This window comes from Aythya ferina, assembly GCF_964211825.1.
Source record: "Aythya ferina genome assembly, chromosome: 7".
NCBI classification, from domain to species: Eukaryota; Metazoa; Chordata; class Aves; order Anseriformes; family Anatidae; genus Aythya; species Aythya ferina.
The window spans coordinates 33930737-34430416 of record NC_140302.1 but is presented as its reverse complement, the minus strand read 5'-3'; the positions used below and the strand labels follow the sequence as shown (position 1 = coordinate 34430416).

Genomic DNA, 499680 nt, shown 5'->3' with positions numbered 1-499680 from the left:
TCAGACGGGCTTGTCTCCACCGATTAGCTTAATTAGATTTATTTCCCATCTTCTAAACTTTTGTAGCATCTTATTGCACTTCCATAGATTTACCTCTCAGTAGATTGGGTTTAATTGCTGTGCAGTGTCTCTAAATCTATTTATTATCAAATGTTTCTCTGTGTATTTTAATTTTAGTTACAAACCTGAGGCTCCTATAAACACAGTCTCAGTGATATTTTTTTTCTGGAATAGCTCATGTTTCTCTTGTGTCTGTGTAGTAAGAGACTCTGCTCTGTTCCTTTCACAAATAATTATTTCCCCCTTGATTTTCCAATCTTAAATAACAGTGTCAAGGTATATTATTTTTTAAAGCCTTGATAAGGAGCTATTTTATTATTCTTCAGCTGAGTAGCCAAAGTCACCTGAGACTGCTAGGTGAAACAGAATGAAATAACATAGCGAACCAGAGAGCTTTTGGAGGGACCAAAGCCGTGGGGAGCTGGCAGCACTACCCAAATTCATCCTGTGGCTGCTGTAGGAGATGCTGTGGGTATGTAGTGAGGGTGGTGGCTTCCCACCATGTGTTTAGTGGGGAACCAGGGGAAAAGAAAAAGGGAGGGAGAAAGGAAAGGAGGGATGTAGGGAGGAAGGTTATGTAGATTATTTCAGACAGGTGTCCCGAGCGGCATATTTCTTTGGCATTACAAGAAGGCAGCCACGATCAGTCAGCACAGCACCTCATCCAGATGTGACTTGTGCTCAGTGGTTTGGTCCACAGCAAGAGATCAGGCTTTTTTGCTTTTTTGTTCCTTCTTGTGCCGTAAATTTAAGTGGAAGATTCTTATCACAACTTCATAGCTTGAACATGTAGGACAGCATGGCCAGGTGAAATACGTCTTCACAAGGCTTTGAGTATACTCGCACACAATTAAATCTCTGACCTAACACAGTCCTTTTGTTTTGAAAGCACAGTTTCTCTAAGAACTATGTCATATTTCATTTCATTTCATTTCATCACAGCAACACCCTGTTGAGTGTAAGAAAAAAAAAAAGAAGAAAAAAAAAAAAAAAGGAAAAAGGCAATTTCATTTGCTTCCGCTCTGTATGAAAATGAATTGAACATAAGAAAATTGAGTTTTTGTAATTAAGTTCTATAACATCAGGAGAAACAAATATGTCTGTGAAACATGTGCTGACCCTCAGTGGAAACAGTCAGATGCTTTAGATACCATGTATATACAGGTATAGCTATTTGTGCATCTTCACATGGGCATGCCCACGCACACTTCTTGTGCTTCCCAGCGAGGACTGCCCATTGTAAACATGCCTTCCCTTGTTCCGCTGCAGAACAGCCCCGTGCACGGATCTGGGAGACCATAATCACACGGAGAAGAAGTGCCTTGGTTCCTGCATTGCCACCAGGAGCTGTGTTTGGAGCAAGGTATTTGATGACTTGGAGCCTGCAGCACCACGAGGGTCACCTGCAGGAGACGAGGCTGCCAGAGAGGGAAGAGGGAGCCCAGGCAGGCTCTGTGTTCATTTGTATACAGCTGTGATTGGGTTGCTGTGAGGGAAAACATGTCTTTGGGCTCCTGTTGGTGCTCTGAGTGAGGGGTGTGATCCTGATTCGAGGGCTGGGCAGAATGAGCCAGGTAAAAATAAGAACCGACTTAAGGCTTTGCACACATAGTCTATTGTCCTCAATTTTGTGCATTCCTGAGGATGAGCAAACTCAGCAAGGTTAGGGGTAGAAGCAGAGAAAAAGACTGGAGAATTCACTATAGTGAGACCTCAGCTCAACCTGTGTATGGGTATGTCCCTGCTATTCAGCCAGAGGCTATTCATCAAACTTATGAATAGACATCTTTGAAGTAGGGTTCTTGCTCTTGTTCGTGACACAGGAAGATGACTCTGAGGGCACTGCTCACTCATTTAATTAGCCTACATATGTGTCGGTAAGGATGGGGATACTTTATTTAACAAAACACAGTATTTAACCACTCTCAGAGATCCTCAGTGAGATATTTTTGTCTTGTTAAATGCTTATTCCCCCCTTCCTCCCTGCGAACAGGTTCCTGTAACAATTGAATGCCTCCTCTTCTTCCACCCAGACTTAATTAGCATTTTCGTGTCGTTCTTGCTGAAAAGCCTGAGATGAGAGTGAAGATGTTCAGGTAATTAAGTAATTATGAAGTACCCACCTCTTTCTCTGGCTGCCCGGGGGAAATTTGCCAAGGCGTGACACCGTTCTGCCACCGCCTGCGCCGTCACCTGCTGCGGGCGGGCGGAGGAGCCAGCGCCGTGTGGCACTCTTCTCGCGGTTGTCCCTCGTGTACCTGCTGCTGAAAGCCCCCCCCTCCCAATGGTGCACGCACCTTATTTTCATGTAAATGCGAGGAACCGATTTGCAAAGCAAGAACTAATGAATCATCCTTTCTGCTCCATTAAGATCATTCCCGGTTCCCATCTCCTGGCACGTCTGGAAACGGCGGAGAGAAGGCACGTGCCCGCAGCAGGCAGGAGAGCAGCAGATCAGTCCCATTTCTGGAGACTTTGTAAGAGGTCCCCGTGCAACGGGCTCCCTCCACACACCCCTGTGGGTGAAGCATTGCCCAGTTCATGCTGGGTGTCCATGGAGAAGCCTGGAGAGGAGCCCACAGCTCGCAGGAGGCCACGGGGTGCGGAGCTGGCTGTGCATGGATGGCTCCGTGGCCCTTCGGGAAGGGGCTGCCAAGGATTTGAGGGGCAGCAGGAGCACCCCAGGACCAGGCAGCCTCGGTTGTGCTACCCGTCCATGTGGACTGACAGCCCGCCTGCATTTATGGCATGTTTCATACCTCACTGCAAACACCAAAATTACATGCTTTAGCTGAAAGACAGCCAAAACATCTGAAAGGCTCATTGTTTCCCAAGTAATATTTTCAATACAAATTGAGCTGAATGGTTCTTGAAAACAATTGTGTATTAAACTCCAGCAAACATACACGCTGTTCAGGCCCACACAGGCTAATATAAATGGCAGCGTGACTTGATAAAAGCACAATGAAAGGCTCTATTTTTGTTAGTGTCAGTGACCTTGCGTGGCTGTTGGAGAACTGTTCAATCTCCTGTTCAGGATGTATAAAATTAATATACCTAAGGGGGAGGATGTTATTAGGAGTTAGCTCGGAAATGCTACAGGAAATGCTGCGGATAGATGGCTGAAATTACCCTGTAGACATTGTTCAAACAGATCTGTGTTTAAAATTAAACTTACAAGAAAATCCTTTTACTAGTTAGTCACCAACAAAATAAGTATCTATTGATTGTATCTCCATTTGTTACATCTTAATAAAAGAAAGGGTTTTAAAACTACATAAAAGAACAAGGGGGGAAGAGCGTTAGAAGTGTTATTAACATATTAAAAGATAACCACAATGGATATAATAAAATGCATTATTCACGAGGCATGATAGCAAAACTCAGTGAGAGTGTCTTTGCCCCTGTAAGTTCTTAACATCACTGAAAAGAATTATCTCTCTTCATCTATTTTCTGCTGCATGGCTTTACCTCAAAAGCCATACATTATTCCCCCAATCTATTTCATTGAGCAAGATAATTATCTATGCATGGATGCTTTAGCATGAAAGACATCTCCCAGGAAGTACAACTTTCCCATTTATTTATTTCTTTTAAACAAAAGGGCTAAAATAAAGGTGTGTGGGAGAAGGAAATAAGGATCAGTGTTTAAAACATAGCTAATGACATGCTAATGTGCACAAATGAATATTGAAAGAACTCAAACATTGCTTTGAAATTAATTATACCACTCCTTTTGTCCTGTAGAAATGGGAGATTAAAACCTGTACAGCGATGTTTACTATGTTTAATTTTCAATTGTTTCTTTGATGTAACAGATAGAAAGGTTTGCACCTGCAAAGTAAAAAGGCTGTGAACAGATTGCAAACATTCTGCAAACACTTCATCAAGAATTTTAGTTGTCAGCCTCCCCAAGCACAAGGGAGCCTTGATGATATCTTTGTGTGCCTTTGACTCCTTTTGATTAATAAATGCAAACAAATTTCGCTCAGTAACCTCTGGTTGCAATCTATGCATGACAATTAGGGACAACCTCTGGTGAAGGGATGCACTGAGGGCTGTTCCCCCTTCCTCTCCTACACAATAAATAGTTGATGTTTAATGCTTTTTGACAATTAGAGAATGAAATCTTTTGTACTTGTGCAGTCCTGGCTACCGTTCATTATTCTGTTCCCAGCAATTAAGGATCAGTGTTTGTTATAGTATTACAGTAGTTTGGGTGGATGAGCTGTTGTTGTTTTTTTTTCTGCTTTTCTTTTACTGATGCTACTTCATCCCATTAGGGGAACTTGGAGTGCAGATATTGCTTTATTACTGATCAGTAATGGGAGTCACATCGATATGATGGATTTCAGAGGGAACGATTAGAAACTGGCACAAAACCCAAGTAGAGTGTTGGTTCTTCCTGTGGGTCCACCTCAGAAATAGTACTGAAACCACCCTGACGTGGAAGGGAAGATACCTGGGCAGGTATCAACACCTGTGTGCATTTACACATGTGCTGGGGTGAGGTCCTGAGCACCTCTTGTTCCTGCTCAGCTGTGGGACTGCAGGCACGGGGCTGAGACAGGAGCTTCTCAAATGGGGTGGAGGGTATTAGAAATGAAGGGAGCTGCTTTATAGATGGGAACAGATGCACAGGCAGAGGATGCATAATTTGTTTTTATAAACTATTAGGCCCTAAAGACGTAGTTTAGTGCTTGAAGGGATGCAGGAAATGTAAGGATAAAATAATCTGACAAAACCAAAGTAGATGTTGCAAGGAAAAATGAGATACATCCCAAAACTTTTTGGGTAAAAAGACAAAATAAGAAATGATGACTATATAGTGGGGGTAAGGTAAAAATAATCTATGTATGGCCCCCAAAATCAGTGTCTCTATCTTGTTTTTCATGCATGATGATGGTATGGGACAGGGGCACAGGAGCTGAATAGCTGCAGAAATCAAGCTGTAAAAACTGGTCTGTCCTGAAGTAGAAGCAATACTCCAGTTGCTCGGTGTGCTCAGATGATGAACACGTGTGTCTATCTGGAGACCAGAGCATGCTGTATGTTTGGAGAACAGCACATGCAGTACCTGCACTTGGGATCAGGGCACAAGGGGATGAACACAGCTCCCGGCAGCCAGAGCTTGGCTGTAGGATCTCACCGGTAGGCAAGGCTTTGCATGCTATTTGTAGGGATGCCGTAATTAAAAGCTTTAATTAAATGAATTAAATCATTTGTAAAAGAGGATATAAATGGAAAATAGAATGAAATACATTTTCTTGTCCTTTGGCACCACATGCCATGCTAACCTGATATCTTTCTCTGATAGGGTGACTGATTTTCTTGACAAAGAAAATGCAATAGGTCTCATCTTTATGGACTTCAGCGAAGCATTTGATATAGCACCACATGGGAAATTATCAGTGGGACTGGAGGCAGTGGAGATTAGTAAAAAAACAGAAAGGTTGATAAGGAAGGAGCAACAGGTGGAAATGGAAACAGATAGCACTAAAAGGGAAGGCATCAAGTCAGAAAGAGGTCACCCCCAGAATTCCCCCAAGACTGGTCTTGGCACTACCTTGTTTCATATTTCCATGAATGACCTTGGGGAAGAGGCCCATGCTAACCGAGTTTGCAGATAGCACAATATTGAAATCAGCAGCAGCACAGGAGCTTGCTAGGTTGTATGCAGGGAATTTGGGGCTGGAATAGCAGAAAAGGGAGAGGTTAAATGTGCGTGCTTAGGGACAAACAGTGATAATTTCTTCTGGGTTAGGGAGACGGGTGGAAAAACAAACTGGCCATAGCAGGGAGTCCCTGGGGGGGGGGACCTTGAGCCCCCCACAATGCCAGGAAGGTAGCTGGAGCAGTGCTAGGACGGTATTCCTGTCTGCAGGGGAGCCACAATTACAAGGAGACAATAAAAGAGCCCGGGTCATTTAGGCCAGCAAAATAAATGCTGAGATAGGATATGATTGCTCACTGCTAACTGCCAAGGGAACAAAAACAAGTGAGGGAAAAGGAGCTAACAATGTTGACAGAAAAACAAATGGATATAAAGTGATCATTAATAAGCTTTCTGATCGAAATTGGATTCCCAGCCTTCAGAGACACGACGTGCCTTTCGGCAGGAGAAGCAGAAGGAGAGATGTAGCTGTTTATAAGATGTTGCTTTATCAGATTATTTGGTGTTGTATCCAAGGAGCAGAGACTGAGTTGTCTCATCCCATCCCAACGTCCCTTCTATGCCTTGCTGGTGGTTTCTGACCTCTCTCAAAATCTTCCTCCCCTGGGGAAGCACCTGACCTGCTGTCAGTGCAGGGAAATAAACGGGTGGGCTCCCAGGGGCTCTGCGGCATCGCTCCGAGGTGACTGTCACAGGGCGACTGGTGACAGGACTGTCCTGAAAACATAGGGGTGGTGACAAGACTAGCTATAGTAGGATGTCACGGAGAATACACACCTTCCAGTCTTCATCCTCAGTGCACAAAAATGCTCCCAGACTAATTCTGGGGCTCAGCTGCTGGAGCTGCAGCCGTGCCTGCAACATCCGCAGGCCGGGCAGGTACCACATCCCGCAGCTGCCCTCAAAACCTCTCTCTTTCCCTTCTTGATCCTTTTATTTATTTATTTATTTTTAATGAGAGCATATATTTGGAGGAGTGGTGCCCGTGACATTTGCCAGACGTTGCATGGAAGCGGTAACACATGCTGAGAGCCTTGTATATCTCGCAGATGTTTAAAATAATCCCACCTCCAGGAACTCAGAAGGTTTCCCTACCTTCCAGGTGAAAATAGCTCTATTCCCTAGACCTCAGCAGGGATTAGGGGCTGAAATAAGATTGACATTTTACATGAATTAAATTTTAAGTTACAGAAAGACCAAAAAAAAAAAGGTGGAATAATTCTCTAAAGGTGAAGCATCATCGGTTTGCCCAAATTTCACAATCCTGCAATGGTGAGTCACTGGGAATCAAATGTTTGAAAGCAGCTGTTCTCTAGGCAGAACTGAGGGTTTAACTGAGAAAGGTCTCTAAGGGCATTAAAGGTGCTGAGGTGCTGACCTGAAAGCAGTTTGTCAGCACCAGTCTTGCTGGGACAGACGTCGAGTCCATCCCAAGTCCCTGGTTACTGCTCTGTTGCCTTAAAATAAGAGTCAGTGTATTGGTGTACTTCTTCCTCTCATTTTCTGGTCTGGAATATTTTATATAGCTAGTGACAAGGATTCAAAAATTAATTTAAAAGTTTCCTTCACATTTTAGGTGCCCCTCTAGCTATCGTTGATGTCCTTGGCCTCTGTCTGTGCTATGGCACCTCCCAGGCACTCGTTCAGTGCAGGCTCGTGGGAAGGTGCTGCCAGGGGAGATGCTGCCAGGGGAGATGCTGGTGCTTGGACACCACGAGTCTCAGAGGAGGGATGAGGAGATGGCGCCCAGAAGGATGCTGCAGTGCTCCAAGGGGCTGTGGGACCACCACAGGGGGTTGTTTCCATGCAGTTCTTGTGTACAGTTTATGTGCAGCTTTTAATAATGCCCAGTTTAGTATGGTGGGGGCAGATATATTTATTCTCTGTGTTATTTAATACCCAGGTAACTACTGCTGGGGCATTTAATGAGTTCTTTAAAAAAATCCACTGTGAGCCACACATTCTTGCATACCTCAGGCTTTATTTCACTCACTTAATGGACTCCAGCCTATGCTCTGGTAGTTAAAAATCTTCCATTACTATCACTCCAGCATTTTTACTGCTTTTTTTTATTTGCTCAATCATTTCACAGTCCAGTTGTTCAGTTTTGGTCAGGTGGGCTATAAAATATTCCTGTAACAAGTTCAATCTCTGCAACATCTCCGGCCTCCATCTATAATGACTTTGCACCGTTGCTAGTTTCTCCCAAATCACCGCTTTCAGGAACTAACAAATTTTCCTCTGCAGGCAAACACACATCCCAAACACAAACACCCCATTCCCAGCAGCTCCCAAACAGCAACCCCATTTAGTACACTTGTTTTTTCCATCCCAATTGGAAGGATTTCATTCAAAATAATATGAATTAGAACAAACGGAAAGTTGCAGTGGCTGAGCACTGATTCCTCCACGGGTCCCAAAAGCTCACCTGGTCCTGAGCCTGCCCCACAGGAATAGCATGCACATCCAAGAGGCATTTAAGGAGTAAATTTGGGTGTTTTCTGCAGGTTCCTCTTTGCTCTGGGAGCTCTGACCCTCCAAGCATGCCCTGTTGAGGTTGAGAGTAGGCATTTCTTTTAGCGGAAAGAGATTCCCATGTGTTCACATGCAATATAAGTAATAGGAGGTTTAGAAAGCCCTATACCAGGGAGCCATGTGCCCACGAGGAGGAGGAGTGTGGCACCTTCCTCCAGCAGGCTGCAGCCCTGCTCTTGATGAGGAGGGGAAATGGAGAGATCGAGTCTATAACCCAAGGAGATTTTAAATAAGGAAAGTTATTTCACTCCATGCCTTGCATTCGAATACCTGCATGTTCCCATTGCGAGCCTGTCAGGCTGGCAGCTCCTGTTGGACTGGCTCATTGATTTACTTTGGGTTGTAATTCGATGGAGTGCTTACAATATCTGCGGGTTTTACGCCACAATCTTCCTCTGCCTGCCTCACCTGGCTGCCTCTGATGATCTGTTCTCCATGTACCGTACCACTCAAAGTCTCTTTCCAGTCCTTTACCGCAGGTAAACATCATCTCCGGTCCGTGATGCATTTTATATCTCCCCAGAAAGTAATACCTATAGAAGTCAGCACTTCGGTGATTTATGTAATTAAAATAAGACGAATCAAGTCATTAGAATTCACTAGCGCTGGTACACATGTTCACAAGTACACAACTTGTCTCAAACTGTGCCTGCCCCATCATCCCACGATGACCTTGTTTTATTACTTAAGCTTTTACTCCTTATCAGAAAATTATGAATAGCAGAACAAACTGAAGAGTGGAATTAAAAACAAGAGTGCCTGGTATATTTTTCTGCTTGTATTTACTTTGTCACTTCAGAATGACAGCCTTGAAATTCCTGCATGATCTTCAGCATGTTCTAAAAATGACAGCTACTATAATTCAAATTTACTGCTGTATTTTTTTTACTAGTAATGAAGTTGTAAATGCAGCATTTCTTTCATTACCTATTCATTAAAGATATGACATGAAAACAGAGTTACCATGGAAATGGCTCTGTGAATTCTGAGTACATAATAAGAATTTCATTGTTTACACTACAGCATAGATAACTGATGGGTGTTGTTGTTGCTGGTAAAGTCTTATTTAGCCTCAGGAATGCTTGTAAGGGGAAAAAGGTTATGCAATTGGTCTTCCACTAAGTGCCTGCACACAAGCAAAGCTCTGTAAAATCATCAGTGCAAAAGAGTTTTATGATGAAAAGGACTGAATATGTTTTGAGCTTTAAATCTTTGAGCATCATTTAGAGTTGAATATTTAAGCATTCAAAATAGAGATAGCCTAGTTCGTGTGTTACTAATAGTCTCATTGCAAATCTAATGCATACACATCCCGTATAAATAAATTAGCATACATAAAATTTAGGAGTTTTTACATTTAAACTGAAAACAATAGGTTTCAGTAGCACAAAAGTGTCAGATTTATTAAATAACAATGTCAACAGCTTGCAAAAAGGTAAAGGTGCTGAAGCCTATTTTTTTTTTGTAACAGGGTTTGCAATTTAAAATGAAATAACGAAAATCAGGAGCAATGTCCTCTATGAGTATAACAAGGACTGCACTTCTGTGCTGTACTGCACCTATGAAAAGGATCTGGTTTTATACATAATGGAGTATTTTTAAATAACTGAATGCCACAGTGATACTTTGACAGTTTAAGTCAAAGTCATGGTAAACATCACTTTTTCTAGCAGAAAGGTTTTAATCCAGTCCTGCACATCCATACAAAACACACACAGAAAAGTCTTGTGCCCTGTAAAGGATAAATGAGCCAGGATTGCCATTTATGCCACACAACCCTGAATTCTTGTTTCTCACTGGAAAACCAGTTCATTCCAGGGAGTGAGCCATGAAGGAAGAATAATGGATACTGTGTTATAAAATCGAGTGGTAATGACATCTCCTTTGTGCCTTAAATAAACATTTAAAGGTTCCTTGTTCTAAATAATAACATATATATATATATTCTCATCTGCACAAAGATGGGAAGCCTGAATGTTCCTGGGCATGTCCTAGGTCCTTTGATGTCAGTGAAAAGATTCCTGTTGATAATCAAGGCCCTGAACCAGGGTGTTTGATTTACATCAGCACTCTCCAGTTCCAGAGTCGTTTGCGCTAGGCAGCACTAATCACTCCTAATTGCAGTTGATTGGCAGAATAACATTAATGATGTGCCCAAAGCCTCCTGCGTGCTCATCCTCCTAGGCCCTACGCAGGAGAACTGCATCCTCTGAAACCTGGTGCAGGAAGGTGATGGGTGGAGGGAAGGGCAGGGCACCAATGGGTACGAGCAAGAAATGGGTCCTCCCATTCCCTACCCAGCTTGGACAGCTCATGCTGGCTCTTATTTTAGTAGAATTTGGTAAGTTCAGGGAAAAATTAGAAATGGCAGCTGTCAGACATAATCACTTAAAACAGTAAGACTGTAAAGAGCATCGGATGGGTCACCTAGATGCAAATAACAGCTTGTGGTGTCTCCCATGAGCTTGCCTGCCATAGTGCGATGATGACCATATTAAACCCATCATTATGAATAATCTGGTGCTTCCTGTATTCTGAGGGACAGCCACAAACCACGGTTAATGTGTAGTATGAATAACAATTTTCTGGAAAAGGAGTGGAGTATTATTCCTCAAAGTGTCTGAAACTGCTTTCAGAGGAGAGACTTAGGTGGTGTAGGGCTTGGTTGGTACTGCCACATGTTCTCCAGTTTGCTTGGAGATTGCATTTCATTCCCTTGAGTGAGAAAATATGGTTAAAATAGTGAGATTCTCTCCTGCTCCTGGTAAGAATTCCATTCTTAGAGTTAAAGGTGGAATTCCTTCCACCCTTAACTACTGGAAAGGATACTGCTGTCCACACCATGGTCATGGTGCACACCATGCCTCTCTCTTGCATGTGTCAGCTGTCTTCTGGGGATGTGCTTTGCCTTCAGCTTGTCTTGGCCAAGCTCTGCACCAGCTGATGTGCAGCCAACAGCATGTAGCGTGAGAGGCAGAGGGGTTTTCACATCTTGCTGTTGATTACCGACGAAACGTAACTCAGAGTGTTGGAGCTGCTCAGATTAATGATCCTGATAGTATTTTTACTTTGCAGAGCATCTGTACCATATGTGATCCCGCCAGTGTTTTGCTGGTTGAATCACTGCTGTGACAGAGCAAAGAAAAAGTGTTTAAATCATATCTTCTCTTGGAACCAGCAGGCAGTGTTCTCCTTTTGATAAAATTTCATCAGACACAAAGAGAACAGAAAGATGAAAAGGGAAAGATATTTGAATAATGAATGAACTGCCCATCATATTAAATATAAAGACTTGTACAGTAGGCTACGGTTTAAACATAAATTGGTTGTTCAAGTCTTGTTTTGTTTTAAAATGCAATTTCTTTTATTCTTTTCAAGTATTGTAATCTATTTTTACTGATTGAATACATCAGGTCAAATTCTTCTGGTTTCATAGAAAAACACAAAGACAAAAACATTCTTCAGCCACCTCCTGAGCGGACCAGTGTGCCATAAATCAAAGCCTCGGGAGCTGTGTCATGTCCCAGAGTGGTTACCTGGCTCCTGGAATGGAGTTTTCCTCTGTGTGCTACTACAGGAAAAGAAAAAGCAGGAATTTCCTTGCATTCCCTCCCTAAAATTGATGACTGGGGCTTTTGGTAGCCCTCCCTAGAAACGTCCTCATCGCCAAAAACTTACTGTGAGGCATATAGATGTGAGTGGGGACAAATAAATAACAGAAGTATTTGACATTTTACTATATTTTGTACTTTGCGTTCTCCAGGCTTATTTTCTACACAGCAGGGGCAATTTGCACATAATATCTTTGCTGCTGGACTGCGAACATTTATGCTCTGTACAGTTAAGCAGCTGTTAGAAAGCCCTCAGAAATCGAGTTTTGTAAAAGTACCGACACACTTTTAATTGGAGTGTTGGATGCCACAGGAGCAGCGTGGCATAAGCCTAGGTAGTTAGTGTATCTTATTTTGCAGCTTGCAATGTCCAAGGTGTAGGGATTGACTGGCTTTATTTTTAATGCAAATTATAGCTTATTTCCAACTGTTGAATTGCAGAGACTGAGAGCCTTGCTTGCTCTTTAAAGAGTTATTAGTAATTCAAAGAAATTGATTATCTGAAGAGCAGGCAGATCCTTACAGTCAAGGGATAAACACAATTCTTTGCTGCCAGGATGGTTTGCTTTTTTTAAACATTTATTAAAACTGCGAGAAGCCATGCTGGCTGAAAGTGGAGTTTGCAATTTTCTGAGTGCTTTATGTCTCTTTCAGGAAAATTCATTATAATAACAGAGTAACTGGGCTGACTCTATTTGTGTAAAACAAGAGACTCTCTGGAGATACTAGAGGGGTAACAAAATAAATGTACAATGTCCTAATAGAAATAAAAGTATTGATCTGATGCACATTGCAGCCTAAAGACTATACATTATTGGGGTGTAATGAAATCTTTTCTTTTTTCTTTTTTTTCTTTTTTTTTTTTTTTTTTTTTTGGCTTCAGAGAACTGCTGCTGATCACTAGAGCACTGAATTATTCAGAAATTACATCTTTGGTAATACTCAGCTTCTTTGCTTTTTTTTTTTTTTTGCTTTTTTTTTTTTTTTTCCTTCCTTCTCATCCAAATGTTATTTTCTTGTCTCTAAATATACCATGGAAGCTTGAAATAAAGGCTTCCTCTCCTGCTTTTGTCCTGTTTGACAGAAGCTGAGGTTGTGGTTCATCGATACCATAAATCTGGCATGGAAACTCTAGATATTGGATCCAAAATGCCACAGGCAAATGATGCAAAGTGCTGATTCAATACAAACTGACTCTTATTGTTCAAATTTATTTGAAATTTTTTGATAGATTACAGCATAAGGGCTTTTTTTGCTGAGTCAGGTATTATCTGTACTCCCACTGCTGCAATAAAGTGGGCATAAAAAAGCATAAAAGCAACATGAACTTCATAGCACCTACTTTGGCTCCTTCTGCAGAAACCTGCCTATGTGTGCACTCCTGTTGCAGCCCAGGTGTGTGTGCTGGGAAGCCAGGCTGAGCAGGCTGGGTGCTAAGCAGAACCTGAAACCTGCAATATCACAGAGAAAAGAGGTGGGAGGACTACTGGAGATGCCATATCCAATGCCACAGACAACCTGCCCATGGAGCAGCCATTCTCACATAGCCCTGCGCAGATGATGCTCTCACTTCTGCTCCTAAAAAACCCACTGACGATGGAGTACACCTCCCAGATATTCCAGCAGCACCTCTCTGCTGGCTTCCCTCCTAGTCATGACACTGGGTTTACATATAGCTCTACGCACAGCTTTGCCCACTTTTGTGGTTTGGGCATAGATGAAGGACTGCTTGCAAGTTTCGGAGACAATCAGTCCGTCCTTTGCTGCACATGACGTCTTCCTATCCTTCCAGCCATGCTTTATTAGCACGCCTGTCCTTCGCTGCTATCTCCCTTGAAATCAATCTCTCCAGCACTGATTGGTATGTCAGATTCCCCTCTGCAGTAGTGCTGCTGAACACTTTTATTGTACTGCCCGCAGGCAAAGCGGTCCCACAAAGAACTCTCTAGATTGATCTCAAGGTCGCAGGTCCTAATAGTTTCCTTGGGATGGCTGCACGCTCTCTCACAAATTTACTTTCAACCCGATCTCGCTGTGGAATTAAAGCTCACTCATTTTTAGCACCAGTCCTTCAGCAAAAGATGTTGCAGCAAGACAGACGGTAGCTTGTAAAAGATTTGTCTGCTGGTTTCTCTGGAGCTCAGTTGCTTCCCTGCAGGGGGTAAGTTCTGACATCAGGGAAACTTCTGAAGCCAGGCACCTATCTCAATCTCAAAAAAAAAAAAAAGCAAACAAATTACGTTGTTTTTATCAATGCAGCATAGAAGTAAGCATTTCCTCTACTGAGCTGTCTGTTTGATCCCTCTCACTGCTGCAGGCAGTAATGAATCCTCTGCATTTCCCTTTTCTGCCTAACTACAGGTGGTTTTGGTTCAATTGCGAATAGGTAATCATGGTCGCTAATTGCACCAGGCCCTGTGGGCCTTGTTTAGGAACAACACACAGGCTGCTGCTCCTGTGCCATCAGTGATGGTGAGGAGATGTCCACCCTGCACAAGGCAGCAGTGTGTGCACAGAGGGTGAGGGGGGAATTTGTGGAGTAAAATGTCCCAATTGGGGTCCTGAGGGACTCACAGCAACTCTGGCCAAACTGCAGCCCTTGCAACAAGAGGCAAAAAGTGCAACTTCCTTCCAAAATTGTGCTGTCTGAGATATCAGAATGGCATTTCTATCTCTAGGAGTCAGCCCATCTGTCCACATAAGCTGCTGGTGTGAATGTAGCCTGTCAGTTAATGCTGAACTGCTTCTGTTTGTGGCTTTTGAATATCTTTGGATCAATTCATTTCTGGAGAACATGTCTTTCTTTAGGGAAATTACTAGAGTTTTAAAATGAGAAGCATTTAGACTTCTTACAGGTCCCAGAATGGGTTAAAAGTTCAAGGTGCAGATTTGTCAATGAACTTCATACAGATGAAGTAAAGCCCTGGACTTTTTGTGTGTTCCTTTCCAGTATCCAGTAGTGACATAGCTAACAGGCCCTTAGCTCAAGCAGACCTCATGCACAGAGCAAGCAAGGTCTGGACAGCTGCTTGCATGCCCAAAGAAATTGGTAGCAAATTGGGGTATCCCCTTATTGTGAGCTCTCCTCCCACCCCTCTGCTAATTTGCTGTGATTTGTTTCTCTTCATCGTAGATGCCTTTGCTCAAGCCCACTTGTGGTTATCTTTCAATACACATAGCAATAGGTTGTCCATCTGTTTTATCATACATCTTTGTTATTACTTTTTGTGTGTGTAACTGTCAGATAAAGGAAAATAGGTAACATTTATCTCTGGAGTCCTTTAAGATACTCTTATTGTTTTATTATACATATAGCATTATCTTCTTGTTGTTTAGGGTCATTTTAAGATACAGTGCACTTCACCTTCATGTTCTGCACATTACAGGCTTTTGTGTGTGACCTTTCAACAGTAATAAAGAGAGAGGTTTCGAGAACACATCCACTTCTGCTGCATATTGTTCACCTTGAGTCATGCTCTTCCCATTTATGACACGATAATTTTCATAGCAACCACTTTTCATACAACATAATGCAAATGAATGTTGTACTGCATCGTCCCCATACCACTCGCCCAAAGTTAAGTAGCTGCTGTAATGGAAATGTTGCAATAAGAAGGTGTGAGGTAGAGACAATAGGAAAGGAGAGGGTGCCAGGGTTTGATAGGTGAGAGGTATTGTACACCAAGGTAGAAGAATGACTGATGTAGGACGGCTGGCATGTGGAAAACAAGCAGTGAACAGAGACTTTGAATATTGGATTTTCCTGGTTTGGTGGCCAAGATGCAGGAAACACTATATTACTTTAAGTCATTACAAAACAATTTAATATCAGATTTTTGTCAAAATGGGAACAAAAAGAAAGATATTGTTCAGATCAACCCAAAGTTTTGGTCAAGTTATGGGGAAGAGGTCATATATTTTCCAGATTTAACACAAACGCAGTTTTGAATCCCTTCCCACTGTGCCAGACAGAGTGCCAATCTCTTAGGAAGAGAATTTGTAAAGAAAATACAAAGTCACTGAGGTCAAGAAAGGTACATGTAGGTCAAGGTACTGAATATAGTGTGTAGACTTACATGGCAACCAACACTTCCTTCCAGGCAGGAGAAGGAAAAGGTTCCTTTTTGAGATTGCTCCTGGGAGCACTTACAGACACTAAAGTCCATGAGAAAACTCTTATTACCTTCCACTTCCTTTTGATCTAATTGTTGGAGAATTGCCACAAAATACTAATACCCGCAGTAAGAATTCTCACAGAGAAAGTATACGAGCTATGAGCCCTAATGCAAACCACATCACACACCCCACCGTTAAACTTACATGTAAAGAACCTATGGTAAAAGAAGGCTGGGGCAGAAAAGTTTGCCCAAGGAGACAGATGGTGTCTGGCCTGCAAGCCTGCAAGACCTGCAAGCAGCACTTTATGCTTTTGTGCATACAGTTTGTAAGAAACCATAAACATTTTCCTAAACTTAAGCACCAGCATCCTTTGTCTTTCTGAAGCTCTAGTAACAGTATTCATGTACTTCCACTTCTGAGGTCTGTGCCCTTTGGATGAGGTGTGAGTTTATTTGCTGCTAAGGACATTGAAGAGGAGCAAAAAAGCTCTTCAGACCTGTGTTCCTGTGTTACATATCACTTCAATGCAGGCACTGCTACCGGAGCTGTTTCACATTGGCTTTACAGTTACCATTGCAGCTAGTTCATTTTCCTGTCTTAGGGGTTTGATACATTAAGCTCAAATGCAAACTGCTTTCCGGGGTATACTGCAATTTTGCTTTTTTAGTAGGAAATCAATCTACTCATTTAAAACCATAGATGTTTAAATATGGAATTGCTCAAAAAATTTAGCTTTTCAGGTTCCCTAAATATTAGGAGAAGCCACCAATTGAAATATTTTCTATAATGCAGTGGAATACCCTTTATATTTCCTCTGGAAGTGCCTAAATTGTGAATTCTCTGGAGGCCCTAATCCTTCTCCATCAAAGACAAAGAGAACCTGAGATGATGTAGGCTCCTTAGCTAAGGTACCTCAATAAAGTATCTGCACTTGAGTAGAACGAGACTGTAGTCCCCAGGCAGAGGATGGCTCCAAATAACAGGAAAGTGACTTTTTCCTAGCACATTACTGCGCGTTGGCTAGCCTGGGGTAACTGTCTGTGTAGGCACTCTTGATCTATATCCTTTGCAAGGCAGTGTGTTGCTGTAGGTTAGAGTAAAAGCAACGAGGGCTAAGTTAACTCAAATTATGGTGTATTTTCTGTACACTCAGAGTGCGCACACAGACCAGCTGATGTATGGTAACTTACTCACCTGATGTAATTTGTTGTTTGTGTGCCTGAGCCCTTGTAGTCTACCGTAATGAGGTTTTAAAAAGACGGATGCTTCTTCAGCTCCAAGGTCTCTTGGAAATGTTGTGTATTTATTTCTGATGTCTCTTTTCATAGCAGAGGCTGTGTTTTCCAGAAAGTCATCATCACTGCTCTCTAGGTCTCTGATACACTTGGTTGCATTTGGCCCATGTATAGCAGTCACCCTTTTATTCATGAATGACTTCTTTGATGCGATTTGGGGGAGAAATCCAAATCTTAGGAATCTAAGCATTGTAATGCTTTTATATACGCCAGGCTTTGCATGTTTATTTGACACAGAGTGTACTGCTATCACCAGGCAGATAGCTGTTGGCTGTCCTCACAGTGTGACAGGCCTGCACCTATCATTTTGTCTTGTATGGTTTATCCTTTGGACCTTTGTGATGCCAACCATCAGCCTTGTGTTCACGTATTGTATGTACATCACAATATTTGGCAGCTTCCCTACCCCAGGGTCTGGAAGAGGCACATCCTTCAGGTTTGGGGGTCCGAGGTGGCAACCACCTCAATTGATTTTCTCTACAAATGAACCCATGTAATTCCACATGGAGATACATGAGATGTTGTCATCCAGGACAATTTGCCAACACTGCTGCCACCACTTCATGAGAGCAATCACATCCCCAGAATCTGTTGTGCTGTACCTGGGGCCAGAGGACTCTCCAAGGAAGACAGAGACATCCAAAGACCTCATCCTCATTGTTAACTCAAACCACATTATGATCGAAGGACACCAAAGTTGTGTGAAACGTACTCACTCCTTCAGTATACACATGTAACATCCGTTCATGGATTGAAAGGACAAGATGGCAACCTAGCATATCTAGGAAGAGTTTCCAATACTGAAATGTGTAGTTACAATAAATGGTCTCCCATGATTTATCTAGTAGTGCTTTGTTCTTCACTGTTCTTTAAAACTCAACCTTCTCGCTTCTGCAGTATAAAGGAGGAGTCAAACTGACTACTTAACAGATTGAATACATCGCTTGGGATGTTTCATTCTAAAAACCTGGGTGAGTTTTTTTTTCAAATTATTTACACTTCAGACTGGAAAAATAGCAACATTACTATAGCATTAGATTAAATTTCCCCAGGTTAATGGGCTCTGTGTCAGGAATGAATAATCACAAGTGTGTTGCCAATGGAGAGACCATAAAGGCACGTTCTTTTCACAATATATTCTACTCCATGAATATATTAAAATATTTTCCCTGTATAAAAAGAACGGAAATAGCCTTTTGTTTTCCCCTTTTCACAGCAAATGCTCCTGTCATTCCCAGCACAATGAATTCCTTGAATCTGCACCAGTCAGTTTTTATCCTTCCTTCAAGACCCAGAGGCCACTGGAAAAATCTTTCACATGGCTACACTTTTCTGAATATATTTAACCAGTAAATTATTTGCCTTCTGAACTAGAAGAACCAATACTCATTTATGTTCTAAAAATGGTTTGTTTTACTTATTTTATGAGTTAGGTCTGCTATAGTAGCAAAGCCAAAGGACATTTAATTAAGTTATATTTGCTTTTTCATGATCTTTTAGCTTTAGATTATAAATCACGAATCAATGAGTACTTAATTTCCTCATATAGCATTAAAAGTAATTGCTTCATAAATTCGTTTTAGTAATCCAAATATTTGCACAGAATGCAGCACAAAGAAGTTGTTTCATTGATGAGACTCCTCACTTCCCTTTTCCCTGTTGGAAACAAATGGGGTTTGCTCATTTTGGGTCCAGTTCTTCATGTTACAGAAGGCTCTGAATACCAGTGGTAGTGCTGCTATTAAATATTTATGTCATGCAGATTTTTTTTTTTGCTATTGATTTCCTTGGCACTTGAATTACAGTGAACTTTTCTCTCTAAACTCGTCTGGCAAGCGGAATCTTGTGGGTAGGTCCGTGATCCGGTGCAGAGCCATAGAACAGCCATTAGCTACAGACACTTCTGCTTCTGTTCCAAAATCTAAGCCCAGATGTGAAGATGTGCGTAGATCCTTGTGTATTAGATACCGCATTCTTGGCCTTGAGTTTCCATTTAGCAACATGGAGCAGAGAAATTCTTCCTGCATCACTCACCGTGGCAATGTACCATTTGTGTAGGGAACCAGATGTTCAAGAACTTACTTACAAACCTTCCAATTGTACTTACATATGTGAAGCACATATAATGCATGTATGTATTGGCTCCTGCTAGATTACAATGATTTGTTACCAAGCATTGCTATTTTTCCCAAGTAGAGGATTATTTTACTGAGTTGTGGGCAGCATGCTGGAAGTCATAGTCATTTTTTTTAAAAAAGCACACAAAATGTCATCGTAGTGCAGTGATCTAACCCATATGCAGCTCCATGTGAGCACTTCTTCAATTAAAGGCTTCATTTGAATTGGAAAGCTTCTGATTATGTTTTCTGATGGAAAGAGGAAAAAATTGCCAGCAGCTGTTTTACAGAAAAGGGTTGGCTTTTTCCAAGTTCTGAAAGGCTCGACTGATGCCTAGTGTCACACTTTGAATGCCCCTCAGTTGGGCTTCATGGGGTTTTGCCTTGCTTCTGTAGCTACAAGGGTGGAAGACAGTGAAGTAATGTGCAAAACCATGCAGGACTGGAGCCTGTGAGGAACAGCTGAGCTCCTGCATCATCTGCTTTGCATTGCTCCTATGGCATGGGAAGCGGGAGGGCATCCTAAAAAGCAGCTGAGGAGTGAGGGGCACTCCTGAGACCTGGCCAGCAGCATCCAGCTGGAGCTGATTCAACTCCTTTTGGGATCTGCACAGCCTAAAGGAGCTTCCTCCAGGTGAGTTTCCAACAGTTTATGCAGGTATCCTTGTGAAACCATCAGTCAGGTAAAGTCTCCAGCAGAGAGCAAAGCAATCTGGGCAGAGCGAAGGGGAACGCAGGAGGAGGTTGCAGGGGAGGAGGTAGGTGAGAGCTGACGGGGCCACAATTCCCTTGTGCCTGAAAATGGTTTTGCGAAGGAAGTGTTTTATTTCTTTAACTCAGACGTGGGTGGCAAGGAGGGGTCAGAAAAAGAGGCCTGGGGTTAGAAACAACTGTTATATTGGAAGATCTTCACTGGAGTGCAATGGAATAATCAAGATTTATTTATAAAATATTGCTATTAAATAAACATTACAGAAACTTTCGAATATCAAGCTTATTTATAGCTTTAGGCGTGAAAACCCACATTAGTATGTTGAATTATATGAGTTCACTGCTGCCTGCTAGCTGACAGCACGTCAAATTATTTGCAAATATTTTCTGGAACAGTAACCTTGAAGGATGCCAGCACCATTCAGTGTAACCTTATCACGAGACAGGGACCGAGTGATGAGATGAGGACTGAGGATACAGAGTTTTTAGCAGTGAGCGACCTCTGACTCGCTGCCTAAAAACAGAGTTCACGTGGTACCTCCCTCAGCAGAAAAGCTGCTTTTTTGTCTCTGACATTTGCGCTGATTCTGTGCAGGGGTTTTGGAAGATGGTGTGAGTGATGTCTAGATGAGAAACTGCTCTGGGCAGGAATTTGAGAGTACATTAGTCACATTTAAGTGGGTTTATCTCCTCCAGCCTGCAATACCAAGCTTCTGTGAAAATTATGTAATCATTTTAACAAAGTGTTCTGTAATTGACATGAAAAAGGCAAAGTAAAATAAAAATGAATTTCCCTGTAAGCAGGAAGGTTCATTCATTTTAACTGCAATCTGCAAGAGGGAAAAGGGAAAAAAAAAATCCCAAATGCAGGCTTTTTATGGAAATTGTGGCCTCGTTGAAATTATAAGCTTTCTGCTATTTAAATGAATAATGTTCCCTAACACAGACTATTTTCTCATTTAAAAGTCTGTTGGGGTATAATTTCATCCTTTTACTGTCTGCTGTGTTTTAACTTACAGCAGCCTGACTAAATATTGTATTTTCTACCCATCAAAAATTGTCGGCATAGTTTGTGCAACAAGCATTTGTTGCTCAATTAGGAGGCTCTGACGCTGAAAGACAGCCGTCTCCACCAGCGTGTAAGGCGCTCGTCACGTGCAAAGCAGGTGGCACGAAATGCACATTTTGTTGCCTGGTGATAGCCAACGGCGAGGACGCCTGCTTGGGCACATGAGGAGGAGTGGGAGGGCATACGAGTCGCTGTCCAAGTCCTTGCACATCGCCTCTGGGCGAGATCCAGAGGCCGGCCAAGTGCCACAGTGGCCGTCCTCACCTCCAGGAGGGGAAGGAGGGCGAGTGACCAGCTCTAACCCATGCCAAGCAGAAGAGCCCATCCAAACCCAGGTGGCTTTGACACCCTGAACAGGTTGGAGGGCTCTCTAGGGTGCAGAGCATCTTCCCACCAGCTAGTTCAGTCCAGCAAGAGCAGCAAGCACCTCACATCCTGATCTACATACCCTACATGCTCCCAGATCTTATGCTGTGGCTCCCAAACCTGGTCTAGAAATAATGATATGTGAGTAAATACACACACTCAGCTTTCTTTGCCTTCCAGTTTCCAAGCTGTTTAGTACGCACCTGGGTCACATCTTCATGTTTTTATCCAGAGCCGTGATGACTTGCCACTTACTTTATGGCTGCTGTTAAAACAAATGCTGAGGTTCTCACATACTTACCTGGCTAGGAGTTGGGTCTCTAAAGAGCCTACTAAGAGACTCATGGTAAAACTGTGAGAGCAGGCAACTCACAGCATAAATTACCTGCAATCTTTTGAGGGCATCTTCGTTAAGCAGAAGGACACAGTAGTGAAAGATATTTAATGACAACAAAAAACGTCTTGCATCAAAGATGCAGTTAACCTTGACAAATAAGTGTGAATCCTCTAAGGAGCAATAAAAGTGCTCACCTATTTTATGTCTGTCGGTCTGTCATTTAGATGCTGGTGCTGGTGCATGCTCCATCAATTCTTACAATATTTCCAGTGGCGAGGCCAAGTGGTTTATAAAGTTTTACATGCTGCCTGGGCGTGGATAGAATTACAGCTGTGGCACCTCTCCTGCAGCAGGAGCAGTGTCCCCAGTGGTTGCTGGCAAAGCACGGGGACCCACACAGACACCAGGCTGCCCAGCAAGAACAGCATTACTGAAACACGGTTTAGCAACTGGTACCAGGAGCATCCTCTGCTTATTCCCCATTGGGGAACACCATTGGATCTCTGCCAGTTATTTCTTCTATGAACTCCTTATCCCACCTGCAGCTGAGAGGAACTATCACCCCCTGCCTACAGGGGACTAGGAGAAAGCACACGTAAGTGGCAATAACAGTGGACATCCAGATTGCACCAAGAGGCAGGACTGGGACAGATAATATACAAGAGAATACCAAGAGCAGAGACCCCACATCCATTGCTATTCACCAGGGTGCAGGAAGGGATTTGTGTACACTGATTTCAGCTCCTGCTAGCACAACTGTTTAAAGGTCTCACAAGCCTGCAAGTTTGCTTCCTGGTGTCCCCACTTCTCTGCATTTACAAAAGAAGTGCAGTTCAAACCCTGCTAAAAGCTTTGGGCCAAACCAGGGCTGAACTCAACAGTCTCTGTGGCTGCAAGTCTACTGAAGGAGGCAGCTGGCAGAACCAGCCTAATTACGCTCTTTCAAGCTGCGACTGAATTCATCAAAGCCAAAGCTGCAGTGTCCCTGAAATGTCCTCTTCATTCTTTCCAGCACTGTTAAGCAGCAGAGAGTCTCCTCTCTTCAGGTTTATTTAGCGTGGCCCCAGTGCTGTAGGAGATGTTTCTGATTTACCTACCTATGCCAGCTTAGACCCCAGCCTGGCTAACACAGAGACTCCTCCAGAGCTGGGCGCACAATTCTGCTCTTCTTGCCTCTGAGGTCTGGCCTCTGCTGTGTTGAATGGACACAGAGAGTGACTTTCGTTGTTGGATTAGTTTTTGTCCAATGCATTTTGGCTTGAAACAGCAGTCTAACAGTTCTCGGGCTGCACATCCGTCCTGCTAATGCCCTTTCTGTGACTGATCATCCTCTGGGTGCTCCTGAGATGTGGGGAGAGGTGAGAGGGAGCTTGCCTTCCCGTTGCCGAAACACGCTCTTAGGGGTATTTACTTAGTTTTGGCTTGAAATCTTATTCTTTGCTTGTTGTCACTGCTCCCAGCAGTTTGTTTCACCTCTTATCTTGCTAATACGAAGTTTGAATAAAGCCTCTTAAGAAGCAGCCCGAGTACGTGATAAATAGCAGCCTTAGGAGGCCACAACCAAGTACTTTCAATTCTTGCCTTTTCTATTTTCTATTGTTTGTACTTAAGGATACATTATAGACTTTATGGGCCAAATTCATCCTATTCAAATGAAGTTACCTCAGAGACATGCTTGGCTCTGTTGCTTTAAAAAAACAGATAATCCCAAACAGCAGGATAATTTTATGACCACTAATTACATTTGTTGCTATGCAAGCTAAGATAATGATAAGAGTAATCGTATCTCATGCTTCAGGGCATACGCTCATCACCTGTGGACATCAGGAAGGAATTTTTCTCCCCATGTACAGAACTGTTCAATTAACTAGATGTATTGTGGTGGTTTTGTTTTCTTTCTGTTTTCTTCCTCTGAAGCATCATCTATTAGCTGCAGCCGGAATAGGTATACCAGATTAGATTAACCGGCAGTCTGATCCAATATGGGTATTCCTAAATCCCCATACTGGAAAGTAAAATCAGCTGAAGAAAAAGAATACGCAATCTTTTATAATTTGGAAACAAATTGTTTTTTAAATGTCTGAATAGCCTGCCTGTAACCGAGGTTCAGAATGCAGCAACGTGGAGCTTTCGGCTGCAGGCCACCTAAAAACCGTCACTGAGAGTGTCCCAGTTTGAGCAAACTTGGAGCATCGCTCTTCTTTTTCGAGTCTGCAAGTAGCATCTGCATTCGAGCACCACTGGGTCGTAAGGATTATGTTTGTGGCTACCCGTCACGTTGCATTAGAATAGCCAGCTTCAGCCAGAAAAGCAATTGAAAGGCATTGGAAATCTGCCTCACTGCCCACATCCAGGGAATAAGCTCTCTGATAATCCTAATAGAGAAGATCAAATTTGCCAAGAAAATAGAAGAGATTGTTTGTATTTTGCTTCATTCTCCTCAACTATCTTTCTGCTCCTTACAAGAGTTAATCAACAGCTAATAAACCTCAGCTTCTCTGTGCACAACAGAGTATTGTCTTCCTTGTACTTGTGTTGGGACTGGGATTTATCTGTTATTGACTTCATCCCTTTCCTAGCCTTCCCTTTTGTTTGGTACCCATTCCCCTTTTCTCACTAGTGCTTGCTTTATTTTTATCTCCAGTAAAGCAGGTCTGCCATTTAATTAGTAGATTGGCCTCTACCTGAAGCCAAATGAAATGTAATCTCTCGCCGACCTGCATGCAAGGTGGAAAATCCACGTCTGGAAGGTTTCAACATTTGTCTTTGCTCATTTGGGGACAAAATCAGAAAACTTCTCACTTTGTTCACTTTATTTCAGAGAGAGAATTCTGAAAACAAAATACTTTGGATCTGTCAAAACTTGTTGGATCTATTTATATTTTAAATGTAGAAGTGAACCAATCAAAAGGAAGCCATTTCAAAGCAAAACAGCAGCAGCTCTTCATTATTTCCCCTGGCTTGAGGTGGTGACGGACTTAATAGCACTGTATTCGGACACACCTTTTGATGGTGGATGAGAAGATGAACTCCTCAAAAACCACACCAGATCTGCCCTCTGATGCTACACTAGTGTGCTGTGAATGATGTCCCTCGGGGCTGAGTGACTGGGAAGGAGAGGGCAATAAAACGGCTGCTGGGGAGCTGCCGTGGTGCCACGGTGCCATGGGCTCAGCCCCTGCCCCTACTGAGTGTGGGAGAGATGTCTCTTGCTCGTGAATCGTGAGATATGGCTGGTCTTAATGTCTATATACACTGGTGCTATTAGCTGTTCATAAAGCTATACGGCCCTTTTAAAACATCCAGCTACAGGTATTTAACTCTCTTGATTTGTACAATAAAAATGAGATTGGGAAGGGTGTCAAGCCCTTCCCCAGGAATCAGCTCCACAGATGCAGGATGCTGCGCTCCCTGGTGCTCAGCATCCCTACGCATGGAGCCAGCAGCACCTGAATAAGCCCCCTTGATTCCTTCGGAGAAGAAAGGCATCATATCGTAATCAAACAGCACAGGTCAGCGTAAGCCATGACAGCTTATTTTCCTTGCCGAGCCTGCACTGCACAAACACCTATCTGTCAGCATTCGGCTGGTTTAGTTCCAGGCAAAATGACTTGCTCGCCATCCAATCTGGCGTGCTGGCAGTGCAGGAATGCAAACAGCCAGCCCTTTGTGTTCACCTGGAGTTTTATTCCCTTCATCAATAATTGCTAAAAAGACAAGTGAAATTTTTCATACGTTGATTCTGGAACTATATCACAGCAGTGCTTTTGTTTGATCAATATTGCTAAATGTTTTCCGTAGCTTGGAACAGCATAAAAATTACAGCCTTGCAAATTACACATATGCCTCATCCTAACTTGATTAATTCCAAAAGCTACTTGTGAGACACGCCATATTCACCATATTCCTTGCAGGTTGTTCAAAAAGAGTGGACCAAACTATTCTGTTTCCATCAAAAATAGCGGCAACATCCTCAGTACCACTGGGGACACAGCACTGCAATGTGGTAGCAGTATGGACTTGAAAGTAAAATTCTCCTTAGCTCAGACTTGCCCATTTAAACCCTCCTGCACAAGGAGACCATTTGAACATATTAACTAGGCAGAGCATGGACCTATCAGATCCGCATTATCATAAATCCTGCTGTTCTCAGGGTCTTTGGCATGGGAAGGTGCCATCAGTCCTACCTCTAACTGAAGGCTGCTGAAGCTGAGCGTGGGTGTACACCACATATTGCTGAGGCTGGCTCCAAGGGATGAGTTTCCTATGTCCTGGGTTCTTCTCCAATCTCAGAAACATAGGATCTCCACATAGTTCCCTTACCTTTGTCAATAACTCAGATCCAAAACTCTGTATCTGGCCCAGCTCTAGTTTCTAAGGTTGCACTGCAAGGAGAGAGCATGGAGTTAATTATGGCACACAGAGCAAGAGAAACAATTAGGAAAGTTAGGAAAGAAGAGTGAATATGTGTCTGGAAGAGAGGCAACAGAAGACACCAAAGAAAATGAAATTACCTCTGCAGCAAGAGGCAAGAAATCAGGAGGGACTTCAAGGAAGTGGAAGTTGGTATGAGTAACATGCACAGTCAGGAGATGCTGACTTAAATAAAATAAATAAAGAAAGAATTAAACAAGATTGCAGAAGAGGGATGGAAGGAAAGCAAGGAAGAGAAAAACAGCTCATGGTTTCCAAAGGAAAGAAAAAGAGTGAATTTAGCACTGGAAAGAGGAAATAAAAGAACCAAGTGGGAGAGCCAAAGTGCAGGGGAAGTAGAAGAGTTGGGATTAAGGTGACATTGAAGTTACATGTCTTTAAGTGGGAAGGGTCGTAGAGTTACCAGCTCTGACAAAGAAAGTCTGTTAGGAGGAAGGAAAACAGCTTTGTTCCAGAGAAAACAGATCTGAGATAACAGCAGGACATTTAGCAGGAAAAGAGAGCTGAGGGAGAGAACTGGAGATGAGAGAGAAAAGGAGTAAATTGGGCAACACAGATAATGCCTTGGGATTGCTGGCGTTAAACCCTGACTTCTTGGGAGAGTTCACGTTGAAGCAGTGACTGCATCCTTTTATTTTATTTCATTTTATTTGGTGACCAAGAGCAAAGACAGGATGAGAGAAGAGGTTTGCAATGACAAGAAAAGCTCTTCTGTTCATCAAGTTACACTCTCAGACACCCAGGAGCAGTAAGAGCACTAGACTGTGCGGAAGAGGCAGATCAAACAAAATAAAAAAACAATCTGTTTACATGTGGCAATAAACAAACTTAAAAAATCTTTAAAAAATAAAATAAATCTTAACAGCAGCTGGGAAAATCAGTTCCCCTCTTCTTATACATGGGAAGTGACAGTGCCCGGATTCAGGCACCCTACGGACGCTGGCATGCTAAATGGCAATTGTTGGTGCTGGGTTCCTGCATACACCCACATCTATTACGTTCTGATGTTTAATGTTCACAAACCATTAGATACATGTATATTTATGGTTTGATAATCAGCTGTCATTAACAGATGAGTAAACAACATAATGTTCATATTTAGGAGGAATATGCAAACTAAAGAGAAATTGCCAACTCCTAAGAACATTTATTTTCTCTACACTTAATGGGGGGGAAAGGAGGAGGAAATACTCTGTCTGTAAATTAATTATGGGATATTGGCAATGCCTTCACTACTGTGCAACTGTAATTATCTCATCTCAGTGCGTGGGACTATAGTCACGCGCCCCCAGCTATTCACATCCATGGGAGTTCAGAATATACCCATCAGTGTACATAGCCTCGGTTAAATCAGTTTTACTGTCTCTGGATTCCAGAGAGCAGGGAAATCACGGCTGAGCCAGGGTGGCGAGGCCTTCTGCTCTACTCCTTCTTGTGAATCAAATGCGTTTCAAACTGCAGGAAAGGGTGGCAGCTTTTCCCCATGGGAATTTTCAGTTTAAGGAAAGCTGGTTGATTTGAATTGGGTTTTCATGGAGTTTTGCATGAAACTCCTCTGTTGCCTGACAGATTTCCTGTTATCCATCAGCTGAGAGCAGGAAAGACCACAAAACCATATCCTCAGCCCCTCCACAAATGTCCTTGAGGTGAATATGGTCTGAAGTAAATGTCACTCCCTGGTGATGTCCTTTACAGATACTTTTCATCCAAAGACACAGTATGAAAAATATCATTATCCTATTTTTACAGATGAGGGAAACTGAGGCACAAGGCAGGATGGGATTGACCAAGGTAGGAGACAAAAGAAGCAGGGAATTAGAAGGAAAGGCCAGGTCTGGAAAGAACAAACCTGCAGCGATGAGAAGACACTTCACAGGACATGGCTGAGAGAGCTGGAAGAAATAAAAAAAAAAAAGTGTCCAGCTACAGACGAAGCTGGAACAGAGTCCAGTCTTCTGACTGTCATTTCCTCACTCCCCTACCAGCCGGGCCATGTGCTTACAAAATGGTACATACATTTATAACACATATGGATACTTGACAAATAGCAGATTAGCATTAGCAGTAGTTTCCTGGACAATGTAGCTGACTCTCCCTTAGCTGATTCTTCCCCTGCCTTATAAAATTAGAACATTTTGCAATCCGTTTTATAGATGAAAACAGATCTTGTACAGATGCAACACTTTGGCATGTTACTGCACCCGTGTTTTCAGCGTGGGACAGCAGAGCCTCTCCAGCTGCTAAGCATCAGCCCCTTCAGGAGAACCAAATTCACTAATCTGGTGCTTCCTCCTGCCCATAGCCAGGCTTATTGGGGAGGATTATCCCGTTGTCCAGGGGTAATTTTCTCAAATAAATGGGTCAAAGCCTGTGCTGGCTCTCCTCCTGCAGCCCCGCTGAGTTCAATGGCTTTGCTCAGAGCACAGCCTGGTTCCTTGTTTCCATCTCAGTCCCGGGGCCGCGGCTGAATAACTAGAAGTGGCAGGTGAAGCCGAAGGTTTTGGCTTTGTTTTTCCTAAGGAAGAGACGAGTACAGCAGAACAACATATGGTACGCTGCTTGGCTGAAAATGATTTAGTGGGAAACTATTGCCTCATTTCTGTCTCTGTGCAACCACATACACTAATGTAGTGGTATAACTATTAATCTAATAAACTGCTAATATTTATTATTAATTGAACCGTTTAATCTAACAGTGGATTAGGGGAAGGAAAATGTAGGATTTAATGGCTCTGCTGATTGATATAAATTTTAACAGTGAGGACAGGCTGTATAATATAAATTGTGTTTCTGCTGCTGATAAATACCCTGTAACTAGAAGAAACTGTAGTCAAGCAAAACTTGTACTGACTACCAAGAGGTAATTTTTCGTTGTTGTTTTAGTGAACACTGCAGGACTTAACTCCAAAAGATGAGGTCACTGTTTATCACCAGTGGTTTATTATACTAACTGCAAAGAAAGTGGATGTTAGTGGTGTCTGCTTAACATTAGAGGTCATCTTACATCCGAAATAGGCCACCGAATGGATGGTATAGTGCTGATGTGATAAACTGAAGTGCAGGATAATAAACCATAATTATCGTGCACTTCTAACCAAATCCCCCGTGTTGTCTGCAAATCCATCTTTGCCAGGGCTATCTGCAGCCCACCCACTGTTCAGAGCAGCTCCAAATTCCTAGTCATCTGTAACGAAAAGCAAGCACACACCGAAATCTTGTGGTAGACAAACATCTGCTTAGTGCTAAATCTTGCTTCCCAGGCACTGTTGCACTGGAGTTTAGGAATATTTCTCTTTGGATCAGAGAGGTGTGTCAGCTCTGTTACCTTTCAAGCCTTTGCAGTCAGAAGCAGTTTTCCCACAGGGATATTAATGGAAGAGCCCAAAATTCCTAATGGGACACAATCTTGCTCTAAGCTCTTGGAGGACTTGAGATCTTAGACTTTATCATTGTGACATTTTGGGCTCTAGACAAGCTATTTTTAGAGGTTTCTTTAAAATTTGATCAGTTATAATTTTCCCTTTCATGTGAGCTCTGTAGCTAATACAATAATTCTTGGGAACATGGCAGCACACTTTCTAAGTGGAGGGTAGGTATCATGCTGCTGATTAAAAATACTCATTCAAACATTTGCAATATATATATATATATATTTGTTGTTGTTGTTGTTGCTACACATAGGACATATGGTGATGTGATGAGGCTCACAAGGATCTGAACTTGTGTAAGTTAATGCAGCAGTTCCAGATTTGGTGCTGAGAAAATGTTGATGCCATCTTCCAGGTCTGATAAAATTCAAGTGCATGTTACTATTCTCAGCTCTCCTACCTTACGCCTCTGTGAGGCTCTTTTTTTAGCTGTCTGCTGAAAGTCTGGTTCAGTCTATGCCTTGTAGCTCTGGCAGAGACCAAAGCATGAGGGTCTCCTTCCTCACCCCACAGTGTGCTCTCTGTTTTCTACAGATGAAGGAAACATCTCCTGTGCTTCCGATATGAAAGCAAGGAGATGTAAGAGAAAACTGAAACCTGTCTTCCTCTGCTTGGGAAACCTGTCTTTGTTTTTATCTACTTCTGGTAAGTGAGCTGGGAGAAAATACATTTCTTACCCATGTGGCTTCAGGAGCTAAAGGAAAGAGGGAAATGGAAGAAAAAAAAAGCTGAGGAATGAGTTAAGAAGAAAAGAAAGAATTGGTGGAACAATTAAAACAGGGTGGAAGGACAGGAAGAGAACCTCACAAGGAAAGAGGTGAGTGCATGGTTTGTTTACCTGTTGGGGTATAAGTACCAGGAGTTTTGGCAGGATTCACTTTGTGACCTTGCCTTTGTCAGGAGTTCTGCTGAGCTAGGTGCAGTGTGGGCACGTCACTCACTGACAGAATAGAAAAAGGGAAAGAGCTCAGCAGAAGGACAGACACGCTGCAAAGACAAGGCAGAGAGAGAGCAAGGGAAAGCCCTGATAAAAAATTACTGAGATTTGAATATGGAAATCTGAAAATGGCAAGGCTCAGCAGAGTTTCCTCAGTTGCAAGCAGAAGCTGTCAGGATGCGTTTTCTGGGCGATGTTCAGAAAAAGACAAGGGGGTGCCACGTGATGGTGAAGGGGTCGGTGTTTGGCCAGCACAACTGTGTGAAGATGCTGTGATGACTGCTTTGCATGAGGACTGATCCCATGTCCATCAGATACACAGGTCAGCCCTGCGCATCTCCTCCACCCACAGATACTGCCAAAGGTCTGCCAGCCCCCGTGGACATGCTGGACAAACTCCGGTTTGCCCCACAGCACTCATCCCCAGTTTTCTTCTTCCTTCTCTGGAGGCTGGTTGGTATTTTAAAGGTGTTTCCTTGTTTCTGGTTCTCATTTAGGATGCCAGCTTGCTTCACCATTTGTTTATTCTCATGCCCAGCAACAGAATGGGGCTGTAAAAATTTACTTTCTTGTTTACATCCACTCAGCAATTTTTAAGAAGAAAAGTGGGAAAAAACATAAGCAAAGAATCGATGCTTGCATTTAATAGTTAAGCATAAAAGTCATTCTTAAACAATATTTTTATTTCACTTTTAATGAGAGGCCAGAAATACCACTACTGGGTTTTTAAGGCCCATAAGGTGTTAGTACCCTTGTTATCTCTGATGTTCATGGTCTCTCGAACACCATTTATGCTGGGCATTATTTTTGACAATGCAGAATGGCAAATGCCTGGACTGGGATTCCTTGGAATGAATAAAAGATTTATAGCGGAAATTTTACAAGTAATATCTTGTTATAATACATTTTTGTGCTAACTGCAAGTGACAAGTGATTGCTCAAACTTGTTCCTGCAGCTACCAGGTTTTCCTCTTTAATCCTATATTAGTTCTACAGAAAAAAAATATGAAATACAAGGAGAGCTGTCTTTTCATTTATTTTATCTTGCCTCTATAGGAATATTTTCATGGTAAATTCAATATACTTTGTCCGAAATGTAAATGGAATGTTCAATATATTTTTAACTCAAGCACTGTTTAAACATTAAAATCCTCTTTTGCAAATGCCATTGTGATAGAGGTTCAAGACGTTGGAGGGGCTTAATAACTCACCGAGAGGAAAAGGGGCCAGTTTTGTAGTTAAGACTTGGTTTTAGAGGTCTGATTCCTCGCTCTGCTGCAGGCTTCCCACGGGACCTGGGCTGAGTTGCTCATTTCTGCATGCGTCATTTCCCTGGCTGGGAGCCGGACACTTTGTGCAATGGGTGCTCAGCAGAGCAGTGGGTAGAGTGAAAAAAAAAGAGACATTAAAAATTATTGCTTCTTCCTAGACACAGGTAGGAGAACTGTGTTCTCAGGATTCCTCAGGTGGACGTTACTGCAAGTCATACAGAGAGGATGGTGCTGTCATAAAATAATTTGAAATATTTTTTGTTTGTAACACAATGAAAAGAATGAACAGAAGGGCTGGGAGACGTGTATTAGTTCAGCTATTGTCTATACAAAGTTGGGAGGCAACATTTAGACTATAAATTAAAAATAAATAAATAAATAAGTCCTTCAATGAAAGAGGAAAACCACAATGTGGTCTGTGACTGGTGACGTGTCACTCCAGACTGTGGCATATCCATATTTCCACTGCAAACCAGAAAACGTTGCTGCATGCAAACCATGCAGACAAGCTGCCACAAGGCACCAAAGCGCTGTATTTCACTTTGAGTAAAGGTTAAAACCAAACATTTCCAAGGAATGTACAAGAACCTTCACAAGGGTCAATTTATAGCAAGCTCTATCCAAACTAGATTTTCTTCTCAAGTCCAAGTCTATTTTGGCAGTTTACGTCCTGAAGGATGAATGTCCATCCCCTCCATCCCTTTTTTCACCCTAACATAAACACAGGATGTTATCCTTATTACAAAACTCACACAGGATTTTATTTAGCTCCCGTATGAGAAGAAAAAGGGAGGAAGAGAGGAACTGGCTTGGTTCTGTGGGAGTAAAAACAAGCTGAAGGAGCGCTCAGGGAAAAGATGTAGATTGGCCTAGGGTGCTATAGCTGGGCACTTGGGGAGAGGCCATGGCTCCAGCAAGCCTCTCCGTTCTGTGCTGGAAAAACACTTTCAAATTCAATATCCAGGCAACGTCCAGGTTCTTTGTTGAGATTGCCAAAGGTGCCCATTTGGGTACCGGTGATGGTCTATGTGTGGATGGCTGCTTACCAAAACTGCATCGATAACACCTGCTGTGTCTGTCAGCTTTTACTGCTACCAGATGTAATTGGATTTAAGTGGTGACACAAGAGTATGAGACAATCTGCCTCTTAAAATGCGATCAGTAAAAACTCCTGAGCCTTGGTCCATCCTTTTGTTAATCCTCCTGCCTGTTTCAAGATTCCTGGCTTTCTTTTGGATATCTCACCCTGATTTATTGCCAGGTATTTTTTTCACAGAGCACACACCAGGACAACTCACGTCTCCATTTGCTTGCATTTACTCTCCTTTTTCGTTTTTCTTTTCATACCCTGTACCAAAATTTTCTTCAATCAGAAGTACTTCAAGAGCCATTAGCTTTCCCTTGCTATCCTGAGCATTGAAACAGGGGCTTCTATTTTAACTCTGTGTTCCATACAACTAAAAGCTGGGCTCATTGTTTGTACATATTTCTTGATTCTTGGCCAAAATCAATCTGTGCATGTGCTTATCGTGCTGTGACACTTACTGTTTTTTTAAAGCAGTAGTTTCTGCAACAGCTTGGCTCAGTGTCCTCCGGACAGTATCCATTTGCTGTAGGCAGACCTTTGTCCTGGCTCACAAATGCTTTGAAGCCACCCACATGTGGACCAAGGCCATCCACCACTGGTAGGTCTGTGGCATATTCTTGCCCTCATGCCTCTTGTCTGAGCCCATTCTGCACTTCAGACTCAAACGGTGGCCCAGATTTCTCAGTCCCACGTTGTTCCTTCTCTCTCAATTTTTGGGGACAACAAGAAAGAGCGGGCAAAGCAGTGGGTTGGTAAGGTTCACTTTGCTCACCAAGAAGGCTGCAGAATAGCAGTTCTTCCAAAGCAGCAAATGCCATTGTGTTGTCCTTGATCTGAGTTTCATCCCTTTTGTGAATCTGTGGTTTTGTCAGTATTGCAAACTGGGAAAACCATTATATCTTCACTTTATTCACAGATTAGTTCGATGCATGCAACAAAAGCTGTTATCAGGCTTGTTTGCAGAGAAGCCGCTGTGCCACTGAGCCATGTCCGTGGGCAGCAGCTGCATGACAGCTGTGTTTAGGTCTCAGATAGCTCTGTTTTGGCTTCTCAGAATCATTCAACTAGATATCAACCTGCTTCCTCAGGCAGGTGATTCTGAATACATCACAATAACCTGGTGGTGGATATTTCTCTATTTGTTTGACTTCAGATTGAGGTTGAAAGTGCTGCTGGAAATACACTTTAGCCAAAGATTGTTTGGGTCAATTGTTCCTTCTGGTATTAAAGTTATGAATCATCTTGGCATTAAGGTGTGACCTTTCCTCTTTACACTATTATGTCACCAAAAAGAAGGCAGAAATGGAAATAGGGAGATGATTGCAATAAATTTTTCACCACTGATACAATGTCTCATGTGCACTAGAGTATTGCACTCATAAACCTCATCTCTGTTGGCACAGATCCACATAAAACTTTCTTTCTGCTAACAAAATCCTTCACTTTTTTTTTTTTTTTTTTTTCCAGCACAACTTTCTCAGCATCATAAACCACCTGCTGGAGTGAGCCCTCTGAAGTGACAGTGCAGAGATTTCCATCCAAACTGACCCAGGCGCTCTGAAAAGCTGCACTCCCGCAGTGCAGGGCCCCCACGGGACTGGTCTGTCCAAACACAATGTTTTGATGCTGTTTGTCCAGGGGTGATAGTGAATAAAAACATCTGAAAATCTAAGTGTAGGTGGTGGTGAGGGAATAAATGTCAATTCTTGATCTGTATCTGTCTTGGAAACAGTTAAATTTGCAGAGCAGAATCTCGGCACTGGTTATTTACTACAATTCTAATCTCTCACTAAAAAAAGATTTTCCCCTACAATAAAAACTCTTGAAATTAAATTTGACACATTTGAGTCTGAAATAAACTCTATTTCAAATAAAATTGTATCTTTGGAACAATATACATCAAAATACAGAAGAAAATTGCAGGGAGATTATGATAGGATTAAGCTATTTCCTGCGCAGAGCGATAGCGCTGCAGCCCTGTCAGGAGCACTTCTCCAGGCTAATGCGTTTGTTCCCCATAAAGCACAGCTCACGGAGGATGCTATTCCCTCTTTAACCTGCCAAGTGGAGCGTTGTTAAAAAAAAATGGTGCTGCTAGGAGCTTGGCACTTGATATTTCAGCTTATTTTAGTTTCATTGAGTTCAGGGGTACCCTGGTCTGGGTTCCCCTGGTGGGAGAGCAGCCCGCAGGGATGCCTGTGGGGTTTTGGATGCTCCTTAAGATTTTGGGATAGGGAAAGGTGCCTTAGCCAACTCTGTGATAGCACTTTGCTCAACGGGAAGGGTAAGGATAGCAGAAAGGGAACGTAGCAATCATGTCATGGGTTTGGTGTCAGGTAAAAGCCTCCTCTGTCTTGCCAACCACTTCACCCATTAATCCAGAATATTTTGTAGCACCTCACTGCTGGTGTCAGTCCATCAGCAAAGTGTACATGTAAAACAGAAATGGATACTTTAATTTTTAAAGAATTTTGTAGATTTCCTGTGTTGTACAAACTCTTAGGCACATAGGAAATGGCTGGATTTATAACAAAAATTCTCTTGTCAGTGTTTCCAGACCCCAGCATTATTTCCCTCAACCTTTTTAAAGGAAGATGCAATTTCTTTCTGATGAGAGGGATGCGTCTGCACATTGGGACTGTGCAGAGGTGCCATCCCTAACCAAGGCAGCTGTGCCGGTAAAAGCTGTGGGCATGGCTCTGTCCATGAACATTTGGATACGGGTGGGCAGGCGGTGGCATTGCTGTGGCCGTGCAGGACAAAACTTCCCCGGTGCAGCTACATCTGCACACAGCATGCTCTGCTTGCAGCAGGAGAGCCTTCCTCAGCCAGCCTGGTTTTCAATTATTAATAAGAATTGGACTTTCTTCTCAAAAGTGAAGACTGTGATTCATGTTGAAATGTTGAAATCCTTATTCCGTTTCTGCTCCCAAAATGTCAATATTTTGTGATGTTTTATTTTTTGATAGCATTATACATATGGCACACCATTTCACTGTGATAAAAATCTGAGCATTATATCATTTTTGATAAAAGGGAAAGAACCAAAGCATGCTTACTATAATTTCTACTTAGCTGTTATTAAGAGACTAATTACCGTGAACTTTTGTACCATGATTTTATGTAACTTGTTAAAATAAAGACACACAAGAAAAAATACTGATAATCTGATTCCTGTATTTTGCCCAATCAAAAGAAAAAAAAAAAAAAAACACAGAGAGAGAGATAGAGAGAGAGAGGAAAGAAAGAAAGAAAGAAAATGCAGTAATTAATTTTCCAGGCTAATAAAAGTAAAAGGAAGAAACAATGGGAGACTAGCTCCGTATTTTAAGCCTACATAAGGAATTACTCCCAGTTTAGTTTACTTTTATATCCAGTTTGAAACTATTCCAGGGATAAAGTTGACACATAACAATATTATTAATATCTTGAATTTACATAAACCTTCCACAGGCCATTCCCAGCTCAGCAGACCCAGGTTTCCATCCCACTGACACAGGAGAGCTCCACCTTGTCAACTGTTAAATTATTACAGAAATCAGAATTTCACCAATTCAGACCATGTGCGTGGGATCGCTCCACTGCAGCACAACTCCTGGACCCCTCTGGTAGCACTTGCAGAATTTATTTCCAAAAGCACTGCTCTGGTACATGATTTTGCAGGCGAGTGGTTTTGCTGAAATCAGCTGGCATGGTGGAAGCTGGGCTCAGGATTGAGCCTTGCTAAACGGTGGCATGGCAGTGGAGGCAGTGGAAATATCAGGACGTGGAAACACCACCCCACTGCTTGGGACCAGGAGGGGTCAGCATCCTGCCCAGTCAAGGACTGGTGCTCCTAGATAAGGCAGTATCCACAAGGAACTGCTGCCAGCAGGTCTGAGGACATGGATTAGGGACAAGGGAGGACAGTCAGCCCATGCTGGAGGCCCCGCATGGAGGTTGCCATCAGCTACAACCATCTCTTGGTCTCATTGTGTGTGCTCAGAGCCTTATCTGCACATACCTTGCTATCTGCTGACCATTTTTTGACACGCGGGTGTGCCTTTGCATGCCACTGCAGCACGCATAAGAGGAAGAAGTGTGGCTCAAGAAAAAACAAACTCTTGCTCTTGACGTGTGCCAAAGGCCACCCTACCCAGCCCGCTTATAAATGGGCATCTGACTGCTCGTATGGGGGAATCAGACACGTTTGCCTGTAAAGGCTGGGCTTATCATTCCCTCATTGGCAGTGAAAGCTGCTGTGTCTAAGCCATACTAAGCCCTTCTAAAAGGCCAGTGGGTCTTGTAAACTCTTGCACAACGTGATGGGTGAATAATAAAAACAGGGACCTGGGAGCACTTTATGCTCTTTGATGGATTTTATGTTGTTTTTTAACAATAAAATTGAGGCTTAATTATATTTACCTATGTATTCACACTATGTAATTGGACCAGATAGTCAGATAAAACATTTCTGTCACTGCTCGGTAACTGACAGCCTGGATTCCCATTTGCTGTTGATATACTCAATGTGTTTTGTGTAGTATCTAACACGAAGGAATGAAATCCCTACCCCATGGAATTTACTTTCTGAGCAACAGTAATTCTTGGACTCAATATTTGCTGAATTAATTAAATCCCATTTTAGGTCTGATCAAATAATCTTCCAGTTGCAGTAGATCTGTAGTGAAAATAGTCATGGTGCTTTAGGGTCAAAATCCAACCTTATAAAACTTGTTTGCCTAAAGCTGTCGTTGAAGTAGGTAAGTATTTTAAGAGGCACCTTCAGCCAAAGATTTCAGCAGGTGCAGACAAGACTTTTGCTTTATAGGGCCCATATAGTTCTTGCAGCCATCACAAACTCAGATGTTGTTTTCATCTAGTGACAATTATTTTCTGAGAAAATATATTAAACACTTCTGAAGTAAGATCGTCTTATTCCACATCAGCATCTGAATCACTACAAATATTTGTAAATTAAGTACAGTTTGAGAAAAAAAATAAATCCAAACCTTTTGAAATAAAAGAGCAGGAGGTCAGTCCTGTCCCTGATGGTATTCTTACCTTGTAAATGTTTTCAACTGGTACATTGGAAACACTTCTCACAGGAAAGAGAGACCATCCTGAAAATGCCTCCAGCTATCCCTTGTATTTAGTTCCTTTGTTAGTGGGCATTTACACTGCATACTCTACTCCTAAGCTTTAGGTCTCCCAGTGAAGGAAATGTGTTACACCTGTCAAATAATAATACTTGTCATGGCCCTGCGTACCAAAGGTTCGTGTACCCCAGTATTGTCTCTGTAACACCAGCCAGCAGAGGACATTTGGTGAAGAAAGGCAGCATAAGGGCAAGCACTGTCACAGTCATCCTTCCACTGGAATACACTGCCAGCTTCGAGGGCGTTTGAGGGACTTGCACAGCTCTGCCGTTAGAAATTATAGTCCTAAATCAATTATTTTCATGTCCTACAGGCAAAAAGTCATCTGTTTTCTATTCCATTATTATGTTTCACTAGAGAGAGTAGAGCAGCTAACTAACAGGATCTTGCAGATAGAAGGTGCTATTGAACTGCAGTGCTGTTCAGACCACCTGGTGCATGTTGCAGCCGCAGCTTTGCTCCAGAGAAATGAGCACCGCAGTCTTTGCAAGGCATCAAGTGTTTATTGACTCCATTTTTACAAAGAAATGCAGCACAGCTAGTCATCAGCATGTGCCCCGAGCCTTGCATGCTCTTGTAAGGCTGTGTCATTTCTTGTACCATTCACATCTCAGAGTATTGATGTACTAAAGAGCAGTGTATTAAAAGAGATGACTAACATCTCTCGGATGCTTTCTTTGTGCTGTCCTCCCCTGTGTAAGCAGCGTGGTGTGTTTTATTTGGAAAGGCTTTGTTTCTGTTTCTAGTGTACATGCTGCTGAGCCTTTATGACTGAGGAGGCAAGTTCAGAAGTACATCTTGTACTTTTAGCGGAAGGTGCTCGGATTTGTGATCGCTGTTATTTCCTGTGGGAGCTGGCTGTCAGAATTATCTATCACAGCATTATGTAGTGACTTGCAAAGATACTATACCTGGGACTGTGGATGTTACCAACCATGCTGGCCTTTTAGCAGAAGCAGTTTGGGAGAAGATCATGTTGAAATAGTGCGAATCAGAGCAAGCCCCTTATCTTCATCCATACACTTCTGTGTAATTAGGTGTAACTCCCCATCCATCAGGCTTCACAAATTCCAGGAACAGGTTAGGAATTAGTATCTCAGATTTACATATGGAAATCCAAAGCTGTGGAGAATCCATTATCCAGCATCACATGCGAAATAAAACACTGATTTCCTGACACCCACAAGGTTGTCCTCTCAGCCAATTAAACAGCCCTGGGTTATATGAGCATACTAATGAAGACAGTGACAGAACAGGATGGATAGGAAAGTTGCCAGTTCATGTAGTAGATTCCCATAATATGCAAAGGAGTACCAAGCTCTTTGTGTAACATCAGGAGACTGCACGCAGCAATGAATGAACAGCAGCCAAACCTCACCTTAAAGATGTACATTTACCTAAGTATTAATTGATTAATTGATTACCTAAGGATTAATTGATTAATTGATTAATTGATTAATTAATTTACCTAGTTATTAATTGATCAATTCCAATTTTCAGCTATGTTCCCACTGCACTGATTTGTAGAGATTCATGCTTGCAATGAGCATGAGAAGGCCCAAGAAGATGTTCTCACATGCATGTGCAGAGGAAAGAAGAAACCATTGACTGAGTGTTGTGCCAGCCTCTACGGGGGTGAACTGGCCATGCAGAGAGGAGAGGATTTAGCAGCAAAAAGCAGGATATCAATGTTTTTTTTTAATCCCAACTGAAATATCTGGAGCGATCATCTGTTCATTTAACAGGGCGAGCAGCTGGATGAAAGTGAGACAAACCAGAGGAACGGCGAGGATAAAAACCACTGGTGTTGATAAGGAAAAGCACGGAGCTCAAAGCCAGCTGAGCACTTTCCCATACACCGCCGCACAGCCTGCCCTGTGTCGGGGCTCCTGACAGCAGGAGCAAAGCAGCAGAGGGAAGGAGTGAAAGTATAGCTCCCTGGTCACACATCGTGGTGGTGTTAACACGTTTCCCTAAAGCCCTTGTGCTCTGACTTGGGACTGGAAGGCTGCTTGCTGAAACTGCAGCGTGCCTCCTGTAAGAGGAATTTGCTAACAGAGAGATCTATGCATGTTTGCAGCCTCCTTCCAATTTCTAGTGGAGAGATGTCCACATCCTAAACTCCCCCATAGTCCCCTGGCTGGCACCAAAATGTGCAATGAGGCCGATTTGGGAGCGGGTGCAGGGGCAGAGCTCCTGTCCCAGCCTGCAGCTGGCTGCTCTCGGTGCTGGAGTCACAGCGACGGGGAGGTGGGAGGAAGCATTTATCCTCCTGAATAATTACCTGCATGTAACAACAGACTTCAGTCTCCAGAGCTATCAGTCTGCAGTCTTTCACCAGCATTAAATTAACTGGGGAGGAATCTGCAAGCGCGTCTGGAGAATATATAGGAAAAGTTCAAAAGTTTAGCATGCTGTTGAGCCTGCATGCTCACACTGTTGGGAAGGACAATCTCTTGTTTAGGAACAAGACCTTTGAGAGCCACCTGTTTCAAAGAAGTTTTAAAAAGGAAGCAAAATGATAGCAAAATGATGATGCTCTTTCTGAAAGCCAACTTTTTTTTTTTTTTTTTTTTTTTTTAATTCAACTACTGATGGAGGAATGAACAATGTAAGTGCTAATGCAAAAGTAGTCAGATATCTGCTTTTTATCACTGATGTCCAACATACCACATAGCAAATACTTCAGGTCAGAATTTTTAATAGTTACTAGAGCAGAAAATAGAAAGGAAAGATAGCAAAATTTCATTCTTTGTGTGGTGTATCAGGATAAATTGCTACTTTGGCTGAGTATTAGCTGTATTGCTTTTTTAATAAAATATGAACTCTGTTTCTTTATGGGAGCTCCAGTGACTGGATTTTTCCAAAGCTTCTGCAAGTTCATGTGAAAGACTCTGCTGACAATCAACATGCCCTCCAACAACTGGAGCCCAATAATCCTACACTATTTATGCAAAACTCCACAGAAATGGGTCTTTAGAAATGAATCTGGTGAACTTAATTTTACACCAATTTCCTTATCTATAGAATTATTCAATTTTAATTAAAGATGATGTGGGTATACACTCTAGAAATACAGAAAACACACATCATTATTTTTGTAGATATTCACAGATATGTGGAAAGCCTCATTGTACTTTGTCATGTTAAGGGTTATCCATTCTGGACATCAGAGTACAGACGTTGGAGCACTGGACTTTCACACAAAGTGTTAACAAGGCTAAGGATGCATTGAAGATCCTACAGTCTAGATGACCTGAAGAGGAAATTAGACAGTGGATTTGTGGCTGAGCTGGGAGCAGATGCAAGGTCCTGCCTTCCCTCTCCACGCTGCCTATGTTGGAATGTATCAAGGAGCACCTCGGCCCTTTGGGGCAGAAACCTCTCTTCTGACTTAATTTGTACATGAGCTCTTTGTACATTTTGGGTCCTGCTGGAAAGGAAAGAAGTAACAACTCTTAGAGGTGTGGTTTTGCAATATCAGGAAAAGCCATAAAACTGTTCTTTCATTTTAGCATTACTGTTGATAAATGTATTCTGATGGACTACGTGGTTTCTCATTCATGGAGATATTTAGTACATTCCTTTAATGGTTGGTGATGCACAAATCGGTTTTAATATCAATAATGAACAATTTGGATGGCATTCAGATTCAAGATCTGCCAAAAAAATTTGCTGCACGTCAGGATTTATTGAGTACAATACAATGAGGTTGCCAAAGAGGCTGGAGTTCCTTCAGCAGAAAAGTAAACAGATGGTCCCAGGAAAGTGAGCACATTCTTAAACACTGAATTGCATTTGGACAGAACGGAGTCACATCTGCCAAGGCTTGCTGGCCAGAAGTATGGCGGAAGGGAGCCATCAGAAACTAATGTGACATTCTTCAAGCTCTTTCACTTAATATTGATATTAGTAATCTAATAGGAATGTTCCAGAATTGCCAGGTGTCCTTTTGGTTGGCCAATCTGGGGGAAGGAGACATGATTAACAGTTAGTAACTGGATACGCATATGCACTGCAGTCTGAAGTGTTCACTGCTAAATATATCCTTTTAGGTCATCATCGTCCACCTGGCCTGGAGCTAAAATGGTAGATGCTCCTCAATTCAAATAATCTGCTTCTGATTTCTGCCACCAGAAGCCAAAAGATAATCTTGCAAATGTGCGTGTCCCTCTGAAAGACTGGCTTTGAGTGAAAACACCAGACCTGGGACAGTACAGCACAGTTATTCTGGAGATCTTCTCAGGCTTAGCACAGTCAGGGGCTCAGCGTCAGGGTTCAGGAGACAGAAGGAGTAGGATGTGCCAGGAAGCACATAGATTTTATGAATCTACTTGTGCTTGTGCAGTACTTAGTAATTATAAACTGCAGTGTAAGGGGAAAGACTGCCTTGCTCTTCAGCTGCTTAAAACAGTAGAGTGGGGATTACCCAGGGTAGTGCTGTACGTGACAAAGATTGATCATCTGATTCAAGCAAAGTCTTCAGAGATGCACGATGAGGTTCTAGCTCTTGCTCTAGCTTTGCAAAGCATAAAAACATCACTAAATCTGATCTGTGACTCAACTTCCCATTGTAATACTCACCTCTCAGGGCTCTACAGAACTTAATTCATCAATAATATGAAACGTGTGAGGTCCTTGTATGGTAGGGGCTGTAGGAATGCACGACCTGGGCATCACTGCAAATCCCAGGAAGCAATCACATCCTTGATATGATGGAGGGGGTTGTCTAACAGAGAGCAAGGAGCTCTGTTAGCAGCTGATGAAATACCTAACATGTTAGGTGAGTTACACAAACAGAAACGTGTTAAAGAAATGCACAGGTTCCTCATGAGACAGGCACACCTATGAAGGTAGCATACCAGTAAATGCAGTTGAGCAGAATCTGCTCCTTCGTACACACACCAAACAAGTGCATTTCACCTACTTCCTTCCATGGGGCTGGCTGGTGCGACAGTGGAGCAATGAACCCCCAGCAGAGCCGAGCCACGGCCTCGATGCTCGGGGTGAAACGGTGCTCAGAGAATGCCAGGAGAAGCAGGAGCTGTGGGCTCCATCTCTTCCCCTCCCTCTGCACCTTCCTGGTTGCAGGTCTTTTCTTTGGGTAAAGAAAAACTGATAGTATGAATTTTCTACCTAAAGAGAGAAGGGGAGGGGGCTTGTGTCTCTGCTGAGTGTGAAGTTTTTCCCTGGACAGAGGTTGCCATGAGCTGTGCTTGTCCCAGAGACCTCTGTGTTGTGGCTGCTCTGCCCTCTGCATTATTAGGTAGCACACGCCTTTTCCCTGACTGCCATATATCAATTATTCCTTGGGATCAAAGTGTTTCTTCCTATGGCAATGTGAAGTTCACACTGCCAGGTTCATTATCTAGCTCTTCATGAAGGAGTCCTTCCTGCCTGAACATGTGAATGCATCCTCGGAGCTACCCAGCAGGAGACTCAGTCTCAGCCTCAGTTAACCTCTACCACCACTCTAGGGAGGAACAGCACATTTGTGTTTCAGGCAAGAAACCTCAAAGTGGAAATTCTCACAAACTGGTCTCAGTAAGGCTTTTCCTCTTCTACCTCCAGACTCTGCAGGGACAAATGCAGCATAAACTGATTGAGCAAAAATTCCCACTGCTGTCAGGGGGGCATGGAGGGTGCTCAGCTCCTCTGGGTGGTGCTCAGCATCCTCCCAGAGTGGGACCAAAGCAGTTCCCCTGACAGCATGAAAGGGATGAAATCTTTTGGTCGATCACCTGTGTGCGTAATGGGGAAATGGGTAACATTTTCTAGCCCATGTTTATGCAGGAAGTCAGAAGATACGATCACAACGGTCCCTTCTGGCTGCAGAACCTATGAATATCCCTTTGTGCTTACTGGTGTGTTTCGTGTACACGTAGTGAGCCTATTTCAGCTCTGCTTTACCTCCGCTGATATCAGTGAGTTACACCAAGGATGAATTTGGCCTTGTCACCGTGTTTTGTACTGTAATTCAGTTCCTCTTTGTTTAACACTTTTGGCAGCTTAATATATTATAAGTGCTGTGTACATATAATATGTGTTTCTTTGAGCAAAGAAAAATATGCTAATATGCATATTCCTACTTTGTCTCTTTCTTGTTACCAGTTAATCAATCACACAGAATGTTTGTGACACTTATTAAAGGGAATGAGTAGATAAAAGCACATGACTTTCATTTATGAGACCCTGATAAGTTGGAAATACAAAGGATCTTACCAAAGGGAGTCGGTGTATACTAATGGGTAGAACAAAGGATGGAGAATGAAAAAGATGTTGAATGTGTATCCCAGCTCTATTAACTCCCTTTGTGATCTTGGGTAACTAAGCTCTTCCCCGTACTTTATACATGTGACCAGCTCCAATCTGGAGGCCATGCTGCAGTTGAATATCATTAGGCCAATCATTCTTTTAAATAAAATACTCGTGTGCAGTCAGATTTTAATTGTAATCAGCCAGAAATCCAGATTAAAATCCTGTAGCCTGGATCTGGGAAGATTACGTTTTTAGTCTGCGTTCAGATGCAGCTTCAAAAGAAAAGCAAATCCCAAATGCTGAGAATATTACTGATCTGGATTTCGTTGTTGATAGTGGTGTGGGGTTTTTTTTGTGTGTGTGTGCTTGTTGGTTTTGTTTTTTTTTTCCATTTCCTTGTGTATTTAGATTGAGTGGCAAATCTGCAAATCTTTGTTCTACCTGGCTGCATAGTGTAAACTGAGTAATCCGCTCTTCAGCTGAAAACTCTGAGGCTTTAGGTAAATAAAACCCTGGCAATACCAAGTTGAGGAGCAGAACAGATATTGATCCAACACGTGGTGTTTGTCAGAGCACATTATGTGGTTATTCCTTAGGAGAGCACATCTTCCAGTGAGCAGCAGGGCTGCCCTGGGGGAACTTTCATAGGCTCCTGGGGTTATATTTTGGGCACCTTTCTCCTTATGTATCCCATCCTGGGATGGGGAGAGAAGTGGCAGCCATCTGAGCATCTCCAGACCTTGTGCCCATGGAGCAGGAGCTCTTGGCAATAGGCTTGGCTTTGACAATGGCCCCACTCATGGGGATAGGCAAATTCAGTGCCAGGGGAAGTCAGTGTCTCTCCACAACCCCCAGACAAGGAGCCATGGTCCTGGGGCTTCCCTCAGAGCCTCAGGGGGGAGACTGAGGCTGATAAACCTTTTATGGGCTTGCTCCTGTGCTGCTTTTTCCATCCGTTATTTCCTGTAGGCTGTTACCGAGCTTGGCACCAGCCTTCAAAAGGCAAATATTAAAAATGGCCATAGAGGAAACAGTGCTTGCCTTGGCAAGCTGGCTCACGGTGAGGCATTTGGGGTGGTGAGAAGAGATGAGGCCCCATACAGCAGCACCGAGCTTAGTGCGTGCAGCAGGAGGAGGTCTGGGACGAGGACAGGACAGCTCCTCAGCACCATGTCCTCTCCTCTTCCCCATCTTTAAAGCTGGGGCAGTGGTGCCACCCTGCTTCGTAGCATTCTGGGGCATCTGCAAGTGAAAAGTAAGGTTTTTGCTGTTATTAATGAATCTGTGGATCTATTAATTCAGTGCTGTGGCAGCATAGCAGCATACAGTCCCTTAAATATGGTTCTTAGGTGGCCGTGCGAAGCTTGTGCTGTAGTTATTTTGACTTTCCTGCATATTGCTTTCTAAATTCCTCCCTTTTGGTAAGAACAATTATGCTGTAAAGTTTGGAAACTAAAGAGAAGCCTGCAGTGTAAATACTCAGGAATGACTAATTTTGAGAGTTTTTTACAACAAAGAAGTTCAAAATCCAGTGAAAGACCTGACTGTTAATGAATGAAAAAAGTAATTTGTGCACTACCAGCAGTGCAGGAGGTACTTTTATTAGGTAAAAGCAATGCAAAAGTTTGGCATGGGTTCAGTAATAATAAAAGAGCAACTATAAAGAGTTAATTATCTCTGATCCCTAAAGGAAGTATATCTTTCCTATCATCATTGAGGCCCTTTGTAGTGCAGTGTTGGGAAAAACACAACATTTTGGCTGAAAGCCCAACACCTGGCCTGGGAATAATGTTTTACAGTGGCCAAAGATCATCAGCTTCTACTAGATAGAGTGCTAATAACGTGAAATCGGTGCTGAAGTTACCTCATTAGTAGTGCCAAAAGTAAACTCCATAACAATCTTTTATGGAAAAAAAAAAAAAAAAAAAAAAAAAAGTCAAGAAGCTTGGAGTCATGGTGTTTGTTTTGCTTTGATCTTTAAATAAAAGTGTCAGTGTAGTTTCCTAAATAAAAAAGGGTATGGCTGTTGTTGGCATAAGCCTTCCTTGTCAAGTCCCCCTCTCACTGCAAAATAATAGTAATAATAATAGTAAATAGCACAGACTTTCATCCAGGTATGAAAAGAAGAAAATTAGAAAGAAAAAAAAAAAATAAATGTAAAGCTATTTGGAAAATATTCTCTCTTCTACCATTCACTCTGAATGAATATATATATATATTTTTTTTTCTTTTTTTTCCCCATACAATCAGATATTGGTGAAATATTTTGACTCCCGTGTGGCTTTAATGCTTTTTGGTTAACAGGGGCTGATAGAGAAGGTTCTGTAGTAGACGTGTGTGCATATGTGTGTGCATGCACGCGTGCATAAGGTGGAGAGGTTTAAGAAAGCAAATAGTGCAAAAAAGAATAAATTCCCCCGATGGCTACTGAGCAGGCACACAAACGTGTGTGGAATCCATAAGACGTGTAAGCATTAATAGAAACATACAACTGTGGAACTTTTTCCATGCTGAAGCAAGCTCTCACAGGTTCGGGGTTTCTCTGGCATCCCCAGGCTAGCAGGGCTGACGGGTCTTGGGCAGAGAACAGGAAAGGCACGCAGGGGAAAGCTGCAGGGTCCTTGACAAAGACAGCTGTTTGTTGTTTTTTTTTATTGTTTTCTGGCTGAACCATTACATCTTGCTGGTACTACCTGGAAAGCAGTCAGCCTCTAGACTTCTCCTGAACCTCCCTAAAACTGCACCACCACTGCATGGTCTCATTGCAGCAGAAGAGCAAAGGAAGGTTTTGGCAAGGTGGATGGTTTGAGCCAGGTGCTGAACCAAGGCTCCTCCATTTGCTGGGGTAAAAAGCCAAGAAATCAAGTAATTTATTTAAAAGAAACAAGGGTTGTGGCAAACAATTTCTGTAGTCCTTTGCTTTGCTAGAAAATAAATCTTCCTTTAAAAGCAAATGAATAAAACAAAAAATTTAAACCTCTGGGAAGCATTTGCAAACCTAGAACAAATCCTTGCCCAAACAGTGTGAAATATTTCTGTCTAGCAAGGATTTCTCTCCCCCTCGTTCAGATATTCCAGTCAGAAAGCAAGGCCAGTGTTTATTATGTATGCCATCCAACAAGTCCCTTCTATCCTTTAATAACTGTGTCACAACACCTCTTTCAGATGCTTGATGGTGTAACGCAGAGGTTAATTGGTTATGGAAATGGCTGCTAATGTTAGAAGTAGGAGGGTAATTTCATCCCCGAGCGGGAAGAAGACGCGGCAGCGGCATTTGAGCTGTCGCATCCCCCTGAGGCCGGTCCCCCCGCCTCAGCTCCATCTCCCTGCCCTCGGCTTGCGTGATGCCAGGGCTGGGTGAAGTGTGTGTGAGGGCAAGGAATGGGGCTCGTGTCAGTTTTGCTGCCCCCATGCTTTTTCTGTGCCCCCAGAGCTGCTTTTAAACATCGGACCCATGTCTTAAGGCACGTGCGGTGACCTTCCCTCTGCCCTGCAGTCCCCAGCCCCCAGAGGGGCTCGTGCCCATGCTTCTCCACACTCCCAAATCTCCCATGTGAGCACGTGAGCCACTCCTGTGTCCCAAAGAAATGTAGGTGGCTGTGTCCTTCCTGCCTGGCATTGGTCAAATTCCTATGTTCAGGGGATGGAGGTGCAGCTTGCATGGTGTCTACCATGGACAAATGTTTAGGATCCACTCTGGATGACTTCCAGAGCCAACTTTCTCATAGGCTAAGTCCTGGTAATGGACACAAAGCAGCCCTCACCCCACAGAGAGGCCAAGGCTCAGTCCCTGGTCCAGGCTGAGCCTCTCCAACACAGCGTGCTACGTGTGGTGTGGGCAGCAGGAGGGCTCGGAGGGTCTGCCTGTGGCCCTCTGGACTCATCTGGGTCAAGGCAAGCATTCAGTGGGGTTGCTCCTTGGAGAAACATAGCACTGTAGCTTGCTAATTAGGGCTGGAGCACATATGTATATTCACCTGTGATTTGAATCAGTGCCCAAAGTGCAGCAAGCACCGATATACCGACGTGGTGATGCATTTTGCAAGTTTCCCTCACTCAGTAGCGGTGGACATTTTATTTTGGCGAGGGAAGAGTTAACAGTCCCCGTAGACATACTTATGTTTATAACATAGCCATCAAAAGCTTTTAACCCAGAATAACATTTACACGAAGGCTGCAGAGCTCCATCATGCTGCTAATGCTTGCAAGATTTCCCTAAATACTTTTCCGGCAGCTCTGCTTATGGAGAGAGTCCAGAGGGAACGAGGGGGCTGACGCAGCGGTGACACCGTCCTGGCTGCAGCGGTGACACTGGGCTGATGCGAAGGGACAGTGACAGATCTGCTCATCAGACCTAGCATGTCTCAAGGAAGAGACAGAGAGGCAAGTGCCTGAGATTTTGCCACCAAGGGAAGAGCTCGGGCACGTGCCAGCCTGCCAGGGAAGAAGGACTTGAAGGGCTGTGCTTCATGCACTTCACTTTCCTTTATATCTCCAGTGAAAAAACTGAAGGCTCCAGCCATTTCATCCACCCCTTTCAAACTGAGAGTGTGAACAGGGCTCATCTTCCCTCTGGCTTCCTCGTTCCCCCAGCTCTGTAAGTAATGTGCCACTTAAATGTGTGTGATGCCCTTGACAATGAGTTCCTGCAGTGCTTCGGCTGCACCGCTTCCCAGCATGGCTGTGGAGGAGCAGTGGGTGTCCCCACCATCCCACCAGGCATCCCCAGACCTCCAGTAACAAAGGCACTGGAGCCAACTGGATTTGCACTCACCAAGGATCAGGCCCCCAGCATGCACTCCATGAGTAAATTCCTACCTGGAAGCACCGGCATCTTTAGTCCTGACACCACCGGATCATTACCTACCTGTAGCAGCTTAATTTATGTGCTCCCCAACACCTTTAAGATGCTTTATAACCCTGAAAATCCACTGACAACAAATATTTTTTACTAGCATATGCCAGCAAGAAAACTGTGCTGTGTGGCCATACCAATTAAGACCGAACATTTCATGCATCCACGGTATTTTTTTATTGAGGTACTGTCTATCTTTTTAACTAGGTTTGTTTTTATTGAAGCAAAAACCTGCCCTTTCAGATGAGCCGGCTGGTCTATCAGAGCTGACATTTAGTGGAAAACAAAGCAGAGGCATGAGAAGGTTACGAGAACTGGCACATGCTTTAGCCCAGATTAGCCCGTAACAGAGCTAGACTCGTCTAGTTTTACTTCCAAAAAAATCCTTCTGTCAGGAAATTTTGTCCTGCTTGCAAGCAGAGCGGGAGGCCAGAGCAGCGCTGTTACTCGACAGCTGCAGAAAATGCGGGTTTGGGATTTATTCTGTCACATCCACCCCAGAACTGACAACGCAGGCCAGGGCTGGCTGCACACACAGGCTCGGTGGCTGAATCTGCTGCGGGTTCACATTTTTGCACCAAGGTACTTTGTGCGGGACCTGATGCTGGCCGCCAGGCACTGTCCCCTCTCAGGGACCAAGTGTGGTCCCTGCTGTTGTCCCCGCTGTCCTCTACCTCCACCATCCCGAAGCTGAGCTGCTTTCTTGCTATCTTGCCCAAGCCAGTGCATTTTTACTGGATGATCTCTGATCCCAGGAGGATTCGAGCTCACACGGCTGGTGCGAGCTGAGCACCTCAAGGCTTTCCCTTAGGTCTGGCACCATGAAGCATTGCTGCTTACAGGTGACAGAAAATTTGGCCATGAAGCCACCATCCTCTCCAAGCAGCTGCTGAGCAGTTGGTATTGGCAGGAACCTCCAGCTTTCTTAAACGTGGGCCTGCAGATGTCGGGGATTGAGGCAGAAGGGCCTGGTCTGCTCAGACGGGGAGCACAGGTGCTGATCAGACTGGCCCAGGGATGACTTTTAGAAAATGTGCTTCTATAAACTTAAAGTGCAAGTGTGTTTGTTTTTCATCCAATTGTCATTATTTGCCGGGAAATTTTAGTAGCTGAGATATTTAAGCTAAATGTTTGGAAGAAAGGCTTTCCCTCTGCAGCTCAGTGCCTTTATCTCCCTATTCATAGACCCAACTCAAAATTCTTTACTCTTAACATCATCATCTGTTGTCATAGAAACTATTGCAATACATAAGTACTCTAAATGACTGCAACTTCATTGAATGGCAAGGGATCAAGATGGACTGTGATGGGGGAACACTTTAAACAGGTATATCAATTGACCACAATTGATGGCGAGAAGAAGTATTCAGTCTCTCAACAATGCAGCATGTACAACATTCATTTTTATGCTAACAAAATAATAGAAATGTATTTATTGAACCTTTTGTTTATTCGGTGCACTCTTTGCAATGAGATATGCAAGCTAGGAGGCCCCTTGTTTTCTTCAAACAAAAGTGTGTAGTCCAGTCCTGAAGCAGTTCTGTAGGGATTTCTTGGTGGAATTTCAAAGGGAAAGGTGGGTTTTACAGCCCTTATTTCTTAAGTTTATGTTTATTTACACCTTACTAACAAATAAATAATTCAAAAGGTTGGTTACTCGTGATGGAGAAGGCTAGCACCACGCATTGCCTCTTTAGCAATAATACACAAATATTATCTTCAAACTTGTGGACCTATATTCACCAAAACCTGTTATGTTCTGATGCTGCAGCAGCTTACACACTTCCAGCAAATCTGCAGTCCTTTAAGTCCCATACGTCTCTCTGAAGCATGTACTGTTCCCAAGAAGCAGAACAGAAGGTCAGTTACAAGTTACCGTGTTTTTTTTTTTCCTTGCTATAGCTGCAAAATGCCAGAAGAGCTTCAATTTGAAGCCTGAAGAAACTGTTATTCCTGCATCATCTCAGTGGAATGCAAAGCTCAGACAGGTCCTTAGGATGTGTAAATGTCACAGAGATTCAGTTTTGCAGAGAAGTCATTGACACTCCAGTGACAGCACAGCAGTATTTTGCTTCTGGTTCAGTACAAATTACAGACAACTTGACATTAGAGACCTTAGAATGCAAAAGCAGACTGAAATCCTACATGATCAACTGACTTCCCCTATTTACAAAAACACAGTTTTCATTTATACATCTCTTCAGGGACAAATTGATTAAATGGAAAGGGAATGGGGAGCAGGCCAGGGAAGTTTCTGATTCTCATGGTACTGCGTGCTCCACGCTGAAACCTCTGAAATATGGCTGCGATTCTCCCTCGCAGGATGCTGCATGGAAACATTACTGGCACTTTCTGAGAGCCCTGATGTTTGGCCTTTACTCTCTGAATCCCCCTGCATTAAGCACAGAGGGTCAAAACATTCAAATAAGAAAAGATCTCGGCAGCATTTCCAGTCCTTGTTCGTGTTGTTTATTTCAGATAATTGCCTGAGTTCATGTATGCCGTCTGGTGACTTTGCAGTTATCCTCTTATCTGTATTTTTACACGTGATAAAAGCCTGGTGACCGTTCTGTTGAGATGGTAGAAGGCAGCTTGATTCTGCATTTTAAAGAGGTCGTTTGCTGAAAATAAGACAAGAGAGATCTTTTTTCGTCCAGGAGCTACTACAGGCCAAGGAGAAAAATAATAGTTAGGGCCCTATAGACAAATTAAAGAGATTAATACAGGTTTCTGTGTGCGTGTTGTGCCAAGACATTGTTGAGACTTGGGTGAATGGCAAAAGGACCGCAGCAAAGGCTTTAACTGCCTGAGAAGTGAGGCTGTGATGACTTACTCCCAGCTGAATCTCATGGAAATCAAGAGATTGTTCAAACATCACATTCAACAGCTCAGAAGAAAAGGGGTTAATAAGAAAAAATACGTGCCAGAACAAATAGCATGTGCTCTTGCCCCAAACAGTGGCTCCATGACCTCAATTCCTACTGGCAAATGAAGACCAAATCAAAAATGCAGGACCATTTTAGATTCCCTACAGTTTGCTTTGTTTAGCTCAGGCTGCTCCTGCTTGCTGCCTGCAAACAGAGTGACCCCATACCTTGGTCGGAATAAAACCAAACAGCTCGAGAGGATGCTGTGTGCCTTGAGAGAGGGCACAGCAATTCCTTTCCCTGTCCCTGATCCTTTGCGGGACGGTAGGGGCACCCACCATGGTGGCCAGCCTTTGGGCATGGGATGACTTCGGGTGCTTGGTTCCTGTGTTATGGGGCCACCAGAGTGGGGCAGGAACCCAGGTGGCCCCAAACTCCTGGCTAGTGACACCACTTCATGAGGAAAAGTCGCTGCAAGTCGCGGCGCCAGCCGAGCAAGGCTTTGGGGCCCCAGGCCAATCAGAAGGCAGGGTTTATATTGCCTAATTAATTCAACTGTCATGAAATTAGACTATCATGTACTTTGATATCTGTCTGTTTTCTCAGGTGCAGTTATATTTGAAGAGACCCCACGCCTGTTTAGCTGTGATCCCTTTTGGAAATAATTGGTGCAGTTTTGATTGATAATGTGTATTCCTCTTTAAAAGAAAACACACTATTTTTCATAATCAGAGGCTGAATGCATAATGAGTGCTCTGGTGCTGCCTTTAGCATCAGGTCTGTCAAACTGCACAGTTATTTCCATATTGATGCAAACTAAGATATTACACTCCCTCATTACATTGACATGGCACATCTTTCAACAGTCAGCTTCCAATCATACGTTCCTTGCAAACAAAATTACCTTCATTTTCTCTTTTGCTACAGAAGGAACTAGCAGTGGAAATGTGCCCTAACAAGCTAATCAACTAATTTTTAGAATATGTTTGAACCATTTAATATTCTAAAAGAAAACAAGAAAAAGTTGCTAATGGGTATGCTGGCATAAACAGAAATAAATAGACAACTGGTTGACTGAACATTAGCATACTTAAGTTTTATCGAAGTCACAGTGGAATTCATTTTGCAAGTCAAAAAAGCAAGATCTATTTGTATCCATAAGCCAAACAACCTCATTTACTCTGTACATTCTTGAGCAGATAACCTTGGTTATGAAGGTAGGAGAAAAAGAGGAAACTATCCTTTTATGAGCCAAATACTTCAGGCGATAAATTGATTTTAGTGGGACCAGTGTGTAGGGCTACTGTTAATAGTTGGTGTGATGATAATGGCACTGCTGTGAGGAGAGGGGAGTTACTGGTTGTGGGCTGTCCTTTGGTGTTGGCAGGGACTGAGGGTGGCCCCAGAGCAACATCGAGGGATGGGGAGAGAGGAGAGGCAGCCGTGCATCGCTGGCTCCTACCTCCTGTCCCGAGCAGGAGGCGGGCAACCAACAGCAGTGAGAAGAGCTTCGTTTGGAATGATCCAGTTCAATGAAAGGGGAAGGCTGGAAGAGACCACACCAGAAGAACGTTGACCAGAGAAAGCATGGCCAAGGTGGCAAGCCCCATGCAGGGAAGTTACCTGCAGGGGCTGAGGCCGTGAGCTGCATCACCAGCCAATGGGCAGAACCCTGGAAGCTTTGCAAGGATCCTCCTGTTCTTTCAGGACTCACATAATGTGTTCTTTCTTAACTCTGCAGAGGAGATACAAACCATGTTGGAAGATCATTCTGCCCTGCACTGCAGGGTTTGTTTTCAAAACGAAGCGTGGTTTCATTTCCTAGCAAGATATAACTCTGCATTTGCTATGTTTGTAGTTTTGCTTTGGAAAATTCATGGAAAAGCAAACTATTGTGTTGCTTCTGTATTTAGCCAAACCCTCAACGTCTCCTCTGGGTCAGAGTGGGGAACAATGACAGTCCTTCCCCATGTTGTGTGATTGCAAAGCCCTCAACTGATAAGGGCCCTGGTGGCCACTGAGGCTGCTGTGCCTGCAGCCAGCCCTGGGCAGCACCTTCTCCTTGGGCAAGACGAGAAGCAGCAGAGCCATCCTCAGGTGAAGCAGGGACTCGCCTGGTGCAGCTGTGTCCCGTGTGTGCATAACAGCTCCAGACAGAGCACGGATATGTCTGCGTGACAGCTTGCCTCTTCTGATACATGCACACTGTGCAGAACATGGGGAGCTCGGCATTCAGCCTGGTCTGAACCAAGAACTGGCTTTTGCACCACCAATTATCCCCAGATTTCTTTAAGGCCATGTGGACCTTGAAGCTTCTGAGTTGATCCTGAATATTTAGATGGTAGCATTTCCATGCACAGGTCACCATAAGAAATACACTGGGAGATTCACACATCTGAAACCATAATCTGTTAAAAGAACCTAGACTTTCAAACTGTGTGTCTAACAACGGGGCACTACATTTTGCATTTCTTCTATTTCACATCTGAGACTCTGACCCTAAAGACCAGTAGGTCAGAGCTGCTGCAAAACCTAACGTTGTTCTCAGCTGCATTTCCTTACACACCCAGGGGGAAATACCTTCCAAAGCTGACAGTTGCATGGGAACGCACCAGACTGTTCCCCGACGTGGGATTAAACAACATACTGTGCAGCAAGAGAAACATCTGTTTGTTCTTGAGCTGAGCAGCGACTGTCTCAGATGAGGGTCCGGAAGAGGAGAACTGCTCAAGATGAAAGCTTGCACTTCAGCTGTTTGGAGAAGGAATGCACCCATGCTCCTGCAGAATATTTCCGCTTGATCATAAAAATCAAGGCAGTGGCTATTCCAGCAAATACCCCGGCACCACTGCAGCATGACAGCCAGCAAACAAAACTGGAAACAATTCCGTCATCAAATCACATCAACAAACCTAAAAGGAGGGCTAAGGAACAGATGTCCCAAGATCTGTGAGTGTATCTTATCCATTATGGATGTCTTTTAGTCTAGCAAACAAAAAGGAGTTTCTGAGGATGAAAGGGGCTGTAGGAAATACAAGGATGGAAGAAGCTCTCATATAGTGCTCCAGCTCTGGCAGCCTGCATCCCACCAAGTGGAGCATGCAGATGTGGAAAGGACTGGACCATAAAAGCAGAGGTTGTAGGCAGCAAACTGCAGGAGGGGTCGGGATGCAGCCAGGGATTGGTGTGTGATTTCGGTGTCCTCGTTTCGGTGTCATGCACGCCTCTTAAGAGGTTTTGAACGTGCTCCTCAGTTTGCAGATTTAGATACAGATTTTTTTCCAAAGAAGTGTGATAACTCTCCCTGAAACCTGATTTGATTTTCTCCTTTTGCTATCTTATCTGGCATGGGGGAGGTTTAAGTCATACCAGATTAGGAAGCGTTATCCTCTCTTCTCAGCCAGAGTGTCTCCAGACAGGCAGACTTCCAGCTCTAAGCCTCAGGTTTTCTCTGACTGCAAGTTTAAATTTTGGAGGAACTTTTCACCCAGTCACTGGTTCAAAAGGTAGAGAGTCCTAGGCCTGGTAATTTCTTTACATAAATAACAATTCTGCAAAATATATCAATTATACATAACTAAGTGCACTTTACAAGCTGATTTCTCTTTTTTTTAGGGGGTTGTTTTGAAGAATTTTTGAATTCACTGAGGTTAATTTTCTCTTTACAAATAAGAGAGTAAGTTTCCCATAGAAGCTCACCCCCCGACAGGTACATTGTTCTGCTTCCAGGTCTAGTTATTTACTTGCTGACTGCACCAATGCAGAGCCCGAGAGCAGCTGCACAGATGTAGGACCACACAACTTAACCCTCCTCCTCTTCCCAGCCTGTGCTGTGTGGTGGCAGCTTGCAGATGGAGACTGGGACATGTGGTGGATATGTGCTGGGGCTGCCCTCCCTCCCCGAGGAAGCACTTCCATGAAATTACACCATGTAGAGGTTAAATAAGCAGCGGTGTGAAGGCGAAAGGTTTCGTGCTTGCTGTCCATAAGAGTGGTACCAGCCCCTCTGTGGGCATCTGCAACCTGTCCTTCCAGCCAGGTCATGTTTCCAAGAGCACCAAAAGCACCTGGTGATGCAGCAAGGTGAGCTTGAACTCCTGATAGCTTTCTACACACCGCTTGGAAACCTGTCAGAGCTGAGCCCAGAGCCACAAGGTATCTTCTTTCCTTCCTTCCCACATCTCCCAAGAGCAGCTAGGAGGTCCTGTCCAGAAAAAAAGGCTCTTACTGGGGTAGACTGAAGGAAACCTTTCTCTTATATTAGGTATGCAAAGCTCTGCTCCCGGCCAAAGGTCTAAACCAAGTGTTTGTGCTGCATTAAGAGAGGGTGTTTGATATTTCCCCCATTCACCATCCCTCTGTGCAGAAAATGGGGACAGCAAACGGTGCCAGCTCACAGGGATGAATCAGAATAATTGCATTAAGGGAATGAGGCACTCAGCTCTTATGGGCATGTGGATATCCACAGCAGAAGGAGGAGACCCCAATCATATATTTCCCTCTGCCATGCGAGCCCCTGTTTCTGCTTGCAGTTTCACTGATAATACAGGGAAATGCCACTCGGGCACAGCAGCGTGCCTGTGCAGCACGGATTGCTGGAGAGTGTAACGTAACAGCCAGCCGGCAGCTGATAATCTGCTTGTAAACTCCTGTTTGAAAATAAAGACAATCCCATTTTACAGTAACCAGATGTTTAACAGAATATTAGTATCTACAAGTGCCTTAGGCTGTTGTTTTATAAAGGTCTGAAGAGGGCTTACAAAAATGAGAAATCACAAGCAAGTATGCAGTTCAAAGGCTGCTCCAAGCTGTGAAATTTTGTGCAACGTGGGCTAGATGGCCTTTTGTTTGCGCCTGGTACGTCAGATGGGATTGACTGCAGAGCGTTTCCCTATAACTTACCTAACCAAGTTCCCCCGTGCTCAGATTTTTCCCTGTTCTTTATTATCCATAATTGGATAACTTCTCTCCAATTTTCTCCTTGGAACATTGAAGATAAGGTTTCTGTTTAATCATCCCACTTTAAGTACTTGCAATCAGACAGGATATTGCTGCTTTTAAAATAAGACAATGACATTTAATGACTTTCATTTCTTCCTATACAAAAGATTAATTTATATGCTGGAGTCATCTTTTTCATTGGGAAATTCTCTCTCCTCTTTCTGAAATGATTCAACCTGATTAACAACTTAATTCTTCTTTTATATTTCTGATTTTGTGGCTTTCACTGCAAGCCTTTGCTTGTCATCTTTTTTTTTCCCCAGCCTGATTTAGCTTTTGTTTCTGAATTAGTCTGAAGTCAAGAAGCCAGACAAGCTGGAAGGTGTGTGAGTGCAAACACGCTGCCACGGCTGGCAGGGAGAAGGTGGGAGGCTCAGCGTGTGCTGGGGCTGCTGGAGGCAGAGAGCACCCAGGCAACTGGGAAAAGCCCTGGCCAGGCAGGCAGGGAGAGCAGAGGGCGAATGAGCCAAGAGCTGCGAGGAAAAAAATGATGGCTTAGGGTACGCCTTGCCTGGCTCTTTCAAAACACTAAAACACAGCTTATTTAACACACTGTTTCCAAACTGTCTGCTGGTGCTGCTTAATATGCGTCTGAAGTGCTGTTGGAAAGAAAAGTTTCGTCAGGATGCTGTCTTATGATCACGTCATCTGGGTGCTGCTCCAAGTACGGACGTGGAGCGTCTCTGCAAAGCCTCATGCTGTCTGCATGGTCACTGGTTATTCTACAGGTAATAACACGCATTGCAATCTGACATTTACCTCCAAACAGGTGAATGTTTGCCGTGAGCAAGGTAGGAGCTTATTTTGTTTACTGCTAATATACTTTAAATGTAATGCTATTATCTTTACTCTGCTGGCCATGGTTTTCTCTTTGTGCCATTTTGCTTTACTTAGTTTCTAGCTTTGATCTCTGATATGTACTTGTTACTCAACTTTGTAGTATTTATGTGCTTGTGTATTGTGTTACACATTTTCTTTCAGATCAGTCTGGGGTTATGCCTCTAAGACAGGCCCTCTCCTCCAGTTATCAGATTAGGCTTTCCCAGCATATAGGAAAACACACTGGTGCAATCCCCACTGTAAGCTTTTATCTTCTTTTATTTTATTTTATTTTATTTTTTTTTTTTCTGACAAAGCTCCTACTCCCACCAGATTTATCCTGATTTTTTTCTGGACTCTGAAACCAGTCTTCCTAATGGACCTAATCTATAAATGCAGTGCACAACATCTACAAATGCAATGTTCAAGTGTTGGCATCAGCCACTGTGCCGAACAACTTTCCAACTCCCCTAATGGTTCTTTCTTTTCTTTTCCCTCTGTCTTTGTATGAGACAAATGGGTGAGCCCAGATGCTTTCCGTTGTCCCAGTACAGCCCCTGGATGTGGATGAGTTGTTTTTCCCCTACGTACAGAACAAACGTAACAAGGTTTGTATGGGGTTTGAGCTATAACACCGTGTTTCCATGCTTGGTTTAGCTCCCCAGTCTGTTTTTCTTCCTGTCAAGACATTACCCCGCGTCGCTGTCATTGCTACCAAGTGGCACTTCGTTTGCAGTTAAGTGGCATCCTCGTTTCTGAAGATGGCACTTCGTTTTCTGCTCACGTGCTCGAAGTAACATCACCAGGGGCCTCCTCGTGCGCCCAGCTCCGGGGCTGTGGGCAGCTGGAGCTCATCTCTCGCTGCTCCCCAGTGCCCCAGACATGGTCCTGGGGGTCCTGGGGCAGGTGCACGGCCCCGAGCCCCCTGTTCAGCCTCCCAGGGGAACGTCTTCAGCCCAGCCCCAGGGCTTGCCAAAGGTGGACGTGCAGTGCGGCGTGCTAAGCTAAGCAGATGCTAATGATACTTCCCGTCTGAGGGCTGTGAAGTATTGTAATGATGCTTTAACACAGCTCAGCAATCAAACACTGGAGTGTAATGAAAACAGGGATATGTGTTTACCAGACTATAAAAGCATATATAGAACAGAATGAAAATGATTCTTCACTTAAGGGCGCGCACGTGTAAATACACGTACGTGTCACTTGACTGCTCCGTGCCACTTAAACCCATACACAAACCCCATCGCTGCAGCACGGCCGCCGCAGAGTGACAGCAACACAGCCGATGAGATTGGATCCACTTTCCAGATTAAGAGCCTGATCTTGCAAATAACCCCAGGCTGCCGAAATCCTGCAGCCACGTGGTGCCCTCTGAGCTGATACCCACGTCCTGCTGGGGACGTGATGCCACCTGTCCTGGGGCTCTGCTCTGTACCCCACATCCTATGGGAATGTGGAAGCACCCTGAGCTTGGGCTGCAGAGCCCGAGGAAAACACACCGAGCACCAGAGATGACAGATAACAACAAGCAAGCAGCCCAGGAGGAAAAGAAGCCTGGCTCAGGACATTTAACCCAGAGCATCGCCTCTGCTGTTGAGTTGGTTTGGCTGGCTGCAGAGACGGCTTGGATGCTGCGAGCACTCCGAGCGTAGCTTGTGCATGGTAATTTCCTTCAAGAAAAAAAACGCCATGAAGGGAATGAGAGTTGACATGACAGATTGTATCTGCTGTGCCTGTTGGCCCCAAAGGCAGTCATTTGTGTTTTAAAATTCAGTAATTATGTATGTACACAAATGTTTCTAATGGGCCCCAAACAGTTAGCAGCACAGGCCGCCATCCCTGAGAGCTGCGCAGGAGGCGCGGGAAAGATTCAAATGAAATAAAGTGAGGTCCGTGGTTTCCTGGCATGGAAAGTGAGGTCCACCTGAGTGGAGAGAAAGCTCTGGGAGAGAAACCACAGGACCAGCAACAGCCACGGGTTTCCCGGTCATGACGAAGGCCACCTTGAGATGTCTGAGGGCAATGGAAGGGCAAGCAGGTGCTTTGCAAGTCTGGTTTCATGGCCTGTACACAACAAAAACACTCAAGCCCGTCTTCCAGAAGCATATTTGCTCACATTGGCTGGAAGTTCCCCAACTTTCATGGGTCTGCAGCCTTCTCCTGAATGTGTCCCCCTCTGAAAGGTGCTGAGGGTGCTGGACTGCCAGGCTGCTCCTCTGGCCTGGTGTGACTGCTGGCTGTGCAGGACGCCTGGGCTGGCTCTCATACTGCTTTTCCTTCCCTCTTCAGAGGCCAATTCCTCTCCTACCATCCAGCAGAGACCCTTGACCAGGCAGAAGGGGCCGTGGGGGCAGTGCCTGGTTAATGAAGCACCGCAACACCTTTGTTTCTCTGGCTGCCTGGTGCCCTGTTCTCACTTGTACAATTATTACAAAAATCAGACAGAGTGTTGCCTTGAGATATGATTTTCATAGTGGGATAGATTTTATTATACCAGCCGTACAATACCCACCATTATCATTTTGATTATATGCTCCTCTCATTTGCACTATTGGAACATTATCTGTGGTACATTCATTATTACTTTATAAGAAACTGAAACTACATCCTTAAGATGAATTGTAAGGAAGGATTTCTATTTCCTCAGATAGATACTTTGGCTGAGAACATTAAGTGGCAAACATTATTTGTAAAAGTTTATTTTATTTTATTTACGTAAACTCTAAAAGAAAGAAATAACATAGATATTTCTAACAGACAGAAAAGCCTGCGGCTAGTTGCAACAAATGACTGCAATTTAGAATTCATGTACTATTAAGAAGTTCTGATTAAATTGTAAGTTCCTTCAAAGGAAGGAAGTGGGATAAATGAAAGGCTGGCGTTGGCCCAGTGGGCTTGGATGGGTGCTCAGAGGGCGAGGGCTTAGCGGCAGCTCCCAGTCCCTGCTGCCCCTCGACCCAAGGTCTCTGAAGGTCAGGGATGTGATGGGAGAGGGCAGAAGGTCAGGAAGATATTTGCACTTAATAGTCTCTTGGTGGTGGGTTTTAAGAGGAGCTGTAATCACCTGTACAGCTGAAGAGAGTGCACCACAGAGTGCTACGTGCCCATGGTGAGACCTCCTTGCACTGTGTGCCCACCAGCAGGGACAGCCTTTGCCGTGGGGAGCTCACTCACACCTCCTCTTCATGCTGCCTCCACCCTGCAGGAGGTCTTCTCCTCCTCCTCCAGTACATGGGAAGGAAAACCACCAGCTGCAGAGAGCTCACCCACCTCCCCGTGCAGGTCCATCACTGCTGCCACCACCAGTGGGACTCAGCGCTCGTGCCCAGGGAGCATTGTGCCCAGGGAGCTGTCTCAGCCAGCCCCAGCTGAGGATGGATTGGGCCATTCAAGGAACCCGTGACAATACGAAGCCCACTGAAAATTTAAAAAAAGGTACTCGATGGCTTCACTGGAAGAAATCACACTTTGCTCTGTAGCTAAGGTAACGTTTTCAGGTTGATTGCAAATCATAAATATTTTATGTACTGTAATTACTGGTTCTTAGGTATCATTTTCTAAATTATTATTATTTCTATTAAATGCACAGAAACTTGGGATGGAAGAGCGAGTTAATGCAGTAACACTTCATCACTGAAGATCTGGGTTTGTACAAGGTCATAAGTGGAACTGCCTTTTATTTCTTTCCACCTACTTGTATCTCAGACCACTGCAAAAAGGGGACCCAGTGCTCCCAGACTAAGCGGGACAGACACCGTGGGCTGGGTAAGGCAATGTGGCCAGCTTCTGCCTGCCTAGTGCCCAGCTCTGGCTGATATTTCCAGTCTGCAGAGAACCAAACTCATCTAGGCATGAAGGGCTTTTAAAAATAGCATTAGTCATCAGCTAATAGAAGCTAAAAACAAAAGTACCATAGGCCCATGTGAGTAAGGGCTGGAAGACCTGCTAGGGTTTTATGCTCACCTTTACTCCTCCCAGATGCGTCATCACTGTCTTTGGACAAAATGTGCAACCTTTCTCTTTCATCAGAGCCATCAGCTAAATGGATTCGGTAATTCCTATTTCACGGGGCTGTGCTAAGACGTGGCTAATGCTTGCAAACCACACCAAGATCTCTGATAGGACACATCCTATGAAGCAGATTCATCTGAAAGCTACAAAAAGAGCAGGAGATGCTCAGTCCAGCAGGACAGGGACACATTTCCCCCAAGCTGAGCCTCCAGAGATGCCACCAAGGGACGAGCCACCTGGGAGTCTGGGGATCCTGGCTCCTGAGCTCCAGCAAACCCAGTCCTGACCCTCTAAGAGGCCACTTGTAGGCAGATCCCTAAACCTGAGATTTTTTCCCCATGCACCCCATGCTCACACCACAATATCCCATTACAGGCACTTGGTTAGAGCCTCTGGTGGTGAGTCAAGGGGTGCAGCTGTGGCAGCCCAAGGGGAGTTTGCTGCCTCCAAAGCATTGAATGGCATTATTATGGCAGCCACTCAAAACCTGGGCATTGCAGCAGGCCAAGGACCGTGCTGGTGGTGAGGTGAGTGGATTCAGCCCCAATCCTGGCCAGGAGCTTCTGGCTGGGCGTTGCATTCCCTGCACTTTGCCGGTTTCTGGCTGACCCCTAGTGCTATCCGTGCGCACCTATCCTGCACGGCAATTATTACTTACAAGTTGGTAAACAGAAGGAAAATATTCAAACTAATCTGGAATAAGTCAGATATACTTTTTTTCACCTCTGGGGAGATTTTCAACTATAACAATGTAGCTTTGAGCTTCTGACAGATGCTAATGAATTGTTGTTTACATGTTTGATTTACTGCCTAAACAAAGATAAGACATGCTCTTGAAAACACATTGAATGCACAATCCAAACACATCCATTAAATCTGTCACAATAAACATGACAGCTTTCTTCTAACCTAACAACTGGCATGCCTCATTTACATATTAATGAGAAAACTGGGATCAGTCTGCACAAATTGCTTCTATCTTGCAAAGGGGAAGCACTGACTGACAGTGCAGCTCTCCGTGGTGTAAATACAACAAGTAAATACCTCTGCCATCTTAATGGATTTTATTTTTATTTGCCTGTTTGGTTCCAGTCTTATTGATTAGTTGTCTCTCCTGAGCTGCTGTGACAGACTTTACAACTGCAGGGACAGGCACTGAGAGAGTTCCCAAAGCCTGCTGGGCACCTGAGGTGTCGGCTGGGCTTTGGGGTTGGCAGTCCCAGGGGCACGGGAGCTGGCCAGGCTGAGGGCTGGATCTACCTGGAGCACCTTTCCAGTCATTATTGTCCTTAAAATAGGCTGTGCTGTCCTTAAAATAGGCTGTGCTGTCCTTAAAACAGATCTGGAGGATAAGCCATTCTGCAGGTGGGAAATCAAAGCACAGAGGGGAAACTCCACAAATCCACCTCTTCTCTCCCATTTCTAGATGTGACTCGGGAGCTCAGTCCCTAGAGCTGCTTGGGTTCTCACTTCCATGAAGGATGTGCCAGAGTACATTTACATCCTGCCATTAGCATAACAGTGCCACCTAAATATGACCGAAACCTGAGTTTTAGGCATAAAGGTGACCTATAAATAAGTTTTCTGTGAACCTTGAAAACTCCAAAATCACATGGTGAGGGAATACGTTCCATCTAACATTTATTACGGTATACCCCGCAAACTGCAGAATACTAAAAACCCATATTGTGTATCTCTAACAATCTAAATGTTAGTTATTTGCCCTTGGCTGGATGTCCAGGCTCTCTGTGTGCCAGTGGGGAAAGCCCAAAGCCCACAAGAGCAAACCGTGCCATCAGCAGTGCCAGGCTGGAGAGCACGGCTCTGCACCACCTGGGAAGGAGTCTCGGGAAGCCTCATGCAGCTTTCGGACAGCCAAGGGAGATAAGATGAATTGCACCTTAAATGTCACTGACTTTCAATCAGGTTTACACTCTGAAGTGCTTAAATTACCTTCTAGAATGACACTTAGTTTTCTAAATCACTGAGCTACTTTGGGAAAATTGATTCTGAGCATGTCTCGACACCGCTCTGCTCAGCTGCAGCACTCGAAGCCTCGTGCTGTGCAGGTGTGCTCAAGGAGACCCAGGCCCAGCTTCAGCAGAGGATGGATGCTTAAAGGAACGTAGGGACCCTCGAGACCAGATCTTTATACATTAGCATATCAAGGGATCATACCACTGCTGGACGTTGCACTGAACCCGATTTTTCTGCAGAGCCTTCGCAGCGGAGACACGGGAAGTTGCGTGCTCCAGGTCCAAGGGAATAATGCTGAGATAAAGCAGATGCAACCCTCAAATCCAGCCAAATCCTGACTAGATCAGGAAGAGTGATACAGATTTGGAATCCATTTTTTCAATAGAAGAAGCTTTCAGGCATTCAAATACAGCACTTCTGACCATTATGGGTCCATTATGGAGACGCTGGAGAGCTATTTGCAAAATTTTGATCTGCCTCTAGTTGTACTCTTAAGACATAGCTTGGGCTTTTGATTCAGGGAAGTTTCCTGTTGTAATAGTTTGCTCTAAAAGGCGATATGAATAACACGAGGAACAATCCAAACTGTTCCAAAGGACTCGGGGGAAATTAATGCACTCCTGTGCTTTTGTTTTTGAAGTTTAATTTTTTTTTTTGTCTCGCTGAACTATTTCCTCCCTACAAAATTGTGCATGCTGCTTTATTCTTCCGAGGCCCACACAACCAAAAATTTCAGGAGGCTAATTTTATCCTGAAATGTGTAGTCCTATTTCTAGATTAAAAGGGGTGTGTTCAGCTACTCTTGGAGATAGATTTCTCCTTCTCCTCTCCGAGACTCCATCTGACTCATGTCCCCAAACGTTAGTGGTTTGCCCCTGAAGTAGTCTTTCATCTGTTTATGGCTGAACAGTTTGTGTGCTACTGGGGCATGGTGTAATAACTGAATTTGTATTAAATAATTAACATCAAATGAAACAGATTTTGCTGTAAATGTAATTCCAACCCAGCATTGCAGAACCACACTTCAATGAATTAACGCACCCTGGGAAACCCAGGCAACCTCCCCCAAAATGCAACAAAACCCCCGTCCCGTGGCTTTCTCTGATGGCAAAGATCACTGCCCAGATGTGGAGGCAGATCCCCCAGCCCCATGCAGCGAGAGGCTCTGGGGAAGTCAGCTGGGTGTCTGGTAGAATAAGCTACTGCTCAACCATGCTGAGCACAATTAGTTGCACACAACATACAAGCAATGAGCTGATTTCATTTCGCTGTCAATCAGCAAGGAAAAAGGGCCAGCATAACGCAGATACGAGCTTCCCTTCAATCTGAGAAGAGCTTTTGGGGAAATATTGTAAATGTCATAATACAATATGTTAAATATAGTAGTTAAAATACTGTTCTGCAGCCAAATTTGCTTCTTAGACGCATACATAACTCCCACTGGCAGGAACAGGAATCGTGCAGGGTAGCCCCACATGAAGAAAATCTGTCCCGGGGAGGGAAGATGGGCTGATCAATGTGTGCTGTGTCTGCCCTCTGAGCTGAGGGTCACGAAGGACTGCTGGATATAACCGTATTCAGGACAACTTTGGTGGCTAATGAGAAACAATTCTGGAAGAGATTTCTAATCTCGTGCTCCAGGACACTGGACCAAATCCTGGGTCAAAGCTGGTATTCCTGCTTGTCTGTACTAATGAACCATGGACTAAGTAAGCACAGGAGTGAAGCCAAGAAGACCCCAGTCCTAATCCTGATTTTAACACTGCCTGCTTGTGGTTGCATGCAGATGACTTAAAGCTGCTTATCCCGCACCGTGTAAAACCTTAAACATTATTGTACTGATAAGGGCAGCAGCTGTGGAGAGGCTGAACACAAGGACTGTGCTTCCCATGTTCGCTGGTGGCTCTTCCCCGTCTAAAATTACAACAGCTGCACAGGCAGAGATTTGCTTTAACTAACGGGGCCGCTAACCAGCGAGCACTTACACGGCGAGGCTGTCCCCGTCTCCAGCACCACAAACTGTTCCCAATCAGTCAAAGCCTAACAGATGGATGAGACTGACAAACAGGGCAAAGCTTTGCTGAGGAGGTAGTTAATAAATACAAATAGATAAATATTGGTTTGCGGGTAGGGATGGTTCCAGGTGGTAGCTTACTCTTGGTGATTACAGACAGGCGAGGTTTTTGTAAGGAAGATGAGGACAGCGAGGAAGCATATGTCTGATGGTCCTGTGATGCCAGGATCACCTGGCAGAAGATGGCTTAAATAAAACATTGTGACACCAAATGTGCCATCACCGATACTTTTCAGTCATGATGTCTGCTCCTTATAAATATCCCGATGCATGCTAAGGAAAAAAGATGATATATTCTTCATATTTGATCGTATTTTTCATGTGACCAGCAGGAAGATACATGGAGTAGAAGAGCACAGCAATTAAAGAACATGGAGTAATCAGCATGTGTGGATGTTGAAAGAAGAAAGAGCCCCTCCGCTACAGGAGGTTCGAGTCATTACAGCTCAATGTGGAATACCCAGATGGGAGTCACAAGTGGGTGAGAATCACCAAGAAACTGATCTAGAAGGTGAAGAAAGGCAGAATCCATCCTTTGGGGCCTTTCCTTTGTAAATTTGTATAAATCCTTTAAAATCCATTACTTTTTTTAACATTGGCACATCCAAGGCAAATGAGTTCCACAGTGTAAGTAGGCTTTATGTGAAAAAGTGGTTCCTGTTGTTTGCTTCACCTACTGCTCAAAAGGTTCATTTGGCATTCTCTTATTCTTAAATTGAGCAACACGTAATCATTCCCATTACACCTCCTCCATGCCACTCAGGCTATTACAGATCTTTATTGTATTCCCCCTTCAGTCACCTCATTTTCTGAGCTGAAGGGGATGGAGGAGAACTGCAAGCAGTGTTCGAGAGGAGAGCACCACGACGTTATACAGCGGTGAAACGATGTTGTATGCTTTGGTGGTATTTTGTGGCAGTCTAAGGATACCGATGGAACAAAGTTCAGAGACAGGCAGAATGCCTTTTATTACACCAACTTACATAGCTGGAAAAATTAAATGAGCTTTCAGGCACACATGCCTATAATATTCTTATTGCCTTTTTGGCTGCCTATGAGTTCTGACTGATGTTCCTTCAAACTATCAGCAGTGGCTCTCAGATCTCTCTTCTAAGTGGTAATAGCTGAAGAAGAGCTCATCAGTGAGTACACAGAGTGAAGGCTGCTTTTTTTTTTTCCCTTTGAGCAGATCAGAACTGAATTTGATCTGCCGTTTTACCGCGGAGTCATTGCACATTGTGGGACCCTCCGCAGACAGCTTTGCATTTGACTCTTGCGTCATTTTATATCGCATTTTCACTATTTATCTGTTTTCCAGAGGAGATCTGTAAAAAGGGGTGAATAAAGCGCAGGGGTCAAATTAGTATATGCCCTTCTTCTGAACCAGCGCACAGGTATTGATGGTTCAGCAGCTATTCAGAATGAACAATCACTCCACCAGAAGGGTTCTTACAGAGGCATCGGCAGCTCTGTAAAATTGCAGTTCCTGCGTCCTTTTCTCATGCTGGGTGCCGATCATTAAAGCTTCCAGCTGAGCAGCTGTCAGTTTGGGCTTACCTTGCCTGTAGGATCCCAGTTGGGAAAGCCTTGTTAAACTCTCATATTGCAAAGCAATCAAACGCGTTTGTTTGTTTGTTTGTTTGCGATGATTTATGCTGTGATTAGGCATTTGATATTACATTGGTTAGGGGAAGGTGCAAGCAATCTCTTGAAACAGTGCCAGCACTAAGTCAATATTTCATTAAGACTCATTTATGAGAGAGCAGCCCAAGTCCTACAGTAAGGTCTCTACACTTTTTATAGGCATGCCTTTGAGTGAGACACCTTGGTGTGTTTTTTTTTTTTTAAATATACTTAGGTATATGCAGAGTTTTAACTGTTACAATCCCTAATGAAGGAAGAGTTATAACAATAAAAAGATATCTTTTATGAACAAAATTTATTCTGCTTCCCAGTAAAAATATGCATGCAAATACGTGAGCGTGAAGACATTGCTACTAATATATCTGCATGGGTGTACAGGCAAAGTGGGAAAGTTTGAAAGAAACTGGGCAAGATGAAGCCTGCAGCGTGTGGCAGGGTTTTTACATGCAGTATTTTTGGTGAGGGTGTACATTTCCTCCCCACTTCTCCCTTATGCTCTCTGCTCTTCATGCCATGCGTGGCCAACCCATGCTGTTATTGCCCCACGCTAGCTGGGCTGGGGCAGCACTGAGGTGGTTTGAAACCATCTTTTGCCCCCATAGTTAATTTTCTCAGACCAGGTAGCACCATTGTGCATCCTATGAGTAAGGACAAGGGCACTGTCAGCCAGGTGAGGAGACACCCACAAGACAAGGAGACTGTGCAGGATGGGAGGGGATTGCACGGGGAGGTCAACATGCTCAGTGAGATGCTGCCAAAATATGTATTTCCTTTCTACAAACCTTTTTTGAAGAAAAGCCTTACGCCGGAGACTGTAATTAATAAGGGAACTATTTATACAACGTCACAAAATTTACCCGTCACTTTATAAACACAGATGATCCATGTTCCCTGTCCCAAAGCACTTAGAGCCTAAAAAAGGCAAGAGACAGAGAGTGGTTTGGATGAGGGAGAGCGCAGGGATTATTAATGAGGAGGATGGGGATGGGCTGCAGTGGGGGCTTTGTGAGATGTGGAAGTGCCACAGCGGAAACCTGGGTTTCTCTAAGGCGAGGATGGAAAAAAAGATGAAGATTAAGGCAAAAGTGAAGAACAAAAAGAGTGAAGAAAAAAAAAAAATGAAGAAAGTGAAGAGAAAAGGCGAGGAGTCACCACAGGAAAGGGTGAATGAATGCGCGGTCGAGAGAGGAGAAGTGGGAAGGCAAGGCATCAGAACCGAGAGGAAGCCAGATAAAGGAAAGGAAGTTCAGGCAGCGAGAGTTAAGAACTTTGCCATTGATTTTGGAGACCAAGGAGAAAAATAAGTAAGAATGATAGAGAAACGAGTGGGATTAAGGGGAACTGCTTGAAGATAAGCAAGGCAAGAAGGTAGAAAGCAAAAGACAAAGAAGGGCAGGCGGTACGGGGAAGAATTAATGAAGGAGGTCGGGTAACCGGAGGGGACAGCGATGCAAGCAAGCAACCCGACCTGATTCTGAAGTGGTAATATTTCTCCTCAGGTGGGAAAAAAAGATTGCTTGAAAATAGCAGGGTGATAAAACCAACAGGTTGCAGCTGCCCCCACCCCATCGCCACCTGGTTGAACCCCTTTGCCTTGTCTGGGAGCAGCACCAACCTGGCTGGGGCTGCAGCAAACACAGGGGCAATGCTGCAGCTCCGTGACTCTGCCTGCAATTGGCACCTTAGCCAAGAAATGAAGCATTCAGGCAATTCAAGTATACAGCGGTGTCCAATATTCCCTCTGAAAAAGAAAGCCCATGTATGTCTGAGTTTTGAAGTAGTAAAATGCCACAGTATTTTTAGTCTTTGTTTGATCAAAGGAAAATGAACCAGATAGACAAGTAAAAAATTACCCAGGAGCTGAAGTCACTGCTGATGTCTTTTATTGTGCTATCATACAAATAGGAAGGATGTTCTTTTCATCTGACATAATGAAAAATGTATACCCTTTTCAAACTCCCTGGTATTAATTCTGAAGTTAGCCCAAAAAAAAAAAAAAAAAACCTAGACGTTACCTAGAACTTGACGACTTCTGATTAATTTAATAGGAAAAATCTCTTGATATCGAATACCAGCTACTGTTCAGGAGAAGGTGAAGAGAATATGAATTTTATTTTAAGCCCATCTATTATGTACAAGTAATGATAAGGAGCAATTTTCAGATTTTTTTCATACTAACATTTATTGTTCATAATAGATTAATGGGGTTGGAAATGTTCTTATAAGAGGTGGGGACTGCTCACGCCTGATGATGTGCAGCTCAGAGCTATCCAGCCCTGTCCCAACCACGGTTTAGGGATGTTACTGCATCCACAAAGAATTCCCAAATAAATGGGAACTGGGGTTTGTGGCTAGGCCACTGGGAGGTGTGTGATGGAAATGCTGCTGGGAGTGCTGGGAAACTCTTCCCACTCAGTGCACATCAAGGAGCTTGTGCTTGCTGTATTACAGCCACAAATGCTAGAGGTAATGCATTTACAATTCATATTTGGTAATTAGTTTGGTGGTAGACCACACGTTCTTACTTTTGAATGTGGTCAGATATACGTAATCCACAGGCTGAATGCTTTTGCTGCAGTTTGTAGGTAATTGCATTCATAATTTCATATCCAAGAGAACGATGGAAGTAGCATTGGAAAACTTAATACGACCATCCCATGGTTTAAAAAATGTCATTGTGAGCAAGAGATGGTGAGCAAGTGGCTGTTTCACCATGGAGCCAGACACACTCAAACACTACCAGGACTTTGTAAAAGAGTCTGAAAAAGTTAACAGGATTGATTTTTGTTTGTTTGTTTTCAAAGTCTAATTTAAGGAAAGGCCATCAAATAATAAAATACTATGAGCAGTGAGAAGAAAGTCTCTTGAAAAGAGTGAGCATACTGTATAAAGAAGATTTTGTTTACATGCACTGTAGAAGTGTCCAGCTCATCATCCCTTTAGAGCAATGTTAAACCCTGGATCAGGAAAGGCAACCCCACATCCTAAAGGGCTTTCCTGATGGTGGACACTTTCCTGAGCTGGGGCCATAAGGTTAGCCTTTCATTTACACGTATAGCTCAGAACAGGCTGAATTGGTTCCCTTTGACCTTTTCTTTCCGTGCCCATCCTGCCTGCCTGACCCCAACCCTCAGCCCCGAGCCTGCAGCTTGTTCCAGAAGCACGGGGCTGCAGAGGTGAGAAAATTGGGTCCAGAAAGGCTGGAAACCACCAGCCCAATGGAAATGTGGGCACCAAAATGCCTCCAGATCCTGCAGGCAGCACCGGGGGAAGCAGCCCATGTTGGTCCCAGGGCACCGCCAGTGTGGTGAATGTCCACCAGTGTAAATGGTTGGAAATGTCAAACCCAGAACCTCATTGAAGAGGGGGTTCCTGGTTTTTAAATCTCTCTGGTACCAGTTCAGTTGTGTTTTTTAACCACAAACCAAAGCAGGCTTTGCCCTGGAAATTGCTTTGTGCTCAGAGAAATAGGAATTAGTACATCAGAGCCCAAGATGAAAGGACGCGTTCCCTTTCTTGCAGAGGGGCCTTGCAAGCAAATCAGGTGTTTATTGTTCCATGCACTTTCATGGTAGGAATCCAATCTTTCAATTAGGAAGATGAAGCAATTGATATTCTCAAGTTTGCATTTGGTTTGTCGGCTGGGATATTTAAAATATTTTTCTTCTCTGTACTCGGCATTGCTTAGAGGCAAAAAGAGAAAAATGTGTGCAAGCTGCTATGAAATACTCCTGTACTGAGCCTGGACTTACAGGTTTTGGAAGTTTTTTTGCCCAGCCTGTGAAGTATTAGCCACGTTTTATATGGCTCTATCATGTCTGCACTCTTTTTTTTTTTTTTTTTTTGCATAAGAATAAGATGAAGATCTCCTTGGTGACCATGGCGCCTTTATTAATCCTCCCAGTGCGGTTACTATTCAAATTCAGGCCAGTTTTATGTCCCGACTTTATGTCCTCCCTGCGGGAAGGTGTGCACAGCATTGCTGCCGCTCACAGCTGCCGGGTGAAGAAGTGCTTCCCGACGCCTTTCCACCAGCTGTTCCCCATGGATTCAGTGCTTCCAGAAACAGCTCAGGGCCTCACAGCAAAAAAATGTCATTTTCCTATCCGGGGCTGGAATCAGACCTCCCTGGCTGTAGGACACATGCAGTGCAGGGACGATCTGGCTCAAAACCCCTCCAAAGATTGCACGAGTGTGGTTTGCAGCCAGCCCCGGGCTTTGCCCATGGCTCTAAGGGCAATATCTCTGCTGGCACATGTATTTATGTACACCCCTTGCTCTCTTTCACACTTGAGCTACCCTGTGTGTGCTCTCTTTAGATGAAAGTGGAGGCACGGACCCACGTGTGGCAGGTCACACAGCATGGTGAAGGTTTTCCCATCAGGGTCTCTCTTGGTGTTTCCCACTGTCCTGGCCTAGCCACCCACAGCAGAGATGGGCTAAAGGCCCTCCTGCCTTCCCTGCCCTGCTCCGAGCCCCCAGGGCACGACATTTCCTATCTCAAAGAGGGGAAGGTTTTGTTTTTCTAACACTTTTTTTGCATAGTAATAATCCCCGCCGCTTTGCAGGATACTTGTCGTAAAAGACTTCTGGGATGGATTAAACTCCTTGGCACCTCCTCGGTGATTAATCAATCTCAATAGGCATTTATTGCTTTGTTCACTGCAGCGCAGGAGAGATTATCCCTTAAATATACTTGACTCTTTTGGTACCATTCAATTACACCAAAAAGAGCCCCAACACATATACAATTATTTTGAACTACTTCTCCAGCAAGGAGCAATTGATCTTTGAGAGTCTCTTCCTCTTCTTGTTATGCTGATTAATAGCCTTGGAGTTAGTCCCTGAGAGGAAAACATTTCCAAAAATAGATGACAGTTTCCATCTTCATATTTTAATCCCTCGAGGGCCCTTAACATCCATAACGAAGCCTTGAGGAACTTTCCCATTTCTCCCAATCTTGTTTAACCTCACCAGAGGCAGGGCACGGAGACGCAGATGGCTTCTGCCAAACACAGGGAGCAATTCCCCAAAAAAGCCTGGGGGAGCTGGGGACATGGGACATCCCACAGCTGGAAGCCAGGGGGGTCTCTCCCCCTATCCTGGGACAGCAGAAGGCATTTGTCTGTGTGAGCTTGATTTTTAATGCTGCTGAATTGCTGTGTTTCTCCCATTAGGAAAGAAAGAAATTGAGTGGTGCACAGCAGCTTGCACCGGTGTGACCCATCAGAGGTGCTTCAAGGCACCCTTAGAGGGTTTGTGTGGGGAAAATATCAGTCATTTTGCAAGTTCCCGTTCTCTGCTCCCTATCAGGCTCTCAAAATCTGCTTTTCTACACTACCATTGGTTTGGATTTGGGGGATTTTGGTTCACCCCTGACTCTTTGCTTGCTCCTGAAGCTGGCCACCCAGCACCGCATCACCAACACGAGGGGCCCTAAAAAATGAAGGGGCAGGTATGTGGGAGGAACATTTTCCTCCAGGAGAGGAACTGTGACCACAAAAACTGCCATGTCAGTGGAAAATCCTGGGCAGCTCAGGATAGAAATCCCGGCAGCAGAGCAGTTTGGTGGTGGTGAGGGGAAGAGCAATGGGATGAGTGGGAGAATGCAGCTGGGGTTGCTCAGCTTGTTGCTGCAGACAAGCCCCTGCCATTTCCTACTTTTAACCACGAGCCCCGTATCTAATTGCACATTTATAGCCGCTCTTGTGGCAGGCAGATGAGTCTGTTATTCATTTTGGAATTGCGTATTGTAGTTACTCTTATCCTGGGATATTTTTTTAATAATATCCCATAACAAATGAAAATAGCCAGAAGAAGGAGATGGTTGTAAATCTCAGGCCTTCCCATTAGCTTGGAACAAACAAAATCTACTGTATCAGCAAAGCAATGCTGCAAAACCTGGAGAATTGCCCCACAAGAGGAAACACACGGGCGGATCAGTGCCTCCAAGCAGCCAGGCTTGTTCAGAGAGTCGAGGCCAGAGGATTTGCCTCCGTTACAGCACAGAGGCTGTTTCACCACTTCAGTGAAACACGTAGCAGAGAGCAGTGACCTGCTCCACGCCTGCATGTAAGCACGGTCCTGCATCCTCCCTGCCCCAGCCCTCCCAGGTGGCCCCCACAGCAAAGGGGTTTGGGGCCAGATGAGCTCCCTGAGCTGGGATTTCCTCCAGGAATCATCTCCTTGGGTGCAAACTGTGGCAAACCTGTGGTGCCCGTGGAGCCCTTTGCACTGGCCACCCAAGGTCCCGGGGCAGTGTAGGGCACCTTGTGATCCCTGCATGCAAAGCCCAGGGCTGTGCGAGCGCTGCTGCACATTTTCCCTTTAAAGGAAGAACACGGTATCAGTTTGCAAACAAAATAATGATCTTTTGTTACTTTTCAGGAAATGATTTTTAATATACTTTATTGAAGCGAGGGAAAAACAATTTAATTGTGAGAGCTGCTATGAACCATATTTAACCTCCAAAGTACTAAACGGAGTGTTTTCGGATAAGTTATGGTTTTTAATCTAAGTTAAACCATTATGTACGTAAACACTATGTTTTTGCTATTCTAATAACTGCCAGCTTGGACTTATCAATTCTTTTTTTATCATCTTTTTTGTCTCCCAAGACAGACTGCTCCATTTGAACTTTAAGCAATATTTTATGTTTTATTCTTCTTCATTTCTTTTCTGTAATGTGCAGTGCAATACTGTATTCTTAAATCTGAGTATGATTTCCCTCATCTGTAACTTACTGGCTTTTCTAGGAGTTCTGAAATGTCTGGATAAAATCCCTGCTTTTGAGAAGCGCAAGCAAAGCATTCGTATTTCATCTGTCCTGGATGGCATCCAGTGGTCTGTTATTAGTTCAACACTCTGATTAATATTTTACGTATACTTTACCAGCACTTGAAATGAAGTTTCTTTCCTGCGAAGATTAATTACTGAATGAATGGTATCAAAACCATATTATTCTCATAATTCATTTGCGGAGATAATCTTGGTAAAACATAGCATGCGCAGCAAGTTAATTATGTGACAGCAATGGAGATGGTTTAAGATTTACACCAAATTCCCTCCCCTTGAATAACTGCCCTCAGGCAGCAACAAAACACTGTACAATAACAATTTCATGTGCGGGAGAAACAATAAATATTTGTGAGCAGGAATTCTTGACTTTTTAGCTTATCTGTGCGTAAACATCCCATCTTTTCCCCCTCTTTCCCAACACTTTATTTATCAATCGTGCCCTTCATGCACAGCCCCAGCAATGCTTTACAATCATTAATTAATCAAAGTTTCTCAACAGTAGGTCGGGGCTGAGCGCCCTGGCTGCAGCTGGGGCCGGCCGGGCACGGCGGGGTCGGGACAGCAAAGGAAAGGGCAAGGAGGAGCCCAGCACCCCGGGGAGCGGTGCTGAGCTCAGGAGCCTCACCCAGCGTACGGCTCACGGCCGGGTCATCGCCACACGGAGGATATTAATAACTCCTGTTTGTTCCCACGTCCGGCAATCTTTTGTTATTAAACAGCTACATCAGAATTGCATGCTCTGTGCCCGGCAAACAATAACGCTGAGACACTGTAACGCGGTAATAACTTCAAAAAAACTTTTTTTTTTTCTTTTTTTTTTTCTGGAGTGTTTCCTCCACCTCTCCAGAGGAATGTTTTCCTTCTCACATTAACCACTTTTCAAAACACTTTGCACATGCATGCCAGGTGCAGATATACTGTCTGGTCCCCATCCTGCAGCAGCAGCTACTGGCTATTGCCCAGTAAATGACACAGAGCTCAGGTTTGGCGATACATGATTCAAGGGCACTAATGGAGCTGTTAGTTCTTCATTTTTATTTTTAGTGCTTTTTCTCATTAATTCTCAATATTGTTTGCCAAGGCTTTTAGCAATTGTGACTGCACAGTCCTATAAGCCTTTGGGCAACTGGTGATGTCCTCCAGGCTCCTGAGCAAGGGGCTGCCCCTGGCGATTGCTTGCTCGGAGCTGAAAGGGTTTTTAGTAAGCAAGGGTAATAGGAGGTGTCCCCTAAAAAGTGTTATCAATACAGGAATTCATCTCTGGGACACGACCAGTAAACAGTGATGAAAAGAGACTCTCTTCAGGACTAAATCCATCAGCTTCTAACATCCCCAGCAGGCTGTAGCCCAGTGACAGAGTCGACGGGAAGAGAAATCAGTGCTGCAGTCATATTTCTGCTCTGTAAGGCAAACAGCCCTCGTCTTACGCAGCCTTTTTCCACTGTGAGCCTGCTTATGACGACGGTTTCCACCAACACGGGCCGCGTGCCGGCAGGCTCCCTGCCTCTCGCTTGCAGATAAGGATTGAGCTGGCACCTGGGTGGAATTAAACGCTTCCCCTGCAGCTCCCAGGAGGGCACCCGGGGCCCCGCCAGCAATGCTTGGCCCCAAGTACAGGTTTTGGGGTTTATGAAAGAGAGGATTTGGTCTGGAGGCTGGCTGCATTCCCCAGCAGTGCCAGCCCTGAGCATGTGGGAGCCTCGCAGAATTTTTGGGCCCTGTGCCCTGGCTGGAGGAGCTGTGGGGTCCCCCCTGTGGGTCTCCCTCACCCCGTGAGCCTGTCCCCAGGTGAGCCGCACGTGTCCAGCACACACATGCCCCAGGCACATGATTGCTGCCCCCCAGGCTTCACCGAAGTAAACTCCTTATGTATTGCTCATCACTCCCGTTGTCAGATGTGCTCGCAGGGTAGCGTATTCACATTTTTCCCTGCCTGACCCTCAACATCTCAATTTTCTGTCTGCCTTTGAAATCTTGGCTAATTAGGAGGCTACATGTTCCCTGTGAGACTGGCCTTTTGTGCAGAGTTTGTAATTAGAGTGACTGCGCAGTGCTCTATTAATTGCAAGAATTGTGATTTTTAGATTAATGAGTTAATTGCTAATATCTGCATACGATGTTCCCTCAAGATGTATTACATTACAGTAAATAAACCTTGTGTCTGGAATGGCAGGCATTAAAGGAAACTGCCGTGATTAGTGTGAATACTTTAGATAGCTAAAATAATATTTACTCAAAACACAATGTGTGTAACACTGGATTTTAAAGCCTCTCCTTTCTCTCAGCCCCCCACAATAGATAACATTTCTATTTGCTCAAAAGACTTCAATATCTCATGGAAAGGAGCTGCCAGGATGCTGCTCACAGCACCAGCAGCCCTCCATCCACCTCCCCAACTACACCTCGGGTCTCATTTGTTCTTTATCCCACGTCCTGCACTTTTTTTCCTTCCTTCCCCCGAGTGATGCAGCAGCAACCTGCGGCTGCCTCGCTCCCACCCGTGCCTGCAGAAGCTGCTGGAGGCACTTCCCCGTGCTCAAACCCCCAGGCTGCCCCTGCTTAGCTGCTGCGGAGAAACTCTGCTGGAAATGTAACAGCCAGAGCTAGCCAAGGCCTCGGTAACAGCTGAGTGATTTTCATCAGACAAGGAGCTGCTCGCTGAAAAGTGTAATTTGGGGACAGCTGAAACTATTTGCAAATTCATCATGATTTCAGGAAGTAGTCTCGTGTAGGGAAAAAAAAACTCAAAATGAAAAAGTTTCTGAGGTTTGCAGCTTGATAATTTTTAGATTAAATGTCTCTTTTTGGTTTGGAAATGAAATTTGATTTAGACATTCATCTAAATTAAACAAAAACCTGCTGAGAATGAACACAAATGCTGGTCTGCACAACACAAAACCTTCTGGGCTGGCCCAGAACAGTTCTTTCCTTTGTGTGCTCTTTGTTTATTTGTTTAAACAAAACCTCGGCCCTATCAGAAACAATAACCCTCTATTTTAGTTTAGTCTGTGGCCTGAGTTGTTCACATGCCTCCTGCTCCATAAGGCACAGAAATAGAGGGAGGAGGGGTTAATCCTAGCAGCAAGTTCTGCTCAGCCCAGTATCAGCATCCAATATATTGATGCTTAGAGAAAAATTGTGCCTGGAAATGTGTCCTCATGCTGCTCCGGCCCCAGGTATCAGCAGACCCAGGTGCCACCCATGGTTTTTTGTTTGTTAGTTTGTTTGTTTTTGTTTTTGGTTTTGTTTGTTTGTTTGTTTTTGTTTTGTTTTTGTTTTGTTTTTTCATTGCTGTGAAACACCAGGACTGGATGTGCAAGGAGGAGAAGAGGTGGGGTGCCAGAGCCATCAGTGCTGGGTTGCCGCTGGTGAGGGATCCAACAGGACTGATGCTCAGTAGCTCCCCTGACAAGACTCACTTCTGACGTAGCCCATATAGCTTTGGGCACCTGACTGCTAAAAAAAGTGCTACTGAGAAAGCAGCAGAAAACGGTAACAATCAAAAACTCCTCTTCACACGTCAGAGTATTTTAGATCTTGAGCCTGGTGAACCAATATTTCAGAATGCTTTCCTGAGAAAGAAAAACAAACAAACAAACAAACACCACCAACAAAAACAAACAAACAACAACAACAACAACAACAACAACAACAAAAACACCTTGTTGACCAAAAAGAATGGAGCAGGCATAAAAGAGAACAGCAAGGGAGGAACAGTTGATTGGCACCCAACCTCCCGTAGCTGCTCTCTCCGTTGTGGCAGCCCCTCCGTGTTCCTTGCCCCCCTGCTGAAGTTTTGGCTCACCAGGGGTGGGATGCTGGACATGAGCAGGGGGAGAAGCTTGCTCTTTCTTCCCTAACATTGTGTGCTCACTGAGATTTAGAAGTGTACCATGGCTCCCCCAAAAACCTTTCCAAGGTGCGCATCCAAGGGAGCAGCACCACTTAGCAGAAGGGCGAGCAAGCCGCTGGCTGCTGGGGGCTGGCTCCATTTGCCTGCCACCACTGAGAACAAGGATCAGAAATGTTTCTCACTGAGCCTCCCAGAAACTGTGGCAGAAGAGCATATGCACAAAAATTCAGGGACCGGCAGGCCAGTGGCATCATGTGCTGAAATGTGCCAAAATGAACAGGAACATCCGATCGGCTCCGGGCCGGGGGCTGCGGAGAGCTTCCCGAGACCTGAGGTCCTGGGCGCCAGGATTTCCTGGGGATTCAGCGGCAGAGACTGAAGACATTTCTCTGCCTGCCCTTTTCTGAAGTCTAATCAGGAAATAGGAACAGAAGAGAGCAGATTTCTGTGCCTTTTATCTTTCTCTTTAAAGGACTGGATTCCTGCAGCTTATTTATTGCAGACAAAAAAGTAAAAACACTTACTTAGAAACCAAGGCCCAGTCATCCCTGGAAAGGGCTGGTGCTTTCAAGCCATCTTTCCTAAAGCAGCAAAAATTTGTGTGAGGACACAGTTCAACTGCTGAAAGAAATGCATACACCAGTGCAGCTTGTTCCAATTCGGAAAGTAAAATAAGCAAGATGGTACGGGGCGTGTTTACACCGGTATAATTATATCACAGTAGGACTTTGAGTGTGTAACTGTTTTGGTTTAAAAAAAGAAATTAAAAAAATCCTCTCTCTAGCTGTCGGTAGCTTCCTAATTAGCATAAAAGTAAAGACCTGTGCTCTGGTGGATGGGATGCTGGTGGGACCCAGCTCCTCCATGGTGCACGGTGTGACTGCGCATGAGCCCCTCCTCTCCCTCTGCCCCATTGCTTTTGACTCTGAGGTGCTCTCCCTGAGGGCAACCTAAAGATGAGCCTGGAATTGCTGTCAGGGCCAGATCTGGTCCACCTCACCCAACCTCTTGTCTTCAGAAGGTCAAATGGGCATTTCAGGACAAACTGAGCAACCACAAATACGCTCCTTGCTTCCAATGCCCAGCAGGAGCAGGATGCTCTGACCCCAGACCGTACCTAGATGCTCACATGCAGTCATTGCTATCAGACCTGTGGTCCATGGATGTATTGCAGCCCTGCTTAACTCACGATATAATTTCCCTCTACAGCATTTTGGCGGCAGTATGCCGCACGATTTAATTTTGTACTACAAGAAAAGTCTCTTGGTTTGAAAACCTGCTACCTAATCATGATTCAATACACTCCTGCGTGATAAGAATTAGGAAGTGCTTGCTCCCTGTTCCTTTTCCCACAGCCTTCAGGACTTTATAGACATCTGTCATACCCTCTTTGGCCAGCTCTTTTCCAGCCAGATCTCAGATGATGCCCGAGGCACGGTGGCAATTCAAAGAGCGAGTGACAGCCAGAATCAGGTAGCCGTGGGTGAGGTCCAGCATGGCAATACAGCTCAAATAACATGGCAATACAGCCCAAGGAGTACGAGGAGTACGAGTGTACACGTTGCACTTTATCTGTCCGAAATGGCTATTACTGGTGTCCCATTAAACGTCAAACGGCTTGGGAGCCTCGGCTCATCCTTTTATTTTCTTGAAAAACTCTTTCCTATTGACATTATAATGTTAAATCTCTCAATAACTGGCTTACAAGACAATAACAAATGCAGAACTAGAGCTTGTGTGCTGTAGTATTCCCCATTAAGATATTAAAGCGTGCTGAAAGCATGGGCAATTGAAGTAGGGCGGCATTTATGGAAGGTGAACTTTGAGGAAGAACGGTAGATAAAGGGGAGGGAGCAGGAAGGGCTCCATGTATCTTTATCTAATAACTATTTGTTTAGAAACACCTGGCACATACATCAAATTAGTGCATCCAAATGCCCTTCAAACTTTAAACCAGACAGATTGATTCAAGAACCTTTCATTAAACTTTCCAGGAAAGATTAAACATCAGCCATGTGTTATATCAGCAGCACAATTCTGCTCACGCAGCGATGACATTAAGATGTTTTATAGAAGGGGTATACAAATGTGCACGTGTTCAGCAAGGCTTTTCTCCAGCCTTGTAATTCCTTGCTTAAGAATAAAAAGCGAATAAAATGGAAAAAAAATACCCCAGCAGTTCTGCATAATGATTTCACACACATGCAGGGAGAAGAACAAAACAAAACAAAACAAAACAAAACACTAGCATTATCAAAAGAGAATTTTATTGTATGTTTGCATCCTTTTGCTCATGTTTGCAAAGGGAAATGGATTTGAGAATTTCCTACGAAGCTGAATTCAGCATCTGTAGTAGGGCAGAGGTAATACGTATCCCCTCTTTCTAATCATTGATTCAATTCAAGAGTTCTCAGCATGTAACTCCTTTTCTTTCTTAATGGGAATAAATTTGCCAAGAAGGGATAACACCAACATATTATGAAGCATATCAGCCAGCCCCAAAATTTGTGCAACTTGGTGAAAATAAGTCAAAATCTATATTTAATCTAATGTGAGGGAAATACAATACGGAGAGCATAGCTACTCTCGAAAACCACTGTCACTGTTACGATCAATGCGTGACTGAATTAAATGGTTTTATATATTGTATTGGAGCATCCCGTGCGTTTTGTGGGTCTCACAACAGCCTTGAGGCTGTGGCTGGTGGTGAAGGAGGACGGATGTGCTCGGAGCGTTCCTGGTGTTTAACGGGGGAATCTTGAGCACCCCCAGCAGACCCGGCAAAATGCAACACCGTGGTTCTGAGGGTGAAATCCAGCATGGTAACCCCGGTGGCACCAGACGTTGAAATGGTGATATATTAACACAAGGCCAGACAAATGCTTTGAAGGTGGAGCAAGCCAACAGTGCCATAAAACCAGCCCTGGCATCACTGACCCCGTTGATCCTGCCCACGCGCACAAGCACGTGTCCTCTGCTCCGAATGCAGCACGGCCAGGCTGGGGAACAGATCCAGCAGAAAATAAGCTTTTTTTTTTTTGCTTTTTTTTTTCTTTTCCCCCCCGGGATTAGTGTTCAGCTGGATCCATTCCTCGATCCACTTCACCTTGCAGCTGCACAAATGCTGGTGCTGGCAGAAGGAGCGGCCACGCGGGCCCGGAGGAGGCAACCGCTTCTTGATGCACTCGCAGCAGACCCAGCTCCAGAGCACCCGCTATGTTTTAATAGGGTTGGTTTTGTTTCAAAACTAAAAAAAAATATAATTAAAAAAAAAAATAAATAGAGAAAGAGCCTCTGCACTGACCGCAAGTAACCTGCACCTTCTGAGCTGCATGCTCAAAGCTCGCCATAGCTGCCTTCAGGAGCAATTTTCTTCTGCCAGTGCTGTCTTTCTGATGATGACATATTTATGGTAAATTATACAAAAAGTGATCCGAACCACCTTCTTAATGAACTTACTGCATCAAGTGGTGCTTTTACAGGATTGATACCAAATGCTGGATTTTTGACTTCACACTGGATTAAATCAGAAGTAACGGGGCTCGATGGTGCTTGTATCCCAGCGCCTGTCTGGTGGGAGATCAAAACTATGGGAAAAACAACCCGTCTTCTAGATGTTCAGTTACAGAAGAGTCTACCAGATATGTTTTGGAACAAATTCAGCCTTGGTTTACATCAATTACAGCAATGAAATGGAAGGCACATTTCTCCCGATGCATTTTAAAGTTAAACTAGAGTATACTAATATTAAAAGGGGATTATGCAGTAAAATAAACTAATTCATTTCTCAGGGCTCCGAATGTACGTGCACAAAATTCTTCAAGAAAAATCCCTTAGTGTGTCCACGTTCCTGTTTATTCTACCTATATTACAGACAGTTAAGCCCAAACTATAGGCTTGAGTTTCTAGGTCAACAGAACTGGTAGAAAACAAACATTTGTTTTTTATTACTGCCCATCTGTAAAAGAAAAGTGAGCACCTTCTTACGCATAGCTGATTATTTTAATGAATACCTAATGCAAAATAGCTAGCATATCTGTTCAAAAGCGGCTGTGTTTTAAAAAATGTAAAAAAAAAATAAAAATAATAAGGGGGGGTATTGAAATTGGCGCTGAATACGTGGCATTACTCAACATACACATTTCCTGTCTAATGATCGAGCGTGGTCGCTGGCTCAGAAGGATCCAGGCGAGATTTGTGTCTGCCTGTTCCCACACAGCACTGAGTAACCAAGTCGCACAAACACTTGGAGCAGTAAAATAACTCGTCTATTCTAGTCAACAGATACTCGCTCTAAATCTGCAGAGAGCGATGCGTGTGCTTAAATTTATGCACAGAGTCATCCAGCTGAAGTCAATCTGACTCCTCACTCTCCAAAAAACCTGTGCACGAGCAGCATCTTTGCAGGACCGAGGCCCACATTTGCATCTGCAAAGCTACCCCTTTAAGATAGCCAGATCGTCATTTTATTTTATTTTATTTTTTATTTTATTTGCAAGGTCTTGAGAAGCACGAGCGCGGCAGGAGGTGCTGCACTCAGGCTGACGTGTCAGCAAAGTGTAGAGGGAAAGTGTGATTGTGCTCCCAGCTGATGGAGTGCCTCGCGTGGCATGCGTCCCGCTGCATGGAAGCCAGCATATGGGTCAGGAAGCAATATTTGAACACCACGGCTTTCCTGAAGACGCTGGTGAGAGAAAGCAAGTTATGTGCAAGAGAAACATGCATTCACTTACTAAAAATAATTACAGTTCATCAAATTATTACAGACAGAGGGCATGGGATTTACAGGTGTGGGATAGATGCCTCGCAATCCTGGCACCCCAAGCACAGTTCCCTCTGCCCAAGGGACTGGCAAAAAATGTGCTGTGAAAGCTCATCTGGCTTCACAAAAAATGATGCTGAGAGGGTGTGTTTGCTAGACAGTGAGTACATTGCAGCTACCGATAGGTTAGAAGTAGATAGAAGAGAGAGAGAAGGGGAAACAGGTTGATTTTGCTGTGCTTTGTGAGCATCCCTGATAAAGAACGGTTCGGGACAATTCTCCTGCTGCATGGGTTGTCTGCACCAGCACCCTAAGGACAGGAGCTCCGGTCTTTTCAAGCACAAGAGGGGAATCCTCATAGATGACGGCCTTGCAATGGCAACACCTATTTTGAAAAAGCCCCAAATTCAGGCATAACTTGGGGAAATTTGACCAGAACACGTGGAGGCCGATGCACGAACTCTAAGCGGGTGCTGGACTTCTGCAGGGGCAAGTGAGATGCTCGAGGGGTTTAAGCACCTTCAAGGCTGGGCAGCAGCTGAGTGGAAGTGCTAAAAGCTGAGATGGGAAGTTTGATGCCTGCTGCTTCAGGCCCCCTGCTGAACCTACCACGTCTCCTTCCCTGGTATCTGGTCGGGAAGGTTATTTCATACATTACGAATGCTCGATCACCATCCAAACAGTCTGAAGAAAACTCCACGTGCCCGGTGACCCCAAACTCAACTTGAAGATGTGTTTGGTTTGGAGATTTCCCTTTTACAACCCACAGCCTGATTGCTCCGGGTCACTCACTGGGTTTGTATGATGAACTCAACGTTACTGCTTAGGAGCAATCCCTATTTCTCAGTCCTGCACCGCCACACTTGGCGTGTCTCAACCGACAGATCCAAACTGGGAGAAGCAGAGGCGGTGGCTGGGCTTCAAAAACTCAGCGTGGAGGAGCCAGGCCAGAGCACGATGTGAATCAGCAGCGCTGCCCATGAGATGTAAGAAATCTTACAGAAGATTGAGAATTAGATGAACGCTGTGCTCACACCAGTCCCCGATCTGCGGGGTGCCGCTGCGGTGTCCGCACGGGGTGGGTGCATTTCCCCAGAGCATGGGCTCGCTCAGCACCCAGCTGTGCACCTCCTGCAAGCTGGGATCTGCGAGGTTTCGGCTTCGGAGCAGCGCTGGGCAGCAGGTGCTGGGGGACAAATGATGGACGTGGTGTAACAGCCAGCAAGGACAGAAAACGGGCTTGTGAGAATCGAGATCCGTCGGCTCCTCACCATGTAATTTCGCAGACAAAAACTGAAGCTCGCTTATTAATTTTGATGGACAATTGATCTGGTTCGAGGGTTTTTATTTGACTCGAAAAGGAATGTGCTTTTTCTTTTTTTTTTTTTTTTTTTTTTTTTTTTTCCACAGGCTGATTGAGAAGCATGGAACATATATAATGCAGAAGGCTCGATGATTATACAACAAAAAGATCGGATCACCACCTGCCCACATTCTTGTGATAAGCAGACGAAGAATGTCTGTCAAAACATTAATTCCCCAATCTCGGGGGGTAACGCGGCATACAAATACAAATAAATGCACGTCGGAGCGCGCTCTTGTTATCTCGCATTCAGCCCAGCGCCACGGTGCGATTATCTGATGGTCGTATCAAAACCGGGCGCTCGGCGGGGGAGCGCGGGGCAGCCCCTCCGCTTTTAGGATGCCGGCAGCGAGGGGCTCAGCGCCCCGGTGCCCCTTTTATCCCCCGGCCTCAGCAGCGTTTTCAGGCCGGGAGATGTGCGATAACCGCACCCGCGGTACAAAGGGAGCTGGACGCTGCCGGGGCCGGATCCTGCGGGCGAGCAGAGCCCTGGGGGGGGCGCAGAGCCCTGGGGAGGGGGCGCAGAGCTCGGGGTGGGGGGTGCGGAGCCGAACAAAGGCGGCGGCCGCCGGGAGCAACAGGCTCCGTGCAGCCCCTCCGAGGGTGCTGAGCCCTGCGGGGGCGGTGTGTGCCCGGCTGTGTCTGTGTTTTTTTCCCCCCGCCTCCACCCCCGGAGCCTCCTGGTGCCCCCCCCTCGCCAGCCCCGGCTGTTTGTACTTTGGCTGCTCCGCTAATCCCCCGGGAGAGCCTATTTGTAGTGAAGAGTATCTATAGGGGGCGAGGCCGGTCCATGTGGGTTTGTGTCATTGGTTTGCGAGGAGAGACCCCGCCTATTGCCCAAAAAAAAAAAAAAAAAAAAAAAAAAAGAAAAAAAGAGAAAAAAAAAAAAAAGAAGAAGAAGAAAAAAAAAAAACAGCAGCGAGAGCCCCTACCTCTGCTGCGCTCAGCCGGCGCGGCGAGGGGGAGCGCTCCGCCCAGCGCCGCCCGGGCACTTTCTCGCTTCAAAAAAAAAAAAAAAAAAAGGAAGAAAAAAAAAAAAAAAAGAGGAAAAAAAAAAAAAAAACACACACAGCGCCTCCGACCCTCCCCCCGAGTTGCAATTAGCATCCTCCCCGCTGCTGCTGGGCGCCGCGGCGGGGCTCCGCTGCCCCCGTCCGCTCCCGGCGCGGCGGCGGCGGGCGGAGCAGGAGCGGCTCGGCACGGCTCGGCTCGGCTCGGCACGGAGCGGCACGGCACGGAGCGGGGGGAGGCTTAAGTTTTTGTGCGGGGCGAGCGGCTGGCACTGGAAGGTGGATCTCCGGCAGGCACAGCCCGGCGGTGGCAGGCAGGGATGCGGCGCTGAAGCGGTGCGGGGAGGCCGGCCGGGCCGAGCCGAGCCGAGCCGAGCCGTGCCGGGCGGCCAGCAGCAGGTAAGGGCGGCCCTTTGGGGGGGGGGGCATCCTCCCCTCCATCTCCCTCCGAGCTCCCCGGAGAGCCCGGGGGGGTCCCGGAGCTTCTCCGCGGTCCCCCTTCCTCCGGCACCGTCGCCCCCCGGCCCGGTGGCCCTGCGCCACCCCCGGACCCCGGCGGGGGGCGGCCCCGCAATTTGGGCGGCGAGGGGCCGGGGGCGGCTTTGTTGTGCCGGCCCGCATTGTTCCCCGCGGCCGGGCGGCCCCGCAAAGTTTGGGCGCGGGGAGCGGGGGGAGCCCGGGGCCGACTTTCCCTTTTTATTCTGCCCTCCTGTCATCTCTCGGGCTTTATTTCCTTAGCCTCCGCCGCTCTGCTGTTTGTTATTTTATTATTTTACCCGACCTCGCGGCGTGTGCGCTTTAGCTCTTTATTCCGTTCCAATCATCGTCATCGTTTATTATTATTATTTTTTTTAATATTTTAATTTGTATTATTATTTTTATTTTTTTTTAATTTATTTCCCTTGGCCCCGCGGGCAGCGCAGGGGCCGCGCCTCGCCTCGCTCCTCCCTGCCCGGCCCCGCTCCGTGATGCCCCCGCTGGGACGCGCCGAGCGGGGCCCCCCCGTGGGCAGCGCACCCCCACGCGTGGCGCCCCGTGGGGCCGGGGAGCTGCGAAACGGGGGGAGATGGAGACTGGGGGTGCCTTTGTGACCCCCCCCATCCCTACGGGGGGGTCCCGGAGCGGTCGGGCCGATGGGGAGCGCAGGGGGGCACCCATGGGTGCGGGGTCCCGGCGGCTCATGGGGGGCACCCGCAGCTCCCGCAAAGCGGCCGCCCGGAACGGCCGGAGCCCTAATTGAAGCACTTTCATCATTCACACTTGATTAAGTCGGCCGTGACCAGAGGACAGAAACACCCCCAGCCCGCTGGAGCACGAGGGATGGCATGACATTTTAATCCCGTGTTTTCAAAACCGTCCCCGAAGCAGGGAAAACGCCAGCCGGGGACGGCGAGGTGCAGCGAACTGTTGTTTTCCTACAGATGGTGGCTCACCGACGGGGCTCAAAGCCCACTTAGCGCCGACATCGAGGAGGAAAAGGCACATACTTTTTAGTTTGTTTAAGCCGAGTGAATGAAATAATGATAGACGAGATGCCTGGTGACAAAATGCTTTTGTTCCTGTTTTCATCAGTGCATAAGGGCGCCGACCTGCTTTAGCATTCTTTAAAGGTCTCTTTACCAAGGAAAATTGAAGACGGTCTCATTATAGGAGAGTGTGTTCGGAATACTATGAGGTATTTATGAATTCAAAGGTGATTGTTGAGTCGCAGACATTTCAATTACGCATCCTGTAGTAAAAAAAAAAAAAAAAAAAAAAAAAAAGAAATTATTTGTGGCGATGGGCTCTGTAATCTGCAGCTACGAGGCTGGTCCGTTCGTTCACAGGCTTCAGAGCTGGCCGAGGGAATGGGTTTGTCCGCGGGGCTCGAATCTGAAAGCAGGATTTGTGCCCTTCGCCTCGCAAAACTTTGTGCTGCGGGGGCAGCCTGAAGTCGCTCTGAGAGCAGCGGTTTGCGAAACGTCAGGCATTGTCGGTGTTTTTCTGGGAAATCTGGCATTGTAAATGCTGGGCTGTATTTTTAGAAAGGAGCTTTTATTTTTGGAAGCCTTCGCGGAGCACACCTGTTAGTCATTAGCGGGGAGCGGGGCAGGGGTTTTGCTTTCAGCATCCACGCAGGCGGGCTGGCCGCCGGGCTGCGGGCACGCTCCCTCTGCTCCGCAGCCCTCGCAGCGAAAGAGCCTTCCCCTTTAAAAGTCATAACAAATTATTTCTGACGTAGGAGCGCTGGTTGTTATTGTAGGAGTGTTTGAATTTTCATTTTTTGTTCCGCTGGAAGTTCAGAACGAGACACCTGGGCAATCTGGAGCGTGTTCTCCAGTGCCTTGTGGCACGCCGGCTGCGGGCGATGCTTCGTGGTGGTCGCATGGCCAGGTGTGAGGCAAGCTGTCTGTCTGTCCGGCCCTGTCTGTCCGTCCAGCCCCATCTGTCTGCTGGGAGGCTGGGCTGGGCACGGCCACCCCATCCCATGACGCCCCGTGGAGCCAAGCCGCTTCCCAACAGCCCTTTCCACTCCTAACCTCGTGTTTTGGGGCGAAGCTGCACCTTTTTGCGCTTTTCCTAAAAGGAGAATATTCGAAGGAGTTTCCCCGTGGTGAACAGCAGAGCACAGGCTGACGTCTTTAAGGCTGCCACCTCAACACGGAGCCGTGTCGCCGGGTTCCCCTGTTAATAATCTTCCTATCAGGAAAAACATCAGCCTCTGAGTGCGGTGTCCCAGGGACAGGCTGGGAGCAGCGCGCCCAAACCTTTGTCCGGTCGCGGCCATTTATCGGCCGGGCTGGCTGCGCTCCAGACTGAACTCCTTGAGCTCAGCTGGCTCGTGGCCGCGGAGGGTGTGCTGCAGCGAAAACAGAAAGTGGCCTCTGGGTTTGCCCAGAGTTTTGGAAGAGGTTAGGTTGGCTGCCACGGGAAATGCGGGATTGTTTTCTGGGCGCTGTTTGCCAGCTGTGAGAGCGGAAAGGGGCTTCGTGTTTAAGCAGGAGAAGTGGGAAAGCTCCTCGAAACACAACACTACCGACAATTTGCAAGTGTTTTGTTAAAATCTGCTGCACGCTGTCATGTAAAATCTGATAGGTGTCACATTTACTCCTCACATGAGATCTAGCCAGTACTCCTTCCTCTGCTTCGCGTTCTGGTTGCAGTGAGTCAGAGAAGTGCGGAGCGGAGCTGCCAGCGAGGAGCTCCTCAGCCGGAGAGAGACTGCACCTTCCCTGGGAAATTTGGGGTTTTCAGGGCACAGGGCCCTCGCCCCCATGTTCTGGGCCTGTTTGTGGCTCCTCAGGGTGCTGAAGTCACACGCTTGCCCGAGGGGCACTGGGTGACCCCACAGGGCTGTGCTCGTAGCTCCCAGGTTTCTGGCAGGCCAAGGAGACGTGGTGGGGGCCTTGGTGGTCCCTGAATTGCCATCATCTGGGGGGCACAGCGATGGGGGGCAGCAGTGGTGGTCGGGGGCACGGTGCCCCCCTGCTGCCACTCACAGGGAGCGCGGGGGCTTGGCCAGAGAGGTTTTGGCAGCTCACATTTGGCTCCTCTTCCAGCCGGGAGCTGGATGAGGGGCGCCGTGGGGGTCGGTTCCCACATGCACTTTGTCACCTCCGTGCCCACGGACTCCCGGCCTGCTCCCGGCCCTCCTCCCTTGTTCCCGTCGCTGGTTTTTGTTCCTTCTCCATTGCCAGAGGAAATGAAATAAAGATAAGTTTTAGGTGAAAGGATGAAAAACGGCGTGACCGCGCTTTGCCCTGCGGAGGGCAGGGCTGCTGAGCCGCCGCTTTCTGTCGCGCCTCTTTGCTGCTCGGGCCCAGCCCCATCTTGGTGAGGGGGCCGTGACCTTCGGCATCCTACAGACGGTGCTGGGAAGGCCCCAGATAACGTTTGCTGTGACGTCAGCAGAAGTTTTTGGTGCTAGAGCACGGAATTTGTTGTTACTGACTCAGCTCTACAGCCACCGGCGCTGCCTCGCGAGCGCACGCCCCTTGCTTGCACCCTGCGCACCAACGACTTGAGAGCCAGGAGCTGTTCCCGCAGGATTAAACGCCTGGTTGTTAATTATTTTTGGTTTCTCCTCTCTGAGAAGGTAATTGTGGCGGGACGTCATGTTTGGGAAGTATGGTGAGGAAAAGGGAAAGATTAAGATTTTTCAGAAGTGCTGGCGAGGGGAAAACACCAGTGGTGTTTGGGAAGGCTCATGTGGACCTGCTGGAAAAATTGATTTATTTATTTTTTTTTCTCTGTAGTGATTACTTAGTGCCTGGGTAATATTATTGGTAACTTCTAACTGGGATTATTAAAAAAAAAAAAAAAAAAAGCAAGAGTATCATTTTGTTCTGTAGGGGATGCTGTTGGTCGGGGTGTAAGTGGTGCTGGTGGAGCTGTGCGGGTGATGGATGGGGGCATGGAGCTCCAGCAGCTGTGGGCAGGACTCTGCTTTGTTAGCATCAGCTTTCCTGGGCCCTGTTAGGAGCACAGGGTTGCCAACTTCAGCAATTTTTAGGCGTTTTGTTTTTGTTTTTTTGATTCCAGCCCTTCCAGACAGCCCCACAATGCGGTCACCTCCCCTGGTCCTCCAGCTCCACGGAGGCACCGAGGGGTTGCTGCCTGTGCAGGGTGCTTCTGCCTTCCTCCTCACACCACTTCACACCATGGGGCATGTTGGCTGCGGGGTTTCTCTGAGGGCACTGGTGTGAACCCACGTGCCGTGGTTTTTCACATGAAGACAGCCGCTGTGTAGGTGAGCTGGGGCAATGTTTTCAAACAACCAGCCACTATTTCCTTGCAACGACGCATACCAATTTTTGCTTAAACAGACCCCTGAAGCACAGCGTGGAGGGAGAACGTGTGGATCAGAGACGCGATATATTTACAAGGAGCCAGGTCTTTAGTGAGACCAGGAATAATGCAGGCGGATTCTCTGTAGCTAAATATAACTGGTATGCAATGGGTGCTGTCTGTTATTTTTTGAGAGACCCGTTCGCACTGGAAAAAGAGCACCTGCAGTGCAGGAGAGGTTGGCTCAGGACACCAGGATGCTCCCGGAGAGGCTGGTTTGTGGCTGTGCCTCTGGTCCTGGCTGCTGGCCCTGCACAGTGGCTGCCTGAGGAGCCCCAACGCTGCACAGGGGCTTTAGGGCAGAGCTGTGTGTCTGAGGAGCATGGGATCAGCCCCGAAAGAGGCAGGAGGAGGAGATGGGAATCCCTCGGTTCCCTGTAAAATCCCTGTAAATCCCTCCTTGGAAGCACGCGGGGCCGGTATATATGATAGAGGTGCCTGTAGAGCTCTCATAAAGTGCCTACCTTTTTATTATTTTTATGCTGAGAACCAGGTTCTGGTGGAAGGAATCGGCAATTTGAGAAAAGTTAAAAAAAAAAAATAGGCTAAATATCAGAAGTTACACTTAAAAGTTGGGAGACCTGAGCTTCTCTCTGATTCGTTAAGGATGAAATTATTTTCAGTTGGGAAAAAAAAAAAACACAACACTTTTTGTCAGCTTTCAGACTCTGAAGTTATCTGAAGTTTCATGATCCCACAGCACAAGCTCGTGCGAGTTTTATCATTTGTCAAGGTTAGTGCCTCTTCTCGTACAATAAATGGTTTCATGCAACATTCAAGCCTGGAGTTAAGGGATCCAGAAGTTTCATAGCAGAGTACCTACCCTAACTTCAGCTTTTCCCTTTTGCAATAACAATAACGGCATTTCTCAGATGAAATATCTATCCCACCTATTTTCAGTTCCTGGAAGGAAACAGGACCTTTTTGTATGTCATCATGTTGCTGTAATGTTATTTCTATGTGAGGTCCAGGTCTCTGCCAGCCCAATGGCAGTGGCCAGAAGGGCTGTGGCATGCCATGAGCCCAGCCACATCACAGCGTGGCAGTGTCCTAGGCTCTATCTGGGAAGTAGAGTTGTGATGTTCGGCCGTGTTTTTCCAATCCGTGGTGTCTGAAGAGCAGAAAGCACATGCCCGTGTCCATCTATCTAGACAACAAACGTTGTGAGTATTAGAAAGAAGCAGCATAGACAGTTTCGGGGAGATAAAGTGCACTTTTAGTTTTGCCCAGCCAGAAGTTCAGCGTATTTCTGTAATTTGTGCCTTCTTGGAGGTAGCCCATCTTCAATGAACACCTTGCCTGGCCCATGAGATCCTGCTCATGCTTAGCCCCGAGCAGGGAGCTGGTGGCCAGTGGTGTTGCTGTGGTTGTTTCTGGACAAATTTTGGCTGAGCAATGCATCAGAAGCAAGAACCTGGCCAGGTGGGTCCTCTTCACCTGCTTTCTGGTGGGACAGCAGCCTACACTTGGGTTGCTGGAGCTGCACAGCCCTGGGGAAGCTGGAGGAGGATCAGTGGTGACCAACAGAAACCAAAGCTCATGAAGGGAAGCAAAGGGAAGCTGTTGCCAGTAGCGATGAGACCGACAAGCAGTTTCTCTAAAATATCCGGACTAGGTTACTAGGTGAAGTTAATAGGAAAGACCAGAATATTGCCTTTTACTGGGGGGAGAGATGTTATGTTTAGATCCTGTTACGCCTCTGGTGCACGGGGATGCTGCATCCAGACCTTTGCCTCTGTTCAGGAGCTGGCCCTGAGCTCGGCAGGGCAGAAGCACTTGTTTTTCACTGAGTCTTGAAAGGGGGGAGGATTCCCAGCAGGCTGTGGCCATGCTTATGGTGTATTTGTACATAAAAGGGTAAACAGGATGGGCTGAGTAATGCCAACCTGTCAGCTTGATGTAAGTCCTGGGCAAACGATCCGATTAAGTTTAGGGACAACAGAGCCTCTACAATTAACTTTTTTTTTTTTTTTCTTTTTCATTTAAATAGCTTGCATACGTCATTGATAAAGGTAACCGAGTGAATTTTGTTCAATCAAAATTCTGCAAGAAATTTGTCTTTGGTGCAGCACCATTGCTTTGGCTGGGGATGTGCAAAGGAGCAACTGGCTGAAACCCAGCAGAGCGCCAGCCCTCCAAATACAGTTGTAAAATCAGAAATCATGTCCAAATGTCTATTTCTAGGAGCTTCTCCGAGCATTCGTTTTTGTCCTTCTGCCGCTTAGCATGTTTGTGAGCAGCCCGTGATAAGGCGCAGAATCACTGTTGCTAAAGCTTGAAATGTCACTAAGATTGGGAGAGCGGTAAATAATGAAAAGGAGGGACTGCTGATAAAAGCAATTTGTATTGCTCGGATGCAGGCAGGTAGCAGCTCTCAGATGGCCAACTGTAAATTTCTCTATCTAGGAGCAAACAATACAGGCCGTGCCTCCAGGATGCTGTCTGGAGAAACCGTGTCCTTGTGGGGAGCAGAAGAGGCAGGACGAGAGCTGCTAGCGTGAGAGCACGGCCAAAGGTCTTGTGTGCTCCTTGCTCGGGCTGCCAGCTGGCTCCCGGGCTGGAGGAGGTGGCAATGTCCCTGTCCCTGTCCCCAGCACGCCAGGGACACCAAGGAGGCTCCACGGAGAGCTGCAGGAGTGCCGGGTGAGCAGGGAGTTTCCAGCGGAGTCCAGGAGCTCGATCTGCTTCACTTACGGAGAGCGTTGGAAGGTAAATTGATTAAGGCAATTAGCGTTGTCATGGGGAAAATAAATTGAATAATAAAGAGCTCTTGGGTCTAGCAGGCAGAGTTTTAACAAGATCCAATAGCTGGAGGATGAAGCGAGAGGAGGGCTGGGATTAAGGTCCCCGGTTTACCACTGAAGGTGACTGGTGCTGGGAGAGCCTGCTGAAGGTGCCGGCAGTTTCTCCTCCTTTGGAAATGCTAAATTCAGGAATATCTGTTTATTGAAGTAAATGATGCTCAAGCAGGGATTAATTTAGCGAGTTACCATGCGGTGCGTCGAGCAGGGATTAATTTAGGTAAGTCTCCGTGCCGTGTGTCGGGCTGGAAAATCTCAGTAGTCTCTTCTGACGGCAAAATCTATGAAACCCACAAAAGCCCATCATTTGAACGAGAGCACCCAGGTGTTTATGGATCCCAGGCACCAGTGCTGTAGATTTCCCTTTAAGAGGATGGCTTGTAGAGAGGAGACCACCAGGTACTTAGCACTAGGTGGGAAACGAGCCGGGGCCACATCAGCCCCAGTTATGGCTGATACTTGCATCAGGTGTGGGTGAATTTAAGTGGAGGAAGAAAATGCAGGAGGGTTTCTTACTTTAGTCGTGTGCTTTATCTGCTTGTGCGGAATTTATTCAAACTCCGAATCGCCTCTGGGCAGCCGTGGTACTTCAGAAATAACCCCAGCCCTGGTGGGAGCCTTCAGAGCAGAAGAGCACAAACAAGAATGCAAACAACTGATCAAAACAAGTCAAACCCAGATTTAACATGTAATTGTACGTTGGCTCTGCTGTGGTTTGAGCACAAACAACGTGTTTGCAGGCAGTTTTATGAGAGCGAGCACAAGGAAGCAGCAACTGAAACTAGGTGCAAAGGGTTGCAAGCAGCAATAGGATGCACGGTTATTGCTGTTGAGACACGCTGCAGGCGAGGGTGGGAGAATTTGGGGCTTACCCCACATTTTGTACGTGCTGTGCTGCTCCCCGCGGTGCCCCTTCTCCTCATGCATCATGCTGCTGAGCATTGCTCGTGAAGAATGAAGTGTGTGTTATCGAGGGGAGACTTCAGTTTGATTTTCAAGCAGGAATGTGAGCGTGATGTTTCAACTCTTACTCCACTAGTATTTCTGCAGGGGGTTTTCAGGTGCACCCACTCGAGGTCTCTGTAGGCTGCTTGACCTCTTGGATGGAGCAAAACATGAGCTTGTTGGTGCAAGTAGAGGCCTGGCTGTAAGACAGGCTCACACAGTCGCGCTGCTTGGGCTAATGCTGGGAGTTAAGGACATCTAGACATTTGGCTTGGTATGATTTAGCTTAAACAAACCAACACAGCGTTAATCTCATTACTCAAGTAAATGAAGTAAACCTTTAAGGCACTTAAAACACGCCGGCGTGAGTTGGATGGTGACACCGGCAAGATGCCACGATTGCGGGCGGCTCGGCACAGCACGTGTCCAACAGGCTGTTAGTAATTTCAAGGCATTGAAGTAGCCAAAGAGTTTTCTGTTGTCTTTCCCTTGTATTTGTTCCTTGGTTAGGAGGAGAAGTGACTGAAGAATGTCTTTATAAACTCGAGAGTACCTAGCTGTTTCATACACATCTCTTAATAGAGATTAAACACAAAATAAAGCAGAATGCATCAACAGCGATATTCCCATAAGCAATATTGTAACTTGTATGCAGTGTAATTATATTTTGTACACTTGCCAATTAAGCAGTTATGCTTTAGAGAAAAATTACTTTCAAGAGATGGAAGAAAAGTATCAGAGTAAATCAAATAAAATATACATTTATTTCATGTGTATGCAGCTGAAATTTTAAATTTTCCTGCTGCGTTCAAGTAACTCCTCGGTGGTGTAATGATGCTGCATGTCCTGCAGCTCTTTCTGGGACTGGAAAGGGGCAGATGGGTGAAAAGGCGTGAAAAAATAAATTTCTTTCTGGGATAGCCATGTGCCATGTGAACGGAGAAGCTGGGGCACTCCTCCTGCTGCACAAGGGCCCTACCCAGGAGCTGCCAGCAGTGGGGGAATGCGAAATGTCAGCATTTTGCTGACAAATGGATGCCTGCCTGTAATTTCGGTGGCTGTCCACAGCCAAGCCATGCTGCCTGGCCCCCAGTGACCCACATCCATGCTCTGCATCCCTTCCAGTCAGGCAGATGTGTACAGATGGGTGCCCGCAGCACCTCTTCCTGTGCCCATCCTCCCCAGCACCAGATGCACGTGGATGGCTGCAGTTCTCTTTTCCCCTCAGCAGCAAACCTCGTGGAGGGTGAAATACCTGCTGGCCCTGTGTGCCCTATACGCATGCATTTTGCAAAGAGTTTCTTAACCCCTGACGTCAGGGTAATTGCTGACCTTATTTGCAGTCTCATCGCTGCTGGCAAGTTTGGGGGAGTTGTCCCGGGGTGACAATCAGATATTGTTTAAATCTCCTGCACTTCATTGCCCTGAAAACCGTGTCATGCATGCTGCTAATATACAATGAGTCTATGCAGGGTGTGGCGTGGGTTTTTCCACCACCTCAGCCACCGGTGTGACTGCTGTCCAAGACACGGGGCTTTGGTCGAGCAGAAGTGCCCACCGTGCCCCGTTATCGGTGCCTCCGCGCCCTTCCTCCCCTGCCCACGCCTCGGTGGTGATTTTAATTCGAGAAGAAATAAACAAAGGTATGCTCTGAGTATAAGGAGATGGTTATCACAATGGAGTAATTACATTTTGGTTCTTGATTTGATTTGTTAGCTGGGAGATTAGGCTAAAAGCAGAGAAGGAAATGAATGCATTGTTGACTGCAGGAAGTTATTTATGAGATTTTCCTTATGTTTAAAGGAATTCCCCCTGTGACTTAAGTAGCAGCGCGATTTATGGCCTTTCACGTTGGATAGCTAAATAAATAAATAGAATAAAGACAGGAAGAATAAAAGGAAAGGGTACCAGGTTTGTGAGCACTGTGGAGTGCGGGAAGCGATTGCTTTGCCAGGCCCAAGCAAGCGGATCCTCAGCACTGGGCACGCTGCGCTCAGGACCAGGAGCGCAGTCCCCGTGCGTTCGCGCTAATGATGTGACACACAGGCACTTGCATTGTGCTTTTATACCACCCCATTTTTGCTGTGCCTTCCTGTAGTGTTCCCTCTCGGCGAAGTCCTGTGGGGTACACGGAGCTGGGAGCAGTGCCCACGCTGTTGGACCAGGTCGGGGACACCGGTGGTGGCTGCGCTGATGGTCAGAGGCCTTCAAGGCTTCACCTCACAGCCACAACAACACTGTGGTGGCTTGGCCCCAAACTGCATTTCTTACTGGTCCCTGTTCAGCTCTAGCATCATTTGAACTCGTGTTTTTTCACCTTGTTCCCATACAGAGCTGTACAAAGGTGTGGAGTGTGAAGGCGGTGGGAGAGCAGGAGTGCGCTGTGCGCAGCTGTAGGCCCTTGATTCGGGTCTCATCTCATCCGTGTTTGAACACCCTGGGCTCTTCAGATGATCTTGAAATGAAATTAGCAGTGTGCTTGTGATTGGAGATAAGCAGGCAGGTTTATTGTCAGCATTGGTACCTGGGTTTCTCAGAAGTGTCATGAAGAGAGCAGTCTTCTGTGTTGCGGCCCTCCTGGGGACCTCAGGTGTAAGAGTGTTTGACCAGGCAGCCAAGGACCAGACTCCTTGATCCAACTGAGCTGCCAAAATGCCAAATTTTGGCACAGTTGGACAGAGCAGGCTCACAGAGCACCTGCTACTCAGCCTGGTTCCTCTTCCTTGCACTTCTGGATGCTCAGTTGGTGCGGCAAGGAGACCCCCCTGCTTTGCTCATGGTGCCAGCCAGCCTCCACCCAACTCACCCAAGCTTTCTGATCATCCCTTGGTTGACGTTTTTGTAAGGTGGAAGCTGAGATCCTGCTTACGTGAGATGACGCAAATGGATGAGCAAAGGACCCAGCTCCTCCATGCACGGCTCCAAGCCCTCAGCAAAGCCGGGGGCAGCATGTTCCTTCACTTTAGTTTCTGGACACGCTTAAGATGGATTTTGTACCTTTTCCGAGCTGTGCTGTGCTGGTGTTGACAGTGGCTGGAAAAAATTACAGACCAGAAAGCAGCCCAGTATATCGCCACGCTTATAGCGACGTTTATGGCTGGACTTCATGACGTTGTGGCTGATGATATGGCTGGACTCGGTGATCTTGCAGGTGTTTTCCATCCTAAACGACTCTGTAATGCTACGCTTGCATAAGCCTGTGCAAGTGTAATTTCTGGGTTGGAAGGTGTAAAAATTATTTGGTGTATAGTTCCTCCAGCCTCGCTTCAGAAAGGCAGCAGGGGAGAGGAGGCCCAGGCCACCCACTTCCATAGACAAAACCTGTGAGAGGTTTGGGAGGTACCAGGGACTGACTGAAGTTATTTTAAATGTTAGGAAAGCCTAACTCTTGAGTTTTTCAGCTCTGTAGACTGTGGGACTGGGGTCCACCAGTCAATGACCAAAGCCGAGTGGCCTGTTTGGAGTGCACTTTGTGTATTTGGTGCTGAATGTGTCTAGGTGAGAGCAGTGTGGCGGGTGTCAGCATCTTCTCCAGTGACATGAGTCATACAGAAGATAATAACAGGGGGGAGCGATAGAAGGAGCTCTGATGGGTGTAGCCGTGACTTATTTTGCATCCTTGAGAAACCCATAAGAAGTGATGTGCTTGACTACAGCTATATTAAGCTTCCAGAGCTTTTATTTAAACTACATTTATTACACTGATCATCAGCGTTGTATCAGCAGAACGCGTTGGAAGAGCTCGACCCACAGAAGATCCATAAAGCGAAGAGGAGCTGTTGGCGGAGAGATTACGCCCTGGTATTTATAGTTCCTTCAGACTGAGAGATGATTTTGTCTCCACTCCAGTGCGTGTGGAGTTGTCTTGTAAAGTACCAGCCACCCTTTCCAGCATGTTGTAGTGTGAGAGCCCTGTGTGTGCTGCCGACTGCAGGGAGATGCTGCAGGACTGAGCTGCACCAAGAGGTATGAGGAGCACTGCTTGAAGTGCCTTTGGCAGGATAGCCATGCCTCGAGGTTACTGCGTCAGCCAGGGGGTCTTTGGAAGCTCCCAGAGAAAAGCACTAGACTGTTATCCTGGCTATTTTCAGGCCAGCTTGCTTTGGACTCCTTTTGCGGCGCGCTCAGCACTGAGGGTTGTTTTGTGTCCCCGTTGCCTGGCGCTGACATGCCTTCTGCAGTACTAATACTTCTCTGCTTTTAAATACAGAGCGTAAGCTTTAAGTAAGCCAGCGCTGGTGGCGACCGTGATTTATGTTACGATGGCTGTGCTATAATTTGTGGTGTTATGCACCAGAAAGTTGAGAGCATTAGGATAAAGTCTTTCAATAACGTGCAACAAATTCTCATCATCAAGGAGCAACCGTTGTGTACGTTCTGTTGAGTAATTATAGAGTACAAAGAAGATTTGATATAGGAGTTGTGGCTTAATCTCTTGCACTTCATTACATTTTCCCTGTGGTGGTAGCAAGAAATGGGAGGTATATTTTATTTTCCAATTTGAGTGTGCTTGCTCAGGATGGCCTTGCTCTTAATGTTGCTTCACGGGGGAGAATTTACAGTGGGGATTTCCATTAATGCTAATGAGAGTTATGCCCATGCAGTTCACTGGCCTAGTGACAGGGGAGGAGAAATAATAATTAAATTCTTTGCCATCTAAAAAAATAAAACGACCCTAAAATGTCCAGTATGTCAGTGGGAAGTGACTGAGAACGGGAGATGCTGTAGTTGCTGCGCTTCAACATCAACCAGTAGCTGAGAGGCTTTTTCACTATTCCTCTTCTCTGTTCCTTAAAAAAAAGAGGGAAAGAAAAAAAAAAAAGAGAGAGAGAGAGATGCTTTCTAATTGGGAAGAATAATAAGTAACCTAGGGATAGATGCTGTGATTATAAAACAAAACATACGGGTTGCTAATGTGAAGTTGTCTGAAAGGAGTCGCAGTAGGTTTTTTATGCTTATGATTAATACACTCCTCCATTTAAAGCCATTAGGTATAGTGCTGCACTTGATTTAAGGTAAGTGCAGTTAATATTTTTGGTTATAAATTTCAGGCATGTTGGTAAGAAATCATCAAAAAGCACAGTACTTCGTGTAAAGCAACAAAGTTCATACTAGTTCCCCTGCAGAACAGGAGGCAGGTTCTTTCCTGCAGCTGGATTTTGCTGGTTGTGTGTGGTGGAATTAGAGCGAGGACGGCGTTAATGTGAGCTGTTGTGACACATCTTTTGTAAGGGAGTCTATCGAAAGGGAGTGAGGAAAGGGCTATACTTAATCAGTATAAATGTCAGTAGCATATTTTAATAAATTCTTGATTTTGCTTGGACTGTTTGCAATTGCATATTTAAAAGGAATCTGCCATCCCCTTTCGAAGGTATGTGACATTTAAAAGATCTGTAAAGAAGATTGGTTTGACAGCTTCAAATTACATTTGAAAGAGTTTTTTCCTTTCAAAACAGAAAATGAATACTTCCTATTCTAAATGTCACTGCAAAGGCATAAACATGTTTAATCAAATTATATATTTAATTTATGTAAAATGTAATTTTTTATTCATGCAAGAGACTCACTTGTTACATTTTTCCCATCTCCAAAGCTTAGCAAAGTTGGTGAACTGCAGAATCTCTTGAATAAATCATTGCACAACCGTTTTGCAGCTCCCTTCAGAATTAGCCCTGGGCTGCTGGTTGGATCTCCTTACCACAAGGTATTTGTGCCCTGCACTGAGCTGCCCTTGGGCCGGTAGGATGGTGGTGGAGCAGGAGGTGTAGATGCTGTGGAGGAGCCGGGTGGCAGTGCAGAACAGCTGGGGATGAGTTCCTCGCTTGTCCTCTGCTACGTTGCTGTGAGGAGGGTGAGGGCCGTGCTCCAGCTGCCTGCGAGGATGGGCTGCTTTTTGGGAAGGAAATTTTGCAGTAATCCCAGGTTAGTCCCAAGAGCAAGAGCTGGCCGTAAGCATGTGTCATCTGGTGGTGCCACACTCGTGGGGTAGACGGGTGTCTTGGGGCTTGGGCTTCTTGCTAAGAGAGGAAGCAACAGGAAGGGAATAAACATCCAAAAAGCACCGTTGGGGAATTCAGCTATTTCACCTCGTTTCTATTTCAATGCCTGCAAGCTTTGTGTATTTGCTAAGCAAATACAGATGTGAAGCTCATACTTGTCCCCAAAAAGGCCAGAACTGCCAAGCCATACCTCCCAGGTGTGAGGACGGAGGGGCTTGGTGAACCTGTGAGCATGCCCTGCCCTCTTGTATCTGGATGTTTCAGGATGACCAGGCTTGTGTTGATTAGCTCTGGCAGGTTGCGGAGTATTGTCCAGGTTCTAAAATCCAAGGAGCAGCAAAGAGCACGGTGACGTTGCTGGAAGTTTCCTATCCAGGAGGGAAGTGCTGTCTCAGGATGCCTCAGAAGGCACCGATCCATCATTTATTTGGTAGGTGGAGATACCTCCAGTCTTCCCGAGAAGAGAGGTGTGCACAGCAAGGATGGAGCAAGCAGAGTTGGAATGAATTTTGGAGAGCAAAACTCAGAAACACTGACTGTCCTCAGCTAAATCCATCCTCTACCTGGAAAAAGGGTCAGAAGACCTTCATGTAGGGTAGGTCAGGTTCTGACAATCTCCTAAAACTTCTCCATCCTCTCCATGTTCCCAACGGATATGTTCATATGTATTTATTCATGTAGGAGATGCCCAAGCCAAGCCAATTTAAACAAGGATCATATACATAAAAATAAATAAATAAAATAAAACAGTCCTGGAGACTGCTCCATGTAGGCATGGTGAATGTGGCAGCTCTGGCCACCAGCCCTCCCTTGAAGAAGAGTCATCCTTGGGTAGACCCAAGGCTCTGGAAGAGTTTGGGCCCTTCGGCTTTAGGTTGTTTTTTCCCTTACAAAGAAGAAAGGTTGAGTGAACGAACTAATATTGACAAAGCTGTAATTTAGGCAATTATCCAGCTGACGTGTGTACTGAAAAGGACAGGGAATATTTCTTTCCTGGTTTGCAGTTGCCTTAGAAGGGAGAGGGCGTCTGACTGAAGGCACACAGGAACTCGGGATCACATCGCATTAGGCAGGTGAGGGGTATGCGTTTTCTGAGACCCCAAAGGGGGGGGTCCTGAATCTTTTCTCAGCCTTCCTCAGTCACTGTACATCCAGTGTTGGCCCAATATTGAAATAATACCGGAGATAAGAAAGGTTTTGGTGGTTTTTCTTCCTTCCAGTGTAATATCTCCCATCCCAATCCTGACTTGCCCCTGCCCTAGGACTTGAAAGCACCTTTCTGTAGGCTGATGGACCCATGTGGTGAGGTCAAAATGGGGTCAGAAGGCTTTGTCCTCCATCTCCATCTTTTTGCCATGCTTGACCTGTAACTTGAGCTGGGCGGAACATTCTGGATTAGGTAGGGGTATATTTTATATTTATATTTTATTTTTTTTCTGAAAAGGAAAAAACCTTGAAAATATTCCCAGCCATATTTACAGTACGAGCACAGTAGATTGGTGTAGAGATTCTGAAAGACAGCAAGTAGTAAACAGTACAGATTTTCAATGTATTGCCCCTTTATGGTTTAGGGGAAATGCACAGTCAATAGATTTTTTTTATTATTATCCATTTCAGCATGAAATATGTCGCAGCGTTAAGTTGTATATTTCCGTTGAAATATATGGCAGGAATAAAATTCCAGATAAAAGGTAACTATTTGACATTCTGTATAGTTGTTGTCATGCAGTTAAAATAACACATTGACTACTAACTTGATATGAGACAAAGATGAAGAGGAAGCTGTGTCAGCAGGATTTTCTGAGGAGCCCTGCAATACCGACATCCAGACGTCAGCGCGAGGTCCCCGCACCCTTTGCTCTGAACTGCAAAAGCAGAGGTTGCCCTGAGATATTAACATCCTGAGAACTTCATTCTCTAAGTAAAATAAGCCGCCCTGCTCCTTCCTTCCTAAAGAAAACATACTCGCAGTGCATTTCAGCAAAGCGTAATGTTTAAAATTTGTTTTCACCCCGCATGTGCTCTGCTGCAGAGGGTTTCAATCTAAAATTATAAGTGGAGGCAAACTGCAGTTAGTTAGCTGAGCTAACGAGATTTCAGTAGATTGCAGTTCCACACTGTACACTGGCCAAAACCTTAATGTTGTGGGGTGTAGGACAGTCTCAATTGAGTCAGCCAGAATTATTTTAACTGTTGTATTATATAATTCACCCATTAGTCCTAATTGCTGTCTTTCTTTTAAGCTCGTACTGACTCACTGTCTACTATCCATGGTCTTTTCCGTATCAGGATTGCATTCTACAATTGCCATACTCGATACAGAACAGCCAAGTATGTGCAAAAATACACATTTTTGCTCGTGCCGAATATTTTGCATGCTGTAACAACAAAACTGAAGTCTAGTGCGAACAGTAAATCCAGCCACTGCCATGCAAGAATTTTGCAAGCAACCTGTAGAGTAGGAAATAGCTGAAGGCAGAGCAGACAAAAACGAGCAAAACCAGCACAGGTTTTCATGGCAGTTTGATGCATTTCAGAGCTCAATGGTTCCTCTGGGCTCCACGCCTGACCTGCAGCACACATCTAGAGGAGGCAGAAGTTTTTCCATGGAGACACAGCACCAGACCAGGGCACCTTCCCTGCATGAGCTGCATGGAGCTCGGGGAGGTGAAATCATGAGCTGTGAGCATCTCCTGGAGCCAGCAGCCCATGGAGGCATGGGGGTTGGTTGTGCAGGTCATTTACCATCCAGCAGCCATGGGAAATGTCTTGTAGAGCTGCGCAGGGAGAACACCCACAATGACCTGATCCATCCCACTGACCCGATCCATCCCACTATCCTCGCCTTTTCTCCAAGCCAGGCTTTCTCCTCTCATTACAAAGGTTTATAACGTTATTATTTAACAGCTAGTACTCGGGGAGGAGCTAGGTAGGTCACAGTGCTGTCTCAGCCCGTAGTTGTTGGGGCACAAATTGTGTCTGCTGAGCATGTATGGACGGATCCTCTGCATCACAGCACAACATAGCATTGTGGTGGCAGCTGGGTCTTACTGTTTCTTAAGGGCTTTGAAATTTTGGGGTTATATTTGAATTCCAGCTTGCATGTCAAAATGCGCTCCCAAAGCGCAGAGATGGGTCACAGCTCCCGGAGAAGTTGTTGGGAGGCTCAGCCCAAAAATCCAGCCCAGAGAGCCCCACGTGGTGCTGGAGATGTGAGTTGTTATTAAAAGATCCGGGAGATAACAGCTGTAGCAATCCGACAGCAAAATGGAATGGCTTGACAGTAAATTAGATTTTTAGTCAAATAGGAAAATTGTTCATTTTTCCATCACAACTGACAAATTTGTTTTTTTGCATAGTGTTGTTTTCTTCAGTTTTCATACACGTCTTTTGCTTGCTATTTATAGCTTTACATGTGTGCAACTTGAAACCAGCCAGTTTGAAATGTTCTAATCTCAGATTTTCCATAAACATTCCTTCCTGTACCGAGACCCCTGTGCACCGAGTTTATGAAAACAATCCCCTCCGGGCAAAGATTTTTCTAATTCCCTGAATATAAGGGGAGAAGTTTATAATGAAGTGTTGAAAGGACCTTCAGCGTAGTGTTGCGAGTATGTCTATCTACAACCATGGTAAGGATTAGCTCTCAAGCATTTTGCTGAATAAAAGCTAATTTTGCATTTGTACTTATTGTTTCTGTAACTTATTTTCAAAGCAAATGTGCTTTTGCATATGTAAATAGCTCTGCTGTGACAACACATACTTTTCAAATTTAAAATACCTCTTTTGATATGAAGCATTACTGCAAAATAATTGACTCTGCTCAAATGTCTCCTATTAACCAGGTTTAATGTTTTCTATAAGAGGCCTTATGGAGTGATATTTCAGACGCACACACAATAATATTAAGCTATTAGGCATTTCCCCCATATGTTAATACTTAAAGGGTAGCCTGACAGACACTGATGTTGTTGAAGGGTTCACCTGCAACCTTCGGTGGTGGGTCTGCGAGAGAGCTGGGCTGCTGCCTGCCTGGCTCCGAACCTGCTTTTGGGTCAGCCTGTGGTGAAAGCCACGTGGGCAGAAATCCCGAATTCACCTAAACACAGTCTTTACGCTGCTCCCACCTCCCTGGAGTTAACTTCAGAAGGCTTTGGCTGGATGCTGCTGGAACAGGACCATCGCGTGGTCAGCCCGGTCCCACATCCCTTCAGTCTGCTTTCAACAGCACTTAAAAAATGTTAATTGAAAACAGCGTAAGTGTGCATCTCATCCCAGGCTCCGCTCCTGCACGCCCTGCGTGCTCCAAATCGCTGTTCAGCCTCCTGGGGCTTCTAGTGGTTGGGAAGCTGGAGGAAGATGTTTGCAGAGCACCTTTTGGGTACCGTGGCTCCGGGAACATGCAAAGGTTGGACCAGGGCCCATAGATTGGGAGGGTTAGTCACTGACAGTAGCATGCTCTTTCCTTGTTTTTGGTATTATTTTTTAGCTGGCATTTTTAGGGTTACCTGTCACTCTAAGAAAGAGTCTGATGCGTTTGTCTCTAAACAGCCTGACCCTTGGCACAGGCTGCCTAGAAAATACTTGCCCGGCTTTACCTGTTTAGAAAATAGCTCCTTTGTCTAAGATTAATTTAAGATGGCTTTTAAAAAGTATTTCTCTGATGACAGCTGCTTTTTTAAAAATTCTGTCCTGTATTTTAACTCTGGCTAAACAGCCCTGGGTGGATTTGCAGAGCCGAACTTGTGCCCGGCTGAGGGGCTGCGTTCGCCCCAGCTTTTGGCAGTGAGTGTTCATCTCTTCCGCCCGGCTGCTGCCTCCTGGCTTTCCTTCCTGGCATCCCCGGTAGCCGCCAGGCTGCAGGGGCAGCCCACGGCCCGATACTTGGATGCAAAATGCGAGCTTCAAGTATTTGAAGTCTCCATGGCAAAGGACCCCCTGGAAGGAAAGGTTTGCAGCAGAAGCTCGGAGATCTGTAACTATGGTGCTGCAAACTGCGCAGTGCCGCGGTAATGCCGGGCGAAATACTGTACGCTCCGATTATGTGCTAAGGACAACAGCCTTGCAGCAAGCTGACACTTCCCCCTCGGTGCTCGGCCAGTGCATGATGGGCCACGGTTAGTGCCACGAAGGAAGGCGGGGGAGGAAAATGACAGTAATAGAAATTAGGGATTGGAAGAGGGGGAGAAACGCAGGCTGGCACCGAGGAGGTCGTTTGTGGGATGGCATCTGTGGAAAGCGGACTCGGTGCATGGCCTTTTCTGCCCCATTTCTCCCGTAGTGTCCCGATCCTTTCTGAAGATGTGGATGCAGAGCACACCCTGTGTAACATCCTCATGTTACAAGGATGGAGCCAGGAGAACGGCCGTGGAGCTGGGCACAGCACGGGGCGCACCCCACGCAACACGCGGGAGCGCTCTTAAATGCATCACCTCGTTTCATCCTGCATTTGCAGAGAAAGTGCAGCTTTATTGAACGTTAGGATTGAATTCTTAACTGACTAATCAATTTTAGTAGTAAGTTAAAATGCCTGGTATTAATGGACAACTGCAACCATTAATCAGGGTTACAGTAGATTAACAGTTGTCAGCCTTTATGCTAATAGTACTTACATACCGCGGATTTACGGATTACGTTCCCCACTTCCATATTTTTCTAAACATGTGCAACTTTGCGCTTACTGATTATTTTCTCCATCCCTGTGCTCTTCTTTGGAGGTACAAATGTGGCCGACATGCTCACAGCGGTGACCCGGCATCGTGTATGGCTTTTTTGCACACTCGGTTTCACGTCAAAAGAGATGGAAAGGGTTCGTTTGTTCTACTACTTGACTGTTTAATTTGATCTGGTATGCGACGAAACCAAGACAAATGGAGTGTTTTTAATGAAACTGTTTTAACAATCTCTGGCAGCTCCAGAAATCAGGAAGCATTAGAAAAATACAATTAAAGGAGTTTGGGTGGATGTAAATAAGAAACACACTTCAGGATTCCCCTACCAAATTCATTTTGCTTTCAGTATTTTATCTCAGTAAGTGGTTTTAAGCCAGTGAAGCAAATTTTTTGTGCAGAAACAACCGAAACAGAAACAGGACTTAAACCTTCATGGGTCTTGTGACCATTATTCTTCATCCATTTTATTGGGATATTTTTCAATGTGAAGCAGGGATTTCCTAAAATCTTTTTAGCACACAGTCTTCAATTAGCTGATTACTATAGATTATATGCATACATTGGATACCTCATCAAGCTGTCTAATAGCTGGATCATATTGATTGTCCTTCAATTAATCATGTCCCGTATTTTCATTTATCAAAACCAAAATACACGTAATTAACTCTGAAGTGATATAGCACACTGAAAAGTGATTTTGCTACTGCTGTAGGGATAGCTTGGTAGATTGTACTAATAGGAAATGTAAGTTGAAATTAAATTAATGGTATAGTGTCCATCACAGAATAATAATTAAAAAACTAAAAGTGAACGATGATAGAGGGAATCCTTTGTAATGGCAGATACAGATGTTTGTGTGAGATTTCTTATTTCCATCCTGGGGACTTGCCCTTTGAGTTTTTTAACAATTGCCAAACAGGTCTCTGAGTTGTTGCAAGAAATGCCCCATAGTTCTTGCCAGGTGGGAAAGGAGGACCAGAAGGGTGCAGAATGGGTAAATGAAGATTTCATGTTTACATCGGTGGTCAGTTTATGAGCAGAATATACTAGATGACATTGTTTTGCTTTAAAAGCCACTTTATTAATTCGAATGTAATCTCTCCTTCCCCTGACATTCATGTTGAAATTGGCTCAATGTGCTTAATTCCATGACAGGCTGAATTGTGATAAATAATATACAATATCCCTAAACCAGCTTGCTTCAATTGGCATGATATTTATGAGCAGTGAGTTTCCGAATTGCTCATCGTGGCTGAGACTTCAAGCTGCAATTTTATTCATAAACACAACTGTGTGTAAACGAGGGGAGCACAGAGTATTTGTGTACAGAATCATTCATGCTTCCAACTGAAATGGACATATTCTGTAAATGTAGGCATTTTTGTGATGCATTGACAGTAATTATTAAGGAACTCATATTATTTTAAAATAATTCATTTTTTGGTTAAACCCTACGGCTAGGAATACATTTGTTTCTGGAGCAGAGAAGTTACCTAGGTTATCTCAGGACCTGTCACTGATCCTCTGATAACTCTCAGCACCTCACACATAAAAGTGCTTGAATTGCCTCTTGTTATTTTTTGATAGCCAGGATAAACAGAAATATATTTTTTAAAAATGCTAAACAGAGCTTCCAATATGATTAATTCAAATAATGGGATATGATGATAGAATTAAAACTTATTGTTTTATTTGAGTTGGATTGCTTGATCCTTTGAGAGCAGGAGTTCCTGCTTTGTCAGTAGTGCTGTTTCACCACCACTTCAAATTTCCTGCCTTAGGCACTTTGTTATCAGACATTAATATCTGCAACAGCAACCAATTATCTTGTAATTTTAACAAAGGCGTCAGAAAAGAGAAAGTGCTTGTTGGTTAGATGGTCATAAATACGCAGATCACAAGTAAAGAGCCTTTACTTTTATTATGCAAAATAATGACTATGTAGCTGTTAATGGAATTTACTTTATATGGTGACAATTTATACTTCTGCGTGTCTATGGGAGAGCTTTGCCACCCGGCTGTTTTGACAGCTCTCTATAATAATATAGGAGAGTGATGTGTCTAACGAAGTCTCCGAGAAAAATATCTGGTTTGCATTTCAGAACTTGTCATTCGGTATGTTTAGTGGTAGGAGATAGCATGGGAAAGATGCCTTCCCTCTCAGTCTGCCATCACATCCATTAAACATGCGTGCGGCTGCCGCCCCCGCGGGGCTCACATCGCAGCACGGTCCCGCTCTGGTCCCAGTGAGCATGTTCATGAGAACTTCGTTTTTGGTGGGGCGAATGCTGTGTTTTCCTGGTCTGGGATAACAGGGTGTGTGGGAGCACATGTTGTGTTCCGTACTTTTAGTAATAACACCGTTCTTGCAAGCCTGGCCATTTTGGGTGTCACCTATGAGCTCTGTGGTGTCCCCGCGGCCTGTGGGGGTTTTGAACCTTGGAAGGGAAACATCTGCAGGGCCCCTCAGCAGCTGTGCTTGGGAGAGGGCTGGTGAGATCAGAGAATCACAGAATGATCTAGGTTGGAAGAGACCTCCAAGATCACCGAGTCCAACCTCTGACTTAACACTAACAAGTCCTCCACTAAACCATATCACTGAGATGTTTGGTATAGATACCACAGAAGGTGCTCTGGTAGAACAAACGATCCATACACGTGCATGGAATAATAGCTGTTGGAAATACTGCTAGGTTATGTATATGTACAGAAACAGTGCAGCCAAAACTATAAATGCAGTGCAGTTGGTTGGGATGTCCGCATCCCTGGAGGTGGAGCAGTCAGAAGGGAAGGAGGGCACCTGGTGCCTGCTGGAGGCAGCTCCTGCCCCTTCTCTGACACCACTGAAGAAAGGCAGAGATGTCAGAGGGCTGAAAGCTGAGGGAGGTGACCAGCCCTCCCATCCCATAGCACCACCACACGGTCCTCCTGTGCTGCTGGCCCAGCATGGAGACCTCCGGGTGGTGGTGGTGGAGCACGTGTGGCCTGCCCCGCAGCTCGCCTCGGGGCTTCTCGTTTCCTCCGGGTGCCAGAGCATTTGGATGCACGTTAATTAGTTCCATTAACTCCTCGGCATGTTTGCAGGGACTTGTTTACGGAGAGAGGAGGTTGTTCCTGCTGAGTGGGAGCCTCCTGCCGGCTCTTCCCAGCCTGATGGAGCACATCGGGGTGCTGGCTGCCCCCAGGTCACACCCATCTTTGGGGTGGGGGCACCTCCATTGGGGGCTTCTGCAACAACAGGAGGAATTACCTGACAGCTCAAAGGGCTGTGGCGGGGCTGGAGCAGGCGTCCTGGCACAGAATTTGCCCTGGGTAGCCACAAGCATCTCGCTACATCTTCGTGCTGGGCTCACGGAGCAGAGGGCACGGCAGGGCGGGTGCGGGAGCCCGCTTTTGGCCAGCGGTGCAGCAGAGTTTAAGTGTTAAGTTTCTCTTTGTTGTTTGTTTGTCTCTTTCTTTTTCTAAGCAAGCTTTTCTTCTCAGCTAGTCCTCAGAAGCAGCCCAAGAAATGACATTTATGCATATTTCATAATGTGATTTCTGTAGGCATACGGAGCAAACAAATCAATTTCTCAGCAGCACGCTGTTTAAAAGAAACAGCAACAACCTGTGGGATAAGTTGCAGAAGCTGTTAAAATTAATTATAAATGGCAGAAGATATAACATTTGGGGGAAAAAGTGCTAATGTGTGAAGAATAATAAACATTCAGTAGATGAAAAGGAACTCTCTGTCATCTGATTATTTAAACTTCATATATTTATAAATATCATAACACGTTAAAACAATGTACCGCTTGCTACCAACAGCACATTACCATTTTATTCTGGAAATGGAACAGCCTCGTCTGCCGTCTTATATTAGCTTGCACCTTGCCGCACTCGGAGTTTCGCTGTAGGTTTGTGTCAGTGATTATAAATGGACGAAAGGACTTTTCTGAAAAAACTCAAGCGTTTGTCAGTGGTGAATCACGCTGGTGGGGTTTTACTGGGCTGTGGGCTCCAGATGCTCACTCAGGAGATGTGTTTCTGATGGGCAGGGTGTTGGGGAGTGCATCTCTGTGTTGTGTTTGGGGGTTTGCATGTCCCTAGTGCTGGTCCCTTCCTGCCCTGGCCCCTGCACTCCTTGCTGCTGGCTGTGGGGCACAGGCGGTCTTCTCCTGTGTTTGAGTTTCTTGTAACCTCTTTGTTTCCATTAATTCCGTGTGTCAGGCTTTCTTTTTTTTTCTTTTTTCTTTTTTTTTTTTGTAACTTGCTAAGTACTCTTGGAGAAATGTCTGTGTTTGCAAGGGTGTGTTGAGCCGTAGATAAATATAGGTGGGTCTTCTGTAGGGAAGGCTGCAGCAGATCTCAGGGCGTAGTCACAAGCGATGCGGCCACCAGCTGAGGCCATACCCTGCCGCGACCAGGCAGCGGTCAGCCAGGGCACGAAATGGATGTATTTTATATTTGCCTGGTACGGCGCCAGCCACCAAGTTCTCTTTTCCATCTGGGAGCATTGTGGGTGCTCAGACCTGACCGTGGCAGTAGGAAGCGGTGCCTTTTTGTACCATGACCAAACGCTTTGTACAGTGATGAGAAGGGGCCCTAGGAGATGAACTTTCCTCAGGTTGCCTGTACTATGGAGAAGTTGGATCATCAGCCAGCAAAATATCTTCTGTTTAGAAATAAAGTGCTATTTTTGTCCCAGTTTTCCCAGATCAATGGAGAACACTCAGAAGAGAGGCAGGAAATGTCTCCTGGTTGTGGACTTGGAAGTTTTTAGGTGAGCAGCAGCTCCTGACTGAGCTGTGGGCCTGTGGCAGAATGAGACATCGAGCCTCTCCGGGGCTGGAGGACAAATCCACCCATGCGTGCTCTGCGGACAGAAGCCCTCATTAAGCCAGTTTTGCTGAACTACAGCTTGATTTAGGTGAATTCGGTAGGATTGTGCAGTTGGCTGTGGTGGCACAGGGCTGGGACTCCACCTTGCCCGTCAGCCTCCCCATGGCCTTGGCAGCCTCTCCGTGCGGTTCTTTCACAAGCAAGCATTATTTTCATTTTTTTTCCCCTTCAGAAGGTGCTGACCTGATAATGCAGCGTCAAAACCGCTTTGTCCTCGTCATCCCGCCGCCCGTCCGATGCGATGTGACACCCCGTCTCTAACATATGTCATTCTGCGCTAGCGCGTTCTCACTCTTCCCCTCCTTGCTGGAGGCTGCCTCGTGTCATGGGGAGCGAGCAGCTCCTGTCCGTGGGTCCTGCTGTGTCACCCAGCCCTTCTCAGGTGCCACCACGGGGACACAGCATGCCCCCACCACCCCACAGGACCTCGGTGGGGACGGGACCCAGAGCAAGCACCGGTCAGCCGATCCCCCCCGGGTGTCCCCACCGTGACCTGGTCAGGGGTGGCAAAGCTTTATCCCAGCTCCGAAAAGATGCAGGGGTAAGGGAGCTCTGCTGAGCGGGGCCGTTTGGGCTGAAAGGCTGTTAGATTCAGGTCACTGAGTTTGGGGCGGCCGCGTTTTCTGACAAAGTCTAAAAATGCAGATTTGCAGCAACCTATGTTAATGAATTCCGACTGCTTGAGTTTCGCACTGAATAATGGCCGGAATTATCAGCGATGGTGACTTATGAGATGTGATTGAATATCATCCTTTTTCTCGAGATTAAATTGATAAAATGATGTAATATCACGTTATTTTTATTAGCGTGCTTGGATACAAAAATCTCTGTGGAGCTGAAGATTTCGTTACAATAAAACAGAAGAACTAGAATGACGAAAATACTCAATAAATTTTTAAAATGTAGTATCACATTTTAAATGCAATTTTGTGCATATGGTGAGTGAATGCAATACCTCTTTACCCTCAGGCCGCCCACTTTCATACATTAAAAATATTCTATTTAAATGCAGATTTTGATTTGCTATCTGGCATGGCATTCAAGGAGAACAGACAGGAGAAAAGGAAGCATGTCCATGTCTCTTAATTTAATTACCTGTTTCTTTTGACGTGCAAAGGTGCCAGCAGGAGTTGTTAGGTGTAAGGGCATGCATGTTTAAATAAAATTTTAAAAAGCGTGAGGTCAGTTTTCTAAAATCTGTAAAAGAAAATGTTGGAAAGAGTCTTTTAAGGTCTTACAGATGTAGACATGTTTATATGCAGGGAGATGTGCATATGTATATGTGGAACATGCACGTTGCAAACCACAAATATTTGATACATATATATATATATGTATTTGGTATGTATATATTAATACGCAGAGTGCTTTGGATGGGTCCCAGTTTTACAGAGATTGGTGGCAAATGGCCAGAGCCCAGGTTAGGTGCCGATGGCATCTCCTCCCCATCTGCCCGCAGTGGTGTGGGGTGGTGTGAGGGTAGGCTTCCTGCCATAACCACCTGCTCTGTCCAGGAAGGTTATTTTTTGGCCAAGATCAGTCCAATGATCTAGTCTTGGTGTGGATCTGCCTACTGTGGTGCTGGGAGGGCTGCGAGGGGGTTGGGGTGAGGATGGAGGGATTCACTTGGTGGCATCAGGGTAGATGAGCTGTGGATTTCTGTCATGAAAACCAAAATAGTTTGTTTATACCTACCTTAGAGATTGACTTCAAAGGGCAAAAGTTACAGCAGCAAAATGCTTTGAACAACACTGAAGTGCTTTTGCCATTTGATTTTTCTAAAAACCAGGGAAGTTGCATTCATTTTCAGTACTCTTTATCTTCATCTGTATGTCACCCTAGTTAAAACCTATTTTCAGAACTCAAAGAATATTTGAATTTAAGTGCCCTGGAGCAAATAGGTTGAGTGGTATCAGAGATTATCAGATTTAATTCATTTATTTTAAATGTAAATTGATTTGAAACCACTGGGAGCTGTTAAATTGTGCAGCAGTTGGCCTCCGCACTTGCAGCGTGTTCTCTCTCCTGGTGTCCACCTCCGCGAGTCCCTTCTTCCATCCTTTTGTCAGACTGCTTTGTTCGTCTTTTTGTTGAAGAGAAGTGAGTTTCAGGGATCGGCACATCTCGGTGTGTTGCCATTGAGTGTCATGCCCATCTCTGGGCTGCGCCAGCTCTGCTCCTGGGCTCTGCTCTGCCACCCATCACTTTGGTGCAAAATAAGTATTTTCAGGGACTATGATTCACCATCAACAGTTTACAGTTTCCTGTAAATAAAAATTCAGGACTGTACCAAATAATGCCAAATGCATATTTTTAAGCCTATGTATAAAATTATTTGATCTCTGAGAGCATCGTGTTTGGCAATTTTTCTCTCAGGCACATAGATATTAAAATTATATTATGCACAATATGCGGTAGTAAAATTGAAGTCACAGTGGAAAGCAATATTATATTTTTTTTCCTTTAATTTTAGTCTCAAAGAATGTGTCCTTCTGAAGAAAAGGTTATTTGTCTAATATGCTGGAGAACAGTTTGCAAAATTAGATAAGAGTTATCCCCATAAAATGAGCTGCAAAGAGAAAGAAAAGCCATGGAAACACTTGGGACTCTGAACCCATCTTAGTTTCCCGGTACAAATGCAAACTCTTAATTTCTTGATCATTGTGAGTGTGTAGACAGCTGGTGAGATTTATTACAAGGCAATTGGGGCATGCAAGTACTACTTGGAGCATCTTGAAGCTCCGTAGAAGTTGTTCTAGCTTGCACGTCTCTTCCTCACACTTGCCAAACATGAGCTGTGGGGCAAGCGGTGGGTCCAGGGTCTAGACCACCATTAGCTTGCACACGAGTGGTGATGGAGGTGGGCTGTGCAGTGTGGACATATGCCTTCTGCAGGGTAAAGAAATGACATCTATTTAATAGGGACTTTGGCATTCAAAAATTAATGTGGTTAGAAATAGTTGTAGCCTTAACGTAAATGTTAATAGGTGAGTAGTAAACAGCTGATTTAAAGCATCCAGGAAAGTGTTCGTGACATCACCTTGAGTGCTTAATGTGGGACTCCTCAATTTCAGACTGATCAGTTTGGCTGTATTTTTTTTCTTTTTTTCTCCAAAACATGGAGGGGGAGGAAGAAAAATCAGTGGAATTGGTTTACATATTGCGTTAACTACTCTCACAATAGTGAAAAGCTCTCATCAAGTATGTATCAGATTATTTTATTATGCCAACATTAATATTGGAAGCACACACGTAATCTGGAGTCAGCAGGTTCATACACTACTATCTCATTAAATTTTCAGGCAAAAGCTGCAAAAATTAATTGGAGGCGTGTAATAGTTTAGAATGTGAGCTGGCTTATGGTAATATAAATTACATGAGGAGAAGACAGTTTTATATACTGAGAGAGGGAAAACTGGTTTACTTTAATGAGAAGAGATAGAAATGTGGAGCTATTTTTTCATTACAGATGCACTCTAAACTGTTTGGACTTACTTGATGAATAGAGTTAATTCTCTGCTACAGTTCCAATAATTCATGTTGCACAGTTTAATGACTTCTAGATAAAAACAGGATTGAAATGTTAATTTCTATGAAGAAATTGGAGCACTCTCATACATCAAGCTTTTTTTCTATTAAACTACTAGTTAATTTCACTAAACAAGTCTCTTAGATATTTCATGCTACATAGATTTTTGGTGTTTCTCACCTGCTTTATTTTATTTCATTGCCCATGAGCATTGGCTACAGCAGAGCTCCACTGAGATGTAGAAACATTTCTGTTTCACTTATCCTGCTATTATAATAATTAAAATATATATTTTTTTTCTACAGTATCCACAGAGGTGGTTGGGCCTTTTGGTGTCTTTTCTGGAATCTACAGGTTGATACTAGTGAGTGTTTTAGGTACAGGTGCTCACTGTGCTATTTTCAGATGGGTGTGGAAGAGCTGCGGCTGATACTGCCTCTGCCTTAGCCCCATCAAATTTGCCAAAAACTGCTCAGATCCACTTTGGCTTTGCTGCCTGTGCCAGCAAGATGTAGCTGGTGGTCTTCATGTGCAGAGTACATCTACGGCAGGGACACGGTATGCAGTTGGGTGGTTGGTGATGTCTGTCTGCCTTGCTTGGACCACATCCTAATTCTTTTCAAATGGTATTCTTGTAGATGCTGTCTATGGGTAGAACACCATTGACTCTGATGCTTTGCAGTATTATAGCTGTGGTTTTATATCGTGATATTCTGCAACATCATGTGGGGATGGCTAGACCAGCATCCTATCACCTCACTTGGTATAAACCAGCTTGGTCTTGCCTTTCACATGGGGTTGCAGGGCTCGTGTCTTGCTTGAGGTACCCTGACACTTGGTGCTTCCAGCTTAGCTTCCCTGGGGATTTTTCTTCATTTTTATGTGTTACTGCAGCCAGATCTCTCCTGCGGTGCTCAGCTGACACACTCAACACCTCTTCGTTATTGTTCAGTAGTGCTTTTTCATTGCTTGCTTTAGATTTGCTGGAAACCAAAGCCTCGATCTGCAAAACCACTGACCTGGTCTGAGGTCAAACACTTGTTATCAATATATCGAGGTAACAGCCAAACACTCTTTTTTTTGCTTTTTATTTCTTTGTACTTAGCTCAATGCAAAGCTGTTGGGCTTTTCTTCCTGTGTAGCTTTGGCTATTGAAGAACCCCCTTGAGCTTCAGGGCAGATGCAGGCTGTCACAGAAGGGCCCCGCTGCTCTGGGCTTGTCGCTGCAGGGCCTGTAGCAGCCTTCTCAAGAAACTCTACGTGACGCCATTTCGACATTTCAGCTTGGCTAAAAGTGTGTCCCTGGCTTCACCCCAAGTACCAAAGGACTCGTGCCTTGGGCTGAGCATGGGTGCACGCAGGGCCTCTGGGTCCCTGCTGGTCTCAGTGGGTCAATGCTACCAGTGGTCCTGCTCCCATGTCCCTGCCCACCATTTCCCTTTGGCCCGCAAAAGACCCACCCATGGGCTGACCCACCACCTTCCTGCTCATGGGAGCACCCTCCTCCTTCCAGTGTCTGCTGTGAGAAGCTATCTGCTAAGAACGACCCACATTGTGACTGGAGCTCATCTTTCCCAACGCGGTAACTGTCCCTACAGCAAGGGTGTTAGGAAAAGGTTCTTCACCCACAGGGTGGCTGGGCACTGGGACAGGCTGCCCAAGGACGTGGGCACAGCACCGAGCCCACTGGAGTTCAAGAGGCGTTTGGGCAATGCTCTCAGACGTCTGGTTTGGTTTTTGGGTGGTCCTGTGTGGAGCTAGGAGTTGGACTCGATGATCCTTGTGGGTCACTTCCAACTCAGGATGTTCTGATTCTGTGCTGGATGCCTACCCCAAAGTAGAGATATGGCTGTGTCAATTGCTTTGTGTCACTTGCTTTGGTTATTACTACACTCTGGTTGTTAACATGCGCTTCTTTACAGCAGTTTTTGCCTTTTATATTCAGATGAATCTGTGTACATGAGGAATTTCTCACCTTCCAGTGAGGGGTGAAGACCCTTTTGACGTAGGGTATTGTCAGAGAATAGTATAGTATTGGGAGCCTGGTGAGCACGGTGCAGCTGGCTGCTCTTTTAACACATTTCTGTGTTAAAGTGGCTGTTCTGACAGAGTCATCGTAGGATGGTTTAGCTTGGAAGGGACCTTAAAGACCATATAATTCCAACCCCCCTGCCATGGGGGGGATACCTCCCACCAGACCAGGTTGCTTAAAGCCCCATCCAGCCTGGCCTTGAGCACTTGAAGGGATGGGGAATCCATAACTTTTCTGGGAGCCTGTGCCAGTGTCTCACTGCCCTCAGAGTAAAGAATTCCTTCCTAATGTCTAATCTAACCTTTATCCCTTATACTCTCAATACTCCCCCTGAGAGAGTCCTCCCCCAGCTTTCCTGGAGGCCCCTTTTAGGTACTAGAAGGTCTCTAGAAGGTCTCCCCAGAGCCTTCGCTTCTCTAGGCCAAATTACCCCAGCTCTCTCAGCCTACTTTCATAGCAGAGGTGCTCCAGCCCTCTGATCATCCTCATGACCTCCTCAGGACCCACTCGAACAGGTCCACCTCTTATTATCCCATTGTCTTTTGCTGGCATGACCTGAACACATACTGTGTGCTGAGGACCTCCTTCTTGCTCCTCAAGCCAGGGAGATCCTTGGTTTGTTTTTTTTTACAGTTTTTAGCGATACGGTCATTGATGGCAAATGGCAGGTGCCAGAGCTTTTGACAGTTTTGCCTGAAGGCAGAGGAATTTTCTGCCCAGTGACATCGGATCAGCAAATTCCACGTCTAAAAGCCAAGGCGGCCGCTCTCGAGCCCCTCCGTTGGTGTCAGGGAGCCGGGTGCGTTATCGTACAGTGCCTTGGGTTGTTTATCGTGAAAGGCGCTTTTGTAAATGGACATTGTGCTGTATTGTGTGGCTTCGGTATTTGACATTGGATTAAACAAAGTGTCGCGTGCGCGAGGTGTACGGTACAATTATTTTAACCCATTTTGCTTTCTAGTGTGGAAAATCTGCTTGAAATAGGACTTGCTAAAGTCATTGTACCATATACAAAGGGGTTATTAAAATGCACTCTAGAAATAGAAAATAGGATTAGAAGAGACACTTTGGCTTTGAGGCCTTCTCCAGCCGAATGAAGGCCTCATGGCCAAAATGTCTCCTTTAATCTCATTTTCTGTTTTCTGGTAGGAATTTTATTAACTCTCCTCCCCCCTTCCACTCCCCGTCTCAGTGCCTGTGTGCTGGTAGCACACCAGTTGTCTTCCTTCTCGCAACTGGGGGTCCATAAGGCAAAAGGTTATTTTTCTCTTATGGTAGTGGCAAGACCTTTTATTTGTAGTATAATAATAATTATTATTATTAAAAAACAAAACAAACAAACAAACAAAAAAAAACAGCCACTTTCTAGCAAGGACTTTTGGTTATTTGCATTATTTTTCTCCATCTCTCAAAATTTTTTGCTTTTCTTTCCCAGTGAAGGGTTGTTGTGCTTGTGCTTTCATTTTTACAAAGACACCTGGAAACCCTAATTATTTCATGTGAGATTCTCTGTTTTGTGTCTCCAAAGGTAATTCACCAGTGGACACATGTAACATATATGTCTATACTTATCCATATAGATTGGTCGGAAATGTGAAAACTTTGTGATATTCTAATAGCTTAATGTATAAAACATTCCCTATAATTCATAATTGTAATTTCCTGGATAGTATTAAACTGGTGTCTAATTGCTTCACAGCCACTTTCTACCATTTCAGTTCCTCAGTGAACGTCTTGATGTAAGATGTAAAAACTTGTGCCCCAGATTATGAAAAAGAACCCAAACCTCGTTGTAATTCTTAATTACAGTTAATTACTGTATTTCTTAATTAGAGTCTTAATGTTCAACTATTTAACTTCAATGAAACAAACTGAAGAGAGGCAGTCCACAGAGAACCTGTCTACAAGAAGCAATCATGCCGTTCTCCTGTTTTTATATTTTAAGGGAATTCTGAATGCATTTAATTTCATTTCTGTAACAGGAAAGGACAGAAAGCTTTAGACATAATTACAGTGAGAAAATTCTGGGGGAAAAAAAAATCCTTTTTCACAACAAGTGGAGAGGATCTGCATGGGGTTTGCAGGTCAGCGGAGGAGGAGAGGCGCCCAGAACCGCAAAGCAGGGAAACATTCGCAGATGGTGAACCTGCGACATCTCCTGTAGGTTACTCACCAGGTTGAGTAATAACATTTCGTATTTGGAAAACTTGCCAGCGACCAGATTTGTCATGTGAAAACCTTTCAGATGTTTACAGTTGGAGCCTCGAAATCGTTTTCATCCAAACCAATTGCCCTGCACGCACCTATCGTGAACATCCAGCGGTGACATTTCAGTTTTCTCTAAAGACACGTGCTCAGAAATGTCATTCAGAAGGTGTCAGCGTGGTAAGTCACAGAGCTCCCTGTTCCCTGCAGCGCAGGGACTCACGCTGACCCGGTGATTCAGTCCCAGAAGGATATTTTTTTTTTTCCCAAACAAAAGTAAACATTTTAAAAAAAACACAGGGATGTTGGCTCCAAACCCAACACTCAGGAAGGCTGACTCTCCCTCGAAAGGACACAAGCGGTCAACCTTAAGCCTCGTAACAAAAGGTTAATTTTTCTCCCCTGACGTCTTGCTGACTAAGTCAAACCCCAACCACGGGGCCGCTCACTATGCCGTGCGTTTCCAGCGACTGCTTCAGACATCCGTGATATCAGTTTTGTGTCTCTTGGCAACAGATTGGTTCTGGCACCCCGAGGACAGGGTGAGCTGGCATTCTTGAACTGCCAAGAGACACAAAGCAGATATGCGGGGCTGCTTGATGCCTTTCAGAAAATGCATTAAAATACATTTTTGTGCAATATAACGTCTTCTGAAAAATGACCTTTTTTGCTTTTCTGTTGTTGTTGAGGCAGTCCTCCCCCATGCCCATGTTTTCAGTGCGTTCGCTCCCGCTGCCCTTTGTGGATGGACGCGTCCTGCCTGGACCACTGCTCGCCCAGGGGCGATGCTCCCTTGCAAAGCTGTTTGCATTCCCTTCTCCCTCTGTGCAGAAAAGGAAACCTGCTGGAAGCACGAGATGAAAGCATTTGTTTATTTTTCTGTCCAACCTTAGAAAGAGGTGGCTGTCCAGTGCTTTGCTGATGTGTTTTCCTCAGAAGAGGAAAAAAAAAATGTATATAAAAAGAGATGTTTCTTTATATCCTAGGGCTGATGTCTATTAGATGATCTTGGCAAAGTCTTAAGTGCCTTATGTGCCTAGCCAGGACAAGTGCTGCAGCCATTTAGAATAATTTATAATGCACAGCCCAGCCAAAAATCTGTTGTTATTCAATCAGAGAATTAAATAAGTGTCACCCTACCTAGCTTGGAAATCACCCTGTTTTGTTATCCCAAAATGACACACAGCAATCTGATTGAGGCTTGAGGAGATGGATAAAAGGGGAAAAATGTGAAATTTTGAGATTTTCAAGGCGTTGTGCGTGTACTTGGGGAGATGTGGTGGCAGAGTATCAGGGCACAGGCAGCACGGAGCTGCCCGGTGCAGAGCGTGGCAGGGACAGTCTGTGCTGGTCCCCTGCTAAATCCTGCTTTTGTGCAGGCTGGGAAGAGGGGGTTGCTTTCTGTGCCTTCTATTTGGGTTAAAAGCTGTTAGAAATATGTTTTTGGGGGTAGGTTGGACCCTTCTTCCTTCCTGCTGCTTCTTCCTTTTCTGCTTGATGCTTCTCTTAACTTTCTCTGTTTCTGATGCAAATACTGTTGATTTTTTCCATCTTCCCGAAGTCCCATCTCACTCACCTGCCATTATCTTCCTCCCCCAAACCCCGGCTAGTCCCAGCATTTGCAGGTGTTGGCTGAGTTGAGTTGAGTGTCTTTAGTACAGTAAAATGCAGCTTTAATTTCTACCATCCTCCTTTTGTTATGTTCACAAATCGTGAGGCTTGATCGTCATCTTCCAGCTTTACGTCCTAATTAGAGCACACGGGAAGATCAGAGCAGGCAACTTGCTTGCTCGGCATCTACTGGGGTCTCGATGCACTTGCCACCATGTACTCTCATGTTTTATTCGCCTCCATTAAATTATATGCTGAAGACTATTTTTAAACGTGCGAGTATCCAATGGTAATTTCAAAGAGCCCGATTTTTAAAAACACATACACTTAAATGGTGATGGAACCCATAAAAAAAAATCTATTTAAAATCAATTGTATGCAAGAAGAAGTCAACAAACAAAAGGGCAGAGACAAGTATATCAGCTTTAATTTAGTACTGGATTTCCTTTGACAGGAGCCATTTAGATAGAGGGCAAAAAATTATCTCACTGAAAAAGGCAGTGATTGATCACATGTTGGTAAGTGAATCAAGTCTGCAAAAAACAGAGGCGATTAAGGGACAAAGAGGAATTATCATATTACAACGTTGCTGCCTGTCAAACCTCCGTTGTGTTGTGCATTCATGTGTCACGTCGTGACATTCGATCAGCGCTTAACTCCCTGGACAAAGGGATGGTAGTTAAAAAAATATTTCGACGCCGCTAGGAATTCTGCTGGAAGCCTGAGCCCACGTTTCGACCGCTGGCAGAGGTCCTCATGGCCCCGGGGATGGATGCACGGGACCCAGCTGACAACTTTGCAAGCAGATCTCGCGGCAGCGCGTTTCTGGCTCCCGCTCCTTGTCCCTTTGCTGGCCAAAATTGGGCTGGGCTGGAGGTAGCGGGGAGGAGCAGGAGGTAACGGGAGCTGGAAGCCGCCGATCCCAAGCTGCTTAGCCTCCAGAAAATGGAAAACGGCTTGCTGGGAGGTGGGAATGAAACTGTGGCTGGGAAAAAAAAATGGGAAAATTGGGGAAAGGGGCTCAGAACAAGGTGGAAGAAGGAAATACAAGTGGGGGGAAACAGCAGGGAGAGGTTGTCTGCTCTGCTGGACTTCTGTGGGTTGGCAGCAGCCGTCGGTGAGGCTGGAGGTGCGGGGGAGAAGCTGGCAGTCCTGCCTCGGCACCGCACAGCCTGCACGGCTCGCCGCCAGCTCCCAGCGGCTCCCTGAGGGCACAGCGGTGTCGGGGCCGGGCAGGTGAGGAGGAGCAGGGTGTTGGAGAGGCCGAAGCAAGCAGTCATCCTCCTGGAACCCATGGGAAGGGTCCCCAGGGCAGCTCCCAGATGGCCCCGTCCATCGCCACCCTCGCTGCTCCTCCAGGCACAGCGGTGCTGGGTGCCCCACAGTGTGCTGGTGCAAAGCTCTGTTGGAAAACAACCTCACCCTGCTGCTTTGGGGTCATGATCACGTCTTCTGTTGGGTTTTCTGCTGTCAATACACATGGCCGACAGGCGTCTTGACTGCCAGGGTTGGTGCAATGTTTAACTCGTTGGGGCTTTGGACTGAAAAATGAAAGGTGGGTCATTGTGTGCCTCAGCTGAGGACCAGCTCTTCCTAAGCAAACCCACAGTTAAGGATGGGTCCAAGACAAGGACTTGATAGGAGAAGAGAAGAAAATTCACAAGTCTGTGGGTTTTTTTTAATAGTACATCAGCAATGTGGAGGAGCTAAGGCAGCCTGCACGCGCAACCTGTGGTTTTCAAAGAGCCCCTGTTAAAGCAAATACCGAGGGGTAAAAAAGTTTGCTGTGGATTAGAAACAGAAAACAAATAAAGCATCAGATTTTTTAATGGAAAAAAGTTTAAAAAGATGGACTGCTCTAAGTATCTGCATCATGGCTGCCTGCCTTAATGTTTTCCTTAATAACCTGGGCAGAGATGGAGGGCGAGCGGGCGGCACGGCGAAGAAGGCGGCGGAGCTGCAGTGAAGCAGGCGAGGACCACAGGGGCAGATGAAAGTCAGCACTGACAAATGCAAGGTTACGTGCATGGGAAGGAGCGGCCCGGGCTCCTCGTACACATTGCTGCGCTTTAAATGAACTGTAACCACTTGGGAAAAAGACCTGAGGGTCACTGCGGACAGCTCAATGAAGACATCTGCTCAGTGTGCAGTCGCAGTCACAAAAGATCAAACAGGATGTTAGGCCGTATGAAGAATGGGTGAGAAAATGCCGAAAATGTTATAATGCTCTTATGTGAATGTCCACAGTGTCCTGATCTGGATATTGTGCTAAGTCTGGCATGGGAAACCCCCCGAGCTTTGAGAGGCAGGCGGCTGAAATGGCAAGGCGAATAGAGCAACTTCTGTTTAAGGAGAATTGAAAAGATTGGGAGCGTTTAGAGAGATCATGTGAGTAAGAGGATTCATCGGAGAGGTTTTACAAACTAATGCTTGACATATTTAACCTTTCCCAAAATACGAGAGTAGAGGAAAATCCAATAAAAGCAGAAGCGTGCATTTAGCCCTCCGCAAGGTCGCGTTTGCAGCGCAGCCCTTGCCAAAACACTCAAGCCATCGCCAGTCCTGGCTGGAGCTGACCCCACTGATGCCATCGGACCTGCATTGGGTTATCTGTCTGTTGACGAGCCTGTTTGGGTCCTTTTGACACTTCCTGACAGCATGTACCAAAACCACTTCTTACACCGTTTCAGGAATGTGCTCCGTCACAGCACGTTCTCCTCTGCTACCAGCATCTCGCTGAGGAACTGGAATATTTTTAAGTCGCATTCAATTTGCCTCACTTCTTCTGCAGCATGGGACTCTGCTCAGTCTTGTTTTCACCAAATTCACCTGTAGAAGGGCTTGGGACAGTCCAGCCTTGATGCAAATGGTGGGAATTGTCATTAAGTCCCTGGCTGCGTGTGAGGAGTGTGCCAGGCAGCGCGGGGCGCTTCGGCTGCACCCTGCTTGGAGGGGAGAGCATCGCACACGCATTCCTCATCCTCACACATCTTCTGTTTCGCTCCGAAAGAGTTCTTGAACCGGGAGAGATGATTAATGCATAGAGACCGAGAAGTGTTGTTGGCTTTTTAAAATTTTTAGTTACTTGGAAATACGGGCTGGCTGCCATGCAAGAGGGTACTGTGGGAGTTTATCTGAATACAAAATACTGGAAAGAGTCAAATCGTGCAGGCATTTAATATGTCCGATGTGTTTCAAATAAAGACGCTAAATGGATATATTTAAAACAGCGTTACCTTGGAAAAAATATTTATTTGACAGGGTTGCTGCGAGTTCACTGGTACAATACTGAGCCTGCATAATGCTGTTTAACATGAAGATGGAGAGAAATGCCTGCTGGGTTTGGAGACCTGTATAGCTGCCCCAAATCTGAGCACAGCCACTGCAGAGCTCAGTCCTGCACAGCCTTGGGGAGTGCTTGATCCGCGGTGACTTCTTCTGCAGAGACACCTTTGGTAGCTGTGTTCTGCTTATGCATTTTAAAAATTTGTTTGCTTTTAGTTTTAATAATTGCAGGGATTTAAGAAGACGCTCAGTACAGCGAGGGGGAGATGTGGGCTGAGAGTCGTCGAAGAGAGGGCAGATGTTGATACACTGACTGTATGATTGCATCTGGGCCTTAATCAGTAAAAGATTCCTTTAAGTCATCTAATACATGTGAAACCTGTAGAAACAGAGTTTTCTGGTAGAGTGAAGGGCTTTGCCTGGGGAACTGGTGATGGAGCAAGGGCTTGGGCTGAGAGTTATCCCAGGCGGGTCGTGCCACATGGCCTGGGGATGTCTTCACCTCTTCACCGTGGTCTGGTCTGGTGAGTGCACATCTGGCCAGAAGACTCAGAGAAGCATTCTCATCCCGTTTGGTACTAATTGCTTGTTCGTTAGCCCTCCCCACTGCTCCACACTTGGTGTGCAACAGCTGAGATGTGGAGGGCTCTCGGTGGGTGAGGACTGCCCATGTCCAGCAGGGCCAAGCGAGCATCCTCCAGCAGCTCCACGGCCAGCGCAGGAATTCAGAAATGTTAAAAAAAAAAAAAAAAAAAAAAAAAAAAAGCAAGTTCTCTGAAAAGTCAGGAGCGGCTCCAGCTGAAGCAGCACGCTGCCAGGAAGCAGCTCGGGTGGTGGAGGCTCCTGCCGTCACCGCCGCGCTGCCAGCAGCTAATCCCCTGCGAGAGCACGGGAACAAAACGGTGCCACTCGCACGGCTCCTCCTTGAGCACACTCTAATTAATATTAACCCCGTATCGCTGCATAATTCACAGTATATTTTTCATAGCTTATGTGCTAAGCGCGCCGCTCTGCCAAGGATCATGCACCAAAACCGCGAGCACAGAAGTACAACGCTTGGCCAGCACCGCCAGGTTCGCTCAGAGGTAAACAGAAGCCTGGCACCTCTTCAGCTGACAGCTTTGTTTGCTGCTCCTTCGAAAGCACTGGTTATCCTTGGGAACGGGCTGGCAAGGCTGTGGCCATGCGGGGACCCATGCTGCAGCTCGGCGTACGTGCGCAGAGAGCCAAGCGCCAGAGCCCCAGCCTGAATTTCAGTGCCAAGCCCGGGAGCTGAATGCTGTGCTCGCCTGCTAAAGCAGGTTAATGCCTCGCTGGACTCCGAGGCGTAAATGGCTCGGTCAGTTCAAAACAAACAAAATTCCAGTTTGCGCTGAGCTGGCCCAAAATGAAATGTCTTGGTTTGTTTTTCCTCCCGGAGCTTTGGGCACGTTTCGTGAAGTTTCACGGTTGGCTGGATGTGAGAGAGCTCCAGGTGAGGAGAGGGCAAACGTGTCGATGTCAAGGTGTCTGTCATGGGAAGGTTTGCATCTAGACTCTCTTCTGGTAGGGTTTTGGTGGAGGCTTCATCTTTGTCCTGGATATTTTCTTGTTCCCACCTTACAACCTGTAGTCTGATACAGCCAGGTTTTTGGAAATGAGTAATTTCCAAACATGAGAGCAGCATGCAGCTGAAGGCAGGTCTCTGCTACCATGGGCAGTGATTTTGGCTCACATTTCCAACACTGAGGTTCACTCAGTTCTTGTAGGAAGGATTTGCAAAAGAGGAAATTAAAAAAAAAAAAAATAAAAAATGGCTCTTCTTAACAGCAGCAAAGATGCTATGATGCTTTTTAAGAGCAGGAAGGCACCAAGTCCTCCTTCGTGCTGTTTGTAGTTGCTTTTTGATTCCTTGGTGGTTCCTTTTTCCAGTGATGGGCATAAAGAAATATTGTGCGTGGGGTGCTATCGGATGACAGTGTTGTGTGTGAGCAGACCTTTTGTTGTAGTTGTTTTAAAGGTACCTGTGAAGTGTTGCTGCACTGAGGCATAAAAAGCAGATGTCGAAATGAAGGCTATGGGAATTTAAACTGAAGGCCGGGGAAATTCAGCCTGTGTCATCTTCCTCCAAAACTGGTGAACCACAGTTTTAAGCAGGCCCAGGGTGAAGGCGTTAGAGGTGGTGATCTGTGAGAGCAGGCAGAAGAAAACAACCACAGAAGTGTTTGCATTGAAGGAAAGCCTGCACCGTGACACGTTCAGTGGGAGAGGTAGCTGTAAAATCTCCCCGAAAAGTTTTGGTCAACGTTTGTGTGGTTTGGGAGACCTGGTGCCATCAGCTCCTGTGCTTGCCAGGGGGAGAAAATTCCCACCAGCATCAGCCTGGGAAATGCTTTATATTTAAGTCTTTGAAGTTTTCTAACCACTTTGCACCCTCGTTCTCAACCAGCTATCTTTTTTTGTGAAAGCTCTGGTGTATCGATAACTATTGGGGAAACTCCCTGAGGCTGCTGAGCAGGAATCTGCCTTGATGACAGAGATGCGTCCAATTTTTAAGCAAAACAGCCTGTAAACTGTGCCATCAGCTAACAAGTACGGGATCCCCGCTGTGTAATGTGTGGGATCCTGTAGTATTTTTATTTCCAGGGTGATAACCTCATGGTAGCATGTGGAGCTACAGCTGGGCCGCCAAGGAGCACCCTGCTTTGGGAAGACGAACGGAGAATATGTTCCTCAGGATTGCCATGCCTAATTAGCCTCAAGTTCTGGTATTAGGAGATGTTAATGAGCTGGAGCATATAAACTAACCACAGGAAAAAAACCCTCCTAATGGCTACACCAGCAGCAGAAAGAGTGGTGCTGCTGGGGGAGGCCGAGCACGGCTCGGGGCGGATGGCACAGGCAGGGGGTCACTGTGGCCAGCTGGCCGTGGGGATGTCCATGAGCACTGCCACTCGTCCCAGCAAGGCACCGGAGCTGCAGGCTTGGTGGCTGCAAGGAATTTTGGCTGTTTTCTGGAAAATTATCTACCTAGCACAGGGGTGGGTCTTTTATTTTGGGTGCACGGCTCTGGTAACGAACGGTGTATCCAGCATCGTGTATGAGTTCAGTTATGCACTGCCTGCTCGTGTTCCTGTGCTCTACTCCATTTTCCTTCATTTTTTGCCTTTTTTTCATAGTGAAGATAAATTAAAAGGTATAAGAACAGAGAGAGATCTAATTCATTTGCAATTCTCTGTCTAAATTGAGTGAGGTCAGAGAAGTCCATTCTTCCTACCTCATTTTGGCTCATTTAGCGTCTTTTGTTAGAGGCAGGTGAGCAAGTTGCACTTTCACTCCCTCCTTTCCATGCACCTCCATCACACCCTGTTTTATCACACCAGCGATTATATTCATGAGTTCAAATGAAAGTGCCCTGTTTATGGGCTGCAGCAGTGTGCGAGTTTTATTCTTCACCCTGGAAAAAAAAATCTATTACTTCTTTTGTTTCTTCTCGTCACTTTGAAACTGCGTAAAACAGACATAGAAAAAAAATAAAAAATATATATGTATATATATATTTAAAAGATAATAATAAAAAACTAAGCTTGCCAGGCTCTTAAGTGAATTGATTGTATTGAAGAGTGGAGCTGGAGAGGAGCCAGCACTGAACCCCAATTAGGCAAGGGAAGGGCTGACATGGCCACGGTGAGGATGTGAGGCTGCAGAACAATTCGGAGAGGGAAAAAAATAATTGAGTTGGGGGTAAATGAGAAAGGTTTGATAAAAGGTTGGCTTTCCTTGGGCCAGGTGCAGGGAGGATCGGTGAGGATGATCAGGGAGCGCTGCTGTGGACGAGGGGCTGCCAGGGCTGCTTGCTTAGCTAGGACCAGAAGGCCAGGGACGACGAGGTTGCCTTCCAAAAGTGAATCCGTGCAGATAAACATCGGAGAAGGAGGACAGCTGCTTCAGCTAAAGACTAATATTGGTGTGTGGAAAAGATTGAGACTAAGCCAGCCGTTGATAAATTTAGGCTGGAATTTAAAAGGCAGCTTATATTCAGCGGAGGAGCGAAGCTTCTTGAACTTTGCAGCACAAAGAGCTGGTGAGTGGGGTCCCCTCCACCCACAACACCCTCTGGTCCTGCCTGGCGCTTGCCCTGGGGACCGTGACCTTCCTAAAATTTCTGCTGTAAACTCGGTGTCTTTATTCTGAAACTCTGGATTATCCTTTTGGATGTGGTGGAGCACATCTGCGTGTGTTGCGGCAGCTAGCCTGTAGCCATGCAGCGAGTAGCCAGGGATAAATTGTCTGTGTCATCGCCTGCCAGCGAGGGTGGCAGCTTCTCGCCGCTCCCGACAATCGCTTCTTGCAGCACATGGCCACTCCAGATAGGCTTTAGATCAAAGTTGCTGCCAAAGCCGGAGAGACACACGCGTTTTTTTTCCAGGATGCTGGAGGAGCATCTGGGCGCTTTGCTGGAACGGCAGCGAAATTTCAGCAAGGACGCTGTTGGGAAGGCAAAGCAACATCTCCCCCTTTGGAAGGTGCCACCCAAGCCTGGCTTTGCACCCAGAGCCTGGTCCCACTGGAGATGGCAAGGAGGAGGAGGCCACATCTTAGTGGTACCCCACTGTATGGGGTCCTAGGTCCTCCTGGAGACGTGGTGGGACTCGTCCCTGCGCCCACAAGGCAGGGGAGGAAAGCAGTGGGAGCAGCAGGGCAGCCAGTGGGGCAGAAAATAAACACAGCAATCATCCCAGTTCTGAGTTCCCATCATTTAGCTGAGTTAAAATAGGTATCTAAGGAATCTTAACGGAGAAATGTAAAAAAAAAAAAAAAAAAAAAAAAAAAAGTAATATTACATTTATGAATGTTCCAAAGAATAGGAAGAAAATTAAAAAAAAAAAAAAAAAAAAAAAGCATGGGAGAAAATATTCCAGTATTTTCATTCTTTTAAGGCTATCTGGCATTTTTGCTTGGGGATGAAGGACTTTCTGCATTGGTCTGATGACAGAGTACCCGTAGAGCCCACACGTAATAGTCACAGGCACTGCTCGTTTTCTGCCATCCCATATTCTTGAGCTCTGGAAGCGTAATATCAGCTATTCCCCAGCCTATTTATTGCAACCAGCTTTTTAAGTAATGGGCCAAATAATGATCGCAGATGCTATAATCAACATTTTTGTTAATGATTTACAGCTCCATTTGCAAAATAATTAGTTCTGCAGAGCTCCATGGCACAATGCAAGAGGAACGCTCTCCTCACTTCGTGTGGCCACAAGTTAATTGGAAATACCAAGCCTGGAGGGTGCAAGGCAGTGCGAGGGCGAGCCCTGGGGTCTCAGCCCTGGGATTAACATAGCCTGGTGGGCATGAAAGGAGTTCAAATATCGGCCATGGATGCAGGCTTTGACACGTGGATGCTGGGGAGAACCTGCTTGGTTCCTGATGACAGCCCTGGTGGGTTGTAGCTGCCGCCTGCTGAAGTGGGGCTGTGCCCATTGGTGCTGCTTGGTGCCACTTTCCTCTAGATGCACAGGAGAGCTGCTCCCAGGAATGGTAGAGGAAGGGCAAGAAAGCCAAATATCCTTTTCGTGAAGACGAACAGTTTTTGTGCTCCTCTCTATGCAGTGATAACAGCTCTCAGGGACAGGGACCAGAGGAGAAACCATCCTGGCTTCCTCCAGCAGCACATGCAGAGGTGTCTGGCAGCCCAAACCCCAGATCCATCCTTACTGGGGGGCAGATAAATCCTGAAAGCTTTTAAAACCTGCTTGGAGTCTTGCTATGGAACAAATAGATGTTCCATGTGCTCCATGTCTTCCCCCCATGGCTGGAGCAAAGCGGGTGGCTTTGTTGCTGCTGCACCTCCTGGCCGTGCCGGGCAGGGTTAGGGATGGTCCCTTGCTCTCTTTTCCTATTTGTTTAGATTTTCAGCTCATGAGCAGAAAGATCTTGATTCACGCTTGGCACAACACGGCTCTGATCTCAGCGGCAGATGCCAGATGCTGCCGGAATACAAAGAAATAATGAAAGTAACCCAAAACGTGTGAGTCAGCAATAGGTGTGATGGGGGTGCCGCTTCGCCTTTGCCTTTCTCTCTCTGGCTTTTCGTACTGCCTCCGCGCTGCTTTCAGCTTCTCCTTCCTCCTCTCCCTCTTTTCTCCCTCCAGCCCCATTCCCGTTGTCTTTCTCGCCTTCCTTCTGCCACCTTCGTACCAGGTGATGTGACCACACGGCAGGAGAGCGCTGGCTGGAGGAACTTGGCTGCTCTGGTAACTCGTGACCTCTTTCCATTTGCCTCTGCACAGAAATTCCCTGGTACCCTCGGTACCATTAGTGCCCTCTTGGCAGCTTACGTGTTATTTATGGAAATTCGGAGTGATTCTTCTTCCCAGCTCTAAACACAAAGCCGAGTGCTGGTGTCACTGCAGAAGTGGTAACCGCAGTCAGTGCCTCTTTGAGAAACGCTGAATTGCTGTAGTTCTTTATTGTGAGTGGCTAATTTTATTTCCTCCTACCACTATGTACAGTTTCTATAGTTCTGGAGGTCACTGGAGCTTTGTAAGTGCAGCCAAAAGTGTTTTAAATAGTCATTGTGCAGCACAGCAACGCCATCAATCTCCCGTGCCATTATTCTCCGTAGAAAGTTGGATTTGATATCCATTTTCATATTTAAAGCAAAATTACTGGCAGGCCGCCATATCCTGGAAGGCACAGGGAGCGGTAAGTTGTTCGTAAAGGTTTACGCGAGTTGTAATGGTTTTACCTATTGGTTTGGGATATTTTTCAACAAATCAAGAGCGGCTGGCAACCGAATGGTTTCTGGAGAGGGTCTTTTATCCTTAACCGGTCTTATTTTATTGTTTCATTTCAAAGCCTGTCTGTAGTCGAGCTCTAATAATGATTAGATCTTTTTAATTGGAGTCTCATAAGCTTCAATTACCAGCTTGCCCAGAAATACTTTGGGTTTCTTGGCTTATATGTACGTATATAAAAAGGGGAAGGGAAAAGAAAAAAAAAAAAAGAAAGAAAATAATAGTGGAATGTAAGTCTGCGGCATATTGAATTAATTTCCTGTTCCACTTCTGCATCAGCTAACCAGACAAATAACCAATTTGTTAAGGGCTCTGCTACTTCCTTCAATCACTTGCTCACAAAACACTTTTTACATTTTATTTCCTGGTTCTTCCATTTCAGGCCCTCGGTTCCCCCGCGGCTCCCTCGGTGCCGGTGCCCCCAGCCACGCTCAGCCCCTGCCAGCTCGCGGGGACTGGCACAAGGATGCTGCTGGTGCTGCCTCTGTGTTGCCCACCCTTCCCTTATCAGTGGCAGCAGAAATTACGGCCACCTAAAGCGGGTTCCCAGCTTGCTGGGCTGTTTCAGTCGCATCTGAGAGCGCCGAGATGGGAATATTGCCACGGCACCACGGAGGGGAGCGGGGGAGAGGGGGTGCCAGCATCGGCTGTCTGCGCTGGGTAGCGGGATTAAGCAAGCAGAACAGACAGGGCTTTTAGCATTTTCCTCTCCTGCATGACGAGTTCCTTCGGAGAGCGGTGCGACACGGGCTGACTCGGCACCATGTGGCTTTGTGCTCCACTCGGTGCATTTCGTGGGTTTACGTTTGTATTTAGGAAATCGATGCTGAAGGGAGAACAGCTCTTTGTTGCCTGCTCTGCCAGGGACATCTTTCTGGAGAAACACAGGCAACAGGGAAAAAAAATAAATAATTTTAAAAAAGAAAACAACAACCAACAACTCTGCATTTGTAGGCAAACTGCCCTAACTGCCAAATTGTTCCTCGCTAATACACAGTCCTGGAGGAAAATCTGCAAGGAAAACAAAGATGTGTAACTCGAGACTTCTCGAGCAGAAGTTAGAGAGGGCTCTCTCTCAGTGTGCCCTGATGGGTAGGGGAGGAAGCGCATCCCTTCAATCGCAGTATTGTATGGCGCATAATAAATATTTGATTACTACGGGCTTAATAAACAGCGCGGGGCAGATTCTGCTCTCGGATGCTGTGTGCACATTTGCAACCGTGCCTACCACACGCGTTCATCCCTGAGCATGAGGACAGTCTCTGGTTTGGATGCTGCAAAGTCTGCACACAAAATGTTCGAGCACCGCGAGAGGAAACTCTCCAGGTCGTCGCCGTAGCAGTGTGTTCCTGCAGCAACTTATGGGACTCAGCAGTATTTGGGGTTTCACCATAAAAACACTCCGGCCTAAGGCTGGAATTTGGTAAATAAGATGAATTGGGTTATTTCGTTGCTGCTGATGATGCGGGATCGTGATGATACGTGTGTTTTAAAACACGGAGCAGCCTCAGCTGCCCAGATGAATGGGGGATAGTGCTGCTTTGTAGGCTGAGCTGTAGCATACACAACTGGTTAAATAATCGCTGGTCTTTTAGCAGAATATTCATGAATCGCAGTTATTTATAGATTTCAAGAGTTTTTGCAGATGTTTGCTCTGCAGCATGCATGCATTTCTGTTGGAAACAAAACCCAAGCTAGCAAATTCTGAGCAAAAGGTCAGCGAGGACCCGCGGCTGGGAGCCCGCAGTGCTGTGAATGGGACAGCCTCCCCTGAAGCAGTTTAGTAGATGATTTAGTGGAGGAGAAAAGGAAAAAAAAAAAAAAAAGTTTCACAATGTTTTACTATTGCATTTCTTTTTTTTGTGTGTTTAACGTGCGGGGAAGCCAGAGAGGCAATGGGGAAATGGGGGGGGGGGGGGGGGGAACGTGTGAAAAAATGACAGCAGAAACCTCAGCTTTTTCTGGTCATTATTTTTGAGATCCCTTCCCAGCTCCTGCACTCACCTCTGCTTTCAGGTTTCCCTGCTGCCACCCAGTAAGGACGTTGAAGTTGTCGTGCTGGAGGGAGATGCCAGTAGCACAGGAATAACTAAATGGTTTTGGCTGGAACCAAGAGGGAAAGGTAACAAAACCCTGTTCCCTGCTTTAAACTAAGCTGGAATTGAACCTCATAATCCGTGTTTCATTAGTCCTGATAGTTAAAAATCACAGGCAGACAGATGTGGCAACGCTTCGTGGCTTGGCAAGAAGTTCCTGACCTTGCAGGTTTAAATCTGAGTGGCTCTTCGTGTCCCTTCATCTACTTTCCCTTCCAGGACGTTTTTTGGGCTGTTTGATACAAAACCTCTGGGAGACCTGTGAGTTATGGGATAATAATTCCTTGTCAGGTACCGTGAGAATGGAGCTTATTTTACAAGAATTCCCTTTGATGGAAGTAGGGCCCCTAATTCAAACTTGAGTGTGTTTTAAGAGACATAGGCATGCGTACAATAAAATCCAGGGAGAACAATTTGCATAGAAAAGCCAGGAAACAGCTGGGCTTACAGACAGCTGAGATTTTAGGGTTGGTTTTCTGGGGGAGCAGGGGTAGAGGTGAGCAGCAGAATTTTGAAGCCAGACCGCTTTGGAGGATTTTGTTTAATATTATGTGGGAATAATTTTTAAAAATACAGCTGTGTGGCTGTTCCTGAGACCAGGTAAATGTTAATATCGAGGTGGTTGTTCCTTGTAATTAGCAGCTGGCTGTAATGCTGGGAGCCATTTACTTTCCTGGTCATACACGGACGTATTCGTTCTTACTTTCAATTCTTTCCCATAGATGAAATTCAGCACAATCAATGCCAACAAGATTATTTTGAAAGCAGATTGGATTAAAAATCTGATCCCTTATTGAGCTTCCCATTGGCAGATGAGACTATCCTTACAGAATTAAGATTCGTGTCAGCAACAGATATGCTCGCGTGAGCCTGCTCAGCCTCTCACTGGCCTTTTCGTCCTTAAATAGTGCATGAAGTGCCTGGCCAGGCTGCACTTCATGCACTAACCTTGTTGGTGTTGGTAACTAACACCAGGGCAGGAGAAAAATGTATCTGAGAAGCCAGTGATGTGGTCCAAGAGGATGTGGTCCTGGGTCTCAGCCACAAGACTTGTGACCTGTGCTGCTCCCCAAAAACAGAGGCAAAAACAGCCTCATCCCCTCATTCCACCCCCATCACATGGACACCTGGAAGCATCAAACCCCATTTTTGGAGGAACAACTGCGTGTGTGCCTGCAGGCAGGTTTGGTTCCCTGCGTGTGGCAATGAGTCCTTCCTTCCCCCAGTTTTGGCTACGCTCACGTGGATGCTGCACGTAGGACTGTGGCTTGCAGAGCACACAGCTGACCCCAAAGACCTAAAACCGCTCAGCGCCTTGGACTCTGCAGTTCCAGACGGTTTGGGGTGATAATGTCAAAAAGGTGTATTAGGCTCGTTTGGCATCCTTGCCATTTCACATATCTGTTTTATCAAATAATTCAGCGGGAAGGATCTGGAGAAAATAAGGGAGGACAAGACTCTGGAAATAAGTTGCTGTGCCTCCCATTTTACCCCTTTTGTTGTTTTTATTTAACAGAGGAATCGCTCTTTTTATAGATTTATTGCCCCGGCCTAGCTTAAAAAGGAAGGGGACAGGACAATGAGCAGTGATTTATTTCTTTAATGCATTTTAAATAAGTAGACCCCCAAGAATGAAGCAGTGGTGCATAATTACATTGCACTGGTCACAAAACTCAGGCTGTGCCTGCTGCCAGCTCTTTATTTAACACCTGGTGAGCATAAGTGAACGCGCTGCTGGGGCTGGGAGCTGCAGCTTCCTCCGAGTTGTACGAAATCTGTTCTCTGACGGCAGCTTCTCTCCCAGCAAGGACAGTCAGCTCTTCTCTGTGCCTTCATGTCTGCCTTGGCACTGCGGTTTTGTAGCCTTTTCCACCTGAGCATCGCTGTAAGCAGCTCCTAGAGCTCAGCTCCAGCATCCATCCTGCCCCTGCCCTGCCCTGTGTCCTCCCTCACTGGTACCTGGTGTGCTCAGCCTGCAGAGGAGCCGCTGCCTGGAGGGGCCCGGAGCTCCTTCCCGGACTGAGGTCTCCTCAATTACAGCAAGCAAAATGGATTTGAATATTCCATTTCCCCTACAAGGACCCCCCGCTAATTTCTGTGTTTTTCACAATTGCGTTTTCCTGTTTTTGTTTAGTTTCTTCGTCTTTCTCACCTCCCTGCTGCTGACTAAAGGAGCTGCACAACGGGGGAAAGTGTGACTAACTCGCTGCCTGCACGGGGGAAAGAGTGAGACTGGCTCTGCACATGCTGGTGATAAATGCACAGAGTAAACAGAATGGAAAAGTGGAGAAAAACAGCTTTTTTTCCAACAATCTCTTTTTTTTTTTAGAGCGATGTTAGTCATTTCTTCCAGCAAACATAGGTTAAAACAACTTCCATCATAATAAGATTTACTGCAGAAGCAGCAGTACCAGCTTCAGATTTGGGCTTCCATCTGGGATGGTTTTTACCGTTTCTTGTTGTAAGCTATGAGAAGGGGCGAAAAAGGTTTTCCCTCTTTCTATTCAGTCTCTGCTTTTGTTTGGCAGCGAGTGCTGTAGATGCCATTGTGCTGCTCGTCCCCGGTGCCCAGGTCGCGGGACCACGTTTTCCCTTCACGAAGTGCTTCAGCGGAGCTGCTTTCATATTTTTTCCTCCGAGTATCCCAGCGTGGCTTTGGAGAGCAAAGGGAAATCTGTTTTGTGTGTAAACACAGTCCTGCGATGTTTATTCAATGTCTTTGTTTACTTTGAAAGTTAGTCCCATGCTAATGAATTTATAAAACCTACATTATCCATAAAGCTGTCATTGGAACAAAATTTAGTAATAACTCAGGTAATGTATTTAAGCCACTAGTGAGTTTGCTCTATCCTGGAGTTGATAAATTCTACGGCTTCATTTGGTAGGAATCAGCAATTTTATGTGGCAATTAATTTTAACAGCAATAGGGAGCCAAAGGACTACATTTTTTTACCCTTTCTTTTCTGCGCTTTTATGGGAATATTCCCGTGTTTAACATTCAGGTGGCGGAACTGGGAAGCAATCTGTGCGCGGGTGAAGCGCCGCTCTCCAGGCTGCCCAAATGAGCTGTGCAGTCTGCTGGCTAAACCACGCTGCGGGTTTCGGGTCTGCAAGACATGTCAGAACAAGGTGGGGTGGCCCAGAACGTCTGTCCCGAGGATGTATCTGCATGAACTTGCTGGTTCTTGTTTTCAGCTGGGTGCATCACCACCATCAGGGGTGCCAAAAGCATGAACTCAGAGCAGGGGTTGGGAGATGAGAGCTGCTGAAGCATTTCGGTGCTTGTTTTCCCCTTCTGGTCTCTGATACGAACACTGGAAAGGTCTCAGTTGTACAATAGGCTGCAAATCTCTAGTTGTGTAGGATCCAATCTGGGCACCAAAAATGCCTCCTTCTATGTTAGCTCCTGCTACCAGGTTTGCGTGGTGTTAGCAGGTCACCGTAGCTCATCGTTCACGCGTGTAACCCCGACGGCGTTCCCAGCAGCGTGCAGAAACCAGCGTAGTTCCTCTAAAGCTGAAATTCATCTTGTAGCAATAAAAAATATCAAGGGAGGTAATTTTAAGGAGATTTATTTATGATGTGGTTAAGTAACATCCACGTTCTGGTTTTTGCCCTTCATGAAAAGCGAGCTCAGCCATGGGGAGGATTTTGGCATAAGTGACCTTAGAGACACCGTGGCCCGTGGCCGTCGGTGTGCTTTGGCAATCATCTGTGTTACGACTTTGTCAGTCCCCAAATGAGAGCGATGGCCCCGAAATGAGGTTCGTGGAAGTTATGAGCAAGGTCGTGAGCCTGACGGAAATTTCATTTTGTCCGATATTTATTCTGCTGTTTGGGGTTGCGCAGAGTTACCGGTCTGTAAAATGAGGTCGCAGCCAGGAAAGAAAGTTTGGGAGCTGCTGCTTCAGAGCCGGGGTTGAAATTAATTATTTGTATACCTTGGAGGGTTGCACTGGTTTTTAAACAAGACAGCTGGGTTAGAAAAACAGTCTGAATTCATTGTGAAATACGTTGTGTGATGGCCAGCTTTTGAACCTTGCACTCCCTTGGTGCGCTACCAACCAGAAATTTCAAATTGGCTGCTTAAAATTGGCCGTGTAGCCACCCAGATATTTCATCATGTTATTTCAGAAATCCCAGCGGCTCGATGCCGCAGGGCTGGGGAGAAGCTCATTGTAGTAGCAACATTTGGAAAAGTTGGTCTGGTTTAGCTGTGTAGCTCGCGTTATGGCCACAGATACTCAGGCAGCAGAAACGCTGATGCAGAAAGGAAGGCTGGCCTGGCGAAAATGAGCTCGAGTGCATTTACAAGAAGAAAAAGCCCAGCTGGTGTGGATTTGGATGTGAAAAAAGCAATATCAAAGTGTCAGCTTTGTGGCATCAAAAGAAAATATTCTCTTAATTTTTCTAAGAACAGAATGCCTACAAAATAACACCATTGAAAACTAAAAAGCAGTATACTCCTCAAACACCAACTTGAAATGCCAACGATTCTTAATTTAAAGAAAAAAATCTACAGCAAAATTACTATGTTTTTGTGCACAAAACCTACGGGTTGTCTGGAAAACAAACCCCGATAAAAGACTGGTGCCAGGCATTTGCCTGTGCTTTTCACAGGGATTTCTCCATAGGGCCTCCTTCCCTGATAGCTCTCTCACCACCCGTTGCCTCTTCTCTCTGCTGATAAACTCTCTGATCTCCTCGCCATCCTCTTGGCTGCTCTGGTTTGGTATGTATGGAGGGTTGTTTTTGAAGTGCATGTTTATGTGCAAGCCATGTTCATAAAACTGAGTATGTATTCTTTCGAGTTGTGAAGTGCTGACTCTGGACATTTATTTGTTTTTCTACTTGTTGCTTCCATTTGAAAAAGCCCCGGACAAATATTTAAAGGTGTTCTGCTTAGGCTTGAGTTGCTAATTAATTTCCAAGTCTCTGCATTTCGGGAATATTGAATCGGGAGAGCAGGCGGGGAGCTGCATGGTGGCCCTGTGGGAGGGCGCAGCAGGAGCATCCCTCCCGATGCCTACGCCTGAAGGGTGCCGCGTGGGCAGCCTCCACTGGCTAATGCTGCTCGAGCTGCAAACTCAGCGTTTGGTGGAGAAAGCTCCCTTCACCTCATTCTTAACGTTTGACTTGTGACTTTGTTCTTGTGTGTTCTGGTTCCGAGGAGAAAAAGAAAAACCAAGAGAGGAAAGTGGGGTTTGGGTCCACTTCCTGCGCCGTGAGCAACCGTGCTCTGTGTTAGCTGCTGATAAGGAGGTCTTTAAACCCACAGGTTTTTAAACCCAGCACATGGCTGAACACCAGGGAAGATAGATGCTTTTTTCTGTCCCAGAAACAGCCGTTCCCTGACAAAGCCTGTGCCGTTTCGGAGCAGTCCCTGCCAATGCTGTTTGGCTGCAGGGAGAGATGCCCTCCGCTTAGGTGTGTGCGAATGTCGGGACGTTCATAGAGAACCTGCTACGTTTTGTGTCCCCCATGGAGCAGAACGGGTTCTGGTGGTAGTTTGCATGCTGCTTCAACCACAGTTGTGCCTGCATCTTTTAAAAACACATTCTGCTGTAAATGTACCCAGAGCCCTGTGATACTGCCTTGCCAGAAGCAAATCTCTTCAGCAGTCGCCAAAGCTGGCTGTGGTGCTGACGGCTGGCAGCTCCAGAGACAGCTTACTCCATGGCACGCTCAGCCTGCCACACATGATGGCACTCGTGGTTGCCATCTCTGCACTTGGTTTGAAATGCTGAAGCTTCCTTACTGCTCCCTTCCTCTCTCTCTCCCCTTAATTCCCCAGTTTTGCATAAAAGCTTCGCATTTTTAGGGAACCGAAGCAACGGTTCCTTGGGTGGCACTGTGCGAAGACGCGGGGTGCATGTGTTTATATTCACAAGTCACAGAGCTGCTGCATTCCTGCCGTAGGTCCATGTTCACAGCAATATTTTAAAGCCCACAGCCCGTGAGACCGTTCCTCCCTGCTAGCACTTAAGATGGTGTCTATGAGTGTTGGCAGACACGGCACCGGCCCTACTGCAGGCTGCCCCAGAGCAGTGATTGTATTTGCATGCTTCCTAGCAACTTTGTGTGTTGGTTCAATTACAAAGGCCTCGAAAAACGCACTCCATCTGGTTTTCCAACCCCAGATGCGACCACCCCAAAGAGTGATCTAATTCTTCTGTATTTAGACTTGAAAACTTCTCACCAGTTGGTGGTGCGGGAAATCAAATAAGAGTCCTTAGGAGCAATAAGATCCACATGCTGGCCTAATTGCACATGGAGCTAGACTGCTGCTCTTGCTCTAGCGTATCTGCAGTGCCGCTGTCAAAGGCGTATTGTTAGGCGAGGGGAAAACCCACAAATCTTAATCTGAGTAATAATGTAATGTGGCCCGATAATTAGCTGCTCATGATAGGGGCCCCTTGGTGTCTGGTGTGGTGCGTTGTGTGGCGTGGTGCCTTCTGCAGGAGCAGGCAGCCAGGTCGGCCTGGTCTGGAGACCATGCTTTGTGGAGGGGGACGGTTTCACCATTTGCTTTTCAATATCATCATTTTTTGTCTGCGTTAGCTCATTTGAGAGTGTAGTTTTACAGCATTTTTTAAATTTTGGGGGGAAAAAAGCTACAACTTCCCACCTCTGCATGGTGGGGCCTGGGTGTCCGTGAGGGGCAGAGCAGAAATGAGTGGGGTTATCGTGCAGTAGGACAACGCCACTCAACCTGTGCATATCACCTCCCTCACGTGCCCCACGGTCACTTGGCTGTGACAGTTTGTCTAAGCAGGGCTAGGGCTCGAAGCCGCGTTATTTTGAGCTTCCCATTAGCCGCCAGTAATCCATCCTGCCTGGCTTTCTTCACCACGGGGAGCCTGACAGAGAGCGGCAAGGGAAGGTTTGAAACCACCTCCCTCCACCCTCAAAACTTCAGACCGAGCTTTGAGCACAAGCGAGAGGCGACCAGCCTTAAATATCCCCTCTGTTGACTAGCGCACGCCCTGAATCACACCAGGGCTTGTTTCGGAGCAGGGTTTCCTGTGGGATCCCCCGCGTGCCTCTCAGGAAGCGCGGCCGGGCCGGCGGCCATGGACCTTCTCCTGCAGCCCCTCCATCGAGGCGGTGCCTCACGGCCATGCCCGCGTGCCGCCACATGGCTGCCACGGGGAGGCCGCCCGGCCCCCGGCCAGAGCACAGGAGACGAGGCAGGGCCCCGGGAGACCCGAGCTGTGTCAACAAATTAAGCCGGCGCTATTTTAAGCCGCTCTGTACCTAATGCTTCCTGTTTTTCGGGAGAAACTTCTTGTTTTCTTTGCTTTTATGTTGACGGATTTATTTTAACGGCTTGTTCCTGAAGAAGGGAGTTGTGGGGTTGTTGTTTTTTTGTGTTGTTGTTGTTGTTTTGTTTTGTTTTGTTTTGTTGTGTTTTTTTCCTGGTTCTCTTGAAGCATGCAGGTTGGTGGCCCATGAGAAAGGAAGAGGGTGGCAGGAGGACGTCGGGGCTTGGCAACATGGCCAGGTCGCCAGGGTTATTTTGGGGGTTTTTGGGTGCAGCGAGGGGTCCTACTGGAGGTAGGCAGCCAGTCAGAAGACCACGGCGATGTTTTCGTACTTTCATTAACACTAAGTTAAGCCATGTGTGGTTCTCTTTCGAGGAGCGTTGGCCTAACCAGTAAGGACAAAGTAAATAGCGTTCATTTCCTGCTGACCTTTTAACACGAACAGATGTTTTCTCTTACAAGTACCATAGGCCACTTCAGTCACTGACCTCATCAAGTGGGCTCCTGCCATTTTCATACTCTGCAGTCTCTAAAACTGCCTCTTTAACCCATTTTGCTGAGCCCTGCCTGCAGAAATGGGTCTCCCTCCTTGGTCACAACCCATGTGCCTTTAACATTTTTAACTTTCTTCTCTCTGGATGAACCAATGACTTCCTCCTCGTTTTTGTCCTCCACGGAGGATGGCAGATGTTTCCTCTGATGGGCCCTATCAGGCTGCCCGGGGGAAATGAGTTTCCCTTTAAACTGTTTTCCCTAGCCGTCCTCTCGTGGGTTGGACTTGCAGCCCCACAGCTGGAGCAGTAAGTCTGTCACCCTTATCCTTGTTTATGTTTTTTGATGAGAACGAAAAGGTCTTGGAGTCACCTCAAGGATCAAAAAATGATCAGGTCGCAGTGCCAAAGCTGAGGCTTTCATCGGTGGGATATCCCTTCAGCACTTATTGCACCGTTGTGACCTCCCTGGCATCTGCTGGAGCCTACTCTGCAACCTCCTCTGCAGCCCCATGGATCTTGGTCCTGCCCAAGGAGTCAAAAAGTTCTTTGTCCTGTCGTCCTGTCTTGGAGATCTCCTGGCCTTGCTTTTTTGCCATGCGGTCTTCCCTACTGCATCCCTAGATCTGCTGCTGCAGATGGTGCTGGGTGGAAATCTGTGCAGGACTTGAAGCTGTTTGGGAAGCAAACATGGTAGGAATGAGCGGTGAAGCTTGCTCATTCCTGCCACCTTTTAATTTGCTTTTGGCCAAGGGATGTTCAAGTCTGAGCATGACTTGTGTGTTTCAGAATACCAGAGATACCAAGTTCATCCAGGAGACACCTCAAGGAAGTTTCTCTGCTGGCTGTCCTGGCCAGAGCCTGCTTTCATCAGCCAGTCCTTCATGGAGGGTGTGGGGACAATCTCTGGAGTGAGCTAATGCAGGAGAGAGATGTGGTGGCAGGCTGGTGGACCTGGAATGCATTTGGTTCGGATGTTCATGTGTTGGTGAAGAGCCGCTTTCCAGAGTTGATGTTGCAGTAGTGTCTTGTCTGGTGGCATGAAGCAGGGTGAGGTATCTGGGATGAAAAAAAGCCCAACTTCAGTACCTGGAGACCCATTTATTATGCATGGCACACTGCTTGTGTTCCTGAGTAAGTGGCATTCAGTTCGGAGAGCAAAGCCTTCAGTCTTCTTTCGGCTTCAGGTGGGGAGCACTGGAGATAGGAAAAAATATTAGTGTGATTTTCAGTTATTGAGTTATTCCATCTGGAAAGGGGTGTGTATAAATTTAAAGGTCATGAAATTAGCTTTATAGACTGTTGTTTTTTTTTTTAAAAAAAAAAAAACATGTTGAATGTAGGTTGGTAGAGATTCCCAGAGATAGAGATTTGTTTTTTTGTTATGCATTTAATCTTTATTTTTGTAGTTTCCGTATGTATTTATTTCAGAAGTTTTACTCCATGAGTTGTCATTTCTATCCAGAGCAGTGGGTCTATGCAGGACAAATAAGAAGAAAAGAAAAACTTGTCTGTGGCTCAGGTTCCACTGCTTTTCCTGTTCAATTAAAAAGAGAAGTATTCAGAGCCTTAAAAATTCCCTAGCATTACCCAAACATGACCATCTTTATAGTTTCAAGTTTAGAGAAAATGACTCACAGGCATTTTTAGTAAAGGATTGCTCAAAATAGAGTCAAGTATGATTCATATTAGCAAATCAAGACACAACAGAAGCAAGAAAAAAAGCCTTCAACTTGACACTTGCCCTTCCGGATGGGTGCATTGTTAAGGGGATGGCTGAGATTTCCCCTCTGCCTGTGACGGCTGGCAGCGAGGGGAGCAGCGTGCGGGGCATGTGGCAGCTGTGGATGCTCCTGAGCTGTCAGATGGCTGTTTTTGGGGCAGCTGGGGCATGAGCTGTGCATGGTGAGACCTCCTCCTGCGATGGAGCACATCCTCTGTCAGTCCCAGTTCGGTCTGTCTTGCAGGTTATCTGCTGAAGGCTTCCTGGGCAGATTGGACAAAACGATCCTGTGATTACATCCCTGCCTTAATGGTAGGAATCCTGCCACCTTTATGTATTGATTTTTATCAGTCAGTGTAATTAGGCAATGCCTAATTATTGTGGGCACTTATGAAGATCAACCCTTTGAGTCTGAATTTGAAGACCGTGAAGTCTGTAGTTGGGTGCCTCTCACAAAGACGCCAGGCTTTCACCCACCGATGTTCACACCTTGTGACCAGCACCATGCTGGGCTGCTCTAAATTTTGATGTCAGCGTGGCAAGAGACATGTCCCATCTACAGCAGTGTGCTGCTTGTAGGGGCTTCAAAAGAGGAGCCAGCCTTTTTGTCTCTACCTGAACACAAGGGGCATTCACAAAGCACGCTTGTAATACAACCCCTGTGAGAAGAATTGTTTAACAAATAGCCAGATAATCTAGTTTGCCTTTTCTGCCGTGTTTTACTTTGCCCTGCGCTGGCAGTCGGCCTTTCCCAGGTTTAACCTTGCACAGAAGATTTTATCTCGCAATCCTGCGGAGACGGCTGCCGATGGTGGAAAACATCACGAACCTAGCGAGTGGATTACTGAGCAAAATCGATTTTATTTGGTACTTTCAGAGGCTGAAAGGCAACATAATAGTGTCTGCCTTGCTTCCACACCAGCGAGGGGGAAGCGCCCCAACACGTGCTGGAGACCCTCTGCGAGTCCGAGAGGCACCAGCATATTTTGGAGCACGTTCATCACCGACTTAATTCTGATGGCACCATTTTGGCCGACTGAGCAGGACCTGCCGAAATGCCTTAGGTGCACGTGCTGGTGTGCATGTTGTGGCTGTTTTTACCTACGTGTTGAACATTCCCCGTGAGCAATGAGAGCCGAGACCTTGCCCGTGCTCCTTGCAGCTCCTTTGGTTGATGTATGGTGTTTTCCCTCCTTTTTGTCAAAGTGTCCTCTGCTCCAGAGATAATGCAATTGCTATGCAGTGCCGTGCAAATACTCTTCTGTATTTGTATCTCTTTTCTATTTAATTATACTGTATAAATGTCCTCGGTAAATTTGATAAGTTGGGTGAAGGATATTGATTTTCGAGTCTCTCCCGTGCAGGGCTCCTTGCAGCAGCCGTTCGCCAGGCCTGTTTCCCGAGGAGGTTTTGAAGGTTCAGCAGTTAAGGAGTTGCAGGATAACAAAGGAATTTCTCTCCTCTCCTGGCTGAGCTGCTGATTGCAGGGAAGAGAAAACATTCGTGTTGGGTGGTGGTTTTTTAAGCCTTCAACTCTTGTCATCTGTAAAAGCAGGTGGGAAGGGAGATGGAGGTGCGGAACACGCCTATTGCCTGCATCAATTTGCCTTTTGCAAATAATTCCTGCTGCCAGCTCTGGGAAGGAACGAGAGGGATGCTCTGGTGCGGGACGAGGTGTGGGGGCAGCATTGGGGGTCCCTGGGGTCCCCCCTTTCCCCCGTATCACCCCTGATGGCAGCAGGAGCAGGCGGCAGAGCCGGCGGGCGTGCAGGGAGGCGGGAGGAGGGAATTTGGAGGGTTAAAGCAGGAGGACCAACAGCCTATTTTTAACAGCAGTTTTGAATGTGAAGTGTCACTGGTGTTAAAAAAAGCTCCTGGTAAATAGTGGGGAAGATGCACACGATAGTGGAAAGCCAGCTGCAGCTTTTTGAGCCGGTCGCTGCTGTTTGGGAAGAGGCTGTGAGCACTTGGTTAAGTGTTAATGTTTTAATTTTTCTTTTCTTGGCCTGAGGTCTCCCTACACAAGGGAATTCCTTTAAACCATGCTTAGCTTTCAGCCTTTTAAGATTATTTTTGCTCTTCAAGAGGAAAAGAAGGGAGAAATGTAGATATTTGTGCACGTTCCCATTGCGCTCGCTCTCTTTTCATTCTCTTGGAACATAAAATGTTTTCCTTTCCTTTTTTTTATTTTTTTTTATTTTTTTCCTGAAAATTAGACCCTGATCTTTTCTGGCTAATTCCCATGTATTTCTCACACAGGTTTTTAGCCTTGATCTGTAATGCAGGCCCGTGGCTGTTCTTGATAAAACTTTGCTCCTGCCGGGGCTTGCATTTCCAAACCCCGATTTTCGGTAGCAAATCGCTTTCAGCAAACGGAGCTGCTGTGGTCTCTCTTGGTGGTGATCCGTGGAGCCGTGCATCCGCTGGCAGTGGCCGCTGCTGTCTGTCCTGTCACCGATCCGCCCATGAAAGGGGCCCCGAGTAGGTGTTGCGACAATAAACCCTAACAGCTCTATAGGAGCTGTCACAGTTCATTGCATCAATAATCTGTGTATTAAGGAGTCCCGAGCAGGCCTTGGCACACAATGGACCGTTACGGCTCCAGATGAGCCTGTGTAAATTTAGGTCAATAACCTGAGTGTTGTTAAATCCCAAAATAGCTTGGGTACAGCAAACTGGCGAGGCTTACAAGAAAGATGTGCAGGTTATGCAAACCTGTGGTGGCCGCAGAGGATGCTCTGACTTACGGCTAAAGGTTAGTGGTGGGAGAATTATTTCATTTTATTTATGGCTGTTATCTAAACCTCTCTCTGCTCACTTTGTTCCCTCCTTCCCTCTTCCTTCATCCCTCTGGAAATTAAACTCCCTGAGCGATGCTGCAAGAGCAGCGAAGGTGAGGTGCAGAGGGATGGCTGGGGAGCCCAAACCCCCCCAAAAATGCTTTTTGCCTTCCCCAAAAGCCACCCTCTGGCCTCATCCCTGAGCTATTCCCAATCCAAAACCTGGTCCCTGATGCCCCAGCACCCAGCTGGGCTCTCCTCCTCTGTGCCATCCTGCTCCTGCCTCCGTCCATCCCTTCCCTTAGACATTTTTGTACGTGGGTGGTGGGGAGAGGAATGCCTCCAGCACAGGAAGGAGACGGCTTTGCCTCGCAGGAGCATGCCTGAATGGGGACGTGGCCTTGAACTCTTGAACTCTTTTTTTTTTTTTTTTTGTCTGTGGAGTAAAACTACTGCGTACCTGAAAACAGGACTTAGTCCAATGGAAAGAGGTAGTGAAGAGGGAGCAGATCTCGGACTGCAAGGAGCAGGGTTTTCCACGTTTCCATCCTGAGATTTTCCATTTGAGATTTCACCAGCAGTTGGGCAGCCAAAGATGAATTAGCCGAGCTGTTAGAGGTATTACATCTGCTCCCCCCTCCAGAGACTTGCTAGAACATATTTTCTTCGGTGGTAGTAGTAAGTGTTACAAACAAAACACAGTTTTCCCCTTTGAATATTTCTTTACACAGAGCATCATCTACATAAAAAAAAAAAAAAAAAAAAAAAAAGTATGTTAAGCAACACGAATAGCTTCAGGCTATTTTATTTCATGTTGCTAACTAAGTCAATGCAGATGAGGGCTTTTTATGTAAGAGTGCCTTGTAAATATAAGTGCTCAGATAAGAGCAAATTACAGCTCCGAAGATCTGGAGACAGGAGGGTGTTACTGCCCCTTCCTGCTGCTCCCAGCCCAGGGCAAGCTCTGATGGAAAAGAGCTCGAGATAACCTGTGAGACACTGAGGAACACGGGGAGTTTGTGCTGTGTGGGGCAGTCTGACACCAACCCACAGCAGCTTTCACCCAGCAGTTAAAAACCTAAAACCCCAGGGCAGGAGGTGGGAGCTGCGGTGGGACAGGCTGAGAAGCAGGGGTTATTATTTTATCATTTCTTTCATTTAGGAGCGATGCAGAACCAAGGTCTTGAAGGAGTTGCAAAGACAGATGATCCGGGTTTCAGGATCCTCAAAGGTGTAAATTAGACAGGTGGGACATCACGGGCACCCGGAGTGCTAGAAGTCTTAATATCCCATCTCCTTTGGGTTGTTTTGCCATTGATGCACTCGCTATTACGAACTTGGGAGTATATTGGAAGAATATACTACAAACAGATATTTAACCAAGTTCTCCACCCCAGGGCTTAGCAAACCATGCAAGACAGGAGTGATGGTGCCGTGGGGAGCCCCAAAATACCCAGCCAGCACCCGGCCAGCCCTAGCCGTGCCTCCAGCTGGAGGGCAGCGATGTCGTGGGCTTGGAGCACGCTGGTGGGAGAGACGGGCAGCTTGACGGGGGTGGGAGGATGTGGCTCCCGGCCACGTGGAGGTTTTGGCATGCAGCTTGCACTCAGGAAGTTTGGCCACCCTGATTACAAACATGCGTGTGTTTGGAGATGGATGGCGAGATATTTGCCTCTTTCCTAATTTGATTTGTATTTAGATGGAAGGAGGAAAAACACCCGGGCAGGGAAGTGGGCGGCTTTGTGTGGTTTCCTAGCCAGCAGAAGCTGAAAACGGATTACAGCTCACATTCAGGGGCAGGGTAGTAACTCGAAGGAGCCATCAGAAGGTAAGTGGCCGTGCCCGACCTCCTGGCAGGGAGGAAGTTGAATTTGCCTTTGTTCCGCTCTGCAGACAGATGGGCTCTCCCCTCTAGCTCCAGAGATGGATAGCTGCGTTGAGACACAACTTGATATTTTTTTTCTTAGTTAATCGTTTGCAAACTTAAAACATACACTGCTGCTTGAGAGGGCAAAAAGGATGAAATCTGCTGTGCCGGAGTTAGGGAGGGGGAAGAAGTGAACTGAACAAAACCAAACCTTGGAAGCAACAATAGCTGCGCGCCCAAGTGTTTATATAACCAGGACTTTTTATCATAGCTATTTCATCTTATTTTCCTCTTGTCCTTGCTCGTGCTTGCTCATCTATATACAGCATATGGAAAGGTTGAAAAGTGGCAATTACTAAATGAGAGCAGACAGAAACGGTTCTCCAGCAGCTCCAGATGGGGGTTAGCGATGCTGTTCTCAAGCTGTTTGCCTGCTCTTCACTCCGCAGTATGAAATGCCCTCTAACGGCCAAATAACCACATAACTCACCCAACAGACCCACAAACACTCATTTTTTTTTTTTTTCTAGGGGCTTCTAATCTGGCCGTGCAGATTTTGGCGTGGTGCTGGATTTCTGCTTGAGGAGGGGAGAGCTTTTGGTTGTCCGGATGTAAAACCAGCGAAGGTTCGCCTCGGTCCAGCGTTAGCCTTTGTGATTAGTGGAAATAAATACAAATAATTGAGGAATGCTGGTAGAATGTGGAATGAGGTTTTATTTTTCAGTGTGGCAGAGGCCTTAGGAGACTGTAAGATTATTCCTGTATCGTTTCCTCTTGTTTATTTGAAAAGTTAAAGGTAGTTTCCCAGCCAGTTAACGTGCTGTAGGGCGCGTTATCAGTGTCAGATACTTAGAAAAACAAGATAAGAGAGGTTAAAGGAGGCTCGTGATTAATTAGCAGATGGATTAGGTGCTCTTGAAGCTAAGTGGGTGATTTGGGTCCAGCTCCTGGTTATTTTTTTGCCCACCATCAGGTTCTTGCAAACCATCGGTGCAGGATGAGCAGAGCATCAACCTGCCTCACTCCCAATGGCAGAAAGAGAGATGACATTTATTTTCTTTAAAGCAATTTTCTCGCTGCCTGTTCGGGCTGCCTGTTTGTGTTTCGCCGTAGGAGTGAAAGGAGTGCCACTTCTGGTATTTCCTAGCTGAACTTGAGAAGCCATCGAGGAGCTCCAGAGGGCTGTCGCTGCCTGCCAGGGGAGCAAACCTGGATCTCCCGGGGAGACTTCTCTAGTCTCTAATCCAGTCACTAATGCTGGAAATAAAATAGGAGCTAAAATCCAGGGATCTCAATCCCTTTTCACACTGTGGCTGCTGTGGCAACTCGAATATTGCCATTTCAGCAGGTCTTCCTAGCATCTGCCTTGCCAGCGAGAACCCAACCTGGAGCACAGTTCATAACCTGCAACACAGTCCTTAAAGAAACTTAAAAAAAAAGTCCAGATCCAACCAAAAACCTCTCCCATGCTTTATGCGTTGTCAGGATGGAAAGGAGAGAGGCTGTTACAACCCATGCGTGTATTTTTTCCCTTGAAGGACATGGAGAACCGTGATACATCTAGAGAGTCAAGTAGCTGTGATGGAGTAGAACTGACAAGGGGTACTCGCCGTGACTTCAGGGCTGAAAGGAATGCAGGATCAGCCCCTCTGTGTTGCCTTTGAAGCCTCATTATTTTAGCACAGTCTGTATCTTGTTGCATAATGTTTTAAGATGTGGTCTAAATCGTTATGTAGCGTGTTTAATTTAGCAACAGATGTGCAGGCTCATATGCCGTTATGGTACATTTTGTTCACTCATATAATAGCGAGTTGCTCAAAATTGTTACCAGTTCTTCAGCACAAGACTCCTACAGCCTGTTATTCTCCTTCTCTGCATGGCGAAGAGCAGAAGAGCTCTTTATTTTTCCATCAGCAGGTGCTAACGTGGGAGTGTCTTCGTGCAGCATGCCCAACCTGCCGCACTACCGCTCTCTGCGCCGGGCTGCAGGATCCCCACGAGCGTGTTTTTTACCCAGAGGTTTTTGGGGAAAGGCACCAGGCAGGCAGCAGAGGACAAAACTTCATCTTTTAGGTTTTTTGGGCAGAAAAACAAGCGAGTCACCTAGACGGAAAGCTCTTGCTGCCACCCACGGAGCCATCCAGTCATTCCCACGGAGAGGCCTTAATGCAAAACATCACCGAACGCTCCGCGGCAGCAAAATCATCCTAATAACTAATAAAGGCATCCTAATAACTAATAAAGGCACTGAAGCTAATTAGCAGTCATTTCGTAGCGAGGGACCTGCCGTGGCTATTCTGAGGGTGCTGAGGGTCCACCGGGGGGTGCAGGCTGCTGGGATCCTGGCCGAGATTTGCAGTTCCCGGCCGAGGCTGCTTTCCCACGAGCCAGGAAAACCCTTTTTCCTGGTGTCCTGTTTCCCACGCGGTGTCTGCGGGCGGTTAATGGAGCGGGAGAAGTCTGAACCCTGGCCACACAGAAACTGTGTGATCCCTCCTCCCAAGCGCGAGGGGTTTACATCCCTTGGGCACTAAAATAAAAATGAAAAATGAAAAATTTTTTCGTCTCCCACCTAAGGAAAATCTGTGCTTGTTCTCCTCACCCATATAAATCTTCAATCCCTTTTTGCTTCCCGCTGAGCTATTGTGCACATGTTGTTTTGTTGATGTTTGCTAAAGGAAAGCATCCCAACGGGGGAATTTTGGCACGGGGCGAGTGGCCAGCCCCTGCCCTCCCGTGCGGCTCCCTCCTCCCCGCAGCCCTTCCAGGGCTTTGGAGAGAGCCGGCAACGGGGCTGAGCTGGGCAGCATCCCGCTGAAGGCTGTGCAGGGAAGGAAGGATGACTCAAAGTGTTCCTCCTGCATTGTACTGTCTCCTTTGTCCGCCTCCCTCCCCTGCCATTATCTCTGCATGTCTCCTGCTCGCTTTGCTCCGCGCTTCCTTTCCTGCACCGAACTCGGCTGCTCAGCCCCCGCCGCCCTCCCCGCGCCGGCTGCTGACATCCAACACGAGGACATCCGACCCCATAGGGCTCGCCAGCCCTACAGGGCTCACGACAGCACAAATAAATAGGATTGAGCTTCCGAAAACTGGACCTTAACGTGAGGGAGGCGGGGAGAGCTAGCAGTGGCACCGGCAGATGCTAACTTCACTGCTACGGACTGTTGGCAACCCTGGTGTGCTTCCAGCCACGGCTCCGGGGTCCTCTCCTTCCCCAAGAGCACAGGAAACGTGCTGTGGTGCCATCAGAGTGTTTGGACTGCATTTTCCATGCACCTCGTTTTAAGTAAGGCTTCATAAACCCCATGTGGATGTGTGGAAGGATGACGGGACTCGGCGGGTCGCGGGGCCACGTGTTGTGCCGGGGCAGGGAATCCCCATCTTGTTGGTGCCGTGTGTCGCAGAGGGTGAAAAAAAACACCAAAAAAACACAGACAGAAATTGTGAGCGACAGGTTTCTGACTCCAGCAAGGGCCTGGGAGCAGTAGGAGCTTGGGGGATGCTCACCACGAAGGGTGGTGGGGCTGGGGGAGCTTCGGTCACCTGCTGGGTGCCGGGATGGTTGGATGGCGATGCCGGTGGTGGGCACGTAGAAATAGATGTTGCTCGTGTTTGTGCTGTATGAAGATGACAAAACAGCGGTCCATGAGCTTAGAAGAGAGCCCATAACTCACCTTTCTGGTGCTTTTGTCCAACAGTGCCTTTCATTTTGGAAAATCACCTCTTCTTTCTTTTCGTTTTCCATTGAAATCCGGAAAAATAAGCCCTGCACAGCTCTCTCTTCTCCCACTTTCTGGCTCACGGGCTGTGCTGTTGAACAGGCGGTGTTAAGAAGCTATTTAAATTGTTACTTTGGGATGTGTTTTTTTTTTTTTTTGCCTAAAACATCGCGTTTCAGCACATTCCTTCTTTAAATAAATAAATAACTGACGGGCTATCATCATGTCCAAGGGTTTTCAGGAAAAATTTACATTTTGAAAGACACTGTTGGAGGCTAACACGGACATGCAATTACTGTATGTAAATCGCTTCACTTGTTTCCTAATCTTGCTGAAGATGAAGTGCAGTTTTTGTGCGTGCGCCTCTCTCTCTCAAATTCCCTTATACAATGAGGTTTTCTTGTATTTTAATTGCTGGCCACGATTTTTGTTCTGCCTCGCCTGATTGTGTTTGCCTTATTTTGGGGGACATTTAGCCTCGCGATTGTTTCCAGGCTGGGCTGGATGGAGAAATCACCGAGGGAAGATTGGAGTTGGGTGTGCCGCTAATTGCGTCCTCCCTGCCACGAATGGAGGAGCCGTTCTCTTAATTACAGCTTCGTACCAAGGCTGGGGAGCACCCGCTCGTTTCTGTGCCCTGCACAGCTGCTTTTCTCCATGTCATCCCTCCCTGCCAAGTCCTGCTCACGAGCTCCTGCCACGTTTTTAGTTAAGTCTTCAGAGTTGTGCTTTTCTTGCTGGTTGGCACTGTCAAAGGCACCTGTCACACCAGGATGGAGCGGGTAAAATCACGAGGAAGGGGTTGGTTCATGGGCATTATGTTAAGCCATGCGGGATGCTGCTAATACGAGCGGTAATTTCTGTGATTGTTATGAGTTTCGTTTGTAGAAAGTTTTCCTCCAGGGAGTAATACAGCGAATTGAGATGGCAGGAGGAAAGGACTTTAATGGAAGCATTTGTCCATCAGAAAATGCACTCTGTCAAAATTAAATACACTTTGCATATTGATTTTGTTGGGGGAAAAAGGAGTTGCAGTCACAGCATCATGAACCATGCGAGCATTTTCAGAACAAAGTGCTAACTTTTTTCTCCTGAAGTGACTTTTCATAACCCGGTATTTCTCCCTGAATGTGGGCTGGGATTTAATAGAGCTGAAAAGTCATGTGTCTGCTGTTGAACGCTGCCCATGGAAATGCTGTTAGCTGCTCCTGGGTTAGCTCCGCTAACTGCATAATTTTTGTTGCAAGAAATATTTTGACTGCAGCCAGCTTCTGTCTCTGGAATGGAGGTTTTCTGCTTCTTTTAAAATGTTGCATTAATTATTAATGGGAGTGGGAATCATGCTCTTTAGCATCCCTGTGTTTAAAAAAAAAAAAATCAATTAATTATTGCTATAAATCTCGGAGATTATGCTGCAGTTGTGCTGCTGGGAAATTGGCCATTAACTACCAGGAAATCGCCCATCTTCCCTGAGTCAGAATTCAGTTGTACCAACACAGCCCTCTCCCTTTTATAAATTAACTATCAATGCGATGCATAATTGATAACCATTTGTAATAATAACAATAATCTCCATGAAATTGTCATCTTGGTGCGCGGCGGCTTTGTTACAGCCTTTACCCCTCGCGTGCTCAGCCCGGCCCCTCGCATTTGTTAAGTGAGAGGCTGGAGCTTGCTGGGAAGCTGCTTTTAGGAGCTGTAAGCTGCTGGGGAGGAATAAAATCCTCGGGCAGGACTATGTGAAATGAAGACCCCGATGTATGGTGAGGATGAGCTGTGCGGTGCCGGTGCTGCCCGACCCCAGGGGGAGCAGAAGCCGAGGTCACCGACGTCGCCCAGCGTCAGCTTGTGGACATCAGCCCGGATTTTTCCCATTCCTGGTGGCTTGTTCTTCTGTTTCCTACATTATGTTACATCAACCTGGCTTTTTTTTTTATGTTGAAGTGAAAAATTTGGGGGCAATGCAGTGTCAAGATTCACCTGCTGTGGATGCTTTTGTGGTTTGGGCATGATAGGAGTGGTTTGAGCGAGTGATGCTGGGTTTGTGGCGGCTCCTGGCTCTTCAGAATTATTTTTTTTCACCTCTTTGAGGACTTCTACTTAACTGTAGGCAGAGGAGCCGAGACTTCGCCGCTTGGTGCAGATGGCCACCTTGGAGAGGACATCTTGCTCGTGCCTATTGTCCTTCCCTACTGTCCCATGGAGAGCCTGCAGGGCATTTCTCACAAACGCCACGCACGCCACTATATGGATTGCTTTACTTTATCAGCATTTAAAAGATGTGCACATTAGAAAGTATCAAGGGACAGGCTCTGGTGGCAGCTGGGATGTGTATCGAGGTCTTGCTGCAAATTCAAGTCCAGTGATGACTTTTACAGGGCAAGGTTTAACTAAGACATGGAAGTGGTTTTGTGTGCGTGCGTGCGTGTGAAAGCACTGGAGGAGCAAAAGCTGCTTCCCCGTTTTTATATACTCATAATGTTTCAGTATCTGTGAGCCTACAAAATCGCTTAATGGATTTTGTCTGCTAGGAATAGATTTTTAAGGCAGAAATAAAACTCGGAAGGCCAGACAGCGCTTCGGCAGTTCTCTTGTAGGATGCTGGTGGTTGTTTTTTTTTTTTTTCTGATCGCAGGGAAGATGAAGGGGCTGTGTGCTTGGTTTGCGGTGTGAGAGCTGGTGGGATGCTGAGGCTGGAAGTGCTAAAGTCCCAGCCGTGGATTCAGCAAGGGTGCTGGGCTTTTTGGGGTGGGCGGGTGTCACCTCCCGTGGTGGAAGTCCCACTCACCGGCTCCTCTCATCTCAACAGGACCGACAGTGGCGTTATGCATGCCGACTCCCGTGAGTTTTCCTGAGTTCCTGGGGGACTGCCTTGCTTTTTGAATCAGAAAGTTGCAAAATACCATCAAGAATGGCACTTGTGGATAAACACAAAGTCAAGCGACAGCGACTGGACAGAATTTGTGAAGGTAAGAGGATGCTCCACTGTTCTGTGAAAGCTGACGGACTATTCAGGTAGAATACCTCATTTTTCCTTGTTTTGTACAGCACTTGGAGATAATGAGATCCAGACCCATGACCAGGTTCTCCATCTTCTGTGTTGACATGAAATACGGTCATATTGGTGTTGAAATGTTAGCAAGGGATACGCTGGTTCCTCCTCGCAGTCCTACGGACAGGGCTGCTTAATTACCAGCTCTCCTTTCATCCTGGTTTCTACTGAAATGCTGTAGTCACTCCCAGTTTGAGGCACAGCTTAAATCTGTGCTGCCTTGAGAAAAAGGTCGTGCTCTGTTCAATGTGCTGCTTCCTGGAGATCTCCTCGGGCCAGGACGCGGGTGGCCAGGGCTGCTGCCACTCTCCCTCGCAGTGCTCCAGCATCCCAGGCTGTGGGCACGAGCCCCTGCTGCTGCTTCAGGCTGCTTGTGGGGCTGGGGAGAATGATGCAGGACATTTGGGTAAAGCTCAGCGTCCTCCACCTCGATGCAGCCACCCCTGTCCTTCCCCAGGGCTGTGGCCAGGGAAGGGCAGAGATTCGGATGTCTGAGAGCTGCTGCTTCACTCAGCGGACACATAGGTTGACCATTTCCCTTAATATTGACTATCACAGTAGAAAAAATGAAAATCTGAAGGTAGCCCTTGAAGTATTTCACAAGTTTTGGGGCAAACTGTTTGGGGCAGATTTGCTGTAAATCGTTCTTTATTAATTTCACGTTACAGTAGCACAGCACAGGGGACTCTTACCTTCTATTTATGCCATTTTCCAGCAGAAGAAGTCTGTAGGTAACCTTTGCCTATTGCAGCTCACATAATTTAAGCTGCTTATGATGGAAGTTAAGTGATAGCAAAAAAACTCAGACTTTTTGGTGTAGACTTCAGTCCTTCTCTTATGCAAACTGACACTCAGGGAAGTTTTCCCATCAGTAGCAAAAGCGGAGCAGATTGTTATTTTAGGAAGGATGTCTTCAGTCGTGTCTTTTAAGGAGCTCGGGTTTTTATCTGCTCTTAAGGAGATGAATAGTGGCCTGCAGGGTAACAATTCACTGTGTTACCTGAATGCCAACCAAGTGAAATCGGTTTTGCTCTTGGATGAAATTGCAGAGTTCTCGTGGGAGTTGTACTGCGTCCGCTCTAGCAAAATATGTGGGGTTTGTGGGGTTTCCAGGGAAATGCTGAACAGTAGGACAGGGCGAGTGTTGCACAGATACTTGTTATACATTTCTTACTCTAGCATGCCAAAGCAGAACTCCTTTGCTATTGCTTTACACTTCTCATGAGTTACCCAGCTTCAGAGCCATTGGGTTGATCCTCGTGCTCTCGTGCGCATTCAGAGCCCCTGCAAAAGCTCCGAATATTCCTTGGAAAGTGGCAGCGGTTCTGGGGAACTGGGTGCCAGGCTCAAAGAAAAGCCAATGGGACCAGAGAAACCAGCTCTTCACTTAATCACGGAACACAAAAAAGATGTGGAAGCAGCTCTACCTCTCTGTTTATTAACCTGCACTGGACTGACGTTAGCGGTGCGGCGTCCCTGGGGTAGGAGGTGCAGCCCCACTGATTTTTGGGGGGGAGCTGATTTTTTTTTGGGCAAAGCAAAGGCGAGGAGCTAGGAAGGGGCTTCCAGAGTGTGCTGCTGCGGCATGGGGCTGCATATTTCTCCTTTTGAATGTCATAAACACTCAGGTGTAGTACACTATCTCATCTTCAAAATTTACTTTGAACTCAACTTAAAAGAGTTGTGTCAGCTGAGCCTGGATGTTCAAAAGCTGCCTTCCTGGTTTGATGTTTACTATCAGATCTACTTGCTTAGTGTACAAGAAATTCAAAAGGATCGTACGACAAACCTGCTGACAGAGCTTTAGATGTGATTGAAGTTTAGATTACTTTCCTCTGATATATGGGCTTTTTTTCTTTCTTCCTTGGTCGAAAGATATTCTTTCCTAATCTGTAAATGTGCAGAAGACATAACTTTTTAAAGTATACTTTGTCGTCGCCACCTGTTTTGTGATTTGATTGAAGGGATGGGATTCACGGTTGTAAGACACTTGTGCTGTTTTTATAAGCAACAGATTATGACTGGCTGTAAGCAACAGTGCTAAATCTACCTTAAAAATGCAAAGAACATAGGGTTTTGCAAAATACTAGGCTTATAAGACTGCGGTGTATGGCACTGGCACCTCTGATGACTATTTTTTATTAGAGGCTCCCATTCTTGGATTATAGCACAGTGAAGCACTGAAGAGGGGTGTTCCAGCTGCTGGGAAAACACACGTTGAAAAAACAAGCTTTTCCCTTGGCGTTGTCTGGAAAGGTCCATGGAGAAATTGGTGAAATACGGTGAGAAATTAGGGAGCTATTTCCGTAGACTGATGGGAGAAGCCTTCTAGCAGCGTGCTGTTTGCTGAGAATTGCTTCTGCTCTTCTCTTTAAACAAGTGGACAGGATGCAAACCTACATTTAACTGATGGAAAGCTTGATGTTTTGCAGTACGTAGGTGGGTTTCTGTGCTCTTAAGTCGGTGTGCTGTCCCATCCCTTTTCCTCTACACAACCCCTGGCAGGGCTCTCTAGGAACGGATGCCACTCATCGCAGCGGGGTGGTGGCAGACGAGATACCCTCAGGCTTCCCGCTACGTGTTGCAACCACTGACTTGCTGGGTCTTCATCGTGCTTTACAAGCTGCCACAAACTACCACGGTACTAAAAGAGCGTTTTAGGAAGCTGTAGCGTTCGTATTGCTCTGTTAAATGTGCATCTGGCACAGGAAAAGAATCCGAGCCACACACGGGGGTAGTACTTCTAAAAACACCTGTCTGTAGCCTTTATGTACGGGTTTATGAGTCTTCCAGGAGGAGAGGGAGGTCAGTCTCATTGCATTACTGTGTTTTTTTATATATAGGTATGATATCTTTGTATGACAGAGCTACCTTTCCTGCTGAGGAGGCTGTTTTGAAGGGGTGAGCTCTTTGCATCAACTCACAGACTTCACTACAAGTGAGATAATGGTGCACACTTAAGGGATAAATAAATATTAGGGCAACAGCCTGCAATAAAGCCATTTAGAGTCATCTGTTAAGAATTAAATGAGTTTGTGAGGCCCATCAGAACGAAGTCTTGGCTTGCCCTTTTCTTTCTCTTCTGGTTGTCCCAGAGAGTTTGGGTGCCGATTCTGTAATTGGATCCCTGCGGGTGGAAAGACGTATCCAGTGAATGGCTGGGGCTTTTGGAAACAGCATGTGTGGAGTGGTTTACATAATTCCTGTGTGTGGAATCGTGGCTAATTACGTAGCGAGTCAAAATATGCTTTGGAGGTGGAGCTGCTGGTGCTGTGTTTAGTTAGAGTTGTCCAGCACCCCCTAGTTCAAGTCTGTTCCCATTTGCTTGTAATTTTGCTACATTTTAAATCTGTTTGAGCTGAAATTTTCCATTTCATGATGGGTTTTTACCTCGGGGTGAATTTAAAAAAAAAAAAAAAGAAAAAAGAAAAAAAGTTCCAGCAAAAACTGTTGAGCCATGTCTAAGCGGGAGATGCTGAAGAATGTTGTTTTTGCTGTGCCTGAAACAAAGCAGAGCCCCGAGCCTGCAGCCTGGCAGCCGCAGTACCCTCCTGCTCTGCTTTGGAAAAAAAAAAAAAAAAGGGTCTAAATAATTTTGCATCTGAGTTGCTGCGGTGTCAGGAGTGTGCCTGTTATTGTTCCCGAATTTGGGGCAATTTCTTAGCTTTTGAAGGAATGAAGTTGGCGCGTGACCCCGTTGGCCACTCGTGCTGAGGGCTGCGCTTGCTGTGCAACACCTCCCCGTGCTGCAGGCTGGTGGGCACGAGGTGGGGAGCTCTTCTGGAGGCTCAGGGTGAGTACAGGTGGGAGCAGGGTAAATCAGAGCACAGGGGCAGGACAGAGCCTTTGCCAGGAGGCGAGAGCAGAGCTCACACACCTGGCCCTCAAACAGGCACAGCCAGAAATAAGCTGGCCCCGCTGTTCTCCTTCATGACCACCTTGATTTTGATTTTAATTTATGGTGGTCTCAAGGTGCATGATGCTACAGGTGTGTGTTATTCCTGCCTGTCTGTAAGCCTGGCAGTTTCCTCCTGCTCTTCCTGGGCTCTCCGGGGTCAGCCTTCGCTCTGCATCATCACCGCAGCGACTGCAAACCATCAGCAGCAATAACCCTCAGGGCAGAAACTCACCTGCCTCACATTTTCATTTAGGAATCAACTGCAGGGTGATATTAAGTGTCATTTTTTCTCTGTGACCTGTGGTAGAAGAAGGTGCCCAGCAGTGCCCAGCTCTGATGGCACACGGTGGCACCCCTGGTGTGTGGCATCCATCACTCCTGCAGGGCACTCAAAGCATCACTTCTGCTGCCCAGCCTGCTGCCTGCTCGGCTGTCCTTTATCCTGTGCTTCTGAAAATATGGTTAAAAAAATATAAAGTAATACCAGGAGCTAGACAGGGGGTGAGGAGCAGCCCTCAAACGTTGCTGGTGGTGCTTTTGGGAACAGCCTGGCTGGGAAGCCAGAGGAGGAGCTGCAGTGGCAGCGTGCAAGGTTGTGCTGTCTTTTCCTCATCAGATGTAGACACTTAACAGGGACGAGGCAGTGGTGGTGGCACATCCAGGATGTGTAATGGCATGTCTTGTGTCTGTGTAAATCACAGGTTTCCCAGCCCTGCTGAATTCCTCCCTGATGATCCCAAGCACTGCCCCTGCTCAGCACCTTCGCAACTGCGCTACCCTGCTGTCTGCAGCTCCAGTGCCATGAAATTTTAATGCCTGGCTTTATAGGTTAAAGTTTGCACTGACATTTATGAGTCAGTTAAGCTTTCAACACACGCCCAGAAAGTGGCAGCCCTGAGATGAACAAGAAGCGAAGAGAAAAAATAATTGCAAGGCCAAGCGAGCTCAGACGTTTCCTGATGGAGTTCTCGCTTTGGGATTTGTCATTTTCCAGTGGGAAATAGTGTCCTTACCCATCAGTTTGTGCCACCAGAGCTGTCTGTACCTTGCAAAATAGCAGAGCCGTTCAAAGTGCCACACAAGCCCTTTGTTTTCTTTCAGGTCCTTTGGTCCTTTGGTGTGTCTGGTGGCTGATAAATGCCAGCACGGTCACGTAAGACTTTTCAGAGCTCAATGCACGAGTCCCTTGGCTTTTTGAGTCACTGATTTATATTCTGAGCGGCACCTTAGTGTCCTGTTTGGCTGAGGAGTCTCTGATTCTACCCGTAATCCATATTTGCTGTAGGAATTCCTCAAGTGTTTGCCTTCCAGTCACTATGGTTGCTGCAAGTGGCCTTGACCCTCCCCAGCCACTCATTTATCAGTGGGAGCGAGGCACCAGCCTGCGTACGGGTGGCTCTGGGCTGGCCCCAAGCCCTCGGCTACAACAATTTGTCCCAAAATGTTGATGATGGTTTTATCATCACCGGAGTTACCTTGGTCCTGGTTAATTCATTTCAAAGCTGGACAAGAATTCCGCATTCCACGTCTCTGCCAGCGGTGGAAGTCAGTGCAGACCATATAGAGTAACGCCTGAATAAATATACCACGTAAAGGCAGGTCCTGTGGAAAATGCAAACTTGGATCTATGTCAGGGGTACATTTTGCTTGCTTTTTATTTCGGTTTCTCATGTGTAAAAGTGGGCTTAATATTCACACAGTCAATTATTGCGTGTGGTGCACTTTCTTATCATAAAAAAAAAAAACACAACCCTCCATAAAAGTGCCCCTGAAGAATTGTAATGGTTCTGGCTTTTCAGCACTATTTGAACAGTGTGTGCTTGAGGTTTGGGCTCGCACACCAATAACAACAGAAAACAGAATAGGCTCCCATTCAGCTAGCACAGTCCATTCAGGCTGAAAAATAGAGGAACCTTGCCCGTGGAAGCAGTTTGGGAAAAGTATTTTAAAGCTACCAGGCAGTCAAAATGCAAGGTGTACAAGCAAACTGAATCCTGGCAGCCTTGTTTTCCAGGCCCTAGTGTTCTGTTAGCATGGTAGTGTGTAGGAAATAGCTGGTTATGAGGCACTGCCGTGCACGTAATGCCATGACACGAATTGTTCCAGTGCTCAGCATCCCCGTGTCCGGAGCCCTGCCTGCGTGAGGGGCTCGGCACTGACTGGGCAACTCTGCAGAGCTGCTGCCTCCGCTGCTGGCTCCTTCCTGTAATGCAATGCTGGCCAAAATTAGTATGTTTGATATTTGGGTGGAGGAATTTTCTTCTATTCTTGCAAATTTGAATGCCAAGTAGCATCTGATAATACTTATTTTTGCTGCTTAGAAATAGAATCCTATTATCTCAGGAAATTCTTATCACCACTAGTCATTTGATGAGAAACAATGAGTTAAAGATGATATCAAGTGTGGAAGAAACTGCTTGTCCTGGGTAAAACTGACTTATTTAGAACAAATATAGAGCTTTTTTCTTTTTCTTTTTTTTTTTTTTTTTCCTAGTGGATTTGAGCTTCTTTGTTCCGTGATTACGAAACACAGTACAAGGATTTCCCCCACACAATAAAGCTTTTCATATATTTTTTAAGTTTCCACCTCAAAGCACATAAACCATCAGGCTTTTAAGGAAGGGTTGCTTACCACACTTGGCCTAGACAAAAGGAAAAGTTAGTCTGTCAGATGCTCTGCCATTACTCCCTGTGCTGATTTAATTTCTCTGAAGATCTGTCTGGCTGCTCCCAAGATTCATCTTATTTCACTTATAGAGGCTTCAGAAACCATTTCAAATTCACACGAAAGCTGGATTACACCTCGTTTTACCAATCTGGGCAGTGGCAAGTGTGCCACACTGCACTGTTTTTAATTACCTCTTAGTCATTCACAGGTTTTGTTAAAATTTTAAGATGTTTTTAATATTGGACACGATCCTATGGATGAAGAGAGTTCCAGCAACCTCAGTGGGTTCACAGGCATTATTCAAGCTTACTGACCTTATTCCCTGATTTATTTTCAACCCTTTTGCTGTGCTGAATCAAGAATTCGCTCTGTTTGAAAGCAGAAATTTTCTGCTTTGGGACAGAGGTGTGGTGTATCTCCCATCTACAGGTATGCTGTTGTCCTTGCAGCAGGGAGGCAGAGGTGCTCGAGTAGTTTTCCAGTTCTGTTTAGATTTATTTTTTTTTATATACATTCACTTACGTGCAGTGTATCTCCTGTGACATGCCACAGGGGGATATGCATGACAAGATGTAGGACTTGAGCCAGATATGAAGCCAGCCTGACAAAATCCCCCAGGCATCCGGTAAAGAGTAAGACACATTTAGATAAGGTTACAGAAAGGAAAATAAAAAAAAAAATCATGAATTTGGTATGCAATCGCGTTGTAATAGATATGTGACTCGAGCTATTGCAAGAAGTAGAGCTCCTGTTTCCTGAGACGTGGGTGCTACATGCACAGAGGTAGGAAAAAATACTTCTGTTGTGTTCTCCTTGCATTTAAGCCCACGTTTATGGTAACTTAATACGCATCTAACTCTTAATTCCACCTTGTATTTTTCCATTTTCTCCAGCCTTAAGACAAGGTTCCATATAACAAGCTTTCTAACTTCAAGTCATTAATTAAGAAACAATTACAGCTGATGACTTCTATACCATCAACTTAATTTTTCATCCTCACCACATTTCCCATTTAAATTAACTGGTTTATGGATTAACACGTTGTCATGTCTGGTGTCTTGTTATTATTTTTTTTTTCTCCTTACTCTAAATCCTCCTTCGCATTTAAAGATTACTCAGAAAAATGACAATACCCCCAGAATACGCAAGGAGACAGGGAGCTGAGCATTGTCTGAGCAGCAGCCTCGGGGCAGCCCTGTCGACGTATTCCTGAGCTCCGGCGTTTGGGAACGCGGCCGAAGGCAGGGGGTGGAAGTTGGAAGTTGGCTGCTTCGCCTCTTCCAGATACGTGATGGGAAATGCTCAGTCCTCAAGGACGGATGAGAGTGGGATGGATTTTCCTCCCAAACATGAGCAAAAACTCCTATCTGCCTCCTAAGTTAGAATCCCTCCTGGACTGACAACGTCTGGATCCGGACCAGGTTTTTAGGTTTGATTCCGACTCTGCTGAATATTTACTAGTAAATATTTTGACAGGAGCGGGACATCTGGCTATACTAAAATAAAGCTGCAGAGAAATGCATTACACAACTTTTCTTTTATATTTTTCTGTATCCACGAACAGATGTAAGGGATCTCGGTGCCAAAACAGTGAAGGTTTTCATTATGTGTGTTATATCCGAGAGCTTTCTTCAAAGAGCGAGTTTTCTAGAGTTGGTCGTGCATTTTTGTTGCCTTAAACTTCAATGGTATTGCTAATTTCTTCATGACACTTTTATATAGCTCATTAGCTTAACTCTATTAACTTGTTTTGTCTTTTATTTTAGATAGTCTTCGTAGTGTGTTTTTTTTTTTTTAAACACTCTCTACTGCCATCTAGCACTTCAAAACTTATTGATAAACAGCTTCAGTTCACAAAAAAAAAAGCCTAGAGTTAGAGCTTGGCACCCACTTTTGAGAGAAAATAGTGTCACTGCCTGCTGGTAATAGCAGTTTGGGGATATGAATCAGCCAGTGGACCTAAACAAGGATTGTGGGGTTGGCACCTTTGGCCTTGGGGTCACCCTACCAGGGAGGAGCCGTCCCCAGGGATGGTTGGGGACCATGATAAAATGTACCAGCAAATGGGATCCCTCCCCACCAGATACTTTGGCTATTGCCATACAATAATAAAATACATCAATCTTCTAGAAAAGCAAATAACAAATGGCTTTTAGCCAAAATAACATTCCTTCCTGGTTTTTGTGTGTGTTTTCTTTTGGTTTGTTTTTTTTCTTAAATCTGTGTTGAGTCTGCAAGGGACGTGCATGTTTCAAGCTCTTGGCATCATCAGGGAAAGTAAAGCAGCAAGACACCCTGAACTCCAGCCTGTTTATCTCCTCGAGACCATGTTACAACCTAGTAATTAATTATTTTTTATGCAAAGCCCAGACATGCATGGCAGAGTTCAGAATTATAATATATATTCATTTAACAATGGATTTCTCTACTGCTTTCTGGGACAGATATAATTCCCATGCTTTTCATTACACATGCTATTTAAATCTTGATCCTGAACTCTTATTAAAAATGATGAATTTTGACCTCAAGGTCTAATACCCAGTTTTGGAGACAAGGTGCTTGATGTGATTTCCAGAGGATTATTTTTAAGAGCATTCGTAGATTAGATCTTTGCCAATAGTTGAGGGATGTGCCCAATGAACCTTGTCTGCTGGCTTTTCGACTGCCGTTCAGCATCCAGATTGATTTTTATTCTGTAGCCCTTGACAGTGTGTAGTTTCATGGCACAGGGAGACATCTGATATTTTTATTATCCCTTTGTTGAACCAGGAATGTCACAATACTTTTTTCTGCTGACTTTTACTGGACTCTCCCAATACTTGAAGGCAAAATTGTTTCTCACTGAAGTTTCAAGAGCCTGTAGGGCTCATTCCAAAGGCCGAAAGGATGTTTTTCAGCTGGGCTTCTTGTTTTTAAACATGATTTTTTTTAGATGACTGCTAGCCTCCTGCATTTGTTAGCCACAACTTGATTTTGATCCCTGGCCGCAAATCACCAGGGCTTTGCCGGGGGAGCCGGACAGCATGAGGTGATGAATCCTGTGTGCTCCTTGGGGTGCTTCTGCTCGGACCCTCATTCTGCAGTAAATACGAGGTAAATCCAGGTAGTGTACCCCTCAACAAAAGACGGGTGAAGTGCCTCTGCTTGGAGACTCGTCGGCACATGGCGATGTGAGATGCGGTGCTGGCTGGCAGTGGAAAGGAAGAGGTGGCCTCACTGCTCAAAATTCCCACGTGCTCATTGCCTGCACATCGCTGGCTGCTGTGAGCAGCCCCGTTTGAGTGTAGTCAGTGGGGTTTGCAGCCAAACCCGTTTCTAAACCCCATTTTGCCCGCAGCACGGCGAGGCACGCGGCAGTGCGTTCCTGGGGCGGGTCGCGCATGCGAGCCAGCGGTTACGCTGAGCTTCCATCCAGCCCCAGGGCGAGCTGCACGCGGACGTCAGCTTTTGTTTTGCGCTTCAAAGTCATCAAAATACGGAGTTACATAGGGCAGTGATTGTTTAATAATCGGCTGATCTTAAGAGTGTTTTGTTGTACCGCACCGAGTTGGTATTTGAGAGGGTTTTGTTGAAGTTACAAAGCATCCACGCTTTTGGTTTGGAAATTGGTAAAAGCATGTGGCAGGGCTTCAAGCGCTGAGTGCTTTCAGATGCTGTTCTGTTCCTTTGATTATTGAAAATGATTCCTGCACAATCCTGCTAATTTTCTCTTTTGTACGCCTCCAATTTCAGGAGACTGTTAGAAAGTCCATCTATGCAGAGTGCTTATTGCCGCGGCGAGAGAGATTTTTTGCAGAGCCAGATTTGAGCAAATGCAGTAATTTCCAAGGATTTGGAACATTGTCTTCCTGCATTTCTTCCCGATTTTTTTTTCTTTAACGTTTGCGCGCACGTGTGAGCAACATTTACAGCACACTCATGCTATTCCTTCTCTGCTCCGTAGCAGCCATCACATCCCACCGCGTAGTTGAGCACCAGCTCCGTCCTGCCTCCCAGCACCCTGCAAGGAGCAGACACCCAGAAAAGGCTCCCCAGCCACCAGGGGTCATTAGGTACAATCACACGGGGTCCTGGAAAGCCCAGACACCGAGGCATTTATCCCACCGTTGGCTTTCCGGTGCTCTGTACCTTGTCACCTGAAATCACAGTACAAACACGGATTAATCTTAACGCCGTCTGACTGTGATAGGTGTATATTATCTTATCCCTCTTGATGGAAGGGGAATCTGTGACTAAGAAATTAATCAATTTGCTTGCTGGCAGTGGTAGAACGAAGTATAAAGCCTGGGTATCCTGATACCTGCTCTCTCCATTAACACGAGATGTACTTACCCTCTGGAGGATTCGTCACTACAACAGGTAGGATTCCTTTGCCTTGGAGAGGGAAAGAGCCTTTTTTTAATACTGATTCACCTTACAGTTTTTGCCCACAAAGAGATTTGGCATATTCACTCTGTTGTTTTAAGTTCTGCTTTCTCCCAGAAGAAAACAATATGGGAGAAAACGTCAACATTTTGCTGCATGCAAGAAAAAAAAAAAAAAAATCATGTTTCATGTAAAAAAACAATATTTAAACTTGTAGTTGGAAAGTATTTTAAAATAGTAAAAAGCAAAACTAAGAAAAAGTGTACTGTTTTGTTGCACAGGGTAATCTCTCCAGCAACTTGCTTGCAGAATTTGAAATGAAATGTTTTACATCGATGTGAATTACATTTCACATCCAACCTCCCCCGAGTCAGTGCTGCAGACACCAAAAAATGTTGTTTACAAATTTGTGTTGCAGATTTAGCATCCTGATTTCTTATCACGGTTTTTACATACATAACAGGTTTGCTCCTCGCTGAAAGAAAACTGAGCTTCCTGGCACTGGGGGAGATGAGTGTTTCGGATCCACTGGGAACGGTTTCCCGAGCCATATCTCATTCCCTGCATTTTGACTGTGGTGTCGAAATGCTGGGCCCACCTTTCTGCTCCTCTGTCATTACTTGTTTTCAGAGCACATCTCTGTAGCTGCTGTATCATAGCAAAATTTACCATACATTATACCAACACTAGATTGAAACCCAGCGTATTAAGTCACAACTGTGCATTTTTCACGTGATCTGAAATACCAGAGCACTTAATCTCTTGATCAGCTTTTTTTTTTCTTTTTTTTTTTTTTTTGCTTTCATATGTCTTTTTTTTTATCTCCCTAAATACCTCGAGAATTAAAAAGGAAAATAAATCTTCTGCCTGTCCCTTGGTCCTTCATCTCCCCCTCACGTTGGGAATGCTGGTGCCAGCGCCTTTTCTCCTCTCCCCAGAAGTGCAGATGAGCTCAGTTGGGTTGGGTTGTGCTCCTGCACCTCCGCGTCCTCTCCTGGCGATCGCTGCCTGGCTCTGAATTCAGAAATAGCTGCGGAGTTACTGGCATTTGCACAGGAGCTGCTGCTAAGAATGCGAAAGGAAGAAAAAGAAAAAATCCTGGCTGCCCATCCATAAATATTTCATTCCGGTCATTTTGTACGCGTTTCTTGATTCAGGGGGAGTGCAGCATCCTCCCACAAGGACCCGTACCACATAGCTTGGGGAAAAGCCCAAGTCCCAGTGGGTGTGTGAGCTGCTCCGTGCCCAGGCTGAAGGGAGACCAGGATGGGTCTTCTGCCCCTTCTCAGCCCCATGTGAGCTGAGCCAGGCAGGGCATGGCCACCGGGGTTGGGTTGAGCGAGGTCTCTTCTGCGTGTCCATCAAGGGACCCAAGAGTTTATCAAAGCCTTTGTCTTTTTAAGAGGCAGTAAATACTCAGAGATCCCTTCTGGCTTCCCGTGCAGTTGTTCAGGACCAGCACTTACAGAGTTTAATTGCTCTCTGACATGTTTTTTTCCCATTGTCTACCAGGGCTGAACATGGACTGATTTCTGTGAAAACAATGATGGAAGATGCCCCTGATCTATAGACAAGCGTTTTATTATTTTTGAGTATACATTTTTGGTAGCTTTCTTCTGCTGCTTCAGAACAAACAAATGGCACGGATCTCTCTGTATCCATTTGGGAATACATTTCAGCCTTTACCAAAATGTTGTGGTAATAAAATGTTTTTGTTTGCTAAAATGTTCTCTGCTTTATTTGTAAGCCACAAATGTGTCTTCCCATTTTGACTCTCACAAAAGAAGAAATTTTCCAATGCGCTTTAAGTTCGTTAGTTAATTCAATATGATGCCAATCAGATATTCTCCGAGAATTGCATAAATAATCTTTGGGGGGCCCGTGCTTTGCATGTCTGCATAATATCCAACATAATTTTAAAGACTGTGGTGCTTGGGGATGGAATTGGAGGAGAAAATGTTTGAAGAGGATTTATAATATTTACTGCAATAAAGAAATTTAGGGATTACTCAAAGATCCTGTCAGTATTTGGGTCAGAAATATAGCCCCGAGGTATTAGTATGATAGGCAAGTAGAAGCATTAGGCTGTATTAGTGATTTAGCTATCATAATAGCACAATAGTCTATCATGTGATGGCTAGCGCACTAAACATTTATTGTGGATTAGCAGTGAAAAACGCACAAGCTGTCTTGCAAACAGACCAGAGGTGGCTGTTACCCCTTTTACTGGGTCTGTCCTGGAAGGTGCACGTCTGAGGTGCAGAAATCTATTATCACAGCGGGGAAAGGCAAAATCGTTTCCCTCTAAATTTTTTAATTGGGAAAGGAAAATGTTGCTTCGCTCGCCGTGATTAACAAAATAAGTAATGATTGACCTATTCTTCTAGGAAAAGGAATCTTTGAGCGTAAGCAGCTCATGATAATTTAGATAGGTGTTTTGGGGAGCCATTTTAATCGCTCCTCTGCAAATGGTAACTATATATGGAAATTTTTATTATGTTTCCAAATAATGATTTTCTGTGTTGTGATTCCATCTAAATCCTTTTGCCTACTCTAACTGTAAAAAAAAAAAAAACTTAATCCATATGAATATTGAAAGACTGCTAGAAACAAATTGAGTTTTGTCTGATGTCTCTGAGTGTTTTTCCATCTCATAAACATGTTTTTTTTTTTTTTTTTTGAAGGAAACCAGAGATAATAGGCAAAAGTCTGCTACTCCTTTTTCCTTTGTAGGACTGGAGTTTAGATCCTTTGATCCTCCCCTCCTTTTCCGTGACCTCTGGTAGGGTCTTAAAATTATACATTCCAGATTACACCTCCACAATTTTCTGTCCTGGGATGATGAAAGGATTTGCGTATTATGATAATAATGTAAAGGATCCTTTTGGAGCGCAGTTAGTGTAGCTAATTTCAAACTACAACAAAAAAATGTAATTTCCAAAGCAAATTACAATATTCATAAAGTGTTAAACAGATACCTAACTAATTTCTAATCGCTCTTGTATTCCTCAGTATCTAGCACTGGCCTTTTTTTTTTTTTCGTCCTGCCTGCTTGCTCCCATTTAATTTGTCCTTAGCTGTGTGCAGTGGATTAGCGTTTCATCAGGGTGGATTAAGATTGAGCTGACACTGGAGCTTGCTTTTTTATTTTTGTATGTGTGCGTGGGGCCGTGCGGGTGCGTGCACGTTTCGTTATCTCACTGCTGATTCCTGCCGGCTGCTGGTACGGATGGGAGCAGTGACCTCAGGAGGAAGGCGACAACCAAAACTGATGAAAAACGTGTAAAAAAACAACATGTAAAAAAATATATATATAAATATATATATATATATATAATGATTCCCTGGGGAGAAATTGCTTTGAGGTTGCTGGCTGGGTTGGTGCAGGAGATTTCATCGGGCTGAAATGATGTCACATGGAGCAGGAGCTTTAGCAGTTTTATTTAGCTCCTAATCCCCGGCACTGCTCGGCCAGTTGTCCATGTGAGCGCGCCGTCCCGGGCAGCAGAGGATAAAGCATCTGGGCTGAGCGCGGCGGCCCCCTTCTGCACGGAGAGCCCTTCCTCCCGCCAGCCCGGAGCGAGGCCAGGTTACAGCGCTGCTGTATGCTTTGCCTGCTAAAGTTTCGAAGAATTAATAATTCAGGCGGCGCTCGGAAAGATAAAACCACGAAGGGAGGGCTCACGCCGCCGGGCACGGTCTGGTTTTGATGCTGGCCGGGGAAGCAGTGAGAAGGAAGGCGCCTCCTCTTCTCCATCCATCCCAGCGGGACCAAGCGGTGCGGTGGCGATGCCCATCCCCAGCAAGCACCCCAACATCGGCCGCTCGCAGAGCTGGGACGCCGCCGGCTGGTACGAGGGCGCCTGGGAGGGCGAAAATGCCTTCGAGTACCAGAGGCCGCCGGGCCGCAGGAGCTCCCTGACCTACGTGGGCAGCGAGGGCGGCTGGTACGAGCCCCTGGGCCTCCGTGCCAACGATATCATCTTGCAGGGCGGCGCGGAGCTGAAGCAAGAGGCGTACCCCTACCAGGATGCCGCCTTCGCCCCGGGGCCCCTCAGGAAGGGCTCGGTCCCCGACTTCGCCTACTGCGACCGGCAGGCAGCCATGGCGGGCCGGGGCGCCCAGGATTACTACAGCGACCCCTCCTTGGCGGCTAGATCGCCCAAAGACCCCCGCTGCTACCAGCCGCTGAGCCGGCCACCGGCGGGCTACGGGGTGCCGGGTAGCCGGCTGTCCTGGGACCCGGCCTCAGGTCGCCCACCCGTGCCCCCAGAAGCCGCCCGCCTCTACAGGGACCCCAAAGCACTGGACGGGCAGCGGCTGCGTGGCAGGGACGTCTCCCCGGCGCGGTATGGCGTGGAGACCCCTGGCATGCGGTATGCAGCAGAGCCCCCAGCCTTCCCTGGACGGCCGGCATATGGTGACGGGGCAGAGCGGCCACCTGAGACATCAGGGGGCAGGCAGGCAGCCCCCACCTGCCTGGTGGTGGACCCCAGCAGTGGTTATGGACCAGGACGGGAGGGCACGGGCACCAAGGGACCCTACGACAGCTACGAGGCGGTGGCGGCGGCTCCGTCCCACCCGGTGGTGCCGCCCGCGTTCCCTGGGCAGGAGGGGAAGAGGAGCTTCGACCCCGAGTTCGTGGCGCTGCTGCGTGCGGAGGGCGTCTCGGAGAGCACCTTCGCCGCCCTGCTGCAGCAGGGCTTCGACTCGCCCAACCTGCTCGCCATGATGGAGGAGAACGACATCAAGTCGGTGGCCCCCAACCTGGGGCAGGCCCGCGTGCTGTCCCGCATCGCCCACAACTACAAGGCGGAGATGCAGCTGCAGCGGCAGGAGCGCAGGAGCGGGGCGCTGCGCCCCAGGACCCGCTCCAACAGCTTCAGCCACCGCGGAGAGCTGGCGGGTGACTATGGGGTGCCCCTCACCTCGGGGCCAGCCGCTGATGGCCCTACAGCCCCACAGCCTCCTCTTCAACCACCCTCCCCGAGGGCAGGGGAGATGCACCGGAGGCCGTCCAGCGCCCCGACCCAGCACCTGCTGGAGACCACTACCTACCCGGCCTCCGCTGGTGCTCCTCAAGGGCCACAATTCCTCCCCGGTTCTGGATACAACACCCCCCTGCCTTGCAACGTGCACCCGCGGCCGGCCTCCACCTACAGCGCTCCCGCCGGCACGCCGATGACCACGGCCAACCCGCACGCCAGCCCCAAAACGGCGTACCCGACCACGTACACCGTGCCCATGGAGCTGATGAAGAGGGAGAGGACGGTGGCCTCGCCGGCCCCCAGCCCCCACGGCAGCCCGCAGCTCCTCCGCCGGCCGGGAGCACCCGGGGACGGGCTGGCCCCCACCGGCCCCACGTTCCCCGCTCAGCTCTCCCCGTACCCGAAGCTCAGCCGGCGCACGGGGCCGCCCGTCATCGTCTCCACGATGGCATCACCCGAACCAAGTAATTTCCTAAGGGTCTTTGTCCCTACGGTAGTTTAGAACCACCCTGTTGTTGCTTAAACCCCTAAAAAAAAAAGAAATGCAGGCAAATATATTTGGGTTTTGTGCCAAAATAGTAGGCGCTCTCCTGTTTAGACAAGGAGAGGGGAGTCCTCCTTGTGTAGGGCTACGCAGAGCTAAAGATGCTGGTTCTCCCTCTGCAGTTAAATTCTGAGTATTTTATTTGCTTAGCTAACTTCGGTTAAAAGTGAGCGGTATGTCAGATAATGCTTCCACCGTTAATCTTGGCGTTCCTGTTGTTTGTGGAGAACGGGAGATTAGATACTGCGCTCGCTGAGCAATTAGGACTACAGGGTTTGCTGCAGATTGACTTTTTACCACTGTTATCAGGCACAAATGTGTTCCTCGGAGGAAATGGTTAGCATTGTTTTGACTAAATTCATCAGATAGCTAATGGTGTTATTCGAGAATCGACTTACCTTTGGCCATTACCTAAGTCTTTTTCTTCTTATTATTAATTTGCTGTTTTATCAGGCATATAAAATAAAACCCCTGATTTCCTCCTAGAGATGCCTATAAGGGAAGCGATATAGCTGTTAAAGTAATAGGACCGTGCTTAAAACTAAAAGCCTGTCATTAAGCCCTGGAACAATAAAAATGAGTGGTGGCTCCTCTCCTCCCCTTCCCTTTCCCGAAGCGTTCGCCGCCGAGCTGCGGGGCCGGATGGCCTGGGCAGGCGTAGCTCATCCTCGTGGGCGATGTGCCCGGCTGATAACACCCCAAACCCGGCAGAAACCGCCACAAACACGCTGCTCCGTAAGAGGAAATTCGGAAAATCCGATGGTTTGTGGCTCGCCTTGCTGGAGCAATGCTCAGAGAAGCCCTCAAAATGTTTTTTCCCGGGAGCGAGCCCGCGAGCAAACAAGCCTCGAACAATGTAACCTACGAGCGCAGGCACAAAGCCTCAATAAAAGTATACCATTTATAGGCATAGCAGTGGTGCCAAGCCGGTGATGACATTCCACAGGAATCTAAATAAAGAACGATTTTGTGAGTGGAAATGATAAAGTTGTCAAAATGCAGACGTTTGGCGCACCCCTTTCCCTGGCTCGCCATAATTACGCAGCTAGAAGGTGGGTGCCGTTCCTTTCATGCTTATGCATCCTTTATGCAGCTGGCGCAGCGCGCTGATTTATAAAAAAAAAATTAAAAAAAAAAATATTAGGCAGCACGCTTTGTGTTGACGTGGATCACAGGCAGAAGTGATCCACAGCCAGGCAGTATTTTTAAACAAACAATTTCCCAAAGCCTGAAAATAAATAAAAAAAGGCGGCGTGGCGTAACGTGGGGAGCACGGAGCTGGTTGTGTTTGCGGTCGGTGCCGCCCTGGCACAAGGCACGGCTGGGGAGCAGCCTCCTCGGGTCGGGCAATCAGACCCCTCTGCCGCTTGCCTCGTAGGGAAACGCAAACCTTATTGTCTTAAAAACCTCGATATTGGGCATTTTTCTGGGAAAGAATTGCCGGTGCGCAACAAGAGGAAGCCGGCAGCGTTTCTGTGCTGCCGAGCTCTTTCTCACTACTCCAGCCTCTTTTTTTTTTTTTCCCCCTACAACCAACTCATTTGCATGAGGATGACATTTGTTGCTCCAGTAATTTCATCTGATAATGGCCAGCTTGCAAAGCGGATCTGAAAACATATTCCTTAATTATGTGTTGCTAAGCAACGAGAGGGTTTGGCCATAATCACAGAAAGATTATCTTCTCATTGAAGTCCCTGAAAGGTTTAGCTGAAGTAGGACCTGTAAAATTGTCTTCATTTTTATTTATTTCCCCTTTTTATTTTCCAAATAAGCCCGAGAGGTTTTCTTCCCGTTAAAGTGTATTTTAGAAGTAGAAGCCAAGGTAAGACCCGCTGCAGACGAAGGGCTGTGCTCAGGAGCGGAAGGCGTGGCGGTTTCTAGGTGTTGGAGCTGTGTTGAGGAATTACTCTTTAAGGAACACCACTGCTAAGGAGTGTTCACACTCACACGCGAGGTGATAAACCAGCACTCCAAATACGCCAGCGTGTTTGTAAAACATTGAGCGGATGGCAGGAACTTGACTCAATCCAGGAAAATCGCGTTTACCAGCGGGAGGAGAAAAGATGCATTTTTAGGAGCCAGGCTGTGCCCTTTGCAGTGGATACGTGAGTCACGAGGTGAAAGCAAGCTCAGTGTTAAACTCTGTCTCTAAATGGCTGCAGATATTTTCTGTCGATGTAGGTTGATGTCTGCTCGGTCAGCAGAGGCTTGTAAAATGTCTGTTGTAGTCCACCGATGTTTTGAAGCTTGGTATATGAACAGGAGATTAAAATAGACCATTTTGTGGGATTTTGTTTTTTTTTTGTTTGTTTTTAAAGTCTTGTTGGGCTGTGTATTGTAGTTTTTTTTTTTAAATGAGTGTTTCTAGACACCCAATTTGTGATTTTTTGTGCCGAGGCGCTCAGTGTGGATTCTGCACAGCTGCTGCTTACCTTGGGGCTGGGCAGAGGACGCGGCTCCTGCTGCCCCGAGCATCCGAGTGCAGGGACCGAGGCCTGGGCACAGGCCCCTCGTGCTGGTTTTGGGGAGGTAAGGAGAAAATCAGCCACGGGGACCTAGTGCTGAAATACCTGCTGCTCCTCGTGTCGTCCAGATTTCGTGTGTGGAGCCGTGGGGAATGGCTCCTGGGGGGAGAAACGCCCTCGCAGCCCGCTGCTCCTGCAGTCGTGCCATGCAGGGAGCAATCGCACCAAGTCAGCTCGGGGGCGAGCAGGAAAAGACCCTGCTGCCAAGCCGGAGTGACAAAACCGTGTCAGCCGGCGGGCTGCTGCCAGGGCGGGCTCGTGGCCAGTCTCCTGCTGGAGTAGGTGGTAATGCAGGGCCATAAATCCTGCAGGCCAGCAGCGATGGTGAGTGCAAACTGTTAAATGGTCACTGCTCAGACTGCTTGAGCCACGTCTCCAAAATGTTGCATTTTCCACCTAGTATGTTTGCTAGTGTTCTGACTGTATTACTCAATTTGTATTTTTGTGCCCAATTTTTCAGTCTTAAAGCAGTTAGCTGATGAGAAGTCCTGTACTTTTGTAGCTAGCCTGCACTTCTCCCTCAGGAGGAGCCTGTCCGATTTGTGTTCCTGGTGTTGGAGCTAGGGAGCTCCAGCAAGGAACCATCATTTACTGCAAACGTGTGTCTTGGATGGCTGTTCAACCTCTGGTTTACATAAGTCACAAAGGCAAATGATCATGGAGCAGGGATGCTGCCTGTGTCTGCACAGGGGTGAGGAGCGGGGATGCCCCATCAAGTCAGGGAGTAGCCAAGCCAGGTAAGATTTGGTTAAAATCCTGCCCTTTTCCTGCACAGGGAAAGTCAGGCTGAGGGTGGCCGCCTTCCCTGCAGAAGTAATTCTCCCCGGTGTGAAGGGGACTCATCTCCTGTTTTATCAGCTTAGAGCCCAGCGAGAAATGCCTTTCGCAGTGATTAGCTTAGCTCTGCTTCTACTGTTTAACACTTGACGGTGATTCTTTTATTGGCATTTTCCACCCTGTGACAGACAAAAATTGGGTTAACCACGCATCAGTTGCAGGCTGAAGCTTTCTTTTGGGCAACCCCCAAAGCAGAGAGGGCACAGGCAGGGGCAGGAGTCCTGACAGTTGTTCAAGGGAGGTTAAAAGCGCTAAATTTGCCCGTTCTTTCTAGTAACATGTTGAAATTGTAATAGCTTTTTATGGGCAGAGTATAGCAGCAATATTTCATACACAATGTAAATTCCATGAGCATTTGTTGATGTTGGTTTATTCCCTGCCCAATGTACCGTACAGCGGACAGTTCAGAAATCAGCTGCAGGTTTTCTTCTCTACGTCTTTCATACAGACTGTAGCATGTAATCACAATGTATACATGTAAAGCAGCTCAATTAACAATGCAGGCTGAAACAGCACCAAAGCGAGCTCCATGTACTGAATAAATCTGATTTAATTTGCACATTGACCTGACAGACCATAGCAAGTCCTTGGAGCCATTCCCAGCTAGCGCCTTACTCCAGGTGAAGTGTGTCTGGATGGCGTGCACTGGCAAAACCCCGGGCTAATTGTTTTAACTGGGGTTGTAACTTCCATGTGAAAATATTTAATTGAAGTAAGCAGACGTGTCTTGCTAGTGTCTGCTGTCCTGACAGTCACCGCGTCGTTCGAGAGACATTGATCTGCAGCGTGATACGGGCACTAGGTGGAACTAACTCGCACTGAGTTCGGGACAGCCTTAGAAAGGCTCACACAGACCTGGCTCGGTGTAATGTGCACGCACAGACCCTCACCAGCCTCCTTTTGGCAGAGGAGCCTGCAGAGGTGTGTCGCGTGTGGGTCTTCACATCCAAATTACCAGAGCTGCTCTCGTTAGAAGGGCGAAGAGCTGAAGAACAGTGTGTGAGAGAGGTGCTGGAAGCCACCTTGATAAAACATTGGCTGTCTTGGCCAACCTGCACACACGATTCACTGATTGCAGAAAACGCACTTTTAAAATATTTTTTCCAAAGGCTGAAATGTGCTTTTTGTAATGGTTTTATCAAAAGCGATATAAAAGCGTCAAACTCGTTCCAGGTACAATTCGTTGACTTTGGCTCCGTGGCAATAACAATGAATTTGGCCTGACAGAGGAGAACATGTTGTCAGACACACAAGTGTTGTCATCTTCAATTTACACTTCCCTTTCACCCTGTGCCTGGAGTTCTCTGTCACCGTTAGGACTTTCATACATCCAATCATTCTTGGACTATATTTGCTGGCTTTTTTTTTTTTAGCTTTCTCATAAGTAGTTTCCATAGCTACAAACTTAGTGTTCACAGAGGGAAGAAAAAATTTAAAGGTTTCTGATCATTATTGTATTAAACATTTTTTTTTTATATTCCTTCTGCTTGTCCTCCTCGCAGCATTACGCTGAGGACCAGCTTAATGAAAATGCTGCAGAGCTGAGCTCTCTGATATTTTTAAAAGCGAAAGTGGGTGCAGAGCTGGATCCTTAAAAAGCAGAAGACCAAAATCATTAAGTTGCAGACGTAGGCCATAGATTAGTGAGCTTTATATATAGCATCTGGCAGACGAGCCTTTGACTCCTGCACCTAAATAAAACCTGACGTTAGCAGCGTTCCAGTGGCTTTTGGTAAAGAAAGCTAGTTTATAATCTCTTGCCTGCTGTTCCCAGTGCTTTGTGGAGGTGAAATGCTGCTTGCTGCCCCTTCCCCGTGTTGTTTTCCCAATGCAGCATCAGTTTCACCTCTCGGGTGAAACTGGGCAGCCAAACCTCACGACAGCTGCGTGCATCCCCGGGAAGGGCTTGGAAAGAGGGGTGCCCTGGAAGCGAGGCAGGACCCTCTCCCCTTGCACTGGAGCAGCTTTATCCAACCAAACAGGAGGTTTGTGAGCGGCTCTGCATGGCCAGCACGACCGCCAGGGCTGTGTCCGGGGGCCTTGCCTTCTGCACTCGCAATCCAATTAGCTGCTGCAGAGCAGATGGAGCGGATTAGGGCCCGGCTTGCCTCCCTCCGCCCTCTCCCCCAACACGAGGGGTGTCGAGGCCAACAATCGGCTTAAACGCGGCTCTCATGGCACGTCCAAAGCCCTGCCTGCGTGGGGCTGCTGCACCCCAATTCCCCAGGGTGTCGGGTCCAGGCTGGAAATCCTTGACCCAACCCAAACGTGGGGTGGCCAAGGGAAAATAGGAGGGCAGAGGCAGCCAAGGAGCGGCTGGGAGAAATATGTGACTAAAAGGTCTTCTCACAGCTCCCAAAAGTGCCGTAGTCCCCCCAAAGGAGGGTGGTTTAGGCTCTATAACCTGAGAGATAAGCAGGTTGTTGTCGCTGTTAGAAGGAAACCAGTAGGGCTTACCTGAATGCTTGGAGCTGGTGAAGATCCTCGGTAAATACTGACAGAAACAGCCAAGAACTCATTCTATGCTTTATTTATGTATGCAGATACATACACAAATGAAGATGGGAGGAAAAACTGTCAAAAACATAATCAATATATTAGTCACTACCCATTTGGGTCAGCACTTGTGTGCAGACAGAAGCGTGTGCCAGGCGTGCTTTGGTTTGGTTATCAAGCAGTTTGTTATTTCCAAGGTTGACGTGCTGGCTCGGCGAGTAAATAAACAGAAGGGACTTTGCTCAGACAGCACACGCTATCATCAGTAATAATTCAGGATATGCTTTCAAAGGAAAAAAAGTCAGAGAGAAGAAAATAAAAAGAGGTCCCATTGAAATATTTGGGATGGCGTGGAGGTGGTGCCCAGGGGCTGCAGGACTGTGGGCTGCAGACGCCTGCTGGTGCACCCTTGACATCCTTGCTGGTCTTCTTAAGCCCAGCACCTTTTGCTGACGCTCGTTCTAAGGCTGCAAATCCCTGGGCAGTTTCAAGCTGCCTCCTACACACTGCTCTTGCTGACGGTGTGGATTATCAGCCTGTTCTCGTGACAGTCTGAGCTCTTTTTGGGGTTCCTGGCTATCAGCAACAGAGTGAGAAAAAAAAAGCAGGAATGGAAATGTCACTCAGAGAGCAGCAATGGAGCTTGTTCTAACATTTCCCTATTTTTTTTTTGAGAATTTCTTTCCAGAAAAGCATTTTCCAAAACAGGGCAGGGAGTGAAGTTGTACTTCCATCGGAACAAATGGCAGTTTTGCCATTGATTGCCACAGAAGAAAGATTTTGCCCTCTCCTACAAAAGCAATCAGCTCCACATAAGTTACTTTTATTGCATTTCTTAAAATTAGGTCTACAAAACCAATGGTTTCTTTAAGCAAGAGAAGCTGTAAATTTTGTGCATTGAATGCCCGTGCATTATTAAAAATAATAGGTTATATTTGTCAAATGGATAATGAGTAGGTTTCTTTCTCTGTTTTTCAGTATTTTAATGAGTACAGGAAATGTTTGCTATTTATTTGCTTTCAGATTTTACCGAGGAGCTCTGGAGATAATTGTCAAATTTCCAAGTGCGTATCAATATTTCATGAAGTGCTGCTTTCCCTCTGTACATTACGGAGTTGGGTTATTAGCACGGGCACTGTTATGGGCTGAAGCAGCACATGATAAGGAGTTCCACCTAACCCTGGGAAGTTTGCGACTGAAAATTTCTGCAGCAGGGCCGACGTGTGAAATAAACACCAGCAATATCGAGGGCTGAACGTGGTCCTGGCCGGAGGATTCCTGTCTCCATCTCGATTTCTACGGGTTGCGTGTTGAGTTTGGTGCCAGCGGGTTTGCCCAGCACGATGCCCATGGTTTGGTGGGGTGACACGCAGCCTCCCCCAGCGTTGTGTGGTTCCACAAGCTTAAAACAACTCCTGCAGCGTGGCAGCACGTCCCCAGCTTCCCTCTACCACCTCACCACCTCCTGCAGACACGCACGGCCAGCTCCTGGCCCCGCTTGCCCTGGTGCTCCCACCACCCGCTGGCCCATCCCTTACAGAGATGCTCGCTCCATGCAGGCCGTGCTTTGGAAAAAAAAACCCTCCACCCTTCTTACCACTAGAAAATTAAATGCATTTGAATTATTGAAGCCCGGGGACTGTTCTGCTCACCTTTCATCTCCCTTTGCATGGTCAGCCTGGCTGGGCCGGGTGGTGCTGGCGGTGTGCCGAGAGCTATTGTTCAGGTTGGGCTGCTTGCCACTGGGAGGTGCGCTCGTGGTGCACGTGATAGGATGTTTCCCCCTTCTTGGCTTCTGATATTTCAGTTTTGCATGAAATCCTGCTGTTCCTGTTCTCGTTACGGTCAGGCCGCTTGCCCTGCTTACCACGGTTTGGTTTTTACTCGACCTCAAACCCAGGTGTGCCAGACTGGCCTCTGCTCCTGTGAATGAAGTGCTAAGCCAGCCTGCCCAGTTCACTGCTCTGCTCTCAAGGAAGAAAAAAATAAATAAATTAACTTACAAGGTGAAAATGATTCTTAGATGCGTGCCCACCGTGCTCTGCTCTAGATTGTGCTGTACAAAAATAATGGGTAATCTAATGGGGCTTCTTAACCATTAAGAGCGACGGGGTTGCCGTGCATGCTTCCCCAGAAGTGACAGAAGACATCAGAAGAGGCTTATCTGCCTGGCTATGTTTTGGGTTGATTTTAAGACGAATGACAACGTGAGCTACGATAAACCAAAGCAGGTCGCTCGCGGAAAGCTAACGGCAGCATGAATCATGGTAGCAGCTGAGGAGGAGAAAGAGAAATGGCATTCATACAATATTGGCATGGCAAGAGTGTGTGGAGATGATGAATTTCCCGTGGCTCAATATTACAAAATTCCAGGCTGTAAACAGAGGTATTTGTCAGAGGGAAGGTGGTGCTCAGGGTCACAAGCGGGTGGTGCCTCGTGGAGCAAAAAGCTTCTTCGGAAGGATTTGCAGCTGTGGGAGGTGCAGGAGATGAATCCGGAGCAGATCCGTTTGACCGCCTTGTTGTCCTGAGGCAGTACAAGGAAAAGAGGGAATTTGGGAAGTCTGGGATAAATACGACTTGAGCTTGTGCTTGTTCTGAAGGGCTTTTCTCTCTTGGCAGTCGTTTCGTGTTAGTAGATGGGCTCTGTCCTGGGAACTGCAAAGTTAAAGTCCCACCATGTGCCACCGGTGCAGAGGTGGAGCTGCTCTCCTGTCCTTGGTGTCAGCCCGTGATGCCAGCAGGCAGGAGAGCGGGGTAGGATCAGCAGCGAGGAGACTGGTCTTTCGCAGTCGGGGAGGCAGGCGAGGCGGCGGGGCCATATGGGAAGCAGATCTCACAGAAGGACTGGGAGAGACAACATTGGCTCCGGCGAGGCTCGGTGCTCGGGAGGTTGCTGCTCAGAGCAGCTTGGTGTTACACAGCCGGTTACGGCACGGGAAGCTGCAGAGCCAGAGGAGATGCTCCCCGTCCTCCCCGGGGAACGAGCTGCTTTTGCTGCAGGAAGGAAGAGGCGTCGGGTGCCAGCAAGGAAGAGCGCAGCTGGGACTCCTTCCGAAAAGCCTCTCGTGCTCCTCCCAGAGACCTCAGGCTCCGGAGCAGCAGCTGGACTCGGGAAGATAAGCAGCAGTGCGATTGCTGTCTTGCTCTCCGTAGGTTGTGGTTTGGTCCTGGGCTGCCTGCATCCGATGCCAGGAGTGTGTAATTCCCCGCCGCGATGCCCCTGTAACGGGGAGAGCGCTCTGCATAGCGGGGCAGCTTCCTGGGGAATCTCCGATTTCATTTAATCCCACTCCGGGAAATTATTGGGCACACGACGCTAACATGCCTCTTACCTATTTATTTGTCTAATCTGTTTACAAGGCACCAAGCCAAAGCACCGCGGCGCTGCACACAAAGTCCGTGCTAAGAAATGCTGGACGGCCCCGCCGGGCTGCGAGCACCGCTGAGCACAGGCCAGGCTGGAAACTGCCCTGCAGCAGCACAGGGAGCAGCTCTCCTCCACTGCAAGCACATCTGGAGAAGTGGGGAGAGGAAGGAGGGAGGGAGGAGAGCAGAAGAAAAGGGCAAATACCAGAATTAGCAACAACAAGCCAACCAAAATACTGCAGCTGGACAGATGGTGCCCTAAAGGTAGAGGGTTTCTAAGAAAGTATTCCATGCTTGCGAGCACCACTGCGGGTAACATTCACAAAATGTTTGTGTTTCGAGTTTTTGGTGAGCTCCTCCTCGCAAGTTCATGTATTTACACGCTTTGTTTGTTGGCATCTAGCTCCTAGCCTGAACAGTTTCAGGAAATCTCCGACTCCAGTCCACCCAAAGCCCTCTGCAGCAGGGCTGGCAGACACAACAGGCAGCAGCACGGTGCTTGGTGAGTGAGTCCCAAGGCTTTGGGGTCTGAGCAAGGAGTTTTTCTGTTCGAATTTGGAAAAACAGTCATTTAAAAGCGTTTCTTAAGAAAATTGATTCCCAGATCTGAGATTTAACTCCACATCACGAAGTGTGCTCGGTCGCACAAGGTAGCAGCCCATCCCACCCCTGGAAACCATCCATGGCCCGTGCTTCTCCTTGGCCGGAGCCTTGTGCTGAGGGGAGGGATCGATGTGTTGGTTTTCCTCTACAGCCAAGTGTTTTCTCCTCCTGCTTTCCCTGGGTTGTGTCTCTGCGGACACAGCACAGCCGCCTCCTCCCCGGGAGCGCTGGTTTGGCACCAGCCCTCTGAATTTCCACCACTCGGAGTTTCCCATCTCGTGTCGGGATGTTCCCTGCGCCGGCTGAAGAGACGGGCGCAGTCTGAAGCATCTCCTGTCAGAGCTCATTCTGCTTTCAAGACGGGATCTCACTGTTTGTTCTGCTGATTAAATAAATGAATCCTTCCTGGTTAGCCCTCCTCTGTTGGCTTCATGGTTTGCAAGCCACCAGAGCAGGGCAGAAGGGTATGAGAGCCCCAGTGCCACCGTGCCAGCAGGGCATGGACTTGGCCAAGAGCATGGAGCAGCCCGTGATGGGAAGGGGGATTTCTTGGGATGGAGTGACAGCTTGTCAGGGCTCGGCAGCAGTTCCTTACCTGACACACCGAGGTCAAAAAACGGCAGCTCCTTCAATTTTTTTTACAATGTCTTAAACCACCGGGGGAATGTTTGGAGCCTGTCAGGATGTATTAATGAAGGCCAAGGCCGATTCACGAGCTCGTGCTGCTCTGCTTCAGCAGCAGGATTGTGCCGATGCTCAGCCCGGTAATTTCAGGTGGTTTCGGAGCTGATAGAGCCGGTTTCTGTTTCCCCCGTAGCTTCATGCACTATGGTTTTCACTTGCTCTTTGCCTTGACTGTGTAGCATTGTTTTCCTCCTCCTTACGAGCACGGCCAACTTCCTAATTAACTAAACCTCTGTGCAGCCACTGTGGCTGTTGCGTGGAGCCCTCTGTCCATACCGGTGCCTCCAGCTCCCCAGAAGATTTTGTTCGAGTCCCCTCGTACTGAAGGGAGGTAGGAGCCTGGGCATGGTGAGGGCTCTCCTTTAGCTCCACCACGCAGCACACCCACTGCCCACCAGCCTCAAATCCACCTCCGGCCACGGCAAATACTGCTGAGGTTATTCTTTTATTGGATTCTTACAAAAAAAAATTTAAAAAAAAGCAGTTATGAGAAATAAATAGCACTTTGTGCCGGGCTTTACTGCTCACTGGGCTTCGAGCCTGGAAGGATTTAAAAGTCATCACGCTCTGAGGGAAAGCTGCAGCGAGGAGGAGGAGGTGGAGGTTGCTCCAGCCAGCTGCTGGGGTTTGGGAATCGCTCGCCCTGCCCAGAGAAGAGGCTGGAGACGGAGGAGCAGCCAGCGCTGGCGTGGCTACACCCAGAGAGATTAGGCACAATGGGAAGCTCATTTTGCAGGGGTTTGTCACTTCCTTTACATCGTGACATGAACGTGCCAGTCTTTTTTTTTTTAATTCTTGTTGTTATCTGGCCTTGCTGGGCCTTGTCCTTTGTTCGTGGCACGCTGATAGCCGCGTGTTTGGGATGGGGATGTGGTGCCAGGCGTTGCTGTGCCACACCAGGGTGTGCGAGGAGGAACCCGTGCGCCTCTTCCTGTGCCTGCCAGCAGCTCTGCTCGGACTGGAGTTTGCTGCAAGTCCTGAAGACAAAGCCATGGCAATGCGTCACAGTTCAGTGCCTTCAATACCTCCCCGCGAAGCACATAGGCTTCTTTTCCCGTTTTCGTTCCCGAAGTACACCAAATTCAGAACACATGCGCTGCGTCAGGAGTACGCCGTGCCCTCCAGTGCGTAGGATGAGGCCTGGGTGCTCACCCCGTGGGAGCTCATCACGTCTGCTGCTCCACCAGCACCTTCTGCTATTTGTGTTCCTGGCAGGCTACAAATCACCCGCAGACACCCAGCCCTTCCCAACGGGGCACATCAGCAGCTCTCAGCCCTGTTAGAAAAGCGCCGCTTGCTGCAACACCCCCGGAGCATCCTCACCGTAAACCCAGGAGCAGCGATGGGAGCGTGCAACAAAAATTGCCCGGAGCAGCTCAGGCGGGAGGGCAAAGCCAGCAGGTAACACACGGACATCGTGCAGGGGCTGTGCACCGTGTCCGGGTGCAGGAGGACACCCACAGCCCTGCCGGGTGCGGGGCAGAGAGGCGAGGAGCTGCCCCGTGGTGGATCTGCTTCCCGTCCCAGATCGGCCCCACGTGGAAAGGAGCTCTCTGCTAGCCAAAATAAAGGCGCTGAGCCGTCTGCCAGAGCCGCTTGCAGGATCTTGCCTGCTACAGACAGAAAGAAATACGATTTGGGATAGAGGATACAAGATACATTTGCGAGGCATCTGAGCCTGATGCTACGGCATTCCTTCTTCCAACGCTGTTGTTGCCAATAGCTTCTCTTGCGCTCAGACCAAAACTATTTTGGGTGGAACATTTGCTCCCTACTTTCTAGCAAGCCTGGTCGCAGGAATGAGGAACGGATTCTTTTCACTAGCCACAGCTGGTTTGAATGATCCCCACACTGAACCCATTGACTCCAGGCGCTCCCCATGTGGATGGCAGGGAAGTAGCGACTGGTTTTTTGTTGAATTGCCCAACGGGGACAGAGGCAGCGCAGCAGTCTCGAGTCAGCTGAAGACTTGCATCTGAGCACGTGCCGGGGAGGAGTCCTTCGTGTGCTCTGCACCTAATGCTGGAGCCCCGAAACCCACTGGGGTCAGGTGGCTAGAGCTCAAACACGGCCTGAAGAGGGATCTGCTTCAATGCTCCTCTTTCAAGGTCTGCGTCTTGGAAGGAGCAACAAAACACCTCACTTCAGAGACCTCAGGAACTGATTTCCAGACACTGGCTGAGCTCCGCGTGCTCTTCTGGTAGGTGCTCTCTCCATTGTGAAGGACTTGGAACAAGTGTCTGCGGAAGAACCACCTTCCTTTTTCCATCTGAAGGAAGAAGCCATCAGGGACACAAACGGGCACAGATTTTTTCTTCTCACAGAGAGAGGACAGCAGTTTAAGGAAGATGACCCATTTGGGTTTATAACCAGAGAGGAGTTCAAGAAAACTGGCTGAAAGTAGTGCCACTGCTTGAAAAGGGGCTTGTATTCTTACATATTTCTTAAAAGGATCAGCTGCCCACGTGTTACAGATCTTTTTGCAATATTGAGTTTTTCCTTGTTCTGGCAAAGGTATTAATTAGAGGAATGGCTTACAGCGAGTGCTGTACAGCTTCCTCTTGAGTATTCGTGGAATGAACCATGAAAACACAGACATATTTATTTGTGTGCAGAACTGTTAAATGCTGGTTTAGCTGGGGTTGCTTCACCTCTTTGCCATGCAGTATGCACGCCTCGACTGCAGCCAGGGAGGTGGTTTCACATCAGGGGCAGTGACTGTGTGAGGGGCTTTGGGGCCCCGTAGGATGCAAGCACCACGTTGTCGCTGTAGGGTCTTCTTTTTCAGGGTCCTGGGAAGTTTTTCCAGCCCTCTCATAATGTGTATGATGTAAGGAAGTGTATAATCACGTAGGAAAAGATGTAATGCATCAGCATCTGCCTTGCCAACTGCTTCCTACTGCCAGAAGAGGAACTTTAGCAACTTTCTGAGGCTTTGGTGCAGGACTTTCCCTTTCTTCCCCCTTCCCTGCCATGCTCCTAAGTTAAAAATGAGATCTGGTTAGTTTTGCTATATGCCTTGGTCTTCTGGTGGGTTTGTGTCACAATTTTAAAATTAAAAAAATCAATTATTTTTTTTTTAATTGAGAATAGCCATAGGCTATACAACTACAGCTCTTAGGTTGATAGGTGATGGGCTTTACTGAAGCAGTAAAATACAGAAAACTTAAAAGAAAATGGCTTACTACCGTGATGTTCAGTGTGATTTACAGGTTTATAACTGCAGGCAAATCTGAAATATTTTCACTATCTTCCATATATATTATTAGATAAATCCATAGCCCACGCTTACCTACATCAGCGTTGACTTCTTTTCCGTGATATTGAAGAGACATAAAAATGAAGACATTTTCAGCCCATTATAGCTTAACGGTGTTTCAAGAGCAGTCAGTTCCTGTACAGCTTCGGGTTTTATTCCTTGCTCAATGCACTGAGGATGCCCATAAGAAATGCCTCCAGGCAGCCACGGGAGATGCAGTGCATCCTGTGCATGCACAACAGCACAAAAAACCTTGAACTTTAAGAGTATTTACCAGAACTTCATCTCATTAAAAAAAAAAAAGAAAGAAAATATGGATACGGGAGCTTTATCCCATCATCTCACTCCCCTCCTCTAACAAATATTTTTTTTCTGAGGTCCCCCCGTGTGTCAGAGCCCAGCTGGTGTGTGCAGGGCGCAGCAGCATCCATCCGAGCCGATGGTGCTTCAGTCGCTGCCCTTCTCACTGCAGGTCCTGTGCAGTGCCAGCACCTGACATCTGCAGCAGGATTGGGGAGGAAAGGGCCAGCAATGGGCACACGTGCCACCAGCCACCAAAATCAGGAGGAGCCCCAGTTGAGGGGAGCAGTGGGTACTGACCCGCAAGAGCAGGGGAACAGCTCGTCGCTCTTGGACTCGAAAAATAAGGCTGTGCCAGTGTGTTATCTGGATTAATGAAGATGAAATGTGCTGTATAAACACATCAGAAGCATGATCATGCAGTTATCCCTTGGGCGACTCCGGCTCACAAGGAGAAAAGGTTGATTTGTATTTGTAGATGGTTTTGCTTGCTCTGCCAGTGCTCATTTTTGTTTTACCCTGAAAGCCAGGAAGCGTGCAATTCTTCTGCTCGGAGAGGTAGCAGATTAGCAAAGATTCTTCCAGATTACCACAGTTTAAATAGCTTTCCTTTAAAATATATTTTTCATCTATCGTTACTTGTGATACTATTCTAAACACTGTTGATAAATTAGGGCGGCTGCGAGCTGTGTTACTCGAGGAACTGCACAATATTTGGACGGTGAATGCAGTTTCCATAAACCAGAAGGTGCTGGCATGCGCTGACCGGGCTGAGTATGGGCGAGGTGGGAGATGGCACGAGTACAAGGGGGGATTTGCAAAACACTGTGGGTTTAATCCAGCCTCGGCTGAACGGCCTCGAGTGCACCCTGCGAGCACTAGAGGTGTTTTTCCATGCAGAAGCCCTCGATGGGGACAGGGATCACTTCTGCTGACGAAGCCGTCTCAAAGCATCAGGTGTCTCAAGGTGAAGAGCTGCTTTTGGTACCAAATAGTGGCGGTGTTTAATAGGCATTCCTTGGTCCATGGCCTTAGTTTGAAATGTTAAATAAACAGCCTTAGATAATCGCTAATCAGAGAACTTTTGGGGAGCCAGGGATGAGAAAAAACATCAGGTGACATTTCTCACCTAGAGCGTGTTGCTCGTCCAGGGCTCCAGAACAGCCCGGCTGGAAAGCTGCTTCGGCCTGGGAGACTGACAGGGTTTGCAGGGAGAGATAATTTCTTCAAAAGACGTTTAGATGTAGAGCTTAGGGATATGGTTTAGTGGAGGGCTGTTAGCGTTAGGTTGGAGGTTGGACTCGATGACCTTGAGGTCTCTTCCAACCTAGGAAATTCTGTGATTCTGTGATTTTATTAGGCCAACTCGAACACTTAGACACACATACGTGCTTTTGGGACCACAGACTTTTCTTCAGATCTCCACGGTTGCACGTTACATTACAAATAAAATGTGTTGAAGTTTCAAAAGGTTTAATGGATGTTTGAAAGAACCGAGTTCAAAAGCAGCTCACAAGAGATATCTCATTTGGTTTGAATTGATATGAACGTTTTAAGAAAGATTTAATACCCCCGAATTACGAAACAGTTTTCTGGCTTGAGGCTTCCCAATAAAATCCTGACATCTGTATAGACAAAGACAAATTTTCTACGTGCTGCCGCAAAAGTCTGTTCCTTTGTGCACCTGGGCAGTCTCTGTAAATGTATGAGCATGTTCTCACTTCTTTCTGAACTACTTACAGTGCCCTTCTGCACCTTCAGGATGCTCTCAACATCCAGGAATTGCTGGTGAGCAGCAGGTAGCAAGGCTCTGCAGAGGCACAAAGTCAGGAGATTAAAAAAGGATGGCTCCAAAATAAGGAGAGGAGTTCCCTGCCCCAGCCACCACTTTTTTCCTTCAGTCTAAAAGCTATTGATTAACTGAGTTGGGATCCTAATACTCTAAGATCTGGCAGCTTGTTATTAATCAGTGTATTTTTATTAATCAGTGTACTCTCTGTAACGAGAGACGGGATGCTATTTTTAGCAGCATTTCCAGTGAGAGATTTCGTACGTTCACCCTGACCACGTGAAATTTTCAGCTCGCAGTCTGGTTTTGTGTGGACTTTTTCATTTTTTTTTTCTTTTTGGAGTGATTTTTCCTTTTTTTGATAGCCTTCCATGTCAGCCAGTGCCCCGATTTCAAATTCCCTCAATCCAGCTTAGCCTCAGCTGTATTAATGCACGGCTTGAGGGCAGAACCAGCTAAAAAGGGCTGTATTGTGTGGCATCTCTGAAATCTTTTTTTCAGAGTGGTTGGATAAAGAGATTGAGGTTTCTCGGGGGGAGTTTTATGCTGTTGTTTCTCCCAGCTGGGCGAGCAGCCTCACAGGTGACTGGGAGATAAGATGTCGGGCCCTGGTAGCCCCAATCCCACTGGAAGCTCCTTTAGAGGATGCTTTTTGGGGAGTGCAGCTGCAAGCACGGCATGGGAAGGCAGCAAATCCTCCCTGTGACCCTTCTTTATTTTACTGATGTATCTATGGAGAGAGCTTTACGACAATATTAAAAATATTGTCGTAATACAGAGAAGGGCCAGGAGCTGGGGCTTTTGGGGCAGGGCAGCCTGGCACCCGGGATTTGAGGTTTCCTGAGCTAAGCCATGGGGAGCAGGTAGGTTTTGGGGCTTGGTGCCATGCCCAAACTTCTGCTTGCTGTGTTTCTGTGGTTCTAGGCTGTTGAAAATGTCAACAGGAATTTGACACGTGTCTTTTTTTTTTTTTTTCAGAGTAACTATGATAAAATCCTAAGATACACTTGTAAAGCATTAGCTGTGAAAGTAAATCAACTTTAATAGCATGTAGGTTGTAGTTAAGTCCTTTTGAATGCTGGTATTTAGGTTTTTCCCTCATTTAGTCATGATCCAGCGTTGCGAGGAAGTGAGTGTGTTTATCTTGGGGAAATTAGTGGGATTTGCAGGCATTCAGCACCTCCCAGGACCTTCCAGAGTTACTCCCTGGTCCATGCGTTTGCATTTTGCCATCCCGCTTTGCGCTGAGCCGAATCCTTCTCAAATTCTTCACGGAGAGATGGGAGAGCACCAGAGCTGCAGGGCAGGGAGGGAGCACAAACCAGGATGGGAAAGGAATTAAGAAAAAACAGCAAAGCAAGAAAATAGGAAGGCAAAACCAGGCGTGGAAATGTGCTGCAGGACGGGTGGGAGCACGGCAGTGCTTCACATTCGGCTCCACCGCGAGGTTTGGTCTGATCTTCACTGCAGAGGAGAGGAGGGGATGGGAGAGCAGAGACCAGGAATGGTGGTGGAAGGGGAGAAAGCACAATTGGCAGAAGCATTCCTCTTGCACAGGCCACACGGTGATGGTTTTCGGGCTCCAGAAGGGATGACCTTGCAGCAGGGTCGCCGAACAGACGGCTCGGGCTTGGCTCGCGCGCCTGGCAAAGGCCCAGGAGCTATTTTAATAAGGCCTCGCGGAGGACGAGGCCTTGGCAAGACCCCTGGGTGTTGAAGTCTCTCCTTTGGGAGCCAGCCAGCCTCACTAGGCAGCAGGAGGGCTCCCAGTGGGGTGTCCCGAGCATCCTGCATGGCCTCCTTGGGCACGGAGGCCTCCCGCAGCTCCTATGCAGAAGGCCATCAGGGCCAGGCTGCTAACGAAGGGGCCGAGCCCCTTTCCTCACGAGGACTCCTCCTCCCTTGGCTGAGACGTTTTGATGGAGTTAGGGATTGAAACCAGCCCTCAGCCCCAGGCCAGGGCTCTGGGTGCTCCCCGGGTGGTCCCAGCCCTGCCTCAGACCTCGGCCCATCTGCAGCGTTAGCACGGGGAGCCGAGGCTGCTGCCAGCCCCTTGAGGCACTTGAAAATTGGCCGAAGGATGCTCAGGGGAGGCTCTCGACATCAAGCTGGGGCCTTACTGAAGGCCCCATGTTGCTCTCCCAAAAAAAAAAAGCCTGGGCTAGATCCTAGCTGGGTTGTTTTCCTTCTCTTTTTGCTGCAAACGACCTGAGTCAAGGCATCAGTTTCTTGCTGGTGCGCTGTCCCATGAGGTAAATGAACACCCCGGTTTGTTTTTGTCTCTCTCTTCGTGATAACATAACTTGAACAAATTTTGGGGAATTTTTCCCCAAAACGGGCAGGCTGGGCTATTTTCTGTGCCACGGTGCTTGCTGAAGGCACGGTCCTTTTTTTAAACTGCAGACACCGAATCGTGCTGCAGGCAGCAGATGGGCTGCCCCAGCATTTGGGGGGATTGGGCGTGGAGGTGTTTCACGTCCCCCTCTCTTTCTGTGCACGCGGAGAAGAAATAAGGCCTGGCGTGATCCATCCAACAAGCAGCATCTCCAGTTTTTGGAGTTTTGGAGTTTTTCAGAGCACCCCGAATCCCTCAGGGTGCTCTGAAGCCCAGCAGCCTCCTGTACTCCTCCCTTGCGCCCTGCATTTTGGGGACAGCAGCGGGGCCCTGCCGTGTGCTGGCTGTTGTGGTGGGGACACCCACCTGCATTCACAAAGAAACCCACATTTTATTGGGACAAGTTTGGATCCGGGGAGAAACCTAGAGGAAAGCATCAGCATCGTTCTCCTCTGTTTTATTTTTTATTTAAAAAAAAAAAAAAAAAGAAAGAAAGCTGTCCATTTACTGGAACAAGCTGTTTATTTTTTAATGAGGTAGTTTGTTTCCATTTGGGTAAAAGGGGAAAGACAAAAGGAGAAAAAGGGTAGGGAAGGACCCAACGGGGACCCAAAAGGGACGAGGTGGTCCCTGCGGGGACCCTGCCCCTCACATTTCTCTGAAGCGTTCCTAAACCCCAGCCCAGCGTGGTTTATAGAAGAGCAATTTGATGTCACTTTCTGTACCCACTGCGTGTTTGTGTGGCTGTGCCTGCAGAACACCAAGTGCCTCCAGAGTACTTGCCACTGGGAGCAGCAGTAAATATCTCTTTTCCCCTGACTGCGAGATAAAGGCTGTGTCTTGCTTCGTTTTCTCACGTGTTTGTGATGAGAAGCATTTATTGACTCACTGGGAAGTTCAGGGAAGGAACGAGCATCCTTTCTTTGGGAAGCTCTGCTCCTGCTCCCGACCTAGCCTCCTGTTTCAGGACTGAGCTCGTGGAGGCCGACACATGGACCTGGGGCTGTGCTGGTGGGATCTTCGGGAGGGTTTCCATGGATTTGGGTGGAAAAAATACACCCGGCTGCAGGTGGAGCTCCTTGCTGGTGCATTTCCCCAAGTACTGTGTGTGTCCCAGGTGAAACATGTCAGCCGGTGCCACCAGTGTGCCAGCAGCTGTCTGGTTTGGGTTTGGGGATCTGTGCCTGAAAATTGGGTTGCAGGATCCAAGGTAGCTCACAGAAGGGCCACCTGGATCCCTCCATCAATGCCCTTCCACCCCTCGTTACCCCGTGGATGGCACACGCAGGACAAAAGGATTTGGCCCTTCGCTCTTGGGCGCTGGGTGAGATCCCCACGGGCTCGCCTCCCCCCGTGCTTTGTGCTCCTTTTTTTGCTGCTGCTGAAGGCTACCAGCCTGTTCCCGGAGCCTCGTTCAATGCGCTCAGTGTGGAAAATCATGTTTCATTTTTAAGTTTCAAAAAAATAAAAAATAAAACCCAAACAAACATAAAACGCAGCATGGCACAGATTAAATCCATTCGAGACAACTAGGGGGAAAAAAAAAAAAAAAAAGACGTATGTGCAAGTCAATAGGAGGAGGGGAGTGGAAGGGGGAAAAGAAACTGTGACATATACAAACCCTTTAGTGTGCATAGCATAAGATTTTTTGGCTGGCACTCACATGATTTTATTCAAGGGCTGGGAAAGAACGATGATTAGTTAAAAGCTTCGGCAAAGTCTGGAGGGAGTGCTCTGAAGAGTTGGGAGCCGCACGGAGGTGACTGTAACTCCTCTAGCAATTTCAGACCATTCTTCTGTGGCTCAGGACAAAAGCCTTTTCTTTTCCCTCCGCGTTCAAAGAGACATTTGTCTTGAGATGTTGCAGCTGTGGGCCGTGGGACCGCCTGTTTGAAGATACCCCCTCGTAGACGCAAGGAGAGTCGACGCACTGCAAAGTGGTAGTATTTTCTCGTGTGTGGGTCCCCCCCCTCCTCCTCCCTCCCTCCTCCTCCACTGCCATGTGTGGTTTTTAATAAGAAGAAGAATGTGGAGGCAACATTTTCCAGGCAAGGGGAAATTTCCTGTTTCTTTTCTGCTTGTTTAATAAAGTGTGTAGCTGCCTGTAAAACTGTAGCTGCTTGGTGGTGAATGAGCGGTTCGGCCGATGGCCGGCATCGCTTCTCGATGCACTTTTATATACTGCAAGGGAACGTGTTTAACGCTCGCTTTTCCTTTTTTTTTTTTTTTTTTTATTTCCTTTTTCCTTAATGCTGCGTGGCGTAGGCAACTGAGATTAATAAGAATTAGGCAAATGGCTTCTGCTTTTGTTTCGGTGAGATAGTACCAGCCGGCTCGCGGCCACACAAAGGCTGCCATTTAGCAGGGAGCACTCCCTAATTCTGCTGGCAGGGGTGCCATTGGAATCGGATACAAGTGGGTGGCAAAGGGGAGGAGCGGCAGGAGAGGACAAGCAGGCTTTGTGTATTAAAAATGAAACAAAAGCACTTTATGCGCCGGGCTGCGTGCAACAAGCGGCGCTGCCTGCGAGCCGGGGTGGAGTTTGAGTTCCCAGTGTGACTGCAAAAGCTTTCTTCTCCTTCTCCTTCTCTCTTTTTTTTTTTTGTTTTGTTGTTTTTTTTTCCATGAACCCTTCCTCTTCTCCCTCTCCCTTAAAAAGCTCTCCGCCGAAAACGCTGGCGAGAGTCCACGGGGAGCCAAAAACGCTGGGAAGAGGCGGATCGAGCAACCCTGGCGGCAACTTCGCGGCGACCTCAGGCTTCACAGGCAGCCAGGGGTGGCAGGGAAGCAGCCGAATTTGGGGCCATATGGCCAGGGGAGCGTGTCCCAGCCCCAGGAGGGGCTGAGCAGCCCCATGGACGGGCTCCCAAGGGGTTAACAGCCCCGTTGCCTTATCGCAAGGGAGCGCCCGGCTGCTTAATTACTTTCTGGTCCAGGCATACCTCGTTGTTAATGAAGCGGGCGCAGAGCGGGAGGAGAAGCGGGCAAGTTTCGCCTGGTTTTGCGGGAAGCACACAAGGGAGAAGGCTGTGGGTAGGGCCGGGAGCCCCACATTGGGGGATCCAGGCTGCAAACCTGTCGGTGGTCTTAATTAAAACGTGGTTTTGCCGTGCGTGGTGCGCTCCTTCTCGCAGCCATTCCCTTCCCAAACTTTCCCCGCCGAGCTGGAGCGAGCGGCCCCGGTGAGGAAGAGGAGCGAGGGCAGCCAAGGCACAGATGCTGCTTCAAAAAAGAAAAGCTGTGTGTGTCGGTCCACTTCCAGAGGAGCTCATGCAATGGCAGCAAAAAAAAAAAACTTATTTTGGGGGCTGGCACCACCACAGCACCTTGCCAGAGCACCACCTTGTCCCTTTTTTTTTTGGAATAATCTCAGCATGAGGCGGATAGGTGATGCTCCACGTCCTGGAGATCGCTGCCTTTAGCAGGTGTTGAAGCCAGGGTTATAATTCACCTCCTTGTTAAACAGAGAAAACAATCCACCGGGGCGCAGCGCTTCGCTTCGGGTTGTGTAAGCCCTCTGCGTGTTTTTTATTCTGGCTGATCTGCTTACGGTGAGCTCCTCGCGGTTACCCAAACCATCTCGGCGCTGCACCCTGCCCGCTGACACGGCTGCAGTCCCATCTGGCTGAAAGGCGTGCAAACACGACGCATCGCTCCCAGTGCGTGCTGATGGGGAGCTCGCTGGGGAGGGCGGAGAGAGGGACCCGCTCCAAAAGCGTTCAGGCGTGACGCTGGAAATCTTCCCCCCTGGCTCTGCCGGGTGGGTCTGCTCTTTATTCTTACACTGGTTCGGTACAAGAGGAACGTGGGGCTGTGAAGCTCACCCCTCTGAACCCCTCTGTTCCTACAGGGTTGTTTTTTCCCCTTGTGGCTCCTTCCCACCCCGTGTGGCCCCAGGGCGATGCTCTTGGTGCTGGCACGCTCCGGAGGCTTCTCTTCACCAGCAGCATCCTGGACAAAAAGGCACACTTAACTTTCCCTTAAAAATAAAGATTAATAATAATAATAATAATAATAATAAAGCAGCTCCATGCTGCTCTCATCAGTTCCCTCGCTGTCATGCCCGGGGCACGTGGGGCTGTGCCGGGGCTCAGCAGGAGGCTGCGGTGCTCCACGGGGAGCCGAGCACCCCCAGCCCCTGGCAGCGTCCCCAGAGGAGCCTCCTGCTCCCAGCCTCGTCCTCCCTCAGTCCAACAGCCCCACGTAGCGCCGCAGACAATAGCATTTGTTCTGCAGTGCTCCCTGTGAGACGTCCGACCCGCCCCAGAAACCCCAGCCCCGGACCAGAAACCCTCTTTGGTTAATGACGGGTCTCCGGTTTCGGAAGGAGCAGCGAGGTTGTCTACAGGGGAAACAACTCCGTGGGTTCCCTGCCCAAACAACATCATGAACAATTTTACTGCAACAGGGGGTAAATCGGGACTTTGGTGGTGTGGCATGGAGGGAGAGCAACCTCGCCCCGATGTGCTCAAGTCATTTATTGCTTCTGCTGTGTAGGACGGCATGCCGAGGTACAACGTGGGCTTTTCACCTTTATGCTTACAAAAAGAGAGTTTTTTTCCAGTAGTCTGCAAAGTTCTTGTGTGTTTTGCTAAGGAGGGTGGTGCTGTGTGCGAGGGGTTTCCAATCTCAAGCCCTTGAGGCCAGGTCTGCTCACGCTGTGGCTGCAGAAGTAAAACCCGTTGTGCCCAAAACTACTGCTTTTCCCCAAAACTATGACCACCAAACAGTTGAGCTGTTCCTACAATCCTATCGTAACGAACGGCCTTCCTGAGTGGTAAAAGGAGGCCCAAAAATATCAAAGTGACTTGTCCAAAAATGAACTTGTTAATCCCCGGCTGAGCGGTTAATAGGATACAAAGGTGGGGCTTGCTGCAACCCTCGGTGATTCTCATTCGGTTCCCAGCCTCAACGTGGAGTTGTAAAATGAGGAAAAAAAGCAGCACAGCTGAGCAGACACCTGAATATACATTTGCTCGAGGCAGCAGCCCACGGGGAGGCTTGGTAAGCATTGAGTGGGGTCTGCGCTGGGTTTGTCCCCGTGTGTGGGGCTCCAGCTGCACGTCCCAGAGCATCCCATGGGATACAGGGATGGATGGGGTTGTTGGTGCCCTGCTCTTTTTGTGCTTTTCCACAGAAAAAAAAAAAAAATGGTGTTTTGCTTAGTGGGAGTCTGTTCAGGCTTGTCTTTCTGAGCTGGTCAAAATGGTAAAAAAAATAAAAAAAAAAAAAACAGATCAGGTGTAAAATCTGCGCTCCTTCTGCCTGCAGGTATCCGCCCTCAGATCATGAACGGCCCCATGCACCCCCGGCCCCTGGTGGCACTGCTGGACGGCAGGGACTGCACGGTGGAGATGCCCATCCTGAAGGATCTGGCCACCGTCGCGTTCTGTGACGCACAATCAACTCAGGAGATCCACGAGAAGGTACCGGGGGGCTGCTTGGGGCGGGCGGCGGGGGCCGGGCACGCTCCTCGTCCTGCCCCGTGTGCCTCTCGAGGATAAAACACGCAAGGCTGCACCTCGAGTGGGTCAGCAGCCGGCATCGACACAGGGTGCTGCAGATAAAAACTCAGCCGGGGGTTATTTTAGGAGCAAAAAGTCACCGAATCTCTTAGTGTGGGATTTCTGACCTCACTACCATTAATATTTCTCGTAGTTTTTGAAGCCTGCTCGCTCGGTGCCGCAGCAGCACACGGCGCCCTGCACCTCCCCTGCTGCTGGGGGGCTCAGCTCCTGGAAGCGCTCGTGTCCAAGTTATCTCCGTGCACGTTGAGGTAGCTCCAGGGAGGTCTGAAGTGATCAGAAATCAATTCCAGGAGCTGGGAAAGAAAACCAGAAATAACCTCATTTATTCAGATATTACATATGGGGGAAGGACAGTTCTTTATGAGGCACCCAACGATCGATGAGCAACTCTTGGAGAATTTGGGTGTTGGGTTTCCAGAGGTTTCTGATAGGTAGGAGCCTGGAAAAACATCTGGGTGAGCAACGTGCTTGTTTTCCTCTCCCTGCCTGTCCGGATGGATCATCATTATGTCCAGATGCCCATCCAGTTCATTCCCAAATCCCTAGGGATTTACTGTCTAATAGTCCTGATCCCGGAGGTCCCTGGCTTCCAGGAGCCGCACGTGTCCCCTGCGAGCGTCCTGGTGGCTCCTGACATCTCCCTGCTTTGTTCCAGGTATTAAACGAAGCCGTGGGGGCCATGATGTACCACACCATCACGCTGACCCGAGAGGACCTGGAGAAGTTCAAGGCCCTGCGGGTCATCGTTCGAATAGGCAGCGGCTACGACAACATCGACATCAAAGCGGCGGGGGAGCTCGGTAGGTCTCGGTCCTGCACCCCGGCTCCCTCCCACATCCCCACATCCCTCCCAGTGTTTCAGAGCAGCACCGGTGGCCCCCGGTCCCCCTGGGGGAGCGGTAACCAAAGGGAGGTTCAGGCGGGACCTCCCGAACAGGGTGGATTCGGCCCTGAAATGAAAGGTGCAGCTTAAATATTTTGCGTGTGGAGTGTGTTGTGACAAGAAAACATGATCATGAATTAAACAAAATGCTGCAGTTTTAGAAGGAATCATTTAGAGTCGTATCGTGCTGAAACTGCCCCACGTGAGGCCTCCGTTCCTGCGCTGCCTGTAGCTCCACTTGCCCCTCGGACTCACCGGTATTGACATAGGGGAATTGATTTCACAGAATCACAGAATCACAGAATTTTCTAGGTTGGAAGAGACCTCAAGGTCATCGAGTCCAACCTCCAACCTAACGCTAACAGCCCTCCACTAAACCATATCCCTAAGCTGTACATCTAAGCGTCTTTTGAAGACTTCCAGGGATGGTGACTCCACCACTTCCCTGGGCAGCCTGTTCCAATGCCTCACAACCCTTTCTGTAAAGAAGTTCTTCCTAACATCTAACCTAAAACTCCCCTGGCTCAACTTAAGCCCATTCCCCCTCGTCCTGTCACCAGGCACGTGGGAGAACAGGCCAACCCCCACCTCTCTACAGCCTCCTTTAAGGTATCTGTAAAGAGCAATAAGGTCACCCCTGAGCCTCCTCTTCTCCAGGCTGAACAAGCCCAGCTCCCTCAGCCGCTCCTCGTAGGACTTGTTCTCCAGGCCCCTCACCAGCTTCGTCGCCCTTCTCTGTACCCGCTCAAGCACCTCGATGTCCTTTTTATTAAATTTTGCCTAGCAAGCTTAGTCTCTTGATCTGATCGGGTTCCTTGAGTCATGCTCCTACTGCTGGGAAGGCCTCGTGTGGGACAGGGGCTGCGTGTTAGGTCTTGGCTGCTTCCCATGCCACCTTGTCAAGGATGCCCCAGGAACGGGTAAAATGCAGGGTGCATTGCTGGGGCCACCGACTTACAGACACCTAGTGATAAATACCTGTGATCCTAGCAGCTGTAGCAACCTTTTTTTTGCTCATCCGATCCAAAGGCTCCATCTATCCAGAAGTCCCACGGTAGTGTTTAGGGTATCTTGTATTAAGGGTGATCTCTGGGGAAGTTCGGAATAACAGGCACTGCACGTGAGCCACTCTAGAAGGATAATGGCGATAAGAGTCTCAAATAGGCATTCCTAAAAAAGCAATTCTCAGCGTAGTGAATTATTCTTCTCCGGGAGGAGAACAGTGTCTTCTCGGTGTAATGGTTTCTCCCTGTTTTTAACTCTTATTGTTATTATCCATTATAACGACGTTCCGAGGCTCTGAACATCAAGAAACGAAAAATACAGCGAATAAAATAATGGGATGCTGCGGTACAATCCTTCTTGTTACACGTAGCAAATTGGGTGGCCAAATGATGCGGTTTAGAGCAGGGAATGTAATGACTGCCCACAAATGTAGCGTAAAGTTTAATTGGGATTGCTTTCCGTGAGGTGGCCCTCGAGCTGTGCAGGCGATGGATGACCCGTACCTACCTGCATACTCTGGTGGCTGCTGCTGGGGAGACAGGAGAAACACCCCCAGAACGGGCGTTCGATGCCAGAATTGAACCATTTGCTCTCTTTATCTCTCTTTATCTCCTTTTTGGCTGAAAATGCCCCTTTTGTGGCGGGGGAACAAAAGCCCCCTTATGGAGCGCGGCGCCCGGGGGCGGCCGCGGTGCTGGGCTGGGAGAGCCGTGCAGGCGCGGCCGTCCCCTGGGAGGGACCTCCCAAAAAAACCCCAGCACCACGAGGAGTGTGTGCTCCTGTGCTTCTTGCCGGGAGCCATCAGGTCCTGCCACAGAAGTGTTGGCATCAGGGTCGAGGCCGTGCTGGTGCCGTGGTGGTGACGGTCACCCCAAACCTTTCCATGGCACCTCGCGCCTCCATGGCCACGTTTCACCAATTCGTTTGTGAACCCTGGGGATGTCAGAGGCTTCGAACAGCCGTGGTTACTCAACTATTTTGGCTCTTTCTGGTTGAGCCAGAAAGCCTCGCCACGCCTGGAGCTGGCCCTGCAGTGCCGGCAGGGCGCACCACCACGCCTGAGCGCTCCTCTCCCTCTGCCGCAGCTGGTCCCGAAATAACAGGATGGCTGAACAGCCCTTTTGTGGAACAGGGCTGACTCGTGCCAGCACGATTTAATTCGCTTTGAAGGTGGATAAAACTAACCGAGAATAAGGATTTAGTTTAAAATGTGATTAAAAAGAAAAAAAAAAAAAAACAAGGTGCGGGGCTGCCCCTGAGCCACGGCTGTGCCCCGCGCTGTGTCCCCCTGCAGGCATCGCCGTCTGCAACATCCCCTCGGCCGCCGTGGAGGAGACGGCCGACTCCACCGTGTGCCACGTCCTCAACCTCTACCGGCGCAACACGTGGCTGTACCAGGCGCTGCGGGAGGGCACGCGGGTGCAGAGCGTGGAGCAGATCCGCGAGGTGGCCTCCGGCGCCGCCCGCATCCGGGGGGAGACGCTCGGCCTCATCGGCTTCGGTAGGTGGGCAGGGCGGCTCCACGGTGCTCTAGTGCCCTGGGAAGGGCTGGAATTAAAGTTTTGGAGACCAGGAGCACCGGGGTGGGTTTGGTTAACGCAGGGGGAATGTTTTCTGGTCATATTTGGGGAAGGGCTGTGCCTTGTAAGCCGTGGCTGAGCCCCTGGAGGGGCGTTGGGTGAGGGACCGGTTTGAGTCCCTGTCCCCAGAGCATCTGGGGGGATGTCCCTGTCCCCAGAGCATCATTTTTGGGGTCTCCAGCAGCACTACAACGTGTTGATATGTGGGTTGCCTGCCCCAGCACCGCAGTCGTACTGAACCTGTGCTCCCAGGCCGTGCCGGCTGTCTTAGCCACGTGTACATCCTTCAGCAAGAGGCTGGATGATAAACCACCCCCAAACACTGCCTGAAAAAAAAAAAGAAAGAAAGAACTCTTCTTTTCTTTTTTTTTTGGCTTGTTTTGGTGGACAGAGCACCTCAGCGGGCTGCATTTCTTCCTGCAGTGCCCAAAGCAGGGCCGTGGCAGCCGGGGCTGGCTCAGTGAGCTCTCTCCTTCCCTCGCACACAGGTCGCACTGCCCAGGCGGTTGCAGTCCGAGCCAAGGCGTTTGGCTTCAACGTGATCTTTTACGACCCGTACCTGCAGGATGGCATCGAGAGGTCCCTGGGGGTGCAGCGAGTCTACACGCTCCAGGACCTGCTCTACCAGAGCGACTGCGTCTCCTTGCACTGCAACCTGAACGAACACAACCACCACCTGATCAACGACTTCACGATTAAGCAGGTAACGAAGGCGGGCACAAAACACGCGCTGCTGCTGGGTTTCTGCGCCCCCCCAGCCCGTGGGCTACCCAAAAAACTGCTGGTGTCCCCGTGTCCCGTGGGGTTTATGGGCTGCAGCACGTTCCCTGGCTCCGTGGCTGTGGGATCGGGTGGTGTTTGCTGCCACCAGCCCGCGCTGGCCTTGCCACCAAACCCCTGTGCCCCACAGTGGGGCCCTGCCTGCAGCCCCAGGGGTTTTGCAGGAGCAGGGGATGAGGGCACAGCCCCGGGGTGCCCCCCAGGGCAGGTCCAGGGCACAAAGATCTCACTGCTCTCTCTCCCGGCGCCGCCAGATGCGGCAGGGCGCGTTCCTGGTGAACACGGCGCGTGGGGGGCTGGTGGACGAGAAGGCCTTAACTCAAGCCCTGAAGGAGGGACGGATACGAGGGGCTGCGCTTGACGTGCACGAGTCAGAACCGTTTAGGTAAGGCCCTCGTGGTGCCCCTGCCTGCCTTCCTTCCCTTCCTTCCTTCCCTTCCTTCCTTCCCTTCCTTCCCTGCACCAGCTCCTCTCAGCATCCACGGGCTGTGGGCTGGCACAGTGAGGGATATTTGGGGTTTTGGGGAGCTTGGAACAAGAAGCGAGCTGCTGAGAGCAGAATTACTGCTCCCGTGTCCTTGGGCGTTTTTGCTCGCAGGCTGCAGCTCCCTGCTCAGCGACAGCCAAGAAGGGGTTGGTTGTAAGGGGGTGCAGCTCCTCGGGATGGGGTAGTGCTGGTGGTGCCCTTGTGCCTCCCGAAACAATTTTTAATAAAAAGTGCTCCCCCAAAGAGAGAACCCCAAAAAGTCCATCCCCCTCCGGTGGGTTCCCTCCAGCCCAGCAGCCACAGCACACGCCGGGGTTGGGCCTCAAACCTTTTTTCCGCTCTTAACACCTTTCGTTCTCCTTTTTTATACACCAATTAATTTTTTCTTTCCCTCCCCTGCGCACAGTTTTGCCCAAGGCCCCTTGAAAGATGCTCCGAACCTCATCTGCACCCCGCACACCGCCTGGTACAGCGAGCAGGCGTCGCTAGAGATGAGGGAAGCTGCTGCCACCGAAATCCGGCGCGCGATCACAGGTACCCGGCCCGGGAGGAGCCCGAGGGGCACAGCTGGGTCTTCGCCCTCCTGCAGGCCGTGGGGTCCTGCCCCTGAGTTTCTTCCCAGTGGGAGACTGAGAAAGCAAACTTTACTTTTTTTGCCGCTTGGGCATGTTTCTGTTCCTTTTTTTGTGTGTGTTCTGGGTTTTTGATCAGTGGCACACACGTGCAGCACGGCAAAGGCCGCCACCATGACTGGGAGGAGGAGGACAGCGGTGCAGGAGTTGCTGCCCCTTTCGGTGGCACTAACCCAAAAAGCCCTGAGAAGCTGCTGTCGAAAGATGTGCAGGCCCTGTAAGGCTACATGCCAGCCATAAACCCCAAAGCAGTGAAACCATCTGCGTCCAAACCCTGACAGAACAGAGCTTGCCCCAAGATGATGCTCGCCATACTCCAGCATTTCTCTTGCCCTAAAAATTGTCCCATTATTAATGTGGGTGGCGTAGCTCCACGCCTGGCTGGCCTGGCATTCTTTTCTCCTCCTTCACACCAACAAAGAGAGTGAAATGGAAAAATTGGAGCTTCTTGTAGGGCGACGAAACCAGGACGTTCCTGACCCTTGCTTCCCTTTCGTCCCACTGCAGGGCGCATCCCAGAAAGCCTACGGAACTGCGTCAACAAGGAATTCTTTGTCACGACGGCGCCGTGGTCAGTAATAGATCAGCAAGCAATCCATCCGGAGCTCAATGGTGCCACATACAGGTAAGATGGAGAAAAGGACGGCCCCAGCCTGCCCGGCGCAGGGGTTCCCCTACGGGGGTACATTTTTTTGGGGGGAAACCTTTCCTGATGCTGCTGGTGGTGGGACAGCAGCCCCATGCGTGGCACCTGCACGAGTGCCAGGGCTCCCAGACCAAGCAAGACTTAACCTAACATGCCAAAAAAAACAACTGCAGCTTTGATCAGCTCCTCTGTCCGGGTTTGCTTGTTTAAATTTAAGGAAATCTGTGCCCACCTACGGCCAGGACACCAGAGGTTGCCCCAGCTCTGGGGGAACAAGCACAGCTTCTCCAGAAAAGCGCTCTCAGCTCCGTGTGCTCTTAAAGCACATGGTTTGTGTTCAAACAGCCTTTAAATAACACTGAGACGAGGAAGTTCCCTTTCAGGGATTAGGATTTCAGTTCATTCAGCTCTTCTAGGAAGCGCTGGCTCTGGCCCAGGGGACGTGGGCTCAGCCACACTCGCTGTAGGATCAGGGCTGCATCTTTTAGGGCTTGCAGAACAGAAGAGCAGCAGCACCCTGCAAAAGGATGCGTGGCTGCCCACTGCAAGTGTTTGTTGTACCTGTTGGTTCCTTTCCCTTCAGCTGCCTGGCAGAAATATTTGCCTCCTGGTGCAGTTCACCACACCAAGCTATTGCCGTGCCCATGAGATCACAGCTCGGGTGTGTAATTTTAGGATTAAGCCTGTGGAGTTCAGGGAAACAATGCCACGTGGGCTGGGACAACTCGACGGCATTGAAGTACCCCGGGAATTAGTGGCAATATCCACTGTGCTGGCATCGTCCTCGTCTCCCCTCTATCACTGGGGTATTTGGGGATTGTTACAGGGATCTACAGAAACAAAACCTGTTCCCTCCCCTTTCAGAGCATGAAGTGCATCGGCTCAGCGAGTGATGCCTGCCCTCGAACACGCCAGGGATTTGGTTGCAGCTTGCTCAGGGGTTAAAACCAAACCAAAGCACACACAACCAGCGTTTGGTTGCAGCAAATCCCTACTTTGGGCTTTGACACTACGCCTCCAGCTGTGCTACCCGCGGGTAGCGCCGTGTAGGTGACAGTGCCAGCGTTTATTGCCACGATCGGTGATAGTTTTGCACAAAGGGAAGGATCAGGAAGCTGGGTCATGTGCATGAAATGAGAAATAGCAGCGCTGCCCCTGCCAATGCTGGCAGAAAGGTGGCACCTCTCTGTTCCCCTGACCTCTGTGGCCTCTGCCGGGCTCGCTGGGTCATCGGGGCCGTGACAAACCCTGCCTCTCTGTGTCCCCCCGCCAGGTACCCCCCCGGGATGGTGAGCGTCGCGCCGGGAGGCATCCCAGCGGCCATGGAGGGCATCATTCCCGGCGGCATCCCCGTCACCCACAACCTGCCCACCGTGGCGCACCCCTCGCAAGCTCCGTCGCCGAACCAGCCCACGAAACACGGGGACAACAGGGAACATCCCAACGAGCAATAGCAGCTAATTTAAAACAAAACAAAAACAAAAACAAAAACAAAAAACAAACCACTCAATAAACTTGGGACCAAGAGACATTGGAAAAGAAGTTATACACGGACTGAAAAACAAAACAAAACAAAAAAAGAATTTGATACGGAATTTGTAATGTTGATTTTGGACAGATGCATCATTGATGTTCCAGTGTTAAGGACCCAGCGGTAGCAGTCAAGCCCCGAAGAAGTCACCCGCTTACTGCAGCGCTGAAACCTAGGACATGAGACATTAATGATCGGCTTCTGTTATTGTGTGTTCAGTTTCCTTCATCTGTGCATCAATCACATGAAATAAAAATCGATTTTTTTCTCCCCTCGATTCCTTGGGAAGAGCAGGGCTTCTGCACCTGTCTCCAAACAATTGCAGCGAGCAATCCTTACCGAGTTAACATAGAAATTTAAGAGGAAACCATTATGTGGCTTCAGCCCTTTCCTTACTCTCGCACCCGGTCACCTCTCCTAACAGGAGGCAGCGATACCGGCTCAGGAGCAGAAGAAAAATCAGCTCGGATCCGTTTCGGGGTCCCCCGGGGCCGGCGACGTGTGCCCGAAATTCTCCAGAGAGAATTTGGCTGGGAGGGCCCCAAAATCCCGAAAAAAAAAAAAAAACCAACGGCCAGGCTCTTCTCTGCCCCTACACTGAATAAAGTAGCTGTGCATCCGCCTACGCCCTGCAATGATGCAAGGAAAAAAAAAAAAAACATAAAAAAAAAAAAAACATAAAAAAATATATTAAAAAAAAGAAGAAAGTATTATTACGTTTCACACACTATTTGTACTCAAATATATTTTCTCAGTTTTAAATCTGCAGCTATTTTATCAAGTGGAAAAGTCTTGAGCTGGAAAGGGTTCAAGAATAATGTTGCATTTCCTTATGTCTCAGGAAACACTTTTTATGGTAACTTGTCAGACTGTCTATGAACAAAACCCACTTTTTTAGACATGGATAAAAGTCTTCTTTTCTTCACGTGCTATTTTATACAAGAACACTTCAAAACGTGTTATTAGCTGTGACTGATTTTAACAAATCCTATTAGATTTGTATCAACTAGTTACATGTTATATTCATAGTCTTTTGTGAATCATCGCCTTTTTGTTTTTGCGATGGCCTATTTTGAGCCTTTGTATGGGTACATTCCTGTTTCTGTGACAAGAAAACCTTAAGCTGTCCCAAACAGAAAAAGAAAAAAAAAAAAAGAAGAAAAAAAGAAAAAAAAAAAAGCAATGGCTATCAGATGTTTTGTTTTAGTGTGTTACCGTTCCTGTATTTGTTTATTGTAAAGGTGGACATTTAGCGTTCAGTGCAGTTTTCAATAAAAAGTGATAAAATTTCTATAATTTCTGGAAGGCAAGAGCTCTCGCTGCCGCAGGACGTGCCTGCTGCGTGCCCAAAGCGCTGCCCCGACCGTGGGCAGCGGAAAAGAGGAGGGTTTTAGTGGAAAAGAGGAGGGTGTCCCCGTGCTACACAGGCAGCTACACCTCGCGCTCCTTTTTGTACCTCCTGGAGCTGTGAGGCGGTGACGAAGGGCTGAAGAGCAAAGCTGCAAGGTGCCTGGGTGGCTCCACGTCCACCCCATCCTTCGCAGGGTGCCTGCAGGCAGGCGGGCACAGAAAGGGACTGAGGAAAAAGCTGAAACCAAAAAGGCTCTCGGTTCCAAAACTCTGTATTTTGGTTGTTTTAAATTAAGCTGAAAACTAGTTACCAGCGTCACGCACGTTAAAAAGGAGGTTGCGTGACCGCTCGCAGAGCGCGCCGCTGATTATCAACAAACTGAGGGTGAAACAGGTCGGGTGCAGAGGTCATGGGGAACACCACATGAAGGAAATGTCCAATTGATGTTAAGGTTTGGAATTGTTTTAAAATAATCTGGTGCCTCTGTTCGTTTGTGAACAGCCAGCTCACAGGGGCAAGGATGTTCCTGGGGGCCAGGTCTCGGACCCGGAGCTCCACACGCGGCCACGGCCCCAAAAGTTGAGGGATTTCAAAACCCCAAGGGCTGCAGGGTCTGTCTGTACCCAGCCTCAATGCCAGGGCAGCGTCTGCTGAACGGCCACAAGCTGAGCAGGGGGAGAAGTGAAAGGTGCAGAGGGTCACAGACCAAGGGAAGCTCCCCAGGGATGGCCGGCAACGTTAAGGTACCCCCCCGATGGGTTCACGTGCCCGTTGTGCAAACACCAAGAGGCACCAGGGGAAAGAAAAAAGGGGAAAGTGTCACCACAGTTAGGGCAGGGAGAAGCAAGGTGAGGACCCAGGCTGCAGGTTTCAAGTGGGATGTGATTAGGCAAGGAAAGGGGAGACGAACAGTTGCTGCTGAAGATCTGCGCCCGGTACGCTGCTGAGAGCCACGCTGGAGAAGGGCACGGAGGGAGCCTGGAGGAATGGAAGAGGAGCTTCAAACAAGCAGCCTGAAGGTGACAAACATGCTAAATAAAGACACACACACAAATAAAAAGGTGAAGGGACACTGCTGAGCGAGAGGAGAAAGGGGAAAAGCAGCAAATAAAATGTTTGTGGGTGTTTGGAGACTTCCTGTTAGCGGTGTAACCAGCTGCTGGGGGTATTTGCCATGAGCCGTGCAGCAGAGCTCTGGAAGAACCCAGAATTGTTAAGTTTTAATGTCTTAAAAACCAAAGAGATACAGGGATTGTCACCGAGGAGTTCATAAATAAAACCAGGAAAATGAGCAGGCGTGAAGGAGGCAGTGATGAAACACCAAGTTGTGTGCTGGGCATGGGGAAAGTGACACCGGGAACCAGGGCTGTGTGTGTACTCGCTGCCCAGCTGCAAGGTGACATTTGCAAATTAATCTCCCATTTGTGAACCTCCAAGCATGCAAGTGAAGGAGAGCACCCATTAACGTACACTGACTACCGGGCTAGCACAAAGCCGGGGTTTGCATCTCTTTAATCTACAGGTACATGAGGTTTGGATTACTTTGATTTTGGAAAAAAAAAAAAAAGAAAAAAAAAGAAAAAAAGAAACTTCACCAGATCCGAAGCGAGCTGGGAAGCTCGTTAACCTGAACATACCATGTTACAGCACATCAGAACAGAACAATAATGATTAAGAAAGCCAAGAGCTCTGGAGTACCAGGACTGTCCTCTCATACCAGAACCAGACAGACATCAGAGAGCACGGTGCATGCTTTTGGGGCAGCTGCAACTGCGTGGGGAAGGTCCCCGTGCCACAGAAAGGTGGCGGTGGGGACGCTGGGCCCATGTCCAGCGGCAGGAGGTGAGGGAAGGCGTGCTGTGCAGCGTGGCTCAGGGTACTTTTCACATTAGTTGGTTATTCTCCCCATGTCAGAAGGAAGCCTCGCTTCCCGAAACGGAACATTACTGCAAGAAGTGGAGGGTAATGCTTCGCACACCCCTTGAAGTAGCCTGTATAGGTAGGAGCTTATTCTGTTCACTCAAATGCTGGGCCCTGGGCGAGCTGGGATGTGAGTTATAGCGAGCTTCTTCACCCATGTCCTTCACCCTTCACCCTGGCTCAGGCCACATAAAATCCCATCCCAGCTCACCCAGCGCTCAGCTCCCCTGACAGCAAAGCTTCAGGTCATCAGCTCGACGAGGAATAAAAGGGTTTCGCTTGCAAGTTAAGAAAAAAAGGACGAAATGATACCAGTTTAGGAAGCGAACTCGAAACAGGACTGTATGCTTGTCAGAAAACCTCTTCGGTATCAGCAGCTTGCCTATTTAGTTCAGGTAAACCAGACGGCTATTGCAGCTAAACATGCACTCTTTTACCTGAAAGTTTGCGCATGCACCAACCAGAGGAGCTAAAATGGCCAAAAACGTGAAGACATCTCATAATAAACCTCCATGAAATCTGTGATGGGAAAATTGCGAAGTTAATACAGTACTTCATTATTTCTAGGCTTTTGGTGTCGTCACCAAGTTTCTGTAGGAGTTGTGCACATTTCAACACCAATCTAAGCAGCATTTGGAAGAAAAAAAAAAAAAGCAGCAAGTTCCTCCGGGTTTCCATAGCTCTCAACTACATAAAAATATGTGCTATGGGGCTTCGTTCCAAATTCTAATTAAAACAATTTCAGCTACTGCAAAAAAATTCCTTATTCAACCACCACACCATCAAAAGTGCTTTTCAAGAAAACCTGAATTGCACTGTATATGTAAAAACTGGCATTAACCTTTAGTGTTTAAGTGAGATTTTTAGATAAACTTTATCCATTACAGGTTACATGGCTAAAGTTATCAAATATAATAAAATTTCTACTGGAGAATATACTCTGAACTTACAGTCTTAGGAACTTACATAAGTATGGCCACATCAATCAACATGCAAGAAATTCCCAGGCTTACATACTGAGAAATATATAACAGTGCTTTTAAAAACAACTTTAGCATAGTTTCTTCTTCTCAATCAGATGTGATGACCAAGGAATAACCCTTTAAAAAGATGGTTTTTCATTTGCAGCAATGTTTAAGGTGATGAAAGAGTAAATGATGCGATGAGATATAGTTTGTATCACAGCAAGACAAAAGTTTGGACGATACAAAATTATCAATCAGGGCTGAGTCGTCAAATTTCACACAATTTGGTTTAGTATATGCTCACTGGAAAAAAAAAATCCATATATTTTAGGTCACTTCTCTGAATAAATATTCTTAAGTATATCGAAGGGAATCTATTAACTATTAAAGGAAGAAATAAGACAAAAAAAAAAAAACCTTTTTCAGGAAGCAAATCATTTCACTCAATGAAAAATTTACCTTCTCTTCCAGTTTGTTTCATAGTGTTCAGATTTTATTTTGTGGGCACAGCAGTAACTGAAGCATTAGTAAATAACGAGTGTATTTCTGCTGATGACTTGCTGTGGGTATTTTGTGCAAACAAAAAAAACCTGACCATCTGACCTGGGCACTAGTGAGCTTTCACATCAAAGGGCCTTTCACAGAAGTGTGTCAGAGTATCTAAAGGTGATGCAGAATCCCAAGTTCTACTGGGAGAGGATCTCAGAGGGAAGAGAAATCCATCTAACGTGTGCTTTCGGAAGTGCCCTTATTTGAAAAATTTTCTTTGCAATAATTAAGATGCTGGTATACTTTTCCTATTACGCAACCTCTTACACAACCACATGCGGTACATTTATAGACAGATTTACAATCAGAAAGAAAAAGTGTTTGTTTCTCCTGTCTTGATAATAAAATTAGCTGTTTTGTTTCTTTTTCTTTGTTTTTATACAAACTGTAGTCCAGCCCATTTAGTGCTCTCCACGCAGCAGATGAGCTTCTAGACTCTCCCCATGCTGGTTCGAGAAATCCTTTGCAGCATGTTGCTTCTAGAATTAGGTCGTTCCACCACGAACAGCTACAGCACAGCCCTAACTCCAGGTCAGACGCTACGCGCTGGTGACTTCCCGCCCCCGTCCCACCCTCACTCGTCGTCGTCATCCTCGTCTTCCTCGCCGTCGGAAAGGGATGTGCACGGGCGGATCTGGCGGTAGCGATCCAGCCACTTCTCCACCATCTGGGTGACCAGAGGGTGGTTGCGCCGCCGAGAGCTCTTCTGCATCGCCACCAGGACCCCTCCTTCCGTCACGCAGCAGTCCAGCCACTCCCGCAGCAGCTTCTCCTGCTGCTCCTCGTTACCTATCTTTGGGGGAGAGGAGACAGGTTGAGAACCAGGCCTGGCACACGACCAGCAGCTCTGCAGCAGCCACCTGGGAGGTTCTGAACCACCTCCGTTAGGGAAGCAAGGCTTTTTTTTCCTCCATGTTATCAGTATCAGCATACAACAAACACAACATCTCAGTCTCCACAAGTCAAACCAACGCACGCTGCTTTTCCAACCAGGATTTGAAAGCTCTGGTAACATTCTCCAGCTATTTTTCTGCTGAATTTTCCAAACAGGTATTTGCAACGTGGCTGTCCTACATTTCAATCAGTTGTGAGAAGCTAATTATTTACAGAAGGCACAAAGTATAGGGATGACAAGCCCTACAAGAGCCTTCTGTTTACAAAGCAGCTTTCAGCAGCCTAGCAGTACTTGACACAGAGCACTTCCTCTTGTAAGACATCACTAAAACATAAAAACCTCCCTCCTTAAACTCTGAAGTTGATACTTTCTCTCCTTCCTTTACAAGATGCCCACCTTTTGCAGTGACTTCGTGTTTCCATCCCCTCCCTCATGTAAGCACTTTACTGAGCTGGTTCCCTGTCATTACTGTGGCTATTAAAGAAGAAACGAGTTGTGTTTCATTACAATTAAATAGGTAGCCCGTGCTGTAAATACCTGCCAGTATTTACATTGCATTCATTAAAAAGCATTCAGCTGGCACTAGTGTCAGAATCCTTATTTCTAGGCCCTTTCAAGGTACACTTGCAGAGTGTATTTACATTCAGCTTACAGAACTATCAACAAACATCAAGGATGAGGGAAAATATCTTCCCGAATGAGCCTGGATGATGGGAAGGGAGCAGAACAGCCTATGTTCCCTGCAGTACTTGGGCTGCAAAACCACTGGAGCTGCAGAGCTGGCTGAGGCCACCAGCTGCAGGAACAGCTCTTACCTCCTGAGCAGAAAGGAAGTGAATGTGCAATAGTTTCCTCTCGCTGTCCACCAAGGGCAGAAAGGTAACGGTGACATCGTCGTCAGTGTTGAGGTTAGCACCAGCACCTCGATTGCCATACCCGTCGTTCTCCATGGCAACCAGAGCGGAGAAATGGCCCCTCGTGTAGCCCAGAGCGATGGGACTCTTCCAGCAGAAACTCTGTTCCCACAACAAAGGCAAATACACACCTGCGGGGCAGAGCAAAGGGCAGGACTCAGAGCTACGGGAAGCATCTTCATGCACAGCTTTTGGCTAAACGGATTTTTTTATTATTATTTATTATTATTATTTTATTTTATTTACAGGCTTTAAGAGAAATTGCCGTTTTTCTCCCTACCCTTTTTAGCACTAAAGCCAGCAATTCGCTCGAGGTGCAGCAATAAACCCAGAATAAACCTCATAACAAGCCCAGAGCTCTTTTCTTCTAGGAACGTAAACAATTCTTGGTGTGTACTGCTGCAAGACAACTTGGGCAAAAGCACGCCTCACCTTGTGACAGTTTAAAAATAGCCGTGCACAAACTGAAGTGCACACGTAGCATAGCAACCTCCCGTACTACAGCTGCTGCCAGCAAGTCAGGAGCAGGCACTGCGGCTCAGCAAGGCGCTCCGCTTCTCCTCCTGCATCCACGGACGGGGCAGGGCAGCAGGAAAATGGAAATCTGAGGCAGGGGGAGGCTTTGGAGGCTTGCCACAAGTTTAGAACTCAATTTTGCTTTGCTACAACAAAAGTCAGTATGGGCTACGCCAGTATTTGTCCCTTTCCCCCCGTTCTTTAACCGGGGAGCAAGGGAAATCTAAAAAGAGTTGGAAAGACGCAGAGCTGCACAAGTTTTTATTACAAAAATCTGGATTTGAGGACAAATCCATAGAGCATCTTCTTAGGGTGACCGCTCCTCCCTTTCTTCCCACCAGCTGCAAGGAGCTGTCATCAGGTCCTACCCGGTCCCGCTCAGAAGTGGGACTGATCTGATCATGTCAGGATGTGCATTTATAAGAGGAATTGTGACAAATTGAGTTGGGAGGGTGAAGATTGACAGAAACGCCACAGAAAACGAAGAGCAGGGGCTAACGCCTACCCTGGCAGCCATCCACGCAGGATTTGGTTTCCCAAACCTGAGCTGATGGTTTCGGTCACCTTTTCTCCTCTTTAATTTTAAAAGCTGTACGTTCACGCCACTGAGTGCACGCAGCTAGACCAGGAGAATGCTTCAGGCTGGGTAAACAGATCTTTTGCTGCCAAAGCCTTAATATTTAAAGAAGCATTAACAGTCAGTGGCCACGCAGGTAACGAGTCTGACACTTAGGGGATTCACAGCAGGCTCACAAAACCCTGAGCACGCCTCAAAGCTGCTGAAAAGAGGGCACTTGCTCAGCAGAGCTCATGAGCACAGAAGTTGCCTTGTACCATCCCAGGAGACCCGTCTCAGCAGCTCGTGCTACCCTGCGTGCAAGCGCCACACAGCTACTGGGCTTCAGCTGTGCTGAGCATTTAATTAGCACACATTAACCACAAAAATGTGGTTGGACGGGGAGAGAAGCAACTTCAGGTCACTTGAGACAGGACTCCTGCGTTCACCTGTTGGTGTTGTGTGTCTGGACGGATGGACGCAGCTCGTGGCAGGCACACATCATTAATATTTGTCCCACTGAATTCCTGGAAACGGGCCTAGCACAAGGCTGCCCCGGGCACCCGGTTACCTCCTGGTTCACGGAGCAAGGGAACTGTTTCAGCACGGTTAGGCTGAAGCACACTTCCTTGCCTCGATGCCCAATTACAAAATAAAAACTGTTTTGCAAACCGCTCAGCCTTTAAGTTAAAAAAGCAACAAAAACCCCAAGCGTGCTATCTATATGACTGTTCCTCCCCGGACGATACCTCTATCATCTCAAATCACAGATAACATGCAACTATGGGTACCAAATTTCACGCTCTTCAAAGAATTTCACTTCCCCATTCCTCACGCAGGACACTTGGTCGCCACCCAGAACTTACAAGCCCAACAGCTTCTCAGATCTTCTGAGGACTGCAGTCTCCAGAAAGCCTTCAGTAAGCAGTTATATTTGACTGTAACACCACAGCCCGGAATTCTTCTAATTATTATGGGTTTGCCACCTCTCTCAGCTTACTTTATGCTTAGATAATCAAAAGGGGCTTCTAGGATCTGCCTGATCTGGTACCTCCCACAACAGGCTGGCTGTAGAGCGCGTGAACAGAACCCCTTCCTTGTCAGCCTCTGGGGCATCCATGCCAGTGAGTGGCCACCTCCTTAATTAAGTACTAAAGAAGTTCAGCTTTATCATTTTCCACCTTTTTTTAATCTCTCTACCTTTCCTTGTATACCCCTGCCTCTTGCTTTGAGGGCAGCTCCTTTTCACTGGCTGCTTCACAATTCACCTCCTACCGTGCTGCAGGACGACAAGGCACACCCCTCCATGCTGAAAAAACACCCAAACACATTACTCCTGAGAAATTACACCACTACAAAGAATACAAACACCTTTTGCCTGCCTTCCCCCCAGGTTTAGGAAGTACACCGGAGAGCATCCCTCCAGAAATGCCAAATACAAGGTGAAGTGAACATTTACAGCTGCTGCTGCTACCAGCACCAAGGAGAATTTCAGATGCAGAATTTCAGATTCCAGTTGTTGAGCCTCCCGTGTCTTACAGCAGTACAAACCACACGACTTTTGAGAAGTTCACACAAACCAGAGCACCTTTAATAAATTATAGGCTAAGAGCTTGCTGCGTGGAGGTCAAATGACTTTTTACCCTGTGGTTCAAGACAGCACATCCATCACAGAATGAAAGGCTGAAAGTTTTGTGGGGTTTTTGTTCTTTTTAATAGTAAAAGAAAGCTTACATCAAATAGTACTCCACCCCCTGCCATCTAGTAGCTTGTGTCACTCTCCTTTCTACTGCCTTTATGTTTACAGTTTATAACTAAACATTTTTTAATATTAAATCGGAAAAAATAAAAATAAAGGCTTACCTTGAAAACGGGTATATCCTAATGTTTCTCCTCGGAAACTCTTAAAATATTTTACTCCATAAACTATAATTGGTCTTCTAAGAATATGTGCAAGTACAAAAATGTGTGTCTGCTCCAAACTTGCTCCAGGCTGCACCAAACATAAACAAAGAGAACATCTGAAAAGGAACTTACTCTCTCTACTTTGAAATTTGAAAAACATTCCCCAAATTGAGACAGAATGCTTTAAGAGCGATCTGGTTTGACAAAAATTGGAGTAGAAGACTATTACATGTCAGTTACAGATAAGCAAAGAAACATTTCAGCCTGCAAAATAACTTAATCATCTGCAGTAATTCTTTGTCCCATCTCCCCGATTCAATCTAAGATCTCATCCCGCAGTTAGTAGTGAAGCTCTGCAAAATATTTAGTCTGAAAATAAATTCACTTGTTTGGGGAAAGGTTAGGGTAAATATCTTTTGACGATGGGAAAAGAGCACGTCCAAAACAAATGACAGGAAAAGAGCAACAATAAAAAGCCACGCACATATGCTTTAGAAGAGGAGCTAAGCTATTCCTATAGTTGGAAGCTTATTGAGATGTAATTCTCATTTTGGAGGGGTGGTGTAAATACCAAATTGCCAAATTCTCAATAGTTTAAGCTTACAGACTTACAGGTATGTTCCAGGAGATGCAAGTTGCAAGAGGTAGGCTATTAAGCAGACCAGTAAGATCTGGTCTTGCCTAACAGTAAGATCAAAATAAATTATTTTCAAATGAAGTTTTCCCAACTTGGCTGGAAGAGCCTAGTCAGTAAGAGTTTAAGATCACTGGCTTCAGAGGAATGGTTTTCTTTGTAAAATAAAACCCTTATTCCTGAAGAGCACTCTCAGTTCTTAAAATTTCTTTTCAGACAGATTAAAATATCCTTTCCAATGGCAAGCAACGAAGAAGTTTTCTTACCTGGCTTGCAAGAGAGAGTATGAATGCCCAATCTTCCTGCCACTGTTCCTCACGCAACGAGAAATGTAAACCAAAGCTTTGGGAATACCACGATTCCCATTCTTTCCAGCGTGTATAGAACCTAAAACATGGGGGGAAGGCATAGAATGGTGAAGACAAAAATATGCACTCGTACAAAAATACATGCTGTATGTCTGACAGCAGCACTCAGCCCTTGTAACCCTTTCTCCCAAATCTGTAACAAACAATAAAAAAAGACAGCATACATCAGGAAAATAGGTTTGTGGATAGTTTGTTTTGTTTTTTTAAGATCTTCATGAGATTCCATTTGCTAATCCTCATTTAAGAAATCACTTAGTATCGTCATGCCTACAGCAAACATGCTGTAATAGATGCAGGTTCCTAACAGGCTCCTGGCTAGTTTGATACGTCTTGTAATAGCTTTTTTGAAGTCTTATTTAGCCTTATTTATTTTTGAAGTGTTGACCTATGGCAAACAAACCAAGACGTTCCATCTCATGTAAGACAATTACTCACTGTTCTCACACAAACAATACAGGTATTCTCTTCTTTAACCAGCTCATGTGCCAATTCACTCCACAGTGCCAGCAGATCAACTTCAAAAAGACTATAGTTAATAAGCAGAATCTGTTTTGTGTCAGCTTTTGGAGCAAAGAGGAGGGTAATATTACATGGGAGAGATACAGAGCAGCATGGATTGGAATTAAAGAATTAGATACCAGAAAACACAACTGATCCCATTTATACTAAGTCATAAGGTTTTAATTTCTGTTCTATTAAAAATAAGCACTTTATATGCTACTTCAGTCCCAGTGTTTTCTTTCTTAATCAACTACACAGCAAAATGACAACTGTATTAAAGAGCATACGCTGGCTTTTTAAATTTTAAACTCCATCCAACCACTGTACTACCAAAAGACCCCAGCTTCGCATTAAGAACAGGGGTTTAGCCAAGACTGTGAAGCCAACACAATCATTGTGAGGGTAATATATCCTCACAATAATACACGTACAGGGCATCTTCTGGACTTACCTGGATCTGTTTCTATTCAAATGGGGCCTCAGCCCCAAGCTGGAGCCCCGGGGGCTGCCCCTGGCCTCCAGCAGCACGTCTGTGCTGGGCGGGTGCCGCAGCCCTGGCACAGGCTGCCCAGAGAGGGGCTGGGGGCTCCTCCTGGAGAGCTTCAAACCCACCGGGACCTGGGGCTGGGCACCTTGCTCGGGGGGGGGGGGTTTAGGAACCCAGAAAGGAATTCTGGCTGAAGCCTGATGTATTTTCACCACCCAGTGCCAGTTAATTCTTGAAGAATTTCCATCTAGAGGCAGATGAGTTCCTACCAAGGACACGGCTCTGCAGACGGGTGCTGCTTTTCCTAATGACAAACTAGGACATAGCATTATGCAGGCTGAAGGTGAGCAACTGCATTCCAACAGCTATAAAGGTGTGCAGGAACCAGATGAAGCACACCCCTGTGCTTTCAACATGAATAAATACTGAATTTGGAATAAAATGCAACCTCTACCTAGACTATGAGCTGAAAAGCTTACCCAGACTTACTGCACTGTAAATAACGAGCGTAATGTTTGACACGAGAGTAAGCCAACAACAGCTCACGTTAACATTTTGGAAGATTGGTTTAAAGCTCAGTAGTCTGCTGCACGCTTTTGCATACCATGCTTGTTTTTGTTACCATAAAGCACAAAATCTGACCCGTCATAAATTTCTGTTCTGGCCTTAGAAGAACTGCCTGTGAGGCCAGGCACATTCCTGTGTGGTCAAGATGCACATTCCGCTATAAACAACCGTAAAGCAGTGACAGAGCCATTCGGAGACACGATCTCAAGAGAAGAGCAAAGCACCTCTGCACTGCATCCACCTCTGGATGCTAATTCTGAGTGTTTGGAGAAACAGCAAGTAGCTGGGGGCAGCACTCACAAAAGCTGCTTACATGTATCCCTACAGGTAACCTTCTTTGACTTCCTAAGAAAGGGGACAGGCTCTCTCTCTAGCACGCTGGCTGATAGTTTCTGTCCTTAATGGTAAGAACAAAAAAAAAATTGACCTCCTCTGCCTTACGTTAGCCTTCACCAATATCCTGCCTTAGTGCCATTGCTCACTTGGTGCTGGTGTAGACCAGCTGGGTTCCAACTATGAAGGTTCTCCTTCCAGAGGCAAACCACAGCATTGGAGTAAAGAAGGTTGCCAGTGTAAAACACCACAAGTTAATTAGGAAAGATACATTAATTCTACAGCCAAATGACAGCGCTAGTGAAATGCCAACGCTCTGTGCTTTACTGCCATTATCTGAGCAGCCAGAACAGGAACAAAAAGAGCAGTACTGAATAAAGCTGTAACCGAGCAGATGGAAGGAAAACACTGAAAACTTTATATAGGAATTAAATGCTAACTTCTAACAATCTTCTGCAAACTGTCCACTGACAGCAACAACACACAGCATGTACATGATCTGCATTAAAGTACACGGAAATTCCACTTCTAACTGCTGCTAGCGCACTCCTGACAAGCACACAGCGTGAAATATTTACTTTGTTTTACTTGCTACTTGCTGAAGATCACAAACCGTGACTGATGTCAGGACGCCCAAGTTTCCAGCGGTGTGTATAAAATAAACTAGAACTAGATTATGACGTGAATCACACTGATCCAACACCTTTGATCCACAGAGCCCAGAACAAGTTTGCCTTTTTTTTGTTGTTGGCATACCACAATCAGCTACTGCGCTACGTGGAAAGCTGTCCCAAGCTGGCATAAAAACTCACCAATGTGAGCAGTCGTGTAAACTGTCGTGAAGAGCTTTCCGCAGCACTGAATCTTTGTCGTAAATGCCCCAAGTAGCTTGTAGTACTGAATCCAGCAGGCAGTCCCCTGCAGTCCGATTCCAAAGTGCATATAACCTGCTGTCCAAGCGGGTGCCCAGTTCCAGCGACCAGTTAATGATGGGAGATTCCTCTTCTAGCTCTGCAATATGACAGCGTCTTAAAAATCTCCTTTGCTTTTGAAGTCTCTGAATCCAAACAGCACATTAATGGCATAATCTCACCGATTTACCCATTTACATTAATAAAATTAATTTTCCCTCATACTACAAATGTAGATGAACTGCTGCAGCTAAAAGAACTTCCCTGGGCTATGTGCTCTCAGGAAAAGGAAAAACACATATGCTAGCCTTAAAGAAACATCACATCAATTGCTTGAGGATTGCTACCAAAGAAGAAAACTGTTCAATTTTCTCTAAAAAGCACGTGACTTGAAGCTGTAAAGCTAACAAGCAAGCTAACAACAGAAGGACACACAATGAGATCCAAAGATGCATTATAAATAATTTGTAAGACTCCATTCTCACTCTGCCTCTTATATAGAATGTGAACATTAAAATAATTTCAGGGTGGAGATTAACTTGAAAGCATCAAATCTATATTGAAAACAACTTCAGGCAAAAATGCCTTATTTATACATGTACATTTTATTGAAGAGAAATATTTCTCTACTGCCAAGTAAAGAGAAATTCCAACCGTTCTCAAGAACATTTACCTTTCTGAACATCTCTATCAAGTACTTCATCAAATAACTTCTCTTGGACTGTGGGCGGTAAGTCTTCAATATCTGGAAAAATTGGAAAATAAAAAAGTCACTTAGTGTTACCATAAAAGAGAAATGTTGCCAGTTGATGCTCGGGAGAATTTAACAGCTTTTGCCCTACCATCCCTAATGCCTTTTTGTAAAAACTCATCTTTCAGACCTGTCCTTTGCGATCACAGGCTTCACAGAGCACACTATTTTAAAATGAAGATCTCAGAGTGACCGTCACGCCTCTTACACAGAGAGGATCGTCTCAGCACACGTGGAGTAAGAACAGAATTCTCTGAAGGCAAAAGTGAAGTAGGGAACCACACTGACATGGAAAAAAAAGAGCATTTTCACCCCTACTGTATTTAGGACTGCTTCAATTCAGAGTAGCAGTTTTCCACCTTTTCTGGAAGTCTTCCCCTCTCTGGTCTCACCTGGCGGTACTGTTTGCCAGGGGACTTGGTCTCATACAGAAGACCAGCTTTCAGGCATTGCATGTAGGCATCAGCAAAATAGTTTAGATAACCCCAACGGTCTGCAGGCCACAGCTTGCAGGTTAGAAGGCAGAAAATGAGAAAACTACAGAGCTGGGGCATGGGAAGTGCCAGTGCTAGCAACTGCTCCAAGAGCCTTGCAAACAGAACCTGCAACTATACATCTGCATTAAAGAAAGGTGAAGTTGCATAATGGGAAAAACTTTTGCGATTCCTGTATCTTGTCAAACAATCATCACTATTACACCTGCTCAAATTCCAACACATTTATTTTTATAGGGCAAAACTATGTTACGTATCTGCACACGCACATGGACACGTGTAAGGGACTCTATATTGCATAGAAAAGGTAAGGGTATAAAAATAAGCCAGGCTTGCAACCACTTAGCCACAGGAGGTTCCAGACAGAGTTCTCAGTGCTATTGCTTTATAAAAAGAAGACAGATGAATCTAGTGATCAGTAGAATTTACATCTATGTATTTCTTACCTCTGGTAGTACTTCTATTCAAGGAAAACTGCTAATGAAAATTTAAAAGAAAAATAAAAACTAATAATTATTGGTTTTGTTTGGTTTGTTAATGGGCAAACTGTTGAAAAGCATTCCCTTGATATCAGAGTACCTCCAAGTACTCAAAAAGTGTTACTGCTATAATCAGTACATATCTAAGTGGCAGCTCTGGGCCTTACAGGAAAGGACTGAAACTAACATAGTTATGGGAAAAATCCTATGAGAGCCCAGAAACATCTGAGCTCCCATCTTTACACAGCCTTCCCTTACATGACTCAACTTTTCTTCCATTTCCTCATGTCTGAAGAGGATAACAACTTCAAAAGAATGATGTACAGAAATCAAAATACACATCCAAAACAACTCTCAACTAGCTTACAGGAACAAATCTAACAGCCAAAAAACCCAACCACCCAGCAGCAAGAAGAATTTCACAGCTACCTGCAGGTAACGTAAACGTCACAAGGTCAGTCAGAAAATAGCAAGCGAAGTCTCCCTTCCGCTGATGAAGAGACGCAGCGATTTCGCGACGGATTTGTTCTGTGACCTCTGGACACACCATGGCAGGAATGCACTTCGCTGCATGCTGTGACACCTGGAACACAACAGTTACTGCACTCAGGTTGTTTCTAGTTAGGTGTGAAGACTTGGAGTCATCTCCATCAAGGAAAAGTTTTTTGTGTTTTTTTTTGTTTGTTTGTTTTTAATAAGTGCTGCACTGAAGGTATAAACATTAGTACTCTGAAGGATAAAATACAGTTACTCTCAATGAATTAATGTCTCATTTAGAACGTACCTGATAGCAGAACTGGCTAAAAATCTCTTTAAATCAATGAACTGAATTAACAGATGACTTCTTCCAGTAGAAATAAGAAAGCAAGAAAAGCAACAGATAATAAATATACCTCAAAATTTATACGTGAGCCCTGATTACATTTAACATTACAATTCATTACCATAGCACAGTTTCCTACTGAGAAGCTTCCCAAAAGTTATTAGTGTAAGACACATTTATCTGGATTCCACCTAGAGGCAGAAGGAACTCATACAGTGATACAGGGCAAGTGACATCGGGGTGACACTGGGTATTTAAACAAATCTTTAGAAGATATTTTCTCTAATTAATACCCTAGCAAAGGAAGGCATCACTATGGCTCAAGTAGTGCCAGACATTTTCAGACTCTTAAGTATTTCTAAGAACTGATATTCTTAGAACTTTTTCTGTTTTTGTTTTTCAGCAAATTAACTTTATCCACGCAGAAAACTATGTGAGCTGCACAAAAAGTCCTGGTATTAGTCACGTCATGTAAGTATGTACCCGTCAAGACTTTAGGTCCATTTGTCTTGCTTCATCTGCTCTGTTTAATTACTCAACTCTACACATTCCACCATCCTCGTGCCCTTCTTCTGAGGCAGGCTGCTTTCCTCATGAACACATGCTTCAGAATTGCATTACACATCAAAACAGGGAGGGCAGCAGGCAGAATAAAGGAGGGGCAACAGCAGAATACAATTTTGTCTTTGATCAGGTGAGAAACTAAGTCAGAGAATGAAGAAACCAAGAAACAGAACAATAGCCGTGGGCCTCCTACGAGGGAAAGGTGGACCATGGGCTAAGATCACCAGAAGGAAGGTGCTCCAGAGAAAAAAACAGAAGGAACTGGAACATGCCAGAGCAAGGAGGCAGAGGAACCAACTAGTCTAGGCAACAGTGAAGAGTGGAAAAATGGAGTAATTTTGCAAAGCAAGGTATTTGCTCCCAGGAATCCCAGGGAAGAAAGAAAGGAGCACTTCATTGCCAGGTAGACTTATTCATTAACAAAACTCAGAAAAAATTAAGCTGCCATTGATCTCAGAGCTCTGCCTTCGGGGCATTTCCTCTCCCCCACCCAAGGCACAGGAAGCCACACAATAGCTAGCAGCTTCCACGCCGGTGAGGTCAGGACACGTGCCACGACTGCACCTTTTAATAGGCGAGCTGAGCGTCCTCGAGACCACCAGACCCAGACAGTTTTTAAGTAAAATTGCTTCTCAGGGAGAAACATCCAAGAGCAAAAAGGCGCAAGGCAGCAGCTCACATCCTCGAACAACGGCAGCGTCTATCTGCTGGCACATCACCTTCCAGGTCCCTGGCTGCACACAACGGCCCCGTTACAGCAGGTTCCCGTTTGCTCTGTGCAGCAGCCCATGTAACTCACCTCCGTGAGCAGGATGGCGAGCATGTCCTGCCTCTGGAAGCGGATCGCCAGGTGCACGAGCGTGTACCCCACGTCAAAAGCCGAGGGACGATTCAGCAGGCGTACTTCATCTGCGGTAAGCTGGCGGGCAATGTCTCCTCCTGACGACTTGTAAGCTTCCACAGCAGCCAAATCACCTTCTACCACTCCTGGAGGGGGAGTAAACAATTGGAAATCAATGCGTTGTAGAGAGCAAACAGGCTGCTCTGGATCAAACCCTTATGGAATAGTTTGCTTCTACATAGTCTAATGCAGACCTAACACACAAAAATCAATTGAATATCAAGAAACTTGCAAATGATCTTTTTTTCCCAAAGGGAAATGAGAAAAAAAGTATCTATATTTAAACTTACCTTGCCTTCTAGGCTCTTTCTACTACCCAAAATAGTTGGGAGATATGGCTATCAAGAGGTGCTAAGGACCCTTGTGCCAGGAAGCAGCTAGCAGAACACACTTGCTATCGTTTCATTTCATCAGCAGCACTGACAGAAGGTCGTTCATTCACAGTACAGAGGTGACTTTATTGTATCTTCCCCTGCTCACTTATCTTAAAAACAAACCAACAGATCTAAGAAGTCAAACACTTAATGTGGTTTTTGAAATAAGCCTTTTTTCCCCCCTTCCAAGTATGGTTTAGGATAGCCTTGGAAGAGGACACAGTACAGGTTTCTCTTCAGCTCATGGTAACTTACAGTTACCACTCAGTTCTTCCCTTTGAGAGTAATGATATAAAGAATAATTCAATAGAGAATTAAAGATAAACCACACCCACAGACACACAATGTGGTAGTTTCTAAAGCAAGATAATGAAAAAGCCCCAAGATTTTCTACAGGCCCCAGCAATCTAACTCATGTGCCACACTCATATCAAGACCATTCATGCTGAACGCATTCCTTAGCTGCAATTATCAGGATCCATCATCTACAAGGTGTGGTGGAATCGTCTCTAACAGCATCAACTCCGGTATCAGACTTTATAGTTGAGGGATTTTGAAATTAAGATCTTGTTTTAGATAGCATTATGTTGTTTTCTTGTGGGGCATGAGCTGAAGAAGCAGAACCTTGAAGCCATTTTTAATGAGAAAGAAACAAAACACTTCTAACTCACCGCTAAGAACCCCAATCTGCAGCAGCTCACAAGCAGAAGAGCACAGACCCCAAAAACAATTAGAGGACCACACCAGGGGATATATGGCCAACACAACCGCGTTCCCGTTACGTTTCCACTTCTGGGTGGATGTGAGGCATGCTCAGGGAGAAGGTTTGGGTCTGTCAGTGCACACTGCGTTCATCCCAAGGATGCCACCTGCAGCATTTCACTTCCACACAGATCTCGAAGTCACACAGCTTCTCACGACTGATTTTCTTACCAGGAATTACACCGTGGCTTTGGCTCAAGATCACCAGTTAGCAAACAGCCAAGGAACCACAGGGAAAGAAGAATCCTGATGGAAGAGCAGGCTCTCTGCTGCCTCACGACACCCTTTGTGTTGTTCTACTGAGTTAGGGACAACATCTGGCTAAAGCTTAGCAGTCACTTCGTACCCAAATATTTTGAATACATCTAAATTAAAAGAATCAAACGTCCCACGTGATCCCAAATGGTGACAGATCAGACCCGAAATTCCCAGCAGTTGCAGTGCACCAGGCTGCCAAGTGCACACTGCAGCACAGCACACACTGACAGCCCTCAGACAACGCCCAGGCAATTCGGATTTGTCATTATTCCCCTTAAACCCCCCCGGAGAGCTGCTACAGCAGCTTCCTACCATCAGGCCTCAGCAGGGACTGATGCTGGGAGGCATCAGAGGTTTTGCAATGCCTTCAAGCACTCACTGCAAGCTGCAACAAGGCCCTAAATCCATGACATGTGCTGCACGTGGGACTGCCAGTTCCTGCAGTCTATTCCCCAGCCTTGCAGTACTTGGCATTCCCAGAAGTTCCTTCCATCTCCTAGAATTAATTACTGAAGTTATGTAAGTTTTCATTTGAAGAGCACGTTTCCAAATCTCACTGGTGGGATTTCAGCTAATGACAATACAGATGTGACAAATGGGCAAGCAACACATGCTTTCCAGACCTTATTTTTAAAATTGAGATTGTAGATGTGCTTTAGGGATGGGGCTGGCAACACTGAGAGTTAAATAACAGTGAAGGTGCCCTAAAGGATGCATCAAGCAGCTCCCTTTTACCACAAATTGATGCAAACTTGCTTCTGGATGCACCGTGAGGTGTGCCCTAGCTCTGCTGTAGCAGACTCCCAGCAGATGAACTCAAGGCACACAGAATCAAACCATACTGGGCTTGTTTTGCACACTCTGTCTCCTTATAAGAAGTTTGCAAACCTGCTGCGTGCTGTAATGCCTGGTGCTCATCTGCACCAAAATACTCCGAGTGTCACTACAGCACTGCCTCTTCTGTGGTCACCACAAGCCTCTCCGGCCCAAATCTCTCTCTTCCTACCCAAATATCTCCCCCGTTTGAGCTCCTTCAAACGTGTTTTTGTTGACAAGGGGAGGCACATTCCTGGGGCTTTGATTCCTATCGGATGGATGGATGATAGCCTCCAATTCAATGCTTTATTTCAATACAGCTCAACAAAACGCTATTTACAAGCAACATTTCAGCAGTGTTTACCGCTGCCATAATTCACTACGTTTCCTAAACCACGAGTGCCTGATTAGCTAAACAAGCAGCCTTTGAATCGTGTCCCGACACAGCCCGTGCCAGCTGGATGGCTCCCCGCGGACACCCACTGCATTCCTCGCGCTGGGGAAATGTCAGAGGAAGAGTGGCATTTGCCTCCAGATTGTTCACATTGCATCCCCCGTGCACAGGGCTGCGGCTGGGGCACAGCTCGGATTGTTTACACCAGCTCCAGAGGGATCCTTACACCTCCGGGTACGCTCCTGAGCCACAGCAAGGGGAGTTTTTCCTTTAAGGTGCGTTCCAGAAGCACGTTCCCTTGCACAACCCAAGGTTTTTTCTTCCACCAGTAAAGCCCGAGCTCTTGCAGACAGCTCAGACCTGGAACACACAACCTGTGTCCCCGTAAGACAACAGCCCTTTTTCAAAAACCTTCTTAATCTCCCAGTTTAAAAAATATTAATTACCCACTAACGACTGTTTGCACAAGGCTGCTCCTGCTAGAACCGTTACAGCATCTCCATCAGATAGCAGCTGTTATCTCTGCTCGGGTTTAATAACCCCGTAATTAGGCTAGTTGCAAAAACTACAACTACTGCAGCTAGGACACTATTACATTTATCCTTCAGCAGATGTAAATATTTGCAAGGTTTAGTGCAGCTAAGCAAACCTGGAAACACACGACAGCTTACAAGCTACCTACAAAGCCAAATCCTACTGGCCTTAATTGCACAGTCTCCATGATTTCAAAGCCACCAGGTGTAAAGCTCCCAAAGAAAACACCGTGCAGCAGCCTTGATTTACTTGGCCCTTTCTGGAGCACGCACTCTTGCACAGGCAGCTGAGAGGGACAAAACTGGAACACGGGGGCAGGACGGGGAGCCACCAGCTCCTCCGACAGCCCCCAGGTTTAAATTCACAGGGAAAGACTGAAGGCAAGCAAGGACAGAGAATATTAACCCCCACTTCAACCACGTTTGCTGTCAGTTTCCTTACAGACACCATGGGTCAGGCAGCAATGGGCTGCAGCAGGCTCCTGACCCCAAAAGCTGTAAAACACCACCCCATAAGAGGCACACATGCGTGCACAACAGCGCAGGCACTCTCAGTCTTTGAAGAGGCTGAACAGGATTAACCTGAAATGAAATAAACCAACGTAAAGACAAGGAAAATCCCCACCATACCTGCTTGAATAAATACAGCCTTGCTGCTAAATTAATGGAAAAGCGTGAACAAGGCTTTGGGGTCAGATAAAATACCTGAACAACAACATGAAAACGGGAGCTTTTTGAATCACTGAACCCGTTGCATTTCTTAGCTCCTCAAGCTCTGCAACTTGCATCTACTTAAAAATAGGCCACTTCCAAGAAGGCAGCTACCTCAGCCTGGATGCCAACCAGTGCCTGATGTTCTCCTTTCCATGCAAGCAGCCCCTGCACCTACACGTTACGCACACAGCGTGTCCCCAGCACGTTATCACAAGGCAGAGCAGAGCACACGTGAAGACCTGCTGGAGGAGCTCCCTGTGCCCTCTCCTGCCTGTCAGATGTATCCAACCCCCAGCTGCACTGACGGCCGAGCACTTGCTTGCACAGTTGTACCCTAAACAGAGGCAGCACGGAGAAGTATGAATGAGTTTTAAAGTTAGCTATTGGTTGTTTCCAGGGCAAATGACCATTCTTGATCATTGCTCAGGTATCTTTAGCATAAAACATCACTGAGCCTTTAAAAGAAAGAGTCAAGAGGCCAAAGGAAAAATTCCCTGCTGTGCTGGCCCTGGCTAATCACCTGTGGGTGACTGACTCACGCTCACTTCCCCCAGACACGTCAGGACAGCCTGAAGTGACCCCAGGAAGGAGTCACACACGGCCTTCCCTGCACTTGTTTCCACCCATACGCTTCCCACTCCCTCATTACAGCTCTGACAAACCCCCAGCAGGGTTCAGGGGACGAGGAAACTGCTCTGGGTTTGCTAACCAGCAACCCAAGAACCGCCCCCCACTGAAACAGCCCTCAGTCCAACTTAGCAAGCTTGGTTTGCATCAGCAGCACTGCTTTCCAGGCGCCCTGCACCAAACACACACAGGAGGAGGACAGCAAGGAGCAGCTCGGAGCACCACCTGGGTGGCAGTGCCAGCTGGGAGCAGGGACATCGGGCCCTCCAGGCTGCTCTCTCCTTCCCCACTAGGCTGGCGGATGCTTGGGTAAGACACCTGGCACTGCCTCTGAAAGTATGAGAGAGGGACAGGAAAAAAATAAGAAAGTTGACAAAGGCAAAGCTAAGCAGGCACACGCTGGAATATCAGGAATGTGCACGCAGTCCTTTTAAGGACGCACGGCAAAACAAGATTCATTACAGATTGCTCCAAATATTTGGGGTTTGTTTAGGAAACATACTCCTCGTTGTTTCTCTCAGACACAGAGGAGGAACGCACGCCGCGTTGATTTTGGAGACGCCATCTGCAGCAGAAAGCCTGGCCCACGATGGAAGCCACCTTACTGACCTCAGCTGGGAAAGCAAAGCACTTCTGCAGCAGTTAATAAGCAGAAGCAGAGGAAAATGGAAAAGGAGAAGAAATACAGCTTACCCTCAACCTGTGAGCTACAGTTCAAGCTCAGGAGTGAACCACGCACCCCGAAAACCCCCAGAAGTGCCCTGCAGTACCCACACTCTGCCAGTGCCACTGCGAGGCCAGCCCTGAAGCACCACACCCCAACCTCTACAGGTACTGGGGCTGAGACCATCCTAATACTATTCTGCAACTGTGTTTGCCTAAAAACTGACAAGCTTTCAGCTCAGCTCAAAATTCACAGTAGCTCCCCAGCTGGCTGGCAAACAATAAGTTACTTAGCCACAATAACTCAGTTGATTTGGCTGGTAAGAACATGTGCTTCAGGCCAAACTGTCCAAGCAAGATTCGAGTTGTTTTAAACACATCGGACCAAGACAACAAAACAACCAGCACGACTGTGGCTCGCTGCTCTTCGAATTACTGAGCTGGTACAACCCTCCCACACAGATGTGCTCTGCAAAGCATCCAGAGAGCCCAGCACACAAGATGCTGCGAAGCTTTAAGTGGTCCTTCCTAAGGTAACTCCTGCTGCCAGCAAAATGAAATTCTGAAATTAAGGACTCATTGTTAACAGCTTTGGTTGCCTTTTTTTCCTTTTCTAACTTAAAGTAGAGTAAATTTAAGTTACAGAGAGGAATCCATGAACTCTTTCAGCAGAACAGTCGTGAGATTCAGCGCACACAGCTCCACCTGAACCACAGCTTTCTCACCAAGTTACCAGGACACCTCCAAGATACCTTCAAACTACTTTAATTTGAGGAGAACCAACTCACCAGTGCCTTACAGGATCTGTACAGTTTTAAATTTCACGTGCAAACTGATCAGCACAAGCAACTTTAAACACAGATAGGTTCACATTCTGAAATAGAGGATTACCACCATGGCCACATTAAGTCTGAAAAGGCAAGATATTTTCAGTTAACACTGGAATATCCAAAAAAAAATCACTATTGAAGAAGCAGAGGGGAAAAAAGCCCTGATATGTAATACAACTGCTATTAGAATTCAAGAGAGGTGCTTGGCAGCCACAGGAATGACCTCCACCAATTGATCTCGGGTATTTAGTAACTTGTAAAGTGTCACACAGAATTTCAGTTGCTTCACTTCAGAAGAAAAAGGCTCTGGGTGTCTGCTAACATGTCAGAAGCTTAAGGTACCAGGAAACCTCGCTATTTTCCCCAAATGAAGTGTGTCTGAAGCTACTTACGCAACCAAAAAAAAACCAAAAAGCTATGAAGTGACTTCATGAAACCCTGCGGAACAGCACGAGACATACCAGCAATGCTACAGTTCCAAATGAAGAGTTTTACACTAAAAATAGTGGCGGATTTCAAGTGTTTAATCCGCGGGTATGCTGGGGCAAGAGGTATCTGCTTCTGGGAAGTTACAGCACAAAAGTTAACTCACAAGGTCAATAACTGGAGAAAACCCTGCTCTCACATGTCTCTGCTCTTTAACAGCACTGGGAGAATTATCCAGAATCTCCTTAGGAACGCACTACAACATAAAACAAAATTGCATTTGAATTTTTTGAAGCAGTTGCCTAGAAAAATACTTTCAGAAAGCCTGTAAACATTTACACCACAGTATCTGTATTAACACAACATTATTACTGTCAAGGTCAGTATTACACATGCAGTTTCTTGGAGCTACATATTTTGGTGTTATTTTTAACATCTGACAGAGCATCTTGTACTGTTGTGAGCTCTACACTGTTTACAAATACTCCCAAGCTGCAGCTGCTGCTTCTACTAGCGTAGCTTGCAAAGAGAAGAGTGATTTCAAATACCCAGTAAAGGCTTTTTTCCCTTTTAAATACAATACTGTATGTACTACAGCGTTCTCTAGATTGGTTTTGTAGTTTTCTCTACTTTTGGACTACACAGCAGAACAACAGCATTTTGGTATGAGGATATTTATTCCAACAAAAGGGCAAAACCACCCACACATAGCTGCAAAACATCTAACCCTGCTCAGCTTCTGGATGAACTCTGCACCCTCCATCAGCAGGTGTTGTTTCAGGTTTACTCTTAAAAATTAAAAGGCAGATATTAACAAAACTGTTTCAAAAACCCAATGCCAAGTTTACTCTTAAATCCTCACTCTCCCCAAACACCCAACCGCTAGGCTAACAGCAGAAGGTAGCAATGAACAACTTACCCACGCAAGCGTTTAGAAACAGCCAGTCAGTCTTTTTCATTCTATTTTTTATTTGCTTTAGCTTTTTGAAGTCAACTTCAAGCTCTTCCTTGCTGCCAACAGCTCCAGCCAGTTCGATTCTTTGGAAGTCCATTTTCACGTCGGATTCGCGTTTGGTTGTAGGTGGAGATCTTCTTTGGCTATTCCCACTACTACAGCTCCCCCTCCACCGAGCTCTGTCTTGCTCGTTTATGATTGAAGAAGCCTCGTCGGTGTCTGCCAGTTCTATTGCTTCGATGTTGTTAGGTCTGGGATGATCACACACAACGCATTTCCTGGCCTTCGCCCAGTTTTCGTATGTACAAACAGAACAAGTCCAGTGCTGAGCCCTTGTGTTCAGTTTATTCCTGTCATTATACTCCTCGCACGGGTCAACAGAAAAAGGAACCGGTCTTGAACCAGACCCTGAAGACTGAGGGGACTCCGTGGGACTCCTGGTCCTACGCTGAGACAAGCACTGAGTACATCTGATCGCTCTGGGCCAGTTCAAGTACGTGCACATGTGGCACGACCATTTATTTGCACTTTCCATACTGTACGATGATTTAACCCTCGGTCTTGCACTAGAATCTGGACATATCAAAGGGCTACTCCCTCCTTCGGTGCTTGTAGGGTCCCAGTCTCGACCAATATCACTCGAGCCACTTTTAAATGGATCTTCCGTGATAATTGTTCCACTAGGTCTCTGAGCACGACACATGGTGCATTTGATTGCAGATGGCCAATTTTCGTACGTACAATACTCACAAGCCCATTTAATTCCACGCTCTGTCATCGTGCACTTCTTGAAATGAACTGCGTCAGGCAGAAAGCTAAACGATCAGAATGCATCGTTAGTACCTAATTGCACACGAGCTCGGCTTCCAAAAACAATCTCAAAAGATGAGGTGTAACCCACTTGATGTGGGCTGCACCAAAAAGCATGAAAGTTAAGCCAGGCGAGGGGACAACCTTGATCTTTTTGAGAGTATTAGGACGCTGTGTAGGGGCTGTGAGAAGGGCAAAACTTGAGCTAAATGACTAATGCTCAAGCCACTTAGAAGCCAAATTTGGGATTTCCTACTGTGGGAAAGAAAATTCAGTCCCTCATTTCAGGAATTTGTTAAGTTTGGACAGAGGCTTCCAGAAATATTCAGAAAAGAGATATTAAGCGTGGACATTAATTAGATATTAAAGAGATATTAGTAGTGGAACAGAGGCCAGTAAGGCTGCAGAAACAGGTCACAAGCATTAAACCACTGAAATAAAACTCGATATGAATAAAGCAATACAGGAAAAAATGACACAAAGGCTAAGATGCTCACAGCAAGTCATCACAGGACTGGAAGGAAGAGTACCAGGTAGGCAGTTATACCAGTAAGCAGTTCTTTTGGATCAGCAAGCTGTAGGAGTTTACAAAAAAAGGCACACGCTTGACTTTTTTTAAACACAGGCTTAACCAAGACCAGGCCTTGATTCCACACCACTCACAGCAGATGTGTTGTGAGGTTAAAGGAACACTCACAAGCAAGCTCGAGCTGTGCGTGCTGAGCAGCCAACGCAGTGCTCCCATTCTACAATCCAGATTTCAATCCCATTCCAACTCACTTTTTCTCTAATGAAGAGGAGAGTCCGTCTTCATGCTGGCTCAGACCTTTTCCTCAGATTGCCAAAGACGAAGGATGACACTAAGCAGATAACTATTCCTGTAAACAAAATGAAAACAGACTCATTATAGGTTTCCTCCTGGACCTGAGTAACCAGAAAGTTAATTATTAAATGCCACACCTACTCTGATCACAATTTACGTGTTTAAACTCAGCCATGGCCTGCTAATACTAACATACAGACCGGCTAAAATAAATCAATGTTTGAAAAGAACACAAGCAATCAGTTGAGAACTCAATGCAAGCAACATCAAAGTCACCCCAAAACATCCCTGAGCACTCAGTGGAAACTGAAACTGAGGATGGGAAGGAAAAAATTCTCAATTGCTGCCAGTTGGTATAGAGGTCAAATGGGGTAAAGACTAAGGCAGGCAGATAAAGGATAAGTAGAAAAAAAGTACACGTTCTAGCTCCTCTTATTATAGCATTGTTTCCCGACATACAGCCCTCCTTTATATGTTATTATGGTGCACACAGAGTTGTTCAAAAAAAAAAAAAAAAAAAAAAGCTTGTCTTATCAGCTGACTGACAGCTCTCACGTTCATCACACCCAAACTCTCTGGGTTAATAAAAACACCCAGAATCCAGTACCACAAAACCTTAAGAGAAGCTGCAAATCAGGATCAAATCCTGATCTGGACAGACTAAACCCCAGTTCACACCTTTCTCCCATTAGGAGATGCTTTACAAGTGAGCCCAGTCTTCACGGCGATGCCTTCACCAACACCCTGACCTTAAACGGCCGCTCTGATTGATCAGCCTCAGGCTGCCACGGAAAGCCACACGGGTGCCCTTTTCCCCCAACTATTCTTCTCGCTGCCTCCCTTCTGTGGATCCCAGCAGGCAGCAGTTTTTTCCAGCAGCTCAGCCCTGCTCTGTGCACCAGATCAGGTGGCATCGCGTGGCCAGGAGAGGACAGGCCGAGCCTTTTCTCAACCCATATTTCTGGCGCAGGAAGGCAGATGAGCAGTCAGGAACCCACAGAGCTTTTTCCAGAAAGCTTGGGCGCTACCATGACTTGTTTGAGCTGCCTGCAGAGCACTCCCCTCCCACCCATACATTATAAAACTGTGTCAGGCTAGGGAATGTGCTGCGAAGGCAGCTCGGCTTCCTACTGCTTCCCCTCCGTGACTTGCTCAGAAAAATTCAGGCCCACTCTAAGAGGGGAAAAGAAAAATGAAAAAAAGGAGGAGCAAGGTCATATTGGGGTCCCCATATCTGTACAAGGGTAAGAGTCACGTAACGAGAACACGAGGTCAATGCCTTAAAAGACTTCTCAGAAACTTGTAGGAAAAAGAAATGTGTGTTTCTCTATTCCAGAAAAGAAATTAAGGCTTTGCCAAAGCAGTTCCAAAATGTGAGCGTGCTTAATGACAGATTTACCTAATCCATTTGGTCAAGGGTTTCCCCACCACCACCGTTCGTGGAACACACTTGTTAATGGCTTTAACGTTTCTTAAGTAAGTTTAATGTCTGTATGAGCAACAAAGCTCAGAGACAGGAATGTTTTATGGTTCTAAAGACAGCTGAAGGCGCTTTTCAGAAACGAGTATGAAGCAGCATGCTGTCGGTGCACCTGCACTAGAGCACTTTGAAGAAAAACACAGCACTTCCATGCAGCAGTTTTTTGGGTTTCCATCTGGGTGAGCCCCGGCAGCACGCCCATGCCAAGACCACCAGCGCCATCGGATTTATTCCTGTTACTCATGGCCGGCAGTCACCACGCGGTTCCAACACTGGCACATTTTTTCAGAATGACTTCTTCACCACTCTGTCTTCAAGTAAACTCGCTGCTTTGGATTCTGCACAGAGGAGAAGTCGAATCATGCAGCACCTCCTCTGGCAGAGAAGGAGTGTAACAGTGGCCGAGAGGCGCAGGTGTGTGCCTCGATGTCCAAAAAGCACGAGCAGGCAAGAAATTAAAGCCTGTGGAACTCCGAGCGAGTACCAATTGATCAGTACATAGGAAGCGTGCTAAATGCATTCTGGACAGACTACTGGAATAGTTCAGTACATTAAAGAGGACAACATTAAGTTATTATTAAATCAAATGGCAAACAAAAAACTCACAGCACTGACAGACTGCCTTTTTATTAAATAAGGCCAGTCAGAAAAGGTCACTTTTAAGAAACAATCAGAAAATTTTGCTTTGTTTCAAGAACGCTCCTGTTTTAAGTGTATGGGACAACACAAAGTGGCATGCAGGAACTGAAAAAAAAAATGTCAAGTCTTAAAAACACATTAAGGCAGGATGGACCTGTATCTCCATGACGTAAGTCAACTATTCATGGCATCCAGAAGTAAATTCTCCTCTGGCTCAGACAGGGACCGAAGCAGGACCCCGTGCCACAGAGGACAGAGCCCCTGCCCACCGGCTGGCCCCATGAGCCCTACCTACACCACGGGCTCCTCGCTGGGGGGCTCGTCAGAGCCCAGCGCTGCTGGCAGAAGCCCTGTGTGACCGTACCAACACATCAGTGCTCCCACCTGAGCTCGTTTTGCTCCTGGTGATGACTTCCACAGAAAGCTAGCCTTGCTCTGCACTTACAGGTAAAACGCACCGAGCAGCCCCACGCCAACGGAGCTGCCGTTACACTCCTAAAAGCAAACCTGCGTTTATTTTGGTTTCAGAGCTCCGTGAAGCAACTTGTTTGGGAAACCACACTCACACACACACCACTCCTCTAATCCAACGCTGAATCTAGTAACTCAACAGCTTACGAGTGCAGATGTAACACCTTCCACACATCAACCACAAGAAGGAGCGGGCAGAAGCAGGGCTGCAAGTCTAAGCAAGAGATCAAAGGGCACTTTCGCTGACAGGATTCTTCGTGCGCTCTGAACCGTGGCGTTTAAATGCAGATCTGCTGAGAAAGAGCCTCACTGACAGCTGTCGTTGTTGACTAACAGCTGGATAATGTTGCTGTGAAGTTTGTACATAAATATGTGCTCACAGGGGATGGACAAAGCCCTCAGAAGAACTGCCTGTGATTAACACCGCACAGTCTGACACACTTACACAAACACTCCCCCTTTTACGTCACTGCCTCAAGTTCTTTTTCATTTACCTGTAAAAAAAAAAAAATTGTCATAGTTCCTAGAAAGCTGAAGTTGAGATCTTATCTGTGTATAAATCCGGTTAAAGCTGTCGAGGGCAAACATGCTAAAGCCAAATACCTGGGCCATCATCACACATGGTTATGACAAAACGTGTCGGTCTGAACTCCGACAGCTGTGCCTGGCTTTGTCGTGTACAGCCACAGAGCACACCGAGGGGCACACGACAAATTTGAGCCAGCTGCTCACAAGGGGAAAGGACCCGGTGGTTCTGACTTACAACAGGACATTCACAAACACTGCTGCTCCGCTGCGCACTCCAGCAGGGGAATCTTCTCAAAGCCCGCAGCAACCTGTACCAAAGGCCTCTTCGAACAAAAAAAACTTGCCGATTTTTTTTTAAATGCAGCCAGGAGGAAGGTCTGGAGGATTAAACACAGCTGTACATAAGCTTCAATCAAGAAGACAATTTGTTCCTTTTTCAAACATGTAAATTGAAGCCCAACAGATCACTATATTAGAAAGAAAAAAACCTTTGAACCTGCCTGAGCTTCTATAGCTTAAAGGAAGGAACAATAGGTGCTGTTGTAGTCCCTGCAAAATTACATTAAAAAAAAAAAATGACCTTGTCAACAGGCTAACCAAATGAGATCAGTATTGAAGCTGGAAGCTCAGCAATCAAGGCAATGACTATATATTATACCAAAGAACAAAAGAATTACTGCAAAGTCACAAATGCAGAAGCATTTTCTGTATCAGGCTGGATACGCTCGGAACAAGGACTGCAACAGGTAAGCATGGTTTGTTCTGGCTGTTAGGGCAGCTCTTTAAAAAAAGAAAGGACATTGTCCCAAACAGATCAGCTAAAAGGAAAAAAAAAAAAGCCTTGCACAGAACACGCAGTGGCCAGCCATGGCACAGGCAGCAGGACCTGGCCTGCAGCTCCCCCAGCACGATGCCAGCCACAAAGCACGAGGCAGGGGCTCACAGCACCCTACAGACTGTTCCCATCCTCGTCCCCACGAGGGCACCGCTTTGGGAGCACGCAGGGACAGCCCCGGCTCTCCAAGCACTGGAGCTACTCGGTCGCTCCCAAAGGAGGAAGAACGCCGCTGTCCTCAGAGGCATCAGCGAGGCAAAACGGGCACAAACCTCACTTCTATTGAGCAACACCAAATCCTCGCCACTTAAGTGATGCCATCTGTAAAGCACATCAGTGGTGGGGAAAAAAAGAAAATGCTTGGGTTATAACTGAGTAACTATTTACAATGTAGCATATTAAAACTCATTTTCTTCAGTTTTTATAGACAATGCTGTCACCAAATATTCTGAGCTGCAGACCTGAGCTATGACCTCAGCCTCACCCCTTTTCATCTTCTCCTACAAGCACGCGGTTGCAATGCAGAAGACGTGACCTTATGCAAACAAACCTGCTACCAGAAACGCAGCTCTTTTGACCAAAACAAGTTCTGAAACGCTGTGACTTCATGAAAACGTTTAGGTCTGTTCACCAAGCGAATGCTGACAAGCTTCACTTACAGCTACATCAAAACAAAGGCAGCGTTTGGTCAGATTCATGTCTCATTGCAAAATATCTTAAGCCTACTTTATTAGACATTTACCGTATTCAGAAAAAAATCACTCCAACTTTGCTGTATCTTTTCCGTATTCTAGGCACACTTCCCATCCAACTCTTGCCATTTCAAATAAACCTTGAAGCCCAACTCCCTGTAAGCAAGAGAATTTAGCGTGAGGTGACGCCTCCTCCTGCAAATGCAGTAAGAAGTCAGGCAGCTGGGAAATTACCCATCTGCAGAGGCTGCTGAAACACAGAAGGGGAAAGGGAACTTTAGGTTCAGATGTAAACCCAGCTACACACAGGCTCTTCTGCAGGCACAGGAACGCTGTGCCAGCCCTAACAGATGTGTGACAACGCCACGCACTCGCTCTTCTTACTTTTTTATCGAGGTTTACCCCCAAAGCACTTTGTGCTCCTGGGCTGTGCAGTTAACCCTGCTGTAGGGTTTACAGAGTAAACGTTCCCATTGCATTTGTTACTGAACTCCAATGCGTCAGAGCAGGCATCCCTCTGATAAATTTGTGACTAAATGCTAGGAAAGCACTCACTGCTGAAAACAAGCTCTAAGAGACAGGAGCAGTGCCTCAACTCAGCGCTCTCACGTTCCAGGAGTTACATCTTGCTCTGCTTGGTTTTGGTGGTGGTTTGGGGCAATGCACGCGTGCTTTTCTGGTTTCTTCTTTTTAAATCTCAGTTAACAACCTTTTAAATGAGATGTTGCCACACATTAGGAGGGACTAAATACAACTCTTGCTCAGAAACCAATACCATTTGGTGAAAGGCGAGTAAGCAGCTCAACGGTTACATAACACGCAGCATCTCCCCCGTCACGCTAATCAAAACCAAGCAAGCAGACTCAAAATAATGAGCTCCAACAGAAAACTCATGGAAATCCAGCCATCGGCATTTAAAGCATCCCATCACCACGAACAGGCGGCAGCTGAATATGGACCCAAGATGTACAAATACAACAAATATCCGTGATAAAAAAAAAAGGCAGTCTTAAAAACTGTTGCTTTACAACGCTTGCATCTGACGACGCACAAGCTGAACAAGAGGCTTCTTTCTAAAAAGTGAGGTCGAATACAGAAAGCTGGTTTATCTGTGTTTAGACTATACGCCTAAAACATGAGGCTCGTTTTTTTGTTTAGATCTCAGCCACCCCTGCACAAGATGAGGAAAAGCAGATGTCACTCTCCGAACAACAACACGCTGCGGAGTCAGACATCAAAACTCAAAGACACTTAAACCTGTCCAGCAACCGAGGAATACTCTATTAAAATTTGTACTTCTGACATTCAGTTCTAGTAATTATCCTCTGGACCTCCCTAATAGTGGCTGACCATAAATTAGATCATGGCTAGATGCAGACATTCACCATTTGGCGGAGAAAAACCATCTGCCTCCAAATGAGAGAAGGAAACGCGCTCTCAGCATCGGCCATTGTGTAGCTTCCTCCTAATTAATGGCAAGCCACTCTCACATTCAGCTAGGGACTGTCTTTGGTACACGCATTTGCAATTGGGCTATTTTTTAAGGCTTCAAGTTCTAGCACAAAAAAGCACACAAGCCGCACTCGCTGTTTTATCCAGCTCCTCTTAAGATATTGGCTAGACTGCAAGGTGTCAGAGGAAGACCAAAGAGTTCTAACATCACAGCACGCATCAAACTTTAAAAGGAAGTCAGATGTTGTTATTAAGCATTAGCAATCCTTTTTTTTGCTCAAACAAATCAAGCAAGATATTCAGCTGCTGCAAAATTTCAGAGGCAGAGCCCCAAAGCCCCCTGCTTTCGGGGAGTGGGAGGTGAGGGTGGGAGTAACTCGCTGCCGGAGATAATTCTCAGCAGCCTTCCCCAAGTAAATCCTTCACAGCCCGCAAGGTGACAATTATTTTTATCCCTGCCAAGCTGCAGAGGTCAAAAATAGGTAAACAGCCCAGGGGGCCTTCCCAGTGCTTCAGCGTGATACAAGTCAGCTTCTTGATGAGCACAGGGGAAGGGGAAGCCTCCGTAGCCAAAACCAAAGCCCCCAGGCCCATCTGGCAGCAGGCACCTAAATGACAACCAGATGCTGCTGAGACACCTCTACAAACCAACCCTGATTCCCTCAGCAGTCTGAAATAAAAACTGGAGGCCTGGCATGACAACGAGCCCATCGATACTCCCCAGCCCGTGAAATCACACACGACCCAGACCTGCAGGTGGAAGCTGCTCCAGAAAAACACCCAGGCCCCAGCTCCCTGCACAGACACTCTCCACCCTTGGAAAACAGGGAGAAGAATGGAGATGAGAAATACTTCCAAGCCCGTCCGTCTGGAAGAAGTCAGCATTAACGCACTTACGGTCCTTCTAACCACAAGAGATTCTCTCATGAACCCACAGTCACCCTCACCGGTTTTTGTTTTTTAGAATTATTCACTTATCAGACCTATGAGTCATTTCTCTCCCCAGAACCCAACCGACCACGGCCCAAAAGCTTCACAGTTTTCAAATGAATGCACCTAAAAAAAGTACGTGCAACTTCACAAAGCTACTAGATGACTACTCGATGGCAGCAGTTCTAAGCTACTGAAAACAAAACAGAGCACTCACGCTTATTTTTCTTTCCAGAGTCACGTAAACCATGGCAGGGACACTTTTCACGTTCTAGATCTTGAAAAGAAACTGGCAAAGCACCAACAAGACTTCAAGGTTTCTCAAAATCTCTGAGCTCCCCATTAACTCAGACCTTTCTGTTTCATTGGAAGCCACTCAAGAACAGATGCAAAATCGAACCAAAGAACCAGAGGACAGGATTCCTAAGCCTTAGGATTCGCTGACACAACAATGGCAAGCACAACCCACATAAATGTCACTGCACACTGCCTGCTAGCATCGCAGGGGGAGTTCTGGCCTCTTCACTCCCCGGTGCCGGTTTCAGGAAGCACTGCTCTTCTCGCTCACAACAGGCCCAGCCCTGCAGCCCCCTGAAACGGGAGTTTCACACCCGGTACCCAGTCTGTACCCAGCCCTCGTTTCTTCCAAGGGTTTTCGGCTCAGTTTTGAGTTAAGGCTTAAAGACAGATGTAAATTCTGTGCCTTCCCCAGCATTTGTCTCAGAAGTACCAGCTTTTGTTATCCTTGTCCCAACAAGCAGGGCAGATACGTCAGTTTACACTCAAATAACCAAAGAAAAAAAAAAAAAGCCAGCTTATTTATGCCTGCTGTGTAGAAGAAGAAGCAGAGAGCTGCAAACTTGTCTGTTTTGTAGACAAGATGCTCTGCACACACCAGGAACTCCTCCACTCGTCCCAGCACATTACACTTCCCGTGTTCTTTGATTAAAAATAAATAAAACCTGCAACTGCTTCTTCCTTCTCAAGCCAAGGTCAACCCCTCTTGAAGAGGGTTCTTTAAACTTCACTCATCCCCTACTCCACTCCCTCCAGACCTCTTCCTCTCTGGTCTGCACTGAAACAAGTTTTTGCCAAATGGGATGGTGGCACAGAAAATAAAAAGAAAAAAGGGGGGGGTTGAAAAGTGGTGGGTAGAAAAAAATTGCAGTTTGACTACAGAGCTTCCACCTGCCTGTGCCACAGAAGAAGGAAAAAGGAAATAATTCAAATCATTACACACTAATTGTTGCTCTGAAGTATTTGCTGTTAGACACCGAAGGGGTGAGTCCTATTATTAACCTCGCATTTCAACAAAGTTCCAGAAGAATCAACTTACACACGTACAGAGCCTGTGCTTCAGCAGCTGATGACCCAAACACAAATAAACCCCCCTCAAGTTGACAAGTCTCACAGTCCAGGAAAATACCTGAATTACAAACAGCTTCTATCTTCTGATTAAGATCTGAGACATTTTCTTTTTACGGTATAGCAAATTCCATTCAACTGACACTGCGGAGCTGCAATGACCTGTTCCTGGACTGATGTTACCGAGCTATGCCATCTGACAGGGGAAGCAGTAAGCTCTTCATGAGCTGTGTTTAAAAAAAATAAATAGATCTCTTTCCAACTCTTCCTCATTCCCCTATTCATCTGTAGTACTACTTTAAAAAAAATTAAATTAAGAACTGTGTTACGGTCCAGCCAGCCATTTCCAGCTGCCAAAGTGAAGTTTAGTTCCATTTTAGTAACAGAGACTGGAATTGTAATTCTTACGGTCAAAATGAGGATTACTCACTGACACAAACGTTGACCAGCTCAAACTAACCCAATCTCCACAGAAGATGGCACGTCGTGGTGAGGGATGCACTGATCTCAAGTCCCACATAATCTCATCCCTGACACTGCAAAGGGAAACCTCGCCACCAAAGTCACTGCCACGTGAAGGAGGCAGCACACTGGGGTGCCCAAACACACATTTATTTGACCAAATGCGTTAAAACAGCTTCCCATGCAATCAGCAAAGTATTTTCTACCTCAATTTCTGACTTATTTGTGGATCTACCCTGCAAAGCACACCGAGCACGGATGGTATTTCCCACCCCCCAGGAATTTACACGTTAAATGACGTAGTATTAAAATGACCACACACGAGCCTAAATACAACTAAAAATGCCTTGACCAATTTTAACTAGTCTCCAATTTGAGCCATGCCTCTGCGATGAATCCCACTGATGCTTCTACGCCGCTCAGCATTCCAATTTAATTAATACTTTTAATTATACTTCTGAGAAAATGCTAATGGATACAACTCCACAACAACAGATTACGGCCTCATCAGTCATCTCCATCCGCCTGCCTTCCTTTAAGCAGCCTAAAAAAAATAAAAAATAAAGGCAACAACTTCTTTCTTCTTCAAGAGGAATACACCACAGAGCTCGGGTTTCCCAAATCCTACAACGTGCAATGCATCCAGAGGGAAGTTTCGATGCTCTGACGAGCTGCAGTCAGAGGTGATCTTTACATATGGATGTGTGCTGAGACACCAGTGCGGGACAGGCTTAGGAAGGAGGCAAATAAGAGATTTCCTGAACGCTTCCTGTTGCTTACCTGTGCTCCCCTCCCTAGTTAACCGCTTTGGGAAACAACAATTGCCATCACAGATCTATCCTGCAGTCACCAAGGACAAAAACACCGGATTTTGCTTCTGGTTTTGCTCCTTGAGCGAGACGGATCCCTCCTGAACTCCCGTTAGGGCGTTCTGCTGGCAACAACGCACACTTTGAAGACTGAAAGCCTGGGAGAGGAGGTGAGGGCAGCGCTCAGCACACATTTCCCCCACCCACGCTGCAGATCCCCCCCTGCCCTCACCCCACGCTCACACACAGCCCCCCCAGCGGGGCACACGGAGCCTGCCCCAGCCCCTGGGCCCCCCCCCGGCCATTCCAGGGGAACTTTTCCCCATTGTGAGGCCGGGAAGCTCCGTGTGCCCCCCCCATAACCCCCCAAAATCCCCCCAAAATCCCCCTCAGGGGCTCACCTCAGGGGCCGTGTCCCGGCGCAGGCCGTGGCGGTGGCGGCGGGGCGCTGAGGCGCGGGTAAGGCCCCCCCCCCCCCTCCTTCTCGCTCCCTGAACTTTCTTCAACGAGAGAGGGGAAAAAAACGGCTGGGGCTCAGCAGAAAAGAATAAAATAAAATGAAAATAAAATATTCTGAGGCAACTCGCGCAGCGAGAATAAATTAAATAAAATAAAATCCCGCTCTGAGGCAGCCCGCGCCGCCGCCACAGGCACCCGGGGGGGGGGGGGGGGGGGGGGGCGCCCCCCACCCACTAGAAATCACCAAAAAACAGCCAAATTTTAAATAAAACAGCAAAAAGCCCCCCCGGGGGATGGAAACAGCCCCGGCCTGCGGCTGCACAGCCCCCGGGCCCCCTCCCCGAGCCTCGGGGGGGCTCCGCGGGGCCGGCCCGGCCGCAGCCCCCTCCCCTCCCTCCCTTCCCCTCGCCTCAGCGCCCCTCAGCCTCACCTCGCCCCGCCGCCCCCGCCGCCCCCCCCCCGCTCACGCCATGGTCTCTCCCAGCGCGGCGGGCGGCCGCGGCGGCGGGCGGTGCCACTCCGGGGAGAGGGGGGGGGAAAAGGTGGGAAAAGGACGGAACGAATAAGGGGGGGGTAAAGGGGGGGGGGGGCAGCCCCCGCCGGGCCTCCTCTAATGGCGGCGGCCCGGAGCAAAATAACCCCCCCCTGCGGCCCAGCGCGTCAGCCCGGCCTGCCCGCCGAGCCCCGCGCTCATTGGTGAGCCGCGCCGCGCCGCCCGGCCCCTCCGCCAATCGGCGCGCGGCTCTTTGGGGAGAACGGGTGATGTCATCCCCGCCGCTGGGGCCGCCTCCAGGGCGGGCGGGCAGTGTGGGGGGAAGCCCCGCCCCCCTCCCACAGCCCCGCCCCCCTCCGCAGCCCCCTCATGGCGCCTGAGGGGGAGGTGGGGGGGGGGGGGGGTCCTGGGACATGGCGGCGGCGTCGCCGGTGTTAAAAAAGCCCCACAAAGTCACCAGCCCCTACACCAGTGTCCCCACTGAGCCGTGTCCCCAAGCACCACGTACAACCCCTCCCTGAACACCCCCAGGGACGGTGCCGCCACCACCTCCCTGGGCAACCCGTCCCAACGCCTCGTCCTGAGGAGAAATGGCTCCTCATTACAAACCTGGGGAAGAAAGGGCACCCCGCGACCCATGGCTGCTTCGTCAGGCCCCAAGCCGCCCATTTGTCATATTCCCTCACTTTCTGCTCATATTCCCTCACTTTCTGCTCACTCTCAGTCTTCCTCAGGTCACTATTGTAATGTCTCTGACAGAACAAAACCACCTTACTTGCCCACATCTCAGCTCTTGGGTCTTGCATCACTTGCTACCTAACTGCTTTTCCACCCCAGTTCCTCCTGTATGTTTCACTCTTCCACATACTTTCACCACTTTTATTTCCATGGTTGCGTGCAATGCCCTATTCCCAGCCAAGGCAATCAAGACGACCCCATTACCTAGCTAATCGCTAATCCCTCAGGCTCCGGTTTTCACGGGGAAACCCATCCCTTCTGACCAGTCAGATCCATTCCTTTTTGTTCAACAAAAGTAAAGGAACAAAAAGCAGAGTAAAGGAAAAACACCCACTGTGTTCTAGCAGACCGGCGATGCCTCATGCTAGAGAAAATGTCTTTGTCCAGCAGACAAACATCTACAGCTGGAGTCAGGATGAGTAAAATGTAATTATTTATGGAGACAGAAATAGAAATTTGTCTCCATTTACAATTAAATCAGTTCCCTGTACACATCACAAAACTGTCGGGGGGTGCGGGGTGGGGATAACATGATTCATCTCTCCCAGATTTGTTATTTACTAAAATCTCTTTCTGTCTCCACTGAACAAGTTGGGCCCTGGTCTGCATTTTAGGAAATATACCAACAATTACATATATTTAGCGACAGAAAGGATCGGGACAACTTATTTTCTTTCACACGCCCACATAGAAGATCCAGATGAGCTCGGAGAAGTCATGTAAAAGGAGTGCTTCAGAAATCATGCCATCTCTGGGCTTAAAAATAATTCAGAAAATGTATCCCTTGCTCTCGGCATCTAGGCAAGGCGATGGAAAAGCAGTCATCTCAGGCAACAACAAATGGTGGGGTAAATTGTCAAAGCTGCTCCAGAAGTGCAACAATGGGAAATTTGCAGAAATAGCGGTTATAGATCAGACCGCAAAGAGATGAGAAAATAGAATAAATAGTTTTGGAGAATGTGTCACTTCAGATTCTTCCAGAATATTTCGTGAGGTGTCAGGAAAGCATTGGATGATCATGAAAAGAAACTTTAAACAAAACACAGCGCATTGCAGCACGTTAGGAGCATGTGATATACTTTCACAGCACAGAAAAGACCTCCCATGAACCTAGGCTTGTATCACTTCAAAAACTTCTGTTGCGTGGGTAAGAAAAACTTATGGTCAACTGAAAGATACCCAAGAATTCGAGAGAATTCAAATGATTTTTGTATCTGCATAGTTATTCTGCAGAGCTGAGACACTCCAAGTCATGAAATAGGTGACCCTGTATTATAGGATAGCAAACACACGTGGTAGAATTGGATTTGAAAAAGTTACCAGAATTGTTCATTTCCAAAGTGAATCTTAGTGGTATCTCCAAACCACAGGGCATTTTTAATGTCAGCAGTGTTATTCCTAAGACCAGGTCTCTGGCTTTATCTCAAAAATTGCTGGCATGTTCCAGCAGGTTTTCTTTGCAGGAATTCACCATTTCTTCTAGACTTGAACAATAAAATACAATAGGAATGACTGCTCAGTGGTTTAGAACATTGATATTTACATGCACATTTCATCCAATCACACCTTTCAGGCTTCTGATTTTGAGAAGAATCAAATTCTACATGACTTGATAACCCAGTGCTCAATAGGTTTGGTATCTGACCACCTTTTTCTTTTTGAAATGTCAGAAAGACAATTCTATATTTGCTAGGGGTAGCAGAAATTGTAAGTAGGTACTAATTTCCTATATTCCACCCCAAATTTTAATCTTATTCCGCCAATTTAAGGGCAGATTTTAACTCTCTAGTAGTGAGTTTGGAACATTCATACCAGCTTGACAGCTTAATATGTTATTTTGGGAACTTTGGGGAGTGTTTTTTTTTTAAATATGTTATTTTGGGAGCTTTGCAGAATTGAATCCACTCATACCTTGGAGATTATGCGCCTTCATTAACCAGCTGCATAAGAACAGGAGCTGCCCTCTAGCTCAGAAAAAGCCCTTAGCAAAACTCTATGCCTCCATTCACAAGGAAAAACGTAACTTGTGTATGTATTTCTACCAGGATTTGTTCAAATATCCTTAATCCATGTTGCTGTGATGCCTGCTGCTTTCTCCCCACCTTCCTCAGCTCTCCAATTTCCTTTCTTTCCTCCCAGCTCCTCCGGAACGAGAAGGAGCTGCTTCTTGGCTCTGGCACCACTCAGAAAAGAATTGATAACAGATTTTGGAGCTGCAGCAGCAGCACCGGTGTGGCAGCCAGCCCCCAAAGCAGGAACCCTTTGTGCCTCTGAGGTGTGAGCCTTGCCGGCAGCCAGCTAGGCAGATGGCTTGGAAGTTCCCTTCCTTTCCCGCAAAGAATTTATAAATTTAGGATTTTTCAGAACAACCAAGACTTGCAAATTGTCTTTGCCTCCTATTAAACACCCTGCAGCACGCTGCCTTCCAAGATGCCCCGTTTCTTTTGTCCTGATGCTCGTTGTTAGCAAGGTTCCTTCCCTCAACTCTCCCTGACGTTTCTCTTCTGATTCACCCTGCTCAGAACCCAGCAAATGATAGCAAAAGCTATAATTAGAACCGAAGCACTGAAACATTTCACAGTAGCATTTCTCTCGCTGTTGCATACAATAGCTGGGGGATTCGGTTCAGCAAAATCATGCTTCAGGTAGCCAGAAAGACAAATGCCAAATTATTTTGCACTGGCACGGGTTCTTTTTGTGCTGCAGCAGAATTTTCTCGCTCTGAGTGTAAAGATTACCTCCAGTTAGTGATGGATAAGTGCAGATCTCTCTCTTATGCAATTCTCTTTCCCCCGGTAACTCCTCGCTCCCGGGCAGAGCGCGGGCTCCCATTAGGCAATTCCTGCTGGGCGTCCCTGGGAGCAGGGATGCACATGCTCACCAGATGGTTGTTTCTTCACGAGCTGAACTGTGAGTCTGCAGAACTCCCTGCTCACACCAGCTCCTCGAATCCTCCTCTTGCCGTTGCCTCGTTCAGTGCTTTCAGGCTCTCCGTGATCAAGGAAGACTTGCGACTGATCTGAAACGCTTAGCTAAAGGGTAAGGAATAGAAGTGCAGAAAAAAAAAATAAAAATGAAAAAGCAGCACAGTTTTTGAAGCTAAAAAAGGATATTTTAAGTGGTTGACCGATTTGTTACCGTTTTTCCACGCTCTCTCTGAGTCAGCCCCAGCCTTCACACCCAGTAAATCTCAGGCTTGTGGCTCTTTTTTCTCATTTCAGCTTGAAACACAAAAATATTCAGCTGCAGCTAGATCACTGGATCCCCTACACAGAGGAGGAAAGCATCGGAGAAGGCACGATGTCCTGACCGTTTTTGCTTGCTACAGCTGTTGGGTGCTGTGACAGGTTGCCACTCTCCCCCCAAAAAAAACTTGGAAAGGTAGAAACTAAACAATTACAGCTTTACATCTAGGAGCAACTCTGCAGAAATACGCCAGAAGTGTGTGCTGAGTTGTTAGCTCCTCGGTCGCTCTGACGTGCTTCAGTAGCAGCAAGGAAAAGAGGTTAGGAGTGGGGAGTGCTTGCAATGACAGCTACAGCACGCACCATTTTTTCTTGATTTCCCTGTGGTTCTGCAGGGAGTAGAGGAAGGGGGTGATGGAGTAAATCTCTCGTGCCAGAGCTTCCCTGATGAAGGATATGAGCCATCTGATCACCTGGGCACGGCATGAGGATGCAGTGGAGGGGGGCAAAGGGAAGAGGAGAAAAAGAGGGAGAGAATTAAAATGTGGAGCAGTGTATTAAAAACAAAGAGAAAAGAAAAGGAAAAAGAAAAAAAAAAAAAAAAAAGCTCTTTGAATGAGCTCTTGAAGAAAGTCATCGGGGAAGACAATGAGAAGTAACAATGCAGCTATAAAAGGAAGCAGCAGCCTCAGTCCCTGTAGGGGAATGCAAGACATTTGTGAAGACTTCAGACAAAAATTCATGAGAAAAAAAAAAAAAAAAAGGATTAAAATCCACCGACTAATTGCTGCCTGGAAATGTCAGGCCCAAAGAGGCTGGATTCCCTTGTGCAATGGCCAGCATCTCTCTCATCCCCAAGCACGACACGTGGAACCACTACCAAACACCCAGAACACCACGAAATGCTCCTGCCAGGAGAAGAAAAGCGGTGAGAGGGCTGTGGGGCAAGGCTCTGACACTGCTGACTGGGTCTAGGTTTGGCTGGGAAGTTTAGATGCAAGAACCTGGGCGTTTCTCTGCTCCGGGTGAGCACGCCGCTGTGTAGCAAGCCACTGTCACTGCGTAGCACTAATGCGTTAGCATTAACAGAGCCAAGATGAGCAGTCACCGGCGCTTGGTGAGAATGAAAAGGGGATTTGTTGTGAAAGAAGGCAGCGCAGGAACGCAAAAGGCAACCGGGAACAGCCGCAGCTCACAGAATGCCGTGTATCATGCCAGGCGTAATCACTGCCAGCTAATCAGATTATTTGATGAGACAGAGGGAGCAAAATCCATCTTCAGGTTGACGTAATCCACTGCCAGGCTTGCTGCGGGTTCTGAATATGTTCCTCCTGCAATTCAAAAGCCTTTCCCTTAAATACTCATCGAGGCGTTTCTTTCTTTCCTTCTTTTTAATAAGAAAGAGTCAGATTAAACACATGTCCAAAAATCACCGGGAAACCACACAGGTAAAAGGCTTTGGGGGGGCAGCTAACAGCAGCAGGGTGGTGCCCCACGACCCGTTCAGCACCACACTGAGAGAATATCGGCACCACCAGGGGTAGAGTAATGCTATCAGCGAGGGATTTGTGAGGATGATAACCGGTGGAGATAAGGAATGCACATCTGGAATTAAAATACGGGAAAGATGATTTTCTGGGCAGCCCTGAGTTTTGGAAGAGGACAGATTTTTGTTTTTAATTCAGGCCAAGCCTGGGCCATAAATTCCGATTGCTTTAATACCATCGCCTTATTTCAGAGAGGTGTTCTGCAAAAATCTGTAGCTTCTCCCAGCATTTCTCATCACAAATAGGCAGCTTCAACAGCTGGATAAAAAGTAGCTTGCAACCTTTTCCCGACGGCTAATCTCACAGAAAGCCATTCAGCAGGATACCTCATGGTTGCTACGCCTTATTTACAGACACAAGAAGAGACAAATAAATCAGAGAAAGAGAAAAATAAATCATATTCAAACCAGATTACTTTCCTGGAAGGACAGTTCTCTGATTACTTTTATTCCCCACTTTGAAAGAATTTAGTAATTATACATTGAGCAACTCTTGTTTACTTGTATCAGTCCTCGCAGAAGCTGCTGCGCCTTCCTTTTTTTTTTGTAAGCTATGCTAAAATTATGGGTAGAAACAGAATAAAATAATTGCAGGGGAGCATTGTCTGGGATGGCTGTCTCCCACTGCACAAAGAAACGCTGAAGCAAAGCTGAGACATTTATCGAGCAGCAGGAGCTCATTAGCTTGTTGTCAGTACTCTCTCCCATTGATAGCTCTTATGTGGGTATCTAGCAGGTAAGCAACATTATAAATAGTATTAGCTAACAGTTTTCTTCACGAGTAAAAAATATGGTTGTCGCCTCCCAGATAATCCTTGGTACACTGCGAAACACAGATTTTGGGACTCAATTTTGTGTGTTGCTTCAGTGGTCCTGCTATGTCCCGACTGTCTCTGGGTTTCTCTCCCCTAATCTCTGCAAAAAGTTACAGCTTGGGCAACCCGCACTTGCACGAGACAGACAGCTCTCTAGCTGCCCACCTTCAGAGACGGTTTGTAAATTTACAGGGCTTTAACACAAAAGGAAAATTTTAATTTTAATTATCTGCTGGAGTTGCCTACGGCTGAAATTGCTCCAATATTACAGCAAGTCACATCATGAGGATTTCGTATTAGAGAATTCAGAAGTACGTTTAATGGAGGGGTGAACTGATGCCATAAGCCAGCCAGATCCATGGATAAGCATTTCTACATCTCGTTACTGGCCAAACAAAACAGCAACAGAGAGGGCGAGCCGCTGACTTAAAACTGCCCAATGCAATTCAGGGTAATCAATAAAAACAGTGTAAAAAAAAATGCAAAATGTCGAGCTCCTGCTGAAATAGTTGGAAGCTGGTGGAGATCTCATAAAGATCACGTCCCTTCACTGGAGATTGAACCTTTACAGCCCCTGAAAGCCCTGACTGGAGGCACTCACGTGCTTCTCTTCCCTTCTTGGGCACTGGACTGCCCTTCTTGCAGTGCCAGGGTTTTCCTGTAGTCCCATTTCCCCAAGACTTTCAAACCATTCATCCCTCTGTCAGCTCTTACAGCCAAGGGGCGTGGGCAAAAACCCAAGGCTGGGTGAGAAATTTCAGATTTGATCAGCCTCATTTGGTCAGTATAGAAATACCACATTAAATTGAGTATATTAATAATATTTATTAAATAATTGATGTAGATAGAACCCAGGCTACACGTCAGAAGTAGAAAAAGGCTGTTCGGATGAATGGAGCTGATCACTTGCATCAAATTAGCAAAACTGTTTCTGAAATGGCTCAAAAATCATTTTGGATTAGTGCTTCCCTACCTCTTTATGGAAGAACCAGAAGTTCTGGCACTTCATTTCAGCGCTCCTTCTCTTACCTTGCCTTCCTGGCTCTGCCTTCGCCACCCTCTTGTTCCAGCTGTGCCTCGTGCCTGGGTTTATTTCTCGCCTGGTTCTTCCAGGAGCCTTCATGTCTTCCCCAGGCGCTGGGTGAGGAGCTCACGTGGGGCTGCTCGTCCCTCGGAGCACTCATCTCAAAGCTGCGCCGTCTCCATTTCTTGGCTGCCTTCCTCTCACAGCAGGGAATATTCCAAATAAGGTCTCGCTGGCGTAGCGCTCGAAATCAAAATAGCTTCATTTTATTTAAATTTGATCACAGCACGAGAAAAGGCACTTGGACTTTGACTTCCCTTGTAGAGCTGTTGAGTGCTTCAGCATATGGTCCTGCTGGATCTTCTCAGTTAGGCTGTGTTAAATCACAGCTCCATCAACTTTCGGGATTTCGATGTTTTTTCTTGGAATGGTGACTTTGCTGTCCCAGGCCTTCTGCCTCTAGAGTCAAGCGATTTAGTTAGACTTGGAGGTTTTATTTTCAAAGCTGATTTGTAATCCTCACGGCAGTGGAGAAAAGCGTAAAATGTGAACTAAATAACCTTGGTGTGGTCTGAGGGTTCAGAAAGAAGAAGAGGAAAAAAAGAACCACAAATACTGGTTCTTAAGGCTCAGTCTTTAAAAACACATTTCAGATGGTTTTGAGACCGACAAATCAGTGGGTTTTTGTTTGTTTGTTCTTTAGTTTTTATTATTTTTTTTTAATGTTTTCCATGGCCAGCTCCCCTATGCAGAATACATTTCTTTTCGTGCCAGTGCTGGAGCAACATCCCACCTTGGCGTAGAGGAGCGAGTTGCTGTGCTCTCCCCAGGTCACTCCGGTTGAGGTTCTCACTTCTCATAGTGATCACAGTGATCATGGTTGTCTCCAAAACAAGTTTCTTTCCCTCTTTTCAGCATGGAAAGCCTGTATGAAGTTTAATTTAGTCATTTATTCATTGGGAGATAATGTGGCTAGAGAACATAAAGCCCCGATTTGCTGGGGCTGCATGAAATAAGAGATCCTAGGTTAGAAACACAACTCATTAAAACTCATTAACCTAGAACACCAAGACAAGCTTGGGCTTCTTTTTCTTCCAGCTTAATAGCACTAGAACACTTAATAAAAAATAAAAGAGAGAGAGAAAGAATACCAAAAACGTCCCAGAAAAGGAACAATCATATTTATTAAAAAAACAAATAAAAAATCATCACACCACTTCAGAATTTGATTTTTTTTTCTTTTTTTTTCTTTTTTTTTTTCTTTTTTTTTTTTTTTCTTTTCTTTTTTTTTTTTTTTCCTGTACCTTACCCAGGATCTCTGGGGCTTGCTGTCTGCAGCTCCTCGCTGTCTCCCAGGGTCTCCGGTGTCCAAGCCAGAGACTGGCCCCGAGACGGGCTGTGAAGCGAAGGTCATGCCTCATCCCAGCACCTGGTCAGGACACGGGGTGATGCGCTCCACCGAGCCCAGATCACCTCCCGGAGCTCCTGGCAGCCCGTCGGGGAGCTGCCCGGGGCACTTGTTAGTGTAGCTCAAAAATTTGCTGAAACATTCGTTCAAGCAAAAGGATTTGGTTTCAACAAATTGCCTTTTGCCACAACATCTGCTTTTTTTTTTTTTGAAGCTGCCCACCAAGCAATGTTTCTCGTGCCAAATGAAGTATTCAGCTTACCAGCCAGCAGCCATCTCTCCAAAAGCCATCTACCTGCGAGCTCTTCTGAGATCTCCTTTCTTCTAAACGCAGCCAGGAATCACCCCAAGCAGCTCACCGCACTTGAAACCATCTCAGTAATTTTCTCCACATCTCAACGAGGCTAAACAAGGGACTTCCTAGGCACGCTGATGCCCCGGGGGGCTTTGCACAGCCTTGTTCAGCCTGCATTCACGTTACAAGGCCCTAATTTAGTCCTGATGTTTTGAGATCCACGTGGAAGCTGGTTTGTGCAAGGTCACCCCCAGCAGAGACAGGAAATTTTTTACTCTTACGGTGCGGACCTTGAGTTCTGAAAAATGCTTTCGCCTTTCATCATCGTCTGCATGCAATTTTTTTTCCCGTCTTGCTTACATTAAATGGTCTGTAGCAGAGGCTGTAATTTATGGAGTACTACAGAGCTCTTTCAGGGGTTGCATGTAATGCGAGCACCTTGATTTTAAACGCTATTTTTAAATAAATGGCCTCAAAAACACGGGGTGGTTTTAAAGCTGGCAAGGGAGCGGAGGCTACCTGGTGTGGGTGAGAAACCGAGCTGCCTTTGGTGGCAAATTAAAGCGTTCAGCCGTAAAAATGATGAGTAAGGGAGAGAAAAATGATCAAAGGGCTGAATAGACATCGAGGTAAAACATTTTGATATTCTTAGGCACATCCTCTCTCTCTCTTATTATACGGAGAGTGTTTAAAAGGTGAGACCTGCTCGTGTGTAATCGCCTCCACGAGTTGGTGCCAAATACCCAAGCAGGGAAATGAATGAGGTCTGCCAGGCGATCGCTGCCCTTCCCCGTGGCACACATTTCCTTGGGTGCTCTGTGTTTCTCCATTGCCGTGACAACACTTCCCACACCGGAGGAAATATTGAGCTTGCCTCTCCTTGCAGAGTAGCAATTTCCCCATTTCCATAGCTCCAGTGCTCCTCACCAACCAGCTGCAGCGCCTGCTTCAACTCTGGAGTATTTATTTTGCCTTTTTTTTTTAACAACTGATCCAATTATTTCCAGGGAAAGGCACCTCCCGCTTCTTAAAGCACAGCTGCTCCTCACACATCAAGCCCAGGAAGTATTTGGGATATGAATTGGCAGAAGGTGGGTTTCTGTACCCCGAAATCTTCTGTCCCATCCCGTTAAACAAACGAGGAGCTGGCTCTTGGCTCCTGCTGCAGATCACAAATGTGAGTGGTAGGAAAGCAAACCTCCGCTGCAGCTTTCAGCCCTCTGCATTTGCTGAGATTTGGGTCATGAACGATCTGCTCCTAGTTCGGCAAGTTTCTCAACAACATCCTTTGGAAAAAAAAAAAAAAAAAAAGTGTTTTTTTGTTTGTTTGTTTTTTTCTTGTACCGGGCATCAGTTTCTCTGCATCTTTCTTAGATGAACTGATCTGTGCAAGGTGTATAAAGATGCCTAAAAAACAAATCATCTTCTGACCTTTGCCTGGCCAGGAGAAGCAATATTACCTTTTTCTGCTCACCAGAAAAAGGCAATATTGCTACAAAAAGGAGGTCTCCTACCCCACCTGCTCAGCAAAACCCAGTCTCAGGACCTGGGCTGCACAGCAGGGCATCCCCCTGCTCCCTCTCCCCAAAACTGCTCCAGAGCTGGGTGCAGCAGAGGACGGCTGGAGCAGACGATGCTAGGAGAGCTCTGGCAAGGCTGTTTGCCAGAGTGCTGCCAGGCCCTTACTGTTTAAATTGCTTAATATGTTATGTTAAACAAAGATCAATATCGGAGACGTGGGCTCCTTCCCTGGCTTGGAGAATGAGCTTGGCCAGAGCACCCTGTGCCTGTGCTAGGCACCGACGTCCTCGCACGGGCTCATCCCCTGAAAACAGAGCCTTGTGCCACACCAGTCAGTTTTTTCTGAAGTACAGAAGCACCCTGTAACCATCTGACCTTGATCCTGCACAGAAATGCTCAGATGCTGTGGGCCCGAGCTGCTGTGGAGCTCCCTGCAACCAGCACTGCCCCAGTTCCTCTGAAACGCAGGAATTTGGGGTCAGCAGGCTCTAATTCAGGTATCTGCACGGGCTTCTGCCAGCTCTTTGACGGCAGAGGTTTGAAAGCAAGAAACCCAAAGGAGGTTTTACACCAAAAGCTGTCTCCCTGGAGATGGGGGAGCACTGGGGCTGGCAAGATGCCTCCACTGGCAGCACGTCGGGACTTCTGACACAGGGCGATGCGCTCCCCTTGGTTCCTACAGTGCCTGAGGTCTCATGGCTACGGTATTTTATTAATTTGCATCTTTAATCCAATTCCCCGGGCTCTTTGGGGAGCGATTAAATGAGTTGCAGGCAGACCAAGTTACAAGAAAAGCCAGGGCAGGGGGAGAAATCGGAGCTGTGGCACAGGGACGTCAAAATTCATTAAATAATGCGGGTTAACAACCTGTAATCAGAACCTAAAATAATAAATGCTTGTTCCTAGGAGGAGATTCCCCCTCTCTGCTGTGTGTAGGTGAGGAATCCCGTGGACGCTCTGCATACAGCTATGATCAAAAACTGCTTGCAAAGATCTCTGCTCGGTGTGAAGCTGGGAAATGCAGCTTGCTGGGGGGCTTCCACGAGGCAGCTGCATTTCTGAGTGCCTTCCCTTCTGGGAGAAGAAGAGGCTGGGAAAGAGATAGGCTTTCAGATTTTAGGTAATAAAAACCTTTCCGAGTCACACCACACCAACAGAAATCCGCAGAAATGCTCTGGAAGCTGTGCTTTGATGATGGACTTAAAGCCAGGTTCCCAAGCCGTATTTTCCGAATTTTAGAAGCAGTTTAGACACTGCAATAAGCGGTGGGTGTCAGCGTTTAACCCTTAACCACACAGAAATCCCAGGAAAACCCTGGAGCAGAGTGGAGTTTTAGGGCTTATTCTAGCTGGACATTAATCTTCGCTTTGTATAAATGAGCATTTCCGTAAAAACGATGCAGGTGGGACAGCCTGGGAGAGAGTCGAGGACGAGCAAAGAATTATTTGGGGTTTGTGCACAGGGAGGAACGATGATATCTGCATAAGCAGGCGACAACCTGGTTTGGGGCTCATGGCAGCACCAGCAGTGGTCGCCCAGATGCCACTGCCCGCTCCCCCTTGTCACCATCACCGCAGGGATTTAACTCTGCCCCCCTTCTGCGAGGGATTTTGTCCGGTGTTTCCTAAACCCCTCTGCTGAACGAGAAGCCGGCTGGATTTTGGGTCAGCCCAGGAAAGTCTCCAAGGCTCAGCCACATTTGCCTCGAGCACATCGCGCTGCTGGCGAGCCCCCTCGTCCCTGTCCCCCATGGGGAGGAATCAGACCTTTTCCAAAAACCATTTGCTAGCCGTTTCCCCTTTTAAAACCCTAAAATAATTGTCGGAAGCCTCATACAGCCTTTGGCAGGCCAGCACAGGTCAGCCACAAACAAAAACCTTTCTGGGTTGTGCGGACGGGCAGGGAAACCCTTGCTTGTCACAAACCTCCCTGGGGATTTGTGGTGTCAAGGCAGCGGGGGCACGCGACTCGCGGAAAAGAACTGGATTTGGAAAGAATAAATCAGTATTATTTTTAACAGTGCTATTACAACGTCCCAAAGCTTCTGCTGACCTTCAGTAGCGCTGCTCGGATCCACGCAGCACCTTTTAACCTCAACCCACTTTAAAATATTAATCCTCAGGCATGGCACAAGCATTATTATCTCCTCTCCGTGGCTGTGGGAGGCACGGCAGGGCGCTGGGCTGAGCTGCCCGGAGCCGCAAGGAGCAGGGTGAACACGAGAGCAGGGTTTTGAAGAAAACCTTGCTCCCAGGCTGAATGTGAGACCGTGACCGTGCCAGAAAGTGGGAAGTCAAGCAAACCCATTAAGAGGTTCTTACAGGGATGTCCATCCTATTCCAGAGTGAAATAAGTGTGTTGTGATGTTCTCGTGGTGAGGTTATCTATGCCATTTTTTCTGTTAACTTAAAAAAAAACATAGACCTGCGTTGGGATGCAAAGCAAGCTCTGATTTTACTTGCTTTGCTTTGGAAAAGGAAGGGATGGGGAAGGTTTCCAAGTGGGAGACAACTGCATTAAAATACTGAAGGTGCTCTCCGTGCGTTTTCTCCGAGCGATGGAGAGAGGTTGCCAGGAGCGACGACGAGCGCTTCACCTGCCTGAAGGCCTCCTGCTCCTTCCCTTCCCTGCTGCCACCACCCCAGCCCGCTGCATGGGGCTCAGCGGCTGGCCCCATCTTCTGATGGGAGAGCAGAGGCAGGGATCCGACCCCAAAAGGAGCAGGGACCTCTCCCAAGCCCCGGGGCTCTTCTTCTTTGCCATTACTCCATCATCGACCACACACCATTAATGTCTGGCTTGCAGTGGAACCCATCAACGTGAGCTCTTCCTAAACACTGCTCAATTTTCCTTGAGGTCTTAATGCGAGCCTTAAACATCCCAAAAGGCAGAGCCCAAGGGGATGGTGAATAAGCTGATCTGTTCTTTTGGCATCTCTTATAAAGTTGTGCTCAACTTTACCCCGGTAAATACTTTGACTTTCTGGGCTTTTTGCCTTCCCTCAAAAACAAACCATTTCTTGTTGTTGTTCTGAAGCCATTTCTGAAATGACAACTCTGAAAGACTTGAGTCAGTGTCTTTTGTAACAGCAACTAAAAAAAAACAGAGGAGATGAAATATCTGCAGAGAGCGTTGATGGAGCAAATGGAGCATCAGAACAATAGCAGGTGTCAGTCCAGGGAGGTATTTCTGGAAAAGGGAAAAGCACAGAGTGTTCACAGCAGAATTATATCACATATAATCACATTTTGATTATAATTCCCCCCACAATGACTGTGCAGTTGCAGCTGCGAATTATTCAAGGTATTCAAAAATGATCGTTACCAAAAAAAAAAAAAAAGGGGGGGAAGAAAAAAAAGCTGTCAGGCAGACTGGCACCTTCTGTCACGTCACTGGAGGTGCTGGGCCACCATTAACCACCCCCACGAGATAATCACGGTGTGTTTGTGACCTCTTTTATCTCGTGGCTGGAATTTGTCACTGCTGGACATTCACTTAAAACATTTTATTTATTTATTTATTTATTTATTTATTTATTTTTCTTGATGGTATTTGAGGTTCTGTGTCTTCCCTTTCTCTTTATGGTTGCTGCTGGTCAGCGTGTCAGAGAAGCTCCCCCATTCTTTCCATAGGATTTCTTTTTAAGGTGCTGTTTCAAAGGGAAAAAAACACCAACAACAGGTAAACCTACAAACAGAAGCCAGAGGATTAAAAAGGGGGTTACATAAACAGAGAAGATCCCTGAAGACCTGCTCAGTCTGCCCCTTTTGAGACAGCCTGTGGTGATGGAGGCTTTGAGAAGGGCTCTCCTGGTGGACTCTTGAGACCACCTTTGCTTATCCAAGTCTAAACTGTGTTGCAAAGCCAAGCTTTGGATTATCTCTGCAGTGCAAGTGGAGACAGATGCTCTGAAGACAGGTAAAATCCTAAATGTTATACCCAGAGATCAGTCCCATCTACAGAACTTGCCCATTAATGTAACTACACAGACCCAAAGCCCTACAAACGCGTGGCATCGGCAGCTGGTGCACACCAAAGCCCACCTCCCTGCTCAAGATGTGCCAGAATAAATTCAGCAGCTCTGAGCCCATACTGGGTCACTCGTTAGTCAAAAAAAAAACAAAAAACAAACAAAAAAAAAAAGAGTTAAGCAGGAGGGGCAGCCACCTTCTTGGATGTAAAACCTCCAAGAGCTGCCAGAGAGCCCCGAGCTGGCTGCCAAGCTGCTTTGCTGCCACAACCTCCTACCCTCGAGACCAGTCGATAAAATCGTTGCGATCTGTGAATGGAAACAAATGAAAAACCCTCAAACGGGTCCAATTCTAAACAAACAGACCAAAAAAAAGTACAGTCCATGGTGTTGGAGAAAATTCAGGTTTTGAATACGTGGCTTGTTGGTTAGCAGGAGGCTGTGGGGCCTGCAGCTGAAAGGCTCCCAGGACGCGGTGGGGCAGGCGGATCTTTGTGAATTTTCTCATTTTTCTGCCCAAAACACGCTACAAAACACCATCCCCTCTGACCTGCAGCCAATGCTGCCCTTCTTGGAGGCTCAACTGGGTGACCCCCATCACCAGGATGGGTTGAGAGCAGCAGCAGGGCCTGGAGGCCTCCTCACACACTGGGAAAGCTCCTTGGGGGGGCTTTTGAAATGAAAGCATGCTTCGTTTATGTATTTATTTACTTATTTTATTGATGCAAAAAGATTTTTAATTTTTTGTCCTGGCAAACGCTGTAATCGGCCCCCAGCAAGAGCTGGGAACAAGGCTCTCGGGAGGCCGGGGCCTGCTCTGCTTCCACAGCGTGCGCTCAGGAGTCCTTCAGGAGGCATTTTACAGAAAGGGCTCTCCATTTCTTTCAAATGTCTTGGTTTTGGCATTGCAGAAGCGTCCTTGCCATCAGGAACATCCTCTCCCAGGTGTTTGACAGCCCCACCTTAAGGCCTAAGAAACACCTCACACACGGATGCTTGGTTTTAGGAGCTGGCCTGGGTGGCTCACAGCACAGGAGCAGGGCTGCGAGGTGAAGAAAATAAATTAAAACCGCTTTTTCTTGCACACCAGGTGGGTTTCTGCACCGAGAGACTCAGCCAACAGATCCTCTCCTTCACCTGTGACAAAAACAGGAAAAAAATCCCTGTATGCCCCCCGGCAGCACGTCCTTGAGGAGTGGGGTGCTGACAGGCAAAGGTGGCTCTGGGGGACCTCAGTCCTCACACAGCTCATCTGCGTCCTGCAGAAATATCAGGCACCCTTCGGTTCTCTACAGAATCACGCCAGAAAGAAATTAGTAATAATTATAAGCAGTTTGGAAGAGACTGCACACAAACGAGATTTTTGAGAAGAAAAATGAGAAAAAAGCCATTTCTGCTGCCGCTGAAACCTCGGTGTTTCCCCCAAACACCAGGCATTTCAGTTTTCAGTTGTGCTCCCCAGCATCCTCCTGAGCTCCTCAGCGGTGGATAAGGCCACATCTTTACATCCCTGGAGGCTCAGCCGCCAGCTGCTTTGTGGAAGCGTGTTTTATCCAAAAAAGCAGAGTGTCAGCTGTTAAAGCTGCCTGCCAGAGGGGCGCCCGGCTGCAGCAAAAAGCATCACTGCGGGCAGGAGGCCTCTCTGAACGACACACGGCGTGGTCCTTCCCAGCTGGCTGCGTTTTGTTACCTGGAGCTCACGTCCTTCAATTTGAAATCAAATTACCAAGGTGTTTTAAATGAAAAGGGGATGGAGATTTGCTATTTTTATGGGTAATTTAAAAAAAAATAGGTTGCAAAGCTCTGAGATTTGCTCCTTTCTAAAAGGGGATCAAGGTACCTGCAAAAAATAAAAAATAAAAAAGACTTTCTTAAACAAACAAGGAATAAAGCTTAAGAGAAAAAAATAAACAGATAGGCTTGAATTTGACTTGGCATTAATAAAGCTTAAGAAAGGATTACGTTAAGCTCGAAAAACACACGTGGTGTGGTTTGGCAGCTCATTGGGGTTTTCCCTCAAACTGTGCTGAGGCTGTGCCGGATCCGTTTGCGATGTGAGAGGCCAGCCCAGCATGGGCTGCAGCGTACCTGCGGAATAACCTGCAAGCCTAAAGTTACCCAGTGATTTCTCACAGCAATGCTCACTGAATCGCTAAAAAAATTGCTAAAATCACTAAAAAAAAAAAAAAAAAAAAAAAAAAAAAAAAAAAAAAAAAGCTGCTAAAATGCAGGAGAACCTGCACGCTTCCCAAGCTTTCCAGCACCAAGGCACGGGGCATTTCTAGAGATAGGGTCAACGGGCAGCTTGAATTCGGATACAAGAGCTTACATTCAGGATATTAGTCCAAAATCATCAGCTCAGCAGGATGTGAGCGAACCTTTCCTGATAGCAGCCTGTGCAGGAGCTGTTAAATACAGGAACAGCAGCGCTGGGCTTCATACAGTGGTCGGCATGCCCAGTTTATCTCCCAGGAAAAGGTCTTTTTGTTGGTCTTGGTGGGTTACATCCCCTTAGAGCACCAAAGCCAACAACTCATCTGGGTTGGGGTGGGAAAGTGGGATTTAGGTACAAGTGCCCAGGAAGAGCCACAAAGCCCAGCGGGATGCAGGGGAGCAGCGGAGCAGGCGGGGACCGGCTCCCGTCACCTCGATGAGGCTGAGAAAAAAAGGCAAAAACTTAAAAATAGAAAAAACTGTGAGGTGCTTCCTGGCTTTGGGAATCATTTTTGAGACTTTGGGCATAGCTGAGGTAAAGTTAACCCCAGATTTATGGGAAAAGGTAGCACCTCAGTGAAAGGAAAAAAAAAAAAAAACAAACTCGAAGTTATTTCATCCAAAACCAATTGTACAAGAGCGAAGGCAGTGAAAGGTCTTGCCTATTTGCCCAAATTTGCCAAAAACAATGCATTTTCACCTGCTGTAGCCACCCTGGACCAGGACTGCCCCTGCAGTGCCTGAAGCTGGCACTGTTCCCCCAGGACAAAGACCCCCTCTTGGCTCCCGTGTCCCCAGCGAGGGATCCCCAGGGATTTTTGCTCACAGCGAGGCAACCTCTTCTTCTTTTTTCTCTTCAAATCAGCAACTGCAGGTCAGAAGCCGCTCTGGGATTAGTTATTTACAGGTAAGCAAGGAAGAAGTAAGCAAACACGAGTAAACAAGCAGAGGAAACGCGCAGCCTGTGCTGGGGGAGGTGTGAAGCACGATGCAGGTGAGAACTGTGCAGGGGCTTCGAGGTGACAATGACAACCTGAAGCGAGGCTGCGTTAGGGTCACAGCCTGCTCGAGCTGTAGGCTGGGACCGATGCCCAAACGCTTCGCAATTTACTCATAAAACTCCGTAATTAAGCTTCTGTTTTCTTCCCAAATCAATCCCGCACGCTCGCATAGCTTATAGAGGAATATGCACATGCGAATACACCCACACACACGCATCGTTTGGAAAGGCAAGGCTGAGTGCACGTGATGCAGAAACATGCGAGCACAATAACTGCACACCCTGAGAGAAAGCCAGGGGAGGATTCCCCTGGAAAGAGCTGGAGAGCAGCGCTGCCAGCGCCCCACACCACACACCTACGTGGTACTGCCAATACCTTCAGCACGACGTTGGGCATCCTTTAAAAAGGAAAAGCCATCAGTCTTTGCCCATTTATCCAATTTTGCTGCTACCTGAAGCAGTGACAGCTTCCTGTTAAATTTTTAACTCGGGACACGTCAACTGCAGCAAAACATCCCCGGTGAATGAGCACCTCTGCAATGCACTCAGATACTAGACAGGAACAGCTCAAAACCTGCAGAGTCACAAATATGCCAAAATTAAGGATGCTCACACTTCTTTCTGCCAACGTGTACCACTTTGTCATCAAATACGGGAGGTGAAGGCTTCCATACTTCAATCCCAGCTAATTTCAGAAATATTTGGTGATGCTTTCCACTAAAAGCACGTGCGATCGTCCTAACCTACTGAGGGTTTCTGTACTGAACGTTCCTGTTCAAGCTACACACAATCAGGAAAGAAATTAAGAGATCAATTTGGAAATAAAAGAAATGGTGATTCTAGGTTTCTCACAACAACAAAACAGAAGACATTTCTTTGTGAAAAATAAGCTACAGGACTTCCAACTAAGAAGCAGAGGCAGCAGCTTTCAGTAGCTTTGCTTGGATGCTGTTAGCGAATGGACATCGCAGCTTTCTGTAGTTCTTGGTGATTAAAGCTACTCCCTATGGCCTTCCAGATCACAGCCCAACACCGTTATTTTTAAACAAAATCGTAATAAAAACTGCAAAGTCAGTTCACGTGTATTTATACCAGAGTATCAGTAGAATTAAAAAATAAAATAAAATAAAAAATGTCCCTTTGTTCTTAGAAGCAGCTACAGTAAACTAAATACCTGCAGATACGCACTAGGCAGAGACCCAGCACGATTTCCCACTCATTTCACCTCCAAACACCTACATGTTATATATAAGAACACACAAAACACACATTTTTTGTTATTGAGAGATTCCAAAACTCAGTCTTGGTACCGACGTAGTGACATGAATTTGACAGTGCGACCTCTTCTCCCTTCAGCCAAATCCCCCTCTGCAAACAGACGAACGAGATTGAACAAGCCATCCATTTTAAGCTGCTTTTCTGTATTCTGGTGAATTATTCCATTGACATAGAGCCTGACAAATATTAAAATATAAATTACAGGATTAAATAAGATTTTATTGTCACATTTAACTGCTTTGTCAGAGATGTACATTTTGCAGGTTTCTGTGCAGAATAAAAATAAAACTGTAGTTGCCATCTTGTCAACTCTGATTTTGACACACACACGTCTAGAACACCCGGACTACACCCAGGTGCTTGCAGAGAGCCAGCGATAAAACCAGAACAAGTCCTCTGTTAAATGGATTGCAACACTCCAAGACAAAATGCAACAGTTTAAGGCTAACGAGAGTAATGTAAAATAGTTAAAATAGACCACGAGATGTTTAAAGGTGGAAACACTCGATAGGAGAGAGGCCGTTTTAACACCTCCTTCTTCCAAAGCCATTTTGCTTAATTTAGTACAGGTAAAGAGAGGCTAACGAACAGACCTTTGCCTACGGATACAACACAGACTGAAATCTGAGTCCTTTCCAAATCTGAGACATTTAAGCTTTTATGTTCTTCTGGGTAGAAACCAACGAAGTGGTCATTCACACCTCAAAGCGATAAATGCTGAAGATATCCTCATCTTAAACTGGGTATTTGCTCATGTACAGATCAGGGATAAAAGTCCAATAATACAAACCTTTCAGTGGCACGATTTCACATATTTTGGGCAATGTTAGTATACAAGCAGGAATTAAATAAAAATAAGTGCATCCAAACATGAAATTCTCTAAATATACCACACTTCATGTATCCCAAATGGCAATTTTCGGATGAGAGCTGTAATTCAAATTAAAATAATCATTTACACATTCCAGCCAGAGAAGAGAGGTAATAAACCCAGGGGACCCTCCGAGCAATCTTCTCCTACCCCGTCCCCTATTTATTACATAAAATAACTCGTACAGAAGTGTAAATCCAATACTCAGATGCAAATAAAATGCAAGAAGCAGTTTCTGATGTTCGCAATTTGCAGACTCTAAAGTCCAATCACGGTGGAATTTACTACTTCCGTCAGTCATTGACTCCTGTATGTGCACTTCGCATTCACACTAAAATAACAAACGAGACACTAAATGAGGCTAGTGTGGCATAAAGTCACTGTAAACCCAGCAAAACCAGAATAATATTTCTGACATTCATTTGGATGATTTTACCGGTCGTCCCACCCCCCCCCCCCCACCCCCAAAACCCTTTACAGAAAAAAAGGCAACCATCTTTTTAAGTGATACACACATTCTGCTAGTAAAAAAAAGGTTGAAACAAACCCCTTCTCTGTTAAAAGAGCACGCCGATAGAAGGGAACCACATCTCGTTCAATCAGGCTCCTCAGAATTAGCAACGCTTCTTTGCTCACAAAGGCCAATTTGGCTTACCAGAGAAAGCTGTTTTGAAGGCGGCTGATACATTTTTCCCTTTCAAAAATTAAAATTCAAGGCATGATAGTGCAAGAGGTAAGTTTTGATCTGAGAACATTATCTGTAGACTAACTGTGCTTAGTTACTACAACCCAATTTATTGTCTTAAAGAAAATACGGCAAGGAAAGCTACAAGATTTCTAGAAATTTCATTTTGCCTAAATTTACCAGTACATCCGTGAACCTCATCAGTATTAGTACAACTTGATTATCCTAATGATTTCGTTATAAAACTTGCAAAATGTATCACAAGGTGAATAAACCCTCTAGTGCAAGTCTTCTACACCGTGCGCACAGTAATCCTGTGTAGTTCGTTTCCTCCGGGTTAAATCCCCAAAATCTCTGTAACAATTACGGGAAAAAAAAAAAAAAAAAACACAACAGTGTCACGTCGATTTTGTTTTATTTTTTTTTTCCCCCCTATCAAATCTGAGAAGTTTGAGTGTTCCTGGAGTCGCCGTCGGGATGTGCTGAAGGCCGGGAATCCCTCGTTTGTGAGTACTCGCTGTCAGACGACTCCGTGGGTTCGAGCAAGTTTTCGTAATCACTGTCTTCTGACTCGTCAACATTGTCAGCGACCGCTCTTTGGGACGACGGCATGGACGCTCCATTACCAGAATATTTCAATCCTGTGTTTGTCGAAACGTAACTGGAAGAGCCCACGGCTTGGGGCCGGGGCATGAAGGCGTTGCTTTCCAGGAGGCCGTGACCCACAGTACTTTCCTGGCTGCTCGCGTGGAAGTCGGAGTAGGGCGGGGGAGGATCGGAGACATCCGAATCTTCAAGCGTGCAGCCTTCCACGGCGAACCCAGTGTAGGACATGCGTGGAACAAACATGGGTTCCAGGTTATCTGCTGGCATTTGCCTGCTTAAAATTGCCTGCTGCAGTCCTAGAAAAGGAAGGACAGTCGGTGTATTTAATGCTTCCACAAATTATGTTGCAAACTAAGCTGTGGTTAAACTAAACTCCGTGTCCCCACCAACAGGCAAACCCACCACATCCTCTGATTTATTTAAGTAATGGCAGGCAGACAGCTGCTACCAATAGCCCTGTGCACTAAGGCAGGGTCTCTTTCCCTTTTTTTCTGTGTTATTTTAACAAAGCGCTGCCAAAAGCCATGGATGAGTCTTGCCTGTAAGGATTTCACAGTGCTTCAACGTTTCATAGCAAACAGCGAGTAAAATAAGCAGCACGGGGATTAGAAAAAGCTAAAAACTGTTCAAATAACAATTACGGTGGTTAGCAGCCACGCTGGGAAGGTGCAGGAGGATGAAGCCCCACAGCTCTGCGCTGGAGCTGTACCTGCATTACAACCTAAGCGATGGGATTTAATCAGCACACGCTTATTAAATTACGGCTGCAAGCGTAACAGCATCGGGACAGGAATTCCAAAATGATCCTAACACGAGATGGTTTGCAAAGTAATTTTAGGAAGACGTGCGGAGGAGCGATGGGCTGCACGGACTGCACCAGGAGGAGCAGTTGCATCCTGCAGAAGAGAAACTGAGGTTTACCCTTGATTTATGTAAACTACAAATACCAACGTGCACTGCGTGTGCTCAGCTGTTGAGAACCAGGTAAATACCATTTTAGTACGTACTACAATAGTGAAGACTACAACTGGTAGCCTGTAGCTAATTTTAGACACTCAATGTTGAGAAACATGGAATAAGTAGAGAAACTCCACCAAAAAAAGGGAGTTCTTAGTGGTCTGGATACCAAACTGAAAAGACTGAAATAAATTGGGTAATTAGAAGGGGCTGAGGAAACTGCTTAACCCTTCAAATACACAGAAGAGGGAACCATGGAGAGATAATTAGAAAGGAGCTTTAGTTAGAGCATTGTACGTTAGACGCAAGGAAAAACTTCCTTGCAGTACATGCACTAGGATAAATTTTGGTTTTTGATTGTTTTTAACCAGATATTAGCCTCCAGGTATCTGTAGAATGGACACCAGGACATTTCAGGCTGCCTTGCAGTGACAGACAAAACGCTGCCTGTTCTACACACCACCTGCCACACTTCTAGAAAGAGCAAAAATCAAAGCTGAATAGTTCCCTGAATCAGGCCAACCAGAGCTCTCCTGACTGACTAGACAGGCACATTCCCCTAAGTGTACACCAAACTACACCCCTGAACACTGACAAACCAATTCTGGGGGTCTGTCAAATAAAGTCTCAGCCGAGTTTACTGCTCCAGTGTTAGAGACAAAGCCCATTAACCAAGAAAACAACAACAAGCTTTCACACAACACTACCACAGGAATTTGAATCAAACATTCCCCCTTCCTCCAGCTCTGAGACTGATTAATTGGAACAGCTCACTCACTAAAAACAAGGAAATTCACCCAATATTGAGAAAGGGAGAGAACAGAAGGCTGGCTTCGCTATTTAGCAACTCGCATCTAAAAATATTAGAGATCCAAGCTGCGTGTTTTCTTGTCTCAGCCCTCTCACATGATATTCTGCTCTGGCACACGTTTCCAGTCCAGCCTTCCCATCTCACTCGCAGCACCCAGGGGCTAGCACCGACTGCTCTTCCTCCTCCACCCCCGTCTTCTGCCATATGGGCTGGGATCAGCTCCAGCCGCACTAAATACCCGTCTCTGCTTCTTGCTAGCTCACGTAGTAGCAGTGCTCTGGTTGCTTCATCTCCAGCCAGGCAGGAAGCAAGAGTGACTCAGGACTCCTGCTGCTCACACCTTTCCCATGGTCTATCTGGTGCTCAGCTCTCTACCTTTGGGGTTTGGGGAAGGAAGAACTCAGGGAAGGAGTGTGACAGATTAAATTTTGATGTAAAATAGTGATTTGGTAACTGTACCTCGCTGCCTGGAGGAAAAAAAACATCCAGTCAGAGCAACAGAGTGGCCTGCTGCACGGTTTGGGTTATTAACCAGTGATCTGTCAGCCTCAGCCACAGCTTTACACAACGATACAAAACCAATAAAACACATGTTGTAGCTAAAAGTACAACATTTCAGTCTCTTATCATTTCAAAACATGGAAAGACAGAGGTAAGGTTTGCTAAAATATTTAATTTACTTATGAATTTATTTTTAAATATTATTTCCCATTTGCCTGTTCTCTATCCTCTACTTTCGGTCCTCCCTCACACTCACAAACTAACTCAGATCGGCAATGTCTCCTTGGAAATGTCAAGGCTGTTCCCAAAACCTGTGTACTGCTGACCAAAAAGTGTCCTGAAGCTATACGCAATTTTTAGGGAGGAGGGACAGCGTGGCCACCAGCCCACTACACTCAATAATAGGCCTGAGCCAGAAAATTATGGAGCAGCAAAAAAGATGCAGAACATGCACCTACAACTGGTTTTCCTTACCTATGCATCCTATGAAAACTGGTACTAGTAATACAGAGCCAACTCTAATCAAAATAGGGATTTTAATGGGATTTATTTGCACCATGCAAATTTAAATCCCAACTCAGTACAAAATTTGCTACGCAGGTGTTCAAAACACAGCAGGAGAATAATTTCTGTGGAGTCTCACCGGAAAGAGACGAGCACCATGCCTGTGTTACCTTGAATAAATCAAAGGATTTATTTGAAAGATAAATTCACAAAAACATTGACTGGTCTGGTCTGGAAACACGGTGCTCTGTTTTTATGAAATACTTCAAAAGGAATCTCTCCAGAGTTCAGGTTTGTTTTTTTTTTTTTTTTTTCCATTCCTGGCTTTACTTTTCCTTTCCTACAAGGAATCTTTTCCTGCGTTACTTCCAGAATTAACTTTCCTGTTCTTCCTCTACAGTTCCATCTCTCCCCTTTTTCCCAGCTTGCTAACCCTGGATGACTCCTACAAAACCATTTGCAGGGGACATACTTTCAAAGTTCAGGTACCATTCAACATCAGTCCCTCATGCAACCTTCCCAGTGGCTTTTGTTTTGCTATGAGCTATCAGAAGTGTAACTCAAAACAATTCCACGAAGTGTTCTGTCTTTAGAGCATCTTGTTCTGAAACAACAGAATTAAAAGAAAGTAACTTACTTAGTTTTTGTTCTTTTTCATTTTTTCTTTGTGTGATTTGCCTTTTTAACTTGTTTACATCAGCTTGAAAAGATTCAACAACGCGTTCACTTTTTTCTACATCTATGCAAACTGCCTAGGAGAAAAACATAAGAATTACTAAGATTTTCCAAAAACATAGATGCACAAACACTTCCACAACAACATTAATAAGCTATTGATGGACAAGAAGCCATTAAAAGCACAAAACTAAGAGCAGCAATCAACTACTTCAGAGCATAAAATTCAACCTGGAGCATTTTCTTCACTGGCTGTTGTCAATTTACAGCTGCTGGGTGATAGGAAAAGCATCTCCAAATAATTCATCGTTACCGTAAGGCATTGCATAATAAGATCCAAAGATAGTTACAATTATTTGTTTATTTAATTTTATTTTCAGTTTGAACTCAGAAAGAGTTTACAGTTACTGTGAAGTACACTGTTGTTAGCACAATAAGGATACTGCAGTGGCATGATTTTAAAGCCCAGCATGAAGGTGCGTGCTTTTTATGCTAGGCCAAATGTGAATCAGAGTCTGAAACAGTTGATTCAAAAGAAAATTGCCCCAAGTTATCTCCTGGCTGAATTTTCAACAAAATTTCCCTACACTGGTTAAGGAATGAAGATGAAATCTTGGAAATACTTACGTTCAAGAACAGTTCTGGACAGTGTGGATTTCTTATCTAATTTAAGCATGTTATACTAGATACTGTTTACATCCTCAGCAAATAAGCACTGGTCATTATCATTAAACATGATCAGCTTTGGAGAACACAGCTCTAAAAGCGCCGATGAATCTCAAACAGGAAGTCATCAGCAATTTACTGCTTCTTCCCCAAAAGGTTACTATTAATGATCTCATCTACAGATGGAATTGAGAAATGTTAGCGGCGCTTTCAGTTCTGTATCTAATTTTTAAAGTTCATAGTTTGAAAAAGCCACCACGCACAGAACTAATTGGTGAATAATGCACATAAAGGCATCTCAGCTCCTTTACCAAAGAACTTGTAGCTTCCAGCCCCGTAACATTCAGAAATATTCACTTTAAAGATAAAAGTTCCCCAAGTGAGAAACTCCTGAATAATTTTTCAGCTCTGTAACAACGTACAGGAGGAACATCTACCTGGTAAAATACAACAAAGCCATACTTTTAACAGGTAGAAAGACAACTCCCCGATGAGGTCACTCTTTCCATTTTCCCAGATGCCGATTCAAACACCAGCAAGAACACAAAAGGACGCGTGTGCTTTTGGCAAAAAGGCATTAAAGAGTAATGCCATTAGCTAATGCGATAGACATCTGAAAATAAGGCACGTTCGTGCCCCGTGGAGCCAGCACGAAGGATGCCAGTTACCCACCTTGGCAGGCAGGTTAAGGGGGAAACTTCCACGGAGAAGCAGCAGGGTGAGGGGCTGAGATCACCACTTTGTTCCTTGCCCTACGTGCCAAGCAGCAAGGCTAAGCATGGGCAGAGAAATCACCGCAGGGCAGCCGTAGAGGGAAAGCCTGGCAATAAGCTGTGACTACATCCCCAGCAGCAGTGTGTGCTCCCGAGGCAGCGCAGTGATGCTGCTCTTTGCACAGACACGCTGCGAGCTGACAAGCTCCCATTTAGCAGATCTGACACGCGAGGCCCCCTCGGATGCGTTGCCACGTTTGGAGCAGGATTCACTCCCAGGCTGTAACTACCAGATGGAGCTCTCGGTGCTGCATGCGGCACACCAAGAGACAGGAATCGTTCTGGAGCTCACGCAGGCCCTTAAGCCTGTGCAAATCCCCACAGCCTTCAGGAAAGCTTTCCTTCAAGGCATGCTCTTAAAAACTGCTAACATCTCCCAGAAATCACTCAGCATTAAATCAGTGACTTGCAAAAGGGAAAGAATCAATGATATCCATATCAACCACTTTTACTGCAGCCCCTGTGAATGCACATATTGAATAGAAACTGTCAGGTTCCACTATTAAAGTCAAACATTCTTGCACAGTTCATGAGAAATGGCTTATGAGCATTAAAAAATTCCATCTCCCACACTCCTGGTTTAATCAAAAGACAAACACACGAAGCCACACACACCGAGCAATATTAGGTAGAGGAAGTTACCTGTACTTTTTCCTGAAGTGCATTATAAACCTGATATATAGCCCTGATGTCCTTCATCACTCCGTCTTTGTCAAAAAAATCAGTACTACCAAAAAAAGCAGAAACCATTAGTTAGAGAATACAACACAAGTTTCTACCCCATGCTGTTCCTGAGTTGCTGCTATGCAGTCAATTGCTGTATTTCTAAAACATGTTTTGTTTTACGTTGCTGAAAGTGTACTATACTCTCAAGAATCAAAATAGCAGAATATTTGACACCAAGGATCCTTCTGGAACTACAAAGTCCCGTTTGAATGAGATTAAACTTATGCAGAACTCTTTCAGCTTGTAGAATTTCATTGTCAAGTCACAAGAGCTACTTTGCATTTACAGCATTTAATTAAAATGATCACCATCAAAAAAAACAAAACCAACACAGATACTCCAAATCAGTGTTCTGGTTTTAAAGCAAGCTTGCACAGAGAATTCGCTGAAAAAAAAAAAAAAAAATCAAGTTACAATCCTCCAGCCAGAAGGCCTGCAGCACCGACTGCCCATACAGACTCTGCTTTTCTGAGTCGTGCACCGAGTTCCATTTGTTCTTGTCAAAGATTTGATTCTAAGCAGAAAAAGTGCAGCAGGAACCAACTGTTCATTCTCCTGCTGAACTAGTTTTTTTCCTGCTTGCCATGCATATTCTTACTAGTCTTCGGAAGGGAGAGAAGGTAGAATTTGATAAAACCTTACCCGTGTTCCTTAATAACTTTGGCATAATTCTGAGAAGTATTTGGCACTGAAGAAACTTTGTATTCCTGTTGACTAGTGTTGCCTAGATTAGGAATAGCAAGTGACACCCTTTGATTATACCTGTAGAGAAAATATAGAAAGATTAATAGATTAATTACTTTACAATTACTATACAAGATATTATTTACAATAGTCTTGACACTATTCCATCTCTTTGATGACCACAGCTCTTCTAATTTCCAAGCTTCTGGATTAAGTGCGTTACAAAAGCTGAGAAATATTAGAAGTTGTGTTCAAAATAAACACACAACAGAAAATTCCCCAGAGATGAATCTGTCTTTGTACATCCTACAGCCATTTTTAATTGTGCCTGCAAGCTACCAAAGATACAAGAACGGTGAGGCAACATTCGTCTCTCTTACAAGAAACACGGTACTGTCACCCGATTTTTCTTAAAATATATTTGTCTGAATATTTAAAGATCAAAAAGAACATTCACTCTCCCCAAGATAAATTTACAAATTGCTTGCACAGGGGAAAAAAAAAAAGCTGTCATCACTAACAACCGTAGACTTGATAAACAGAAAAACTTGTTTACTAGTGCCAACTTCAGAATAGTTTATAGAGAATAGCAGTAAGAAGCAGAAAATAGACAAGGATCGATTCACATACAGAGATTGCTTACCTTCGGTTTGGTCTAAAAAGCACGTATTCTAAAGCATGTGTGGAGTTATTTGCAGTGGAAATGAAGCTGAAGAGAAGGAAGACAAGATCAGGCACTCCAAGAATGTGGGTCAGCTGTTTATGAATGATGTGCTCTCTATAGGACATCTGCTGCTGAGTGTTTCTCCTAAATCTGTACCATCCGATAACGTTCTATAATCGAAGTACATCAGAAAAAAATAGATATATTAATTGAGAGATAGAGATTTACCTTCTGATAATACGGCTGACAGAACTATATCATCATATTCATTAGGCAATTCTTCAAATAGCTTTGTTACAACAACATCTGTCTGAATTACTGGGGGTTTAAACCTATTAAATAGTCCCAAAGTGACACATCCTGCTACACACAGCTACTAATTGCTCAGCCTCACTGCGCTACAAACACTTGTGTCCTCAGTGGTATTTAGGATCCTACTTTCATTACAGGTTCTCCTTCAGTTGTTTAGGTTTAGCAATAAACCTTGGAGCATCTTCAAATTATCAGATCTGAGCGGTTTTCAAACAGAGCAGATTTTTTGCCCTAAGTATTTCAACTGCCTGCGCTCTGGTACTGATTTGTAAGACACATTTCCAGCGCTGTGCAAACATATTTGCAAATATTTGTCTGCTCACGAGATGTATGGGACTGATCTGCTGCGTACAGCGATAAAACTGAGCGTTTAATTGTGAGAGATGCATATGCGCAGCAGATAAGACATTCTAATTCAATTATTATTTTGAACACAAGATGTATTAAAATCCTTTATTTAATGTAAACTAAACATTTAAATTAAGACAATAATGACAAAGGACTCATCGCTAACAAGCTGTTTTAGGAAAGCTCCCAAAAAGAGGCACTTTCATGTAATGATGCATTAAGATTGTGTATGTTTGTTGGCAAAGAGCAGATTCTACGCATTAAACAATATGACACCCATATTAAACAACAAAAAAAATAGTAAAAAGCATTGGTTTTAACTTCTTATAGTTAAATCTGTACAATTTCCTAGTCTGGATGTAATAAAATGTGCTTATTTCACTAACAAAATGGAACAGAAGACCGTCACAGTTCCTGGACAGCACTAGTTCCTGTTGTTTTTTGGCATTATGACAATTAATGGCATTAAACCTATCATGCTTTGATCCCAGAACATTTGCAAATTTTCCTTTTTTTTTTTTTTTTTTTTTTTTTTTTTTAATTTTTTATTTCCTGCAAGATTGATCCTAACAAAAAATTCAGCTGGAAACCAGTGTGAGACAGACATTTTTAAATTGCTATTTTTGCCTTGCCTCCGGAAGGAGAATTGAACATGCTCTGCAGTGTTCTGTAGTAGTTACAGGGTTACAGAATTCAGGATCTGAGACTGGAATCTTACTCCATCATCAGCATAAAGATATATTACATCTGTACGTATAGATCCATGCGCACAAAGAACATAGGTACTAAGCATAAAAACAAAAGTACACACAGAAGGGTTAATTCTGAGAGCATTTGGTAGAAGAGAGAGATAAGAAAAACCATTGCAATGATTAGCACTGCACAAATTTAGGATTTGTTTCCCTCCTCAGCAATATCCCTGTCTGTAAGCAAAAGTCCATGATTCAGGCTGGTAAGGTAATCAAAAAATAAAGACTGCAAATTCAGCGATGCCAAATTCACTCTTACTCAGACCACGGTTGTGGAAGTTACACCTGAGTCACCTGTGGAGGACAGAAATCCCCAACGCCTTACACAGCAGTGCAGTTCTGCAAGCAGCTGGCATGACATTGCTTTGCTGCTGCCTTGTAAAAGGAAAAAGAAAAAAAAAAAAAAAAGTATCGTATTTACCATCCCTACCTTGCACTAAGCAGACCTTGTGAGCAAAATTCATGAACTTTGGCTTTCTGCTAGCTCGAGCAAGAAGGTGACTGGTGGAGCCATCCACCGTAAGGAACCACACCTTCAGCTCTGCTCTGCGAAGTGTGAGGTTTGTGACAACTTTTGATGTGATCATTTGATAATTTTAACGCCAGGGCACTGCAAGTATGAAACTGGATGAGCCGCTGAGAAAGCTTTGGTTCTCTTGAGAGAGAACTGGTGAAATTGAATCCACTTCACAGTAGCTGTGCTAACAATGCACACATGATATAAAGCTACGACAATATCTAACGTCTAACTGCTTTCTCACAGCATTTCCAGTTTAAAGCTGGCAGCGCAGTAATTGCCATCCCGAGGCTTTATCAGGACAGCATTTTTTAGCCTTTGGAAATTAACTTTGCGGAACAGATTTTCAGATCAGCTACATATTTTGTTGGTTTCAGCAGCAGCATACACAATCTTCATGCTACACGTTTAGCTCAGAAATTAGACAGAGGACTAATACTGACCCTTCATTTTTGGGTATCTGACCTTAAATGCTTTGGAGTTCTTCAGGGAATTTAGACATTGCCCCCAGTTTAACATAAGTACCACAAATCCACAAACTTGTGTAGAGGATAAGCCTTGGATTAGAACATCAGACCAGATTTGTAAAAGGAAGTATTTCTTCTAGTTAGCTACCTGCTTTTTTTTTTTCAAACCCACTCTAATTTTAGGCTCTTATGACTAGAACAGGAGGAAAAGGTAGAAAACTTACTTTTCTTCGATCTTTAAGAATCCTGTCCAAACTCTCCTCATTAACCTTGCCTGCATAGTCATAAAAGCTTGAACCAAAAAAAGGAAAAGAGAAATGTAGGCACACAGTTTACACACGTACATTATACATAATTTATACTCCCAGTATTTCTCAAACAGCTGCCATTCTGTACGTTGAAAATCAACCCCTGCAGCTTTACCTTTATGGATGTGGGTCAGCGTTCACACCACCCGCTTGGACATCCAACCTGGGTGCCATTTGGAGCAGTCAGGAGCCGAGGGTGGCTACAGAGCTGACAGACAGAGGCAGCTCTCCCAGAGGAGGGAGCAGAGCACCTAAGTAAGATGCCTAAGACCTGCTGGTGTGAATACTCGAACCACTTTTAAGCAACTGGCAATGAAATGGGATGTGCCTGCAGTTATTAGTTTTAAAAAATGGACATAAATGGACTGGGTGATTTGATTTTGACCAGCATTCGGCACAACCCTGCTTTGCTAACAGGAGGTCAACCCGCCAAGGAGGAAAGGAACACAGGGCCACTTCACACGCAGCTACAAATTAATTTCTTGAGCTCCAGTCCTGCAATTAGACTCACGAGGAGACCCCTGAAGCCAAACCAATGATAGCAGGGTCAGCAAGAACACGAAGAAGCATCGTGCTCTTTCCATACGGCTCTACTTACAGGATGGAGCCCCAGACCCTAACGAGTTGATATTTAGAGGACACAATTTAAGGATTCATAAAGCTATCTACACTGATAGGTTTGTAAATCCAAATGGATCACACTTCATGACAGAAGGAAAAGCATTTGAAAATTGATTCCTCCTTGCCTTACCTGCCAAGTCCTTACTCTCTTTCAAGAGCTGGTATCACTAACAGCTAAAGCAGTGCAGAACGCTCTGTTTTAGAGGTCTATGATCTCAGCTCTTGTGTGAGGGGGGAAAAAAACATCCTGACACAGTACTTGGCTGGTAAATGAGGGTGGAAATAGAATTTGGCTTTAAGATGCAAATTAATTTGAGTATTAATACGACAAGTATTTAGAAATCTGAGCTATACCTAACATTTGCATAATCTTTTCCATTCATGCTCGCAGTGTTTGAATTTTTGTTAAGCAGCAGATATCCAATTCTTTCTTTACGACTTGTAAGTAATTTTCTCATGGGACGAGCAACCAGTAGGTCACAGAACGCCTTCGTCTGAGAACTGCACAGCCAGAAATCAATCCCTTTAGAACCCTCACCTCTCATTCAGTTCCTGCTCTTTGGTAAAAAGCACCAGAGCCAAGCCTGTTATGTTCAACACGAGCAATGCCTGCTTACAGGAACACAGGGCAGAGGAGCCACAGGCCCCGTGGTCTGGCTGCATTTGGGTCAGAAGGATAAGGCAGTGCCCCCAAAGCAGCACCTGCTGCAGCTGGAGGAACAGAGAAGCTGGCAGCGTGGTACTGGTAAAGGTCACAGCAACTCTGCGAGGTTTCCCCATGCTCTGCATAAATAAATTCATGCTCTTGTGCAGAAAGCACACAAAGAAATCAACTTCTTCCCCTTCCTCCATCAGCTCGGTTGCTAAAAACCAATTTCTGGCCCGGGGAGAGGCAGTGAACGTGAGCGGTTTTGCTATGGGCTGCACGAACATCCCCAGGAGTCACAAAGCCTCCCAGACACTGGGATATTATCTTGCTGCGTGGAGTCTCCAGCATATAAATCACCGGGATAAGAGTACCCTCTGTAATTATCAGATAGCAAATGACAGACTGCAGCTTTTCTCTCTAATGCAGCTAACGTCAATCACAGTATCGGAGGTACTGCGTCTTCTTAATTGGCTGGAAAGCTCCAAATAAAGACAAGAGGAGATTAATTGGGAATTCCTTCTAAAAAGGATTTCTAGAGAGCAATTTAGAAGCTATCACTGTATAACGAGTGACGACTATAGAGGAAAGCTCCGTGCAATAGACTGAAGCTGCTGAACGGAACATATTAGGCCTATATTTAATTTTAATTCTGGACTACAGAAGATCAGAGGGCAAAAAGAACTGGCAAGCCGAAAGCTTCAGAATTACCTGGTGCAAATCAGTACAACTAAGGACAAAACAACTCGTTAAGCCAGCGAGTTAATAGGGTAAGGGCACACAAGGCGTACTGCGACCCACCAGGCTTCAGCAGAGCTGGCCTAAGCCTACAGTAATTTGGACTGGTTTTGACATTCACCTTAATTATCGGTGATGTGATTTGGGCCAATATCCACCTCCACTGCACGGGGGGGGAAATTAGGAGAGGTAACGAAAGAAGCCTCTAACTGCTACCTCAGCATCCTTTCTAAACAATGATTGTACAGCAAGGCAAGAGATACCAGCGCTGTAAACTCACTCTCATCACCTTGGCTGCTGCAATTTACAGGTTTCTGTAGTGTCACCAGAAAAATAAACAGTGCAGACAGTGCTAGGTACACCTGAGATGCTCATGTGTGTCACCTACTGTGATATTCCCCAGCCAACACAGGAAGACAACAGAAAAACAGAAAAAAGCTTACCTAAAGAGTTTTGAACAAGGCTCGTGGTTATGGATTTCTGCAACAACAAAAAAAAAGAAGAGACGTGTGTCCAGCTGCTCGGGATAAAGAGACATTAGGCACACCTTGCACAACTTTTCCACATCACGGCTATTGATCAAACGAGCATTTCTGTCAGCCCCGCGCTGCCCTTCGTGGCTCAGCACCACCTGATGGCACAGCACCATGCCCAGGACAGCAGCTTCTCCTCCTCATCTTCCACCTCACTGAGGGAAAGACTTCCACAGTAAGGAAGACTTCCACTCGCTCTGATACACACAGATACACCCTAGGCTCAGATATCTAAATTTTAAATTATTTTACGGTTGTAACCTCTTCATAAAGGCATTTCTGTTTTTTTTTCTTTTCTTTTTGAAACACCTTTCCACATTTTACTTGCATTCAAATTCCTTGCTGCTGTAACAAACAGTGCATAAAAAAAAAAGGATGGGGGAAGAAATCACTGGAATTGTATGTATTGGAGTATTTCACCTGGTGAGACAACTAGAATCCGTTACAATAAAAGGGGTGAAACACCGCTCCAAAGTGATTAGCTGCATTTTTGCTTTATATAACAGAATTATAACCTTTTTTAAAGTCACTGCAATTTTTTCATGAGTGAGGTAGTGATAAATGCTAGCGTGCTTATTTAAGCATCAATGGTTGCAACATGTCAGTAGTCACAGAGAAGAGGGAAAAGAGCAAAAATCCAATCCATACCACTCCCGTAACACCAAGCACAACTTTTTGTGCCATTCAGTACTTCTCTAAAGTTCTCCTCCACTCAGACCTGTTGCCAAACCCAGTTTGCTGTTCCCAGTGCTGTACTTTATTGCCCAACTTGTCTGAAACCACATTTGCAGGGCTGAACAGCCCTGAGGGGGCAACACTTCCAGCTGCTCTATCAGAAAGCCACGGAGCGTTCAGGAACAGCTCTGTTTAGACCCTTCCATCCTGCAGAGTGACTCCCCACCTGCTCTTCTGACAGCCACAGCCTGCTCCTCAGCACTCAGCATTCCCAGGAGCAGCAGCCCAGGCACAGCCTCGTTGCAGCAGATTTAGCCACCAGCACAACAGGGCCACTGACATTCCCACTGGCAAGAAGAGTTTGTGGTGCTGCTGTCAGATTTCTAAACAATTCAAACTAAAGCAAGTCAGCAGCAGCCCCACATTTTCATCCTTGCCCACAGGAATCCGTGGAGATGATTTGCTAAACAAGGGCAGTGAATTTAATTATTCCAGCCTAGACCAATTCCTTCCAACAAACACACTGACCACAGCTACTGAGAATATACGCTTGGTTCTCGGTTATTGCTTTGACTTTTAAAAAAACAGGAAGCAACAAGCCCACTGCTCAGAATGCAGGAGGAACCAGCGATCAAAATCTGAGCTTCACACATTGACTTCTTTTACAGAAATACACGCAGTGCGTTTACTACGTACACCCACATAAACAATGCCACTGAGCTCTGAGGCAACAGCCACGTCAAAATGCTAAAACTCATCCGTGACAACTGGGCCACAAACCCATCAGTCTCATTTCAACTTCTGAGCTCTTGGTTCTGCTTGTAAGGCTGACCAATAAATACTGCAGTAAGAGTTTGGTAAATAACACAAATATCCAGAAGATCTCTGGGGAGGGGGTAATTTCCTTTGTCACAAAACAAAAGGAAAAAGCAACAAAAAATAGAACAATATCTGAAGAGAGAGTGATTTCTTAATGTTACAAACACTTGGTTTGTGAAACCAGACAGCTGGAAGTGACGTTGTGGTACCATATTATCATCAGTAACTAGGTCAGATCCCACCGAACAGTCACATCCAGCTTTGTCTGAACGGATTTCAGCTGCTTCCCTTTATCTGATACTTTGAAACCACTACGTACACATAAGAACCCTACCCCCTTATTTTCTGTACTTTATCTCACAGATCAGTGCAGGTCACACAATCAATTTACCACCCATTTTTCTTTAGGAGTGATCAGAACAGGAATCTACCTAAACCTTCCAGATGCTTGCATACACAGCCACCACTACTTAAAAGCAGCAGGTGCCTTCAGATGCAAAATACTCAGGACTTAGCTTCACAGCCCATTAGTTCATTAGAGATCACATTTTGAGAGTCAACTGCAAGATGTTTGGGTGCTAGCTAAGCTTTATAAAGACCCTGGTAAATTATCTACAATCCATTCCACAAAGCACGTGTACATTTGGCTTTTTAAGGAATTCGATGCATTTTAACACCAAATTATATGTACGCATCAAAAAAAAGGCATTCAGGAGCTTCCTAATCTCTAAGTCACTGAGGAGCTGTCACAAGCTTTTAATTCTCTTGTGTATCCAAACACCTGCATCAACCAACAACGTTTAACATCAGGAGCCTGCGTCTTCTGCTACCATCGCTTCTCTTTGCACAACCCATCAGCTCTGCAGCACTCGTGCTTCTTATCAGCGCACAGTTTGCCAAACATTCCTTGGCAGATAACGCCTTGACAGCTTACAGTGCTGCCAGTCAGCCAGCCCAGCTCCCCACGAGCAATCTGCCCCCTTTCAGCACCAGTACATCAAGCAGCGCATTTACCTTAAGTGCATCCCTGTTCGCAGGCAGCCATGCAAACAGGAAATCCAATAAATCGTTTCTCCATTACAAAACTCACCTAACTCAGAAGGAACAAGCTCTTCGTCACGAGAAGAGATGTGCAAGAAGCCCCTCTGCCCAGCAAGCGGCCGCTACCTTTCCTCACACCTCACCCACGAACAAATACTGCAGCAAATGGTTCAGAGCTGATTTGGAAAGACTGGAAAATCTTACAGCGGTCTCACAAGTGAAATAGGAATCCTTACTGAGCTGCTGCATTGCAAAATGAGAAGCTGAGTAGTGCTTCCCAGGGAATTTCTACAAGTTCTGCTACTTACCGATGACTTGTAGGAACTCGGTGTTGCTGATCTGCGAGTCGCTGATGCTGAAGGTCTCCTCTTGCCTCACCTCTCCCAGCAGAAACCCTTCCTGCAATTTCAAGGGGGAGAAAAAAAAAATAAAAAACACTAAAAATGGAAAACAACGCAAACAATACTATATACACTAATTTACTGCAAATTTCTTATTATTAAGTGGGAGATTAAAAGTGAGGTTAGGGTTTGAAATACAGGGCTGAGCTGTGGGTATAACCCGCGATGAGACCTGCCAGGGCTGACTCTCTGCTCGCAGCACCGTAGCTGTGCAATAACAGGATGCTTTTAGCTCCAAAAGCGCTGATTATGCTGGAAGCTTCCCTCAGAAAGACACAAATTACAGAGGGACACGGGCACTGAGGAGGGCAGCGCCCTGCCTGCCCCCCCACAGCACCGTGAGGCCAGGCAGAGCCCCGATGCCCCCCAGCACCCCCCGGGCAGCGCTCGGGGGCCCCTCAGGACCCTCCCTGAGGCGCCGGGGCCGGGCCCTGCGCTCCGCCACCCCAAAGCCCGGCCCCTCCCCACCGCAAGCGGGCCGCAGCCAGCCGGGCCGCGGGGCTGGGGCCTCGGGGTGAGGGCGGCGAGGCCGGGCACCTACGTGGTCGGCGCTGCTGTTGGCGCTGCAGTAGCAGACGGAGCTGAAGGTGTAGCCCGAGATGGAAGCCGCCATCTTGGAGACCCCCCCCTCCCCCTCCGCCTCCTCCTCCGCCGCCGCCGCCGCTCCCACAAGGCACCGCGAGGCGCTCCCCGCCCGCCCCGCTTCCGGCCGCGGCCCCCGCGAGGGGCTGCTGGGAGTTGTAGTTCGCTGCGCGCGCAGCCCGACCCCATAGCGGGGAAAGCTCCAAACTCTACAAACCCACCCCTAACCGTGGCCATACACCGGCCAAGGGCTGCTAAGGTTGTAAAAGCACTGCAAGGTCATCTGGTACAACCATTCCTGGCTAACACTGTCACCCGCTGAGCCGTGTCCCCAAGCACCACGTCCAACCTCCCCTTGAACACCCCCAGGGACGGTGCCGCCACCACCTCCCTGGGCAACCCGTCCCAACGCCTGGCTGCTCGTCCTGAGGAGAAATGGCTCCTCATTGCCAGTCTAAACCTCCCCTGGAACAACTCAGGCCATTCCTTCTGCCCCTATCTCTAGTTACCCGTGAGAAGAGGCCGTCCCCAGCTCCCCACACCTCCCTTTCAAGCAGTAGCAGCGAGCAATGAGGTCTCCCGTCAGCCTTCTCCAGCCCAAACACCCCCAGTGCCCTCAGCTTCTCCCCATAGGACTTGTGCTCCAGACCCTTCCCCAGCTTCGTAGCCCTCCTCTGGACACTCTCCAGATCCTCCATGTCCTTCTTGTAGTGCGGTGCCCAAAGCTGAACCCAGCACTCGAGGTGCAGCCCCACCAGCGCAGAGCACAGGGGGACCATCACCTCCCTGTCCCTCCTGGCCACACCATCCCTGACACAACACTATTTTGCACAGTAGTTACGTGCCTCTGGTAGCTGTTGGCTGTGTGGTGGTACAACACAATAAACAGCACAGGAACCAACCAAGAAGAGCTGTGGTTTTTCACTCCTATCAGTTTGCTTTTTCAGTTTCAGCACTCAGCTTTCTAACGCTTTACGCTCCTGTGGGATTCTTCTGGAAAACCCTACGCTCTTTGTGCTCTGCAAAGGAAAAATGTTTGGCCTCTGATTTGCAAGCGGCTTCCCGCTGGCAGCGTCCTGTGATGTTCGGAGCTTCGCAAATATCTGCTGGTTTCACCCCAGCCCGGATATTTCCCAGCACAGATCATCTGGCAGCAGGGTGGCCTGTGTACAGTCCCTATTAGTATTGGTTGCAAACAGATTGCAGAATTAAGATCTCTTGGAAAAAGACCGATGAAAGGAAACACTGGAAAGATGTGCATGAATCAGATTTCCTTTCCCCATCTAGGACATGTAGCGTTTATATTATCAGCCGTAGCTGTTTATAACTTCAGATTCTCTCCCCTAGCGGACCAAAAGAAACGGAACAAGCCTTCCTCTTACACATTGCCCTAATTTGAGGCAATTGATATGGATTAAAATGATGACACTGGGGCTGCTTGGCGCCGTGCTGCTCCCGAGGACAAACCTACTGACGGGATAAAGTCCCACACGGGTAGGATGATAACACAGGGCAGTGAGGAGCCAGCAGCAGGACGAAAAGCTGCCTTGAAAATGGGAAAAAGAGGCAGAGAACAGCACCGGGCTGGCGATTTTTCGTGCCCGGCTCCTGGTCCTCCGCTCCGCCAGGGCGGCGGCCGCGGCGGCCCGGCCCGGGGGTGGCATGGCGGGTGTGGGGGGGGCGGCCTTCGGGCCCTCGGCACTGGGCACCAAACCGCAGTGAGTCGCGACAGAGCCGCGATATGAGCCGGGATCGGGATAGGAATCGGGATGGGGAAAGGGTCGGGAGCGGGGAGCAGCCGGGGCAGCCCGCGGGGGTGCCCTCCCCGCTGGCAAAGCTTTCAGTTTGGATGTGGAGCGGGCACTTGTGATGCCTCCTTATTTATTTATTTATTTATTTTTCCCCGATTCCTCAGTTTTAATCGCGATTTCTGCTCCTTCCCCGTCTAGCTGGGATGCTGCGTACGAGAGGGAGCTGCGTTTTTTTCAGGACACCGGAGACGCCGGGGAAATTTGGTAAATCACTGACCCCACCGGAGCGAGCCCCGGAGCCCCTCGGGTAATGGGGGTGGCAAAAGGGCACCCCACAATTTGGTGAATATTTCTGGGAGATGGCAAAATGGTGAGAAATTTTAATCTTGAAGCCACCCATTCCCCTCCTGCCGGTTTTGTAGTGTGAATTTATAAGCTGCACTCAGATAACTGGCATTGCACAGAAAGGGAGCTGGGACTGGCCGTGTGTTTTAGCGATAAACGTTCATTTTATCACTGTGCTCAGATTTAAGTCTTCATTTTTTTATATATTTGGAGGGCTTCACCTTCCACAGCTGGGGTTGCTGTGCATTGTGAGGCCATTTGATTCGTTTACACTTAAAGCAAATACGGAATATGAGTTATGTCGCTTGCTGCCTGAGAGCTGCGGTAAGAGGAGCTCTGAGGAACCTTCTGTATGGCTGTGCTGTCGTGCTTACCTGAGCCTTTCTTCCTAACAGGTTTGGAGAAGAAAGCATGGTCCGCGTAATCAGATGGCTGGAAAAACAGAAGGTCCCCCACGACAGCCCCGTGCTTGACATTGGAACCGGGAATGGTGTTTTACTGGTGGAATTGGTTGGTATATTGCAAAGTTTGTGTGCTCGGTACAAAATCAGTGCTCAGAGCACTGCAGTTTAAGTACAGTTCTCACAAATGGCATTAGAAGTCATGGCCAGCTGTAACTTACGTGAAAGACAAAAAAGCAGGCAGCTTAAACTAAGGCCAGTGTCCTGGGTTTTCCATCAGCACAACACTGGTTCCTGTGCACGAGGTCTTACGTTGCCACTTGGTTTAAGAGGACAAGTGGAAATACTTCAGAGCTGTTGAAAGACCTTACAGAATATTCTAGGACAAGAACAAGTCAGAGTTGCAAGTGGCTGCCAGACAGCCTGTGCAACTTAGATATGTAACTCATTGAACCGGTGCCATTGTTGTTGTTTTTTTTTTATAAAAAAAAAAAAGTTTTTAAAAAAAAACAACACCAAACTTCTGTGAGCAAAGGGCTTTCACTGCACAAGTGCAGGTGTCTGCCATGCAACACCAGAAACCCAACCACAGTGCGGTGCTGATAACTTTGCAAGTTTCCAAAGCTTTACAAGCTGCCTTCTGCTATTTACCCAGCTTTTCCAGGAAGCAGCAGAAGCGTGCTTGCAAACACCACCTTCAGGACACCACGAGTCCAGTTCCAGCGTGCGGTGCGGTTGTTTTTGACGCTTGACTGAATGATCCCTTCCTGTCCGTAGGGAGTCAGGCCGTACAGGTTTAGCAGCATTTAAGGCTATTTAGCCTTCAACTTTCCTTCTCTGCCCCGGGAGTGAGTGGAAACTCCCTGCAGTGACTCAAGCTCTTCGCTTCCAAACAGAGGAGCTGTTGTGGAAACTGCTCTTCCACCCCCAAGCCTTCAGCGCAGGCATCTCAGGAAGCTTGGGTCGCTCTTGGAGCTCTGGGGAGGAACGTGGGCAGAAGCCTGAGCAATCTGCTGCTCTTCATCAAATGCAAACAACACGGTCTTTGTGTCTAGCTGAAATTAGCCCTCAATTAGGAACAGCTGGCTAGCGCTGCGCTCACACGGACTGAAGGAGGAAGGACTTAAAGAAAAAAAAAAGGAGTTTTCCGTGCCATTGAGGTATCAGCCTTTGGAGTAAGTAGACAGGCAGCGTTGTGCTTAACACTAGTTAAATTCCATGTAGTGTTCAAAAAGCCAAACCCAAGCCACCCACCTCCTCCCTCTGCTGTTACTGCCTGCAGCTGGCCCTAAGATCCCAGCCCTTCCTGTTGGGTTTGGGTCCAGCCAGGCCAAGCGGCGCACGGGATGCCAGAGCTGCTGGCTCCAGCTGCTCCGAGTGAGGCGTGGAAACGTGTCACTGCCTCCCTCCCACGTGCCCAGCTCCAGCTGATGCCCGGTGTGCGAGCCCATCTGCTTTGCAAAAGGGTTGCTAGGATCTCGTTGCCTGACTCGGACCGCCCGGGTTATCGTTATCTGGTTCAGAGTTAGACTGACAGAAAGTCTCTGTGCTCTTCCACGTGCTTCATAACCTGCCTGAAAACTGCTGATACAGAAAATCGGTGCATGCAAATAATTGCATTCAGATAGACGTTCGCACGAGAAATCAGGAAAAGTAAGTTTTTTGCAGTGGTTTTCTGTACTAATAAAATGTGCTGCATATTTTGGCTCTTGCCGTTTAGGTTATAAACCAAATAATTGCTCAATCTCATATGTTGTGCAAGTGTGAAAGAGGTTTTCTTATTGTGAAGCATCTGGCCTTGGCACATGTTCTCATCGCTGAAAATTCCTCGTTTCTAGGTTACTTTTGGTGCAGATAAGAGCCTGTTCCCCACCAGGGTGTTTCTTTTCACAGCTCTGCTCAGTTTTCCACTTGTTGACATAAACCAGCTTTCAGTCAACAATGCTTTTGATGAGGCATCAGGCAGAACGGAGTTACTGCAGTTTGTTCCCTTGGCTGTTCAGCTCTGGTGGTGATAACAGGAATAAAAATGAGTCATTTTTGTCCCCCTGTCATTAAGAGGAGGAGAGGATGGATTGTATGTGGGGAATATACCTGTTGAACACAACGTTTGCTAGCACACTGATGAAGATTCTCTGCTTCTGCCTAGGCAAAAAGTGGCTACACTAATCTCACCGGGATTGACTACTCACCTTCTGCAATAAAACTTTCAGAAAAAGTGAGGGAGAAGGAAGGGATGTCTAACATCAAATTACAGGTGAGTGTCGAGAGAAGCTTTATTAAGGAGGGAGAAAGCAATTGACCCCAAGGTTAAACAGCCTGCTTGATATTCAAGTGCACTCAGTGTAATAGAATAATAGAAGCCAATAGAATAATGATGTGTTTTGAAATTCATTTGTCTTTTATACCTCATGAGAGAACTCTAACCGAATAAATCTGTACTTCAGAGAAGATTCGTGGTCTATTTGTCGTGTTTGTGACAGTCATCAGGACTAAAAAGACTTCCCTGCTTCCAGCGGGGTGGATAGCCATTTGAGAAGGTCTGTCTTTGAGCTGATACGTCCTGAATTTCAGATTTGAGATAGAAAATTAAATCCTGATGTGGAAGAATGCCTACCAGTAGCTGTGCAGCAGGAAGCTTGAGAGGCCCTGCCTGAGCTGACCTGCAGAGATCCCTTCCAGCCTCAGCCACTCCGTGATCCCCTGGCTGCCCTTTGCACTCTCTGCTGTGCTCTGTGCCCCTCCAGCTCTGTACCTGCAGGCTGTCTCTGTCCTTGTACCTCCGTTGTGATCTCGTTGAGGCAGGCACTGTCTTGCCCTCTGTGTTTGCACAGGGCATAGCCCGCAGTGCTAGGAAGCCAGGGATCAAAGTACAAATGAGGATTTAAAGAAGGAACTTCCAGGTGTGTTAGCTTGAGTTTTAGATGAATAGGTAGAAGTGTGGGCTTTGTAGCAAATAGATTACTACATCTGTAACGCATATAATGTCTGGTGTAGGGAAAAAAAGAAGCTGATATGTAACTGAAAAGCCTTTGAGTTACCCTTCCCTAAGCACACCTATCCTCAGGTTTGAGGCTTTTTATTTTAAAGCATTGGTTTGCATTAAAAATTCAGGAGCTCTTCAGTAGAGATCATTTCACAGTTGCAGACTTCTGGTTTAGGTGGAAGACTTCCTGGCTCCGTCAGCCAAGCTGTCAGGATTTCAGATCTGTATTGACAAGGGGACTTTTGATGCCATAAGCCTCAACCCTGACAACGCGGTCGGGAAGAGGAAGCAGTACGTGAGATCTCTGCGCAACGCGTTGAAGCCAGAGGGCTTTTTCCTCATAACGTCCTGCAACTGGACCAAGGAGGAGCTGTTGGAGGAGTTCAGAGAAGGTAAGCACTTGAACAGATCCGTCTGCCAATTTGTGGTTGTTCAGGGATGCACCAGGTAAATTTTAATGTCTGCTTTAACATATTTACTGAATTAGATGAGGATAAGACAAGGTGGTAGTAAGAAAAACTGGTAAATGCCTTCGCCTATCCTCAATATGTTTTCTTCAATAATTCCAGCTTCTACATTTGCCAATCTGTCCAGGGAGCACAGGTTTTTTATACCCTGGAGAACAAGGATTTCAGCCTAGTTCCATGGGAAAGGACAGAATTCTGTACCCATGTGAATTTCAGTTTATTTTTTTTTCTCTTTTGGCTCTTTATTTAGACAGATCTGGTTCACCCATCCAACTGATTCTGAAATTACCCATATTTAGGGGAACTGGCAAGTCTGTGACTGTGACCTTTTATGGCACCCCCTCAGTCACCTTTCTGATCCTCTCTGAAGTTGTTTTTTTTTTTTAAATTAATTAATTAATTTATTTATTTTTATATGCTGGTTAGCTCCTGGATCTCATGCCTGAGGCTTGAAACTCCAGGACTGTGGATCTAAAACAAACCATCCCTCCTGGGGAGCTAAAATTACTGGCAAGCAACCATCTTTTCTGCCATTAATTTGTGCGATTTGGCCATCTAAGGTTTTTATTACCCATGGAAGGTTTTCAGCTGCGTAGAGCAGCGGTGCAGTGTAACAATACAGTCCTATAAACTCGCAGAGTAACTGCCTTGCAAGTTTTCCAGACAAATAAAGAATGGTTCGCAAAGGGTTATCCAAGAGGAGAATGAAACGACTTCCTTCTTACAAAAGCATTTTAATTTCTGTCTGGCAGGATTTGAAATTCTGGAGGAGCTGCCAACACCCAAGTTCTGCTTTGGAGGAAGAATTGGAAACAGCGTAACAGCATTGGTTTTCCAACGAAAAGAGTGAGGCCATCCATCTCGGGCAAATTAGATTAGCTGAGAAAAGCCTGAACTTTAAAGCAAACCTGACAAAAAACCTCAGACACGTGTGTAAATAAATGTTATTTGAGTACACAGTAAAATACTATGTATGGAACTCTAAGGGGCTATAAAACATTGCCCTAGGAACGTTTCAGCTTTGCATAACTTGCCTGTAAATTCTGTCCTTGCTACAACCTCGCTTGTTTTAGGGAAGCTGTGAGTTTGTGAGAGACAAATAAGGCGTGCCAAATCTGAAGACCAACATAGCCACACGATGTTTGCATTTGGAACATAAAGGTCAGCTAGTGTTTCATTTCAGTATTGGTTCAGTAACCAATAGCAAAGGTATTCCACAAAGTACAGATCTCGTTCCTCTGTTGTGGTGTAATTGGGAACAAACTCTTCAGATGTAGGTGCTGGACCTTTTTTTCTTAGGAAAACATGAATATAACTGTCAAAGAGGGAAACGAATACAGAAGCTGTATCTTGTGCAAAAAGAAGGACCAGCCAGTGCTTTAAATTCAGAATTTTGGAAGTTCTCAGACTCAGCACAGTTCTGTCTCCACCAATTCTTTTCCCATAGAGGCACACCATTGAGTGTTTTTAAAACTCTCTCTTGTAGGAATGTCTGCCTGCTTTGTCAGTTATTTCCACTGATCCCATGAATATATAAAGATGCGATGTTCTAATCTCACTCGCCTGTGACATGTGCCTCTTTCATTATTAATTTGCCATACAAAAATGTCTTAAAAGCCAACAATGGCAGTAGGGGAAGCAAGGACATGCGACCTGGGAGGAGTATAGGGGTGCCGTCGGGGTGTGCAGGGACGGGATCAGGAAAACCATGGCACAGATGGAACTGATCTAGTGGGAGCTGTCCCTGCCCATGACAGGGGGCTGGAATGACGTTGTCTTAAAGGTCCTTTCCAACCCAAACCATTCTAAGTTTCTGTGGTATGATTCTATAATTTTAGTTGTACAAATGCATAAGAATTCAAAGCATAACTATACATTGTTTGTTTGTTTGTTTGTTTTTAACTTGTGCTGTGATCCTTTTTTAATTTATTTGCCTTTATTTCTGTTATTTGGTACTTTCAGAATACTCCTATTGCCTAAAAGAAAGGGAAGTACAAATTCTTTTTGCCTTGATGCACACATATACCTTGTTCTTTCCAGCATCGGGGAGGTCCCATTAGGAGGCTGGTTGTGTCTCACAGACTAGGTCATGTTTGCGTATCAGAGGAATGCTTCTCCTCATTGCCAGCCCAAGCAAGGTTCAGATCTTTAAAGGTCAAGAAATACTTCCAGTACTTCTGGATGGAAAAAAAGAAAAACTTCTAGATAGAAAATAAATTTTTCTAGATAGAAAACAAGGCAAAAAAAAAAAAAAAAGATTTGCACGGTGTAGGTCTTCTCTCCATGATCCACCTGGTGATGTCTCCAAGGTAAGAATCCTAAATTCTACATTGTTTTTCTAACTGGAATACACTGATTGCGTTAGAAGAATGGTCGAAGAGCATTGGGAAGGAAGTTTAGTCCCAGGTAAATAGCTCTTTGCATGTCTGGACAGGCTGGTGTTCCTAACTTGAGTGCCAAAACCGTGTCTTGTCAAGTTACCATTTGGGTAGCTATCTACCCAACAGGACCGCTATGGAAAATGTAAGTGGTAATTCAGGCACAGAATATTTTTGATGAAGTAGCACAAGGGATTCAAAGTGCACTACTGAAACCAACTTCAAGAAAAAAAAGACTGACATTCCTGTAGCAAATTTGGTGTCAGGTGTAGTTAATGCAAGCCAATATTAATCAGCAAGTATTCTATCAGGATGTGTTTGGGGCATCTGTTTTATTCCCATTTGTAATCTTTGGTAACGAAGGCATGGTATGGATTGAAGATGAACTGAAGGTTGTCATGGATTTCCTTTTAATCAATTTAGAGGAATTAACTATAGATCCATACTCTGTGAGTCATGTAGGGTTCAGGGCAAGTATTGCTTTCTTTTCTTTATAGGTTAGATAATTATTAGATTTTGTTCACTAGGTAATATTTTTATGTCACTTTTAAAGATAAAAATTAGCTTCCTAATATAGTTAAGCAGAAATTCTAGCATCAGATACATGGAAATATGTCAACCACTTTCTATTAGTAATTTTAGCCGGGCATTTGAAAGCAATTCATAGTCATGGTAGTAATAAATGGTCATTCAGCATTTTCTCTTGCTATTATAGAGCTGTTTTTCAGTTGTTCTGGACAACTGTTGTATTTCTTTACGTAATTATTTCCACCTAAAGGAATACATTTTCTATCAGGGAAGCTTCTTAGTGGTGGGGAAAGGCTGGGAACCCGTCTCCTCTTCCAGCCCACAATTTGCCTACCTCATTATTTAGCATGAATTATTGAGGGCTTCCACTTTGCAAAGCATTTTCCTCCTGCTCCCAGGCTATGTGTAGGCAGCAAGCCTTCAGGGGTGGCACGTGGTTCCTCTGCGTTACCTTTGGGATTACGGGATCCAGCCGTAAGGAGGAGATACACCAGCTAATGCTAAAATATTATCTAAAATATTATCCTGCTGCCCCAAGGTGTCGCAGGCCTATTGCAGGAGTCCCGTTGGCTTCACATTATTCTTGCTTTAAGGCAGAATTCACGTGCCTGTCTACTGCTGAGGTCTTCACTAAAGTTTTCTAGTATATAGGTATGATCACGTTTATGGTTTTCAGTGAAAAACCTTTCAAAAGAGTCAGAGAAATAAGCAGAGAGTTAGGAGCAGGGAGGCTTTGCCTGTGGTTTGGGGAGTTTTAAGGTGGTTTGTAAGGTGGGTGCCTCCGTGAACGCAGTGAAGTCAGGAGGATGGATTTGAGTACCTAAATCCTAACATTTGGTGCAGCTCTGCCCCTAATTCCTGGCTCCTGCTACCTGCTATTGCCAAGCAAGTGGCTTTTATAGGTTATTTCATGAGGAATTTATTGGGAGAGTCCTTTGCCTTTGTGGGGCTTGTCCTGCTGAGCGGGCTGGGAGCATTTCACCCAAGGAAGAGCAGACTGCTGGATTTTTATGGGTTCTGCCAGGGAAGTGAACTGTCAGGATGAAATATCTGGCAGAGGAGACCGAGTGAAATTAATGAAATAAGCATTGATTCAAGGAGCCAGACCTAGGGGAGCTCTTACACATGGGATCCTGCTAAGGAGTAGGGTAAGTGGGTTCTCAAGACAAAAAGCCTTTGCATTTCCAGCGTCACGGCACTTCCTTGAAGTAAATACTCCTCCCATAATCGTGTTTGTAGAAATTTAACAGTGACAAATGCCAGACGTGGAAACTGCGACACAACTGAACGAAGACAGAGTCGGAAGGAAGGATAACGTTCCCTCTCTCCTTGCCTTCCCTCTCGGTGACCAAGCTGGTATTGGTACTGAATTACGCTCATTTAATGGTCACTGCTCCCTATGGGGTGGAAATGGCCAGCTGCAGAGCTCTGTGGGTTGCTGCAGCACAATTTCCAAGCAGCAGCAGGCAGAGCACTTCAGCAAGTGCAGGAGCCCGGCCTGGAAAGCCAGAGCCAACCAACGCCAGTGGGAGAACAGCACCGAGCCTCGGCACAGCCGCTCAAACAGCCAAGTGCTCGTGGACGATGTTGTATGTCAGGCAGAAGAACCTGGATTTATTTATTTGTGGGAAGAATTGGTGTTTATTGATTCGAAGCGTTGATAGGGTCGTGAGCGGAGACCTCCATGAGCAGCACGGACACGCAGGCACACGCACGCTGTTCCTTGTGTGCACAAGCAACCTGGGGAATACAAGAGGGATTTTTAGGGTTGCTGCAAATCCCCCCACGTGCCCCATGTGGTAGGAACCCCCCTCCGAAGGACAGCGCTGTCTGCATGTATTTAGGGTGCCACTCTCCTTGCTCAGGCTAGAAGATCCCGATCGCCTCACAGAGCCGTGCTTGCTCCGTGGGTACGGGATGCTTGCTAAAAGCCTCCTGCTCGCCAATATTTTAGTTCTCGGACTTCCAAGACGTCTCCTCAGCCCAGGGCATGGCTCCTGCAGGCGGCCTCCACCCAGCTTTAGCAGCAGGAGCCTGATCCAAAAGCCTCTTCGTGTCGCCACCGCTTCGTCCTGCTCCTGATGGGCGATGTGTGTGCCGAGCTGCCAGCCACCTGCATTCAGGGAAGCTTCTCCCTTCTTTTCTGCTTCTTCTGCTTCTTTTCCTTTCCTCTTTGCTGTCTGTGCATCTGCTGCGTGCCGGGCTCCACAGCCAGCGCCAGGCTCCCTCCGCACACCCTGCGTGCCACCAGGGATGGAGGGAGGGCCGATGAGCCAAACCAAGCAAAAAGAAGCCAAAATAAGCCAAAATAAGCCAAATTGAGCCAAATTGAGCCAGGCCAAGCCGTGCAGCAGCCTACCGCTGGCCGCAGCCCTGCGCTGTCCAGCGCCTGGCCCCGAGGAGGAGCAGCACCAGCAGGAGGCAGCCTCGGCCTCCTTTGGGGCCCCGGGGACCGGTGTCGTGCTCTGGGGAGCTCCGAGGAGCTCGGGGGGCTCCGGGGGGCTCGGGGGGGCTGCGGGGAACCGGCCCCGAGCTGTGCCCGCAGCCCCCGGGGGGGGGGACCCGCAGCCGGGCTCCAGCGGCCGGGGGGGACCCCGCAAGGTGCGGGCCGGGCCCGGCTCAGGAAGTGACAAGCGCATTTCCTCCCTCCTCCTCCTCCTCCTCTTCCTCCTCCTCCTCCTCCTCCTCCTCCTCCTCCTCCTCCTCCTCCTCCTCCTCTTCGTCTCCCCGGCAGGAGGGAGCGCGGCTCGCAGCGGCCCCGCCGCCACGGTAAGAGCCGGGCCGGGGGGCGCACAAAGGGAGGAGGAGGGGGGACACATTGGGGGGACATTAGGGGGACATTAGGGGATATTAGGGGACAGGGGGGGATATGGGGGGACATAGGGGGACAGGGGGGACCCTGCCCGTTGCCTCAGTCCCCGGGGAGGGCGGGCACGGCGCTGGGGATGCGCAGGGGGAGCCCCTCGGAAGCCCCCCCATGTGTAGGGCCGGCTTCTCCGGCTCCCCACGCCAGCCTCGGGTAATTAATTCGGGTTGCTGATCAGCCTCATTAACCCCCCCGCCCTCCCCATCATGTATATCCCCTCTGGGGGGGGTGGCAGAACTCCGGGACCCCCTCTCTGCCACCCCAGAGCCGCCCCTGCTTTGGCACCCCCAGACCCCTTGAGCTATTTGGGGTTTGGGGTTGCACATCCTACAGCCCCACAGCCCCGTCCCCATTGCTGGGCAGCCCCAGAGGGGCTCAGCCCTCCGCCAGGAGCCGAGCAGTCCCCCAACACCGGTGACCCCCTAGCCAAAAGGGCTGCGTGGCCCCCAGCGATGGCAGCGTGGATTTTCAGGGCGTAAAAAACCCCCCCGGGCACCTCCCGGGCACCGCAGGCTCCGAGCATCCCCTCTGCGGATCCTCCTTGCCCACCCAGGCCCCGCTCGGTTTCCCCAGCGGGTCTCGGAGGCAGCCAAATGTCCCTGGCGTCACGCACGGTCCCCTCGTCCTGCCCGGGACACACGGAGGAAGACGACGAGGAGAAAAAGCAGCGAGAGGAATCCAGCCGAAGCCGTCAGCCTCGGGACTGCGCCCTTCTCGCCTCCCCGGAGGGCTGGGGAGGTGTCACGCTGCGGTGCCCATTTACCCACTTTTTGCCTTAAATCCCCGCGTCCAAGCTCGGTGCTTGCAGGATCGAGGCAGGGAGGGCGGCTCGGGGAGTGCTGCGTGCGGCCGAGAGCTCGGCGAGCGGCTCTGGCTCCCGCTGGAGGATGATCGGCGAGAGCTCAGCCTGCCCCATCCAAAACTTCTCCTTCACGTGTGGGAGCGGGGTGAATCAGCACCAAGCATAAACCCAGTGCTGCAGGCAGGATCCGGGATTTTATACCTGGAGATCCAGCAGGCTGCCAGGCAGATCCGGCACCGACTTAGGCTGGCTTTCGAGTGCGGATGCATGAATTGATGAATACGTGCGTGTAAATATGCACGCATGCAAATAGGCGAACGTATCCCAGCAGAAAGCCCCAAATCTGCCGCGGTTCATTACGGGCAATTAATTCTTTCGAGTCGCAGAGGCTTGGTTCGCTTGCAGCAGGCGTGTTGGCAGAGCGAGGCGTGCGGCGTTGTGCCCAAAGCCCCGCGTTTCGGCGCAGAAGCCGCGCTGGGGGTGCACGGAGGAGGTGACAGAGGAGGGAGAAGAGGGTTTGCACAGTTTGTTTTGTGGCTGCCGGTCCACTTCTGATTTCCCAAGTGCCAGCTGAGTGGCTTGGGGCTGTTTTATTTGTCTGTCTTGTAATGCTCGCAGCCCTTCGCGCTCACCCGGCCGCTCTTGTGGGGTGCACGGAGTTGCTCCTGCCCCACTCCTTGACCAAGCTGTCTGTGGCTGAGTTAATTACGTTTCTTTTTGCTCCTTTCCCTCCTGAAAGAGTGGAGGAAGAGGAAGCCAGCCTGCCGGCGTGGGGAAGCAGCAGGCAAACAGCTGGGAGGCTGCGCCTGCCGGGGATCCCACGTGCCTGCTGTGATGCTGCGGGTCGGGGCAGCAATCGCTGCTTTTTGGGTGTTTGTGGCACCTCCTCATGCTAAATTTAAAACAACTGGGTGAAGAAAAGGGGGTTTTCTGCCCCGCTGCTGCTCCACAGGGCGTTAAGCAGCTCGTTTGGCAGGGGGCTGATGAGCGGCTGCCTCGTGGGACCCCCTCCCCACCACCCCATTTGGGGGGCTGTGGCGCGGCCACCCTGCTGGCACGGGGAGGGAGGTGAGGCGCTGCCCAAATCCGCCCAGATTCGGGTGATTTCACCCTTTTCCTCCGCCCCCCAGCAAGTCTCTGGGTCCTGAACCTCGCTGGTGTGCCGGGCTGTGCCACGGAGCGCGGTCTCCTTCGGGGAGCCCAAGTTCCCAGGCAGGTGGCGTGGAAAGCCCACCTCGTTCCTGGCCCGGCTGGTGGCTGATGGAGATGCGCAGATCCCGATAGTTTTGGCTGGGAGCGGGGCCACCCGCGGGTCTGGCCACACGTGGCGTGGTGCTGCTGATGCTGGTGGTGTCTGGCGTGAAGGAAAAGGGCTGCCAGAAAGAGTTTGGGGAAACAAAAAACGGTGCTGAAACTGCAATCCCGTGCGTTGGAGGTGGTGTCACGGTGCTGGGGACTGCGACTCTCCAGATTCACTAATCCCTTTGCTCGCCAGGATGCGGCACCGAGGCCGGGCCTCCTCGGGGTGGCATCCCACCGAGCAGGAGGAAGAGGGACGTGAGGAGGGGATCCAGGGGCTGGAGGCTTCAGGGGGAAAAGCCGCAGGGTTTTTTCCCCTTGCCAGCGTGCTCACAGCGCCGCAGATGGCTTGGCACCCAGTGGGAGGGGAGCGGTCATGCCCCGTCCCGCCGCGGAGCTCGAGGAAGGCCGAGCAGGATGCCGTCGGTGCCAGCTGAAATAAAACCAGGTTTGCATTTCCATTTACTGCTGGAGTATTATTATTTTTTTTTTCTCTCGTCTCAGGGCTGAAGAAATCAGGGCTTTTACAGGTGCCAGGCTGCAGCGGGGCTCTTCCCACCCCGCTTTTTTGGGGCAGCTGACCCCAAAAAAGCTGTGCCCACGCTGGCAGCAGCTCGGGGAAGGGGGGCCACGAGCGTGCGTGCGGCGGTGGTGGGGAAATGTTCCCCGCTCTGGCCCTTGGGGAGCCGCTGGAGGAGCCAAAGCTACCCGAGGTGTGGGCTGTACGTGCTGCTGACACCTTACGGGAACGGGGAGCGCGGTAGAGCAACAGATCGGGTGTTGTTCCAGCTCCGTGAGCGTCTCCCGGAGACATTAAAAGCACCGGCTGCAACCTAAGGCCCAGCTCTCCGTGAATGGCTCCGTGGAGACGCTGCCGAGCACGCTCAGGTGCTGCTGGGCTCTGATTGAAACGGGGAAACACCACGAGCGGGCGTTCGCTTCGAGTTCTCCCTCCAAGGGAAGGATTTCTTTGGAGGGAAGGGGAAGCATCCTGCGCTGTTCCCCATCGCCAAACGAAACCGTCCTGCCCACACCTCGGTGCTGAGCGATGCTGGCCTCCCCCTGCTGCCCAGGGGTCCCAAATCTCGGGGGTCCCTGCGCCGTGCGGGGCTCTCCGGCTGTCCCCGTGGCGGTGCCCCCGCTGCCCTGGCTTTGCCGTGCAGGACGTGCCTCTCGTAGGGACCAGGAGCTCTGCAGCCCCGCTCGCCCTGGCCGTGAGCAAGCCTACTCAGAGGTAGGTATCGAGGTGGGCTTTCATCCTGTCTGATACCAGCTATGCTTGGGGAGTGGCTCTGTAAAAATGGCACGGGGGGGACGCCGCTCAGCACCTCTGTCCCAGCCGTGTGGGCTGTACAGGGGCAAACGGCACGGGGAGGGAACAAGAAGGGCTTTTTGTGCCTGTTTACCCGAGCAGCTTGCTGCGAGCGGTAATTAAAAGTAAACCTGGGCTCCGCTGGCTGGCTCAGCACCCCTGGTTGTTAAGGTGAAGCAGCCAAAGCAATCCTCAATTCAGCAATTCCTCGACTTTCGGGAGCGTGGCCAACACTCACAGCGTCTCCCAGCCCGTTGCACATTCTTGTAATAAAGCTCACGATTGGGAAAAGAAAATCCAATGGGAGAGGTGAGCTGGTTCTTTGGGCCTGTGAAGGCTCCTGCTTCAGCTGCCCTTCTGCAGAGGCCACCTCTGTCCAGCCCCCTGGGCTTGCTCAAAATTAGCCCCAACCCCCGAGGAAGGCGTTAGGCAGCGGCTGTGGGTTTGCCCCAAGAGGCCGTGCCATCTTTACAGCCACTTTTGGGGCTAAAAGCATCCTTTAGGGTACATCCAAGTGGCCCACGTGGCGCCGTGCAGGGCTGTGCCAGCTGGGGCCTGTCCCTCTGAAGGCATTTCGCTGGTCCCCTCCCCAAAATTTCCGTGCCACGCAGCACTGAAGAGCCCGCGTGCAGGAGTTGGCCCTTTGGGGTTTTGCATGAGGTCTCGTCCAGTTGCCACCTCTCTCCCCAAGCCCCCCAGCCCCCCATTTTGCAGCTCTCCCCTGCGGGTCGCTGTGGCAGTGAGTAATTCTGCTCTCTTTTTTCCTTCGCAGCCGCCAGGGAGGAGGAGGCGAAGTCGCCGCGACGGCGCTTTGGTGGAGCTGAGATGCTGAGGCCAGGCCCCGCCACCCCGTCCTTCCTCTGCGTTTGTAAGGGAGTCTTTCCCCTGCCACTCCTACCCCGTAAGAGCAGGGGGGCAATAAAACTCGTGGTTCCTTATTCAACGAGATGTTTAATTGTCATTAATCGCTCCTGGTTTTTCGGTGGGATCACACATGGGGCTGCGATCCCAGCTCCGTTTGGGACTTGGGGCTCCCCCCGTCGGGTATTTGGGTTCCTGGCTTTGGGCTCCGGCCGCTCTGTTTTTTTTTATTCACTCAGCAATTCGTTCGTGGCTGTGGGCAGCACCTGGCACGGCTGTGGCTCTTCGTTGTGCGCGCCCGCTCGGGCCAGGGTGGATTTGCTGCTCGTGGTGAGCCCTGGGCTCCGGCGGTGGGCTGCTGATCATAAGCACAGAGATCTTGTGGATCACGGATCCATGAAGATCTACCAAGCTCCTGACACCCTAAACACCACCAATTTCTGCTTCCCCCTCTGGTGATTAGAAACTTGGAGGGCAGGTGAGTCTTTTACCTATTAATTAATGGTGAACGCGCATCGTCGTCTCGTTAATCCTAAAAAAGACAGGTCTGGCTACAGGCAGCCGGCAGAGGAAGGCTGCTCGTGCTCCTGCGTTTGCTGTTTTCTGGTGTTTTGGACACGTGGGTGAGGACTGGGGTCCCTGGAGCTGGTGAAGACCCCATTTAGCCAGGGACACGGGGCAAGGCAGGGGAATGCTGCTGCTTCTTCGCTCCAGGGCTGGGGAACCCGGGGCAGCTTGTTGCTATCCGTGCACAGTCCTCAGGTGGTTTTTGGAGAGCAAAGACTGATTGTCAGGTCCTGAATGGGATCTTTCGCGTTTATTGGATGTTTTCACCTTGTAAATAAAAATATTTACTGGTGATGTGGAGGAGTGAGAAGCTGGACAGGGCATTTTAGGGAAGGGGAGCGAGCTGCCCAGAGCTGAGCCCCTCCAGCCTTGCTGCAGGAGTCAAGGCACTGCCCGAGAGAGGAGATGAGCCCAAACTTGGCTCCGTGGAAATGCCAGGCTACAAGGATTTTTTCTGAATTTGTGACACAATAAATGTGCAAGTTGAAAATGTACCTGCTGGTGTTATTTAACTGTACCTCTGGGTATTATTTAAAGCAGGCTGAGGCAGACTGTGCGATAGGGAGATTCAGCATAACCCCAAAATACCTTAATTGAATGGTGTTCTGGGGACCGAGGACAGTCAGCTCCACCGAGCGAAGAGTTTTTATTATATGGACACCATCCAGTGACTGGGGAAAACAAAACTATTTATAGATTTAAGTCTGCCCTTTAAAATGTACCTGTTGTCCCATGGAAACCTTCTGCAGGGTTGTTGGTTCCGCTCTGTAAAAAGCCCTAAAACATTTTCTGACTGCAGGAAGCCATGTGGGCTCTCCCTAAACTCCTGTAAGTCACCGCCAGACCCGGGGTGTTGCGGAGAGGATTTGCCCGCTGCCTTGTGCTGGCACCCCAGGCTTTGTCTCAGCTGCTTTGTAGAGATAAATTCTTCTGTGTGCAGCGGGAGGGGAGCTGGAGGCTGACTGGTGCGAGTGGGAAGGTGTGAGCATGCCGGAGGTGTGCTCAGAGTCTGGCCTGGAGGGACCAGGTTGGCTTCTTCAGACGTGTGGGTCTAAAAACGTGTTCAATGAAAGCGTAACATGGATGTAAAGTGCAATTAGGTGGATCGCGGGACTCTATATCCTTAAGCAAAACTTAGAAGTGCTGGTTTATTCCTTTCCCACTGTAATTTGTTTCCGAAGACCAGCGTTCAGGTGCTATGATGCTGCCCATAGATCAGAGCTGAGGGAAACCTCGTTCCCTCTCCGCAGCTGCGGAGGTCTCAGAGGCTCCCACTTGGTCCATATTTTTTCTCCATGGCAGAAGCGCCCTTTGCTAACATTTTACAATTTCCCCACACGTGTCCTGCTCATGGATATTCCATGCAGTTGGTTATTTGGGGCTATATTGGGGGAAATCGGTGCCTTTCCCCCCCGGCAGCTCCCAGCCTGTGTCATCCCCATGGCCCTGGCCCAAGTCTAAACTTAACCTTGGCTGAAGGCTGAAGATAGTCCCTTTATCTGATGGCAAACGAGGAAATACATTTCTTAAAATAATTAATGGTCCCTGAAGAGTATCTTTTTATTAGCATCCGTGTGTGCGAAAGCTGCTGCTCTATAAATACGCGGCGGTTTCCTGCTCACAGCACAGCGCTGACAGGGACACCATCCCGAACGGGGTGCCGCCCCTCAGAGCTCCAAAATCCCATTTCAGTGGAAATTTCTGCCTTTTTTTTTTTTAATTATAATTACCATTTATTATCGGGGGGTGCTTAAAAAACCCCGCTGAACAGCGGTCAAAAAAGAGCCTGCGCCTGGAGGCATGTCCTGATGGTGGTGGGGTGGTGGGACTGCTGCTGGGGGATGTTGGTGGGACCACTGCTCGTGGGCTACTGGTGGGCTACTGGTGGGCTACTGGTGGGCTACTGGTGGTGATATTCCTGGTGGAGATGCTGTGGGCCTGGCACCGCCGTGGGAGCTGCTGCCTGGGCTTGCCCCCGCGCCTGGGCGTGCGTAGCCGTCTGCTGCAGCAGCATTAATCATTACCTTGGGGAAAGATAATTATTTGTGGAGAAATCGTAGCCCGTTAACGAGGAGCCGTGCTTAACTGCTTCCCTGCTGCTGGGAGCGCTCGTTTGAGCCCCAATTCCCCTGTGGCCACCTTGCCACCTTGCTCCGAAGCACCTCAAGGCCGGTGCAGGCCCTGCCTCAGGTCCAGCAGCAGAGATGGCCAGAAATGGCCCCAAAAAGCTTGAGGCAGAGGTGGGGATGAGCCTTGGCTGTGGCTCAGCTGCTGGTGCCATCCCTGGGGACAGTCCTGGTGGTCCCAAGGAAGAGGTGGGCCTGCAGAGATGGGGCCATGGGGCACCGTGAAGGTCATAGCGATCTTGCTGTGAAACACCAGAGTTTTGGCAGCGAGTCTACCTCTACCACCAGAGTTGCTTATTCTGTCCCCTGTGCTGCTATTTCCATGTTTCCTTGCTGCCAGGCACCTCTGATGTGTCCTCATCTGTCCCCTGCTATGTGCCAGCCCTGGGAGCCCTTTTTGGAGGGTTTGTGTTCGCTCCCAACCTGCACAGCCCCAAGCCTGGGGGTCTGTTACCCTAGAAGAAGCCAAGGCCATGCCAGGTGCCACCTGGAACGATAAATCCTTGAAACCTGCATGGATTCCCCATCCAGGCCCTGCACTCGGGGTGAACTTTGTCCTCAGGAGCCCAGAGGAGGTGGCTGCTCCCCACCAGCCAGCTGGCCTTGAAATGAGCTGCTCCTAACAGCGGCGCGACCTCCAGTCCAGGCAAACGTGGAAAAAGATGAATTTACAAGCTGTAAAGAGGGGATCCGTATCAGCTTGTAAGGAGGTTTAATGCCCAGCAGCGTGTTCTCAAGTTTTGTCCTTAAACGCGGCGATTTGCTTTTGACTGCGTGGCCCCAGATGAGTGCTTCCTGCTCTTCGGATCACGCAAATGCTGGTTTTGTTTGTTTGCGTTGACTGCAAGGCAACAAAATGGGGAAACAGGATTAGAGGGGCGATTTGGGAAAAAAAACACTGATTCCTCTAATCAGATTTGAGTCGCAAGCTGGCTGCTTCTGCAGGGGGGTCAATGCGGGGAGAGGATGCCGGGAGGCAAGGCAGGGCCCAGTGCTCACAGCCAAGGCTGGGCAGTGCCATGTGAGCACTGCCTGCATTTTACGATATTTAGGAATTGGGCTCCTCGTTGTGCAGCCCCAACTTAGCTTTTACTGCCTAAAGCTGCCAAGGAGCTAAGGGAGGATCAGGGGACACTGTGTGGCCCTCAGGAGGACAGGCAGGGAGCCCTCTCCTTCCTTGCAGGCAGCTCCATGCCTTGTTCCGTCGCCAAAAGGCTCCTCGTGGGCCAGGAACCAGGGAGATATTGGGGTGGCATGGGACATCCGAGGGGTTTCCCAAAGATAACGATGTGGAAATGTTTTTTTTTCTGATGGAAATCTGCTCTTGGTCGCTCTGCAGGCAAGGACTTCTGTGGGATTGCCTCTGGGGCTTTAGTGGGTCCTTGTTCTGCAGCCTCAGCCCCTCCGACACAGGGGCTGCGGGTTCCCTTTTTCAGAAGGGAGAATTAAAGAGGAATTTGTATTTATTTGCTTGTCTGAAATACTCCTGCCCCTCAGGAGTATGTGCTCCGGGCAGCTCCTGCAAGTGCCGTGGCACAGAACAGCTTTGAGCTGATCGGGTGCCGAGGAACGCCAGCAATGCTGAAGAGCCTAAAACAAATACTCCTCGCCCCTCTCCTAACACAGCCTCTTCGCCCCGTGCCTTTGGCCAGGAAGGGTGCTCCAAGCCCTCCTCTAAACCTTCTCCTCTCTCCCTTGTGCCTGCAGGGAGTCACCGGCGTTCGGCTGCAGCCCCCCGCTGCGCTCAGCCCTTTTTGGGGGAAAATGCACTGAAACGGGAGCTTCGCCAGACCACGGCTGACGGCGACCTCTGCCTGGACCCTGATGGACTCCGACACAGGACTGCACTACCATGGTGATGATCTTAACCAAAACCCGGGAAAACAAAGGTGCTGACTCCGTAACATGCAGGACTGAGCTGGTAAGCCTTGCGGAGTGTTCCTTGACAGCTCTGCTGCCGTAGCTTCATGGTGTGCTTTCTTCTCGTGCTGCAGGACCAGATCTTTAGATCTTTATATGTTTTTTTATATGGTTTTATCAGTAGTGCTCCACCAGTTTCTACTGGGCTGCATTAATTTCCAAGGAGCAGGCGAGTGGTAAATGATTGGAGTGCCTTAACTTTTGCATGCGTGCGTCTCAGTAAGCGTGCACTAGGATAAAAAGTAAAAAAATAAAGAAATAAAATCAATGCCGTGAATGACATGAGTTAGAAGTTGCTTTACCCAGAGTGAACAGATGCTCGTCGTTAATAGGAGGATGAGCAAGTGGGGAGCAGGATTAAGGGGGGGATGGCAGAGGTCAGGCTGTGTTATCCCTATGGGATAACACGGAGCCATCCTAGAAAGCAGAGTGCAGGGCTGGCCATGAGTTTTTGCACCTCCAGGAGAAATTGTCGTGGTTGGAACAGAAAATAGACCAAAATGGTTCCTCACAGGGTGCAGAGAGCCCCAGATAAGGATGCTCAGGAACACGGCAGGAAGCAGCTGGCAGGATTAGCCATAAAAGGGCATTTTGAGCCTGAAAACAACGTAAATGCCCAACTTTGCTGGGGATGAAGGTCTGTCTGGCCAGGCTTCCTGGGCAGATAGCTCAGGGTGCTGGGTGGTGGAGGAGGAGGCGACCAAGCCAAGGAGTGAAATTTGGGAAAGAAGGCTGTCGATACATTAGGAAAGTGTCAACGCTTCACTGTTGGCTCCTGCCAGGAAGGCAGCACCTCCTGCGAGGGGGAAGGCTGAGAATCAGCTCTGGCCATGCCCCAGGAAGATTTGGGAGCCTGGGCAAGGGTCCTGTCCCTGCACATCTCCCCAGGGGGCTGCAGCTTGTGCAATAGGGGAGCTGGCTGCAGAAAGGCCGAAAAGTTTCCTCTCCATGTTGCTGGGAGGGCTGCGGAGCTGCACCACCAAACCCTGCCCTCCCTTGCTTGCTGGGTGCCTCCTGCTGCTGTGGCAGGCAGTAGGGCAGCCGGCTGGTCCTGGCAAGACGTTCACAAGAAATCTGAGCTAGCAAAGAAAGCAAGAGTGTTTCCAGTGACTTCCTGGGGCCCCAGAGCTAAATAAAATAAAGCTCTGAGCTGCTGTCAAAAATACTGCTTTTCCTGGGGTTTGTCCCATTTCCATGGTCACTCCACTTTGGCCACTCTTTGGAGAGAGCTGCCCGTCCTCCTTGCCTCCTAATTAATTTTACCTGCCACCTAATAAGATGGTACATTATTATTATTATTATTATTATTATTATTATTATTATTAATTACGTGAGCAGGCAAGGTGTAAGAGATGAATCAGGGGAGAAGGTGTGATTGTGGTGGCCTGACACCAGGTAAAACCCAGCAGTGGCAGCGCAGATGGACGTGGAGCTCGTGCCAGAGCTTTGCTCAGATGAAGTAAAGCCTCGTTCAGAGAGGACGGAGCTGCCAGGACAGGCAGTTTGGAAGCAGAATATGGGTATTTGGGGGGAGAACAAAAGAACAATTAGTATGAAAGTGTGTTTTAGTGGGCATAGCTGAAATGGCATGCGACGCCGGATGACATACTGATTTATTGTATATAGAACTGTCCGTGCCCATTTTTAGAAGTCTGATGTTTTGCCGTACACAGTCAAGAGGAAAATTCTTGGACAAAAGGAGCATAAAAACCCAACTGGGCTTATTTAGTGCCCCTATAGTGGCATTTTTCCCTATTTTTAGTGCACGTGGGCACCATTTGGATGCAGAATCCTCAGGAAAAATGCTGGGGTGAGTCTCAGAAACATGCTATATGTGTTAAAAAAAACACACATAGCTGCTTTGCGTCTAGGTGGGAGACCTTCATGAGCTTAGAGTGGTTCAACCACCACTGCTGCTCCTGTCCTGCCCCGTCCAGAGTTACTGCTGAATTCCCAGTTTAGTTTCTGCACTTTTGGGTCCAGGGGCTGGGGATGTGGCTGCAGCTGTTCCCGTGGGCCAGGACTAGCCCTAGGAGTGATGGTTTGCCAGCTCAGGTCTCCACACCAACTCTCCACGTGAGACATGAACAGTTTTTCTGGTTGTTTCCAGCACACTCCAAAGATGAGTCAAGGACCTACGCTCTTCTCTTGTGGCGTTATGGGTAAGTAGCCGAAATTTCGTTCTGTATTTCCTTCACCTCTGCTCCCGCGTCCTCAGCCATGTGTGGGGAGATGTCCTGACCTTCTGCAGCCCTCCCAAAAATGCATCGTGCCCCCGGGTTGCAGCCCCTTGGTGCCACAAGGTGCAGTGTCACCCGGTGTGGGAACCCCGTAGTGGTGACCATCATGGCCAGGTCACCCTCTTTTTGAGGGGTGCTCTCCTCTCCTCCCGTCCAGGCTGGATGAATTGCTTGTCTCCCGCCCCCCAGTGCTTTGATGTATGTGATTATTTTTAGGATAACTCGTATTGTTGGGATTATAAGCATTTGGGGTCCGAGAATGTGTTTCTCGTGTTTTTGCGTATCCAGCCCATGCCCATGACTCTGCATGACGCAAATAATAAATATGAATTTTATCACTAAAATGTTCTGCTGCTTGGCACGATGTGTCTGATCATGCCTCAGACAATAATGAAAATACCCTTTTTTGCCTTTAACAATAACGTGAGCTGTTGTATATGGTGTTTAACACCTTTTGTGGCAGAGCTCTCTATCATCCGTTATGCTGGAAAGCCTCTGAGATTGGTGGGGGATTGGTGCATTGGCCCACGATCCCGAAAAACCAATGCTGCGGGAGGATGTGCCCCTATATTGTGTCCTTTGGGTTTTGTAACGGGGAGCCAGTCACTAGGCGAAGTCTCAAAACCCAATTAAAATTGTAGGTCAAGTTTGAGCCAAGCTACTTGGTATGAAAGCCAATGCTTCGCAGACAAAGAGGCTGCCCCTTTTCTTCGTGGACACAACTCTCATTAGCGTTAATGGGAGCCGAGCACATGCATTGAGGGGAGAGATTTCCCAAGCTCCCTGATAACTTGAGTCAATTGGAGGAGGAGGAAGGGGGGGGGGAAAGATGGAAAATGTTTTGATTTTTTTTTTTTTTTTCGGATGAAAGTCACAAGCTTCTAAGTCAAGAACGGGTAGAAACAGTCCGTTCCCTTTCTCCTGCCTGTCAGAAATGAGTAAGGGACAAAGAAACCCAATCAGATGGTTTTGTCTTGTGCTGTGGCACTGGCAGGCTCCTCCACGAATATGAAGAGCCTGAGCCTAATTGAAAACCAGCTTGGTGTTAATGGCTTTTACAAAGCCTTTTGCGTCCTCCTAGCGCGGTGCTGGTCTTCCTGGGCTGCCAAATTATCCTGTTTCCAAGGGAACCCAATCTCACCTCCTTGACCACGGCTTACCATGTAATTGTCTTTGTCATGCCCAGTCAAGAGGAGCGAGTCCCTGGCATGTCAGAGCATTGTGTGGTTTGTGCTCCATTTTTCAGGCGTCCTTCCCAAACGCTCTTCTTGATGCCTCCAGACCTGGGCCACGGTCACAAACCAACTCCACGCTGAAACTTGCTCAGTGTTTTTAGTAAATCCCAGGGTCATGACGGCCCCGAAAGGGCAACTGGGTGAATATTTCAGGTCAGGAGGCCAAGAGGGAAAGCAGGGAGGTCTCTTGCCAGAGGGGGTGTCATACACAGGGATTGCTCCCACTGCCAAATTCGGTATTGGTGGCCTCAAACCAAATCTAAAGGAGTCAAAATGTAAATGTCACAAATGTCTTGGTCAATGGGCACTCCAGCAGCATCGCAACGGGCAGCACGAGCCACTCTGCCAAGAACATTGCCTGCAAAAAGCTCTGAAAAACACTTTGAAGGGGACAGGAGTAAACCGAGTCCCAGACTTTTTAGATGTAGGATGTATTGAACACTGAAAGGGTCTGAAAATTGGTTATAGGTTTTATTATTACTCGATACATGAGTAAACATTATTAAAGGCTTGATATGTCAGATGGTACAACGGTAGATCCACTTTTTTTGATTTTTAGGTTTATAAGTAATACTCTGTCAGTGGGATGACAGAAATATTAGTTAAAAGCTTGTTGAATTTATAGTTCTAGGCATTTCATCTTTAATTTTCATCCTAGCAAAGGGCTACATAAATAAACAAAAGCATTTTTCCCCTTCTTCTTGATGGGCCCTTGAAACACCAGGAAGTGTAGGAATTGCCCTGTTCCTGGATGGAGTCTTTTTTCCTTCTCTTTCCTTGCGGTCTCCATCTCATGCCCTCCAGTAAAAGAGTGTGTTAGAGAAAGAAGCGAGCGTTTTAGAAAGTTTGGGTATTACTTTTGGCTTGCCCTGTTGGAAATTTTCCATCTGCGGGTGGACGGCAGTGGCGGCTGCACGCTGTTCTAACAACGCGTTGGCAGTGTTGACCAACTCCTCCTTAGGTGGTGAGTAAGAAGTTTTTTGGCACCTCAGTGGGTAGCAGCTGAGGAGCGGGAACGTTTTTACCGAAACGGTGTTGAGTTTCCCCTCCCATGCACAAGGAGCACACACACGTTGCCTGCTCTCAAGCAGTAGGTTTTGGGGGCTTGCACTTGCTGAAGCCCAGCTCCACGCGTTATTTTTTAATCTGATTTGTGCCAGGGGAAAGCAGGAGGGCCGTCAGGCTCCATGGCGCTGCCACCAGCTAATTGCAACCATCAGATTTGTTCCACCTCGAGGAATCATCGTCTCCTGAACATAAACAAGGGGCAGTGGAAAATACAGGTCCGCCTTTTCCCCGGTGCGCCAGGGCAGGAGACTAAAATTCGACGCGGACCCCACGTCAAAAAGGGAGCTGGATGTGCACCCGCACGAAGAGAAATGTTTGGGTTAGGATCCAAACAGAATTTATCTGCCAAAAAGGAGGGAAAAAAAAAAAAAAGTGATTGAAACCCGTAATTACTTTACAAGTTGCTGTAATAAATTATGTATGAATGTAAATTATTTCACAGGGAAAGAACGTGGAGGAAACTTGAGCAGAAGGATCATGCATTATGTATAAAAAGGAGCTGTAAAAATATTATAGCAGCACATTTGTGCCGTTATGGTTAAAGTTGTGTCAGCATTTTGATTTTACACCCTTCTTCTCTGTGGTTACGAGCGTGGCTGTTAAAATTTACTCCGTGTCATCGGAGGGATGCAGCCCCTCAGCAGGCGTTTCGGCAGCCGCCGGCCATCCTGAAGGTGCAGGGGAAGAAATGCAAACGTTTCCCTGGGCTCCAGGCTTGTTTTGGGGTACCAAGACCCCAAATCAGGTTGGTTGTTTCCAACGAAGTTTCAACAGGACCTCCTTCACCTGCGGTGCTCCTAAATTAAATGCTGGCCCTCGGTCTGGTGGTGCGTGCACAAAGCTCGCCTGGCCCGGGTGGCACGGATGGGTTCAGGTCTCTGGGGTACTTGGAGGGAATGGGATCCCCCTCAGGGCTCCCGGTGCCCAAATCTTTGAGGAAGGGCTGCAGAGGGCACAGGTAGCAGCAGGGCTTGGGGTGTCACGCTGGGGTTGCTGTCAAACTCGCCATCGGTCTGGCCCTTTGGTGGTTGCTTATTGCAGGTGGAGAGGTTCGTTCCTCATCTCTCCTGGCTTCAGGCAGCAATTTCACCTCAAATCCCTTGGGTGAAGTTTTCTGGTTCATCAGCGACTAAACTTTATGAACAGGACAGAGCAGTTCAGTTGGAAGGGACCTACAAAGATCATCCAATTGACCGCTTGAGGACTAACCCAAAGTCAAAGCGTGATATTGAGGGCATTACCCAAACGAACGGGACATCAACCACCTCTCCAGGAAGCTTGTCCCAGTGTTTGACCACCCTCAAGGTAAAGAAATGTTTCCTAAAGCGACCTGCTCTAGACTAATGGGTAGCAGGCTTTGAAAGGTAGCTTCTTTTAAACCCAATAAAGCCATCCTCGTTCAGTTGATGGACATATCCAGCAAGTGACTGAAAGTTTGGAAGCTTTAAGTTAAAATCCAGAAGTCGGAGGCTCAGGCTGTCTCATCTGGGGACAGCGACAGCCAAGAAGGACCCGGATAACCACGAGGAAGAGCTCCACGTGCCACAGCTGCATCGGAGCTTTGTTGCAAACGTTCTCCATCATTTTCCGAGAGGCAAACGAGTGCTTTCCAGCAAAGCAGTTTACTTCTGAACCGGGGAGCTCTCTCGGTGGATTTTATCCTGGAACAAATTGCTGCCTCTGGGTAAACCAAGCTGAGGTTTGTAATTTAAGAAAATTAATACAGGCTTAGCTGCAGCAGTATTAATGGCTCCGCTGCAATTATCGTTATCGGCGTTCTCGGGACGCGAATCTTGGTCTTAAAAAATTGAAGAGGAAAGCAGCCAGGTTTCCTCACGGGGCTTTCCCGGGTCATTTCATCACACCCCCGACCCCTAGACCGCCCTCATTTTGTGTTGGATTTGTGGATTTGTGTTTCCATTGGTGTCAGGGCAGACACTTTGCCTCGAAAATACATTTTGGGGGCTATTGTGGCAGCGGGGGACCAGCACCCCAAGCACCTCCTGGATGGGAGCTGCCCCGCCAGGCACCCGGCTTCCTCCAGCACGTGCTGAGCACAAAGGAAAGAAGCAAATAATAACCCGAAGTCGCTGCTCGGGTTAAGAGCACGCTTACAAGTTTCCTCGTGATTATTTTTTTTAAAGATTTATGGCTGTTTGTGCAGGAGTCACATTGGAAGAGGAAGGTGTCCTGTATCCTCTCATGGAAGCTTACCGAGGCCTGATGTAAGACGTGACGTCTGGGCCCGGGGGTCGTGGCAGCTTGCCATAAAAAATTAGCTTCTATTTCTGGTCCTTTTGTCTGGTGACCTGACCCGAGAAATCTCTCTGCCGGCAGCATAATAAGGGGGGGGGGGGAAATAATACAGATCTAAACATAGATGTGGGTGTGCAGCACGGGTTTCTCGCTTTGCATTGTGCTTGTTGAAATGAGGAGGGATAAAGCTCGGTGGCTGCTCGTGGATGGAGCTGGTTTTGGGGGGGAAAATGGGAAAAGGAGCCAAGAGTGGTGTAGGGACAGCAGCTTAGAGAGGCCCTGGGTGTGACCTCCAGCGCATCTTCCCGACCACCAGGCTGTACCTGCAGCTGCGGGGCGGGCACGGCTTTGAACTCACAGCTCAGCCGTCTTATTGGAAAAAAAAATAGAAAAAAAACTCTAAAAAATGCCTCACAATTTAGATAGGATCACACAAAACTTCGCAGCCAGGGTTAGCCAGCACGGTTTGCCTCTGCCTGCAGCAGCTGCCGCCGAAAGCAGCCCCAGCGGGCTGTCGGGTGATGGCTTTTTTCCATCGCAGCAGCCCTACCGGGGTTTGCCTGTCGAGCATCAACTGCAAGTCCACACAGAGCCCTGCTAGCCCCAGCAGCCCGTGCCAAGGAGCCGGGCCCCGATGGGCCTCCTCTTTCCTCTTTTCTAGGCAGGGAACCGTGTGTGGGAATGAGCTCACCCTGCTGAAATCCTCCTCCTGCACGGTCGTGGCGGGGATCTCCGCCTGCAGCTGCAGCCGGGCTCGCGGTCTCCAAGGGGCTGCCGGCCCCTTGCCGTGCACGTCCCGGCTGTGGAGGGAAGGAGCCGTGGATTTGGGAGGCACGGGTGTCCGGGGGGTTGGCCCAGGGCATCCCCAAATGCACCCGGTGAAATGAAACCCCAAATGAAATGAACGCCCTCGCGAACGCCCCAAGAAAGCAGGTGGCAAAGCTGCAGGTGGGCAAATTGCTGAGTCTGCAAACTGATGGAAAAAGAGGGAGAAAGATGTAAAACATTCAGCGTGGCTGGGAGCAAGACAGCCCGGTGGCTGTAGGGGTGGCTTTTGGCTCCCTGTAGGCTCTGATGTCCTTGGCAGGGGGAAGCAGTGCCCCCGTACCTGTTTTGCCCCAGCATCGCATCACCTTGGGGCTCTTCACTTTGTTTTATTTTTGTGAACCTCCCGGGCAATGGTTGGTTGCAGAGCCTGGGGTGAAAGGGATGCATCCGAGGCACGATTTATCGCAGCGATGTGGCAGTGCCCGTGCTGTTTCGTGCCCGATCTCCCCTTGGTAGCGCAATCTGGATATTGGGTCTCCAATTGGGGCTCCGAGCCGTGATTCTCATTTTGGGCTCTCCCTCTCCATCCCCGCCACAGCAACCGTGCTGCTGGCGGTTCGGGAAGCCATATTCCAAGAGTTAATTAATTAATTTGCACTGGAAAACGCCCCATATGCTACTCTTTGTTTACGGAGTCGCAGAGTTAATTAACGCTAATGCCTGCGCGCTTGTGTGTGTGTATGTGTGCGTGTGTTTTTGTCATTTCTGCCCCAGAAAATGACAGATGGGGAGACCTCGGCAGGACGTGCCCTCTGCAGATCGAGCAGCCGGGCGCCAGCATCTGGGACTGCCTGGCGGACAAGGGCGAGGAGGGCTCGCTGTGGCCGCGGGAGGCCTCCAGCACCTGCTCGGTCACCAACCTGATCAAAGAGCTCAGCCTCAGCGACCCCCACGGCCACCCCTCGGCGCCCCCCAGCAAGCGCCAGTGCCGCTCGCTCTCCTTTTCGGACGAGCTGGCCGGCTGCAGGACGTCGTGGAGACCCTTGGGCTCCAAGGTCTGGACGCCGGTGGAGAAGAGGCGCTGTTACAGCGGGGGCAGCGTCCAGCGCTACTCCAACGCCTCCGCCACCATGCAGAGGAGCTCCAGCTTCAGCCTCCCCTCCCGCTCCCATCCCTTGGCCTCCTCCTGCGACCACCCGGCGCTCGCCGGCCGCCTGGGCTGCCAGGCGAGGAAAACGGGACCCGGCGGGCTGGGAGGCGAGCCGTGGAGCCCCGAGGGCGGCCGGGCGGACATGCAGAGGTCCCTGTCCTGCTCTCACGACCGCTTCTCCTCCTCGGAGCCCGGCCCGCCCTCGGCCAGCAGCACGCCTGCCTCCACGCCGCAGCTGGGTCGCCGCGCCACGGGGCTGTGCCGCAGCCGCTCGCAGCCCTGCGTCCTCAACGACAAGAAGGTGGGCGTCAAGCGGCGCAGGCCCCAGGAGGCGCAGGAGCAGCGGCCGTCGCTCGACCTGGCCAAGATGACCCAGGTAAGGGCGGGCAGGGGGCTGCGGGGAGGGTGAATCCCCTCGGGATGGGGGCTCGGGGCTTTTCGCGTCGGGCTTCCCAACGCAGGGCGTCCCAATGCGCTCGGCTGTGCTGTTTGTGTTAAACCTCCCGGCTGTGCTTCGTCAGGTGAGGCTGAAAAACATCCTGGGGTTTCGTCCCCTCGCCTGACAGCACGATCATCCCATGCTATACGTCCATTTTTCCCCCTCTTGCAAGGCTGGGATGTTTTATGGCGCTTCACGCCTGGCAGCTCGACGGGTGTTGGAGTGAGCTCATTCGCGTCGGAGGAGGCGATGAGCTTTTCCTTCTCCACAAGAGCTTAAAAGATAAAAAGGGCCGGGGAATTACATGTTGGGGTGACTGCAGGGGCAAAACACGAGGCTTGCAGTCATCTTTTGATAAACCCAGCAGTAACATTTAATATGCTAAGCTCATTTTATTAGCTAACAAGCCGGACAGGCAGTAAGAACAGCTTACACTTGCTGTTCCATTTTACTAGCCACCAGCTGCAATCACAAAACTGCCATCACCGAAGGCCTTCCCATCTCCTGGCATCAGTGGAAACGTTCCTAAACTGCTCATTGGTGTCCTTCCCAGCACCGCTTTGCTTCCTGCAGGTCTTTTTCCAGGAGGAGCTGGTGATGATGAGGGTGGTGGGAGGAGGCACGGGGCCGCCGTGCCCAGGGTGCAGCCTGAGGCTGGAGGAGGGATTTTTGGGGTCGTGTTTGGGGCAGGATCCGGGTGCAATGCTGGCCTTTGCAGCAGGCTGGCTTGGAATATTTTGTCCTATCATCGAGTTCTCACCCAGATGAGGTGGAAATGGTGGTGGTAGTTCAGTCTTCTTGCCTTTGTGTCTCCTCTTCCTCCTCCTTATTCTCTCTCTGTGCACAGCCGCTCATTGCTTCATCTGCACGTGCAGGGCAGAACGTCCCACAGGCCTGCGTGAGGGTTTCGTGGTAACCCAAAACCTGCAAAAAGCCCAAATTGCCTGAAAACTCTTTAGGTACTCAAGGTACTCCTTAAGTACTCGAGGTCCTCCAGCCCTTTCGGGCTTAAACCACGATGCTGAAGGAGCTGCAGAGCTGCAGGAGGTGGTGGCTTGCTGCACGTGTGGCCCAGCTGCATCTGCTGGAGTGCTCGGTGGTGCACAGAGGGAAGAGAGAAAAGGAACTGCACTATTTTTATTCGCCTCGCTCTCCGGAGAGTCTGCGCAGCGCTTGGTTGCCATCTCGGGGCGGCGCCTGGGGAGATGAGCAAAAAAAAAGGGGTTCTGCAGATGGTGGAGGAGGGCAAGCCGCAGGATGGGGATTGCTAGGGAAGAAATAAAAAGGAGCAGAAGTCCCTTACCAAACACGTTATTTTTAAAAATTGCCATCCTATTGCAGTTTTCCTGGGTGTAAGTCACAGTCCTGGGTCTTTGTGGTTGCGGTTGTTTGTATAAAGGGGGGGAAAAAGAGGAAAAAAGCAGGGGAAGGAGCCTCCAAAGGCATCCCTTCGCCCTCTCTAAAAGTCATCGTGGCAGAATCGTGACATTTTTCTGCTGAGCTGAAAGCAGAGGGGGCTACGTGTCCCAGCAAGGCGCAGACCTGCTGTGGACTGACAGCCCTAGCGGCCCTGGAAATGCAGTCACGGACCTGCTGCCATGAGCCGAGCCCTTTCGCTTTTAAGGAGTAGGTGGAAGGGTTCCCTCAGGCATTTTAAGGGGTAAAAATAACTGAATGCACAATGAACCCGCGGCACAACCCCAGCCGGGTCATGCCCACGAGTGCTGTGAGCTGCTCCTGGTGACAGGCGCAAGGTGTTGGCTTGGTCTTTGAGGAGAAAAGTGACGCTGGGGTTTCAAAAGAAGTGCGAAACGAGCCAGCAAACCCCAGCCTGGCTGTTGGAGCTGTGAGCCACGCCGGGGTATAGGCTAATCCACGCCTGAAGGAGGACCTGCAAGGATCTGAGGTGCAGATCCTTGGGGCGGGGGAAGAGGCAATTCCCTTCCTGCAGGGACAACCCGGGGAAACGTCCCCAGGATCCTCTGAGGATGCCGTGGGTGATTTCAGGGCTTCCCCTTCCCTCTGGCAGGCGCCCAGCCCAGGCACACACTTACAATTCGGATTTCCCTGCCTTTGACACAGACAAGAGCCCCGAGAAGGACAAAAACCTAATCACTTGTCCATCCAAAAGCAGCTCGGTCCGTGTTCCTTGAAAACCGTAGGCTCGAGGAGGAGGTGTTATTTTCCCTGGCTGCTTTCCTCCACCTCAAAAAAAAAAAAATCCTCGGAGCCGAGGAAGCGACGCCCGAGCAACCTGCATTACTCAGCTCCCCTCCAGCACGAGATCAGCCGCAGCCAGCTGCCGGCGTGCTTCGTGCTGGCTGAGGAGCGATGCCATCAAGGAAGGAAGCCCCACGCCGCGGGTGACCTCCACCACGTCCCCCCCCCCGTGTCAGCAGCAGCAGAAGGGGGTGAAAATAAAGCCGGTGTCTGCTGACGGGCCGGGGTTTTCCTCGTTCCTCAGCTGGGTTGTGAAAAGCTTTTCACGTGCAAGCGCAGGCTGCCTCCACGTGGGAGGACTGGCACGGAGGGACGCAGCAAGATGAGGCAGGTTGGGGTGAGCATTCTTGCCCTTGGTGGGGCCGGTTTTCGGGGTGTGGGGCAGGAGGGAAGCCCTGTGAACGCCAGCTGGTTCCTCGTGGGCAGCGGGAGGCGCTGGGACCAACATGCTGGAGAAAACCACACGGATTTGGTTTCTTGGCTCAAAATTCCCTTGGATAACTTATAATGATGCTCCAGGAATGAGACCGGTTAATTGCAGATGAAGAGCCTAAATGATGGCAGGGGGTCCACGTTTCCTCTCCTCGAGCCTTGGAGGGGGTAGAAGTGGCTTTGAAATATTCATTTCACATACGGGGAAACCGAGTCCCCGGGGGGAGAGGCAGAGCTGGGCGCCCAGCCTGGGTGCTGGTGCTGGCTCAGCACCCGGCCCTGGCAGCCGAGCGGTTAAATTTTTGCTCGTGCTGGTAACCACATGTGTTTATAGGCCATAAACCCGGCACCATAATCAAAATAAAAATAATTTGACCTGAAAGAAATGTTTTCTTCATACCAAGAGGGCTATTTGGGCCAGGCAGGAGGCGTTGAGGCAGAAGGGGAGGGAGCTGCTCCTGGAAGCAATTACATGGCCGCATAACTGGGCTAATTAAGAAAGGGCTCTAAATGTTAAAGTTCTTCTGGGAGGGAGCATACTTGGAAAAACAGTGCCTCTAATTCCTCACAGCCCCCCTTGCCTGTTTTTGCCTCTTATTTCTGCTTTTTCCTTCAAGGGGAGGCAGCCCCACTCCGCTCCGCGTCTCCGTACTGACACGGCCCCGAATCAGAGCAGCCTCAGAAACCAACCCCTGGAAACTACCGTCCTTGGAATAATAACAATTTGGGATCCGAAACGGTCGGGATCGTATTTTTCCACGAACCGTGTGGTTTCTCAAGCATTTCTCCTCATACTGCCGGCTGGGTGCAGTGACAAATCGGGGAGAGGGGCAATGCTGAAGGGTTTTTTTTGGGGTCTGGCCGAATCCCCCAGGGCAGAGGGCAGCAGGAAGGGGCGGTGGGCACGGCGGGGGCTGCAATGGAGACCAAACACATCTATCGTGGCGAGCACCCCGGGATGAAGCCCGAAATCATCCCTGGTCGTGGCAGATAGCCCGGGCTATCTCTCGCCCATTCTGTTTCCTGCCTTGTGAAATGCAGATAGGGCTGTTATGGGGAGATGTTAATTTGTGTTAGCACGTTTCCAAACGCAGCTGACTTTTTTTATAGATATATTTTTTTTTAAAGTGAAGCATTTCTCTGTGTGTTTGTTCAACATCGGCCACGCTCCCTGCAGCAGCCAGCCCCAGGAGAGGTAGCCCTGGCCTGCAAGGGGGAGAGCTCTTGTGTGCAAGGCACCAAGGCACGGAAAAACCCAGCTGTCTGTGTGCTACGTGCCTTAGCACCTCTGGGTGCTAAGCGGGACGTTATAGGAGATATTTCATCTCTTCAGAGCATTTCCAGTGTGAGGAGCCACCTCCGTCACAGCAGAGATCCTCTCCTCACGTTTTCTCCAGCTCCCATTTGCCGCATGGTTTGTTCCTGTGAACACCGAGCAGTCCCTAACAGCTGGCAAAATACTTCTAGGTGCAGCACCTTATTATGTTTATAGGGGACAAAGTGCCATAAAGCAACCAAGGGGATTCAGGTGAGCTGTGCACACCCATCTCCATGTGGTCGGGCATCCCCCTGGTGCTACAACCCCATAAGCAGACCCCGGCGGGGCAGAGGGGCTGTGTAGGTTGGATGGGGCCCTACTGGTGGTGGTAGACACCAGCTTGGAAGGTGACGAGGATGAAATCCTTCAGAAGGAAGGGCTGTTGGAAGGACTTTGTGCCCGAGAGCTGCCTGTTGTGGGGTGGGTGCACACAATGGGGCTGTTCATGGCGCTCGCAGGCTCCGCGGACAGACGGTGCCATTCATGGGGTGGCTTTGCTGTCCTCTGACGGACATGCAGGCATGGAGCATCTCCTGAACTGTGGCCAGGTGCTTCTTGCAATTTTTAGGATTAAAGTGGGCTTCAGCCTGGGCTGGAAGTCCAGAGCGGGGCGTGTAATGTCCCTGCTGGCTGGCGGCAGGCTGCCCCTGCCCTTTTTCCCCCCAAAACTCAAGAGAAAGGGCATGTTTCAGTGAGGATCAGTACGTGAAGGAGCTTGTATGCTCCCAAAGCTGAAATAAAGAGCCCAGCAGCCAGCAATTCTTCGGGCTGGCCTTGCTGCTGCCTCGGGACATGTTTTAAGCTGTAGGGTGGGAGAACCAATCTGTCCTGCACCGTCCTCTCCTTTCTTCCCCATCCACCCTGCTCTTCCCTTGAGGGGTGAAACCCCTCTACACTTCCCCGGGAGGTTTTCTGAGTGAATTTTGGCAGCTTTGTGGCCCGCTGGCAGCGTGGGGCCGGCCGCCTCAGCACCCACTCGAGCCAGCGGCGAGCGTTGCCCAAAGGTAGGACAGGCAAAAAAACTGGAGGCCTTGAATGCCGGCCGTATCCCAGGAAATAGCTGGCTACTGATGTAACTTCGGGGAGAGCTTCCAGCTTCCGAGCCCCAGTGTTTTTTAAATAAACACAAACGGGAGACTGCAAAGGTCGCTTGTGGGAAAAAGGGCTGGAGCCGAGCGCGGGTTCGGGATCAAACGCGAGCGACGCGGCTTGGAGGGGCACAGGGCCTCGGAGGCCGCTACACACGCTGCCGTGGAGTCTTGTCGCCACTGTATTTTTGTCTTTTAGTTTAAAAAGATACATAGTTTTAAAAATAAAAAGTATTGATGAGGTTCATAAGGGTGCTTGTGAGCTTTCCCCTCCCCGTCCCGCTGTCAGGCTGGGTTGGGGCCGTCCACACTGCTGCCCTCGCCTCATGGGCAGCCTCACCCTGAGGTGTTTCTGTGGCTGGTCGGGCGCTTTGCTGCAGATTTCTCCTTTATCTTTGTGCTAAAAACAAACACCTTTATGCTCTAGGTGGGCCTAGTCCAAGGGTTTTAGTGTGAAAGTCAAAGTGCTTGCGGCCTGCTGGCGGCCATTTCGGGCAGGGTGCTGCAAGAGGCCGCTCGCAGGGGGTGATTTATGGCAGCGGGCTTCTGTCTTAGTGGCGTGACGGAGCTTTTCATAGCATGACATGGCATGCGATGACATACATTGTTTTGATTTTACGGTAGAAGTAGTCCCATCTGCTTCAATTATGAATTTGTGACTCACTGAGGAGAACTGACGGAAAACGAGGTCTGCTGTGGAAGCAGAAGTGGGCAGCGTTCGGGGACGTGGGCGCTGCTGCCATGAGGTCGATGTTGTAGCACACACTGGAGCCTCCTGCAGCACCCCGATGGTTTTAGGGCTGTGTCCCACTGCCCCATGCAGCCCGTCCCTGTCCCCGCTGCTGGCTCCATCCCCGCCATGGGGCTGTAGGGTCAGGCGTTGGGCCTTGTGTGCACTCACGTGAGAGGACGGGGCTGGAAACGCAAACAGAGCTTGGCAGTGTCTGTCTGGAACGGACACAGGGTCCGATTGTGTCCCGAAGACGTGCATCTGATGCATCACATGGCTGCTTTAACCCCCGGTGTCCGGGCTCGTGTTGTGTGCAGACCTCAAGAGCAGCTTTTCTACCACACGTTCATCCTTAGGCACAGGTTGCTCCTGAAGCCTCTCAAGTCTTCCTGCAGACCTTTGTGCTCAGGACGGGGTCCGAGACCCCAGCAGCACCTGCAGATGCCGGCTTTGACCTCAGGTACCATTTTCTTACCGAGCCCAACACGTTACATGACCCATCTTGAGCTCCTGCTTGCTGAACTCTTTGCAGCAGAAGCCAGCAGAGAGGTGGTCGCATTAAAAAAAAAGCAACTTTTGGTGAAAGGATTTGCAATAACGAAAGCTCCCGTGCTCAGGGAGGCCACCATCCCTGTTGTCCCCACGAAGGGCCAGGCTGTGCGTGGGGCTGGGAGCTCCAGCTACGCTTATTTTAATCCGTGTCTGTTCTGGCTGCCTTGGCACGCAGGCCAGGCCGTGCGGCACTTCCTCAGCGGCTCCTGCCAGATCCCCGACGCACTGACAGACTCCACGGTGGCAGCCAAAAGCGGCTGTGTGTGCTGCTTGAAAAGAAAAACACCGAAATAAATAAATAAATAAAAAAAAAACAACACACAAAAAAACACAAGCAAAGGATCGCTGGGCTTGCCATCCGCTTCCACGTTTCTGACAACCACGAACTTCGTGGGGCTGCTGCCTGCCTCGCGGATAAATTATTTGCTCAGCTCTTCGAGGGCGTTATTGATGTGCGGCTTTTTATTATGGTGCCAACGACAGCAAATTGCCACATGCTGACTGCGAGCTGTAAATCGCCGCACGTGGTGCTCGGTGTCAAGTCCCAGTGCAGAAAAAGGGCCCCCAGGCGTCACGGGTCCCCTCTGCGGCAAGGTCCCAGCCTGCTCCATCTTCCTGGGAAGATGCTCGAAGGGTTTTCCCCACCACCACGATCCTGAAGTTTTTCAGCAGCTCAGGAAAACCTTGGCCGTGCCATCAATGCGCTGTGCGCCGTGCAGCTGCGGCAGCTCCAGCCGGGGAAAGGACTCTCGGGGCCGTGCCAGGAACAGAAACGAGCCCGTCGTCCTCCTCTTCAGTTTTGCTCCATTTCACTGATTTTTTGGCAAACGCCGCCTCGACGGGACGTGACTGTGCAAAATATAGCCCTGGACAAAGCGCCGTTGACTCATTTGGAACGCGTTCTGCTTTCTCGAGCCATTTTCCACAGCTTCCTTTTCTGCGAGCGAGGGGGCTGGCAGCCCAGGGCAGCTCGCCGGTCGCTCCCGCGTCCGTGTACCCTCACGCAGATGTTTCCTGGCCCTGCGGCCGCAGGATCCCCTTTGGCACATCCTCCTCCCTGGCCCCTCCAACGTGGGCTGTGGGCGCTTCTGCTGGAGCATCCTTGTGTCCTTCGGCACAAGGACACGTGGGGGCACCCCACCTGAGTTAAAGCAGGAGAAGTCGGGTGGGAACGCTCGGCTGGAGCAGGTTTCCACTGTGGTGGGCTCTCAGGGGAACGACAAGTCCCACAGAAAGCTTTTTGTCAGGGAAATTCAAGGAGAGGTTTGGAAGTTTGCTTTTAATTTCCATAATGTCTTGCTTTATAATTAAGGGTACGAAGTGAGACCACTGTAGTACAATAATAGCGCTTCTGTGCTGCACATGGTGCAAATAATATGAAAAGGAATAGGGCTGAAACACTCAAAAAACATGTTTTTACCAAAAGAAATCCATATTATTGACATTTCACCCCAACCTGGGACAAGTTGGACTGGCAGCATCCCTGAACTCCCCCAGAGACGAGCCGCTCCAGCCCCTGCAGCTTTACCAGCCCTGACTTCAGTGAGGATTTTTAGCAGGTTTCCACCACGGAGCCCTTTAGGGGCAAAGCCCTGAGCTGCGGGATCCCTGCTCTGCCCTGCGGGGACGGAGCCGTGGGCATGGCAAGCGGGGCACGAAGGGAATCTGTGCAGCACCCCGAGTGAGCGCGTTTCTCTGCTGGTCGGTGTCGGTGAGGGAAAATATTCGTTCTTGGCAGGAAACGAGGATTTCCTCCAATTATCATCCTGAATGGACACCGAGCTGAGCATGTGGGATGCTGGGCACGGGTGGGACAGAGGAGCCCTGCCGAGCGCCGCCGCTCGCCGATTTCATGCATCTCCCCGCCTGCTTTCTGCCTCCTGGCTTTCGGGGTTGTGCCTCTTCTGCGTTTCCCTGGGGCTGTGCGGCACCAGGGGGATTCCTGCCGAGGGCTCTCGCGGCGCCTTTTTCCTTTTGCATCGATGGAAACCCACAAAAAATCCTCACTACGGTTGGGGCAGCTCCAGAGCTCCGGAGACGAGAGTAAAACTGCGAGTGGAACTGGAGTTTCTATTGTAAAATTAGGATCAGGGCTGTGTAAATATTTCTTTTTGTTAAGGGGTGAGCCCTCCCCTGGCTGGCCGGGTCCCCGGGACTTGTTTGGCAGCACGGGGAGGTGGGTGCCTGCTCCGAGTCACTGCTGGGGACCCGCACATGATTTTGGGGTCAGAAATACCCAAAGGGGGGCCCCGGCTATCCGGGATGGAAATGTTCCTCCTCTTCTTCCCCTTGCCGTGAGCTCAGCAGCACCCTGGAGCTGGAGCCGTGCCCGCCGGCAGCTCAATGCCTCGATAGATACCCACGGAAAAAAAAAAACGTGGATGGGTTTGAGACTCCTGACCCAGCACCCGGGCCTCTTCCCCAACCTATAACCCAGCTCCGGCCCCGCAAGAGGCGTCCAGGGCTCCGTTTGCATTTCGTCTCCCCTATAACAGCCTCCTGTGTTTTCCCTCCTCAGGTATTTCGGCCGTGCCTTCCCCGGCACTTCATCCATCACCCACAGCCCGGGTGTCAGCCCCGCAGCCCCCAGCGCCGCTGTTGGTTTTGGAAGCGGGGCCTGGCAGCGCTCAGCCTCGGGGGGAGGCAAAAAACCCTAAAACCAGCCCCAGGGAGAGATCGGCCTGGGGATAAAGCGTGAGGTGGCCGGGATGGGGACACTCGGCGAGCCCTGTGTGGCTCCCTGCGGGTCCTTCCCAGCTTTTTGCAGAAATTGCAGAGCCCAGCGTGCTGACGGGAGGTGGTGGCGGGCGGGCAGGTAGGGCTTGGGATCGCTGACAGCTCTTAGGGTCGCACCTTCACAGGGAAAATTGCAGCAATGACCTGGCAGGAGTGGAAAAACAAGGATAATAAAATAAAAAGGGGTGGTGCAAAAGCCATCCCCAAGCGTTTCACCGCGGGGCTCGCGGGTGTGCTAATATTTATCCTAGCGCAGGCAGCGGGGTCGCCTTGCTTGAGGGAGACGCGTGTCGGGGAAAAACTCACAGTGGGTTATTTGATGAGGGGAAGGGTTTCACGAAGGAGCGTTCCCGAGGAATTTCTCCAGCTCTCTCGCTCTCGGGGCTGCCAGCATTCAGCCTGCTGGGAGCACTGGCAGAGGGAAGGAAAAAAAGATGGAAACCTGCTCCAAAACCTACGGAAAAGGATGGATGTGGGGGGGTGGAGCAGTTCCTGCAGCTCCTGCCCCCCCAAATCCTGAATAAAACCTGGGGTAGGCAGCTCGGCGGCTCATTTTGGGTGGTCAAAAATGTCTCGGTTGTGTCTTTGGGTGGTTTTTCAGAACCCAGCGGGGTGTCTGGGTCCCTGCGTGTGGTCCTTGGGGTCTGTGGCTGCCCTTTGTGCCCACCTCCCCTCGATGGGGCACGGGGCAGTGCCAGCACCGGGTTGGCAGAGGGAAGAAACCACCTTCGGGAAGCGCCAGGGCTTTATTTGTGAACGGGATTTGCACTCGGGAGCGCGCTGTTGACTTTCAGGAGCCCTGGGCTTTGAAGTGCCCACATCACTTCTGGAAACACGCTCGCAGGTTTCTCTCTAAGTGCCTCGAAAATGCCTCTCGTGGCCTCGGGCCTCCTCCGGCTGCGGTGGCTTGGCCATTGCCCAGCCTGCGGCTCTCTGCGGGAAGCCTCCGGGGAGGCGGCTCGTGCTCAGGGTCTGGAAAAGTCCAAAATTTGGCCAGTCCCTGCCTCATCTTCCGCTACGACCTGTTTCACCGCGGTGCTTCCCTCAGCCTAGGATCCTTTTGGGGTCCCTTCCTGCACCCGTCTCACCCTCCTCTCTCTCTCCCCTTGCTCCCGCAGAACCGCCAGGCCTTCAACAGCCTCAGCACCCCGGCGGAGGACGGCGCCCAGCGGCTCCCCGGCCCCGTGGAGGTGATGCCGGGCAGGACCCCCGCCTGCACCCCGGTGCCGGAGCCGCCCTCGCGGGGCTCGGGGCGCCGGGGGAGCCGGGACGAGCTCTCCTGCGAGGAGTCCGACTGCGGGGCGGCCGAGGACGAGGGCGGAGGGAAGGAGGAGGACACGGAGCCCTGGCGAGGCGGCGGGGCGGGCGCCGAGAGCCCCTTCCAGCTGGGCGGAGAGCTGGACATCGAGCAGATCGAGAACAACTGAAGGGCGAGGGGACGGCCCTCACGCTGAGGGGGCCCTTCAGTTGTGGGGTGGCCGGCGGGGCGCCCCGACGCTCTCCCCCGGGCTCGGCGGCCTCCTGCCGCCAGCCGGAGGGGGTCGAAGCAGCTTTGCCAAAATTTCATCAGGTATTTTAGAGCAACGGCGTGTGTGTGCGTGTGTGCGTGTGTAAATCTTGAAATCCCTTCTAACTACTGTAGCCAGCTATCAGCGAGCGCCCACTGGGCTTTTGGGGTGAGGTGTGGAGATGTGCAGGACACTCGCAGCTCTCTCTGCTGGGCTCTGCGCCGGCTGAAATTTAATGATGGGAAGAGCTGGATTTTTTTTTTTTATTTTTATTATTATTTTTTTAATTTTCCCGACGAGGAGCTCGCGGGCTGCCTCGCCCCCGCCGCCCCAGCAGCCTTCCTGCCGTGCTTTTTTTTCTCACCCCCTGGGACCCTCAGGGGTAGCGCACCCGTGAGGTGTGTCCGTGCCCGGTGCCGTGGGATTACTTGGCGACAGGAGGCTGCCAAAATGCAGAAATTTCAGGTAGCAGCACTGAAAGCTTTCCCTCTCCCTGTGCCTTCTGGAAGCACAGACAAAGTGGCGACCGTGCCGTGTGTGCGACAGACGCTCCTCGGGAAAATCATCTGACAGCTTTAGAAGGACACCAATTTTATTTTTTATTTTTTTTTTTATTTTTTGGGGGATCTTTTTCATTTCGGGGAACCCTCCAGCTCCTTAAAGCGTCGCTGTTAGGACCTCCTGGCTCACTTCGAGCTGTTAGGACATCCTGGCTCTCCCCACCCCACCCCGACCGACACCGTCCTGGCTTCAGGGTGGCCTCAGGCACCTCCTCAGCCAGATCCCTACCAACCAAACCCGAAAATGCCCCAGAGCCGTGGCTGCCCATCGTGTCCAGCACCACACCGTGGCGATCCTGCCTCCCGCGGGACCCGGGGCACGCTCTTGCCTATGCACACCGGGGACTGTAACTCACAAGGGCTCCTTCTCCCCCCCAAGGGCTGCTCCCCGTGCCGTGCTCCCCCCCGGGCGTTGGGAGGGTGACCAAAGGGACCTGCCCAGCCGTGCTCGACGCAGCCGTAGCACCCAGTTTACATGCAGCACAACCCCTTTGCCTTACTAAAGACGCTTCCCCGCTGAGTCGTGGCCTTACCCCGGGCACACGAGCTTGGACGCAGGCTGCAGCTCGCCTCGGTTTGCGGGCTGGGTGTTCCCTTGTCGGTGCTGTATGAGCTCATGTACTCGTTTTCAGTTTAAGAAAGCCTTACTTTTTAAAAAAAAGAAGTTTTTATCTTTTTTTTTTTTTTTTCCCTCTCTCTAGAGGTTAAAAAAAAAAAAAGACATCTGTGGATTTATATATATATAAATAAAATAGCGAAAAGTATCAAATATAATATAGTATGTGCCTCAGATCCAGGGGACGTCCCGCTGATTGTACAGCTGGCAGCTCGGCTGCTCCTCGCCACGCGCTGCAAGCCGGGCGAGAGCCGCTCCGCGCACCAGCTGAAAAGCAGGGCACCCCCCCGGGGGGCTGCTTCGGGTTTTTAAAGGACTTCACCCCTCACACAGATGCTTTGGGAACCCCTGCGGCAAATCCCTGCCGCCTGCCAGAATGTGATTTTTTTTAACTAATATGCAGACACCTGACCTTAGTCTTTGCTAGGTAGCTCACAGGCTCGGTATCGGGAAGATATTTCGGGAAGATATTCGGGGACTCGCGAAGGGCACGGCCCAACCCGCACAGCAGCCGTTTCAGGGCGATGACAAGCTTTAGCAGCAGCAATAAGGTTTGATCAGTGCGATTCCTGCAAAATAAAAAACAACAAAAAAAGAAAACCCACAGGATTTTAACGGGAAAATTCCTAGCACCGGTAACACACGCGGGGAGCTTGCTGGGTGTGTGCAGATGCAGCTCTTTGAGCCTGTTCTGTGAAAGATTACGTCTTAAAAGAAAAAAAAAAAAAGACAAAAAGAAGTGTTTGTAACATAGATTGTAATTTTCCATGTTATAGCATAGCCTATTTGGCCAATGAAGTCGTGTTTCAAGTGCATTGTTTAAGGCTCCTGGCCGCACAGGATAACGGACTGACGTAGGACATTAGAGGATTGTAGCAGTGCTTTGACGGCGTTTATGGTTTTGATGTTCAAGGAATCCGAAAGAAGAGGATGGCCAAAAAAAAAGTAAAAAAAAATAATAAAACGAAGCCTTCTGAAGCTCTGACCTGTAGTAGCAAAGCCTCCCTGTCACTTGCACAAGCGCGGAGGGCTGTGCGTGCCCCCGGGGAGGGGCTGCCGAAGGTGCCCCCGCCGTTGCAGGCTGCCCTCTCCCCGGGCGGGCGAGAAGACTGCTGATTTGTACCCTCTCCATGACTTGATTGCACTAGAGCAGCTCAGTCTCAGGAAATTGCTTGTTACTTTTACTGTGTAAATAAAGCTTCCTGGTTCAATAACCCCCGGCCGGCGTCTCGCCTCTCTCTGTGCTCTGTGCACCAGGGTGGGGGGCTCTCTCGGGGGGTCAGTGCCAGGTATGGATGTCCCTACCCCGAGTTAGACCCCAAAAATGGACGTTTTGTGGTGCTGTGCATCCCAAAACAGGGGATGCAGCAGGGTAAAAGCACGTGGGGAACTCCCCGGGGAAATAGGGCAAGAGCCACCTCCAGCCTTCGTGCGCAATAACTCCCTTTGTAGGGCCGCGCTTCCTTCAGGGAGCAAACCATGTAAAAAGGCTCGGGACAGACGGCAGGATGTTTATCTGCCTAAATTTAATCCAATTGAAGCCACAGGCTTAGCATAACGGAATAAAAAGGAAGAATTACAGGATAAAATGCTCAGTGCCCCATCACAGCCCTGACGTTGGACTGGGCTTTAAGGTGCCCTTCACGTGTGTGTGGACGCACACAGCACTGTAGACTTTGGCTGAACCTCTGCCTGGAGGATGAAAGCTACAAAAACAGCCCGAAGGACTGCGCTAAGGTCATTTTCCCAGATGCAGTTCACTTTATTATAATTAATTCCTAGCCCAATGTCCCCTTCTGTCCCCACGGGGTGCAGTGCGGAGGATGAGCATCTCCAACGCGCCCGGCCGCGGCTCGCAGGCTCCTCCAGAAACACAGAGCAACATTTCGGGGTCCTTCAGCGCCTGGGGCTGTCTCACGCTGCTCAGACGGTCGGAAACACGGCAGGAATTGCCATTCACCTCCTCGCAAACCCCAAAAGCAGGAGCCGAGCGCAGCCAGAGCAGGCTGCCCAAGCGATGTGGATGTGTGCACACGCACGCACAATTACGCACAGAGGTCCCACGGGAGGCCTGAAGCAGGTTAAAATTCCAGCGGCCTCATTCCTTTCCACTCCACAGCACAAAGGCTGAGAACCAAGGGGGTGCAGGGCTGACGGGGGACTTCTGCCCCTAAAAGGGTGACCCGCAAAGGTGGACCAGGCACCCACAGGGGCAGAGGGTGCGAGGAAGCCATCCCAAATCTTGAATTCCTCTCCCCATTTTGAGCCCCTGCCCCTTCTTGCCAGGTGCAAAGCGTGCGGGTGCGAGCAGGCAGGCTGCAAAACTGTCGGGCGAGGGAGAAACAAATCCCCGGGCATCACTGCTCAGTGGCACAGCCCCTCAGGCACGCCGAAACGTGGCCGAGCTGGGGGTGCAGGTGCCCCGTGGGCACACGGTGCTGGTGCAGGATGTGTCTGGAGCTGAGTGTGGGTCAGTGCTGACCAGGATTGGAGCAGGAGAAGGCAGGAAACCTGCGTCCTGCTGAAACCTGCATCTGCAGGTTCCTTTGTCAGGTTCCTCTGAAGGGAAGGAAAAGCCATCAGCCCCGTGTCCCCACCGGTGAGGTGCTGCGTGCCAGCTTGTTCCTAGGAAAGCATTTCAGGTCCCCTAGAAACCCCTCCTGGTGCTGAGCCAACTGAACACAGTACCACCAGGGCTAGCTTCACAGGACTGCGTTTATTACTGACACGAGGACACAATTATTCCATGGTTTGTCACAGCATTACTGAATTCCTGCTCTCTAACCCAGACAGTGGCTATAATCGGGGCAGAAACCCACCTGCCAGCCTGCTGAATGTGCCTGGAGCTCTCCCACAGCAGGGATTTGTGATGCCCGTACCTCTGTGGGAGCGCGCTGGCACCATGTTCATCTCCCCCACCCTCAAGGACATCCTCACCCCGCCTCAGGCACCCCAAAAGGCACAGAGCTGGTGGCAGCGCGATGTGCTCCGTGTCCTCGATCCTATAACTCTGCCACCACGCCGCTGTTACAGCTGGCTGAGGATAACGTCGACCGCCTCGGCCAGGTTGTTCACGTAGGCGTCGGGCTTCACCTGCGGGTGGTTTTCATCACAAGGCCTGCGGAGACAGAAGGGACAAGTGAGAGAGGGCAGACTCCCCGCCTGTTTCTCTGAAATAGGTAAGGAAAAGAAGAATTCACTTCTGACCCAGAAACGTGAGAGGTCTGAACGCAGTTTTAATGAACGGGAAGGCTCAGCTGGGGTTGAATGTTGCAGGATCACCACCTTCCTGTCAGCCTAGTGGTGGTGGTTCCCTCTGTGGCCACAAAAGGGGTCAGACTAACGCTGCCATGCAAATCACAACCCCAAAGCGGAGCAGCTTGAAGCTACATTTGCAGCAATTTCAGATACCAGTGGCTGTGGGCACAGAGGCTCCGTCCCATTTAATGATTTGGCTGGGAGAGGGGCGGACACGGGAGGCAGCAACAGCCCGGGCAGCTCTTCCAGACCTCATGGCCCTCTTCTGGCTCTGGGGCTGAGAAAGCCAGCAGCTGCTGAACAGAAACCATATGCATTTTATATGCTTAATGGCTTTCCTCTGGGAAAGAGAGGAGAGCCCTCGTGTCCAGCTCCTATCTCTCTTGGTTCCTGTAAAGGGCAAAACTTTATTTAGCAAGGGCCGCTTTCTCAGCGAGGAAGACACGTTTCCCATCGGATGCATGGGAGCAGAGAGATGATTATTATTATTATTATTATTTACGATCTGCAGAATTTGTTGAGCACTTGTCTGTACAAGTACCAAGCTATTTCTGCAGTTCCAGCACTAAAGCTCCCCAGGGCTGTTTCCCTTCTGCTCATTTCTCAGCTGCGCTCCTCATTCCTGCCTCCACGAGCTCCTCACAAAGGCAGAGCCTCTCTCGGGAGCCCACGCTGCTCCAGATTTTGCTTGCTGGGAAGTTACAGCTAGGAACAAGAAAAGCCCCTGCTGGCCAGGCTTCTTTGTGTCACCTACAGAGTGGCATCCGACACAGATTTTGGTGCCGGCTGCTGTGAAAGCATTTTATTTAAAAGGTGGAAGGTTATGCCAGGGGTCTTTATTTAATTCCCCAAGTTCTATCTTGTTACGAGTCTAGGGTGCAATATGAGCAGTAATTATGACGATTTTTAATTTTTTTTTTACAACCAAAGAAGAATTTGTATCGCAGAAAGTAAAGCAAGTTATAAAACGCAATGGAGAAAAACCTTAAAATATAAATAGAGTAAAATTCCAGTACATGCACAAGTTTCATGTGCCAATTATTGCTCACTCCCTGATTTAACCAAGAGTCTTTTATGAATACAGAAATTTTGGACATGGTAAAATACTCAATTCTTGGCAATAATCCTCTAATTTGAGTGGGGATCCAAAAAAACAGATAATGAACAAAACTTCTCATTCTACACACTGAAAAATGTTTCTTGCTTATATGTTAAGAGGAAATTTTAAGATGTGCTTGAAAGGAAAGCTTCAAAAAATTGTCGGTGACACTGCACTCTTTGATCTATTAGCAGGGCTTTGCAGTTGGTTTCTGTGCTAACGATGTCGAAATCCACCTGGAGCTCAGCTTCTAAATGCTGGCGAGCGAGGAGACGCGCTGCACGCGCTGGTGTGCTGTGGAAGGGCTGGGTGTGGGTACATGGACCTGAACAGAGCGAGCTGGGAAGTCAGGCTCAGGTGCTACGACACTTCTGACAAGTTCGCTGTGGATTCAGGCCAAGAAACTTGCAGGCATTCCTGGTGTTAGGCACATCGTGGCCACCTTGGAGGGCTGCAGCCAGCCCAGCAGCATCCTGCTCCAGATGTGGGCTGCATTGCCACCCGCTGCACCCCTGTTATTCCTCATACATACCTAATATGTACCTCTATATACCTAAATTGATGCCTGTTCTTCTACGTTACAGCCCCCAAAACAAACTTCCCCGCTCTCCTCCCTCTCCTGAGGCCGAGCCGAGGAGTTGGTCTTTCTCTCAGCGCCGATCCTTGTGGCCACAGCCTTTGTCTTGCAGAGCCCTTTGTAACTCCCAACTGCAACATATAGCCAAGAAACATTGTTTTTTTCCCCAAAAAGGGGAAAAGGGTCAAAAGGACCCTGCAAGCAATAACCCCCAAGCACTAACGCTGAGACACAAGCGGCCAAATGAACCTGGGGCCTGTCAGAAATGGGGCAGCAGAGGGCTGTGATGAGAAACCCCCTGGGCCTGGATGGGCCTTACAGGCCAGGGCCAGGCAGGAACTTCACCAAGAGCAGATCTTGCCCTCCTGCCTTCAGCTTGGTTCCTCGTTCAGTGACAATTTTTTATTTTGCCTTTATGAAAAGCTGCGCTAGGGCAGGCATCGCAACGGCAGGTGGCAAAACTGACGGTGAAGGTTATCGTCGAGCACTGTCCTCTTTCATATTCCAGAAACACAAGAACCTAAAAGAATGATTCATCTGCTAGGGAAATTGAAGAATAAACTCAGATCGAGCTAACTTGGAGATAAACTCCTTCTGGTTTCGTTTTACACGGGACTCCGGTTGCGGAGAAGAACATAAATCAAACTGACAGAAAATTATAATCTCGAGCTGGATATTGAGCTGTCAGCAATCTTGGCCAGCGCACAAACTGCCTTGTGAAAAATCAGCTACAGCCTTGGGAAACCCTCTCCTCGGGGAAGCCTGGGCTCCTCGGGGCGGTTTAGCACCACGGCCTGGGCGCACACACGTGGGACGTTTTGCAGCCCGGGCTGGCCATGACGGCCCCTGCTCTGGCTGTGAAATGAATTTTTGGCAGTGGATTTCTGCACGGCCCCTCTGCGGCCACCCTGCTGGTGGAGGAGACGGTCAGGGAAAGAAGCGGCCTAGCACGGGCACTGCCCGAAATCCGGCGTGGTTCCTCTGGTCAGGGCTGTGTGGTCATCCTATTCTCAAGCCACAGAGAGAAAACCTGTTGTGACAGGGCAGTTTCAGGACTTTGAGGCAGCCTCTTTCCTCTTTTTCCAGAGAAGACCTCTGCTGAGGCCTGGTGAGGAGCTTTCTGTCTCCTCACCATGGTCAGACACCCAACCTGGGGGACCATAGTGCCACCTGCCTGACCAAGCCCTCACGGTACCAGAGGTGCTGCAGGTAGGACACCGTCACCCCCTGCACCCAGAGGTGACAATGTGACAGGGGAGCACTGTCATGGACCAAATCTGTGGGATTTGGGGACACACAATCCGTGTCTGCTCCTCTGAGCACAGAGAAAGGCAGAATACATTCTTACACAGAAAATGAAGCCCAAAATGATCAGTACACTACAACACACGAAAGATCAAAGTATCTTTAGCATGGTGCAACATGGAAAGAGGTCGTGAGACTTGGCAGTTCCTCATGTCCATCCAGGCACTGAACACCCTCCTCTCCCCAGGACCATTTGTCACTGTCAGTGCCGTAGAAGCTCAGCAGCTATCTATAGCCCCATGTGCTCGGAGCCAGATCCTCCGCCCATACTAAACTGGTTAGTTCAGATCAATGCTTCCATGCCAGACATCAAGGGAACAGCAGGAGCAGGCTGCTGCAGAAAGCTGGCTCAGCGATTTTAACTCTTCACTCGGCCACTTGGTATGAAAAGCTCTAGCAGGGTATCAGGGCTATGGGCTAGCAGGTAGAGATGGCTTCCTCCAGGTGAAGCCCAAAACCACCTCCCAGGTCCAAAGAGGCAGTGAAAGATCAGCTCCTGCAAGAAGAAGAAGGTTTGCTGACTGGCTGGGTGACATTTCCACTTGGACAGGTCTGCTCGGACAAGCTAGCTGCCCTGTGCAGGCCCAGCAGCTATCAGGATGGTCTTGAATTGCCCTGACCTGCTCTGTCATCTTCTGTGCCCTGTAGCAGCTGCGGTGGTATAACGGAGATATATAACGGAGATATAACGGAGATATAACGGAGTGCCTGTGATGGATGGAGGGATCTGGCCTGCGTGTCCCTTTGCGAGAGCTCCTAGGAGTCCAGAAAGAGAATGAAGCTCCACAAAGACATGCCAAAGACAGCAGGGATGTGGGGACCGATCCTTTTGGATTACGGTATGGATGACATCGGAGAGGTTTAGCGGATCAAAGTCTCAACAGAGGGGGCTGACATGGACGGTCACGGCCACGGGGGTGGAAGCAGCTACACCGCTCAGATCCACCCTAGACCTGCAGGAACTTGACTTCGGAGACGAGCAGCTGGGAATCGATCAACGCACGATCAGTATCACGGACTAAAATTAGCTTTTGCATAGTTCTTTAAGAATAGGGACGGGTAGGAAAAACAGCAGGCAGGGCCAAAGCAAGGCACAGAAGTTAATTTGAAAGAGACAAATGAGCTCGCATTCCAGCGTACAGAGCTGCAGTCATTTGGCAAACCTGATCTGTAACACTGCATGTCCCACGATCGCTGACCTTTCCAGCAGCACAGCTTTCTGTGAGAGCCAGCAAGAAATCATCCCCCCAAATCTCCCTGTGTTTGTACAAGGGATCTCTTTGTGTCACAACACCGAATTCCTGCTAACTCCCCAATTAAGCAGAGTACGCTCCCGCTGCATAAAATTAGATAAAAAAAAGATTAAAACCATTCCTCCTGACAATGTATTCTTCGGGGGCTCTTACCATGGCTGTAAAATATGTGAGCCAGAGTTTAACAAGATTTTCTTTATGAGGAATGTAAACAGACACTGTTAACCTCTGCTGGTCTCTTTGGACAGATGCAATAACTTCAGCCAGGGCTGCGAGTGAAAGTCTCGCTTTCACTGAACAAGCAATTTAATCAGCTCAGCACCGGACATCCAGATAAATCACAATGACTGACAGCACACCACCGAGCAGCTGATGAATGTCCATACAGCATGTTTCCTGACGCTATGATGAGACAAACCTGCCACAAAGGCACCTGATTAAATGCGTCCAGTACTGGATCAGGTCCTAAAACTTGAGCGAACTCTGTGCCTCGACCCTCGTATCTCATGTCACACCCCAGATGTCTCCCAGAACAGAAAGAGAGGATTTTCTCATTAATAAAAAGCTAATTTTGGAGACCTGCCGCAATGACTTCGAGAAGCAGCTAACACCTTCCTTTTGGGATGACAATTTTCCACGTAGAGGTGGGCACCTTCAACAAAAAGCCCTGACCATAACCCATGGAGCCAAGGAGCTCCAGGAGAGCAAAACCCTGCCAGAGACATCCAGCAACCTCCATCGTTCTTCTCTTGCCTCCCAGAAGAGTGCACAAAGCTAATTGTCTTTAATTGCAACTCGTTTAAATTCAAGCATCCACAAACAGGTAGAAATTACCAGCCAAATTGTTCGCTAACATCTGAGGGAAGTCTGTGGGCTTGCCTCTTAATTGGTCCCTTTTAAGTTCAACTGCTGCAGCTTCAGCCCAACAGAAGGAACCGGCTTAGGTACAGCACTTCAGGCGATGCACCTCGACACTCGGGGAAATACCGAGATGGAGTGGATAGGGAGTTATCTTCCTGCAAAAAATTAAATAAATAAAAAGCTTGGCTAATGCTAGGAAACATGACCCAGGTGTTGTTTTTTATTTTCTGCATGTCCGTGCACTTTGTGGTGGGAACACTCGTACTTCCCCAATGTACACATGCTGAAAACGTAATTCGAAGTGTCGTGGCAATTTGTTTGTTTCTGATCAGCACCATCATTTCTCCCCCTGGGCAGCTGAGGACAGGCAGAGATGCCTGGGTAGAAGATCTGGGGTGGCGCCTGAACACCTTCACCTGAGGGATGCTGAGAAGAAGAGGTAAGAGGAGCAGAGGTGACCAGGACAGTCCACAGAGTGGAGGCTGCCAGCGGGCACTGCACTGAGCTTTGGTCAGCACGACTCTTACCAATATTTCTCTTTAGAGACATGACCCCTATGCACAGCAGTTGTAAATTATCCCCTGAATAACCCCAGTCCCCTGGCACTCCTGTACAATGCACCGCACCAACCAGCCTCGGAGTACACAGCGAGGAAGCGGATGATGGAGGCAGCCGAGTTCCCCCCCCCCCCCACCCCCCCCTATTTATTTGCTCTCTCAGGAAACACAGCACATGTGAACGTGCAAGATTACGAGCTTTGGAGATTAAAAGTTTTGAAAGACTTCGTATGGGCTGGATAGGACATATACAGACAGAGCAATATATATAAAACCACCTTCTCCCACTACTTGAGTGACTCCACAAACCCTCAATGACTGCAGCTCGTGCACCCGTCCCCGGCGGTGACATCTCCGGGGTGCAGTGAATGGAAGCAGAGATTTACTGCTGAGTTTAACTCCGCTGCCTTCACCGGAGCATCTCTGCAGTTGTACAAAGGGGCACCAAAAAGCAGTGAGCTGTGGGATCAGGCACTGCATGGGGGCGCAGCTCGTGCCCCAGTACAAGCACTGCACAGATGTTTGCAATAAAAGCAGGTCTCCCTCTCCCCCTCAAAAGCAAAGGGAAGGTTTGCTGCTTGCTGAGAAAATCGCGGCGCTGCCCCTGCTCTGCCAAACGACACGGCCTAACGGGGTGTTTGCAAGCACCGGGAGACTCGGCTTTGCCTGCTCGGTTTAATTATTGATGACCCGAGCGGCTCTGCCAAGTGACCTTACTCAATTCGGTAGAAAATCATTTTAAACGCCCCCAAGAAAGAATGTGGACACAAACAGCTCCTTGTGCACACACACGAGCAGATGTGAGTCTGAAACGCAACCGGTGCCTCCGCCAGTAAAGGAACCTAATGTCACACGGGGGTGGGAATGAACGATTGCAGGGGCTGAATTGGAGGCTCAGCGTCTTGCTGTGTTAGGTGCTTTTAAAGACCTGCGCCTAGGAGAACATTTCACTGCTTTCCTTTAACACATTGTTCGCACAATCCCTCTTAAAGGTGTAAAACGCTGGCTCCCGCGTTTGCAGAGCATCGCAGAGGGATTAAAGACACCGAACCTGGCAGATCCAGGTACGTGCAAGAGAGGAGCTTTGAGGATTGCAGGAGAAAGAAGTCTCGATTTAAGATCTGGAATTAGGTTTGGAGAAATGCAAGCACTAAATCTAAGTTGTACTGATAATACAACCCTCTGAATGAGACATGCTCGCAGACGAAGCATTAAAGGGCTGCTTCTCACCAAACCAGAATCCGAGCTACCCTCAGGACAGCAGTATTTCTCATCACATGGTGCTCTCTAATTCACAGCCTTCATCTGAAACGAAAACGAAGCCATGAGAACATCCATGCAGCTCCCAGGAACTGCAGACGGCGGGGCCGGCACGCGTGCAGTCGCTCCTCCAAGGCAGCAGCAGCCAAACTGCTCACGTGTGAGGAGCCAGCACCTCACTGCTTCAAAACATGCTGCATGTGAGAAGCCAAAAAAGCACTTAAGCTGGAAAATGAAGGCACGCTCCAGGTCTTTGGCTGCAAAATCACGTAGTGTGGACGAGGCGAGCTGCAGCGAGGAGTGAGCACAACCCTGCCGTGGGCTCTGTCTGACCTCTCTCGTCCCTGCCCACAGATCAAGGGGAAGGCTCAGCACCCTGCATATTTTTGTAGGGTTACATCTTTGGAATAGCGTTTGGCTTCATTGGCCTGTGATGGCTGGGAGAGGAGGCGGTAGCGGTGACCACAGGATGAGCAGGAAGGTGATGGCCCCAAAGGGAGGGCACAGCATGCACCACGCTCAGAGATCGCTGCACAAACCTGCTTCTGAGCACCCCAAAGACACCCCGAGGGATGGAGAGGTGCTTGGGAGCCAGCGGGATCAGGCACTTGGGGCTTACACTTGGGGAAGGAGTATAACATCCAGCCTCACTGTGCTCAGGGATGTCAGAAACACACCTGTCTCTAAACATGTTCCTGCTTTTAACTGATATAGCATAGGGAAATAACTTCTTGAACTAACTGTAAGCATTCAGCCCAAGTTTTGGGTGCTGCTTACACATAGTCCTCTTCCACACACACCTATATAGCCTTATGTATCCCCTCTGAAATGGCTCACAGCATCCTGAGCACGTACAGCCCTCCAAATCAATGTGGGGATGCTTCTCAAAAACTGCTGCCCCTTTTAAAGAGTAAACTTTGCCACAGTTATCCCAATATATTCTGGGTCATGTCCTTACATCACTGTAAATGAGATGTTCATAACCTCCTCTCTGGATGGCTGCATGCTCTCAGTGTCTGCCTACCTTTCCTTCCACTTCCGCAGTGCCGAGGGGATGAGACTCAATCTACCTAGGAAATTTCTTTCCCAATACCTGCAAACCTGTTGATGGATCCATGCAGCACCTCCTGGATTAAGGGCAGTGAACTTCTGGATGAAGGAGCATTGCTTTTTCACCTGCAAGCTCCTGGGAAGGCCAGAAAAAAGGACAAAAAATGTGGTCCTGTGCAGAGCAGCAATGGGAAGCCTGCACAGAACTGCATTTCTCCTGCTGGCCCCAAAGCCAGCCCTACCAGGGGTATGGCAGCAGCTCAGTTTGCACTGCTGGACCTCCCCAGCTTAGCTGATATTTCTCTGGATGGGACCAAACTTGCTGCATTCCTTAAATACTAACCCAATAAAGGACTGTACGCTTTTAAAACAGGAAAAATAAATAAATGAAGAGAACAATGGCTTTGCGACTGCCTCTCCTTCTCAGTATCAGCAGTTCTTGCTTTTTTATCTTAAGCATCTCTGTTGAGACTAGTTTCTTCCCTTTGCATCAGTTTCAAGCGAGGAGTAATCCTCCGGAGAATGAAAGGCCCAAAATACTGGTTTGAGCTGCGGACAAGTTGCTTCTGTAACCCGACCTGGCTTGAAATGAAATTTATTTACATAGCGTGCTCGATACCTTTGAGAAAATCTGCTACTTCAAATACTTCAAAGGCTTGCTTTGTACTGGAGGTGGAACAGCCAAGAGGAGCACACACTCGGCACATATTGCTAAATTCTTGCGAGGCATCTTAGGGTGGAGGTATTTGTCTCTGAAGTAACAAATAAAATACTCGATCCTTTTCAAACGGCACGGAGCGATCAGGGGAGGGCTGATCAATCCTTTGTGCTGCTTTTTCCCAGCCTGCAATTAAGCAGCAGCTTGAAACGGAGGCTGTGTGTGGTATGTGGGCATAAATGTGCACTAAAGACGTGTTTGAAGCAGACCACTCAAGCCCTTGCGTGGAAAGGACTTCAGTAGATCATAGGGAGCGAGACTTCAGCTTCATTAAGTGAAACATTAAAGGAAATGCACCAAACATTAATGCTCGGCAGTGTAAGGGGTTTAATTGCCTGTTGCTTTCCCACCATAAATTATTACCTGCAGCTCACGGAAAGCCTCCTCGCAGACCTGCTCCTGCACCTCGCTCCCATTTCAGGCGCTCACTGGGGTGGAAAGAGAGGGGCAGCTCCAAGTTGTTCACAGAAATGGGCACATTTGGAGAAGGCAGCGAAAATTTCAGACCCTCACCTATTTGGTATGAGCTGGATCAGGAGCTCGTTACGTGTGGGATCCTCTGCAGGCCTTATACCTGAGTTCAGTAACCAGCCGGGAGGGGTGAAAGATGCCCTGCGGTGACCAAACCTTGATGGATCCATCAGCGCTCTTTGTTTGCAGCTGAACAATGCCCACATCCACACACGTTTTCACTTGCCATTTCTTTTTTATTATTATTTGCACCGAGTGACCCCAAACCGCACGTGCAGCTCTGTCCAGGGGCTCTGCGAGGTCGGTGCGAGCCACACGGCCATGTGGGTCTCGAACTCCCCTGTGGGGTGGGTGCACAACGTGCCAGTTCCCCAGCATCGGGGACCACTTCTCGCAGCCCCTCTGTGTGCTCAGCCTCCCTTCGAGGCCAGGGGTACCCAAGGTGGGTGCTGGCACGTGTCCCCGTGTCACTGCGTGCCATTAAATGTCCCGGGGAATCCCTCGGTGGAGCCCCGTAACGCGTGCTTGGCTAACACGCCTTGCCCCAAAGCATGAAGATACCAGAAAATGGAGATTTTCCCATTTCCCACACGGATGGGAAGCCACTGCAAACAGCTGTACCTTTTTTCTCCTTTCCTTAGTACAGGTGTCGGCCCCTGGTTTGCCTTTTCCCACTCGATTAAGGATCCCTCTGGCTCCCTGCTGCTTCTCCCCACAACAGGGCTCGGACACGGTAATCGAATCCCCATCTCCTTTCCCATAAACTGACCAGATCGAGCTCCTTAAGTCTCCTATTTCCTCCAACCTTCAAATCACATCAGTGTCTCCTTTCTACATCCTCTTGGGATTTCCAATATCTTTTAAAAAGCTCTCCCAAGCTCTGCACGTGTCCCAGCACAACCATAGCCGAGGGGAGGTAGCCAAGGGAAGGTGTTTTCCTTCCCATCCCTCAAAGCCCAGCCCTGGCTCCTAACAAAATTCCACCGGCCAGCCTCCTTGCTCTATAAAATCAGATGTAAAATAGTTTTATGGGTCACAGGACTGGGCAAATCCCAAGGAATATCACCAACCCGGCCCAGGCGAGGCTGAAGAACCCCAGTGTGAACAGAGCGTGCCGATTGCCCAGGCGTTTCTCTGCCACTAGACCTGACAAAATATTGATTCAGCTCCCAAAATCGAGGCTAAAATCCACAGGCTGTGCAAATCCTCAAACCCACACACCGAGCAGCTGCCGTCCACACACCCTTCACTTCAATTGCACTTCGAGAGGTCGTTCTCAAACCTCCCCTTACGGAGACGTACAAAATTGAAGTTAAAACAAAGTGAAAACATCGATAACTTCCCTAGACGTGAGAGAAGAGAAAAAGGAGAAAGAAAAAACTGGGAGGATGGAAAACAGGGCAGCATGAGCCAGCCTTAAAATCCTACACAACAAACAAGGGAAACGAATGAAAAACCCGAGGGAACAGCAGGCACGTGGCTTGGGAGAGCGGCTCTGCTGTGCCACCGGCCTCAGCTCTGGTTACACGGAGTGTGGGAGAGGCGGCGAGATTAAAATTACAAAGCACAACGATGGGGAACTGCCAGAGGCAATCCATAAACTCTGACTTTGAAAGGCATCTGCCCAAGTCCTGGCTCCAAGGGCTCCGAGATAATCCTCTGGCTCTGGAGGTCCCCTCCCCAGCCTGTAGGAGCACCGCGATGCTTCGGCGATGAACGCTCCTCCATGCAGTCTCAGCAGTGCCTTTGGCTTCAGCCCGACTATGCTGGGATGGACGGGATGTGCTCAGGCTACTGCTTCCCAGGGCTGAGCAGGAGGAATCTGAAACTGAGATCTTCTACGGTGAAAAAAACAAAACGGGGAGACGGCGACGTTGCACATCCTACCAACAGGCTTTGGTTTTGTCTTCTGCGTAGGACTTAGGAAGACATTTCCATCCAGCCTGTGACTTCTCCCAGTTTCTAAATCTATCTTACCAACATCACTGAAATCTGATTTTAGCTCCTTAGCCTGTGGCTAGTGGCAGCCTGCACCCTACAGCAGTATTTTATGGGTCAGCACAGGGACTCCAGGTGAAGACTTTTTGTGCCTCTGCGTCTAACCCAACAGATAACACCCAGAGAAGGTGCGAGATCTGGAAATCCCAGGGAAACGTATCATGAGGAAGGCTCTGCAAAATGTTTAATTAACATTTGTGCAGAGTAAATTGGGGTAAATCAGGTAGCTCACAGCAGATCATCGCAAGCACCATGGCGAAACGATGTCAATCCCAACGCCACCGAGCATTATTTGCTGACCAAGCCCAGCCTGCAGTCAGCACAAAGCAGCAACTCGGCACTGCCACAGCACAGCCTGGCAGCACTGCTGTTAGCACAGTGCGATGCCTTTTGCAAGGGCAGGCCCCAATTACCCAACCCCTAATTAACTTCCCGGCAGTGATTAGCTTTTTTTTTTTTCATTTCCTGTTCCGTGAAGCCAACGCTCTGCGCCACCCCAAACGCACACACACCTCAGGGCTTGGCCGAACCATCTCTGTGCAAACCAAGCCCCAAATCTGCCCCAAAAATGACATATTCCTTACAGGCTTTGGATAGGAAACCCCTCAGGGTTTGGTGTGCGGAGGGAGCTCCTGTAAAACTGATGGCACGGTGAGAACTGCATCCATCCATGCAAGCAAACACCCCACTGGTGGAGCCTCTTGTAGGGGACCTATGCTTGTAGTCTGTATTTTTATTTTATTTTTTTATGCATGAAGAAAGTAAAAGGCTTGTAGCCGTTTCATAGGAACTGGTGTCTGGGAAGTGGAGCAGGGAACCCGCTTGTGTTTTTCTGCCCAGGGTGCATGTTTTGGGTAAAATCACTAACGTGAAAATTGCGGGTTGTAAGGGGAATGGTGATAGAGACTCAACTACCACGACGGTGCGATCCCCAGGGCATGCCCAGCCGATGCAGGCTCAGGAGAACACGATATTTCTGGGTGGTCACGGCCACAAGTCATTGCACGGCTTGTATTGAGGGTTTGGGGGTTTTCTCGTTGTTTTTGTTGCCTTGGGTGGGTTTTTTTGGTGTGTGCATTTCCCAGCACTGCTCTCCTCAGCAGAAGACCTCACTTCGGGCGATTTCTCCACACACCGGGGACGCCTCGTGCATGGAAAGGCCTTGGCTGATGTCTGTGGGTCCCTTCTGCCTGGTGAGCTGCCACCAGGGACCGCGTGGTGCCCGGGGAGGTCCCCATCTGCAAGCCCAGCACCTCTGCAGAAGTACGAAAGTACGAAATGACAGCAGCTTCCTACAAATTCGGGCACGATAAACATCTCTGTTACAAAGCCTGAGCCTCGCCAGCAGAGCTGACAGCAACAGAGGGCATCAGATAAGGGGAGCTGCCCAACGCAGCAATTAAACACTTGGAGAGGGGCGAGCCCCTGGGCAGCAGTACCCTCCCCATTGCTTCCTATAAAGCCTTCCCACATAAATTAGCCGTCCCCGTGATTTTAATGCTCCGGCGTGCCCTTAACAAAGGAGTCCTTCCAGGGCTCTGCTCCGCAACCAGCTCCGGCTCTGCTGGGGCTGGAGATCTGGCGGGTATTCTGCAAACCCAAATGGCCATTCACGTCACCAGCCCATGTCCCTAATGAAGAGCTGAAAGAATCCGAGCTCGGTCCAAGGCAACGACCAATCCTGCCAGACACAATGTGCCCGGGGAGACGTTTGCAGAACACGCCTGACGCTGCCGAGGGCTTTGTTTCACCCCCTCCGTCCCTCCTGCCCCGAGTATAAAAAGCTGCAATTGGAAAGTCCTGGTCCTCGGAGGGAGCACTGGTTTGTATCAGATGGCGATGATGAGTGCATCACGAAATCGTTTAATAGTTCTCATTAACTGCGTTGCTGGAGAGCAGCCTTGATTTAGGGAGACGGGTATAAACAAGCCGCACTTTGCTTGTAACGCAGCTGGTCAAGGAAATTAATGCTTTGTTTTCCATAACCTTTGTACTCTCCCTTCCTCTGCTACTATGGCAAAGCTCAAGGCGTGTAACTCGATCGTCCTCTGGAAGACAACACACGTCTGAATGCCTCCGGCAGGCTCGGCCCAGCAACGGGAAGGCAGGCTCCCAAAACGGAGCCGCGTCCCAGCCCCCCTAAGGCCACCGTCCCCACACGTGGAGACACTTCCCTGCTTCAAAGCAAAACCCCACACTGTTTGTGCTGGATGTGCTGCTAGAACAGCATATCCTGACCAACGCAGCTCCAGCAGATACCGATATATTTAGCACCGCTGCGTTAAATAAATTCCCACCTTTAAAAGCACGGGGTTCCTTTTTCTTCATGATTTTTTTTCCCCTTCCCTGGGAATAGGACAGAAGCCACTCAGATCAGATTAACATCTGTCTCCAGGTTGGAAGGGAGGAAATACGAGGCAGCTGAGGTGCAGGACAGTGGCCATGGACACTTTTTAATGCGTATGTTAGCCGTGGCACCTCATCCTGAGCAAACACTTCACCAGCAGCACAATGTTTTCTCAAAAGCCCTTCTCCTCGCGGCACAAGGTGCGTGTGCTTCAGCGCAGGGACAGCCCAGCAGCCAGGGCAGGCAGCTGCCAACGGGGCTTGGGATCAAGACGATTTAGCAAGGAAGGCCCATTTCCAGTTCACTTCTGCGCACAGCAAGTGCTTTTGAATCTCGCTCAGAGACCCCTCTGGTTGCTTTTATGGCACGTGTGAGCCTTTTTTCATAAAAACCACTTTCTGGAGACTTTTTAGTATTTCTTTTCTGGCTGAAACCAAGAAACCTCTTACTCAGCCAGTCATTTCTTACACGTACCTAATACGCTAGGCTGTAAAATCCCTGCCTGAAGACAGCATCAGAAATGAGTAGTCAAAACCCTGAGAGAGCAGAGAACAAAACAACATGAAAATCACCTGTAGCCACGGCAGGAAATGGAAACAAGATTAGTCTCTTTTTTTTTTTTGTGTGTGTGTGTGCAAATTTATTAGTAAATATGCAAATTGTTGTGCACAAATTTATTAGTAAATAATCCTTCTGCTATTACGACTTAACTGCTTGAAGAAAAACAGTGCCGCCAGCCACCCCTCGTGCAACACGAAGGCACTGGAGCAAAGGATGGGTGTCCTTTGCCATCCCCGATCTGTGCTTCTCCAAACAGAGCCAGCACAAGCTGGTCCCTGCCGGGAACACAACCCAGGCACCAGCTCTGGGAACGGGCTCACGACCTGCCCCAAACCAGACCTTAACCATCGGGCTTAGTGCAGCCACGCGTTTGGCATCTGAGCCCAAAGTAATTAGAAGCATTTCCTCTGAAGGCAGCACAGGCTGTGGAAGCTGCTGCTGAGTTTGAAACATTTGAAAGCGATTGCTTATGCACGAGGAAATGAGAACTGAGGAAAATTTGGCCCAGGTTGGAGAACTCCATCAATCCTGGCTTAAACAGAGACTAAAAAGTCAGTCTCAGCCTACCATGCACCGCACAGATGTCAGCATCACCCCAAAACCACCCGTACACAGACACGTACATGCACCAGCACTTATTTACTCACGTGCTATATCTGTTTTCGTCAGTATATGAAGAAAATTCATGTTCAAGTACCTTTCTTTGAAATGAGACATCAGAAGACAACTCATTTCGATAGGAAAAAAAAAAAAAGCTGGACTCATTTATAGGGGATGGCTACTCATAACACAAATTTTGGCTGGGCCTGGTGGCAGATGAAGATGAGCCTGACCTAATGACTCTGGCTCTTCTCTGCTAGTTCCTGGCTCTGTAATTCAGGTGCTATTTTTGGTGTTTAGTTATGCACAGACACTGGTGGTCGTTACCTCCAGCACTCCCACCAAGCCACGCTGACCTGGAGGTTGATGCAGCTCCAAATCTCACTTTTCCTGGCACGAAGCAGTATTTCATTCATTATTTTGCCATTGGGGTCTATGAGAACAGCTAGGAAGGACCGGAGGAGATGCAGGACTAACCCCTGCCTCTGGCAGCCTACCTCAGGTAGGTCATTTCACCTTTCTGTCTGCCGGTTTCCCCAGCTCTGAAACAAGTACTTGGCTCCTTTCTGTAAGCACACAAAGAAGGAGGAAGAGACGTCTCAGATAACTGGCACAAAAATGATCTTGACCTTTTTAGCACCGCTGCCAAGAATAAAACCAATAACCCCCCCCGGAGCTGATCTCTACCTCACTGCTGGCCTCGTGCCAGGCTGAGCTTAGAAATTTGGCTCGTGTGCGAGGATGTCCCCTGCACAAAGCTTCCACTGAACCAGGAATCAATGGCAGGGCCACTGCTGCCTTCCTTCTGGCACACCTAATCCCCCTCCAAGTCTCTTTTTCTCACCTAGACATCCTTTGCACCTACTCAAGACGTTTGAAGTATTAGGGCTATGTTGGTGCAAGCTAGGGTCCCAACAAGCAGCCGCCCCCTAAAGAGTTAAAAGGGAGAGTTCTGCTAATACTTAAGCGTTACGAATCTTCTCAGTTAAAATAAATTATTCAGGAGATGTCAGCCTCCCATCAGCACCATCTGAGCCACATTTGTAATAGCTCTGCGCGCTGAGCGCTTGCTGTCATAATATCAGGGACACCGAGCCTGCAAGACGGAGCAGGGGGAAAGGCACGCACACGCTGAGACACGAGAGCCAAAGCTGCTCTCCCCAATGGCTGTGAAACACGTGCTGCCCACGGCAGAGGAGAGATCGGTGGTGTCCACCCTGGTACAGACGAGTAAAACAAGCAGGAATAACACAACAGCTTCGGGAACTGCAGAAACTTCTTCCTTATTTTCTCTCAGATCCGCTACCCTACCTGATGGGTAATTTACCTGCGACTTCCACGGCCTCATTTACTACAAATAAACTCCCCCAAATTTTTCCAGACATAAGTTGGCACGGATATATACTTAGTAATGAAATTTCGACTCTGTCGTATCGAAGAATGGCAACGAGACCAGGAAGCATTTCACTGTGCCCCGAGATGTTAAAGTAACAACCCAGCTGCCCGAGTGCTCATTTATTTGTTCAAATCACACACCAAACGCAGGAAACAAATGTTAAGAAAATGTGTTTATAAGCAACTAGAGGGAAACAAATCTGAGCTGAACTTATAGGAGAACGGTGCATCAGCTTGGTGCCCAACCTGCCCACGGACAACGCCAGTACTCCAGGACATGATGATAAAAGCCTTGCAGGAGTCAAGTCCCCTGGGGAAGGGCAGAAGGGACGCCTGCCAACGGGGCGACTTCTGTGACTCGAGGGTGGGTCCAAAAAGAACAGAGCAAAGCCTCCAAACCGAGTGCAGGAAGCACAGCAAGGCCTGACCGTGCCATCAGAGATGAGGCCTCTCCCTGCCGTGTAAAAAAGGGAACAGCAGCACTCGTGCTACAACCAGACCCCCACCGCTTCTGCAAGGCTTTTGATTTACGCCTCTTTCCCCAGCTGTTGAACAGGCTAACTCCCCTCACCTATGGCACATAGACTTCATCTGCTGCTGCTTTTATAGCTGCAGCACCCGTGTTTCCTAAGCCTGGCTGCGAGGAGGAGCAGCAGGCCCATGGTCAGGGGCAGCACGCTTCATACGGCACCATCGGCATCCTGGGGAGATGCCACCCAGCAGCAGTCACAAAGGATGGGAGAGCAGGCACAAAGGCAGATGTTGTGGGGAAGCACCTACAGGAGAAAATTTGGAGAAATATTTGGAGAAATAAGGGTAACGAGGAAGATGGGAAGCCTGAGCCTGTTTGCCCAAGGACGGTGATGAACAGTGCCTAAAATTCTAGCGTACAATGGCCATCCAGGCAAGACATGCCACGAGGAGGAACAGCCACAGAAATACGTCTGTGTGGGTACCTGGGGGGGTGAGGAGCCCTTGTCACATCGCATCTGGGGTGAGCAGGGCTGCGGCACCCGGAGAAGGAGCAGAGCAAGGAGGACGAGGAGGCAGCGGGGCAGCCGGCTGCTATTTCTGGCTGCCGGAGGTAGTGGGGAGGTCACTTCCCCTCCGTGCATCCCGCTCGCCCCATGGAAAAACAGTTTGTCATCGGACATTCACAAAATAAACCCTGATCTCTTCCCGAAGCACTGTGCAGGGGATCAGCGCCGAGATCCACCAGGAGGAATTAATTCTGTGCAGGTTTGTCCTTTGCACGGCCGCTGCGATCCCAGCAGAGCTGGTGCTGCTCCCGTAACCCCCCCTCCCAGCTGCCCTGTGAAAAAGCTGAAATGCTTGAAACCTCACAGGAAGTCTGGCAATGTAAAAATAGCCCCTCTTTTCAGAAAAACAAACGTGACACGAGATGCCACTCTGGAGAATGGCTTGGGAAAGAGCTGCTTGACAAAGCCCTTGGCCCAAAAACCTGGGCACGGCTGCGCGGCGCTCGGCGCCCTCCGGAAAGCTGCTGTGTTCCTGTGCCCTGCCGAGTCAACGCACGTCCACTCGAGCCTTACTTGTTCCCCGAGAGGCTGAAAAAGAGCTCTGGGTATTTCCAGAGCTGGTCTGTGTTAACTCAGGCATGGAAGGAGAGGCCTAAAACCGCAGTGATTTATGGATATTTAAGCCAGCTCCGACCCAGAACAATTTGTTTTGTTTGGCAACACCCTGGCAGCGCCTGCACCAAGAACGCATGGCCTCTGATGTGCAGCATGTGTTTGGTGAGAGTAACGAAGCACCTGAGCTGGAAATTCGGGCCGGTCGATGCTCCTCCCTTCCCCTGGCAGCCTCAGAACTGGTTTATTGCTCGGAGGGTCAAAGCGCGATCAAACAGGTGGGCTGGGAGGCTTGGCTGCTTTCTCCTGCTGCCTGTCCCCAGAAAGCAAACGTCAGAAGAGAAAAAGGAGGGGTGGGAAAATGACCGGCAGCGGTGGAAGCGGCGGCGGCAGGGCTGTTAAACACAGCAAACCTGGGAACGGGTCCAAAATTCCCCGAGTGCCAGAGCAGAGGCACCTGTAGGGCCCTTCCCTAACCGTGCAGCGCAGGGCACGGCACAAGGCGCGAGGTGTGCAGGCACGCTGCGAGCTCTGCTGCCAGCCAGGAGGCTTCTTTGCCATCTCCTGGCCTTTGATTTTTCTTATCGGGGCTTTGAGACCGTGGGCAGGCAGCTCCTGGTGGAGGCACAGCCCCTCGCTCCTCTCCCCTGCGAGAGCACAGCCGGGTAGCCCAGCTCGGGGCAGGGAGAGCCGGGCGCCTGTCCCAAGGCTGCCACGGCCACGGGAAGGGTTAAGGGAGCTGGAGTCCTTGTTTACCGTGCGAATCAGAGGAATTAGAGCTGGAGAGTTTGCTGTGAACGTGCTGATCGATAGCTGCCAGCCGCCGGTTTAATCGGGACGAGGTGAGCAGCCATTAATTGTGCTCTCTTCCAACAACATTGAGCCACCGTGTGAAAGCGTTTCCTCCATCGCAAACAAATCGACCTTGATAGCATCTCTCCAGATATTTTCAAGGGACTTTTAAAAACAAAAAAGAAAACCCCAAACCACAACCCCAGCAACAGGGGCCAAGACGAAAAGCTTGGCTTGAGTTCGAAGCCACGTTTTGCAGCGAGCGGCTCGGCGTTTGCTCGGGGCACGCATGGGATTGCTGGGAGCACCAAGCCAGGTGTCGAGGGGAAGGCTTGTCGTGTATTTTAGAAAGCCACCTTTGAATTCCTCACCTCCCTGGGCTGTGGTGACATAGCCAGCAGCAGAGGCATCGCCTTCTCAGGAGATATTTGGCTCCTCGGGGAGTTTTATGGCTCGGGAGGCAAATCCTGCATGCCTCGAGCACCCACCGCTCCTAACAAACTTCAGGGAATATTTTTACATTCCAATCCGCGTGGTTTTGGGCTCACCTGTGGGCACCGAGTGTGTATATACATACAAAGTATTCCTCTTGTGAAACGTATGCACCTTTGGTGCTGAAATAATTCAGGGTCACGGGGATTAAAGCTCCAGGCTGGGAATGAAATGTGCCTGCAGATCTGCAAACAAGGATCGTGGAGAGCGGAGGGCCAGCTCTGAAGAGCCAGTTCTGCTGTTTTGGCCTCTTATTTTCCTCCAGGGGTGACTCATGGAGGAAGAGGACACAGCCTAGGACGTGCGGGAGCCTGGCCCCGAGCTCTGTGAACTCCCTTTCTCTCGGCTATTCTGCCCACTGCAAAGGCACCACCAGCCCTCTGAAGAAAGGATGAGAGAGGGGCTGGGCTTTCCTTCCAAGCTTCCTCTGAAATCACACTTGGCAGGGCAGCCCCAGCCTGCTGAAAGAGCACAGGAATGTGCGTGGCAAGAGCCGCGCTCGGGTTGAACCTCATGGGGGTTTTGGAAGCCATCTGGGCTCTGGTTTAGCTTCCCAGATAGGCTGCAAACAAAAAAAACATCCCCTGGCCGACGGGTTCAGCTTGGAGTCGGCAGCAGAGGAGTGGCTGAAGGAACTGTGCTGCTCCCAGGTGGGTGAAGGGCAGCAGAGGAAGGCTTTTGCCACCAGCACCATGCAGAAAGGACAACCCCCCTGCTCCCATCCCGCTCCCCAAACCCTCCGATTCCGCTGCCTCGTCCAGCTGGAAGGCCAAATGGGGCCACGCTGGAAAAGCAGTGACCCGAGGGAGGTGACACGGAGTGTGGTGGGTTCAGGCAGCACCCGTGCTGCGGTACAAACCAGGTGGGCTATTCGCTCGGGCAGGTTCAAAGCCCCCAAAACTCCTTCATTTGTTTTTCCAAAGGGGAAACTGCGGCCCCGGGGGAGTCGAGCCAGCGTTTCCTCATCTGAATGCCTGATGTTAGGCACCTCCTCGTGAAGAAATCATGTACAATTTTAAATATATATATATATATATATTTTTATCAGATTAAAGGATTACAAGTCTGATCCCCTTCCAGGCAGCTCGTTGTGTTTCACCGCTTGGATTTTTCCCACAAAAAGCACCGGCGGTGCGTTGCAGCAAGCAGCCCGTCCGCCTGCGTGTGCTCACACACAGAGCTCCGAAAGGGGCAACACCAAATCAGCATTTCCCACAAAACCAAGAATTCCCTTTGAATCATTAAGGCTGTTACGTAAAATACACACTTACTCCTGCATAATTAAAAAAGCCTCTGCGACTTTAATGTATATTGCCCTTGATCATGGGGAAGCAAGAAAGAACAAAATCATTAGGAGCTGAATTATTCCAGCAGCCTATTATCATAGCGTAATCTTATTAAAGAGAATTCATGCTGGTATAGCCTCTTATCTTCTCCACTTACAGAAGAGCCATGTGGTGTACTTCTGAGTGCACAGAGATAATAAAATTACGGGGAATTATGCAGGCTGCGTGCGGAAGAAGCAGCATCATTCCGTCCCTTCGCGGAGGGATGCTGATTTGTCTCAGGGAGGCAAACCCGGCTGCTGGGCATAAAGGGACTATTCATTATTATCTGCTGAGGAGCAATTTGGGAAAAGATCTGGGGGCTACCAGTGCGAAAGGGAACGGGCTGCTGCCACGGCTCAGCCAGCGAGGTGCAGAGCTCGGGGTGCCATACCTGTGCCATACGATGCCTGGGCAGCACTGATGGCACTTGGGCTGCTCTCCCTTGGCGAGCTCACCCTGAGGTCCTGGTGGCCACGTCCAGCAAGGTGACGGCACATTTTGGTGGGCTACCTGGAGGGGATCCTCCTCGCCAGGATGCCCCAGCAAAGCAGAGCTTGGAAATCCCACCTGTGCTGGGTAATGATGAGGGCACGGACAGCCCCGGGAGCTCAGGCACAGCAGGAGGACAAAAAGAGGTGGAAGCAGAAGGGGAAAGCAGAGCAAAATGTGGCTCTACAACTCCACTTTCCATGGAGAAACCCCTGTGCACATCTGGCCACAGCACTACTGCCCAGAGGAGCACATGGGACGCTCGTCCAGCCCCGTTCTGCTCAGCCAGCTCTTTTGGGATGGGACAGACCATACCGTGAGGTCTCTGGGTGTTGGGGATCTTCCAACCAAGCTTTGCAAACTGGGTTTAACTGGTCACAAGTCAGGGATACCCACCGCAGAGCTCGGACCCGGATCTGTACATCAGCAGTGCGAGGGAAAAGGCCTCGCTTCCCTCGCTGCCTGCTGCAAAGGACAGGCACGCAATTAAAAGTTTTCTGCAAATGTTAATTACAGCAGACTTCGTTAGCTAACGACCGATTGATCTGTTGGTTGTATGAGGTTTAGGAGTGTAATGAACCCAACTGCAGTATGGATTACAATCTTGTTCCAATTAAAACAAAAATGCGCAGCAGATATTAGCCATCAGAAAGAGATTTAACGGTTGCGTGGGGTCAAACTGTTGAAAACATTAACGTGCTGCCTCAAGCCTGCAGCTTTTAATTAGCTTCTTCACCCGAGTGGAATTCCTGTTTCTTCGACGCATCCATATTTAATTTTCTTGTGCACTCAAAAAATAGCTGGAATAGAGGTTTGGGGCAGAAACTTCCATGCTACCAGCTGAAAGAGGTTTTAATAATTGTGATCCCTTTTCTCCCTGTCATGCTCAGGACAATCACGGGGGGAATGGAAACCTAACTTGCAATGGAGCAGCTGGATCCCAAAACTACAGGGCACTTTGGGACAGCTAAAGCACCCGGGCAGCCTGGCTCTGATGGGTCGGTGCAGCATTTACTTAAGCTTGGTCCCAGGGCTTGCTTTCAGAGAAAGCCCTGGGGTGATGCTGTGAGTATTGGGGATGTCTCGTTCAACAGCCCTGCTACAGGCTCAAGCTCTTCCCTTTTGTACTACCGATGGATTACGCCGAGAGCTAACCAGAAGCTGGCACGTTTCTTTTGGCAATTGCAGGGACCTGAACACCAAACCCCACGCAGATCCAACAAATCTTTCCTTTCTCAACAAGGTGCTTGAACTCATATCTTCAGGGACAAGACTGAAGCTTAGTTAAAGCCGAGCACATGTTTAAGTGCTTCACTGAAAACAGATGAGCTGGAAAATACCTTCAAGTGTTTAACAGAACCGGAACGGCTAACCGTGAATGGCTGCTTTCATGACCCCATAAATGAAAAAAAGGAAAAGAAAACCAAAGCAAAGCGAAGGAAATCCACTTTGGCTGAGATAAACTGAAACCGGGCATGTGTACACACCAAACCCAGCAGCTCCAGCCATCTCCAAAGCTCAACCAGCTCCTCTCTCCCAGGAGTGTGTGTGACACAGCCATGTGAGCTCATGTTTCTTTTACTAAAATGATGAAATTAGATGTTATTCCTGAAAAGTTTATATAAGGCTAAATGAGCAGGATCACCCCATCCAGTTGCAGCAGACCTCTGGCATTTCATACAGCACGCAAGGCGGAATGTGATCCCCCTGAGCACAGCTGGGATCCCTCTGAACACACCCCATCCCATCCCATCCCATCCCATCCCATCCCATCCCATCCCATCCCATCCCATCCCATCCCATCCCATCCCATCCCATCCCATCCCATCCCATCCCGCTGCCCTCACCCAGCACAAACCCAGGCCCTTCTGGTTCCTACAGCCATCAGCAATGTGGAAACCAGACAAGGGTGGCTCCGAATGGAGCAGCCCTTGGATGCTTTCCCTGTGGCTTTTGCAGAGAATGGGCTCCTTTTAGCTTTTCCCACTAGGCAGACGTTGCCCTGTGCCCGGGACAAAGCTCCCAGCCCAGGGATGGGGCGGCCGCCCCGCTCCCCTGCCCCCGGCCATCCCCGAGCGCTCTGAAAACCAGAATGCGGGATTTGGTTGCATGACTATAAATGGTGAATTGCAGAGGGCAGGAAGGATTATTTATTTATCCTTTCATTCCTCAGTGCGTGCAAAGCCAAATTTTGGCTGCCTTATGGGACTGCGGGTGAGAGCTAATGCCCATGGGCCGGCCGCTGGGCAAGGTCCCCAGGTATTGTAAGGTGGAGGTCAATTTGGTGGGCAAATAACCCTTCCCGAAGCTCCAGATATATTTGGACACGGGGTTTACCATTGCACGGCAGCACTCTGGAAGCATGCTCACCTGTTCCTTATGAACAAAAAAGGCTAATACGAAGAATTCATGCGCTTGCCAAATTTTTATGCATCATACTGTAAAGTGTCACACGGGGAGGTCCCCAATCTCCCGTTTCAAGCACTTTTCTCAGCTTTTCAGCCCCTGCAACAACAACAGATAACACTCGAATGGTCCCAGGCTCTCTGATCGCTATCTGATCCCTCCTTGGGAACCATCAGGCTGTGGGTTTTTCCAGCTTACTTCATTCTTATCCCCTTTTCTTCCCATAATATGCCTGTTCCTCAAGCTCTGCCCACCTCATTCCCAGGGAATAGGGCACAGGAGAAATTTGGCCATGGGGCAGCTCCCACCGTTCTTCCCCGTGAGGGAAATGCTCCTCCCTGGCACTGCAGCTCCGGGCAGTGCTGCAGGACCTTCACAGCTGGAGAACACGGTCAAGCTTTGTGAATCCTTGGCTCCATAAGAGTTAATGCAGGAGGAGGTCCTGCTGTGGGTGAGCACGATGCTGGCCCCACTGGGATGAGGGGTGCAGAGCCATCGGGGCTGTGCCGGGGCACCAAGCTCCATGCCCACCGCCTGCAGTGGGTGCTGAGCCCCCATGCCACCAACTGTCCCCATACTCCTTGCTTCTTTCCAACCTAACCAAACCAAACCAAAGTTAACCAAACTGAACCAACCCAATCCAACCCAATCCAACCCAACCCAATCCAACCCAACCCAACTCAACTCAACTCAACTCAACTCAACTCAACTCAACTCAACTCAACTCAACTCAACTCAACCCAACCCAACCCAATCCAACCCAACCCAACTCAACCCAACTCAATCCAACCCAACCCAACTCAACCCAACTCAACTCAACCCAACTCAACTCAACTCAACCCAACCCAACCCAACACAACCCAACCCAACCCAACCCAAGCCATCGCACCATTTCCCTGGCAGGTGGTGTTTGCCTTTAGCCAAAGCGCTGCTCTCACCCGATAATCATTAAGTACTTCTTTCCCTTTGCTTTGGTCCAGGTTCAAAACCGTTTTTGAAATACTGACAGTTCAGTTCCAATTAAAGCAAAAAAAAAAAAAAAACAACACCAAAGTCCTGGCACTGCTTTCCAGAGTGAGCTTTGATGTGACCCCCCTCCTCACTGCTGTGTGCTCCTGCTCCCACAGCCTGCCAGGACAGCCCCTCACAAGGGTTTTTAATAACCCGAGGAAAGGAAAACAGCTGAGATGGAGCGATTCTGTATTCAGCAGCATCACGCTCCAAGGCTCCTCAAATAAAAGTCCTCAGGTTAGAAAAGTATCCTGCAATTTCACTGCCTTTCACAGCAAAACCTTCAGCCGCAAAAGCGAATCCCAGATTTCAGCCAGAGACCAGACTTAGGTACCCACGGAGCCTTTTCTTTCGCTCCGTGCCATTCAGCTGAGTGCTACTTCAAAGACCGCAGGTCTACAGGGAAGAAAAGAACATTTTCTTTTGGCCGTCCATTAACATAAATGAAAGTCCTTTCAAAAGACACGAACTCCAGAAGCTGCCGTACGCTTTTCACGAATTGTCTGCAGTAAAGAAAAAAAAAAACCTTGGAGCCTTTCTGCCTCCAAGGCGGCTGCGGAGACGTGATCAGGGTGCGGGGCTGCTTCGAGCGCTAGCAGGGGGCAGGCAGAGCTGGCCTCAACACAGGCAAATGGTGAGTGCAAATGGTTCCTTCCCTGGTGTGTGCTCCTCACAGCAATGGTGTGGGGGAAAAAAAAAAAAGCAATGGAAGCTGGGACCTGTTTTTGAAGGATTTTCTATCAGAATTGCTGTTAGGAGCATAAAAGATGGCAGGACCTCAGAGGACCTGCTGGGTAGCTCCTGTGTTCGGGTGCTAGCACAGGCTGCAAGAGCTGAGGCTCTCACAATACAGGCTGAGGGACAGATCCCCCAAGGGTGTAAACTGGCACAATCCCACTGGCTCCAACAGAGCCACTGCTCAAGGCTTCTGCTGGAAGTTCATCCTGTCGTCCTGGCTGCCACAGGCAGAGCAAATTAAAGTTCAACAGAGCACATCAGGCACGGGCTTGTGCAGGAGAGGTCAGGGTACCTACTGGGGCACAAAACACCACCACCAAATCTGGATAGGGCTTAATTCCTATTTTTTTCACACTGTTATGCCAGCTGGGTATGTACCACCATTGTGCTACTGGAAATAATCTCCAAGCAGGCAGTCAGTGTGCTCAATTCCAGCACTGCACGGGCCCTGTGCTCTTCTTCCAGCTGCACCAAACCAGGATCTGCACACACAGACAGCCCATCGGGATCTGCTCAGGCTCTGTTTCTGGTTGGCAGCCCTCTTCTACACATTACACGGCTGGGGAAATCTCTAAAATCACGTTCAGGATCCTTCCCTCTCTGTGAGCACATGTTCCTGCCACGAAAGGCACGCAGGACCTCTGCAGTCGCTGAACTCACTCACTCGGTACCGAAGGATGTTATTTGATACGCACTTCCAGAGTAATTGGAACAAAATAATTATAAAAAAAGATTTCTTCTGGGGCTAGGCAGTTCTTCAAAGCCGGGAGCATATGAATATTCAGGCTGAAACTGAGCACGCAACAGCTTAAGCCATCTGAACGCTAATTTTTCCATATGGTGTCAAAAGACTCTTGCTCTCCCTCTCTAATCCTGTCTGCTTGGGCAAGAGAATTTCGGTACGCGGCATCGTGCAGCCGGCACAATCCTGCCTGCTGCCCCCCAGGCCACGGTCCTGTGAGTTCAAACCAGCTGAAGAAAATAAAAACGCGTTTCTCCAGTTCAGAGCTACTTTAATGTTTGAAAGGGGAATGGAAGAGGCCTATTCCCCTTGCAGTGCTATCATTCCCCAGGCGGCTCGCTCCCAGCTGGCTGGAGCAGCACCACATGCTGGTGGTGGGGAACTCGCTGTCTTTGATGCCATCTACTGGGAAGGTGGCTCCAAGGCTGGGACGTGGCCTGGGACGTGTGGCTCCGCTGGAGAAGCAGCACCATGGCTGTGGGCTGGGGAACGCACGCGGCAGGAGCTGCAGGTGGAGCAGGGCTCTCCATCTCCCTCAGCTTTCCGAAGGCACCGCCAGAAATTTGGGGGCCCAGCGCAGCTCTGCACAAGGGGACACGCTGGTCTCGTGAGGCTGAGGGTGTCCAGAAGGAGAGGGTGAAAGGAGGAGCCCAAGGAAGGAGCAGTGCCATGGGGAAGGAGGGGGAGGAAGAGGGAGACCTGGCGTAAGGTTTAAGAGGTGTAAGGTTCGAGGTTATGGTCATGCCAGGAAGGGAGAGGAGAGACAGAGCAGTCCTTTAGGGCATTACTTTCTGAAACCAGACACAACGGAGCTGTTGCCCCGTGAATGACAAGAGAAGTGAGCTCTGAGTGTGTCTGAGATCCTGGGATCTTCCCCTGAGGACCGACCAGCCTTCATCAAGCCACCTCGTGGTGCTGCCAGGGTTCTCCTCCCACATCCCTGAGTTTCAGTGCACCACAGAAACTTACTACAGGAAAAGCAAGAGCGATTTATCTGCTTATTTCAGGTTTTTTGATGCTGACACTGTTGCACCCCCAATGCGGTTGCCGTATGCCCCACACCACAGCAGCCCCAGCACTGGTTTCAATGCCCACGTTAGCAGAGGATACTTCATGCAAACACCCTGCAAGGCAGGGAGACGACACCGGAGTGGTTTTTTTCGTGCCAGCTATTTTCGGAAGGCGTTAATGGCCACATTTAATCTCCAGGGGTGAGGGTGGCTGTATCCTTGTGCTGTTTTTTTAAGGATCCCAGCAGATAAGATCAAGACTGGCCTAGTTCAGCTTTTTTTCCTCTGTCCCAGTCATTACGATTTGCAGATAGGAGAGGCCTGCCAAGCATCCCAACCCCGTAGCATGTTCTGGCTCTGGCTGCGGAGTCAGCACTGGCTTGGAAAGCACAGAGGACACTTCTCCCAGCCTATCTTCGGAAACTGGCCTGACGGCATGGCAGCCACGTGGCTTTCTGCAGACGCTGCCCTGGTTTCTCCCTGAGACAGCCTGGCCGTGGTGCAGAGCACACCGTGCCCCTGGTGCCGCTCCTCCCCGAGTCCTCTTAGTGTTTGGCAGTCACGGCGCTGAGCTGTCGGGAGGGCTCCTTTCCTCCTCCTCCTCTTGCTCTATGAAAGACACAGAAACTAAAAGAAGGGAAACGAGCTACCCAGGGGAAGCAGTCACACCGATGGCAAACAAAATGAGCCGCAATGCCAAGAAATGAAGAACTTGGAACAAATAAACCAAGAGAATAAACTTTTTTTTTTTTTTCAGGTCTCCTGCAATTACACAAAATTCCCGCGTTATTTGTAAGGACAGCGAGCTGAACAACACAGAGGAGATGCCTCAGCTACCAACACATCCTCACGTTTCTCTTTTGGTCCTATCTCCCAACAGGCACACCTACTGCCCAGGTTGGTCTTTATCCCTCTTTATTGCCTGTACGCAGCTTGGGCAGACAGCAGAGCCCACAAATTTCAGAGGGAACAATAAATACGCCCAAGAAAGGGTGAGTAAGGGGAGGGCTTGACTGAGTTGAAAGGCGAATCTGGTGTTTTCTGTTCACGGGGCCTGGGGCTGAGCTGCCTCTCCGTACAAACGAGTGGGACTGATTGAATCCCATCGCACTGCAAGGATTTCTGCAGATGTTATGTCCTACACATTTGCTCTGCAGAGATCTCACCAAATCACCAAGATGGCCACCTGGGATCGGGTCAGGTTGCTGACCAGCCGGGATGGGCTCAGCCTGGACCCACCAGGGGATGACAGCTCACCAAAGCCCCTACCTGATCCCACAGCAGCAAAATTACCCTGTGGGATCGTGCAGCAGGCAAGGATGGCCACTGGGACAGGAGCAGGGAGCTGAGCTGGAGCAAGTGGGAGCAGCAAAGCCTTTTATCCATTCCCACCAGAGCCAGGCGCTCCTGCTGATCCAGGAAGCATCTGCCTGGATGGACTCCTCTCCGCATTACGATGCAGTGGGTGAGTTTTATATGGCAACCTCCAGGGCTTCCTCTTAATTGCCTGCTGCTTTTGGTAACGGGCTGTGCTTTGGCAGGGAGAAAGCCCCTGGGAATGGCCTTATTAGTACACAAGAGTGGGGGAGGAGGGTGCCAGAAGAAGTGATTTTAGGCTAAATAATGGATGCTGCAGCTGGAAGAAGGATCCAAGACGCTGGCAGAAGCCAAGGAGGTTACTCCAGCCCCCTCCCTGATCCTGTTGTTTAACATCTGTAATGCACATCCCCAGACTTTCCAGCAGCCTCTTAGAGCAACTTCTGAGAAATCCTGTGTTTACACGACATGAAACACTCCCGAGGCACAGCAATGAGAATATTGCCACGGCTTTTTTTCTTTTTTTTTTTTTTTCTTTTTTTTTTTTCTGCAGCTGAAAGCGATCCCAGGTCGGGATCTCAAGACCGCCCCTGCTTCTCGTCACCGGGGCGTGCGGTGCTTTAAAAGCACCACACAGGAAGGAAGAGGCAGACGTGGGATTTGCAAGACCTTGTCCAGTTCTCTGGGAGTCCAGGGTAAGGCTACTGCCTGGCTGCAGGCAGAGGTGGACCCACACGAGGCTCTCTGGCTCCCCACATCATTCCTCAGCCAAATTCTTCAGCACTTGCATGGGAACAAAAACCTGTGGAGGCACGAAGGTGATGGGAATGGCAGCACGGGAGCTGAGAGCACGGGACTGTGAAGTTACCAACTCAGCCACCAGGGCACGGAGGCTTTCTGACACTCGTGGTACACACTCAAACCCTCCTTGAGCTCCTGCAACCCTGCTGCACCCGATTCATCACTCCCTCTGGAGTTGGTGGCCTTGATGGTGACAATGCCCCCCTCGGTCCTATATTCGTATAGGAGCACGTGAGAGCCACCGCCCCGTTCAGGCAGGCAGCTTGATCTAATCCTTTGCTCTCCTTTCAACAGCGTCCACTTTCTGACAGCAGTTTAGAAGTAAAATGCAGGAGATTTTACAGTAGAATTTGTGCCCCGAAGGAAAATTTCCTTTTAAATTTTATTAGTAAGCATTTGGCCCGTGTCTGGAAGCACGAAGGCTTGCATTGCTACCAAACCCCTTGGACTGAAATCCTGACTCAAGGATCCAAAGGCAATTTTCCTTCTGTCTTCTTTGGACCCACGTTTCCGTCTTTCAGGTTTGTTGTCTGTGTGTTTTAAAGTCCTTACAACAACTCTAAAATCCCCCAAATGCTTTCGAGTTGAGTGAGAAACCCAGGCGATGCGTTCCAACTCCAGCAAGGGATGCTGGACGGGAAAGGAGAGCTACTTTTGTGGTAAGAGAAGAGGAAACATTCAGCCAAAAGGCAGCAGAGCTCACACACCCACAAATTCAGGCAGGCCCAGCAATTATGAACTTGCTACAAGAGAGACCAGTGCCTATTATTAAACCCTAGTCTGGGCATTTTCCTCTGATATTAAATGATGGCAGCAGAAGGGCGTTCAGGCCCATGGCTTTGCTCCTTTAGCCACTTTCATCTTCATGAATGCTGGATAACTTTTTCTTTCTTTCTTCCTTTCTTTCTTTTCTTCCTTTCTTCCTTTCTTTTCTTCCTTTCTTTTCTTTCTTTCTTTCTTTCTTTCTTTCTTTCTTTCTTTCTTTCTTTCTTTCTTTCTTTCTTTCTTTCTTTCTTTCTTTCTTTCTTTTTCTTTCTTTCTTTCTTTCTTTTTTCTTTCTTTCTCTCTCTCTCTTCCTTCCTTCCTTCCTTCCTTCCTTCCTTCCTTCCTTCCTTCCTTCCTTCCTTCCTTCCTTCCTTCCTTCCTTCCTTCCTTCCTTCCTTTCCTTCTCTCCCTTCCCTTCCCTTCCCTTCCCTTCCCTTCCCTTCCCTTCCCTTCCCTTCCCTTCCCTTCCCTTCCCTTCCCTTCCCTTCCCTTCCCTTCCCTTCCCTTCCCTTCCCTTCCCTTCCCTTCCCTTCCCTTCCCTTCCCTTCCCTTCCCTTCCCTTCCCTTCCCTTCCCTTCCCTTCCCTTCCCTTCCCTTCCCTTCCCTTCCCTTCCCTTCCCTTCCCTTCCCTTCCCTTTCCTCACGCTGACATGCTTGAAGGAAAAATAACCACAACCACAAAACACAACAAAAATACACCAGGAAGAGAGAAAATAGGGAACTCCTTGAAGCAGGGACAAGAGAAGCTTTGTTCCTTCCCCTCAGCACCCACAGCAAAAGCTGCCTCCAAAGGCCAGGTACTTCTTGCCTGCACAACAAGTGGCAGGAGAGAGTTTTGAGTGCCTGAGCCTGATTTTTGGCCGGTGCCTCCCGAGGCCTCTGCTGCTCTCCCGCCTGCACTCCCTGTTCCCACGGCCCCGGAGCGGTGACAAGGAGAAAAACCAGAGCAGCCCCCGGCCTGCGCGGATGAACTCCCAAGTATTTAGATTACTGAGCTGCACCTCCATAAATCTAGCCGGTTCTCTGACACAGGAAAGGGCCCAGGGTGTTAAATAAATAGACAGTAAATTTCAGAGGATTTGGTAAAATTAGGGTTGTCGTTACTTCTCCATTCCAAGAAGACTGATCTGGGTTATAATTATCCCGGCCGCAGCCAGGCTTTTCAATAGCCCCCGCACTGATAAATGAGGCGTTCACTCTCACGAATGCCTCTCCTTCCCCTGATGCATGCAATGTGTTCCAGATGGATGGAGAAATCATTTTTTTTTTTTTTTCTTTTACACTTGCTAAGCTGTTTCCCAGCACCCAGCAGGCCGGAGCACGGGCAGGTGTAAATCAGCAGAGCCCCACCAAACTTTCTTCCACTCTGCTGTTTACAGACTGCTACTTCTAAGCGTAAAATACCGTACGGTACGTGGGTATCTTCAGAAGCAGCAACCCATAAATGCCTGCTGTAAGAAAAACCCCATCAGATAAACACAAAGGACGGTAATTGCACAAATCACCCCGGGCAGGCAGCGCGGGGCGCCTGCCAGCTCAGCGCTGCTCCTGGAAAAAGCCACGTTAATTAGGCTGATTTAAATGCAGACAGGTTTTTCTTTCCACCGAGGCCTTTGTACCCGCTTTGTATGAACGGGAGGTGGCCTCGGAGTCCTCAGCCAAAAACTGTCCTTTTGCTCCCCTCACGGGTGCCGCTCTCTTCAGCGGGGAGCAGCGGAGCCCCGTCAAGGGAATGGGGTCAAGCTGAGGCAGGGGGGGTTCGGGCTGGACATCAGGAAGAGGATTTTCACCATGAGGGTGGTCACACACTGGGACAGGAGTTTAGAAGCATTTGGACTGTGCTCCCAGTCTTATATTGTGAATTTTTGGGTGGGCCTGTGTGGAGCCAGGCGTTGGACTTGATGATCCACTGAAACCAGGCCTAAAATTAGGAGCGCGTCTGACCCTGAAGTGAAGAATTTTCGCTCAGAACCCAGCCTGGCACCCGCCCAGGGTGACTTCATCTGGAGGGGAAGCTGGAAAAGCTTTCAAAATGCTGCTTTCTGCAGGGGAGCTCTGAAGGCTCATGTCAGCTGGAAATCAGGCAGCACATTCGCTGTGACCATGAACCGAAGGAAGGAGGCGACGAGGAAGGAAAGGACTGGAGATGGAGGAGGAAGATAGGGACCACGGATCAGAAGAGAGTCTGGGCAGCTTGTCAGCGTCTCTAGGGGAGATGATAGGAGTGAGGAGGAAAAAAAGTCCTTCTCAGGCCCTTAGCATGATGAACAGACTGGCAGATGTTGGCAGCGACCTCTGGCTCCATCTGGTCCTATCTGCTCCAGCAGGGCCGCCTAGAACAGGGTGCCCAGGGCCATTCCAAGCATCTTTGGGTCCATCCCTACCCACAAGTGATTCCTACCGCTGATTTTACCGATTCCTACACCAATTTCACCAAAATCTGTGTGCAGGTAGCATCGATGACCTTGCTATTGTCCTAAATCCAAATTGCTCGAACCCATTTCCTCACGTTTATGTGCTGATTTTCTTTTTCTTTAAAAATGGTAGCATGTAAAAACTGTAGTAGGCAGTTTTCGTGCCAAAGTTGCCATCATTTTCCCTCTGGGTGCTGCTGGGTGACTCCTGTGCTCTTTGGACAAGGGCACCTCCAGCTTTCTGTGTTGATGCCCGCTGATTCCTCGCGCCTTTCAGCTGCTGAGAGCTCCCCGTGGTGTTTGCATCAGGCGTCTCCGTTAGCTGTTTGCCTTCTGCCTGTTAAATTCTCATTACATATTTATCCTGCTGTTGTAGCAAAGATGCCTAAAGCACAACCATGGGCAGTATTTAGTCTCGGAATCCCAAAAGAAGCTGCAAAAACACATGCTTGCATGGTTAAATGTGTGCTGTACCTCTAGAGGAGGACTTGGACACAGTTTCCACGTCGCACTTGTTTTTATGTGAAAATTTGAAGCACTTGTGACTGAGAGACCAACCTCTCTTTGTAACTCGATGGTGAAATGTTTTAGCTTTGATCCCTGGTACTTTTTGTTAAGAGTAACGGTGTGAAGGCAAAGCTTTAAACCTTCCCAGCTGGAGTGTATCTGGCGTAAGGCAGCAGTGAATGCCCGTCCTGGTGCAGGGCAGCTGCTCGATTGCAGACCTGTGGTTCTGAGGGGCATTACTGCAGCTGCCAGAAATGACAGCCCTGCACGCGATACGAGAGCTGGTTTTATTCTTGCAGGCACAGCACTTTATTTCTCCTTGCTGGTTGAGACCTTCTAGCAAACGCTCCTCTTTAAATGCTCCTCTTTAAAGATGACATTTGTCATCTCATTTAGAGATGCGGGGAGTCCTCTTTTACCACAGCAAATGGACTTGTGCTTTGAAAAAACCCTTCCTGAACTTGGGACATAACTAATCACCCCTGCTCTCAGCAGCCCCTGAGTTTCATGATAGCGTCACTTGGTACAAAGCTGTGTTTTAATGCACGGCATCATTTAAAGCGGTGTCTCTTCGAAAGCACGGGAGCAGGCAGTGGGGCTGTGGGCTGGAACCAGGACAAAGTCTGAACTGGGCCCAGAGGGTCCACAGGGTGTGGTGGGAGCCGTCGGGCTTAATGGTTGCTTAATGGGTGCTTAAGGGTTGCTGGGGCTGCCCAGGACACTGAGCCCGTTCAAAGCACCGTCCCAGCGGGCTGAATTAGCCCATCTGTTAGCAACCTGCAAGCGAGCGGGGCTGAGGTGTAACCATACACGCTGTTGACAATGACTGAAAACCACAAACAAGTAAGAATCGTAATAGTTACAGGGCGATGTGTGAACATGAGTCACATCCCAGCGTCAGCTGCGAGCTATCTTCATCTCCTCCGACGCGCTCTGCTGGGTGCTGGAGAGGGCAGAGGGGGAGCCGTGCTCTTCAGCCACCCCCCTTTTCTCACATTACTCTGTGTCTTCCTTCAAAACAAGCTCTCATGTATGGAACCATCGTAGTTTTGCAGACCTATAAGCTGGCACCGCTGGGTGCTTTATTTTTAGCTCCAGGCAAGTCGCATCGTGTCTTCCCAAGGGCGCGAAAAGCAGCCACTAGACCCAGCACAGCAGAGGCAACCTCAAGGGGGGCACTCCCCATACCTTGTTTTTCCATGGCCGAATGGCCACCTGCCTGCAGCAGAGCCCCCTGCACAGCTCCAGGACCTCACTTTCTGCCTCAGATCACCCCCAGCTGCGTGACCCCCTGCCTGAGCACACAGCCCTTCAAGCATCTCCAGAGCACGAAAACCATGCTGGGGGCTAGCCAGCCGCTCAGGTTTGTTGGCTAAACTCACTCTTATCTACCTCTAAGCAGAGCAGAAAATGAGTGGCAGTAAATTAGCCTCCAGGTAAGCCCCGAGCAGCTGCAGGCCAGGCAGCAGGGCAGCGAAGCACAAATTGTTGCTTGTTTTGTGCTTGCAGGGCGCCGGCACAAGGTGCTGCCCCGGAGCAGCCGCTCCTGCGCCTGTTTACAGCAGGAGCCCCAGCCAGAAGGGAGATGAAATTTCAGATACTGAATCGTTTGCTTCCAGGGAGTTACATCAGCAGCTGATTTGGCCTGCTTCTCTCTTGTTTGTTTGCTTCTTTCTCCGAAACGAGTGCTCTGCTTTGGTTTGCTCGCAGCAGTTCCCCTTCTGCCGCGCCGCTCGCTGGGCTACTGCAGGGCTCCGCCGGCCGGGATGACATTTAGCTACGGGAGGAAAACAGGCAGAGAAGAGGAACCCGCGTCTTAAAAAAGGAAACCTCGAGGGAAACCGCAATTGTGCAGCTGTCCCAGCTCTGCCACTTCTTGCAGCACATTTCGGCGGGCTCGTTAGCATTTTCGTGCAGAAATAAAGCAGTCAGCGAGCGGCGTGGTGCTCGTCGCCGCTGTCAAATGCTGAGCAGGATAACACGGCTTGGCATCCTGCAAGTGACAAGTGTTGGGAAACGCTGCTGCGCTCCAGCAGCTCCCATGACGGTTCTGCTGAGGAATTTTTACTCCTGCAACGTTACATTGGCACCAAGAAGAAGCCAGGAAGGATAAAAATAAACGCGAGCCTGCTTCCTGTCCCATTTTGTAAACTGTGCTCATCAGGATGGGGTCTAGCAGGAGATGGAGGTGGGCCTGCCAGCTCCCCGGGACACCACGGGTGGCTGCAGCAAAGCAGGCACCGTGCAGGAGGCACACACTCGCTGGAAACCCCTGCTGAACACCGTGGGGATGTGAAGGAAGAGGGGAAGCAAAAGTGCAGCGCAAGCTGATGTGGTCACTAGCATCTTGATCTGCGAGATGCAAATTGCTTCCTCGCAGAAAGGTTGGCGATGTAGCCGCTGATCAGAGCTGGGCTGCTGCAGAAAAAGGGGTCCTTGGGTAGGGAGTGCAACTGGCAACACTGCCGGGTAATGCTACATTGCCTCACTAACCTGACACTCACATCACAAACTTCTTTTTTCATTCTTTTTTTCATCCTTTTATTCTTTTTTTTTCAGGACAGCACAGGAGCATGCATGCAGCACCTAGCATGGCTATGCCCTGAGCACAATCTGCTTCCTCAAGGTTTATCAGGGTATCAATGGATACGTCAACCTGCTAATAAAAAAAAAAATATATATATATATAATTTCACTTGTAGACTAGAAACATTTAAAGCTACACATTCGGTACAACATGGCAGAGCTCCTTACTCCCCCCTGTGCTTTTCAGGTGTGTTTTCTCTCAGGTAGAACCTGCATTTCTAACAGCACCCAGGGACTTGACTGTGTGCAAACCTTTGGTCCATTCAGTTCAGGAAGCAGAAATACTAAATCCAAAGATTGCTAGTTAGAGTCCAATGATAAAATCTTCTACTTCCAGTTTCACCTCTTGTAGTCCAGTAATAAGGTATTCCCAGTGCATTTCTTTATTTTGCATGGCAGTTGGCTATATCCTATGATAAAAAGGGGCTGGCAGGATTACAACCCCCCATTACAACAGTGAGAACTTACATCTTCTCCTAGGCCATTCACTCCTACAGCACCACAGTCTTAAATTGTAATTTCTGTCTCGACATTATGATATACTGGGAAAAATTATGGCTGCCATCAGATGAGCGTATGCTAAGGAACTGCAGCATTAACTCCGAACTTCCTTCCCAAAGCTGATTCAAAGATTACGGCAACCCAAGTGTGGTCAAGACGCCGATATACACACGTGAAGCTCCTCACGTGGACAGAACAAACCGTGATTTGAACACGTAATAAATGGTGACTAAGCCTATGCCTCCGGATTTGCTGCCATCAGCTATCACACCACACCAGGACTGACTTGCTGACACTAGATGTTAATAAACATTACTTAAGACACCACCATAAATTATAACGCACCATTTATAGTGCAAACACGGGTTGGAAACCTTTCCATTTAGTACTTGAAACAGGCTTAATTACCAGGACTGCGAGGCCATCCAAATGCCTCTGGTTCTCTTTCAGCACGAAGGGAGTGCCTCTGCGCGTTAGTTCTCATTCCGCACTCCTGGTATGCTCCATCAGGAGCCACGAAACACCAAGCTAATAAATTCGTTCATCTTGGCTGTGGTTAGCAATTCGGGGAACAAGAAAGCGAGGGTGGGAGGGATGCTGCTCCCATTTCAGGATCTTTGCAGAGCAGGAAGGTGTGCCCGTTTCTTTGCGAAAGGTGTCGTGATCTTTCATTTACTCTTACAGGCTGTGGCAGCTGTGAATTTATCCCTGGGTGGAAATTCGCTTCTAAGAATCGTTTAATAACCTCATTTAGGAGGTTGTTATGAAGACCCACCCCTGTTTTTCTGAATCCTTAGTCAGTTGATGATGTCAGCCCGAAAGATCTTCCTCTGTCACAGCTTCTGTCTTGATCACATCTGGCAAGCCGATTTCCTTTAAAGCTCCAAAATTCCGTATGTTTTCTTCGATCAGATAAGAGGAGCAGATCACAAACCACTTTCTTACTAAAGTCAGGACAATTATTCTCAGTGGATAATTATAAAGTGGGGAAACCAAAGAAGGGCAACGTGAAGTAGCCTGACCCAGTTCTCCCAGAGAGCAGTGGCAGAGCGAGCAGGAGATGGCAGCTGTCCCGGGCTCCTTTTATCCCTGCTCTATCTTTTACCTGAAGCATTATGAGAGGGCTCAGGGATGTTGCACAGGCCAGCAGGGCCAGCAGGTGCTTCTGTGAGGGGTCCTGGCTACACACCAGCCTTGGAAAGGTGACATGGAGAGATGCACACCACCACCTCTGGTTTATTTTTGAGTGCACAGCACAAACTCTGGTACAGTCAAGAGCCCAAACTCTGGATATCCACGGTAACCACTGCAAAGGCTTTCTGCTGAGCTCATTGCCTATAAATCAAACCCTGTAAATAACAGCAAGGAGAGAGGTGGGATTCTCCTGCCCTGTCACAAATCAAGCTGAAGCACTGAAAGCTGTTTCTGATTTTATGGGGAGACAGCTGGAAGAGCCTCAAAGTCATTTTTTCTCTGCTTTAACTTGCACACTGCAAAGAGGAACAAGAACATCAGGCGGCATTGCAGGATCAATAGTTATGGTGGAATTTATTGGTTTGATGTCAAGGCCAATTAGCTGCAAGTGGAATTAGCACATACCCTGTGCAGGAAGGTGAGTACGTGATCTGCCCTAGATCAGAAAGATGTTGGCTACGAAGGTGCTCCACACAGGTGTGCACAGAAACGTCTCAATTAGCACCACGTTTCCCAGCGCTGGAAAACCTAACGCTGCCTCCTCTCGGTCCACGGGAGCCCGCAGCACAGCCCTGATGTGCACAGTGTGGCAGGAAGGGGTGACTGAGGGTGGTGACACCCCCAGACCAGATCCGACGTGCCACCTGGATTGTACACACCTAAAAAAGGCTGCATTCGGCTAAGCAAACTACTCACCCCATGTTGGAGAACCCTGCTGGCTGAGATCAACTCAAAACGCCACCTTACCCCGACACCTTTCCATTACTGTCCTGACTCGTGACAAAAGAGGTTTTATTCCATGATTTACTGCTTTTTATGGGCTAACGTACTCCATGCCTGGTTTGGCTACTGAGGAAGAGTTCAACGCTTATGTCCTGCTGGAAGATCGGGTGCTTCTGAGGAGAGGAACAAGCGCAGATGCAGAAGTGAGAAGACGCCAAACCTTGACAAAATAAAAGGAATTGACTACACTAATTTTACTAAACTTTAAGATCCAAAAAAATGAGAGAAAAAGGTGTTAATTTTCAGGACTTTTGATATAAGGTGGTGTTAAATTGAATGTTTTTGCACCAGCTTACTCCACACTTGCATCTCACCCTGGGAGTAGCCAGCACCAAGCCCTTGCAGAGCCCAGCTCCAGCCAAAAGTCTGAGAGCACAGGGAAGGAGGCAGCACTACAGCTACACCAGCTCTCCACGCACACCCCTTCTGGACCTCAGCTCACCTGCAAGGCTTTCAGGACAAAGAGGACCTCTTCTTTTAGCTTATTCCCACCAAAAAAACGCAGAGAGTTACTCTGCAGCCTGTAACCTGCACACAAGCACTGCAGCCACTTTGAAATACAACAAACTTTACAGGAAGCCTTGGTGCACGTCATCTTTTGTGCTACGGTGTGTAACCCTTGGCGGGCAGCAGATCTCACGGATGTTGATAGCAGCTGCAGCGACTCCTGCAATAAGGCACGCTGCCCCAAACGCGCCACAGATGACACTCTGCCAGCCAGGGTCACCATCTAGATGAGAATGGAGGAGTACAACAGAATCCCTTGGACCTACAGAACGACATGCATGAGTTATCCCCCAAATTGTTGCAAAGACAGCCTGAGCTCCAGCCTGAAGTTGTAGCTACTACTGGAGTAACTGTACTAACAGTGCCATCCAGAGGTAGTTGAGCGCAGTGCACACCTCTGTGTCAGCAAGAAATACAAGGCAGGACCTACGTACCAATATCAGACTTAAAACCAGCCATGAAATAATTATATTTTCTGTTAATTTTAATTTCTTCTATCGACTTTTATCCATATGCTTTTTTTCAGTCTCTTTCAATACTCACTGTGTCTTTTAATTTCCCACGTATGCTAAATGAATCGCTCTTAAAAACATACACATCTCTAGCCTCTTGGGGAAAAAAAAACTACTTTATTTTACTCAAAATTGGTAACGATAGGACTGACATCACATGCTCAGTTTTGAGAAACTCACCTGTACTTCATTGCCACATGTTAATATTTTGGATACCGGCAATTGAGCATTGAAACAGAACATTTAACAATGGAAAATAATCTTTTTTTTTTTCCTCATCTGTAACAGCTGTGACCTCCTTTCAGATTTGAAATTATGGCTCAAGCTTGATATGAGAAAAGGCTTTTCAAACATACGATTATATATATTTGTGTGTGTGTGTGCATGTTCATATCTATACACAAAGATGTGTGCCAACTGCCTGAGAGCTTTCGGCGCAGCATCACCTGTGCCTCATTTTTACAGTGGGCCCCGTATGTCACAGGAGATGTTTGCTGAGCAGCAAGAGCCGAATTTACCTCTGTTTTCAGAGATAGCTCCTTCACTGATACTCGTATCTGTGCGACATTAAGACGTGGAGTCACTGAATGCTGTCTGGTGATAGCCATCGAGATCAGAGAAAAACCAAGTGCTGAATCCTAATTCTTTCCTTTAGGCAGTTAATGGGATTACACAGATCACAGATAAATAACCCCAACAGCACAAACCATATACGTTCTTTCCCCAAAATCATCACTTACTGGTCCATCAGAATTATTTTACTAACTTACATAAGGTAAAATCGAGAGAGAAAAATCACTTGATAACTAAGAAAACAGCATTTCAGACAGCCTATTGCAAGCACCATTCCCACTTGTTGTATCTCTCCCCCAAAATTGTTATTTTACAGTCTTAATATCTGAAAATGAAGAAAAACTACAAATATAAATGATGTCAGATTACAAATGCTGTTACTGAACCATGCCTACTGCAAAGAGGTATGGCTAAAAGGAGATTTTGAGTGTTATGCAGTCCAAATGTTAAACGTAAGGAGCGATGTCTGCATTGCATTTGGAGTCACCTTGAGCCAACTTCAAGCCTTATCTTTCCTGAGCAGCAGATAGTGGCTTAATTTTCCACTGGGCACCCCTGGCGTGTGCCATGTTTGTAAGTGCACTCAGGTCAGCTATTAAGAGCTACAAGGAGCAGCTATTGATAGCTCTTTGGTCAATGAACGCACAGGATCACGGAGCCACCTGCACACAGAGAGGTTTGAAAGGCCAAGGTGAGCAAGCCTGCAGAAGCCCGCTCTGTTTAAGACGGGAAGCAGAGAAACAGCTTTCACATTCCAGACTTCTCAGAGCTGAATGTGTATCTAGAGAAAATAGGAGACATATGGAGTCCTTCAGAAAGCTGTGAGAGATGACCCACAGAGATCACTGAGTGGATGTCTAATTTTACATCTTGACTCTGCTACAAGTTTCAGACGCATCTGATATCAAGTGTACAACACTTACACACAGTAGTAAAAAAAAAAGCAAAACCCAACGAAACACACTAGCTCAATGCACGAAATGTGATACATAATTATAGCAGTAATTAAGCAGAAAATATTTCTTGAAAAGATCAAAGAAAACAAGCCTGTCTCATGCTGCCACTTTCATACAGAGTCTTCTCTCAAAACGCATTTTGCAAATGAAAATGTCAGCATCCACCCAAGCCTAATGGCTGCCCAGGGAAGGAGTTGTTCAGTCAACAAATGGAAGTGTACGTTGATGGCAAATGTCTACCACCAACAGGAAAAGATCTGGAAAAGGCATGGAAAAAAAATCAGGTCTCGTGCATTCATTTTGAAGCGCTATTCAGCAGGTGTACCAGGTTCCAAACCACACCTCCTTTTCTTTTAGAAATGAATGAATTGTATGAAAATTAAGAGCACCGTGTAGTTCGGCAAAAAGGAAAGTGCAAAAATCATTACCTACAGTCATTTCCCCTCTTTCCATGGTTAACCTGGTGTTGCACAGGGTGTAGAGCGTGCACTGACCTGTACTTCCCTGTCCGCACTTGCACAGCTCTCATCCCGCACTGCTGGGCACCTCCGACATCACTCACAATATCATCTCCAATCATGATGGCCTGTCAAAGCAATGAAATACAGAAAAACTGGTGTCAAGTCAATTTTATTTCTGCCATGCTTCACATTCCTTTGACATAATAAACAGCTTGATTTGATGTTTAATGCTGCCATCAGACAAATTAAACAAGATAATATTGTCATCATATTGATTAGAAGTCATCCTACCTTGACTATAACTCATGCTATAGCTCCTTGAGCAATATACGAGTGCAGTATACACCCGTACAATTTGTAATCCATCACAAAAAACAAAGTAATCTGGCACACAATTCAGACAAAACGTTGATTTTTGTAAAGTTATCCCTATTATGTTCCTAGTCATACGTTTATGTTAGCCTTAATGTAAACTGTTTGGATTGTACCTTTTTGAAAAGTTTCCTTAAAATTGATATTTTAAAAGCAAGTCAAAAACTTGTGATCACCATAACATGTAACTCATTTTCAGGTAGTCACAAAAATTTGGGAAGTCTTCTGTCGGTGTAACATCTGATGGATTGATTTTTGCACTGTGGGACATGGTACGGACAGGCACAGCACAGTTTGTGTTACGGTCACCTGAAATCTATGCAAATCCCAACAACCTCAGCTAAGCAGGTTATCAAAACAGGTAACTGAGAAGAAACTTTTCGGCTGGGCTGAGGGGATTTGGCTGCATGTCTGAAAAAAAAAAAAAAGTAGTGTGCATGCTCACTTCATTCACATCTGTGCCTACAAAATTTCAAGTGCTTTCTACCATTCGGCAATAAAAGTTATTGCTCTTACTCTTCAAATTTCAAAATGGTTGTGGGTTTTCATTTCATAATTTTGACAAAAAAAAAAAAAGCAGCACATGATCTACAACTAACAAGAAACAAAGAATAATAAAATCAGCTTTCAACATCCCAAAGGCACCCCAGGTTACCCTGCAGAGAAGAGAGGCAGCACCTGAAGCTGGGGGGAACACATCAGCTCTGAAAACACAGGATCTAGTTTATCTATCAAATTTTAATATGGGATTTTTCAAAGTTGAATTTTGTTTAAAATACGTTCATTAGCAGTATTTTCCTCTTGCTGAACAGCCCCCTACTACATAAACTTTACTGCCAGGCTTTCACAACAACAGTACGCCTTGCACTATGTTAGGAGGAATTCCTGCCTGAACTGCTCTGCTCCTTCCATAGGCTTTTGATAACTGATTATTTTCATATTTGCACATCGGACACAAGGAATCACTAAGCGAACTCTTGCTTATTTAAAGAAATTGATCTTACATTTTGAGCCTAGGGTCTGTTACGACGGGTCCTCGTCCTGCCTGGGGGCTGGGGAGGGTCAGAAGGGCCATTGGCAATGGGGGCAGGACTGCCCTGGGTGGCAGCTTTCCAGATCTGGGGAGGAGGCCTCAGAAAATGCCCAAAGCCCTATCTAAGCAGGACATCTGGAAAGCATTCATGCACCTAACTGTGCTGTGTACAGGAATACCTGGAACAGCTCCAGCTGATAAAACACAAATCCTCCTTTGTGTAACACATCGGGTACAGCACACGGGATTATATAGAGCAGTTAGCAACCCAGTTCATCTTTCCTGCTGTTTTTAAATACCATCCACGTGAGGGATTATCATCACCCTCCGGCGAGGGGATGCAATAGGCCATCCCTGCAGGTCAAGGCTCATTTGTCCAGCTCCACACCGGAGCAGCTCATTTTGCAGTGCTTTATCTGTGCACACGCTGGCTTCATTCTGCCTAGGAGCAACACGGCTGCGATCACACTTGGAGAGCTCTTTGAAGGAGCGAGGAGATGGAAAGGCTCGTGGGAACATGGGCACAGCTCGGGAAAACGTGTCCATAGGGAAAGAGCAGCAGGAGGCTGTGGGACAGGCAGCGCTGCCTTTCGAGCTCCCTGCTCACAAACTGCTTCAAAGCCAGCACGTGATGGAGAGCTCGATCTTTTTCATCCTTATTTACTGGCCCATTATCCTTATCCACTCTGCTCACAGAAATGCACGTGTTCTTGTTAAGATGCCTGATGCAAGATCCCCTGTAGGCAGCCCGCTTTTCCCTACCACTCCAGCATGAAATGGGGAAAAATGAAGGGTTAATTTGACGTAATTAGTAAATGAAGCACATATAAACAGAGGAAGAAAACAGATTAGTGGGAACGATTACGTTTCTCAAAACAGCTTGGGGGAAAATAGGTAATAGGAGTTGGCTGGGAGCAGTTTTGCCAGATTTTGTCCTTTTTTCCCCTCCTCTCATCTGTGCATCCTCTGTTTTCAGTCCTGGGTTCCTCTGAAAGCAGGAAAGGGCAGAGCAGGGTGGCTCGGCAGGCCCTCCAAAGCCTCCAGAGGGGAAGCTTGCTCAGCTGGGCTGTATTTCACTCCGTCCAGACAAGTTTTCCTGCAAGACACCCAGCAGCCCTGCAAGTGCAGCTGCACATGAGCAGCGATGCCTGTCCAGGCCAGCTTGTGGCATACGCATACCAAAATGTACTCCAGCCCCCAGGGGATTTCACAGATTTACTATCGGTGAAGGGCAATAATCACTAAAGGAGGAGCAATTATTCCCAAATCATTAAGGATTTAAAAAATCATTGGCAAGAAGATAGAGGTCAAAAGGTGCACTGTCAGGGGAAATAAAAAAAACTCTACCTGTCAAACCTGGGTTTAACTTCCTCTCTGACTGCAATATGGCAAGAAGAGAAAGATATAAAACTGAAAGGTCATACACCCACCAAAAGCTAGAATGAAAAGATCCCCGTTTGTGCTCACAATTTACATGGGGATTGCACCATTAATCTGTGCAATTAGTCCCTGGAAGTTGCTTCTTTTTGATCAGCTACAAAATGACAAAAAGAAGTACAAAAACGCATTGAGATAATCTCTCTGGTTTTCCGAAAATCATCAAAGAATTAAGCCGAGTGTAATTTACATTTTTCCTGGTCTGTGTAGCTGGTGAGAGATGGTGTGCGTGGTTGTGTGCAAGCGATACACAAAGCACACGTGTGCCAGAGCTGAGGGAAGCCGTGGCTACTCAGCTGTCCCCGTCAAACCTAACCCAGAGCAGCAGTGATAATGGAGGAGATGAACACGAGCTCTAAGGATTCAGGGCACAACACGATCCCAGCTGGAGAAATCCTCTCACCTACTAACACGGACAGCTTCAGAGATGGGTGAAGGGGAACCTTTGCTATTTTTTCCTCTGCAAACAGAGTTTTAGTATTCATTAAAAAAATATCATAGAAGCATGTTTGATCGGAAAAGGAACTTCAAGAGTATTTAACACAGTGAATGTTTCTAGAGTCGAAAATATTTATGCCTAAGCAGGTTTTTGCTACTGGCTTAACAGCAAAGTTAAAGGTGCCAAGGATGTAAAGAAATAAAGCACATACAGAAAATCCTGATTAAAATTAAAGACGCTTTACACAACGAATATGACACATTTATTTTTCTCCCTGTGGCAATCTCCTAGGCTTCAGGACCCCGTATTCCTGTTAATTGTACTTCTATCCAGGAACTACTGGCTGTGCAAACCACAAGCACACGCGAGGCACCACACGTGGCCTCCGACCTGGCAGAATTTGTAGCGCAAGGCAGGTGAAACACAGAAATACACCAAACCTCCAGGGCAGATTCCAAAAACCCCAGAACCAACTGGGTTTGAATACGCTTTCAGCAGGATTCAACGCTTGAAACTTCACGTGGCTGCTCAGCTCTTCTCTCCGAGATGGAAAATATTCCCTGTCAGCCCCAGGAGCAGGGCAGGGCTGGCTGGCACGGTGAGCTGTGTGAGGGTGACCTGCCTGTGCTCTCACGCACCGCTACCTCCCCCCTGGACCGGGCAGCTGGCCGAAATGGGACCTGGTTAACTACCAGCACTTTATGCACTCGAGTATAACCTGCCATAACTCCCGGTGAGGCTGGACAATTTGCTACCGACAGAACTTTTTATGATTATATAAAAGTACGGCAGCCTTAACGTTATTTAGGTTTTATTGTAAAGCTGTAAAAATCATCCACTGTTACAGCTGCCTTAAAACACATGAATTAGGTATTTCGGTAACCTTTAAGATGTGTTATTCTTTGTCATATTACTGAATCATAAGACAGGTCTGGTTACCTCTAAGAGGTTTAAATTTCCAATCTATTAAAGTAATACTGGCAATCTGTTATTTCTAGGCCATTGAGGAAAGGTTAAAATGAAAATTGGACTTCAGGGAGTTCCTCCTGGTCTAAGTGCAGGTTGAAAACATCTCAGTAGCAGAAGGTAAAGTCAGGGTCTCGGTAAGAAGCAGTTGCCCAGGGAAATGACTGGTGATAACTTTATTGATTAAAGCAGCTTGAGAAATTTAAGATTTGCCACTGTCTAGCATTACTGCGGTGAGACAGCTTTATTAAAAAGCTATTTTTCATTAGAAGTCAGGTAAAAGAAAATTGTAATGTTTTCAGAAGCGCAGCTCATCCGAAATGGTTTAATGGTGGTATGGATTAAACGCATTCCACAGGTGGAATAAATTACTGGTAAACATTTTATAAAAGTAAAGGCAAGTGAAGCCACTGCTCATCTTGTCATTACAAGCACAGAGAAGTAAAGTTCATTTGGGAGACAGATTAAAACCTCACAGGGTGCACTACTAAGGACCTTACTGCACTGCACATACCGCGTTTTTATTATTATGTATGACCAACCAACACAACCTGCAAATCCGTCTCGAAAGAACATTAAAGCTGCAAGGTTAAGCACTCAAAAGTTACGAAAATACACTACAATTACGACTGTGTGCTCTTCTGTAATTTGTTCCTCCCACACGTATTCTTCATGGTCTAGTTTTTAATTACAGCAGCGAGCCCTGGTTTTCCATCGCTGAGAACACCGACAAGGCACCCGGGGCCATTATGCAGTGGTGCCTACTGCAGAGCTGCTGGTGAGGTGTGTATGTCCTTTACCTTCATTCTCTGTGTAAGAAAAATTACACCTACAGACCAGGCCTATTGTTAGAAACTGGTGGCATTTCATACGAGAAACTATCTGGGAAGAAAATGTCTGTCAAAATATAAAGCTAGTTACTAATAGCACTGTGAAAATCTAGCAAAGGTTGAATAAATAATAATCTCTCCAAGGGCTATAACCACTTTTCTGTACCCAAACCAATCCTCCTGAAGTTAACAAGAACCAGCCCCCAAGGCTCACCCTATGGGACCATTTTTAAACCAGGCTGGTGATGCATTAAATCACCTGCTCAAATTTGGTTCTCTGGGGCAACGGGAAACAAGAAACTCATTGAGAAATGGGGTGTGGTGTTGCAGCCCAGCGTGGAAACACATCCCTGTGATGATGTTCTCCCACAGTGGCAGGGGCTGACACGGTGGCAAGGTGGCAAAACAAAGCTTGAGGACAACTGCGCTGTCCTGCCTAAGGAAAAGGGAAACTAATGTCAATATGCAGGGCCTCAAAACAGAAAACCCCAAAAGAGCACACTGTTCATTTTTTATACAAGCAGAAAGAAAACACAAACCTTCATACCTCTGATTTAGAGGCATAAAATTCAAGGGCTGAGCTCTGTGTTTTGTTTTTCTCTGTTCTTTTTTTTTTTTTTTTTTCCAGCTACCTTTTTCTTGAAATGCCATTCGGTTTCTGAAATGGATTTTTTTGGCTTGTTGGTTGGATGAGTGGATTGAGTAATTGCTCAATACCTAGCATATTTTGCTCAGGCTGAGCTATCTTGTTACTGGGAAGATATTGACAAACTGAAGGGAGTACAGAAAAGAGCACTGCAGCAGGTTAGGGTGCAGAGCGACTGGATCACAAGGAAAGTTGCTGAGAGCTAAACACAGTTTATTTTGGTTGTTACCTGGACTAAAACTAGAAATAAGGATACAGAGTTTCAATGGGAAGCATCTCAACAAATCTCAGAAAAAGCTGCCAGCTCATGAGATCTACTAGAGGATGTGAGCACTGTCCCTTGGGTACTTAAAGAAGCCCAGTTGTTTGCTCACTGAAAACCACTCTGCACAAAACACTGATCAACATGGAGCAGGGAACATTCCTGCATGGGGAAGGAAAGGGATTAGATGGCCTGCAAGGTCTTTTCCATCTTCCCATTCTATAATAAAGTAAGACCCAAGCACATAGTGAATTACAGGGCCATAATTTCTTCTCCAGGCTCCACAGACCTACAAGCCACCCAAACTTCACTCCTGTTGTTTATGATGTCACCGAAAGCCCGTGATGGAGTTATTGCCTTGTAATTCACTGTCGTCTGTTAGTCGTCTCATACTCATCCTTATGTCCTGTGCGACACGACAACAAATCAATAAAGAGGGCACAACTACAGGGAGGAAAAAAAAAAAAAAAAAGGGGGCCGTGCTAAGTAAGCAGGGAGCATCACACACTCGGTGTGTTTCTGGAAAGCCTGATGAAACCAGTAACATGAGAAGAGTTTTGGGGTCAGACAGTGCCTCTGTTACTTCTCTCTTTTCCCCCTTTACTGTACTAAAATAAATAAATAAATAAATAAAAATAAAACGTGACAGCAAAGGAAATAACATTTTAGCTACAATTCCACCAGGCTGCAGCCTTCACGGCACCTGTTACATTGTGAAGCACAATGTCTTCCATAATTCCTTGGGAAACCTGACCTTTATTCCTTTGTATTGGTTTCCTTAGTCTCCAAATAAAGGAATTCTCAATAGAAGTACACGTGGTTTAGAATGAAGGTGAATAACAAGGCTCATCACAAGAACACAAGTAAAGGCAGAAACCACATTAGGGAAATTAGGATGGAAAACTAAAGTAGGTAAAGATACAGATGGTAAAAGTCAGAGCAAACAGAAGAGAATGAAAAGGGAAACAGGAAATGGTCAAAAAAACCCTCAGGACAGCAAAGAAGTTCTGAGGAAAGATAATGCCATGCCTTCCAGGAGGGTAGGAAGTGCATGCAAGGCAGAAAATATTCAACAGACCCCAACCTGCTACCATTTATCCTCTTGACTCTCAGTCCTTCACATTATTTGATAGAATGGGTAAAACATTTTTCTTCCCCTCCAAAGCAATCTTTCAGATTTTTTAGTAATTCATAGAAAGATCCTGAATATAAGCATTTCTTTGCACCATGTATGAAGAACTTTTTTTTTTTTTTTTCCAGACTCAGTGTATTTCCACCCAATGTTTCCCATGTCCTCAAGGCCACACTCCCCTCAACATCTTCTGTAACTTTCTGTCAAAGACAGCAAACCAGCATAGGGGCATAACTACGTGGCACAGTCAACAGTCATGGCATCAGCAACATTACCTCCTGTGGTGGAACTCCCATTTCTGCGAGGGCTGACTCAAAAAATGCTTTTGCTGGTTTTCCCACTACCTCAGCTTCAACATCACAGGCATACTGGGAAAAAAAAAAAAAAAAAAAAAAGAGACAAATAATGCTATATAGATCAGAAAAGGATTTGTTCAACTCTGTAATTCCAGTCAATTGTATAAGAAGTATGTGATTATTGATCTCTGCCCTTAAATAACACAATGGATTAGCAGATGAAGATAGCTATCTGATGGTTTGGATAATGGGAGGGTTCAATGCTCTCTGTCAGAACAGAAAGTCATCCTGAAACATCTCAAGTTACAAATCTGTTTCATTCTCCATCACGGCAGCAGTCTTCCTAGCCAGTTCCAGTATCACTCATTTTGGTAAGAGCATCACTCTTACAGAAATAACAAATATCCTTCACATGAAACGATCAAAAGTATTCGAGTAGTGAGTATATTCCCCTACTTTGCTTCCTTCTCTGAATTCACTCTATTTACTTTTCTAAAATCTCTCTGCAAGCCTGTAAAAAGAAGGATAATGATTCTCTCATTCTCTCACCCTTAGGTTGGCTTATCTATTGGGTTCCAGTTATGCACAGACTTAATCAGGCTTAAACACAGGACTACACATAAGAATCTTGCTGAATAAGGGGTTTATGCTGTAAGCTGTTAAGGGCAAGAGCTGCGTTAAATGCTATGCCAAACATAAACAGTTTTTCTTGGATATCTTGCAGACAACATACTGTGTTTTTTCTTTTCTGACTCCTCCTTTCAAGGGCCTCACTTCCTATAAAGGTACCATGATGGTAAAAGTTCCCGTTTTAAATACAGAAAAAGTGAATAATATAAATCCAACCATCTTTAGAATGCAGCAGATGAGTTTCAGTCTGTGGAAACTTCCTCTACCGAGGTGAGTAATTACAGAAGACGACCCATATTTACACCAGTTACTCTTTAACAAGGTGCACAGAGCGAGTAAGCATAAAGCAAGCTATAAAATACCTCTAATGCCTTCATATATGCTCCAACATCAAGTTTCAGGCCATCAGTTTCTTTATAGTAGCGTCTGGAAATGAAAGTGATAAAGTTCCAATGAAATGAAAGTGTTGGCAGTTAAAGAAAGTACATTTTATTATTTCTGTGCCTATATAGATGTCCATATGGCTGCACCGAAAAGGCAAGTCATCAGAAACTCTGAAGCTTTAATTTAGCACCAGGAATTAAGTAAAGGACAGGCTAAGTACTGTGCAGTGCTGGGGAAAAGATTTCAGACCAGGTATCTCTCTGGCATCCAGGGCACAATTCTACTCATTCAAAGGGATTTCCTCTAGCTTGGATTAGGGATGAATTTGGCTTATTTTCTACTGCACAGAGTGCTCGTTTCTCATGAAGGCCAGTAGTTACATCGCTCTTCAGAGACCCTTTGGCAGATGTCACACAAGGACTGGCACCAACCAGCAGCTGTAACACCTCCTCCAGAAAGTTTGGAGGGAGACTCCAGGCTCTTGACCACCATGGCTTATCACAAACCTCCCCCACGAGAAAAGCCTGTTTAAGCTCTCTTTGCTATCAGGACTAAGAAAGCCCTCAAAGCTAAGTTCTGCTCCTTCTAAAAATGTTCCTATTGCCATAAAGTTCCCAAATTAATTTCTATCTTTCTGGCATTTTTCTGGACTAGCAAATCACGTTAACACGGGTCTTCCAAGCCGTCCTTATCAGAGCAAAGACAGGTTTCTGTATGACAGAGAAGAAAAATGTAGGATGAGCAGTCAGTTAAGATTTTATGCCTTATCCTTCTGCCATTTTCGATTATTCAGCACAGCTTCCCTTTAAAATGACCACTTGACCTTTGCTAGAACAGCCATTAACCTTCTATAGTCTAGCGTAAACAGCTTAATTTTCTGACAGTGGCATGACAGAAGAAATTACAAAGCCAATTCCCACTCTCAGCCCAAAACAGATGCTAAATGTAAATCACTCCATTTTCAGGAGGAGGGCATTCTGCTTCAGTGACTCTGACACTTTCGTTTTCCATAGAATGAACTAAAACTTCAACAGAAATCAACCTGCTTGCTCAAGGTAGAGGTGTTGTTAAGGTCCTACCAATTACACTTATTCCATACATGAACAATGACACTGGTTTGTGTGTTTTTTTTTTTTTTTTTGTCTTTCCTACGGCCCTTGGCATCAGTGATGCTTCTTAGCTATAAACTGATAAATAATCCAGTTTATAATCTCCATTCTTCAAGTCTGAAAACTTCTTCAGCATTTGTTGCAGAACTCATGTTCGCAGTATCTAAAGGACTGACCGTAAAACAGGATGTTCACAATGAAAACTGAGCTCAGGAAGTCCAACCATGGGTTATTTCCCATTAAAAAAAAAAAATCCTTAAAAAAAAAAAATACTGCTTTAAAACTGTCTACATCAATGAATGATGGAATAAATATTTTATATGCATGGGGTACAAAGGTATTTTTGCATTGCTCATGCTGCCAATCTTAAACAAAGGTTTATTCTGTATTTATCTTTGAAAGATGGTATTATGTGACACAAAACTTGTTTATTTTACATACATTAGCTATTATGTTGTTGGCTCATATCATTTTCTCCTTATCCTTCTCACCAAAAAATTGTAAAGATTTTTTCCCCATGTTACAGGATCAGAGCGTGCAAGTGTGAGGTATGGAAACACACTGGATTTAACTGCTCCTTCCCGCTGTTAAATTCCACCCTGCCGGATCAATAATCCACAGACTAAGAAGGGCTTTCATGCCCATTATGGTCTATTGAACCACTGAAAAAAAAGTCATTATAGTTTCTTCCAACTAAACACATGTATTTTTTTTTAAGCCCATACACTGGTCAGCAGATAAGAATAACTCCTCCAAGGCTACGGGGATTTGTCATTATTCAGCACTGTCATTAATAACCACCTGTTTAAAATCCCAGAATACATCCAACTGAATTGTTTTTACTAAAACATACAAATCCCCTGACTGGACTTTCCCTGTGTACGAAAACGGGTGCTCAAAATTTACCTTTGATGTTCAGGGTATGAATTAAAAATATCTCCATGTATTCCCAGTGGCTTTCAGAACTTGTTATTTGACCTTCCCACCACCACCTGCAAACCCATGGATTGTTTCATTGAGGTCTAGCTCACTCTTGAATGCTGACTTTGAAGGATGGGAGGCTAGAATTTGTTGTACTTATACAACAGGGTGTCCAGGTTCTCTAAAGGCTGCTACAATTCCTCCTCCTCCTCTTGAAATGGAACTCATCCCAGTGAGTGCTGCATCCATACCACCTGGTTTTAGAGACCTAACTCAGCATAACCACCTGACTTTCTCATTACATCACTGGAAAGTCTACAAATAAGTGACTCGGGACAGGAAGCCAAATTCGATGACTGAACTACCTACCCACTGAGGATTTTTCACTGACATACCTGGGCAGATCAGGGCTGAACACATGGACTAACTGCTTAAAACTTGGTAGTGTGAATACCCACACCACCATCTGGCTTCCACTACATACCAAGTTACTGGGTGAAATTAAAAAACACACAGACTAGAGAAGGAAACAAAGAGTGCTCAACTCACCCTCTTCCAAGGGAGATCAGCACAGGCTTCTCCAGTCCAATCAGAACTCGGAAAGCTTCATTAACGTTTGCATAGGAGAAGTTTTCTGCTGCATCCCCAACAACCACACAGTTTGGGTTTGTTTTATCAATCTCAGCAAATTCAGGGACAAGATCTAAAGGAAAAAAAATAAATTACAAATCCCTTACTGCTGCATATCCCATTGGATCTGATGATTTTCTCCTAGATTTGTGTTTGCTTTCATTCATTGCTTGAAACATTAAGAAATAAAAATAAAAAAATATATAAATCCAGTCATTAAGTTTATTACAGAAATTCGTGACTTAGGAAAGAGTAGGAGCATCAAAGCTGGGCACAGTTCCCCCCACCAAGCTGCTCTATCACAAATCTCCAAATCTCTCTGGGTTGTCCCCTCCCAAGCCCCAGTGTCTGCTGCAGCACTGTCCCACCGTCGTGCACGAGCAAGTGTGGCCTCAGTCCACGCTCCTTCAAGAGGCGGCAGGCTGCTGGTGCTGGGGCAGTGACTTCGGCCACGGAGATGTCAAAGCCCAGGCCCTGGAGCTTCTTCACAAACTTCTCTCGGGTCGCTTGTGTTTCGTTGGTGCAGAACCGCAGCTTCAGGCCAGACGCTTTGATCCTGTCGTGTAAAAGCAACAGAGGAGTTAACTGCACATAAAACAGAGTTGGGAGTATCAGCTTTGCTGTCCCACATCTAACATGTCCCCACATTGCACAGGATGGCATCCAGGTGGGTTTTGGATATCTCCGAGGAGAGTCCACAGCCTTTCTGGGCAGCCTGTTCCAGTGCTCTGTCACCCTTACCATGACCAAGGCATCCCTAAAATTCATCGGAGTACTACAAGTTCCACGTGCAGAGCCCCTGCCATAAATCTGTATTTACCTTTCTCGAAATCCCATAGAATTACCAACCAGAAACCCTCAAATCCAGCTACTGTTAGACCAGTCCATGGATGTACACACACAAACTGCATGGCCATGAGTACAGAAAATGGAGCAATTTATGGTTATGAGCATTTTAACTGGGATTTCCACCTGTCCACTTAATGGTCGTCTGCAGCAGTGGATCAGTGTTTATGTGAGATATAAAAGCAGTTTTGCACTTCTGCAGACCCCAAGTAAGAGGCCAGCTAGCTGCATCATGCTACAAGAAGGATGCTTTTATCAACACAGGGATGGCTTCGGTCACATTTATCACGCAATCTCTCATAAAACTGATTTATTAATAAATGTTTACTGATAAATATTTTTGACTTCTCGAGGAAGGAAAGAAAATACGGCCTGAGGTGCCCAGAGCCAAGGACACCCCTCCTGTGGATCAGTGCTCTGTGATCTCATGCAAGTCCTCTGCCTCAGCAGTTCTGCTTCCCCCCCTGCAAACACGGGTGCTAACACCGTGCTTCAACACCTACAGATGAAAATTTAACCACTTCATCTAGTTGTCATCATACAGGAAACGAAACGTTATTTCTAACCATTCTTCACTGCATTGTGCCAGAATCACTTCACCCTGCCAAGCTGATGACTGAGCTGCAGTGAGCCACCGGGGATGTCATGAAAAGGCCTCTGCTCCAAAGATGAGTTGTCTGCCTTTTGGAGAACCGTTGTGTTTCAATGCAGTCATGACAAAACAGGGACCTTTAAAAGGTATCTCAGTGCTTTGCCTAACGTTTGTTAGTTTTAGTGTGAATAGGTCCAGAGGCTTATCAATTCTTACTAAAATATTACTACGTTTCTTTGTGTTAGGATGAAAAAATGTTTTCTACTAGGAAACCCCCTGCATTGATTCTTGAGACAACAAAATGTGTGGGTTCCTTTTCTAGGGAAGAGGATCCCAACAGGTTGATGTAAACACCAAAATCACCTCGAGATAAGACATCCAACAAAGAACTTTGTATCAAACAATTCTTAGAAATCCAGTCCTGACCCAGAGAGTCCCTTGTGCTCATTAAAACTGCATGCCAATGTCTTCTTCAGTAACACAGGTGATTCATTTCTTTCTTATTATTTGTCTTTCCTAATCATAGGTATGTGAATTATCAATTACACTTAGTGGTTAATTGCCCTTCATAAAGATAGCTTTTCTATTTTAAATTAGGCAGTTAATATATTGTAACTAATAGCATCCACTTGTACATTATAAATATATCTTCATTGATTGGAGCAGTGAATGTGAGATTCGCTCACAAGTTAATGAAGCAATTGAGTGAAGAAGTGCAGGGTGTACCCAGGGAATAATTATTGTTAATGAATTATGATGTGACCTTCTCAGAACAATGAACAATTGGTGTGACAGTGAGATGACAGTATTCCACATCTGTTATTCAAAACACGGTTTCAGCTGTGGTTAAAAAGCAAAGCAATGTAATTTGGATACATAAACTTGAACAAAGTGTGCTGTGGTGAAAAAAAGCTTATTCCAAAGGCAAAGCCTATCTCCACGCTCTTAGGTAAAAAATCTCATGATTCATGATCGTCTGGAAACAGACATTTGTTGAAGAAGAACCTATTCCCTCTCTTCTCAAAGGTCAATTAAACGAATTCAGGAACAACACTAACCATTGAGTTACACAGAGTTGCACAGACAAATAAATGTGCCCTCGCAGGTCAGCTTGGTGAAAGCAAAGACTGGGTTTTCTTATACTACTAAAATTTAACTTCCTTTTCACAATTTTACATGAAAACCACAGTTATACTTCTGAAATGCATGTCCAAAGTGGAAGCAGCTGAACACATCCCAGACTGCTTCAAGCCTTAGTGAGCACCAGCAATCGTCGCCTCAACAAATTTGCTCAGTAAGTTAGCCATACCACGTCAGGTGCAGAAAAAAATCAGCCAGGTTGGTCAGAAAATTGTTCTTTGGCTGAAACAACTCTGAGCAGTACCCTGGAACACTAAACAAAAGAAAATCAACAGAAAAACTCCTTACTCTACAAAGAAGAGTTATTTCTAGAAAAATACCTTTTCAATGAGAACTCGCCTGTTCTTTCAAAGTTGGAATCTCTAAAAAAAAAAAACACAAAAAAAACTTCTGCTAGGTTTCTGCCAAACCCTTACACAACAGTACGATTACACACACGCCAGGACCAGTCCACCCCTCAGTGCTCAGCACACAGACCGTGACCAGAGCCCGCAGACCATCCGTGTCGGCGAACAACCATTAACTCGGGGCTTAAAGAAACAGGGAGAGCTCTGAACGACAGCTCCGCGTGGGGGAAATCCTGGATCCACGCATGTTTATAGCAAAGCCCTCCTTCAGTTTTCATGGCCAGGCTTTGCTAAGCTGAAAGAGACAACCTGAAGGTCTGCCGAGCAGAGATGAGAGGCCTGGCAAAGCGAGGCAACTCTTCACAGCAAGCCCTCAGCTTCTGAGCTGCCGCAGCAACCGGTGTGCATGGTGTAAGGCACGGATGAGCAGGGTCCTGCAACACCTGGTGCTAGCAGGTGTGGGGGATGTACAGGACCGTGCTTCACCCCATGCTCCTGAGGCCCATGGACACCCCGGTGCTGCTGGGCAGGCCCCGCGTGCCCGTCATGGCACTGATCCCACCACACAGGCACTGAGCAAAGCAGCCCACACAACTTCCAGGCCCAAAAATTGTAAACGTGCAGGACTAAAACCCCAACAGGTGGCTGAGGAGAGTTTCTAAGCCTCACCACAGGAGGGATTTAAGCCCGCTCCGTACCGAAACACCCATTTGGTCGCCCACAGGATCCCTAAATCCAGAGCTGGGGGCTCTCGCTCAGCACCAGGCACGTGGTGAGGGTACGGAGGTCGGAGATACGGAGATGAGGTTTTTAATTTCAGCCCAGCACCGTCCCTCGGCTCTTTGAACTGACCTTTACCTCATCCTGCCGGAGCGGGACAAGACGCTGAGTGACAATGTCCCGCAGTGCAATTACCGTGCGTCAGATGAGCCGGTCCCTTACAAATCACCTCGAACTTTACACATCTGCTGGCTGTCAGCATCTGCCAGGTTCACTCACCCGAAAATAATGAAAAAACTCTCATTATTGTTCCATAACAGGTAAAGTGTTAGGACAATTATTAGACATCCTGGCTGACCTTGTGCAGACAACCAAGTGCCCTTGCCAACCTTTACGGGCAGACTTTGGGCATATAAAACGCAAAAGCTGTTCTTTTCGACGACACAGAGGTTGTGACACCAGCAGGAAGAGAAACAGCCCTAGGATCCAGAAAAACCATCACTCCCTAAATTTACGTTGTCTTACAAACGGCAGAAGAAACTAACGATGTGGCATGAGGCTAAACTTCAGATGTCCCCTTGCTGACCACCCGCCCTGAGTTGCAGCCAGGGTTTGTCCCACCAGGAGGGCTGGGTGGCAGCCAGCAGGCTCCTGTGCATGTAGGCAAGGTGACAGAAAGCCTCGTCCTGCAAGAGGCAGAAGCCTGAGAGCCTGGCAACGTCATCCAACAGGTTTGGAGGACAAGTTGCTTGATACTATAAATCATATTGCACCTGCCTGAACAGGGCACTGATGTGTAGACAACAATATGCCCCAACACTGAAATGTAGAAATGAGTGAAATTAGAATTTAGAAATAATTTGAAGGGAATCTGTAGGAAGGAAGCACAGAGCGAAATATAAGCACATGCATACAAAATGCATTTAACTGCTACAGATTAACAAATGAGCTTAAAGTATTCCAACCAGCAGATTTCAACCATACAGCAGGAACTGAATGAGGGCTTCCACGTCATCTTACACTGGCTGGCTGGCCTGCACAATCTTGGAACAAAAGTAAACTGGTAGGCTTAAAATACTTGGTAATTCTCCACTTGGGAGTTGTGAAGAATAAAAAAAAAATCAGAGCTTTTGGGGGTTCAGATAGCATGAACATGTCTGGAATACATTTAGTTGCATTAAGCAAAACATTTTCATGGACTTGTGAAACATTTTCATTGGAGCAAAAGCTCCAATAGCTTTAATTCTTTGCCAAAAGCAGTTATTTTGCCTCTGAAGCCACTAATTATTTCAATGAAAGCTCAGTCAAAACCAAGCTATCATCATCATACTTTTACTCTGTATACAAATATCATCTGTTGGTAAATAACTGATTCTAGGTCTAGAAAAAAAATAATTGTCAAAAGGTTTCATTTAGTCTGTTTTATTTTATTTTTATCAAGAAAGAATTCACTCTCACATGCTTTGCACACTACTTCAGAGAGTGCCATGCTATTTCATGGCAATAGTTCAAAGAACAAACTGCATTCCAGCAAATGTAGCATGATTTTAATCTGGAAGTGATCCACTGTTAATGACACAAACACGTGCAGGTATAAGCTGCCCCAAGGCAAGGAAAACACAGCTTCCTTAAGATCTTCCTAAGATCTTCCTTAGATACCCGCGGAATCTCTCGGCTGACTCTTGCACCTTTTGCTGCACTTGGAAGCAGCAGCAGAGCTAAGAGCTACTCCTTCCAGCTCATCACCTGCAAAGACAGTGCAATTTTAATGAAGACCTTTAGGCCTAAGTAATGGTGATATCGGTGAGGATATGCACAGAATTGGGCTGGATTCTTAAGACTCCAGATTGAGTTTACCAAATATTAAAGGCAGGGAAAAAATAAGTAAATCAAACAATACGGCAGTGGTAAACTGAGACAAGTCTCAAGTTTTAAAGCACAGAGTGAGGCGAAGGGCTGCTTATCCACTCCAGGATTCACTGGTATTTATGTGAGGTGATAGAACAACAAATGCTGTTGCTCAGTGGGTATCACAGTAATATCTTCTATTATTCTTTATTGGCAAATATCTGTATGCCACAGAATTGTGCTGATGGACAGTTAATAGCTGAAGACCCCAGAGGTTAATGGTGTTTAAACTCCGAAAGTGCAAGCACTTGTTCATGCAATTTCCAGAGGCAGCACTTGCTTGGAATATCTACATCTTCGGGGACAGATATTTTTAAAATAATAATGAACACTGCTGATTAGGGAAGAAAACACAGGTTTGCAAAGTCCAGTGCTCTAAGAAATCTGGGGCCACAGACTGCTGTGCAGCTACGAACAACTTTACAGCCACTGAGGATCCGTTCCTGGCTCTGCCTGTGAACAGCTGCACGACTACACAGAACTTTTTCATCCTTTTGTGTCTCTGCAGCTTCACCCAGAAAGGTCATCTCCTTTGGGATCTGTGGATAAAATCTGCTAACAGAATTAAGCGTAAAGACAAGCAAATGAATATTTACCCTGGAGTTTTTAAACAGTTTATTTGGAAGCCTCTTTCTAGGACTCCTTTGCTGCCACGTGTAGCAAATGTGGAAACTTTGCACGTCTGCAGCACGCTGAGCCACGCTTGGCTCATCTTCTGCTGCAACAAAGATCTCTTACTCCTGCTCCCACACATCCTTCAGATGGCTCTTTGTAAACCCACAACTGTCCCACCCGAACCCCCGCACGCTGAATTGCTTTACAGTCCCCATTCCGCTTGTTCTCCTCACAATCTTCTCCTTGTTCGCCTCTCCAGGTACCTGGTTTTAACACGGCCGTCCAGCTGCTCCACAGCCTCCCCGCGCCCCAGATTTCCGCTGCTCTTTTCAAGAGCGGGTGGAAGGCTGTGCTCGCAGATGCCCAATCCTGGCCAAACAACAGGATGTTGTAAATGTCCAACCACTGCGTGCTTTTCATATGGATATGCTAATGGGCACGCTATCAGCACCCAGCTGTAAATGCAAATAACAGAGCTCAGGCTGGGCATCTTTTATGGCTGTTTAACCACCTTCTGTCTTGGAAGAGACCAGCTCCCTACTATTTGGGAGATAAAAAGCGAATGGCTCACCTCATGTCAATGCTGTGTAAATCAATTAAGGGAACAAGAGCACGGCCAGAGGCACTGTTAAGGCTGGCTCCAACAGAAGTCTTTAAGTCACCGATGGGCTCTCTCATCTGCTACAAACACCACCGCGCTGTCTGCCAGCTATCCACACACGCTCGGAAGAGACATGCTTTATTCAACTCTTACAAAGACTTAACAAATAAATAAATAAATAACAATAACATGTATGCCACAGCAAGCTAAACAATCAGGAAATGCTGTGGGTTGAAAGTTTTAAAGGGCCAAATTATCCTATCAAGCAATTTTCTGAATTTTCTAGTCCCCTGCAGCTCCATTTTCCCCACTCAAAATTAACAGCAGCAGTCCCTAGAGAGTTTAATGACATTTTTGATACCCTGGATTCTGGGTTAAAACTCTGGTGCTAATGTCCTTAGTCACAAGGGTGCGTATCTGCCATGGTTTGGCCAAGTATTCAGAAGGATCCAGATCCACTGTAGTGTTACTTAAGAGCAGAAGGACATCTGCTTTGTACAACAAATCCTTCTATGGCTCACCTTTTTGGCCTCTGATTCACCAACTTCCTTCCAGCGTATGTTGAATCCTGAAGTATTTCGTGGGTAAAAATTATCAGAGATGCAGGTGCATTAGTGAGAAACCAAGCACTACTCTTTTCATCACAGGTAATACCAACTTGGGTAGTGACTACTGACCTATTCCTTCGGGGGATCGCTAAGGTACAGAGTATTACTGAATGACATCTTGATCAGGGCATTTCAGAGTCCATCGGCTTCTTCCATGATTGTTCCGCTCCATCTGACTGAACTGCTAGCTAAAAACAAAAAGAAACGAGAGAAACGACCGCCTGCAGCCATCCTAAATATAAAGCAGACCAAATTCTGCTGGCAAAAATTACACTGCTGCTTTCTCAAACGCTAACTGAAATCCCTGCATAGCAGAATTTGGCAGAACACAAGAAAAGTAACGCAGCAAATATAGTTTTAGAAGAGCTGAAATGACTTCAGTCCTATGAAGCCTATAGCAAATGAAAATATTTACTTATGCTTTTTTATTGGTGCATAGTATACATTGTTAAATGAAGTTAATTGCTGTAATGCTGTGGGAGATGATGCAGGAAAACAATCTGAAGGCAACAGGTCAGCCATCTCTTTATGAGAGTCCATATCCATAGGGTGAATTATCAAAATGGCATTTAAGTTACACCTGACATTTAGAATAGATAAGCACTAAGAAATTTTAGATATGTTTCTTCGCAAAAGATCCTATCAATCTGAATTAGTTACAAGCTTCCTAGCTATCTGCATTTATGACTTTCTAATTGATACAAAAACGCATTAATTAAAAGAGAGCCACTTTTAGGTTTGCCCCATTTGCAGGGAACCACCGAGCTGTACCATGAGGCAGACACAAATACTAATGATCACCTGGTAATGGGATAATGAGCAAATAAAGATTTTAAATGGTGCGAGCTAGAACAATTACCAACCTAATAGGCAGATAAATAAGGCTGTTTGACTCTACCCAAGGAAAATGATTATTCTTAACCACTTACATCGAATCACCCAAACAAATACACTTTTTTTTCCCCCTTCTTGGTGCTTTTCAGTACTCACTCGTGTTGTCCCAGAAACAGGACCTGCACGTGCAGGCACTGTGCTGTCCCCATCCCCACTCACCAAACCCTGCCCAAATGAACTCAGCTCTCCTCTCCCAGCATCTCCCAACCCTCCTCAAAGGTGCCCTGAAGCCCTAGCTACATCAGGCAAGCAGCCAGGTCGAATTAGCTGCTGAGATGCAGAACCCCCTAACAGCAACGAGGGCTAGACATTTCCAGTATTTCATGAGAAAGCCATTAATATCTTGCATTTAGCCCAAGGCCAGAGCTTTCGTGTTGTTTCAACAGTGCATTTCTGGCATCGCCCTGAGTTAAACTGCAGTTTATGTTGCCTCCATATGGGAAGTTTCAGCAAATGCAGTGACAGTTAGGAAATAACAGTCTGCAACCTGACCAAAAATAAAGTTTAAAAACCCAGGAGAAACAAACAATATGTCAAAAACATCTGGGGATCTGTGATACAGATAGTATTAAGTACGTCCTGGTTTATAAAGAAGAGATCTGCTTGCAGACAGTAATTATATGGCTGTTGTTATTTATGTTTATTATGGCCATGCCTGAATGCCTCAGCTACAATCAGGGCTGCCCTGTGCTAAGCACTACACAAACTCAGCCCAAGAGAGAGGCCCCTGAAGCGCTCACAGTCTAAAGAAACAAAGAAATAAAACCCCCATTTCACCAAGGGGGCAACGAGCCACAGGGCAACAAAATCATTTTGTTGTAGGCACGCAGAAAGTTTCTGGCAGAACGAACCAAGCAGCTCCTCTGCAAGACAAAGGGCACTGCAGATGATGGAGAAAATAAGGCAAAATTCATCTGTGGCTCTTGCAACCTTACTGAAGGGCTGTGGGCATGTGTACCCGAGCAGGCGTCGCTGAACAAACAGCTTTGACCACGCTGTGAGCAGCCACAACCTCCTGCGTGGGTGACACCAGCCCACGCCAGTTTTCTGCCTGTGCACGGGACGTTTAACCCTGGCAGAGGTCGCACACAGAAGCACCTGCCTCTTTACAGTTAGCAAATAGGCTGCTCTATGCTTCAGGGGAAACAAAAGCTTTTATTTTATTACCATCTTTTTCTTCTAGGGTCTGTTCTGAATCCAGAACCTGTAGCACGGCTACAAAAGCACAAGGACAGAAACCACGCTGTGATGCTGTGTACAGAGAACACAGAGGAACGGAGACAGAAGCAACTCATGGAAAATCCACAAAGCACAGGATTTTAATACTAGGTCTTTATAAAAGCAACTTTTTGCCCTTCCTAGTGTCACTGACTTCACTGCCAGCCTGCCTGACACTGTGGCTCCTCCCAAGGCTGTCGGTGCCAGCGGACCCCACAGCAGGGCTGCAGAGCCTCAACAAACCTTAAACTTGCCTCAAACGCTGCTTTCTGGCAGTGCTTCAAAATCAGACCGTGCAGAAGAAAACAGATTTGTCTATTTGCATTGCATGTGCCTGCTATGTGTATTTCAAGAAACGTGAACAGGGGTCTAATAAAAAAAGTAAAAAGCTGCAAAGACTTCTTGTATTAGCAGTGCATGTGGGTCTTTAAGAGTTCTGACTTTTCCATCTCAGTTCCAGCATTTAGGTGCACGTTCAGCTAGACTCGTGTCAGTGTTTTCAGTGATTTCAGCACTTCTCGCTGTTCCTTTTCCTGCTGGGTCAAGCACTCCTCACAGGTGTCTTGGTGCAGGGCGGTCCCAGAGACACGACCCTTGGCGGCTCTTACCCATCACGCTATCAACACTTAAACACTGTTTAGCGTTAAAAAACCACCTTAGCTGCCCGGAGCCGTGCAGTGGTGCTTTAGTGCCGGCTCTCCGAGCCCCTCAGCAGCGCCAGGCGCGGAGCTCGCCTCACGCTGCCGCAACCCCGCGGCGCTCAGCACTCGCTTCCCGCATCCCTCAGCTCCCCCCACGGCCCTCGGCCGGCCCGGCAGGGCCCCGCTTACTTCCGCACCGCCTCCGCCGAGCCGGCGATGGGCACCCCGCCGCCGCTGCCGCCGCTATCGTAGAGCACCCCGCTGATATCCAGCAGCAGCCCCCTCACACCCCTCGCCCAGGCCGCCATCTTGGCGCCGCCATCTTGGGCCGCCATCTTGGCGCCGCCATCTTGGCCCCGCCTCAGCCCGCCCCGCGGGCCGCCGGGCAATGGAGTCCCCTTGGTGGAGCCCGGTTTTGGGGGGGTTTTGAGGCGTTTTTGGTGCATTTTGAGGCGTCCCAGACTTTCCTGGGGGCATCCTGGGCTTTGCCACGGGTCTTTTCGTGGGGAAGGGGCGGTGAGGCCCGAGATTCCCTTGGCAGAGCTCCCCTTCCACAGGGAGGCGCGGGGTGAGACCCCCGAGGGCTGCTGCTGAGCACCTCAGAGCCCCACACGTCTAACACCAAAAAAAAAAAAACAGTCCCCAAAACACCCAACTGGCCCACCAAACCCCAAAAAGCCCCACAAATCCAGCTTCCCATGCCCAAAGCACAATCAGCACTGTGCCAGCCCCGGTGGTGCTGCCTCACGTGTGCCCCGCGCCCCCCAGCAGCACCAAGCACAAGAATTGGCGAATTATGGGCAAAACCACCCAAAATGTTCTCCCGTCACGGATAAGATCCTATCAGCGCTGTTCCAGCTCTGCAGACAATACTGTTTTATCCCCTGATAAAGTCCGAACGCCGCCTTATTGCTAATACTATCAATAGCGCGGAATCCATCAGGAGCTGTGGCGGAATCACAGGCACTTTGTTTTAAGGAAAGCCGAGGAGCCTTGGCAGCATTGATTTGCATCACGGCGTCTGGAATAGCCTTTGGCTTCTCCTTAAAGATAATATCTAAACTGTGAAATTCATTAAATAGACCCAGAAATGGATCGGGTTATTTAAAACAACATCACTAATAGTGCAATATCTCAGCTGTCCGTGCTGATAGTGAACATTGTCTTGGATAGTGTTATCAGTCCCGGACACCCGCTATGAATATTGATCCGCAGCTTGTTACAGCCATCACTTGCCGTCAGGACAGGTCAGGGTTGAAACCCACCTAGCATCAAAGCAATTTAAAGACAGCACTCAGCCTGAATTTTAATGCTCGAGCTGGAAAACGGACCAACTTCAAACAGACTGCTAAAACCAATCCATGAACGTCTGCTTTTTCTGGGCGCCTTTCCATGGGCATGTATGTTTGTAGGTCAGCCTCTATGCACGTGTTAACCTGATGATATTTGAAGAAGATGTCTGCTAGCTCACAAATTAATCCCAACACTACAATTTACCTTCTAAGCTCTCGCAGCAGTGGTAGCTCAAACAGGAATATTTGTAGTCTCACACAGATCAGATTATATTTTTTCCTTCCAAATAAGAAAAATTTCCAGTGCCTCAAAGGCTGACAAGCATCCTTAAAGCAAAGTGAGCCACACACCTATTTACCATATCACAATACCTATGATTTTTCCATGTACTTTGAAACTAGCATTGTGGCAAACAAAAAGAATCCGGTTTCAAAAATATGAACAGGATAATACTTTTAGATTTCACACCCACTGTCTTTATTTGACGTCCCTTTTGAGGTGTGCTGTCCAGAAACTGTAACTGTTCCCCTCCCCTTCCCTCCTTCTGTACCTCAGGTAACGCTGAATGCACAACCAACACTCTGCCAGCACCCGGCAGTGCCTTCCAGCTCCCCACTGGCTTCATTTTCATGCAGGATGCATCCCCCAAACTAAGCTCTATCGGTGTGCAGCCTCACCGAGTGAACTCCCCGGGACACAGATCCCTTCTCTTCTCAATCCATGTGCTGTCCCATGCCAGAGCCCAGCGCTGAATGGGTCCCTGGATGCTGCCACCATTTAATTGACCAGAGCAGCTAATTGCAATCGCATCTCCCTGCACATCTTCATCTCCTCTTCCAGCTCCCCATTACCCTAATTCCTATTGCTTTGCAGTGACAGGTAGAAAGCCCAGTTCTGCTCCCTATTCCCGTTCTGAGGCACCTGTTCCCGTTGAGCTGTGCCTTATTTTTACCTCGAAAGTCACTGACATTCATCTCAGGGAGCTGAAACTGAGACACCTGCAGATATGAGGAGGGCCACGGCCTTCACCTCCTCCTCGAGTAAAAGCAGGAGAAGCACATTCCCACAGACAGATGGACGGACAGACAGAAGCATTACCTTCCTGTGCCTCTCCTTGCTGAACAAAGCCCTTGCCCACACCTCACAGCCCCAACAACAAGCAGAAATGCTAAGGAGAGGGAACAGCATCCCCCTGGGAAACCACAGCAGTACGGAGACACGTTGCCAGCAAGTTTCTAACAAACGTGGGTGACCAGAAGTGGCCGAGGAGCAGGGTGGAGAGACCTGACCTGCTGCTGCCAGCCCTATATCAGCAGAAAGATTAGGGGCAGCAGGGCACGCTCGCAGTGCCTCAGTTTCCCTGCCCACACCGGGGCTGAGCTGCAGGATTTAGGGCCGAGGGCGCGACCCGAGCAGCCCCGAGCTGCCCCTAAGAAACCGAAGATGCTCCAGCCATCCCCTTCGCACCCTCAACCGGAGGGGCTCTCCCCTTTTCCCCCATCCCTCCCGCGACCCCCGGGGGGCTCAGGGGGGGACGTCCCCGGGCTCGGGGCTCCCCCCGCTCCCCCCGGAGCCCCTCGGCGGGGGAAGGCGGCGCTCGCTGCGCCCCCGCGGAGCTCGGCGGCGGGGAGGGGGGCTCGGGGCTGCTTGCCAATGGCTGCTCTGCCCCCTCCTCTGCCCCCACCCCGCCGCCGGCCCCTCCGCCCGGCTTCTCCTCCCCGCTGCTCTCGCTCCGAGGCTCCAGCGCCCCGCAGGCGGCTGCGGGAGGCGGCGGAGGCGGCGGCGGCGGCGGCTCCGGGTCCCCCCCCCCCCCTAAAACGGAGAGGAGCGGGGGATGCCGCAATGCCTGGACGGAGGGGCCAAGGAGCCCCCCCAGGCCCCGCATAGGATCTCCTCCTTCTCCATCCTCGACATCCTGGATCCTCAGAAATTCACCCGGCGCAACCAGGCGGAGGCGGAGGTGGAGGCGGCGGCGGGGGGGAGCCGGGGCGAGCAGGAGAAAAGTTTGGCCAGAGTTGAAGTGGGAACGGGAGCTGCTCGCCTGGGGAGCGGCTGGGACAAGCTGCAAGAGGCTGGTAGGGAAACGCGCCCCCAAGTTCCTCCCCTCGCCCCCGAGCAGGTGCCGGCAACGGGACGAGCATCCCCCGAGCCCGGAGAGGGTGGGGAGGGCGGAGAGGGTTTTTTTGGGGGCTGCCTGCCTCCTCCTCGGGGTGTCGGCGATGGGAAGGAGCGAGCTGAGCCCCCCTGGCCCCGCTGGTTCAAGCCGGGACCCCCCCAGCTCCGCACCCCCAGCGAGGAGGGGGCGTCCCGGGGAGCCCCGACTCGCCCCCGGCTCCGGGCAGCGCAGCCCCCCGAGCCCTCAGCGGGGCAGGGATTGGGGTCCCGAGCCCCGACCCGATCCCGGACCCGGTTCCAGCCCCCCCCTTTTGGTCCTGCTGTCCCCCCGGGGATTGCTCAGCCCGTCCCCGGCGGAGGATGCCTCGGCTCCCATTGATCGATATCCTATTACTGGCTCCCGCCTATCTCCCGCCCGCAGCTTGCAGGTACCCACTTCAAACCTCCTTCCCCCGGCCTGATCCTAATATTGTTCGATTAAAACTTACCTTTAATAGATGACATCTATCGATCCGGCCCTCGCAAATCTGAAACTCCATTAGCACGGGGATGGGAGGGGGGGGGGAGGAGGAGGAGGAGGAGGAGAAGGAGAGCGGGGAGGGGGATTTATTTCGCTTCAGAAGGGGACTTTAATAACTTCTCTTTTAATTGGTAAGCCACCCACACCCACACCTCTCCCCATGACCCCCCCGGCTAAAGGGACGGCGCCGGGCGGGCTCCTTTTCCCCCGATCCCAGGGCATCGCCCGTCCCCGCCGGGTGCCGTCGGGGGGGCGCAGGGGATGCTGCCCACCCCCGGCGCTGCCCCCTGACGATCTCCGCCGTCTCCCCGCAGATGCGGACAGCGGAGCCGAAGCAGCGGCCGAGGAGAGCCCGGGGGCTGCCGGCACCACCCCCGGCCCCGCTCCCGGTCCCGCAGCCCCGGAGGAGCCGGGATCTCCGCGGGGAGGGAGGAGGCGGCGAGCCGAAGCGAGCTGCTCCAAACCCCGGCGAGCCCGGACGGCTTTCACCTACGAGCAGCTGGTGGCCCTGGAGAACAAATTCCGGGCCACCCGCTACCTCTCGGTGTGCGAGCGCCTCAACCTGGCTCTGTCGCTCAGCCTCACCGAGACGCAGGTGAAGATCTGGTTCCAGAACCGCCGCACCAAGTGGAAGAAGCAGCACCCGGCCCCCCCCGACGGCTCGGCCGCCCCAGCGCCCCCCAGCACGGCCGCCCGCGGTCCCCCGAGCCCCCCGGTGCGCCCCTCTGCGCCCCCCGGCCGGACTCTGCCCCCCTTCGCCGCCGCCGAGCTCCTCTTCCCGGCCTCCTCGCCCTTCCCGCTGGCCGCCGGCCCCTTCGCCCCCTTTTTGGGGCCCGCGTACCTCGGGCCCTTCTACGGCCCGCACCTCTGAGGTCCTCCACAAAGTGCACCCCCGAGGTGCCACCACTGCTGGGCTCCTGGGCACGCTCCTGATGCGCTTGGAGGCGTTGGGATGGAGCTGGTGAGCCTCTAGCCACGTGCCGGTTCCCTCCAGAGCCTTCGCCAAGTTTCTTTTTAAACCATTCTTCATCTTCAGCCCAGGAGCTGCTGAACTCATCCCCACCACCAGGACCCTGCTGCCTCCCACCCGGCTCCCGAGGATGCGAGCGAGCGAGCCAAGACGGCCCCAACCCTCAGCTGTTGCCCCCAAACCCGGCGGTGCCCCATGTGCACAAGGTTTTTTACACCACTTCTCCCGTCGGACCTAAAAACTGCGAGCCGTGGACTCGGCACCCGGCCGAGGAGGGGGTTTTCTTTTGGCCGGAGGGGTAGGGGAGCGCGGCTCCGTGCTGAGATCTGCGGGGTCAGTGGGAAGGTTGCTGGGAAGGTTTCGATCGCTGCTAACACGCGGCGCCCCCGCGCCTTTCTTTGCAGTCCATCCCTGTTGACTTCAAAGGGTTCAGATGAGACGCCTACAGATCGCTCCCCTCGCGGAGAACGGGTGCTGCAAGAACAGCGTTAGCGCCGAATGAGGCAGAAACGCCAACATGAATCAGAGAAAACGATTGCATTATTCATTTCTTTAAAAACGGGGCATTTGTGGTAGAAAATAAGTGAAACGCAGAAACCTCCCGCATGCAGAGACCTATTTTCCATAACAGAGAAACACGGGCTTTCCCTTGTTTCCTTTTTGGAGCGTTTCTTAGGAAGGAAAATCATATTTCATCTTCATCGTTACAAGCACTGGAATGAAGAGGAATTCTGGCTGGGGGCTGATCCCTCCCCGAGTGGCCGGGAAGTGATTGGGTTTAAAAAAAAATCCGTCTCGTGCGGTTTCATCAATTATTGCAACACGCCGCTCCGGAGGGTATCCCCTCGGTCTCACGCTGCTTTAAAATACACATTGGCTCTCCAACCAAAAATTTTAGCTCGTAAATCCTGTCCATCTCTTCTTGTGTTTGTCTAAATAAAAAGGTTTGTTCGTTTTTTTTTTTTTTTTTTTTTTTTTTAATTATTCTGCGTTGAATTGGTTTTAATTGTGCTCAGATGAAGCTGTGTCTGCCCTGTGAGTGGGCATCCGGGCACCCAGCTCCTTGGGGTCGGGTAGTGAGAGGGGCTCCCTGGGACCCCCTGCCAGCATCAGCAGCACCCTTAAGTTTTTGGGGCTGAGGTTGGAGCCCCAAAAAAACAGTTCTGGGGCTGGCTCAGCCAAGATGCCGCAGCCTGAAGAAGAGGCAGCCGGTGTCTTCCCAATTACATGGATTGCTACTAATGAAACCCGAGGCTGGCTTCAGGTCGTGACTTTGGCAGGCACAACTACTGTAGGAGTTTACTTACTGGCAGGTTAGTTAAAGTCACTTTTTAACTCTAATTGGACTTCAGTTGGAGTTGCAAAAGCCGGGGTCATTACAGTGGCGCAGCGGGGTGCAACGCTGCCAGCAGCCCGTGTCTGGCCAGCAGACCTAAAACAGGAGCCCAAACCCTGCGGGAAAAGGGTCTCTGACAATTCATGTCATAAAACACAACCCACTTTGTGTTACCTGCACCTCTGCCCTGCAAGAGTGGGGCATGGCAATGGGACCGCGGCCCTCGTGGCCACCAAAGCTGCTCGCACCCCTCCTCTCCTGCTGCACCTCTGGTTTCTGGTTAGAGGCGTGGTGACTTACAATGCTGTGAGGTAAAATTCGGCCCTGGAAATAGCCATTGCTGCCCAGCACCACGCCATCAGGATTGTGCCTGTCGCAGCAGTCACACTTCTGGAGGTGCCCCACCGAGTACCCATTATCTCTCGCCGTTCTGGAGGCGGAGCTGTAAAATATTTTCAAGCACGGGCATAAACTGGCTTTACTCACGGCCGAATGTGGATGCTAAAAGGAATCACAAGAAAGTCCCACGTGTAAAGAGCAAAAAAATTGCATCTATATCAAATCAAAAGGGTTTTGAATTAAAATGCTCTAAGAGGGGAGTTAGGAGCCTCATTCCCCTCGTGTCGCCTGTAGGAGCAGCACCGGCAGCTGCTGGGGACACCTGGGGCATGCAGCCTGTGCAAAGCCTCGCAATAAGACTCAAACAGTGCTCGTATTTGCCCAAAAATAATAAAAAAAAAATGTTTTGTACCTTTGATCTGCACAGGGAACAAAAATACTAGTGGTCCAAGCCCCACAGAGGCACTTCGGAAACCAACTTCATTTAAGCTACTAATGAAAGACGTGCGCAGGGGAGCACCACGGCATCAAAGCCAGGGGAATGCTGGAAATGCCGATGGAACCGGACTTTTAGATCTGTGTCAGCAACAGCAACTCATACGGATGGGTTTCAAAGTTGTAAAAATACAGCAAACGATTAAATATACCGAGGACCGATCTTGGTAAATATAGCAAGATAAAATCTGTGTATGGCAAGGCTGGTGGCCAAGCATTTCCAGTGAAGAAAACCGGTGTTTGTTGTGTAATACAAGGCTTTGGAAAATTAAAATTTGATTCCCTCCCTCCCTCCCTCTCTTTCTCTCTCATATCATTAGCTACGATCAAATAATAAGCAGTATAAGCAACGAGCTGTGTATGCACAGTTTCCTGAGCTGAGGATGAGCTGAGGTTTCTGTTGTCCTGGTGTCCTTTACCCCCTGCCTTACGGGCCCCAGGGAACTGTGGTGGGGCTGAACTAACTCCTTGTGATCTAACTTCTGCTGAAGGCCCCCACGAGAAAGCTCCTCAGTGGGAAGTGTTTCATGAAAGAGTTTCATAAAACATCTCCGATCCCATGGCTGGTGGCCTGCTGGTTGTACAGCACCTTTGTGGTCATACAGCACGTTCAGAGAGGCAATGAGAGGCAAGGTAAGGTACCCGTGTGTTTACCAGAGGCCTCATGAAATAGAAGAGCCGATCTATTGAGTGCCTCATCGGCCCGCTAAGTGGTGAAGTGGCTCAGGACTGACAGGGCAGCGCCGCTTTGGCCCCATATATTGCTCACGCAGGAGGCCAAAGTCTGCTTTCCCGCAGCTTTACAACTCGCAGGCCAGACCAGACGTCTAGCAAAACATTTGGTGGGCGAAATCCTCCCGAAGCAAAATTGATAATAGGGTTCTTGCATCATTAGACCCGAACGCAGTTTTTTGTTTGCCGCTGTGACCCCGTATCAGCTGAAGTCACCTTGAGCAGCCGTGTGCGGCACTGCCCTGCCACAGACAGCCCGTGTTGGGGGGCTGATTTCTGGTCGAGCACCGAGTAAAAGCTTCTGGGAGACAGCGATGTGTGCTCGTTATTCATGAGCTTCCTTTAGCCCCCTACTGAGGCACTTTGCGTGCTGTTTTAGCAAGGGATTGTTGCATTAAACTCAGCTCCCTTCACATTTTCCCCTTCAAACACCGAAGAGTCCCCAAGCCAACTTCTTTCTCAGGCTGATCATCTCCTTTTCTATGCTCTGTATAACGCCGCATGATGAATGTCATTATAAACGTGGTATTTCATGGGGCTTAGGCATGCCCTAACACTGCAGAGAGACTTCAGTGGCGTGCAGGATTCAGGCTTTTCCACCAAGCAGCCCCTGACGTTCTGAAACACTTCCAAAGATACCAGCCTGATGTACAAATCCAGCACAAATAAAATATTTGACTCCTTTAAAAATCACGCCTCACATGCTGACTTCTGGTGGCTTTGATCATTAGTTTTGCTGCTACTGTTCAGTGAAAAAGTCCCTTTATTTATTTATTTATTTCTGAAGGAGAGGATCTACGAAGATGCACAGACGTTGCACAAGGGTAACCTTAAAAGACATCGGGTTCTGCACCTGTGGACCTTCAAGCACCTGGCATTACAAACTCAAAAAATAAAATCAGCTGAGTTGAAGCCTTGTCCTCTCGGGCAAAGTCAGCTCCATGGCCCTACAGCCTCTGGGGCCGTGTCTGCATGCTGCCACGGGCCTGACAGCTCCTTATCACGCAGTCCCTGCCCCCGAAACAACCCGGCAGGACTCGGGGGATGCTGCACTACACTGGAATTGGCAGGGCAGAGCATTAGCTTGAAGACACGATAAATGAGCTGCAGAGCAAAGAAAGGATTAAGTGCTTTGCTTTCCCGGTTTATTTGCCCCTTCTAAGGGACGGCCACGTGGCAGCTTAATTAATTATTTTGAAACAACGGCCTTCAAAGCAAAGTCGTTTGTTCTAGCATGTGACAAAAACACCTCTAATTTTCTGAATTATTTGGTATTCTGGAGCATCTCAGGCTGGCGTAAAGTCCTGAAGGGGGAAGTTCGGGAGCTGCCAGCAGTCGGCCCGAGGTCAGGACAAGTGGCAGGCGATGCAGTGGGTCGCCTCGCTAAGCTGCCCCTGCGAGGAGGCCGAGTTAAAGTCTGACTGGGGCCAGGCATTGTGTAAGCTCTCCGGTTCCAGCCCACAGTAGCCCCGAGCAGATGATTGCCCACCACTTAGCGAGGTCAGCAGTCCCTGTCGGGGCAATGCCAAGCACACGCACTGCAGCAGGGCCCACGGGGATGTGGGATTTTGAGGACAGTTTCCCAGTTCCTGAGATGAAGTGCACCCAGATGTCCAGTGCACCCGAATGACAAGATATTCGTTCTTATTACACACCCAGCTGTATCTGTGTTCATTTTCTGTGTGCTCTCCCGACAGCTACAGCTGCCAGTTTGGTTAGATTTTGGGAGTGTGGAGAGTAGGTAAAACAATTTCCAGGCTCTCCTTTCCAGAAGTCACTGTCCCGATAAAATCCAAGAACGAAGCTGATGGAAGTCCAGAAGCAGAAGGTCTGCAGGATCAAAATCAAAATATTTTCATACAAGGAAGAAGCAAACTCACAATAAGCACTTGAAAGCCTGAAATACAATCTGGCTTTGCCTTTCTCCAATTTTCTTTGGATTTTCTTGTACTATTTCTGATTATTTTTTTTATGCCAGAAAATGCAGGTCCCATGGATTCTCAGATTCCTGACCTCTTGCTGCTCTCCTGGATCTCACACTTGGATCATGTTGCTGCTGGGACTGCAGGTAAATGGGTAATTTGATTGTCAGTCACGTGTTGGAGCTAGGGAAAAATGAAATCCACTCACGAGTGAGCTGAGGATACACAGCTCTTTTAATCTGTGTTGGTGCATCTGAAAGTTGTTTCTCTCAGATCATCTCCAGATTGTTTCCTCTTGGTAGTGTCATGCCCAAGGAATGTGATGACCACCAGAAATATATAAATAAATTACATTTCTCTCTTCCTATGTCATTGAATTAAATTACCTACAAGCTCTAGAAATAGAAGAGCTTATTGCTCACCCTTAAATCTGGGTTTCACACACAAACAAAATGTCACATCTCATTTGTGGAAGGCTCTGGACGCAAGCATCAATAAACTGCAAAGGAAAATAGTAGAATATAAATTCAGATATTGGAAAAAATGCCTAAAGAAGACAAGAACTATTTCGATTTTATAATTCAGTTATCCACGCTGTCATCCAACAAGCAGAGCATCATTGAAATCTTGGTAAAATAAGACAGCAAGCAAACTGGGGAGGCTCAGTGTTAACTATAACTCAAGGTTTATCTTGAAATAGGAGTATCAGCTCCAAGGGATGTTTGTGGTGCTTTAAGCTGGTTAAGGAACATCCATTCGATCACACAGCACTGATTTTAACGGGGTTGTGCTATGTTTTGCCAAACTATCTTGAAAAATACAGGCTAAGAAAGAGACCCCTAACTCGATGTGAAAGGCAGATGTGCTGTGCATGAATTACATTTGTTGTTTCTGTGCTCTGACACACTGCATGGTAAGATATCCTAGCTGTGCTGCAGGAAAGACTAAACTTTCTGGTCCTGCAAGAAATACCTCAGTGTCCGTAAACAGCCAGAATAACACAACCAGGGGCCACAGAGAGCAATTTCCCTGGACCAGGTTCTGCGAAAAATCAGCATGAACTTCAGCTCTCACTGATGAAAGATTGTCTATAAGTAAGAAAGTGTACAAGTAGAAAAATTCCTGAAATCCTTCATTGGTGTCTTGTCATGATGATAATAAAGCCCTTTCACCTTCTCACGTCTCATTCAGACATACGTCTCAAATAAGAGACCAGGGTCACAGAGTAGCATCACCTTTTAACCTTTTATTTCCTTTTTTTTTTTCTTTCTTTTTTTTTTTTTTTTCCTGAGTGGCAGCATGTCATGGACAAGAGGAGAATGGGTGAGAACGACCCTTGTGGCTTTCCTAGTGGTAGGCAGAGGGGTGGGACTGTCCGCCTGCCAGCACCGAAGACTTCCACCGGCGTTAGCTAATTGTGAACTTGCACCCTGAGCCTCGTGACTTGGACGGGCTCCACACCCAAGCTGCTGACTGGTGTAGGTCATGCCCTGCGGTGAGTAACTCTTCCTCCGAGCTGAGCAATGAGCCGGCACGGCCACCAAGGAACGGAACAGCAAGAGCAGCAAGCGTCCCGTTACGCCAGCGCTCCCCCAGCACCGCCTTTGGCCCCGCAACGCACCCACCTCGCCCAGGCAGCACCCAAGGCTGTGGTTAACAGGCGAGGGTGTTGGCCCTACCCCTGGGGAAGAAAATAACAACCATAAGCCGGGATGCAATTCCTCAGCCTCTTCACATGCCTAATTCCCCCTGACTTCAATGAGCATTTCTGCCAGAGAGCGAGCTGCGGCATTATGCCTAACGACTGGCATGACTTAACTTGTTCCTCCATGTGACTGTATGGTCTGCGTGGACGTCAGACTGTATTTTCTGGATAAGCACAATGAATATAATAACCCTCTTTTCTCAAGTAGGTCAAGGTTTTCTTCTTTTCTGTGGGGCAAATTGTTGCAAAATGGGAAAATGTCAAGTCTTCCGTTTCTCATGTTTTGGTTGCTGTCATGTGGAGTCTTTTAGGTACCGACAGGTAACTAAACAGCGCACATTAAGCTGCTGCTTTTTTATTATTATTTATTTTTCTCTTTTTCTTTTTTTTTTCTAAATCACAAGAAATACTATATCTAGCTGACAGCAGCTGCTTCAAGATCTATGGTAACAGCTACCACCGTGAAAAATGTGAACAATTTAAAATTTCAGCTTGATAACATTTATACAAGAAAAGTGGGTATTTTCAGTGTCTTGATTTTAAATGTCGAAAACAAAAGAGGAAAGAAAGTGATTCACAGAAGGATTGCAATGATCCTACAAAAAATTGTGATCAAGCCTATATTATGTAGGCGTTTGCAGTCAGTCTCTCTCAGATGTTAAATAACCAGACTCCAGTTGAGAGTTACTTCACACTTGTATTTCTTTTTATCTCAAAATAAGCCCATACCAGCTTTAACAAATAAATTTACACGTAGTATCTACACATTCTGTTCTATGCCTGTATTTGAGCACGTAACCCTTTTTTTTCCTCGTCTTTCAGACTTGCAGGATCCAAAAGAGAGCAAGCCCTTTCTTGCGTCAGGGTTATTGGTTTGTTTTGTTGGTTTTGAGACTCCGCATTTCAGATATTAATGGGCAGTGCTTATTTGGATACATGGCCACTGTTTCCCTGGGAGTGAGGCTAGACTCAGACATTTTTTCCTTACACCAGAGTTGAACTGTGACAAAATACAATACTCAAATTGGTTCACTGCTTTTTTCCAGCCTTAAAATTGTGGGCGTCTCGCAAATAAATCATACCTTTAAGTAGAAAAAACGGGTTGCAATTGCTCCTAGATAGGAGCAATTTCTGGACTTAAAGAAGAAACTTGGCACAGTGCAACCATGCCTTCATTCGACACACATGATTGTGAAACCTATTTTGCAATGTAGCACCAAAGGCACAACCTTTTAGCGTTGAATACTTCATGTGTTCAGCTTCGGCAGCAGATGCAGGGCACTGTTCCCTGGCAGAATTAGGCTAGTTAGAGACATAAATATGCTACTAGGATCGAGCCTGACTGGGTTCGGATTTACGAAGAGCCTGGGATCATCTCTCTGCTCTCCTCCCAGCTGACTGCACACTGGGAAAATTGCCTCCGAGGGCATTTTTCTCCAACCGCATACGCGATGCTGCTCCCTGCCAGGCGGGCTTTGAGCTGCTTGGTTAGGAGATCTGACAGGGTTCCAGGACATCTCCATGGGGTTGTGTTTGTGTGGGGGGAGATACGCAAATCCTGGGTGCTGTCAACCCAATAGACCGCGTTTTCTTTGTGGAAAAGCTGCGGACTTTTGCAGCGTAGATAGACTTGTCAGGGCAATTTATGAGTCAAGAGGCATCCAGAAGTCAGCACTGCTGAGACTTTGCTTTGGTTTTGGTTTTAGTAAGGTGGATTATATAAAAAGGGAAATAGTCTCAGTATCTTTTCACAGCATTTCTTCGTCTTTTGGGTTAAAAACAATGCACTTTCACTACTCGTGGCTCAGAGACCTCATTGCTCTCTACAGCTCCCTGAAAGGGAGGTGTGGGGAGCTGGGGTCGGCCTCTTCTCACGGGTAACTAGCGATAGGACCAGGGGAAATGGCCTTAAGTTGCACCTGGGGAGGTGTAGACTGGAAATTAGGAAACATTTCCCCTCAGGACGAGCAGCAAGGTGTTGGGACGGGTTGCCCAGGGAGGTGGTGGCGGCACCGTCCCTCGGGGTGCTCCAGGAGGGGTTGGACGTGGTGCCTGGGGACACGGCTCAGCGGGGACAGATTGGCCCAAACCCCGTTTTTTCATTTCGTCTTTATTTTATCCATTTCTGTTCGCTTTTCCCCGTGCTCTCCCTTTCGTTCCCTCCCCGGCCCCGCCAGCTCCCTGCGGGGGCGGCGGCCCTGAGGCAGCGCCGCCAACGGCCGCGGAGGCGAGGGGGCGGGCCCTCCCTGAGGGCTTGCGGCTCCCTCGCCCTCCGATTGGCCGAGCGCGGGGCGTTCTCCTCGGCGGGAACCAATGGCGGGCGGCGGCGGGGCAGGGGCGGGCGGCGGCAGCCAATGGGCGGCGGGGCGTGAGGCGCGGTGACAGCTGCCGCCGGCCGCCCCCGCCTTTGCGCCGCGGGCCGCGGGCGGAGCAGCAGGGCCGGCAGGTAGGGACCGGGGCGGGGGGGACAAGGGGGAAAAACCGGGCCCGGCCTCGCTTCTCGCCTCATGTCGGGGGCCGCCGTGAGGGAGGGGAGCGCGGCGGGGCCGCCGTGCCGTGAGGGAGCCTTCCGGGGTCCCTCAGGGGTCCCTCAGGCTCCCCTCAGGCCCGTTGGGGGTAAGAGGCCTGAGGGGAGCTCGCAGCCCGCCCGCTGCCGCCCGCCTCAGGCAGGGCCGCCTCCCCCAAAATGTATTTATTTCGTGTTGTTTTTAGCCCTGCTGAGGTAAAACTGGCCCGGGCGGGTTTATTTTCTCCGGTTTAAGGCGGTGTAAGGCGAGCAGCGTTACTGAGGGGCTGCTATGGAGGAGAAGCTGCTTCCCTAGCGCTCAGCGGGGGGGGCTGGCCCCGTTTCTGATGCAACACCTCCCGCCTGCCTCCTGCCCTGTAACGAGTTCCTGCTTTTCCCCCCTGCTGCACCCCTCCTTCTTCCTGAAACCGCCGTGCGGATCGCCAGGAGCAGGCTTCTCCTCGCTTTTCGGCTCCAGATGCAACAGGAATTCGTGGTTTCGCTCTGCTTTGCTCAGGGTCACGCCCCCCATGCTCAGCTGAAATGATAGAGCCTCGCTTCCGCAGCTTGCAGGTCGTTTCTTCCTCCTGGAGGGGAAGTCTTTCTGATTAAGGTTTGCCACCCTGAAGGAAGAGTAATTCTGTAACTCTCCCTGCAGAACCTTAACTCTCTGGTGAGGTGCAGGTAAGAGTTTCACTCCTTTACAGCTTTCATTTCATGGGGCATGTCCAAAAATAGAGGAGCTTATCACAGAACCAGCTGCCCTGCCAGGGAGGTGTGGCAGGGGCAGGGTGGCACAGCCCAATGGCAGTTAAGGGGTTAAGCAAGTTGTGTTTCTGAGTGGTGCAGCTCTGTCAAAATTTTTCTTCCATGAAGACATATTTGCCTTTTTTTTTTTCCTTTTTGGTAAAATATTTGAGTGACAGTCTTGAGGAGTATTAACACAGACTGCTAATACTTAACAGCCCTGAGTTGGTAAAACGCCCAGGGCTGAGGAGCAGCTGATCTCCTGCTGGAACGGGGACTGCTGATTTTGGTAGATGCAGGAAATCGTTTTTCTGGCTTTGCTTCGAAATGAGGAACGGCAATATAACGTCGGAGGAATCTGCTGGAAGAAAAGCCTCTTTAAGGTGACTCATCCAGCGTGCAGTCCTTTACCAAAATAAATGTAGAATAATCTGCTGCTGCAAGCAGCCTGAAATAATCATCTCCTCCCATAAACTGTCCCTGTGTTCTCCTGTTTTTTACACATCTTTTGCAGTGTACTTTTGTTGTTAGGTAGTGCGCCAGTGTTGAGGTTCCTTAAAAAGCTCTTCAGTTTGCTGTGGAGTCTGTTGCAAAGGAGGCTGCATTGGATAATCAGAGCACTTGTCATTGTCATCTTCATTGTGGGCTAATAACTTTTTACAGTTTGTAAGTGTGATGTTGTGCAAGACTGGAATCTTTAGCTCTGACTGCGCTTGGTCTTGCTAAAGTGAGCATCTCTGCCTTGGCTCTCTGCTGTCCCCACTACTCTCATCCTTCTCTTGCGCTTCTATAAGTAAGAACAAGTTGAACGTGGAAGAATCCTTTGCTCCTTCCAGCTCTCACAGACATCCTGGGCCTTTCTGGTGTTAATGCTTTCCCCTGAATGAAAAGACACAGAACTTACCTGCAAAGGATTCTTTTCACGCTGTCCGAGTGTTGTGTTTCAGGTGCTTCTTAATCCTTTACCATAATTTGGAAGTGCTGTCAGAGAACTGTGGAAACAATTTCTATTCCGTTGTCAAATACAAATCTGAAAAGATTCACCACATCTTGGAGTTCCGCCTTCCACTTTGATGGACTTGACAAGTTTGTTTCCAAAGACACGTTAGCCATATAAGTCTGGGAATATTAATTACACTCTTTGGTAAATGCTTGTGGAATTTAAATGGAAAGATGCCACCTACTGCTGGGAATTAGACCATGGTTCTGTTCTTCATTTTTGAAGGCTTAGTTGTGTGGTTGCTCTGACAGAGCAGGAAGGGGAAAAATGCAGTGGAAGTTCAAGTTCCTAATGTTTTTCGTGTGTGTGTTTCATGAAATTCTGTTACTTTCCATTCATTTTTTCATTGCCTTGAAATGCCCCTAACAAGGAGTTCTTTATGTGTAGCTGGATACGCTTTAACATCAAGAATGCAGTTTATACAAAAAGCCACTAACTTGACTTCTTAAAGCTGACCTTGGTTAAAACTAATCTGTCCTTTATCAGTCTGAAATTATCAGCTAAACATTATTTGGTCAGGTGCTTCTTTCCAGCCTTATATTATTTGCTTTCTGATTCTGTGTTGAGATTTCTCTTAAGGAAGTCTTCGTCAGATGAAAGGCATTTCAGCAGCCCCAGCGGCTTGATAAACTTAACTTTCTGATCATTTCCCTGCTCTGCTAAACATAGCTTGTATTAATAAATTTAGTTGCAATTTAAGGCACAAAGAAAAGGTACTTTTATAGGTAAAAATTAGGGGACTAGCTCTTAGGCTTGCTGAGTCGTGCAGTTTTTGTTCTGTTTCTGGGAATGTGCATTAGAATAGGGGAAAAAAACAACTTAGTTGAAGTCAGTGCTGCGTTCCTTTATACTTCGTACAAGCTTTCCTAATTGCAGCGCAGAACGGTTGGGAAACCTGTAATCCTGGCAGTAGAAGCGCTTTAATCGCGTCATATATTTGTTCAGAAGTACTGTCAGTGCTAATCATTAACTTCTTTTTTTTTTTTTCCTTTTTTTTTCCAGATCTCTCACGGCATACCTGAAGTCAACAATGTTTTCCAAGCTCACCCGCCCGCAGAGCCTCGCTGTTCTCTGCCGAGGTGTTCATGCTTCGCTGAGTTCTGCTACCTCAGTTGCTACCAAAAAAACAGTTCAAGGACCTCTGTCCTCTGATTACATTTTTGAACGTGAGGCTAAATATGGGGCCCACAATTACCACCCGCTGCCTGTGGCTCTGGAGAAGGGAAAAGGTATTTTATTTCGGTTGCCCTGGCTCCTGTTGATGGGATGTGTATACATAATGATTTTGAGCTAATCAGTTTCAAAACTCTTTTCTTGTCGGGCTGGGAGCAGAGAAGATTGAGATAATTGATGAAGTAAAGGTAGTTAATTTGCAGGCCATAGCTCTCTATGAGGCCTTATGCTGCAGCCTTATGAGGCCACTTAATACAACTGTGCTCTCTATAAAATGATTTATTTAAACAAAAGTCTAAGTTCTGATGATTTCCGTAACTAAAGAATAACTCAGCAAGAAAGCTTCAGGCAGCTCTGTTTCTTCTGCTGCCTTGCATGGAGATCTTCAGTGTTAAGGTGAACATGAAAACTGCATTGGATCCCTGTTTAAGTGTGTACTTAACCTTGTGTACTGCTCCTGTGTTTTGGCTTGATTTAAATTTACTCTGATTTTTAACTATATTTTAAGGGGTTTGCTGCTCCGCAGTATTTACCATACTTTTATTTTTCTAGGTATTTACGTGTGGGATGTTGAAGGCAGAAAGTATTTTGACTTTCTAAGCGCTTACAGTGCTGTTAATCAAGGCCACTGTCACCCAAAGATCGTGAGTGCTCTGAAAGCTCAGTCTGAAAAACTGACCCTTACCTCTAGAGCGTTCTACAACGATGTGCTCGGTGAATATGAGGAGTTTGTCACCAAAATGTTCAATTATAACAAAGTTCTTCCAATGAACACAGGTAAGAGGAAAAAATAATTTTATTGCCACTGTATTTCTTTCCATGAGAATCAACACTTTTGTGCTGCACTGATGCGTTTGTTACTGCTTTGATGACCTGTCCGGTGTGCAAATATGATAATGGTGCTGCTTTATGTTTTAGGAGTGGAAGCTGGAGAAACTGCCTGTAAGTTGGCTCGGAAGTGGGCATACGTTGTAAAAGGCATTCCGAAATACAAAGCAAAAATTATTTTTGCAGGTACGTTACGTGTGGGTTATGAGTTGAGGTACTGAGAAGAAGGCAGCTCTAGACACTGGCGGTAGCACTCGTCCTGTAGCTGTAGCGATTGCACTGCAGTATTATTAATGCTTTGTTTTTTCACTGAAGGAAGGAAAGCACTGTTAATGAAGTGGTTTATAGAGCTTTATAAACAGCAATTGGATATATAAAGTAGACGTTATTTGTACTACTTAACCCTTTTTGTTGTCAGATATTGCTTAATAGCTGCCTGAAGTCAAATGGAAGCTGCATTCATCCTCCACGCTCTTTTAATCACTGTTTGGGTGTTAAAGTGCAGTATATTTTTATTCCTTCTTTCTTGTGATACCTTTCATTTGAATTAAACGGTTGAGACCCCTCTCAAAAATCCCACATTCAGGATAACCTCCTTCCTTCTCTACCAGTGTTTCTCTTCGGCATTCTTTAATTCGGTATTCCAGAAGCTGGCTTTAATCCAGTAAAGCCATTTTGTAGTCTTGATCATACAACAAAGGTAACAGCAATCTTGCTAAAATTGATAGTGGGTCCTGACTATCTAAGTGGTGTGCTTTCATCCTTCATCTGCTCTTCTTGGCTATATTACAGGGAAAAGTTGCCTACCACTGAAGAAGCTACTGTGCTTTGCTGAAAAATGACTGCTTAGGGCTAGTTCAAATAACTTCTATTTGGTATTTTTTGGTTGTAGATGAAGTGCTTTTTGTTGATTCTGCTGCTTTTCAATGGCTCTGTATTTTATACAACTTCCCAGAATGAAACTAACTAATAAGTGATTTATTTATGTATTTATGTATTTATTGCTGTTGTTTGTTGGTTGCTACAGCTGCAGTCTGTTTCTGACTTCTGGTGCATGTCATAGCTGAACTATAAATTGTCATTAGACTGCATTTATAAACTGAAATTCAAAGTTGAGCACTGAGTTATGTCTTCTAGGGACAATTAGATTTTTTTTTTTCCTGGGAATTCTTTAAACAAATATTTCTCCATTTCTTCCATGTATATTTTATTTTGCTCTTTAGTCAGTCAACTTTCAGTAAGTGCTTTCTTACTTCGATAAGTGACTCCCCAGAGCATAGCAGGGGTTATTGTGACCGTTTTGAACTCTTATCTTCCTTATTCTTATCAGACATCTAATTATCAATTAGGTGATAGTAAGTTGATTCAATGGAAATACTAAAATAATTTTTCATAGTCTTGGTAATAGTTAGTTCCCAACCATTTTAACTCATGTTTCTATATGAAATAGTGCAAAGTCAGAGTGTTTTTAAAAATATAAACGGCTTTTCCTGGAACTTTGAACTACACAGAAACGTATTTTTTAGGCTTACTGGCAGCTTTATTTATAGGATTTAAATTCTGGATGGTATTTTCTTCATGGAAGTTATTTTGTATACTTGCCAGGTCATGTCATAATATTCGTTTGTTTTTCCAACGTGCTTTTGATAGAGCAACCTGATGTATTTAAGGCATCAATGGAAACTGCTAACAATTGCTGGAAGGATGCTAATGTTAGACAACTCTTAAAATTCATTAGCAGGTCAAAAATATGATGTCCTACAAACTGTTCTGGCTCTTAGTTTTGTAATGAACCTCTGCCAGTTATGTGAGGTTAAAATGCATTGTAATTTTGTCAATGAGATGTCTGCTATGTAATTATTGATATTATTATTTTTAGCTGGCAACTTCTGGGGCAGAACAATGTCTGCTATCTCCAGTTCTACAGACCCATCCAGTTATGATGGATTTGGACCCTTTATGCCAGGTTTCGAAGTGATCCCGTACAATGACCTACCAGCTCTTGAGGTATTTGGAATTATTTTACTGTGTCTCTTAGGTAAATAGCAAGGCAGGAAAATCAGAAGCTTGTCATTTAAAACATATCCATTAAGAAATATGTATTTCTTATATATGTCTAGATACATATACACTGCAGGTAATGGGTGTAAATTCTCCTTTGGCTTTGATTTTCAGTTTACTTTAGGAGGTAGAAGGCAAACAACAAGATCTGTTTCATTTCAGGTGTAGAAGATGTTTCAGGTATAAATAAAGAACAGCAAATAAACTGCAAGGGGATTCACGTTACACTTGCGTGAAGTAAAATATGTTCTAAAGTTGGGCGTGGATTCTGAAGCTAGTGTCTTGACTTACTTTTCTCAGAAATGCTAAGGATTCTCCAATGACTGGATAACTAGAATTCACTGCAGTTGCTTACCAGTCTTGCAAGCTTCCTAACATCCTTAAAAGCATGCTAGGCTGGAAATTCATTCAAGTTACTGAAATGCTACTGATTCCCCAACAGCTTGACAGTGCAGAGTGTTGACCTTGATTAAAACTTCCCACACTCATAGTCTGGGTTTGTGCATTGGAGGGTAGATGGTGCTTGATAGCAGCCATAGGGTAACTGGATTTGGGACCTGAAAGGCAGGAGGGTTCCAGCTAAACAGAAATGGTACTGAGGCAGTAGGATCATTGGCATGCATCATCTCCATGAGTGACAAGTCAGTCCTCCCTGTCTGCTGTGCCTGCTTAGTACAACGAGCCATCTGTGGAGGTTTATGGGACAGATGCCCGCCTCCTAGGAGTTCGTTTAGGGGAAACTAAAGGCTCTCTGTGTTATAGTTACTTTGTGGAGTAGCTAAATCAGCTTTGAACCTAAGTAAGGCTGTTCATTGTGAAAGCTCTGTAAGTATTTACTGGCTTTCAGCTAACTTTATATTGAGGCTTTGAGTATGCTCTGGAGACCCAGAACCCACATCCGTGTCCATCAGACTAATAACTGAATTGATCCTGTTTACGGGGCAGTATTAAGGAAAGCTGCAGTAAACTTGTGCTGGGAATCTTCGTATCTTTTGAGTCTTGTAGACTTGTAAACCTTCTAGAGCTTGATAGTGCAAGAATGTAGCTGGTGGACTTTGCTTTAAGATGACAGCTTTGTACTAGAGAGCCTCCATTCCTTTTTGTTTGAGGTGAACTGGGGGAAGCATTGAGCAATTGTTTGCCTTGTATGGAGTAATGCAAAACTGAGTATATTTCTGAGGTAACTTATGAACCAATCCGATAATCTGCTTGTCTGGCTTTGCAGTTTTTTAAGGTTCGTAATTCCCTGAGTGAGCACACCAACTGATCTTTTGAGGCAAGCAGGGACATCGGCTTCTGTGTTGGAACTGAAATGGCACTGAGATAACTGTCTGACAGGAATACCGTTACCTGCTTTTAGGATTGAAAACAGAGTGACAGCTAGGTTGTGCTATGTGCTCTTCCCATATTTTGTAAATGTGACCTGAGTACAAGTTTTTCTTTTTCTCTTTCTGTGCACATCATATTTACAGCGGGCACTTCAAGATCCCAACGTAGCCGCTTTCATGGTTGAACCAATTCAAGGTGAAGCAGGCGTGGTTGTTCCTGACAAAGGCTATCTCACGGGAGTGCGGGACCTCTGCACAAAGCACAACGTAAGGAATTCGTTAGAATTAGGTGGCTTAAAATCACATGCTGTGTGTCCTGGCATGTCTTGTAAGGTTATTCTCATGCAAGGTATAGGACTTCAAATGCTGTTTTATAATTGCAGTGGATTAGGGTAGGGATACTTACACTTCCTGCTTCCTTACCTGGAAGTACTTCTTAGCAGTGCTCACTTTTCTCTGTTTATTATTGCTGTCACCAGTGTAAGTTTCTAATGGAAGCTTTTGAAACTGCATTTATTTTAATTGAACTCTACATTTCTTTTTCACTCTTGTTGTTGTTGGGTACTGCTGATGCTCAGAAGCAGGCTGCCTTCCCTTATTGCAGCATCAGCTTGGTCAGGCTCTTGTACAGGTCTAGGCTTTGTCCTTTGTAAGGAAAATAACAGAAGTTTTACTGATTCATGGCTTTTTATTGCCATGGAGCCTGTCTGATTTGAAAATCAGCACTTTGTTCTAACAGAGTTCTGATTCTTAATTTCCAAATGTTACCCATAAATTATTCCAAACCTTCAGAGGAAGCTATTGACATACAAGTAATGAAGCTGCCTTCGCTGTTACTGTGATGCTTACCTCACAGAAAAGGAATTAGGTACTTTATGAATTTCAGCACATGACAGTAGTGCAGCTTAGGAAAATGAGATCAAAGACTTGCATGTAGGCTCTCAGAGTCATGTAGACACTGAGGCATCAGACTGAGACCAGCAGAGTTGCTAAAATGGCATTTTTCAGAAGCTTTCAAAGGTCAGTTTCCAAACAATGCGCTTGGAGTAAAAGATGGACTAATCCTAACTTTTTGGAAATCTCACTTGCTGTTGTAGTGTAAATAGATTCTGTTTGAACAGGGACCAAGCCGATGTAGAGTATTCCTGATGTAGCAGAGAATCTTTGTTAAAGATGTCAGAGAGAATTAGGGTAGTACATTTACTTTTCATTAGTTTGACATTTCACAGGATGTGTGCGTCTTGAGGGGGTAAAAGAAGCGCACATAGTATGATACAGCTGGAAGGTCTTTCACTGCGTGCAACTCTATTTGAACTGAAGTTCAATGGGAGTGAAAAGTCATTTTTTGTAACGTGTGTGTTTTTTCTTTTTATCTCTATAAAGGTTCTGTTTATTGCCGATGAAATCCAGACGGGTTTAGCCAGAACAGGAAAAATGCTAGCTGTTGACCATGAAAATGTGAGACCTGATATAATTCTTCTTGGAAAGGCCCTTTCTGGTGGCTTATATCCTGTGAGTAACAAAAATAAATAAATAAATTACTTGGCTAATCATTTTTAAAGTAATTAAGACTGAAAGTCTACTAGTTGGAAGACAAATTTAATATTTGCTGTGCTTAGAAATCGGTGTTTACAAGATTAACTGTAATTTGTGACCCAGATAGTAGAGCCTGTGAGTGATGCATCAGAAAATTATGGAATACATAGTTACATGTATAGCTGAAATGGCTAGAGAGCACTGAACTTTCTGTGTTGATACTTGAATTGTTAGTTTGGCGCATCATTAGATGCATCTTCTGGGATTTTTTAGGTGTTTTGGTCATTGTTAATTGAATAGATTTGATGTATCTCTGTTTACTTCAGTTTGATAATATCAGAAAGGTAAGTGTCTGGTGGTCAGCCTTTCATTCTGGAATCACTAGTTAGTGATTCTAACACTGTCTCTGGGCAGTAGATCATCACAGTCTTGCTTTAATGAATTTCTGATTAACTTTGTAAAATGGGAGAAAAATAACGTGTGCTAAAACATCATCTATTAAAAGCATTTTTCTGAACAACTGGCATTAGTTCACTTGTTTGTCATGCCCACATGACTGGGTTTATCCTCCTGGAGTGACATAAATTTCTGCTGATTAAGCTGAAAATTGCAGCTTGCCTTGAACTGTTTTGGCTTGGTTTTGACCTGTTAAACAGAGTTATGAAACTTAAACTCTTGAAATAATATTCATTTTGGAGAAATGCCTCTCAGCTGTAGTTAACTGCTGTATATTACCGGTATAGCTGAGTGTATCTAAGGGGATTAAGCTGTTCTGTGATTGTCAGATGTGTCCTCTTCTGCACAGAGCTAGGAATGTAGATGTAACTTATCACCAGGGGATGAAAAGCACCCTTTCCTGAGCCCTGAGGAGAAGTTTACTTCGGAAAGATTTTAAGTTTACTGTTCTAAATGATGTAGGCAAATGAGTTAGCTGACCTTTCCATTCTAGGTCTCCGCAGTGCTGTGTGATGATGAAGTTATGCTGACCATTAAGCCTGGTGAACACGGATCTACATATGGAGGAAATCCGTTAGCCTGTCGTGTTGCAATAGCAGCTCTGGAGGTTTGTGTTTTAATATTTGTATCCTAAAGAAATAAAGATGTCACACAGACATTATCTTTGCTTAAATAAGGAACATTATTGGTGTTACGATACAAATAGAAATTTATGTTTAATAAGAATGAAAAATTGGTAGTAGTTAACTACTTGCATGTGGAATCATGTCAGAGAATGGCTTGGGTTGGAAGGGACCTTAAAGATAGATCATCCAACCCCAACCCCTGCCATAGGACATAGGACACCACCCACTAGATCAGGTTGCTCAGGGCCTCATCCAACCTGGCCTTGAACACTTCCAGGGATGGGGCATCCACAGCTTCTCTGGGTAACCTGTATCAGTTTCTCACCTCTCTTACAGTGAAGAACTTCCTCCTAATGTCTAATCTAAATCCATCCTCCTTTAGTTTAAGATCACAAAACAAATTCTGAAGTCTTAGCTGAAAATGTACCCCAATTTCTGTGTATTTTATTGTCTTAAATTTTATTCTGCCATTGAAGCCATTATCTGAGACAAGGTTTAAGGTACTTAAATTCAGTAGAATGATTTTACTAATTTCACTGAGTCATTTTAAAAATAGTATATTTCATTATGCCATATTTAAGAGTTTGCTGCTCTGTGAGCTTGATAACACACATGGCACTGGAGCTCAAACAAAAACTAGTAAAATATATTGTACAGATACCATATTTTAAACATTCTGTGACTGCATAATTCACAACATTTAAGCAAGTCACTTAAAAAGCCTCATCGTTGCCTGATACATGGACTTGGCCAAACTCAGAGATTGAGTTTTCAGAGGTTTGTCTTTCACTTGGGGAGGAAAAAAAAAAGACAACTGGAAAACAGTTTAGAGATTTGTTTCTTGTGAAAATAAAGGAGTGAAGGCTTAATAAGTAGCTTGGATGTGCTATGTTTGCAGTGGCACCTTGGATGGGTCAGCTTTTGTATCTCAGCAATTGTAATGTCCCTGTGTGCCATGTGGGAGTAGACAACTAAAACAAATGCAGTGCCCTTCAGTTGACTGAAGCACTAACCTTCTAACCTTCCTGTAGGTAATTGAAGAGGAAGACTTGGCTAAAAATGCAGAAAGAATGGGTAACATATTAAGAAATGAGCTCATGAAGACACCATCTGATATTGTGACTTGTGTCAGAGGGAAAGGACTGCTCAATGCAATTGTAATCCGGGAAACCAAAGGTAAGGAAACACAATCAACTGCAGAGTCGTAGCATGACAAACAATTTTCGAGTTGAAATCGCAAGTATCTGTGGAGTAGGGACATAGCTTATAGTCATCTTGTTTGGGTTCTGATCTTGGCACTGTAGTACTGCCTATAAATTTGAGTGTGTGCTATTAAAAGTAGGAGGCTTTTACTATCTCAATCTAAACTTTTTTTGTTTAACAACATGAATTATTTTATGACTGGATAATGTTCAAACCTGGTGGTGAACTTAGCTCCCCACAAATGCCCCTTTGTGTGTTCAGCTGGAGATAACTGACCATGTCTGGAAGGCTGGTTTCTGTCAGACTGTGGGAAGTTTGGCTGAGGTTGTTTATTCCAGGATAATTAGATGAATACTGGAAGGCATAAGGAAGGAAAGAGTTAACGACTGAAAATAAGTTTCTAGGGATTAACACACTGAAGCGCACCAGAAAATGGTTTAAAAGCCAGAGCAGACAATTTTTTTTTTTTTTTGTCATCAATATACTAAGCGACAAAGTGCTGCAAGGGAAGGGCTGTAATTTCTTAAGTCATGCATGTGATGCGCTGAAATCCAGGCATAAAAGTAACCTTGTCTGAGGTCCTATCCAGACTTATCTTACCTGCCTCTTGCAGGCTTCCATTTCTAGTTTTCTTTGTTTAATCCCTTGCTACAAGTAGGCAGGCTCTCATCTGTGAAAGAGCAAAGCTCAGTTTTTGCAGCAGCCTTAAATATTCACTGCAAATTCAGGAGAGCTGCTCAGATGTCACCACTTCATTTGCGAGAACGAGCACATGATATTTGATTTTTCTCACTACTAAATGACAAGCAGTTTACAGTCTGGCTCCTCATACCACGTGCTGAAAATGCGCTGCTTTCTCTGGCACGGTGTAAATGACTTTCCTTTCATTGCAGACTACGATGCCTGGAAGGTGTGTCTGCGGCTTCGCGATAACGGACTTCTTGCCAAACCTACCCATGGTGATATCATCCGGCTGGCACCGCCTCTGGTGATTAAGGAGGATGAAATCAGAGAGTGCATCGAAATAATTCATAAGACCATTCTGTCCTTCTGAAAACGTGGCTTTTAAAGAGTATCTGCTGACTGACCCGAGCTGGTGTGTTGTTATATGTGCGATGAAGGCCTGCACGTGAAGCAAGCATCTTTAATTCCTTTTATCTAAGAGGACTTAAGTCTTTAAAAACAGGAAAAAAAAAAAAGAAAAAAAGCTGTCTTTTATTTTCTTCCGAGCCATTATAATTTAATAATGATTTTAAAGAGCTTCCAATCTTGGAATACCTGGAGATGAAGTGATGAGGTTCTGTTCATCTAGTCGAAACTTACCAAACTGAGTCAGAGTGTTTGAGGGGGGCACATCTGTAGAAATGTGCTTAATTATTGAAAGTCTTGGCCAAAGTTTAGAGTATAACTTATATATATATATATATATATATTTAGTAAGGGTGCTCTTGAGCTTTCAGAACTCTCCCAGGCATCACATTTGGTATTTTTGCCTCGTGGTGAGATGTTTGTAGTGGGGAAGCGCTTGCCATTATGGTAGAATTTCTGTTTTTCATTTACAGCTAGAAAAAAAACAATGCTGAAGATTTCACAAACTGGGTGTTGTGCCGGTGATCTTGACAAGCATCAGGCTGTGTTCTGTGTGTAAAGCATTTTGGTTTTATAACTCGAGTTGCTGTTCTCAAGACTGGTCTCGGTGTTTGGCTTTGCAATCTTGTAAAATAGATCTGAGTATACAGATCTGTTTTTACTGTTACAGAACTTCCTATAATCTGGATGTTTCTATTAAAACATGCCTTGCTTTAAGAAAAAAAAGTTAATGTGCAATTTAAATCCACAGTGTACTGAGAAAGAGTGAGCCCCACAGAAACTTGCGGTCACCTCCATCCAGAGCCACAACAGTCTGTCTTTTTGTCTCTTTATATGGCAGCTCTTGCTGGTTTTTTTTTCTTTCTTTTTTTTTTTTTTTTTTTCCCTAGGATGAGTGCTTTACCATGCAAATGGTGAATAATGCTGTGGTGCTTGTAAGGCGACGCAGTTCATAGAAATGAACCAATCTGCCCTTCAGGATCCCCGTGAGTGCCTTACCCAGGTGTGTGCCTTACTTGGTTTCAGACAAAATACAGTCAGCTGCCATGGATGGAGGAAGAGTGATTCAAGTTGGAAAGGTCTCATTTGTGCAAGGGGCAGTGTGTCACTCTGACTGTTAGCCTCAGGAATTAAATGCAGAAAGGTGTTGCCTGGGAAGGCTGCCATTTCTGCAGGCTGTGCTTCTGCAACCTACCAGGAAAGGTGAAGTAACTGAAAGAAGCTGTAGTGTGAACATCATTGCTGGAGTCCTTTCCAAAAGGTGAACCCTCCAAAATCCTTAGCAGCCAAAAAAAATTACTTCCCTAGAGCAGTAGGGCTGGCAGGAGCCAAGGACATGATCAGGTCCATTCCCCTGCCCCAGTTACGCCACTGGTTGCATAATTGCCTGAAAGGGCTCTAGGGCAGAAGACTCCTTTCCCTGTTTCAGTGCTTCCTCGTCCTCACAGCTAGCAAGTTTCCTACCATATTTATTGTCTGTGTCTCTCTTGCTGCCCATCAGGGCCGCAGAACGGGTTATTGTCCCTCTGTACAACAGTCTTTAACACGTGTAAAGATCGTTATCATTCCTGTTTCAGTGGTTTCTCCTTCTCTCAGTAAAATTCTATTCCTTTTCCTGCAAGGTAATGTTTCTCTTCACCCTTCTTGCTCTCCTGTGATTCACTGCTCCAACCATGCCCTCGCTGCTGCTGAGCAGAGCTGGACTTGTTTGTGCCGCCTGTGTGCTGTACTGCACTTCATGCCTAAGCATTGTCGTTTGGGTTTTCTTGCAGTGGCATATTTTTATCTCTCAGCTTGTCCTTGCAGACTCCCTTCTGTGCGAATTGTTTTGAAGAACAGCTTTGAACCTGTTTGTCCTCGTTTTGTTTGTTTGTGCAACGAGCAAGAATAACCCGCATGTAACATTTTGTTCTGGTTTATTGTCTTTTAGCCTCTTACTCAGAAGGTTTCTCTGGCTTTGTTATCGATTTCAGCTCTGATCTTGTCCAGCCCACTTTCCAGTTGCAGACTAACTGGGCCAAGTCTGCTCAGAACTTGATTTTTTTTTCTGTTTGTACAGCAGATCATTGCTGGCTGATCTCTGGGCTTTTTATTCATCCCATGGTTGCTTCCTGAATCTCATTTCCCTGATGAGCTTATGAAAATAGAGGCATGTAAAGCCTTTCTGAAGACAAGTCAAAAACTCATCTTAAATTACACTTATTTAATAACTGGGTAATTAAGGATTTTTCCTTTTTGACCTGAAAGTTGCCCTCAATTCTGCCATGTTCCCAGAGCCATAGCTACCCGTGTGAGGAAGGCAGGTGTGTAGTGCCTGCTGAAGCAGCTCAGAAATTCAGGAAAAGAGTTAAGAAACCCCATACGTTGCTTTGGGAGTAAAGAGATCGTCTGCCTGTGACATGTAGCGTGTGTTTGGAGAAGGAGAGGGCAAAATAAGGGCTTACTTTACCATGGAAAATGTCTTTCTGTCTGTCTGCTGGCCAAATCCCAGTTCATGCTTGCTAGATTTCAGTGACATGGCTTAAATCTCTCAAGCTCAAATGCAGCTGCTCATATAACTAATGGGCTTGTAAATCAGTCGCTGGGTTTGTTGTCTGGGATTTTAATTAGCCTTAGAAATTTTCTTCAGGGCTTCTCTTACCAAAAAAATGTAGACAACTAAAGTGCCTCCAACAGCTCAGCGCCAGAAGTTCGGTGCTCTCGTGTTTGTGCTTGTTGTACAAGTTGCTCAAGTGTGCTACAGCTCTGCCAGGCACTGCTCCTGAACAAAGTTTGCATTTGAAGGATGCCAAAGTGGAAATCATTTACAAATTAGTGTAATGCGTACTCTGAAATGTGCAAAGAAAGTACGTAAGACATTTCATAAAATATTCTGAGTTTGTTTTTTGCATCCTAGCGTTATAGAAGTGAAGAGGTGAGGAAAGCAAGCCCGGAGAATGCCCTTTTGATGCCTTCCCAGTACTTTTCAAGTTCTTCTCTTCTCTGATAGAGATAGAGATGCATCTTGATAGGGAAGAAGGCGTGGCAATGACACTTCTTTGGTGATGCTTCCTGCTGTTGTAATTGAAATTTATATTTAAAATGGGATTTGAAAGGGATCTGAAAATTTCCTGGAGGTCCATGTGCATTTACAAGATGTCACATCAAGCATTTGGCTCTAAAGGCTTAATCTGTCTCCATCACAGTGCCTGCACGCGTTCTGCTGTTTCTTTGTGCCGGGTATGGTATATGAAATGCTTTCCTAAACGAACAGTGACTGTGCACTGAGTGCTGTGCAAACACGGGGAGGTAATCTAAGCACCCAAGAGGCAAAGCAGCATTCCTCGTGTGCCCAGAGCTGCCATTGACTTCACTGGAAGCTTTGTTTGCAAAAACAATGCCGAATTGTGCTATATGCCAGTGCTCTTTGCCAAAAAACGCGGACGTTTCTCTTGGCGTGAAATCATGGAATATGTATTCTGACAGAAAAATAAATCTTTGTTTACGGGTAGATGTAAACTGAGGTTTAAAGGCGCCACGTGAAGCAGGGAAAGGCAGGAGCAGCGCAAAGTGGGGAGGATCAGGAAGCATACAGTGCAGGATTCCTTCAGTTTTTGTCTTTCCTGCTGGCAATCTCAGAGCCGTGCTCATGGCATTGTCCTTTGGGATTCTTTACAGCTGCAAAAACCTGAATTTATGCACTCAGACAGTATGCCTGAAAGTTAAAAATTACCCAAGTAGGTTATTTTCTTAAAAGGCCTCAAGTGCCTGTCAGTCTTGACCGGGTAAAGAACTGCACATCTTGAACCTGTTAGAAATTGCCATGATGAAGCAACCTCTGTTTTCTTTGCCTTTCAACAGCAGCGTTAGGGCATTAGTTGAGCAGAGGACGAGGCTGTAGTTTATTTATTTATTTATTTTTTGGCTGTTTCTTGTTCACGTTCTCATCTTTTTTCCATCTTCCTGGCAGCAGATGGAGCCAGAAGCTCAGCTTTACACTAGGAGCTTACTGCTGGGTGTAGGATTTGGGGAGTTTGTGACTCCTGAGGGCTCGCTTTTGGTCTTCACTGATACAGAAATGTGACACAAACTCCAGTCTCATCTCTGTGTCATACCTCAAACTGGAACTTAAGCAGTGCACTCGTGGCTAATCTTGGGTGGGGGGGACTAAAATGGAATTCCTTTATCTCTAGTATGACAAACACCCGGTAATTCATGGCTGTCCCTGTTTGACTGATAGGGATGTAGGGACATCTGAGCAGGGGGGTGGAAATTTCCTTCCCAAAGAACTGAAGTAGAAGGAAGAGGGAGGTCTGAGACAAATCTTTAAATATTTCTTTACATCAGGACGCCGCTTTCTGTGGGCCTCCCTGTGGTGCTTTGGCCCAGAGTGGGGGACTTAACCAGCTGGGGTTCCTGGAGTTTTCTGGGGTTTTGGGTGTTTTTTTTGGTCCCACCCCAGCCCCCGTGCAGCCAGAGAGCTCGCGGGGTCAAGGCAGAGCCGCTTCAAGCGCTCCTTTGTTTTTCTTTCAAGTGCAAGCGAATCTGCTTTTATTTTCCTGCTCGAGGCAGTCTGTTTGCATCCCGCAGCCTGGAGTGCCGAACGCTAACGTGGCGTGGCTAAGAGGTGACCATAACGAATCCTGCTTGGTGGTTGTTTCCCTCCCGTGCTGTCTGTCTGTCTGCAGGGGCTTGTTTGCAGAAATCTGAGCAGAGGCCGTGCCGTCTGGAAAATCCCCGGGCTCTTATCGGCGCTAGTCCAAATAAATACGAGTAGAAAGCAACTCCTACTCATTCCTGCCCCAAATCCTATTAATTTGCTATGATTTGGGCTCTGTATTAAAGCCCTCAGGGGTATTGACCCTTTGCACGATGTGCAAACCCAACAACGGCCTGGACCTTGGATGAACTCCCCGTCCTTCCCCGGGGTCTGACACGGGGGAGCCCTGATCCTGCAGCTAATACCCAGAGATGGAAGAGAGCTGGGAAAAGCTGCCCGCGTTACACAACTCCACCTGAAGGAACGGGACGGAGGAGGGGGTAATTCACACACACACACCCAGGATGAGGCTGTAGGAGCTGCCTCAATGTCCTGAAAGCCTTGAGACCTTCAAGGGAGATGAGGCCTGGGAGAGCTTCACTCCCTATTGTACCTGTAGCTCTGGCTGGGGGCAAGAGGATCTATTTTCCTGCGTAGCTTTTCATCTTTCACCCTCAACACCGATCAGCCACGATAAAATGAATTAATATAAATATGATAAATATGATAAATATGAATTACTGGGTGTTGTGGAAGCGTTTGTCAATAATGGGTGAACATCTCAGCTGCTCCCAGAGGGGCGCTTTGTGTTGTCTCTGCAGGAACGGAGCCTTCACGGCAAGGTTAAAGGCAGCGCGAGGAAGGGGCTGATGTCTGCGTGTGGCTCCTCCCAAGTTAACCTTCGAGAGCACGAAAATGAAAACAAGATTAAAGCCCTATCGGGCAGGCGGTGCTGTGTGGCCGCTGCCTTTGTAACGGGCTGTCTGCATCTCCCAGGGGCTGTCTGCATCAGGTGGGTGCAGGGCGGCCTCCCCAAGCAGCACTGCCTCTTGCTGCAGGAGCTAACCCCAAAAACATCATTTTGAAATGTCCCTGCTCTTCGGGGCCCTGCAGAGATGACCCAGGATCTGTAGCAGGGATCTCAGCTCTCTTACCCAGCTCTGCTACCCTACCTCGGTGGGCAGGTGGGAGCTGCAGGACGCACAGCTCCCGGTTATATTTCATCCCACGGAGGAGATCTGGGTGCTTTTATCCTGCTGGGTGTCCCAGCTCGGCGTGGAGGCAGCCGCCCGTCAGACTTTTCCAGCCGCTGGGTGTTCCTGACCACCCTCCGTGCGCATCCTCGCCTGGGCACCACATGGGGGGCCGGGGAGCGTGGGATGCTCCCAGCCCCAGCCGTGCCCCCAGCCGGTCGGGGGCTGCTTTTTTTCCAAGCTGCAAGTCACCCGTTTGCGGCTGGCGTGACAGCGGGCTGAGCTGGAACAGTTTGGTTAAATCTCATCTATTCTGCGGGCCGGTGGGTGGCCACGCGCTCAGCCAATATCAAGCAAATTAAAACCAAAAAGAAGGGCTGGGAACCACGGCGCTGGCTGGGACCTGCTTCCTCCTGCTCAGCAGCTTTCCTTTCCTGCTAAACGACCCAGACATCGGGCTGTGTCCACCAGGTTTGTGTCTTCCACGCTGCTGAGCCCCTCTGTCCTGTTGCAGTGTGCCCAAAGCTGGTTGCAACCTTCAGGCAAAGCTTCTCCGGGGCTTGCACGCAGCAGCAGCACCCCTGGAGAAGGCTGTTCTTATTCAGACAGCTCAGCAGGATGTTTGCTTTCTTTTTCTCCGTATTTTTTTTAACAACAGCCTGACTCACACCTCGCTTGTATCCTGTTGTACGTGCCCGTTGCTGTTTTTCCATTGTGCGTTGAGGTTATTCCTGCCCGCATGGCATAGCTGGCACCCGTCCCTCTCTGCTCCCTCTTTCTCCCGTTTCTCAGGATTTTGGTGATGCTGTGGCTGGCAGCCTCCCTGCTGCCCTCCCTCTTTGTGCCACCTCCTGCACCAAGACCTCGGCGCTTCAGCCCAGCTTGTGGATGGGCAGCAACTGTGACACATGGTGGTTAGCCTAAGCCATAGGAGTGCTCCTGCAGCACATGGCTGTGCGGTCCCAAGAAGTGCCATCCAGCACAGCAGGACCCTGCAGCTCCGAGCCTGGTCCCACCAGGGTGTCCCAGCAAATTTGGCTCCCCAGGGCCCACGGAATGAGCCAGGTCCCCCTGTGACACCCGGGGAGGTGGCAGCCAGGGAGCCGGCCACCGTGCACACACCGTGCTGCTGCAACACAGGTAGGTGACCTGGCTGACTGTCTGTATCAGCTTTTCTTTCCAGATTTGGCAATTTTTCAGAGGAGGAAGACCTCGGAAGAGCTGCGGGATAAATCAGTCTATGGCCAGCTCGTGACCAGGTGACAGCAGCTGTGGCAGCATGTGCTCAGCTTTGGGCTGTGACCGGGGTTTTCTAACGCAAACTTCTGAAGACGCGGCTTGAGGAAGTGTCTGACGCAGCCTCGCTGCTGGGAAAAAACAAACAGCGAGGGCTAGCAAGCAGCTGGCAGGAGTTGTTTTTAAACTGCGCTCCTCGGAGAGCCCAGCAGCAGCAGAGAAGATGCCATGGGCGTGTTTAGATGGTGAAGTCATATGTGGAAGCAGCGGGAGCAGTGATCTCCCACAGTACATCCAAACGCATCGTTCCTCCCAGCGAGGCTCAGTGCGATGCCTGATAGTGTCCTTTAGGAGGTGTAGGGCATAAATTAATGCCGTGTGCATTTTGCTGCGTGTCTTCACATCGGCAGCAAACGCTGTCAGGGGATGTGAAACGCTGGAGTGGGCATCGTGCTGCCCGGCTGTGTCTCTTCTCCCTCGGGACAGCCGGACTTTCCCAGGGTGTCCTCTCTCCCCACGTCTCCTCCTGTGCATTAGTCATTGTATTCTTTAAGCCTCGCTTTGATGAAAATTTCATTCATTATAACTTCATCACCTTTAATTTCGGAAAGGTCTGTCTAATTATACCTATAAATACCCCGGGAGAGGAATTATAATCAACCATCATTCACTTAGCGTCCACACATGCTGAAAGTCACTCTGCAACAATGACTCATCTCGGTCCCCGTGCCAAAATCCATGCCTTGCATTTTTAATATCTGAAGTATTTGCGTGCTGATGAAAGCCTGGCCATCACGCTGGGAGATTTCATCAGATAACAGTCCTGCTTAACCAGGGCCCAGGTCATGTAAATCGTTTGGGCCGCCGGGCACGCTGCCGCTTCGCTGCCTTCTAGCTCCCCGTCCTCCTCTAATTTCCTTCTTCCATTTCTACATCGAAATAAAAAAACGCTCTTGCTGATGGGCCATCACCCATTTTTACAGATCTCCTTGTTCACACTGGGTGTCTCAGAGGCCCTTGGAAGGCAGCCGGAAGGGTTTTGGTGTGCCTCCCCCCATGGGCTGGCTGCGGGGCTGCAGCTACAGAGGATTTCCAAGGCAGGTTTTGGTCTGGGTGCAGCAGGGCTGGGAAAGCCCCAGGTGCTGAGTCAACGTGCCTGGTGTTACCTCCCCACCTCCAGATCCAGCAGCTCTGGGATTTCTGCCTGTTTCTGTGTTTCCTGTCCCACCCAGCAAGCTTTGCATCCAAATCTGGGGAAGAAGCGGGGCGAAGGGATAATCCAGGCGTGTTCATTTACCAAGTTCATCTGTTTGATGCCGCATGATGGCATTTCACTAAGCAATAATGTTCTGGACCCAGTCTTGCCTGATCAAATAAAGGGAATAAGACCAGCACATCAGACTGACTCTGACCCTGCCATCTGATGCTCTCCCTAACTCCAGGCTCTGCTCTTTTAAATCAAATTTATTCCAAACATCACTAAAATTATTGGCTCACCCAACCACACAGTTAAAGGTTTTGAAACAAAGCCTTTTCTTAAAAGGAAGGTAAAACACCTTCAGTGTAGACAGAGAAGAAGCAATGGATGAGTTTTGCCAAGCTGGGGGCTGGATGGTGAGGAGGGGCCGTGTGTTTTTGGGGCTGCACAGAAAGCTCTGTTTCTGCTCAGATTCAGCCAGCTCCAGCTGGCTTGCGTCACCTCCAGTGGTTTGCAAGGAGTATTTATTTCTACTATTTGTAAACCGTTTTTTTCCCAAGGAAATCCTCCCTCACCATGACCTTTTTCCAGCTATATACAAATTACTCCGGCCAGGAACAAGCCGTAACTCCCGCTGTCTGCACACCCTGTTGGGGTTTCCCTGCTCTCCCAGCAGTAGGATCGGTTTCCTTCGCTGGTGGGGGGCTGCTGAAGTGGTGGATTTGGCAGGGTTAGGTGACGGTTGGACTCGGTTATCTTAAGGTTGAGCTTATTCCAATCCAAATATTTCTATGATTTTAAAGCTGACAAGCATGAGCGCAGTGAACTGGCACATCATCCTCTTGCAAAGGGCTGCAGCCTCCTGTTGTTGGGGCTTAGCATGGCCTATTTTCCCTGCTACACCTGGATACCTTGGCATGACGCTTTGGTAGAAGGACCAGTTATGGATCCTGACCTCCTGGGCCCTGAGGTCTGCTGAGGAGTTTCTCCCCTCTGTTATTACCCTGGCCAAAAGCTGGCTCCAGCCTCCTCCCTGGGTTTCCCTTGCCAGGCCTAGCTCGCCAGCCATGCCCCATGCAATTAGCACACATAATGAATGACACACATGAAGAACATTTCTGATGAATGCCCAGGCTTGCAAGTTTTGACTCAACCAACCTCATGCAACCGCTCTCTCACCAGGGGCACGGGAGCAGTTGGTACGTACAGGACAAATGGAAGCAGCTTTATGTGATCACGTCAGCCCCTTCCCACAGACAGGAAGCAAATTGCATTGAAGCAATCTCAAGACAACGTGTCTGGTGATAATTGCAATTCCGAGTTAGCTGGCTTTCTTTTCCAAATCCCAAAGAAAGCAAGAAACACCCCAGACAGCAAATGTATCTGTCAGTCAGGGAAGCAGGATGAGCAAACCTTTCAGGGGGGCAAACCTACGTGAAAGAAAGCCTCTGCTACAGTGTGGATGCGAATGTCCAGATGCTGAGACAACCATTAAAAACTGGTTGTCTTATTGCTTCTTAGCTCTATGTCTTTGTCGTTAGGGTTCTGTGCTTCTCCCCATTTTTTTTTTAAATTTATTATGACTTTTTTTTTTTTTTTTTTTTTTTTTTTTTTTTTTTTTTTAGAAACCATTATTATTATTACTATTTTCCCCAGAAAACATACATTTGTTTCTTTGGAATTGGACTAGAATTTCCTTCATAAAATTTCAGTGGGTAAGTTGGTGATTGCACTTAACACTCACTCAATTTCATCCAGTTTGCAAATTATCTGAGTGCTCAGTGCTCTAGCATCTTAGAGCCATTCTGTTTTGCCTTTTTTTTTTTTTTTTAATAATTTGAAATATGTCCTAAGTACCCAAACACTGCACCCCACATGTTGGAGCTTGTGTGCAGGGTACAAAACCTGCTCTCTGGCTACGTTATTTCTCATCTTGATCTCCGTCTCCTGGCAGGGGAAGGGGAAAGGCTTGTCACGACAGACCCATCGCACGGCTCCCGCATTGCATCGCAAGGAGTCAGCTTTCCTTCAAAGCCATGAATCACATGAATCAGCCCAAGATCCAGCTGAGAGATGTGCATAACCGAGATGCTGAGATGTGCAAAACTGAGGTGCTCTTAATATTGGGAGCAGGTTGGCTTAGGGAGCCCTCCACTGAGCTGAGCCCCCCGTGTAATGCTGCAGCAATGCCTGGTGCAGTAGTGGTACGGCACACCCAATTACTTCTGCCCTCGTTTAAAACAGCCGACTTGCAGGGCGTCTAAGAATTACCTTTCACTTTGCATTAGATGTTTTCAACCTGCTGAACCAGAACTTTAATTTATTGCGTTCAGTGACTTTTGGATGGTCCTCCTTTGCTTTCTGCAGAAACTTAACAAGAGGGATAAAAATGCTCTTTCAAGGTGCCTGATTTTTTTCTGCCAGATCAAATGAGATGTCTTTGTAAAAATTGATGATTTTAAGCTACTTTCAGACAAGAGGCAAGCTTTCTAAGAGTCCTGTATAACTTAAGTTAGCAGTGACTTTGAGACTGCATGTGAATCTCTTGGTCTGGGAAAGTCTTCTATGAAATAATAGCATGCTGTTGGGTTATTTTTATGGGACCTGCACTGCAGAGGTACCCTGTTTCTACTGTGAAATGGTCAAATGAGCAAGGAACGAACATCTCGTAAGACCAGTGATGGTTTCAATCTCCTTTGTAGTTATTTTCTATTTTGTGGCTCTGGGGCAGGAGAGGTGCAGAGTGAGGCTGGCAAGGCCACAAGAGTGTCAGGGCTATGTCTCCCCCAGAGCCATCCCTGCAATCCAGCAGTCCATCAGGGGAGTACCAAAATGGAAAAACTGGTACCAGGGTGGCCTCAAAATCACTTTTAGGATGTGGGCACACAGGCTTCAGGCAGAAAAGCACGCAGGATCAATTCTTCCTTTCCTTTCCCCATTACAATCCTCGTTTATTGATGATTGCCTCCCCTGACAGGGATGGAGATAACACTGCCAAGCTTTCATCCTGAGACTGTCACGAGGGAAACACGGAGCCTTGCACATCCAGCGACCGTGTCCTCCCCTTGCCTGGCTGCTGACTCCTCTGCACCTATTGAGAAGCTCCAACTCCCCTGGGGAGCTGCAAAGACACTGGTTTCAGGAAAAACACCATGCCCTGCTTTTGATCCGTTGTGTAGCCCAAGACATGCCCTTTTTCTTAATAAGGCTGGCTGAAAAAGGTCTGAAAATCAAGTTAATGAAGCCTGTGTTTTACTTCTTCCTGCTCTTTTCTTTTTCTTCTTGTCTCTGTCTCTCTGCTTGGTGCTTGCTGCTCTATTTTCCCCCTCCTAAGCCTTTATTGCCTTTATTCACTTTAATTAAGTTCTCCCTCAGATTCAGAAGCTTAACAAGGCTTGAAGAAAGGAAGTGAGTTTGCCGAGCAGCGTGGCTTTCCCCCTCCCTTAGCATTTCACCCTTGGGTACATCCTGCTCTGCCAGCCCTGCAGCATCTCCTGCCCCACCGGCAGGCACAAAATCATAGAATAACAATAGTTTGGGTTGGAAGAAACCTTAAAGACCATCTCCTTCCAACCCCCTGCCGTGGCAGGGACACCTCCCTCCAGCCCAGGCTGCCCAAAGCCCCATCCAGCCTGGCCTTGGGCACCCCCAGGGATGGGGCACCCACAGCTCCTCTGGGCCTGGGCCTCACCACCCTCTGAGTGAAGGATTTCCTTTGTTACCGTTCCACTAAAAAATGAATACATTTACAAAGTAAACTACCTCGCAGGTTGGTATTGCTGGCAGTACATTTCCACACTCCTATAATTAGACAGGTCCTAACCAAACTATGTGTGGGAGGCTGGCTAGGCCTGGAAATAATAGGTTTGGTCTCCAGATACCCTGCTGCTGTATTACTCTAACTGGGCGCTGAGAATATTTGCTGTTTCGAGCGATTAGTGATTCCTACTGCATGCCCAATCTCCTCCACAGCAGCCCGCCGCCTGCTCAGTGTTTGCCCTCTGCATTGCCTTTATTAATGGTCTGACTTCAGAGTAAGTTTCTGGAGAAACAGTGGAAGTCTGAGCATAATCAGCCTGAAGCTGCCTAAGGGGACATCTCACCGAAAATATTTGACTATCTGGGCAATAATGTGCTCTGAATCTCGCAGCAGGAAGATGCTTCTTTTATTTATTTATTCATTTATTTATTTATTTTCCCACCACCCTTGTGGCTTGTGATCCTTCACTGATGGAAACAGCCCAAATTCTACAGGGAAAAGCCACTCTTCATAGCCTGGGCCCAGGTAACTCTGCTGTGCAGCGATATCCCATAAGACAGCCTGTCCAAAGGCTTTCCAGGGCAATGAAAACATTCTGGTTTTCCTCTGGAAAAGTGAAGCCAGGACTCGTGGTAAGTCCTGTCACTGGTGTGCTCCCTCCAGGACCCATGCCACACCTTTGCTTTATGACCTTGTTCCTGGTCACTTCCCAGCTTGTTCTTTCCCACCAAAACAGATGATGCAATGTGGATATGAACGGAGCTGGGAAAGGCAAAGGGAGCCTGGCCTGAGGAAACCAGGAGCACTGGTGTTTGCAGAGGTATTGTATGGGGTATATTCAGCAGACTAACACCACTCTGTGATCTTGGCAGGTCTCCACAAGTCGTATTTCCACCTTTAAGAATCATCTTTGAAATGCCCCTTGTGTCCTGGCCGCAGTAACTACTCTTGCCTTTCATGCATTTTTCCTCCTATGTATTTGTCTTGGCCACTGCAAGGAGGAATCCTGGTACGACAGTGCATGGGCCACGTTGCCTGGACACACCATGGGGTCACATCCCCGTGTTAATGATCTTTTTCTACTTGAGTTCAGGAGCAAGGCTCCTTGGGGGGCTTCAGTTAATGCTGATTTTTCTGTGTGATAACCCAGAGCATTTTCCTGACAGCAATCAAAGTAAAAATTCTCCTTGAGTACAGGGGACAGGATGGGAATAAAACTCACAAGGGGCTTCGCAGAGCTCAGACTGTGCATTTTGGTCAGGAAATTACACCTTCTTATTCCCTGTGTGCACCTCCAGAGGCTGCTCACGCTGCAGGGCCAGCTGCACGCAGCCCCTCGCATCCATAACGCACGGGAGGCATGGAGCAGCACCTGCAGCCCCAGGGAGGAAGAAGGAATTTGGGGATGGTGTTGGGGACATGTGCTTGGTCCTGGAGGCTGGTGGCTCACAGAGCTGGCTGCTGCACCAGGGCTTTGCCCTCTGAGAATAAAGATGACAAATGGCCCAGAGGATTTGTGATGCATCCAATAAAAAGCCTCATCTGCCCGTTTTTTGTCTTACTGACCAACAGCTTGTTGCACATTACAGCCTCCCAGGAGCTGGATCTCAGCAAGCTTTATAGCTGGCATTTTACTCTTGATGGTTCAGCTTATGGTGTAGAACTGGATGGCGAGCAGCAGCCCTGCTTTTATGGGTAAATGCAGTGAAGTTGCACTGAGCACCTGACAGCGAGGCAGGAACACGCGTTTAGAGGCGGTGATGTTATCAGGAACAGCAAAGTTGGCCAGCTCACCAGAGAAACACATCTGACCTTGCAAGTGCTGAGCTGGAAACCATAAACATCGCTGCTTTGATTGGGAAACACGGCTGCACCGAATGACCAGTCCACCCAGTCCTACGGGGTTGGGTTTTACTGCTTGCTGGTGATAAAAGATTGTAAATATTATATTTCTCTTAAATACTTATGGGACTTTCTTTATGCAGTATGTTACGGTTCTCAATGCCCTCCCCCCATCCCTAAAAGGAAGGACATTTGCCATTTTGCAGATAGGTAAGGAAGGCACGGAGATGCTGAGCCGACTCGATTAACGTCAGACGTGAAGTCTGCTCCAGAACGAGGAGACTTGGCTTGGCTCTGCAAACCCCAGGCCTCCGCACAGTATTTCCTTGTTCTTCTGGTGCCTGAAAGGGCCGCCGAGGGGCTGGATGGGAGCCCTTGTTAGTACATGGGGAAAAAAAAAAAAGGAGAACGAACACTTTGGCCTGTCAAGTGCTATTTGCTGTGGCCGGGCACTGGGTTGGGAATCTCCCCGCTCAGAGGCTGTTTGTGCTGTGTGTTTGTATGTTGTCTAACACAGCGGGTAATTAGTCCCAGCTGGGATATTTTGGACGTAAAAATTATGCAAATATATTTGCTACAATTAATAAAAACAGTTAAAAAAAATGGGCAAAACCCTCCTGCTGTCTAAAACAGCTTTTCATTTGAACCCGAGCATTTTCAGTGAAAATTCAAGCAGTTCATTCAATGTAACAGCCTTCGCTTTCAGGTTCCCTAATCATCCCCTCTGGGGAAGCGATAAAAAGATTCTCCGATCATTTTCATTTTAGATTTTCTAGATGAAAGAGGGCTTATTCCCAGCCTTGATCTGTCAGTTATGCTCGATCTCTCCCCAAACCGTTCTCACTCTGCTCCGGGCTGGCAGCTAACGGGGTGTGAGCAGAGGTGCTGCTCGTGGGCGATGAGGCAGGTCCAGAGAGAAAATGGGATTAGGAAGTGCTCTGGCTCATCCTTGCTGCCCGTGACCTGATGAGTGATGGGAACAGGGTTAGAGCAGTGGCACACTGCTTTTGAAATCCCAAATGGAAATAAGATTAGCAAAGTGTTGACCATTTAGATGTTGGAAGATGAGTGACTGAGGTTCACAGTCCAAGACATAACGGGGTTCGCCACATATCTGCTGGCCCCACAGCTCCATGTCACGTAGCTTCTCTGCTTCTTTTCATTCTTCTATCTCATTTTTTCTTCTGGCCCCAAACTAATGGCAATAACAACTCTTGCCTGCATGTCCCCTACCACCTCTCGAAGTCTTGAGGAGAAAATCAATGACAAATTAATTCCTGGAGATTTGTCCCCATCAGAAGAAGAGTTTCGTGATAGCATGACCAATATCCCAGAGGAAAACAGAGAGACCTGCAGACAGCAGTTTGTGGTTACTGACATAGCTCTGCTCATGTGTTCCTGCTTAGCAGAGAGGCACATACAGATGAGACCCCTCTTGTTCACATCCATGCTGCAGTCAGGATGCTGGTGGCCGTGCAGACCTGGGCATTATGCTAAGTGCTAAGCAAGTTTCATAGCTGAAAGGAAGAGATGCTACCAGAAAATCAGGATTTTTTTTGAAAAAAAAAAAAAAAATTGCTTCTTTCCACACGTTTTATTATCCTGAAATATCAATCTCCTTCAACAGGCTTGCCAAAACCCATTTTTTTTCCCTGTCAACTTCTTGCATGAGAAAACAGATGATAACAGTTGTTATCTGTCAATTCATTGCAGTTCGTAGTAACTTTTCTTTGTGTATGATCCTTCCCAAACTTGCCTATGGAGGCATTCGGAGTCATTCAGCCAGTTATTTTAATAAGAAAGCCTTTTAAAACTGTGGAGTGTTTGGGTGATGCTCTAAAGAGCCAAGGCTTGGTGTTTTATGGGTGGCTCTAGGGGATGGTGTTGAGTGCTGCTGGATTAGAAAAGCACCCTTCCACTGAGACCTCTGCTTTTGGAAACCACTTCCAGACTCCCTGGTTTTACCCAGCCACTGGAAACAAACAGGAAAAGTAACACAGCATGAAACTGATTTCCTTGAGACTTGTAGGAAGCATGGAGCTAGCTAAAAAACAGATGAGACCGCCGCAGCTGCTCCATACTTGTGGCTGAATTTCTCTATCTAGTCGAAAAAAAATGAAAGAATAACAATTGTGAAACCAACAAATGGCATTTTATCAGGAATAATGCTTTTGTTATGGCAGACAGGATGTTTTATGGAGGGTGTAAGACCACAGCAGTGTGGTTTACTCAATGAAATGGGGCAATCACTGACCCTCTGCTGCCCTTGCCAGCGTTGGTGTGGCACCACAGATCTCTTCCTCTAGCTGAGTGCACGATGCTCGTTCCCACTAAACCTTTACTGAATGGGTATTTTATTAGAAACCACTGAAGAAAATCCGTGCTAAACCAGCACTGAATTTCTAATGGAAAATATTCCCATCTGAACCCAGGACACTTAGAAGAAATGCAGTAAACGGCCTGTGGCATAAAAAGAAATATAAAGTAATAATAAGCTACAATCAACAGAGGACAGTTTGGTTCAGAAAAACTACTGAAGAATTAGTCACAGATTTTTTTTTGATGAACAAATTCAGTCAATTCCCAGATCACGCTCCGTGACATATTTTATACTGCGATCTTCTCATAAGTTTATTTTTAATTTCCCATCCACATTTCCTCCAGAGCCTCGTATTTTCCATTATTATCATTTTTTTTTTTGTCAGGATAGCTAATGACAGCAGCCGGTTCCAAACTTTTAACATCAAAATGACACAGAAGTAAATAACGCACATAAATCTCATGACCCTTCACATCCAAGGGCAGAAGCACTGTAGAGATGATGTTTAAAACCGGGACAGACACTACTGCCCTGCTTGATTCTTGGTGTCACTTGCTTGTTGTGGGACGTGTCTGTCCTACATGATCCCAGTGAGAAGCATGTAGATGGGATCGGAGAACCATCTAGGGTGGAAAAGACCTTCAAGATCACCAAGTCCAACCATCACCACGGCCTTCTGAGAGCCATTACGTAAACTTAGTGCCATGTCCACACATCATTTAAATACCCCCAGGGATGGGGACTCCACCGCTCCCCAATGAAGCCCATCCCAACGCTCGAAACACCCCCAGGGCTGGGGAAGCCCAGGTTTCCTCCCCAGGAGAGCCCAGGGTGGCACAGCTACCCAGGGCAGCACATGGGTTGGTTCTGGTGCACCCACACATGGTATTGTCAACCTAAAAGCCTCTAATTACTCTTTGGGGAAAGAAGTAATAAGGAAAACAGCGAAAGCCAAGTCTTCCAGGGAAGGCAAGCACTGGGGTTTGTGTCTGCTCTCTGACAGCCTCTGTTGAAGCTAATGCAAAGCGCAGATGAGGTGGGGGATGCCTTTGAGACCAAAGTACCCCATACCCAAACTCAGACAGAGTGGTTCCCTCTACCTACTCCACGAATCTCCCTCCCCAAGGGTAATTACACAGCAATCTGCAGGAGCCCGTAAATACCTCGCTGCCACATGTTATTTGTTAGTGAAATCTACCAAACTGCAGAATAATTAAAGGGTAAGTTACGCGATATTTGTGCCCAGTGACTCAATAAAATCACTTTCACAGCTGCTTTGACATAATGTTCACTTTATTTACAAAGAGATTGTTATGCTGAAACAGCTGTGAAACTGCTTTTAGTGTTGTCTGGCTTTACATCTATTCATAACTGGGACACTAATAAAAATCCCATTTTTCCACATTTTCCTACGTGTTGAATAGCTTACAGAAGGTAACATGTTAGCAGTACATTCACAGGGCTCTGTGCAGTAACAGCACTTGATGTCTGAACCTCTGTAGCTCTCTCTCCAGTGCTTTTGTTTAGGAAAATGAAAAGTTTATAAAATTTCAGTGGTGGATGCTGGTTGGCAGGAATTTGCCACAAGTTTCAGCTGGCTCCATCTTGCTAATATATATATATATATTTTACTTTAACTGGAACTTTCCATTTTTTCCAAGACAGTTTACAAGTTCCAGTACATTTATGACACACGTGTTTTTTTTTTTATTTTTTTCCTGGTAGTCTCCTGAGCTTGCTCCGCACACCTCAAGGAGTCACCCCGTCTTCAGGTCAGTGGGTTGCCCTCTCCAGCAGTGCTCTCACATGCTCAATTTTGCACTTTTCCCCATCTGGTCCCCCCTTGGATTGCCAGGGTCTGGACACTGAGTCTTGAGGGCATGAGTTTGGGGCTGGCGTGGCTCCAGGACTCCACAGGACTAAGCCACGACATCCCTGTGAGTTCTGCTATGGGATGTGAAAACGCTGGCCCTTAGTGAGAAAGAAACACCAGGAAAATAATAGGGCAGCAGTGCAGAGAGCCCTTTGCTTCATCACAGATGTGTAAGAGGGGCAGGACAGAAATCACACAGATGGGAAATTGCTAAATGAGTACACAGAGACACTGAGTGCTGGGGGATGAGGATAGCTTTGCCAGCTCTGATTGTTTTGGACCCAAGACTATGCAGAAAGGAGATTATCGATCTCTTTTCTCAGGTGGCAACTGATAGGACATGAGGAAACAGTCTCAAGTTGAGCCATGGGAGGTTTAGATTGGACATCAGGAAGAATTTCTTCATGGAGAAGGTGGTCAGGTACTGGAAGGGGCTGCCCAGGGAAGGAAAATGCAGCTGGGTAGCAAGCATAGTGGTACCCATTCTACTCAGGCTTGTATGTCAGGAGGCACATTTGCCTGATTGGTTTGTGGGGGATCAATAAAGCATTACCTCTGGATAACAAGCAGAGAGGAGGCAGCAGCCTTTGTGGTGACACAGCGATGGGATTTTGGTCTCAGAAAAATCAGAGTCTGTTTCCTGGATGGAGCTGTCAGCCTGGCCTTGAGGTGGTGATGAGGCAGAGGCACCGTAGGAGTTTTGTTCATACAAATCCTCGCCGCTTTTGGAAGGTGTGATTTATACAAAGTGATGTTTGAAGGGAAATGGTTATGCAGTGTTTCAGAACAATAAGGCAGAACACTTTGAAGGCAATCTAAGCAATATGCTGCGCTGTGCTTTGCATCTCAGCGAAGGGCTTCAAGTACCTTGAGAAGTGATTTCAAGCTTATACATTATTCATCTGCAATAACTGTCTTTTAAAATAAAACTGTTAGGGGTAACAACAATCAATGCTTATTCACCGTTGCCATCACCACCTAACTTAACAAGGACTAGCCTGTAATTTCGGTGCACAAGAGCATTCCTGAAATCTCTCCCCCTCTTCAGGCTCTTACAAAAATGTTGTAAATTGTGACAAAATCAGGCTGGTTATGGGTAGCTTTTCCCTGGCACTTCCTCAGAAATGTGGCTTGTTTCAGGGTTGAAATTTAGCTCAGCCTTTGTGAGCTGAAGTGTCTGAAGTCAGAGAAACCTAAGTCAAAATAATAAAGATATAAAAAAACTCCACTTGTGATGTAGCATGGGCATTTATCCGCTTTTCTTTCAGCTGGGGACGTAATACAAGCTAGTTTCTGATAATAAACATCATTGTGTATGGAAATAATGCGAGATGTATTTAGGCCACACGCTATTTCTGTTGCTTAGTTTAATGATTTTCAGATACGCATCATATTGTGAAAATCTGCATTTCCTTTTGAATTGTATTTTATCAGCTAGGCTCATTGCTTCTGGCACAGATGTGAGCGTTGCACAAAAAAAAGAGCCATCAGGAGGAATTGCATTGGAATTGATCAGGAGGAATTGCAGCCAGGGGGTTCCAGACCCCTATTAACCAAATACCACGCTGGCAAGGTCATTTTTCCTCTTTCCTAACTGGAATAAAGAAAAACTAGTACAAGATGAGATGGAGGGAGGATAAGCCTGGATGAGGTGGATTGGGCTGGTCAGGGTCAGTACGTTGGGATGCTCATTTGTTTGATCTTAACCGTGAAAGAGGATGGGCTGCTTCAGTTTTCAGACCTAGTTTCTTTATGTGAGAAAAAGTGAGATGCTGCTTGGATACAATACTTGGATACAGTATTTTCCTGTTCTTCTCTTAGATGCCTCACAAAGACTTAGATATAAGCACTGAAGTGTCTGTCAGTTCATCAGGCACGGAGATATATTACTTGTGCCACCACAACCATTAAGATGGATTGCAAGAGAAAGGCATAAAATAAGATTTTGCCAGTGAGGGAGACAATGAGATGAAAAAGAAAGTTTGATTTTCTCCAGAACATGTAGATTATTTTCTAAATCCTAAATTATGGCTGTGTCTGGAGAATACAAATCAGATAACTCGAAGTAAGAAAAATAGGTCGGATGCATAGCTGGGGAGGTGTGAGAAGCCAGGTCTTGGTGGTTATTGTTGAACTGTGTGTGTTAGCAGAGCACAAGAGCCAGTGGTAGAGGTGAATTGCTCCCTAAACACCGCCGTGTACACCTTCAGATGGAGGTGGGAGCTGTAGCTCAGCACTTGGGGTCTCTGTCACATGCACCAGGAGCACCTTCAAAGTCATCACAGTATGGCTGTGGACGTTTGCTCTTTGATTACGGATGTTACGTGTGGTATTCTTCTCCTTTCATCAGTAACATCAGCACACATCAAGAGCAATTTCCATCAAGCCACAGAGCAAAGAGGCTGCTGAGGCTGAGAGCTGGATGTGACCAACATGCCCCTGCATCCCCTTGGCATTGCAGGGGGTGTACTCTGAATGAGAACAAATAATGCTGTGGCCAGTTGCTTCTTATAGGCAGAGAAGCTGAAAGTCTAACATATGGTTAACACAGATCCATTATTATTATTATTATTATTATTATTATTATTATTACATGATTATTGTTATTATTATTTCATCTTGCTTAGCACTGTTACATAAATCCATAACAGCATTACGTACATATGGATGGGCATACAGCAATCACTGAAATCCCATTCTTCAGAGTACGTACCAGCACCTCTTGCATTTTATTCAGCCCTGCTCAAACTGATTTGATATGCAGTTGCTTGTCTGGAGGATACGTCTACACTATAATGTTTTAGTAGTGAAGTGCTGGGGGGATTCGTGTGCCAGAAATAGTCATTCCCTGCCAGCAGGCTGTGGGTTACGTGCTGTTTGCAGCCTGTGAGTGCAGTTCATGACACCTGTCCTGGCCGTGACACTGCTGTGGGCATAGTGTCACCACAACATGCACAATGCCGATCAGCTCCCGTAGGGTTTGGAGCTGAGCTTTATGCTGAAAATCCCTCTAAGTGCTGAAATTTGTTGAGATGATGAGCAGCAAAGTCATGCATAATTCTGAACGTTGGCCACCCCTTAAAGTGAGATGAAATAAGGTTTCAACTTCGGTAAAGAAGAACTTCCCAGGAATCTACCAAATGAAATTATTTTCTTTTTAATATATTTAATTTAGTGGGTTCCCTGCCCCATGTACAACCTCTCCAAACCAGCTCTAGCTCCACATTCCTCATCCTCATTTCTGGAAGACTCTTGGGGCCATGATGAGGAACAGAAGAACCATTCCTGTTTTTGGGTTTCTTGACCAGCTCAGGCCATGCAGGACCATTTTTCCATCTTTAGGAAGATAACAGGGGCTACGGTGTGGTTCTGTTACTTGGAAAAATGGAAATGTTTTCAGTTTTAGTAAAAATCCTTGATGGCAATACCACTAGTGGAAAGGAAGTCATGGTCTTTGTCATGTGTTGGTGAAAATCTCATCTCTTGCGTTCCCAAGTGACATATTTCCTTTCCTATCCTTTTGGATTTGGATCTGGAATATTTTTAGGGTGCCAGTTGATGGGATATAGGTTCAGCTCATTTCCTACATGTCCCCAGGAAAAAAAAAAAAGTCCACAAAAATGGAATTTAATAGATCAAGGAAAGATTAATGTAGCAGTAAATGGGCAGAGGCAGAGGAACGTCTTAGAAAGCCGCTGTTCTCTGATCTTGACTCTCTCATCAATACTTTTCAATCTACAGTGCTGAGAGGGATATCACCTTTAATGCCCTGAGGTCACCGAAACCACACATCAAATCTGTAATCCCTGAGCTGGCAGCACGGCAAATGATTTCTCTATCGGTCTTTATAACTGTAATTGCCACTGAACAAAATCTTTATATATTTCTCACTCTAAATTACGTGACTGATGGCTTGGATGCTCGCTGTACAAAGATGAAACTGATGGTTTCTGATGGCGTGAGGCTGATGAACAGTGCTATCTGTTGGCTTTTATGTCTTTCAAAAACAATTTCTTACCAGATGGTCTTCTGAGACTGTATAATCTCCTCCTGTATAGTTGAAGTAACATTGACATTGTAGCATAAACCTTAATTTCCAAGGTACGGTAACCCATAGCCATATAATGTAAAAAAAACAAATAATTATATATCTATATAATTCAATTTCCCTCGTGTTGCAGTAATAGAACAAAAAAATTGCAATGTGGAAGAGTTGGGCAGGTTTGCAGAACTGTACGGGTTTGAGGAGCATGCATGCCTTACGGAGGGCTTTTTAAAATTAATTTAGGTCCTCAGTTCACACACACTCTTGCTTAATCTTGGCCAGAGAGCTGTGATGTCTGACAGCTGCTCGTGCATTGCGTGCAGACTCAGAGGGGACATCTCATCGCCCAACAGCACTCAGCCCTACATGAAATGGGGTGGCGCGTGGGGGTGGTTTGTTGTGGGAGAAATACACGTTGCTGTGGCCCATTCTCTGCCTGCTCTGCAACTAATCTGAGTTCCCTGGCCCGGTTTTGGATGTTTTATTAAACGTATTCTGCTTGTGTTCCCGTGTGAATCAGTGTTTTCCTCGCTATCAATAGAAGCACCAATTACACAGCTGTAGGGCTGCTAACTGGAGGTGGGAGTTGGAGTGTTTAGTAACACAGCTCATGGCTGGTGAATAATTTCGGAGGCTGTCTGAACACTGGTGTCCTCTCAGCATCCCTCTCCTCCTCAGGGAAGACCTGGTTTGGTGCTTTCCTCCTAACAGGACTTGGGCCAAGTTTGAGAAGATCGGGAAATGCTCACTGGGTACCATCTCCCCTCTGGCCATGCACCCTTCCAGTAAGGAGAAGGATTTCTTCTGTCATTTTAGTGCACTCCATCTTGTTGCAAGGCTGGCAGAACAATTAATGCATTGCTTGTGAAATGGGTCTGCTGGTGTTTATGGAAATACCCAGCCAAGGGATTTTTCCCCTACCGACTGCGTATTTTGGCTTGGCAGCACCACGTTGGACTTCCATGCTGCTAGTGCCACGAATCCAGCTCCTTTTGGGCTGCTTGTACCATCACAGAAATGACCTTTTTAGTCATGAGTGACAGGGAAATGGCCCTCCCTGCTTTCCACTCTTTTCCAAATGGTTTCCACACTGCAACGCCGAGCGCAGCAGCAGGAGGACAGCTTTCCTTTCAGGGTCCAAAATGCCAACCTTTGAACTGCGGGGCAGGTAGCACAACTTTAATGTTATCGAAAGTTCTTTTTCCTTTTCTTTCTTTCCGGCATTGTCTACAACAATTGCTCAAATAGATGTGAAAGCAAGGGGCTGGATTCTCAGCTGTCACAACTGACTCAATAAAGATATGTTGATTTATAGCTGTTTAGAAAACAGTTTTACATAAAATATATTAAAAATGTAGAACAAACAAAACAAAATCACAGTCTGATCCTACTCATATTGATTTCTTTCAATGAAGTAAATGATTTTTGTCAATAGTTTCATGCTCTGAGAAGAGAGGTGTCGCACAATTTTGTGAACAAGTTTTAAGGTACCTTTCACCGAGATAATTAGAATCCCTGGTAATTAGAACAAACCAAATTAATACATTTCCTATGAGACAACACTCCCAACTTTTTATAGGAAAAGTGATTTTGGGATGGAAGGCATAGGCACGTCTTTTTCCAAAGGAGACCATCACCAGCGTGGAGCATTGGAAAGCTAACAAAAATAGGGTTATTTTTGAGCAAAAAACACGTATCAGGGAGCCGTGGGGAAGCACTCAGCTTTGTCACAGCTGTGCCTGTGGATGAACTGGCAGTGCTAACCCAGAACCTTCCTTGTGTAAGAGGAGACATTTGGGGAAATTTTGTGTCCTGAACCCATGTGGAAATTACGCAAGGAAGTTCTTGGAAAAACGTTCAAAGATGTTGAAAGGTGAGAAAAGAAAAGAAGCATATGGGGATGAAGTAACCCCACGCATTTACACATATAACTGGACTAGAGGTAGCTCCACGACTGAGAGAGAGACCAGCTGGGAAGCTAGATGCTGTGGCAACAGAAAATATCTTCCACCCCTTGGCATTTGACTTCTATAATTGCCAAGGACAATGGAAAAAATGCACATGTGGGAAGTCGCACCACAGGGCCCAGAAAGGAATTGCACATGGAGAGCATTTGGTTTAAAATAAGCATGCCAGCTCCATTTTGGAGAGGACTGCGCCAAAGGAGCAAGGGAAAGGAGCTTCTGAGTGGGGGAAATGGTGTTCAAAGTGTTTGTGCAATCCCTGTCCAGGCCGATGTGCTTGGTGCCCTGATGACAACCTGGGGGAGTGCTGCTGTCCTTGGGGGTCCCACTTTTTGTTCTGTGCACTCGCAAAGTCCCAAGGGCTTTTCCAGGGGGTCTGGGTCCATCAGGCAGGACAGGTCTGCCACGAAGAGCTCAGCAGTCTGACAGCAGGTTGGGCTACACCTGTGTAAATGAACTCATTATCTTAATCTGCAGAGAGATTTACATGTGTGCTCTAGCTGCCAGGAGAAGGTCAAGCACAAATCCCTTGTTTTCTGAGATAAGACTATAATTATATCATTTCAAAAAATGTATATTCTCAAAGAAAGGATGGTTTGAGGTTTGGAAGATCATAATTTCTGGAGATGCAGGAAAGCCCTGTTTATACACTCCCATACGCTCCTGGTTGCATTTTAAAAAATAAAAGAGAGCATCACAAAACAAAACTTGTATGTCTTTTCCTGTGCAAAAGGAAAACTCATTCAACTCAAGCTTTTCAGAAAAAAAGGGGCTTAAGAGGCTGCTGGTGGAGAGCTGAGCCCTGTGGGGACATGCAGTGTCCGTCTGTCTGTCTGGCAGCAGCACTGGGTGCTGTGAACACCCAGAGCCCTGCGACCCCCCCGGCAGTGATGTACAGGATCAGGGCTCAGCTGCAGGAACCCTACCAGCTGGTTGCACCTAAAATTAAAGTCTTCCCGATTAAATCACAGCTCCGCAGGAGGATCTGTGCTCCCCTGGCTCAGTGGAGGAGTGTGCTGCCGTAAATTATAAAACCTCGCTACCGTTCTCAGTGTTTTTATAATCACACTCTGGTCTCACATTTTTAATTACTAGCCTGCATTAATGCAAAAAGATGATGATCCGCGTCCCTGCCATGAACAAATATGAACATTATGGAGAATATGGGCCCAGTGCAATCAATCCTCCCATCCCTGCACGGCTCTCAGGCAGGTGTTAGCGATTTCGGCAGCCTGGCAGGGAGGTGGGTGCTCGGCGCTGCCTCCCCACAAAGGATGATTTATGATTTATGTGCACAAAGCATGGGGGCTGATTTACGTCTGCAAAAAAGGCCGGAAACCAGCTGGGGATGTAAATTGGAGATGTTTGGCCTCTTGTTTGCACTGGATGTTTCCTGCCTTCTGCTGTGTTTTCCCACCCTGACAGACTGTTTTTTGGCACAGACAAACTAAAACATGTACTAAAACATTGGCATTAGGTGCACAGCCTGCAGCTTCACAGCACAGCACCTCCCTGGGAGCTGCCGACGGCCACGTGGCACATCAAGGGAGACAAATGGGGTTCACAGTCCTCCAGGACCCGAAAGTGAGGGCTTAAAACTGTTTTGCTTCCTTTAACTCCTCTGATTTCTCCAGCGAGGATGAAAGAGAACAACACATCAAATATTAATAAGATAAAGATTTTGAATTGTGCTTGCGCTGAAATCGTAGGATGCTTTCCTCTTGCCTGCCAATATCCTGATGCTTCCAGAGCAGCCGTGGCCTGTATAAACCATATGCGAATTATTCCTTGCAGCTCGGGATGCTGAAACCTGGCCGGGCTGTAATCCTGCTTATTAGGATGCCAGGAAGCACACAGATAAGGGATAGCACTACCTGTGTTGTGCAAATATGCACCGCAGCAGAGAGGTGAGCTGTTTCCAAACAAACATCTTTTCCCTACATCTGTGATAACACGTAGTGCTTGGGAGTGTTAAACTGAAAGCAGTAAGAGCAGAGAGGCTGGCCACAAGGAAAAGCTGAGGGCAATAGGTGCTGGACTCGATCTGTCCAATGCTTTTGTGCCAGGAGGACTGCTGCTAACTGCTGGGGCTGTCCGGGTGCCCACTCCCAACACATCAGCATTAAATTATTAAAATTATTTGCTTATTGGGACTATTAGATTTGCCTAGTTTCTCATAAAGGAAGAAAGCCTCTAGGTTCATCCCTACGAGCTTCTGGTAACAATAGATGTATGCAATATATAACGAGCTCATGCTTTTAGGAATACTTTTAAGATTTATGGTGTGTACTGGATTCATTTCATCACTACGGAGATTACGTTAATGTGGTTTTCTACTACATTTAGCTCAGCAGCTGCGGTTGGGAGTGATCAAGTGTGCAGACTGTTAACCAGGAAAGATGTTGTAAGAAAACACAGACATGCAGAAAAAGGCTCGCAATAAAAGGGGCAGAGCACTCCGTCAGGTGTCAGAGGAGTAAATAATTTTACAGAAACATGACCGCACTTTGAGGGGAATTTGGAAACCCTCACAAATAGGAAAAAGCAGAAAAGAAGAGGAAATAAAATAAGGAAAGAGCTGTTTCCCAGGGCTCAGCAGCATGTGCTCGTGTGCTGTGCAGGAAGTCCACCTTCTGTGCTTGCAAGCGGCCGCAGATAAATCACCTGCATTTCCTGCACAGACTCTGGCCAGCTGTGGAAGGGACATAAATATGTTGTTCTTCACCGGCGTCCTTTGGAACAAATTAGTCATTTCCAGTTGAACGAACACGAAAAAAACGGGAAAACAAACGAAAACAAGGTTGTGGAGCCAGAGGCAGTGGGACTGTGTGGTGTCTTTGAGCCATGCAGAGAGGACAAGCCTGTCCCATCTCCTGCAGCCCCTGGAGATGGTGGGGACAGCCCTCCTGCGGTCCCCATCACATCCCAGCCACTGCCTGCAGGACAGATGGACAGAAGCGGCTATTTCTGCCCAAATCTCCCTCTATGCTTGCTAATCTACTTATCGGAGCACACAATTGAAACGGAGCCGTGTATCAGAGGATTTGTGTGGCTGAGCACCCGGTGGGCACATAATCTGCCACATAGAGCCTCGAATGCTAATTCCATCTGCAAATCCCGTGTGCTGAGGCTGTCCTCAGCTCCTCGCAGCGCCGGGCTCCTCCAAAGACAGCAAGCTGGTGGGTCACTGCTGCGCAGCGCTCTGCTTTCTCTCATCATAAGCTGGAAATAAACGATTCTGACAGCCTCCACCCTCCCGAATATCCATTTGCTAAAGTGAGTGCAGCGTAATATTTTATTCCTGGGATGGTGCTCTTGACCCCGGTGCTTGGCTTGTAAAGAGCACTTGGCACTTGTGAGAAAAGGCAAGCAGCAGCCTCGTAGCCGCGTGTGTCACCGACTGCAATGGGATCTTCTGATGCTGAACTTCAGGTGCCAGAACCCTGCTTAATGTACAGAAACACACCCTCACCATTCTGAATTGGCAGCTGCGGCCAGTGCAAAAATATGACACAATCATTTATCAAGCCTGAAAACCTTTTCAGCAACTACTCATTTGTAACACGCTTACCATAAGCACCCTGGCGAAGCCCTTTGCTCCAGCTCCCAGGCAGATAGAGCAGGCAGCTTTGGGGCAAGATGGAGATAACATCGCTGGCTGTTGAAGATAGAAATCCAGCAGCCTGGAGTATTAAATGAACTGAAGCACATGGAAAGAGTGATCAGCCCTAAGAAGAGTGTTCAAAGGGTGGCCTTGAAAATTGAGAAGAATTTTTATTCTTTTGGATCAGCCATGCAGGCTTTGCCTGTTGGTAGGGATGGCCGGTTCAAATGCAACATGGTTGCAAGAGAAAGCTTATTTGATTTTATCATCTGACTTACAAAAGCTCTGTCTGGCTTTAATTAACCAGATAAAGTAATTAAAAGAAAAATAGCACTTTGAGTTCATCTTGCATCTGGGTGACAGAACAGAGACTGTCATGACTGTCTGCAAAGGAACACCGGAACAAGGCAGGGCACCAGGGCACAGAGTAGGGCTAATTAGAAGCAGAGACACTGCACATTTTTGATATACGCTTGAGGATTTATACTGAGTGTTTTGGGTTTGATTTTGAGTCCTATCATATTTGAGTGATATTTGAGTTTGACAAAAGGTCTTGAATCATAACCAAAACCGAAGCATGAAATATCACCAAGCCACCGATTCACCTATGCCCTTCGTCAGATTATTTCCCCCTTCTGAAGATTCTGCAAAAGCAAGGAAGAGCGACTAACCCAAGGAGGGTCGTACTGAGCAAAGCCCAGGAGCTACGATAATGATAAACACAACAAATAAACAAAGCACTTCTGTCACTAATGTCAGTGAAAATAACACATTTTATTAAATGGGTATGGAGATCACTGAGGGTCTAGTGGCTCTATACAGATATTGGAGTTGAAACTATTGCAAAAAGATCATACTAATAATTTGGGGCTTAGGAAGCAAATAACATGGCAATTAGAGAATCTAATTAATGAGGATCTTTACATAATTAAATTAATGTACTCATTCTGGTAAAATGTCACATTAACATTTCATTGACATTCATATTTACTAATAAAACAACAAGTGTCAACTAGTGACACGTTACGTTTTCAGGATAGCTTTAGAAAAAAACAATACCCTGTATAGGAGTTTGCTTTTTGGCCATCACCCACTGCTTTCCACGCACAGGGCACCCAGTTGCATGTTTGAATACTCACATCCTTTTCCTGAGAGTAATTTTGATTAGATTTTTGACAGAGAACAAATCCTTAAGCTCTCTGTGCGTAGCTGAGCTACCCCGGTGTATTGCAATGCCCAGCTGGATCTTGTGCAGCAACTCACTTTTTATGCAGACTTTTAGAAGTAGTTGGAGAAAAGGATAGGGTATGGTTAGTTAGAATTGCATTTTGTTGCTGTAAAGTTGTTCGAATGCCTTGTTACTTCTTTGGCTTTTTTTTTTTTTTTTTCTTTTTTTTTTTGTGTCAGGAAGGGAATTGTACAGTTTTAAAAGAGAAAAATACCTAGCTGCTGTAACCATCTCCCACAGCTGTATTACTCATACTATCTTACCATGATTTGTGATTTCAGTGTGATTGGACCTGCTCCAGGGGCAGAGGGACAGGTAGCACACCCAGCCCACCCCGGGACCCCCAACAACCCCTCATTGCTGATCTGTAGACAAATTTCATTGTGGACCAGTGGAGAGGAGAAATTAATTTTTCACTTCTTCAGAAGTAATTTCTAAGTGATGTGCTCCTATTGTATGGTGAGATTTAGCCCTACAGTGAATGAAAACTAAACAAGCATCTCTAAATCCACCTGAAGGGAGCTGGAAAAACACTCTGAAGTTACAGTGAATGTAATCCCTGCTTTGATATTCATATGTTTCATCACTGGGATATTTCAAGATTAGATCCAACACCCAGAACAATTATAACAGGCTTTGAAAACAGACTTTGGCTTTTTTGGAGCCCATATGACACATCTTTGTTACAAAACCCCGTTTCTGCACCCATTTTCCTCTGCACAAATTGAATATTATTGATTTAGAAACTGATTTTTTTTTTTTTTTTTCCTGTGCACCTATTTCCACATTGAAATAGGTAACAAAAATGCTTGTAGGCATCTCTGCATGTCTATCTTCTTTTCTTTCTGGGACAGAAAAGCTTAATTACCTTCCTTCTCATCTAATCCTACAGTGTATGACGAATGCTAGGCTCCAGCTACAGTGCTGGAGGCTAAAGGTACAGTTGTGTCTCTCCAGCCTCCCTCACAGCGACAGGAAGAGAGGCAGGAGATCAGGCAAAGAGATTCAAGGATCAGAGTCACAATCATATTTCATATTAATAGGAAAACACCCTAATTCGTTTATCCATTAATGATAGGCACATACCGAACCCATGAATCTGGGTCTAGATTTAACACGGGACTTGTTCTATACTGAATCCAGTTAATTATTATACTTACTGATTAATTTATTTATTAATACCAAGCTTTGACATCACATTTTTGAGGGAAATTTTTCACATTTTTCATTTCACATTTTTCAGTACTTTAAAAAGAGAAATAACTCATTAGCTCCACTTTATTGAACAGAGTGACAATGTTTAGGGTCACCCGTTGGGTCAGGGCATGCTTTTAAAAGATCACCTGGCCCACGTCTGAGACCAGGCCCCACAGTCAGAGTGGATTACAAAGATGACATGCAAAAGCCTGTAGCAAAACTGGAAACTTTTTTAAAATTATTTTTCCCCTCCTACCTGGGGCTAAACTTCAGAAAAAATCTGTTTAAGAACAGTAAAAATATCTCAACTAGGTGATGCCATTCCCTTCTTTCAATGCCTTGGTGCTCCTTGAGAAAGTAATGTTTGAGCCAGCCTGTGATCTTATTGCTGGGCCTAGGCAAAAAAATGGTTTCTGAGTAAAATGGAAATTGCTAACTAGAGGCTAAAAATGCTGATATAAATAAAATCTGCAAAGAAGTAACCCTGTAGCCTGATTCAGGAACTTTTAGTAAGCTGAATTTAGGAAAAGCCTGACAGAGCATAGATAACACACTTCAGAGGAACTCCTGCAAGCCTTCTGCACTTCTGTGACAAAAATTAGGCAGACCTGCTGTTCCTGGCTGTTCGGGGACATGTGTTAGAGTAACATGACTGTTATGAAGCAAAGGGTCTGGGGAATGAGGGAAAGGACTGATTCTGATTCAGTGGGGTAGCGCTGCCTGATGTGCCTTTGCCAGCACACTTTTAATGCTGTGATATCTTTTCCATCGCTTCTCTTAAGAAAACATTAGACCTCAAGCGCTCGCTGTCAGGAAATTCTCCTTGATATTCAGCATTAAGATTTCTCTCTTACATCTCATCTCATTATTTTTCTTTATAACCCCTTGGAACGCCATGAATAATTCCTTTCCATCCTGCCTGTTTTCAGGCGCAGGCAGGCCTCACACTCCTCCCAGCCCTTGCCCAGCCAGGCTATTCAGGAGTTTCCTTTAAACCTCCTTCGGACTTCAGCAGGGCTTCAGGGGAAGAGGAAAGCCTGGGGAAGGTGCTGTGCAGTAAGAGGAGAATGCAGGCAGCGTGAATATTTGGGGAAAGCAGAGAGAAGTAGAGGAAGGCAAGAAGCAAGGCGCAGTCTGTGCTATTTCTCCAGAAGGTCCATTGGAAAAGGGAAGGTTTCAGGCAAATGGCAGTCGGATTTGGTGGCTGAACAAAGATGTTGGCAAGATTTTTGTTGCCTCGGTGTCCTTGTGTGAGCTTCTAACTTGTAAACCCTTTTCAAAATGAATTCTTGATCCCTCTCGAAGGCCCTGGCTAGCACTGCTCAGGGGCTGGGAGAGCCTGGTTACCACACATCTGGGTGCCTGGCTGCCACTGAGTTCAGCAGGAGCTGCCCTAAATAAACCCTGGAGGATCCGTGCCAAAGAGAGACGCTTTTAAAAGGGAACATGAGCTGATAACCTTCTTGGTTCCTGACAGCGTTTTTGCAGATTTAAGTCATTTTCCTGCCTGCTTGAGCAGTCGAGACTCAGGGAAGCGGAGGAATGCAGGTTGGCAAAGGGTGACTGCAGTACCTCCTGGATCCTCGAAGGGAAAGGGACTGTTCAAAGGGTGTTTGCTACTGCAGTTATGTTATCCTCCGATTTAGAAAGGCCCCACATATCTAACACATGCTCAGCCTGCTCAGCTTCCCTGGAAAGAATTTGCTCCTGGCCCTCGCTCTCAGCCCATATTGTCTCAGCCTTCACAACACATCGGCTAGATTTTCAAAGTGTCTGGAATTAGCTTCTCCTGTCACAGCAGTATGAAAATAGCCCTGAATTGAAGTGATCTCCTTGCAGCATTTAGCGAGCAGTGCCACTACGGCTCATTTCTTGAATTTCCCACATAAGATGACAGGTGGTTTTCAAGCCCCATATGTTACGACCTAGAGTTGTTCTCTTCTAGGTAGAGTGAAAACAGAGAGCTGGTGAGAGAGGAGATCAGAATAAATATAGTGTGGGTTACCACATGTACGTAAGTAGGACAGTGCCAGTGTTAGCCAAGCTGCTCTGGTGGCACCGCAGATCCCTCGAGATGTTTGCATGACAGCTCCTTTCCACACTGCAGCGCCAAGTGGCAGGTAATTAAACAAAACGCTCTCCAATGTAGATCAGTTATTGGAAGTACCCTTCATTCAGGGCTTATGTCTGTAATTATCCCAGAGTGTGTGCCCTCATACACTGCTAACAGAACATATCATCCACCACTGATAAAGAACCTGCACTTCAAATGGCCCACAAGGCATCACTGCACGGGGAAACTGGTGTCTGCTGCTTTGTTTTGACCTATTTCTACTTCATATTCAAAGCTAAGGCATCCATTTGGAAGCATATGGAAGAATGGGAATATTTTAAAATAACTGGCTGACATCTACCTTCTGGTAAAAAAGCCAAACGATAGAAAATGCAGTTACCTTATCTGACTTGGGCTAGCATGGAATTAATTTGCCCAATAAAGTCAGGCAGTCTGCATCCACTTCTAATATAGAGCAAAAATTATTTCGCATCCCACTTGTCCTCGGTGAGCCTTGGGTAATGTTAGGGTTGGCTGAATTTTTGAAATAATATTTCAACTTGCTATTTGGTAAACACTTGACAAAAATAACGATGTCCCACTTGAAAACAGTCTCCCTCTTCTTTCTGTTTCAGTGAACTCTCCAATTTGCTGAAGTGTCTCCTTGCTCCTAATTTGCAGTGTCTGGGGCTCCTCAGGTGGGATTTGCTGTGGCATTTTGGGGCTTACCTGCTTTGGAGAGGAGGGTTTTCTGTGCATCCCCTGTGTCTGCCCATCACGGAGGAGGTCCTGCCCTTTCCTGGCCCGTACGCAAAGCTGCTTGAACTCATGTTGCCACGAGAATTCATGCCTTTGAATATTTTAGCATGGCTGCTGGTGTCATAAAAAAGAAAAATAAAATACAGCAAAAGGAGAAAGATCTGTAGAAGGCATGTCTGCAAGGCTCTTCTCCTGCTAGGCCACCTCTCACAACTCCAGCTGCTTCTCTCTGCAAAGTCCACCACTGCTGCAGATGCAGCAGAACATAAAGAAAGAGCAAAAAAAGGACAAAATCCCATTGTTTTTGGAACACATGTTTGTGCAGACTCCATCCTAGTGGTCAGTACTTGACCCCAGTAGAGCAGTTTGTTGATTGAGGCTGCTCCTGACATCCCAAACGTATCGGCACCTCTGTCTCCCCATGACACGGCTGCCCTTCTTGCTGAACTCCTGCCAGGGACACTCACCCCAGCACAAATCATCAGTGCTTGCCCTGCCAGAGTTTCTAAATACCTGATCCTTCAGGGGCTGACATGCAAGGCGAGTCCGGTTGGCTTCATCTGGGGAAGGAGACGTCGTGCGCTAAGTGATGAACTCCTCTTGTGGCAAATTACATGAGGATAGGAAAAGGTTTATGCAGCATTGACAGGGAAAAAAGGAAAAAAAAAAAAAAAGTAATTTTCAATCAGAGGCAGGAGAGTCCTTTCCCATCTTGTATTTTTCCTGTAAATATGTGCAATTTCTTAGATGCCAGATAAGGAAGGGTGGAAGCATCAGGTCCTCAAATAAATATGCTCACCTTACTCACTGTTAAAATGTAGAAAAATACATGGAACTTAAATAAATGTGTTTGCTGAATTAGCCTGAGATTATTTTCACTGCAAATTCCTGGGCAAGGTGCTGTTTTACCTGTTTTTTGTTGCTGTAATTTAGTCAGGATTCTTCTGGCTTTGATGAAAAAGGGAAGATAAAGTGTTTTTTACAAGTTGTTCTCTACAGAGCTGGTCCAGGAAAAAAAGTGGAGAAGCTGCCACCATTTAGTAAATGCAAAACATTTTTCCCAGCTTTAACTCCTCACATTTTTGTCAGTCATGCCTAGAATAAAAACTGCTCTTTTTTATACACAAGAACTCAAAACAATTTTCCTAGGAATTCACGGCTCACTCCCACATACCCTTCATTATTGTGATTTTTTTTTTTACTTATTTTTTTTTTTCTGTGTGGTGCAATTGTCATAATGTTTTTGAATACACCCAATACTTCCAAGAGGAGAACAGAACAAAAAAAGGCTGGACTTGGCTGCCTGAGCATGCCAGAGAGCTGCTACTGCGATACCTCAGGCTTTTATGTCTGAGAATGGGATTACTCAAATGGGATAAAATATCATTAGTGCCTGGCTAAATTACCTGCTGAAGGATTTTTGCCTTAAGATAGTCGGTTTAGGGAAACAACAGACCAAAGGATCGTATTTTACTTCTGACTACATCTTGGCTGGGTGCAGTCGATGGGAGCCAGCCCTCAAATACCTGCCGTGAGCAGGCAGTTGTGCAGGGGAGGATGTTCCAGTGGGGCTCCTGGTGCTAACTGCTTCCCAAGGCCAGCAAAACATCATCACCCACCCTTGTGAAATAGAAATATAAGATCAGCCCTTCTGCTGGCTGGTGAACAAGGAGAGAGAATGAAATGCAAACTGATTTGTAGGACACTGACCAGAAATACATCCAGCTTCCAGTTAAGAAAATGTAGGGTTTTCTAAAAGGAAGAGAATGCAACCCTCTCTTTTCCCATGGGGAGAAATAAAAAACAAAAACCCTTGTTTTGGAGAGTTTTCTGCTGGTCTTTTCAAACTGGTTGAGTGTCTCTGGGAGACAGGAATTCCTGGCAGGGAAAAAGCCCTTTGGTTCCTCACCTCTCTGGAAAGCCAGCTGACGGGGATTTTCCATGGTGCAGCCTGTTCCTGCTTTATTGACCTGGATATTCCTCCTTGTTTAGAGAAGTTTTGTCTTACACTGGAAAAAGAAAAATTCATCTCTTGTCAGGGTGAACTGAAAGACGAAAAACATCAAGGCATGGGGGTTTCCAGAGAATTACAGGCATTTCTGATGTGTTAAAGTTATTAAAAATTCTGTGTCTGGAACTGGAGTCAAGGCAGTTCAGTTGGTGTTTATTCCCTTTGATTCTTTTAAAAGCCTTCCCCTTCCTTATATTTCTTCTTATGATGCTGAAAAAAATAATTCAGAAAACTACAGCCGAAAAGGCCTATTTTCCCTATCTGTTCTGGTATTTTTTACTTTGAAGCTCCTTACCATGTTCACCAGCATGGAGTCTGAAATCCAGATTATTTTTTCCTTCATTTCACTGCAATGACTGGAGTCATTGGGGAAAAAAAAAAGGAAAAAAAAGAGGAGTTTGACAACTGAGCACAAATTGAAGAACCCCCTCATTAATAGCACACTGTGCATACACACTGTGCTAATTTGGGATAATAGCTAGCAAGGCGTTGCTGTAGCAGAGGTCAGGAAACCAACCTGGGCTCAAAAACAAGACAGGGGCACGGGTTGCACGTACCCATCTCAAGGGCAGAAGGCCTGTGCTGTAAATGTGGGAAGATGTAAAAAAAAAATAAGGGGAATGTCAGGTACTGTGACAAACGGACAAGAGCAACGCTAACATAAAAAGGTGAAGTACAGCAAGAGAGGCAGCGTTAATTGCAGACCCAGCGATGCATATATTAACCTTTGGCTATGCTGAAAAATATTTCAGCAACAGGCAAAAATTGCTGCGTGGACTGTAAAAAGCTTGCACTTTTCTCTTATTCCTCTGGCTGTAGACTCCCATGTTGAAAATGTGAATGCCTGGTGCTTGCCCCACTGGCTGGGACAGCCCGTGTCATTGCTTTAGACCACGGCTCTCACAAAACCGTGTGTCTGTGCTCACAAAACCATCCTGGAGTATCCTGATATGCCATCAGCAGTACCACAACATGATGAATTAACCATGGCCTCCTGTTAATAATGCATTGGCCACGTTACCTTGTCACTGCTGCATCACTAACGTGTATTGCAATAAATTAGTCAAATCCTGACCTGCTTGCACACAGCAGGAGCTGGCTGCTGATGCAAGATAACTTCCCTGCATGAACACTGGGGGATTCGCTCCCTATTCCCTTATGCCTGGGCTCAGCAGCCCTGCAGGTGTGATACTGGTTGCAGTGAGAGCAGGTAAGATCCTGGTCTTCTGAGGCAAATACAGACTTCATACAAGGCTGAGGATCTTCTAACAGGCTAGTGTCCTGCCACCAGGCAGATGGACATGCCTGTCCTTACAGTGTTACTGTCTTGCTCAGCACCATCTGCCCTGATTTTTCTTTTAATTCTGAAATTGCGTCTTCCCGAGCTCTAGGACACAAAATCAGCCGTGTTTTTGGCCTTTCTAGAAGGAGGTGTTCATCATATGAGGGGAGAGCTGTGAGAAAGGGAGCCCTTTTCAGCTCCTCCGACGAGCTGCCCTGTGCTTGTAAGAGCCTGATTATGTGGCTTGCTTTAAGTGAAATTAAGCTGTTATTAAAGGATTCAAAATACCCAGCTCCCTGCTGAACCTCTTGTAAAAGCATCCTGCCAATTTCTGCTCATCTTTTTAAAAGCACACCGGTCCCATAACACGGTACGGATGGATTTAACTTCTGCTGCGGTTGTTCGGTTCAAGACTAACAAACTCCCCATTAATTATTGATTTGGCTTGTCAAGCTCTAGCATCAATTATTGCAGCCCTGGCACACAGGGCTTTGGAATTAAAAACACACATAACCCTGGTGAGGAAAGGGCTCACTCTTCTTGGCTCCAGAAGACCATTTTTCTTGCGTGACACGTTCATGACTTCTGGACATGGGGTCTCCACTAGCACGTGGCTGCCTCCTGGCTCAGGTAAGCCTCTGAGCTGATTAAACAACACAACAGTGGATGGTCCACAGCCAGACCCTCTGATAAATACATAGCAGTTCATTTCTGGACCTGAGGCTTGGTGCCCTAAGTTGTTGTGTTACTATTTTGTCTCCTCAGTACGAATGCCTTCCAGTTTTAGGCCTCTTGGACTATCTTTGCTTTTCATGCACTCCAGCTGTTACGTATATTTGATAGGTAGAAATGGAAGTTTGCGGCCATCAGGGGTGGAAGATGAATCAGTTGACATTTCCCCGGTGTAATAGGATTCAGATTTACTTCTGGAGGATGGGAAAATGACTCTGACAGAGAGTCCTAAAGTCCGGAGCTGAGGAAATATGTTTTTGTAATTGCACTTGTTGATGTGGAAAGGATAAGCAAGGGATTGAGCAGTATTTCTTTTCTGACTGATTTAAGAAATATGAGCTTGCCAATTTTAGAAAATATGAAAAATCACCTTGTAGTTAGCAGGGCTGGGAGTTACAATGAATTACAGAGTCCTTAGAGCAATATTTCTGAGAGCTTTTATATAGACACATTTCTTAGCTCTGAAAAACAGAGAAATAATACTTCACATGGGATTTGTGGGTTTGCAAATGAAAGCAACACTTACTCTTTACAGCACAAGTGCATAAAAGAGCTGAGTCTTCACTCTAACCTCAGTGGATATTGCAATCCACAAATTAATGCTCGCTTTCTACCTGTCTGTGGGCTGCTGCTCCAAAATGTGCATGTCAGAGGGGCCTTCTTCTCCTCCAGGAGATGCCAGGCTACTTTGCCTACGTTTCACCTCAGGTTTATGGTTGGATTGGGAATTCCTCTGCTTTCAGTACTTTCACAGCACCTATTTCAAGACAGCCTTCATCCTCCGGTGTCACCATCTACTAAAGTAGACATGTTGGTGAGGAATTAAGATTAAGAAGAAATTGCAAGGTGTGGGACTGAAGAAGAGCTACTGAGTGTAACCCACAGGAATGTTTTTTTTTGTTTTATTTTTTTCCTTCAGGGTCTTCCAGCTAATGTAAATCAGCAAAGTCCTCCTGTTCAGAGCCTCACTTATAGCTGCTGTCCCTTGGCAGAAAAGGAATCAAACAGCCCAAGGACGCTGCACTTGTACCCTCAGCGGGGAGGTTTTGTATCAAATGCATCCAAGTGAAAGAGCACGATATTAAAAAAAAAAAAGACAAAAAACATCTTTTCCAGATGGAAAAGACATGGATGTTTGCAATAAAGTATTTTGAAGAAAATATCCCAGTTTCATTTATCTACTTTATTAGACAGGATAAAATGCTCTCTGGACCTTACCGAAACACATCCCTTCAAACAGCCCACCCAACTGAGCTGTGAGTTCATCCATCAAACCTGCCCTTTCATACCTGAGCTAGAAGCTAAGCTAGTGAACAGTTTTCTGCCTTTGCTGGCCAGTCAGGCACAGGAGCAGCTGAGAAAGCACACTGAAGGTGCTTCTTGGTCTTGTAGAAGCTGTGACTGCTTGAGGGATGCCCTCAGAGAGGGCTGAGCCTGGCAGACCAGTGCCCTGGTGTCACCCCATGACTTTGCCTCGATATCAGCCAAGAGGCACAGCTCAGATAAATACTGAGGGCAGGGGAGCTGCTTTGACTGCAGTCCAGCCTGGTGGAAATTCATAACTAATGACTTCACCGTGGCCTGTGAATAAGCATCTGACCTTCATGGCAAAGCAACTGAGTCAACGGTTGGGAGAGCAGCCCTTGGGATCTTACAAACCCAAAGCTGCCGAAACAGGGAGCTCATGAAGCCAGCAGGCTATGCCTGGATCCCAATCTTTGGAAACCAGAAGCAGCTTTTTTGATTGATTCCACCTTCTGCCAAAGGCAGCTCTCAGAGGCCATTAGGGCTGGAGGTGCACGGTGCTAAGCTTTTGTGTGCATATTCACAGGGGCTGGTGACTTCTTTCTGCCTCCTCCCAGGAGCTAAAACTCCCTCTGCCAGTTTATTTTCTGTGGGAAAAATTACAACTATTTGTGCCCAGTTTCTCCTTTCACTGGACAACAGACAGGGGAAGCTGAAGAGGTCGATGGACAGCAATTTGTGTTCTCAAGAGAAACAGAGGAATTGCTACTTCTTATTCCTTGATTTTAGGGGAAATAAAATTGGCAGCTGTTGTCGCACCTTTCTGGAATACTTAAAAACCCATATACTTAAAAAAACAGATGGGAGCATTAGGAACGTCTCCTCTACATCTCTCTGCTGGAAATGAGGTGCACAGCTCCTTGTTGTCCTGCGCTGTGTCCCTACTCCGTGATTCTCTATTTCAGTAGTGTGAACAGCTGGTCTAACGTTGAACAAGCCATCTCCTGGGACTGGCACATCTCTTGGCAGTGAAATAGAAGGGCCAGAAGATTTCAGATCTTGCTCCCTTTCAGGACAACGGGAGTTCTACCCCTTAGACAACGGCAGCATCCCTCTGGCACAATGCGAGTGGTGCAGCCGTTTGCAAATACATCACATCTCTTTCTTAAAAACGTTTTCATGTTTCTTTGATCTTTCCACTGAAACAAGAATAAGAAATAATTTTTGAATTTAATCTTTTTGAAATGTACAATACGGTGTGTTTGTCACAGGAGGTTAACTTGTTGAGGAGGAAATTCCAACGCTGATCATCGTGGCTCTTCCCTAAGCTCTGACACTGCTCCAACCCACCCACCTCCACTTCCTGCCTCCTTCCAGCCAGAGCAAACAGCTTCCCTCTAAACTTTGTCATTCCTTCCCCAAACAGACTCACTCAATCCAGGAAGTTTGAACATGGAAGTGTTTGGGGAGAGGCAGCACGGGAGATCCCACCCATCCCACATGCTGGTGCCTGCCACCATCAAAGCATCCTTGCTCCCTTCATGCTTGGAAAACCAGACATACCAAAGGTGGGTTAGTGAAAACACTTATGCCTTTTAACAAGCTGGATAAAAATAAGAAATCTCATCTGGAGGCTCAGTTTAATTGCTGGGATTATGTCAGCAGTGGAAACATAAGGGGAGAGAAGTCAACAGGAGATGTGTCCTGAAGAAGTGTGTTCCCTTGACTTCCCTCACAAACCAGAGGAGAAAACTGGCCTGTGATTCAGTTTTGCCTTTGATTCAACATAATGACTAAATCCTGCAAAGCTAATTGGTGTTATGGCCATTTGTGCTGGCAGCAGTACCTCAATACTTTTAAAAATCATTATCTCTTAAGACTTTTGCAAATACACAGCGTGGCTGGCAATGCCTCATTAAAGCAATGAAGAAGAAAGTCATAAATTTGATTGCCTCAGCTCTACATGTTAAAATCATAATGTAACGGATCTGTTCTGAATGTATAAATTTCCTCATCACTTCAGCAAAATCTCGTGTTTTTCTGGACAAGCTCTTGAGAAGGGCATAAAAACGAAAATGCCATCAGAACTCAAACACAGAAGTCAGACCAGTTTCATTTTTTTATTTTTTTTTAACATAAAGAAAATACTTGCTCTAACCATGCAGAGAATATATTTTAAAATGTAATCACAGTGAAGCATCAGACAGATACTATTCCTGCAGCAATTTTAGGCAATGGACTTATCTATGGTACTTAACCACCAGCCCACTATTTCTCTTGATGCACATTAACGCATACCGAGGTCAGTGGAAAGATTTTCATTGCCTTCCTGCAGTTTCACATCAAACGCTTGATCAGTACATATAGATTTTATTATAATAAATAAATTTGAGAAAATTGAGAATAAATTTGTTAGCGGTTTAGAAAAGCTATGCTGCATTGGCTTAGAAAAATGGGCTGTTATTAATAGGAGTTGAAATAGAAATTAGTATCCTATAGGCCTGTGTTCTAGGGACAAGTCTGTCTTCAAGAACCTGCTGTTTGCTGTTTAATATTGTAAATCTGTATTTATAAAAAAGGAAATATTATTAAGAGTTTAAATCTATGACCTTTCCAGAAGTTTAGTAATGTTTGAAAGAAAAATCCCATCAAGTGAGTCACCTACCTGTCTTATTCCACATAAACCTGGAACTGGACTCTAGATAAATGAACATATATAAATATTATTTAGCCTAACAAAACCTGCATGAGCAGGGATCGATTTCCCACTGTCATTTTATTTTTCCTCTCTGCAGGTCTCTGGATGTGGCGAGGGATTTCTCAGGACATATATTCCTCTTGATGGGCACGTCAGTCACCGATTTGTGTGACTGTGCATTTGTGTGCATATCCAGGGGAAAATAAATCATCTTTCTATAGCTTCTCAAAGGGAGTTAATCTGTTTAGGATTGAGCCATCTATTCTATAAGGCCGGAGATGGTTTTATTAAATGACACGGATGCTGGAACATCGATGTGCTGGAGTTTCACTGCTGCGCTGTTGTGGTGAAGGAGATATAGAGCAGGGACAGTAAGATGACAGTATCAATATAAGGCCAGATTTACAATTATCATCCCCAGTGATTTAATTCAAGGGTATGATATCATTCACTTTGAGTTAATGCAGAAATACAGTCTGTATTTCAAAGTCTTCATTTCCATATAGATAAAAATACCACTTGCTGACAAATTGTTCATAACCTTTTCATTCTTATTGGAGCTGGATCTCTCAGCAGCATCCTGGGAGGCTCTCCTAACCCCGCAGGAGAAGGACGTTCCTCCTTTAAGCTATTAACTGGAGCTGGGATAACAGACACTGGGATGAAGGGAGCAGGAAAGGGATGTACTGATATCTCTCAGCCTCCCCAAAATTTTCACCTGTGCCAGGAATGACAGAGCCAAACATGAGCTGCAGGCTTGTACCTGGCCATCGGTACCCACTTTCCACAGAGCCTCTCCTGTGGGGTAGCATCTCTTTGCTGAAACAGTTGAGAACTGTCTCAAAAAGAGCGAAATTAAACAAACACACGTAGGATTTGTCATTTTAAAGGCAGGACAAAATCTAAAAATAGAAAACCAAACAAGAAATCATAGGAAAATCTTACAAAAAATGCAAGAGGCCCCTGAGCGTTTTGATGGCTGACGCTGTCCAGAGGCGTTGCCAGATTTTTTTCCCAGCATGCTGGAAAAACTGTACCCTGGGATAGGTCTGCTCTGTCGAGCTTTAGGAGAGTTGGTTTGGCCTTGCTGAAGCTGAGGGGTGGAGTTGGGAATGAAGCCTGCTTCATGGTCAAACTCTGGCTTTGATCTCAGCTATGGAGAGACTAGCACCTCTCACCATAATTTGGGATCCGCCATAAATATCTAAACTTCAGACTATTTTTTTTTCCTTCCTTTTCCATGCGTTAGATTTATTTACCTTCTCTCCTTGGACACCCTCATAATTTCAGGAGCTTGACCTCTGAGCAATGTTGGCAGCTGTGTATGCCAATGTTGACATCCCAACCATGTACAGCTGCACAGCGCACAAACCTCTGCAGTCAGAAGGTCAAACCACCTCAGGAAAAAAGGAAAAAAAAAAAAGAAACAGACCTAATAATTTGTCTACTCCCAATACCTTTCATTTGAGAACCTTAAAGCTTCTAAGAACACAGCTGGCACCTTTCTAGGGGTTGCTCAGTCCTCTGCCAGATGCTGTACCTCTCACCCCAAATGGGCAGATTAGGAGGGACAAAATCTTGGCCCAGACCCCCAGCTGCTGGTCAGCTTCACAGGATGCATCAAGACAAGGAGCTGGCTCTTCGTAATTCCCCTTTTGACCAAGAACTAAGTGAAATCAGCAGTCAGCCTAGTTCTTGCCCTGTCCTGGATGTTGTACCGCTGTGCATTTGGTGAGGGCACAACTCAGCCTCAGAGATAAAGTCAGGGACGTTCTTGACATTCAGTTAGCGAAACACCAAGCCCTCGAGGGTAGTAAGTGCAATATACAGCATCTCCAGAACATAACTGTGGGATTTATACCAGGAAAGCACCATTTCAGTTTAGGCTTGGAAATTAATATCTTGTCCTTAGCTGCACAGTTAAGGGATATTTGCAGGAGAGACTGATTTTTGTCAAGCCACAAGCATTTCTCGTGCAGCACCTTCATTTCTTTAAAGCTGTTCTGTCCAGAATAGGGGTTACAGGACACCAGAGAAATCTATAGCATGGTATTGAAATAACTGGATAATTTCACCAGCATGCAGAGACAATATTACAATTTCCATTACATTCCTGTTACAGCAGCACATTTCAGTGCCTCCTTTTATCATCCAGAGCTGCTATGCAAACCCAGGTGTTCCCCAGAGACTTCTGCGATGCTTCCTCTTGCAGCCTCGGCATACTTTGAGGATTAGAAGCTGCCACAGGTTAAACCATGTGAGTTAAGGCACTTAACACAGCCAGTGTACTATACGCATACGCAATGATGGGCAGAGGTACGAAGCTGGGATCTCTGGCACTGCTGCAAGGTGCCATTCTCCAAACTTCAGAGCAGTGAGAACCGAGTACCTCCAAATGCTTTGTAAACTGACTCTCCAGTTCAGAAAAGCCAAAGGCAAATTAAATTTAAGGTTAAGCGGAGAGGTCAAAGTGACCTGGCTGTAATGGGAAGGAGTGAAAGAAAGCCTGGGCTTTTCAAGGTTTGTGCTCTGGCTGATGCGATATGAGACAGGCTGGTTTGCTTCAGATCTTTGCTCTTTGGATCCAAGCCAAGGGAGGCTCTTCTTCTTTATGCTGGTGCAAACGATAGCAGCAACCGGACAAAGACAAGAGGCTCATCCACATGAGCTCTTTAACAATATTAGGCAGAGCGCTTATCACTTTTCATTAACATGTAAAATGAAGCCAAAAAGGCAGAGCACAGTTTGTTCCATTTCCACTCTAATTAGATGCGTTTCGTTATTTTCCAGATCATTCACCCTTGGTTCAATTTAAGTTTATTTTAAGACGGGCTAATCAGCCTTTTAACTAGAGAATCCTCGGCCTCCCACTGCTCACTTGCATTTGTGCCTAATCAGGTAGAAGGAGTTTTCTGCTCCATGTAAAGGCTGGACCGATGCTGACTTTAAGAAATGGCCTGCCAAGAAGTCACCAAAGCCATCCACTATGATGTGCTCAGCGATGTCGCACAGGTATATCATGACATAATAAATGTCACATTATATGCCTAAGGATCTACATCCAGGCAAAGGACCCGGAGATCTGTAGATATGAGAGGGAAGCATGAGCTCTGTCCACATCCTCATTACATTGCCCACTTTTAGTTCTCTTCAAATAAGGACCAAAGGACTACCTGTTGTGACCAAATGTAGGCTTAAATCACATCTTGTGATGAACAGTTCAGTGTGTCCTCAATTTTTAAGCTGAGCAGAATACATACAGGAAGAAGGAAAGCTCAACATATATGAATGCTAGTTCCTGTGCATGCAACATTATAAGGAAACCCATTCCTGGCTTAATTAAACTTGTTAATCCCTCAGTACTGTCCTGGTGCTATAGCACTGCCATAAATGCAGAGCAAGGAACTGCACCCAGCAATTCCTGCATCGAGGTTTCAGCACCTGTCAACATCACTGCTCCATTTGCTTCCCTTCTGTACATCTACAGTATAGAGGGAAACAGCCAAACCTGATCCAGGAAAAAAATAGGAAAATGAATACTGAATTAAGTAATTTGCCTAAAGTTGAAACATTAAAGAAATTTATTTTAAGAAATCCTCTTAAAGATGAGTAGATAATAGACTCTATTTCACTTCATGTTACCATAGTATACTTTGCACCATGAACGCAGGAGCTCCCCAGGTAGCTGAAGCCTTTCCTTTTGATCCTTTTTTTCCCCAGTCTTCATGAAATGGTGATAGAAATGGAGATGAGACAGAGATGATGGCTATTAGGATTCTGCACTGAAGCCTGAGAAGGGGAGAAGCAAATTCTTTGCATGTTTAACTCTGCTCACTTCACCAGGGATGCTGCTGGCCTTGCAGGGCTATTGTCTTGGTGTTATGTTTTATTTTGTACTTTTATGAATGGGCTATTTATGTAGCTTCTATGGAAGATCTTCATCTGGTTAAAAACAATAGAGAGTGAGGAGGATCTGTTCCACAGGGTTACAGATCTGACACTTGAGGGCCCCATGAGTTCTTCGAAGATAAAGTCCATTGTCTTTAGATTTGAATAGAAGGAATGTTCAAATTTTAAACAAACAATCAATAAAAACATTGTCTGATATCCTGAAGAAGCTTACACATGGTTTTGTTTGTAGATTGGGAGAAAACAGGTAACTTCAGCCTCTTTTTCCAAGCTATGCATAATCACATAACTAATTTGAGGAAAGAAATGCATTGGTTTCTTCAAGAACGTTCTTCCAGGGTCATGCATGATCTCGGTCCTTGTGGGACTGTAGTTTTCCTGCTGTAGGACCTTGGTTCTCATCACCATAAGGAATGAGGCTTCATTTCCATCTACCTCTACATCGAAATATTTCTATGTAGTTCAATGGCTTCCAAGTGGGAACATGAACAGCATGACTACGTTTGTGTGCTCACTGGGAGGTCTGGCATGGGTCAAGCTATGTGTAATATTCTTCATAATTACTCTGAAGTAAATTTTGCATTTGGAAAACAGTCATTATTTCCCTTTTCAATATATGTCACACATATATATATATTTCATTTATTTTTTACCATGTTTGTTCCTTCTTGGGTGGTAAAATATGGTTATTAATGTTGAATTTGTAACATTGGCATTGGTCAGGTTCCTAGAAGACAATTATGAACACCTTCTTTGATGTCTTGCACAGCACAGTCTAAAGAAACCAAGCCAATAATTCTGTCTGCAGCTCATAAAACATACTTGAAGTATAGACTATCTCTCAGGGAGTTATTGTCTTGGTACATTGAAATAAAGACCTCAAAAATGGAGCCTCCACCACATTTTCCTTTCTCAGAGACTTCAAACAATAAAAGTGGTGAGCCATCATCCCTTATGCCCAGTTTGCTCTACTTACAGAACTGGTACTGGCACAGGAAACAAGTGGGAAAATAATCTCAATACCATACAAAAGGGTTGCTTTCAAATGAAAATACCACTGTCTTATGTAGCAGGATAAACTGACCCTTTTGCACTTACCCAGCCTCTTTGTCTGACACCCAGCAGTTAGAAGACTGTCCTTATATCACCCTTCTGCTGTGATATTTCTGGTTTCCATTGGGCTTGCCTGAGAGACCTCACAGCAGGAGAAAATCTGGCGGTCTTGTACCGTCGTCTGTGGTAACAGCATGTGACAAAACAACTTTGCATCACTTTCTGCAGCGGGGCATGGGATAATGAAGAGAACAGAAATAAAGGAATTAAGGCTTGTGGGAAGACAACATTTTCCATCGTGGGGAAGAGACATTTGTAAGCAGCTTCCCCTCCCAGCTTTTGGCTCTGGGCAGGAGGACTGAGCGCTCTTTCCCCTGGAGGATGCAGCAGCAAAGCCTGTCCCTTAGCTTTCTGCCCCTCAAAAGAAGTAAAACATTAGTGTACAAATTACCAAGGGTAAAACAATCGTGGATAGATATCTTCTCTAATGAAACACACGAGCCTCCATCTACCCTGACCATGCTCCCAACACCATGGGCTCCAATCATATCTCCTTGTATTATTCCCACTCCTGACCGTAAGTGGGAAACAGTGTTTTCCCCTGTTAATTCGGGCTTATATACTCAAAAAGGCCATGCCAGTACTAAACACTTCATCCAGCTGGCAGGGACCAAGGCAGAAGCACTGGGATATTCGAAGGCTGGAGCTCCTGTTCCCTTGTACTGCTCCTGCTCCTTGGATATGGGGATGTCTGCACACCCTGCCTACCAGCCTGCTGGGAAAAGCACAAGGTCCTATTTATTCATGAATGCTGAGAGTAATAACAGGCCATACAGTGCAATTCCTTGGCTGTGAAATAACACCATATCTCCAGGAGATGCAGCAGAAACCCTATTGCTTCTGATAGATTAATTTCTATCAGCAGTGAGTATGGTGCTGCTTTCTGACTTCTTTTTCACAACCATAGATGTTTATCTGCCTGTTAAAATTCGTGAGAATAATTATACTGGTGGGTCTGTGAGAACAAATAGGACATATTGTTGGTTTATCATCGTTCCTCTCTCTGGGGACACTGTTCTGGTGGCTGAGACTGGAAGACATCATCTTTAACAACAAAAAAAAAGGAGCTGATGAGTCATCCCCAACTATGAAAAGGATTAAAATATTTTTAAACAGAAGAGTAGTTATTAATAAAGTGCAGGAAATGATAGGGAGTTATTGCACTTTGAGCAAATAGACCAACACGACTTCCTCCCACATAGTACTTACTTTGATGATACGCTCCCTCCCTCTTAAATCTTATTTTTATTCCCTCTCAACTTTCTTTCAAAACTTGTTTACAAAGTGGCCATGATTTTATCCTTTCTCTGGGTGGATTCTCGTTTGCCATGAATGGTTTCTACTTGTCAGCCCTTGAAAATGGCCAAAGTTTGGAAAAATATCTCCACTCTATCTCACGAACATGCCCAAGCCCTCACTCTGCCCACTTCTTGGGAACATGACCTGAAGTTTCAGTACCCTGTGCAAGTGCCCCAGTCCTCCTGAATTCTCCTGAGGCTCCTTTCTTCCCTAGTATCTTGTTAACACAGACAGTTTAACACATGCTCTGTGTATAAATAAAAAAGCCAGCAGTTTCAGTCGCAGCAGATAGGAAGAGTGCATAGCTACGGAATATGGCCCTAATGTTTTTCTGAGTGCAAAATTATCGTTGGGGAAAGAACACTGATAAACATGTTGGATTCAAAATCTTCTGCCAAAATCCCTGCTCTCACACCTATGTAATCCATTCCTTTCAGAGATGTCACCTGGCAACATTTTCCCCATACTCTGTTCTCACCTTTGACATCTTTCAGAAGATAAACTTAATACATTAAATTGTTTCAGAAGACATTTTACATGCAGCTGTCAGGATTTTTTTTTTTTTCTTCAGTAAATGTCATAATGCACCTTATTTTTCTCTTGGTAAGTTATGAATTTAACTCCTTGAAGTATTTTGGCTGCTTTCCAAAGAAATTCAAAACAATCCATCAGAGCTAAGCCAGGTAATGCCGACATACGCAGTTGAGATTGCTTGAGTGTTTTCTGACAGGAAAGCATTTTTTTCAGAAACTGCATCAGTGCTCTTTTTAACTTGACAGTGCTCCAAATCAAAACATTAAAACTGTCCCCACCTAATCTATAAGGTTTTGTACAGCCTTGGCTCTCTAGCTGTTTGGATCACTTTGTTCTGATTTACTCTGCTTCCTTCTTTTCATCGCCAGTAATAGGATCCTGCCACTGGAAAGGAGCCCAAACCTCAAGTTTAATTTTAGTTCATGGTGCTTTACTGTTATGATGGTCAGTTTGCAAATCAGAATTCCCCTCAGCTACCAGCTCATATTTATTGTTACAAATCTTGTGAAGCACAAGGGAAAAATGTCCTTCTTCATCTTGAAAACCTAATGCTGAATGGCTGGAACGTGTTAAAATGGGGAAAAAGAAAAAAAAAAAAAAAAAGAAACAATTATTTTATGATGCATTTGATCCTCATCTAGTGCAGTACAGACAAGACACTATCCAGAAAGCTATGAGTCACAGAATGGAGGTTTCAGAGGAAATCAAACAAATTCTTATTTTTCTCTCTTTAAGCAGATGCTTGTATTATCACAACACCTCAAGACCCGTATAAGAACTCTACAAAATCAAACTCTGTACTATTACTTTCTCTCCAGATCCAGTGATGGGAGTTTGGGGGCATTAAGTTTACTATCCTTATTTATTATCCCTTCAGTCTTTCTCTGCTATTCTAACTTTTGCTACCCAAGCTCATGTTTCCTCTTTGGATTTCTTCTGAACTGTGAGATGGATCTTTGTTTAATTTTGGCTTTTTCCCCACTGCTGAGATTGTTTTACTTCTTGATCAGCTGTTATAGCAATGATTTTCTGCATGTTTCTCTTTCTTCTATTGGAAACTGTACATCTGCTCTCGGCATCTGTTCCATATCCTTTATGAACACTGAAGAAGGGAATTCATTTTTTTTTTTTTCTTGCAGAGGCTGAATCTATTGTCTTTAAATTATTGTCTTTGCCTTAGAAAGCCCACAGTCTCCTTTCCTGTCTTTTTACTCTTTGCATATTGGAAACGTTTCTTATTGCTCATCTTTTGGTAGAATCATATTTTCTTCTATATCGTTACTTTCCTTGTAATTCCTTTGGAGTCTTTAATTGCATTCACAAACCATTCCAGACCTTCTCTGTTATCTACCTCTTTATTACTTTGTGTTACTTTTTGCACCGCATAGTACATCCATATTTTCTTTTATTTATGTTACTAGTATATATTTAATGACATCTACAGTCTCTAAGCTTACTATAATTTGGCTTTGAAGCAATGGCTTTTCTACATTGTTATCTCTATCTCTTTATTCAATAGAATTTCACCACATTTCATCTACCTCAACACAACCACCTTGTTTTTGTCTTTTATACTTCCCCACAGGTATGGAGCAAAACACTTTTTCTGAAGAGTTTTAGCCTCCTTTGAAATATTTTGCTCTTGATAGCTCCAAATTGAGCAGTGAATCCTTCTTTCACTTTGTAGTTTTTGCTTTAGCTTTTGCATAAATGAAACCTTACGCACCTCAGCAAAGTGCTTGACTAATGCCTTTATTGCTCCAACTTGTATGTATCCGTAAAGTTAACATATTTCATCTTGAAGTATTATTACACACAGTTGGCCAGTTGAGTGAAAATGGACAAACACATGCAGTCTGGTTTATAATAGATCTTTAAAGAGACATTTTTATGCTTCACTGAAGAATTACCAATAGAAACTTTACTCTCTGGAGAGTGCCAAGAACATGTAAAACGCAACAATTACAATACATGCACACGGGGAATGCTAACACAAAGCAGAGCAAACATTTATTAAACCTTTGAGGGCTGTCAGATACACTCTTCCTCCACAGCTGAATGCAGCGACCATGCAGAGCTCAGGGAGGGGAAGGGGTTCCCAGTGACTGATGTGCAAGCTGGTAAGCAATTTGACCCTGAGCAGAACACCAACCAGCCACCTGGAGACTCAGCAGATGTCATATCCTGTGTCTCTTCTGCTCAGCCTCAGAGAAAAGAGGGTTTCTGTCTCTTCCACCACCCTCTCAAAAAAAAAAAAAAAAAAAAAAAAAATCGGGAGAAAGTTTTATCCTTCCTCCTATAAGTAAGCACAAGAAGCCCTGAAACAGGAGATTAGTACAATATAACTACAATACACACATTATCGACAAATAAATGAGGCATTTATCAACAGTTCAGACACGCATGAATTTATCACAGGAAGAAGAATGAAATTCCAAGATTACTCTTACCCCATCACTTATTGTCTATACACTTATCAAACTATCTCAAAACACTTTAGTCTCATTATTCCTACTGATGCATTTGGGAGACTGTACCACCATTTTACTTTTGGAAAGAATAAAAGCTTTCAATCTGAAGATTAATTCATGACAAAAAAGATGCCCAATATTAATATATATATATATATATATATATAAATAAATCAGACAGAAAAGGCAACTCCAGAGCTTTATAAGCTAAATGAAAGCTTGTTCTTTTTAAAATTTTCACATAAAGAATCCTATGGCCATTAAGAATCCTATGGCCACTTTCTCATTAGATTGCTCTGAAACTCAAGGTGTCAGTCTACTTTACAAATTTGCTCTGTAGGCCACTTTGTAAGATCATTATTTAACACCAAGATAAGTAGGAACTAGCCACATACGAATACTTGTAGAGTTGCATGGATGTAAGTTTTCCCAATTTGTACCAGAAGTGACTCATTGCTTATGTTTGGTAGATCATGTATCCACCCTTTGGACTATATTGAAAAATTGAAATGGCATCAGAGAACTCATGTTACAGAAAAAAATGCAAAATTGTCTACTAATGTTAGTTCCCCCAAATTTCATATTCCCCATTGGGATAATGGAGCAGATCCAGCTAAACTATCACACTGACACTAAAAACAGTTTATGATAATGCAAAGAGTTGGAACTCCTCAAACTGCTGGCAATCATGGCTTTTGGTGGAAAAGAAACACTTCCTTTGGGAGAAAGGCAAGAAGAGAATTGTGAATGCCAGAAGGCTTATGTTGGGAAATCAGCCACATACATGCAAAAGGATTTCCACTGATAGTTTTAATGCAAAAACGGTGTGAATAACATTGGAGTGTTCATTTGGAGACCTCAAATAATCAAAGAAAATGAAGAACAAAAAGCCAAGACAGTTCATTGGCAGATAGAAAAAGGTTTGAATGCTAAGACTTTTGGGGAGGGCTGTCCTATGCAGTAGTAGAGCACATCTGGTTGGATCTCTTCACAAAATGAACAATGTAATGCTTGTGAACGGACTTGGCTCTAGATTCTGTTACTTAAAAGTGTTCAAATAAAACCTATCATTTAGATGAGGTTAAACTGTTTGATTTCCGTGGAGTAAGGAAATCCATGTCATGACAAGCCAAGCCTGACAATATGAAGTTCTGTTTTATGAGCCACAGCCGAAAGTTCATCCATATCCTTCAGAAATCAGTGGAAAAAGTATCTTCTGTCACAAAAAAAAACAAACCAAATCAAACCAAAACAAAACAAAACATTGAGGGTGACAGAGCACTGGAACAGGCTGCCCAGAGAGGTTGTGGAGTCTCCTTCTCTGGAGGTATTCAAAACCCACCTGGATGCCATCCTGCACAATGTGCTGTGGGTGATCCTGCTCAGCAGAGGATTGGACTAGATGATCTTTAGAGGTCCCTTCCAACCTTGGCCATTCTGTGATTGCAGTGGCCACTACTAGGATCCTATCCCTCACTGATATGATCACTATACCTCATCTATAGTGTATTTTTTAACCTTTTACTTGGTGCAAATATATTTCAAGCATCTATCAGTTTAGATCTTTCACACTAGAACGAAAATTTATTAAACAATACTTACTTCCATATAAATTTGTGTTATATTTCACTACAAGTAGAATTTTATCAATTTACTGATGAAAAATAGGATTCAGAGTCTGGCTACTGAAAAGAATATTGTCGCTTATAATATGTGTTATTAACTTGTTGAGGCAGCTGCTAGTGAAAATTAATGACTAATTTCAATACGTGATAAAGAAGGCAAGAAGAAATTGTGTGTGTAGAGAAATTATTGGCACAGATTATAGAGGTCATGTATTACCCACCCTAATTAACACATCGTGACAGGAGAGACTAAAATCTCACGACTATGCTGATGATGGATAAATGTTGTTGCTGGAAGTGTATAACTGAGGCTTCCAGGAGCTGGCTTTTTGCTACATCACCCAAAGGGGTGCGACACTTGACAAGGGGTATGTGGGCAGGTGGGCTGGCTACCCCTCTCCTCTGCCTCATTAGCAAGTGACACCTGCAGGCTGCAAAAGCCACCTGTGATACGATGAGATTGTTCTATCTAGCAACGAATCACCCAGACAGTGTGAAGCTTTTTAAAAAAACAACTTCATAAGCATTCTAAATTAAATGAACTAAACTGTTATCATACCTACGCCAGGTTGCTACTAATAAGGCAGTTGATTCAGTGCAAACACAACCATCAGGAAAACATTAAATACACATCTCCTGAGCTGTCCTCTTTGAACTGCATTCTTAAACTTTTCATTAACGTGAAAACTCTCCTGAGCAAACATCACACAACAGAGAACACATTTTTGCTAAAGCAATAGATGTTACATATAATGTTACATCTGATGTTACAGATGCTTTTTAAACAACACATTTCATAGATGCCTCTGGTGCAGCAATAGGTTGAAAGGGGGAGACTGACTCCCTGCCTTATATTCCAAGCATGCTTGCCCTGAAGCTAAGGGTATAGCTGTAAGTAGCTGTGAAAGACTGCTTTTATTTACATTTTGCTAGTCTACATGCTGCAGCATCCTTTCAGCATTAGGATGATGAAGACAGCTCTGTTGATATTTAACATTATCACTTTGTATTGTTAATTAACATAAGTAAACTCTTTGTTTACAGAGAGTGGGAAAATGTGGTAAGAACGAAGACAAGGAGTTAGTAAAATAAATGCTTTGCAACAGCTGTAGGGACAGAGATGTGTGCTTGGGGAAAGCTGCTAGGAATATGTTTCCTTTGAGTGTGCAGTTTTGGAACAGGTGATATTCACTATTCTGATCTCTTCTACACCTTTTAAGTATTGTCTCTGTTTCATGAACAATCTTATTTTTTCATGTTGAGTGCTGAGTCTTACATATATTTTACATTTAAATTATCAGCTATTTAATCTGTATTAGTGGTAGTCAAGAGAAATTAAGTAGATACAAACCAGAGATACAAACCAAACCAGCCATAATTTAATGTTCTGACACACTCAGGGCACTCACAGAACTCTGAAATCATGCAGTGTTGACTATCCAATATTACACCTAGACTTTTAGTTCAAATTGAAGCTACTCATCCCAACCTATACTAGGAAAAAACATTGGACTAGAGCCAGACTGAGTTGTGAGATTTTCCAAAGCGAGCCACTATATTAAAAAGGCGTCAAATTTTTGTTACAGTCCCAGTTTTCATTAAGGAGAAAGAAGCAAGCATCAAGAATCTCCTCTCAGTCCCTATACTGCATGTCTCCATGTGTCCAGGATGAGGGCTTCACCTCAGGGTGAGCTGATGGCAGCAGTTCATTGACAGGAGTGAATCCTAAAACCTCACCAGCCTGCCCCAGGATGCTGCCTGCAGGACAAGAGTCAGTGTTGTTTGTGGAAGAGATGGCAGGAGCCGTTTCATGCTCCCAGCCAAGGGTGCTAACAAGATGGCTCTGTCGGCACTGGGAGCAAGCCTGCAGTGCAAGGTCAATCCAGGAAGGATGCTGTAGGCAGGACTGGTGGGACCTGTGGCGATGCCAGCTGCTCTTGGAGCACATGAAACCACCAATATATCATGCGAGAGGATCTACAGCAAACAGAGCTAGGAGGGAGGTGGAGAAGCTGCTGACTTTGTCCTGCGCAGAGAGGCCCCGTGGGACCAGACCTCCCCCTGTGCACAGGCCCGAGCAGCCTCACATTTCAGCTGATGTCCTATCACCTGCTCTTCAACCCCTAGAGCACCCAAAGCAGAGGGGTCCAAAAGGTATCTGGGCTTTGCCAGAGGCCAGCAGAGAGGAAGGACTTGATATCTGATGAGAACAGATGTGATCTTATCTCACAGCAATCACAGTACCCAAGGTCCTTCTACTGTTCCTGTGTCATGGTATGGGGGCACAACCACCAAAGCTGAAGCTTTCCACTTTGGTTCATTATTATTATCCTAACAAACCAAAAAGCCTCTTCACGTCCTTAACAGGATTTTTCATTTAAAAGTATAACACCCTTTTGTTTCTATTAATTCTGCTACGGAGTTTGATTAAGTGGCCTGCAGCAACATCAGCACACGCTTCTTGTGCAACTGAACAGCCAGTAACATGCACCAAATATTTGTACTATTTGTGTCAGGTGTAATTGCCTTGAACTCTCCACTGAACTGCACTTTGTCAATTGTCTACCAGTTCCCCCTGATTTTCTCTAAAGGTATCCTACCGCTCTTAGTGCCCTTCACAAACATTGACACCTTCCTTCTCTTGGAATCACACACCGTGTCAATGCATAGTCTCAGCAGGCTGGGGCAGATCTGTCAGCTTTTAGGAGAAGAAAGTGTAATCATATTTTTTCCTTCTGTTCTCATCTTTTCTGGGCCATGACAGCCCTTTGACTTGTACCCTATTGTCCCTCACTTTCACAAAAGCTTTCACAAGTGGGTTTGTCAATAGCCTTTTAGAGACCCCAGTAAGCACCACCTGGTCCTTTTTTCACGCATACTTAACTGATACACAAATAAGAGTAACAGGTATGGATGTTGATGAGCTTAAACCTTAAATGCAGCTATATGACAGTGATCTAGTAGCTTAGCACAAAACCTCTCCAAAAAGACCCTCCCTGAGACAAGTATTATAGCAGAGGAAATTCTGAACAAGTTTGAGAAGCTTATATGAGATGTAGCTCAGAACAGGAATTAAGTTATTAGCTAATGTAGCTAAACAACATGGGAAAAAGTATACCACTGCTTTTTCATTATTTGATGAAAAAAATAGGGAAGAGAGATAAATACAGATTCTAAAAGAAAGAAGCAGCTACCAATTATTAAGAACATTCTCTGCCCCTTGTACTATAGCAATAAAGAACATGAAAAGAAAACAGACAATACTGCTGCAGATGTTTATATCCTAATATAAGCTATTTTCCTACTCATCCTAGCATAAAAAACATTAGAAGAAAGAGCTGAAAAAAAAAAAGACCCTGCAACTTAAAGACCTAATACTACTTATAGAGCTCTACCGTTTCTTTGCAGAATACAGGTATATGTGGTAGACAATTTTATAAGAAAGTCTCCACCTCCTTCTCCCATCATGCTTTAACCTTATGGGTTAATATAAGCATAGAAATAATTCATGGTGGTCTAAGTTAATTGTTATTGTTTTTTAAGCTTATTATGTATGGCTAATGGGATGATTATTGTTAGATAACTATGTCTAAGTATCTCAGGTCAGTCATAACCAGAACTCCTACTGCAGCTTTACACGGGTACGTTGCAAAAGGAGTACTGAGCTTGCTCATGTCTTCCAAGCTTGTCGATAGAACGTGTCGGGCATTATCTGGAGTTGTGGATTTTACACTAAACTAACATGTTCTACAATACTACTTCACTTATTTTTAACAATGTTTCCTAATATTAAACAATCTGTATTTGAATAAGGAACAGCTTTCTTTAAGCATTGCATCTGATTAAAGGAATTCTTATGAAAACAACAGTATCACCCATTATGTAATTAAAACTTTCCTGTTTATGTGGAAAATTGCTATGAGACCAATGCTGCAAGAAGATGAAGGCCTTAAAGGGTAGAACACTGACTTTCAAGTTCTGTTAAAGAATGTGAGTCATCTCTGGGAATGGGATTAAAGCAAACATCTACTTCTGTAGTAGTCTTACTCTGTGACACTCCTTTTCCTTTTCTCTGGCTCTGTGATGTCAATCCTCAGAGCAATGCTAGGAAGAAGAGTAAACTACCACCAAGGCATTTCTGTAGTAGCTTCCCTGCTGTAATTAGGGATGAGACCTCTATTGCAAGACAGCCCTGTTAGAAAACTGGTCATCTTGAACAAAACAATCCTGACTTGTGAAAATTCTGCCTAGTTCTAGAAACTGAATAATTGTCAATGAGAGCTTAGATTGAAGTCCTGAAGTAGTAATCCTCAAACTAGTCATGCTCTGACACAGTATGTTCTTCCAACTTTCTGAGGTGGAGAGAGAAGACAAGTTTCATAAAAACTCTTGAAAAAGGAGACTTTATAACATTTTGTGTCAATCTGATGAAAATTTTGCTATTTTTCTTGTATTGCATTTTAATCAGCACTTGTTTTGCTCATGGTACGGGAACTATTTATTATTTTAAAAGCTATAGGCAATATAATACTTGGTGCCAGCAGTTTACTATCTAGGGTAAGATACTCTCAACATCAAAGTTGCAGTAGAAAGGAAATATGAGGTATTTTATTGATCCCTTAGGACAGAGTAAAGCCAAACTCTGAAAAAAAATCTGCAAGTTATGACCTCTATAATATATGTAGCAATAGAACAGGGACCTGAACATGCATCTGTAGATGAACTTCTACAATTCACACCTCATTTAACACATTAAAAATGACAGATGACTCTTTAGCATTTTAAAAACAGGCTGACCTTTGCTATTAGGCAGTATGTGTAGAGTTTCTATCATAACTGGAGATGGAAGAGGAAGCTCAGTCCAGCAGTAGGGATTAGTTGGCACTCCCTCTTCTTTTCTTTATCAAGAACGAAGAAATACATCTGAAAGAGAAAACTGAGGAATGAGTGCCTTGTGATGCTTGGTGTCATTGGGCCTGACCTGGAGGGGCCTGAAGAGAGGCGGCCCTGAGAACAGCAGGGCCAAGGGCAGGCCAAGGCTTTCCCTGGAAGAGGGATTTTCTTGCCAAGCAGAGGAAGGTGCCAGACCAGAGCAGATGCCAGAAACCACTGGCACCTGAAAGATAGGGGAGAAATTCTGAGGAAAGAGAGGAAGCTATTTCAGAGAGTCCCTTGGGGAAGGAGTAAGAATGAGAAGGGGTGGGAATAGAAGATAATCACTTCTAAGAAGTCTGAATTCTGGGGGTCAAAATTTTCATTGCCAGTAAGAGGAAGTTCAGAGCCAAACTATCTGGTGAAAGAGCTCTTGCTTAAGCTCTAAGACTGTAAGTGATGTGGAAGTTGCGTAGCATTTTAAAGAAGTTTTTAGAACACTTTCTCTTTTATATCTAGTGATTTCTGTGTCTAACTGAAAGCAGCTCTGTCACAATGAGCTGAACTGCAAATGCAATGCACTAAAATATTCTGTAGATAGGACATGGGGAAGGCTTGCATAACCTATTCCTGCAGTAAATCTGTTTTGCCATTTGTGTTAACCCAATTGTTCGCATTACAGCAAGGCATGTTGGGGATTTTTTTTATATATAACAAAAAGTCATCTGAGAAAACAAGAAGGCAAGAATTAGAGAGAAGACACTCTCTATATTGTGTCAATGCAGAATGATCCTCTAGGGAATATAAGGAATAAAAAAACCCCTAAAACTAAATTGTTTTGATGAGCCCCACTTTCAGAATAACTCAACATGTTAGAAATGAGAACAAGAATTCCTATTCTGGGTTAGTAGGAAATAGGAACATGTGATAGATAAATTTAAGTACTTGGCCAAGAACACTTTCCAGCAGAATGTACCCTGAGTGGTACCACATGAGATTTGAGATAGTCTTATAAAAGGTGTATTGTATTAAAAAAAAAAAAAAAAAAAAGCTGAAGTCCAATATCACTTAAATGCTTGGAATGGGAAGAGCAATGAGGGGTAGCAAATGCTATTACAGGAATAACTCAAATTCTCTTGCAATGTTGTGTCTTTCTACCTGCGTCTTGCAGGTATTCATGAAACTCACATTCTTGTACGATACAATAGCCTGCTTTATGTAAGGAATGGTGCTATTTTTTTGAAGTCATATAGGCTGATCAGTTGACAAACAGTAGATTTCAAGTTTCAGAATTTAAATTTAAAATGAATTATTTAGAAATGTGAAAGGATTTTCCCATTCTTTCAGAGACCTGGAGTAAATGCCCTCTCTTTTAGAGCAGTTAAACCTACATTTTTGTCAAGTCCAGATTTTTAGCCAAGCACAAATTATATGTACAGGCTTACTGGTGTTGAAGTCTGCACAAACTCTGAGGTCAGCAGGATTCCTGGGAGCATGGAAAGGTCTGGGCCTGTCCACGGTGCCCTGCTTAGTGGGGCATTCATCCTGTGGCCAGCACAGCAATAGGCAGGCCAGGGATGCTTCACTAGTCAGGTTAAAAAGCAGCCAGTAATTGGGAAAAGAAAAAACAAAAAACATGTAAAATGTGCTGCACTGATAGGGTGGCTCCATCTGCTCCATGGCAGCACCACAGCCATTCCGCCCTATTTCCCCAGCTTCCACCTCTCTTGTGGGTTGTAGCTCAGCCAGTTCACATCAGATCCTGCTCTGTCCTGAACAAGGCTGGAGACTGAAATCCCAGCTCCTGGCTCTCCATGGAAAAAAAGTCATCGTTATCTCAGCCATCAATCTCAATTCTTCTCTTGGTGCTGCACCCATACCTGCAGCCAGCATGCAGCTGGGTATCTGCTTGTCCTGCTGCAAGCAGTTTTCTCTCCCAGCCAGGTATAGCATTACCCAGGGAGGTATTTATATGCTTCTCTCCTGCCTGCACCAGCTTTTACATCAAGAAATTTCTGGTGAAAACAAAAACAAGCGGTGAGAGAAGAGGGCAAGGAATAGGTGAAGTTATGTTGCTGGACTAGGCAATGTCTGAGGGCAAGTCATAAGTAGGGTTGTGGTGTCATGAGCAAGAAAAAGATACATTACCATTTTCCTAGAAGCTTCACACAGGGTGCGGGGATGCTTGGTGTTATTCAGAAACAAATGCCAACCAGAGATGAATTATGTTATGCTCAGCCCTGAAACTGCTCTAGAATGAATCAATTCTGAACTACAAAGTGAAAGAAAAGCATATAATATTTATATAGCGTCAAGTCGATGCCCTTGAAAGTGCAGATGCCAGCACTGAGAATTGGTGGGCTCCCCAGCCTTCAGTGAAGATGTATTGATGAAGACCAGGTGAGAGTAGGCAGCTTCATTGGCTACCAGGGAAAATACTCGTTCCCCTGATGAACTAAGTGCTATTTGTCTTTCTCAGGTTACAATCAAGCATAAAGGCAACTGCCAGGGGAAAATAGGTGGGCTTCATTTTTTTTCAGCAGTGCCAGCCCACCTTACGTTTTGGTAATAAAATAGAGTTAAAGTATGGTTTTGTGTGGGTGTTAGTCAGGAAGTTTATTTTTCTGAGAAATGATTTAATACTCCTTCATGAACCCAAAGTGCACATGGGTGTTATAAATCTGAGTTCTTCTTTACAGTGCATATGACCAGCAGCTGGATTACGTATGACAACATTCAGGATAACATTGCTGAAAAAGTTTCATATTTTTTTGGCATTTTCTCTTCACTTCCACATACAACCTGACAACATAACCTGAGACTATTTGCAAGCTATATGGATCAAGCCTTCCCATCATCTTTGAAAGCTAGGTACATTTCTGAGGCTGGTTTACAAAATAAATATTTCTGTTAATGAGGTGCAATGTGTATGCAAGTTTGTGCATGACTGGAGATCTTAGAGCTTATTTTTAAGGTGTCTCTGACACCTAGGGTCAGGTGCCTACAAAGAAATGTCAGTGGGTCTTGCTGGCCTTAATTGCTGTCACCCTCACCTGTGGGTGTCTATGGCTAAGCTCTGCTTTGCACCAAACTTTTAGCGTTTTAGGGCTCTTTTGAGGGAGGGGGGAAATGAGGGCTTTACACCATGTGTCAAGTCGAAAGGGTTTTAAATGCGGATCATCCATGTGCTAATTAGCTGGCCCAGAAGCCAGCTGTGCTGCTTCTTCTTTCAGAAGCCACACTTTGCTCCTGCACCCCAGGCCGGAGTGGTTTGTGGCCATGGCGGGGGGCAGGCAGGAATCCTGGCTGTTTGAAGGTGTTTAATCCGTGCTCCTTGGCATGCCGTTTAGCCAGCAAAGTGGAATCTGTGTCAGCACTCTGGTTTGAGCTGTGTTTTTAGGCATTTAATTATTCCCATCTATTTTAGGAGTCATCAGTGCACTCTTGCATGTCTAGCCCCTGAAGCCAATGCATAACTACCTCTCTGGTAAATTTAAAAAGATGCATTATCTGATGAAGTGCTTTTTGTGATTTAGAAGCAGCTGCGGGACTAAATGCAGAGATCAATCAATATTGATTATCACAGTTTTTCCTGGGTTTAAGAAGAGTGTGCTGTAATAAGGGACTGCAGGGCTTCAGTGCTTCTGAAGCATGCCTGCCTCTTCCCTGCGAGATATCAAAGAGGGTAATTAATGCTTTTGGCATGGACATTAATTCTGGACCAGCGATGATGATATGGGCATTAAAAGGGGGATGTAGCCTTTCCCATAATGTATTGCAGTAAGTGTATGCACGTAGGGCTGTGGTTGAGTTTGATGAATTATCTACCTGGGTTCTGTCACTGCTGTTTTGTTAAAGCTCCTTAAATACAAGGCAGTGGCAGAGACCTGGCATGATGTGCAGTGTTTTGTCTGCTTGTGGGCCACTCACAACGTGTGTTTGTGCCCCAGCTTCTACAGCTGTGCTGTAGGAGCAAAGGAGACTCCTAAGTAGTGTGTGCAATAAAGAGAGGCATTAAAGAGGCAAGAAATACTGCTGCCTCAGTCTTCCCAGGGAAAATAGCACTTGGTGGTTCCTGCAGTGCTGGGTATGGGAGGGGAGAGTTAGACCAGGCATGCTTTTTCTGTATTTGTGCTCTGCTCCTGCTTGCCCTTGAGGTCTGTAACAGCCCAGCCTCTCTCTGCACTGAGCTGGGTGAATAGCTCTGCCTTTTATTGCTGCTGGCCTGGGGTGAACCCAGCCTTTCTGCTCAGCCCTGCACAGGGTCTGGCCGCAGAGGCAGGTAGAGATTTAACACTAATTATCAGCTGAGCTCGGGCAGCCTTTGCATAAAGAAAGCTAGGAGCAGAATGGGCTTACCACACTGTGGTGACAGTCTCCCTCTTCTCCGTGTCTCCCTCCCAAAACAATGAAAGCTCATTTGTGTCTTAAAAACAACTCCATAGATTACAGCCTCGTCTGCATGGCAGCTTGTGCGGCTGCAGTAGTCTGAACACTTCATTTATTCCACAGACTTAATCTAAAGCTCTTCTGACTTGTTGTGACTGCACTGAAAAAAGCCCCCTTTGAGCTGGGTATAAGGCACCACCATTGCCTCTTTAAACCACTGGGCCTTGTGAATGTCTTTCATTCACTGATAGAGAAACTGAGGCAGAGTTCTCTTCCCCTTACAGCACTGCAGCTATTGATCAGCAGTAATGTTTTCTTTTATACAACAAATCACATTTTCTTGGTATGTATCTATTCAGAGCTTGTGGTAGTTGGATCCCCTCCAGAAGGCTAATATGTTAAAGAAAAACCAAGCTGACACACCATCTATGCCATCTCAAAGCTTGTCTCACAGTTCTCTGTTTAAGATGAAATTGAGTTCATCCCCAAATATTAATAGATCTACAACCACAAAACTAGTTGCTGATATGATGATATGACAAATGATCTCATCAGATCTACCTCTGCTTCCACATTTTCCTAGAGTAAGGTGTCTGGAGATAAAATACTGAAACACAGCTGCTAAGACTTTCTGATTCGCCTGAAATAAATCCTATCTTAAAACTTTGGAAGTGTTCTATCAAAATGCTCGTGCCAAGCTATCTTGAGGTTGCTCGGCTTGTATTTGAAGCCTCTTACTAGCTTGATGTTATCAAATTTACTTAATGATTCTTTGTTTGCATATCAAAGACAAAGTCTGCCTTGCATGCTTGCAAAGCCAGATCTAATCTTGAATCTTGTGTTAATTCTTTGATCTTGGTACTTCCAGCAGTGTAAAACAACAAACCGCAGCATTTTCTTTATGATACACGAGCGATACAATTTCCTGAGAAAATAAGATTTTATTGCTTGATCTTCTGAAGGGGTTGGCGAATGTGAGATCTACTAGTGTAGTACATAAAAGGGTCAGCAAGTCTGCAGGGATGCTTATGAAAGAGCACATTCACCACTTGAGGCAACAAACCGTGAAGCTGTGCAACCTGAGCATTTGGCTGTGTAGAGGGGATGAGTGTGACGTGGGGCCATGGCCACCCGTGGGAGCACGTCGCAGAGAGCCTGGGCACAGGGGGATGGATAAAAGAGAGCGTGAGTCAGGGTCTGGGTTGCTGAGCTCCAAGGAAACCACTCCTGAGCACAGGTTGTGCCTTTCTCCATGGGAACCTGTTGGAGACACTCTTCTGTATCTGGTTCCAAAATAACAAGCAGTGAGTGCATGACAGGGAGAGCAATGAACAAACAATTCTCATCCCACAGGTCATAAATACAAATGTTTGAACGTAAAGTGCCTCAGATCTGATTTGCTGCAGAACAAGGTTTCGTAAGCAGTAGGGTATAAATAAACCTTGTTCTGGTGTTTTTGATGTGGAAAATATACACAAAGAAGGAAAGAGCACAAGCAAGGCATGTGTGGAATCCATGTCGCGTGTCACCGCATAAAGCTTCTAAAAGAGACCTGTTCCTCCATCCTTATCTCAGGACATTAGCAGGTATCGGATTTTTTCAACCATTAGCTAACTGTGCACTGTCATTCGTTACACAGTTTTGAGGGAAGAAGTCTATAAAAGCTTTCAGGGTCTGGAAAAAGCCTGTGATTATCCTGGAAGTGCCATTACTGGTGCCATTATTCCTTCTACGTTAGTTGTGCCACTGATTGAAGCCACAAATCCCTGATCTGTACTGTTGTGCTAGTCCAGTGCCTCACAGTACCTAAACTGGTGATTAATGGTATCCTGGTGACGGGCAATACACTACAAAGGAGCAAGCCTTCAATTGCTGTTATCCTGTGCCTCCCTGGGAGAGCAGCAGCAGGGCAGGATGGCCGGGAGGAGCCTTTAAGAAGGATTTCTTTGAAGTTTGCTGTGAATGGCCATAGACAATAGGCAGGATGTCCCAGCGCTGGGGGCTGGAGCCCAGGATGAGACTGGGAGGGAGTTGAAGTCTGAACGTTTTTTACTGATGGTTGAAAATCCTATGTAAATGTGATTACATCGCATTTTGTTGCAATAATGGTAGTGGATGGAGCCTGGGAGAGTAATAAAATGCTACCACTGGGAGCGAGGTAGAGGCAGGGCCAGACGAGATACGTCTGGCTAACGGCAGGACACTATGGGTGGGCATTGGCCTTTCCCAGGGCTCAGTGCTCCCCTCTCTCCTTTTGCCTTTGGGCCTGGTCCTGCTCTCTTTAGCCATGGTGGACTCCATTGGAAGTGGGGATTTGCTGCATACACAGCCCAGGCTCCCTTCACTAGGGACCCTTTTTTTCTTGGAGGCTTGGAAATGACACCAGAGGATCTGGATCCTGAAGCCCTGACTTTTGGGAGCCAGATTTGGGGAGTTTGAAGTTCATTATCAGTTCTTTCACTGTGCCATGCCTCAGCCAAAATTGTCCTTCCAAAACTTGCAAAAAGGGCAGGTTAGGCCCGAATTTTCAGGCTAAGATTCATCTTTTCTAAATATGCCGCAAATATATTCTTGTCTGCGTGCTGAGCTCTGGTCCTGCACAGATCTTATTTTTGACATGAAGCTAGTATTTCATAAGCTTAAAGTGGATTTGGCAAGCAAAAGAATGCAGCATTCATTGTTATTCTGAAGAGAGCAGATGAGGGAAGAGGCCCGCATTAACAAGCGGAGTCAGACAGCTTGCCATTTGTAGCTTGCCTAAACGAATCAATGATATGGAATTATGAGCAAGACTTGCCGAGGGGCTGAGGATTTTATTGGAACATTTGCAAATGATATTAAAGTGAGACGTATAGCAATGCTATTGATGAAATTGAATTCTTTAACTACAGGGCTGTGAAGCAGTTCATCGCAGAAACCCGCTGGATGCGTAGGAGCTGATTTCTGTAGCCCAGATAGGTGCCCAAGTTCCTGATGTATGTCAATGTGGCTGTGCCTACGGGCCTAGGTGCATGACCTGAGAACTTGCTCGTGTACTGCTCTGCGGATTTTATTTTGTGTCGGTAAACGTCCATTGCTCTGGATACTGAAAATCCAGCTCTTCACTTTTTTACCAGTCATCTTGGACAGATGTGGCAGCATTCCTGTTTCATTGATCAAAATGCAGCAGGAATATGACTTGAATGGATGGTCTCCTCATCAGGATGGTACTTCTGATGGAAATGTGTAGGAAATAGTAATGAAAATGGAGGGGAAAATGGAGCCATCGGTCAGCAGGGGAGGATGAAAAAATATCTGTGTGATTGCTTGTGCCTCCATCATCTTATGCTAGATTTGCTTTCCATCAGTTCTGCTGGCTGCTCGACCCAGAAAGAGGGAAATTGTATTTTTCATTAAAGAGAAGGAATCTCAAGAGCTTCAGGTCCTGGTGAGCTGAGTTGCTCCATGGTGCCGCTGACTATGAAAGAAACCAAGACCTCTGTTAGGTTCCCAGAGGTGTTCATGCAGATACCCATGTGCTGCTAACCTGATCTGACTGGGGAAACCTGATGTCACCTGGCAGTAACCATGGCCCCATGTCTCCCTGTGCTGCTTAGGACAACACATTAATGCTGTGCAGCAGCAGAGAGCTGTAAATGGTTTCAGAAACAAATTTTTAGCCCTGAAATTATGTACTCTCCCTGTTTTTTTTTTTTTTTTTTTTTTTTTTGTTTTTTTTTTAATAGAATTCCCTTGGGAATGAGTCCATTCCCAATAGAAAGGAGGCTGACTCCTTACCACTTTTTGAAGCTGAGATCGCTTTTAACATTTCTTCCTCCAGAAGGATTTGAAATTTGAGTATACTTAAAATGAACGTTTTCTCTTTTTAGAGAAGGAAGCTCTTTTCCTGTTGTCTTCTTGCACAGTAGTCCTTCTAAAATGATTGAAATGCCTCCCTTGGAGTGCTATTTCATCTTTGCTTTGCTTTTGTGCCTCCTGCTTATTTATGGAAGCAGCTTTGTTTCCTCAATAAACAAGGGCTACATTTTTTTCTTGGTTTCATCAGCCAAACAGCATGAGCTGTTCAGAACCAGGTCTGCTTTGCTGCAGCCTCTACCAGAAATGGTGCTCATGTTGAAGGGATGAGGTGTAGATATAACTGCAATGTGGGCACGGGCATCTGTGAAGAGTTGTTACCAAGTATAAACAATTGTTGAAATATGATAAACTATCTGGGAATAAAAAGAAATGACAGGAAAGATTTTTGACAGAAATAGAGGTATTTTGTTTTTCTTCCTCCCTGAATCCATCTGACTCTGACATCGATGTACTTCAAGCACAGAAACGTGGCAAACCTGACCACCATTGGAATAACCCCCATCTGGTTTTATAACAGTCAAAATTTAATCCAAAAGTGTGTAACCAAATATCTAGGTTAAGAAATTTGTCCTGTCCCCACCATTGCCCATGCTGGAGAAAGTGCTGCAGTTCAGATTGAAGACTGACCCATGGAATGATAATTTTGGTCCCATTTACAAAAGCAGTAGCAAACTCATTCTCAAAGCAGGCTTAGTCACCACTGCATTCACCAAAATCACAGATAAGGTTGTTCTGCCTTGTATTTTTTTTCCTGTGTGTTTTCCCAGTGCTGATCCTGTGCAAGTCTTTACTCCTGATCCATAGAGAATGAACTGCAGATATCAGGAATGAAGCCTGATATGAAGCCTGATGGCCAGGTGCAGATGACCTCAAGTCCTCCTACCCAGAATTTACCTGTAGCTCACTTCCATTCAAAACATAAACCCAGCAGAAAACACAGCAGGGATGTGGGTGAATTTTAGGCCACATGAATTTGAGGTGCCCTCCTCTCCTCCCCCCCCCTTTGTTTTTTTCTTTTGCTGCATTTCATCTCCCAGTGCCCATAGAGAGATTTTCAGGAAACTCTAAGGAGAGGTGAAAACCAACACCCTGAGCCATGCTTTGGACTCTTCCTTGTTACCTGAAGGGTAATTTTTGGGGACATTTGGCAGAAAGCTCCATCTTTTTCCTGTAGAAAGCAGAGAACAGCCATGAGCTTTTTCCACATTTACACACTGCCAATCCATGCAAACACAATGCCTTCAAATTCAAGAGATCATGTACTAATGTTGCCAGTTCTTTGCAATCTTGCTCATGCTGTTTATTTCACTCTGCAAAAGAAGATCTGCAAATAAGAGAAGGTGCATGTCTTCGTGCGTTTGTGGAAGCTTTGTTTTTCTTTGTGCTTTTAGAGGTTAAAGTGGCTGTAAGGCAGGGTGTGCTGGGAGAGCTGGCAGAAGGTGCCTGCAGCCTGTCCAGGCAGGACGTGCCCACGCTCAGCCCCTTTGATCCCGGCTGAGGACTTTGGCCAGGAGGGGACCTGGAGGTCACTTGTCAAAGAGACACGGGCAGTAATTTCCTTTGAATTACACAATGAATCATACGAGGCTCAGAACCCCCCAATCCGATTTTTTCCCATACAATCTAAAAGAATTGTATTTCCCATCCTTCCTAGCAGTGGTATTTCACATCAGCCTGACTGTTGGCAGCCCCCACAGATACGGGGCCAGATCAGCAGAACTCCATCTACTTCAGTGGAAGGATGCCAGGAAGTGCAGCTGAGGACCTGGCTCGTCTATCTGAGCTGTAATTATAATGCTTACCTAAGCTTATCTGCAAATTTAGCCTGAAGATTTTGAGAACCAGTTTTCTCACATGATTCAGATATTTCTTGTGACAGGACGGGCTGGAAATACCCCGTAGCAGATGTTCTGGTGGCACAAGTTACTCTTGCATTCCAGGTCTGGCCTGACCCTGAAATAGCTGAGCATATGTGGGAAGAGGAGGAGCAGAGACGCTGGATGGAAAATTCTCCATCTTCTCAATGGCTTGGTTCAGCATCAGCAATGGCACAGCCTAAATTTTCAGAAGAAGGAAGGGAGCTTGTTTCTCTGCCTTAGCTCCCTTTTAGGTGGTACTAACTCTCAAACTCTGCTGCTTTGGCTTATTTCCCCCTGCCACCATGGATGTTTATGATGTCCTGAGATTACAGAGCTCCACTTTCCTTGTTCTCCACCACATGGTAATGCTCTCCTGTGCTTAGTGGTACCCCACATGGAAATTCTTGTTAGCCTTGCTAATTACTATTGTACTGTTTAAAATCATTTTATTTTATTATTACTATTTTTTTTTCAACCAACCAGAACAGACCTTTGTCATTAGGACTGACTAATTTACATCAAGTGGGTTATAGGATTGCTGTGCCCGAGGTTCTGCTTGGCTGTGTCTGCTGATGCTTGGAGGAGTTTTGTAATCACAAGTTTTAAAAAAATAATGAAAATATAAAAGCAACGTTTAATTCCAGACTTGAATGCACTTCCCATAATATTTATGTGAAGAGTGCTCCTAGCAATGGCTCTTTAGAGTAGGCATTATTGGGGATTTGGGAAGCGATGCTTGCTGTGGGAAGAATTTCCTTGTACAGATGTAATGTGATGCACGTGTACATTTGGGTCTGCTTATGTTTTAACAATGTATTACCCAGTAATGAAAAACACACACATTCAACATGCAGTACAAATGATAATCCCACTGCTAAAACCCACAGCCGTGCAGTGGGAAAGGCCTGATTCGCTCTCTGTGCACATTACCCTTTTAATAAGATTTAAGGCTGAAAGTGCACGAGATCAAGGCTCAGCTGTTCCAGGGAGGTTTGTTTCTTACTGCTCAGGTGTTCTGCAGTACTTTTCTTACGGACCAGCTTGTCACTGTTTTACATGAGCTGTAATTTATTCTTTGCATAATGTAGTAAATAAATGAGACAGATTCCAACAATAATATGACGATTATCTACTTATAAAATATTCACTTTTAGGTATGAAAATATAAAAGAAAAGAAACCTGTTACTTCTACTCTCTGTGTGGGGAAAGAAGCCAACAAGGGTTTGAATTATTTATGCAAAAGCCATTACCAGGTCATGGCAGCATCAGAAACGAACTCCAGCTTTTCTGTGCTTCCATCCACGGTGTTTGCCAGCCCTGCACAACGTTCAGGTTATGGCAGTTGAGGAAACAAAATGATGCACTATTAGTCAGTCCTGAGATTGCAGGGGGAGGAGAATCAGGCTGTTACTGTGAATTTTCTATGGCAGCTGCTACATAACAGATGCTTTCAGTGAATACCTTGCCGAAGTTTGATGTCCTGTCCTTATCACTGAAGCACAATTTATATAAGAAGACATCTCATGCCATTTGCAAGTAGTTCCTCAAACAGTTTTACTCCTAAATTATGGCATTTGTCTGTATTTTATTTTATTTTTTTTTTGGTTGGTGTATTGATGTTTGTTCTCCAATTCTTCACCCAGACTTGTGTGTGATCAAATAAATGGCCAAATTGGCACATGGTCCTGCCTTAAGCAGCAATGCAGATGCATGTGTGATATGCAGGGGTTGTTCCTAAGGCATATCCTCAGCAAAGGAAGCTCTGAGCATCTCTGCTTCAGTTAGAAGGGATGTTTTCCACTCCTGCCATCAGTATGTTTTCTTTACATTGTATTCAGCAACTCCTAGCTCATAATTACAGGCAAGGAGTTATTTGAGGCTGTTCAGCCCATTTCATGTTACCTAAAATGACTTCAAAGTGTGCATTTATGCTCTTGGAATGGGTGTGAGTGTGTTACAAGTATAGCTCTCAATAATCCCACTGCAAAGCATGCTACAGCAGTGCTGGGCCACTGTAATCGAAGAATAAAGTGTGTAACCCTCACCTGTGACACCTCCCATGGTGGGTGCGTGCTGTGACACACCAAGCCTGCTCTTTGCTCATAACCTCCATATAAAAGCAGAAAACCATTTGTGGCAATTTCATGCCACTGCAGTTATGAAAGGGCAGCAGATTTTGAATCTTGGTCACGGTTATTGCAACAAAGCAGTTGTTTCCACCACACCCATGATTGATTTTTTTTTTTTATAAGTACAAATCCATGCCCTGGTAATTCCGACCACATGCGAGTTTCTCCATACAGCAATCTCTGCAAACATCTCTTGAAACACCCACAATGAGATTCATACCCACTTCTGAACTGGAAACTTAAAGCTTACAAAATGCCACTTTCATTTGCTTTAATGTCTGGAATTTGATTTGTGGCTAGAGCATGAATCTCACTTATGCATGTCTGGCCTGAAAACGATGGCATGTTTTTTTCCTTGGGTTAATGTCAGGGAGCAAAGCCTTCCAGAGACCAATGTGGGAGGGAAGAGAAGAGAAGCATCTTATCTGTGCTCTTCTTTTGCTCTTCTCCGGGACTCCCCCCCACAGCAATGTGGTGGTTGGCCACTCTGCAAGTCCTTATCTTCCACAAATCCACAAGAATTCCCTTTATGGGCTGTGAAATCCTCCCACAGAGAATAAATTGTGAAGGCTGAGAAAATAAGCTTGGGTGGAAGGATGAAACCCATGGCGCTGGCAGGGGGCAGGATCAGCGCTGGCTTTCTGGGGCTGAGAGAGGATCTTCATGCAGACAGCGGAGCAGAGGGACTGTTGTGCCATGTGTGGATCATGCTGAGCTTCGTGGTGGTTCATCATTTTTCCTGAGTTCTGCCTTGCTGCATTTTGCTTCCTCGGTGAAGATTTTGCAGCGCTCTGCTGGCTCGCCACCAGCTCCCGAAGGCCACCGAGAAGGCTGCTTTCCTCCTTCAGGATTTTCCACCTTGCTGCGATGTGAGCAAGGAGGACAAATTGGCCATTTCACGCCACGGTGCACCACAAAGGCTGCTCAGCTGGGCGCTCAGGTGTGCCGAAATGACTTGGCGAGCACCTCCGGCATCTTGTCCGCCGGGCTGTGCCTGTCCCGTGTGCCTTCAGGGATGCTGCAGGGCTGGAGGGCAGAAACCAGAGGAATGACACATTCCCTGAGGTGTCCTGTGGGAGGACACTAATGGAAAAATCCACCAATTTTACTTATTACTGTGCAGTCACTTGAGGCTAATTTTTACTCTGAGTGAAGTCTTTCTAATAGATTTTTTTTTTCCCCTGTAATTAAGATTTTACTTCTCCTTGATATGGACATAGATGGAAAGGTAGCAAACAGAAATTATATTCCCATTATTTTCATGTAACCTTTGCAAGCTGTCAGGATGGTGAGGGCTTTCAGGACACATCTCTGCTGTGAGTCTCACTGCGTTTCAGTGCCCCAGCTGCACGCACTCTCTTTCCTGCTAAGGCAGCTTCTTGCTCCTAGGGTATTATTTTAGCTTGTTCAGTTGCAAAGTAGGGTATTAAAAGAAAGGACTGCTGCATTGTCTTAGCTCATTTATGGCAGGTAACACAAAATTTGGAAGGGAAGTACGGAAACAATCAATTATAAAACCTTTTTCAATGGCACTTGTCATTCTGCAGGGTTAAATAGGCCAGGGATCACAGGGTGTTTCCTTTCTTAGCCAGCAGAAAAGCACCGGAAAGGAAAACCAAACTCTTAGAAACTCTATTTTCATAACAGTTTTCATAACTGCCACGTGAACTGTGCTGCTAAAAAAGTTTTTTTTTTTTTCTTTTTTTCTTTTTCAGAGGACACAAGCTAAAGTGACACTGGATCTGGATTTAAGAATATACAAGGATAACTTATTTAAGAATAACTTTTCTCCTTAACAAAAGGAGATTTGTGACTCAAGACAACATGTTCCCACAAAAACCAAAGGCCAGATCTTGCTAAATAGCAGCTCTGGGTTTTGCATCACCTACTTGGCTACAGGAGATAGCTTTGTTCTGTTGAGCAATATTTTGAAAGACTGAATCTTATAGGTGATATGGTCAGAAGATAAAAATGTAAGAAAAAGAGGAGGAACTCTTAGGGTATTTTTATCTGTGAGAGTGAGTTTGCATGTGAATAGTCCCAGCACTCAATTAAAAAATATGATTTGCCAGAGTGAGAAAGAAGTTCAAGACTGGGCCCCCCTTTGCCCACCTTTGACTCTATAAATTTTGTTGAATGGATTTATGAGGTGCTGGTCTTGTTGGAGCGGCCTGTTTGCTCTCTTTAATTTCAGCACTAAAGCTGTTGTAGCATTGGTCTTGGCAAAGAACATCACAGATTCGGATCATTTTGCAATTTTAAATAGTTGAAGGAGTCTGTGCAGCCAGATAATCAATGATCTGTGTAAATGCCAACACTAAAATTAAATGGTTAATTAAGTTTATTTTCCCTGGGCTGTTCCTTCTGCATTCTCCCAGTGTGCTGCTGCAGGACAGACAACAGTTCTTCCAGGAACAAAGGGAGTTTTCTAGGTATAAAACGAAGCCAAGAGACAGCAGACTAGCATGAAACCCATTAAAATGACTGGGAGCCTTTCCATGCTATTTAACGGGCTTTAGCTCATCCCTTTTATGAGCATTATGAAAGCGGTTGTTAGCCATTTCTGGAGAGGCCCCTCTCCGGGGTCAGCATTGGCCAACCCCACTGGCAGAGCCTGAAGCTGGTGGGCAGCCCTGTCCCACCCCACGTGCCTCACACGGGGGCGGTGAGACACCTTCAGAAAGAATTACAGCCTCCACATCCAGCCAGGTGATTGTGTACCTCCCGAGAGGCGTGTGTCAGGGAGCTCTGATTTATTGCAAAAGAAGCTGGCACCGCATACAAAACACCCAACAATGTGTTAAAACAATCCTCCGAGTCTCTCTCAGGCAGCGTTGCCGTTTGCTGGCAGCTCGGGGTAATTCAGATGAAAAATTATCATGCACTTTACATGCCGAAATCTCCCCGTACTCTGGCACAGCCAAGGGATAGCTGAGCAATATGAAAGTGTCCCGTGAGCAGAAGCAGCCCTGTCGGGAGTTGTGATTTATCACAAATCGCTGTAGCTCCAGGGGTGGAGGAAAGCTGCAGTGATGAGACTTCAGTGTAGGGATCCTGAGTACGTGATGCTTGTGTTGAAGGGTGCCCATGGTGCTTGGGGTTGGGACTTACCTGGCGGCTGGGGTGAAGGTAGGGAGGTATAGCTACAGAGGCTGTGGATTTGGTGTTGCTCATTCGTTTGAGCTTTTACTAGTTTTTTTTTTTTTTCCTTTTTGGACTTCACATTTTGGGTAGTGGAGATTCCCATCTGGTTAGAGATAATCTAAGAGTTGTCTTTCCCTGCCCCTCCTTCCTCCATGGAGCCTTGCCTGTTCGATGGGTTTGAGGAGGAAAAACATCTTACTGTAAGAGCAGCGAACTGTGTCCAGATCCTTCTTGGGCTTCTGTGTCCTCAACTGCTTGTTCTCCTGCTGTTTCTGGTCACTCTGGTGATCCACATGCCACACATTCTCTCCATTTCATTCTTTTTCTTCCTCCCCCCTCCCCAGCCTCATTGGATATCCATCATCACATTCACCCCAAACCCTTGTCTCCCTGGCAGTCAAATTGCTTTGGTTATGGTTTCTCTCCTTTCTGAGACTGGCTTTTGAAGCAGCCTCTTACATCAGGCGTGTGGTCAAAGGGAAAAACATTGCTTCACAATGATGTTGGGCTTCCAGGTCCACATGGACACATTCAGATCTGGCTTTCAATAATTCGCCAGCATTTACACACTCCTCACAGCCCTGGGACGTCTTTGTCATGCACGACATCCCCCAACAGCACAGACCAATTAATAACACATCTTCAGCTCCCTTCCCAGGTCTGCGTGAGTTCTGGTTGCTCTGAAAAAAGGCACGTCATCTCCATCCCCACGGCTCCTGCTGACTGCTCCTTCCAATTTACTTTCAGGTGCTCTCGCTGCAGGTTGCACCCCCTGGTTTCCCTTCCAGAAGCGATGAGCTGTAATTGCTCCAGGTTCTTCAGAGATTCAGTATCTCAAAAGGCTGAGCCACAGCTTCGGCAGCCGTGAGCTCTCCACAGATATCATGTATGCAAAATGCATTTCCTTTTGCTAGAGGCTTGAAAACTCCCGTGCACCTGTTACAATGTGACTCTGGCGCATCTTTTGTGGTGTTTTATGAAAGACCAGAGCTTTTCTACCCTATTTTTTGCCTGAACTAGGAGGCTTAGTTCTCATTGTCTTCTTACATAAAATTTAACTTGAAGATGTTTTATGCTATGAAATGTTTCTCTGAAGATGTTAAGATGAAGTCTATTATTTAGGTGCTATTTGAAAAGTATTTAAACTGTCTTGACTCTATTTTCTTCCAGACTGTTTGGATGAGAATATCTGGCATCAGTCTTCTGTGTTGAAATACGAAAAGCCCAAAGTTTTGCCTGGAGAAGTGATGACCAGGGGTGGACAGAGCAGTTTCCAGGATGCTGTGTCTGCGAGAAGCAGAGTGTACATGGCCTGTTTTGAGGTGGAGTTGTGATAAAAGTCTTGGGCACCTCCAGGGATGGGGCATCCACAGCTCCTCTGGGCAGCCTGTGCCAGTGCCTCACCACCCTCTGAGTGAAGAATTTCTTCCTTAGATCTAATCTAAATCTCCCCTCTTATAGTTTAAAACCATGCCCCTTGTCCTGTCATTGTCTGTGTGAGTAAGAAGTTGCTCTCCATCTTTTTCACAAGCCCCCTTTAAGTATTGAAAAGTTGCAATGTACTCTTTGTGCATTCATCTGAGAATGAGTCAGGCCAAGCTGACTGCTCTTATCACAAGACCTGATCTGTTACCTCCTTGAGTGGCCTGACAGAAGATCTGGTAACCAATTTTCTGTGCTTCAGCTTGCATTTCATTTCACGTCTTACAAAGAAAGTTGTCTGCAGTCTTTGTTTGAAAAAGAGCACTTTTCATGCTAAATTTTCTATTTGGAGCCAGCTGGAAGTTACCATTCATTTCTCTGCTAAAATTAATTGAACTATTTTCGTGGAAAAAGCTGCATTGTGCAGGAGCCACCGCTCCACGGCACATTGCATTGGTTTGAGAAATTGTTGTGTAAAGCCACGCGGATAATGGATGGTGCGTCTGTAACTCCAAGGTGCGACCTGTTTGGTATGAAACGCTCCTACTCACATGCTGCTCTTATTTGTAATTTGTATTTATTCCGACTTCTAATGAGGAAGCTGCATTCTTCCACTGGGAGACGGATGCAACTGGAGCCCTGCGGTGTGCTAATGGAGTGAAGGCAATCGTCTCGCCTCTCTTTGTCGATTCAAACTGCAAGCCTTTTCCACCTTGAAGAATTACTATTAGTTTGGTTTTCCAGCCTTGCTAGGAAACGTCTTGTATCGTTTGAAAACAGGAACGTTTGAGTTGCAGTTGGCATGGGCTGAGGAAGCCTTTATCAAGGCAATGTCCTGGGGTGCTGCAGTAACCTTCGTGCCCTCGGAGCAGGAGGCACTCGTGGGCATCACCCCGTCCATGCAGGGCTGAGATGGAGCTCAGCTCCTCAAATACAGCCACCCTAATTCAAACCATCTGGCCACAAATGACACGACCATCGTGCCTGGCTGTGGCAAGACTGGGAGCCTGGAGCTCCAGTGAGTTTGTTTATTGATAGTGAGAATTGCTGTAAATTTGCCTCGGGGTTATTTTTTTTTAATAAAGACGCATTTGTTCCAATAAGACACACTTCACTTCATGCAGCTGAAGCCAGAAGCAAAAAGGAATGGTGGAATTTGGTGCATGATGTTATTTACACAAATGTCTTTCACATTTCTGTGGTTTCTTTAACCTGGAAAAGCAAATTTGCCCGTGTTTTCATTTCCTAAGAGGAGATAAGAACTCCCTGGAAAAAGCCCACTGAACTGCTGAGCCTTGATGTGTGCTAGCTTATAAAGCATGGCTATATGTAAACCACATAAACGGGATGTAATTGCCAGCTTCTACTCCATCCTATATATACAGTGACCAGACAGTCTGCTCAGCTCTGGCCAAACCGAGGGTTTGTCCTGAGGGATGTGTAGCTGTCTGGGTGTCTGGTCACCTCTCTTTGCCCCTGTTCTGCCCATTCCCTGTCTCTTTCCTTATCTGTGCCCCGTGGTTAGGGTAGCCCTGGTGCCTTGGAAGGGGACGACAGTTGGGGGAGGGATGGAAACACAGAGGGTTTAATCTTTGCAAAACTACAATTGTATTTTTGTTGCAGCCTTTCTCAGTCTAACACCTGTGGGGTATCTGCAGAGCGAGGGATGTGTGTGCTCATGGTCGGGGGAGCAAAAGAACCTTGCCTGTGTTTCACCCCCCCAAACTCCAGCTTTCTTCATGTTTCTCCACTCTGAATCTGAGTCCTCTCCCCCCCATGAAATACTTGGTGGCCAGAAGGGTGATCCTGGGCTTTGCCCTGAGGTCTCACTTTAGATCCTGTTCCATCTCTGTTCCCGAGTATTTTGAAGGTGTTAAAATGTTTACCTGGTCACCGTGCCCTGCGCTTTGCACCAAGCCCCCGTGATGCTCTGTCTTCCTCTATTGCTTTGCCTTGCAATTATTTGGCTCGTGATTATCAGGAGCTGAACCCTTTCTTCTTTTTCTTTTTTCTCTTTGCCAAGTACAGATTTAGCTTTCTCTTTTGTCTCTGCTTGCAGCTTGCTGGAACGGCGATTTTGGATCCCTGCAGAAGCATGGATTTAGCTGCCCTGCACAGCACGGCCATGGCACTGCCAGGCTGAACTGAGGACAGATCTGCAGCCACCCCATTCCCGTGTTAAACCACATCCTCAACTTCATGTTTATTTAAACTTTGCAAACAGCACCTTGAGCTAAAACCTCGGGGAGGTGAAGCATGGTCAGGGTTTCGCACTGTCGGCCCCTTTTTGCTCCTTTCCTGCCAGCCCCTGCCCGTGGTGGCATTTGTGGGCTGGCAGCTCATGGCGTGGGCTGGGTTCGTGCAGGCTGCAGCAAAACCCCCAGCTTTTAGCTCCTGAACTGGATTTGAACTGGGGCAGATCTATAAATAAAAGACCCTCCAGTCCATTACCAGTCCCCTGCAATCCAAGCCTGCCAGCCTAACTGTATTTATGAGGTAGCTACTTAAATAAACTGTGTTTTATGGACATGTACACTCAGACTTCCACGTCAACCATTTAGGATCATGTGAGCCTTTAAAAGCTTTCACAGGCTCGAGCTGCCCGAGCTGATTACACAAATCTGATTTGGGTGCTGGCTCCCGCTCCTGCTTGCTGCCATCCAGCCGTGTTTCAGCCCAGTCCCTTCCAGGTTAGAGAAACCAGATCACCAGGGCTTTGCCAGGTCACCCAAGAAAACCTGCCTTGCCGAAGCTATTAGCCATCTCCATATGAAATTTGATTTGCAATAGAAATTAATCTTTCCAGCAGGGCTTCTTGTGCAAAAGTTGAGCTTTCACTTCATCCAGCTGTCAATGTACGTCTCGGTCACTTCAGTCCTTTCCTGCCCTGTTTTGTGTATGTCTTACAACATTGAAAATAACATCTGCTTCTATATGCAAAAAAACAACAACACAAGAGCACACAGTTCTAGCTGTATTTCAGTAAAAGAGACAAATAGAAGTTAATTTACATTTGGCAAGCACAGAGACAATGAAAGCGCAGAGATTTGTAGGACTGTGAAAATCAGGTAGTGAATTTTAGGTTGTCAAGTAATGAATGTTTAATGGCAGAGGGTTTTTTAATGGGAGAAAATTTGCATATATTCCTTATGAACACTGTACACCAGCGAGAGCTGTCAAAGCATGGAGAAAAAGTGTTGGGTAAGCATTTTTTCCCTTTATCGACAAAATACTGCTTACTCTTCCATTTTGTTTTAACTTCGAAATCTACCATAATCCCCACTACGACACCACCCTTAGGATCATGTCTGATTGGGATTTTGCCTGTCCTTTATTATACTCACTTTCAGCCTCCCTCATGCTCTGGTTTTGGGGATGCAGCTGGGACATGCTGGTGGGACCTCCCCAGACCCAAGGATAGGAGAGCCACACCATGGCACCACATGAAGCCATCTTCTGAAGGATGGTACATAAAGGAGCAGTAAAGGATGTAATCTTTATTTTATTATTTTTTTCTCTATAAACCTAGGGAGATTTTAAAGTTGTTGGGAAAATGTCCAGAAAAGAAATGAAGTGTTTTATGGTGCTATTTTTGTCCTGGGCTCCCTGCAGTCCTCATGTCTTCTCCCCTCCTCCCTTCTTTTCTCCTGATTTGAACTTTGGGATTAATAACCTGATTCAAGTGTAGATTTTGAACCCAAATCTTCTTTCTTTCAGATGTAAGAGCTCTGCTCCTGACTTCATAACCTGAAGTCTTGTTGGTAGGAACTGCTGGAATGGTTCTTTTAGACGGGGGTGAGACTAAGGCTGGGCTCCCTGCTTCCTTTCCTCCCTCTTGCTGAGCTACCAGGTCTTTCCCTGCACGCCTCCTAACAGCCATAGCTGATGGAGAAAGATCTTTCCTTCCTTCATCTCTTCTCATCTGGAACAACTTTTTATTGTTTTCCTGCTTCACTGGTTCTTACATTTCAGATTTCAGCCACATGCCTGTTTTCTCCTTGTGCCGATACTGTGCGTGTTAAACCCTTTTCCCTTCCTGAGAGTATTAACTAATAATATTAAAACTAAATATATGATCTATGCTAGTCTTATGAGTGTTTATTTATTTATTTATGCAGTTTCCAATTATCTGTGTGATCGCTTTGGAGAAGGAGTGAATCTGCAGGCTGACCCTGAGATCTGCATTCAGGTGAACCCAACCTGGGGCTCTGATGTGAAAAAAAAGCACTGCAGGCTGGGCACATCCCCAGTCAGAAAAGGGGTGCGTCCAGCCCCCAGACTGGGATGAGGAGGAAGTGCTTCCTGCTGCTCAGCTCTTCCAGCTCTCCAGAGACAGCCCAGCCCTGGCTGCAGTCAGGTCCCTGCTTGTTCTGTGCATTGCTCACATTGCTCAGCAAGTTCCTACCAACAAAAGTGGATCAGTCACAAGCAGATTACATGGCTGTCATGGGCATGACTGGAAGCTCTCCTCTTGCCTGGCTTGTAGGGCCTGGCTAGGGTGAGAAAGTACAACTACTTTACACACAGATGCTGGTACAGGTACCTGGAGCATCCTGGTGTGCAAATTGTCACAGTGAGTTGGTTTTCATGGCAGAACTCCTCTATTGCATCCCTTGGAGGAATTACTAACATGATGCAAAAGAGACAAAGAAAGAGTGCCATAGTCCAGGAAGAGAACATTTCTCTTATTTAAATGAATATCAAGGGCTTCTAGGGATTTTATTTTCCTGAGGTCCCTCTTTCCCAATACCTGCTTTATGTCTGTTGTAGGCTCTGCCAGCAGACAAATCAGCACCCCATGCCCTCAGAATTAATCAGGGGCTCACAGTTATTTGCTCTGGCTTGTGGATGAGAGCCAGAACCTTTCTGCCACAGAGACCCCATGGAGCTGCACAAGGACACGAGGTTCTGCTTGTCCTTGGGGTCATCTCTGAGCTTGGAGGATGAAAATAGCCCTCAGTGTGCATACCACCAGCTGTACAGTAATCTAGACACTGCCTATGGGTGCTGGTCTTGGGGTGTTCATCCCATGTGTGTGCCTGCTTGTTTGCTGCCAGTGCTCTGCCCATGATACTACTCAAGAGCCAGTCTTTACTTCTGAGAGAAAATGGAAGTAAATCCAGCAACAGCTCTGCTCGTGGCACCAAGTAAGGAGCTGTTTTTCTCCTCTAAGCTTTCTATTTTTAAGGACTTTTCAAATAAATGCTTACAAATCCTATCACCTTTTGTCAGGAGGTTGGTGTGGGAAAACACAGAGCTCATTTGGAGGCTGCAGCCTGGTTTTGCTCTAAGTTACGCTATAGCTGGCATCAATTTCAAAGCCTTGCTGTAGCATTAAAGCTTCTAAAGGACCTAGGTAGATTTCCGATATATTTATAGCTGAGTATACTTTGTAAATTTGAAGTTTTGTCCTTTGCTCTTTACAGATTAGACAAGAAGTCAATAAAATAATTCCTTCAGTCTGCTTTTCGGCAGATGTGAGTATACAAGCTGATACAAATCAGCAGCTCATGTACTTCACATTCTGCTTAGAGCTAATTTGGACTAGATTAAGATTCAGGATAAAGCTTAATGCAATGTAAGAAATTACAGAGTTAGGAGACATAGCAATGAGTATCCTGTCTTTGCGAATTTATCTACAGTACACTTCAAAATATTTCCATGACACCACTTTAACTGATGGATTTTCCAGCATTTATATTTAGAGATAATTTTCTAGTCTGGCACTGTGATTACCTGGATAGTTAAGTGTTTGGGAGAGGAATAAAAGTATTTTAGTCTCAGGGTAAAAACATCATCCTTAAGTAATGCAGGTACTTTTTGCCAAGCTTGTTGCAAATTGCCTCAGGGGTTGAATATTTGAATATTTCTCTTTGAATATTGTTAGGAAACTAATTAACTCTCAAAGACATAAGTAGAGGTATAAAATATACATGGAAAATTATGTTGTGAGCCAAAGTTTTAACAGGAGTTGCACAGTGTGTCACCATTCCAGTCTGTTATTGTCCCATGGAGCATTTTCTGTTGACATCTCTTGGCCCTGTCTTCATTTGGCTTCAGTTTTGAACTAGAAAATCCAAAGAAAATGTCTCCATGTTTGGGTAATATTTTGAAACTTGCTTATCTTAGTGCCACAAAATTCAAATATATTTTCTGTGATTTTTTTTTAATATAACACAGTGAACAAAAAACAAAACAAAACAAAACAAAATACAAAACAAGATATTCACTGCAGAGATGTCAAATAACATCTTTATGACATTATTTATCCTCCCCTAAAATATACTTTGGAGATCAAATGGATAGAAACCATGTGGCAGCTCATCATCTGTGACAGTGGCTGCACCAGGGAGCCCAAAGGGACCGGTGACTTCCTCTCTTCACCTCAGTGATGGCTGTGGGGGGTTCCAGCATCTTGCCTTGGCTGTCACAGCCTCAGAAGTCCTCCAAAACCTGCTAGCTGCCATCCTGTGAGTCCTGCTAGCTGAGACATCTCTGGGGTTGAGGTCATGTTTTCCCGTGTGGCCCATGCTTTGATCTCATGCTTATTGTGATCTGGAGCAGAGTGGCACAGCGAGAAATCCTGCAAAGCCTTCAGAGCTGAGAGCCCAGGAGGATAGTGCTGCACTACCATGGCTGTTAACTTTGTTTTCTGCTTAAATGAGCTCTGATTTTTCTGAAACACGGTCTGTGTTGGATGGAGCACGGTGAGGATGCCTTACAAGGTTCTTTCTTCTGTGCTTAAAGCAACGTCTGATCTCCGGGGGTCACGTAGCTAAATAATCAGGATTTCCTCTATAGCTTGGGATCAAAGACAGTGGTGCTCTCCAGCTGCTTTGCACTGTGCTGGTAATGCAAAGCAGCCATAAACTTGGCTTAACACTGAGACGTAAGGTGTGCATGCGGCTTTGTATCACTGGTGAGAGCATGCCAGCGATGCTGGCACCACGCAGCACTCAGCGGGCTCGCATTGCCAAGAGAAAGAGTTGCCAAAACCACGTGAAGGTTTTCATTGCCCTGAGCAAAACTCAACACAAAGGAAAGAACAATCATCATGATCTGATGTGTTCTGAGCTTTCTGAAACACAATGCAGGATACAAGGCCTGGGGAATGAAAGCTCCTGTGGTAGGAGTGAAATATCGAAAACTCATTTAAATGTAGGCATGAGCACTGCATTTGAAGTGCAACTCCAATGTGCATTTTTTGAAACAGCTCACTTTGGCTCAAGTGTCTATGTGAATTGCATATTATATATTAATTCAGGTGTCAATAAGAGCATTTAGGTAGTCAACATCCACTTAAAATATCAATTGTAATGACACATGATTTTTTTTTCCAGATTAAATCATAAATCTAAATCTATTTATTTTCTCTCAGAAATAAGTAAAATATAACATGTAGCAAGAAGTTGGGAACAGGAACTTGTTACAATTTACAGAAGAAGATTTATGTCATGAACAAAGTGGTTTCCAGTGAAATATGAATCAGTTATTTTCAGTTCTTTACATAGGGCTTGGAAAAGCTTTAATTTTATAAGTGAGGTACAGAGGTACGCTTATAGACTACATATGTGTTTTCAATGCTTGAACATTTTTTCTACCTTCAATGAAGCTGTAGATGTGGGACTGGGGTCCTCACACTCTGGCCTGTGGAACATTTGCAGCAGCACATGTTTGCACAAGTCTCAAGAAAACAGTTGCATAATGGGAGTTATTGAGTTTTCCTATAAAGAGCAGTTTTCCTCTCTGAGAAAAAAAAAAGTTTTTCATTGCTAAAGGTCCAAGTAAATACAATTGTGTTTTCAGAATTTATTACTTCTCAGGGAAAACATTTTATTAGGACTTTTAGTCTGTTACTTATGTTGAATGGGGATTCTAAAAGAGTTGTGTTTGTTTTCTGAAGCGTGCTTAATTTCAGCTTAACCATTGGCCACGACTTCTTCATTACCATTCTCAGTAATGGGCTTGCATATATTAACATTCATTTCTACATCCCAAAGAAGATTTTCAGAAAAAAATGAACATTGCATTAAATACCCCATTTTCTACAAGAAGAAAAAGTTATAGCCAATTAAGCACGCAAACTCCCTGTTCCCACTGATGTCAGAGGGTTGGGGAAAAGGGAAAATGCTTTATTTGACATAAGTAACTTACCATTTCTCAGTTTTGTTTCTCTCTGTGAATAACCTGAAAGTGCCTTAATTTTTTTAATTCAATTTGTAGTCAGCTAATTACCTCTGCAGAAGAACAGCTAATGAATGTAAAGAGGGAGGTTTTGAAGCCTCTTGTGGGAAAGTTCAAGTATTACTGATGAACTCTGGAGTGTGGAGCTCTGCTCTGTGCTGCAGCTGGGGTAAGCAACACTCACAGCCCTCCTTTCTTGAGAAACCATGGACATCAAAGTACAGTCATTGCCAAACCTGTATACATGCACGCGGAGCACACAGGACCACTACAAGAAATTTTAGAGAATTTCTCTTTTAAGTAAGCATGTGCTACTGTCTGGTGTGTGCTGATGTCCATATGAAGTATCAAGGGTGAGTGTGAGCTGTGTGCATGGTCCTGGACTCTGGAGAAGAGTTGGCCAAACTCCAACCTGCATGCCAAGGACTACTTTCCTTGGAAATGGGAACAGGGCTTTTCCTACGTAAAAATGGAAGCTTGTATCTAGTGTAAATCAACATTGTTTCTATGACTTTTAATGGAAGTCCTGATTAACCCTGCTAGATGAGCCTCAAAACTTGGACACAGATATCCAAAAATCGTTGAGTTGTGTGCAGGGTGAGTTGGGGAAGGAAGCCACATGAAAAGCCACATGAAAACACGGGGCTTTGAATTCACCAGGTAAATTCACCCATGAGACTAGTTTTACAGAACTTCATGGTCTCCTCCAAAACCAATTCCTGTTTATTTTTTTATTTTTTTATTTTTTTTCCTACACCCAGCTAAAACACCAGTTTGTGTGTGCTTATCTGGGAGTGATGGCACCCTGATGTACCTCACAGGAGATGTGCTCTTCTTGGCATTATCTACTTGACAACCATTCAGTTTTCTCATAAATGAGATTTTCCATCTTCTAGTTCAGTACTCTTTGCTAACAAGAGGTAGAGAGCATTTAAGCAGAGAAAAAAAGGCAAATTTTGATAGGCTCTTTGTGACTCTGGTCGATGAAACTGGGATATGGAACAGGGAATAGAAGAACAATGCTTTATTTCCACTTCTCCATTGATTCAATCTCACCGTGAAGTCTCAGCGTCTCATTTTCTTGACTTGTAAGTTATGGGTCTGCTACATTGCAGGGTGCTTTGACTTACAGGAGGCAGAAGTGAGTTTTCTGCTTGAAGCTACATGGAGAAGCAGCCACACACATCAATAATGTACCTCCTGAGGTGTGCCTCCCCTGTTGTCATCTGTATGCACATAAAGCTATACTAAAGCCAGTGGGGAGGGCTGAGGCCGTGGATTTGCTTCATAATTATGTTGTTCACACACATTTCACAGTGTTTAATTCTCTTTGTTTGTTTTCTTACCTGGGGTTACTGTACCTGAAGTAGGCTGAGTCAAATAATCTCATCTGCAAGGGATGAAATTCTATCAGGCTTCAGTAAAATAAGTTAGGAGATAATCAGCCTTTGGAAGAGAGCTTCAGCCTTCAGAGCCACCTGCAGGAGAGAGCCTGGGGGTTTGTATGACGGAATTTGATGTTGGGAGGCAAAATCACTGCTCAGCACAGAGAGCACCAAAGGGAGAGCAGGAGCAGGAGCTGCTGCTTTGGAGATTCAGATCCCCATTTGGAGTGGGGAGAGAGCAGAAACTCCGTGTGTAAGGAGAACAGAAGGAGAAAATCGTTTAATCTGATGCAAACAGAGCAGGAGAGTGTGCTGAACCCCCTGCGAGCTGCTCGCAGTCTCTTTCTGTATGTGGTGGCAGAGCTGTGTGGGAGGGGAGTGCTCTCCTGAGGATGGTGGGACATGTGGGGAGGGGAGGAAAGATGAGTGTAAGAAATACACTTGACATGAAGAAGAAAGCTTTGTTCTGTAGCTGAGAGGAAGGAAAAGGCTTAGATTACATGGACTCCTGCCTGGCTCAGTCATGCTGTGGAGCAGCCTCTGGTCCGTGAAGCTGCCGTCACCTCCAAAATCCCCCTCCTCTTGTGCGATGCGGCAGAAAGCTGTCATCTGAGCTGTTTCCCAGAGAAGAGGCCAGTGAAGATACTCTCAGATTAAAAGCCCTTCTGTTGGAAGCCAGCAGTTTTCCCAAGTCTTGTAAGGCGCCTGCAGGAGCAGCAGGGAAAGGCCCAGTGCTGCTGGGAGAGTTTGGCACTGAACCCAGCATTGGGTCCTCTTGAGTTCCTGGCTCGGCCCTGAAGATGCAAGGTGCTGCTGGGCTGGGGCTCCTGCACCAGTTCCAAAGCACTTCAATTTTTTTAAGCTTTCTTATTGCTGCTCTTAAAACGTGAAGAGCTGTTTTTGTTTTGTTCTGTTTTGTTTTGAATTTCAAATAAAACATGTCTGTAACATGCCCGGCCAGAGACAGCAAGCATCTGGCCCTCTTCAACACCTCAGACTTTTCTGAAGGGGAATTAAACTCCACAAAGTGGGTCCTCGTGTTACTAAAAGCACGTAGGTTTTGCTTTGAGTGCACATAGAAATAAAATGGATTAAGTAAAAAAAATCCCCGTGCCTGGGACCCCTGCAGCCATACAACCTCCTCCAACATGGCCACAGCTGAATGGAGGTGGAAAGTCAGCCTGTGCTGGGGTTCCCTGTGCAAGCAGGCACAAGCTGAAGCCCAAAGTCTTAATGCAAGTTAATTTCTGAGCAGTGCTGCAATATCTGCGGTGCACATCTGGTTATGACAAACAGTTTTAGCTCACAAGACAAGCAAAATAACTTGTCAGCTCTGTTTTCCTCTGGGGCAGCTTTTATTTAAGACACATCATTTTTCTGTAATTAAAGTTTTACAGAGAGTTTTAGAGTGGCACTCTCACAATTCACAAGAAGAGCTGGGGACACAGTTCTGCACGGGGAGCCACATCGTGCTTGCACGGCTGGGAGCTGCAGCCAGCCCTGGGGAGTAGGGAAGGAGCAGGGAGGACAGAGGTAAAACATTTGGGCACCTGGAGGTCACGAGAGCACTTCAAGGAAAACGGACAGACACTAGTGGTGCTTGTCAAATATTGAGTTTATTAGAAGAGGGATATTGAAGCAGTTTCCTCCATCTGTTACAGAGCAGGAAAGAGCAGCATTGGAGACGAGGCACCTATGAGGAGGGCAGCCAGGAGGGCCGTGATGTGATGGTTGGCATGCCAGATCTGGGAGGTTCTGCTACAGCTCCACATGGGAGTTGTTCCCATCGTCCCAGTCAGAGGAGCCCAGAAGAAGGTGTGAGTCTCTGCAAGCCCAGCGACTCCCAACATGGTGCCTTGTTCTGCCCAGCCTGGCCACATGGTTTTCCCAAGGGCACTTTTTCCCAGTTTGTACATGATGCACTAGATTTTGCTCTCCACCTTTTCACAGAAATCACCCCACTTAGTAGAAATGTTCAGGTTCAAGATGATGAAGGTTTCATTTCACAACACATGAATAGCTGAAAATGAAACCTTAACTCATGCACATTGTCTTGCAGGCTAACAAAGAACCATAGCTCATGTTACTCTTTATAAACCTGAACAAGAACTCTTCTAAGCATGACTTACAATCTGTTCCCTTTAAAGACAGCATGCAGAAACCTTTAGACATTTAAATTTTGTCTAAATCATACGGAAGCTGCAGCATGGCTTAGCCATAAGTCCACAAGTGATAAATTAAAGGTATTAAAATCTGACAGAATAGAAAGGCTTCCAGTTTTACCTTACTATCATGGATTTATTGGAAGAGGAAGGCTTTCCAACTCAGCTGAAAATAAGATTAAATAAAAATCCCTGGATGGAATGTGGAAGTCATTAGGAAATTAGCCTTCCATCTTTAAGTTGATGTTTGCTCTCTTTCAGGCAGAGGAGGAAGATCCTCCTCTCACCAGCCTCTCACCACTGCTGGTGTTGAGGGCCATCCAAATCTTCTTGCTGAAGGTGGTCCCAGCAACAACAGCCACCAGCCACTCCTAGCTTGGTCCTTGATGTTATGATGCCAAGCACTGGTGGTAAAGCTGTATTAGCAGTGGCAACACTGCATCTTGAACCACAGGAGTTGTTAAGGATGTAATCCCACAGTCTTGCCCAAATAATAACATGGACCCACCAACAGTTTTGTAGTGCCTTAAATAAAATGCCAAAAGCTTTTGGGGTTTGGTCTGTGAAGGTATCCAAATGAATATCTGTTCTCCACTCTGCGTATCAGGCACTAACTCCAGCAAAGAGACATGTGTAGAAATAAATGCCAGGAAAAAATCTGTAGCTTTGTGATATAAAATGGAAAAAATAAATAAATGAATGCATCTGATACAAGGGAAACAGAGGATGGTATCTGAATCTGAGTGCTATTCCAGACCTCAGCCAAAGGCTAGTGTTTCTCATCCTCTTTGTGCTGCTTCTTGTAGGCACAAAATATTGTATTTTAAGCACTGATTTATACAAGGCTTTAGTCTATATAAGATCAGATTTGAGGCCAAACTCACTGTTTGACTGCAGATTGCTTGCCCACATAAAATATTTCTGATCAAAAAGTTAGGTTTATTCCTGGCAAAATTTAAGTCAAATTTACTGAACTGTTTGTTCAGAAACAAAACTGAGCCGATTTCAAAAACAACCAAAATGTGCTCATGTTTCAGCAAAAATTCTTGGTGTTTTTTTTTTGTTATGGAAGAATTTCCTTTTTTAAAAAAAAAAAAAAAAGAAAAAAGAAAAAAAAAAAGAAGCCTGTATTGTTATTGAAAATAAACAAGAGAAATGTTTACAAGCATTTGAAGTCCATATGCAGTTTTGGCTTAAACTGAACATTTCCATTCCACCCATCACACAACTACAAAATCCATTATTCTTCCACTCCTCTCTTTTAATGGCAGTAGAGTTGAGTCAGAAGATTCTAGCCTGGCAACTACAAAATAAAATGTAGAATAACATTATATCCTTATATACATACACATGGATAAAGTACTCGACTCCATCAGCATCCTAAGGTGTACATCAAAATGCGAATAATAATTTAATATTCACCAAGTCTGAGGACAAGATTTACACACAGCAAAAGTGGAGAAATATTTCACATGCAGTCCACATTTCATTGAACTTGCAGGAGCTACATACTTAGGGAAGAAAGGTCAATATATCCACTGCTGCCAACCCTCTCCAGTGCAAACTGGGTAGCTGCAGCTTCTTTCTCAATGAGAAAAGCATGTTTCTGGAAAAATAACGGCATGGCAATTGAATGTTGTGTAGTGTTTGCCCATGGCATTGCAGTATTCCTCTTTGCATTGGTATGCTGTGTGGTTAGTCCAAGCTGAGATGCAGAGTGGTCCTTTCCAAGAAGGGCCAGCAGATCTAAGGTGGAAATTAATGACAGCAGATCTAAGGTGGAAATTAGTTTTCCTAATGAGTCTGTGGGCTCACAACTCCAAGCCCAAATTTCAGCCCTATGGTCTCCACTGTCTGGGTCTACACATTTAAGGAACTTACCATTGTTCTCCAATGATGCCGACATGTTCTCCCTAGGTGAAGCATTTTGTCTGCTGCCAGACTTGTTAGATGATGCACATTCACCTGCTGTTGGACCCGTGCGGCTACTTAAAACTCAGCCTTTGCAGTGGGTTAGCATTCCCTGGAGCTGAGGAACCAACAGGAGAGCAGGGATGAGAGTGGAAACTCTTGCCTCTACATCCTCCTCTGTCTGAGTGGTGCAGTGGGAGGCTCTGTTACCTTCCACACATCTCCAATATTCAACAACAGGCATTTATTTTAATGCCTGAGGTAAACATATTGAAAGGAAAAAGAGAAGTTTTGCCAATGTTTAGCCTTTCTGACTGATATCCTGCAACTATTGTACAGGGATTTGCATTATGCGCCAAGACTTGATGAGAAAGATGTTTCACGAGCAACTCAGAGAGTGGGTGGATCCTGCCCCAAGACATATTTTTTTTTCCTTCCTTGAACTAGAATTTACTTACAGGAAAGTCTCCTTGCATTGCTAGTAAATTTTGTACTCTGAGGACAAGGTTAAAATAAATTTTACAAGGACTACAAATGTGCCCAAATAATCACTTTAGTAACAGTGACATTTCTGGTACAACTTTGGGGTAGATCACAGCAGAGCAATAAATAACGTCCTATTATTTATGCTAAAGCCAAATATTTGTTGTGAGCACAACATGTAAGGCAGTTATGACTGGCAGCCTTCTGTTATCACAAGCTGAAAAAACATTTGTAAAGTCATCAAGCATGAGATACCCAGTGTGCTGGATTTGTCAAGCTGATGTCATCAGATACGGCTGATGTGTATTCAAATAGTTGGGATTTCAGGATTTTTGCCACACACAAGCCCTTTGGCAGCTCTTCTCCAGCCTGCAGGATGAGCTGAGTGCTGGTGGCTGGGTGCTGGGTGCTCCAGGGCAGCCTGCCTGTCCCGTGAGCTCTGGGGAAGCTGATCCCAAATCTGGATGGAGCAGCACAGGTAAATGCTGAGCCTTCCTCTGAACAGCATCCAAACCCACTGAATTGGAACTCACTTTAAAAATACAACTCATGTTATGAATGTCTCAGTGACATTTTAATTAACTTGAAGATGTCCAGGGAGCAGAAAACATGCTGCAAAATTCCCATCCTTCTACCACATCTGTGATGAGTTAATGCCATGTGGTGAATGCATCATGCATTCAGTCACAGCTTAGCTCTGCCGAGGTCAACCCACGACACAGCAGTTACTTTTTGGAACTCATTCAACCATCTTAACTATTTGCTGAGGAGCCACCACAACCCCACCTACGTGGGTGAGCTTTGCAGCTGCACAGCTCTCATGTGGTGATGTAAGGGGGCACCCATGGCATGGGGACTTTATGGGATTGGGAAGCCCCACTCTCAGTCATCCTACCCTGGCTACTGTCTCCTCTAGAGTTGGGAAAAAAGTCAAAGAACTTTTTTTTGGGTGCAGGATGAACAGACGCTGCATCCAGCACCTTTTCTGTGTTTGACATGCATGGACAAGAGTGATGGGAAAGTGGGAACCCACCCTGATAGAAACAATTGTTCTGCTGTGATTGTAAATGATTGCTTTAAAAGCTGCGCAAAGTTTGTCTTTCCTTCTCCGGCAACTCCCCTGAGGTTAATTAGTGCAATATTTTTTGTTAATCTAGTGGCAGGGAGGAAATTTGGAAGAGATAGCCAGTAGTGACCTCAAATTCATAGGTTCTCAAAAAAAAAAAAAAAAAAAAAAAAAAAAAAAAAAAAAAAAAAAAAAAAAAAAAAAAACCTGAAGAAAATAACTTCTTTTAAACCAAAACATACCGTTTTCCTCATTCTCTTTGCCTGAGTTGGAAAGTAACATTTGACAACTGCTGATCAAGGCAACAAATCTTGGAAATAGTTTGTCATAAATATCACACTGAATCTGACAGAAAAGCCACCTTAGGATATCAGTGCTAAAGCATTTACATGGGAGGAGAACACAGATTGAATGAAGTGAGATTTTTCACGATTTCAAGGCTGATAAATAAGGAAAACGCAGCACAATGAAGTATCTCCCAGCTAGCATCTGAGAAAAACAGGTTAAAAATAAATCATATGCAGATAAATACAGAGATGCTAACTACAGGAGGCTGTTACTGGGCCTTTATAGCTGTTGGCTGCAACAGAAAAAATCACAACATAGAGGCAATGCTTTAGCACCATGCTGTTTCAGCCCAACTACTGAAATTACCAAGTATTTTTAGAAGGTATTTTGCACCACAAGTAGCCCATTAGAAGTAAGGTATTTGCAATGATGGCAGCTGACAAAGCCAGACTTGAGCCTATTCTTAGGGGGCTAAGTTATCAGATGTGCATCCAGGGGATGCTTTTGGGGAATGCTGAAATTTGGGCAATGAGGAGTCGCGATGGTCACCTCTGATTCTGGACCCATACGCTCCACTTACCACGAGGGCTCAGTAGAAACTATAAAATCTATAGAAATGACCCTCAAAGCTTTTCAGAATGTCAGAATGCTGAATTTTACCATCTTGGACTTAACCAGAACTGGATCTTTTCTCCCCAAAGAGCCTCTCTTGATCTCTATCCCCGTGCAGTTTTCATACAGATGGTGGGGAGCTGTGCTGGCTCTGTCTATGGCTGGGGAGAATCCAAGACAAGAGATGCCCAGCGTCTTGTTTAATGCAGCATTTTTCACACTGGTGGGAATACCAGCAGTCTGATAGCTCTGTTCATTTTCAGAAAAAAAAAAAAAACACCTTTTTTTTTTTTCTTTCTTTTTTTTTTTTTTTTTTTTTTTTTTTTTTTTTCAGTGTTCCTTTTCTTGTTTTTCTACTGTCTGCAAATACATTTGTGTCTCAGTAGGGGTTAGCTCATACTCACTCACAGTGTTGGGGTTTGCAGAGCCTACTCGGCTGATGATCAAAGGATGCAGCTTTGGAGACAAGACACTCTTCTGCCTCTGGGCTTGTCCTCTCCAAGTTCACAGTCTTCCTGGTCATTTAAAGGCAAACATCCAAATTCACCACCTTTTTGTGATAAATTATGCACTTATTTATGCATAGACTGCTGCAAAGATAAGATTGTGTGATAATAATTTTTAAATTTCAACTCACTTTAATAAAATCTATTAGGTTGCTAGGATCCTACTGCTGACAGTGAGGGGTAATCATATGGGATGTTGTGAGTTAAAATCAGCAATTCTCTTGAAAACATCCTGTAGAAAACAGTCCTTCAGTCTCTCCAGAGGCAAGGAAAACCCCATTACTTCCAGCATTTCACAGAAGACTTTCTGGTTGTTACCAAAGATGCAAGAATTTTTAAATAGGTCAGTATAGTTCACATTCACAATGCCAAGTGATGGAGACACGTAATTGACCTGAAGATTAAAGCTGAAAGCCCTCATTCCCCCAGTGCCCAGAAGGTCACAGAGGGAGCACCAGAGTGCTTTCACCATTGGGAAGGCCAAGGGGGAATATTGAAAGTATTTGTTTTCCTCCATTGGTAATTACTGCCCTTGGAGTTTCCATTTAAGAAGGCAATTTCAGAATGGAGGATTTTGAATAGCACATGGAACCATAACAATGGGTAACATTATTTAATTGCAGAGCCATAACAATGCCCGGTGTTTCAGCAGCCTTAAAATGTAAGTCTTAGTTCAGTAACCTTTAAGATTTGTTATTCTTTGCCTTATCACTGAGTCGTAACATTGTTGAGGTGGTTATCTCTAAGAGGTTTAAATTTCTAATCTATTAAAGTAATTTTAGCAATTTATTATTTCTAGGCCATTGAGGAAAGGTTAAAATGAAAATTACACTGGAGGGAATAAGTTCTGTTCCAAGTACAGGTTGAAAACATCTCAGCTGTAGAAAGCAGTAAGGTTTCAGGGGAAGAAGCACTTATCAAGGGAAATGAAATGACTGATAACTATTGATTAAAGCAGCTTGAGTGAGGCAATGTGAAAGGATTTTTTCCCCCAGTAATGTAACAGAGAATTTGCAATGCATGATTTAGACAGCTTCTACCTCGGAGGTGCTTTTGCACATCTGAGTTAGACTTTTAGCACTATATTACAAGAACGGAAAATTTCATTTTCAGGAGTACACAGAAAGACCAGCATTCATCTCTGCACAGCCATCCACCCAATTTAAATAAATCTACATGGTGCAGGAGAAGCTATGAATACTGATGTTGGGAGCAGGAGTGAGCCCAGAGATTCTCACATCCTAAGACCTCGTGGGTCCCAGCTGAACAAATCACCTTAACAACTCAAATCTGTGATGAGCAGAAGAGGCAATGCTCTACCTTGGCCAAGCTGAGTGTCATTTGGTTGTGGCTTAATGACTGCTCAACTCCTGTTGCAGCACTGGCATTTTGGTCATTGCTCATCACTCGCGTGTCTCCTCCTGCCCCACAGCCCATGGCCCTGCTCACTGCTGAGCTTTGAGGGACCCAAATGCATCTGGGTTTCTGCCATGCCCTGCTAGTGAGACCAACTTGAGGGAACAAAAATCATTTGTCTCTATGTGCAGAAAGAGCAGCAGCAGGAAAACCTTGAAAAAAAAAAACCCTAACCCTTAATGCTAGCCGTGTTTGTTTTATTTTATTTTATTTTGGTACAATAGCAGCAGTTGATTTTATTAATTTTTTACAACACTGTTGGGAAATTTAATAGTGCTATAAAATCTAGTATAAAACCTCTGTAATTGTCTTATCTCTTCAAATTAAATGCATACTCTGGGAATTTTAAAAATAGAGACTATCAACTGGATAGGCCCATTACTATGAATAATTTCCCTCTTAAACAAATACCGACTCCTGACACAATAGACAATAGCCCTCCTGATTTGTTTGGGGGTGAATATGCCAAGGCTCGCTAAAAGGGGTGTTTTGTTCATTGACCCCTGTCTGCTGAGGGCTTCTTTTGAGCTGCCACGTGTGCAGAGCAAATTGCAAAGCACCATGGACTCTTGTCCACTGTGTGATTTCACAGCGAGTTGTTTGAAAACAAATAATTCAGTCATTTAATGTATTTTCACATAGTAAAACTGTGAAGTCCCTGGTACGGATGAATGGCACGTTCAGTAAAGGGAACAACCCGCCTGGGGCCACTGGAGGTAAGTCTCCAGGAGGTGGTGGCACGGCAGGTTTTACGGCAGGGCACAGACTTTTAAGGCACAGAGTCACAATTTAAGCAGAGGAAAGAGGAAAATTGATGCCTTCCATCAGCCCAGGACCAAACACTCAAAACCATGACTTTCCTGATGGCTTCTAGAAGGTCACTGCTCTCCCCATCAGCTGGGCCCAGCTTTATCCCAGCGTGCCCACTACTCACTGCCCCAGCTAAGGGCTCGTAGCCACCATGGCACTCAGCTTCTGCAGCTCATCAAGGCTGGGTTTTTCTTGTTGATCATGCCCCAACTAAGGTCTTCTTGCTTCTGATATATATGTATATATATATATATTTATATATATATATATTTAGTAAGGAGAACGAGACTTTGCAGGCAGTGACTATAATGAGGAGTTTTTGCCTTCAGGGATC

The 499680-nt window shown here is 46.7% G+C and overlaps 8 protein-coding genes and 4 long non-coding RNA genes across 28 annotated transcripts; 7 read left to right on the top strand and 5 right to left on the bottom strand.

Moving 5' to 3' along the window:
• Positions 1–30207: 30207 nt before the first annotated feature.
• Positions 30208–34767, top strand: LOC311439978. Its single transcript, XR_014695127.1, has 4 exons — positions 30208–30335; positions 30448–30573; positions 33526–33649; positions 34519–34767. It is a non-coding gene; the product is annotated as an uncharacterized lncRNA (long non-coding RNA).
• A 50788-nt stretch (positions 34768–85555) lies between these two features.
• On the top strand, positions 85556–201049 carry CTBP2 (C-terminal binding protein 2). Of its 5 annotated transcripts, none has more exons than XM_084525983.1 (10): positions 85556–85880; positions 152798–152957; positions 192972–193126; positions 193884–194028; positions 196411–196617; positions 197185–197399; positions 197731–197861; positions 198370–198497; positions 199103–199220; positions 200515–201049. In XM_084525983.1, the coding sequence occupies exons 2-10, from the start codon at positions 152900–152902 to the stop codon at positions 200693–200695; spliced, it is 1338 nt and encodes a 445-aa protein (XP_084382109.1). In that variant the 5' UTR covers positions 85556–85880; positions 152798–152899; the 3' UTR covers positions 200696–201049. The 5 variants fall into 5 exon arrangements, with proteins under 5 accessions (XP_084382109.1, XP_084382111.1, XP_084382110.1 ...); XM_084525985.1 differs by lacking the exon at positions 85556–85880 and adding an exon at positions 92923–93017; XM_084525984.1 differs by lacking the exon at positions 85556–85880 and adding an exon at positions 146182–146230.
• LOC311439830 lies at positions 156204–165923 on the top strand. The gene is made up of 3 exons (XR_014695036.1): positions 156204–156833; positions 163870–163965; positions 165484–165923. It is a non-coding gene; the product is annotated as an uncharacterized lncRNA (long non-coding RNA).
• LOC311439828 lies at positions 161997–183211 on the bottom strand. Of its 2 annotated transcripts, none has more exons than XR_014695033.1 (2): positions 175323–183211; positions 161997–163742 (listed from the first exon to the last, which is right to left on the bottom strand). It is a non-coding gene; the product is annotated as an uncharacterized lncRNA (long non-coding RNA). The 2 variants fall into 2 exon arrangements; XR_014695034.1 differs by lacking the exon at positions 161997–163742 and adding an exon at positions 171226–172984.
• Positions 201050–201280: 231 nt separating the features above from the next.
• Positions 201281–237815, bottom strand: ZRANB1 (zinc finger RANBP2-type containing 1). Of its 4 annotated transcripts, XM_084525980.1 has the most exons (12): positions 230335–230682; positions 230177–230225; positions 227099–227196; positions 225473–226323; positions 218055–218242; positions 216298–216451; positions 214818–214889; positions 214046–214244; positions 211244–211364; positions 210302–210431; positions 207268–207497; positions 201281–206350 (listed from the first exon to the last, which is right to left on the bottom strand). In XM_084525980.1, the coding sequence occupies exons 4-12, from the start codon at positions 226284–226286 to the stop codon at positions 206132–206134; spliced, it is 2127 nt and encodes a 708-aa protein (XP_084382106.1). In that variant the 5' UTR covers positions 226287–226323; positions 227099–227196; positions 230177–230225; positions 230335–230682; the 3' UTR covers positions 201281–206131. The 4 variants fall into 4 exon arrangements, with proteins under 4 accessions (XP_084382106.1, XP_084382108.1, XP_084382105.1 ...); XM_084525982.1 differs by lacking the exons at positions 230177–230225; positions 230335–230682 and adding an exon at positions 237694–237815; XM_084525979.1 differs by lacking the exons at positions 230177–230225; positions 230335–230682 and adding an exon at positions 237206–237615.
• A 19121-nt stretch (positions 237816–256936) lies between these two features.
• On the bottom strand, positions 256937–274683 carry ABRAXAS2 (abraxas 2, BRISC complex subunit). The gene is made up of 9 exons (XM_084525990.1): positions 274590–274683; positions 273956–274046; positions 271023–271059; positions 268491–268557; positions 265853–266043; positions 265168–265287; positions 264442–264526; positions 262323–262437; positions 256937–259208 (listed from the first exon to the last, which is right to left on the bottom strand). Exons 1-9 carry the CDS (start codon positions 274659–274661, stop codon positions 258742–258744), a joined length of 1245 nt encoding a protein of 414 aa, XP_084382116.1. The 5' UTR covers positions 274662–274683; the 3' UTR covers positions 256937–258741.
• Positions 274684–276258: 1575 nt separating this feature from the next.
• On the top strand, positions 276259–282138 carry EEF1AKMT2 (EEF1A lysine methyltransferase 2). 2 transcript variants are annotated; one of them, XM_084525999.1, is made up of 6 exons: positions 276259–276348; positions 276580–276645; positions 277122–277236; positions 279277–279384; positions 280289–280505; positions 281333–282138. In XM_084525999.1, exons 1-6 carry the CDS (start codon positions 276293–276295, stop codon positions 281428–281430), a joined length of 660 nt encoding a protein of 219 aa, XP_084382125.1. In that variant the 5' UTR covers positions 276259–276292; the 3' UTR covers positions 281431–282138. The 2 variants fall into 2 exon arrangements, with proteins under 2 accessions (XP_084382125.1, XP_084382126.1); XM_084526000.1 differs by having other exon boundaries at positions 276304–276348; positions 276580–276751.
• A 3918-nt stretch (positions 282139–286056) lies between these two features.
• On the top strand, positions 286057–317370 carry FAM53B (family with sequence similarity 53 member B). Its single transcript, XM_084525991.1, has 5 exons — positions 286057–286255; positions 295027–295240; positions 297350–297401; positions 303581–304332; positions 314590–317370. Exons 2-5 carry the CDS (start codon positions 295172–295174, stop codon positions 314896–314898), a joined length of 1182 nt encoding a protein of 393 aa, XP_084382117.1. The 5' UTR covers positions 286057–286255; positions 295027–295171; the 3' UTR covers positions 314899–317370.
• Positions 287052–288942, bottom strand: LOC311439829. The gene is made up of 2 exons (XR_014695035.1): positions 288631–288942; positions 287052–288095 (listed from the first exon to the last, which is right to left on the bottom strand). It is a non-coding gene; the product is annotated as an uncharacterized lncRNA (long non-coding RNA).
• A 1482-nt stretch (positions 317371–318852) lies between the features above and the next one.
• LHPP (phospholysine phosphohistidine inorganic pyrophosphate phosphatase) lies at positions 318853–381526 on the bottom strand. Of its 7 annotated transcripts, none has more exons than XM_084525994.1 (9): positions 378476–378597; positions 378320–378366; positions 377769–377956; positions 371398–371585; positions 370949–371102; positions 368348–368411; positions 367335–367427; positions 359976–360067; positions 318853–319273 (listed from the first exon to the last, which is right to left on the bottom strand). In XM_084525994.1, exons 3-9 carry the CDS (start codon positions 377873–377875, stop codon positions 319183–319185), a joined length of 789 nt encoding a protein of 262 aa, XP_084382120.1. In that variant the 5' UTR covers positions 377876–377956; positions 378320–378366; positions 378476–378597; the 3' UTR covers positions 318853–319182. The 7 variants fall into 7 exon arrangements, with proteins under 7 accessions (XP_084382120.1, XP_084382122.1, XP_084382121.1 ...); XM_084525996.1 differs by having other exon boundaries at positions 377769–377919; XM_084525995.1 differs by having other exon boundaries at positions 377769–377906.
• Positions 381527–384286: 2760 nt separating this feature from the next.
• NKX1-2 (NK1 homeobox 2) lies at positions 384287–385958 on the top strand (the record flags this gene model as incomplete). Its single annotated transcript, XM_084525507.1, has 2 exons — positions 384287–384611; positions 385402–385958. 2 exons carry the CDS (start codon positions 384287–384289, stop codon positions 385956–385958), a joined length of 882 nt encoding a protein of 293 aa, XP_084381633.1.
• Positions 385959–394959: 9001 nt separating this feature from the next.
• Positions 394960–407627, top strand: OAT (ornithine aminotransferase). Of its 2 annotated transcripts, none has more exons than XM_084525988.1 (10): positions 394960–395032; positions 397842–398068; positions 398565–398789; positions 398931–399026; positions 400720–400847; positions 402374–402496; positions 403613–403741; positions 404715–404828; positions 405879–406023; positions 406944–407627. In XM_084525988.1, exons 2-10 carry the CDS (start codon positions 397870–397872, stop codon positions 407102–407104), a joined length of 1320 nt encoding a protein of 439 aa, XP_084382114.1. In that variant the 5' UTR covers positions 394960–395032; positions 397842–397869; the 3' UTR covers positions 407105–407627. The 2 variants fall into 2 exon arrangements, with proteins under 2 accessions (XP_084382114.1, XP_084382115.1); XM_084525989.1 differs by lacking the exon at positions 394960–395032 and adding an exon at positions 395520–395776.
• Positions 407628–499680: the final 92053 nt, after the last annotated feature.

Excerpts from the sequence above, each read along its gene's own strand:
- LHPP (XM_084525992.1), bottom strand. The coding sequence starts at position 381,494 with ATGGCGGCCCAAGATGGCGGCGCCAAGATGGCGGCCTGGGCGAGGGGT. Across the intron at positions 371,586-381,348 it reads TCGGCGGAGGCGGTGCGGAA|GATCAAAGCGTCTGGCCTGA; the intron begins GTAAGCGGGGCC and ends TTTACACGACAG. Across the intron at positions 371,103-371,397 it reads ACACTTGCTCGTGCACGACG|ATCTTGTCCCTGAATTTGCT; the intron begins GTGGGACAGTGC and ends TTTTTCCTTTAG.
- FAM53B (XM_084525991.1), top strand. The coding sequence starts at position 295,172 with ATGGTGATGATCTTAACCAAAACCCGGGAAAACAAAGGTGCTGACTCC. Across the intron at positions 297,402-303,580 it reads CTTCTCTTGTGGCGTTATGG|AAAATGACAGATGGGGAGAC; the intron begins GTAAGTAGCCGA and ends TTTCTGCCCCAG. Across the intron at positions 304,333-314,589 it reads ACCTGGCCAAGATGACCCAG|AACCGCCAGGCCTTCAACAG; the intron begins GTAAGGGCGGGC and ends TTGCTCCCGCAG.
- CTBP2 (XM_084525983.1), top strand. The coding sequence starts at position 152,900 with ATGGCACTTGTGGATAAACACAAAGTCAAGCGACAGCGACTGGACAGA. Across the intron at positions 197,400-197,730 it reads ACGACTTCACGATTAAGCAG|ATGCGGCAGGGCGCGTTCCT; the intron begins GTAACGAAGGCG and ends CGGCGCCGCCAG. Across the intron at positions 198,498-199,102 it reads AATCCGGCGCGCGATCACAG|GGCGCATCCCAGAAAGCCTA; the intron begins GTACCCGGCCCG and ends GTCCCACTGCAG.
- ABRAXAS2 (XM_084525990.1), bottom strand. The coding sequence starts at position 274,661 with ATGGCGGCTTCCATCTCGGGCTACACCTTCAGCTCCGTCTGCTACTGC. Across the intron at positions 264,527-265,167 it reads AAAGTTATTAAGGAACACGG|TACTGATTTTTTTGACAAAG; the intron begins GTAAGGTTTTAT and ends TTTTTTTGGTAG. Across the intron at positions 262,438-264,441 it reads CACTTCAGGAAAAAGTACAG|GCAGTTTGCATAGATGTAGA; the intron begins GTAACTTCCTCT and ends TTTTTCTCCTAG.
- EEF1AKMT2 (XM_084525999.1), top strand. The coding sequence starts at position 276,293 with ATGGCGGGTGTGGGGGGGGCGGCCTTCGGGCCCTCGGCACTGGGCACC. Across the intron at positions 277,237-279,276 it reads GTGTTTTACTGGTGGAATTG|GCAAAAAGTGGCTACACTAA; the intron begins GTTGGTATATTG and ends GCTTCTGCCTAG. Across the intron at positions 280,506-281,332 it reads GTTGGAGGAGTTCAGAGAAG|GATTTGAAATTCTGGAGGAG; the intron begins GTAAGCACTTGA and ends TCTGTCTGGCAG.
- ZRANB1 (XM_084525982.1), bottom strand. The coding sequence starts at position 226,286 with ATGACAGAGCGTGGAATTAAATGGGCTTGTGAGTATTGTACGTACGAA. Across the intron at positions 218,243-225,472 it reads GTTTCTAAACGCTTGCGTGG|GAGTGGTAGAAGGTGATTTG; the intron begins GTAAGTTGTTCA and ends CTCCCCCTCCAG. Across the intron at positions 216,452-218,054 it reads TCGCCATCCTGCTCACGGAG|GTGTCACAGCATGCAGCGAA; the intron begins GTGAGTTACATG and ends GTTGTGTTCCAG.
- OAT (XM_084525988.1), top strand. The coding sequence starts at position 397,870 with ATGTTTTCCAAGCTCACCCGCCCGCAGAGCCTCGCTGTTCTCTGCCGA. Across the intron at positions 399,027-400,719 it reads AGCAAAAATTATTTTTGCAG|CTGGCAACTTCTGGGGCAGA; the intron begins GTACGTTACGTG and ends TATTATTTTTAG. Across the intron at positions 400,848-402,373 it reads ATGACCTACCAGCTCTTGAG|CGGGCACTTCAAGATCCCAA; the intron begins GTATTTGGAATT and ends TCATATTTACAG.